We start from the raw sequence: 568,996 nt of genomic DNA, 5'->3' as shown, positions 1-568,996 counted from the left end.
TGCATCTATTGAGATGATCATTCAGTTTTTATTCTTCACTTTGTTAAGGCGGTATATCACACTGATTGATTTGCAGATATTGAAAAGGGACCCTACAACTTAAAATATATTTATCAACTATCAATTCTTCCTATCCCATCTTCTCCCACATTTTGATATTTTTTTAGGTATGAAGAAAAAATTAAATCTAGCAAGATATGATTCCACTCTTTCACCTAAGCAAGAACACATAAGCTTCATGTTAACTAATCTGTACAATATCCTTTTTGCAATGAAAGATTGCTTTTCTCTCTTTATTACTAGAGAAGAAATTGCTTACTTAATCAGAAGGTAAGTTAGAGACCCAAAAGGAATCTTTAAAATTAAATTTCAGAAACATTTTTTGAGGTCTGTTGAATCTAATTCCATCTCATTTTTGATTATTTTGATATCAAAAATATTAAATAAGAATGTACCATATAAAAACCTTGTAAGGTAAGAGTCTCATTTTAAAGATGGGAAAAATGACACCCTCTTACTTACAGAATTACAGTGGGTAAATGACAGAACTGGTGTTTAAACCCAGATCACACAGCTTTTCCCAGGATACCACCCTTCATACCTTCCTCCCACTCCCCTGTGTTAAATAACAGTGGTGAGAGTGGACATCCTTGTAACAGATGACTTCTGAGATGTAACACATTGCCAGGGGTCACCTCTGTGACTCCCCAGTAGCCCAAAGAGCGTGGAGATGACATCAGCCATGCACCTCCGTGGTTCTGGGAACTAGAGTAGGGGACTATAGTTTACCTTTTCTGTTGCTCACAAAATTATCACCGGCTGGAGGCTAACCTGCTTCCAATCCTGGTCTGCTTGCTGGTGTGCTGGGAGCTTAGCAGGGCAAGTTCTGACCGCAGGGGAGGCCAGCTGTGAGTGGAGGAATTTCTATCCAGGAGACAGACAGCATTCCACTTGCCGCAAAACGAGGCCACGTCTCCTCTCCTTTAGTCTGGGTCCCGCGTCTCTTTCTCAGCGGAATTCAAATCCTGAGTGGAAGAGAGCACTGCGGTATTTCTAGCCCCTAAATCCCCACCCCCACCCTAAAGCCCCACCATGTACAGAATCTCCCTGGCGCCACAAAAATGGAGCTACTGGCCCACACCTGACAGCTTTTTGCTGCAGAATTTCCATTCCCTCTGTCCCAAAGGACCGTCTGGGCTGAGTGAGAATTCAGGCTTCTTTTACACTAAAAGGGGAGGGACTAAAGTCAAGCACTTCCTGGTTCCGGCACCTCAGGCAGGGATGTGTTCACTTCTTCCTCCCTGCCCTCATTCCCCTCATTCACAGTGGGCCTGGTCAGGACATTGTGAGTTAAACAAAGGTATTTAGCTTAATGCTCATTATCGGGGAGGCAGGGTTCCCAGAGATGGGCCATGATGTATAATTAAACTTACAGGCAACATCCCTTTGATAATTAACTTGTAACAGAAGACGAAGTTTCTTCCCTACTATAGAAAGTGCTCAATAAACACATTCCAGTGAATGAATATAAGAGTTAGATTATATTCCCCTGGGTAAAAGCATAATTTTCTATTTGCATATAAGTTTTGTTTTTTTGTTTTGTCTTTTCTAGCACCACATCCGCGGTATATGGAGGTTTCCAGGCTAGGGGTTGAATCAGAGCTATAGCCGCCGGCCTACACCACAGCCACAGCAACACCAGATCCAAGCTGCATCTGCGACCTAAACCACAGCTCACAGCAACGCCAGGTCCTTAACCCACTGAGCGAGGCCAGAGATCGAACCTGAAACCTCATGGTTCCTAGTTGGATTCGTTAACCACCGGGCCACGATGGGAACTCCTTTTTTTTTTGTCTTTTCTAGGGCTGTGCCCGAGGCATATTTTTTTTCTTTTTTTAAGGCCACACCTGCATCATATGGAACTTCCTGGGCTAGGGGTCAAATTGGAGCTGCAGCTGCTGGCCTAACCCACAGCTGCAGCAATGGCAGATCCAAGCCACATCTGCAACCTATGCTGCAGCCTGCGACAATGCCAGGTCCTTAACCCATTTAGAGAGGCCAGGGATCAAACCTGCATGCTCACAGAGACTATATCGGGTTCCTAACCCCCTGAGCCAGGATGAAACTCCGGGGTCTAAGTTTTAAAGGTGGCTCACCAGTCAGTAGTGAATCAGAAGATGTTTTTTCTGCTTCTCCCTCGGAGCACAAACAAGCCAAAGATGTGTTTTCTGACTGCAAGATCTATAGCTCTATTCAAATACGTAAGAAAGATTTTAACGACTGATGATTTGTGAGTGTACACGACAAATGCCACATCAGTTGTGCTTATACGAAGTGCCATAGATCATCAAGAGAAGGTGGTCTCAGATTTCCCAGGTGGCCTAGTCCTTAAGGACCTGGCGGTGTTACAGCTCTGGCTCAGGTCACTTCTATGGCTCGTGTTCAGTCTTTGGCGTGGCCGGGGTGAGGGGCGGGGAGGGGGTGAGAAGGGCTGTCTCTGGCGTGAAAGGGAGCTTTGAAATAAGCGGGCTTTGAAAGACGGCTGGGATTTAAAGGGAGAGAGATACGAAGATGATATTTAAGTGAGCAGAGCTGTTGCCAGGGAATGAATGGGATGCGTTTAAGAACACAAAGCATGCCAGGCTGTTTGGGAAATTTTTTTTTCCCCAAACAATTTCGATCAAGAAACAATAAGAAATAAAGGTGAAAAGGTAAGAGAAGTCTCGATTATACAGAGCTTTGAGTGCAGTTCGTAGAAATTTGGACTTCGTTTTATACAAAATAAGCATGTATAGGTATAACATTTAAAAACTGTGAGTCGCTTTATTGTACAATACAGTGTACCTGTAGGATACTGCACAGCAACTGTCCTTCAATTTAAATAAATAAATAAGAAATAAGCAGGTACATCAGTTATGATTCCTCTGCATGGAACATAATAAATTCAAGCTCGTTTAAAAGGCAAAAGGAATTTTTTGTAGAATTTGGGCTGTCTTGCACATGGTAATTACTTTGTGTGTAGCTGTTACATTGAATTGAAGTTTTACAATAAGCTCCCTTTGGAGTTCCCGTCATGGCACAGTGGTTAATGAATCCAACTAGGAACCATGAGGTTGCGGGTTCAATCCCTGCCCTTGCTCAGTGGGTTAACGATCCGGCGTTGCCGTGAGCTGTGGTGTAGGTTGCAGACGTGGCTCAGATCCCGCGCTGCTGTGGCTCTGGCGTAGGCCGGCGGCTACAGCTCCACTTGGACCCCTAGCCTGGGAACCTCCATATGCTGAGGGTACAGCCCTAAAAAGCAAAAAAAAAAAAAAAAAAAAAAATATATATATATATATATATATATATATGGGAAAAATAAAAAGAACAAGAGATAAGAGAATGATTGTAAGGACAGCTGTTTATTAGGTGATCTTGTTCTCAGTAAGAGAGAACTTGAGGTCATCCTAATTCAGTAATCTTTCACAGAGCTCCCAGGCAGCAGAGCAGGTTAAGGTCCCACACTGTCACTGCAGCAGCTTGGGTTTCTACTGTGGCATGGATTTGATGCCTGGCCCAGGAACTTCCACATGCCGTGGGCTCAGCCAAATAATAATCATCTTTTACTCCACACCTCATTCCTTGAGATACCCTGTCATTCCCAAAAGGCATGTTTATGATAAAGAACTGACACTTTCTGGCTGTTTTCTCTCTCTGCCTCTTCTGCAACCAGACACAGAAGGCTTCCCATCAAAGGAAGACATTCTCATAAAAGGAGCTTTTTCCTTTCCTCTCCATACTCTCATACTCTCATCGAGCACACAAAATACTTTAATCCTATCTGTGCAAAGCAGGACAAAGTCAGGTAATGCTATTTCTTTTTTAAAAACAGGGGAATGAACAATTCATTGTGTGATGACGGTCCTAATTTTTATAGTTCATTTTTCTTGGTCGTACAACTCAATCTTATTTTATTTTGAGAATTAATTCAGAGGGCAAACTTCACTCAGCCTGCTCATATTAGAATAAGCAGCTGTGAAAGCAAGATTTGTTTTAAAAGCTGAGTACAGGTCAGACAAAACCAACATTACTTCATTTGTTCAAAGAAGATAAAAAACAAATTAAAAGGAACATTAAGATCAGAGAGGGAAGCGGTCTGGGAAATGTAAACGAGCAAATATTCTCATATCTTTTTTTTCTAAGAAGTTCTTGCATGGCTTTATAGGAAGAAAAACTTAATGTAACATTAAACTACAATTACTATTGTTCCAATTTTATTTAAATTATTCCAATCTCATTTCGAATTCTTTTATGTGCAATTATAAACTTTACATTGTTATAAGTAAGATATACCTAATACGTTGTGTTCTGGGGTTTGTTTGTTTTTTATTTTATATAACCATGTCCATGTATGGACATTAATGAGCACACTTGTCATTGTAACCTCCTTACAGCATCCTATCGTGTTGCTCTAACGGCTTCGCACTCGGGGGCTAGAGGGGGGGTTAGAGGGCTTTAACAGCATCGCAAGGCTTTTCGCCAACTACAGACTGACTTCGCATGCGTAGAGCAGCCAAGAGGAGCAGTGCAAAGAGCGAGCAAGGCGGGTCCTTCTGTGAACATCTCCTTACGGTTGTTTTTCTTTACCAAAAACCCACTGAGGCAAGGAACTCATTCACTCCAGAGTGACAGAGCAGCAGGCGGAAGAGAGCTGTGTGCCAGTTACTGAGTCTTTGTTTGCAGGGGAGGGATTTGGCTGCGCCCGCATCATGTGGAAGTCCCCAGACCAGGGATGGGCCCCCCACACAGCCGCAACCTGTGCCACAGGGGTGGCAAGGCCAGACCCTTAACCTGCTGCTCCACATGGGACCTTCCCAAGTTACTGTCTATTAGCATGAAAGTCACGCTCTCCTGCTCTGCGATGCGGGAGCTGGGACTCTGAGAACCACATTTCCGCTTTGCCGGCAGCTCCACATCTGGCTCCGCCAACAGAGGCACTAGGGGAAGTCTTCAACCCTGGAAGGGAAGAAGGAATTTGTTTCTTCCTACTTGCTTTCTGGTGACTTCCTGTCTACTTCCTGGTGACTCCTGTCTACTGCGTGCGACTTCCTATCTGCCTGCTGTTGCTCGTCCTCGCCCTGGCAGCTGCAGTCCCCTCCCGAAGTGTCTGAATCCAGCTCAGAGCTGGGCTCCGAATGCCAGTGAAGGGCACAGGCTGCCTGTCCACGAAGTGCGTGTGAGGAGGCTGGTTCTGGGAGTGTCAGGGAGAAAGCTGGAGAGGGAGCACTCACTACCTCGGAGGTGCAAAGCTACTGCTGGGGAAAACCCACAGGAAGGCCCCACCCCGTCCTCTCCCTTTCCATCTCTCCGTCTGCCTCCTATTCATAAAATCTAACATGGAGCCATCTGGCCAAGGGAGATGTTTTTCCCAGAGTCTCAGCCCCATCTCCCTGAGCAGCACAAAGAAAAGTCAATTCAGAGCTGAGAGACAATGGCTTACTAACTGGTGCAAGCATCATATTAAATGGGAGAGCGATAGGCCATATCTTGGCTTTGTTCCTACCTTTAAAAAAAGAGTGATGCTATTTTTTCCATTAACTATTGTGCTAAATCCATTTTAAACATGTACTCTTTACCACATAAAGAAATGCATATTCCTTGCAACTATCCATTGTTTTTGGGTATTTATGTTTAGTCAGGAAGACGTTGCTTTTCTTTTTTTCCTGCACTCACAGTATCCATACGGAAGTTCCCTGGCCAGGGATTGAACCTGCGCCTGAGCAGTGACCCAAGGTACTGTAGAGATAGCACTGGGTCTTTAACCCACAGTACCACTGTGAGAATTCCAAGAAAACATTGTTCTTGACATCTGTCATATTTTGCTGGTTATATGTTGGAGTGTCTGTAATGGCTCAGTGGCTAACAACCCCTACTAGCATCCATGAGGACGTGGCTTTGATCCCTGGACTCGCTTAGTGGGTTAAGAATCCGGTGTTGCTGTGAGCTGTGGTGTAGGTCGCAGATGTGGCTCGGATGTGGCGTTGCTGTGGCTGTGGAGTAGGCTGGCAGCTGTAACTGATTCAACCCCTCACCTGGGAGCCTCCATATGCCGTGGGTGTGGCCCTAAAAAAAAAAAAAAAGTTGTGTGTTTTTATTATTTTTTGTGTTGATATTATAGGTTTACAGTTGACTTTACAAATGTCATTTTAGTCATGTGGAAGTAAGCCGTCATGGTCATCCTGCAGTAACGGGATGTGAAATTTGGTGTGGGTGTTGAGACTGAGGACACCACACATACACCAAGGAGTATTTAAAGATGGGTAACTCACATAATGAGACTTGGGGGGAAGAGCAGGCTCCCAAGACAGTACAAAAAATGGCTTGAGAGAAAGGAGAGGAAACCAGGGCGGCTTTTCTTGTGGTTTAAGGTGGGGCCTGTGGTGGGGGTATCTACACATGGGCTGGGACTTGCGTGGTTTGAACTTCCTTCTGGTGCCAAAGGAGGGAACACCCAGGCTTGCTTATCAGCTTGTCCAAATGGGGGGCAGAATGAGAAGAGAGAGGGGTGGGACTTGAAACCTGCCAACAGTCAAACATCAAACATGAAGCCATATCAACCAATGGAACAAATAGAGAGCCCAGAAACCAACCCACACACTGGCAACAAACTGATGTTTGAAAAGGGAGGGTCAGACTACACAGAGGGGAAAGTGGTCTCTTCACTGAGCGGTGCTGGGCAACCTGGACACCCATGTGCAAAAGGATGAAGTCAGGTCTCTGCCCTACACCACACACAAAATCAACTCAAAATGGACTAAAGACTTAAACACGAGGCCTGGAACTATAAAACTGCCAGAAGAAAACAGGGAAAAAACTTCTTGACCTGGACCTTGGCAGTGACTTCTTGGATCTGACACCAAAAGCACAGGCAACGAAAGCAAAAATAGACAAACAGGACTGTATCAAACTAAACAGCATCTTCACAGCAAAGGAAACAATGAGCAAAGTGACAAAAACACAGACTAGGAGAAAATAATTGCAATATATTTTATGTTTTATATATCTGATAAAGGGTTTTATATGTGTATATATATATATATAAGGAACTCCTACAATTCAATAGCAAAAGAAACCCACAAACAAAAAACCAAGCAAACAAGCTGAGTAAAAAATGGACAAAGGACCTGAACAGACATTCCCCCGAAAAAGACGTGCCAGTGGCCAAGTGTGTGTGAGCTGCTACTCGACAACACTGAACATCAGGGAGATGCAAACTAAAGTGCAGTGAAGTACACCTCACACTGCGTAAGATGGCCAGTAGCAAAAAACATAATATAGGGTTCCCTGGTGGCCTAGCAGCTTAAGGATCTAGCATTATCAGTGCTGTAGCTCAGGTTGCTACTCTGGGGCAGGTTCGATTCCTGGCCTGGGAAATTATGCATGCCACCAGCACAGCCAAAACAAAAAACCAACAAACCAACAAACAAAACCATACATATAACAAGTGTTGATGGGAATGTGGTAAAAAGGAAACTCCACATTGTTAGCGAAAAGTAAACTGGTACAGCCACCATGGAAAACAGTATGAAGTTTCCTCAAAAATTTTACAAACAAAGCAGTTCCCTTTGTAGGTCAGCGGTAACAAACCTGAATAGGACCCATGAGGACGTGGATTCAATCCCTAGCCTCTCCCAGTGGGTTAAGGATCCAGCATTGCCGTGAGCTGTGCTGTAGGCCGCACGGGAGGCTGGGCAGGAGGGTGGTGTGGCTCAAACAGTACACAGGTTCACACTTGCAAAAACTGAGTCAGGAGTTCCCATGGTGGCTCAGCAGTAATGAAACCAACTAGTATACATGGGGACTCAGGTTCGATCCCTGGCCTCGCTCAGTGGGTTAAGGACCTGGCGTTGCCATGAGCTGTGGTGTAGGTTGCAGACACGGCTCGGATCTGGCATTTCTGTGGCTGTGGTGTAGGCCGGCAGCTACAGCTCCGATTCGACCCCTAGCCTGGGAACTTCCATATGCTGCAGGTGGGGCCCTTAAAAGCAATTAATTAATCAAAAATAAAATGTAAAAATTGAGTCAGACTATGCCATAACTCTCACATGTTATGGGCTTGAATTGTGGCCCTTGAGTTTCATAGGCTAAAGTCCTGAACATAGAACCTCAGAATATGACCCTATTTGGAGACATGGTCTTTATTTAAAGAGGTAATTCGTTTGGGGGGCTTTTTTGTTCATTTTTCTGCTTGTTTGTTTGTTTGTGGTTGCCCCTAAAGCACTTGGAAGTTCTCAGGCCAAGGTCAAATCTATGCCACAGCAGTGACTTGAGCCAGTGCAGTGACGCCCCATTCTTAATCCACTGCGCCACCAGGGAATTGCAAGAGGTCCTGGGGTGGGCCCTGGTCCAAGATATAACTAGTGTCCCTGAAAGAAGAGGAGATTAGGATGCAGATGTGACAGAAGGAAGACCAAGGGAAGACACAGGGACAAGACAGCCATGTACAAACCAAGGAGAGGGGCCTCTTCGAAGAAAGCAATCCTGCCAGCACCCTGACCTTGGACTTGTGACCTCCGGAACAGGGAGGAACTGCGTTTCTATTGCTTAGGCCTCCCGGTCTGCGGTCCTGTTTTATGGCAGCCCTAGCAAACGAATACACTTGGTTGTAATAAAGGCACTTTGCTGCATCATTAAGTTTAAGATGCAATAAACTGGATGAACTTGAGCGTCCTAAAATTATACTCTGAATATGAGTATGTCCGACGTCTGAGTTCCCGTGGGGAATAAGACAACAGAATAAAGGCCCCGCCCAGGGAAGAGCGGTGACAGCTTAGAGGAAAGGTCCTCAGCAGCGCGGTACATGGCTTTGTTTGGGGCCAGAAAAGCCCTTAAGCCTCAGTTTGCTGAGCTTCTCTTCCTTGTGTGGAGAGAAGTGGAGTGGATTTCTTGATCAGGTTTTGACCACTGGGAATATTTGCTTTCTCTGGTTTGCTTAAGTGGTACATCTGAGAGCAGCAGTATAAAGAAAGAACGACCTTTAGCTGGGGAGTTCTCTTGTGACGTCACTGCAGCAGCCCTGGTCCATATGCTGCGGTGTGGGTTCAACCCCTGGCCTGGGAACTTCCACATGCCAGGCGTGCAAAAACAAACAAGAAACCCCCCCAAACCAATCTTTGGCTGGGAAGTGTTGCGCGCGCCTGAGTGCACCGAGCGCATGCCCTGTACCCCTGGCAGAACCCGGCCCCGTGTCTGTCCTTTGCAGCTGCATCTGGGAATCGCTGCAGAGGCTGAGATTCTCTGTTAAGACAAGCAGGGATCTCTTAGCACCAGCACTGGATGATCTTTTCCAGAGAGAACTTCTCTTGGGGACAGAATTCCTGGAAAACCAGAATAAGATACCAGTCACTTCCATCTCGGGGGACACTCTGCTCTAAGCGACGCCAGTGATTTAATCTCGCTGAACTCAGCTCCTCCGTGCCCACGAGGCGGTGGGCCAAACAGGGCAATGGGTAGGAGGGCAGGCTCTGAGGTCTGACTGACCTTTTTCGGAATCTTGGCTCTTCCTAATAAGGTCGTGCTCTTACACAAGTTTTAACTCAGAATCTGCTGCCAGGTCTATAAACGGTGACAATAAGAGGGCTCACATAGTCATCTGCGTAGGAGCACATAAAACACGTGGGCATGGAAAACAGTAAATGCTATTTATGATGGTGGGCTCCTCCGAAAGCGAAGTAACAGCATGAAGCCAAGCTCTCGTGGCTCCTCTTTCTTAGCAGTCGCGGTCCGAGATGGGTTAGCAGCACCCTCCTCCCGGTCGTTGGCCGAAGAAGAGGACAGGGACCGGCCGGCCATGCTCGCCAGGACCCATGCTTTGTATACAGCCTCATGCAGCGAGCGTCCAGCTCCAGCCGGGGGAAACCGCGGAGAGAGTGGGGGCCAAGCGCCCTCCTTGCCCGCAGGTGCAGGTACCTCCACACCGCCCGCCAGAACGCCCTGCCTTTAGTATCAGGGCACTGACTCTGGATGCAGGAAATCAGCTGACACAATTCTGCAAGGGAAATTAATTTCTCAGTCTAGCCCTCCACCCTCTCGGAACAATGGCTCTGCTTTCCTCTGTCCCTTGTAGAAAGACGCCTCTCAAAAGCCTCACATAAACGGGCTTTCACATCAGGAACACCTTCATTAATAATTTCTTAATTGCAGTGTCTTGTTTCTTCGATACCAATGTGATTGCTGTGTTGGGTCTTCTTTAATTATCTAGGGCGGTTCACTTTACTGCATCCTTATCATCTGTTCATATAATTTAGCTGTAAGTGGGGCCTCTCTGGTATATTGTCGGCCCAACTGTGTCTTTGCTGCAGTTGTTCTGCTCTTGACAACTGCCCCCCCCCCCATGGCTTCTGTTTCTCTTGAGAATGTTTATCATGCTGCACAGACTCTCAGAGATACAGAGCTTTCCTTTTCAACAGTCTTTTCTCTTTTATAAAAGCTGTTGGTATCAGTTCATTCAAGACTCCTTTAGGAGTTCCTGTTGTGGCTCAGTGCTTAACAAATCTGACTAGGAACCATGAGGTTGGGGGTTCGATGCCTGGCATTGCTCAGTGGTTAAGGATCCATCATTGCCGTGAGCTGTGGTGTAGGTCATGGATGCGGCTCGGATCTGGTATTGCTGTGGCTGTGGTGTAGGCCGGCAGTTACAGGTCCGATTAGATCCCTAGCCTGGGAACCTCCATGTGCCGTAGGTGCAACCCTAGGAAAGACAAAAAAAAAAAAAAAAAAAAAAAAAAAGACTCCTTTAAACAGTTCCATTGCCTCTGCAACTGTAGGTGTGTTGTCAGGGTTGATTTTCACTGTTTTGAATAGTTTCATTGAGGTTTTCTTTGATATATTTTCTTTGGTGTGGTTGCATTTTTTTTTTTTTAGGCCACTCTCACAGCACATGGAATTTCCCAGGCCAGGGATAGAACCAGCACCACAACAGGGACCCGAGCTGCTGCAGTGACAACGCCAGATCCTTAACCCACTGTGCCGCAACGGAACTCCTGGATGTGCTTCTATCTTTGCAGCAAATGTTCTGTCATTTACTGTGGTTAAAGGAGTCTGTTTCCACCACATGTCTAGCCCACTGCGCACTGCCAGAGCTGACCATGACCTTCTCCCGTTAGGTCTATTTAAACAAGACAGTTCTGGTTTTCTCACTCAGGCAGCAAAGCACTCAACTCATTATAAATATATTTTGTCTAATTTAATCTTTACCTTGGTAACATTTCCTAAATAGTTCACTTACTCAATTTTCTAATGATATTAGAGAAAGAATTGAAAGAAGAATGTCGTCTGGAGTTCCCTGGTGGTCCAGTGGTTATGAGTATGTGCTTTTACCGCTGTGGCCTGGGTTCAATCCCTGGTCTGGGAATTGAGATCCCACATCAAGCCTCTGCACACTGCAGACAAAAGTAAAATAAAATAAAGAAGAATGTTACACACTGACAACATTATTTGGAGACAGTCGTTCTTATTATCATTTGGAATTCTTTGCCAGAAGGAAATTGGAAGCTAAGAGTCGGTGACAAAAGGGATGGGACATTATTGAGAAGGGAATCCATGTTTGAGGCGGATGCCATGATGGATGGTCCTTCGCGTTCACCCAGCATGAGGAGTCGGCGTTCTCTAAGGTACGCAGAATCACCAACTCCATTGCAATGCGATTCTTTTTGGCAATACAGCTTCTCCATCACCATGATGGTGTTATTATTTTTTTTTTCTTTTTAGGGTCGCACCTAGGGGTCAAATCAGAGCTTTGCAGCTGCCAGCTGACACCAAAGCCACAGCAACTGCCAGATATGAGCCCTGTCTATGACCTACACTGCAGCTCACGGCAACACTGGATCCTCAACCCCTGAGTGAGGCCAGGTCAGGTTCGTTACTGCTGAGCCATAACGGAAACTCCCACAGTGGTGTTATTTCTACGCAAATACCTGCAAGGCAGAATAACCACATAGGGAAACACCAGGTTTTAAGTTACAGTATCTCAGGATCAAAGTAAACCTATTCTAATATTTTTACCACTTTAAAAACAAACAAAAAATTCTGTGTTCGTACCTCTCTTGGTCTACGTCAAATCCCCTGCTGCTCAACTGCTTTGCTCCGGCTTTGACCAGCTGCACACAGGTGAGCCTGAGAGAGCTCACCTGAGGCCCATACATCTGCCTCCCCTGCCCGTGAGCCTCTCTACACTTGGGCACCACAACCCAAAGCGTGGGGCTCAACACCCCACTGGACCAGGCAGTGTGGGAGCTGGTGGCAAAGGGTTCCTCCCTTGGAACCCAGCACAGAGCCCTGAGATGCGGGTCTGAAGGCTTCCATGACGCTCCCATGCCATGATGCCAGGCGACCAAGCTGGGCACCTCCAACAGTAGCTGTTGGGGAAGTATAATTAGAAACAAAATCCTCTCCGACCCCAAGTCCTTCTACCGCGGTGGTGGCGGAAGAAGAGAACATTTTTATGGTTGAACGGGCACGAGACCCGAGCCCGACACGCACCCAGGCCACCTGCGGACCGCGGAGAGAGAAGGCACCTCCGGGCCCCACGCAGCCAGGCAGACGCAGCCCATCCCATGCCTGTCCTCAAGGGCGAGGGCCTGACAGTGCCATCTGTCCCATGCAGTTCATCTCAACTTCACCAGGTAGTTGGGGTTATCCAATGGAAAAACAAACATCTTTGTGACACTGGGGTAAAGCATCCAGCAAATTCCTTCCCTTCCCACAGGAATTAGGCTGTGGGGGAACTATCTCTTTTTCTCCCCGCCTCAGATTCTTATTGCTTGTTTGATTTCCTTAATTTTGCAAGGAATTTTTATTTACCTCTTTTTTGTTTTTTGTTTTTTGTCTTTTTGCCATTTCTTGGGCTGCTCCCGCAGCATATGGAGGTTCCCAGGCTAGGGGTCGAATGGGAGCTGTAGCCACCAGCCTATACCACAGCCACAGCAACGCCGGATCCGAGCCACATCTGCAACCTACACCACAGCTCACTCCAACTCCGGATCCCCAACCCACTGAGCAAGGCCAGGGATCAAACCCAAACCTCATGGTTCCTAGTCGGATTTGTTAGCCACTGAGCCATGACAGGAACTCCTACTTATCTTTTTAAAAATTTTTATTTATTGAAGTACAGTTGACTTACAATAGGGAACCACTTCTTTTGATGCCTGTATTTCAAAAAGATGGTTTGCCTTTTAAGAGATGTCGCCCAGGTTCTTGAGAAAGAATTCCTGGGTCATAAAAGCTTAAAAAAAAAAAAAAAAAAAAAAAAAAAAAAGGCCAGCTGCCAAAAGACCTATACATTCAAAGGAATACAATTTCCAAGAGATGAGAAAGTGCTTACATGTTTTCTAAAGTCATTGCTCTGAGAAAGGAAAAGGAGAGGAAACTCTTTCCCCATTGCACCTGGGAGAATTAAGCCTTGTGCTTCTAGCCTGTCTTTGTCCTTACACAGCCAGAGCCATAGTGCAGCCTTCACTGGCTTTGCCCCTTCCCTGCACACTGCTCCCTGGGGTCCCCTCATGAGCCTGCTCAACGGGAGCCCCAGCTAGGGTACTCATAACAAAAGCACGCTACAGCAAAACTTCATAATTAATGTTAAATGGCAAAGAAATCAGGGGAAATATTTATTACAAATGAGGGACAAATGATATTCTAATAGGGAGTTCCCATTGTGGCTCAGCAGAAACAAATCCGACCAGTATTCATGAGGACACAGATTCCACCCCTGGCCTCCCTCAGTGGGTTAAGAACCCGGCTTTAAAGAGAAATAAAATAAAATAAAATTTCAGAATAGTTAAATAAATAAATAAATAAATAAATGAACCCGGCTTTGCTGTGGCTGTGGTGTAGGCCAACAGCTGTAGCTCCGATTTGACCCCTAGCCTGGGAACCTCCATGTGCCACAGGGGCAGCCCTAAAAAAGCAAAATAATGATAATAATATTCTAATATACAAAAAAATGGTAGTAAAAATACTAAACCCTCCAGCAAACTGCAAATTTAAATTAGAAACCTTGCCCTCCCCCGGCCAGTTATTAAACTTTTAAAAGATGATATGGTATTTAATCAAATCTAAGATGCACTGATTACATGATGTACAATTACATTACGAGACATTAAGAAACATGCTGCCTTTTCAACCATAACACATTTTTTTTCACTTTTTTTTATGTGCTCAATAGATGTTGGTTTTATTTTTGTCTTTATTTTTCATTTTTTTGAGGGACATTCAATCATTTTATTAATACTTAACATTTGAGGGCGGCCTTTGGCAGAGCTGAGCGCCAAGTGGTTCCCCATTCCATTCCATTCTTTTTTAAAAATTATCCAGATGTTTTAAATTTTTAATTAAAATATCATTGATTTGCCATGTTGTGCCAATTTCAGCTGCATAGCAAAGTGACTCAGACATACAGATATACACACTCTTCATTTTTTATATTATGTTCTATCATGTCTATCCCAGGAAATTGGATAGAATTCCCTATGCTATATAATAGGACCTTATTCACTTTTTTTTTTACTTTGATGTATAATTTTATTTAACATAAAATAAAATGAAGGCATCAAGCCTTGAACAGCCAGCTTCTGAAATGTGAATGTCTTCCTTTTTTCTTTTTTTTCCTTTTTAAGGCCCCGCTCGTGGCATATGCAAGTTCTCAGGCTATGGGTTGAATCAGAGCCGGAGCTGCTGGCCTCTACCACAGCCACAGCAATGCAGGATCCTTGACCCATTGAATGAGGCCAGAAATGGAGCCCGCGTCCTCATGGATACTAGTCAGGTTCATTTCCACTGTGCTACAACAGGAACTCCTGAAATGTGAATTTCTGATGTTTGGAGTCAGAGTTGTAATTCAAATAGAGAGTCTCTCCTCTAGAATTTTAATTACTGCGGATTTGTCATAGCTAGAATGACAATTTACATTATAATTATCACCTAAATGAGCACTGAATCAAGAAAATAGAAAATCAAATATAAATTAAACACTATCTATTACAACCCTTTAATGGACTGAGTCCCAGCAACATACAAGTTTTGTTTTTGTTACTTAATAAACTATTTACGGAAAATGTGTAAGGCAAGTAGAGAGAGTTCCCACAAGCCGGGACCCGGTTTTCCCCAGAAGTGACATCACGCATTAGGGACACAGATTCGTTACCATTAATGAGCCCATGTTAACATGCAATTATTCACTAAAGTCCCAAATTACATTCGTAATTTCTTATCTTTTACCTCATGTCCTGCTTCTGTTGCAGGATCTCACCCAGGACATCACTTTACTTTAGTCGTCCTGTCTCCTCAGCCTCCTTTTTCCTGTGAGTTCTCAGACTTGCCTTGTGTCCTAAGGCCTTGACAGTTTTAAGGGGTACCGTGGCATGCAGACGTTCCCAGCCTGGGGATCAAACCTGCACCACAGCAGTGACCCAAGCCGCTGCAGTGACAAAGCTGGGTCCTTAGTCTGCTGAACCACAGAGAACTCCCAGTCAGGTTTTTTTATTTGTTTTGTTTTTTGTTTTTTTGTTTTCTTGTCTTTTTGCATTTTCTAGGGCCACTCCCGCGGCATATGGAGGTTCCCACGCTAGGGGCTGAATTGGAGCTGTAACTGCCAGTCTACACCAAAGCCACAGCAACATGGGATCTGAGCCGCGTCTGCAACCTATACCACAGCTCACGGCAACGCCGGATCCTTAACCCACTGAGCAAGGCCAGGGACTGAGCCCACAACCTCATGGTTCCTAGTTGGATTCGTTACCCACTGCGCCACGACGGGAACTCCCCAGTCGCTTTTATACTGCCTCCTTGAGTGGGATTTGTCTGGCATTTTTCTCATTATAATATTGGGGTTTTAGGTTTCAGGGAGGAAGAACAGTGCATTTGCATCAATCAAGGGTACAGACCATAAATATGCCTGACCATGGCTGCCGCTTATCACCTGGTTGAAGCAGTCTGTCAGTTTTCTCCACTCTGTCTCTTTTCCCGCTTCCATTCTGTCTTCTTTGGAAGGCACTCACCACCCACAGCATACACTGACACAGTGGGTTAGGCTCCACCTCCTAAAGGACAGAATGTCTGTGTCAAATGTTTGGAATCCTATACGCATGGGGTCCTGCTGTATAGTGCAGGGAACCATGTCCAATCTCTTGGGATAAACCAGCATGGGGGATGATATAAGAAAAAGGTAGTGTTTGTGTGTGTGTATGTGTGTGTGAGAGAGACTGGGTTGCTTTGCTGTACAGCAAAAATTGGCAAAACTGTAAATCAACTATATTTAAATTTTTTTAATTTAAAAAAATTTGGAATTCTTATGCACAAAAGTTTTGCATCTCTCCCTTACTTGCTTATTTATTTATTTAATCATTTTTTATATCTGTATGGACCTGTGGATACTTATTGCACACTTTAGGTTATAATCCAATACTATTTATTTATTTTGTTGTTCAAATCGTTTGGACATTGGGTGTTCTTTCAGTTGGCTCCTTTGTCTCTCTAATATACCTCAATCAATGTGGGCTTTTTGGTTTTGGGGTTTTTTTTAGCACTTTCTTATTTTCTGCCACGACAAGATGCGCTAGATCATTTTGTATATTCCTTGTCCAGTCCTAGGCCCAGCCATTTCTCTAAGGATCCTTGGTTACTTTTATTGAAGAATGGTGTTAGAAACCAAGAGCTGGGCATTGGGTGTGCACATTACCACTGGGGTATCATGCTTCTTGCCCTTCTCAGCTGAGAGAGCAAGGAAATGCATGTGTGAACACTAAACAATGTACATACATGTATCCATAAATAAGTCTACATGTAGCCATCTGCACTAAACATGACATCTCCAGCTCTAACCCATGACCACAGGAATCATTCCCGCCTCCCTCCCCTTACTTCAATAGTGAGAAACCTGGCTCATGATAGAAAATTTTTTTCTACGTCTTTAATTTTGTTATCTGTATGAGATGCTGGATGTTCACTAAACTTACTGTGGTCATCATTTCAAGATTATTAAGTCAAATCATTGGGCTGCATACCCTAAACTTAGGGCTGTCAACTACCTCAATTTATGGAAAATAGAAAAATAATACAGGGAAAAAAGCATGGTGTGTTCTTTAAAAGCCTCTCAGCACAAAGAGCGCTCCCTCTACCAAGCAGATTTTCATCTTTTAGTCCAAAAGAAAGTACTATGGCTCACCAAAATATAATCTACTAAAAGGTCCTCAGAGGTCTAAAAATAAAATCAATCATAACTGATTTCTAAGGAAGAAGCAGTTTTAGCATATGCTCTCTCAGCATATATAACTGATTTAAATTTCTCCGCAACATAGTCTGCCTTAAGCTCTCACTTGCTGGATCTAAGACATGGGTATAAGCTCAGCTGCTGTAACAAAGATTCTGAAACACCCTGGCTTTAAACAGTTAAAAGTTAATTTCTTTTTCAAGAAACAGTCCAGAGGTGAGCCGTCCTGGATTAGAGAGGTGGCCCTGCCCTGGGAGGTCATTCAGCCATCTGTGTCCCCTTGCAGGCTCGGTTCTCATTGTGTTTGACTCACCTTCACCTGCGTCCACGTGTTGGCACAAGGGGAGGAGGAAAGAGAAGCTCAAGGTCACACTGCTTCAGCTCCAAGTGTTCAGATCACTCCTTTTCACACAGAGCTGCAAGGAGGCTGGGAACTCTAGCAGCTCCTTGGGTGGCTGTGTGTCCTGTAAACACTCTCAGGGGCTCGATCCTTAAACGAGAGGAGGGAGGAGGGGTGCCGGGAACAAGGAGCCATCCCAACTACGCTGCTGTTGTCCCAAAATCCATTACCCGTCTCTACAGTAGACTCCCAGTCCTGGCTTCTAGGGTTCAGTTCTTTCTGGCATACGTGCCACTATCCCTATCCACGCTGCCCTTGAACATGTCCTTGTTTCTCACCTCCTCCTCCCCATCTCAAAGAATCCGACTTAGTAGCAGAGACCAACCTTTCTCAAATCCCCAACCTCTGGGTCCTTTTTCTTGGACAATATAGCTAGTTCTCTTCAGGGCACAGATCTTCCAAATGTAAAAGTCTGGAATGGATGGTCTCCAGGGCATCCTGCTCAGACCTGGAATCTTGCATCCCTTAGAACATCAAAAACAAATAAGCAGGGGCTCTTCCTCTGAGGGAAAGGAGAGCTTCCAGAGGACGGGAGAGATATTTTACTTCAATTCCTTCCAGGTGGGTCCACAGCAACGAAAACAGATTGTATGGCAAATATACACAGCTCTCCTTTCTACATTAAATTACAAATAAATCTCTATTCTACACATGTGTTAGGGGCTGAATTATGTCCCCCTAATGTTCGTATGTTGCAGTCCTAACCCCCAGGACCTCATAACATGACCTTCCAGGACATAGGGGCTTTAATGAGATAATTAGGTTAAAATGAGGCCACTAGGATGTGCCCAAATCCAATATGCCTGGTGTCTTTGCAAAGAGATTAGGACACAGAAGGAAGACCGTGTAGAGACACAGGCAGAAGATAAAAATCCACAAGCCAAGGACAGAGCCCTCAGAAGGAACCAACCCTACACCTTGGTCTCAGACTTTCTGCCTCCAGAACTGAGAAAATACGTTTCTGTTATTTAAGCCTTTTAAGTCTGTGGTGTGTTATTATGGCAGCCATAGCAAACTAGCTAACTAACCTGATTTCTGAGCATAATGCAAGTCTTGTTTGTTGCAGGAGATTTATAAATATTTGTCGATTTATAATTAGAAGTTAATAACAGGAGGATTTAGCTTAAGGATTAGGGACTCGAGTCTGGGCTTCTGAATTTTAACTCTTTTACTTTTAATTCCTTCACTATCTACATGACCTGGTACCTGCCATGTAACCTCTTTAGACCTTGGATTCCCAATCTATACAATGAAAGGGCTTGACTAGATCCCCTTTAAGCAATCAATTTCTGAGTCCACACTTGATAAAACTGCTAGAAACCCCCAACTGAGTTCCAGCTTTTACAAAGTGTGCTTTGTGCAACACTGGAACTTCAACGGGCCCCTCCACAAAAAGAGGTCAAATAAATTTGGGGGAACTCTGTATTTTATATCCCACTTTTGAAAAGACCTAAGGCCCCTCAGCATCTTAAGGGATGTAAAAAAAATAGTAATAAGTCCTACACGAAAGAAAATTTGGTGTAACAAAGCATTTCCTAAGCTTATGGGAGCCCAGGATAATTTTTCAAAGCCTGTAACCTTTATATAAACATCCTGAGGTGCTAATATTCCACAGATCTTGCTCAGACAACACTGAGCTGTCCTTTTCCGATGTTAAAATTATCCTTACTCAGCCATAAAAAAGAATGAAATACTGCCACTTACAGCACCATAGATGCAACTAGAGGTTATCATTATTAAGCGAAGGAAGCCAGAAAGACAAATACCCTATGATATCACCAATATGTGGAATCTAAACTATGGTACCCATGAACCTATCTACAAAACACAAACAGACTCACAGACAGAGAGAACAGACTTGGGGTTGCCAAGGGGGAGCAGGAGGAAGTGGGATGGACCGGGAGCTTAGGGTTAGCAGATGCCAACTATTACTTTCAGAATGGATAAGCTGGAGTTCCCGCTGTGGCGTGACTGAAACGAATCTGACTAGGAACCATGAGGTTGCAGGTTCCATCCCTGGCCTTGCTCAGTGGATTAAGGATCTGGAGTTGCCGTGAGCTGTAGTGTAGGTCACAGATGTGGCTCGGATTCTGTGGTGCTGCGGCTGTGGTACAGGCCAGCAAACGTAGCTCTGATTCAACTCCTAGCCTGAGAACCTCCATATGCCGCAGGTTCGGCCCTAAAAAGCAAAAGAAGAAAAAAAAAAAAGAATGGATAAGCAATGAGGTCCTATTGTATAGCACCGGGAACTTTAGCCAACCTCCTGGGATAGACCACAATGGAAGAGAATATAAGAAAAAGAATGCCTACGTATGTATGACTGGGTCACTTTGCTGTACGGCAGGAATTCGCACAACATTGTAAATCGACTATACTTTAAAAAAGGAAAGAAAGAAAATGACCCTGACGCTTGTTAAATGGTAGTGAGGTTTTATTCAACAGAATTTCAATAGGGGTTTAATTTATGACAACAGGGCAACTCCGAATACAGCAAGGGTAGATTTTATTACAGCCAAGGAGCAGAAAGAGAGGGCCAGTGGATGCGCAGGTACTAACGGGGACTCCATGGGCTGCGAGTCTCGTTAAACCAACCTAACAGGACTCTTGCTCAAGGCAAGCCGGGGTGATCAGATATTTAAGAGTGGGGGTGAGGAATTTGGTTGGATACAAAGGGTGATCAGGTATCAAGGATGAGAGAAAAGTTGTAAAATAACTTACCAGAACTCTCGCTAACAGCAGGGTCTAAGGATGAGCCTCATACAAAAGGGGGCTCCAGGAAGGCCGACCCAGGTTTGGTCACTACTGGCTCCGTCTGTGCTAATTAATCAAAACAAAGTGCTGCAGTGAAATCTTTACCCCTCAATCTCCTATTTTCTTCGTAAATAATTTAGGATACTCTCATTTTCCAAGAGAGTAAAAAGGATAGGAGCCCAATAGGAGGACTGGAGCTGCATTGGTTTCAGTCTAATTACCGTACCTAACCTACTGCCAACACAGAACATGCCCAAAGTCAGCTGGCGCAGAGGCTCACCTTGGCAGTACTGATCCCAGCAGCCCCGGTTTGGGACCCGACATTGCCAGGCACCTGTCCGCATTCAGAAGTCCGTCAGGCGGTTTCCAACGGCCTGGAGGAGTTAAACGACGTGGGAGCTCCAGGGCCAATGGTGGCCAAGAAAAGTCCAAAGGCTATTTCAATCACAGGGTTACCACTCCCTTCTCTGTCTGTCACCTCATTTTAGTCACAGCAGCTGTAGGACATTTCTATGTAAGGTGCCAGCATCCTGTTTCACTGGAACATGGATTTGTGTGAAGTGCGAAGGCTGAGTTCACGAGAAATGTGGCAAAAACTGCTGTTTCCCCCACCCCTCCAACTTCAGTGTTTATCAGAAAGCTATTTATGACAAAGGCTTAAAACCCAATCCGAATGGGATGGGGTTCCATAAAACACTTCCTTTGCACCTACACACATCCCTGGGACTAACACAAAACCCTAAGAAAATTAAACAGTGTTGAGCATGGAATGAAGAAGGTAAGACCGGCCAGGTTCAGTGATTCTAAATCCTAGCGGATTAGAATCACCCGGGAGCTTGCCTGGGTCACGCCTCCGAGATTCCAAGTTAATTGATCTAAGCAGGGACAGGAAGGGCTACTCTCGAATTTTAAAAGAAAACGTATGTTAATAATCTCCCCAGGTGACTTTTTGTTGTTGTTCTTTTTAGGACCACACTGGTGGCATATGGAAGTTCCCAGGCTAGGGGTCGAATTGGAGCTGCAGCTGCCGGCCTACACCACAGCCACAGCCATGCAGGATCTGAGCAGCACCCTCAAACCACGCCACAGCTTGCAGCAACTCCAGATCCTTAACCCACTGAGGGAGAGCAGGGGTTGAACCCGCATCCTCAAGGATACTAGTCGGGGTCTTAACCCACGAGTCACAACGGGAACTGCTCCCCAGGTGACTCGCATGGCCAACCAGGGTTGAGACCATGATCTATTTCAGCCTCCTTACTTTAGGGCTGAGAAAACGGAGACCCAGAGAAGGGGAGTAACTTGTGAAAGGTCTCACAGCTAACTAGCGACAAAGCCAAAAAACCTCCCCCCCAAACACGCGCACACACACACACACACACACACACACACACAGGCATTGCAGGCAGCACTGCAGGTTTCAAGCAGTTTTCTTAACTTCGCCCAGTAATCCCAGTTGGCACAAATTTCACTTACAATCTTAGAAAACGAGGAAGAAAATCTACAAACTTCTGACTAGTGTTCATCTGGATTCACTCAAGATCTGGGTGTGCTGATTACAAGAATGTGAAGCTGACCAGGAGTAACCAGGAAGAAAACTGTATTTTAACCCTTGCGCTTATTTTTGAATTATTTGTCATTTCATGTGTCATGTATTATATGCATCAGATCAAATATATATTTCCTGAATATACATCATTGCAATATCATCATCGGAAGATAATTACTAAGGAATAAAACAGGGACTTCCTTTTTAGAGAAAATAGTGAAAAAGGTTGACTGAGACTTTATCCTGAAAAAGGAAAGTACACCTTTCATTCATAACTGCCATGACAAACGGCATATCTCTTGGAACGAACAGAGAAGGAATTAAATGTTGGCTTTTATGGGCATGATTTCCCCCTAATAACCAACCACATCCTTCATTTTCCATTTGCCTTTCAAAAAAGGATCCTAAAGAGAAGCATGTTGGCAAAAATATTTCAGAGCTTCGTGAATTTTCGCAAGGGTTTCTCTAACCCTTTGTTATTCAAATCCTTCTCCCTCGTGCAGCCTTCTTGCGTCTTATTTGTTCCCTGGGCTTCACTGGCTACCAACCCTTCTCCAGCCTCACTGCACCAACATCATCCACATCTGACAGCTTCTGAAACTTTACATCACTTCACGAGCAATCTGCAGGTGTGTGCATTGTATTTCCCTATGTGGTTACAACCTGGGAGAGGTGGAGGAAGATGCAGCCAGAGCGACGGGGCTAGTTATGCTCACATCAGCTGGGAAACATCTGAAGGGGGACAGACTTCCCAGTGGTCAGTCCTTTAACCATTACCTCCTGATAGAACAAGTCTTCTCCAAGCGGGCATCGAAAACTGGGGAGGCCTGGATAACGACTGCTCAGCGGAGGCGCACACCCTGAATTCGGGGGCAATCCCAGTGGGTCAACATGGCATCTGGGGAGGTGGAACCTGCCATCTCCGCAGGCAGGCAAAGCAGGCTCTGCAACACATCCAGGCGGTAGCTGTTCTCCACCTAGAACTCCTCTCTTACCTTTTCGTGCTAGTGGACCCCACCCCCAATTACACTGGATGGACATGTGACCACACTGGTCAGTTGTACTCTGTGCTCTGAGGTTGGTAAGAGGATCTCCCTTCATCCGTAAGTGAAATTTCCATCCTAGACCAAAAGTTTCTCCGCCAGCCTCATGTCCAGCCGTGTGGTCCACACAGACCAGGTAGGGCCCTCTGGAACCTGAGCTGGCGAGCAGAGCTCTGAAGACAGAAAGGTGATGGCAGTGGCATCACCTCTGCCGCCAGGATTTGACAGCTGCAGGTGGCGTCCTGTTCAGATGTACTGACACACGTCGCAGCTGCAGCTGTCTGACGCCTCAATGACTCCCCTGGTTCTGTGCTGTTATGACAGAAGGACAAGCAGCAGCTCCCCAAGGAGAAGGAGGTGGGAAAGCATCTTGAGAACAGAAAGGAGAGGCCAAATACTCAAGCTTCCCGGCTGTAGGTGAAAAGGGCAAAGACACAATGGCCCCCATCCCCGTTCAGAATGGACTGAGGCTGCAGCTGCTCCGCTGCCCAAAAGGGGTTTTACAGGAAAATAATTTCTACTGAGGTGCAGAAATGGACCTGAGGCAGGCCTGACTCCCGGCTCTGCTTAGCAGCTTGATGGGTTGGAAGCTGACTGGCCTCCTCCAGAGTCAGTAACATTCTGTGAGCGAGGGGGCGGGGGGCAGGTAGGCACAGTCTCCAGAGCGAGGCCCACTGGTGCAGGGGATGAGAGGTTAAGCCACCCCTCCCCAGGAGAGTGGCGGAGACAAGCTGCTTTCCCCTGGTGGCACCTCACACTGGGCAGGGATACTGTCAGCTGATTGGCTTCGGGGTTCTGGAAAACACGCATTTATGTTGGAATGGTCTCCTACCTTCTAACGCAAACGCCATACAATTTTTCAATCCTTCACCATTAAATTAACTTCACACCCTCTTCTAAGGATCTGTCTTTCCGTCTGTCACACTGCCATCCCGTTGACCCCCAGGTGGTGAGGTTGAAGCGACTCAGCTGGATCTGAGCTCCTTGCAGGAAAACCCCTTCATTCCGGCTATCGTCCACAGCACCTGAGTGCCTGCATGCAGGCAGCCCCTAGAGAGTCAAGGTTATGACAGGCACACCAGGAATGGACCCTTCCTTTCCTTTCAGAAAGGCAGATACTTACTGAACAAGCCAGCAGGTACCACCAACCCCAACTCTATCAACCTCAGGGGCATCAATGAAATTCACAACGTAAGCTAGTTCAATGCGACCAGCAAGTTCAGGAGAGAGAGCGCGAAGGGTCTGAAATTCAAGGTCGTACTACAGTTGCCTCACGCCCGCACTGCTCTCAAGGCTCTTCTCTCAGCTTGGAGACTTTCCAAAGACTGTGAGCCCCATTTCCCACTTTGACATGTTCAAAATCACCATGTGCACATTGCCCCAGATAGTCAGTCTTGGGTCTTATGCCAACGCAATTTCCTGTGAATTGAACAAAATTGCTCTTCTGGCATTAAAAGGCCTATATTTTATCAGTGGAGGGAAAAAAAGAGCTAGAAATTACTCCTTCCACCCAGGTTGTATGCATGTTGTATTATCAGCAATGTGACCCGTTATCTTTTTTTTTTTACATTTGAAAGCATTTTTTTATTTACTTTTTTTATTACTCAAATGAATTGATCACATCTGTAGTTGCATAATGATCATAACAATCTGATTTCATAGGATTTTCATCCCACAGCCCAAGCACATTCCCCTACCCCCCAAACTGTCTCCTCTGGAGACCATAAGTTTTTCAATGTCTGTGAGTCAGCATCTATTCTGCAAACAAGTCCAGTCTGTCCTTTTTTCAGATTCCACATGTCAGTGAAAGCATTTGATGTTGGTGTCTCATTGTATGGCTGACTTCACTTAGTATGATAATTTCTAGGTCCATCCATGTTGCTAAAAATACTGGTATTTCATTCTGTTAAATGGCTGAGTAATATTCCACTGTGTATATGGACCACATCTTCTTGAGCCACTCCTCTGTCCATGGACATTTAGGTTGTTTCCATGTCTTGGCTATTGTAAATAGTGCTGCAATGAACACTGGAGTACATGTGTCTTTGCGAGTCCTGGTTTTGTCTGGATAGATGCCCAGGAGTGGGACTGCTGGATCAAATGGGAGTTCTATGTTTAGTTTTCTGAGGAATCTCCATACTGCTTTCCACAGTGGTTGCACCGATTTACAATCCCACCAACTGTGTACTAGGGTTCCTTTTTCTCCACACCCTCTCCAGCACTTATTGTTTGTAGTCGTTTTGATGATGGCCATTCTGGCTGGTGTGCAGTGGTACCTCAGAGTGGTTTTGATTTGCATTTCTCTAATAATGAGTGACGCTGAACATCTTTTCATGTGTTTCTCGGCCATCTGTACGTCTTCTTTGGTTAATTGTCTGTTTAGATCTTCTGCCCATTTTTTGATGGGGTTGTTTGTTCTTTTGGTATGGAGCTGCAGGAGGTGTTTATAAATTTTGGAGATGAATCCCTTGTCAGTTGATTCATTTGCAAAGATTTTCTCCCATTCTGTGGGTTGTCTTTTCATTTTGCTTAGGGTTTCCTTTGCTGTGCAAAAACTTTGAAGTTTGATTAGGTCCCATTTGTTTGTTTTTATTGTCAATACTCTAAGAGGTGGATCTGAGAAGATGGTGCTGTCGTTTATGTCAGAGAGCGTTTGGCCGATGTTTTCCTCTGAGAGTTTTACAGTGTCTGGTCTCATATCTAGGTCTTTAATCCAGTGACCCGTTATCTTGATCCATAAAAACAGCATCCAATTTGTTTCTACCACCATATTTCAGAAAACAATTCCATGGAAGAGTTTTCCGTGGCTGGAGCCTTCAAAGCCCTGAGAGAAATTCAAAAGCTATTCCTTTTTCTTGAAGCCACATCAGCATACAGCCCGTGGGATGGGCTCTAAAGACTCTGATGCTAATGGTATATCTATAACTAAGAAGTGTTAATAGCATAAATGTCCACCTCGGGAGGGTATGTGCCCTACTAGGCTGGCAGTAGTGTATAAATGTCCCAGATAGTTCGGTCATTATTAATTAGAACAGCTTTCTAAAGAGTCACACCCTGAGAGATTTCCTTGAGTGCTCTGACCACTGGGGCTTGAGAAGCGCATGGGGTGAGTACTCATGTCTGAGGTGCCGGGAAAATGTTGCTGGGGCTTCACCTGCTTCTCCCACCTGCTCAGGAAACAAAAGATTTGGAGTTCCCACTATGGCACAGTGGGTTAAGGATTCAATCTCTGCCTGGGGAACTTCATATGCCGCAGGTACAGCCATAAAAAGAAAAAAAATTGTAAAAGATGAGGGATAAGCTGAGTGTCATATTAATTTAGTAGGATACTATCTAGCAATAAAAAGGAGTGAACTGATACTGCAGAACTATGGATAATTTTCAAAATCATTATGCTGTAGAAAGACAGATAAAAGGAAAATGTGTTTTCATTAATTCATTCATATTAAAATCTGGAAAAGAAAAAAAACTGGTCTATAATTATAGAAAAAAAAATCAATGGTTGCCTAGGGTCAGGTTGAAAGAGAAGGAATACAAAGTGGCATAAAGCAACTTTTGGAAGTGACTGGCACGGTGGTGATATGTATACATTTGTAAAAGGTATACTTAAAATGATGCATTTTTGTTGCATGTCAGTTATACCTCAATAGTTTTATTTACTGTTAAAAATGTTTTAAAGATACATACATTTCCTTGTTCACTGCAACATTACTTCCAAGATGTGGAAGCAACCTCAGGTGTCCATCAAAAGAAGACTGGATAAAGAAGATGAGGTGTATGTATACATATAGATATCTCTATGTGTGTATATATACGATGGAATATTAGCCATAAAAAGGAGTGAAATCTTGCCACTTGCCAATTTGTGACAACACGGGTAGCCCTAGAGAGTATTAAGCTAAGTGAAATATGTCAGATAAAGACAAATACTGTATGACTTCACTGATATGTCAAATCTAAAAACAAAACAAATGAACAAACACAACAAAACAGTAATAGAGTCATACATACAGAAAACAAGTAGTTGCTAGAGGCGTGGGGACGTGAAGAGGAGAGAATGAGGTGAGGGAGGTTACAAGGTGCAAACTTTCAGTTAGAAAATAAATGAGTCACAGGGATGAGCAGTACAAAGCGGGGAATACAGTCAGTATAAATTACGGAACATCTTTGTAGAGTGACAGGTAGTAAACTAGGCTCATCATGATGATCATTTAAAAATATATAGAAATACGGAATCACGAAGCCATGTACCAGGAACTGACACATTGATGGAGGTCAATTACACTGCAAAAGCAAACACACAGAAAAAGAGATTTGTGGTTATCAGGGGAAGGGGGTGTGTTGGGAGGGGGAGCTAGGTGAAGAGAGTTAAGAGTTACAGACCTCCAGTTATAAATAAATACTAGGGAGGTAATGCACAAATTGATAAAGCCAACTAACACTGCTGTGCATTATAAATAAAAGTGGTAGAGAGTAAATCCGAACAGTTCTTAGCGCAAGGAAAGCAGCTTTTTTTCTTTTACTGTCATGGTGTGTCTATGAGACGACGGATGCTCACCAACTGTGGTCACCATTTCATGATGCGTGTAAGTCACACTATTATGCTGAACACCTTAAACTTACACATGCTGTATATCAATCACACCCTAATAAAGCTGCTGGGGGTGGGGGTGGGGGTGGGGATTCAATAGCAAACTGAGAAAGAGTGTTCCCGTGGCCTGGATCATGGGCTGGTTTATAAGGTGGAAGCCAGGCTTCTCTAAACACTAAGCAAAAACTGAGTTGAAAATCATGACGGAAAAGATAAGATGCTTCGAGGAGCAGTTTACGAGACTTAACAGGGAAAACTATGAACCCTGGAATGCGAAAAACGTAAGAGATGAAGAAGAATAAGAAAATAATAGAAAAAACTGTCATCGATGAAGATAAATCTACAGGTTAAGAACCTTCCAGGTCAAGCCAGACAAGCAAGAGGAGACACACCTTTGAGCAGCTGCTCACACAGTTTCTTTATTCCAAAGAGCATAAATTCTTCCAAGGGATGGTTTAAACTAAAAATGCCCGGAGGAGTTCCCGTCGTGGCGCAATGCTTAACGAATCCGACTAGGAACCATGAGGTTGCGGGTTCGATCCCTGCCCTTGCTCAGTGGATTAACGATCCGGCGTTGCCGTGAGCTGTGGTGTAGGTCGCAGACGCGGCTCGGATCCTGTGTTGCTGTGGCTCTGGTGTAGGCCGGTGGCTACAGCTCCGATTGGACCCCTAGCCTGGGAACCTCCATAGGCTGCAGGAGTGGCCCAAGAAATGGCAAAAAGACTAAATAAATAAATAAATAAATAAATAAAATAAAATAAAAATAAAAATGCCCGGAGACTTGGCTTTTTACTCAAACAGTCCCCCCAAACACTCCGGAAGGTACTGCCGTCACGTGTACTGTCCCTTGCCCTTGGGTTTCCACAAGGACCCAGAGGGGCTGGAAAGGAGTTTTGAAAGCCTGAGAAAGGCCAACGTGGGCGAGGGGACTGACTTCAGCAATGGGCACGTCTGTGAAAATTCAGGGTGTCTGAGAAGCTGGTCGTCCACCTGTGATCCCACGGCTCCTGCACAGCCACGCGCTCCTCCTCCTGGAGACATCTCTGCAGGAAAGTTTTCACAACCTTTGCAACTAAAGAAACCTCATGTCCCTTCGTGACGTCCATGGGAATCTTCCCAGGTCGACCATCATCCTAGCACGACATCCTCATTTAAAGATAAAGGTTTCCAAGCTTCCAACTGCACAGGACCAGTTTCAGAGGAAACAGAGTCAGACTGGCATCAGGTTCTTCTCTGTAACTCAGGAAGCGAGACAACTGAGAATCTACAAACCACCCAGAAAAAAATAACATATGACTCCAAGAATCCCACACATAGCCAAGATGAACCAAGATACTGTGGGTATGTGAGAATTAGAATGAGCACTGTGTTGGTCAGGATCTCAGCGGCAGAAAGCAGAATCCGCTCCAGCTAGTTTAAGCAGAAAGGGATCTAAATCGTTGAGAGAAATCACTGGCAGAGCTGAAGAAACAGATGATAGGATTAGCTCCTGAGAATAATTCTCAGATCCACACGGCCAAATAGGCCTGCCGAGGATGCGGACATTGGGTGGGGGCGGGGGAGGGGGCAATCATTCAGCCTAACACAGTAAGCATGGTTATTTTATAGCCCATGTCCAGAAACGTCAAGATCTAACAGTATTTGAAAGTCCGTCTCTGCAGTGCATTTTTTCAGACGTTTCTCACATGCTGTTTGCTTCATCATACACTTGGATGTTTGACTCTGTGCTGTGCCTTAGACTTGAAATGTATTGTTAAGAAAAATTTGATGACGGTCATGAAGGTGCTTCATCTAGAGGGTCTGTGTTTGCTTTTCCAGACATCTGCAGGCATGACCAATATGGGACCATTTCATTTTATTTTTTTATTTATTTTGTCTTTTTGTCATTTTAGGGCTGTACCCGCGGCATATGGAGGTTCCCAGGCTAGGGGTCTAATCGGAGCTACAGCTGCCAGCCTACACCACAGTCACAGCAAAGCCAGATCCGAGCTGCGTTTGCGACCTACACCACAGCTCACAGCAACGCTGGATCCTTAACCCATTGAGCAAGGCCAAGGATCGAACCTGCAACCTCATGGTTCCCAGGTGGATTCATTCCCACTGCGCCACGACGGGAACTCCAACATGGGACCATTTCAAACCACGGCTATGGCCTGGGAATTTCCTTGATGAACCAGGCAACGGCAGCCTGGCTGCCTAACCTGGCTGACTTCCGGTTCAGTCTTACCCTGAAGGGGACCTCAGCGGGGTGGGCCGCTCATGCTGGGAAGATCTCTTAGAATCCCACCCTGTGCAGAGCTGGGCTTTGATTTCTCTCTTCTTACACCATGAGGCCAAGAAGAAAAAAAAAGTTCAAGTTAGCCAATCTGTTTCTAGATTTCCATTCTTGACTATCTTTTCAGGTCTCTGGTGACTGATAGGGTTTTCGATAATAACTTTTCTATATTTTTAGTTGGTTTTCGTTTGGGGGCCTGAAAAACAGCCCATATTACCAAGAATTGGAAGTCAAGTCCCCCCACCACAGTAATAAGTGATACATTAACGCCTGCTCACGGACACGCCAGTCCTGTAACTGTGTTCCATGCACCGTCTACTTGCTGAAACAATGGAAGGGCTGGACCCTGAAGTACCCAAGTTCTCAATCCCAGGACGATCCAGGTAGAGATCACGAGAGCTGAAGATACGTCATGTTTACGGCAAAGGACATTTCAAACAGATGTTTTAAAATGACAACAAGGCAATGAAAACGTCCCCATGACTGCTTCTAAAAGAGTGTCATGACCTTCATACATTTTTTTTCTGTCTTTTTTTTTTTTTTCGTCATACATTTTTTAATCGCTTATTCAGTTAAGATATTTTTGAACACAAGTTATCAGTTACTCTGCAGGGGACTAAAAATACAAAGATGAATGGAAAAAACCCCTGACTTTAAGGAAATCCCAAGTTGTTGGGAAAACTGACTCTGAAACACAGTATCTTTAGACCACGTGGGGAGTGGGGTGATAAAGATAAGCTTGCAGGAGGGGCTGCCTTCCCTGTGCAAAGGGATGAGGAAAGGCTTTTTTTTTTTTTTTTTTTTTGCTTTTGCTTTTTTAGGGCCGCCCAAACTTAGCTGAGTTCTAGCACGTGCACAGCTCTGGAGCCACAGAAGCAGCACGTGGCTACCTAGCTGGCCAGAGCTCCAGCCCCCCAACCCTTCTGTTAATTAGTCTGTGATCCTAAAGCACAGAATCCTCTAAGGGGCGTCCAGCCAAGACCCTTATCCCATCACCCTAGAAACCTCTCATTCCTGCTCGGGCGCATCCAGAGGGAGTGTGTGCTCAAAGAGGGACCCTTTGGGGAGAATTTACACGCACTCTTGTTGAGCTCTGAACCTTCAACTTTACCGTGAAGGTGAATGGAAAGTGCTAGCAGCAGGATGTGGGGAGGGGGCGGGGGAGCTGGAGTCTTGGTGGGTGCCAACGCCTGTGGTGAGTGGCACCTTCATGACACCCAGCAGAGACAGTGGTGCGAGGTCTTTATCCAGCATGTGGAAGTTTCCAGGCTAGGGGTTGAATAAGAGCTACAGCTCCTGCTCTACACCACAACTACAGCAACGCCAGATCCGAGCTACATCTACAACTTACACCACAGCTCAGGGTAACACCGGAGCCTTAACCCCCTGAGCAAGACCGGGGATTGAACCTGCTTCCTCATGGATACTAGTTGGGTTCATTACTGCTGTGCCACTACTGCAATTCCAGCAAAGCCTTCTTAAAGAAAGTGCTTTCTGAATGAAAGCTTAAATCATGGCGAGAGTTGTCCAGGTAAAGCTGAGGTGAAGGGAAAGGGCTGTCAGGCAGGGGCACCCCATAAGCCGAGGATGAACAGCAGCTGAGGAACAGGAGACCATGTTGAACTGAGAGTTGAATCACAGCATAACAGGTGCACGTGTAGGCCAGGAGCCCAGGTAGGTGGCAGCTGCCGCCCGTCCTGCCTTCAGATCTGCTCAAGCAGGGCCCCTAACTCAGTCCCTTAGCCTCGGGGGCCTCTGTTCCAGAGGGCCTTCCTCCAAGTTTTCTAGGTTCCCCTCCAGTACCCGGGACTGACTGGGATCTGCAGAGCCATCTGAGAGGGGTACCCTCAGCCTGGACCAGGAACTGTGTGGGCCCAGCCCTCCTTTCTTTCCTCTGAGATCCTCTCCAACCCGCCAGCGTGCACGTGAGGTTGACCAGATGCCCTGTGGCATCTGTGCCCGACTACGTCAATGGCGTCATCTCCCAGGGCCCAGGTACTAGGACAGGGGCCTGGCAAACAAATGGCTCCAGCTGGCCAGCCTGGCCCTTCTTTCGTGGGACTGGGCCCCTGGCACGGTGCTGATGTGCTGATTTGGGTTGATCCTCACTCCCAGTGCACACAGGACACGTTCCGGGCTCTGGGCTACCGCGAGTCCATGGTTGATACCAGCTCCTGCCTTTCTAGGTTCCAGCTGCCATGCTGCCTCTGGTCTACAGGCTCCAGGATGCAGGGATGGGGCGGCCTCCTGCACCAACACACCCCACTGCTGGCCACACAGGGGTGTCCCGCCTTCCACAGGACTTGCGCCACACGAGGGGCAGTCGTCTTGGTTGGCGCCACCTCTCCTCTCCAAGGGCTTTCAGACCTTCACTCCACCACGTCCGTAGCCACAGGTCCACGTCCTCTTTGGACACCAGTTTCAATGATGTCCTCTCTTGCCTCCATCCACGTGGTGACGTTTTGCAGTCACAGGCCAGTCTTGAGCCATGCCAGGTGAGGGATGGGTATTCTTCAGATGAAAAGAATCACTCATTCCGCCACTGTCCTCTCTCCCCGCCCCCACTGCTGGCGACTGCAGAAGGCGGGAGTGAAGTCAGCGATGAAAGATGTCACCTCCTAGGGATGCAGCGACTGCTAACCAAGGAGATCAAGACTCGAGCGTCCAGCAGACACACTGCTCTGCACTGACGCGCTAACGTTTCAACTGCTGAATTTCAGATGACCAGAAAGCATTTTCTGCTCGCTGTCTAAGACTTTCATCCATAGACATCATAAACAATGTGCAGTGACAGCTTTGGAGGGAGTCGCTGGAAGCCAATATTCACCGGGGCCGTAAGGGAAGATGCAGCATCACGAGTAATGATGCCCCAGCACTAAACAAATAATCAGGGCACGTGGGGGCAGGTTTAGTTTTAATACCAATAGGACTGGAAAGCCATGGCACTGCAAGCAAGAGCAGGGTTGCTACTTTTTCTGCCGGGAAGTGTGAAATAGCAGCAAAGGTGCCCCTGACAGAGAGCATGAAGACACGGCTTCCGGGGCCTGGGCAGGAGGAGGCGGTACCTGGACTCTACAGACTCCCCTCGGGCACCAACCAGAGCATTAACCAAAACACAAACACCCCTTTTCTACCGGTATTCTAAATCTTCGTTAGTAAACCACTCAAATCTGTACAGTCCCTGAATTCTCTAATACAGCTTTCGTCAAATTGTGCATATAAACAGGGCCCTGCAAAAACGTATTTGCCCAGGTCCCCGTATGCCATAAAGCAGGCCTGGCCACAGCAGTGCGGGCAGAGGAGGGAGGAAGCTGACCTGAGGAACAGGCAGCAGTGGCCGTGGAGAGGAGGGGTCTGAGCTGGACTATGCAGGATGTCAAACCAGACGGACTTGGGAGTTATGCTGTGTCTCAGAAGGAGGTGATGCTGGAGGGGAGAGGGGAAGGTGGGTGGATGGTGGCAGGTACCAAGTGACACGTGAACACAGAAAAAGAGCAAGTTTGAGATCAAGATGGAACCAGGGTCAGAGAGATGAAGCTTAAGTTGTCCACGGGACTTTCAGGAGAGGTCCAGCCAAAAACTGGCTGTGCTACGTGAGGCGAAGCCTGAGCACAGAGAGAGGTGGGCCTTCAGCGTACAGGGCATGGTGGAAACCTGGAGGGAACGGGGATTCTTCCAGCAAAGAGGACAGAGTAAGGACAGCAGCTGGACAAAACACACTGACATCTACTGACCATAGCTGTGGCCGGGTTCTACCCTCCTCCGGACTAGCAGGAGACCCCAGGCTAACAGTGAGGAATGATTATGAAACGGTAGCCATTGCATTATGTAATCTAAGTTTGCTAAGAGACTGAAAGTACTTCTCATAAATAAGAGCTAATCATGGTAACATGACTTTACCTATTCATTAAATATGCTGAGGGTAAAAGCTCAGAACTAAATCAAATTCAGCTATGAGAAGACAAACAAAATTAATCTCGGTATTATGTCGTCATGGTCAAGTGTTTTGCCCCCTAGGATGGCAGGTCGTGTTAAAAAGTCTTTCCTCTGCATAACGATGTTTTTGGAAGGAGGTGTGTGCAGCCTCCCTGCTTCTTATTTTCCTTAACACCTGGGTGGTCTGGCAAGGGAATCTAATTTTGCTCTATTTTTAGCCAGGTTACAGCACATCCACATTCAAAGCCTCAGGTACTTTAGGTAAAAATAACAATCCAAGGTTAAAAACCGACTTCACAACTGTCAACAGAGTCAGGAGCACGCTTACAGTTAGCTGTTACTAAGACAGTTAACTACCCATATTAGTAAGTTCCACAGCCTTTAACTCCGGGTAGGATGGAGGCGGAGTGCAAAGAAGTGTAACTTAAAATGTGAACAATTTATCCAGAAGGTTTTCTTTTCAACTCACTGGGCTTAGATTTTGGCCATAAAGTCTGCTTAAATGTTACCCACATTATCTAACCAGCTCATCATACCAGGTGAAAGTAATTTCTTCAGTGACCTTTACTATTATAGGACAGTAAGATACACGTCAAAGAAAGACGAGCAGGAGATCAAAGTTCTCAAGACTGTTCTCTTTCAAAAACAATGTAAGTCAATCTGTGAGGTAATACTTGTAACTTCACCATCCTAATATAAAAATGATTTGCCTTTCACATATGGTTTCCACTCTTTGGCCATATATGAATTTTCCACAAAGCAGAAAGCAGAAATGCTGGGGACCAGGGATTGAACCTGTGCCACAGCAGTGGCAATGCCGGATCCTTAACCCAGAGCCACCAGGGAACTCCCTGCTTTAAAATTTTTTATATTGTTAAATGTTGTTATGTTTATACATACTTTTTAAAATGATCATTTTTCAAAGTCTTCATGTTGATGACATGTAATTGTTCAGACAGCCTCTTGTAGCTGGATATTTTAGTTACATATAGCTTTTGTTTTACTAGAGAACATGGCAGTGAACAAACATCAATATTTTTCTAATGAGGTTACACAATATTCTGGCTGAAAGTTCCGGTTTTGTCACCATACTTTTACCTGCATAGAGCATTATTACTTTTTATTACTTTTTAGATGATTTGATAATTTACTGTAAAAGTTCCCTGGAGCTTACTTTAATTGCATTCCTTTGGTTATTAGGAAGAAAATATTTTTGTATGGATTTATTTACCATTATGAGAGTGCTGAAAATAAAGCAAAAAGGAATGAAATAAATAATCGAACGATTCTAGTAAACTAACAGAGCCTCCCTACTGATGGAAGGAGCTTGAACTTTGTCCCCAGACGTCAACTTCATTACTGCTTGGACAGTTAGAATCTCTATGTCATGGTGTGTCCCCCACCACTCTTACTCGGCTGAAAGAAGCCCTACCATGTGTCACTGCGCTCAGTGTGCCCTATAAGATAGAATACAAACGGCCTCCGTGAAGTCCAGCCTCTTTGTGCTTTTTGTAGTACTAGTCCACAGAAAAGGAACTGTGTGGGGCCGAGAAGGCAAATGACTTCCTCGAGACGATACACGCCGTGGTGGCTAAGCCAGGGTTTGCATCCGGATGTATTCCTCCAAAGTTCGTGCTTTCTCCAACTTTCTCAGCTGCCTACCACAGCTGATGACAAAATTAACCTACCGCGGGTGATTCAAAGGAACAGTTCATCAATCAATCTTCTTTCCCAACAGAAAGTTGCATACAGACTCTTGGTAGCATCAGTGGATTTCCTGATAATGAGCTCAGTAGGACGCAAGGCCTTTCCCGTGTCCATCTCAGATGGTGTGATTCCATAAAAAAATGAGATGATGTAAGAGGGCCCTGTCATCACTGCCGCTCATTATCTCTTGCTGGCTGATTTAATTAAGATTCAAGAACCGCTGATTCACATCCAAAAACGCATGCACCGGGATAAAAGCTACTGGACAGAAGTCCACTGATGTGCTCATTAGTAAGACATACGACTCTCCTTTTAATTGCTTCATCTTTGAGTACTTTTCCAAACATTCTGTTTAGGAGCTGGTGTGTTTTTAATTTTTTTTCTTTATGCCACTGAATGAGATCACGGTTGCTGCGGGACTCAAAGGAGTCCTGCTAAACAATGTAGTTTTATTTAACTCCGGTCCAGTCACTTGATAGCTACTGGGTGGCTGTGTAATCCCGGCCCAAGGTACTCATTCAGCAGGAGGTCCTCCTATCTGGGATGTTAGACGGCGCCCTGGACCATTTCTAACATGCTGAGTGGAATACTTGGGGCTTACTTTCATTTTTCGTGAGGGGTCGATACACTAAGATACATGAGATTCCAAAGAGCACACGCAGGAATTGCGAAGCGGTATGAAGATGCTTGATCTCTTGCAAAAAAATGAAGCTGAGAGTGCAGATCATCTACGATCACGCTCAGCAAAGGCCACGTAAATCCAACGAGCCTTTCAAGTCAGCTAATAAGCAGCCCAGTGATATAGGATGTATGATCAGAAAAGTATTCTATCCGGACTACTCCCAGTTCCACTACTAAGTGTCCTTGGTACCTAATAATTTTGAATATTTAAGAGCCATCTAGCACAGGCCAGTCACAAAACGCTTATTTATGAAACATGTCTTATTTAATTCTCACACCCTGTAAGATAGAAATCAGTATTATCCCCATTCTATGAACATATAAACAAAAAGAAGTCCTAGAGAGATTATAAAAGTTACCCAAGATTATAAAGTTATAAAGTGGCATAGCCAAAATATTGAAACTTTAGATTGAAAGGCAACACGTATACAAAAATGTGCACATATTATAAGGACAAGTTTGATGAATTACTACAAAGTGAATACACTCACGTAACCCCCAATTAGGACAAGAACTGGAACCTTAAAAGCACCCCAGAAGCTATTCTTCTGGCCCTTCCCAATGACCAACCTGATCTTCCTTCCAAACCATGTATTAGTTTTGCCTACTTTTCTGGCCCATAAAAGCCTGAAGAAATCTTTCCTCTTTTTCTGCTTTCTGGAAGAGATACATACATAAAATTGATATTTCTTCCTTAAATGTTTGCTAGCATTCACTTGAGAAGCCATCTGGACATGGAGTGTATTTTGTGCAAAGTTCTTAAATTAAGTGTTCAAGTATTTAGATTTTCTCTTTATTCTTGCATCAGTTTTGGTAAACTGTGGGTTTCTAGGAATTTATGCGTTTCATTGAAACTTCCAAATTTATTGGTATAAGGTTATAATAATGTTCTCTTTTTTTTAGTCTATTTGTGCCATGCTCATATAGCTAAATTAATTTATATTTTGTTTGAATTATTTTTTCCAAATTTACTTTTCAGCATTAATAGCCTTACATTTAAGATTTATCTCTTGTAAGCAACATATAGTTGGGTTTTTTAAAAACCCATTTTATCAATTTTTGAAACTTAATTGTGCATAGTTTATTTATATTTAATGTAATTTTTGCTGTATTTAGTGCTACCATCTCATCATCACCTTTTCCTATTTGTCCCACATCTTTTACATTCTCTTTCTTCTTTCTTGCTTTCTTTTATATTAATTAAATATGTATTGTTGGGGGGTGGGGGGATGTGCTTGGGCTGTGGGATGGAAATCCTATGAAATCAGATTGTTATGATCATTATACAACTACAGATGTGATAAATTCATTTGAGTATTTAAAAAATAAATAAATAATAAATAAAATGCATGTGGTTATGTAAAAAAAAAAATATGTATTGTTACATTTTCTGCAATCCTTTAGCGTACTGGTCAGATATAGGTAGATTTTGGGAGGGGCCTAAAACTTGAACAATTTCAGATGCCTTTATTAAGAAAAATAATAAAACACTATACAGGAGTCACCCTTGTGGCTGAGCAAGTTAGGAATCTGACATAATGCCCATGAGGATGCAGATTCACTCCCAGGCCTCGCTAAGTGGGTTAAGGATTCTAGCATTGCTGCAAGCATCAGTGTAGATCAAAGGCGTGACTCAGATCCAGGTTGCTGTGGCTGTAGCCTAGGCCTGCAGCTTCAACTCTAATTCGACCCCCAGCCCAAGAACCTCCATATGCTGCAGGTACAGCCATAAAAAGAAAAAAAAAATTATAAATATAGAATTGGGAATAAGTTAAGGCTATAGACATACAGATATATAAAAGAAATCACAACAAATTTCAAATTTCAAAAAGCAATCAATGTTACAAACATCACCAAACCCAGAAAAAAATACCATAATATTTTTATTTGAATGCCTAACTTACTTCTATAATATTTCCCCTACTTTTTTGTGTTTTCCTATATGGCAATCTTATAAAATCATTTACGGCAGAGGAACAGAAGAACAATTCAACCGTTCTTCTAATACGGCTGACTGAAAAAATTTTAATTGTGGTTCTTTATTCCTGATTATCCAGAATACATGAAACACATGACTTCACACACAAATATATTCAAGGGAACTCTGATACAGTCATCCAAAAGGAAAAAAAAAAAAAAGATTCTGATGTGTTCGTAATTGAATATGCTGCATGATCAAACATGTTCCTTTAATAAGAGGAGAGAATTTTATTTTCATTAGGCATCATAGAAATGAACACACATCTGATAATTGGAAACCCATCCCGAAGACAAGCTGGCTTTGTGTACCCAAACCTCATTGCATCAGTGGCGACACACATCCTCCCAGTGCTGTGCGCAGAGGACACGTTCTTATTACAAACCTGCACCTTGGGTCATGATGCTGTGTAAGTGGATAATACGATTATTCCTGGATGTCATACTTATACTGAAACAGCTAGAACTATCTTAAATATGCACAAATGTGACTGCAAATCCCCAAACACATTTCATTAAATATGATGCCAGTTTGAATGCCCCTTAACCAGGTCCCATGTGCACACAGCCCATGTTTTGTTATTTTTAGCATACAGATTCTGCACATATGTTATTAGATTTATACCTGTATGTTTTACTTCTTAAGGGTGCCGTTTTATTTTTATTAATTTATTTGACCACACCTGTGGCATGCAGAGGTCCCCAAGCCAGGAACTGAACCTGATCCACAGCAGTGACAATACTGAGTCCTTAACCACTAGGCTACCAGAGAACTCCTTTTAATTAATTGTATTTTTTTAGGGCCCCCCACCCCCGCCACAACACATGGAAGTTCCCAGGCTAAGGGTCATATCAGAGCTGCAGCTGCCAGCCTACGCCACAGCCACAGCAACGTGGGATCCAAGCCGTATCTGCGACCTATGCTGCAGCGTGCAGCAACACCGGATCCTTCACCCACTGAGTGAGGCCAAGGATCAAATCTGCGTCCTCGTGTATACCTGTCAGGTTCCTAACCCACTGAGCCACAATGGGAACTCTAAAGGTACTTTTTTTTTCAATTCCAAATTGTTCATTACTAAAACACAGAAATATGATTGGTTAGCTTTTATATATTGATATTGTATTCTGCGGCCTTGAAAAAACTTACTCTAGTGACTTCTGGATAGATTCTTTGAGAATTTCTATAATTTTTTTTTTTCTTTAAGGCCGCACCCACAGCATATGGAGGTTCCCAGGCTAGAGGTCGAACTGGAGCTGTAGCCACGGGCCTACACCTGAGCCACAGCAAGGCAGGATCCAAGCTGCATCTGCGCCCTACGTCACAGCTCATGGCAACACCAGATCCTTAAGAGAATTTCTACAATCTTCTCATCTGCAAATAGGATTGTCTCTTCCATTCTATATGCTATTTGTTTCTTCTGTGCCTTCCTGCTCTGGCTAGGACCTCCAGGGTGATACTGGATACCAGTGGTGATAGCAGTCAGCCTTCTTTTTTCTTCACCGTAGGGGAAAAGCCTTGAGCCTTTTACCGTTAAGAGTGCTGTTAGAAGTTCTCTTTCTAGCTCAGCAGTAACAAACCCGAGTATTGTCCATGAGGATGCGAGTTCAATCCCTGGCCTCGCTCAGTGGGTTAAGGATCCAGCATTGCCGTGAGCTGTGGTGTAGGTCGCAGATTCAGCTCTGATCCATCCTTGTTGTGGCTGTGGCTGGCAGCTGTAGCTCAAATTCGACCCCTAGCCTGGGAACTTCCATATGCTGCAGGTACTGCCCTAAAAAGCAAAAAAAAAAAAGAATGCTGTCAGCATGGGGATCGTTATCAGGTTGAGAAAATTCCCTCTGATTTCTAGTTTGCTGAGATTTGTTTTGGTCATAAATTGATGCTGAATTTTGCCACCTGCTTTTCCTGAATTCATTGTGATGATCATGGGGTTTCTTTTTTGCTTCTCTTCTTTTGTGGATGTGGTGGATTACGCGCTGATCAATTTTTAAGGCACGAAACATATTCATTGGTTCATTTGACAAGCATCCGTGAGGAGTTATTTTGCCCAGGCACTTGGTGATGGAGATACAATTCTGACACTCCCCTCTGGGAGCTCAAGTGCCCACGTGCCCCTAGTGCTCACCAGCTCTGGAGATGCGCCCCGTATTACCTCTGCTGAGGACCTGCCTCCAGCATCCCCCTCAAACCAGAATTGCAAGTGTTGGGCCGCACCCCCAGGCCTAGGCCTGGGCTTACCCAGCTTTAAGACCAAAGAAAAGAGCCGCCCACCTTGGGTGGCAGCCTTCGATCCCAGGGGAAGGGGAAATTGCCAATCACGGGGTGAATTACACCAGGCTGCTCATCAGTTACCAGGGAAACCAGCAGAGGGGCCTCTCCGATAAGCCATCACTAGCTGGGGGCTGGGCGAGGACACAGCAAGGTCCGTCGGGGGGGCAGCGGACACACAGGGAGCAGGACGACAACCATCTTGAGTGGCCTGGCCACACGGCGGGGTTCTCCTCAGCTGCTGGGGGGACGTGGTTAGGCACAGCTAGCCGGGGAATCTGGGGGAATCAGATCCTGGGGGAGCGGGGGGGGGCGCGGAGAGCAGGCCCCGCAGCTCCCTTCGAGAGGAGATGATTCTGTACGCGGGTCCCGGCGCCCCCCGAGGGCCACCGGCCTGGCCGTCCTGGTTCTCTCTCCACCGGAGAGTGGGGCCAACCATCACCCCGGGGGGACTGGGACATTTCGCAATGACAGCCCCACCGAAGGAGAGCGTCTGACCACCTTAGAGAAAGAGCCGCGTCTGATTACCCAGCAGCAAAGGCACACCCCTGCGTGGCGCCCCCCAAGCACCTCGCCCGCGCCGGAGCGGCCACCCGCGACCCCCGGCGGGGGCCCCGCTTCTTCCAGAAGACAGAAGCTCGGGCGCCCGGGCCCCAGCGCTCTCACCCGCATGCTGCTCTCGCTGGTGCCGCAGCGCCCGAGCTGGGCTCCCCGCCTCCGTCTTCCTTCCCTCGGGTCCGCTCTCTCCACGCTGAGCCGGAGGAATCTTCCAGAACTACAAAGCTGGGCGGGAGAACCAGGCAGGAGGGCAAGGGGCCGGGCACAGCTTTGAACGCGGCAGAGGAGGCGACGAAAACTGGCTGGAACCAGCTGGGTCCAAGATGGCGAAGCCTCGACTCCCAGAGGCCCTTGGGCCTCGTTATGCGCTCATTGTAATACATTAGCATCCCAAGGACACGCCCACAGGCGCCATGACAGTTCCCAGGCAACTGTAAAAGGCTGAAAAGTGGGCGGTGGCCTGATTCTGAGAAGTCCCCGCCCCTTCCCTGAAATGATTGGAATAATCCTGCCACTTATTAGCCTATGAAATGACCCAGCCTATAAAAACTCACCACCTGGCGTATTTCAGTGCATTCTTGCCTCTTGAGACCTACCGCCCTTCTGAGTATAGAAAGTCTATATCTCTCTAAATAAATCCACTTCTTACCTCTCCCTTTGTCTCTCATGGAATTCTTTCTGTGCTGAGACACAAGGAACCTGAGCTTCGGTAAGTCCCGACACCAGGTGTGCAATTTAAGCTGGAAGACCATGGGTTCGAGTCCCAGTCCGAATTCCGGCTGGGTTCAAATCCCACTGGAGGTGTGACTGGGTTTGAGCTCAACTCTAAGATGTGTGGTTTCAAAACTTCTCCCCTCGGTCTTCAAGATGAACCTTCAAGATCAGAACCTTCAAGATGAGACTCAAGCTCCAAGCATGGCCAACAGGAGGTCCTTGCCGCTCTGGTCCTGCCTGCTGTCCCACCTCCTCACCACCACCCCCAGACCCTCTGCCCCCAGCCACCCCCAGCCACCTGAGCCGGTGTGCCTGTGCCTATGTCCTCACACATGTGATGTGGCCGCCGTCTGCACCACAACCGGGAGGGTATTACTAAGAAAAGGGGCCCTTCCAGCTGCCTGGCAGGATCACTGGATGACTGGATTCAGATTCAGGTTTTCCAAACATTAACCAAGCCTCAAGACCCACGCCATGGTCATATTATGCCACAAGGCCTGCACTTGGCCAGCTTCAAGACTGAAGAAAGAGGAGTTCCTGTCATGGCTCACCAGTTAACGAACCCGACTAGTATCCATGAAGATGCGGGTTCGATCCCTGGCCTTGCTCAGTGGGTTAAGGGTCTGGCGTTGCCGTGAACTGCAATGCAGGCCACAGACATGGCTCAGTGCCGGCATTGCTGTGGCTGTGGCATAGGCCAGCAGCTACAACTCCAACTAGACCCCTGGCCGGGGAACGTCCATATGCCACGGGTGCGGCCCTAAAACAACAACAAAACAAAAAAAAAGACTGAAGAAAGAGCCCAAAGTCGGCTAAAGAGACATCAGTGGTTTAATGGTACGTCAGTAGCATCCTGGAGTGACACTGCCCCCTCCCCGCCTCCATCACCATGTGTGTCTGACAGGGGCTAGGACAGGGCCAAAGTCTTTGCCCCCAGGGGCAGGGGGAGGTTACCAGTTACAGGCAGAATTGATGTCATTTGTTACCAAGAAAACTAGCAGAGGGGCACACCCCTCACTGCCAGGCTGATAAACTATCTTGGTGGAGATGTTTTGGTCTAAAGCTAGAACAAGCACCAGTTGGGCCTGGGGCAAGTAGGTGGAAAGGTGAGTTCAGGTGAGTGGGTGTAGGTGAAGCAGGTGCTGCTCCAGCAGGGGATGGACAGAGAGCAGGAGAACAGCCATCTTGGTCGACCCGATCATACAAGTGGTCCCACCTTAAGCTGCATAATAACAGAGCAGTGTTCTCAGAAATAGAGCAGCTCAGCGTTGCTGCTGTGGTGCAGTGGGTTAATGATCCAGCTTGTCTCCGTGAACGCACTTGTTCAATTCCCAGCCTGGCACAGGGAATTAAGGATCTAGCGTTGCTGCAGCTGTGGCGTAGCTCACAGCTTTGGCTCAGATCCAATCCCTGTAGGCCACAGGGGTGGCAGAAAAAGAAAAGAAAAAAAAAAAAAAAGAACAGCTCGAGCCGCCCAAACTTAGCTGAGTTCTAGCACATGCACAGCTCTGGAGCCACAGAAGCAGCACGTGGCTACCTAGCTGGCCAGAGCTCCAGCCCCCCAACCCTTCTGTTAATTAGTCTGTGATCCTAAAGCACAGAATCCTCTAAGGGGCGTCCAGCCAAGACCCTTATCCCATCACCCTAGAAACCTCTCATTCCTGCTCGGGCGCATCCAGAGGGAGTGTGTGCTCAAAGAGGGACCCTTTGGGGAGAATTTACACGCACTCTTGTTGAGCTCTGAACCTTCAACTTTACCGTGAAGGTGAATGGAAAGTGCTAGCAGCAGGATGTGGGGAGGGGGCGGGGGAGCTGGAGTCTTGGTGGGTGCCAACGCCTGTGGTGAGTGGCACCTTCATGACACCCAGCAGAGACAGTGGAGCGAGGTCTTTAGTCAGTTTCTCAAACTGGGGTCCTTGTGAGGCTGGGCCAGAGTGGAGGGGTGCATCTTTCTGATGTGTCAAGTTCAGGCAAAGATCTGGGGTGAAATCAGTAAATTAAGTGGTCAGTCGGTGACGGAAAATATTTTTAGGTAAAAGCAAACGTTGACCTATTAAGGAGCAGGATTAAACTAAGAGAGGAAACTTCATGGAAATGTGATCCCTTCGGGAGCTGAGATGCTTTTCTGTAATCAACGCTTGCTCGCTCGTCTCTGAGGTTAAGGAGCCTCGGGAGAAAAGCTTCCAGAGGCATTGCTCATGGCCACATCCTCTGCCCACAGGAGCACCCTTCCTGGGAGAGGGAAGTGTACAGAGGTGTGACCACCCACTTCCCCTAAAATTCCCCCTGAAATTCTATCATTATTATTCTGTCCTTCATGCCATTTTGAGCTCTAGAGGCTGAAACCATGCAAGCGGACGAAACCCAAATCCACTCCTGGGGTCCTAGCGTGACCCTGAGATGGTCTGGATTTGGGGGGAGCCGATGCACCCAGCACCCAGCAGAGGTGGCAGCCGAGGGGACAAGAAGCATTGACTGTGGCCGCGCAAGCCTACTTGATATGCCAGAGATGAAGGCAGCAGTGGTCTGAATCCTCAGCTGAACCTGCCTGGCTGCTGCGGAGGCTGGAGGGTGCTTGGCAGGAAGGCCAGGAAGTGAAATAACAAGTCTCCAAAAGCCCACATGCCAGGGAGCCTGGCAAACGCAGGGGCCCTTTGCTGCTCCGACCCCGCCGAGTCCCTGGGCTGCACTCCGCCTGCAGGTGGGCCCACGTGGAGGGTGCTGAGATGCCCAGAGGGGCGGGGAAGGAAGGGGGCGCAGAGGGGGTGTGCGGACACACCGCGGACTTCACAGGTGTCCGTCCCGGGAGTCTAAGCTAGAGGAACAACCTAAACATATGGAAAGCAAAAAGCAAGATGGGATCTGAGAGAGACAGATCCATCGTCTTCTGCCACCAATGAATAAACTGGCATCCAGTGAGGAGGAAGGGCTTCCCTGACAGCCAAGGAGAGCACACCCATGGCCCCCGTGGCCTCCTCCACCAAGGTGGACCCTCCTGGCTTACTCCTCACCGTCCTGCCCAGCAGCCTGCCCAGGAGGGGCTGGCACCCCCACATCAGAGAGGCGGGCCAGCCCTGCAGAACCGTCCAGGCGCCGGCCCCGCTCAGTCTGTTTGGTCCCCTGGAGCACCGGCAGAGGTTGTCAGAGGGCCCAGAGAAGCACACGGGCCCTGCGGCTGTGGGGTGCAAACGGCCTCAAGTCTCGGGAGCCGAGGTGGCTGCAGCCTGCCCAGAAAGTGCCAGAATGGGTAAAAGGCAGAGGCAGGAGCAGAGAACAGGGAGGGGCCCTCCCTTCTGGGTGGGGGGGGGGAGGGTGCGGCAGAACCAAGGGGCTGGGCATCCTTCGAGGAGCTGCAGGTGTGGGGAACCGGTCGGGTGTGGGAGGCTCAGCGGAGTCTGGATGCGTGTCTGAATGCCGCCTGCATGCTTCATTTAGGGAGGAGGGCCTGTGAAAGGAACATGAAACACACCCAGTTCTCCGCGATCCCCAACAAGAGGAGGTCCTTTCTGAAATTCTAGCTACGCAGCTCTTTAAGGCGCTGATGTGGACAATGGCCCTGCAGTGGTTGGGCTGTGCAGAAGGGAGCTGCCAGCCAGAGTGTGAGTCCTGGGGTCATGGGGGAACCCTGAAACCCCCAGGGAGGCTCTGGAGCTGTAGGGACCCCTTTCCAGTCCTCCAGCTCTTCCTGCCGCAAGACTTCAGCTGGCTGGCGCCCCAGAGGCTGTTCCAGGGAGGGCTGTGGTCACCATGGCTGGTGGACACCGAAATGTCAGGAATGTCAAAGTCAATGCTTCCTGCTCTGCAGGCCTCTCCCCAGGGCCGGGTGGGGGTGGGGGTCTGTAAAGGAAGCGTCATGACCGTTGCTGTTTATGGTACATTGTTCTGCCCTCAGGCCCAGGACTCTTTCTGTCCCCCTCTAGTTACTGTGTGTGTGTGTGTGTGTCCACCCCCAAGACTTTTGAATAAGGGTTAGAGTGACTGGTGCCAGGATCTGGCTTCCATCCAACTCTCCCCACACAGGCCATGTGGCCTCCGGCAAGCAGATCCATTAACACTATCTGGGCCTTTCTTAAGTTTGAAAAGCAGTCTAGCCCTCCAGAAGTGTTCAAGAACCAAGGAAAATGACAAAGGCAAAAGGAAGCTGCCGGAAATGACTTTTTAGGGAGTTCCTGCTGTGGCGAGCCTGTTAGGGATCCAGCGTTGTCTCTGAGGTGGTGCATGTTGCATCCCCTGTCAGGTGCAGTGGGTTAAGGATCTGGTGTTGCCACAGCTGGGCCACAGTTTGCAGCTGCGGCTTGGATTCCTTCTCTGGCCCAGGAATTTCCATATGTAACAGGTGCTGCCTAAAAATAATGACAATAAAAATGAAGTTACTTTTTAGAATGAAGCAGTGTGCATACATTCATCTGTTTTCATTCATTCATTCACTCATTCAACAAATATGCCTTGTGCCAGGAGCTGAGACGTCAGCAGGAGAAAGAACTTGCATGGCCCTTGTTCTCAGGAAGTTGACCATTTCACTGGGAAGACAAACATGCGTAACGAACACAAATGCACAGATCGGGTCGAGTGTCATACAGGGCAAGCACAGCGAGCTGTGAGCAGGAAAAAAGCAGACCCTGGAGTGGGGGGTGGGCCAGAACCCCGAGCCTAGGATGGCCCCAGAGGTGGGTCCAGTCGGCTCTGAAGCCTAGGACTCCGTCCACGGAGAACAAGGCACAAGGCTTATTAGCCAGGACAAGATCAAGAGCCTGGGCATTTGCCCAAACAGGGACGGGCAGATGGCAACAGACATGCAGACCAGCCTCAGGACCCGAGGCTGAGGCAGGAGGTAAAGCCCTTAGGAGGAGCAGGACCATCAGAACCCAGGTTCTGGCCCAGTGGGCGCCAAGGTCACAGAAGGATGCCCCTGGGGGCCGGGGCCCCAAGCCTCAGCCTCTGAGCCAGCCTGGAGTTGGACAAGGGATCTGGGTCAGGGGACCTTGTGGCCTTGATCCCCGTCCCCCTCCTCTCCTCGCACGACCAGCTCTACATCCTTTGGCTTTGTCCCTTGACTCTGGCCCCACCCGCAACCCGCTGACTCCAAGACTGGTTCTGGCTTCTCTACTTTCCTCCTCCTTGCTGTTCAGGGTCAGAATTCATGTCTACAGTGGCCTCGTAACCACCCGGGCAGTGCTGGCCTCCTGGACCAGCGCACCAAACACACCTTCTCTTGACACACTTCTTGTCAGGAATGGGGTGGGTGTCAGAGTCCGAAACAGGGACCACCTTCTCGATGGAGGCTCAGTGGCTCCAGACCAGTTGACGGATGTGTGCTGAATGAACAAATGAAAGAATGAAAACAAACCTGGAGGGCTGAAGATGTTAGGATTTTTTTTTTTTTTTTTTTTTTTTTGGCTTTTTAAGGGCCATATGTGGAAGTTCCCAGGCTAGGGATCAAATCAGAGCTGCAGCTGCCAGCCACAGCCATGTGGGATCCTTAACCCACTGAGAAAGGCCAGGGATCGAACCTGCATCCTCATGGATACTAGTCAGGTTCGTAACCTGATGAGCCACAACAGGAGTTCTCCCAAGATACTCTTTTGTATGTAGATGCAAGAGTTGAAGAAGGTCAGAATTTCCAGTGCTGGTGGAAATGGCTACCCTGCAAAATATCTTTTTCTAGAGGGATTTCTAAAAGGTTAATGCACACACGCATCCCTAAATAGGTTTTACTTTTAAGCCCTACAGTCACAGAAAGCAAAAATGGTCTAGCTGTCATTATTCGTATCACATCCTTACATAGTTCTAGACAGAGTGCTTCCCTCCCTCAGATCCTTTCGATAATAACACCACAAGGCAGAACACAGACGACTCTGCTTGCAGCTGCTTCAAGCAGCAAGTTGTGCTCATGACCGTGGAGTCTGGCTTGCATAGTGCGGTGTTGGTTAATTTCGTTGATGTAACGAAGGCCATTAAACAATCTGGCTCCTTTTTGTGTGTGTGTTTGTTTTCAAACCTTACAAGATTCACCAAAGGCTGATCCAGACCTCTGGCTGCCCCCACATTATTCTCCTACCACGTGGCCAGTCCCCCTGACAATGACATAGACGATCTATCACGTGCTAAAGGGGTGGGGGCGGGGGGGAGCGTTCTGCAGCTGGAAACCTTCCCAGGCCTTGTGGTGGGTGATCTGCAAACCTTCTCTGTCACCAGACCTCCATCCGTCAGAGAGCCAAGCTCAGCACCACTTCCTGGGAGAGGCTTGGTTTAGGAGAGGATGCTTCTGAAAAGGAAACCTATGTTCCAAGCGGCCTCATTAGTCCTGAAAAGCGAGGAAGATAATCCACACTCTCCCAGTGCCCAAGTATTGCAAATAAATACACAGATAACGTCATGGCCAAGATACTTAGATGACAAGCCTACTTAGTGCAAACACCTCTCTCTTAACTCTGAATATCCTTCTGCAGCAGTTCAAAGGTCTGCGTATGTCTGCTGTAAATGAATGAAGCCTTGGATCACTGCGAGAGCACTCTGGGGACTCTCCAGAGACCCTCTTTGTTTGGGGTTTTTTGGCACGCAGAAGTTCCAGGGCCGGGAATCAAACCTGTTCCACAGCAGTGACAACACCGGATCCTTAACCCACTGAGCCACTGGGGAACTCCCGAGTCCATCTTTGTATATCACATGACTTGAAACCATGGCCAAGAAAATCTGGTGAAGTGGTATGACTCTCAGAAATCAAATAGGCGAAAACTAGAAATGTTTCCCTTTTCACTAGCCCTCTCTCCAGGGTCGGAACAACTAACCTCAGTCACGGCGGAGTCCCCTACCCTCTCTTCTCTAGGGTTCCCAAAACTTTCAGGGCTGGAGTGATGGTGGTGGAAATTCCAGAGGCTTTGGGAAAGGGGGCGTCTCATCCTCAGGGGCATCATCTCACGCTGGCATCCACCGAAACCGCCCACCTGCCCCTTGGTCAGATGTCCACACCACACGCCCGCAGGCATCTCCGGGTCTCCTGACCTTCGCTTCTTCCCAGGGTCACTCACAGACTGATGGGCACCATTCAGCTGCTCCTGTGCCGTGCCAGGGATCAACACAGGTTGCAGATGGGTGCAGAGCTCAGTGGATGCAGGTGGAAGCCATGCTTCACTTTTCAGGGAGGGCAGACCAAAGGCGAATGCTCCCGAAGGAAAGTGACCCCACCTTGAGAAGTAGGCCCAAGTTCAACAGAAAAGAAAGCCAGGCAGGTCTGGGCGTGTTCATTCTGGTCCTGCGTTCCAGGCAGGGAGACATGTGGCCAGAAATACTGGCCTGGGCAGGGTGTTCACCCAGGGGTGCTGTGAGCGGCCTCCAGGCCAGAGACAGGGACTGTGACACAGGAGGGCTTGAAGGTCAAAGCCAGGGCTGTGCTGGGCGTGGGCCCGGGGAGCTGCCCTTGGGAACAGGGCAGAGGGCGCTCTGGGGAGCGTCAGGGTGAGTCAGGCAGAGACGGATCTCAGGAGGGCTCAGGGCACAGGGCCCACGTTGGCACAGGAATGGGGTTCTGGAAGGAAAGGGGCCTCCCCAGTAGTTTTGGGGGGTGTGAGGAGGACTGGTTTGAGGTTTTTAGGAATTATTTCATGTCTGGCCTCTTTCTCCCTAAGAAATTGGAACCTGAAAGAGCTTCTCAGCTTTTTGTTGAAAATCACCCAGACTAGAAAGAGTAGAAGCCGAGACTGAGATTTCAGCAAATTTAAACCTGCTGGAGCTAGGCGGAAGGAATTCCTGTAGGCAGACGAGCTCCTTTAGAAAAAAAAACAGGGGACATGGTGACAAGCCTTGCTGGAGAGACACAGGGCCTGTGGTCACACCCACCCGGGCACCCCTGACCTCTTTGTGCCCCAAAAAGTCGGGACAGCGAGGCCTGAGCCCCTCAGAACATTGAGCAAACACTTGCTAAAGGAATGAGCCGGCGGCCCGTCATGAAAGCTTAAATACGAGAATGTCACCATGAACCCCCCACCCCGGGGGACAGAGGCCTTTAGCAGGGCACAGAGGGCGACTTTCTGAAGTGTTCTCAACTTCGCACTGTAGCTTCATCTTGATTCCTCTTTCTTTCGCTTTAGTTGACTGGTTTACGGTGGCTTAAGGCATCACGCCCTTCCATGGATAGGCAGCACAAGGAGTTGAGAAGCAATTCTGCCAAGAAAAGCCACACTAAGAACTAAGATCCATGCGACTCTTGACAAAGTCCTTTTTCTCTTTTCACTAGCCCTGTCTCTGGGGTCGGAACCACTAACCTCAGTCGTGGTGGAGCCCCCTACCCTCTTCTCTCTGGGGTTCCCCAAAGTTTCAGGGCTGGAGTGATGGTGGTGGGACTCCAGAGGCTTCAGGAAAGGGGGCGTCTCATCCTCAGGGGCATCATCTCATGCTGGCATCCACCGGGACCGCCCACCTGCCTCTTGGTCAGATGTCAAGGCGTTGGTTGCCATTCCAGGGTCTTCTGCTTTGGAGGAGTCGGAGCCCGGGGACGTGATGTGGAGAAGAGGGTCACTGTCTCGGAGTCACAGAAACGACCCTGAGAAATGTGCTTAGACGTGAGCCCCCAGTGCTCCATGCCAGTGTGTCTTTGACAAAGCCTTGCCCTGAGGTTTCCCAGGTTAGTGGATGACTTCAATTCTCCACCACCGGCTGCAGAAGGAAAAACTAAAAGGGAAAGAGTAGAAAGACATGCGACCCGCCACGCTTGTCCCCAGAGCTGAGCTGGGACCGCGGTCTCTCCTGAGCACCAAGGCTCAGACCAGCAGGCAGATGCATGATGCTCTGAGCTTGACCATCTGGTCCCCTCTCGCAGGTGACTCTACGGAGGGGGCGCTGGTAATCACTGGAGCACCTGGGCCTTCAGCTGATGCATTTGGAAAATATTCTTATCTCTTCACAGGGTGGGGAGGACTCGTTCGTGTTCGCAAAAACCTTCCTGATCCTTGTTGGGAGGCGCTCGGCCAGCTTTAATTACAGGGCGTCAGCTGACACCCACTTCCCTCCCCTGCCCCCCTCCTTCTCCCTCTCTCTTTCATCCCCCCCCCCTTTCATTCTCTCTCTCTCTCTCTCTCTCTCTCTCTCTCTCTCTCTATCTCTCTCTCTCTCAGCACAACTCTGCCTAGAAGCTGTCAAAGGAGAAGGATGCTACGTATCACCATCCGCTCTTTTGCCCCCAGCTGGTGTGGTTGTTTATCTGAGTCTCCAATTGACTCCCCGGATTCCAAACCTCAGCAGGAAGATGGTATCTCTTGTCTGGGAGATTGTGACACTAGACTGTACCCCACCCGGCCACTCCCGCCCCAGGAGGAGGCAGCAGCTTGTGGGGTATAATTTGACCAGTTCCTAAAAGGCCTCACGCAGCCGAAAGCAAACACCGTGACTTGTCACAGGGGCTGGAAATCCCTCCGTTAAAAACTGACTTCTTTGGGTCTCAGATGCTTTTGCTGAGTCACGGATATTACAGTAGAAAGAGGACACAGCCAGGAGTCAGAACACCTGGCCCCAGGGTCCCCCTCCCTTCGTTTGGTGCTGGCTCTGCTCTCAGGCCTGGTGACCTGGGATAAACCCACTCTCTTCCTTTTCTCTTTCTTTCTTTCTGTTTTTTTTTTTTTTTTTTTTTTTTCATCTAAAATGGTAGCGCTAATGCCTGTCTCACAGGGCTGCTGGGAGGATCAGGCGAGATGATGGATGTGAGAGTCGAGCGTTGCAGAAACATAAGAAGGACAGTTATTCCTAAACCGCTGGTCGACCAGGCTGCCTAATCCCTCGCAGGGATTAGTGAGCAGCTCCCCGGTCCCAGGCAGAACAGAAGAGCCAGGGACCACAAAGGGGAGGAAGATTCTGGAAGAGGAAAAGGGAGGGACTGTCTCCTGCTGGCATGACAAGGAAATTTTGGGGTGAAGGGGCTCAGATCTTTCCCTGCTTCCCCAGGCGACAAGGAGCACTGTGGGGTGCCTGCACTGCCTGCCCAGCTCAGCATCCACAACCGGCTCTTCTGTTGGCCACGGTCATAACGACTGAGGGAGACCCACTCAGGTAAGGAACCATTAGGGGGGAGTTCCCTGGTGGCCAAGTGCTTAAGGATCCCACATTGTCACGGCCGTGGCTCTGGTTCAATCCCAGGCCTGGGACCTTCCCCATGCTGTGGCGTATGGAAGTTCCCAGGGTTGGGGTCAAATTGGGGCTGCCGCTGCTGGCCTACATCACAGCTCACGGCAATGCCAGATCTTTAATGCACTGAACGAGGCCAGGGATCAAACCCAAGTTCTCATGGGTGCTAGTTAGGTTCCTAACCGCCAAGCCACCATGGGAACTCCCATCTTATCTTTCTACTGCAGCAGAGCTCAGCTCCCGCAATTAACTTTCTCCTTGACTTGTCAAAGAGAGAAAGACCCAGTGCAGTTGTCCTAACAAGTCCCAGCTGTTCTCAGTCCAGGCCCATCCACCTCACAGCCATAAGTAACGTGGGCTCCACCAGGTTAGGGATTTTTTCTGCTTTGTTCGCTGGCCCAGTAGCGTACCTGGTTCATGTACTGGTTAAAGAAATATTTCCTGGTGCTTCCTAGGTGCCGCGAGTTCCCCAGACTTCTCTTTCCTGCTGCTGCATTTTCCCATCACCTGCCTGCCAGCAGCCTGTTCATCCTTCAAAATTCAGCCACGAGAAAAAAAAAAAAAAAAAAAAGAGTTCCCACTGTCGATGAGCGGTCATGAACCTCATTAGGATCTATGGGGATGCTGGTTCAATCCCTGTCCTCACTCAGTGGGTTAAGGATCTGGTGTTGCCATGAGCTATGGTGTAGGTCGAAGATGCAGCTCAGATCTGGCATCGGTATGGCTGTGGTGTAGGCTGGGAACTGTAGCTCCGTTTTGACCCCTAGCCTGGAACCTTCCATGTGCTGTGGGCGAGACCCTAAAAAGAGAAAAAAATCATAATTTTTAAAAAATGAGCAGAAGAGCTAAATAGACATTTCTTCCAAGGACATAGAGATGCCCAATAAGCACATGGTAAGAGGTGCAGCATCACTGATTATTAGGGAAACGCAAGTCAAAATCACGGAGATATATCAGCTCATGCCTGTTAGAAAGGCTGTGATCAAAAAGACAAGAACCCACAAGAGTTGGTGAGGATGTGGGGAAAAGGGAACCCTGGTGCCTTGTTGATGAAAATCAGTGCGCCCACTATGGAAAACAGTATGGAGATGCCTCAAAAAATAAGAGTGGAACTACCATAGGATCCAGCTATCCCACTTCTGGGTTTTATTCGAGGAAAATGAAGACACTCCTTCCAAAAGATATATGCACCTCGATGTTTATTGCAGCATTAATTGCAGTGGCCAAGATATGGAAACAACTTGTGCCCTTTGAGAGATGAATGGGTGAAGATGTGATAGATGCACACACAAAATGGAATATTTGCCATAAAAAGACAAAATCTTGGAGTTCCTGCTGTGGCACGGTGAGGTAAGAATCGGGCTGCAGAAGCGCCAGTTTGATCCCCAGCCCAGAGCAACAGCACGGATGGGCCTTGAGGGTGTTACGCTAAATAAAATAAAAGAAAGACAACTATGGTATGATGTCACCGCTATGTGGAATATGAGACAAAGAAACACACATACAAAATAAAGGAACAAACTCAACAGAAACAAACATGTTGATCCAGAGAACAGAGTAGTGGTCCCAGAGGGGAAGTGGGTGGAGGGACGGGCTGTAGGGTGACGGGTGGAAACTGAGCACCTACAGAAGTGGAGCTAGAATGTTGCATGCGTGACACTCCTATGATGCTATCAACTCCTATAATGCTATCAACTTGTCTAATGCTATAAATTTATATAATGCTCTCAACTTATCCAATGCTATCAATGAAAAGTACATTGGGGACGGAGGGTAAACGGAACAAGATGGAGAAAGGCTAATGATGGCAGGTCTATCACCCTGTTCTACCCTGTTACCCTGCCTGTATGGTTGACATTCCCATCATGAAAACTAAAAGCAGACGAGGCGACGAGGCGGGTCGGTGCCCTCCCTGCTCGGTTCCTCTGACGCTGCCCTGCCCTCAGCCCAGGTCCCGCTGTAAGACAGCTCACCTTTCCGGTTCTGATGGAAAAAGCCATCGGGGTTAGGAAAGTGCGGGGGATGAAGACCGAGCCCCCGAAGCCCTGCCTCCAGTATGTGTCCCATTTCCCAGGCTGAGTTCCCGCTCACACACCCGCCCGAGAAATGAGGGCAGAGGGGCTCCTGTGCAGGAGAGGATTCTTCTCGAGAGTCGGGGCTGGGAAGGGGACTGAAACCTTTCCTTCAGCTCCCTTGGGAAAGGAACCCAGGCGTCAAAGGGTGAGCGACGTTGCCAAGTTCACACAGTGAAACAGCAGCAGCAGCAGCAGAACTAAAACGCGCACCTGGGCCAGCGTCCCACCCTCCCCACGCGCAAGCCTCTGATCTAGTTGTGAAGAGCATCCATCCTTCAAATCCTCCCCTTATCCGTGCGCATCAGAGAGGTGGGCCTAGAAGATGGGCTGGTAGCTACAGGGTTGGTGGAGAAATATTTGTAAAATCCCGAATGTGGCTCGGCCATGCAATAAAACGTGCTGAAATTCATGAAGGTAAAATTCAGAGGCCCTTGGGAATCCGAGAGTTCGTGCTGTGGGAGAAGGGTCATGTGTGGGAAAATGCATCCAGCCCTGCACCCCGCCTCCGCCCAGGCGAGGCTGACCCGGGTCAGGCGAGGCTGACCCGGCAGCAGGTGAGGCTGACCCGGCAGCAGGTGAGTTGCAACAGCCCTGTCCTGCCACAGTCACCGGGTTCTGACTCGCGCTCTCTGCAGGCACTTGGTGCTCGTCAGCTGACGCGCTCCACAATCCTACAGAGTGCCACCCTCCTCCCTCTACGGATACAGAGACTGAGGCTCAGAGAAGGTGCGTGCCCGACCCGAGGCAGGAATCAAGTCTGTCCAATCGCGGCGTGTCCTCTTTCCCATCTGCCGGGCTGTGTTTGAAGAATCTGAGTGAGTGGCCAGATTAGGATCATGGTGTTTCTTTGGTGGCACCCGTGGCACGCGGGAGTTCCCAGGTCAGGGATCGAGCCCATGCCATAGCAGCGACCGGAGCCACAGCAGTGACAATGCTGGGTCCTTAACCTGCTGAGCCACCAGGGAGCCGCCTAGGATCACTCCTAAAGGCGCCAGCGACATCCATCCTCCTGAAACAAGAGGTGGGCAGTGAAAGACGAAATGGTACCTCTTGTCAGCTCCTGGCAAGGGCTCTGATAGGAGCGCCACGCTGTATAGACAGACTCAGGGGCCCTTCCGGGGTCCTGCGGGAAGGGCCGAGAGCAATCGAAAGGCAATCATCGATGGCCTGATTCCACACTCACTCTCCAGCCCGGATGGTGCCAATCTGAGGCTGGACTCCAAGTGCCTTCAACTCATCTCACCCACTGGCATCTTTTTCCAGCTCAGCGGAGAGGAACCCGGGAGAGGAGAGGGGAAGGGGCCCGTGAGCGATGACTCTCCCCTCCAAGAATGTCTTTCTGTTCTGAGAGCCTCTCCAGCCCCTCTTCTAGCTGTTCCCTGTTTAGAACCCCCTCCCCAGCTTCACCCCAGCAAACCCCGCCCCCCACAGAAAGGCACACACGCACCCACACACCCACACAATGCGGCTCTTCCCAGACCTGTTTGCGGCTTGGTCTTATGTGGCCACACCCGAGGCCTGTGGACGTTCCCAGGCCAGGATGGAACCTGCACCACAGCAGCAATCGGGGCGGCTGCAGGGGCGATGCAAGATCCCTAACCTGCTGAGTCACCAGGGAACTCCCCCCAGGTCTGTCTTACAGACAAGAGAGCCTTGGGGTTTCCTCAGCATCATCCATGAGGAGACTTCGGAAACCCCATTTGGCTCCTAGAAAAGAATCACGCAAAAACACAGGGTAAATGAGAGCACACGTCCACATGGAAGTCTGTGCACGGATGCTCAGAAAGCATTACCTGTCATAGCCCAACAGTGGAAACACTGCAAGCGGCCTCAGTTGATGAATGGACACACAGGATGGGGTCTCCATGCAATGGAATAGTTTTCAGCCACACTGCAGACACGGATAAACCCTGAAAATAGGATGCTCAGTGAAGGAAGCCAGACGCAAAGCCCACATGTTGTGGATTCCGTTCATATGAAATGTCCAGAACAGGCAAATCCACAGACACAGGAAGTAGATTAGAGGTTGCCCACTGAGGGTGATGGGGTGTAACTACAAAAGCGTGTGGGGCTCCGAGTTCCCGCTGTGGCACAGTGGGTTAAGAATCCGACGGCAGGAGATCCCACTGTGGCACAGCAGGAGCGAATCCAACTAGTATCCATGAGGATGCAGGTTCGATCCCTGGCCTTGCTCAGTGGGTCAGGGATCCATCGTTGCCGTGAGCTGTGGTGTAGGTCGCAGACGTGGCTCAGATCTAATGTTGCTGTGGCTGTGGTGTAGGCCAGCAGCTGTAACCCCTAGCCTGGGAACCTCCATATGCCGCAGGTGAGACCCTAAAAGAAAAAAAAAAAAAAAGCAGCTGAGATCCCTGCAGAAGCCTGGGTTCAGTCCTTGGCCTGCAGTGGGTTAAAAGATCCAGCATTGCCATAGCAGCAGTGTAGGTCACAGCTGTGGTTCAGATTCAATCCCTGGCTTGGGAATTTCCATATGCCCCAGATACAGCCTTAAAAAAAAAAAAAAAAAAAAAAAAGGAGTGTGGGGTTTCTTTGGGGGGATGATGAAAATATTATAAAATTAACTGTAGTGATGGTTGTGCCATTATTTCAATATAGGAAAAACTATCGAACTGTCCATTTCTAGTGGGCTGATTATACAGTATGTGAATTATATCACAATTAAGCTGTTAGCCAAATTGAAAATAAATTCTAAAGTTTCCTAGACTTCTAAGGAGACTGCATAGCTACCTGTACTTCATGTTCAGAAACCTCGAGAAAGAAGGGAGGCTAAAATACATGAAACTGGCTCTCTCTAGACAATCTTTAAATAAATAAATAACAGAGGGCCTGATGCAGGGGACACTCTGGACACAGATGTGCAGCACATGTGACAGGACCTGAGCAGGACCCAGAGAAACCTGTGCCCCAAGCTGACTCTCCCCTCCCAGTCTTGAAACATGGGCAGGTCCCTGAAGTCAGTGCCATCTGTGAAACGGAGAGAGAAGGAGTTGGGGTGGGTGTGAATTAGTACTGGGTACATGGTATGTGCTCAAAAGGTGACTGTTGGAGTTCCTGGTGGTGCAGCAGCGTAAGGATCTGACGTTTTCACTGCAACAGCTCAGGTTGCTGCTGTGGTGTGGGTTCAGTTCCTGGCCCAGGAACTTCTGCATGCCATGGGCAAGACCAAAAAAAAAAAAAGAAGAAGACCAAAAAAAAAAAGAAGAAGAAGAATACGGCCAAAGTGCCAGTGTGTGACCTCCAAGCCAAGGTCATAAAAGCTTGGTGGCTCCTGCCTCTGTAGAGCTTCATTTGCTCTGGGGAAGCAACTGGCAGCCATGCAGAGGGGACCGTGTGAAAAGAAACTGCAGCCTCCTGCCAACTGACGACACCAGCTTGCCCCCCTGGAAAAAGATCCACCAGGCCCCGTGAAGCCTCCCAATGAAAGCATCTCTGAACAACACCTGAATAAGCCAGTTCAGCTACCAAGAGACAAAACAAATGACGGTCTTGGTTTTAAGCCAGTCCGTTTCAAGGTTATTTGTTACACAGCATTAGATAGCTGATACACTCACCGATAAATGCATGAGGACAATGAAAGGAAAGTACAAGGGGAGCATCAAGGAGTCAAGAGTCACTGTGAATATCAGTGTGGCTTTCCCTACATTTACCTCGAGATTTTGTCCCGACTGTGGTCATGTCTATGACTACATGCTTTTGCCAGTTTGGGAGAATTCTCAGTTATTAACGCTTCCAACATTGCTTCTACCGCATTTTTCCTCCTCTCCTTCTGTGATTCCAATTATATGTATGTTAGAGCTTTGTCCTGTGTTCCATGATTCTCTTAAGCTCTTTTCTGTGTTTCCCATCCTTTGATTTCTCTGTGCCTTCATCTGAATTATTTTCCTCTTACATGCCTTCCAGGTATATAAATTTTTCAGAATGGTAGAGTATGAGATTCCAGATTTTTTTTAAAAATTGAGTACATCGCCCAGTGAACAAAAGGAAGAGTTTAGGAGTTTTGTTGGGGAGGAATGAAGGTTAGATACATAGAAAACTGAGTAAACAGATAAACAAAACAGAAGGCAATTATTTCAGGAAAAACTTAAAGTTATACAAGAAAAGAAACTGGATGGTTCAGCTACAGTGAACACTAACCCAATTATAATAACGCAAACACTGATTTATCCAAAATTTCATTATGTTGGGAAGAAGGGGAGTGAAAGAAGGTGCCTACAGAAACTAAATTCTAATCTTTATTAGTAGGAAAGCAATAATTTCCAAAATGGAAAAAAAGGCAATAGAAATACCAAAACCCTGTTATCTGGATATATGGAGGAATATTCCCGTGCGGTTAGAAGAATTGAAAGGACTTGCTGTGAGGTGTGGTACCAGGCAGGAAGGGTGAGGCAAAGGATGGCTCTTTTTGTAAGTGTTATAACTATTCAACTTTTAAAACTGTATACACCTACGACTCCAATGAAACAAAGAGGGAAAAAGGTTAATTTTACAACTGTGAAATTAGCAAACACTGACCAATAATTACCAGGACACTGCAGCAGAACCAGAACACCTAAAAAATCCTGCTCACAGCAGAAATTGTGTTTTTATTTACAGAACATTTCAAAAACCATTAAAATGTTCACACCTTTTGGATCCAATTTTCTCACTACAGAGCAAGGATTGGCATGACCAAAACGGTGGGCCAAATCCAGCCTTTCGCCTGTTTTTATATGCTCTGAAGGGAAGAATGGTTTTTACATTTTACAATTGTTGAAAAAAATCAAAAGAAGAATATTTTGGGATGCAAGAGAAATCAATTCATAATATGAGAAAAAGAATGTCTGTCTGTAGGACTGGGTCCCTAAGCTGTAGAGACTAAATTGATGCAACATTGTAAATCCATTGTAAATAAAAAAAAATTTTTTTAAAAAAAGGAAAGTTAGGAGTTCCCATCATGGCTCAATGGTAACAAACCCAACCAGCATCCAGGAGGACGTGGGTTCGATCCCTAGCCTCACTAGTGGGTTAAGGATCTGATGTTGCCCTGAGCTGTGGTGTAGGTCACAGACATGGCTCGGATCTGGCTGTGGCCGTGGTGTAGGCGGGCAGTTGCAGCTCCGATGAGACCCCTAGCTGGGGGACTTCCACATGCTGTGAGTGTGGCGCTAAAAAGACAAAAAGAAAAAGGGGGAAAGAACATTATCAATTCAGCTTCCATCAAAGTTTTGTCCTGACACAACTTGCCCCTGTGTTTGCATTTTGTCAGTGGCCACTTCACCCTCCAACAGCAGAGCTGGGAAGATGCAAGAGATGGGTTTGTCTCCCCACAAACGGGTGCGTTCTTTAAAGTGGTGATTAAACTAAAATGAAATCACATGGGCGGGCTTTCATCCAATCCGCCTGGGGTCCTTATAAGAGACGGTCAGAACACAGATGCACACAGAGGGGTGATCACGTGAGAACACAGGGAGAAGGCGGCTGCGTACCAGCCCAGGAGCGAGGCCTTGGGGGAGCCAAGCCTGCCGACGCCTAGATCTCGGGCTTCTAGCTTCCAGAACTGTGAGAAAATACACTTCTGCCATTTAAGCCCCCGCGTCTGCGGTGTTTTGTTTTGGCAGCCCTAGCCAAGCAATGCAGAGGCTGGGTGGGCTGCAAAGCTGAAAATACCTGCTGTCTGGTGCTTTACGGTAAAAGCTGGCACGCTTTGCACACGGGGTAATACAAACCACGGGGCTTATGAGGGAGTTAGGGGCTTCACCAGTGACACATTCTAAAAAAAGAAGACAGGGACGCAATAAAAATGGTAGCACAGTTTTACCGATGTTAAGCGGTTCAGAACTATCCCATTTTGCTACCAGAAACATGGCACTTTGCCTGAGCAAGGTTTGCTTGAGGATGTGGGAGTAGATGGTGACGGCGTGTGAGCACCGAAGGGGAGGAAGGAGGGGGCTGGGGGTGGGAGAAGAGGTGACACCAGAGGTGGTGGGCGTGGCTCCTAACACACAGGGTGAATTGAAAGGCTGGGAGACAGTGAGGTGACTCGTGTGTGTGTGTGTGTGTGTGTGTGTGTGTGTGTGTGTGTATTCCGAGCCTCAGATCAGTAGAGTGCAGTGGTCTGCAATAACCTAGTGTTCCTCAAGACAAAATCATGCAGAAACAGATGTGAACTGTGGTATTTGTGTCATGCTCAGCTTCTTCCCTGATGCATCAATCACTGGCGACACATTCGCCCCTCAAAACAAGCGGTGCTGCACAACTGGACTTTGTACATCCCTGGAGGGCGGCCAGACCTATTGGACGAAGGGGAACTTTCTAGGGGGTGGCGTCAGCAGGCAGGACTTGGAGTTCTCGCCCACGCCCTGACGTGGGCATTATCCATGGCCATGTGGCAACCTCACCTGGAAACCGGGTGGGGCCGCAGCCAGCGAGGGCAGCAGCTCCAGGCGGCCACCACCCACCCCAGCTGTGGTTCAGCTCTCCGAGCATCAGGTGATTCCACCAGGTGCTTGGGAGGCCGTTTGCATGCCCTTCCACACACTTTGCACCTCCCGGCAGCCTGACGGGAGCACAGGGCGGGCATTCCCCATCTCCGTGGGACAGAGAGAGAAAACAAGGCCCAGAGAAACTAATGACTGGCTCAAAGACACAGAGCCCAGGAACAGAGGGGACCTTTCCTCACCAGCAAGCCCGGGGGAGATGCCCAGATGCGGGCACACGCCAAGTGTTGGGGGCAAAGCCTGCAGTGGCCTCGGTGAGGCTGCAAGAGCTATGGTACAGGATGCCCAGGAGATGGGACAGACACCTGCCTCAGGTGAGCCCACCCCCAGTTCTGGCACCGGTTCCTTGCTTCTCCAGGAAGGACAAGCCTCCATCCACACCGCTTCTTTAAATGTCAGACCCACCAAGGTGAAGCGTTGTTCTAGCCCAGCCAGCACATTTGTTTCTTTTTAGGAGGATTTCAGCATTCACTTTCTTTTCTTTCTTTCTTTTCTTTTCTTTTTTTTTTTTTCTTTTTATAGCCGCACCTGTGGCATATGGAAGTTTCTGGGCTAGGGGTCAAATCAGAGCTGCAGCTGCCGGCCTACACCACAGCCATGGCAACACCGGATCTCTAACCCACTGAGCCAGGCCAGGGATTGAATCCACATCCTCGTGGATACCAGTCGGGTTCTTAACCTGCTGAGTCACCACAGGAACTCCTTCAGCATTTACTTTCGCTCATGAGTCAGAAGACCCGTGAGGAAGAGAGCAAGCAGTTGGCGAGATGTTTGAGGAACTTGGCATGGGCCCTGTGACTGGCCATCGGTTGCTTATGCTGTTAAAATTGCCACCTCCCCATACCCTGCCCTCAACTCTCAGGCCATAAACTGGTCCCCAGGCCGGGGGTGGCAGGGCCTCCGTCTGAACAGGAAGGGAGCAGCACACACGGTGTAGTCACCATGACGGGGAACTGACAGGCTGGCTGCCCATCCCTGCCTGATCGCCACCCCGCCCGACAGGCAAGGGCAGCCTGAAGAAAGCCAGCCTGGAATGCCACCCTCCACAGCTGTTCCTCCTTCGGTGCCTAAAGGCTGCACAGGGCCAGTCCATCCCCATGGCCTTCGGGGAGCAAGCCTGCTCTTCTAGAACATGCTTCAGAGACCTGAGGTTTGGGAGTTCCGTCGTGGCACGGTGGTTAACAAATCCGACTAGAAACCATGAGGTTGAGGGTTCAGTCCCTGCCCTTGCTCAGTGGGTTAAGGATCCGGCGTTGCCGTGAGCTGGGATGTAGGTCCCAGACGCAGCTCGGATTCCGTGTTGCTGTGGCTCTGGCGTAGGCTGGTGGCTACAGCTCCGATTCGACCCCTAGTCTGGGAACCTCCATATGCCGCGGGAGCGGCCAAAGAAATAGCAAAAAGACCCAAAAAAAAAAAAAAAAAAAAAAAAAAAGAGAGACCTGAGGTTTGAACACTCGCCTGGGCCAGTGCATATTAGCCCTTTGCAGCTTATACCTGCCCCCAACTCTCTCACACTCTCTCTCTCTCTCTCTCTCTCTCTCTCTCTCACACACACACACACACACACACACACACTCTGGCAAGGAGCCTGGAAGCAAAGCCGGCTCTGACCGAGAAAAGCCTGGATGCATTTACAACCAGACTCAACCTTCACCTGCTTGGGGTATGAAATTCAGCCCCGTGACTCTTGCTTTTCAGGTTAGCTCATCTCCCTCAAAGATGTCTGGGGTCCTCCTCCCACCCTGCCCCCACGGATGCTTTCTCAGATGTCATCCTGTTATTATGGCCACTGTCACGGGGTGTCGCTGTTGAGAAGAGGGGGGCCCGGACCACCTGGCCTGTCTTCTGTGCAGAACAGCCCCCCAAAATCCCAGCAGGGCTGGGACCGAGTCTCCCCCTCTCCCCCCTCTCCCAATCTCCTGCACAGGGATAAATGATGTTTCTTCCAAGGAAAATCCTCTGCGAGTCTATATTAAGTTCTGAGGACACAAAAATGACAGCTGTGTGGCTGAGGGCATCTTTTATGGTCAATCTTTGTAACCGCCGGGAGGATCTTGCGCCCTGCAGCTGGGCTTTGTCTGATACCTCTTGGGGGGGTGCTAAGATCTGGTCCCCGTGGAATCAAAAGACAGCTGAGAGGAGAACGGGGCTCTGGGCTCGGCTTTCACGATCCGTGGAGAAGCCGCTGCCTTCCAGAGCCTCGGAGATCAGGAGTCACAGTCGCAAATTAGCCTACTTGCTCATATGTACATATGTGTGCACACACACGTGAATACCAGTGCATGTGCATCTGTGCACACGTACGCAGATGTGCACACACATACATGCTAGTGTACATTTACACAGTTGCCTGCATATGTACCAGTACACACAAATATACACGAGCCCCTGCATGTGTGTGCAGGTATACAGGTGTCTATATAGTATTATACATATTTTAGATATATATACACACACACCGGTTTTTTTAAGTTGTTTTGAAGTCGAGGTGACTCACAAGCTTGTGATCGTTCCTGCTCGACGGCAAAGTGATGCCGTTACACGCGTGCACACATCCATTCTCTTTCAGAGTCTTTGGCCACGTAGATCATCGCAGAATGCTGGGCAGAGTTCCCCGCGCTCTGCAGCAGGTCCCTGTTGGCCAATCGGCCCATGCATCTCAGTGCGCGTGGGCCACCCCAAAGCCCGTCCATCCCTCCCCGCACCTGTCCCCGTTGGTGACTGTAAGTATGGACTGGTTCTTAATCTGTGTGTGTTTATACATATGTGTGTGTGTATACCTATATGTACACGACATATATAGACACACATTCACTAGTACACTGGTATGCGTGTGTGCACACATTAATAGTGATGTGCATTTATATGTTTATCTACCAGTATGGATGATGTGTGTGTATGTATTTGCTGGTATATGTTTATGTAAGAGTTTACTGTTACACACACACACACACACACACACACACACACACACACACACACAAAAGGAAGGCTCTTAGGTGGGCCCCACATCCTCTAGTTCCCAGTTCCCCCGCCTTTGCCCTTTCTCTGAACTTTGCACATGAAGGTGCAGGGCTCTGACCCAGCAGCGCCACCTCCTGGTCACCTTGGTATTTCCGGCAGGACCTGTCCGGCCACAGGCACAGGGGTTCTCAGGTGGCCCCAGAAGCCCATTTGAAACTGTAGAGATGGGTTCAAAAGGGCCAAAACTTTCAAGAAGTCAGTGATTCTGGGCAAGCGAGGAGGCCAAACCCCAAAGGAGCATGAAGCCTGGGTGAGCCTGGGAAGGCCGGAGAGTGTCCACTGAAGCAGTAGGATGAGGGCTTGCCGGGCGCCGGCCTTGCACGGCTGCCCAATCTCTCACGCAGCCCACACCGACCCCTGGGGCCTCTGGGGTGATGGCCCAGGTGGGGGAGAGCTGCGCTGGCAGGCCGTAGGGGCTGGGGGTGGGATTCAGGGAGAGGGTGCTCAGGGTTCAGGGGAGTGATCTGGCCCCTGGGGAACCTGGACTTCCGGAGGTTCCAGAGGACTCAGGCCAGGGAAACAGCTCATCAGGTTGTGGAAGAGGTGTCCCAAGCCGGCTCCTGGGGCAGGTGGGCCAGTCATGGGGGCAGATCAGGGGAGGAGCCCACTCACCCCAATTCCACCAGCCTCTCAGCTAGAGCCCTTGGACAGCCCCCACTGGCATTCTCCCTGCGGCCTCATTCCCCTGGCGGCCAGTTCAATGCCCTTCCTCACCTCCAGCCGGGGTCTGCTTCCTCATGTCCTTCGTTCTGCCTTTGGGGTGGTCCCAGGGGAGCCCACTCTCCCTAGAAGACAAGCCCCACTTCATCCATCACAGCCTGCAGCTCCCTGAAGGAGGCGAGGTCAGCCTGGCGGCCTCCGCCTCTTCCCAGCCCGGCCACCCGGGGCCTCAGTCACACAGCTGCCTGGGTGTAAAACAAAGAGATTCAGGTGAATCATCTCAAAAAGCTTTAGCATTTCATTGCTCCCCAAAAGCACAAAGGCCATCTAGCTGAGACTAGTAACACAAAAGGAGGTTGATAAGAAAACATGTGATCCAAATACATAAATACATAGATAGGTATAGAATACAGATGTAAATGTGTACACACACACGCACACACACACAGCTATTCCATTAAGAGGGCCTGGGAGCCGTGACACCCCGCCCCCAAGGAGCAATGAACACACCTGGCACCCAGATACTGACTTTTTTTGGTATTTTTATGAAAGAATGGTTGATTGACGATGTTGTGCCCATTTCTGCTGCACAGCAAAGCAACCCAGTCATGCATATACATATATTCTTTTTCTCTTATAATCTTCCATCGCATTCTATGCCAAGTAATCGGGTCGAGTTCCCTGTGCTGTGCAGTAAGACCTCATTGCTTAACCCTTCTAAATATAACAGTTTGCCTCTACCAACCCCAAACTCCCCGTCCATCCCCCCACCCTCCCCACCCCACCCCCGGCCAGGCAACCTCAGATCTGTTCTCCGTGTCTGTGAGTCTGTTTCTGTTTTGCAAATAGGGTCATTTGTGCTATGTTTTAGATTCCACATATAAGTGGTATCACATGGTACTTATCTTTTTCTTACTTCACTTAGTATCACTTAGTAGGAGACTCTCTGGTTGCATCCAGATACTGACTTTAAATTCTCTTCTCCACTAAGGGGACTGGGGCGCCTGGGAGAACGGGCTGGTTCCAGGGCTGGGGCAGAGAGGGTACAGAAGGAGCTCAGGACATCTTACTGCATCAGAAAACCTGGAGCACTAGGAGAACAAGGGGACACGACGAAGGACACAGAAGCTGGCTTCGGGGGCTCCCCCTTTAGCCAAATCCGAGACAATGTGTGTACCAGAGAAATACTGAGAGTAACGGGGTCTAACCCACTGAGCAAGCAGGGTATAGAGATGAACACAGGAGACGACGGACGGGACATTCACAGAGTTTCAACATATCACCGCCCCCCCAATATCTGTTCACTGCAAAGGTCACGTTACAGGGGGAAGCCCGGCCGTCACCACTGTAACCCCATGATACCGTGAGTGTCATCATGAATGGCACTAATTGAAATCAGGTGCCACCTAAGTAGCACTCCGGGTTATTGCTGCCCAAGACTTTTAACCTGAATCCAATCCCAAGGGAACAGCAGCCACATCCACACGGAGGGACAGTCTGTGGACAAACTGGCCCTTAATCATCCAAGTGCCAAGGCTGAGGGATGGCTCCAGGTTGTCAGAGACCAAGGAGGCCCACCACCAAATGCCAACGTGAACCTGAACCAGATCCTTTTACGACAAAGCCATCCCCGGGATGGCTGACGGGACGTGAATGCCAGCGACCAAAGCATCGCATCCAGCGTCTGTTGGGAGCGGCGGCTGCATTATGGCCGGATAGGAGGAAGTCCTTATTTGCAGGAAATATGCTGAGATATTTGCGGGTGATGGAGCATCATGGCAACTTACACTCAAACGAAAATGTGTCATTTGAGCTGAAGCCTTTCTGTAAGTTTAAGATTGTTTTGCATTTTTTAAAAAACTTTCCCTGTGCACTCACAAAACGATCTCTGGCAAATTCCAGAGAAGAAAAAGCAGGGCTCTATTCCTTCCAGTAGGAATTTAACCAGGAAAATCTAACTGCATGCACCCAGCATAAGAATCTGGTCTGCAGAATGGGGCTCCCTGGAGCAGAAGCTGACTGCTCTCAAATCCTGACAGCACAGACCTCAGAAAGACAGGACCCCAGCCCCTGTGTCAGCCCAGCCCTGAAGAGTGTGCACTCTGCTTTTCCTGAGCACTCTGGGCATATATGGGATTTGGAGTCAAAATGAGCAGGGATTGAATCTCAGCTCACGTTCACTGTGTGATCTTGGGCAAGTCGCTTAACCCCTCTGAGCCTCAGCCTTCTGCTGCGTATAATGTCCACTTTGTCAGGTTGTGGTGCAGATGAGAGAGAATTATGTAGACTGCTTGGTACAGTGCCGGCTTTCAGATATTGGACCTTTGGCAGGCTGCCTCAGAATCCCCAGGGAATCATTTCATGAAAAGAGATTTTCACAACCCACTCCAGAGGTTCTGATGGGGCTGACCTGCCCACTTTCGCTTCCACCTGCTCTCCCCCTTGGGCTGAGCTCAAACCAAAGTATGTGCCGTTTCCCAAATGCACCACGGCACTTCCTCTTACTGCGCCTCTGTACACACCCTTCACCCACATAGAAAGCCTTCCCCCTGTGTCTGATCGGAAAACTCCCACGCATCTTTCAAAGCACAGCTGAAACGTGTCTTCACGTCGTGACCCCCACTTCCCAGTACTCCCTTCTTTGAGCAGCTATTTCATCCATAAGAAGTATAATTATCTCCCTTTTCATGAACCTCTGTTATGTACCTTACATGTCACCTTAAGTGTGTCTTTAAAACAACCACACCAGGAACTAATCATTAGCCTCGTTTTCCTGTTTACATACAAAAAAGCTGAGTCTCAAAGAGCTTAAGTGGCTTAAGGCCCCACAGCTGGCAGGGGCAGAGCCAGAACTGTGCCTCCCGGCATCTCCAGCACTTGTCATCATTGTCTTGGCTCTGGACGTGCCCGCCTGTAAGCTCTCTGTTGACAGGGACTGGGTCCATTCTCCCCGGTCCCAGCTAGACTATCTCCCGATACACCAACAGTAGGGACCATAAACGTTGGCCCATATCTCCCAGGTCCACACCGCCTTCCCTCACACTGGACTTGCCCAGAGCTGGGAGCCTCTGAGGTTGGCTGAACTGTGTACCGGTGGAAGGTGATGGATCAGCATTTATCTTCCTCAGGGTGCAGAACTCAAACGAACCAGGAGATGGCGCCACTGCACCACTCAGGCCCCGCCGCGCAGCGCCATCGGGAGCGTTCCGTTGGGCGTGTGTCTGAGGCTGTGATGAGCTGAATCTGCAAAATTCAGACTTCATGGCTGGAAAAATTAACGTGCAAATGACAGAATAAAAATATAGGGAGACCATGAAATTGATACTGGCACCTCCCTCCTCCCTGGGGAAAAAATATCCTCCTTCCTTAAGTAGGAGTTGGCTTGCTAAAGCTTTCAGGAGACTCAGCCGGGGCTGGGCTTCTTACTGGAAAAAGCGCCAAGCCGGTGGCATCTAACCCCAAACAGCTGAGTGCGAGGGTGAATGTGACCCCGGTGTCTAGCCTCCCCACAGTGACATCCAGGTCCCCTCAGCCTTGGTTACAGTATTGGCTGCTGTTGACATAGTATCAAACAGGCTGACATTTTTCCAAAAGCCCAAATATGGTACACCCGGTTCCACAGAACATTCCAGAGGCAAATTGCTTCTGGAGAGCATCGCAGGGGGACCACCACGTGGGCTGATGATTTGGGGATGAAGAAGCAGGTCTGGAAAGCTGGGGAGCCGAGGGCTAAGACAAGAGCAGGTGGCTGCCGGCCACGTGGTGCCCTCGAGGGGAGCCGGGGCCTCTTCCTCTCCCAGGAATTTCTCTTTCAGGAGGCCTCTCCCAGGAGCCAGAGCCAAGCCTCTTCCTCCAGCTGGTATTCGGCTCCTACCTCCTCCCTCCCCGCGCGGCAGCGTCTCCTCCAAGCCCATGGCCTTCGGTGTCTGTCAGTGCGGACGTGGGTGAGATTCCTGAGGTGTGTCTGTCAAAGATGCCCCTGAGAGCCACTGCGAACACAGACATGAAATCAATGAGAACACACACATGCTCGGGGGTGCTGGGTACACAACTCTGCACGCATCATAGAATTGCACAGAACTGTCCACACACGGTATTAAACCGGGGAGGGCTGAGCAGGCTCAGGGGGGCAGCTCCTGGATTTGATACGAGATAGGACCACTGAGTGGAACTGGACGAAGGCCTAATTGTACATATTTTTTTTTTACAACTTCCTGTGAATCTAATTATTTGAAAAGTTAAATGTTAAAAAAACCAAACAAAAAACACAAACCAAAAAACACAGGGTCCAGTCCACACGTCTGTGCTCCAGGCCTGTGTGTCCTTCCCCAGCGCACAGCGCTCCCCTTCCTCAGACTAGCACTGCCCAGGGACCCCACTCCCCCCCCCACCTTCCCACGCCTGCTCCACTGGTTCCTACCCCCCCCCAGCCCACCCCAGGAACTTGAGGCGGAGGTCCTGACGCCCTCCCAGGCCTGTCTCCAGCCTGCAGCCCCAGTGAGCCTTTTTAAACACCAAAGCCAGAGTTCCCATCGTGGCTCAGTGATAACGAACCCGACTCGTATCCGTGAGGATGTGGGTTTGGTCTCTGGCCCCACTCAGTGGGTTAAGGTTCGGGCATTGCCGTGAACTGTGGTGTAGGTCAAAGATGCAGCTCAGATCCCGCGTTGCTGTGGCTGTGGTGTAGGCCAGTGGCTGTAGCTCCGATTGGACCCCCAGCCTGGGAACTTCATGTGCTGTGGGTACGGCCCTAAAAAGCAAAAAGAAATAAGTAGGTGACGTAAAAGCCATCTGACATGGTCTGCGGTCGGGTAGTGCTTTCGGAGTCTGATAAAGATGGTGGACAGGATTCGTTTGGGGGGGACCAGCCTCTCCCTGACCTCGCCCTCACCCGCCCGGGCTCCCCTAACCCTCTAGCCTCCACCTTGGTTGTCCTTGTCCGGCCTGCCCCAATGTAGCAAGAATCCTGTTAAGTCAGTTTAGAAAGAACCCCCACCCTCTAATCACCCTCAGTATCTGATCAAATTCCACCCCCACCCCCACCCCCAGGGGGAGTCTAGCCCCCTGGCCTGCCTCCCGCAAGAATCCTGCCAGGTCGGTTTAACCAGAATCCCCCCCCTACCCCCACGCTTCCTTTAGCAGCTTTCTGCCCACTGACCCCACCTCGCTCCTTGGCTCTAGATGCCCACGTGTCCGCGCTGCGTTTGGAACAGAGCCCAGTTCTGTCCTGAGGTCTCTTTTCCCCGTTGCAGGAGGTCCTGGGTAACGTCTGCTTTTACTGCTTGAGCTGCTGTGGGGCTCTGGTTCTCTTTGACCGTAGCTGAAGCCAAAGCTGCCTCTTTCACTGAAACTTCACATCGACAAGGCTTCGGCAAATGATTGTATCTACACAACAGAAGCAGACCCACGGACAGGAGAACAGACGTGTGGTGGCCAAGGGGGAGGGGAAGGGAGGGGGGTGGACGGGGAGCTTGGGGTTAGTAGATGCAAACGATTCCATTTAGCCTGAATAAGCCATGCAGTCCTGCTGCATAGCGCAGGGGACTAGATCCCGTCTCCCGGGCTCGGCCGTGATGGAAAAGGAATATAAAAAAGAAGGTGTGTGTGTGTAACTAAGTCATTACAGAAATTAGCGCAACATTGTAAATCAACTCCAATTTAAAGCAAAAAAAAACAAACCAACAAGGCTTCGGGAGCAAAGGGCAGGCGTGAAGGGCTACTGAGAGTCCAGATGTTAGATTTAAGGCTGACAGACATGCTGTGCTGGGTTTAGTCAACCCAAGTGACAAAACCTGAACCACCAGTTTCCAGAACCAGATGGAGCTTCCGAAAGAACTTCGGCCCCCTGGCTGCTGGATGTGAGGCCTTAGACAAGTCACTTCATCCCTCCAAGCTGGTTTTCTCCTCCTCCAAATAGGGACAATAGCGCCTGGAAGTCACGCTTGGTACATTAAGTGAGATGCCACCCACTTAGGCTCACACTCCGTGTGTGTTCCGTCCGTGGCCGGTCTGGGTCCTGGACCACCGTCGCTCCTGCTGGGTGCTTCCTGCCTCCTCTTTGGCTGGCTGTCCCAGCAACAGTCCCTCCCCCCCCAACCTATCTCTGGTTTCTGCCATCTGGAACTTTTCCTAACTTGTCCCTTAAGTTTCTCAGAAGTCAGAGGAGGGGACAGGGGTGCTGTTCTTTGGAAACAGGTGGTTTGAACCCAGCTATACCATCCCGGGAATCCATGTGGCCTCTGAGAAGTTACTTGAGCTCCCCGAGCCTCCATGTCTTCCCATATGTAAAATGGGTCCAGCCATATCTGCCCTAGGAATTCTGGGTCAGGGAGTGAGAGGCTCCTGGATGGATGGGGTTTAGAGCATGTACTCCAAGATTCTTGGGCATGAATCCCAGTTCTGCCACCATGTGACCTTAGACAGCCTCTTGGACATCAGTCTTCTCTTCTATAAAATGGGTGCAATTACAGCACTTACTCCCGTTACATAACAACTGCGAATTGGGTTCATCTCTGCAAGGTGCCTCCCAGGGCCTAGCAGGAAGTGTAAACATTTTGATAATAACACAAGCAATCATCACGATCATTTCAGGGAGGCTCAGCCCACGCCATGACCACGCCTGCCGCGGACGTGCGACGACCACTCAAATCAGCTTGAACAGCAAGGAAGCTCTGCCGCTCAGCGGGGCAGAGCGGACCCGAGCGTGCGCTTGACCCAGGGGCTCTGGCTCCCTTCTCTAGGGTCCCTCCTTCATGGGTCGTCTTCATCTGCGGGCTGGGAGCAAGGTGGCACCAAGGTGGCAATTTCCTGTCAACAGCTCTAGAAATGACCGGCTCCTCCTCCTGGATTTCCTGTCTCGGTTGGTGATTCCCCCAAACGCGGAATCATCCCCCCATCACCCAGACCTGATCAGTTCCATCCCCTCAGCAGCCACGTCTGGCCCCATCTCTCCTCGTCCCGTTGCCACTGGCCCGACCCAAATCACAACACTCTGTACGTGGACCCACGAACCACGGCCTGTGACCACACAGCTACTACCTGGCCTTTGACAGAGGAAGATTGCCAGTCCTGCCCCACATCATGGCAACGGTGAGACCAGTGCTAACCGGTCTGCCCCATCCTTCCCTCCGTCCGCATCTCTGCAGCCCCTTCATCTCAGCACATTGCTCAGCTACCCCAGATAGTTCAGTGGCCTCTCAAGACTCACATTCCTAAGATGCACCCACATCCTTCGAGACCGGAGCCCTGCAGGCATCCCCCCCACCCCTCCCCCACACACAGCCGGAGCTCTGGTGCTCCTCTCCACGAGGGGGTCCCCTGAGCACACCCTGTTTTTTTTTTTAATTTCCTCTTTACACTTCAGATACAAGAGGCTGAGTGAATCGTGTTCTCCAGTGTCATCATTCTTCCATGCCAGACCCTTCTTGTTAATTACCTGTTTCTGCTCTGTTATTCCCAGAGACCCCCACATCCCCCTCCTCCCCAAAGGCAGTCATATGTGCCATGTGTATCTTTCGTATGTATGGGTCTTGCAAAATATATATTGCTGCTTTGGGTGCGTGTTTGAATGTCTCTAAATGGTCTTTCTTGCTCTATCTATTTCCTTTTTCTTTGTTTCATGTACATCTCATCTAATTTAATTGCTGCCCAGCCCCCACCCTCCCATGGTCTAGACAAACACCAAATTCCTATGCATTCTCCCCGGTTGCTTTCAAATTGCCACCAACCATTGAGGAGGAGGCGGAGGGGGAGGAAGATTCAACTCGGGTTGACTTAGTGATTTGAGGGTCGTACACTTGCCCTCTGTCTAGTTTCCATCAAAGGAGGCGAAAGTCTGAAAGGCCAGGGATCATTCGACTCTTGGGCTCCAATATACAGACTGTGGGATTTAGGGCATCTTCATGAAACCCCTTGGGCCTCGTTCTTCTCACCTGCGCAATGGGAACAATAGCACTCCTTCCCAGCAGTTGCTGTGGGAATAAATGGATAACGTGCATGAAGAGCCGGGAACAGCGGCCGGCAGGTGGCAGGTACGCAGAGAATGTGACTGCGATTATTCTAACACCAGTTCAGCTGGGAAAGGGGCCAAGCAAATCACAGGAAGGGAGTTAACGTTTGTCTCTTCAGCAGATACCTACCGAGCGCCCAGAGGTCAGGCCACGTTCAAGATTGTGTTGCAAAAAAAAAAAAAAAAAAAAAAGATTGTGTTGCAAATGGCCTGGCTCGGGCTTCGTGGGGGTGGCTTGGGCTGGCCTCGGCCACTTCCCAGACACCACCCCAGGCACATCCACGTCCACCGTTCCCCAGAATCATCTTAGCAGTCCTCTGAGGTGGGTCTCTTTGAAACCGGTTTTACAACGGAAGAAACGGGGACTCAGGTCAAGCAGCCTGCCCAGGATCACACCGCCAGCTGCGGACAGAGTTGGGAGGTTTGTCTCCAGGACCGTGGCCTGACCGCTTCTCCCAGGACTGATCTTGAGAACGAGGGCCCTGGAAGGCCACCATCGGCCGCTCCTCCCAGAGCAGGCTGACTCCAGGGGCTGCCGAGGCAAGCCCTTCTCTGTCCCCAGCAGCTGCCCCTGGGCGTGGCCTGGCAGCCCTGGGAGGGGCTGGAGGAGAGTGGCCCCTGAGGCCCTTTCACAACAGGGAGGGTTCCAATGTCTAAGAGCTCAGCTGCTTTGACTCACTTTAGTGGACAACAGTATCTTCCAGCCAAGATTAGTGATGAAGATATAGGGTGTCTATTCCCGGCAAAACCTGAACCACAAGCAAGTCAGCTGATTCTGGTTCCTAGGGAGGGACATCAGTGACAGGTTCCTCTTGCACATGGCCTGGCCCCTGCTTTTCCCTTTTCTACTCGAGCCCCAAGATGCAGGGACCAAAAGCAGAGCTTTAATGAATCCCACAGCAGCCTTTACATACATTATGAATTGAATCCTGTAAGGGGACATCGTATGTCTGCTTCTGGAAGTGGAGTGTCAGGGGAGTTTCCGCTGTGGCACTGTAGGTTAAGAATTTGACGACGGCAGCTCAGGTTGCTACGGAGGTGCAGGTTTGATCCCCGGCCCCGTGCAGTGGATTAAAGGATCCAGCATTGCCATACCTGCAAATGTAGGTTGCAGCTGTGGCACAGATTCATTCCCTGGCCTGGGAACTTCCACATGCCGTGTGTGTGGCCATAAAAAGAAAAAGCGAAGGCGTCTCAGCGTCTCAGGGATGCGGGGACGCACTTACCTAGGCGCACCTGGGAGTCAGAGCGAGGTCTGTCTGCCCCAGAAACCCAGGCTCTTTCCCCGGCATGAGGTCTTCAGCACAGCTGCCCGGTTCAGCCGGGTGCTGAGAGCCACCCGCTGTCTCCAGGGACACTGGCGCCATCCCCTCCTGCTGAGGCTCTTGCAGTTTTATGACTCCATCAGCGATAAAGTGCGTTTTAATGAATGGGCTTTCAAGGGCAATTCATCAATTAGTTAAAAATTGCATCTGATCGATTCTCCCATGAGGTTTGGCTCCAACACAGCAGCTAGCGTGCCAGCTGTGTTCCCCACACGCATCAGTCTCCATCTCGCTGGCTTTTGTCATGTCTACGGCCAGAGTGAAATAAGGCTATTTAAGGCAAGGGAGAAGAGTTACCTTTTACTTCCTTAAATTATGCTCCTTATGTAGGTCTTTTATTTTTTTTTTAATCAACACAACAAATGCTTTAAAATTTTAAAATAAAACAAGTTCGCTTCAATAGCCTCCAGCTGGGCAACGCCTCATTATAAAAAGCTAGGGATGCAGATTCATGGAGTTTGACACATGACGGATCAGATGTGGGGCAAGAAGGACAGCAGAGAAATAACTCAGTGGGCAGAGTGTCAGCTGGAACCCAGGGACTGGTGAAGAGCCAGGAGCTTCTCCCAGATGCTTGCCCAAGTAAAGTGATCCCGGGGCACACGGGCACCTGCTGGGAAACGAGCCAAGCTCTGGTCAGTGACTCCTTTCCTCCCCCTGGGCTACACTGGTCGTCGTCTTCTCTTCTGGGCTAGACAGGGCTTGAGAAAGGCCAACCCAAGGGCCCTTCTTCCTTTCTTCCTGATTAATTAAACTCACATTCATTTCAAGGAAACAATGCGTCTTGCTAAAAAGCTAAAATTCCCAGTCACTGTGCAATGACGTGTGATCCTGTGACACAATTCTGTCAAAGGAAATTCAGTGGAAGATGTTGGATGAGACTTCTAGGCCCCTCCTGCCTTTCAACCTTCCCCTTTGTCTTCCTGGAACAGAGACATGATGGCTGGAGCTCCAGCAGCCAGCCTGGGACCACAGGGTAACAAACCTTTGCCAAGAATTGATCTAAGGAGAGATAGAAGGCACCTGGATCTCTGAAGAGCTGTCATATCAGCTTAGGACTGCCTTCCCCTGGACTTCTTTTGTATCAGAGAAACATACATCCCTCCCTTCTGTAATCTACTGCTATTTGTACTACCTATTAACCACAGCCAAATTCAATCTCAAGAAGCTAAGAAAGGAGTAGCCATAGCACATTAAGGAGGCATCAAGATAATCATAGCATGTCACTAAGATAATTATAGTGGCATCAAGATAATCGTAGTTGTCACTAAGACTAAGAAAAAACCCACATGGTATCCGGTGTGGAATAAAATCTACATACTCATTAGCTCCTTGAGGCTTACTGAGGCTGGGCTCCTATTCTACCTTCTCGCTGTGAGGATGGAGCGGGGAGGGGTGACAGCTCTTCCTTCTTGGGGAGAATTCCATAGCAGGAATGAAGCTCTGTCTTGGAGTTTGTGGAACTGTCACCAAGGGGCCCATCGATGCCGTGCCCGCATCCTGGACCATTCTCCGTGTTGGGCTGCTCTGCTGACGCCTTTGTCAGACCACCAGCGGCTGTAGGTAGTTTCCAGATGCCGTGTCTCCTTCCCCCTCACTTCACTGGTAGGACTGGGAGCCTAAAAAGGAAACTCTGTGTGAACAGGAGCGCAGTGGCTAGGCAGGAGGCAATTCGTAGCTCAAGCTATCAAAGAGAGACAAGCTTAATTAAGTTTTCCCGGAAAGACAGAAAGAAGGGACATTGACAGTTTCCCGAGCTGGGCCTGTGAGGCCAGGGGCTACCAGGGAACCCAGGAGCAGTGGCGTGGAGAGTGGCCAGGTCACCACAGGGCAGGATGTTACGGAACGACTGTCCAGCGCATCCAGAGAAGGAAGCAGACCTTCCAGAGGCCTGAACGCAGGGGCAAGAGGAGAAACTGGAGCAGGTGCCTGGAAGTCCGGAGCCATGCAAGGCAGGCCGGAAAAAGGCGGAAGATGGACAGGGATGCTCAGGGCCCCTCTGACGGTCCTCGGGGACAGTTCCTGAACACGCCTGTCCAGGCTGGGACCAGGCAGGAAGTTATTCCCAAGGGCTTCCTGTTCAATTTCCCCCTGGTTCCTCCCAACGACATAGTGATCCAGGTGTCCTGTTCCTGAACAAACTAGGCGAGTTCTATCCACTCATTTCTTCCCACCTGCCTTCTTCTGGAAGCTTCCCAGGAAGCTAAGGATGTGAGGGTGGAGGGAACAGATGCCGCTTTCTCTGCAGGACTCTCCTGGAGTGGCTGGAAAGGGGCGGGAGGCAGTGCTTACAGCTCAGTTCCCATGTTAAGATCTGTCAGCCTAGGAGTTCCCGTTGTGGCCCAGCAGAAGCGAATCTGACTAGCATCCATGAGGATGCAGGTTGGATCCCTGGCCTCACGCAGTGGGTTAAGGATCTGGCGTTACTGTGAGCTGTGGTGTAGGTCACAGATGTGGCTCAGATCTGGTGTGGCTGGCTGTGGTACGGGCCAGTGACTACAGCTCCAATTCAACCTCTAGCCTGGGAACCTCCATATGCCATGAACGCGGCCCTAAAAAAATAAAAAATAAGATTTGTCAGCTCGGAGTTCCCATCGTGGCACAGTGGTTAATGAATCCGACGAGGAACCATAAGGTTGCGGGTTCGGTCCCTGCCCTTGCTCAGTGGGTTAACGATCCGACGTTACCATGAGCTGTGGTGTAGGTCGCAGACGCGGCTTGGATCCCGCATTGCTGTGGCTCTGGCGTAGGCCGGTGGCTACAGCTCCAATTGGACCCCTAGCCTGGGAACCTCCATATGCCACGGGAGCGGCCGAAGAAATAGCAAAAAGGCAAAAAAAAAAAAAGATTTGTTAGCCTGGCCTCTGACCCTTCCTGCTGGCCAGCCCTCCGTAACATCTTGCAGCCCCAGCACAGGCCAGCCATCTGTCCCAGCTGGCCGCCACCCTCTGCTCGCGTGCCGGGCCTCCAGCACCTGCTCTCTGACCCCAGGCCCCCTTCCTGATTCCCCACCCCCTCTGGCTGGCCCGCCCCGTTCATCCTTGGCCACACTCGCCTGAGCCTGGTATCAGGGGACCCTCCCGGCCCGGCCAACCTCCAAAACAGGCGGACAGCGGCTCCTACATAGAACTATGCCGGGGCCCTACCGTCCCCTGCCCAGTTGCCACCTGGGACCATGGCCCAAGTGGAAAACAGAACTTTCACTCCAGGGGACAGATCTTCAGGAATATTATGATGGCCCTGCTCTGGGGATCCCTGTGCTTGTCGATGCCAGCACCCCCACGTCTCAGCAGGTACGGGATTTTGCACGTGGCAGGTTCGCATGTGATCAGCCTCGACCTGGAGTTAATTTGAAGTGTCTGCTCCCGGGGCCAGTCATGAACACCAGCTCAACATGCTCACGTTCACCATCCACAAGGGCCTCGGAAGGGTATCAAAACTTTAAATTCTTAGAAATTGTAGGTATTGCTCAAAAATAACCAGGAAATCAGCTTTGAGGAAGGTATGCCTGCTAATAGCATTTTTAGGGCACTGTTTGTTAGCAAATCAGTTTTCATCAGGCAGTTACTACAGACTTCCTCTTTTTTTTTTTTTTCTTTTTTGTAATGCCTGCACTTGTGGCATGTGGAAGTTCCCGGGCCAGGGGTCAAACTGGGGCTGCAGCTGCCGCCACAGCCACAGCCACAGCCACACTGGATCTGAGCCACATCTATGACCTACACTGCAGCTTTTGGCAATGCCAGATCCTTAACCCACCATGTGAGGCCAGGGGTCAGCCTGCATCCTCCCGGAGACAACATCAAATCTTTAACCCATTGAGCCACAATGGGAACTCCTAATACAATCCTAAGATAAAAATGATGTCTTTAGGGTTCGGCTATAGAGATTATCTTTAAAATCTGGTATGTTCTTGACTGTTTTTTACGTGCTCAAGTACCTGTAACCCCACATCATATTCTATTGCTATGGCCCATTCTTCTAGGAAATAATTAGCCAGCAAGACGGCACAGTCTGTGATGGAAGGTCGAGTGACTGGCCTTGTTCCCAACATGATGGGGCTGCTGGGGACAGAAACAGTGCCTTTCTGGAACCCCAGACGAGCAACTTCCACCTGCCCTACCCTGTAAGGGACTGGCCCGAGTTATCACATGAATCCGCAATTACCCCACGCGGGAGTGTTTCACCACGGAAGAAACTGAGGCTTGGGGAGGTTGAGTAACTTGCCCAGGTGATATACCTGTTTTTTCCTTTTTTTTTTTTGAATCTTTTGTCTTTTTAGGGCCACACCTGCGGCATATGAAGGTTCCCAGGCTGGGGGTGGCATCAGAGCTACAGCTGCCAGCCTACACCTCAGCCCCAGCAACGCCAGATCCAAGCCGCATCTTCGATCTGCACCACAGCTCATGGTAAACGCCAGATCCTTAACCCACTGAGGGAGGCCAGGGATGGAACCTGCATCCTCACAGATACCAGCTGGGTTTGTTAACCACTGAGCCACGACAGGAACTCCCCCCCCCTTTTTTTTCACTTTTTTACATTTTTATTTAAGAAGAAGCGAGAGTTAGTTTGTTTAAACGCAGGTTTGTATGTGACTGCAGAACCCGAATAGTTAACTGGTATATCCCGCCACACTTGGGAAGATTGACAGATAAAGCCTGTCATGTAACAGATGGAAAGTTAAATCGCCCTGGACAAAGTAAAATTCTCCCACATGGTGGGGCTTGAGAGGAAGACCGTATCTGCTCAGATCAGATAAAATAAAAGCTCTGCTTGGAGTTCTCTGGTGGCCCAATGGGTGAAGGATCCGCGTTGTCACTGCTGTGGAGCAGGTTCCATCCTGACCGGAAACTTCTGCAGGATGAAGGCGTGGCCAAAAAAAACAAGCTCTGTTTCCTCTGAGCATCCAGTGTAGCGTCAGCGGCTGTCCATGCTCCAGCTGCACCTTGGACCTTGGCCTTGCCCCAGGGCAGGCAGCAGAGAGCTGAGCTCTTGGCCGAGTGGCCCAGGCTTGACCCTTGAGCAGGAGGGAACCACGTGGCAGGTGTGGCGCGTCCCACCCTTCCTAGAGGAGCTGATTTTGAAAGATGGTAAGAGTGCCTTGAGAGCAAGGCTCTCTGCGGGAAACCAGATGCCCTGCCTGCACCGTGCTGTGGGCGGCGAGGGGCAGAGCTCGAGCGGAACAGGGCAGAGTGAAGGCATTAGGGACCAGGGCGGGGAGGGGGCGGAGAGCCAGCAGGAGGCATGTGGACCGGAGGGAAAAGCCAGACCTTGGACTCCGCCAAGGAAAAAATCAAATAATCTGAAGACTTTCAAGGAACATGAGAGTAGAAGAATGAAGAGAAGCAACTACTTCTCGCTAGCAAAATAGAAGCAACTTCTGGGCCGTGGTGCTGGCTGTGTCACTTGAAAGCCACCTGGCACTGACGCAGGTGGAGGTATGGGCAGCTGGTCCCCTGAGCCCTCATTTGCTTTTGAAATCTTGCCATTTTTTTTTTCCAGGGCCACACCCGCGGCATATGGAGGTTCCCAGTCTAGGAGTGGAATTGGAGCTACAACTGCTGACCTTAGCCACAGCCACAGCCACACTGGATCCTTAACCCGCTGAGCGAGGCCAGGGATCGAACCTGCAACCTCATGGTTCCTAGTCGGATTCGTTAACCACTGAGCCACGACGGGAACTCCCTGCCTTGTCATTTTTTAAATACACTGAGCAACAATAAATTTAGTAATCTTGCTGCAAGTAGAAAATGGTTTACCTACTTTTAAGTAAAGCCCTTCTTTTGCTTTGTTTTGTTTTGCTTTTTAGGGCCACATCTGCAGCATATAGAAGTTCCCAGGCTAGGGGTCCAATCCAAACTGCAACTGCTGGCCTACGTACATCCACAGTGGGATCCAAACCTCATCTTCAACCTACACCGCAGCTCATGGAAATGCTGACTCCCTAACCCACTGAGCGAGGCCAGGGATTGAACCCGCAAACTCATGCATACCAGTCAGGTTCATAACCTGCTGAGCCACAATGGGAACTCCCAAAACCTTGTTTTTAATTGCAAAAACAAGGCACCCTTGTAAAAATTAAAATGTATTGAAAAGTAAGAACTCCCCTTCAATGCTCTACTGCAGAAGAAACCACTAACTCTTTGATTTTTACCCTTTCAAATGTTTAGCCATACAGATATAAACCTATCAGCACATGCCACAGTTAATAGCGTTTCTAATTAAAACTTTTATTGCAATGCATGTAGATTTACGTGCATTTGAAAGAAATAATGCAGCGAGACCTCTCATACCCTTTACCCAGTTTCACTTAGTGGTAACATTTTGCAAAACTGTAGTAGACTCTCACAAAGCCATTGCCAGTGATACAATCCACGGATCAGATGTTTCCCCGTCTTACGTCTTACGTGTGCTTGTGTGTGTGTTAAATTCTATACAACCTCAACACCTGTGTGGGTGTCTAGAGCTCGTCCCTCTCGGTCAGACCCTAGACAGTTTCCAAACCACAGGGGTCCCGCCTGCGGTCCTTTTATGACCTTGCGGGCTCTCTCTCCAGCCCCTCCCCCATCGTTTCCTTAGGGATTCAACCACATGGTTGCGTGTCTCCTTGGTCTGTTCCTTTTTATTGCTGAGTGGTGTTCCTTTGCCTGCCTGTATCCCAAGTTTTTTAAACCACTTCCCTGCTGAAGGACATCTGGGCTGACTCCTGTGCGGGGCTATTAGGTACACAGTGGTAACATATTCATGCATAGGTTTTTGGATGAACGTCAGTTTTCCTTTGTCTGAAATATCCAGGAGTATGTTTTCTGGGTCACAGACCACATGATGTGTCTCAGTGCATAAAGGACCAGAGCCCGAAGGCCGCGTCCCATCTAAAGTAGTATTTTCTTTCTTAGTTCCCTCGTTCCTCTTCTGCCTTCCCCAACTTCTATCTAAGTTGATTCCCCAAGAGCAGGAACCTATCTGTCTCTCCTGCACCTACAACACTGCCTGGCACATGATAAGCACTCAGTAAATTGCTGCGGAATGAATGAATGAATGGACCAAGTTCCCACTTGCAAGTGGGTCTGTCCTTATTTACTCCTCCATTGTTGGGCTAAGGCCACATCGTGTTAGTTACTGTTGTGTTTTTTGTTTGTTTGTTTGTTTTTTTGTCTTTTTGCTATTTCTTGGGCCACTCCCGCGGCATATGGAGGTTCCCAGGCTAGGGGTCTAATCGGAGCTGTAGCCACCAGCCTACGCCAGAGCCACAGCAAAGCAGGATCCGAGCTGCGTCTGCAACCTACACCACAGCTCACGGCAACGCCGGATCGTTAACCCACTGAGCAAGGGCAGGGACCGAACCCGCAACCTCATGGTTCCTAATCGGATTCGTTAACCACTGCGCCACGACGGGAACTCCACTGTTGTGTTTTTTTACATCTGTGAGCTGTGGTGTAGGTTGCAGACGCGGCTCGGATCCTGCTTTGCTGTGGCTCTGGCGTAGGTTGGCGGCTACAGCTCTGATTCGACCCCTAGCCTGGGAACCTCCATGTGCCGAGGATGCAGCCCAAGAAATGGCAAAAAAAAAAAAAAAAAAAAAAAAAAGGCAAAAAGAAATCTGGAAGAGCGAGCTTCCCTTCAGGAAACACATTTTAAAACATTTTTTAAATGTTTAAAAAACATTTCTTGGTCCTTCTCTTGTATTTGCTTCCCTGTGTATTAAACTTAGAATCAACTTATAGAGTTTTCTGCACAACCTCCCAGAGAGTATATGGATATACAGTGGTATGCATTTTTCAGCCAGAGGAAAAAAAGAACAAAATTTTGCCCTTTGCCACAACATGGACGGGCTGGTAGGGCATTATGCTCAGTCAGTCAGACAGAGAAAGATAAATACTGTAAGAGGACACTTATATGCGGAATCTGAAAATAACAACAAACTAGTGAATGTAACAAAAAAGAAACAGAGCCCCGGATACAGAGAATAGACTAGTGGTTACCAGTGAGGAGAGGTGGGGAGGGCAAAACAGGGAGGCGTGGGGGGGTACAAACTCTTAGGTGTAAGATCGGCTTCAAGGATATATTGTAAACATGAGCAATGCAGCCAAAGTTTCATAATAACTGTGCATGGAGTGTAACTTTTAAAAATTGCGTAAAATTTTTAATAAGTTTTTTGCAAAATCTCATTGAGATTTTGATCGCAATTACAATGAATGGGAAGCTTAATTTGGAGAGAATCAACAGCTTTAGGACATTGAGTCTTTCCAGGGAGGAACATATATGTCTCTCCATTTATTCAGCTCTGTTGTTAAGTGCATATAGGTTGATAGTTGTTATGACTTCTTGATGGACTGACTCTTATTATTGTAAAATGTCTTTCTTTGTCTCTGGTAATCATTTTTACCTCAAAGCCTATTTCGTCCGGAGTTCCCGTCGTGGCTCAGTGGTTAACGAATCCGACTAGGAACCCTGAGGTTGTGGGTTCAATCCCTGGCCTTGCTCAGTGGGTTAAGGATCTGGCGTTGCCGTGAGCTGTGGTGTAGGATGCAGACGTGGCTCAGATCCCACATAGCTGTAGCTGTGGTATAGGCCTGCAGCAATAGCTCCGATTCGACCCCTAGCATGGGAACCTCCATATGCCGCAGGAGTGGCCCTAGAAAAGGCAAAAAGACAAAAAAAAAAAAAAAAAAAAGCCTGTTTCATCTGATATTAATATATCTTTCCAGCTTTCTTTTGATTATTCTTTGCATAGTGCCGTTGACCCGTGAACAACACAGAGGTTAGAGGTGTGGTCAAAAATCTGAATATAGGAGTTCCCTCGTGGTGCAGTGGTTAAAGATCTGGCATCGTCTCTTCAGCGGGCTTGGGTCACTGCTGTGATAGGGGTCAATCCCTGGCCTGGCAACTTCCACACGCTGTTAAGTGTGGCCCCCCAAAAATCTGAACATAACTTTACAGTTGGTCCTTCATATCTGCAGATTCAACCAGCCATGGATCAGGTAGTGCTGTAGTTCATATTTATAGGAAAAAAATCCACATCGACCCACACAGTTCAAATCCAAGTTGTTCAAGGTCAACTGTATATTATTTTCCATCCTTTTACATTCATCAATTTGTGGTTTGGGGAGTCCCCATTATGGCTCAGTGGAAACGAATCTGACTAGCATCCCTGAGGACGCGGGTTTGATCCCTGGCCTTGCTCAGTGGGTTAAGAATCCAGCATTGTCGTGAGCTGTGTTGTAGGTCGCAGGCATGGCTTGGATCTGGTATTTCCGTGACTGTGGTGTAAGCTGGCAGCTACAGCTCTGATTTGACCCCTATCCTGGGAATTTCCATATGCCACGGGTGTGGCCCTAAAAAGACAAAAAAAAATTTTTTTTGCTGTTTTGAACTTATAGTGTATCTCTTGTAGATAACATATTGTCAAAGCATATTTTATGTCCAGTCTGTCGATTTCTGCCTTTTGAATGCAGTGTTTATTTACATTTTAAGTAAATGTACTTTCTTATAAGTTAGAATTTATATCTGCCTTTTTGCTATTTGTTTTCTATAGGTCTTACACAGTTTGTGTTTCTCTCTCTGTTACTGCTTCTCTTGTTTATCTAGCTATTTTCTAGTGTATCATTTTAATTTGCTTGTTGTTTCTTTACTTATATTTTTGTTATTTTATAAGTTGTTTGGGAGATTAAAATTAACATCTTAAAACATTTTAGCTCAGAGGAATACCATTTTAATTTCAATAGTAGACAAAAAATTTTCTCCAATAGAGCTTCATTCCTCCCTCTTTTGTGCTGTTATTGTCATATAAGTTATATAAAACACAGTTTTATAAACATCACTCTATGCAATGGTCTTTCAAAAGAGTTTACAGGGAAAAGATTACAAATAAAAATATCTTTTATACTTACCTATGTAGTTTATTTCTTCATGTGGAACTAGGTTCCTCTCTAGTGTCCTTTCCTTTAGGTCTCCCTCTTATATCATTTGTAGAGGAGGTTTTCTGGGACAAATACCCTCAGGTTTTGTTTATTTGGGAAAACCTTAATTTCTCCTTCATTTTTGAAGGATAGTTTTGCTGGATATAGAATTCTCGGTTGACAGTCTTTTTTTCCCCCCATGCATAGTCAGAGTCACAGAAGTAAAGGAAAGAGAAAGGGAACAGAAAGAACACTTAAAGAAATAAGGGTTAGAAACTTCCCCAATTTGATGAAAAACATCAATCTGTGCATCCAAGAAGCTCAATGAACTCCCAGTAGCAGGAACTAGAGAAATAGATTTCTAGATACATCATAGTTGAACTGTTGAAAGACAAAGACAGAGAAAGAATCTTAAAAGTAGCAAGAAAAGAAGACACGCATCAAGACAATGGGAAGCTGACTTTCCTTCTTAGAAACCGAGGCCAGAAGGCAGTGGCAGGACATGATCGAAGTGCTGGAAAGAATTTCAGGCTATCTAGTAGAAGCCTATAGAAAACAGCACACCTATCTCCTGATAAAAATGGAACCATACAGTCTATCTGTATGTGGTGACCAAAGAATTTTCCTGTACTTCTGTAGCTTCATAGGAGATGTTGAGAATGCAAATTCTTAAGCTGTAGATTCAGGTATGGGAAAATGTATCTTTTTTAGTTTATCAGGACTAGACTTTATTTTTATCATTAGTCCTCTTTCTTCTTAGTAGCAAAAAATAATATCTTACCAATTCAAAAGTTTCTCAGTTGGCTCATGAGAAAATTACACAATCAATATTTCTCTACTCTGCACTTTCTCCTGAGAGTGGCAGCTAAGCTCCCTGGGGAATTTTTAGCACTAGGGAATGAGAGTGGGCACCTGGTTCTTGGTCAGCAAATACCTCTGAGCTGGCACCCACACAGATGTCCACATGCCCATTTGTGCATTTATGTAAGAACGCCCTATCATACGAGCTGATCATCCGCTGGACACAGTTCTTAGTGCTTCACAAATACCAACAAACGTAATTCTCCTGACAACCCTATCAGGTGGGTTGCAGTCCCATTTTACTGAAGGAGATCAAAGGACAGATCAGTTATGTGATGTGTCCAAGGCAACAGACCTAAAAGTGTGGATCTGGGATTCAAGCTCATGAATTCTGGCTGTGCTCCAGTCTGTGCTTTTGTTGTTGTTGCTGTTGCTTTTTCCAGTCTGTGCTCTTAATTGCCACATTCTGCTGTCCTTCCACGTGGCCATCCATCCCGAGGTCCATATCACAGTCCTTCCTCCAGGCAAAAGGCTCCTCCATGTCTGCTGATTTTAGCATCCAGACTGAGCCTGTCTCAGTCACAGGAGGGAAGATTTTTGGCTGCTCTCCACTCTGCAGTGACACATTCAGGACCATAAGTCTGCCCTCAGTGCACCTTTCCAGAAGCTCCAAACAGCCTTGTCTGTGGCTCCAGTCAGTCGCCTCTGCCCTTGGAACACAAACATATCTGGACCTTACCCCCAGCTCTTACCCCAACCTGGGGCTCCACCTGGGGAGGGCAGTACAGACCCACCCCAGCGGCCCCTCCTGTGCCCTCCTCCCTGACTCTCACCTCTGCCAGCTTGGACCCCCTCTCCAGTCTGCTGAGAAGTGGGAAGAACCACATATTATTCAAAACCCTCTGCCTCTCCCACACCTTGATCATAGCTTTTCAAACTTCAAAGCAGTGATTCTCAGCTCTGAAGCATATTAGAATCACTTGGGGAGATTCCAAAAAATACCAGTGCCCAGGGAGTTCCCACTGTGGCTCAGGGGAAACAAATCCAACTAGCATCCATGAGGGTGCAGGTTTGATCCCTGGCCCCACTCAGTGGGTTAAGGATCCAGTGTTGCTGCAAGCTGCAGAGTAGCTCATAGACACGGCTCAGATCCCATGTTGCTGTGGCTGTGGTGTAGGCCAGCAACTATAGCTCCATTTCAACCCTTAGTCTAGGAACTTCCATATGCTGCACCAGCAGCCCTTAAAAAGCAGCAACAACAACAATAAACTGGTGCCCAGGCTCCACCTCTAGAGAATAAGTCCATTGGTTTGCAGTGGGCCAGGTGTGAGTATTTTAAAATATCCCAGGTGACTCTATCGTGGGCCCAGGGCTGAAAATCACGGCTTTAAAATCAAGAATGAAACACCAGGAAAACAACCTGATAGGGATGGAGGAGGCACAGGGGCTCGTGGAAGCCCCAAAAGGGGATCACAGAGAAAGAGGGAAAGCTGGGGGTTGTTGGGAGACGACCGTAAGTTCAGGAACGCCCTCAGAACAAGGCAGGCCGGCTTGACGAGTGGGGCGCGAGACGCCGCAGGTCTTTGGGTGGGGGATGGGAGGAGGCCTGTGTTCAGATTCAGACCCAGGGCAGGCGTTTGAGGACCACCCTTGGCTGACTTGAATACACCCCTTACCCAGCACTAAGGAGGAGCTGCTCCTCCAGGAAAGGAAGAGGCGGGCCTTTCCCACCCCCACGCCCCCTGGATGATAAAACCCGAGGCCCTCGGGATCCTCTCGGGATCCTCGGGGCGGAGCTTCTTTGTCTGCCCGCTTGCCTCTCTTACAAGCGTCCTATCCTGATACCTCTGGCCCTTGCCTGTCGCTTTGTCTCTCACTGAATCCCTTCTGCACGGAGACATAAAGAACCTGACCCTTGATGAGTCCAGACACGGGGTGAGTAACTCGAATTTAAAACCGTGGGTTCGGAGTTCCCGTCGTTGCTCAGGGGTTGGCGAACCCGACTAGCATCCATGAGGACGAGGGTTCAATCCCTGGCCTCACTCAGTGGGTTAAGGATCCGGCGTTGCCGTGAACTGTGGTGTAGGTCGCAGACGAGGCTCGGATCCCGAGTTGCTGTGGCTCTGGCATAGGCGGTGGCTACAGCTCTGATTTGACCCCTAGCCTGGGAACTTTCATGTGCCGCTGGTATAGCCCTAAAAGACAAAAAACCAACCCGTGGGTTCAAGTCCCAATCTGGGTTCTGGCTGAGTTCAGGCCATTAGTACTGTCAGTTTCAAACCCACTGTGATGATTGAAAACAGAATGTGACACGCAGAACTGGTTCCGTAGATGCTGGAGGGGCTGAGCTAGAAAGAGAGCATCCGGAGATTGCCGAGGCAGGAAGCCCCCCTCTCCCTAGGTTCCAGGGGAAGAGAGGAGGTGGTGGTAGCAGAAGCCAGGGCCGAGGCAGGCTGGCACTGCTGGCGGGGGCGTGGGGACGCAGCCCACGCAGAAGGAGCGGCACCCTGGCTTCCACCTCCTTACCCCTGCCTGTCTCCCGCCACTGCGTCCCATTGGCCAAATTCGGAAGTTCAGCGGATGCCGGAGCCTGGGACCCTGTGTGATGGGGGCAGAGTGGGGAAGAGCTGGGAAGGGGTCTGAGGGAGGGACCAGGACATCTAGAGACTTGGTTCTGCTCAGGTTTCAAGGCAGGACCGAAGCCCAGTTGGGCCGAGGGTCTTGCTCTCATTAGGAAGTAGCAGAAATGGACCAGAACCCAGCTCTCCTGAGTCCCCGTCTTATACACCTGGCATGAGTCCTGGTGGAGTAGAAAGCTCCTCTCTGCTTTTGGTTTGAGTTCAAGCAGCTCTTTCTCCCGTGGCCTCAGGGGTCAGCTGCACCTGTGGCGTTTGAAGGTTTTGGGGGGGGTGCTGGGGCTGGGGGTAGAGCCCCCTAGACTGGTGGCCCTCGCTGCTGTAGACATTACTCTCACCGGAGGGAACCCACACCTGCCCCCCATCGCATTGTGTGGAATGGAAGAACGAGAGGGCCTTAAATGCCTTCTGCCTCCACACCCCGCTGCCCATAACGTGTGAAGTTCGAAGCTAGGACCCGGCTTGTCCGCTCTTCCTCGGTTTGCTTGCGGAGGACGCCCTGCTCAGCTCATGTTAGGCAAGCAGATTTCTAGAAAGCGAGGGCTGGAAGCCAGTGTCTGCATTTACAGATAAGGGACCTGGGACCAGAAAGGTGACGTGGCTGGCCTGAAGACACAGGAGGAGTTGATGGCCGTTCCATTCATCTTGTCTCCCTCCGGGTGACTCACTTTCCAGGGGCCAGGGACCAGAGACGTGGGAGAGTGAGCCAGAAAAAACGCCGCGTGCTTCCTCAGGGCTCGTTGCACAGAGGCCTGATGGGGAAAGAGGAGCTGACCTGCCGAAGGAGCCCAGCCCTGGACCGTGAGTCAGGCCTCGGGACCCTGTGACTTTTAAGGTCCCTTTCCAAAACTAATGAAACCTGTCCGCTGCTTGCGGCTCCGCCTGTGTCATTTTATCAACAACAACTGTTTGCCTAACAAGATCCTTTCATCTCAGGACTGGGCATTCGGCTCTGGCCACTTGACCCTTCTGTCAACAGCACGGCCCCAAGGCAGAGCCTTCCAGTCTGAGTCCCCAAGCGCACCATTAGCTGGGAAGACGATGGACACACTGCCTTCTCCAGGTCATAACGTCAATGTTGAGTTCAAACCCACCAGGACATGTGACACTTAAGAAGAGTGCCCTGGGGGTTGACCAACATTTGAAAAATCTAGAGATTGCTCGGTGGACTCAGACAACACTGGGTGATAATATTTTTTTCATACTGAGTCTGAGGCCGTTTACTTGCCCATGAGATAGGCAGGTAAATAGAAATCTGAGCGTTCTCTTTACAACGAGGCTTTTTTCTTGGCGTTCCCGTCATGGCTTAAGGGTTATCAAACCCGACTGGCATCCATGAGGACGTGGGTTTGTTCCCTGGCCTCACTCAGTGGGTTAGGGATCCGGTGTTGCCGTGAACTGTGGCGTAGGTCGCAGATGTGGCTCGGATCCAGCGTTGCTGTGGCTCTGGCGTAGGCCGGTAGCTGCAGCTCCAGTTAGATCCCTAGCCTGGGAACCTCCATATGCCACTAGTGCAGCCCTAAAATGACAACAACAACAAAAAAAGGCTTTTTCCTTAAGCTGACTTTTGCATAAGAATGCAAGAACTTTACGTCCCAAGAGCATGAGCTCCGTTTTCTCACAGAGATGAGGGCTTTGGTATTAATTCTACCCCAAAGTTTACCCTTCAGGTCCATATCCCCATTGTAAAGCGGAGATTTGGTGCAACAGATCCTGAAAAATAAGTGATCAGTCACTGCACACAAAGCGTTTTGAGAAAAGCATAACTTCATGTGTGTTGTTATTAGCATCTTCGTTAATAGCAGCAAAATGTTAGTCCTTCAAGCAGCCAAGCTCAGCCGCCCACTGAAGCCTCTCTCTAGTCCAGGGCCCACATCCTCACCCAGCAAACAAGTTAATTGCATCTAGGCCCTAAGGCAGTTGTTGAAACATTCTTTAAAAGCTGCTTCTAACCAATGGTGTAACCCACGGGTGGTGGACATCAAATGATCAAAAGCAAAAGTGTGAAGAACACATTTCCTGATCTCTGACAGGGTTTGGCCCCGCCTCTTTAGAGCAGAAGAAGCAGGACTTGCCAGGGAAATGGGTTTGTATTGTTTCCTGGGGGAAATTCTCTTCCTGCTGCTTTGAGAAGACAGTTCCTTTCCCACAGCTCAACAGAGTTTCCTAAGGGCCAGATAAATAGATGGGACCGCGGAGTGAGTGGCCCAGAAAACCTGCAGAGACAACCTTGGTGACGCAGCCCAGATGCCCGAGGCAGCAGCAGGGGAGGAGGCCAGCGAGGAACCAGAGGAGGAGGAGAGCAGGTGCAGCACTGATGTGGAGACGCCACTCGAGTGAGCCACAGGCAGCAGACTCAAGGCAAAGGAGCTGGGCATGCGTACCTGGGACAGGTCTTGGACAACCTTTCTAGACAAGAAATATGGGTGCACACGCTCCGGGTGGCCCTTCTCAACAGGGGTTCCAATGACTTAAAACCTAATGCCTTAAGGCACCCTTTGTATGTAAGCATCATATGACGTAAACACTGCATGTAACACACACACACAGCACGTGTTTTAAGTAACACATTCAGGGAGTTCCCTTTGTGGCTCAGTGGTAACGAAGCTGACTAGTATCCGGGAGCGTGCAGATTCGATCCCTGGCCTCACTTAGTGGGTTAAGGATCTGGCATTGCCGTGAGCTGTGGTGTAGGTTGCAGAAGCAGCTCTCATCCTGGCTTGCTGTGCCTGTGCTGTAGGCTGGCAGCTGCAGCTCCAACTCGACCCCGAGCCTGGGAACTTGCATATGCTGCAGATGCGGCCCTAAAAAGCAAAATAAAAAAATAAAACGGTAACACATTCAGAGGTGCACAGAGAGATTTTCATGGAGCAGGTTTATAGCAGAATCCCCTGGAGACGAACACCTTCTATGGAGTGAAGGGAGCAGGGTTCGGCAGAGGCAAGACTGCAAGTGCGAGGTCGGCTGCAGCCACAGCAAAGATCTCAGCCACTCCCATGACCCCACAGGGAGCCCTAGAGGCTGGGATGACCCTCCAGAGCTTTCTGGCCTTGAGGAAAGAAGATCAAGAGTATGTAAGCATCATATGACATAAACACTGCATGTAACACACACACACAGCACGTGTTTTAAGTAACACATTCAGGGAGTTCCCTTTGTGGCTCAGTGGTAACGAAACTGACTAGTATCCAGGAGCGTGCAGGTTCGATCCCTGGCCTCACTTAGTGGGTTAAGGACCCCCATTCCCTAACCAGTCCCTGGCTATGAGCTGCCCCGGGGGAGGGCAAAGCGTGGTGACAGGGTTTTCTTTGCCCTCTGGCTAAGGGTACTATCTGAAGGATTCAGCTGAGAGTGGTCAGCCACCAATGCTCCCAGCGGCGGGGGGTGGGTGGGGGTGGAATGACTGCTTCAGCCCCCTGAAGGGGCGGCTGGGCAACCAGAGCTTCTTGAGATCCGGGAGCTTGTTCACCGCCTGCGGATGTGCAAAGCCTCCCCAAGACTTTGGCGATGTCCAAAGGGGCAGATGTTTTTTTCACCTCCATTGCCTTCTGGGATTCTGCTATTTTGAACCAGAAATAAAACTCAACTTTTTTTTTTTTAAGGCCACACCTGCAGCATATGAAGGTTCCCAGGCTAAGGGTCAACTTGGAGCTGCAGCTGCTGGCCTACACCACAGCCACAGCAACGCCAGATCTGAGCAGCTTCTGTGACCTACACCACAGCTTACAGCAACACCGGGTCCTTAACCCACTGAGCGGGGCCAGGGATTGAACCTGAGTCCTCATGGATTCTAGTTGGGTTCATTACTGCTGAGCCATGACAGGAACTCCCCCAGTCTTCCTTTTAACATGATACAAAACTCCCACCCTTACACTCAATCGGGGTCCAGGAGACTTTATTGAAGGTCCCAGGGGGAGCTTGCAGGGCGTTTGCATCTCACCCAGCACAGCCTCTCTCGGTTCCGGATTCCTCGTGTTTGAATTCCCTGGATGCTCTTCCTTCTCAGCTCTCTCCCACCTTGCCGAAGCCAAGCAATACTTGTAGAGACTTCTAGTCCTAATCACGATGGAATCAGATTTACCCTTCAACCTGACACAGCTTTAAAACAAGACAGAATCATACAGACATGAACCTCAAGACTTGGACCTCGGGCAGCGAAGGACGGCGATCCCTGAGAGACTGCAAACACCTGAGCCGGACTCTAGAGTTGTTCCAGCCCGCTCAGTAGAGAAAGTCCCCTGGCTGTGGCCACAGGAGGGGAACCCAGGCAGAGCCCCGCCATCTCTGTGACTCGAGCGCCGGAAGGGTACCAGAGAGGGTGAAGCCGGAGGGTGACAGACGGGGAACTCTGTAGATCTGTAGAGCTGCCCAAGTGCTCAGCAAGTACTGACCAGCACATGTGTACAAGAAGAATACCTGGGCTTAAGCAAAGGATCAATCAAAGGACAAGAGAGCAAGGAGCTGCTGAACAGCACAGAGAACTCTACTCGATATTCTGTAATAACCTACATGGGACAAGAATCTGAAAAAAGAATGTATGTATATGTATCACGGAGTCACTTTGCTGTACACCTGAAACTAACACAACATTGTAAAGCAACTATACGCAAAAAAAGGAGTTCCCGTTGTGGTTCAGTGGGTTAAGAACCTGACTAGGATCCTTGAGGATGTGGGTTCGATCCGCAGCCCCACTCCGTGGGTTAAGGATATGGCATTGCCTCGAGCTGTGGTGTGGGTCGCAGACGCAGCTCAAATTTTGCTTTGCTGTGGCTGTGGTGCAGGCCGGCAGCGGTAGCTCAGTTTTGACCCCTAGCCTGGGAACCTCTATACGTTTCAGGCATGGCCCTAAAAAAGATAAATAAATAAATAAGTCTCCTTTAAAAAAAAAAAAAGGATAAGAGGGAACAATGAATGCTGGATTTTACACAGAGCCAGGACTCAGGCATCCCAGCAGGATGAGTGTTATGAGTGGGAAACCTCGTAATTCAGGAGTCTTCAGAGGCGTGCCTCAGTCTGGGAAAATTAACCCTAGATTCAGTGCAGCTCTGGTCTTACCCGACAGATCTCAAAAGCAAAACCTGGAAGGATTAAACTATTTCTAAATTTCATGTTCCAGAGTAAAGCTCAAGAATATTTGTAAGAATACAAAAATATCTAGTGTCAAACAGGTATGATTATAATATTCAGCTCTCTATCAAAAATTACCAGCCAAGCAAAGACACATAAAAATATAACCCATAATGAGAAAAATCATTCAAGAGAAACTAGTCCAGAAATGACACAGGACAGAATTACAATAGACAAGAACACTTAAAAAGTTATTAGGACTATATTCTATATGTTCAAGAAGCTATAGGAATATTAAATAGAAACATGGAAAATACCTCTTTTTTTTTTTTTTTTTTTGTCTTTTTGCCTTTTCTAGGGCCGCTCCTGCGGCATGTGGAGGTTCCCAGGCTAGGGGTCCAATCGGAGCTGTAGTCACTGGCCTACACCAGAGCCACAGCAACGTGGGATCCGAGCCGCGTCTGCAACCTACACCACAGTTCACGGCAATGCCGTGTCTTTAACCCACGGAGCAAGGCCAGGGACGGAATCCGCAACCTCATGGTTCCTAGTCAGATTTGTTAACCACTGAGCCACGATGGGAACTCCAGAAAATACTTTTTAAAAACATTTAAATTGGAATTCTACAGATGAAGGTCGCACATCAGTGACTTCAGGTTTCACCTTAAGAAAACAGAAAAAGAGCAAATTAAACCAAAGGAGTTAGAAAGGAAATCATTATGAACAGAGTAGAAATCAAATCAATGAGAGAGAGAGAAGATCAATGAAATCAAAAGCTAGTTCTTTCAGAACATCAATAAAATTGATAAACTTCTAGCCAGACTGATGTCGACTTAAGAAAAGTGCACGATGTACAAGCTGTGCGTCGAGTTTATTCCGTGGCTTCCTGAGGACTGTAGCCAAGGCACAGCCTCTGGGACGGTTCTGAGAAACTACTCGAGCAGGTGGACAGGGAGGTCAGCACACATGAGATGCTGGTGAAGGGGTACGTGCATCGAGCACACGTCTCGGTAGAAGACTGGCGTTAGTCATGGGGAGCAGGTGTCTCCTTAACGATGTGAGTGCCTTTCTAGGTATGAGACGATGCAAGAAATTGGGTTCATAAGAGCATCTTCTGAAAATCCCAACTATCTGAAGGCCTGTTCTGCCAGTTTCTCCCAGGACACAGAGCGCCTCATCCTTGATGTCCACTCTGAACTGCTTTCAGGATGTGCTGGAGGTCAGTGGCCTGTCGTGGCTAGTGACCTAACTCATCCCTGCAGAGCTGGATGGCAAGATGCATCCTTTAATTGACCCTGATCAGGAAAAAACAAAGACGCAAATGACCAATATCAGGAATGAGAGAGTTGACATCACCACAGATCCTACAGATATTAAAAGGATAATGTGGGGAGTTCCTGTCGTGGCACAGTGGTTAACGAACCTGACTAGGAACCATGAGGTTGCAGGTTCGATCCCTGGCCTTGCTCAGTGGGTTAACGATCCAGCATTGCCGTGAGCTGTGGTGTAGGTTGCAGACGCCGCTCGGATCCAGCATTGCTGTGTCTCTGGCGTAGGCTGGTGGCTATAGCTCTGATTCGACCCCTAGCCTGGGAACCTCCATATGCCGTGAGAATGGCCCAAGAAAATGGCAAAAAGACAAAAAAATAAAATAAATAAATAAAAGGATAATGTGTAAATTTGATAAATAACTTTACACCAATAAATTTGACCATTTAGATAAAACAGCAACTTTGTTGAAAGACATAAACTACCAAAGTTATAGAGAATTCAAGAATAGCCCTATATTTATTTTAAAAATTAAATTTGTAGTTAAAATCCCACCCACAAAGAGATCTCCAGATCTATATACCTCACTGGGTATATTCCAACATTCCAACATTTAAGTTAGAAATAATAACCACTCAAACTAACACATTATAAATTAACCATATTTCAATTTTTTATTTTTGCTTTTTTTTTTTCTGTCTTTTTAGGGCCACACCTGTGGCATATGGAGGTTCCCAGGCTAGAGGTCTAATCGAAGCTGTAGCTGCTGGCCTGCACCATAGTCACAGCAATACCAGATCCAAGCCACGTCTGCGACCTATACCATAGCTCATGGCAATGCTGGATCCTTAAACCACTGAGCAGGAGGCCAGGGATCGAACCCACAACCTCATGGTTCCTAGTCAGATTCTTTTCCACTGTGCCATGACGGGGACTCCTATTTTTGCTTTTTAAGGCCATACCCACAGCATATGGAAGTTCCCAGCTAAGGATCAAATCCCACCTGCAGCTGCCAGCCTACACCACAGCTACAGCCACAGCAATGCCGGATCTGAGCTGTGTCTGGGACCTACACCACAGCTCATGGCAACGCCAGATCCTTAACCCACTGAGCAAGACCAGGGATCGAACCCTCGTCCTCATGGATCCTAGTCGGGTTCATTACCGCTGAGCCACAACAGGAACTCCCTTATAAAATTTTAACAAATCAAATCCAACAACATATAAAAAATATAAAACATCATGACCAACCGAAGTTTATTCCAGCAATGCAAGATGGATTTAACATTTTAAAATCTATTAATTCACCATCTCAACAAACTGAAAAATCTAATCACCTCAATAGATGCAAAAACATTTGAAAAATCCGTTTGGAGAGAGAGCAGCTATCACCGATCAAAAAGCAGAAAGGAATTTCTTCAACAGGATGAAGGGAAACTACAAAAACAAACAAGACAAAAAAACTCCCAAACCGACAGATAGCATATTTAATATGGAACGACTGCTTTCCCTTTAAAACCAAGAATAAGGAGTTCCCGTTGTGGCGCAGTGGTTAACGAATCCGACTAGGAACCATGAGCTTGCGGGTTTGGTCCCTGCCCTTGCTCAGTGGGTTAATGATCCAGCGTTGCCGTGAGCTGTGGTGTAGGTTGCAGACACGGCTCGGATCCCACGTTGCTGTGGCTGTGGCGTGGGCTGGCAGCTACAGGTCCGATTCGACCCCTAGCCTGGGAACCTCCATATGCCAAGGGAGCAGCCCAAGAAATGGCAAAAAGACCAAAAAAAAAAAAAAAAAAAAAGGCAAGAACGCTTGCTTAGCCACTGTGTTCTGCCTTGTGCTGGGGGTACAATAAGATCACTTTCTGAGGTACTGGGGCCAGGACTCCAGCATAACACTTGGAGGGACACAGTTCAACCGTAAGACATGGGAAATGCAGCTACAGGCCTTAGCGGAGAGTGGTGACATGAGCATTGGCCTGGAAGTCACAAAATTTAGATTCCAGTTTTCATCTGACACCGTTTCAGCCAGTGAACTAGAGGAAAGACGGCAAACAGCTTTCACATCTCACGCCCTCTCTATTCACGAGGACTGGTCTCTGGATTGCTGTGTTGAGAGGGATTCAGAGGCTGCATTTTGGCCCCACAATATGCTCTAATTGAGTTGAAGCTTTTCTAGGGGTTTGGGTTAGAGCAGGAGGTGGCTTGGCCCAAGATGCCACAGACTTGCCATCTCGGAATTGAATGAGCTCTACCTTCCTGTTAAGTGGATTGAAGCCACTGAGTCATTCTTGGTGATTTGCTTTTAAAAGATAATCCATTCAAGCATTACTATCCACAGTGACTGTCACCCGAGTATCTACTAAGTCGACTTTCACAGGACCATTTTTTTCCTGTAGCCCAAGGCAGAGACATTAAGGAGAGGACACTGAGCCTAGGATTGTCACTGGGACATCTACACAAGGCAGCAGGTGCCATAGTGTAATCCGTTCAAATGGTCTAGACTGGGGTTTCTTTACCTCGGCAAACGACATTATTTGTCGTGGGGCCTGTCCTGTGCATTGTAACATTCTTGGCTTCTCCCCCACTAGATGCCAGGAGCACCCCTCCCCATGTGACCCCAACATGTCTCCAGACATGGCCAGAGTGCCCCAGCTGTGAGCCACTGATTTGGTCCCCGCAGGGCCCTGCCGTTCACTGGTGGTGTTCTAACGCGGGCTTCAATTCTGTCCTCCTGCCACGAGACACTGCCTTGAAGAATTATGTCACAGTAATGACCAAAGCAGCGACGGCTATTGCCCAAAAACGGAAAAGCACCAGGACACCTGCCAACCTGCCAACCTGCCAACCTGCCACGGACAGATACCACCAGCTGTCATCTCTGGGCCCTGAGAGGAGAGCTGACGTGGACAGACTTCATTCAGAGTCTTGAACTTACAGACAATCCTAAGAGACAGGTGACTCAGAACGAAGGTTAAGTGCTGCCACGGCTACACTTTTTAACCTGTCACGCAGTCCAGCTGATCCGTGTTTAAATCTCAGCTCTGCCACCAACTAACTGTGCGATCTTTCTTTTCTGAGCCTGCTTCCTCAGTGTACAATGGGGGTACAAATATGTGACAGACACAGCAAATTGCTTACCTCTCTTCACCTTTCTCCTTATTAACAGAACCCTGAATTTCGGTGGCCCCGTGGTTACCAGGAAGAAAAGCCTGGGTCATTCCCAGTCTTCACAAAGCTGGAGGAAAGGCCTTCCCGCTTATCACCCCTTTCCTTTCTTCTTCCTGTAGCTCGAAACAAGAATGTGATAACTGGAGCCGAGGATATGATACCTGGGATTTTGGCACGTGGATGTTCCCTCGCCAGGAACTGAACCCGAACCACAGCGGTGGCCCAAGCCACAGCAGGGACAATGCCAGATCCTTAGCCCACTGAGTCACCAGCGAACTCCTAGTCCCTCCTATTTTGAGCAGTTGTACCCGATTAGGATGCCATGTGTTATAATGCACCCTTCTTACCTCTTTTTTCCAAAATAAAGCTGTTGTTTCTAGTAGACTCTGTTTACACCCTGTGTTTTATCGGTTGCACAACACATAATTAAAGAATGTGATTACAATAGCAGGCACTACCATGAGAAAAAGAAGAAACTAATATCATTTGATGCCTATTAACATCCCAAGCTCTGTACGGTTCTCTTCTCACCTAAAATTCACAGCTGAGGGTCAAGCGTCTTACGTACTTTGACTCAGTGGCAGGGATTTCAGTGCTCCTCGGTCTGATTCCCAAATCCCAGCTCTCGCCCTGGAAGGAAAGAAAGAAGGCTTTCCTCTCACAGAGTTGACCTAGTGTCTGGGCAATGACAAAAGATTCTCGGGGCTTTGTCGAATAACTACTGGCAGCCAAGGTTAGCGGAGGGTGTGCCAGGATACAGGACACCCCATACCTAGGGCACACCGTCTTCCCCAAACAGCCCCCTCAGAGGCTCTCACAACTGGTCACAAGGCTTGGCTCCTTGTTGAAAATAGCCTCGTCACCAGGCGTGGTCTTGCTGGCTGATCAGATTGGCCACTGCCTGGGCGTCCTCAGTGGTTAACTATTTGGAATAGCCACACTGGCCACCCCTAACGCCAAGCCCCAACGAGCTGCATTCCCCAAGGGAACTCCAGAGAGAGGAATACAATCAAAGAAGCCGAGACCAAGGCTGAACGCAGTTGCCCCGGAGAGGTTTTTTCCCCCCACTTTTTTAAGGCCACACCTGCGGCACATGGAGGTTCCCAGGCTAGGAGTCAAATCGGGGCTGCAGCTGCCGGCCTTCACCACAGCCACAGCAACACCAGATCTGAACCGCGTCTGCGACCTGCACCACAGCTCACGGCAATGCTGGATCCTTAACCCACTGAGCGAGGCCAGGGATGGAGCCCCCATCCTCATGGATACTAGTTGGGTTCTCAACCCACTGAGCCACAATGGGAACTCCCTGGAGAGTGTTTCTGGAAGTCCCACATCAAGCAGGCAAGATCCACCAGGCCATACGTTCCTCCAGGCGGCAGCACACCCCAGCACAGGAGAAGCTCTGGATGGCGCTCTGGAGCTGTCTGGTGAGGCGGGGGTGCTGCCAGGGCTTCCCTCGTTCTGGGGAGATGGATGTTGAACACACAGAGCAGGAAGCGATGGGGCAGAGGTGAGCCCAAGGGCTGAGGGAGCATCAGATAAGGACATGGCCCACCATCTGGGTGAAGGGACAGGGTGCCCGGCTGAGCCTGGAAGGACCAGACGAGGCCTGCTGGGAGAACAGGGAGCAGGGAGAAGGGGGCTGCACGCAGAGAGCACAGTGGGGCGGCGGCAGAGGCCCTGGGTGTGAGCTGGTGCCTTGGAAACAGACAGAGGGTGGAGGGGCCAAGGGAGGGCAGGAGGAGGGGGCCGGGTCTGCAGAGGCCTCCCCCCCGCCTCAGTCTCAGGGCAGAACTGGGATGATTTTTCACTACCCAGCCGCCCAGGGCTAGCACGGGGCCTGGAACGTACTGGGCTTAGGGGTGAGTGCGGGGAGTGGGTCAGGGAAGATGCAGCTCACCGCGGGGGGCCCGAGCCCAAGGGCGCTGACGTGCGTGTCCTCAAGCAGTGGGAAACCACAGAAGGGTCTTGAGATGGAGAATGAGAGGCTCGGAAGTGAACTTGGGGAGCTGGCTCTCCCAGCCGCTTCGAGGAGGGATGGGAACGGGATGAGAACTGGGAACGAGGTTACATGATAACCCGGGAGTGGGGAGCTCGTGGGCTGATCGAGCCACGTGCCCCTCCAGGCTGGCGCGACATCATCTAACCCCCCCCACCACCTGGGCAGGTGGGGTCATTATCATTGTCCCCTGTGAAAGTGACGGGTGAAACGGGCACAGAGGTGGTAAATAGGCTGCCAGCCACTCGATAAGGAGAGGCACGTGCCCGAGTCAGAAATAGCCCTGCTCTACCTGCCCATGTATGCCTGGGTGTGGACAGGTGGGCTCAGGTGCGGCAGGGAGCGGAGGGGGCATCAGCGCCCAGACAGGCAGGGGCTGGGTGCCGGGGGGTTGGGAGGGCTTGGGGGACATCATTCTGGCCCCTCTCCTCTCATCCCATTTGCTTCCGGTGTCTTCACCTCATGGTGAGGACTTGGGATGGAGCCCAGATGTTGGAGACATGCCTCTAAGAGCAGCGGTGCTGGCCTGACTCTGGAGCTCCTTCTGAAACACGACAGTGAAATCTAGGCGCGCACTCCAGCCTCCACCCTGCAGAACCAGCAGAGAGCCTCTTAGCAGTACCACCCAGCACGCCTGTCACCCAGTTGTCCACCTCTGCATGCAGGTGATTCCGACGTGTTCCGACAAATGGTTACATGCAGCATCCAGCTGTGAAGAGAAAACAGCTGCGCTCAGGTGCTTTAGGGCACCTCTAAGATGGGTTTTCAGATTTCAAAAAAAGCCATGCAGGCCAGACTGTTTAAACTGCTTCCCTGTAGAAGTTCCAGACTGAAGCGTCTTTGTTCCTGCCGAATGACTCATGAATGCCCTTTAAAAGAGGACGAAACAGACGTGTTTTGGTGGGGAAATACATAAAGAATGCAGTGCATTTTTCCAAAAAGCCGTCAGACCATCTAATTTAGGCCAATAAGGGCAAACCCGCTGAAGCTCTCAGGCTGACCTTCCCCAGAAGGGCCTTGTCCTGGGCCTGGGGACACAGATGGGGGGTGTCCTGGCCAGGGCAGGAAAGGGAAGGCCACATTCCCGGGTTTATTAGTGTTCCCGGGGTTCCACTTGAGAAGAGGCTCCCTGTTCTTCTAGAATGTTGTTTTTCCGGGTGCAAATCATTTTCAGTAATAATCCTAGGAAGGTAGAAGCGAATTTATTCAGCCCTTCTGGAGCGCTAAACACAGTCCTTCCTGCTAATGCGCAGGAACTCCCTTAACTATTGTAGCCTAGATGAAGAACTGAGGCTCAGAGAGGCTAAGTCACTTGCCCAAGGTCACACAGTAAGTGACATAGCTGGGTTCCAGGCAAGTAGTCTGACGCCAACATCTCTGCTTCTTTGGCCTCAGGGCTCACCTTCCAGAGGTTGCCTCAGGCACCCTGGGGTGTGACAGCCCCCCCCACTCCCACCCCATCGGCTCCGTCAATTTCATTCTTGGTATTTAGGCTTTCCAGTTGTACACGCCTATACATTCTCTTTTTTACGCTTAAATTCTTTAGAATTGGGTTTTTAATCTCTTGAACATAAGCGAGAACGCAGGAATCTTCTATTAAGTGTGTAGAATGCCACGCTCCGCAGGTTGGACACTGACTCTGGGGTGGAGCCTCGGAAGAATTTCGAGTCGACAAGGGGCATCTGGTGGTTTACACTCACTCAAGAAACGTTGGAAGAGGGACAGGCTGTTGATTTCATCTAGTAAATAATGTTTGCCTGGGGATTCTGCGTCAAACACTGTGCTAAGCACTTGCTGACCTGAGACACTTGGTTCACGACGGTGGCAGAATGGTGCTCTTGGAAAGACGAATGATTTGTACCAGTGGGCAGGTGTCTGGGTGGCCTGGACTTGATGGAGATGCCCTGGGGGCTGCTTTGAGTGCCCTGCTGTGAGCTGGCAGGTCCTGAGCTGGGACTAGAGGACTGGAAAGCAGAGAAAACCTTGAAACCATTGAACGGGAAGGCGGGATCGGAACCAAGAAAAAGGAGAAAACGGGTTGGAGGAGAACTGAACAAGACACAGGGATCAGCAGGGTGTCGGGAGACGTTGGTTTGAGGGGGTGATGAGGAAGATATGAGCTCAAACATTTGTGCAAAGACAGTGAGAAAGGCCACGGCGTGTCGTAGGCTGAGGGGTGGCCGTGTCCAGGGCAGCAGCTCCGAACCAGAAGACCTGGAATTGGGTTCTGGCTCTGCTCTCTCTGCTTTGCGGCCCTGAGCCCATCACGGAACCTTTCTGGATTTCAGAAGGGATAACGGTACGCTGCTGACTTTTCCTGCTGCAGGGGGAGGTCCAGTGAAATGACGTCAGCTCTCTCACTCCATGTACAGATCGGTTCTTTGTGCTATGATACAAACTGATGGACTGAGAAAGAGCAGGACAAGTTGTGTGCGAGTATAATTAGTGATTACCTCTTTGGATTAGAACCTCGGCATCATCAAATATTCCTTGGACAACTCTAAAGAGAGAGACAGCGGGTAAAATAATAAAAAAAATAAAAAAGAAAGAGAGAGAGAGTGGGGACTCGAGGCCTAAATGGTGGAAATAATGCCTTGGGGGGGTCTCAGTTTGACCCCCTCTGTGTGATGCAGGCTTGAATGCATCTTCCCTCACCCGCTGAACTGCCCTCCGAGGCAGAGCCTGTCGCTAATGAGAGAGACAGGCACTGACTCGGGCGTTTCAAAACTTCATCTGTCGCCGCCAACAGAGGTCAATTCTCCAGCTCCAGAAATTGCTTCCCAGGATGACAGATGGGGGCTATTAGCAGGTCGTTGCCCAGCTCCGATGCTGCCTCAGGCCATGTCATCCCACAGCAGCGGTGGCCTGAGCCTCCCCAGGGTCCAGGTCTGGAACCAGCCTGCCCTTCGGCATGCAGCTTCCTTCCCAAGGTCACGTGGGCCCAGAATGGCTCTGCCACAAGGCCACGAGCCACCTCTGACCCCCATACCAGGCTATGTTCTCTGGTTTGTGACTTGCTCAGTAACATTGGCCCAGCACAGAACAGTTAAAACCAGAAACTACACAGCAGGGGAAGCAAAAAGGGGCCCAATATCTGGGCCTGACACCAGCTAAGGGCAACGTCTCTGCTGGTACCTTCTCTGCCCAGACCCACCACCCCCGGCCTCACCCCTCCCCCCCCGGGGAAGATGTGGCACCTGAGGGCCAGAACAGGCTTGCCAGGCCCACTGCAGTTCAGAAAAACAGCCATTTGGGAGTTCCTGCTGTGGGACAGCGGGATGGGTGGCGTCTCTGGAGTGTTGGATGCAGGTTCGATCCCTGGCCTGGTACAGTGGAGGGGAGCTTGGTTGTGGAAGGGCTCAGAAGGTTCCACATTAAGGACTCTGTGAATTTATCTAGAGGTAGTGGACAGCCCTGGAACCCTAGTAAGCAGATCTTAGTATTATTATTTGGCTGTGCCCACAGCATGTGGAAGTTCAGGAGCCAGGGACTCAACCCACGCCACATCAGTGACAACTGCAGATCCTTAACCGCTAAACTCCCAGCAGACTTTATGGTTAAAAATATCTCTGGCTGAGTTTGGGGAACAGGCCGAACCATTGATGGCTTCCCAAAGTGCTGTGGGTTTCTGCCCAGCTTGGCCTTGGCACGAGGCTTTGCGTTCCTCTGGGATGTTCGGCTCTTGTCTACTCAGTGAGCTGCTTCCATCTTTCAAAACTCAGCTCAGGAGTTCCCATCGTGGCTCAGCGGTTAACGAATCTGATTGGCATCCATGAGGACACAGGTTCAATCCCTGGCCTTGCTCCATGGGTTAAGGATCTGACGTTGCCGTGAGCTGTGGTGTAGGTCGCAGATGCAGCTCGGATCCTGTGTTGCTGTGGCTGTGGTGTAGGCCGGCAGTGCAGCTCCGATTGGAGCCCTAGCCTGGCAACCTCCATATGCCGCGGGTGCGGCCCTAAAAAGACAGAAAGACAAAAAACAAAACCCAAAAATCCCCTCAGCTCAGAAGCCTTAAAATTCATAGACGGCCCTACCCCTCTGCCCGGGGTGAGGTTGAGCCTGTCTCTTTGTCCTCGTGGCGCGTCGTTCTTTGATCTCTACAGCATTTGTCAGTCCCCATTGCTGTGCGTTTATAAAGGGAACACGGCCTGCTTCTTTCAGCTTTACATCCTAAAGCCTAGCTCATAGGAGCTGCTTTAAACATGTTCTCTGAACGGACAAATTTACATCCAGGGCAAAAACAACACAGGAAAGTTGAGATTCAAGTTCCCCCATGACTCCCCCTTCATCTCACAGCCTTCTCTACCGCCCGTGGGTCCCAATTGTCCTGGACCCAGAAACCACAAGGATTTGCCTGTTCCCGGATGTCTTTCTCTTTCCCATGTGGTGCATTTCAGCAAACAGGCTCCTGAAGGAAAGGAGGGCCCTACAGCCCCTTCCCAACCTTCTGCCCCATGGAAATCCTTGACTTTGTCCCTCAGTTGGGCCAAAGGCCTGGACAGGAAGTCAAATTTAAAACTGGCTTCGTTGAAGGGGCCCAGGGCAGGGGTACAGGGCATAAGTCAGGGCCCCCCCCAGTCCTGCCAGTCTCCACCAGCTGCATATTTACTAGGCTTTTTGGGGGGAGGAGGCAGGTGGCACTGGCAGCTTCAGAAGGGGTACCTTTTCCAGCCACACAATGGCTCCAAGTGGGGCTTGATAAACTAGAAAGAGTGGGTCTTTCGTGAAAATGCTGGAAACTTGGTTGGGTTGATTATCTGTTTATTATTTGTCAGTCGCTTTTAGCAGTTTTCAGTTAGAATGGATGGATTTAAGGAAGAAGCTGGCTTTTCTGGAAAGAGTCTTAACATGGGCAGAGGTGTTTGATTTGCATCATCTGCCCTCTGATGGGGCCAGGGGCTCCGGAGTCCTGCAAACAGTAAACGCCTTTGCTGAGGTTACGCTGAAACCTCACTGGTGAAAACTGCGGTATAGCCATTCATTTTAGCGTGTATTCATTCACACGAATTAACGATGGAGCATTTTCGTGGGGCCTGGCAATTTGCCCTTTACTTTACCCGGGCTATGTCCTCACGAGCCCTCGTTATACAGGTTGTCAATCCCCGTGTCCAGCTTATAGACTCAGTGGGAAAGGTTCCATGGTGTGCTTAGAGCCACACATTTGGGACACAGGGGAACTGGAATTCCAGCCTGGGCCCTGTCCCGTCAGGAACATAAACAAGGAGATAAAACATGCAGAGAGATACCCAAGATCTGCCAGAAAAATATACCACGTGGTCCCCAAAGGGCGCCTACAATGTTTGGGGGTGGTAAGAGACAAAAGGAACCATTTCCGGCTGCCAAGATATGAGCTGCCTTCCTGGAGGAGGTGGCATTGGAAATAGATTTTAACGGATTTGGAGGAGTTCCCGTCGTGGCTCAGTGGTTAACGAATCTGACTAGAACCATGAGATTGTGGGTTCGATCCCTGGCCTCGTTCAGCGGGTTAAGGATCCGGCATTGCCGTGAGCTGTGGTGCAAGTCGCAGATGCAGCTCAGATCCTGCATTGCTGTGGTTGCGGTGTAGGCCGGTGGCTACAGCTCCAATTCGACCCCTAGCCTGGGAACCTCCATATGCCGCAGGTGCGGCCATAGAAAAGACAAAAGACAAAAAAACAAACCAACAAATAAATAAAGGATTTGGATATGCAGAAAGGGGATGAGACCTCCCACCCCCTACAGTCCTGACATGACGGTCCTAAAAGACTGGGGCTCTTAAGTCTGAGAAGGATGCAAACGTCAGGAGGTGGGGAAGGAGGAAGGGACGCGCACCAAGATTTCATGACATGCGGCTCTCTCTGGACACAGGCCCACGAGGACACACACACACAAAGTCATGGCCCCTGCGCCGGTGGCCAGCAATTTCCGAGGGAGAAAGATGGCCACACACCACACGAGCAGGCTCGGGGTAAGGAGCAGCGGATTAACCCAGCAACAAGCCCGAGCCTGAGCCATGCTGGCTTTTATCTTCAGAGGCAACACACTGTGACGCACATTCTTTGGCAGCAGTGGGAGAGGCAGGTTGCTGGCTCTTCGTGGTGCTTCCGAGTGTTACAGCATGTCCGTTATCACAGCAGTGCGTGTAGCAGAGGGACCTCTGCTGGGGCGGGCAGAGCTGGGGTCTGAGCATTGGCACTGGTGACGTGGCGCTTGGCGGCCAGCTGGTCTACCCTTTCAAGCTGCATCCAGTGAACAAGCCCTCCTGGCATATATTCCAGGGCTTGTGTGGGACACCTTTGCTGTCTTTAGGTCTCTGGCGTACATGAAACCAATTATGTGATGTTTCTAAGGCAGAGGCGATGGAGTTACGATTGCTATTTAGTGTCCAGTGTATTTATGTCCGTGAGGTTATTTCCTTGCAATTCATGTGTAGCATACCTTCAAAAATACCTCACACACAGCATCCAAGTATTTTTTAAGTTTCCTTTCACAGCCGTCGATCAAGCTGGGCTGAACATGTGAACCATATAATAACACGTCTTGACAGTTATCCCTTCCTCGTAAATTACCTCTTACAATTGCTAGTTCTTCTGAAAAGTAATAACCCCACACCCGTTAGGATGGTGGATGTGTGTTCTTTTTTATTTAATGTTTCTACAATTCCCGAGGCAGTTTCTGATCCTGTGTTAGACACGAAGGAGCTGGTACCGTGAAGAATCCTCTAATGTCCCCTCAACCATCGCGGGGCCCAGCGGAAACAGTGAGCTCGGGTTTGGTCTGTTCCAATGCCCACGCTCTCTCAGGGCACTGGGTGCCTTTCCCTGAACAGTCTTCTCTAAGTCACACTCCAGCCACCTGGGGCCACACCCAGCCACCCACTTTCCATCCCGACAGGTGCGAAAGACATTGTCCCTTTAACTTTCTAGGAACAGGTGGCATATCATTAACATTAAACCGACTCCAAATCCAGGCTGCTCAGATCTGGTGTTGCTGCGGCTGTGGTGTAGGCCGGCAGCTGCATCTCTGATTAGACCCCCAGGCTGGAAATTTCCATATGCCACAGGTGCAGCCCCAAAATGATAAAAGAAGAAGAAGAAGAAGAGAGAAAGCGGCCAGCTCACCCATGTGTCCACAGAGGGAATGTGCTGGGATGTGCCCCAGGTACGTAGCCCAGGGAGGAAAGCGTGTCTGAGACCTCCCCACCCCCACCCCCACGTTGTCCTCTGCAGCTCCTGCCAGGACGGGCATCGGCCCCTGGTTCTGTGCCTCCTCCTAGGAAAGGAGCTGGGGAATGCAGCCTTCCTCCCTCTCCTCAGCACTTTGGGGAGCTATCAACAGTTTGACCTATTCTCCAAACTTAGCCAGAGATATTTTGACCATAAAGTCTGTTGGGAGTTCCCTGGTGGCCTAGCGGTTAAGGATCTGGAATTGTCACTGATGTGACATGGGTTGAGTCCCTTGCTCCTGAACTTCCACATGCCATGGGCACAGCCAAAATAATAATAATAAGGTCTGTTTAAAAGGGCTCCGGGGCTGTCCACTACCTCTAGATAAAGCCACAGTGTCCTTAACAGGGGACCTTCTGAGCTGTTCCATGTCCAAGCTCCTCCTGGCCCCTCCAGCTCCTCTCTCGTCACTCACAGACCACACTTTCCTTCAGTTGCTTTATAACACTCAGCTCTCTCACCTTTGACCCTCGGCACACACTGGCTCTCACCACCAACTTTCAACTCACATTCTTCATTTCTCACTCATTCCTTTGGATCAGGGGGCCTGGCCTGCACCCTAAGCCAGGTGACGTCTGTCTGCTGTGCTCTAACATGGCCCCCACTGAACTTGGTTGTGCCTTCTTGCTCAAAGTCTGTCCTTCACCTTGGGTCGCCAGCTCTCGGGGATCAGGGACCTTGGGTACCTTGCCCCCTATTGGACGATCAGAGCCCAGATTAGGCCGACGAGGATGAAGTCTAGACGGTGAAGGACCTTACCTGGCACACAAAGAAATGTGGGGTTTATTCACAGACTGTGAGATACCATTACTGGATCTGCATCTTTCAAAGGTCGTTTTTGGAAAGATAATCTTGGCACTCACGGAAACAGGATGGATTGGAGAAGTGTTTGGGCTGGAAATAGGAGGACTTGTTTCTTGTTTGATGGGTGTTTGTTTATAATTTTTATTTTTCATTGAAGTACAGTTGATTTACAATGTCGCGTTAGTTTCAGGTGTAGAGCAAAGTGGTTCAGTTGTACACACAGCCATCCCTTCTCAGACTCTTTTCCCATAGAGGTTATTACAGGATATTGAGCAGAGTTCCCTGTGCTGTACAGTAGGTCCGTGTTGATGACTCGGCGAACTAGACATAAAGCCCCACCTCCGTGCACGAAAGAGCTGAGGACCTGATGGATGAGGGAGGCCGGGGGAATTGAGGGAGGGGGACAACTCAGCGGGTCTTGACCAGGTGACCCCTCAGGATCTGGTGGCTGATCTGTGGGCCGAGGAAGAAGAAGGACTTAGGACGGTGCCATGGTTTCTGTCTGGACAACTAGACGAAGAAGAGCCCATTAAATTACTCGACCCACGAAGCACATGATCCTTTTGACTCGGGTTGTCATCCCTGGAGCCTCAGTCAAAGAAAACCGTCTTTCCTCCTGCTTCTGGTGAGCCTTTCTGAGCAAGAGAGTGAGAGCATCATCTTTTCTTTTCTAATTTTTAATTTTTTTTTTGGTCTTTTTGTATTTTCTTGGGCCGCACCCCCAGCACATGGAGGTTCCCAGGCTAGGGGTCTCATCGGAGCTGTAGCCACTGGCCTACACCACAGCCACAGCACTGCAGGATCCGAGATGTGTCTGCAGCCTACAACATTGGATCCTTAACCCACTGAGCAAGGCCAGGGATCGAACCCACAACCTCATGGTTCTTAGTTGGATTCGTTAACCACTGCGCCATGACAGGAACTCCGTCTCTTCTTTTCTTCTTCGAGAAGTGCATGGACCACTTGTTCGACCTGTAAGCCGAGTGGGCTCAGAGGTCCTACTCAACCCATGTGAGTCAATCCTATTGTGACGGCATCCCCACTTTCCTCTCTGACTCAAGGTCTAGAAGATGTGCTCTTTGCTTCTAAGGAGTCAGGGCTGCATGGCTGTGTCTTTGCACAGAGCAGGGCACAAAGGAGGCATTGAATAGCTGCTTCTCCTCTCAAGTCCCTCGGTTATTCCTCGGCTATGTCCTGTCTCCAGTGCAGGGACTCCGGCTGCCCAGTGTGCCCAACCCTGTTTCTGCAGGCCTGGCCCAGCATGGGGAGGGGGCTTCTTGTCACATGCTGGGGTGCTGCCCAGTGGAGGTTCCGGACAGGGCTCTGCTGGAGCCCGGAAGCCCAGGCCCAGAGCTGCTGTGCTCAGAGCCCGATGGAAAATCTGAACAGGGCCTGAGCAAACAGCACAGCCCACTTCTTGGCATCTGCTAGAGGGACTCACCAAAATGTAATGCAGAGTTGGTGAGTGAGGTCAGCTTTGGCAGTGAACCTCAGACTGAGGGCGAGTCCGGGGCTCGGAGGAAGGGGCGTGGGAGCTCGCAGAGCCAGGGTGTAGCCCTGGTTTGAAAACAACAATAGAAAACACAAACAAATAAAAAGGCGAAAAAGAAAAACAACAGCAGAAAGAGGAATCCTTGCGGGAAAGTTCCCCAGCTCGGATCCAGAGGCACTGGCCGCCGAGCATCCAGGGCGCGCCCTGAGCAAGCAGTTCAGTCAAGAGAAAAGGAAGGGAAAAAGCCTTAGAAAATAACTCACAGCCCCTCTCGGAGGAGAGTCACACACACGGCAGACCTTGGAATTCCACAGAACTGAGAAAATAAGGCCTCTGTGTAAAGCCCCGGCCTGGGGTCTCTTACGTAACTCGGGGTTGCTATTTCTGCTTCGAGGTGGGAACTCCCCACAGCTCCAGATCCTAGAGGCAAACCCACCCCTTCCTGAGGGCAGCTGAGCCAGCACTTTCAGAATGAGTCCCTTGGGAAGTTTTTGCCCTCAGACCATAATTTTGTCAGGGGTTCTCCAGAGAGCTGAGGCTTGCTCACCTATAAGATTCGCCCCAAGACAGGCACACACTTGTAGAGAAGCCCAAAGCTCTTGGTTTGGGATTTCTCCTGGAAAATGCTAGATAAAGCTGCCCAAACTTGCTTGACGAAAACCTCCTGGAGCGCATGTTAAAAGTCCAGATTTCCAGTTCCCTTCCCTGAAGACTGATTCAGGAGGTCTAGCATAGGGCCTTCTGGAATCTGGATTTTTTTTTTTTTTTTTTTTAACCAAGGTCCCTGGCAATTCTTCTGATTGGGCAGGTGGGAGCAATGCTTTTGAGCCCCTGGGCACCAGGGGAGGGACTGGGCCGGCCATGGCCATTCCACGACACCCCCCATACAGGGGAAGGAGACCCTGCTGGCCTGGGTGACCACAGGGACCTGGTGACATGGGGACACCAGGCAGGAATGCTCCGGGGGAAGGAAGACGTGCTCGGGACAGGGTGGAGAGATGGGGGAATTTGCCAACCATTCTGCATTTCCTCAAAATTCACAAGAAGATCATTTCTGGAGAAGATGTTCTAAATACGGCTGCGTCTGCGGGGACCATGAATCATAACCAGAGGATTGTTTGGACAGGACCTGTTGGGACATAGTGACAGGAGGGAATAAATAGACTGTCTAGAGAGGGGGAGAAAATGTAATTATTGGGGAAGTTTCATTGGCACTTGAGGCCCAGATCCCATGGCACCATGTCGTGGGTGCTCTGGTGTGACCTTGAGCTCCTGTTCCACGGACTGAAGGACCCCTCTACGAAGGGCGCTTGTGAGCTTCTGTACACAAAACCACGTGCCTCTGCAGACACCATTTCACCGTCATCTTTGTCTCCCCAAAATTCAGTGCAAGGCCACACACATACACTATCTGTGAGGGCCGCTGCATGGCTTTGCATCACATCATTTATTTATTCATTCATTTATTTTGCTTTTTGCTTTTAGGGCTGCATGTGTGACAGGTGGAAGTTCCCAGTCTAGGGGTCAAATTGGAGCTGCAGCTGCTGGCCTACACCCCAGCCACAGCAACACGGGATCTGAGCCCCATTGGCGACTTACACTGCAACTTGTGGTAATGCTGGATCCTTAACTCACGGAGGGAGGCCAGGGATCGAATCTGCATCTTCATGGATGCTAGTCAGGTTTACTACCACTGAGCCACAACAGACACTCCTTTTTTTTTTTTTTTTTTTTTTTGGTCTTTTTTTTTTCCAGGGCTGCACCTGTGACATATGTAAGTCCCAGGCTAAGGGTCGAATCGGACTGCAGCTGCAGGCCTATACCACAGCCATAGCAACTCAGGATCCAAGTCTTGTCTGTGACCTACACCACAGCTCACAGCAATGCCATGATTCTTAATCCAGTGACCTGCGTCCTGGTGAATACTAATCCGGTTCGTAACTGGCTGAGCTACAGTGGACACTCCTACATCTTTTATATTTTTTGACCTTAGAGCCTTGACACTGTGATGGAGATGCCTGACTCAGGGCCAGAGCAATATTTAATTCTGATTTTCTCTATAAAGCATCAGAAGGGGAGTTCCCTGGCGGTCTGCAGTTAGGCCTTGGCCCTTTCACTGCTGTGGCCAGGGTTCGATCCCTGGTCTGGGAACTGAGATCCCACTTCAAGTGGTGGCACACGGAAGGCAAAAAGAAAGAAGCACCAGGAAATGCCTAGACCTGTGGCCTTTCAGAGACTCCTTTTTAGGTCTTTCTGTATTCACTCCACTCTTCAGACACACTGCCTCAGGCCTGTCCCTTCGAATGGATGTGCTGGACACAGATTTGCTGTGGTGCAACAGGACCAGCAGCATCTTTGGAGGCTGGGATGCAGGTTGGATCCCCTGGGGGGCTCAGCAGGTTGAGGATCCGGTCTTGCCACAGTTGTGGCGTAGGTCGCAGCCGCAGCAACAGCCAGACCTCAAGTATGTGGGCTCCCTCCCCGAGGAAGCTTCTTTCCCTTTCTCAGCATCATGCTTTTTAGTCCCAGCTGGAATCTGTCCCTGCCGCACGCAGCAGTGCGAGCCTTCTCTGACAGCTTCAATTATCAGCTCAAGGAATAAAAACAGAAGTCGGGAAGAGGTGTCAGAGGCAGAAAAATGCACAGAATCGGGTCCTCCCGTGGCATAAATAATGTAAAGGAATATGTTCTTCTTCTGGTTTTTCATTCCATTTGGGGAGTTTGCTTCCTGCAAAGCATTAAAAAGGCCTTAATTGACCATTTAGAAAAACACAGTCCAGAGAGCGATGTATCTGTAATCACATTATGTTTTTAAGGATGGGCTGCAAAATGCATGACTAGTAATAGCTTTTCTTGAGCAACTACTGTGTGCCAGACATTTTACCTAGATAATCTCTAAATCTTAACCCTGCTAGATGGGTAGCTTTCCCGTATGCCCTGTCTTTCCAATGGAGAAGTTAAGGCCCCCAGAGCAGTTTGCTCAAGGTAACAGAAGGTTCGAGAGCCCGGATTCGAATTTTGGACCCAAACCGTAGAAGTCACACTTTCTTTTAATCTTTAACACGTTTTATAACACTAACTTGTGTTCTGTTTTGGTAACAGATTTACTGGTATATAAGTCACATACCCTGCAATTCAACCACTTAAAGGGCACAAGTCCCTGATTTTCAGCCCATCGACAGTCCTACAACCGTCTCCACAGTCAATTTTAGGACATTTGCATCAGCCCCAAACCATGTCCCCTTTAACTATCACCCTCCTACTTCCCCACTCCTCCCCAGCCCTAATCTACTTTCTGTCTACAGATTTGCATATTCCAGATATTTCATACGAAAGGAATCATCTAATACGTGGCCTTTGGGGTCTGGCTCCTTTCACTCAGCACGAGGTTTTCTGGGCTCATCCACGTGGTCGCCTGTGTCAGTACTTCGTCCCTTTTGGGGACTGAAGAACATTCCACTGTTTTAGGGATCTGAGTCCGCCCCAGACTCAAATCCTAACCCTTAATACCTCAACATGTGACTTTATTTGGAAATAGGATCATTGTCAATATAATTGGGTAACACAAGGTCCTGTGGGGTAGGAGGGCCCCTCCTCCAGTGGGGTCAATGTTTTTGTAGATTTAGCTTTTATAAACCTAAGAGAGTCTCCTCCTGGCCCTCAGAAAGTATCAACTCTACAGAAAAAAAGAAAAAAAAGAGAGAGAGAGAGAGAAAGAGAAAACATCTTTGATCTTGGACTTCCAGCCTCCGGAAGTGTGAGTTGCTAAGTTTTCTGTCTAAGCCACCCAGTTTGTGCTTCTTTGTTACAGCAGCCCTAGCAAACCGATACACAGTATGTGAATTTACCACATTTTATTCATTCATGCGTCCGTTGTTGGACATTTGATTGTTTCTGCAATCTGCTTGGTGTGAATGATGTTATGATGAACATTTGTGAATAAGTTTTTGTGTGGACCTGGGCCCTCCTTTCCTTTGGGTTCACACCTAGATGTGGAATTGCTGGCTCATGTGGTAACTCTGTGTTTAACCTTCAAGGAATTGCCAGACTATTTTCCTCAGTGGCTGCCCCACTTGAGGCTCTCGGCAGCGGTAATGGGGTTTCTAGTCTCTCTACATCTTCACTGACACTTGCTATTATCTGTCTTTTTTATTTTAGCCACTCCAGTGGGTTGGCAGTAGCATCGTGCTTTGATTTTGATGTGCATTTCTCCGATGACTAATAACGTCGAGCATCTTTTCATATGCTTCCTGGCTGTGCGTAGCTCTTCCCTGGAGAAATGTCTATTCAGATCCTCTGCTCCTTTTGCGTTGGGTTGTCTTTTCATTATTGAGGCATAAGTTCTATATTCTATGTTCTGGACAAGTCCCTTGTCAGAGATCTTACTCACAAATATTTCCCCACAACCTGTGTGTGTCCTTCACTGTCTTGATGTGCCTTTAAAGCCCCAAAGTTTTTCATTTTGATAAAGTCCAATTTATCTACTGCTAGTGTTTCAGCCACCTGTTTGGCCTCTACACTTGTCTACAATCATTTTCCCAAGAGCGGTCGGTGACCTTGTTCATTCTGAAGTGTAAAGCAAACCCTGCCTAGGCTCGGTGTGCAGGAAAGTCACGAAGATTACGAGGCCTTGTGTGACCTGGCCCCCGTCCGCCTTACGCATCATCTTACCGCATCTCTCTTGCTCTCAACATCGCGGCTGCTCTGACCTTTTTTTCTCTACGTGTCTACCCAGTTCCTGCTTTGGGGACTTGCATGCACTCTTCTTTATCATACGCTCACAGGCTCCTTCTTTTCATTCCAGACTCAGCTCAGATGTTACTTTCTCTGAGAAGTCTTTCCTGCTTGCCCTCGCTAACGTCACCATTCCTCACCCACTCTCGATATGCTCTCTTTTGGGCTATGCCCACGCCCTATGGGATTTCCAAGGCTAGGGATCGAACCTGCACCACAGCAGTGACCTGAGTCACAGCAGTGACAATGCCAGATCCTTAACCCACTGAGCCACCAGGGAACTCCCAGAACCCTCTGTGACATCACTCTGATATACTTAAGTCAATGGGACACACATGAAATGATGTTATGGATGTATTTCCTTGCTATTTGCCCTTACCCGCTGGAATCTAAATTTGCTAAGAGCAGCGACCTTTCTGGCTTGTGCACCGCTGCACCCTAGTATGGGGAACAGTGTATGGCATACAGTAGGCAGTTAGCAGATCTGGGTTGAAGTACTGAGGAATAGAGTCCAGAAGAACCTAGGCAGAATGTATTCCAGCACACGGCCCTTCAGAACTGAAAGGAACCTTCATACATCTCAGCATCAGAAAGAACCTGAACCCTCTAGGTTTCTCAAGTTACGCAAATCAATATAGTTCCCATATTTTGGAATATCGGGCTTCTGACAGGATGGGAAAGCCAGGTTTCTGCTTGTGGTGTGTCCTTACCTACCCTGGGAAAATGCTGCTGAAATTTTAACGTGCAAACCCATTACCTGAGGGTCTTGTGAATGTTCAGATTCTGACCCACTAGGTCTGGGACTTGGCACAGGTACCAAGCTCCCAGGTGATGCCGATGGTGCGGGCCTGGGGACCACGCTTTGAGTCGCAAGGGTAAAGAGGACACGATGCCTTAGTTGACATGGGATGATGACAATCCCCCGCTATGAGAAAATGGGCGGCACAGCCAGGCTTCCGGGGTTGAGATTGAGGGAGGAAGGCTGGGCATTTCCATCTCTGCAGACTGGTCAGCGAGCAACCCGACCCCCACCCCAAGGCTTGCTTCCCTCTTCAGACCTAGCTTTGCCAAAAGTGTCTCCCGAGCCAATAGAGAAGGAGCAGCCCAGTGTGCCTTTGCATCTCTCACACTGAAGCATTTTCCTTATTCATTTATTTTTTCTCTTTTGGCCGCCCCACGGCATGTGGAGTTCCCGGGCCAGGGATCAGACCTGAGCCAATGTTGTAACCTAGACCACAGCTGTGGCAACACTGGATCCTCAGCCCACTGTGCTGGGCTGGGGATTGAACCTGTGCCCCAGCGCTCCCAAGACGCCGCCGATTCCGTTGCACCACAGCAGGAACTCCTGAATTTTCCTTATATTGAATCACTCTGTCTTCTCTCATGTTGTGGGTTGGGGAAGCACTTCCCAGCAGTTCGATTCACATTTGTTGGGCACCTACTGTGTGCATGTGCCCTGTGTCTTGGAGCTGGAGGTGAAAGAAAGAAAAGCCATATCCCTCTCTCCCCCAGAAGCCAGGTCTGCGATGGCAGTGAGATGAGAAAACACATGCTCTGATCATGACAGAACCTGAAACTTTCTGTAAGGGGAGCATCTAGCGCTCTGGGAGTCCTGAGCCTTTTCTCTCCAGAGGGACGTTAAGGCTTATCGGCTCCGTGAAACGAGAGCTCCCATCTCGTCTGACTCATTGTTTGGCCAACACGGTGGCTCCGCCTGCCGAGGAGGAGAGGGTGCTGGTGCCCACAGGCCAGAAGGAGGGCGGGCGAGACCTTTGGCAGATGCTAAGATGTGGAAGCTGGCACTTCATCCCGCTGCCTAACGAGAGCACTGGATACATGTCTATAAAGCCCTGTGGAAGCAGAGAGGAGGAGACGGCTGCCTCTGCCTAGAATGTTCAAAGGAGACTCCACGGAGGGGAGGTTTGGGCCGGGCCCTGAAGGATGGCCAGAAGTTTGTCACATGGCCAAGAGGCTGGGCGCTCCAGGCCGGCCGAGGGCCTTGCAGGTGCGGAAAGACTTAATGCTAAGGGAGCAGGGAGCGTTAGGTGTGGCCCGAGCTGGGGAGTGTCTGGGGATGAGGCTGGAGCGGTGGGCACCGGGCTAGGACTTGTCCTCTAGGAAGTAGATGAAAGGCAGAGAACTGCATTCGTTCCCGGCACCAAAGGGCCCTGTGAGCTGGGACAAATGAGAAGCTTGGTGAGGTTAGAGCAGGGTTGGCAGGGCCAGCCTCCGAAGGGCCAGATGGCGCTTAAACATTTTAGGTATGTGGCCATAGGGTGTCTGTTGCAGCTCTTCCACCCTGCCACCGCCAGGGATCATTTGACTGTGGGTGGGTGCCAGAAAGACTCGACACCCAATTTTGATATCATTCCTTGGAGGTTATTATCATTTTCGTGTGTCACAAAATATTCTTCTTTTCTTGATTTTTTTCAACCATTAAAAATAAGTCACTCTTCACTCAGGAGCAGTGCAAAATCAGGCTGCAGGCCATTTTTGGCCCCTGGGACAGAGTCTGCGGACCTGGCTGGGAGTTAGGAGAAAGCCTGGGACACGGTGAGATCAAAGAGTTTAACGTTGTCGTGTGGCCGGTAGGGAACTCCTGGAGGCCTTCAGCGCTGGGGTGATGAGCAAGTGACGTGCTAGGCCACCTAGGAAGTCACCCTGCAAAATCTAAGAATGGGTCTAAATGGCGGGGAAGCGAGTGCTCTGACTCAAAAAGATTACTGCAAGCGCTCTCAACGCTTTAGCAAAATTTATTTACATACAGCGTGCTAATTAAACTCTTTATGCTTTTTCATTAAAACAGACCACACCCACTGTTGGCGCTCGTTTGTGCTGTAAGTGCTTGAAAACAACAAATGGTATTTTCTTAATTACTCCAAGACAGTTTTTATTAATTCAAGTCGCCCTTGCTTGTACGGTCCGGTGTATTGCGGTTTTATCCTATGTGGGTTTTTATCCCATAAGCATGACTCAGCTTGGGAAGGGCTAGTGCTCTCTCTGCCTCTTGGCAGGGAAGATGCAGTAATACGCAGTGGTGGGCTGGTAAATGTTTAACAACCTGCCCTGTGTGTACAGACATACGTAAGTTTATTTTCATTTCATCCTAGGAAGGGTGTATAGCCCCCAATTTATAAGTAATAGCACCTTATACAATACTCTGGATTATAACTTCCATATAGCTCATTGACTCTCACAGAACGCTTTTGTTGATTTTTACTGAACTCTTGTATTCCTAGCCAATGGATGTTTGCAATTCAACCATGATTTGACAAAATCAGACTGTGAATAAATGCTTGATTATTATCCAATTTGGCAGAGAAGTTCCTCACGTCACTGACAAATGGATGTAGCTCAGACATGAATGGGGGTTGCCACTTTTATGTTAATGAGAGAGACAAACGTGCCGCCTCAAAGATGCCTGCTGTAACCTCTCTCATCTGTCAAGGACATGAGCGCCCTCTGCCGCACCTGCGTCAGGTGGAGGTTCCCAGGCTAGGGGGCTGAACCGGAGCTGCAGCTGCCGCCTATACCACAGCCACAGCAATGCCAGATCAAGCTGCACCTGTGACCTACACCACAGCTCCTGGCAACGTCGGATTCTTAACCCACTGGGCAAGGCCAGGGATTGAACCAAATCCCCATGGATAATAGATTGGTTACCACTGAGCCACGACAGGAACTCCCCAGAGTGTTCTCTTTGCTGAATCATGTGACAGTTTGCAAATACTGGAAGAATATTATCTCAAATACATTCACTATTCACAATGTACAGGCTACAGACACGACACATTTTTAAATTTAATCTGCATTTTTTTTTTTTGCACTGGAATCCCACTGAAAAGGGTAAACAAAGGGACAATTGAGCCCATGTCTCCCTGTAGGAACAGCTGCCTATTTCTGAGCTTTGAAATCTGCATTTTTAATCTTTTCTTTTCTTTTCGTCTTTTTAGGGCCACACCCTCAGCATACGGAAGTTCCCAGGCTAGAGGTCGAATCAGAGCTGTGTCTGCCACCTATACGGCAGCTCACAGCAACACCCGATCCTTAACCCCCAAGCAAGGCCAGGGATTAAATCCTCATCCTCATGGATACTAGTTTGGGTTCATTACCACTGAGCCACGACAGGAACTCCAATACTTTCTTGAGTCTCTTTCTTTCCTTTTTCTTTCTTTCTTTTTTTTTTTTTTTTGGTCTTTTGTCTTTTTAGGACCACACCTGCGGCATATAGAGGTTCCCAGCCAGAGGTCTAATCAGAGCTACAGCTGCCGGCCTACACCAGAGCCACAGCAACTCGGGATCCGAGCCGCGTCTGCGACCTACACCACAGCTCACAGCAATGCCGGATCCTTAACCCGCTGAGCGAGGCCAGGGATGGAACCCACAACCTAATGGTTCCTAGTCAGACTCGTCTCTGATGAGCCACGACGGGAACTCCCTGAGTTTCTTTTTATTAAGCTGAGACAATCACCAAAACAATAAATAAAGTCTTGATTTTTTTTTTACATTTGCCAATTGCCCTGGTGTAAATACTCCCACCGTGGACAATTTCAAGCTGCCAGAATGTGGAGTTAGGAAGAGCTGTGTAGCAGCACACCATTGCGGTGGTATTTCTGCCATACAGATACAATCTACAGTTTGCCAAATTCCTGGAAATTTAACAGTCAGCTCTCTGAGGTCTGCCTGAGCTGGCTTGAACACCATACAGATTATACTTCATTTATCTAGAACTGACTTTTGCAGTTCAGCAATTGGAGTATCACCTACAGGAAGAGCTTTGTTAAAACAAAACAAAACAAAATGACCAGACCTCAAGGATCTTACTGTGAAGTTAGCTATGAATAAATCAGTTCATCATCTAAATCTACCAGCTTAACAAAATGACAACATCCTCAAAATTTAGCCCTAAATGTCATCTAAAACGTGCTTATTCTCTAGTATCTAGGACCAGCGATTAGATTTTTTCAGTAGTAATATGGCCCTTGTAGCAATTTCCCTCTTTCGTCCAAACTAACGAAAAGCATAGATCAGGGAGTCACGGGATGTCTGCCCAAGAAGGAGCCTTGGAAATTAGCTAGTCCAGCTTCTTTCATTTTATAAATGAGCTGAATCCAGGGAGGTTACTTTATTCAAAGTCACTGAGAAGCAAAGCCAACATCAAAACCTAAGTTTTCATTTGTAAAATTGTTTCTGCATGCTAATTTCCCTCCTCCTAAAGTACTAAGGTGAGATGGGTGCGGTTTAAGTGTCTTCCAGCTTCTCACAATTTGGGGATACATAGGCCCCTTCAGAACACTGTTGGGGGGGTAGGAATCATTAAACTTGGAAACGAAATTTTTTACATAACAAAATTTTGTTTATGTTTACATGTTCATTTCACTGGGGCCATTCCTTCTTATCATTTTGCTATTTATTTATTTATTGCCTGTGCCCACGGCATGTGGAAGGTCCCAGGCCAGGGACTGAAACTGGGCCACAGCAGTGCCCTAGCAGTGACCCAAGCCACTGCTGTGACAACACTGGATCCTTAACCCACTGCACCCCAAGGGAACTCCTGTTTTTCTATTTAATTACACTGTTCACCACAGTTCTTTTAAGGCACAGCTCTCACCATTCCAAGAGTAATCATTTACAAATGATTAGCAAGTGAACTGGCTAAGTCTTGGGTGAAACCAGCCAACCCTCAAGCAAGTTTCAGAGTTATTTTAAATCTTGATTTGAGAGTGAAAAATCTCAGGTTCTCGAGAACTACTGGGGGCAGAAAATTCCTTTGGAAAATGGGCTGTTGGCCAATCTCAATGGGCTGCTGAAATTTTCATTTTTGAGAGGAGAGTTTCTTTCTTCTTCCCTAGAAGTACCAAGTGTGCAACATGGTGCTTCGATTCTTTTTTTTTTTTTTTTAATACTACAATTTTTCAACCTTATCTCTGAAACCCCTGGGGTACGATGTGTATAAAATTCAGAATTTTTCAGATTTTACAAAGTCAATACAGCACATACACTAGACATTCTGAGTCACCCCAGTGGGGTCTGGGGCAATAAGCCAGCACATTAATAGTTTGTAGCAAAACATAAACTTTCATATGAAGTAGGATAAGCAAGACTGAGAATAGCCACATGTCAATTCATTTCAGGTTAATGTCACCACAGAAATAGTTTTTTTTTTCTTTTTTTTCTTTTTTTTTAACCTTTAGATTTTCAGGGCTTATTTAGATTTTAAAGTTCTTGAAAAGGCGGGGCTGGGGGGATAGGCCTGTAATGCCTTTCCCAGTATGTTCTTCTCTTTATGCATAATAAAAAAAAATGTGTGTCTCTAATGTTTTCTTTCCTTTGTTTTCTTTTGGGTTTTTTAGGGCCGCATTGGTGGCATACAGAAGTTCCCAGGCTAGGAGTCGACAGGAGCCACAGCCACAGCAACACCAGATCAGAGCTGCACCTGCGACCTACACACAGCTCATGGCAGCACTGGATCCTCAACCCACTGAGTGGTGCCATGGATGAAATCCATATCCTCATGGATACTAGCTGAGTTGGTAACCCCTGAGCCACAAGGGCAATCCCCCCCTTTTTGGGGGGCTGCATCAGCAGCCTGGGGAAATTCCTGGGCCAGCGATTGAACTGGTGCCACAGCAGTGGTAACACAGGATCTTTAACTTGCTGTGCCACAAGGGAATGCCATCTACAATGTTTTCTTGATCCATATTCAGCTTTCATCTTATTATTTATTGGAAACTACTCATTGTCACTATATTAACCTCTGAGATACATTAGCTACGTTTTGATCTGATCTTGCTTTCATCTAGGCTTTTGCGCCAGGCAAGGTTTTCCCAGATTCTCAGGGATGGCTGGAGGAATCAATTGCTTTGGTGTTCTATCCCAGAGGTTCTTTGCAGTGGACTTGGTAATGACTTGCTTTCTATCAGCTTTTCATCCACGTGTATAAAGCAATGCAGCTTTGCAATTTTATGTTTGTGGCTACTAAAGTAACACCTGAATAATACTATTAAACTACAATCAAGAACAGTAATTGCACCTAAAGACAGTATTGAGAAGAACACAGAATTTGACTTTGTCCCTGTAGAAAAAGTCTGGATCAGTCTGGTTTACGCTGTTCTAGAGGCCAAGGAAAATCTCCACTGTCTCGTCTTACATCTTTAAATCCATGGTCAGATAGACACTAGTCTTCTAAAACTCAGGACTTCAAAATTTACCGAGAATACTCTCTGATGTCAACAAAGAAGAACAACAAAACTGTAGCTGGAAAACTACCTAGGAGGGATCAGAATCCATCTGGTGTAGAGAGGGCACATTAATATAAACAGTATCTACTTGAATTGTAGGAAGTTGCAAATAGAGGAAATCACCACCTACACCAAAAGGGTGAAAAAACCTAAAGGGAAGATAGAAGCAGAGATGCTAGTTTTAAAAGTGGTAGCTTATTGCCTAGCACAGTTATAAAAGCTGTGCATTGATACAGTTATTTCAGAGCGCTAAATTTCATATGCAATGCTACTAAAATACCAAAGGCCATACATAATGTCTGACCCACACTGTCACCTCATATAGCAAATTCTTACATGGGAGCTTAAAAAAAAAATTGTTTGCACCACTGTCCTGTAGCGTCAGGCGACTGCTTTGTCTGACATATTGAATTTCCAGTGTCTCTCACACTTCCTCCTATTCAGATGCACAAAAGCTTTTTGTAAAGTTTCTCTTGGTTTTATTGCTGGCAGCCACAGACACCATGCCACATGCCTGGTGTAGAGTTATGGGGTGTGATTTTATTTGACCAGTGTCTTCAGAGCTTCTAGATTTTTAAAAAACAACCGGGAGAGTTTCCTTAAGAGCTGTGCAATGAAAATCTGTGCTGATGCAAACTCTTTACCGGATCAGTTATGGATGGATGAGCTTTGCCCCCTTCTGCTGCACGTTCTTGCTGCTTCTCTCACACACTGCCTGGGTACCCTCCACTTCCTTCAGGGTATCACTTCAGGGTTATTATCTTCCCACAGTGGGTCCTGGCCTGGTACCCCAAAGCTATTTCCAACTAACCAAGAAGGACGGAGGATTGTCAGGAAGAGATAAGGAGACACGACTGGGACATTAACCAGGGGTCCTGTAAGTACTTGGAAGCGCCCAGACTGCCACCCCAGGAGGACATGGATTTGAACCCCTACCGGGTCATTCAATCATGTACTCTCGGGAGCACCGCTTGTCTTCCGTGTAAAATCAATAGCCCTCTCTTTACCCGCCTGACAGGTTGTGACAATGGGGGGGTGGCGGGGGGGGCAATACGTAGCGCCCCAGAGCACTGTGGTCATTTCTCGTTCCTGTCCTGCCGAACCCCAAACTGGCGGGAGGCATCTGCCCGGCCGAGCCCAGCGTCCTGCAGGGGGCGAGCTGCTCACACGTTCGCCCGCGCCTGGACGGGTATCCCCGGCGGTTTCGGGGGGACACCCAGAAGGGCTCCAGGCCCGGGGTGGGGTAGGGACGAGAGGGGCGGACGCGGGCTCGGCCCGGGAGGGGGCGCGCGCCGCCGCCGCCGCCGGGCACGCGCTCGGGAGCCCGGGTGGGAGTCCAGGCCAGGGCGGGGCGGGTCCCCTCAGGGTCGGATGCGGGCCCGTCTGCTCCGCGGGCCCGGCGGGGCGCGACCCCGAACCCCGACGCGCGGCGGGCGCCCGAACGCCGAGACAATGCGGCGCGCGGCGGCGGGCGGGCGAGCGGCTCGGTGGGCCGGGGCGCGCGCCTCCTTCCTTCCTTCCTGCAGCCCCAGCTTCCCGGCGGCGGCGGCGGCGGCGGCGGCGAGCGCGCGGATTGGCGGCCCGGCCCTCAGCGCCGCCCCGCCCCGCGCCCGGCCGGCCGCCGCCCCCGGCCCGGACCCGCCCCTCTCCGCGGGAGTCGCTCGGGGCCCGCGACTGGGTGGCGGGCACTTCCCGCCGGCTGTGCGCGTCCGCCTCGGGGCTCGCTCGGGAGCGCAGGCGGCGGCGGCGGAGCCCTCGGCGCGGCGGGCGGACGGGCCGGACCCGAGCTGCGCGGGGCTGCGCGCGCGGCCCCTGCTCCCGCCGCCCGGCCCCGCGGGCGGCCGACCTGCGCCCTGCGGCAGCTCGTGCGTCTCCCGCGGCGGCGGCGGCGGCCCGCGCCCCGGCGCTTCCCTTTGTCCGCGGGCCGGGCGAGCTGCGGGCGCGGCGAGGGCGGCGGCGGCGGCGTCCGAGCGGCGGGTGGGAGCCCGCGCGGCGGCTGAGGCGGCGGCTCCCCCGCGGCCGGCCGCCCGCGCGCCGAGGCGATGCCGGACCAGATCTCCGTGTCGGAATTCGTGGCCGAGACCCATGAGGACTACAAGGCGCCCACGGCCTCGAGCTTCACCACGCGCACGGCGCAGTGCCGGAACACCGTGGCCGCCATCGAGGAGGTGAGCGGCGCCGCGCGGGCCTCGCCGGGCGGCTCCGGCCGCAGGTAGCGCCGCGCCCGCCCCGCCAGCCCGCCCCCGCCCCGGGCCCCCGCTCCCGCATCCCGGGAAAAGTTTCTGTTCCTCGGAATCCGGACGCGGCCGGGCGGACGCAGCCGAAACAGAAGCCCTTTGTTCCGTGGAGGTGGCTCGGAGGGGACGGCGGCGGGCGGGCTGGCTACCTCGGGCCTTTTGTGGACCCCTCCCTCCCTCGGTTCCCTCTCGGGCCCCGGCGGTCCCCCCGCCCCTCCGCGCCGCCAACTTTGGCCCGGGAGTCGGCGCGGGCGGTGAGCGGGGTCCGCTCGTCCGCCGCGGCCGGGGTCGTCGGCTGCCCGCGGTCCCCCGGCGCCCACCTCCCAACTTGTCCAAGTGCGCCTGCCCGGCGCCTCCTGGGCGCTGCCCTGGGCCCCGCTCCGGCCGACGCTCGGGTGGATCCGGGGGACCCTGGCTGCCCGAGAAAGGTGTGCTCACCTTCGCCGGGAAGGCCTGAGCCACCCCGCAGCGCGCCCGGCGCGAGCCCGGGGAGCCCGGCTTCCGATCCCCAGGCCTTTGCTAGCCTCCCTCCCCCCAGGGACGCGGGTCTCACCTGCTCGCGCCCCTGGACGCCCCCCTTCGCCATCAGCCTGGAAAAGGCCCGATTTTGGTCAAGGTGCAAAGTCATCGTCTAGGGTTAAACTAGTAAGCCCTCCACATCCTGCGGAGAGAGCACTTAGGAACCAGCAAGCTTGGGGACAGTCGAAGCAGCCTGTGACCGAGGGTCCGAGTTTGAGAGCCCAGCCCTCTGCCTTCATTTTCCTCACCTGTCGAATGGGACTAGCATCCTCTCGGGGGTGGTTGGAAGGGTCATTGCGGTCAAGCGCTTGGCTGATAATAGGTGACTGGTTTATGTCACGTGCCTGCATTGAATAGATGATTCAGTCTGGCCTGGCCAGCATGTCCAGTTACATTCTTAAAATGGGGCACACTAGGTATTTTAGAAGAAGATGACTGGGATGGCGTGAGGGAGGGAGGTCACCAGAGCGCCTTCAATTAAGCCAGGGCACTCATTTTTTTGCCCACTTGAACAAAGCAGCTGCTGTTAGGAATTGCTTGGGGAAAAAAAATCCAGAATGTTTTCCCTCAATGGAAATTTTTTTCTTTGTAGACATAAACAGTCAATAGGAGGCTAAATCAAAAGTAGCAGATTCAGCATTCTGAATGTTTTAAGTATGGCTAGGGCATCCTCTGCCTCCCCCCCCCTTTTTTTTTCTTTTTCTTTTTTGGGTGGAAGAGAGCTGCCTGTAAACCGTTTGTAGTGCGCGTCTGTGATCCCACATCGCTCAATTCTCTTGTATCAGCAAGGCTTAAAAAGGATGCCTTCCAATGAGGCAGATGGGCATGAGCGTTCAGAAGTTTTTTCGGGAGTGCTGCTTGAAAAGCAAGAGGAAAATGTTCGCGGTGTTTTGTGAATACCGCATTAACAATGTTGATGGAGTGACTGCAACCCAAAAGGTAGCTGCATCTCTGAAGGGAAGAAAGGTTTGTAAAAGAAAACTTAGCCGTGTTGAAAGTTTTGTTTCTGTTCCCTACTGCCGTTGGCTGGTTAAATATTATTAACCCTGGCAGATGTTGGAAGGCTAGGCAAATAGGAATTGCTGTTAAAATTGACATACCCTCTCCTGATTCATTTTAGTGTACAGTGTGTGTTCCAAAGCCCTTTTTTTGTGTGCTCTGCAGATTACCCTGGAGCTCAGTTACTGAGCAGATTAAAAAGAGACTAGATTTGGTCATTTTATTAAACTGCAGGCTTGCTCCATATTGCTGTCTAAGCACGAGCCTTGGTTAAAGACTCAAAAATGGAAAAAAAAAATTAAAATCATTACAGGTCTATCTCACTTTAAGCAAATCCAGTGCACACCTGAAGATGATGGTATCTGTGAGCTTGGATTTATGTGAGACCTACATTTGAAAGTTGTTTCCTTTCTGAGCGAAATCACTGTGGAGTCCTTTAAATAAAGCTCTCTTCCAAGGTGTTTGATGTTCACCCTCCATTACCAAAACTTGTCCTGCAGATGGTTTTATTAACAGGTGATGCCCTCATATTTTGATTTTAAGCAGGCTCTGGTGCTGAAATAAACCCGAGCGTGGATATTGTGACATGAAGTTCGTTTAACGGAAACATTTCAAATTTGCAGGTCCTTGGTCCTGTGTTTAAACGGACATCGTGGAATTAGAAAACGAATTCTAAACTGATTAGCCTTTGTGAGCCTCTCGTTTCCAAGATAGGTTTTGTCTGCTAAAAAGTATCCTACAACTGAAGTGTACATTTTTTTTTTTGATATGCACACTTGTAGTTGGACTGTTGTCGCCAACAGACCCCTACCCTGTCCTGTGAACCTCACATCTGTAGTGTTTAGGCCTCATCTCTGCTTTACACATGAGGAAATTGAGGCTCAGAGAGGTTAATGTGCTCAAGGTTTTAGAGCCGATGAAGTTGAAGAGCTGGCGTTTGAACTTGGCGCCATGCTGTTTGCCGAAATGATGCTGCTTTCTGTTACTTTTAATAATGCTGGATTCTCTAAAATTATTCCTTTGTCAGATCTGGGTTCAAGTTCAGACTCCACCACTTGCCAGTTGTATGAACTTGAGTGAGATACCTAACGTTTTCTCATTGTCCTTGGCTTTGAAGTCTGGATAACAGTGTCTGCTCGAGAGGGTTGTGGTGAGGACTTAAGGAGATAATACGGAGCCCAACGACTGGTAGACAACTGGTTGCATAAATGCCTCTACTTTAACAGGTTATATTAGGGTTAATCCACAGAACCTGGTGAGGGCGTTTGGCCCCTAGATGGGGTTTACGTGGGTAGGTTGGTTGGGGTGGGGGGGAGTAGAGGAAATGGGTGATGAATGGCCGAACCAGTAAGTGAGTGGAAAACTATTTATCTCTTAATCCTTGCTTATATTTGGATGAGTTTGTTGTCTTGGCAGCGGGTCAGCATAGAGCTGTGTTTTGAAATTTTCACTTGGTGATCACTTTCTCTTGGTGGAGTAATTGTTTTGCACAGTTTTAGCCGAGTCTGGTGCTTTAGCTGGAATCTGCCCCGTGTTTTGTGGCTGAATCCGAAAAGTGCCCCCCCCCCCCGCCCCGGCCCTGCCCCTTGCTGCCTTCAGGGGTGGGGGCGTCTGTTGCTGTCTCAGTGTCTCTGAGTCCCTGGGCTCTTGGAAATGTTCTCAGCCTCGGAAAGCATTGTGTACGAATGTGGAGTATTCGTGTTTATGGTTTGTAGATGCTCCTTGAGAGCATCTCCCACTCTGCCTTGCTTATTTGGCTTTGTCAGATACATGGTTTTAAAAATAAATTTGATGTTGACTTGAAAGTATTAAAATTTAATCTTCTTCCTTCCGGGCCATACCCCCCTGCTCTGTTGTCCTCGGTTGCCGTGGAACTCTGACTGCTGTCACAAGCACAGGATTCTGACTGCAGGGGTAGAATGAGCATCTGGGCTGTGCAGACTCCCAGGGGCCTTGTCGTCCTTGGGGCCAGATCCCCCTCCCAGCAGTTGCAGGGGGAACCCAGCCTGCGAACTTTTTGGGGCAAGAACGTGGTTGTGGATCTTAGCCTTGGTGACTTGTTTAAAAACCAGCTCTTCCAAATCCCAGACCAGCAGATTTTGGATTTATTGTCAGAGGCCATCACCTCCTCGCCCAGTCCATTCTTCTCTTTGGAAATAATTGTCCCTGAGTCAGAGAGGGTCACCTCTTTGTGCTGTGTTTAGAAATCCGGATATAGGCGTTTGGAAGTTTTTGAGTCATTTAAGGGGGCAGCGGCCTCTTCTAAGTGATCTCCATTCTCCCTCACCCCCGATTCAGTTTCTCTCCTGCTTGTGATTAACAGTGGAAGTACTGCTGTACTCCCGGGGAGTTCCAGGCTCTTTGTTCATTCAGCAGTTATTAAGGCCCGCTGTGTGCTAGGTTATGGGAACGGAATACCAAGAGTTCTGTCTTTGAAACAACCTACAGCTTGGTGGGAGAGACAGACATCCTGTAAACAAATCAGTGCAATGAAACATTGTGCGGCTGTGACCACATGCTTGTCCAGAACCGGGGATGCGCAGGGGTGGGAGTGGTCAGCTTCGCCTGGGCCCGGGGCTTGGGTTGAGTCATGAGGTCAGGGTGGTCATTGGTGGGTGGCCCTCTGCTTTAATTACCAAGGGGTCTCAGGGTGGCCTTTTGTATATGCCGCCCTGCCTTAGGTCAGTATCGATCCACTCCCGAGCTGGTGGCCACCCAGGCTTCTGGTTGGATTTTCGTAGCCAATGGAGAGAGGGCTGCTCAGGCCACGTATTTGGAGTAACCCTTGTCCACTGTTCCAGGCCCTGAGGCATTCCTTTATGGAGCACATGCCTTCTAGGCCTGCGCTGTCCAGGGCGGCGGCCCTGGATGAGAAATTCGGGTTCTCGGCTGCCCCTCGCCCCACTTGGGGTGCTCCGTGGCCACGTGTGTACTGGACAGTGTAGGTTTAGAACATGCCGTCCTTGCAGAAAGTTCTGTGGGACGGTGCTGTTTTAGACCCGTGCAGCTCAGAGAAGGGGCCACGGACCGACAGCATCGACCTCACCTGGGCGCTTGTTAGAACTGCAGGATGCCGCCCCCCTCGGGATGGCATCTTCATAACATCCCCAGGTGGTTTATCCGGACGATAGAGTTTGAGAAGGACTGTTCCGGACTGAACCCTGGCTGCATGTTAGAGCCACTCGGGGGGCCAGGGTAGTAGACTAGAGATGCCTGACCCCAGCCCTGAAATTCTCACTTAATTGCTTTGGGTGGGGCCTGGAGCCTTGGCCTTTTTTAACACCGCTCCCGCAAGGGGGGAGTCAAGGCAATGTGTCGGGCAGGGATGCTCTAAAGAAAAGGGACCAAGAGTGCAGCAGTAGAACCTGACTCTGCAGAGCAGGAAACTGACATCAGGAAGGGCCTCTCCAAAAAGGTGATGTCAGAGCAGGGTCCCGCACTCAGTGAGGACGCCAGCCGGGGAGAGCGGCCTGTGCAAAGGCCCTGAGGTGCGGATGGCTCGGGGCTTTTAAGGACAGGAAGGGGCCAGTGTTGGAGGAGGAGAGAAGTGAGTGTGGGAGAGGATGGGGCCAGGGGGCGCCAGATCAGTCTTGGGGGGGAATTGGATTTGGTTCTGTGGTGGGAGCTGTTGGAGGGTATGAGCAGGGAATCCTCTGATCTGACCGACATTTTAAATGTGTCATGGTGGTGGTTGCAAGGAGAACAGACAGGCAGGGCCTGAGAGGAAAGGCGAGACTGGTTGGCGCTGAGCATCTGACGCAGTTGCCCAGACAAGAGGGCCTCGGCTTAGGTGGCAGCAGTGGGGGCGACGAGAGGGCCGACGGAGGCCTCTGGCCTGACGGAGCATCATGTGTGCCGGGGTGAGGTGAGCAGAACGGAGGCCAAGTTCAGTTCACTCGGGTGCCCGGTCTCCCCACGGCGAGGCTGATACGCTCTGATGTTGGTGTCAAGGCCAGTCCTGTGCTGCTCAGCATGACTTAGAACTCGTCTCGGGACCAGTGCCGAGGATTCATCTTGTTTTGAGCAGACGCTGATGGGATCAGGGCGTCGAGCAGAGCTGGGTAGACGCAGCCAAGGGGTATGTTTGCTTCTCTCCTCTGCTCCCTGTGGGCGGAGGAGAGCAGGTGATGCTTTGTTGGCTTGGTCAGATAAGTGGAATACTGTCCCCATGCAGCACCCCAAACACCCCTCTTTCCCACTAAAAAGAGGTGTGACGTCACCTCATCCTCCTCCCACAAGAGGAACCCGCGTCCTTGCTCACACTTCTGTGTCACGTGACCTTAAAGGGTTGCCAGGGCTCTTCCAGTCCTTGGTACCATTACCACCTTATCCTGTGAATGATGTGGGGTAAATGGATGGTCAGCTGGAGCTGGAATGCTTGGCCTCTGTGTTTCTGTGTATGTGGTTGTGTTGGATTTATTGATGCATAAGTGTATATGGACACATACCAATGTATTGTCACTGCCAAGGGCCAGCGATGGAAAAGGACTAGCTCCTTCCCCGTAAGGCACTTGTTTTCTCATCTTGTGGGCAGCTAAGTGTTTATGCTCTTAGCTCTTCTTTGTGCCATGGACCCTTTGGTAGTCGGGTGAAGACGGTGGACCTCTTCAGAAAGATGTTTTAATGCATCAGTAAAATACATAGGATCTCCAAGGGAACCGAACATATCGAAATATGGTTAGAAAAATGCGTTATCCTAAGGTATATTTCTGTACTAAATCATTAAATATCAAGATTTGGGAGTGGTCTAATAAAGACTTCGATTTTGAGGTACTGATGAAGGTAAGCAGTGCTGGGAGCTCTTTCTGACAACTCTAACCTTGTGTTAATATAGCTTTTGTTGGAGTCACAGGTATTGCTGATACTACCATGGTGTGCTGCTTACATTCATAATTGAGAAAAATGTTAAATTTCAGTTAGGGGCTAATGAAATACAGATGTGATTCTTTTTCTTTCTTTTTTTTTTTTTGGCTTTTGAGGGCCGCATCTGCGGTATACGGAGGTTCCCAGGCTAGGGGTCTAATCAGAGCTACAGCTGCCGGCCTACACCACAGCGCGCCAGATCCCAGCCGCGTCTTGGACCTGCACCACAGCTCATGGCGATGCTGGATCCTTAACCCACTGAGGGAGGCCAGGGATTGAACCTGCAACCTCATGGTTCCTAGTTGGATTCGTTTCTGCTGCCCCATGACGGGAACTCCTGTAATTCTTTTTTCTAGTCCAAGTTTATGAACCCACCCACCCCACCCCGCCCTGAATTCAGGCCGAGAATTCCAGGCTTGATGGTAAGATTAATTTAGTTAATTGTATTTTGGAGGGAGAGAATGACTAACAGTGCTGTTTAAACAGACTTTATAATTATTATACTGTCATTGTCATGAATTGGTTCTTAGAATTTAGCTGAGAGGAGCGGCACCCCAAGCCAGCGTTAGAATTATCGAGTGAGCAGTGAAGGTATTTAGAGGCACGAGCGTGGAGGGTAAGGCTGTCGGTTGTGGTTTGACAGCCACGGTGCTGTCTGCATTTTTTCAAGGTCGGGGCTGAGTTTCTGCTGAGGTCCTGGGGGAGCTGATTCACCTCTGCCTGCCTTGGAGTCGAGCGAAACTGCGAATTGCACCTCCTGAGTCCTGTAGGTGGGACTCAAGCGGGGCTGCCAGTTCGCCTCTTTTCCCTTTCTTGTTTCTCTGGTTGGTCATAAGCCGGCCTGGAGTCTGCAGGGCGAGCTTCCCTGTGAAGCCGTGGACTAATGGGAAGCAACTGCCCAGAGTTTTGTGTTGTTTTCCGTGAGGTTACATGTTTGAAATGAGGCTGGTGTGGTGTGAGTGCATTTGGGGTATCAACAGAGTGAAAAGTGTCATTGTTGGTAAGTGTTGGGTTTTTTGTTTTTTGGTGTTCTCTCTGGCCTATTCTGTTAGCATTAATTGGGCACTTATTGTGCGCCGTGCAAGCTATAAGTTGTTCACGCATATGAGCTCTTAGCTTATGTAAGATTTGCAGAAACCCCTGGAAGGTCCAGAGAACCTAAGCCCCTTTCCAAGATCGCAGGGCTAGGAAGAGGTGGAGCCAGGATTCAAACTCAAGCATTTTGACACGTGCGTCAGCTCTGGTCGCTGCCAACTGCCTCTGTCAAAGGCCCGAAGAGGCCCTCCACGTGCCGCCTCGCTCTTGCCGTCCGTCTTGGCACGTTGCATCTATCGCACGTCCTGAGTGGACACTTCTGGGGAATCCTGCCGCAGGGCTTCCTCTTTGCTCCCTTTGTCCTTGTTGCTTCGGGAGTGGCTCCTCTCTACCCTTCACTGCTCTGCTGACGTGCCCAGCCCTGCAGAGCCGGGGGCCCGGGGCACCGCCCACAGCCTGGCAGGAGGCCTGTCCTACTAAGGTATCGTCAGTGACCTCATCCCTCCACGCAGCGCTGGAGGCGGCTCCGGCGATGGGGCTGTCTCCGCAGCTGTTGACGATCACGTCGAGGGGCTGAGGAGGTCAGTCGCCTGTAATGATGGATTCCCTCGGCTTTCAGGATTCTAGCCAGGGCGTCCGGGTTTGGCCCCCCCCCCTCTGGTTTCCCAGAAGAAAGCACAGTCTCACTCGAGTTTGTTTTGTTTTGTTTTTTAACATTAACGACACCAGTGGCCAACATTTCTTTGAGACTTAATTCTGGATTAAGGACTCTGCTGTGTTTGATTTATTTTTTGTCTCTTTAGGGCTGCAGCACCCACGGCACATGGAGGTTCCCAGGCTAGTGGTCCAATTGGAGCTATAGCTGCTGGCCTACACCACAGGCAGCACAGCAACACCAGATCCGAGCCAAATCTACAACCTACACCCTAGCTCACAGCAACGCCGAATCCACTGAGCGAGGCCAGGGATTGAACCCGCAACCTCGTGGTTCCTAGTTGGATTCATTTCCGCTGTGCCATGCTGGGAACTCCCACTCTGCTGCGTTTTAAATCGATTGTTTTGATTGTTGAATCCTTGCAGCTGTCCTGCGAGGTGTGGGTCGGGTTGTCGCTTCTATTTTGTAGTTGAGGAAGCTGAGGCCCAGACAGGTTACAGGCCCGCAGGCAGCCACCCGTCCCACGACTGGCGGGGTTAGAGCAGCCTGAGATGGGCGTGGCTCCTGCCTCGCCCTCCCCCTCGCTCAAGGCCTCCTGCGGGGGTCTCTGTGGTGCCCAAGATCCGCTGCAGGTGCTTCTCTGGGCGTCCTTAGTGCAGGTTGTCGATCTTCCACAGGCTGGTCCGCGTTGTCAGTGACGGAGGATGCGAGGTCACCCAGACGGGGCATCAGACTCACCCCTGGGGAGATGCTTATTAAGAGGCCTTAACTGCCTTGGAGTGAGTTAAAAGGACACAGCTACCCCGCACCCCCTGTCAGCGCCGGGGCCTGAGGACACTGTCACAGCTGCTCGTGACGGACTCCAGAGCCACGTAGGCAGTGATCAGGCCCGTGCAGTGCTCCCTGGCTGCCCGCAGGTCTGGGTTTGGAGAGGCGACCGTCGAAGGGTGAGTCCTGATGGGCAGAGGCGTCAGCGCCGTGCTGCCATCGAGGGGCTTTGGGGAGATCCCGAGACGAAGGAGAGCGTTCAGTCCTCGTACGGGCGTTATTCCTCTGACGGCCCTGGCCTGTCCCCAGCCAGGGGTTGCACCCCGGGCGGCTGATTTCCCTGGTCGCCCCTCGGTGGCCTCCATGGTCCAGTGGAGGGTGGCTGAGCGGTTTCTCCTCGGTCCGATCTGCAGCAGCGTTCGCCGCCTCTGACACGCGTTACTTCTCCCGACCGGCTCCTCCGCGTTCTGCTGGTTACTCGTGGGCATCCTTTTCTAGAGGGTAGAGGTGAAATAAACCTCTCCCTTCCCGCTTTAAAGGTCCCCTCCCTGCAGATGTCCCTGGAGCCCTTACGGGGGTTGGCCCCTGAGCTGGCGTTTCATTGGGTGCATCGCTGCTTTAGGTTCGGGGCACGTGGGGCTCCGTGGTTGGCTCCGTCTCACCTCGAGGCTGTCTTTCCAGTCTTTGCTCCCGCCTTGGTCTCTGCTGTGCTTTGCTTCTCTGGGGAAAAGAAGGTTGTGTTAATGACCACAGGGTCTTGTGATCGTTACGTTACGTCCCTTGGACTGTTGAACTTGAAGTGATAACTGATTTTCTGAAATCGGGGTTCCAGTAGCTGTCCCCCAGGCTTCGGGGGAGCCAGTATTTCATCACGGGGAGATGTGCGGTTACGAAGCCCTGCGGATTGGGTCGTGTTCATGTGCTGGGGTGAGAGCGCCAGCGAGGCGTGGAGGAGCGGGTTCTGGTTCTGATATGGTCTCCACCTTGCTGCGGCATCTTGCAAGCCACTGCCCTGGATGTCTGGTCTCTAAATGAGGTGTTGGCGCCAGCTGATCTCTGACTAACCTCTAGCCTGAAACATCTCATGGTTCTTTGTACCACCTATATTCTGTTTGAAAGGATTCTGGAATAAATGGTGGGAATAAAAATCAGCAAAGAATGGCTAGCTTGTAGTCCTGAAAAGTGCAGATTCGCAATTAGTCAAATGGCGTTATAAAACAACAACCTTTCTGTGGCGTCCCGAGGCCCTTACTTTTGTTGTTGATTTTCTTCTAAGTTGAGATACAATTCACATGCTAAAATCTCCCCTTTTGCTAATTCATGATTTTTTTAAGTATACTCACAAACATTGTTCAGCTGTCATCTGTATCCAATTCCAGAACTTTTTCATCGCTCTCAAAACCCCACACCCACTCGCAGCCGCTCCCCATTCCCCCTCTCCCTCAGTCCCTGACAACCGCTACTTTCTGCCTCTAAATCTGCTTGTTCCGGACATTTCATGTAATGAAATTATACAGGATGTGGGCTTGTGTGTCTGGCTTCTTTCACTTAGCCTGATGTTTTCAAGGCTCATCTAAGTTGTGGTATGAATCTGTACTTCATTCTTTTTCCTGGCTGAGTACTATTCCATTGTAGGTATATATATTTTGTTTCCCCATTCATCGGTTGATAGACATCTGGGTTGTTTCCACATTTTGACTATTATGAATTATGCTGCTGTGAATATTCTTTTTTTCTTTTTTCCTTTTCTGCCGTATGTACAGCATATGAAAGTTTCCAGGCTAGGGCTCAAATCTGGGCTGCAGCTACCACCTACGCCATGGCTGCAGCAACTCTGGATCCTTAACTCACTGTGCCACAGGGGGAATGCCAGAGTATTCTTTGTTTTTGTTTTTGTTTTTTTAGGGCTCTACCTGCAGCATGTGGAAGTTCCCAGGCTAGGGGGTTGAAGCGGAGCTGCCCCTGCTGGCCTACATCACAGCTCATAGCAATGCTGGATCCTTAACCCACTGAGCGAGGCCAGGAATTGAACCTGAGTCCTCATGGGTAGTAGTTGGGTTTGTTACCTCTGAGCCACAACGGGAACGCCCAGAACATTCTTGTACAAGCTTTTGCGAGGGCGTATGTTTTCAGTTTTCTTGGGTGTGTACCTAGGAGTGGGATTGCTGGGGCATATGGTAACGCTAACTTTTGAGGAGCTGTCCGACTGTCTAAAGAGGCTGCACCACTTCCCGTTCCTAACACTGAGGTTTGACACGTCTGCTTTGATTACATCCATCCTGGTGGATGGGGGACTCTCGGTCCTGGACTTGATTGCCTTTCCCTGATGGATGACTGGGGCATCGAGCATTGTTTCATGTGCCCGTGGCCTTGGTGTATCTTCTTTTACGTTCTTTGCCCATTTTTAAATTGGATTATTTGTCTTCTTGTTGTTAAGTTGTAAGAGTTGTTGTTTTTTTTTGTCTTTTTGCCATTTCTTGGGCTGCACCCGCGGCATATGGAGGTTCCCAGGCTAGGGGTCCAATTGGAGCTGGAGCCGCCGGGCTACGCCACAGCCACAGCAACGCGGGATCCGAGCCGCGTCTGCGACCTACACCACAGCTCACGGCAACGCCGGATCCTTAACCCACTGAGCAAGGGCAGGAACCGAACCCGCAACCTCATGGTTCCTGGTCGGATTCGTTAACTACTGCGCCACGACGGGAACTCCAGAGTTCTTTATATATTCTAGAAACTAGACCCTTAACAAATGCATGCTTTGCAGATATTTCCTCCCATTTTCACCCACCCAGTGGTGTCCTGCGAAGCACAGATGTTTTGAATTTGATGAAGTCTAAAGTATCTCTTTTTCCTTTTGTTGCTTGTGCTTTTGTGGTCAGACCTAAGAAACTGTTGCCTAATACAAAGTCGCAAAGATATACACCTGTGTATTCTTCTCAGCGTTTTATAGTTTCAGCCCTTACATTGAAGTCCTTGATCCATTTTGAGTTTGTTTTTGCGGTGGGTGGGGACAGATGTGAAGCAGGATTATGTAAATATCTCCTTGTCCCAGCCCCAAAGACTGTCCTCTCCGCCTTGGATACTCTTGGCACCCTTTGGAGAAATCAGTTGATGTTTGAGGTGTGGGTTCATTTCTGCGCTCGGCCGGTGCATTGCTCTTTACCCTTACGCTAGTTCCCAGCTGTCTCCACTGCTTTAGGCTTACGGTACTTTGGAAAATCAGGAAGCCTGAGTCCTCCAACTTTGTTTTCTTTTCCAAGATTGTTTTGGCCAGAGTCCCTTGCATTAGCATGTGAATTTTAGTATCAACTTGTCAATTGCTACCAAAAAAAAAAAAAAAAAAAAAGCCAGCTGGGATTTTGCGGGGATTGCCGGGAATCTATAGATTACCTTGGGGATTATAGACGTCTTAACAGGTCATCTTAACATCTTCATTCTGTGACCGGGGGATGTTTTTCCACTTACTCAAGCCTTTAATTTCTTGGAGTGATATGTTATAGTTTTCAGTGTACAGGTTTTGTGCTTCTTTTGTTGAATTTATTCTTTAGTATTTTATTCTTAATGCTTTTGTAAATGGAACTGTTTTCTTAATTTCATTTCTAGGTTGTTCATGGCTAGTGTACAGAAATAAAATGATCTTTGTACATTGAGCTTATATCCTGCAGTCTTGGCGAGCTTATTTATTAGCTCTAATAGGTTTGCGTGTGTGCGCGCGTGCATGTGTTCGAATTTTCCATGTATAAGGTCATATCATCTTCAGATAGAGATAGTTTGATTTCTTCCTTAGTAGTCCGGGTCCTTATTTATTTTCATTGCCTCGTTGCTGGATCAGTTCTTAATCGTCTTTAAATGCTGAATGGGTTGCGCAGAATAGGGGCTCAATAACTTCATGAATGACCGACCTTGGTATTAAGAAACAGCTTGTGGAGTTCCCTTGTGGTGGAGCAGGTTAAGGATTCTGCATGCTGGGGGTGTGGCCAAAAAAAGAAAACAGTTTGTATGTACAGCCAAGCTTCCTTATGTTCAGTCGGTTTTGTTTTTCTTATTTGGGCTCTGAATGTACTGAAAAATTGGAAGACGTGTCTGCTTGGTCTCCGACGTTGCAGTGTTGCCTGCATCGGTAACTGGTTTTTGGGTATTGGCCTCATTCAGCCAGGGTGTTGTGGGGTCGGGGAGGCGTCGTGTCCAGAGCTGGGTCTTGTCTGTCTCTGCAGCAGCAAACTCAGAAGAACTCGTGGTTTTTTCCTAGTTGCGTGGCTTTCTGGTGGCGTTTTTCCCTAAGGGTCACCTCGATTTGCTCACTGGGGGGACCCCTCACTTCTAGACAGAGGGTTGAGAGTCCTGGTTTGCTTCTCATCTTGTAAATTCTCTTGTTGGCTTTTCTTTTCTTGCACATAGGAGTGAGGTGTGTGCACTCCCCAGGCCGTTGGCCTGTCAGAACCTGTGGCTTTTGTTGGCCCTGGGGGTAGCATGCCAGGCCGCAGGCTTCTGCTTGCGAGGCGCTGCTGGTCTTTGCCTCTGGGACCTGGTCGCTTGTGCTGCGGTCTAGGCCGTGTCCAGAGCTTCACACTCCCCTCCCCCCTCTCCCCAGCCTTGCTCTCTTACCTTCACCCCCGGGCCTATTTCCAGACCCGGTCCTTTCTTCTTAAAAGAGGCTCTCCCAGCCAGAGGGGGCTCAGGAGGCAAGCTTTAATTTGGGATTTAGGCTGAGGCTTCCTTCCTGCTAAAGCTGCTGCTTTGGAGGTGACATGTAAAGCCTTTCCTACCTCCCTGCCGCCTCTCAGTTTTCCAGAACCAGGTTTATTGTTCTGTCTTTTAAAAATGATTTGTTATCTTCTGCCGCAGTGTGGAAGGAGCTTAATTTTTGAAGTGCACGGTTCTCTTCCTTATGGTCAGAGCAGAGTAAAGGAGGTTTGATTGATCTGAGGACAGAATTGCTTTCATCGTAGCTGATAGGAAGTCTCTCAAGGGCTTCTGTTTGCTCTTTCAATTTATGAGCCTCCCTTCCTCCCTCGGTGTCTGAACGCGGCCGGTGAGGCCTGATGTGTCACGTTCAGGGCTTTATTCCCGCCCCCGATCCCCAGGAGCCGGCTAGGGTTCTGACAGGGGGTTAGATCTGGGTTTGAATTGGGGAGTAGCAGTGTCTGCCAATGAGCGTTTCAGAAATTTCTCACTGGTTTTCCAAAGGCGAATGTCCTGTGAGGTTGAATACTCAAAGGCACGCCTTAGGACCTGGAGGTGAACAGAACCCCCGGGTAGGAGTGAGGGAGCTGCTGTTTCTCTCTAGATCAGGGTCGTCCTCAGGGTTCTAGAGAAGACCATGCAGAGAAATGGAAACAGCGGAGAGCCGTGCTCAACAGCCGAGGCCAGGGGAAGGGCGGAAAGGGACTCGGACTCTCAGGAGTGGGGGCCGCCCTGCCCCGGGGGCCCCGAGGGTCTCCGCACAGGACGGCGGAACCTGTCCAGGACGAGCTGCACCACGTGCTCTCTGCCGCCACGACGGGCCCGGAAGCACGTGGTCCATGGAGGAGAGCTGGCCTGGAAGGAGGTTTTGTGAGTCCCACTGGGTGGTTTGGATGCGTGTTCGTTCGCTGAGAAAGTGCGGTGACGTGGGACACTGCCTGCCTTGGGTGCTGGCCCGCACGGGGCGTCTGGTGCCGCTGTCAGGCGGGGCTGCCAGCTGGGCGGAGGGGTGTCGCTGGGACCTGCCGTCGCCGCGAGGACAGCCCTCGGCTCTGGCTCGGCTGCCGTGAAGGAGCGCGAGGTTGCGGTCTGGCCTCCGGGTGTCTGGGCATTTCCGTTTGGGGTGTGGGGGCGTCCCAGTCCCCAGGCACCCCGCCTGCAGTCAGGTTTCCTGTCGACCCTGGCACCGAGCCCAGCTGGTGCCTGGCTCACGGGTCTCACAAAATGCCTGCTGAATGGGGAGGCCCGGGTGATCTTTTCGTTTCTGTGATTTTATGTCTTTCCCTTCGGAAGTCTTGCTGTATGTTTAGACATCTTTGTTTTTGATTGTCATGTTACCTGTTGAAACAGGAAAATCCCTAAGAATTACCAAACTCGGAGTTCCTGTTGCAGCTTAGCAGATGTGAACCAGTATCCGTGAGGATGCAGGCTGGATCCCTGCAGTGGGTTAAGAATCTGGCGTGGCTGTGGCTGTGGTGTAGGCCGGCAGCTGCATCTCTGATTCAGCCCCTAGCCTGGGATTGTCCATATGCCATGGGTGCGACCCTGAAAAGAAAAAAAAAAAAAAAGAATTACCAAACTCTCTGCTCTGGAAAGCATCCTCACATCTGATTTCTTCATTGAAAAATATATTAGTTATGTCTTCTCTTCTGTAAAACCTTCCCTAACATCCTCAGATCATCAGAACTACTTTCACCTCTGAATTCCTAAAGCAATTGCTGCCTCACTTTTGGGTCCCTTTTTATTCATCTGTCTGTCCGTCTCTCCACTGATCTATTGATTGATCCATCAGTGGACTGATGTGTCCATCTGTCTGTCCACCCATCTACCCAGCCGTCCACCCATTCATCCATCTGTCATTGGCCCAGACCTGGGATGACTCAGCTCGAAGCATCGTGTCTCGTGCAGCGGTGGTGTGTGGGGGTCCCCAGCGTGTGGAGGTGCGCCCTGTGTGCTGGGTCAGCCCCTCCTGCCTCGCCGGGTGCTTAGATGCTTTGTGGGGGTGGGGGCCTCACCGGGGTGTGGGAGTTGGATCAGTGCAGGTTAGGTTCAAAGATTGGCAAACTACAGTCCACTTGGTTTTTATATATATATATAAAAAAAGCGTAAACTAAAATAAAGACGGTGTTTGCAGTTTAAAAAGAGTTATGGGAGCTCCCGTAGTGGTGCAGCAGAAACGAATCTGTCTAGGAACCATGAGGTTGCGGGGTTCAATTCCTGGCCTTGCTCAGTGGGTTGAGGATCCGATGTTGCTGGGAGCTGTGGTGTAGGTCGCATACGCAGCTTGGATCCTGCGTTGCTGTGACTGTGGTGCAGGCTGGCAGGTGTAGCTCCGATTCGACCCCTAGCCTGGGAACCTCCATATGCCTCGGGTGTGGCCCTAAAAATAAAAAAATAAATAAAAAGAGTTATGAAAAGGAACCCCCAAATCTGAAGAATGTGCAGCAGACTGTGTGTGGTCTGCAAAACCTAAGCCGTTTGCTGTCAGGCCCTTTACAGAAAGAGTTTTCCTACTGCCAGGTGAGAGGATTGGGTGTGAGTATAGAGTCTGTCCCAGCCTGGGCAGCTGTCTGCCTGTACGGAGCCTTGACGTTGCTTAGTCTAGGGGTCCACGTGGCACCCAGCCCCTGGCTTCCCCATCGCCGCTTGCCGAGATGACCAGGCACTTGCTGCCTGAGGAAGCAGCCTTTTCTACCCCAGGTTGTGGGGACAGGCTGAAGACCTTAGAGTGGGGGAGTGAACCGGGCAGAGCTGGGCAGGGGGGCGGTGGTGAGGGGGTCGGGGGAGAGGGACCCAAGGCAAGATGCCCAGGGAGGTGGTCCCTGGGGTCTGAATCCACAGGCGGGGGCGCACTGCAGGTAGGCAAGGGGCTCCTCGTTCGGCAGCCACTTGTCCCCTGGGGTGGGTTTGGTGGCTCTGCTTTCAGTCCTTCCTTCATTAAGTGCAGGGGGCACCTGCTCTGTCCCGTGCCCTGGGCCCCGGAGTTCCTGCCTCAAAGGTGCCCGTGAGCTGGAGGGGGGAGAGAGACAGTGACTCCGCCCGGGAGAGGGAGCGGGACGGCCTCAGAGGCCAGCACAAGACGGGCTCCTTGAAGGCAGGGTGGTTGTGCGCGAGTGTGTCTCGCCCCTGGTGCCTGGCACACACCAGCGCCTGGAGGCGAGTGTTTGATCTCTGGCCCTGGCCCCGTACACAGAGAGTGATGCTGTGTGTCCTGGACGTGAACGTGGTGCCGAAAGGGTTAAAAGGCCTCTCTCATCTTTAACGAACTTACCGTTTAAAAGTAAAAGATCAGCCATTAAGTTATTCAATCGGTGCTGTTTGTTTTACCTGAAGCTCCTGCCATCCGCCTTGTCACCAGCCAGCTCTGAGGAGGGCTGGGTCCCACTCCTGTCCCCCCCCCCCCTTTGAGCTTTTTCCTTGCAGCACCTCTTGCCTGCTGTCTTGGCCTGAGAAGGTCCCTCCGGGACGCGGGGCTCACCGGCTGCGGGGCTGCAGCGTGGGGGGAGGTGGGCGGTAGCCGCGCTTGGGGTCCTGTTCTGAGCCCTGGCCTCTGCCGAAGGGCTCCCTCGCTGCCCCAGGAGGGGACGTCCGGGATCAGTCTCCCCTTCTTTTCTCCCGCTTTGGACTGGGCTCTCGGCCCCAGGGACACGTCCGAGTGGGAGGGAGGACCTGGGGACCCGGTCCCAGGGAGCCTGGGACACGGCAGTGGGCGGTGCAGCCGCCTAGAACCCTGCTCTTCCCTGACCTGAGCCACCAGCCTGGGCTCTCACCCGGGTGAGGACTGCCGGGTGGTCTGGAGAGAGCGCGCAGTGGGCACCTCGGTCAGGGAGCCACCCTGCATCCCGCCCAGCCCGCCAGGAAGGCATCTTGTGGCCCCGGCTGGGTGGGACAGGGGACTGTCAGCGCTGGGGGGGGGGGCAGTGCGGGAGTTGGTGTGCAGACCCAGGCTGAGTGCTCGCTTCTGCTCCCTGGTGAGAGAGTCCTGCAATTGCGGGGGGGGTGCTCCAGGTGGCAGAGGACCCCCCCCACTCCCCGTGGATCTATAATCCCACCCGTTTACCTTCCAGGTTCTTCTTCAGCCCTCCTGTGCCGAGGAGTTTCCTTTTATCACTAGTTGTCCCCAGTAGCTGATCTCCTCCAGTTTTAGGGCACCTGGCCTCTGCTGCCCTGCTCAGCCCTTCCTTATGGGGGGGGGTACCTGAAGGGGGACTTGGCGTTCTGGCCTCTGTGTCCCATGGTGCCCGGCCCCAAGGCCCTCCCTCGAGCATCCCGCTGGCTCTAGCGGCAGGCGCACCATTCCCCCACTGGGGACCTGCTTCCTGCGTTTGTGTTCTGACTCCCTGAAACCAAACTGCAGACTCCCGAGAGCAGGCGCTCTTTTGGAAATAATATGCTCGTATTTTTATTTACACTTGACTATTTTCAAAACACTTTGGGCCGGACAAGTTTATGCCCATCTTACAGCCGAGGAAACAGCCTCCCAGGCGTTCATGGCTTCCTAAAAGAAAATACTAGTCAGTGCAGCCCTGAGACTTGAGCCAGGATCCTAGGGCTCTTGTCAGCGAAGGATCTTTCTGTTCCCAGAGCCATCTGAGCACCTGGGAGCTGCTGTCATCGTTTTATCAGGTTAAAAAAACATGTGGGTACAGGACTGGAGCACACGTGCATTTGCACAGATTCTGTGTGCTTAGAAACGCCTTTATTTTAAAAGAGATTCAAAGCGTTATGCACGCATTGTTGCTATGTGTTACTGTCTTTAGAAATGACTAGAGAGGACAGAATTCAGAAATACTTGCTCATTACATCAGAAGAGAGTTAGTAGTACCCGTTACTGTTAATATTAGTGGTATTAGCTGTTCCGGGAAAAGATGCTGTTTATTCATAATAACCAGATAATAGCAGCAAGATTGGAGAGGAGAGCCCGGATGACGTGGAGTGTAGGGGTAATTATAATTTAAATGCTGTGGAGGGGTCTTTAAGTTGTGAAGAGCTGAGATGCAGTGGAAGGCGTAACTCATGTCTATACCAGGAGGTGCTCCTGGGCTCTGTACCCTTTCGAAGTCATCAGTCTTGGATTATGTATCGTTGGAATGATTATCTTTTAAGAGAAGCTTCCCTTCCTTCAGTGTTAAAAATACGTTTCTATCATGTGTCACAGTGAGTTCTCTAGTTACACTGCATCTTCCTCTTTTTATATCCTGCCCACGTACTTGCTTATCCTTGAGGAGAAGAGAGAGGGATTTTTAAGTGGGAGCCAAGTGGTACCCAGGCTTTGGGTCCATGATCACGTCTCCCATTTTTACACTTTTCTTGTCCCTTTTGGTTGCTGTGTTTTGATGTTTGGTTTTAGAGCTCCCCTGTCTTTGGGGAAGGTCAGTTCGGTGGTTGCAGGAGAATCGAGCCCATTCGGGGGCTGGTGATGGTGTGGTTTTGTTATGCTTCGGAAAGTAGAGGATGCCCTTGCTCCCGAGTTGCTCTGTGATTGACGAATGAATAGTCTTTCCATCTGGCTGCCACACGGACGGGCGGAAACGATGGTGCCATTTGAACATCACATCTCTCAGTCTCCCAAGGGACAGCAGAATGTCTGGGAGCTGGCACACCCAAATGCAGATTATCTCCACTGCTACCCAATGTATGTAAATTTATGCTGCTGGGTTGACAAAGACGTGATAAGCGATGCGCTTCCTAAATAGTGTTATGTAACTGAAAATTTCGTTTCTCCATCACAGTGGTGAAATACAGTTCCTGCTGAATTTCGGTGTGACTTCCAGCAGCTCCAAAGCCCCTGATGGCGTGAGTGCTGGCCTGGCGGTCTGCTTGAATGCCGTCTCCCCGAGTGGGGTGCCCTGATCGTGGGCAGGGAGAAAGTGGATGGTCCGGCTAGCGAGATGGCTCAGCAGAGGAGTGTTAGTAGCGATTTGGGGAAGTTGGGACGAGGGAGCGCTTTGGGAGAGAAAGTCACCTTGCCCTTGTCCAAGTTAAGTCCCTCTTTCCTCCGGATGATTACCTCTCACATTCAGGGACAGAGTCCAAGCAGGTTGCAAGATAGACGGTTGCATCAGCAGGGTCGGGCGGAGGACGGGGCACGTGGTGGGGGAGACTCGGCCTCGGTGCTGGGCGTTTCCGTGCTCGCTTTGCTCCCGCTCCGGGGACGTTGGCAGAGGACCAGACCTCCCTCGGGGGCCCTGACGGGTGCACATTAGCCCCGCTCCTGTCGTCTTCACCTTCTGCCTCTCTTGGCCTTGACAGAGGCATCTCCCCATCGGACGAGGCACCAGCCTGAGGACTGTGTGTCCCGCCCTTTGCTGAGCCGGGCGCCGGGGGGCAGCTGCAAGTAGGTGGATGTCACTGCCCTCCTGGGCGTGCTGCTGGCCTGGTGGGAAAGGCCAGGGTGGCCGGTGTGGTTCCTGCAGGAGCCTGAAGCTTTGCTGGATCTGGAAGCAGACTCAGGCATTAGGTAGCGGGAACAAGGCCTGATGCACACAGGACCCCTCCAGGGTGTTTACTGAATGAGAGAGAGGAGAAATGGCACCGGGAGAGACAGGCGAGCATTCTAGGAAGAGGGCAGAGAGCCCGAGCCCAAGGAAGGAGACAGGCTGCATGGAGGAAGCTAAGAAAGCGTGGGCTCTGGAGGGCTCTGAGCCTGGGCGGGGCGTGCTGGGGCTCTGTCGGTGTGGACAGGGTAGAGGAGAGTGTGTGTGGCGTGAAGGGGCATCCTAGCCCTGCTCCGAGAGGACAGGACGGCCCTGGTTGAGAGGAGGGAGCTTTATGATTTCTGCAAGGGGGGGGTGACCGCGTTTGCTTATTCCACCTCCTTCATCGAAGGTCTGCCTGCCGTGTTCAGGTGCTGGGCGTTTCCTAACACGAATAAAGCCCATCCTGGATTTCTAGGAGTTCGCAGTTTTACAGTGGAAACAGAAGCGTAAACAAACAATTACAAGATGGTTTGATAAACATGGTAAAATACAGAGGCAGTTGCTGTGGCAACGCCAAGTCGGATAACTCCCCGAGCGAGCCAACAGGCTGAGATGGGGCCGCTGTGCGCCTGGGTCAGCTCCCACCCCAGCGAGTGGGTTTACCACGCAGACGTCTTAGGGCCGCCCTGGCAGAGCCCAGGGCCTGTGACGTCTCTGGAACCAGCAGGAAAACCCCGTGCTGGGACACGGGGTTCCCCAGGGGGCAGTTCTGCAAGCAGCTTGCAAGAAGCGTTCCCTGGGTAGACTGGGCCTCACGGAGGGGAGGAGGGGTGGCAGGGTGGAGGGGACCCGCTGCTGCCAAGAGCCGAGATGCGAAATACAGTGGCCGCATCTCCTGAGCGGCTTGGTGCGGAAGGGGGTTCTCGCGTTCATCCGGGCTGGGAGCGGGGGCAGGTACGGGAAGAGGAGCGTCGCTTCCTCCTGTTCCAGGGATGGTTGCCAGGAGAACATCTGCCTCCATCGTCACTGGAAGAGCCCTTGCAGTGAGATCAGCGGGCTCTCCGAGGGTTTGCATGAGAGCGGCTGAACAAAGCCGTCTCTGTGCGGAGCTTTTGTGGGGCCCGGGGCAGGGTGTGAGGGAGGCCCTTGGTGGCTCCAGGTGGCAGGGGACAGGTCCTCCTCTTGCCTCCCGACAGCATGAAAACCTGCCCGTTTCCGGAGGGGAGCTGGCCGCCCAGACTCCGGTGGGTCTGTGGTTGTGAGTCGCTTTCCCTGAGCCGCTTCCTTCCGTTTTCCTCTCGCCCCAGTTCCTGCGAGAGGACTTCCTCTTCCCCAGCAGGGCAGGTGCTGGCGTTCCTGTCCCTGGAAGGGCTTTCTCGGGTGATCCTGCCTCTCCCATCCCCCCACCCAGGCCTTGTCACCCCCGGGAACAGGGACAGTCTCCCCTTGACTCCTGACTGGACTCTCAGGCTCCCAGCCTTGTTCTGTGAGCTCCCCCCTCACTGACTCCTGCTCTGGGTCAAGTACGAAGTCACGGCTGATTCTGAGCCCCCGATTTCAGGGACGTCTGGTGTGGTGGTAGCAGCGCGGGCTCTCTGCAGCCTGGCTTCTAGTTGCAAAGCTGGCCTGCCACTTGCTGAGCAGGTGCCAGGGACTGATCGTTAGGTGGTGCAGTTAAAGTTGCCCGTGTGCTGCCTGCGTCTTCCTCGTTTTGCTTAGAGTGAAAGTCCTTCGATGAAGGTTCCTCCACTGTCTTCCAGGACCCAGCTCCGCTGCCCCGGCCACGCCGCCTCCTGGCTGCTCTGCAGACACAGGGGGCCTCCACGGCAGGACCCTTGAGCTGGCCCTTCCCTCTGTCCAGGGCCGTCTTCCCTCCTGAGCCACCCGGCTTACTCCCTTTCCTCCTTCCTCTGTCCCTTCTCGGGTGCGTGCCAGCCCCTGCCCTCTCTTGTCCCCGCAGCTCTCGGCACCTCCTAAGCTACTATGTCATTTCCTTCCTTGTTAGAGCTTTGTTTCCTAATTCCTCTTCCCTTATGACAGCCTGAGCCTCAGGGGGCAGGGGTTTTTGATTCTCTTATTTATGGATGCATCCCCAGCACCCAAAATTGTACCTGGCACATGAAAGTGAATAATGTTTGTTGACTGACTAAAACTAGCCAGCAAGTACAGTTTGGATCCCGGGGGTGGGGTGGGGGGGACATGATTCAGGAGTGCTGATGTTATTGATTCTCAGAAATCTTTTTTTTTTTTTTTGTCTTTTTAGGGCTGCACCCTCAGCATATGGAGTTTCGCACGCTAGGGATTGAATCGGAGCTACAGCTGCCGGCCTATACCACAGCCACAGCAACGCAGGATCTGAGCTGAATCTGTGACCTACAGCACAGCTCGCGGCAACGCCAGATCCTTAACCCACTGAGCGAGGCCAGGGATTGAACCCACGGCCTCATGGATACTAGTCGGGCTCATTAACCACTGAGCCACGACGGGAACTCCTGATTCTCAGAAATCTTATTTCTCTGGCTGTAGGGAGGAGACTTGATTCTTAGAAGGCAGTGTTTGAAAAGCTGCATTAGCGACTGTAGATCGCTGAAAAAGTAGGCACACGTTTGAGCGGCTCAGTTCCTAGGAACTTGTACGGCAGGGGTCGAGGTTGCCTCTCGCCTACGGAGGCGGGGGTTCCGCGGCTGGACGTGTGCCCAGCCCTGCTCTGTGTCTTCCTCCAGAGGGGCTCCTCGTATGTTTCTCGGTCGCTGCTTAGTAGGAGGGCAGATGGCTGCTCCCCATTTCTTTCACTCAGTGGGACCAAAGTAGTTTGGAGTTAGAGCGTTTATGAGACTTGGCTTTAAAGCGGTGAGTCAACTGATTATGGTCCAGGAGGACCGGGAGGTCACCCGGGGTTGTCTTGGTGATAGCAGTCCGATGTCCATGGGACGGTTTTGATGTAGGCTGCTGTCATGCTGGGACTTTGAAGAGTCCCTCGGGTGGCGCAGGAGTTGATGGTAAGTTGGAACTTTGTGTATTTTCTTCTTTTGTAGGCCCTGCTGTTCTTTAGTGTTTATGATATCTTTGCAGAGACTCCTTTAGTAACACTTTGAAGCACTTCTTTTTTTTTTTTTTTAATTTTTATTTTATTTATTTATTTTTTTGTCTTTTGTCTTTTTGTTGTTGTTGTTGTTGCTATTTCTTGGGCCGCTCCCGCGGCATATGGAGGTTCCCATGCTAGGGGTTGAATCGGAGCTGTAGCCACCGGCCTACGCCAGAGCCACAGCAACGCGGGATCCGAGCCGCGTCTGCAACCTACACCACAGCTCACGGCAACGCCGGATCGTTAACCCACTGAGCAAGGGCAGGGACCGAACCCGCAACCTCATGGTTCCTAGTCGGATTCGTTAACCACTGCGCCACGACGGGAACTCCACTTTGAAGCACTTCTGAAACTTGTGTGGCGGCCTGGGACCAGGATGCTTTGCAGGAACGCAGAGCTGGATGAGAAAGTCTGTTCCCATGCGTCTGTCTTCATGCTATTTCTGAGCCCACGCAATGATTAGAGCCTCTGCTTTGAAGCCAGTTGGACCTGGACCCAAACACCGATTTCACCAGTTAATGCCTGTATGACCACAGGCAAATATGCTCACCTCCGTAGGCTGATTCAACAAACACGTCGTGCTTACTGTGTGCCAGGCACTGGGCACTTAACGCAAGTTAAATGTACTTAGTCCTTAGGACAACTCTGTGGGGAGGTGCCGTTGTCATCCTCGCGTTTGAAGAAGAGGAAACTGGGACACACAGAGCTGAAGTCCCTCTCCCGGGATCCCTGAGAGAGGCGGTAGTAAAGCCAGAGCTTCAAGCCCAGACGCTCCGGCTCTTGAGTACACGCGTTTCATCTTGACGCTCTCCTCGGTTTCCAAGAGTGGGAGACCTGATCACAGTCCTGCCTCGGCACAGGTTGCTGTGAGAATTAAGTGAGAAGACCCATGGAGAACATTTGGCTCCGAGCCTGCCGCGTGGGGAGGGCTCCTGGCCGCTGGTGCTGCTCCCGCATCTGGGGGGCGAGAAGATGGAACACGAGTTACCCTAGATGCGCAGGAGCCTGTGCCGAGGGTCCTCGCAGAGCGCTGATAACGGAGCTCACTTCCTGTGGGCACCAGGGAGCCTTGGCAGGGGCGGGGGGGGCAGGCCTGACGCACCCAGTACGGATGCACCAGCTGTTAAACAGGTACAGCCCCATTTGATGGCCCCAGAGGCTGGGGCTCTAATCCGTTCCGAAGCCCAGGCTTGACCAGATGGGAGGTGTGACAAGGTGCAGGAAGGTGGCTTTGTCGGGGGTCCGTGGGTGGGACACTTGCGGGAGGAATGAGATGAAGGGCTGGCCACCACTCTGGGGCCAGGTCGCAGCTGGCCCAGCAGAGCCCACGTCCGGCCTTGGGACTACCTCATTAGCTTTGTATATTGTCTTTTTGTTCCCCGTCTTTAGAAATTTTCTCCCACACCTTCCTTCCAGTGGATTTCTAGAAATACCCTGTGTTTCATGACTCACTGACGGGACACATCCTGTTTGGGGAAGTGTGGGGAGGAATTTCGGGGGGGCGCGCGCTGTGCTCCCGGTGATGCGAGGTGCTCTTCCGCTGCCCCCAGAGACCCCCCGCCCCCCGGCCTCACCACCGCCTCTCCCGTGAGCGGCACTGCTCCAGAGGCCGTGGTGCCCTGCCTCCACCCCCTGTGTGCCCACTGGAATTTTCCCTCTTGCGCTGGAGGCAGGGACCCGTGTGCGGCTGCAGAGTGACCAAGGGTGGAATTAGTCGACTTCGAGGTGGGGCCTGGAGCTCTGAACCTGGCTGGGTTGGATGGCCTTTTGAACCGAACAGACGGCCTGACCTCAGGGGCACCAGGGTGGCTGGGAAGGACTGTGGGCCAGGCGCCCCGGGCTGAGCACGGTTTGGAGAGGTGGGGAAGTGGCCGAGGCCGCTCAGGGCACATGGCGCACGCGGCGTGGCCCGCTGGCCTTCCCTGGGACGGTCTGCTTTTACCACGGATTGCTGTTACTCCAGCTCGTGTGATTGGCCTTCCCGTCCTGACAGAGGCCGGATGTTTTAAATCCTCCTGCGCTGGCCCTCTTTTGTATGGCCCGAGGCCTTCTGGCAGGCTGATGGGAAAGCTTGATGCTTCAGGCAGTGAGATGATAGAAAAGCCGGAGCAGCCGAACTTGAGCTGCGGGGAGGGCGGGCCCAGGGAGGCTGGCCCGAGGTTTAGACGGGGCAGTGGGCCCTGGGGTAGGAGGTGCTGGCTGCTGTGGTGCAGGGTTGGGCCCCTTGGCAGAATGATGGGAACATTTAGAAAACAAGTCAGGCTGTTTAGGCAGAGACTCTTAACCCTGAGGTGGCCGTGGTGGTGGTACCCGGAGGACTTTGCTGGAGGATGAGGCCGTGGTGGTACCTGCAGGACTTTGCTGGAGGATGCGGCCTTGATGCTTTCCCTTGACCGTGAGGGTGGTTGGATTAGACCAGAACAAAAGGCGACCAGAGCTGCTCGCCTGGGCACTTTTGCCCCCGAGGGGCCTTTGGGCAAGTCCAGAGGTGTGCTGGGTTGCTGCAGCCCAGGGCCTCCCGTGGGTGGAGGCAGGGGTGCTGCTGACCATACTGCAGGGCACAGGGCAGCCCAGATGCCACCAGTGTGGCGCTGAGAGCCCTTGGGCTAGAAGGTCGCCAAGTGCCCGAGGCGAGGGGGGAAGGCACGTCCTGTACCCCAGCTGCACTTGGCTCAGCTTCCCTGGTGAAAGGAGGGAGGGTCCTTCCTGGAGGGCCGAGTTTCTCCTTCATGGGGACAGGATGACGATGACTGAGGAAGTCTCATAAGCCGGGTGCCGTCAGGTGAAGAGCGTGGTTTGCAGGCGCCTGGCTGTAGTAAGGCAACCACGACCCTCGGAGAGTTGCGTTCAAGTGCTGATCCTCTTAAACCTCGGACAAGTTCTCGTCTCTGCCTGTATTGTTTTTTCTGCCCTTTCACCTTGCGCTGTGCAGAATGCCCGATGACCTTCTCTAGGGTATATTTTGATAATCTTATGATATGAAAATTAATAAAATTAAAACTGCCTTACTACTGATATAAAGAGTTTGAATGTAATGTATTTATAATCATCTGCATTTTTAAAAATCTTAATTCGGTGTCTGTAAAAATAGGAAGACTTTCCACTTGAGAGGTAAAGGGAATTTTAAAGATACAAAAATATAAAGAATAAAAAGGTAGCCTATTACCCCATTATTGTGTGTGTGTATGAGAGATACATGATGCATCTTTTTTTCTTTTAATGTCCTGCCTTTAAAATTTGGAACTGTAGTTTATTTCCAACACCATTAAAATCCTTTTTTCTCTCGGCTTTTCTTTCTCCTTCTCCTTTCCGGTGTCTAATAAAAGGTGTTTATTTGCTTCTGAGAATGTGTTGACTTCTAGTTTATCTCTTCAAGTTGTGCCTTAAGCAGAAGAGCTTAGACTTCATCCTGCTTGGGGAGCTCTGGCAGGCTTTTGAGCAAAAGGACAGGGACGGGGCAAGATCTGAGCCGGAACGATCCCTCTGAGGCTGGGAGCAGGGAGAGGGGCAGACGAGCAGGGAGAGGGGCAGACGAGCAGGGAGAGGCTGGGAAGGGTTCAGAGGTGAAAGGCTGAGGTCAGAGCCTGGGCAGGAGCTGGGGGATGGAGAGGAAGGGCCGACTTGGAGAAACAGACAGGAGGGATGAGACTCGGAGCCCTTGGCTGTGGCGGCTGAGGAAGGGGTGGGAACCCAGGAAAACACCCAAGTTTCTGGCTTGCGTGAGTAGAAGCGTAAAAAGGAGAGGGAAATCCCTGTTTCTGTGTGTGCTGTGGTTGTTACTGTTGCTTTCTGGCTTTTGCTTTTCAAAAGTAAGTGAAAATGGAGAAGATCTGAGGATCTTGAAGCTGGATTGAGACCTTTCTCACTTACATTGTGCATTTTATTGTATTGTATTCTTTTTTGCTTTTTAGGGCCGCAACTGTGGCATGTGGACGTTCCTAGGGGTTGAATCAGAGCTGTAGCTGCTGGCCTACACCGAAGCCACAGCAACATGAGATCCGAGCTACGTCTGCAACTACGCCGCAGCTCACGACAATGCCCAGCTCCTTAACCACTGGGCAAGGCCAGGGATCAGACCTGCATCCTCATGGATCCTAGTTGGGTTTGTTTTCCGCTGCGCCGCCGCAATAGGAACTCGCACATTGCGGCTTTTAGATAAAAACTCGCATGTATCTTTGGAAAGATTGGGATGATTCTCCTTCCTTCTGCAGTTTAGGAAGAATCTGGCCTGGCAGCTATGGGATTGAAGGGCTGGGTTCTGAGCCACCAGGAACAGTGGGGTTGCATCTTGCTCTCCTGGTAAAAAGCACGGAGCACACAGTAGGCTCTTAGTATTCTGTCAGGTAGCGTTTGAAAATAGTCTTAAAAACCTATTCCAAAATAAAAGCAGCGGAAGAGGGCAAAGGAGTTGGTGGGGAGCGGGGCGGGGGGTGCTCTGTGTCTGCCGTGTGGACCACGGGTGCGGTTCTGTGGACACGTGTGTCTTGTGTGGGGGTGTCTTGTGTGTGTGTGGCCTGTGGTTTTCCCTCTTTCACGGCCAGAGGTGGTGACGGGGTGCCCTTGCCTCTGATTCGGGGTTTGCATCCGGATTCCAGCACTTGCTGGCGTTGCTGCTGGACAGGCTGTGCAGTGATCTTTCATTTGCTGTAATTTCTTCACTGCGCGTAAGCTACACATTCACGTCACACAGCACCGTTTTGTTTTTGCTCCGCTGTTATAAAACCCCATCTCCTTCGGGCTTTGGTAGAAACGTCTGTGTTCTCTTGGGCAGGTCACCCCTTCTTCTTGGAGCCTCACTTTTCTTGCCTGTCGTGTCAGAGAGCCAGATGGGGGTCCCCTGGAGAGGTGGCCCGTCGGGCTCTGACACGCCAGGTCTCTGTGGCACGTGTGCCCTGCACAGCCTCGCTGGCTGCAGCTGCTTCCTCCTTAGAAAGCTGTGTCTCTGCAGGCTGTGCGGAATCCTGATCCCTACAGCCTCGTGCAGAAGGTGTTTCATCCCCGCACCACTGCCATCCCTCCAGGGCCTCTTCTGATCTCCTAGTCAGAAATCCCCCCTCGAGACGGGCCGGGAAACCACAGCGCCGGAAGCCTTTCGGGGCCTCTGAGTGCAGGGTTGCGTTTGTGTGCGGAGGGAGTGGCCCCGGGTTTCCTGTTGGGGTCAGCTGTATTGTGGCGTGGTTTACAGAGAATAACATCCCCTGGGGTCAAGGGTGCCAGTCAGTGAACTCTGCCAAGTAGACAGTCATGTCATCAGCGCCCAGATAATGACGTGAAACACTCTGCCACCCCCAGCGTTTGCTCCTGCGTGAAACTAGCCCAGTGGTGGTTCTAGTAGCCTTTTCGTGGATTCCTTCGGATTTTCTGTATGAAAGATCATTCCATCTGTGAGCAACACGTTGTATCTCCTTCCTTGCTGTTTGCCGTGTATTGCTTGCTTCCCTGCGCTTAGGCGCTGCTGTACAGCGCCAAGCGGTCAGGGGCGCGGGCATCCTGGCCTGGTTCCTGATCTTTAGGGGACAGCATTCAGTCTTTCACCATCTAATGTGACATAGCTGTAGGTATCTTCCATAAGCCCTTTATCAGCTTCTCTTCTATTTCTAGTTTGCTGAGAATTTTCCTACATGAATGGGTGTTTAATTTTGTCAGATGCCTTTTCTGCATCAAGTGAAATGACCATATGGCTTTCCATTTTTAGCTTGTAATGTGGTGAATTGCATTACATTTTTAATGCTGTGACTACCCTGTGGAGTGGAAGCCTTATGTGTAGGGTGAGCACAGCTCTCATGTCATCATTTTGGGGTTTGAGGATCAGCTGCCCTTCCTTTTCCATTAGTGCCTGTTACGTGATATTGACTATAATTCCCTGTGCTATGCAGTAGGACTTTGCTGTTTATTTTATACATACAGTGGTTTGTATCTGCCAACCCCAAACTCCTAATGTATCTCTTCTTCTACCCCCTTTCCCCTTTGGTAGACATTAATTTGTTTCTTATGTCTGTGAGTCTGTTTCTGTCTTGAAAGTTCATTCGTATTATATTTAAGATTCCATGTATAAGTGATGTCATATGGTATTGGTTTTTCTCTGACTTAGTTCACTTAGTGTAATAGTCTCTAGATCCATCCATGTTGCTGCAAATCACATTACTCCATCCTTTTTAATGGCTGAGCAGTATTCCATTGTGTGTGTGTGTGTGTGTGTGTGTGTGTGTGTGTACGTGTGTACACACCTCATCTGCTTTATCCATCCGTCGGTGGACATTTAGGTTGCTTTCATGTCTTAGCTCTTGTAAACAGGGCTGCTATGAACATTGGGGTGTGTGTATCTTTTCAGATTAGCGTTTTCTCCACATGTATGCCCAGGAATGGGATCACTGGATCATATGGTATTTCTGTTTTTAGTTTTTTTCAAGGGACCTCCATACTGTTCGCCGTGGTGGCTGCACCATTTTACATTCCCACCAACAGTGCAGGAGGGTTCCCTTTTCTCCACACCCTCTCCTCACTGTACTTCATAATTGTATAGTACATTTAGAGTTATTGACAGCAGTTATTCTTCATAAATAGTAACTCCAGTGGGGTCTGATCTGCGTAAGTATAACTGTTAACCTTTCTACTATTTCATTGTATTTTGGGTAGCGTGAAGCCATGCGTGTATGGAAAAAAATAACAGCGAATTGTTCCATAAACTTTATTCTATGCCAGACACTAGTCTATATGACCTCTTAATTCTCATGACAACCCAAAAGCGTAGGTACTCTTTCCTTCATTTTACAAATGAGGAAATTGAGGTCTTGCTTCTTGGAAGGTAAGAGAAGTAAATTCCGTCTCCCTAGACATTTAACTGAGTAGCATTTATTTATATGCCAACCATTTCGAGCCATCTAAATGGTTTAAAAGTTTTAAATAGGCAGTATCCTCATTTTTTTAACTGATGGAGAGGTTTGAGATTTTTCCAAGGCCACGTGGCTGATGGGAAGGAGGGTTAGATTTGAATCTGGGTCTTTCGTTTCCAAGTTGAGTTCTTTTCCCTGTAGTTATACTCCTCTAGGGGTGGTTTGTGGAAAGGAATTAAGTCAAGATGCAAAACCCTAGACTGTTTCCTAGGGCACTGTAGATGAGATTTTCATAGTTCGTGTTCACAGACCTGTCTGAATATCAGGATGAGTACAAGAATATATTCCCAGGAGGTCCCATTGTGGTTTAGCGGAAGAGAACCCGACTAGTATCCATGAGGATGCAGGTTCAGTCCCTGGCCTCGGTCAGTAGGTTAAGGATTCAGTGTTGCTGTGAGCCGTGGTGTAGGTCACAGATGCTGCTTGGATCCCGTGTTGGTGTGGCTGTGGCTATGGCCAGCACCTGTAGCTCCAATTCGACCCTTTTGCCTGGGAACTTCCATATGCCACAGGTGCAGCCCTAAAAAGAAAAAAAGGGGCGGGGGGGGAGGAATGCATTCCCAAACTAAGTATTATCAGCTCACATTTATTTCATGAACAGCAGTCTTCCTTCTTAATTCAGCGTTTGTCCAGGAAGATATTTTATCCACATTGAGCAGTGAGGTCGGCGTTGTAGAACGGGGGTGGAATGATTCTGCACGTGAAACATTCACTCTGTATTTGCCTAAAGAGTTTTCAACGAAAGCTCTTCCGGTATGCCGTAGCCTCTTGCCGCTATGTGCGCTGAGCTGTGTGTGGTGTGACTATGAGCTCCTTGTCCGGAGGTGGACTTGGGTGTGTGTACGTATATATGGAAATGAAATTGACCGATGTAAGTAAATGCTCGTGCCTCAGCCAGAAAATATCCCGTAATTTTCCTATTGTGGACGTACATATTTTCAACTCGGCCACCATTTATTAAGCACCTACTTGATGCCAGATACTATGCTAAACCAAGGAAAGGGAGAAGAGAGAAAGAAATGAGCTAGGCTTCAGAGGATGAATTCAGACAACGAGAAGGCGAAGGACTGGCCGGCAGAGGATTCCCTGCTTGCTTGTTTTAGGGTCCAAATAAGTTTAGTGTTTATGGCAGCACCTTAGACCAAGGACTGTGTTATTGGACAGACACATGTGGATTTCAAACCTGATTCTACGGTTTGGTGGCGCTGCCCTTCTGAGCAAGGTGGTTGATCTTTTTTAGCTTTAGTTTCCTCATATGGAAAAAGGAGATGAAGGTACAGTGTCTATTTCACAGGTGCTCGGTGTGTGTGTGTTTCTTGTCTTGGAAGTGAGGGCAGAGGTCTGTGCTCTGTGCTGGAAAGAAACTTTACTTTTTTGTCCAGACAGTAGTGATGGGCGTTCTGTTTGGATTGTGATCTCCTGGGAGTGTGCTTTGGTGGTTCACAGATAAAATCTAACCTGGCCGGGGCCACCGGAAGTGCACGCTCCCTTGCTCACTGAGACTGGCCATTGCTGTTCCAGCACCATTTGGCATACGGTGCACGTCGAATCAACGCACTAAGGTTTTGTAGCAGCCTCTGGAGATCTGCTTTTATATTTTTATATTTTTACTTTTTGGCTTTTTAGGGCCACACCCACGGCACATGGCAATTCCCAGGCTAGGGGTCAAATCCGAGCTGCAGTTGCCAGCCTACACCACACACAGCCACAGCAACACAGATCCAAGCCGCATCTGCGAGCTACACCACAGCTCACAGCAACCCTGGATTCTTAACGCACTGAATGAGGCCAGGGATCGAACCCGCATCCTCATGGATACTGGTTGGTTGGGTTCTTCACCCACTGAGCCACAACGGGAGCTTCCGAGATCCGATCTGCTTTTGTAAGTCTTTTCTTCTGGGAGGATCAGCCCTTGGGAGATGAGATGCCACAAACCATGAGTAGTCCCAGTAGTGAAACAGCTGCGTCCAGCCTGCTCGTGCTTGGTGTGCTCTCAGCCTGGCCTGGAATGAACATCTTGTGTTGGAACCGAGTGTGGCATCCTTTTGCTGGGCCTTCTTTAGGAAGCCTTTGGGGAGAGTCACTGGTGGCCAGATCACTGTCAGAAGCGGGGGGGGGGCCTCCAAGGGCCTGGTCCTCCTTATGGTTCCAGGACGATTCAAGGAGAGAATCCACAGCTCCTGGCCATTTTATCACCTTTTTTTCTTTTCCCTTTGTGCTTTAAATTTTCTTTCTTTTCCTCCCTCCTTTATGGAGGAAAATCGCCCTCCCTGGGGCAGCATGACTTGGGGGAAGCAGCTTCTGATTGTGTGCGGATTGTCAGGTGAGGCTGTTAGGTTTCCTCCGGTCCTTGGTGAGCCTCAGCTGCGTGGATGTAACCGAGGCCCAGTAACATAAAAAACAAAGTTTTGCTTCTAGAAGGTGCACAAGCAGCCTTGTGTATGTTATTGCTGTCTACCCTGAATGACGACTTTATGCGTTAGGGAGAGAAGCCGTGTGGGACAAAGGTTTGTGCTTCAGTTTCCAACAACCTAAAATTTTCTTATAATGCACATTTTTTGTTCATAAGTATAATCACTGTTGATATAGGAACTCAGATGAACTGAGTCAAAGGAGGAACTATTAAAATGGTATTTTTTAAAAAAGCATCTGCTTACTGTGTCATGCAGATGAATTTTAATCGAAATAACTTTTAAGATCTAGTTAGGTGGAAAATCAAAGATATACGGTATTTTTCAGGGAGGTGGCATTTATTTCGAGAAGCCAACACTTGATTTGTTTATACCTGAACTAATTTGAGGCAGAACAAAGGAGCAGCTGGGTCACTGTGGTGTGTATTCTTTCATTCACTTATTTATTTACTCGTCAATCAGTTTGATTGTACACTCTGCTAGCTGCTGAGCGGTCTATAAATATGGACCTACCAAGGCTCACGGTGTGCTTGTAAGGGGCAGGTAGAAGTAATTAGGAAAGAGTGTGGTAAATACAGCCAGCAAAATGTGTTCCCCAAAATGAGAGGTGGTGCATGTGTGTTCATTTTCTTTTTGATTTTTTAAAGTATAGTTGGTTTGCAGTATTCTGTCAATTTTTGCTGTACAGCCAAGTGACTGAGTCATACATATATTTTTCTTTTTCTCATATTATCTTCCTCTGTTAGTTTTTATTGAAGGCTGTATACAAAGTTTCCTTTGGGAAATTAGTTGAAAAAAATTACCTTTATATAAACTCATCATTAAGGAATTTGAAGCTATTGAGGCTTTAACAAGCCGTTAAGATTAGGAGTAAGTTAAAATACTCGATTTTGGAATATTAAGTGCCTGTTAGTCTACATAGGCAGAGAGGGCTCTGGAAAATCTTGGAATACAGTTCTAAGGCTTTAAGATGGGACTAGGACAAAAAAAACCCCTAGGAGAACGTATTTCTAGCCCCCAGCCCGGGTTTTGTGGTGTGGTGAACTCTCATGAAACAAGTGGACTTCGGCCTAAATTGTGGCCGGTTTCCTGTTAAGCCCCTCTGTCCCAGTTGCTCTGATCTTGCTTGGAGGGCAGACCCACGAGCTGGGCTCTCGGGTGGTGCCACGGTGTAGCTCCTGCGTAATGGTCCGCCTTGAACCTTTACCAGGAGCCCATGAGTGCTTATGCGGGGGGGGGGGGGGGGGGCTGAATGTGTGTTTGTTCACAGTGTCACTGGAATATGTGACATGAAGGAAAGACCTTTTCCCTGGGCCCTTCGTCAAGCGTCATCAGCAGCCGAGCTTAGCCCTGATGATTTAGGCTTTCTGCGGACGTAAACTGCTTGGTGTGCCTGGCGACGCAGTGGTGCTCGTGTGTGTTTGCATTGTGCCAGCACCCGCTGAACACCTGCTGTGGTGTAGAAGGTCAGGCTCCAAAGTCAACTTTTCCCTCTTATCGGGAGGGTGGCCTGGAGCAGGTCGACTTTGCTTCCCACTCTGCAGGTTGTCGGGAGGATCAGAAGCAAGAAGGCAGATTGAATGCCTCCCCCAGGACGCCGCCCATGATCGAGGTGCAGGACTAGTTGGTGATAATAATCTTATTGCTATTAATAGCGATTCCAGGGGCTGGCTATGCTTGCTTCTCGTACAGAGAGCTGGTCCGAGAAAGTCTAGGCTGCCTGGTGGGAGGGCGTTTCTAGATGTTTCGGTGGCTGTGGTGTGGAGCCCCACCTTCCGTGAGGGTTGGACTTAAAACCAGTATGTAGAGGAGGTGGTTAGTGAAATTTAGTAAGAGGGCAGGAGGGTGGCCCTCCAGGGCAGGGAGGGAGCTCTGGATTGGCACCAGGAGGTCTGGTTTGGGGCAGGGGGAGCTTGGCCCTATCCCTGATAAACAGCTTGACTTTGGAGAACTTTTGACATCAGCGAGTAAAACATTGGATGGGAGTCTCTGTAAAGCTTCTTCAGATCTGTCCTCCCTACACGACTTCACCACCTTTGGACGTGCGGGTATCTTTTCAGTAACCCAGATACCACCCATCCGGTAAGCTGTGTGAAACTTAATCCTTCCATCCTATGTAAGGTTTCATCCCGGGTCCAGAATTTTTTGAAAACCCGAAACGCCTTCAGTTTGTTAACCTTTTGTACAATACCCCTTTTTTTGCTCTCCTGCCCGTCATGCTCTTGATCCCTGCCTTGACCCCCCATCGCTCGCCTCGGCGGTGTCCCACGTAGGACATGCTGGCTGACCTCTCTGCTCCTCGGTTAGGGTGAGGCTCTTCCCTTTGCCAGAGGGGCACCACCTTGGAACACTGCCCTGGCACCGCGTGCCCCTGGCGGGGCGTCTCAGGCGGTCCGCTGTCTGCATCAGCACCAGGGGATGGCTTAGCGGTTTGCCTGCCGGGCAGGATACTGGCCTTGTTAGTTCATGTGCTGCTTTCTGACCGTAGGTGAGCTTTTTGATTTGAGGGCTTCTGTGGGTTTGCCGACTGCCTCCGCGAGAGGGGCTTTTAGGGAGTGGAAACCAATGGAAGGGACATGGACACGTTGGCACCTCTGCCGCTTACTGGCTCACGCGTCGTTGGTCTTAGACGCTCAGTCTGGTCCTCGACTTCCTCATTCTGAAATTTGAGAATGATACTAAGTCACTACCTATTTATCATTTATTCTTTTCTGGCTGCAGTTGCAGCACCTGGAAGTTCCCAGGCCAGGGCCTGAATCCGAGCCGCAGCTGCAGCCTACCCCACAGCTGTGGCAACACCAGATCCTTCTTCCTTTTTCTTTTCTTTTTTTTAACGGGTGCACCTGCAGCATATGGACGTTCCCGGGGTGGGGCTGGAATCGGAGCTTCACCTGAGGCCTACAGCAGCACAGCTTGTGGCAACGCCAGATCCAATCAGATCCACTGATTGAGGCCAGGGGTTCTCACAGAGACAACTTCAGGTGTTTAACCCACTGAGCCACAATGGGAACGTGATGCCAGATCCCTTCACCCGCTGTGCTGGGCTGAGGATCGAATCCATGCCTCTGCAGTGACCTGAGCCACTGTACTTGGCGTCTTACCCACTGCACTGTGGCAGGAACTCCCTAAATGACTAGTTAGATGAAACTGTGTTCAGAGGGCACTTGGGCCAGCGCCAGGCACGGAGCAGGTGTTCCGGGGAGGGGCGCTGTTACCGTGTCTTCTTGTGCATGTGACAGCTCCCGCCCTGACACACTGGCTCTCCTCCTAACTCTCCACTTCATGTCTCTTAGGCGTTAAGTCCTGGTGCCAAACCCGGCGGATCCTGGAAGCTGTCACTCGCTGGCCCGTCCTCCACTCCTGTCCGCACACACACACCCTAATAACCTTTTTATGATGTGTCCCCAGCCCTTAGGCATCATTATGCCCCTCTCATCTAGCGGTCAGACACTTGGCGACCCCTGCCATCTAGAACATGTCCCAGAACTGGAAATCACCAGAAGAGGCCTCAGCTTGGCTGCCCTAGAGTCTGGGCCGGACCATGGGTGCTGAGGAAGGCGGCAGATGGCAGCAAGAGTGAAGCACAGCCGGCGGGCCGTGCGGCGTGGGCGGCCACGGCTCTGCCTCCACGCCAACCGTCCGGCGTGGTCCAGGCGAGGCAGTCTCTCGTGCTCCCCGGGACCCTGAGAATAGAGGCAGAATTGCACTGGCTTCTCTATTTCAGAAAACAGGACGGTGTACAACTGGTTTCTGTGGGATTTCCAACCAGGATGGTTTTTAAAAAACTAGCCATTGGTATTTTGGTGTCATTCCCCACCCCTCCCCAGATCATCGGTTTATGGAGAACTGGATCTTTCAAGCATGAGGAAAATGTTAGCCTGCGGGCTGTGGGGTCACGGTCCAGGCTGTGAGTGTGCTGCTTTCTGCCACTGTCTTGCCAGGTGACCCAGTGAGAGTTAACTCTGTGAGCCTCTGTTTCTCCTGTAAAACACCGATCACACCCCCGGCTCAGAGGGTCCCGGGGGGATCCGGGAGCCTGGCCGGAAGGCATCAGATACAGGCCCTTGGGGGTGTGGGAATGTGCTCTCTTTGGCTGCTCTTCACTCTGTTTCTAGCAGTAACATCCCCTCATGTCCGCTAGTCACTTGGGAAATGTTTTCGGACCATTTGACGTGTCGGTTGTATATTTCAGTTAGAGTGTAAGTTTTTTATGCTCAGCGGCCCTGTTTTGATCATGGATTTTAGTGTCTCCAGATTCCTACTGGGGTGGTCACTACTGCTCTTGTCCACTCTGCCAGGGGCTCAGTGTTGGCGTTGCATGATTCTGGCCCTTGGCATTCATCTGTCACTGCGAATTTTCCTGTCCCCAAAACCAGATGTTGAAATTTATGATAAATGATACCGTCTGTCGACTTTTGTCATTTCCCTCCCCCCCCCCCCCCAGAAGCTTAGACTCCTAGAATTTATGTCTAGAGGAAATTTCACTGTAGCATTCCTGTGGCCAGCTGCCCTTCTGTGATGCAGGGGCTGAGAGGCTGCCCCTTGGCCAAGGCCACACAGCCAGTTAGTGGTGGGGCCAGGCTGGCCTTGGGCATCTGTAGCCCAGGTTTCTCTCCTCTTTCTAGCCGATGGGGCCTAATGCCTTGCTCTTCTGATGTGAGGCTTTTGTCTCAGAATTTTGCCGCAAAGGACCTGAAATGTGGGGTGAACTTGATCTGTGTGCCAGGCTCTGTGGCTTGACCCTGCCCCTTAACCCTCGCTGGCTGCCCCCTCTGCCCTCACGTCTCCAAAGTCGGTGGCAGAGCTGTCCTCGGATAGCAGTTTTCATTTCTGTGATGATTGTGGTGTCTAAAGGGTTTGAAACTTACAGACTTGAACCAGTGTGAGAAAAAGAATGGGTATGCCTGGGTCACTTTGCTGTACAGCAGAAGTTGACAGAACAGGGTAAATCACCTATGATAGAAAAAATAAAAACCTAAAAATAAACTTGAACCACACATTTAGACTCAGATGGGGAGCGATTTGAGGGCTGTCATGAGTGTCTGTCACCCACACTCCCCAGGGCCTGTCAGGAGTGTCCTCCAGAGGGACCTTGCTGAGGTATGGAGAATTCCTGGGAAGGAGGTGGCAGGTGTCATGGGGACCGCACGTGGGCCTTCTCAGGGGAGCAGCAGGAGAGGCGCCCTGGGGGCTCCGAAAGCGGATGCCGCGGGAGGCGGGACCCTATTCCCGCGTTGGCTGAGTGGGGTTGGCTGTGCTGCGCCGGCAGAGGAGGCCAGGACCTCCCGGGCCCTGGTCAGAGAGGGATAGCCCTGGACGTGACTCTGCCAACCTTCTGGGTTTTGTCTGGGCTGGTCTGTGACAGGATCGCAGCCACGTCAGGCTGTGCGCTGTGCTGGAGGGAGGGCAGGAGTTAGGGTCACGTCCAAGTTTACAGTTTGTGTCTCTTCCCACCTGTGCTGTTTCTGTTTTTTTTTTTTTTTTTTTTTTTTCTTTTCTGTCTTTTTAGGGCTATACCTGCAGCATGTGGAGGTTCCCAGGCTAGGGGTCAAATCAGAGCTGCAGCTGCCGGCCTACACCATAGCCACAGCACCGCCAGATCCGAGCCACATCTTTGACCTACGCCACACAGCTCACAGTGACGCCAGATCCATAACCCACGGAGCGGGGTCAGGAATCAAACCCGCAGCCTCGTGGTTCCTAGGCAGATTCGATTTCTGTGGCACCCTGATGGGAACTCCATGTACTGTTTTTCTTACTTGGGAAGCCGACTTCATCTCTTGAGCCTCGGTTTCACCATCCGGAAAATGAGGAGATAATACATCCCCGAACTGCCTCCTGGGGTTGGTACGAGGCTGAAACGGTACGCATGATGGCCTCGGGACCGAAGCTCCACCTTCGTCATCATTCTTAGCGTTTAGCATCCCGCCTGACACAGAGAGGGCGTTGCCGCTTTGCCGACCAGCCCTCTGTTGCCTGTACGCTGCACTGCACGCATGGCAGTTATTACTGATAATGCAAGGGGTGATGTTTGGCCGCTGACTTCATGCTGGGCACAGGGCAATGGACAGGTGCCAAGCAGGCTCACTGCACTGTCCTTTCTAGATCCCCGGGGTTCTGGCAATGCCCAGGATCACGCACGGCTCTGGGAATATCAGACCCAGGGTCCCATGCGGCCGTCAGGCCCTTGGTCTTAGTCACGTAACAAGCTCTGGCATGTGTAGAGTGGTTTCCCGTGCCACAGCTGGTATCGGAGGATGTGGGGCGCATTGCCTGGCGCCCAAGGAGCGTATAGCGTGGTGGGGTTTGGTTTAAACTAGTCCACAAATAGCCATTGAGACACGGTTGCAGGCCGTTAACTGCCTAAGAGGAACAGGGAGTGGGCTGTGGCCTCAGGAATCTGTAAATCAGGGTCAGGGTGGAGGGGCTGCTCTCAGCCTCTGAGATGTTGCATCTCTTCCTGTTCCTCAGGCTCAAGTTAAACAATAGAATCAGACAATGACTGCTGGAGGGGAAAGGGCCGTGGGCATGAGATCAGATGGGGCCGTCGTGGCTGTCTGCGAGCAGGGCGTGGAGCCCAGTGTGGCGGGGGCAGAAGTGGATCAGACGCGGGCCTCCCCCTCAAGGAACGAGGCGTCTCGTGGGGAGGACAGTGGATCCCCAGTGAACAGCAGACAGGGCAGGCTGAGAGCAGGCTTTCTCAGAGAGGGAGGGCTGCTGAGACGCCTCCCCGTCCCCTCTGTCCTCCCCACGTCCCCGGCAGAGGAGGGGTGGGCCTGGAGAAGGTGCTGAGACGGGAACGGGGTGTGGGGCCGCGCCGGGACGGCCGAGATAGAGACGAAAGGCGGGCGGCCGGCAGGTCGTGGGGAGCTGGACCGTCGCGTTTTGGGGCTTTCGTCTGGGAACCGTGTGGGCCCTGTGGTTTGTCACTGCGGCGCTGGGCTGAGAAGGGAGCCGCGGCGAGGGCGGGCCCGAGCCCACCTTCCGTGCTCTGCCCCCGGCGCCCCGGGGGCCGGGCTCCGGGCTGTGTCCTCGCGGTGGCGCTGAAGGCTGGGGTGGCAGGGCGCTCGCCCCAGTGGCCGCCGAGCCGGTGCTGTCTGTTCAGTGACCGGAGGAGGCGGCTGCCTTTTGTGTGCCCTGGAAAGGCGCTGCTTGCCCTGATGAGTTCCTCTTCCTCCATCCCAGCTGGTGGGCCCCGGGCCCTGTGGGAGAAGGTGAAGGCCGCCCGGGGACAGGAGCCGTGAGGGCTTCGTGGGGGGACCTCTTGGCTGGGGCCTCCGTGCTGGGACCGGAGGAAACCGGGGTGGGCGATGGAGCGAGCGCCTGCGGAGCCGGCGGGAAGGGCCTGGAGCTGGAGCGCTGCTCGGCCGGCAGGAAGGGAGGCCGCCCGGGAGGAAGCAGGACCGCGGCCTGGGGGGAGTCGAGGGACTTTAGCGGCAGGAAGTGTGTGACAGCATCTCTCGTTTCTTTCTTCCTTCGGAAGAATTTTTCTCACAAGCTAACGTGCGCATCCTTGAGTTTCTCCCGTGCGTTTCTGTGAGGAGCCGGACCGTCGGCTGGGGGGGGCTGTAGGGACAGGGAGGCGCCAAGCGGGGCCTGCAGCGCGCTCCCCCCGCGGAGGCCGGCGGGAGAGCCAGCTCCTGTCAGGACAGCCGGTGATGCCCGCTGCGTAGACGCGGCAGGCCTCGCTGGGGGGGCAGGCCGTGGGCAGGTGGGCGCACAGACGCCTGGGGCCTTGACGTTGGCAACTGCCTTCGTGTTGAGGGGATTAGGAACCAGCGAACCTAGAGAAATCGGTCTTCAAGGCCTTTGGAAGGTCCTGGAAGATTTCGGGCCTCGTGCCGCCCTGCCCAGCGACGCTGACCTTCCGTGGCGGGCTCCAGCCCTCCAAGGGTCCTGTGCCGCCGCCGCCGTCCGTCCTCGGGTGTCCCGAGCGTTTCTTAGTGTCCTGAGCGTGAAGCAAGGGTCGCCAGGGGAGGCTGGACTTCTTCCCAGGTGAAGAGAAAGAAGGAAGCGGGATGGAAAGTCGGGAGGAGACGCACGTCCCGTGTTTCTGTTTCCTCTTGAAACGTCAGCCCAACTGAGGGACGACGGGCGTAGAGGAGGCGGTACCCGGGTGAAGGGCGCAGCCCAGGGAGTCTTGCCAGACGTGGCAGTGTCAGATGGGCGTTCCGTCATCAGTGCCCTCTGAGGTCCACGCGGTGTCACGCGTCTACTCTGTCACGCCGGCTCTGTCGTTGGTAGAATTTCACGTGCTCTTGAGAACAGACGTGGACTCCTGCGACCCGTAACCTGGGCCTGGCGCCCGTCGCGGTCTCTGTAACCCCGGATCACTGCTTTTTCTCGCACGGTGACGTCGTCAGGTGACGCAGCGCAGTGACTGTCAGCGCCTCGCCCACCGAGGGGCGTTGGAGCCCTTTCTGGTTTGGGGCTGTTCCGCCTAAAACTCTGATGAACATCTGAAGACACGTCGGTGTCGACGTATCTCCTCTTCATTTATGTTTGGGTACCTACCTGGGCATGGGGCTCCGGGGTCGTGCGTCTGCTGGGTGGATGTTTGACTCTGGAAGACGCCGGCGGGCTGGTTTCTAAAGGGTTGTGCCGATTTTCACTCTCACCGGCACAACCCTTACATCCATTTTGGCCACTTGAGCGGGTGCGTCGCGGAATCTCCCTGAGGTTTGAGTTTCTGTTTCTCTGATGAGGGTGTTCAGTATCTTTTCACGTCCCTGTTGGCCGTCGCATAACTTCTTTGATCTGTCTGGCCCGGCTTGCACCGTGGGAGCCCCTTCTCATATCCTGACCCAGATTGGGCGGGCAGGGATTCTGATAATGAGCGGGGAATGGTTCTCCCTGGAGGGGCTGCTCAAGAGCCCGTAAGTAACAGTCCTCTGAGACTAGATTCCAAAAGATCTACTCGGCCGAATGATACTGCAGGTATTCCTTGGAGCTGGGGAAAGTCATTATTACAGAAAAAATTTAAAGAATGGATAGCCTGGGAGTTCCCGTTGTGACCCAGCAGGTTACAAACCCTACTAGTATCCATGAGATTGCGGGTTCCATCCCTGGCCTCGCTCAGTGGGTTAAGGATCTGGTGTGGTCATGACCTGCGGTGTAGGTCACAGATGTGGCTTGGATCTGGCATTGCTGTGACTGCAGCATAGGCCAGCAGCTGTAGCTCCGACTTGACCCCTAGCCTGGGAACTTCCATATGCTGCGGGTGTGGCCCTAAAAAAGCAAATAGAAAAAGAAATTTATAGCCCGCAATTTACTTTAAAAAATTCTCCTATAGTTCTTTGTTTGGGGATTTTTTTTTTTTTTTTGCCACACCCATAGCATATAGAAGTCCCCCCCCCCCCGCCCCCGGCCGCAGCTACGACCTCCACCACAGCTGCAGCAATGCCAGCTCCTGAACCTGCCGTGCCACAGTGGGAGCGTCGCCTCTGGAGTTTTAAAGAGGTGGACTCGCATCATCCTGTTACAAGGACAGTTTTTGTTTGTTTGTTTTCGTCTTTTTGTCTTTTCCAGGGCCGCACCCACGGCATATGGAGGTTCCCCGCCTAGGGGTCGTAAATTGCGGGCTATAAATTCCTTTTTCTATTTGCTTTTTTAGGGCCACACCCGCAGCATATGGAAGTTCCCAGGCTAGGGGTCAAGTCGGAGCTACAGCTGCTGGCCTATGCTGCAGCCACAGCAATGCCAGATCCAAGCCACATCTGTAGGCCGCTGGCCTACTCCATAGCCATAGCAACACAGGATCCAAGCCACATCTTTGACCTATGTACCACAGCTCACGGCAACGCCAGATCCTTAACCCACTGAGCGAGGCCAGGGATGGAACCCGCACCCTCGTGGTTCCTAGTCGGATTCGTTAACCACTGAGCCTCGACGGGAACTCCACGAAGACAGTTTATTTGATGTCCGTGAGGACGGGGTAAAGCGGTAGTGCTCTGGTTTGTGTGTCCATGGTCGTGGATGGTTCTAGGAGGTGCCCTTAGAACTAACAGGGTTCATGCCCTCCCCGTGTTCAGAGATGGTGGGACTTGCCCCAGATTATGAAGGGAACTGGGGGCAGAACTGATGTGGGGACCCTGAAGTTCCCCCGAGGTTCTTTAGGGCTTGGCATGGTCTCGATTCTGGTTTTATCTTTAATATTTACAGCAATTGTTGGAAAAATTTCAAAAGCCAAGATTTGTACTCTGATGTTTGCATCTCCTAGCAGTGAGGTGCTGTGCCTGGAACTTTTTTTTTTTTTTTTTTTTGTCTTTTTGCTATTTCTTAGGCCGTTCCTGCGGCATATGGAGATTCCCAGGCTAGGGGTCTAATCAAAGCCGTAGCCACCGGCCTACGCCAGAGCCACAGCAACGCTGGATCCGAGCCGCATCTGCGACCTACACCACAGCTCACGGCAACGCCGGATCGTTAACCCACTGAGCAAGGGCAGGGACCGAACCCACAACCTCATGGTTCCTAGTCGGATTCGTTAACCACTGCGCCACGACGGGAACTCCCCTGGAACATTTTAAACTCTTGATAAGAATGAGCTGAGGGTGCACACTCACTGATTTGTCTGGGTGCCCCTTGGTAGGCAGCACGACAGGTGTTGAAGAAGATGCTCAGCCTGGCATTGCCCAGGGACGTGGCTCTGCAGCGAGAGCGTTTTAGTGCCATTTCGATGAAGAGACATGTGTGCCCCTGGATGCATGGAAGGACCTCAGCAGGTCCGCAGCCTTCCTCATCAGTGACTCATTTTACAGGCCAGACAGGTTCTCAGAGATGGGGCAGGAGGAGAGCTGTCCTAGACTCTGGTTGTCCTGGTGACACAATTCATTCATTTACTCAGTGTTATTGAGTGTCAGCTATGTGCTAAGCACAGCTCTGGGGTGATCACAGCAGAAAAAAATAGCAGGGCAGCATGGGCATCAAGATGCTGAAGGTTGGTGTTTCGCGTGTGCGTGTGTGTGTGTGCGCGCGTATGTGTACGCCTGGGCCACTTTCACTTAAATGTCAGGCGAAGCAGCAGCCAGTTGTACAAGAAGAAATGAGTGTCCCGTGCTTGATGCTGAGGTAGTATTGACACAGGCTTAGTGTAGCCGTAAGTCTTAGGTGCTTGTTTTCTGACGTATTTGAGGTAAGGACGGAAGCAGGCATTAGATGCTGCCAGTGGTAGAGAGTTGAAACAGTTTCTTACTATTGCCAAGCTTTTGAATCAGTTTAAGTAAAGAATATCTTGGGCTGCTTTTAAAAAATAACGTCTGTGACCACCTGTTTCTATTTGTATTTGGAACTCAGACTTTTCTCCATCTCGTTATAACTAAAAAATTACCAAAGGGCAACTACTAGCCACTGGCATCCACGTGGCCGGTTTCAGATGCGTGAACGCAGCCTCGTGGGTTTCACTGACCATCCTGTTTATAGGATGTGATGGTGTGCATTTGATCAGTCTGTATTCTAGTAAGATAACCTTTTAAACCCACTCTGTTTAAAAAGACTGGCCAAGGGAGTTCCCGTTGTGGTGCAGTCATAACACACCGGGCTAGTATCCATGAGGATGCAGGTTCGATCCCTGGCCTCACTCGGTGGGTCCAGGATCCGGCGTTGCTGTGAGCTGTGGTGTAGGTCACAGGCGTGGCTTGGTCCCACATTGCTGTGGCTGTGGTGTAGGCGGCAGCTGTAGCTCCAATGCAACCCCTAGCCTGGAAACTTCCATGTGCCGTGGGTGCGGCCCTGAAAAGACCGGCCGAGTGGGACACAGTGTGACTGTTCCTTGAGCGTGTCCTGTCCCGCCCTGCCCTGATCGCTTGACTTTGACCTCCCTGCCAGGGCTCGTCACCCTCTGACCACCTGCCACTTTCCCAGGCTGTGTTTACCTCCCACAGGAGACCTTTCCCTGACGGCCCGCCGAGTGTCGTCGGGCATAAATGAAAGGAGATGCCTGTGGTCCCATTCATCCCGCGTCCACGGAGCATTTCTAGGTGTCAGATGCTGTGCTGGGTGCGGAGAGTCTGAGACACACGCCAGGGGTCTGCTCTGAAGGAGCTGCTGGTCCTGCTTTGTTCCCTGGCCTGGGCTTTCTCAGAAACCTCAGGCCTTCAAAGCAAGGACCGGGTCACACACGGCGGTGTGAACCCCGGCTCGCGCGAGCGGAATGGCTGCCGCAGCAGCGGTGCAGAACGAGTGCAGGCTCTAGAAAAAATCTCCCCCCAAAGGAAAATAGCTTTCTCTTCTTGGTTTGCTGCTGCTTGTCTTTTTAACAGCTGTTTACCTCGAACAGACGGAGGGAAGAGCACCTGAGGTCAGAAAGAACAGCAGCTAAGATAACAGGGAAGTGTTTTTTGGAACTGAAAAGGAAATTACAAAGGTGGCATCTTGGTTTCATTCTTGGCTCTGTGGCCTTGGGGAAACCACTTCACGTAGCCTCGGCTCTGTTAGGATAACGTCCCTGCATTCGGAACCAGCAGCTGTCCGCTGTGTGTGGAAAGAGCCCTGTAGGTGTGAGCCATTGTTACTCCTGCTGCCAGTGTGCCCACGTTGCTGAGTTGTACTGACATGCACTTTATCTTTGTTCCGATTTTGAGAAATCCAAACCAGGGAAATGTGGCATTTTTAGTTAAAAATTACTTTTTGCTATGACTTTTTTTTGTCTTTTGGGGCCGCACCCGCAACATATGGAGGTTCCTAGGCTATGATTGAATTGAAGCTGTAGCCGCCAGCCTACACCACAGCTCACGGCAATGCCAGATCCTTAACCCAGGGAGTGAAGCCAGGGATTGAACCTGCAACCTCATGGTTCCTCGTCGGATTCGTTTCCGTTGCGCCATGATGGGAACTCCCTGCCATGACCAAATACTTGTGCTTATTACCTTTGGAATAGGCTTATTGGCAGTATTACTAGCTAGTTGTTCCCTGATTCTGCTGAGACTCTCAGGCAGGATTCTTACTTATTACTCTGGAAAACTGATGTTACATCACGGGTACTGGAACAGTCGTGATCCCTCTTTGGAAAGATAGCAGCAATGCACATTGTCTTAAAGTTCCTTAGAACTTTGCGTCTGGAACCTTGGAGGAGAAGTGACTTGTCCGGGGCCAGGTGACTTGTCTATGAGTAGGTGACAGAGCTAGGTGGTGGCTCCTCCTTGTTTGGCACAGTCCACCATCTGGCCACTTGTCGGCAGAATGTCTGTGGACTCAGGCAGCTTCCTCGGTTTTCTTGAGGAAGGGGTCAGTAATTTGTATCTTTGCCTTTTTGAGGGATGGTAAATATTTTGCATATTAGCTTCAAAGCAGACAGCATTCTGGTCTGAGGAACAACATACAATATCATTACTTTTTTTTTGGTTAGGACTTGGGGATTTTTTTTTTTTTAAATTAAAGTGTGGTTGATTTATTCTGTTTCTTCAGTTTCTGTTGTACAGTGAAGGGACCCAGTCACAGCCAGTTCCCGGTGCTGTGCGGTAGGCCCCAGGGCTCATCGGGAATATCCTCACTTTTATATCATTCCGTGTCTTTGCATCGCTCTTCTCCCCATCATCCTTCAGACTGAACAAACAGCACCATGAAACGCAGCATCTGTTTTTCGGACTCAGCATTTGGAGTTGCCCAGAGGATTGCCGCCGCAGTGACCGTGTGTGTGTGTGTGTGTGTGTGTGTGTGTGTGTGTGTGTGTGCGCGCGCGCGCGCCACAGGGGAGGGGAGGACTGGGGTCTGCTCTGTGGCCCCCCTTGTGGGCAGGAGGGGGGCCTTCCCCTGGGCTGTGGGAACCGGTTCCCGCTCTCCCTTTTGTTGTGCTAGCTGGGATTTAGAATTTTCTTTTCTTTGGATGGAGAACAAAGAAAGTGAAATGAATGGTCTGAAGCTCTTCCTTGGAGAGAAGCGCTCACGTTCCCAGATGCTGAAAATAAGGCCCCTTGGGAGCCGCCTCAGCCTGCCGAGAGCCAGTCCTGCCTTTGGCTGCCTGTCCGCCTCCCCAGCTGCCCCTCGGTGACAGGGACCTGTCCCCATGTCCAGCCACATCCTGCTGCCCAGGCTGGCCCTGTGGCCGCTCTTCCTGCTGAGCTGCTGTCACCCTCTCTTCTCCTGGACCCACCGGCCCACATTCTGTCCCTGCTCCGCCGCAGCACCTGCCGCTCGCATCCTGGGTGGAGGGTGCTGCCTGTGGCAGAGCTCTTTGGAGGGAGGAAGAAGCACCGAGGCCAGCAGTGTCCCTGCGCGGTGCCTCCTCTCTGGTCCCCAGAGGCCCACTGCTCCCAGTTGGATCCAGTTGGTGGATACCTCTCCCTCCAGCACAGTGGACACTGTCTTCTCTGTGTGTGTTTAAGCAGAGGCTTCTTTTCACACCCTCCGGCGTCACTCCTTTGCACGTGTGTCTGTCCAGCGCATGTCCAAGCTCTGTCCATCTCTCCCCACAGACAGCCACCTTTTGGTCCCAGGGGGAGCCCACTGGGGAAGAAGCCCCTAGAAGGTGGAGTGGGGGAGGGGCAGAGTGCATGGCCCGGGACAGGAAAAAGCCGGCTGGTTCCGCTGCCCCCTGGCCTCCCTCCCCAGTGCATCTTTCCCCTCCCCTGATGCTGCGCTGCTTGGGTTGCAGGAAACTAAGAGCTTAGTTCCTAGAGATGTGGCCTTGGGGATAGGGAGGGGCTGGGGACCGAGGTCGGGCTCATGACTCGTGGAAAGCAGGAGGGCACGGGGACCCAGCCAGCATGTTGGCCTTACCTGCAGGTTCACCGTCCTTTCCCAGAAAACTCACTCGGCCGCATTTAGAGGGCAGCTTTGCACGGCCGGCAGCTTCGGGGCCCCAGCCAGCCTGCGGGTGTCTCCCTTCCTCGTTCTGGGCGTCCCTCCCCTCTGCTTCCCACCCCGTCACAGGCAGGGCGCCAGGGCTTCGGGACGGGAAACAGGAGCTGGGGAGTGGAAGATGGACTCAGCGAGGTGGTGGTGGTCTCCCTAGTCGTCCCCTCGAAAGGCCAGGCCTGGGTTGTGTCACCCCACCAAACCCGTCAGCCAGCTCCCTCTGCTTCAGCCCCAGCCTGGGTACAGGTGTCCTGGGTGGCTCCCCCCGGGCACCTGCACCAGCCTCATGGAGAGGGACCCAGAGGACGCACAGGATGGGGTGTAGGGCAGCTGCACAAGCCCGCCGCCCTCCCCGGCGCTCCTCCAGCCTGGAAGCTGGACTGTTAGCGCATGGGGGTGGGCGGGGGACATGACACTTCTGGAAGCTTTTCTCGCAGCCTGAGGGGGCTCTCCTAGCCTTTCATTAAACTCGGAGCCAAATAAATGACTTTGGGCACGTCCCTTGAACTCTGAGTCAGCGTCTTCTGCTCTAGACTGGGGAGAACCCATGGTGATCTCACAAGAGGTAAGCGTTGCCCAGGCCGGTGCATGTTGAAGTGCTTTGTGGAATTTAAGTGGAGGTGTGATGCTTGGGACTGTAGATTTTAGACTCACACCTCCTGTCTTCGGAACGGAAAGGTGTGTCTCTCAGACGCTACCGCCCTCATCTGAGTGACGCTGTGGCTGTCGGGTCCCTGGAAACAGCGGTAGAGCTTTGGCCGTCATCCGGCCTTACTGTCACCCTCACAGGTGGCAGCAGTGGGGGCAGCGCTAGAGCTGTGGCCCTGCGGCTGGGAGGTGGCAGGCCTGCCTCGAGGCCTGGCCGACACCAGGTACCCTCTGCTCCCAGAGTGGAATTCCTCACTTGCTTCCCTCAATGCTAAAGCTGAGAGAGGGTGAGCCACCCCCACTGGGTCACCCCAGGGCACCCTGTGCGGCCGCCTGCCCCGTGAGCCTGTCTTTTCTGTGTTAGCCCCTTAGCCCCTTAGAGACGCAGAGACACTCCAGGGAAAGTTGTGAGGATTTAAGTCGATGGGAAAAAACTTACGGGAGTGGGAGTGAAACGCTGGCAGGAGCTACAAAGCTGCTTTTTCTTAGTTTCTCTCTCATTATCAGACTTGGAAACACTTAGCCTGCTGATTGGGACGGTCCTGGGGAGGTGGGGTTTCTGAAGAGCTGCTGGGTTTGGTGATAAGTGTGTGGTAGGTTTAGCCCCTGGGAGACCAGAGGACACTGGCAATGACAGGCCGTGCGTGCCACCGCTCTTGTTCTGGGAAGCAGGTGTTACCGCGCCCACCTCTTGATGAAGGGACGGGAGTGAGAAAGGCGCAGCGGTTTGATTTGAGACGGTGCTGCCGGGAGCCTGGCTTAGAACCTCGTCCGTCTGATCCTAAAGCCGTTGATTTTCGGCACGTTCGCCAAAAGGACACCCCGGAGGGACCAGAACTAGGTTGCATTCTTTCGGCTTCTTTTCGTTATGATGTCATCCTGGGGGTGACCCTGGGGGGTTAGTGCTGGGGTGTTGGGGGTGTTGAGAGACTTGAGGGGGGGCCTGGCTTTTCCTGTTTCCAGCACGTGCGTTGCTTCAAGCCTCCGGTCCTCGTTCCAGGCTGTGGGGGGAAAGCAAGCAGGCCGTCCCTGCCGGGGGGTGGGGTGGGGGGGGCGCTGCTGAGGGCCGGGTGTGATCCCTGGCCTGGGACCCCTGCAGGGAGGGAGGGAGGGAAGCGAACAGAAAGAGTAGAGAATGTACAGAACACAAATTCGGCAGCCAGTTGGCAGCCCGAAGGCCCAGCCGGGAGAGTGGAGCCCTTTGTGCCAAGAGGGATGGGGGTGGGCCCCGCCCGCAGACCCGCCGAGGCTGTCGGTGGCCCCGCCGGAGCGACGTCTGCCTTACTGCTCCGTGTCTGCGTGGGAGCTCAGAAGAGAACAGCCCTCTCGGGCCTGTTTATGTTCCCCGAGTGGAGTTCGTGTGGCTCGCCCGTGTTTCCTGGGGAAACCCGCCTGGCTTGTGATTACATTGTCTTCTGGGCCCGGGGCAGAGGAGGAAGGCTGACCTCGCTCCGCAGCGAAGGTCCCTTCCAGCCCCGCTCCAGCGCTGCGTCCGTCCACCCCCCGCCCCCCACTTCCTGCAGGGGTGCTGGCACCTTCTGCCGTGAGGTCCATTTTGTCCGTGAGGAATCTCTCCTGAGAAAGCCCGTTTCCTGCCTGCATCTGAGCTCTTTTGTGGGTCCCAGGGAGCGGAGTAAGGCACTGTGGGACGTGTCGGGGGACCCAGGCCCTCCCCCTGCACCCCTCCAGGAACAGGGCCCCAGGGCCGGGGAGACTGGCAGTGCCTTTCTTTGCTTCTGGTCGGTCGTAGCTGTCTTGCTGAAATTTGCCTTTCCCCTCTCAGCTCTCCCCACATCTCCCAGAAGCTTCTTCCCCGCAGTGAGAATCAGGATGTGAAGCCTTTTGGTAACGCTGGAGTTGACATCACCTGTTTCCGTTTCTCCGAGTTAGTGGTTTCAGAAGGCCTGCGCTGGGGCCGACGCCGCAGGGCGGGGTCCTGTTCTTCAGCCTGGCCTCCCTGAGCCCTCCCTGGGTCACACGGGCACTCGCGCACAGTCTGCACCCTGTCTTCCCCAGGCCGGACCCACCCGCCTCCGGCACAGCCGCAGCCGTCGAGGCTGGTCGTGTGGGCGCGCCGCGGTCCGTGTGGCTGCCGTCCTGGCTTTGGGCGCTCCGGGCTCTTTCCCCCGTCTCAGCCACAGCCCCTTCCTCAACAGAAACGTGAACGAAATCCCTACACATGATCTAACTTTGTCCCTTTTTTACGGTATTGGGCTGCACGTTGACTTTTGCAACGTGCTTCCTTGGTGTTTTTGTGAAGTTCGTGTTCTTTGTGGATAAAGCTCCTTCTTTTCCACTGCTTGGTGGCCCTCTGTCAGGTGAATACACAGCAGTTAACCTCTTACTGTTGACGGGCATTCGGGTTTGTCCAGTCGGATTTCGGCTGTTGTGCAGCGTGTCATGAGCATCCTTGAACGTATATATCTGTGGGTGCAGGTGTGTGCGTACTCTCAGTCACTTCCATTTTATTAGTGAGACCAACGTGTGTCCTTCTCGCGTGTCTTCAGGCACACACTTCGCACAGCTGTGATCTAGCTGGGGTCTGTATTTGATCTTCATTCTTCATGGCACCTGCTGTTCTCCCGGCCTCTGCTTTAGTCCCAGGAGGAGGTCGATCCATTATTGCTCTCGCTTTAAACCAAGTCTGCAGAGGCCACAGTGCATTTCTGTGCTGTCATTCATGTTCTCTGTCGCTTCAGACGTTAAGTCATGTGTGCAGTGAGGCAAAGCCGCCATCGAAATGTCTGGATGACTCTTTCTTGGCAAAGCTGTCCTCGGGGTCCAGGTCTGGGCATTGTGTTGCTGTGTTTTGTTAGTTGGTCTGCTGTCTTTCAGACTGTCATTTTTTTCCTCTAGTCAGCCTTTCATGAGAGGAACGAGGGGAGATGAGATGAGACAGGCATGCATCGTGACCTGAACGGAGAGGCCTGTGGTCCCCTTGTCCCCTCCAGGGTCATGTCTCTGAGTTCCAGGAATAAACCAGCCCCTTCACACCCTTGCTGTCTCAAATTGTGACCTTAGGGTGCGGGGGACCAAGCTGGCACTGTGTGGCACCTCTAGCCGACGCCTCTAGGGCTGGGCAGGCGCAGGGCAGGCGTCTCACCGTGCTGGATCCGCAGGTTTGGGCTCAGCAGACTTTGCGAAGGGCAGACAGTCAATATTTTAGGCTCTTCAGGCCTTGAGGCAAAATTGGGAACATTATGTGCATACTTATTAATAAGAAAATTTCCACAAGACTTTTTATTAATGAAAATGAAAATAATAAGAATGGAGTATAATTTTTGGTAATTCAGGTCCAGCTAATGGGAAGAGTGGAATTCTTTCTGGGAGGGTACCTCGTCTTTCTGTTCATCCTTTATTTATTGGGTTGATGTAGGGACCTTACTCTTAATTGGGGTGCAGAGTTAGCGTCCCCCCTCACCCCACCATCAGGGATTGGAAACCTTTTCTGCATCGATCCTTAGCTCGGGACCCCATAAAAACAGGCAGAAAGGCGGGTGTGGCTTGTGGACCCTGGGTGCTCCAGCCTCATTTCAGACAGACTTGGGTTTGGCCCCCACAGCCCAGCGTCAGGGCATCCGTGTCCCTGTGCCAGGAGGAGGTCCCTATAGGGCCTGGGAACAAAGACCAAGTCGGCCCTCCAGCGGGAGTCAAGTGGGTCATGGTGACGTTTGTGCCAGGCCCACGAGGGAAGAGGGCACGAACCCCTGGATGCTGCAGTGTTGCTGCCACAGCTGGGGGTGGGGGGCGGGGGGCACAGCGGCCCGCAGGTAGAGGAGAAGCTGGAGGCGGCGTGCTTTAGAAACAGCATGTGGCTCGTGGCCGAGCTCTTGAGAAGGGTAGCCAGACGGAGCTGACCTCTGCATTTATGACATTTTAATTCCACTCTGAATATTCCTCTGGCCGGTGGCTACCATCCTGGACAGCACGGGTCCGAGGAGGAATCGAGTGAGCGTTCCCCCGGGAGGCTGTCAGCTCCCACCTGCATGTGGTCCCCAAGCAGCGGGCCTGGAGCAGACTGCTCCTGGGAGGCAGTGGAACCCTGGCTCTCAGGGGACAGTGCAGGGACCGAAGGGACCACCTTTAAAGTGGTTGAAAACAGTGGTTTATTTTCCTCCGAAATATCTAAGACACATCCCTGCGGTCTTGTTTCCTCTGTGAAATTTGCTTTATAAACTACAGGTCAGCTGTGGTTGAGCGCCTCAGAATTAAGGCGTTTTGGCCAGACTTAAGCTGTTGCTCAGTTCCTGCTTGGGGCTGTAGTGTCTCTTAGCTTGTTGCTTGTTTATAGGTTTTACACACAAATTCTGGTTGGGATTGCAGCTTTTTTTCCCTTCTGCTAAGATTAGGTAGATTTGGTGAGGGCAAGGCGTGCGTGAGCGTGTGGTCAGTTAGAAATCTCAGCCTGATGGGTAGAAACATTTGGTGCCTCGAGACTCTCTCAAGTTTTGTTACTTTTGGTTCTGGTTCTAAGATTCCTCTCGTGCCGTGTTTATTTACTTATTTATTTGGCTGTGTCCATGGCATGTGGAAGTTCCCGGGCCAGGGAGTGAACCTGAACCATAGCCGCGATCCAGGCCACGGCAGTGATAACTCTGGACCCTTAACCCGTTGAGCCGCAAGGGAACTCCCCTTGCTTTTTTTGTTTAAAATCGACAGAAACCTTGTCCAGCACCCAGTATTAATCACTTTAACTTTCCTGAGCTCAGTCTTCGTCATCCGTAAGTGGGCACTGTCACGAGGGTGCTTTTTTTCAGTGGGGAGGTAACCGCTTTTCCATCTTGTTTTAATTAAGAATCACCTATCGCCCACTCACCTTTACTTCCAAGCTCTTCTTGATAGACTAGAAAAGCAGCAGAGTTTATCCACTCCTCCTGATTTCAGCAAGCAGTGTATCCCTGGAATGACGAGGGCGGAATTACCATACGGTGGCATATTTTTACAAGTAAAAACCATCAGGGAGCATCAGGCTGTGTCCCTCGATACAGCGTGGGAGGGAATTCGTGGTAAAGCCTGTTTTCCCTGAGATCAGCCTTCCACGTTGTAGGACCGACTGTCCTGGTTCCCACTTTTCTCCGCACGATTGAGCCAGACCCCTGTGGACCGCAGAGTGCCTGTCACCTGCGGGAGGGCTAGTGTGAGTGACAGAGTAGATCTCAGTGGCCGGTCCCCACTTCTCCAGCCTGTCTGCTGCCCGGTGTGGAGCCCAGCTGGGCCCCTCACCTCTGGGTAGCCTTTCCCTGAATTCACTTCCTGCTGCTCAGATCCGTTGTTCTCACCGAGGCCTGCATGACCCTCCCCTCCTGAAGAGTAAGAGCCTTTCAGGGACTGTCCCTTGTCTCTGGGCTCAGCGGGGACACCGCTGCCTGGATTTGTGTGCACACACACAGACACACAGCCGGTCTCTCTAGTCTCATGGTCATTCATTGAGCTGTGTTTCTAGTCCTGTTCTGCCAGGCTCTGTGCTGGGCGACAGGACTGCAGCAATGAGCAGGTGTCACCCATGGTGGGGAGCATTAGGAAAGTAAAAAGGAACGGGAAAGTTAACTTTATATTTTACGTAAGCTAACATGTCCAAATGTCATCATTTTAATGTGTGACACAAGCCCCATTTCAGTGCCCAGCAGACACATCAGGGTCAGGCCTGGACTCCCAGCTTGGGTCACAGTGAATCTGAGTTTATTTGGGGCGTCGTCTTGCTGGATCGTAAGCCCGTGCAGGTGGGCCACGGCCCTGTTCTGCTCATCATCGTGTCTAATACGCAGCTTGCCCTCGGGTCGTAGCAGGGGCTCCGTGACCCTGACCTTTGAGTTCAAAGCCCAGGGCGCGAGGAGGGGGGCCCCCCACCTGGGAAGGCTCGCAGCAGCAGGAGGCGGCGCCTAACCGGGCAGGCACTGGGGCGGAGGGGGCGCTGTTGTGTCGGGAGGAGGGTGGGCGCGGAACCCAAGAGAAGGCGGTGGGTGGGCGGGGAGCTTCTTGAGCCCCTGGGACGGGAGGAAGCCCAGGGCGCAGGTGAGACGGAGGAGGCTGGAGAAGTAGCGGGGGCCAGATCCTCCGAAGGCGAGTCAGGCTGTGCCAGAGACTTGAGACTGACTCTCGGACGTCCCGGGAGGGAGCGGCCCTCACCTCTTGTGGGGCGTTTCTCTCCTTTGTCCGCGATGTCTCCTCCCTTCCCACCTCCTGCCCCGTAGCAGGGGCTCGGAATGAATGCTGGCTGACCCGGGTCTCCGTGCAGCTGGGCCGGGCCGGGCCGCCACGGCCGTCCGCTGTCTGGGCAGAGGCTCTGGAAGGAGGAGCAGGTGGTGGTGAGTATTTGAATGCAGATCGGAGGCGGTTCCAAGCAGCTCCACAGACGGGGCAGCGCCCAGTCCTCTTGAGACCCTGGAAGAGATGTGGATTCGGTCGGGTCGTTCTTCAGGAGCGGCCCTGCACGGGGGCCTCGCGGCGCCTCGGCCGCGTGCGCCGAGCCTGTCTTGCCGTGAGAGCCGTCGGGAGGGGCGTTCGTGGCGCAGCTCCGGGCAAGCCCCGTCTTCCTGCTGGAGACACGGGAAGGTGGCGCGCGTGTGTAATTACTGGGTGGCAGGTGGGAGGGTCCGTTGACGAGACCTTGTGAGAAGGCGAATTCCAGAGTGATTTTCCTGAGTTGGTGGCTGTTTCCGCACATGCCTTTTCACGTCTCACGGGCGGGTCAGGCATGGATTAGAGGTGACCTTCCGGCAAAGGAAACGTGAGTTCTCTGCCGTTCATTTTGCCCGTCTTGGATTGGGCCTCAGGACCCTTCTCTACAACAGGTTGGGGAATAATCCTTTTTTTATTCTAACTTCTCCCTGTATTTTAATGACTCTGTCAAATGTCTGGTGCCTTGTGATCATTTTTCTGTTTATAATTGTCGGCAGCAATCACATCTGTTCTTAGCATCCGACAAATGGTCATTGTTGCGTTAGAAATAGGACTCAACGAAGCTCGTATTCACAATGGACTCCAGAGATGCTTCAGGAAGGCCAGGAGTCCAGAGTCGGTTTCTCTGAGCCGGTGTGCCCCGTGTAAGATGACAGGTCATCGCGCTTTTTTGTGCTCACACTTGAAATGCGCGGGGCAGGGGCATCGGTGGTATGCCAGGCACTGGGCGAGCTGCTCCTGCAGGTCTGCACTTCGTCCTGGGCTTGGGGTCACGGTCCCAGTTTCCAAACACTCCTGTCACAGCGACTAAAGGGACCCTCCTTGCGCTTCTCTGGAGTTTCACTGGGTATCCTTTTTGAAAACAGCTGTGAGTGCATCTCCAGGTTTGATTCATCATTGAACACACGTTGCTTGAGCACCTACTATGTGCTGGGTGTCGGCGGTGCCGTATACTCCTGCTGTGTGGTGGTTGGACTGTGAAATACACGGTGTCTGTTGGCTGATTCAGGCACAGGCCGGCCCATCGTCAGGCCTTGCTGGTTCACAGGGAGGACGGAGGGTTGTGGTCCAGGCTAACTGACTTCACAGCAGAAGGCGCTGGCGGAGGGAGCACGGGTGCTTCAGGTGGGTGAGGCAGGTGACAAGGCGGCGGCTTGTAGTGACCACCCACTCCGCTTCATTCCCACGGCACTGAGCGTCTGTCCCACAGGGACCCCGCGTGGCTCTCGCGTGGCCTCTCTCTGTGGCTGTGATCTCAGCCCAAACACGTTTTAATGAATGCATTCTCTGTATTTTAGGCTTTGGACGTGGACCGGATGGTTCTTTACAAGATGAAGAAATCCGTGAAAGCCATAAATATCTCTGGGCTGGGTGAGTATGCGTTCTTCCCTAGGGGTTTCTTTGTGGAAAACTTTGCATTTACAGTCCCGATACTGTAATATTGATTACCATTCATGAATAAGCACCCAGACTCCTTTTTCTGGGCATGCACATTAGGTGAGTGTGTTGAGTTGTTTAATTTTTCGAGGTACGTGTGCTTCCTGTTCTCTGAAGGGCAGCCCAGTTTCCCCAGAATGGCCCTGTAGGAACCGGTTTTGTCAGACTGGCTGAGAACGGTGGGTTCATTTCTGCCTCTGTCGTTTGGTTATGTCAGATTGCCCTTTCCCTGTCTGCCTTGCCGGGTTCTTGCCTACTTGTCTGGGAAGAAAATGAATAAATATCAAAGCAAAATCAACAACTCAAGTCACATTTAATCTAGGCTTATTTATAGATCACAATCTAAAAAGCACTGTACCTTTGACCTGAAGATGACAGGCTGCCTGTGTGTGGCAGGTCTGCTCCCTGCATAAAACCTTACAAGTGATAGAAAATATTTTTTGAAAGTCAGGAGGTGACTATAAAATTTCACTCAGAAACGAGAAAGTGGCAGCCTTCGGGGACTCGCGGCTGTGCGGAATCCCCGAGAGCAAAGGGCTGGCAGGAGGGCCCTGCACCCTGCTGAGGGCAGCGCCCTGGGAGGAGGAACAGTCAGGCTCTTGGCAGCTGGACATTGTCCCCTCCTCCCTCGCAGTGATGCCTTTCGGTGAAAGTGGCGATTGGAGGGCAGGGACGCCTCAGGTGGTCCCGACGTCGGGACGGATGGAGGTGCAGGCCCACCTGACACCCTGCCCCCGGCTGAAATGCAGGTGACCCTTGAACGAAGTTGGTTTGAACTGCGAGGCTCCACCTCTGTGTGGGTGTTTTCGGGTGTAATACCAACACGGCGCATAGCTGGTTGAACCAAGGATGTGGAGGAACCGCGGCCAAGGGAGGGCTGACTGTAAATTATACCCTGAGTAACCCCCGCCGCGTTCAGGAGTTGCCTGTGGTGTGGACACAGCTCCAGGGGCTGCTCTGCCTCTTCTCCGGGGAGGGCTGTGCACACCAAGCCCGCACGAGTCTGGCAGAAATGTCAGCTACAAAGGTGGGATATTACAATTGAAATTGCCAGGGACATTTAGGAACGGATTTAACACAAGCTCTGCAGGAACCCTGCACGGAGCTCTACCAGATGCTGCTGACGGAAGCTAAAACAGACCGAAAGAAACGGAGAGGTGCATGGTGCCTGTGGGTGGAAGACAGTGTTGTTAAGATGTCATTTCTCCCCAAGTTGATGTTGGGATGTGCCACAATCTGAATCGAAATGCCAGCAAGGGAATGGACAAGCTGGTTCTAAAATTTAACCAGTGCTGGAGTTCCCGTTGTGTTGGTTAACGAATCCGTCTAGGAACCCATGAGGTTGTGGGTTCCATCCTTGGCCTTGCTCAGTGGGTTAAGGATCCGGCGTTGCCGAGAGCTGTGGTGTAGATAACAGATGCGGCTCGGATCCCGCGTTGCTGTGGCTCTGGCGGAGGCCAGTGGCTACAGCTCCGATTGGACCCCTAGCCTGGGAACCTCCATATGCCGTGGGAGTGGTCCAAGAAATGGCAAAAAGATGAAAAAAAAAATTTTAACCAATGCTGCCAGAACAGCTGAATATCTTCGTGGGAGCAAATGAGCTGCAGCCTTGTCTCGTCAAAATTATAGAATTTATGATTTATAAAATTTATAAGAATTCTCTTCCACAAAAATTAAGTTGAAATGGACCACAGATTGAAATATAAAAGCTGAAACTATGAAACTTCTTGAAGAACATGAAGGCGAGTATCTTTGTAAAGGACACAGAAAGCAGTCAGCATAGAAGGAAAAAGTGGGTGGACCTTATCACAGTGAAAATCTCACTTATTCAGAGATATTATCCAGAATCGCCTAACACTTGACCTGCCCCCAAATCAGGAAACTGAAGGACTCCTGCTCGAGGGAACAGAGCTAATGAGGCAATCAGAGCAGGGCTTGGAAATAAGAACATGGGCCTTGGGTCCTTAAAGAGGCAAGGGAGCTTATTAAATGACCGAAGCGGGAAGGCATCAGTAAAAGAGAATGGACAGAAGGCTTGGAAATTTAACAAACTGTTGTTGAAATTAAAACGCACACTGACTCAGTGGCAGGCTACACACCCAGGAAGAAGGAATTAGTGAGGCCCTGTGTTGCCTGAACACAAGGAGTTATAACAGAGGGACAGTGTAAAATAAAAATTAGAGCCAGTGAAAATTGATCCGTGTTAGCATCCACCTGAAAGGAGTTCCAGAGGGGAAAGGAAGGCGGAACGGGGAAATGCTTTAACGGTAGCTGAAACATCCTTGGACCTAAAGGAAGATTTCAGATCTCAGCTTTAGAGAGGCCTCTGTCTTCCGAGGAGGACAGATTGTGTGTGTGTGTGTGCGCGCGCGTGCGCGCACGTGCATGTATGTTTATGTGTGGGTGGGTATGTGTAACATCTCAAGACATCCGATTGTCCTGACGTCAGGGATCAAGAGAAAAGTAAGAATTCGCCAGTCGGGGGAGACAAGCCACCCCCCTGTAGGAAAAGACATTGGGGGGAAATATGCTAAAAAAACCCGATTGTTTCAGAGTTTTGACTTTATAGATATTTCCCCTGTTTTGCATATTTTATATGTTGTAATTATATTGGTGTTGAGATGATTCGACAGGTAATAATTTGTTTATGATAAGCGCCAAATGATTGTGAAATCGTTAAGGAAAGCAAAAAAGAGACAGAACTGAAGTTGTTCTTGACCGAGCTGGTTGCTGACTAAGTTTGAAGCTTCTTGACTGTGGAGTTTGTGGTGCTGGCTCTGGTGCCCAGAGGCAGTCACGGAGCGTCTTTCAGCCCCGGTTTCTTTGTCTCTAAAGTAGTCCCCCTCGTTAGAATGAGGATCAGTCCTCAGCCAGGGTCTTTTGCTCCCCTCCCCCCCTTTGGTTTTTAACACTTAGGTGTGTGCGCGTGTGTATACATGCATGCACACTATTGGCACCTAATGGCTAGAGGCCAGGCCTGCTGCGGAAGGTCCTACCATGCACAGGACACGCCCCAACAAAGACTTATCTGGCCCCAAATGTTCGTCATGCCAAGGCTGAGAAACCCATCTAGGTGGTCTTCAAATCCCCTACCATTTTCTTTTGTTTATTGATGTACGATTGATTTATAATGTGTTAATTTCTGCTGTGCAGCAAAATATATAGGTAGACACACACTTTTATAAGTATATACATATTTACACTGTGTACACACATTATACATATGCATGTGTGTGTATATGTGTGTATGTATATTTTAAAGAGAGTATCGATGTGCTCTTTTTAAAGGTACCCTCTTGCGTTGTGGTTTGTTACAGGACAAGGACGTCTCTGTGCTGTACCGCAGGACCTCCTTTATCCCTCCGTCTGTGATAGCTCACATCTGCTAAGCCCGGCCTCCCGCCCCATCCCTCCTCTGTCCCCCTCCCCCTGGGCAGCCACAAGTCTGTTCTCCTTGTCCATGAGTCTGTTTCTGTTTGCAGGATAGGTTCACTTCTGTCCTGTTTTATTTAATTTAAATAATTTATTTATTTATTTTATTACTCAGATGAATTTATCACATCTGTAGTTGTATAATGATCATCACAATCCAATTTCGCAGGATTTCCATCCCACACCCCAAGCACATTCCCCCCAACCCTAAACTGTCTCCTCGGGAGATCAGAAGTTTTTCAATGTCTGTGAGTCAGCATCTGTTCTGCAAAGAAGTTCAGTCTGTCCTTTTTTTCGATTCCACATGTCAGTGAAAACATTTAATGTTGGTGTCTCATTGTCTGACTGACTTCACTTAGCATGATAATTTCCAGGTCCATCCATGTTGCTAAAAATGCTGGTATTTCGTTCCTTTTAATGGCTGAGTAATATTCCATTGTGTATATGTACCACATCTTCTTGATCCAGTCCTCTGTCAATGGACATTTAGGTTGTTTCCATGTCTTGGCTATTGAAAGTAGTGCTGCAGTGAACATTGGAGTACGTGTGTCTTTGTGGTTTTCTCTGGATAGATGCCCAGGAGTGGGATTGCTGGATCAAATGGTAGTTCTATTTTGAGTTTTCTGAGGAATCTCCCTACTGTTTTCCACAGTGGTTGTACCAATTTACAATCCCACCAACTGTGTACTAGGGTTCCTTTTTCTCCACACCCTCTCCAGCACTTTTTGTTTGTAGTTGTTTTGGCTGGTGTAAGGTGGTACCTCATAGTGGTTTTGATTTGCATTTCTCTAATAATGAGTAATGTTGAACATCTTTTCATGTGTTTTTTGGCCATCTGTATGTCTTTGGCGAATTGTCTGTTTAGATCTTCTGCCCTTTTTATGATGGGGTTGTTTGTTTTTTGGTATTGAGCAGTAGGAGATGTTTATAAATTTTGGAGATGAATCCCTTGTCAGCTGATTCATTTGCAGAGATTTTCTCCCATTCTGTGGGTTGTCTTTTCATTTTGCTTAGGGTTTCCTTTGCTGTGTAGAAACTTTTAAGTTTAATTAAGTCCCATTTGTTTATTTTTGTTTTTACTGTCATTACTCTAAGAGGTAGATCTGAGAAGATGTTGCTGTCGTTTATGTCACAGAGTGTTTGGCCTATGTTTTCCTCTAAGAGTTTAGTAGTGTCTGGTCTTATATCTAGGTCTTTAATCCGTTTGGAGTTTATTTTTATGTTGTTAGGGAGTGTTCTAATTTCATTCTTTTCCACGTGGCTGTCCAGTTTTCCCAGCACCACTTATTGAACAAGCTGTCCTTTCTCCATTGTATAATCTTTCCTTCTTTGTCATAGATGAGTTGGCTGTAGGTGCGTGGGTTTAATTCTGGGCTTTCTGTCCTGTTCCACTGATCTCTCTTTCTGTCTTTGTGTCAGTACCATACGGTTTTGAAGATTGTTGCTTTGTAGTATAGTCTGAAGTCCGGGAGCCTGATTCTTGCAGCTCCATTTTTCTTTTTCAGGATGTCTTTGGCTATTCTGGGTCTTTTGTGCTTCCAGACAAACTTTATTTTGTTTGAGTTCTGTGAAAAATGTCCTTGGTAATTTGATGGGGATTGCATTGAATCTGCGATTACCTTAGGTAGTATAGTCATTTTGTTAATATTGACTACTCTTCCAATCCACGAGCATGGTATATCTTTCCATCTATTTGTGTCATATTTGATTTCTTTCATCAGCGTCTTAAAGTTTTCAGAGTACAGGTCTTTTGTCTCTTTAGGTAGGTTTCCTCCTAGGTATTTTATTCTTTTGGATGTGATGGTAAACAGGATTGCTTCCCTAATTTCTCTTTCTTTCTTTTCTTTTTTTTTTTTTTTGTCTTTTTGCCATTTCTTGGGCCGCTCCTGTGGCATATGGAGGTTCCCAGGCTAGGGGTCCAATCGGAGCTGTAACCACCAGCCTACGCCAGAGCCACAGTAACGTGGGATCCGAGCCGCGTCTGCGACCTACACCACAGCTCAGGGCCACGCCGGATCGTTAACCCACTGAGCAAGGGCAGGGACCGAACCCGCAGCCTCATGGCTCCTAGTCGGATTCGTTAACCACTGCGCCACGACGGGAACTCCCCCTAATTTCTCTTTCTGATCTTTCATTGTTAGTGCATAGAGATCCCATCGATTTCTGTGTGTTAATTTTGTATCCTGCGGCTTTGCCAAATTCATGGATGAGCTCTAACAGTTTTCTGGTAGAGTCTTGAGGATTCTCTAGGTATAGTATCATGTCATCTGCAAATAGGGATGATAGTTTTACTTCTTCCTTTCCAGTTTGGATTCCTTTTATTTCTTTTACTTCTCTGACTGCCGTGGCTAGGACTTCCAGAACTATGTTGAAGAGTAGTGGCGAGAGCGGACGTCCTTGTCTCGTTCCTGATCTCAGGGGGAATTCTTTCAGCTTTTCACCCTTGAGAATGGTGTTCGCTGTGGGTTTGTCGTATACGGCCTTTATCATGTTGAAGTAGTTTCTCTCTGTGTCCACCTTCTGAAGGGTTCTTATCAGAAATGGGTGTTGGATTTTGTCACAGGCTTTTTCGGTGTCTATGGAGAGGATCAGATGGTTTTTATTCTTCAGTTTGTTCACGTGGTGTTCACACTGATGGGTTTGCAGACACTGAAGACCCCCTGCCTCCCTGGGATAAACCCCACTTGATCATAGTGAACAATCCTTTTAATGGATTGTTGGATGCGGTTTGCTAGTATTTTGTTGAGGATTTTTGCATTGATGTTCACCAGTGAAATTGGCCTGTAGTTTTCTTTTTTTGTGGAATCTTTGTCTGGTTTTGGTGTCAGGGTGATGGTGGCCTCATAGAATGAGTTTGGGAGTATCCCTTCCTCTGCAATCTTTTGGAATAGTTTCAGAAGGAGAGGTGTTAGCTCTTCTCTAAATGTTTGACTTCTGTCCTATTTTAGATGCCACATGGAAGTGGTATCGTATCAAGCAGCAAAGTGAAAACCACCGCCGTGCTTAGCTTGCCAGTGCATAGATGTGAACTGATTACCTGACAACCACTGATTTTATGGAAGGAGAAAGTAGGGTTAGTTTTCAGTGACTAACAATTCGCTGCAAGTAAATGTACAGGGAAGTTGATATCGATCTTTTTTCTATTTAAAAGTAAATATCAATGAAGAGAGTCTAAAACGCCCTCTGCTTAACACAGCACTGAGATTTGCTGAGTTCCCATGGTGGCTTAGTGAGTTAACAACCTGACATAGTATCCGTGAGGACGCAGGTTCGATTCCTGGCCTCGCTCAGTGCGTTAAGGATCTGGCGTTGCCACAAGCTGTGGTGTAGGTCACAGATCTGGTGTTGCTATGACCATGGTGTAGGCCGGCAGCTGCTGTGCTGATTCAGCTCCTAGCTTGGGAACGTCCATATGCCACAAGGGTGGCCCTAAAAAAGAAAAAAAAATTTTTTTTAATCCGAAACGGTGGCATCACCAGGTAAAGCTCTTTTCCTGGATAAAGGCAGGGGTGGGGGCGGTGGACAAGGAGAGGAATGATCTTTTCGTGTTTGTGAAACCTTCGTGTACCTCGGGCTCTGCATACGTTATGCTCGTCTTCACAGCGAGTCATTCTCACTTTGCAAAGAAGAACCCGAGGGCCCAGGGCCGAAGCTGTTCTCAGGGCGCTTCTGGGGCTCAGCCTCCTGCTGGGCAGGGGTGTGGTCGGTCAGTGGCTGCTCTGCTGCGAGGCCACGACAGTTGTCACTGAGGGATTGTTTTCAAGATGTCAAGAAGTGGATGTCAGTCTTGTTGGCAGATTTCAAAAAGCATCGTTAAGGAATTCCTGCTGTGGCGCAGGGTTAAGAATCTGACGACAGTGGCTCAGGTTGCCGTGGAGGCACGGGTTCAATCCCTGGGTTAAAGGATCCACGGTTGCTGCAGCTGTGGTGTGGGTCGTAGCTGCGGCTCAGATTCAGTCCCTGGCTCGAGAACTTCTATATGCCTCCCGTGTGGCCATTTAAAACAACAACAACAACAACAAACCCACCACCGCCAAAAACCCCAAAGATGTATTTTTTAAAAATCGTGCTCACTTGGGCCTTAAAAAAAAAAACGATTAGGGTGTAGTTAGTATACAGTGTTGTATATTAACTTACAGCAAGGTGAGTCACTTACACACATGCATACACATACCCGTTCTTTTTTCCGTGTGGGTTATTACAGGACACTGAGTAGACCTCCTGAGCTGTGCCGCGGGCCCGTGGGTCAGCTGCCCGCTGTGTAGTCGTGTGCAGTGCCCACCCCACCCCCCAGGTTCCCCTTTGATAACTCTTAAGTTTGGCATCGAAATCTTTGAGTCTGGTTTTGTCTTACAAACAAGTTCTTTTGTATCATTTTTTATTAGACTCCACATGGAAGTGATATCAGAGGATGATATTTGTCTTTCTCTCTGTGCGGCTTATTGGCTTTTTGAGTGTATAACTTAAGGCTTATATCAAAGGGCTGTTATATATTCTGAACAGATTCAAAAGTGATCTTGAAGTCCTACTTGGAGAAGTTGTTCTGATCAGAAGTAAAAATGAAGTCCTGTGCAAACATTGGCTACGTGACTGCTGCCAGCCTTGAGGAGGGACTTGAGTGGCCCCAGGCTGGCCCGGCGCCCAGCAGGGTAGCTTTTGAGCCAGCAAGCATTGGAAGGGAGAAGGTGTGAGCTCTCTGGGGTCAGGAAGCTGGCTTTGTGGGTGTGCCGCTCCTCTGCATTTCTGACCTGCTCTGCTCAGCGTGGGCCCTAAGCCTCCTTGCTTTACCTGCCCCAGCGTCATTTTCTAAAACACACCCCAGCGACGTTACCGTCTCCGCTCACAACTCCGCCGTGTTTCTTATGGTCCACATGGTGTGTGACGTCGGGAGAGAGGCGGGAGGCCCCTGGGCTCCAGGATTTTAGAGACATTGGACCAAAGCACAGATAACAGGTTGTGCTTCCTGCAGGACTAGCCCGAGGTCTTAAAACGCTCACGTGGATTGTGAGGGGACATTGGGCGTAACCTTTTTCAAATCTATTTGCCTGCGAAACTGCCACCGCCTCCCTACCACCCCTGCTGCCCCGGCCCAGGGTCAGGGTAGCAAACGCTGGGGACTCCGGAGGCCGCCCCACTCCCTGTACCGCCGGGAACCAGCTGCCCCGAGCACGGTCCCTCCCAGCTCTGTGACCTTCGCCCCACGTGCCCCGCCTTGTGCCCTCTTCCCTCTGTACGTGCTCTTCGGTCTGCTTGAAGTGGCATTTTGCCACCTGGTTGGAGGAAACCGAGGCTTCAGGAGGGCGAGCCGTTTGCTCTGTGGAGTGTCACGCAGCGTTTGGGGCTCCAGCCCAGCCCTCCCGAGGCACCGCCCGCAGCAGGCTGACCGGCAGCCCCACCTTGCGGGGGGGCCCTGTTTTTGTGGTTGGTCATCTTTTGCCCATCTTTGTATCGTGCCAAGCGTGAGTTATTATAAGGCCGTGAGCCTGAGGTTGATTTGAAGCCAGAAGGCTGATCCTGGAGTCTTGGTTTCAGAAGCGTTGTCTACGTCGCAGGTCACCCGAGGAGACCCTCTCCTTCCTCGGGGGGTGGCGGGCTGGTCCCCAGCTCTTTGGACCTCTTCTCTAGCACCGCTTTTAGAAGCACACTCGTTTGAATATATTTAGTAGGGGAAAGTAAGGATAGATTAAATTTTTTTTTAGAACTAGATGTCAGAAATGAGCCGGGCGTTTTCAGTAAGGGATTAAGCCGCTGGCGACCGCAGTTGGCTCGGCGTGTGGTAGCTGTGCCGTCCTCCTGGCTCTGAAGGCAGTTGGGTCCAAGAGATGTTCCCCGTAGTGGTTTCATCGTTAGAGCGTTTAACATCCTTGGACGACTGCTTGCGTGAGGAAGGAGCCTCATTTTATGTATTACTAACAGAACAGTGCAGGAGGTCCCTTCGTGGCGCAGTGGAAATGAATCCAACTAGGGACCATGAGGTTGCAGGTTTGATCCCCGGCCTCGCTTCAGGGGGTTAAGGATCCCGGCGTTGCTGTGAGCTGTGGTCCAGGTTGCAGATTCGGCTTGGATTTGGCTCCAATCTGGCGTTTCTGCAGCTGTGGTGTAGGCCAGCGGCTACAGCTCCGATTCGACCCCTAGCCCGGGAACCTCTATATGCCTCAGGTGCAGCCTTAAAAAGACAAAAAATAAAAAAATTAAAAAAATAAAAGAACAGTGCAAATAATTTGGTATTTATGCCTCACACTGCTGTATACTTCTTCCTGTCTCGTGTTCCTTAATTTACGTGCCAGCGTGACTTTTCTGCCTCGTTTCCTCATCGGTTGTGGGTTGGCCCCGTCTGACCTCTAGTTGATCCCCCAGTCTCCGCAGTCTGTCTCTGCCCCAGGCTGGCTGGTGGCTCCCTGCTTTGTGAGCATGGCAGGACTGTGTGTCTGCCCTGTCTGCTCTCCGGCCCTGCTCCTGGTCTGTCCCAGGAAAGAGCTGCCTGGCAGCTCCATCAGGCTGAGACTAGACACAGCCTTAGCCTCCTTTGACTGTCTTGTGTCAGTTTTCGGTGGCTGCTGTAACAGATGACCACAAACGGGATGCCTGAAAATGGCTCTGATTTACTTTGCAAGCTCTGGAGCTTGGAAGTCTGAACTGGTCTCATGGGGCTGAAATCAAGGTGTCGGGGCCTACTTCTTTCCTGGAGGCAAGAAGGTTGCCCCGCCTTTTCCAGCTCCTAGAGGGGCCTGCCTTCCTCGGCTCGTGGCCTCCTTCCATCTTCAAAGCCAGCAAGGGCTGGTGGAGTCTTTCTCAGTCTGCGCAGGTGCCGTAACAAAATACCAGACGCTTGTCTCTCACAGTTCTGGAGGCTGGAAGTCTGAGGTCAGGGCGCCGGCCTGCCCTTGTTCTGGCTGTGCCCTGACTTGGTGGAGAAAGAGCCAGAGTGTAAGCTCGAGCCAGTGGGCTGGCTGGGGTCTCTTCCTATTTGGGCTCTAATTCCAGCTTGAAAGCCCCCCCCCACCACCACCACATCCACACCTAATTTCTTCTCGAAGGGCCGCCCCAGGGCCGTCGTCCCGGGGTAAGGCTTGGGGAGGGGACAGTTTAGTCTATAGCAGACTCGGACTCTTCTGCCTCCCTCTCCACATTGAACGACCTGTAGTCCTTGGGCCCTCCTGACGATCCAGGATAAGCTTCCCGTCTCACGTCTCACGTTGAGCTGATGAACCACTCGAATTCCATCTGCAACCTCAGACAGGTGTGGACCGCGGCCAGGAATTAGGACGTGGACTGCCTTGGGGGGAGGGACCCGATGCTCCCGCCACGCTTCCCTTCCTCATCGGCAGCTTGGAGGTGGAATCCACTTTGACTTTGCTCTTTAGCCCACACCGAAAGCGTATCTAGAACGCAGCCACTGTTCGCTCTCTGTATCTCGCTCTTTATTGTTCTCTCGTACTGTTATGTCCCTTGATCTTGGCCCCCGATTAGATGACAGGCCCTGAGGTCAGTGACCCCTTCTGGGGACTGGGTGCTGTGGGGCCACGCAGAAAGTCTGCGACTCTGGGAAAGCTCTTCATCTCCCTGAGCCTCGGTTTCCTCGAATGTAAGATGGGGACTAATCACTCATAGGTGGGTCCGTGACGACTGACTGAGAGCAGGTGAAAAAGTGACAGGCGGGTTCTGGGCACCTGGCGAGCATGGCAGCTGCACGTGGGCCTCCCGTCTGTTCCTCACAGCGGCCGGCGGAGCGGCTGGCAGGTGCACACGAGGGGCCCTTAAGTACTCATTTGTGTGTTGGTTTTTTTTCCTGCTCTAAGTTCACACTCTCCTCTTAGCGTAGGACAGCTAAACTTATCGTTTTAGATGTAAACAATGTGTTTTCTGGCAGGCTCTGAGTTCTACTATGAAAGGATTGTATGGATTTATGCGTGTGACAGCGGGGGCGGGGGGGGGGGGGGTGGGGGGGTGAGACGCCTTGGAGCAGCCAGCTGTGTTTTTTACAGCCTGTGAGCTAAGAGTGGTTTTTAACATTTGAGCGCATATCTACCCAGTGACCTCAGCATTACCTCTTGGGCGGCAAAGGCTTTAATATTTACTCTCTGGTTTTTAGAAGTGTGCCAACCTTTGTTTTAGAGTAGTGATTGTGAAACTTGAGCGCGCCAGCATCCCTTAGAGGTCTTGTTAAAACACAGATTGCTGGTTGCTACCCCCGAGTTTCTGGTTCAGTAGATCCAGGATGGCTCCTGAGTATTTGTTAATTGAATAAGTTCCCAGGTGACACTTGAAGCCTCTGGTCCTGAGAGTATTACCTTCAATACACACACCCCACCCCAGCCCTGACTTTAAACCTTGGCCTGGGCCAAAAGTTTATCAGTGTGTCCCGTGTATGCAGAACTGTACTTTGCTTACCCAGTAGCAAGTGTATTATGTTTGCTCCCAGTTTTTTTTTTTTTTTTTTTTTTTTGTCTTTTTGTTGTTGTTGTTGCTATTTCTTGGGCCGCTCCCGCGGCATATGGAGGTTCCCAGGCTAGGGGTTGAATCGGAACTGTAGCCACCAGCATACGCCAGAGCCACAGCAACGCAGGATCCGAGCCGCGTCTGCAACCTACACCACAGCTCACGGCAACACCGGATCGTTAACCCACTGAGCAAGGGCAGGGACCGAACCCGCAACCTCATGGTTCCTAGTCGGATTCGTTAACCACTGCGCCACGATGGGAACTCCTGCTCCCAGTTTTTGATACTTTTTTTTTTTTGGTCTTTTGAGGGCTGAACCCGTGGCATATGGAGGTTCCCAGGGTAGGGGTCAAATGAGAGCTATAGCTGCTGGCCTACGCCACAGCCACAGCCCCCATGTCTGTGACCTATCTCACAGCTCACGCCAGCACCAGATCCTTTAGCGATGCCAGGGATCAAATCTGCATCCTCACGGATCCTAATCAGATTTGTTGCCACTGAGCCACTATGGGAACTCCAGCTCCTAGTTTTTTCTTTTTCTTTTCTTTTTCTTGCTTTTTATGGCCACACCCACAGCATATGGAAGTTCCCAGGCTAGGGGTTGAAGGGCTGCCTACACCACAGCCATAGCAACACGGGATCCAAGCCACATCTGTTACTTACACTGCAGCTCACAGCAATGTCAGTTCCCCGACCCACTAAGCGAGGCCAGGGATTGAACCCGCATTTTCATGAATGCTAGCCAGAGTTGTTTCCACTGAGCCACGATGGGAAGTCCCTCCCAGTTTTCAAAAGGATGACAACACTGCCAGCTGCTAGAACGTCTTGTGTACAGGTTTGCAAAAGGAGTTATTGTCATGATTTGTTGTGAAACTGTTTCTACCATTTTTCCCACTTATAGTAGACTGCTATCTGACCTCTTAAAAAAAAAAAATCCCAGTTCATATTTATTCTAAACACTTTTCTTAGTCTAGACTCTCCCAATCTCTGTCTCAGCCCATAGGTGCCCCCCCCACCCAAGCCGACTCTAACATTTTTCAGCTCTTGGACACATCAGTGGGTGGGAATTGTCATCTTTATCAAGAAGGAAGCAACCAAGGACTTTCATTTTCCCTTCTCCGGAATGGCCCTTCTTAAGGACGACGTGGAGCTGTTCTTACTAAGAGTGGCTTATCCCTTCTTTACCCGCAGTCTGGGCATCCTGGAGAAATGGGCACATCCTGGAAATGAAAATTACAAAGAAACAAAACGCTAATTTTCCCTCACACCCTTACCATCTCTCACTTACACAAGAAAATGAACATTCGGCGCCGTGTGTGCGTTTCTCCCTGTCATTTGCCCTGCTGATTAGACTACGGCTACTAAATCAGCACCGAGGATTGTTTCTGTTACTGTATCACAGTGAGAGTAGAGTAGTTCAAGAGAAATATGTGCAGTAGCTTAGGAACTGACACTTCATGGCGCCTTAAGAAGGAACTGTATCTGGCGTGATTTTCCCTAGTACAGGAGAAAACAAATTAGAATCCTCAGGGTTGGTCAAGAAAAAGGTGAAACTACTTTGCTGTGGCACTGAGAGGTGGTGCACGGGGTTTTAGAAAGCGGTATGGACGTGCACGTCCTGAAGAATACAGTCGTTATTGCGAAGATGCGCAGGGGTGCTCCTTGCGTTGTCGTGTTGCGTATTGAAGTGGAAGACTGAGGACACCCGCTCGTCGGTTGGGGTGTAGCTGTTGACGGAATGATGCTCACGTAGCAACACGAAGAAGGTGCTGTGATGAAATCTTCAGACAGTAAAGTTGATATAAAACGACGTGCATGCATGTCTGTGATTTAAAGGAAGATGGGTTTTAACAAATGAGGAAGCGGAGAAGGCACGTCTGTGCTGATGTTCATACATCTCGCCATGGAAGCCTCCCTGCAGTGGAAAAAAGCTCATACGCAAAGTGTTGATTACAGGCCAAGCGCTGTGCTGAATAAATACCTCAGTTTAATCCTCACACACACCCCCCCCCCCGCCCCGAGCTGGGGACTGTCGGGAACTCCCTTTTCAGTGAGGCCACTGAGGCGCGAAGCCGGCTGCAGAGAAGCCGAGCCTCGGGACCGGGTTTGCTTCCCAGGCTCTCCTTCCGGCCCCGGCGGCCCCGGCGGCCCCGGCCTCGTGCGCAGGGAGGCGCGGGGGCGGATTGCCAGGGAGAATCACCAGGCCGCGAGGTCGTGGGGGGCGCCCCAGATGTCCCCCGGCTGAGCCCAAGCCACCTGCTGAAGGACCCCAAGGTGGTGCTGGTTGGTCACAAGCTCCATGAGAGCCGGCACAGGACCGGCGTCGTGTGCTGACCGTCTGCCCTCCAAGGGCGCGCAGGTGACCTCAGGCACGTAGGTCCAGCTGCCGAGACCCTGAGTCGTAAGAGCAGCGTCTTGGGAGGAACGTCGTGTTAGAGCTGGAGGCCTCATGGTCAGAAGGACGCGGGGAGGCTTGGGGCGGCCGAGGGAAGGCGAGCTTTCCCCGGAATGAGGAAGCGAGGCATCTGGACTCTTCCTCTCCCCAGGGTGGTTTCACGAGAGCAGGTTTGGACTGAAGTCCGAGGGAGACGTTAGCTGGGGGGCAGCCCCGGAGGTGGTCTGGTCGCCGGGAGGGCTCTGCAGGGAGTTGGTGGGTGGACTCTGTTTCTCAAGAGGGAGGTGGAGGGGGAACCGTGGCCTCTGTCCCGCGTGGTAGGGCTCTGAGGTTCTGGATCTCTCCTCGCCGCTGGTTAACAGGCGCGCGTGGGACGCTCTGGCTCATTGGTGGCGTCCCGGCAGCAGCGGCCAACGTGTTCGTCACGGAAGGAAGGCTGGTCTGAAGGAGCGCGTCCCAGGTCGCAGCAGGAACCATACCTGGGTCACACCTGATCCGCATGGTCCACACGGCCCTCATATCTTTTGGTGGGCAATTTTGTCTCATCTGGCCTGGGCTTTTTACATGGCGTGTTGGGTCTGTGCATCCTAAATAGTGGACGGAAAATTAAGTCAGGATACCTATTCCTGAAGAGAGAATTCACACCATTCTTCTGATTTTTATTGGCGTCTGATACCCAGAATATTCAAGAACCACTGATCGAGCCAAGCCCCCTGGTTTACAGATGGGGATTCCATCCGAGTTGGCCGTTTGCCTTACTGTAAAACGAGGACTACATTACTCAGCAAATAAGTCTGATTCCTCATGTGTAAAATCCTGCCGAGCTGGGGAACCATCCAGGGCTCTGTATGCACAGTCGTCCTCCGTGAGTGGCGGCTGTTGTTACCTGAGGCCTTGAGACCGTTGGTGTTCTAGGGGCCACTTGTCCCTGAGGCCACAGGAGTCCCTTCTCTCCTGGTCCGCTGTGCTCTCCGTGGTTGCGGGCTGGGGACATCTGCCGTGGGTAACGGGAATGGCATCCCCCAGGTTCAGCGTGGTGAAAACAGAGGAAATGGCTGAATGCAGCCTGCAGGGGCCGCAGGCACGTCCTGTCCTGTAGCTCATCGGACGGCTTTGCCGTCAAGAGGGCACCTGCGTGATGGGACCTCGGTTTCTAGGAGCCGGAGGTCCACACCCAGCAAATGCCGACCCACCTCCCTGCTCTGCTTGCCCGGCCTGGAGCGAGGGGGTCCCCCGTTCCTTATCAGCGAGCCCCTCCCTGTCTCCTCTGAGTGGTCCTAGAGCCGCCCAAGGGGGCAGAGGAGCTCCTAGGGTAAGGAGAGGTTGGTGACACAAGCAGATGGCAGCTCTGTTTCAGGCTCTTCTCTCTCTGGCTCCAAAGGAACGTTCCCCGCCTCTGAGAAGCCTTTCCTGGCACCAGGCCTCTGAAACGCCGTCTTCCTCACACGGTGCTGTGTTGCCACCTCCCGTGATGTCCACCACGTGGCTTGCGGGTGCATGTTTACCTCCGTCTTGCTAAAGTGTGTGTTGGCAGGTGCCAGGCTTTGGTCATCTGTGTCCCCTCCCATTTCACTTTTCTTACAGACAAGTCTTGTCACTTTACAGCCCTTTGGGGGCCCTCCGTTACCTGGGATGAAGTCCTTCCTCGGCCCCCTCCCCCCAGCCTTGTCATCTGCAGTCCTGCCCGTGTCCTGGCTGTCCCAGGCACCCCGAATTCTCCAGTGCCATCCTCTTCACGGCCTCTGTCCTGTGCCACATTGACTGGTGTGCGAGTCTCTCATTGGAAGCTTGTTCCCTTGATGCAGGGCTCGGCCTCGGGAATCTTTATATTTTTCATGCTTGCGGTGTGGTGGGCTTTCGCCTCAGCCGGATGTTATCCCAGCATCCGGGGAAGTTCTCCCCATCACAACCAGCGGGCTGTGCAGGGAGTACAGGATGGATAAATCTAGGTGACTCTCAACAGGTTTTCTGTCCTCTGAGCCTAGAATCTAGTGGGACAGAAAAAATCCGCAGAAACGGTGCACGACCCCAGAGACTAGTCTCAGTCCCTGTCCCTCACTGTACCTGCAGGTGTACTGCTGCTGCAGGCAATAGGTGCTTACAGGGAGGAAACACAGACTTCATGCCAATTTGTTGTCAGTAACATAGGGCAGGGTCAAAGGCCATGAGGTGATCACAGACCAGGTGTAGCCACTGCACCTGGACCTTACTGACCCACTGCTGGCTGCCCACGCCAGACCCCCCAGCCCAGGTACCGCCGGTGATAACGTCCATGAGGTCTCCATGCGGTCAGAGGGGACGCCCCAGGACCGTCTGGATGGACGTGAGTTTTGCATCGGGTTTTGAAGGTGGGAGCACAGAGTGTTGGAGAGAGTAGAGAAGTGGCGGGGAGCCCCGGGAGGGAGGCCCTCTGTCTTCTGTGTACCTGCCGCGAGTGACCCCGGAGGGCTGGTGGCCTAGGCGGGCCTTCTCCACACCGCCTCTGCTGGTGGGGGCTCAGGTCAGGTAGCCCGTCTCCGTCAGGTCCCCTCGGGCCGGGAACCCGGTGGCAGAGGATCCTGGTCCTCCGTAGGTAACGGAGCCGTTGCAGCTCACGTTGCAGATTCCCCCGTTTTGTTTATTCCCCGTGTTGTTTGCTGATTATAAAGATAGTGTGAGCTTAGTTTAGAACATTTGAACAATTCAGAAAAGCAGTAGAACAAAGTCCTGGCCCGGCCAGTGAAATGGCAGGGGCCAACCTGCGCGCTTTGGTCTGAGGGCCCCCGTGCTGTGACAGCGGCCCGGCCAGACGGAGCTGCCGCCTGGCCTGGGTATTTGCACCCCCACAGTCTACCCCCTTCTCTGTGAAATGCCCCCTCAAAGAGGATCCGGTGATGCCCTGGCCTGCCCCCGGCCTGCCCCAGCCGAGGGGACGGAGCACCTGCTGTCTGACCATCACTGCAGCATTTGATGTCCTGTCCTTCCAGCCTTTTCTCTGCACTTTACTTTTTACAGAATTGAGACTAAATATATAGTTCCGTGTCCTGCTTTTTTTAACTTGGCATTCTCTCCTGACCATATTCCTACATCATGATTTTAAGAGCTTACATAATGTTCCATTTTGTAGAGACGCTTATTTAACCATTTCCATATTGTTTGAACTTAATACGTTTTCAGTTTATCAGTTCTGAATACACATCTCTGATTACTTGATTATTTCTTTAGGATTGATTTCTAGAAGTGGGATGATTGGATGCAAAAAATGTTTTTTAAAAACTTCTGATGCAGATTACCGGATTGTGAACTGAAAGGTTCTTATCTGGGATTACTCTAGAAATAAAATTCTAAAAATGGTTGTCTCCCATGGGATGTTCACAGGGTAGAGATCCTTTTAGGAAATGGGAATTATCTTTGACTCCAGGAAATTGCTTTCCCACGAGCTCGTATGCCGAGAGTTAGATCTGAAACCAGGCCGTGTGCAGCGCCAACAGCTCGAGGAGAGGTGGCCTGGCCTCCTCTACATTGAATCATGCAGATTATCCTGATGATAAAATTGTGGCCCTGGGGTTCCCGTCGTGGCTCAGTGGTTGACGAACCCGACTCATCCTATCCATGAGGTTGTGGGTTTGATCCCCGGCCTCGCTCAGTGGGTCAGGTATCCGGCGTTGCCGTGAGCTGTGGTGTAGGTCGCAGAGGCGGCTTGGACCCCATGTTGCTGTGGCTGTAGTGTAGGCCGGCAGCTACAGCTCTGATTTGACCCCTAGCCTGGGACCTTCCATGTGACTTGGGTGCGGCCCTAAAAAAGACAAAAGAAAAAAAAAAAAACAACAGAAGAAAAGAAAAAGTAAAAATTATGGCTCACATTTGAGTATCAGTCACCACGTCATCTCGGGAGTGTCTTTATAAAGCTGCTCCTGCAGAGAACGTGTCTCTGCTGAAACGCACTCCTGGTGGAGCTGTCTGCCTGCATGGTGGGTGTGGGGTGTCTCACAGCCTGACCCCCAAGTGACCACTGGGCTGGAGGGTCTGAGTCAGGGCGAGCACCGTCAGGCTGCCCTCCCGCATTTCTCACTGGTCAGGCCACTGGGAGTTGGGGTTCCCCGAGCATGTGCGTGGCTGGAGGATCCTAACACGTTTGCGATAGCCTAGAGCCGAGGATGGGGACGACGTCATGAGCCAGAGAAGACGGGCTTCCTCTTGGGGGGGGTGCTGGGAAAGCCGGCTTCCAGCTCTAGAGCTGCTGCCGAGTAGCCATGGGAACTTGGGCAGGTCAGCACCTCTCTGAGCTTGAGCACCCTTCAAAGGAGGAGACTCTGCACAGAGTTGCTTTTCAGGGTCCTCTGGACTGAAAAGACCCAGAAGTGGGCATGGGCGGCCCTGGGCCAGTGGACAGTGAGGCCCGTGCTGCCCTGAGGCGGCTCTGTGCCAGGAGCCGGGTGCGGGCCGGGGCTTGCAGACGGCGGAGGCGCTCCCGCCTCTGAGCCCGGGGACGCCTCGATGTTCCGCTGGGGTGGACGCCTTCCTGTCCTGCGCTTCTCCGTCTGGAGCTTCCTGCCTGGTCTTGGAGCCCCTCCTTGGCGTCCCTGAATCCTCCGCACCAGCACATGGCGCAGTCTTGCCCACGTGGGTGGGCGCCTCTGTCCCCAGACGCTTGTCCCTCGTCTCTGTGTCTGCCTGGCACCCCGTCACGGCCCCTGAGGGGACGGGGAGCGAGGAGTAAACGTTCAGACCCAAGTGAAAGCGGCTGAGGGCGAGTTGGCGGTGGGATCCTCTGAGTCCTTGGGCTGCACTGGGCCGGGGTGGCTGGCTGCTGAGCAGGAGTAAGGGGCTGTCTTCTTTCCTTTGGATCCAACCATTTTTGCTTGAACTACATGCCCTGGGCCTTCTTAATGCGCGGGTTTGAAATGGAAGACTCAAGCAGAAAAGGCCCACAGCAAAGCCCAACACTCACCTCGCTGCAGTGGCACATGCTTGCTGGCTCCAGGCTAGATTTTTCTGTGCGAGCCTCTTGTTTCATCCCCTTGAAGGGATCGGGGAACGTGTGACCTTTGTGTGGTCAGGTGTGGGAAAGCGGAGGGCTGCTGGCCTAGAAACAAGGTCTCGTGACTCAGTTTCTCATGTCCCTAAGTCCCGCCCCCATCAGAGATTCTCAGATCTGGATCATTATAACAAGAAACAGAGTTAAGGATACATTTGAGCAAGGGGGCGGTGGGAGAGGAAGCTCGTCTTGGAAGAGCGGCTTTCACAGCTCTGTAAATAAGAGCTGATAGACCCAGTTTGGGTTCTTTCCAGAAACTTTATTCCCAAGTCATTTATTTTAGGTTCCTATTTTAAATTCAGTTTTGGCAAAAGAAAAATAGAGACTCTCGGTGCGGCTCTCTGCTCTCGAGAAGGAGAATCTCCGGCTCGGGTGATGTGGAGCCGTCGGTCCGTTATAGGTCCTTACACCGGGCGCCGTGCAGGCTGTTACAGGAAGACACGGGGCTGTGGGCATTTTCAGGAGGCTTCCGCTTTGTCTGCAGGAAGAGAGATTTGTCTTCAAAACCTCAGCTAGACAGCGTGACAGGGTTCCCGCCGACTTAAGCAGGGACAGCTTGAGCATCAGAAAGTGACGGTCCCAGTGGATCAAAGCCCTTGGAACGTAACTACATGCGCGGGTGTGACCACGATGACCCACCCAACTCGGTGACCGCCTTTGGGGTTGCTGGGATCAATGCGGTATTTTGAAGATTTAAAAGGAAAAGAACTTTTTAAAGACATTGTTTTTTATGGCTGCACCTGTGGCATATGGACGTTCGGGTAGGGGTTGAATCAGAGCTGCAGCTGCTGGCCTGTGCCACAGCCACAGCCGTGCCAGATCCAGGCTGCAGCTGCCACCTTCATACACCATAGCTTGTGGCAACACAGGATCCTTAACCCACTGAGCAAGGCCAAGGATCGAACATGCCTCCTCACAGATATTAGTCAGGTCCTTAACCCACTGAGCTACAATGGGAACTCCTAGAAGGGAAAGCACTTTTTTTAAAAAAACGGGATGTCTCTCAGGTGGTGTCATTTGAGAAGCCGGGGAGGCGGGATGATTGGAAGCGCGTCCATCCTTTTGGTGCTGGAGCCTGGAGCGCTGCTGGCTGGCTGTCCTCTGTGCCGGGCCGTCAGCTGCCAGTGAAGGCAAGGCAGGCTCCCCTGTCCCTCACAGGCCCTGTCCTTCACAGGCCCTGTCCCTCACGTGGACGGAGGAGGAAGGTGACCCCTGCCCCCCTCCTCCCAACCGTGTGGTCGTGGGCAAATCATGCAACTCCTGGAACCCCGCTGTGCTGAGAAGGTGATAATGGCACCTCACGGCGTTAGCAGTGAAATTGAACACAAGGCTTATAGGTCACCTGAGAGGCGTTTCCTAGAAACTGACCCCTCTCTCTCCCCTCTGAGCCTCCGGGCACACTTGGAAGGGCACCACGTGGCTCCGAGGCAGCTTGGGCCTCGGCATTCCTGTTTCTCTCCCCCAGAGGGTGACCTCAGCTTCAGACGTCGGCCTGTGGCCACCACTCCCTTCCAAACCACACTGGAAGTGCCCACGTCTTGACCACTGATGTTGGAATAGTTATAAAATAGAGTGTGGTCTGAAAGGAACGGCCCTTGACTGTCAACCGCATGTTCCAGAATTAAAAGTAGAGCAGAATAGGTGTAACTGATCCGCCTCAGAAATGGAATTTTAAAAATCTAAAACTTGGGTACTTTTGGTTTGGGCAGGGTAAGCTATTTTTAGAATGAAACACACACCAGCGTGGCAGAGGGCAGGGAGGGTGGGCTTCGGGATCAGACGGGCGAGGGTTTGCACCCCAGCTCTATCGCTCTCCGGCCTTGTTTCCTGGGACGGGGTATTTGATCCCTTTGAGCCCCAGTTTCCTTTCTGCATTGTGAGAAGGACTGCATGTCACACAGATGTGGTTGCGAAGTCTAGAAAAAACACCCGTCCGTCATCGGTCCTGGATGCCGAGGACCGTGGACCCCGCCAGCGCCGCTGGGTGGGGCTGAGGGTGCGGCCCCACCCTGGTCTTCGAGTCACCTTAACCTTGTGAATATTGCACAGCCGGCCCTTGGCCTTCCCATCAAGAGGGCACGTGTGTGCGACCAGGTCAGGCGTGTTTGCCAGAAGGCACAGGCCGGAGCCGCGCCCTTCCTGCTCTGCCACCCCTTTGTCACGACCCTCGTGCTTCTGTCTGTTCACCCGTTTGCTGAGTGTAGTCTCAGAAGTACGTTTAGCGAATCCTGGGCGCTCTGGCTTTTCTCTGCAATGTTAAAAGGTAGGGATGATGGAAGGAGCGGGAAAAGGGCCTAAGCGGTGAAATTGACGTGCTCTGGTGTCTGTCACATGCACGTAGGAACTCCCGAAGGCGCCCCCGTGGACCCGCCGTGTGCGGCTCCCGGGGGTCGGGCTCGGCCCCGGCGCCGCACAGCCCCGCAAGTGGGTGTCCCCATGTGCCCTGGTCGTCAGGCCCAGCCTAGCAGTGGCATTGCTGCTGGTGGCTTTGGTTCCCTGAGGAGGAGTTTGGGGGACTGGAGGGGCGTTTCAGGGTGTTCCTCAGTGAAGAAGCTGCAGCACCAAGGTTTCCTGCGGCCGCTCGGCAGCTCTGTGCTCTCCCTGGAGCTGTGGGAGCAGGACTCCGCCGCCGTGGGCTGCCCGAGAGCGTGTTGGTGGCCCGGCCAGGCAGGGATCTCGTGCGAGCTTTCACTGCACGTTCTCCTGGCATCTTGTGCCTACAGGATGTCGTGTCACCTTTCCGATCGAAGTGATGAAGAAGGGAAATCAGGTGTTCAGGCCGCAGGTGCTGTCTTATTACAGACCGGCTGGATTCACTTAAAAGCGCTTGACCCAGACGTTAGGGGATTATGATGAACCATGTCGCCTTTCCAGAGTGATCTCTGGCCCCTGCCCCTGCCCTGTTTCTGACTCAGAGGCCTGAGACGGCCTCTGGCTTCCGCAGTTTGACAAAGAGCCGTGTGTGATTTTCACGTCCAGCAGGGCTGGGCAGCCACACAGCTTGAGACCCAGAAGCCAGGTTTTTCACGCTCGCAGGTGCTGCATTGAAGTCTAATGCTGGCAAAATGCCTTCAGACGGATGGCAGGGCTTGCGTTTTCTCTTCAAACAACAGTGTGTTGTCTTATGCTCCAGTACGAGGAGCAGTGCAACAGTCCCACCCTGGAAGCACTTCCGGCACTGGGGACATGCCTGCCAGACAGTTGGAGTGCAGCGTGCTGAGTGCCAGCCAGGAAGGCTTCCCAGAGGAGGCAGGGCCTGGGCAGAGGATGTGTCGCGAGCAGAGGCCTGGAGGCTGAGCTGACCTTGGCCACCCTGGCCTTGCTCCGGGGTGCGGTTCTCCCAGCTTGAAAGGGGAGCTGTGGGCACGCCTGCGAGCGCCAGCTAGGCGCTGGGCTCCAGCCATCGCGCAGGCCAGGAGGGGCCCTAGGAGCCCGGGAAGCAGGAGGTTCCCTTGGGGTCTCGTGCCACAAGCTGGAGGGCCCGGGACTCATGTGGGACTCGCTCCCTTCCGGTCACCGAGCTTGTTCTTTTGGGGCCTGTGGCCGGCATGGTGAGTGCTGGTCAGGACAGACAAGTTCCTTCTGCTCCCGGCGCCACTTGGCTTTTCTTGGATTCTAGTCCGTTGATGTGTCTGATTCTGTTCACAAGCGAGAAGAGGCTGGTGGGGACGGGGCTGGAGCGGCCGGCGCCTTAACAATGCTTCTCACGTTGCTGTCACAGCGCACGTGGAAAACGAAGAGCAGTACACCCAGGCCCTGGAGAAGTTCGGGGGCAACTGCGTGTGCAGAGATGACCCGGACCTGGGGAGCGCCTTCCTCAAGTTCTCCGTCTTCACCAAGGAGTTGACAGCGCTCTTCAAAAACCTGGTAAGTGCGGGATCGTGTGCGCGGCTGGGCCCCGCGGGAAAGGGGCTCCGCCGAGAGACCCACGGCGCGGCTGCACACAGGAGTGAGCATCCTGCCCGGGAAAGGCCCAGCGATCGAGCTTCCTCTACACTGGGTCCCTCAGGGATGCATTTTAGAAGTGTCATTTTGACTCTAACAAGAAAGACTTTAAATTCAACTTGGCATCTTAAAAGGGTACACAGCTGAGGCACAAAATGGACCAGTGCCTTCATCTTCTCAGGGGCCTCTGACTTCAGTTTTTTCTAAACAGTGTAGAACAGTCTGTTTCTGGTAATTCTAGTAGCTATTTAAACTTAAAATATTTAGCAAATATCTTTCAGACCCTCTTCCAGAGTAAGGTAACCTGTAATCAAAACACAGAAATTGCTGTGACTGTTTCAAGGCCTTTTAAGCTCCCAAGTGCAGAGCCTAAGAAAAGCGAGTGGGAGGTGGGGCGAGTCCTTCCCGCCTGCAGTGGGCGCTTGGGTTTTAAGGTGGGGCCAGTGGCGTTCTTCCTTGTGCTTGCTTGGCAGCCCAGTGCCATCCTGGCTGTGGGGGCAGGATTCTGCTCCTTCTCCAGCGGGCAGCCTGAGAGCGTGTTTGTGGCCCTGCCGAGGGCTTGCTTCCAAAGGGGAGTGTCCACTGGAGGTCCCAGCGTCTCTTTCCCGTTCTGCTCCCCCAGCGTCTCCCAGAGGTCACGGCCACCAGACCGGGTCAGCAGGTCCACAGTGCTCTCTGTGTAAGTCGCAGACAGCAGTGTTTTTTTCGTTTCTCCTGTCAACAGGCTCATAAGAAGTGAAAACTAGCTCATCGTGCTTGAAGAGCTGATGACAGCGGGTTCGTAGGCGCGGCCGAAACGGCGGAAGCAAGGGGGCATGTTGCGCGTGAGCCGCGGGGGCAAAGGAGCAGGTCCTCCAGGCTCTGGGTTGCTCTCCCTGTCCCGTCAAATAGTTCAGTGGGAAACGGGAACAGTAGAAAGCCATTGCTGTGCTTAAGATTTTTACTTGGGGTAGTTTGGGATCTCTTGGGGCGTTTGTCAAGTTGGTTGCCCGTTTGTCCTGTTGCAGACAGGCCGACAGCATGCAGAATAGCAGAGCTCTGGCCCTGCTCCCTGGACCCCGGCACACACGCGTGTCAGCATCTCACCACCGAGTGGGACTTTTTTTTTAACTGCATGGTCCCAGGGACGATTTCATAGATGCCGACACGTGGGGGTCTCGTAGTGAACAGTCTCATAGTGGCCTCCCAGCCCCTCGCAGATAAGCCCCGCCTCACTGAGTTGTCAGCCAGCTGCTGTGTGCCTCTCTCTTAAATATGAATGAACGCAGAAGGAAAGAGACCAAAATAAATGGAAAAAAATGAACTTGGAGGAAATGGAGACGGTGCAAAGAGCAGAAGAAACTTTAGAAAAATTCCTCAGAGAGCAGAAGGGAGGGCGGGATGCAGCTTGCTGTTAAAGGGGGGACAGTTAATGCAGGAAAATAGAAAACTGAAAATCCTGTGTGAAGGGCTGGAGCAAAGGAAATCTCTTAGAAAATAGATGAAAAGGACCAAGACCCAAAAGTGGAAAATGGATGCAAGACGAGACGAGGATTAATCCTCAAGATCCCGTATCCACTGACAGGCATCTCAGAAAGAGCAGCAGAGGGGGCCGCCCCGAGGCATCTCCCTGGGAAATCGCAAAAGCCCTTCAAGGCCGGGGCGCAGAGGGTGGAGCCGCGGTGGTGCAAGCGTGGCCCTGGAACCTAAAAGGCCTGGAGCATTGCCACGAAAATCCCGAGGAACACGATTCTAACCTGGAATCAGACCCGCCCCCGAGCCTGAGAGCAGAGCGAGAGGTTTCAGATGTGCAAGGCCCAAAACGCGTCGCTCCCAAGTGTCATTTCTCTGAAACTCCTAAAGGTTGTGATTCAGCAGCATGAAGAGGGAAGCCAGGACCGTGGAAGATGCGTGAGTCCGGAAACAGGATCTGTCCAGCCGGGAAGAGCCGAGGGAGCGATCCCAGCAGGATGGTGAAGGAGGGGCCGAGCAGGGGCCTGGGGACAGCGGGAGGGGCAGGAGCCAGGTCTGTGCCTGCTCCAGCTGCCGGCTCCACTGGCTGCTCCCCCCGCAGCTCCTCAGCTGTCAAACGGCAGTGATGACGCCACGCCTGGTTCTGCAGCTGGAGTAGCGCCCGAGCCTTTTATACAGCTTAGCTCATTTATCCTTGTACGAGTCCCACAAGGTGAGTCAGTGGTGTCCCTGCTTTGCGGATTAGATCACTGAGGCTCTGGGGTTTAGAGCCGCGCTCTCTCCTGATGGCTCTGAGTCCTCGTCAGCTTTTGCTTGGGGCCCACGAGCCTCACTCCGCCTGAGGGGTCCCCACACGGAGTCGCTTGGCCTCAGGTTTAACATGAGCAGCCGTGCGGTTTGACAAAAGCAGCCCCTTCGTGCCTGGATTTTCTGCAAAACCAAGAGTGGAGCAGGGTCTGGGCGTGGCGACGGGGACCTTGTCACGGTGGGCCACTCCCCGCGGCTCTGCCACTTTGGGGACCTCAGAAATGCCCCAGCCGCCGGTGCTCTCCCACTAACAGCCGTCAGCGGTGGGCACCTCTTCCTCCTGTCCGCTGCCCGGAGCCAGCACGGGACAGAGCTGGGAGTCACACCCCACTCTTCACACTCCACACCCATGCTGTTTCCACTGTGGTGTTCAAAGGAATTAGGGCCTCTCGTCAGCTTCTTGGGGGGAAAGAGAGAGATGGCACAGAGGGGAGGCCACGCGGGAGCAGCGTAGAGAGAGGAGCTGGCCAGCCACGCAGCTGCCGCCGCGAGGCAGCCGGACAACTTCCCCGTCTTCAAACTGGGTGAGAAACCATCGCCGCCTCAGCCGCTGGCCCAACGGGATGAACGGGGGCCGTGGGCGGGCACCTTCCGAGCCCAGCACACAGGTCACGTCCCAGTGTCATTAAGTCAAATCCCTCGTTCAAGTTCCAGCGCCAGTAGCTCTGAGTCCTTGTGCCTGGCTTAGTTCGGCTTTTACTCTGTGGAGTTAGGGCTTTCGGTTCTTTTTCCGGCAAAGATCAGAGAGAGGGAGGAAACATCTTCCTTGTGCCCAGAACGGCATTCGCCAGGCCCGGGTTCAGGCCCGCTCTGGTGCTGCAGGGCTGCGGCCGCATCTAAGACACTGTCACTGTGAGCAAGCTGTTTAGCTGAGAATTCTCCTTTTTTGGTATTTCTTATACCATTCTTACTCCTATTTTGGGTCACATCTTCCCTACCTCTTATTTTTAAAGCCTTGCTTTTGCTTTCTCTCAGGTGTTCAAAAAACCTTTCCGTGTAGTGTGGCCAAGATGCTCTGTTCTGCCTCTTGCCCAGGAAGAGTAATGACCCTCTACCTGCTCTTTGGCCTGAAAGAATGTTTATAAAGCCGTTGGAACGTCCCCAAAGAAAGGCCCACTTAATCTAAAGTGAGCTTTTGGTTCCCATGCACGAGTGTCTCGCGTTCGGAGGCTGCGGGAACGCAGGATAAAGGCAAAAACCCGGCAGCGCCAGCAACACGTGTCACACGTGTGACATTCAGCAGGTTATAGAGGCAGCCGTCTCCTGGGTTCTTTTCCTCTCGCCAGATGGATGTGCGAATCCTGGAAAGGCTGTTCCAGGGCCGTTTCTGCGCCAAGAAGTGGCCTTTGAACAAACGGCTGCCTTAGTGGGGATGGAGCCCCGAAAGGTCCTTTGCAGACAGTCTCTGTCTCTGGTTTCACAGAATTGCTCGTGAAGTGTGCACTCGGGGTCCGCGGAACCCGCTGCAGGTGAGAGCGGGGCCGGCAGATGCTGAGCCCCGGATGGAGCCCAGGGCGCGGTCTGGCCGCGGAGCCGGGCTGGAGGAATCTCACTTTGCTCCATGGAAGGAGGAACCTGAGAGTCCCACTGGCCAACGGACCCCTAAGTCTTGGATTTTTTTTTTTTCTTTCTTTACACAAATGATTGCAATGAGAAAGACATTTAGCTCTTCAGTGGAGAGCTCGTAAGATTGTTGGGGAGCATGGCCTTGCTTTGCCTGTGCGGGGGGGCCTCAGTGTGGAGGCAGCGGGGATCCGCTGCACCGCGGCAGGGCCCGGCGCGTCTTCCCAGCTCTCTGCCAGCGGCCAGTTCTCCGTGTGGGTGAAGCCCATCTCGTTGCTGAACTGAGAGCTGCCTCTGCCAGAGTCTCCCCCTTGGGGTTCCCACAGCTTTCTTCTCTTTTCACTCTTCTACTGAAAATGTCCTACATTTTAAAATGTCTTGGAGTTTCTGTTATGGCTCAGTGGTAACAAATGCAACTAGCGTCCATGAGGACGCAGGTTTGATCCCTGGCCTCACTCAGTGGGTTAAGGATCCAGCATTGCCATGAGCTGGGGTGTAGGTTGCAGACACGGCTCAGATTCCATGTTGCTGTGGCTGTGGTGTAGCCCAGCAGCTGCAGCTCTAATTTGACCCTTAGTCTGGGAACTTCCCCTCACTCCCACTGCGGATAAGTCAGCCCTTAAGCTCTAAATCGTGGCAAACCACAGCAGTACCTGTGTACTGCCGAGTTCAGTTTGCAGAGGACTTGGCCTTGGTTTGTTTCCTTTCATCCCCAGGATCCTAGTCACCTGGGGCTGCTTAGATGTGCAGACTTCTAGGCCCTCGTCCCCTGGGCCTGCTGAAGCAGGCCCTCTATTCGCCCAGGGCGAGAGTCAGCACAGTAGAGCCCGCGCAGCAGTGCCCTGGAGCAGAGGGGTTCTCCAGGTGAGGTCCTTGGACCAGTAGCACCAGCAGTGCCTGGAACTTGTTAACGCGCCCCCCCCCCCCCCGCCCCCCGTCCCCACACACACCTGCTGAATTGTGGTTCTTGAGCGCCAGCGCAGCAGCAGCACCTGCAGGGTTGCTAGAACACTCCCTGTTGGGTGTGGTTTCCCGGAGTTCTTGATCCGTTTGCATTTCTGCTCAGTTCCCCAGTGAGGCTGGTTGGGAACCGGCCGCCCCAGAGAGCAGCGGTGTGGGCTGCTCAGACGCCTCCCCCTGGGGAGATGGGGGTTGGGCACCCAGGTCTAGCTGAGGCCGGCAAGGAGGTTCTAACCTCGAATTCCAGAAGGTAATAAATATGAAAAGGTGGTTTGGGTTTAGGTTGATGTCTTGATGTCACAGGGGTTTTAGGAGCTGTGGATTGCGTGATGCTGGGCTCCTCTGTGCTGCTCCCTCTGCGCTCAGATTTGGCTGCACAGGGGTTCTCTGCTCACTTGTGGGCAGGCTGCCATGTGTCCTTTCATCGTCTCGTCTCTCGTGGAAGAGGGAAGACTCGCCATTTCCCTCCACTTAGAACCTGAAAGATCAAAGCAGTGGGGCTGCCAGAGACACGGCATTAAAGGCAGAAACCAGGTCAGCTCTTTGCTCTCTTTCTGGTGGTGTCAGAGTTGCTGGTGTTTTGGCAGCTGGCTGGTTTTGATCCTGCCGTTTGTGTTAACCACTCAAGATCGGCGTCGGTTCCCCTGTCTCCTTTTGAATTAAACCATCAGAGGGACTCTGCTGCCGGAAACAGGCCTGGAAGTGTGTGCTCGCAAGGGCCCCTTGTGTGTGTGTGCACACACGCCTAGACCTTGGGTGGTGCTGTCAGCAGCTCTGGGGAGAAGCAGCCAAAGATGCAAGAGACCTCGCTGGTTTTCCCTTGTGACGTTTCCTCATACGTCTCTGATGACCTGCTCTGTGGACTGGGAGTGGGGGGTTCTGTGAAGACGCACTGGGGGGCCTGCGTCCAGTCTCACAGCCTGTCCCCAGCCCACCATGGGTCAGGGGTGGGTGGGACTGGTCATGTTCTCATCTCTGCTGCTGCTGAGCTGTGGGATTTGGGGGCAGCGTGGGTGGCTTCACTCTCCCTCTGTCCCCATTTCTGTAAAATGGGGACAACCCCGACCTCTCAGAGCCGTTGGGAAGCTTACATGCCATTTGGTGGCCCTGTGCCATATGGTGATTGATTCAGGCCCCTTTACCTAGGACCTCCGGCTTCTCCAAGAGATTTTCTGTCTGGATGCTCACTCGTTCAGACAAGCAGCCTTTGGGGAGATCAGAGAGGGCCGCGCTGTGGACCTGCCAGCACAGCCTGCGAGGGCCCTGTGTGTGGGGAATCCCACCCGTCGGGAATCTTCCTCCACTGGCTTTCACGGGGCTCGCCGCCTCCCTTCCTTCCTCCTCTGGTCACCTTCTGCAGGGTTTTGAGACCCCTGCCCCGTGAGGAATCAGAGCATCTTTATGTGTAAGATTTGTAGCAGCCCCCAAACTGGAAAGAACTCAAAAGCCTTCAGCAGGTGTCTGGATAAGCCAGACAATGAAATTACTGTTCAGCCAGAAAAAGAAACGAGCCATTGATGGAACAACACGGGTGGAGCTCGAGGTAGGTAAGAAAGACGCCAACAAAAAGGGTCGCGTGCTGTTGGAGTCCTGCGTGCAAAGCCCTGGAAAACGCACGCACGCTGCTCTGTGGGTTCGGAGGCAGTTCGATCGGTGGTTGCCTGGGGAGTGAGGACCTGGGAGCTGAGGATCACGGGGGGCACAGGGAAACTCCTGGGCTGAGGGGTACGTTCCCCAGATTTTGGCAGTGGTTTTGTGGGCTTTCCTATATGTCACAACTTAGGGAATCGTGCACGTTAAACGTCTGTAGGTTTTTGTGTCTCCGTGACATCTCGGGAAAGCTGCTTAAAAAAACTGCTTTGTAAGCTGTTGGTCTAAAGCACTGCTCTCCACTAGGAATTTTTACACGGGTGGAAATGGCCTACATTTTCTGCATCTAGTACAAGAAGCCACGGACCACACGTGGCTATTGAGCACTTGCTGATGCTAGTGCAGCTGAGGAATTCCCTTTTCAACCTGATTTAATTTTAACCCATTGAAACTTGAATGGGCTGGCGTGGCCAGTGGCTGGCACATTGGACTGCGCAGGTGTAACGCTTTACCTGCTGCCGTAACAGCCCGGCAAGGCCACCCCCCCCCCCCCCCGCCCCACCCCAGGTCTTCGGCTTTAGCTCCTGGAGAGGACTCAGCATTTCCAGCAGGTGCTGCCTGTTTCCTAGGCGCATCTCCTGGCTCTTCCTGAAGCCCCTGCTAAGAATGCCCCAACTGAAGCAGTGAGGTAGTAGGTCTGAGGCCTTTGTGCAGCTCCTCACCCTCCGACATGGAGGTGCAGCCGGCCCGTGCCCCTGTCAACAGGTGTTTGCCCTTCTTTGACTCAGAGCAGCATTTGCTCAAGTTAAAAAGGTAAAAGCTCTGCAGACCCCAGCAGTGTCTTTTCTCTCTCACGTGTCTCGTAAACCAGGCACATCAGAGTAAGCTTTCGTGACACACGAGCGTTTCGGGTGAGGCTCTTTGGCCGTGTGTCATGTGTGGTCCTTTCAGGACAAGCTTATATCCCCAGAGAGCAGTCTGGGTTTTTGAGGAGAGCCTGGGAGGTCCTGAGTTTTTCTAGACTGGAGGTAGGGAGGCTGCCCAGCGACTTTTTTTTTTTCTTTTTTCTGTCTTTAGGGCCATACCTTTAGCACATGGACGTTCCCAGGCTAGGGGTAGAATCGGATCTGTGACTGCCAGCCTACACCACAACCATAGCAACGCGGGATCTGAGCCGCGTCTGCAACCTACACCACAGCTCACGGCAAGGCCGATTCCTTAACCCACTGAGCAAGGCCAGGGATCGAACCCGCTTCCTCATGGATACTAGTCGGATTCGTTTCCGCTGCACCAGATGGGAACTCTGACTTCCGGTTTTGAGTCTCTCTTCTCTCGGCCGTTTCTGAGGAATAGCACTGCGGTGCAAGAATCCTGTCTGGACGGGTCCCCGGGGCAGAGCGGTGTTCTCAGTGCCTGAGTGGAGGAGAAGGCGGCGCTGGTGTTCCCGGGGCCAGGCTGGGATCAGGAGCCGAGCTGTGGCTGGACCAGCAGCAGCTAGTAACCAGTGACGGAGCTAAAGGAGTTGGGGGCTGGCAAGTGTTTGGGGGGACGGTGGGAAAGATTTTAGAATATGGAAGTGGCATATTAAAACAAATAATAAGTAGGAAGAACCGCGGGAAAAGATGGCTCTTGTCTGGCTGTATTCGCCACCCACCCTCCCCATCTCCTTGTCTGGCTTTGTTTGCTAATCAGCTGTGAGGTTAGCAGTGAGGCCGCTCTTGATCTCTGATGGCCTGTCTGCCTGCCCCTGGCTGAAGCACTGCAGGTCTCCTCCTGAGATCGCAGACACCTGACTCCTCACTGAGTCATCTTGTCAGACATCCGGATCCAGGTGAACCCAGGAAGAGCGGGGACAGAGAAGGGAGGCTCGTGGCTCTAAAGATTGCCTGTGTGCTCTTGGAATCAGAGCCGTACTTACCAGCAGTGGTTAGGAGTAATAATTTTTGTTCAGATCGTGCTTGGTGTTCCTGAAAGCCATTTTACTTAATAAGCTTGTGGAAAGTCAGAGCGTAAGAGAAAGCCTGCTGCTTGCTTGGTGCTAAGGAGAATGTTCCAGTTGGGTTACCCGGGGCCATTTAATTCTTCCCATAGATCATGACAACTTCATTACTCGTAAATTGAGGCTGGAGCTGCTGAGCGCAAGACATGTGCAGTTACGTCTTTCGGCCGTGGTTTTCCTCGCCTTTGGCCAGCGTGGAGATGGTTCCTTTAGGAGGTGGTTCCTTTGGCCGTGAGCCTGAGGCTCCTGGGCGGCCCCAGGGCAGACAGACAGTCCAGGGAGACCCAGAGCCCATCCTTCTTGCTGCAGGGTGCTCTTGCTGAGACAGGGCCTCTGGGCTCGGGCTGGGTTCAGAGCCCAGGCCCGGGGGAGGGCCAGTCATTTCCTGGCTGCTCCCCCTGAGTCAGGGCGCCTGTGGGGCTCGGGCGGGCGGAGGCTGGGCCACGAGCTGGGAGCTTTGTTCGTAAACCCGTTGACGGGGATGCTGTGTGTCTGTGTTCAGGACAGTTTCCTTAAAAAAACGAACAGCTTTACGAGGTCTGTTTTGTCACAAAAGGTACCCATTTCAGTTATGCAAGTTGTGATTTTTCTGGCGGCTTTACCAAGTGATGTGCCTTAGATCAGTTTGGGGACACTTTGTTCTCCCCAGTAAGGCCCCTCCTGTCCTCTCACGGTTAATCCCCACTGCCCCCTCCCCCAGCCCCAGGCAACCGCTAATCTACTTTCTGTCTCTTGTCATAGTGGAGCTAATTATTTTCTGATGAGAGAAGTAATAGTTTCTTATTTTAGATCATTGGAGTAACCCCAGAAAGCGAGATGGGTGGAATGAAGGCCAGCAGCCCCTTGGCAGGATTCTCTTCCAGCTGCTCTTTTAAGCTCTCATCTCCCCCCTGCTCCCCCCACCCCAGCCTGGCTGAGGTGCCCCCCCCCACATTGCGCTCCTGTGCCCGGATGCCCCACCCCATCCTGCAAGACAAAACTCTCCCTCTCTTTGGAGGCCTGTATTCCATAACCCCAATCAGCAGAGGTTTCCCTGGGGTCCAGACGGGAGGTGATTTTCTCTTCCTAGAGATTCCGCGCTGTTTTATTGACGGCCCACAGCGTTTCCGCAGGGCACACTCCTCGCTTAGATAATGGCCTTATCTCTGCTGTTAGGCCCAGAGTTGGTGGGGACGGAGGTTCTGTCTGGTTCATCCCTGTCTCCTGGGCCCTCTGGGCCGGCCCAGCTTTATCTCGTGTCACTCCCTGAGGGGCCCTTGGTGGCACTCATCACGGTGGTGCTGCCTGTTTAATGTCCTGCCACCCTGTCCCCAGTGTCCGGGATGAAAGCAAGCTGGCCCAGTGTTTGGATGTCCTTAGATTGTCACGCTCCTTCACTTTGGTGTTTAACTCTGGGTGCCAGAGCTTGGTGTGCCTCTTCTCACCTAATCCCTGTCCTCAGTACCCGAGTTCTCATCTGAGTTAAAGAGTCTAATAAGAGATGCAGCAACCAGATTCTGGGCGGTGGTCTCCCTGCAACAGACAATCTCGGGGTTTTTCTCAGTCATGCAACGCTTGGAGTACGCTTTTCGTAAAAACATCCTAGGCTGCTTCCTACAAATGCAAGTTTTTGTCTGCCAGCGTTTTACTCTCTTTGCCCCCACCCCCCATATCTGAGTTGCTCTGGTGTCTTTGGCTCAGCCTCCCCCCCAGCGGCTCTGACCCTCCCCTTCAGGCAGGTCCTGCTGCCCCATTTCTTGCCCGAGCCTCGTCCAGGATGGCGCTGCCTCGGCTCCCCTCCAGGCAGCCTTCAGGACCGAGTGGGCCTGAGCCTCTGACTCCCCATGGCCCTGGATCAGTGGACGAATGGGCAGAGTCTCCGGGCTCAGCAGCTGGGACATCACCTTCTTCCCAAGCCCCGACTGCTCCAAGCCCTGGTCTTCGATTCTTTCTATCAGGAGCCCCTGGCGTCTGTACGAGTCAGACATGCTGCACGTGGTCTGTTTAGACTTCCTGTTTAAATCTCAGAGAAGGCAAACACCCGTCGTGTTTAGCCCTCTTAGTAGCTGGCTTACGGCTGTCTATGAGATAGGCAGTCAGTAAATACATGATTAATGAGTGAAGTCTCACATTCATTATTTGATGCTTAAAGCTATTAATGCATCTCTAGAGTCTGTCTCTTACAGGCTCAGAAAAATACTAAGATAAATTGATTCAGCCAGTGTTTTTCGAGTGTCTGCTCTGGGCCAAGCTCTGTGCTGAGTGAATATAAACGCTTGAAGCTGCCCTTTAGGATTTATGGTGTGAGATTGATACAGACGAATGCAGGGTAGAACCTGTCAGGTCCCTCAAGAAATTTTTTAAAAGGAAAACATGGGGCGGTGGGGGGAGGCTTACTTCCTGCTGAGCGGTCGAGGATATTAATGGAGAGGACGTGTTCTGAGAAAATCCTGCTGGACGGGAAGCCCCGGAACCTGGGGACACGGGGCAGACGTGCAGCTCAGGGTGGAGCAGATGGAGTGGGAGCCTAGACGCGGGGACCAGAGCAGGGCAGGCGGAGATGAAGGTGCGAAGGGGCAAACGAGGGTGGACCGTGAGCCGGGTAGGTTTGGGCTTTATTAGGGCACACACCAGATAAACCCCACAACTGCGGAGCAGGGGCCAGGGCAGCAGGGACTAGGGGACAGTGACCCGGAGCTGGGGAAACGCGGGGGCCGGCCCAGGAGCAGGGTGGCAGAGAGGCAAGGAGGGGACTCTGCAGGCAGCACCGGAGCCAACTGAAGGAGGAGGGGTGACACAGGAGGTGGAGGGGACGGCTGGGGGCACCCAGCTGGCCTGGGCACCGAGTTGCGCGCGTCCTTGCAGAGGAGGCGGTGGGGACGCGTCCACGCGGCTCCTCCAGGTTCAGCGGAAGCACAGGTCAGGTGTGTGCTCGGGTGATTCACGCGCACGGCCTGTGGCTTTCTCTGCCTTCCAGTCGGCCTCAGGACCTCGCCTTAGACTCAGCTTCTGACCCTCGAGGCTAATCTCAGCCAGTCCCGGCTGACAACCTTGTGCCTCAGAGGACTCCTGGTACGTGACAAATGTTGAGCTGTGTCTGCCTAGGGCAGGGGCTGCCCAAAAAGCCCTTTCCGGAATGGCAGTCACTCATTGCCCGTGTATTTGGCAGGCTGGGTGGTTGGTGCTGGCATTATTCCACATCGTACCAGTACTTTTCAAGTAAATTTCTCTCTCCATGTTGAACTTTCATATGCCGAATACTGCATGGAAACCAGGTCCCACATTGCCCTAATAATTGTTCCACTCAAGGTAATTCTATTAAAAATCAAATTTTCCTTTGCTCGATTGTAGGGGGGACCACAAAGTGTTCCAAAGTCCTTGCTCCTGTTCTTCTCCTCTTACGGCCCCGTCGTCTGGGTGCGTGTACCCCGAGTGACACTTGTGCAAGCCCCCCCTCCCCCCCGTCCCAGGCCGAGCAGCAGGTGTGCTGACTGGGGGCGGGGGCGGGGGGTGGCTCTCGGGTTCGGGACTCGGGGAGCCTGTGCCTTAGGCGCTCGCTGACTGAAGCCTGCTGGGCTCGGGGCTGGCCGGGTGGAGCTCTCTGAGCCCGTCGGAGGTTTGGTCTCCCCGATCTAATCCATGGTGACAACCTGCTAAACCACCCTCTCCTGCCTTCTTGCTTCAGGGAGAAGAACCTAGGACCTTGGACCTCTTGTCGCTCCTTATCTTGTATCTGCTTTGCTCAGCCACGCGCGTGCGGACACGCGCGCGCGCACACACACACACACACACACACACACACTCGATTCTTTTCTCCTCCTCTGAGCGTTCACTCGTCCACGTTCCCAGGAGACCCCTTCCTTTCCATTTCCCCTGCTGGGGGCTGCGCCCGGGGGTCTGGGGTCCGGGCTCCCGGAGGGACGGGGGCGCAGGGGCCGCGAGGGCGCGGGGCGTGCCGGGGCCGCTCGCTCTTCCTGCGTCTTCAAGGTGGTTCTGTCCTTCGGGTTTTCTGCGCGAGGGTGGCTGTCCTTCCAGGCTGTGTGGGGCTGGCTCACGGGGGTGTCACCGAGACACAGGCGGACGCCGGCGCCGGCCCGGTCGCCTGTGCCCCGCGGGGAGAGCCGCCGGGCAGGCGCGAGGGAGGCCCCTCTTCGGCCCGGGGGGCGGAAGGCGAGCGCGTGTCTGCTCTTGTCTTTCAGATCCAGAACATGAACAACATCATCTCCTTCCCCCTGGACAGCCTGCTGAAGGGGGACCTGCGAGGCGTGAAGGGGGTACGGCGTCCACAGTCCGGTCCGCCCGCCGGCACCGTGGGGTCCCGGCCTGCCAGTGGGGGCCAGGGCCTCTCCGGCCGTCCTGCTGGTGCTCCGAATGGGGGGCCAAGTTCTTCGGGAGCCTGTCCGTGACTTCGGGGCTCAGCCGCTTGGGCGGGAGCCTGTGTGGGGAAGCTGGCTTTCCAGCCGGCGTGGCCCCGGGGGGCCACTGGGAAGGGGTCCTGGCCGGGTGGGGTTTTCTGTGGGGTCTGTTCCCCAGCCTGAGCGCGCAGGATGCTCACGCCTTGAGCGGCATGTGGGCACCCGGTGCTGAGCGCCAGGCTGCTTTGGGTGTCATTGGCACAGGCAGACATGGGGTAGGAGACAGAGATGACCTCACCCCAGGTCATGGGAGACCCCGCTCTTGGATGGGTCCACACGTGCTCCCTGGTCTCATCTGGCTTCCAGAGGCCGATCTCGGGGGCCTTTATGAGACAGAAAGTCCAGGAGAGCAGGGAAGGCCAGGCCCGGGGAGCCGTGAGGACACCCAAGAAAGCTACCTGTCATCCCTGGGGGGCCCAGAGAGCGAGTCAGACAAGTTAGTCAGGAAAATGGGAGGGGGAGCAAGGCAGAGGGAAATCCCGCACGTGCAGAGGCTGATGCGGGGCCCGGCCCATTCCCGCGGGGCCTTAGATGCAGGCTGTGGCCTGGCCAGAAGGCCATGAAGAGTCCCAAAAAAAAAAAAAAAAAAAAAAAAAAAAAAAAAAAAAAAAAACCCACAGAAAAAGGATTTTTTTTCTTCCCAAAGGACGCTGTTAAAGGGAGCATACATCGGTGGGAACCACTCGATGGAATTTCTAGTGGCTCAGTGTGTTTTGAGCCAGGCTGTATCAGAGACTGTGAGGTCCTCCGTTCCAGACGGAATTGGGAGGGGGGAGACCTCAGGAGAAGAGGGCTGGCTTGTAGTCTTTGGTTTGGGGCCCAGCTCGGGTGCATGTATCGGGGAGATTCCTGTATCAACAGCAAACACCGTACTCCTTCCTTTGAGAGAGAGAGGTACTAAAATACTTGCGGCTTCAAGGCTGTATCTTTCTGGGTTTAATTTTAGAATACTCCCAGGGCAGAGGGCAGGGTGTCGGTGAAACTCGTTGGGCTGTGAGTAGTTGGTACTTGTTATAACTAGCTGACAGGCACCCTAGGCAGTTCTTTCCACTTGTCTCTGTGTTGATTTGGTATATTCTATAATAAAAAGTTCTTAAAAAGAGAAAAAAGAGGAAAGGCCATTTACTCATCTAATGAACAGCCCATGCTGTAAGCTCTTTATTTTTCATGGCATCACATACGTCACTTACTACAGAAATTAATGCTCCTTTCAGGTCTAGTCTAGGGCTAAGTAAGTTTATCTTGCCCAGAAGTTAATGATTATTCCTGTTTAATTTATGCCTCTCTGTTTACAGGATCTGAAAAAGCCTTTTGATAAAGCTTGGAAGGACTATGAAACAAAAATGTGAGTGTTTTCATTTTAAAGAATAAGCGTAGGTCATTTGAGATTTCAGTTTTAAATTGAGCTTTTCTTGCTTGAAGGTTTTGTGTAAATAAACCTTAATCCAGGAAAGAATTTATCCACAATGGTGTTGCTGTGATTTGTCATGAGGCCAAATGCTTTCACGTGTGTTGTCTCCGTTCATGACAACCTCTCTAAACAGGCTGTTCCTCACCCTCTTGTGTCCTGATGGCTGCAGGATGGTGTTTTCAGGAAAGTTAACTGACGGCTGCTGGCTGACCTCAGGCAGCTGTTGTACCGTTGCTGTTTCTCACTCCCAGAGTGGAGCAGATCGAGCTAGCTGGCATTGGGCTAGCAGTGGCGGGGACCATAGTTTCAATCATTTGAAATACCTGAGAAATAGAAAAATGTTTAAAAATGCCTCCTGCTTGCTGTGTAACTGCCATGCACTGGGTAGTAACGTAGCGTTTTCTCAGGGGAAGCAGAAACGACTGTAGGAGGCGTCTGGCAGAGTGAGAAGTGGGGAGAAGAAAGCCTGTCCCGATGTAACTCCAGGTGGTCAGTGGGGTGGGTGGGTCTCACCAGCCCTGGGGACCTCTTCAGAGGTGCGGATCTCACAGCTCCCAGCAGGCCTTTGGTGCTGGTCCCGTCCGTCCCATCCTGGAATCTTAGATTCCCGCGCTCCAGGTTCTGGAGATTCACTGACAGCAAACCCTTGTATGTAAGCACAGATGGAGCCTTAAGCCAGACGCCTTGGAGGTCTGGGCTCCCGGAGCCGCTGTAGACGTGGCGTCCTGGCCTGTGGGCGTCCCGCATCTGCGGGCCAGCTCCGCACAGTGACTCAGGAGAGGAGTCCCATCCCTCCTTTCCAGATGGGGGCCAAGCCTTGGGGTTTGCTGCTCGTCACCCCAGGAAGGCAGGGCCAGGAGGTGCATCTGCCCAGTACCACCGGGGCCTCGGGGGAATGCTTCTGTGCATTGCTGGACCACGGACATGCAGGGGTCTCTGAAGAGGGGCTGCCCGAGAGAGCCTGCTGGTTCGGAAGGGAAAAGCCTTGCAGGAGCGAGGGGATCGAATTCTGTAAAATCAGGACACACACCCAGATGCGGTGAGGACAGCCTTGCTGACAAAGTCCCAGAATCGGAGAAGGAACGTGCACGTACCCTTTAAAAGTCAGAGTCCTTCTGGGATCAATTTAAAAAGTAGCTCTACCCGTTTACATGTGAGATTGATTTCTCCTGAGAGGCCCTGTGATATGTAACAGTTTTAAGACGTCTTTAAAATTCCCGGCCAGTGGTTCCGTGCCTGGTCGTTACAGAGTGACTGATGCCTGGACTGGGTCTTGATCTCTGTGAGGTGGTGTCGGGGTGATCCTGGAGTCGTGTGACTGTCCCGGGCCCTCCGGGGCCCTCCAGTCCCTCTTCCTCCCTGGCGCACGAATCCACGTCTCAGCATCCCTGCCAGATGGTCACCGTTTATTTATGTTTTATCCATTCAGCTTGTCAAGTGTCCATGTGTGCTCAGGGCTGGGCTTCAAGATAAAAAAAACAAGGGTGAGAAACTCTGTTTCTTGGTGGTCCCGCTGTGGGGCAGTGGCATCGGCAGTGTCTTGGGAGCATTGACATATGCCCCCCTGGCATAGTGGGTTAAGGGTCCAGCGTTGCCACAGCTGCGGCTTCAGTTGCAATTGCGGCTCGGATCTGATCCCTGGCCCGGCAACTCCACATGCCACGGGGTGGCCAAAAAAAGAAAATGTATTTCTTACATCTTCTGAAATACCCGCTCCCCAAATGATGGGGATATTGGACCCAAAGGAGCCCAGTTCATGCTGGGCATCTTCCTAAGAAGTGCCGCCTCCACGGTGCCGTGCCTGCCTGGGCTGCGGAGGAAACGCCTGCTCCCTTCTCTTTGTGGCAGCCTTTATATTTTCGAGGGCTTCCTGTGGCTTTTGTTTAGTCTCCTTCCTCCAGAAGAAAAATCCAGTTCCTAGTTGAAGCCCTTCTAACCGATGTGCTTCAGGGCGGCGCCTCCCCCGGCGCCTGTCTTGGGACGTGCTCCGGCCTTTGCCTGTCCCGCACGCTTGACTCGGCCATAGGGTCCAGCGTGAGATACACACAGAAAGGGGAAGGCAGCCTGACAACGGGACGGCGGCTGGTTTTCTTCTGCAGTGACGAGCACCGTCCCGGGCAGGGGATGGGGAAGAGAACCAGGAGGCGGTCAGGGTCGATCTGGCCGCTCCAGGCACAGGGACTGGGAGATGTGTCACTGAAGGAAAGCCCACTGAGCGGACTTGGCTCCTCTGACCCTGGTGTGGCACAGAGCAGGTGCTTTGGAAGCAGTTGCAGAGTAGATGCGCAACCAAAAGGGCCAAGATGGACCCTTTTATGCCTGAATGCATCTTCCTTTCCAGTGCGTTAGAGGCCGTCCTGTTCCGGAAAGGCTCGGTGAGCACGTCTGCAGGCTGGGTGCTGGGCCCACATAGGGCTGTCCAGTCCGGAGGCGGTGTCCTGACTTCTCGCTTTTTTCGCACGTAGAACCAAGATCGAGAAGGAGAAGAAGGAGCACGCCAAGCTCCACGGGATGATCCGCACGGAGATAAGCGGGGCTGAGATCGCCGAGGAGATGGAGAAGGAGCGGCGGTTCTTCCAGCTGCAGATGTGCGAGGTGCGCGCTCCCGCCTCCGGCAGAGGCTTCGGCCCAAACGCTGATGCGCTGTTGGATGCCCTTGTCCAGGGTTGGCTCCTCAGGGAGCCGTAGGCTTCTAGAGAGTGGGATTGGAGTAACCTGACACCAGCCTTTTATTAAAGATGGGGAAAGACTGCAGAATGGTCTTTGGCCTCACGCAGCTGCTCATGCACGCTCGCCTCTATGGACGTTAGCGGCAGTGCTCCCTGTTTTTTTAAGCAGGTGCCTCAGGTCCCCTTGTAGCCTAGGAATCAGAGCCAAGGGAGACAGAGCCTCTGTCCCCGCAGGCCAGGCCCCCGCCTCTGGAAGCGCGTCCACCCAGGCCTCACCTGCTTGTGGTGGGGATGCGGCCCGGGGCCTTGGTGCCCTGGGGAGGGAAAGACATGCAGGAGGAGCTCCGAGCATTTCTCTGCTGGAGGCTCAGGGATGGGAGAGCAAGGACCAGGCCTGTGCTCCCAGCGTGTTTGTGCCTTGCTTCTGAGTCTGTTTGTGGAAACAGTTGCCCACTCTGCCCAAGGGTTCACTCCTGGTGGTGGGAGTGAAGCCCTTTGTGCATGGTGGCATTTGTGTCCTCTGCTGTAGCCAGGCAGACTCCCGTTTTAAATATCACAATGCAAGGGTGATATTCGTGACAGGTATTGAAGCAAGGTTCAGCCAGCTCTCAATTCCCTGTAAGCAGGTCACAGCAAAGCTAAGCAAAAGGCACTTTCTCATTTTGAAATGTTTGTTAATTTGTAAATTACAGCAAGAGCTTGACTTTATAAATGTGTACCTTAGGAGAATATTTGAATGAGTTTTTATTCCAGAGCAAACGCTTACAGGGTCAGCAGAGGGGGATCAGTGCCAGGGATCGGGGGTATATTTGGCTGGATTAGTGCAGCCACTCTGGCTCCCTTTTGGTTTCTGTTTACATGGGATTTCTTTTTCCAGCCTTTTACTTTCTTTCTTTTTTTATAAGGGCCTCAGGTGCCCCATATGGAAGTTCCTGGGCTAGGGATCAGATTGGAGCTGCAGCTGCCAGCCTACAGCACAGCCACATCGAGCCACATCTGCGACCTGCGCTGCAGCCTACAGCAACACTGGATCCTTATCCCACTGAGTGAGGCTGGGGATCGAACCTATATCCTCAGGGACACTGTGTCAAGTTCTTAACCTGCTGAGCAACAACAGGAACTCCCGGCAGTCTGTTACTTTCAACCTATGTGTATCTTTGGATCTAAAGTGTGTTTCCTGTAGACAGTCTGTATTTGGATCATGTTTTTTTAATCCATTCTGACAATCTCGGCCTTTTGATGGGATTGTCTAATCATTCGCATTTGATGTTACGATTGATGTGGTTGGATTTCTGTCTGCTCTTTTGCTTTTTTTGTGTTCTTTGTCATATGTCTTTCTTTTCTGTTCCTGCTTTGCTGCTTTGTCTTTCATTACATGGATATTTAGAAAGTTAACTAAGCCCCAGGTGTTACTGTAGGTCGGGGAATGGTGTTGTTACACACATGGTGTTTTATAAACAGACGTCACGCATAATCGCACCTGCCGGGCCCGCGTCACGTAGTGTTGGAGAAGTCAGCCTGTATGATCGGAGGTGGCCGAGGAAGCCCCTGTGTGTTGGACAAACACAGGGTGTTGCTTTTGTTGAGTCGGGGTGGCGTTACGTGGTGGTGGCTCACAGTGTGGACTTGGAACGGGTGTGTGAGTTCCGCGTGTGCTCTTTGGCTGGAAGAAGGGAGTCTGTCGACCTGACCTCGGCAGGACTGCTGGTTACGGTCCCTGCAGGGAGTGTGCCCCTCACCAGCGTGTTACTGGCACATCCATACCTGGAGGGGTGTGGCGTCCAGCCTCAGCTCGGTCACTGCTTTCTGGGCCCTGCACCCCACACTGGGTGCTGTTCCTTGTCTGGGCGAACCGGTGATGTGGGCCGCTAAGACGGGTGGTTTTATTGGAAAAACACGATCTGGCCGATGCTTCCAAGTCATACCCGGGAGCCATCTGTCAAGGGGTCCCCAATAGTTGTCAGGCCCGTCTTTGCTGAGCATTGCGGGGTCCCTGCCTCTGCAGGGCTGGGCGCAGGCGCAAAAGCAGGAGTTGGCTGAACTGGCAGTGAGGTTGGAGAGTCCAGAGGACGCGCCTGGTGAGGGCTGTCGACGTTGGCCAGGCAGACCCGGGCTGGAAAGTCTCAGAAAGAGCACCGGAAAAGCAGATCCTGAGAACTCAACCCCCAGAGCCAATAGATTGCTGCAGTTAAAGTCATTTTCAAATTGGTCAACTGGTTCTAAATGGAAGTTCTCGAGTTTTGTAAATGCTAGATGTTGTTTCGATGTTTAAAAGGTTCGTTGCCTGGGATCCAGGGAAGAAAAATGCGTTTCAGGTGGTTATTTTAAAGCTGTGGAACTTTTTCTTCAAAATGAATTTCACGAAGACGTCCAGTGCGTTCAGATAGGTTAGAGCTTCTGTGAATTGAGACTGTGTGAGCTAGCCACTCTCGCTTTTTTATGATTATAAAAATATGTGCTTTAAAAAAAAAATATGTGCTTTTAAAAATTGGTCTTGGAGTTCCCATCGTGGCACAGTGAAAACGAATCCGACTAGGAACCATGAGGTTGCGGCCATGAGGTTGCGGGTTCGATCCCTGGCCTTGGTTAAGGATCTGGCATTGCCGTGGGCTGTGGTGTAGGTCACAGACTCAGCTTGGATCCCACGTTGCTGTGGCTGTGGTGTAGGCCAGCAGCAACAGCTCTGATCCAACCCCTAGCCTGGGAACCTCCATATGCCGTGAATGTGGCCCTAAAAAGACAAAAGACGAAAAAAAAATTGGTCTTTATGTGTGTGTGTGTGTGTGTGTGTGTGTGTGTCTATATATATATGAAAGAAATTAAAAATCCCCGCAGGCGTTACTTACCAGAAGACAGCCCCTTTGGCATTTAGCTAAAGGCCTTTCAGGTGTTCTGTGACATGTCCGTAAAAACAACTGTGTAAACAGGCTCGTTCGCCACGGCTGCTTCGTAACCTGATTGTGTTCACTCATGAGTGTGCCACGGGCACCTTGCTAGGTCAGGAAGCCTCTGCTGTGTCGGCTTAATGGCTCCACAGCCCTTCTTCACGTGGACACACCGCGCTTCAATCTTCCGGTCATGACATTCGGATTGTGGATTGTCGGCGTGTTTCACTCTTACAAACAAGTCTGCAGGGAACCTTCTTTTCTGTTCATCTTTATAAACTTTTATGATTCTCTTCTTAATAAGTTCCTGCCAGTAGAATTTTTAGATCAAAGGTACATGCATTTTAATGTTCGACACATGGCCAAGCATCTTATTAACCATTTAACCGTGTCAGTGCACGGCCAACGGCGTGTTTAATTAACAGTGAATAAGTATCGAAGAGGAGGGAATGGGGACACGGAGGCAGCGGGGTTTGGCGGAGGGGCGTTTGTAGTTCCTGTTTCAGACCCACTTCCCAGGTCCACGGGGCTGCCCGGCCCATCTGCCAGGACGCTGGAACGTGAGTTTCCCAGGTTGCAGCTGAGGTGCCTGTGGTCCGCGGGGCTCAGCAGCTCGTTATGGGGCCTTCAGTCTTAGAGGTGACACCTTCTCGGGGTTGTTGATACCCTATCCCAGCAGTGGATGGGACCAGGAATTTATGGGGTCGTTGTTCTAGAAACTTCTAGCAAAGAAGAGATGTATTTCCTGATACTCGTTTTATAGCTCCCTGGGGCTTCCTGATATCTTAGTGGTGGTTCCAAGTTAAAATGGCTTTTAATTTATTTGAATTTAAAATTTAATTTTTTTAATCAACACTTCAAGTATTAGGGAAGTGTTTTTGTATGAGAGACAAGGAGACAAAGTCTCGACTACAGAAGATTGGCAAGTTAGCGTTTAGACCACGAACTGTCTGGAGAAAGGGACCCGGGACAGAGTGTTTGGGCAGGAATGTTTGAGATAGAATCCCTTTCATTCCAACCAGCCTCATTCTTCAATTTTCTACTGTACAGCAGGGTGGCCCAGTAGCACATACATGTATACATTCTTCCTTCTCATATTATCATGGCGAAAATTTCTCCCAGCTGGTTAAGACAGCTTGTTTTATTATAGGAGTTCTTGGCACTAAACTTATAGTTAAGCATTTAATTACCTGTATGTCAGAGAATTCACTCAAAGAAAGCTTTAGTTCCAGCATTCCGAAACTGTGACGCATCTCCCCTGAGCTCTGCCCATGGTCCAGAATGTCAGAGAGGCAGAGGTGAGGCTGTGTCCTCAGAAGCTAGTGTTGTGCTCCTATTCTGCTTCTATCCATGACATAATCCTGTTTTGTGTTTTCTTAACAGTATCTGCTGAAAGTCAATGAAATTAAGATAAAAAAGGGAGTGGATTTGCTTCAGAATCTGATCAAGTATTTTCATGCCCAGTGCAAGTAAGTTCCCTTTCTTCGTTGTGATGGTATTTCAGATGTGTCTCTCTCTTGATGGCAACTTCTGGGAGATGTGTAGTATCGCGTGGAGCAAAACAAGCACTTATTTAAAAATCTGTAGTACAAGGGATGAAACAGGGATGCAGGCCACCACACGGATGAACCCTGAAAACGCGTTAAGTGGAAAAAGCCAGAAAGAAAAGGCCGCACACGTATACTGTATGATTCCCCTAATTAGAAACGTCAGGAATAGGCAGATCCACAGAGACAGAAGGCAGGTTAGTGATGTTGCCAGGGCTGAGGGGAGGGCAAGTGGGGAGTTACTGCTGAGGGGCTGATGAAAATATTCCAGAATTAGGTCGTGCTGATGCTTACTCAACTTCGTGAATAAATTGCTAAAAACCACACAACTGTGCACTTTAAAGCGGTACATTTTATGGTTGGAGAATGATATCGCAAAAACTAAAAATAATGTCAATTTCTATATAGTTATTTCTGCTTTTTTTTTGTAAAAGGGCAAACTTGTTTGATCCTCAGGTGTCTTTTGTTTATTTGGTTTTGTTTGCTTTTAATGATTTTTTATAATGATTTGTATTTTCTCCATTATAGCTGGTTTACAGTGTTCTGTCAATTTTCCACTGTATAGCAAGGTGACCCAGTCACACATACATGTACGCATTCTATTGTCACACATTATCATGCTCCATCAGAAGCGACCAGACATAGTTCCCAGTGCTACACAGCAGGATCTCATTGCTTATCCATTCCAAAGGCAATAGTTTACATCTATGAACCCCAAATTCCCAGTCCATCCTGCTTCCTCCCCCTCCCCCTTGGCAACCACAACTCTGTTCTCCAAGTCCATGATTTTCTTTTCTGTGGAAAGGTTCATTTGTGCCATATATTAGGTTGCAGATCTAAGTGATATCATACGGTATTTGTCTTTCTCTTTCTGACTTGCTTAGTAGGAGAGTCTCTAGTTCCATCCATGTTGTTGCAAATGGCATTGTTTTTTTGTTTTTATGGCTGAGTGGTATTCCATTGTGTATATATACCACTTCTTCTTAATCCATTCATCTTTCAATGGACATTTAGGTTGTTTCCATGTCTCGGCTATTGTGAATAGTGCTGCGGTGAACATACAGGTGCACGGATCTTTTTAAAGGGAAGTTTTGTCCGGATAGATGCCCAAGAGTGGGATTGCTGGGTCATGTGGTTTTCTAAGGAACCTCCATACTGTTCCCCATAGTGTTTGTACCAGCTTACATTCCTACCAACAGTGCAGGAGGGTCCCTTTTCTCCACACCCCCTCCAGCATTTGTTATTTGTGGGCTTATGAATGATGGCCATTCTGACTGGTGTGAGGTGGTACCTCATGGAAGTTTTGACTTGCATTTCTCTAATAATCAGGGATAGTGAGCATTTTTTCATGTGCTTGTTGGCCATCTGTATATCTTCTTTGGAGAAATGTCTATTCAGGTCTTTTGCCCATTTTTCACTTGGGTCGTTGGCTTTTTTGCTGTTGAGTTGTATAAGTTGTTTGTATGTTTTGCTGTTAATGATTTTTATTTTTTCCGTCATAGCTGTTTTTTACAGTATTCTGTCAGTTTTCTGCTGTACAAAGTAACCCAATCACACGCACATATACATATATGCATTCTTTTTTCACGTCATCCTCCGTCATGCTCCGTCACGCGTGATTTTTGTCTAAAGAGGAATGAGGTGGTACTGATGCAGTGTCTTAAATTCAAAGCACGCTTTCTGTCGGCCCCTCATTCCCTGGGCCTCACCTCTTGGCCTCACTTGTCTTCTGCTCCCCCATCGCTGCTGTGAACAGGCTGGGGTTCAGCGCTATCCTTGCCGGGCGCGTGCCCTGTGCCAGGCCGCGCCCGGGGTGTGGAGGCAGAGTCACGCTCATCACGGGCCCAGTTCCTGGGGGAGTCGGACTTCGGCCAACATGCTTATGGTTGGACTGAATTTAACAAAGTTCTCTGAGGTACAGAAACCTAAGGAGGAATGTACCAGAAGGACCTCATGTAGACGATTCGGATTGAGGGCAGAATTTTTCTTTTCTTTTTCTGTTTTGTCCTGTGCTGTGTTTCCCAGCAGCCGGAACGTGGGGTAGCTGGCACACAGTAGGTGTTCACATCCTTCCTGAACGAGCCGCAGGCCTCTTTGAGGGGACCTGAAGGATGAGTGGGAGCTAGCAGGCAAGATGCAGGGACGAACCTTCCAGGCCAGGGCCAGGTCTCGAGGCAGGACGAAAGGCAGCGTGACTCATGCATAGCGAGCGAGGTGAAGCTGCGGAAAAGAGCCTGAGGGGGCGGCGTGGAAGTCTCGCTAGAGGCCTTAGGTTTTACCCCCGACATACGAAGACGCTCTCAAAGTTTCGAGCAGGGGGTTCGCTCAAGCTCAGGTGACTGAGCTCCCACTAGTGCCTGGTGACATGGTAAGAAGGAGCTGAGTTCCTGCAGGCCTGGACTTGAGGTGGAACTGGGGAGACGAAGCAGGTGCAGGAGGGTTTTGGGGAGGTGTGTGGCTGTGAGGCGACAGCAGCGAGACGGAAAGAGAGGGGCTTGACTGGGGGAACATCGGGGAGGCTCTGCTGGTCACAGGATTCCCTGACCTGGGGTGGGAGCGGGTGTGCGATGCCTCAGGTACACAGCCGTGTCCGTGGGCGGCCGTGGCCACACCCACCCACTCGCTTTTCCCTACATGGGCCATGCCCCACGCTGATGTTCCTTTGTCTCAAAATCCATCCTGTTCCTTCCAAGACCCAGTTCGTGTGTAACTGCGGCTTCAAAGGCGTCCGCTCTGCCCGCCGGAGCACGTGTCTCCTCGTTAGCGCTGTGCTCTCTCCGCATCCCCACGGTGGCATCTTCCACGTTGCGTCGTGTCTCCTGCTGAACTGTACCCTCTCTGAGGAAGCCCTCCGTGACGTCTGCTTTGATCTCTGGCACGTTTACCTGGCACACGTGTGCGGCGGTGAATTGCGCTGTTGGGTGGCACGGAGCTGCACTTTGGAACCTTAACCCGCCTCTGGCCTCACTGTGTCTCTAAAGCCGGGGGGTCCAGCAGAGGAGGGTGTGCGGGGTGATTCTTCTGGGCTCAGAGAAGCGCTCCAAGCTTGGAAGAGCAGGCTCAGGGAATAGAAAGACCCCGAATTTGTAAAACTTGGAGGTGAATTCTTCAACAGAGACGCAGCATCCTGTGATGAACCTACAACTCGCGTCTTCAGCCTTATCCTCGCAACCTTGTGTGAGGCCGTTTAGGAAGCGGGTGGCTTCCTTGCTGGTGTTTTATTTTTAAGAAGAAGTTATTCTGGGATTTCCTTTTTTTCTTTATTTTGCCCAAACCGATCAGTTGGGTAGCAACAGACCTCTTGTGGAAAAGTGAACTATTTGGCCTTTTATGGGCATGAGCTCAGTAACCTTTAAAAATGATGAATCTTACATGACTTCCTTTTTGGATGTGAGAGAGAGAGAGAGAGTGTGTGTGTGTGTGTGTGTGTGTGTGTGTGTGTGTGTGTACGTGCTCTTCAAATCATTTGAACAGCTTTGACTTTTCAGACGCAAGTTTCGGGGGATAAAATGTGGAACCCGAGTGACTCAGCCATTGGGCACAGGAGCCTGTGGCCACACGTACGTTTCTCCACGGTGGGGTTCGGGGGGTCCTTCATGCCCCGTGTAACATCCCCGGTCTCCGCCTCTCACCCCGGAGTCATGGCTGTGTCTGGCGGACAGAGACCACTGCTCAGCTGATGCTGGTCTCTGCAAGGACCAGGAGGCCACTGTGTGGAAACGAGACTTTGTGGAGGCACGTTTCAATCCGTGTCCACCCCTAAAACTGTGTGGAGAGCGATTATTTTGCTTTTCCTCCCTTTATGCTCTTCACCGGCAGAATGCATGGAGAGCGCCTGGTAGTCTGTGTCTTTGATTTCATCTAAGGCGAGAATGGGTGTCTCTACCTGCTGGAAGATCCAGGGAAATGTATCTTACTAGCCTTTCTGCTGACGATCGAGGATCCTGTCCTCCAGTAGAGCCTAGACGGGACCGTCTTTAAAACAGTGATAAACGGACGCAGTCTTGTTCCAGATCGTGGTGATGAGCCTGGGAGTGACTTGTCCTTTAAGCAGATGCCTGCTGAGCCCTGCTGTGACCTGCTGCTGCTCGGTGGACTTGGGTTGCAGGTGCCCTGAAGAAGCCCGCTCTCGTGGAGGGAAGGGCAGAGGCCACCAGCTGGGAGAGGCGTGCGGTTGGGGGGGCTGGAGTAAGGGGGAGGCCACTCAGCTTGAAGACTGAATCTCAGTAGGTGGATTTTAAATTTTTTTTTTTTTTTTTTTTTTTTTGGCTTTTTAGGGTCGCACCTGTGGATCTGAGCCACATCTGTGACCTACACCTCAGTTTGAGGCAACGCCCGATCCTTAACCCACTGAGCCAGGCCGGGATCAAACCCGCATCCTCATGGATACTAATCAGGTTCTTAATCCACTGAGGCACAACAGGAACTCCAGTTTTAAAGACTAGAGGATTTAACCAGGTAGGCTAGAAAACATTTGATAGAAAACGAAATTTGTCATTTGGTAGTATTACTGGTAGGAGTGCCCGTCATGGCTGTGAGGGGTCAAGAAGCCGACTAGTATCCATGAGGATGCCGGTTCGGTCCCTGGCCTCACTCAGTGGCTTGAGGATCTGGCGTTGCCATAACCTGTGGCGTAGGTCACAGATGCGGCTCGGATCCTGTGTTGCTGTGCCCGTGGCGTAGGCCTCGGCAGCAGCTCCAGTTTGACCCCTAACCTGAGAACTTCCATATGCCACAGGTGCTGCCCTAAAACAAAACAAAACAAAAATAATAAAAAATAAAAAAATATTGATGGTAGAAGCTTGGGACAGTGTTAACAGGCTCAACATAAGAAAAATCGTGCTGGGGGTTTGTCCCTAGAAAGGCTGCAGTGGCAGTCAGCCAAGCAGCAGGGGGGCCCTTCTCGCGAAGCTTCCCCTACGGCCAGAGACGGTGTCCAGATGCGCCTCGGTGAGGACGGGTCAGAAAGACGGGAGTTTTGAAAACTGCAGGGAGGAGGCGCTGCCGATGATCCAGGCTGGCTCGGCCTGTGCAGAGGCGCAGTCAGACCCGCGATGTTCGTCCAGACGCCGTCTCGTGTCAGGACAGGGGACGCCTCCGAGCCCGCGCCTCCCCGCGGGGCGCCGGCCCCGGCCGAGCGGGGCGCCCGCAGCCTTTCCCCAGGAGCACGGCCGTTTCTGGGCTCCCTCCTGCCCGTGTTTGCTCCCCTTCTCCCAGGGGCGTCCACTCGGGAGGAAGGGAGGGAGCGCCCGGGTTCTCAGTCCTGGGCGCGTTCTTCCCAGTTTCCTTCTCGTTGGAAACCGCTGCTCTGTGGTGGCCCTTGTGCTCTGAGCGGAAAGCACAGGACGCGCGAGCCTCGGCCTTTCTGCCCTGACCGTGGCAACAGACGTGGAAAATGATGACCGCGCTGACACGGTTGCCAGGCCGAAAGCAGATTCTGTGTGTAGGAAAGAAGTGAGTTAGGCAGAGCACAAGAATGACAGTGTGAAGTTAGCCAAGGATTCAGGTCATTGAGGACCTCTCACGGCCAGCCTCCGATCCCTAATGACCAGCTAGCGAGTGGTTGGCAACCCAGCTCCTGAGCGCGTGTTCCCCCGCCTTGCTCCCTCCCTCCTTGCAGGTGCTGGGCTCGGGTGGCCTCGTGCTCACAGTCCCTCCTGTTAACCGCATCCTTGACCTGGGAAGATCCCACAGGACCGTTGCTGAGCTTAAGAGAAACAAACCAAGACCCCCAAGGCGCTTTTTTGAGGGTCGTCTCCTTGGTGCCCAGTAACTGGCCCCCGGCGTTAGAGACGCTCCTTCCTTAATTTCTTCATTCAGCAAGGGCTGTGTGCTTGACATGGGCTGGGTTTTGTGACTACGGTGTCCTCACCACCACCCCTGAACTTCAGAGCTCATGGGCGAATTAGATTTGAAACAGTTACACCAAAGAATACGTGATGGCAGTTGTGGTTTGAAGCCAGAGGCAGAGTGCTCTGAGACGGGCCGGCCAAGGAGCCAGCTTCAGAAGGATGGGGGTCGTGGCACTCCTCGCCGGCGAGGCCCTATTTAACGTAAAACTCGAAGAGTCAGGCTCCCCTGTGGCTGAGTGGGTTAAGGATCTGGTGATGTCATTACTGCGGTGCAGGTTCAGTCCCTGGCCCAGGAACTTGTGCATGCTGCGGGCATGGCCCCCCAAAAATGCCTTGAGTGAGTGGGAATGAACCAGGCAAAACAAGGTAGGCTGCAGAGAGAACTTTTTAGAGGGCAGAGGCGCACATGCCAAGGGCCTGAGGCTGGGACTCAGCAGCTGTAGAGGAATAGAGGAAAGGCTGCTGTGTCTGGAACAAGCGGAGTGTGGTGTGGCCTGAAGACATAGGCAGAGGCCACATCACACAGGTGCTGTGGGCCTTGCACGGGTTTGAATCTCCCCTCTGCTCTGTGGGAAGCCTCTCAAGAGCGTCGGCCTGCTGTGGCCGCAGAAAAACTCCTCCAGCCTCTCCTGCACTTCCCCAGTCACTTGCTGCAAAGTACTTCACAAGCACTGGGTTCCGAGCGTTAAGAATAAAAAACTCCAGAGTTCCTGTCGTGGTGCAGCGGAAATGAAGCCAACTAGGAACCATGAGGCCGCAGGTTTGATCCCTGGCCTCGCTCAGTGGGTTAAGGATCCGGCGTTGCTGTGAGCTGTGGTGTAGGTCACAGATGTGGCTCAGATCTGGCGTGGCTGTGGCTGTGGTGTAGGCCGGCAGCTGCAGCTCCGATTGGACCCCTAGCCTGGGAACCTCCATATGCCGCAGGTGCGACCCTAAAAATACAAAAGGCAAAATAAAAAGTTCCTTTTCGTATTCGATCTCAGTTTCTCCAGCCGCATCTCCCAGCTCCGTGCGGGGCGTGGCCGTTGCTGGGGCGGCCTTGCTCGGGGTTCCGCGTTCCTTCTCCTTTGCACTTGGCCATTGCCCGTCAAGGAAAGTGGTGTCTTCGTGTGTGCACCGCGTGCTTTCCTGGCCTCAGACTCTTCCACGCCTGCCCAGAGCCTCTACTGCCGTTTGTCCAGCGTGTTTCCCGCCATAAACTAAAAATCTCAGGCTCATTCTGTGTGGGTCTAGAAAGATCACCAGGCTTGTTGCAGCTGCTTTTCAGTGTGCTTCTCATGGTTTCGAGAGACAGTTCATTCTCCGTGTGCCTCGTATTTTAAGAATTGGTTCCTAGCCCTTTCCCCAGGAACTACACAGGAATCTCAGTCATTTCCTTTGTAAGTTTTTTCCTCCATCTGAAAAAAATTGTCTCTCTCTTATGAAACACAATCTGTGTTTTCTCTTTTCCTTCTAGTTTTTTCCAGGATGGACTGAAAGCAGTTGAAAGCCTCAAACCTTCCATTGAAACGCTTTCCACAGATCTTCACACAGTAAGTGGTTTTCCTCCTATGTTGAACGTTGAAAGGATTTTAATGCAAAAAACACGTTGATTGAGTGTGGCTTCTGGGCAGTCTCATGTTCGCGTGCCGTGATACCCAGAAAGTGCCAGGCCCCTAGCACCACGAGCATGGGGCCCCGCTCCGCCCCCGGTCGCGGTTGGGGGAGGTGGATTTGATGGAGAAACACCCTGTGAACTCCACCATCTCCCTGGTACATGGGTCGTACTCTTCTCTGTTCTGTTTTCCAAAGATCAAACAGGCCCAGGATGAAGAGAGACGGCAGCTGATACAGCTTCGAGATATTCTGAAATCAGCATTGCAGGTTGAACAGAAAGAGGTGAGGGGATTGAATTTTGAAAGCTCGCTCTGTCCCAGGAGCTTTGGGACCGAGGGGGTGCGAGCTGGGTCTTCCCGGTGCTCAGGTCACTGCGGGGCTGCGTCGGGCATCACCGCAGCACCTGCTTTGTTCTCTCGCTTGGTTTCATACAACCGTCTTTTTGAATGTGCTTATTTCCTGGGGGAAGCCTTAACCTTGGCATGGCCTTCACGCAGCCTTCAGCCTTTCCCGGCTGGTCCCCTGCTGCGTGAGTAGCTCTCAGGGGCTCCGTCACAGAGACGCTCCTCGTTTATGCCGCTGGGTCCCTCCCTGGGGCTCTGTGGTTTCCCTGCCCTGAAATACACGGACGCTGCCCATGTGGCGATAGCGGGTGACGAGTGGCCCTCTGAATCTTCCAGCCCCGAGAGTGTATTTTATAAAACGGGAGCAGCTCGGTTTTCTGAGAGCAGCTCTCCGATGGGCAGAAAGCGTCCATCTCCCCCTCGTACGATCCCTCCTCTGCGTGCTGACACGTTCGCACGGATCACCCGCATTGTGGGGACTCGCTAGAAAAACCGTTGGAAAGTACGTGTTAAGGTAATTTTATATGCTGGCTGCAGTGTGGATGTTATAATGTGAGGTGAACACAAATCCACTTCCTTGTCAGTAAAGAAATGTATCTAAATGTATAGCTAGTAGATTTTAGGCCAATAACCATTAAATTAGAGCATAAAGTTCGCTGTCGGCAGTTTCTTACACTCTGTTTTGTGTTAGTTCTTGTACTGTAACTGAATATTGTTGTTTTTCTCCCAAATGCATTTACCTTTTGTGACCGAAGTCTAGGAGAGTAAGTAGTTCAGTATTTTAATAAATTGTAGAATTTTGCATGCTTTCGTCATGAACTTCAAAAAATAAGCTGTTTCTTTGGTGTACGTATTAAAGCTAGTAGCACATGAAGTTTTTACCCCTCCTTTCAGTAGCGCTGGGTTTTACTAAATGGATCTGAACACATAAATGCTAGTAAAATAGAAATTTTCCAAGTTGACGGCTTAGCCTCTGGGGCCACGCTTGTGTGACAATGCAGCCCCTTGCCCCCTCTCCTCCCCCTGCAGAGCTGAATCTGCAGGTCCCTTTAATGCACCTAAGCCCTGCCTCGGGAGAGCCGCCTCAGCTCCCCCGGCCCCAGGGCTCTGGGGAGCACGCTCGGAAAGACTCTCCCTTGCCGTGTATCTGCTTGGGGACTGTTGGCTGTGTCTTCAGTGCACAGATGCTCTTTCTCCAGCGGGACCGTGCGCGGGTCGAGGATGCTTTCCCGCCTCTCTGGCCATCGCGTCAGAGCCCTGTATTGCTCGTCTAGTAGACTCTTGGTGCACATGGCTCAGCCAAGGGAGAGATTGGCAGATGGAGGTTGCATGAGCTGGGCATTACCCTCAGCGTGGTCACTTCTCCCAGTCCAGAGTCTAGGTCCTGATGCTTTGATATTCCCAAACATGGAATAGAAGCAGGAAAAGAAAGACGAAGAGAACTCGGAGTCTGGAGAATACAGTGGCCCGCTTGCATCCAGAAGAGGTAGCTCTGATGTGGGAGCCAGGATGCCGCCAAGGCCGCCGGCTCTCAGCAGGAGAGCTGCTGGGGATGGTTGAAAGCAGCGCTTGTCGGAGGAGGAGGATCACACCTGTGAAGCGGGGCTCAGGTGTGCACTGCAGGAGAGCCGGCGCTGCAGTTCGGTAGCCCTCTGGGCCCAGGGCAAGGGCCCTGTTTGCTTTGGCTCTGCGGAGGGAGGCGGTCTGAGACTGGTTGGTGGCAGAAAGCTGGTTATTTATAGCTCTGCAGAAAAATCTAACAAATGTACCAGCACAGACCAGAAGTCTTGAATGGTTTGTGGGTTTCGCGGGGTTTGTTGCCCAGCCCCTCTGCCCCACATGCACAGAGGGGTCAGGTGAAGCTGCGTCATTGTGCTCTTCCGGCTTTATGCCGAGAAGAGCTCCGACCCCCGGTCTCCTGGCTGTGAGTGTGTTGTCTTTTCTGTATGTCACATTCTGGATCGTGTTTTGATGACTTTGGATCCATAAATTGGACAGGCCTTGAATGTGATTATTAAGTTAAATCTTACCGATTTTAAGATAATTTTTATGATTGGGGTCCCTCTAGTTACAAAAATTGAACATTGTTGTTTCAGCTCTCGTTCCCTTTTTTGGTTTCTCTTCTGTGACGTAGAAACCTGAAGGTGTTGATGGATTTTATTCGGTGTTATAAAAATTCTACCTCTAACCACGTAATTGCAGTTCATGAAAATTAGGTAACGTGCCCCAGAAAAAGCTGTGCTGGTGGTTGGTGGGAGCTGCTCTTATTCTCTTCATGTAAATCTTAAGAGGCTCAGTCGTTTGATCTAAGTGAGAAATGTGCCCATTGCCTGTGGAGGCTCTTCCCCGTCACCTGCGCGCTGGCAGGGATGCCGTGCCATGATGACCCCAGCGCCCGCACAGCTCCACACCACTGACATTCCTGCTTTGTTTTGGATGTCCTTGGCCAGGTGTCCACGTCCCTGCTCCACCCCCGGGCAGCCTGGGCCGGCCCTTGGATCTGCCTCGGCAGGAGACTGGTTTGCTGATCACACAGTCAGCTGCCATTCTTTGGGCAGCTCTTCTAAGCCAGGCGCCGCACAGACACAGAGTAAGACAGATCCGGTTCTTACCTCTCGAAGGGCTCACGGGCTGGGTGGGGACAGAGTTGGAGAGCAGTGTGACAAGAGCGCCAATGGACAGCAGCTCCAGGAAGGGCTGTCACCCGGGGTGGGGCGGGCAGGTGTGTATTAAGAAGTGGGGTTGGCAGGATGACTCGGAGTTCGCAGACTTCCAGCAGGAGGGATGGGGGGCCAGTTTCTCACTGGGCCCGAGAGCTGCCGGGTGCCTGACCAGCTGGCAGAGCAGAAGAGCACGGATCTAACTGTGTGAACCCTGGGTCTCCCTCTTCCCACCAGCGTGAGCAGGTCCCTTGCCTCCTACATGCTTCACCTCTTCACCTGTGAACCAGGGGTGGTGTCGCCTGCCCAGGGAGTTGTCACGAGACCTCAGGGATAAGTTCTGTAACGCGCTGACACAGTATCGTGATAGACGGAGCCTGGTTCCTTCATCAGCAGATGCTGGGCTCCTGGACGCCGATGGCACAGTGGTGAACAGGGAAGGCCCAGTTCCCCTGTCTCGCTGGTGAACAGGGAACAGGGGTGGCTGGTGGTATCTCTGATGGGTCTCCCTGCCTACCCGTCCCTTCTCTGTGGGCTGGTCCCCTGGCACCTGGTCTTCGAGGCCCTGCCCCCCTTTTGCCCTCTTCTCCCCCGACCCTCCCCCAGTCTGGGCTCATCCCCTCACTCCTGAGCCAGGACTCCCGCTGTGTCCCCTTCCCGGGCCTCCTCAGCATTCCATCTGTCCCCTCGCCTGCCCTCTATAGTCAGGGCGTTGCCACCCGCTTCCTGTCTCAGGCGTTCCCAGGCACTTGGTGTGACCCGCAGTCAGGGTCACGACAGCATGGCAGGGCGGGTTGTTTATGACTTGAGCCCTGAGAGGAGGACTGCACCTGCTGGAGGTCACGCACGCGTGTCAGGCCAGGATTTGAGCCCTGGTCTGGTCCACAGCAAGGCTCTTCTCTCCATGTGACTCCGCTCTCGCGAGCCGGACAGTCTTTCCAGAACAGTGGCCGAGCCGGTGGCAGGGAGCTTGGCGAGCACTCGGCGTGGCACTCGCGTAGCAGAGCCGCCCGCTCCTCGTGTGTCTACGCGCCTGCACGGGGACAGACCGCTGCCGTCTGGGAAGACGGGGGGGCGGTTGGGCATCACAGCGCCCCCTTGGCAGAGGGACTGTAAGCCTCCAGCGGTGACTCCTTGGCAACCCTTACGGCACAGGAATTGCCTGAACACAGATAAAATGTAAAAGCGCTCATGATGGGGCTTTTACATCATTACCCACCCCCCGGGGCTTAGGGAGCTCGGAGGTGCTCTGCTGTCACGAGTAAACCCGAGTGTGAATGTGTGTGTGTACACACCCGTGTATATATGTGTGTACACACCCGTGTATATATGTACAAAATCCATGAGTGTACACACATGCGCACGTACGTGTGTTATACACGCATCACAATCCCCCCCGTCCCTGAGGATTTCAGCTGGGGCCTCCCCCGCTTGTCTGGGCGGTTTCTGTGTTGCCAGGATCCAGTGGCTGACACTTGATAAGCCGCACAGGACTTAAGCTCGTGGACGGTGCCTGGGATCTGAGGGCTTGTCTCGATGTCACAGAGCAGAGGACACGTGGGCATCGATAGGGTTTTATGAGAGCTTTTCTAAAGGCCCATAAAACGCCCGCTTAACGTGCGTGCTTCAGACACGCGGTCTCCACGCGGCGCGGCTCCCTCGTCAGGCGCGAGGTGTCCTTGGGCTCCCAGGGGAGCACGGGAGACCCAGGGGGTCTCTGAGGGTCCCGGCAAGCTGGGCCCCCGGCCAGTTGCCTGTCCGCATCGTGCGATGAGGATTCTCCCCAGAAAGAGAGGATTTCTTTCCCTTGAACCGGCTCCATTAAATTGAAATCTTGTGGGAGGTGATGGGAGAAAAGGAATGTGTATTTATGCGGGTGACTGGGTCACTCGGCTCTGCAGCAGAAATGGGCACAACATGGTAAATCAATTATACTTGAATAAAAATAAATAATTACAAAACCAAAATACCCGAAACATTGAAACCTTGGTTCGATGACGGGGCTGACCTCCCTTCCCCTGATCGTGTGTCGTATAAAACACCTGGATCAACAGGCGGACAGAGGCTGGTTTGGGCCCGCCACGTAGACGTCACCTGGAAGAGGCGGAAATGATTCGTTTCTAAAGCAGCTTCAGTTTTATGTTAAGCAGATTGCATTCTTCTTAACAGATTTTAAATTTAACAGTTTCAGATTTGCTTGTATTTTTAAGTTAATTCAATAAGTGCTTTGTCTGAAGAATAAAACAGTCACTTCTGAGTTCACGTTGCGGCACAGCGGAAATGAATCTGACTAGGAACCGTGAGGTGGCAGGTTTGATCCCTGACCTCGCTCAGTGGGTTAAGGATCCAGCGTTGCCATGGGCTATGGTGTAGGTCACAGACGTGGCTCGGATCCCTGTTGCTGTGGCTGTGGTGTAGGCCGGCAGCTACAGCTCTGGTTCAACACCAACCTGGGAACTTCCATAAACCTGTGGATGTGCCCCTAAGAAGCAAAAAAATAAAAGTCATTTCTTCCCCAGCCTCTGACATAGGGTCTGACTTTGTTGAAAAGAAGAATGTCCTTTATCCTGTTCATTGGTTCTGTAAAGACTTCTGATGAATATGCTTGGCAGGAATGCTTTTAGCAGTGTTGTCACATGGTTTCATCACCTATTTTTGTGCAGTTTTTTTTTCTCCCGAAATCAGTAGACATACTCCTTAGTTGTGCAGTTTAGTCTTTTGACAGGTTTATTTTTAGTCTTTCAAAGAGATTCATACAGGTGAGCAATATTTCTCCATTTCCCTCTACTGCATTCATTTCCTGTGATGAGATTGCGCTAAATTTCTGGCGCCAGTAGGCACTGCCCTTTTGAGAGTAGGCAGAACCCAGGGCCATCCTCATTCAATGACGGAGCTGTTTGCCCTGGTTGCCCACAGGCAGGAGTGCCGCGTGGACTCCTTGTGGAAAAGAAGGACGTTTCTCCTATTTTGGGGTCTGCTTGTTCGGACCGTTGTCAGTTCAATAATGAAATGATTGAGCACATTCGTGATTTCTTTGTGTGTGTGTGTGTGTGTGTGTGTCTTTTTAGGACTGCACTCGTGGCATATGGAGATTCCTAGGCCAGGAGTCCATTCTGAGCTACAGCAGCCGGCCCACACCACAGCCACAGCAATGCAGGATCTGAGCCACGTCTGCAACCTGCATACACCACAGCTCACAGCAATGCCAGATTCTCAACCCACTGAGAAGGCCAGGGATCAAACCCGTGTTCTCGTGGATACCAGTCAGATTCGTTTCCACTGAGCCATGATGGGAATTCCCACATTATTGACTTCTTGAATGAAGTCCTTTTTTAAATTTTCTGCAGAGTTATTCCGTATATATTTTAGAGTTTAAAAAGTCAGTGCTAGACAGCCCTTGCTCGTGGATTGGAAGACTTATCGTTGTTAGGTTGGCAGCACTCTCCAGATTGATGTGCAGGTTCAGTGCAATTTCTGTCAAAATCCCGGCAGCCTTCTTGTGGGAATTGACAGGCTGGTTCTAAAATTCATATGGTAATGCAAGGGACCCAGAATAGCAAAAGCAGTCTTGAAAAAGAACAAAATTGGAGGTCTCACACTTTCTGATTTCAAAAGTTATTGCAAAGTTATAATAATCAACACAACGTGGCACTGGCCCAAGGATGGGCACAGAGATCAGTGAAATAGACTTGAACCCTTCCACTTATGGTCAGTTGATTTTCAGCAAAGGGCTTAAGACCATTCAGCAAGGAAAGAATTGTCTTTTCAACAGATGATACTGGGACTGTTGGATAACCAAAGTGAAAGAGTGAATTTGGAGCCTCACACCATCATAGTTAGTTAAGGAGTTCCCGCTGTGGCGCAGTGGGTTAATGAGCTGGCTTGTCTCCCTGGTGGTGCCACCTTGATCTCCGGCCCAGCACAGTGGGCTAAGCATCCGGCCTTGCTGCAGCCCTAGTGTAGGCTGCAGCTCTGGCTGATTTGATCCCTGGCCTGGGAACTAACATAAGCCGCAGGGGCAGCTGAAGAGGGGAAGAAAAGGCAGTTCACGATGGGCCAAAGGCTTAAATGTAGGCGCTAAAACCATAAACCTCTCGGAAGGAAACACAGATGTAAATCCTCCTGACCTTGGATGGGGCAGCGATTTCTTAGCTGGGACATCTCAAGCGCAAACGAAGAAAGAAATTTTAGGTAATCTGGACTTGACTGAAATGAAAAGTCTGTATCTCAAAAACCTTTTTTTAAGCTGTCAGCAGCCCAGGTGGCCGACTCTTGCTTTCAATGACGTCTGAACTCTGACCCCAGCCTGTCCATCCCTTTGACCCGATGGCCCGCTTCATCCCCACTGCAGTATTTGTCCTCGTGTTCCTGGAGGGTGGCCGCGGCCGCCGCTTTCCTCTCCACGCCTCTGTGTCTGCGTGGTCCCTCCCCTTGTCCTCGGCTGCTTCTCGCCTTCATCTTCAGCCTCGATTCTTCCAGGCTCTCTGCGGTTCTCTCCATCTGACTCCGCATGTCTGGAGCCCTTGTGTTCTCCGTTCGGATCACGTTGACTGCCCTGGTTCTGGCCTCAGGGCAAGCTGGCTCCCTTCCGCCTCGCGCTGGCGAGCCCTGCCCCGAGCCCGTCGCTTAGGTTCCTTGTGTCTTCTGTGCTGCGATGCGCTGGCCTGGGGCTCTCACGGCAGACGGGACAGCGCAGCCCTGCCTGAGGGCCTGTGAGCGCCTTGTTCGTGTCCTGCTCCCCTCGAGGCCTTTGTCAGAATTTCCAGGGCTGGCCCTTCGGGTGTCATCAGTTAAACACAAGCTGAGCGCCTGTTGGACCCCAGACACCGGACTCGGGCCCAGGAGGTTCCCTGATGGTCTTTGGAGTGGCCGCTTGTAGTGGGCTTGGCCAGCTTCTCCGCACCCAAGCGTCCGTTCTGCGCTGAGGCTGAGGCGGTCAGGTTCAGGGCCAGGGCCCCTCTGCTGGGACTGCTGGGGTCAGGAAGGGAACGTTGTCCGTGCCTGTTTCGTTCCAAGTGTTCACGCGTGGTCTCACCTGAGCCTTCCTGTATTCCGTGTCCTTACAAGAAGTTGTTTTCCTGTTTTTCCAGGAGCAAAGGGAGGCAGGACACTTGTGTAACTTGCCCAAAGTAAGAGGCAGAACATTGTTGTTTGTTGTGGTTTCCTACTTGAAAGCCCAAGCTTTTCCCAGCGTGGCATGTCACCTTCCTTCTCGAGGGCTGCTTCTGTCACACCAGGAGCTTCTCGCCACTGTCAGGAACGTAAGGCTCATAAATAAGCCAAATCTTGTAACTTCCAAGAGCCTCATTCTTTCAGCCAGTTTGGGGACACTGGGTTTTGTCATCGCCTTTCCAGCCTGGTAGGTGGCATTTATGAGTTCTAGGATATGAATTTTGTGTCCCTTTTTTAGGTGTGTTTAAGAGGGGAAATTCTCTTTAAAAAAATTTTTTTTAAGAGCCTCAGTGTCCTTTATGTACTGTTTTATAAAAATCGGAATCTCGATAGGATTAAAAATGACTTTTTTTTCCTTAGGGCTGCACCCATGGCATATGGAGGTTCCAGGCTAGGGGTTGAATCAGAGCTACAGCTGCCAGCCTGCACCACGGCCACAGCCATGCGGGATCGGAGCCGCGTCTGCAACCTACACCACCGCTCACAGCAGCGCCGGATCCTTAACCCATTGAGCGAGGCCAGGGATCGAACCTGCAACCTCATGGATCCTAGTGGGGATCGTTAACTGCTGAGCCACGAAGGGAACTCTTTTTTTAAATGTTTTTTTGTTGTAATTTTTATTATTATTCTCTTTTTAAAACCGACCGACTTCTTGACCGTTTGTAGGATTCCCAGCTTCGCCAGAGCACAGCCTACAGCTTACATCAGCCTCAGGGGAACAAGGAGCACGGCACCGAGCGCAGCGGCACCCTCTCCAAGAAGAGCGACGGGTGCGTAGGTGGCGCCGCGGGGGCTCCGGCGCCTGGTGGTCCCCCCCCTGCCCCCCCGAGCCCCACACATCTTGACGCTTCTTTTTTGCTTTTTCACTGTTTTGTTGTAGTTGATTTACAGTGTTGTGCCCGTTTCTGCTGTTCAGCAAATGACCCGGTCCCACCTGTGCCTACAGGTCCTTGTTCTCATCTCCCCCATGTTCTACTACTAGGGACTGGCTGTGCTCCCCGTGCCGTGCGCCAGGACCTCCTTGCCCTGCGTTCTAAATGGACCAGTTGGCATCTCCCAACCCCAAATCCCCGTCCCCCCCTCCCCGCCCCCTCGGCAACCGCAAGTCTCTTCTCCACGTCTGTCTCAACGCCTGTTTTTCCCCTTTGTCTCTAGGATCCGAAAAGTGTGGCAGAAACGGAAATGTTCGGTCAAAAACGGGTTTCTGACCATATCCCACGGCACTGTAAGTATGCTCTTCCCCGCACAGTCTCTGCTGTGGCAGGACCAGCGCGTGGGGAACGCCCCGCGAGGGACCCACATTGCCCTGAGCGCTGCGGCCCCGAGGGTGCATTTTAAAGACGTCCCCTGTTGGCACCACCTTGGTGGTGCAGCTGGTTAAGCGTCCTGCGTTGTCGGTGCTTTGGCTCAGGTTGCAGCTGTGGTGCGGGTTCAATCCCTGGCCCTTGACCTTGCACTTGCTGTGGGCGCGCCAAAAAATAAATAAAGACAGGGAGATTCCCTGCTGAGAAAAGGTTGCCTGGGTCCCTCCTGTACTCGGCCCACCCGGCCCTCGTTTTGCTTTCCTAGTCAGGGAGACCTTGCTGCCTTCCGCCACCTAACAGGCGGGACCTGCTGGCGAGCCAGGTGCTCTGTGCCTTCCAGAAACGACTCTGGAAACTGAATGGCGCACTTGGGAAGTTGTCTTCTTTTTCATGAAAGGAAAAGAGGTTAGGGAGTCAGGACCCTCAAATGAGAGATCAAGAGAGGAACGCTCTCAGTGCGTTTATTGTAGACACACTACACCCAGCCAGAACTTGCCTGCGCCCCTGGGTATAATTGCCTGTGCAGGAAACCGAGCTCAGCATGCGTTGAGCCAGCTGGAAAACCAGTCAGAATAAAATGACCTGCTCACCGGCCCTCAGACACCAGAGACTGTAACCACGGTTATGAACACAGGCCTTTCCGGCGGGACATTAGGCCTGTTAGCACCTTACCGAGTGTGACCAGGTCTTGCGAGAGCCACGGAGGCTCGTAGGCAGTTTTGAAACCGTTGGAAGGCTGAGTTGGTTGCAGTTTTGCTGCAAACGTGCACACTGCTGGCGCCTTCACTCCTGCGCCCGAGGCGGGAGGCCTGGCCGTGACCGCAGCCCAGGGTGGGGGTGGGGGAGCCCAAGTCTCCTCTTTGCTCCCCTGCTGCCGCCAGCTTCGCGTGCGAGGCAGAGCTGGGTGCGCGCACAGGCAGGTGTTTCCGGCCCTGGGCAGAGGTGGCCCTTCTGGGCATTTGGAGAAGGGAAGAGGAAAACACCCCTTGGGAAGGAAGGCCCTGCCGTGTGGATCGCGGTCTCCAGGGGGGGGTGTCCTGGGTCTTTGCCGACTCGGGTTGGGAAGAGAGAGGGACGTCCAGCAGCCGAGCCCCAGGGTCTGCGGGGCCCTGTGGCCCTGGGATTTTCGGGCTCCCGCCTGGATGAATAACGGCCTGGCTCTTCCCCGAAATCCAGCCTCTTTACAGTCACTGCGTCCCTCCTGGGGCCACGCCCCTCAGATCCCAACCTCCCGTCTTTCCTCCTGCACGTGTCTGTGTGTCGGGGCAGACGCGCTGTAGACAAGAGAGGCACGGTCACAGAGCCCCCTCTCTTACAGTCGAGGATGGCAGGGGGATCAAGGCCAGGTTCCCTTCCTGCTCTAGCGTCTGGGCTTCTGGGATTTGCTTTTAACGTGTAGTCTACTCAGCTGTTTGTTTTAACTCAGGTTTACTGTCTCAGTGCAGGAAATCTCACAAAATAAGACGGAGTTTCATGTCATGCTTGCTTGCAGCTCTAAAGCCATTAGGTATACTTGCCTCACTGAGGTGTCCCTTCCACTGGACCCAGGGCCTCGGCTTCGGCCCAAGAGGGCTTCTCCCCCTGCCGCCGAAATGGAAACAGGCGCGGCCACTCCCTGCCGTCGGCAGCAGCTTTGGTTCTCCTCACTTGCATTGCTTGAGTGTCCTCTCAGAGGCGTGGAGGCTCAGCTTTCCTGAGCGTTGATGGGCTGCCCTGTTTGGTGCTGGGGTGACTAGCTTTCTGGGCATGCCGACTGCTCTGCTGTCACAGCGCTTGCACGTTGAGTAAGTGCTTCGTGCTCGGGGGGGGGGGGGTCCCCACTCCTGGAAGCCCTCTGGGTGCCTCCTCCTGCCATTAGCTGCCCAGGCTGGCGTGGCTGCAGTGGCAGGTGGGCTCCGTCCCTCGGCCTCGCCTGGGACGTGAGTGGGTCCCTGCGCAGCCCTCTCTGTGCCGCCTTCTCTCCCTTCCTCTGGGTCCCACCGCCCCGTGATGTGGACGAACCTCCACCGGGAAGAGGGGCGGGAGGGGCGGCGCTTGTTTGCTTCGTGTTGATCTGGCCCCTTACCTGTTCGGCCGGCATCTCCCGCGTGTGCTGATTTATCGTCAGGGGAAGAAGGGGCGGGGTTTTCAGAGGCTCCACCGCGCAACTGGCATCTCAGAGCAGCGTCCGCCACTCCACTGAGATTTGGGTCTTGTGTTCTCGAAAGCACTCGCTGTATTTGCACTGTTGCAAGAATCGGTTTCTCCCCCGGAAGCTGGCAGCCTGGAGGACTGAGGTGGTCGCAGTGCGCGTTCCCGCGGAGGGACCGCGGTGCCGTCCCGGGCGAGCTCCGTGAAGGCCCGAGTCGGCATCCCCGTCCGCCGCGGCTGCTCGCGTGTCCTGGCACTGGGAGGACAGAGAAACTCACGAGACATCCGCTTGGCCACACCGCCCTGGGCTGGGGACTCTGCTCAGCTGGGAGCAACGTCTGTTGGTTCTTACTGAGTCTAAAAAATGGTTCGTCTGAACGTCAGTCGTGCAGAAGGAAGAGCGTCCGCTTCCGCTTCAGAGGCTGACGCACCGGGGACAGTGGCGTGGCCTGGCCGAGCGGGAGCCTCACGGATGACTCTTGACTTCCTGGGATGTCACAGTCCCACCCAGGACGGTGGGGCCCTTTTCTCCCACGAATAGTCCTTGCAGCTATGCTGTCAGCCCGTCAGTGCTCTGAATGGGTCGGGGCCGGCGGTTGCTGATGGAAAACGTGGGACAGGCCGCGACGGTCCGCTTCTGTGTTCTGTGGACTCTTCTCGGGGTTGTCGCTTTGGATGTAGCCTCACGTACTCCGCTGTCATGACTCCTCCTTCACATGCAGGCACTGAGCGTTTTTCCGAATTCTGCAGCGCATCCGCTGTGAAGTGGGGAGCTTGTGTCTCATAGGCCCGCACAGCTTCCCCAGCAGCACCTACCTTGGGGGGGGGGATGCCCCCCCCCCCCCGGCCCTATGTGTCTCTGCGGCCCGGGAGGACGTCCAGGCAGTGGCTCCGCTCTGCCTGCAGCCACTGAGGGCAGGAGAGCGAGGCTGTGAGGAGCTCGGGCCGGGTCCGGCCGGCTTGCTGCACGGCGGCTTCACTGCCCCAGGCTGTATAGGCGCCGGCAGAGGGTTGCGTCTGTGGCGCCAGGGTCTCCGTCTGTGATTGGAGTGGGTCCTGCCTCAGCGCGCAGTTCAGAGCCCAAGGTGGGTTCTTGGAGCTCCGCCTGCCTCGTGTAAGCCCGTTCTAGAACAATACCAGTAATAATAGCGGCAGCACCCGCGTAAAGGTAGCCCTTGTCATCCCAAGTCACCCTCTTGCTCTGAGCATGTTTCGGTGTCTGCCGCGCTGCACCGCCCGTCACCCTCTGCCATCTCTGGGACGCGGTGGTCACCAGCGTTTGGATGCAGTCCCGCAGCGTCACCTAGATGCATCCACACAGCTGTGTGATCTCGGGGGTAATGGATAGACACGTGCTTTTTAGGAACCAGACACCCCGGCAGAGGGCTTGGTTGCAGCTGGATGTGGGCACCTGCCTTGGAGAGAAATCACTTGGTGTATTGGTTTTGGATGAGCCGGTGAATTCTGTTGAGAAAGATCCAAAATTGGACTGATGGCTCTTCTACTCGGAATTGTCAAGCTTTGCAAGACCAGGCAGAGCATGTGGCCTTCGAATACTGATTGCTGATGATCCAGGGAGTCCGTTAGGCGTCTGCAGACTGTGGCGAGTGCAGTGGTTTTCGTGTGAGAGATGAGGTCCGCACAGCCCTGTTGATCCAGCTTCTCCTTGTCCCAGGTTCCCAAAGCCACGGTGTTCAGCCTGCAGGGTCCGTCCTCTTTTAGTGGAGGCTGTGCTCCCCCACCCCTGACCCTGGGAGCTCCGTGGGAAGGGTCCGCCCAGGTGTGGACGTGCGTGAGTCTGCGTCTCGATTCATCCCAAACCCAAGCTTTTACAACTTCAACGTGGCTGGTGGCCGTGGGAGGGGCCCACAAGAACTCGTGAACGTGGTCTTTCCTTGGGCAGCCTGGAGGGGGTGGGTACTTGGAGATCTCCAGGGCTTCTGAGAGGCCCTTGGCCATTCAGAATTTTTTTTTTCCCCCTAAAACTGTCTTCTTATCCTCTGCCCTTTGCTCTTTTGGGCTAGTTGTAATAATTTCTGAAATAGTAATAAAATAGCAAAACGCTGACAAAAACGCGTTCTTTTGTTACCATTGTGTGGAGAGGGGTCGGGGTACAGGTGGGAATGAGGTGGGTTTTGTTGAAACTTAGGTGACAGGTGCGTGGCATTAAGGATTATGACTCTCTCGTCTGTCATTTCTGAAAGCAGGGGAAATTTCTCTGTCATTTGTGATTTGTGTTCTGTGAGATGACTTTCCCTGAAAGCCAGTGTTTATACCCAGGAAAACACTTTTAAGATGACCTGAAATTGACCTGGGTGCCCGTGTTCCCAGCTGACGAGGGTGCAGTGTCTCAGCACGTTGGCATTTCCATCTCAGGGAGCCCACGGCCCTCGACCTCAGAGCCAGGCTGGCACCCCAGCCCCCATCCAGGTGGGCGAGTGAGCCCCCGAGTGGCCCTCGCGGGGAGGGGGAGATCCAGGCCCCCTGCGATGTGCCTCTGTCATGCCTCCTGCATAAAATCCGCCTTCCGGTAGCTGTTCCCACAAAGCAGCGGAAGCCTGTGCTTGCTGTATTTTCCCGAGAAACCGTCCTGTGATCTCGCCTTCCTTCCCACCCAGCTCCGTCTCTCTCCGCAGGCTAACCGGCCGCCGGCGAAGCTCAACCTGTTAACCTGCCAGGTGAAGACCAACCCCGAGGAGAAGAAGTGTTTTGACCTCATTTCACGTGAGTTATTTCTCAGACGCTCTGCCGCAGAGAGATTATTTTAAACTCTCGTCTAGGGCATCAACCCCCTTTTGAACAGTGCCCACTAAAGAATTGGTTTTCAAAGAAACGGCTCTGTTTCAGGCGCCTGCATGATTCCTCTTTCCACGAGTGCCTGTCCGCTTGCAGGTTCGGGACTTGACTCCAAGGACAGCCGGGCACATGCCCTCAGCTCCCCTGTTGGTGAACAGAGGACCCTAGATCAGCCCTCAAGCCTAACGTCCCTCCCTTCGCTGTAAAAAGCACGATCCTGTCATCGACGTGCCCGTAACTTGGGTGGTGTTAGAAATGCCACCCACCTGACGTGATCAGGTCTCAGCAGAGCCCTTCAAACGTTCAGGTGTGAAGTTGGCTGGAGGCCCCTGCAGCACAGGTGTTTCTGCTCCTGGTCGCTTTTCATTTTTGCAGCACACCCAGAAGAATGGCCCCAGAACGGTCCACTGTGGTGAGTGGCCTCTGGGCGTCCCCCGAGGAAGAAAGAAAAGGACGAGAGACGCGTTCAAGACTCACAGTGGCTTTTTAGTCTTGGCGCTTGTAGGTGGCAGGGATACAGTTGGGAGGAAGGCAGGCCGTCATTAGGGGTTTGGGCACAAGAGTTGTTGTTAAAGAGAGACACTCCAGACGGCGCGTTTGGGGACGATGAGCCCTGTCCTGCTTGCCCCGTATCCTGAGCCGGAGGTGGCTGGTTTTTTTGTTTGTTTTTGTTTTTGTTTTTTGCCACACCGGTGGCATGTGGAAGTTCCCAGGCCAGGGATCGAGCCCCTGTGCCACAGTTGTGACCTGCAGGGATGGCTGCTTTTTATGAGGGTGTTGCGTCGTTATCATTGAGGGTGGGAAGTGATTTACTGTGTAATGAAATGCTGGCAGCGAACTTGCGAGAGCGTGGTTGCATGTGTGCTTCGCTGGGGGAGGAGACGCGTCCCGGGGTGGCGTTGACACGAGAAGTGTGAAAAGGATGCGGTGCTGTGTGTTCCGTTTTTCAGATTCTAGACTGACGTGTAAAAGAAAAAGTGCCCCTCCTGCTCCCAGCCCCGTGTCCCTGCCGTCTCGTCAGGCCCCAGGTTGAGTCTCGCTCCTCCCCAAAGCCCACGCTCAGATCCTTCGCTCGTTGAGGACAGCACGAGCCTGGCGAGCCGGGTGCAGCCCCAATTGTGACCGGCCTGGGGCTATCTGGCCCCGATGGCCGTAAAAATGAGGGTCAAAGGGAGCGCTGCGGGTACAGTCTGACGTCAGCCCGTGGCCAGGGGACGCGTGGCGGGCTTGAGGCTTTTCCGTGTCCTGAAGCCCGTGCTTTACCTTTAGACGCTGACCAGCACTGGTTGCACTGGCTGCAGAGCCGGGCGGAGTTCTGCACCCGGGGCGACGGGGCCAGCACACCGTCCCCTGCCTGGTGGGGCCCCGTGGGGGCCACTTGTGCGACAGCATTGATTTCAGGCTCGTAAACAACCCCAAAGTGTTCCCCACCTGCCGGTTACACCGGCCGGCCGGGCGCCCGGCGGCAGGAGACCCGTGAGCGAGCCTACCCGCCAGCCGAGTGTGAGCAGCAGGAATCTGCTCTGGTGCCTGGGGCATAATGGACACCGTGGATCCAGGGCTCCTGGCCTCGGACGCCTGGAGGCTCACCGAGTCTGGCTTGAGGCGCGGCTGTGCGTCTGCCAGGGTCCCTCGTCATCTTTGGCAAAAGCTCTTGTCTCTCCCTCCCACCGTCCCCCAGCGGGTAGGATGAGCCCTGTCCTACGAGCTGATCACCCCGGCTAGTCATCCCCCAGGAGGAGCTCTGGGGGCAGGGCCGTGTCCGCCGCGCGGTTCTGGGTTGTAGAGAAACTGAAAGCGGGTCAGACCCCAAGGAACCATCAAGGGGGACATCACGAAGCGGGAAAACCCTCCCCCGACGGGTGTCCTGCGGAGGTGGGGCCTTAGGGTCTCACTCTGCCTGCTGGCGGCCGGCGGGGACACACACCACCAAGGCCTGTGCGCTCTTATGACACCTGGGTGGTTGGAGAGGTAAGATGGGCAGCAAGGGTGCGGCTTCCTGCGGGGTCTGCCAGGCCCCCAGGAGCCGCCCTCCAGGCCCTCACCCTGTGAAGCCATCTCAGAATCCCCTGGAAGAGGAGGGGACTTGGCTTCACTTACTTCCCTGCAGTGTCGTCCATCCCCCCCCCCCCCCCCCCCCCCCGCTCCAGGCAGGGGTTCCCTGCGCAGGTCCACCTGTCAGTGGGCCTGGCTTCTCGGACCTTTGTGTGGCAAGGCCAGCCCTCCCCGAGCTTGTGCAGACCTCTTGCCCTGCAGACCCAGTTCCTAAGCCATCTCCTCCAATCACGTGGTCACGCTGAGTGGGGTGGAAGGTGCGAGAACGGGGGGATGATCTAGGTCAGTCCCCTGGGTGGGCCCGACCACACGGAGGGCGCCTGGCCAAACGGAGCCCGCGCCCGGGGCGCAGCAGCAGCCCTTCCCCGGGCGCCGCCACGCTGAGGCTCTGATCGGCCCCACCCGCTCCTCTCGCTTTTCTTCTCCCTGAGTCGAAGCTGCTAGAAGGTGGTCTTGCTTTTTAGGCGCCTTGAGTGTCCTCAAGAGGGACTTGTTGTGTGAAAAAAAAAAGCTGTCACAGAGTCCCCCGCCTCGCCGGCATCCCCGTGTTAGGACGCAGAATCCACCGCAGGAAATGGGCTGCTCCCCCGTCTCCTTGGTTTTCCCATGTGGCCTCTGCCTGGTCTGTGCCTGAAGTGGCTCAGCAGAAACTCAGGGGTTTTAGGCCCGATGTCAGACACCGGCCTGTGGCACCAGCTGCCGTGGCCAGGGCTTCCTGAGCCCTCCGAGATCTGCCTCGTGTGAGATGTGGTCCTGTGCCTCCCCGGGCCCTCCTCTCTTCCCAGCCACTAGCATCTGGATCACAGAATCAAGCTGATTTTTCTGAACCCGACACAGTTCTCTTAACACCTGTTCCTTTCCTCCGTCACAGGGTGGGATGGGGCGGGGGGCGGGGGGGGCGCCCTGGGTGTCGGAATTAGAGGCGGGAGGCGTATCAGGCCTGGAGTCAGCAAACCTAACCCCCGCTACTGGGCGCCCCTGGTTCAGCCTCTTAACCTCTCTGGGCCTCAACAAGAATTGTTCTGAGAAGCAGAGTGCTTTCGGGCGGGTAAAAGCCGCGGTTGGAAGAGGATGTGTTTGCTCACATTGAGGGGCACAGGTGGTTATCATGAACCCAGCGGTCCCTTCTGCCCCCTGCCCTGCCATCTGCGGAAGCTGGATCTCCTCCCTTTTTCTTTTTGTCTTTTTAAATGTAATTTTGTTTTTTGGTTTGTGTTTGGACTGACCTTAAAGCATTTCCGGGCAGCCCTTGTCCAGCCCCCACACGGACAGCTTAGTGCAGTTGTCTCCTGCTGCCGAGCAGGTAACATCGGCGGCTCCGCACCCGCCGGCACCAGGGAATGGATGGCAGCGGCGGCAGCCTACTTCCGGCTACGCATCCTGCTCCCATTTTCTCCCTTTCTCTGCTCCAGGATAATCTCCAGGATCCCACAGTTGGTGGCCGTTCTGTATCTTTCCTGGTCTTTCCTCACCTTGCTGCTTTCCTTTGAAAATTATTGATTACTTTTTTGGTCCTTTATCCCTCAATTTGGGGTTCTCTGATGCTGCCCACAGCTGGACTTAGTTACATTGTGGCCTGAAAAGCTCAGAAAGCTTGTAAAGACACTCGCTTCTGAAAAGGCTTTTACTATTCAGGGGGCCTTAACCTTTAGGGGCCAACTCTGTAGCGAGTTAAAAAAAAAATAAAGCTTTTGAAAGGGTGGTGATGGTTTTCATTGAAGGCTTCCGTTTGGGGAAGTTGCATCTCTTTAGACCTGAATGGGGGAAGGGCAGGCGCCCTGATTTGCATCTCAAAGCCACTGTCCCCAGGCTGCGGCGCCGTGCGGGACAGAGGGGGGGCTGGATGGCACATCTCTCCTTGATTTCCTGGCCGAGTTAGTTAAGACTCTGCCTGAGGTGAATTCCAAACCAGTTTCTCGTGGGTTGTGTATGGATTTCTGGGCGGGCTCCCCAGTGACGAAACCCCTCTTGCCGCGCAGATGACAGGACGTACCACTTTCAAGCCGAGGACGAGCAGGAGTGTCAGATGTAAGTAGTTTGGAGACGGGGCCTCGGGCGGGCCCTGGGCGGCGGCCTGTAAGCCAGCGTCGTCGCTCTTCTTTCTCTAGATGGATGTCTGTGCTGCAAAACAGCAAGGAAGAAGCGTTGAACAACGCGTTTAAGGGCGACGACACCCCGGGGGAAAACAACATCGTCCAGGAGCTGACGAAGGAGATCATTTGCGAGGTCCAGAGGGTGCCGGGCAACGACGTGTGCTGTGACTGCGGGGCCCCAGGTGACGCAGACCCCGCTCCCTGGCGCCCCCTCTCATTTCAGACACAAAGTTCGGGCGGCCCGGCCCGAGCTCAGGCAGCTGAACGCTGTGCCGCTGCGTCGGGGGGGCGGGGGGACGGGGCGGGGGCGGCCGTGCTGCTCCGACTTAAAAGCTCCTGAGAAATGCAAGCAGGAGCGCAGAGCGAGGGCAGACGGGCCGTCTGGTCACTGCATCGGCTCCAGAGGCTGCGGCTTTTCCGGGACTTGATCCCTACCTTTGTGCCACGTCGGGGAACTTCGGCGGCAGCTTTAAGCCGCTGTCTGGCCCGTGACCCCGAAGAGCCACTTACTTTGTTAGATGTCGCTTTTCCTACACGGCAGTGAAGGGCCGGTGACATTCTTCTCGGTCCCCGTCTAGGCGTCCCATTCTGTGAAATGAGGTGTTGGTTTCTGTGTCTGGATAAAGCCGACTGGGGCTTCATTTGAATGGACACAGATTGTCATTATCGGTTTTTAAACAGCAGCGTTTTAAAAGTTGAAGGAGCTGGCTGACTCTTGTCATGCAGACGGAGTGACACCGGGCCGGGAGTGGTACCCGGAGTGGTACCGGGCCGGGAGTGGGGCGCCGCGTTTTCTGAATGTTTTCTGAATGAGGAGGGTGTGGCTTGGTTAGAGTCGTCCTTTACCTCTCCATTCCTCCAAGTCTATGACAGCTTTTATTAAAAAATAGACACAGCAAAACTGGGACGCACAGTCGAGCCGTGCCATGGGGTTCCTGTTACCCTGGAGGCTGTATTTGGGGTTAATTTGAGGGATTCCCTCGCTGGGTCTCGGCAGGAGATGAGGTGGGGAGTGAAGCAGCGAATCAGGCTTTTTCGTGTACGAGGACAGGGTGGTACCAGGGCTAAAACACTCCCATGAGGAAGTCAGAACCGTGGCGCGTTGGTTGTAAAATGCTCAGACAGCGTGGACGACGTGCAGTTGTCTGAATGCACACTCGCGCCGACGGAAGGCAAGACGCCAGTAAGACACTGGAACAGGTCTCATGAAGTAAAAACCCCGGTGCCCAGAAGTATTCCTTACTCACATGCAGTTTTTATAACTCGAGCATTTAAAAAATAACCTCATGAAGCTCTGTTGTGGCACAGTGGGTTAAGGATCTGGCATTGTCACTGCTCTGGCGTGGGTTCTAGAAACTTCCACATGCCGTGGGAGTGCGCCCCCCCCCAAAAAAGAAACCTTCACAGTTAACTGGTGGACATTGTTGTAACATTGACCCACTACAATTTTTTTTTTTTTTTTGTCTTTTGTCTTTTGTCTTTTTGTTGTTGTTGTTGCTATTTCTTGGGCCACTCCCGCGGCATATGGAGGTTCCCAGGCTAGGGGTTGAATCGGAGCTGTAGCCACCGGCCTATGCCAGAGCCACAGCAACGCGGGATCCGAGCCACGTCTGCAACCTACACCACAGCTCACGGCAACACTGGATCGCCAACCCACTGAGCAAGGGCAGGGACCAAACCCGCAATCTCATGGGTTCCTAGTCGGATTCGTTAACCACTGCGCCACGACGGGAACTCCTTCTTTTTTTTTTTTTTTTTTGTCTTTTGTCTTTTTGTTGTTGTTGTTCACCCACTACAAATTTTTGAGGGCAAAAGCCATGCATTCCAAAGAGAATTGTGGGAGCCTTTTTGGCTCATTGGGTCACGAACCCATCTAGTATCCATGAGGATGCAGGTTCAATCCCTGGCCTCACTCAGTGAATTAAGGATCTGGCATTGCCGTGAACTGTGGCGTAGGTTACAGATAGGGCTCCGATTTGGTGTGGCTGTGGTGTAGGCTGGCAACTGCAGCTCCCGTTCGACTCCTAGCCGGGGAACTTCCATATGCTGCAGGTGTGGCCCTAAAAAGCAGAAAGAAAGAAGGAAGAATTGTGCTGCTGGGGTAGGATCATGTGCTCAAGTATGTTTTATTATGAATTCATGTTTTCAGTAAATTCAACATTCCTCTGTCAAGCATTTCCATGGCACATAGTAGGATGCTTCAGTGAGTGAGTGAACATGCAGTGCCAGCGTGGGTTTGAGTCCAGCTAGAGGCAGGGCTGCAGTCTGGCTCTGCAGCCTGAAGCAAGACTCTTTGCCTTTCCGAGCAAGAGCTTCACAAGACACCTGCCATGTTCGCCTCCAGGCGCTCTTGTGTTCGGTGAGGTGTTATGGGAAACGCCTGTAATTTCCAAAGCTGTCAGTTTGAGCTGTCATTGCTTCTATTGTTGCTTCAACTCTGCCAAACTGAGCATTGCCTCAGCACGTAGTGTGTGTTCTCTGCCGGTCCTCTTAGCATGTGAAGACGTGTGTTGAGACTTCTCCAGGCGGTACTAGACTTAGGCAGGTGTCCTCTGCTGGAGCCACCAGGTTGGTCTCTATCCAGGGGCCTGTGGCCACTAGAGGGCGCTGTCACTGTCTGTCTGTCTTTTTTTCTTGTAAGTACAGCCTGTTTCTTGGGAGTGCTTGAGAAATGAATGGTAGGTGGAGCCTAGGAAGAGCGGGGAGAATAGATGCATGTCCATGTGTGACTGTACATTGGTGGTAATTAATGATGAATGAGGGTTCTGGCTGCATCTAGGATGGAAAATGCCAATGACGCATGGAAATTTCATATTCAGTAACTGCAAGAAAAAGATTCTGACCCCTGGCCCTCTACTTACAAGCACCATTTCCCCCATTCTCTTTGGCAGATCCTACGTGGCTCTCCACCAATCTGGGCATTCTGACCTGCATCGAGTGTTCTGGAATCCATCGAGAGCTGGGAGTTCACTACTCTAGGATGCAGTCCCTGACGCTAGACGTGTTAGGAACCTCTGAGCTGCTGGTGAGTTTCGAGTCCTTGATTTTGGAGCGAAAACACATGAGCTGAAGGCGGCTGAGTTGGCGGCGCTCAAATCCATTTTGGTTTCTTAAAATTCTGGGCTGGTAGCTCTTGGTATTTGCCAAGTGGATTTGGGCAGAAGCTCACTGGCAGTTGCTCCTTCTCGGCTGCTGGTTGAGGAGGTTGCAACGCTTTGTTCTTGAATGAAGTGAACTCAGAAAGGAGGGTTGCGACTGGCGTGAGGTTCTAGAATAAGACGCAGACAGAGTCCAGCTCACCCCGTTCATGAAGCAGGTGCGGAACCAAAGCCCAGAGGCAGGAGGGGACTCGTGCTTCCCCAGTTGCCGGCTCATCGCTGCCGGGTCTGGGGTCCCTGCCTGATCGCTGCCGGGTCTGGGGTCCCTGCCTGTCTCAAGACTGTAGAGGACTGTCCTCTGCTCCTTTTTGTTGCCTTTTGGGACGTGCTGCTCTTCGCTCTTACTGCCTTTATCTCTAAAAAACTCTTTCACCCTGGGCTCACTGCTAACACGCATGCCGTGCAGTGTACATCAGTATTGGAAGGTTGGAGCATTTTCTGAGGTGACTTTCAGAGCATGGAGACTGGCCCCCCCCAAGGAACAAGCGCATCACACCCAGGTGGTGCTTCGAGGCCTAAAACGTGAACTCTTTGGACTTTTCAGTCTGTAACTGCTGATTAGAAGACAGTACTTGAAATTCTTTCTCGAGGTAGCTGAGCACTGGACAGTACATATTAAGTGGATATTGAGTGCCATTGATTTTAATGTCAAGAGCAGTAATCTTGACAGAAAAAAATCAATTATCGTGGTCAGTAGACCTCTCAGGGGGCCGTAAATCTTATTGATGACTCCAGATCCAAGTGCCTGAACTTGTTAGGCATTTGGAACTATCTTGTCAAATCCTTCCCGTCTCTCTAAGGAATTCCTTTACTGCCTTGAAAGACAAAGCTGGGAGAACCTAGAGTGATTCTGGTAACATCGCGGATTGCTTCAAGTTTAAAACAAAGCAGGACGCGGCAAGACCCAAGCGGTGTGTTCTTGGTTGCACACTGCGGTTGTTGTTCCCGTGTTATGTACACAATCGGTCGTGGAGCTGTGTGTGCACGCGGTGTCCTGGGTCACTGGCGATGGTGCAGATCTGAAACTCTCACGGTGCACTTGCCAGAGACACACCTCACTTCCCAGGAGCGCTGGTTAACTGCGGCAGCTGCTCTCCTGCCCTCCTGATTTTTTTTTCAAACAATGGGAAGTGTTAAAAGTGGTTTCAGCTGCAGCAATACTGCTGCTTTTTTGGACGAGGCACTTTGCAGAGCTGTGTGTGTGTGTCAGCCCATCCGCTCTTCATCCCTGTGACCTTGGCGTGTTACCGTCATTTTACAAAAGAGGAACCGAGGCTTAGACTGTTTTAACAAGCACCAGGTTGTGTAGTCCTCTGCGCTGGGCCCTCTCTTATCGGATTCCAGAGCTCATCCTCTTACCCTGGCCGGGCCTGGGGTCTAATCCGACCTTTGGGGTGGGAGTGTCACCCCGTGGGAAGCATTTAAACATCACTACTGCCATCGCCCACCCCCCATCCCCACCCCCAGCAAATGCTTAGCGCCCGACTCAGCTCAGGGAGGGAGAGGCCCTGCTTTGTAGTCTGCCTGGTCACGTGATGAGAACACGCCCACGTGGCTGTCCCAGGCCACAGTGTGAATTAGTGAGTGTGCGCTGGGAAGGAGAGGTTCCGTAGCCCCCGTTATATAGTAGTTATGTAGTACGTTCACCACACAGATGCAGTGAGCTGTGGGAAGTTGGGAGTTTTGAGTATTTGGTACTTTGTTTTTAGTGGAGTTTGCTGATCATGTGCTACGTGACCTGACTTTTAGTAACGGCTGTTTAACAGCTGGCTCCTGAAAGCTGGCAGGAGCCGGATCTCAGCACGTCTGTTACACCTGCTTAAATACGGCTCCGCAGTTGAGCGGGTGATCTGAGTGAGACCGTTGCCTGCTGCAGAGGGCGGCACCAAAGGGGCTGCAGGGGCCGTTTCCCTCTCGGTGAAGGACAAGGTGACCCCGATCCCTGGTCCAGGCCTCCATTTCTGTCTCCCGGAGTCGGTCTGCTTGTCGCGGGGCGTTGGCAGTCGGAGCGATGCTCAGCCATTGAGGAGAAGCCAGGCAGACGGCTCGACGCTCTCTGCAGCTCTTGCCCGTGTCCAGGCTCGGCCGGAGCTGTAAACGCCCCCTGGTCTGAGCCTTTCTTCCTCAGGGGTTATCAGGAAAACAAAGGGCAGAGGCTGAGTCTCGTGAGATGTGTTTCTGCTCGCAGGAGGCAGCGTCTCCCCGCCTCTCACCCCCACGGCCGGCACGGTGGGCGTGACGTCACAGCCGGACGGAGCCCCTCAGCCTTCGGTTAAGTGACAGGCGGAGGGCGGAGCCCCTCAGCCTTCGGTTAAGTGACAGGCGGAGGGCGTGCATCAGGTGTTAGGATCACTTGTAACACGTGAGCATCCCAGCCCTTTCTAAAGCAGCACCCGGTTATTTGATTTTGCTTCGATAGTTGGATGCCTGAGCAAAAGATCTCCTGAAGGCTTGACGTGTGTGTGTGTGTGTGTGTGTGTGTGTGTGTGTGTGTTTAGAGTTGGGTCTGCGACACGGTGAGAACTGTGAAACACTAGCTGTCATCATCAGCATCTTCCCTCCAAGACGACGTGAATGGAGTCCTCCCGGAAAAGCCACCCGCGTGTCCTCGTTGTGGTCCCACCAGGGGACGCCACCCCGACGACGGCTCCGCTTGGAGCCTTTCAGGTTCACAGAGCAGTGGGCCCGTCTCCTCCTCCTGGTGGGTGTTCTTGTGCAGCAAATGTTCCTTAGAGCAGTTCCCATTGTGGCTCAGCGGGAACAAACCTGCCCAGGATCCACGAGGATGCGGATTCCATCCCTGGCCTCGCTCACTGGCTTATGGGTCTGGCGTTGCCGTGAGCTGCGGGCTGGGTTGCAGAGGTGGCTTGGATTCCACATGCCTCATCTGTGGCCCTAAAAAGCAAAGAACAGACCCAAAACAAAACCGCCAGCCAGAGTCCCCGCACCTATTACGGAAGTAAGAGGGTGAGGCGAGCGGGAAGATCACTTTCCAGCGTGTCTGAGGCGCAGTCTGGGCAGGGCTGTGACTTTCCAGCGTGTCCGAGGCGCAGCCTGGGCAGGGCTGTGACTTTCCAGCGTGTCCGAGGTGCAGCCTGGGCAGGGCTGTGACAGCCCCGCGCTGGGCTGTGCCGGGACAGGAGAGGGGACGGATGGTCTGACAGAGACAGCAGGCACACGAGTGGTTTTTCCATTGTCTGGCTGGCGTTGTGCCCTCCGTGGACGTTTGCTCCCTGCAGACAGTGCTGCCCCTGTCCGCCCACGTGCCCTCACATACTCCTCCTGATAAAAGGCTTTTGCTTAATTCTGTGCATTGTTTTCTGGCCTGGGGTTTGCTTGCAGGCAGTTTCCCCTGATGCTGTGTTGTGGCGGTTTCCCCAGTGCCCTTTTAATCTGCTTTTGTTGGAAGCACGCGTGATTTCCGTGCTCCTTGCGTGGAGTTCCGAGCGGCCGTGAAGGAGGCTGCTTAGTAACGGTCTTTCCCTTCACCTGCCTTTAGACTCACTTCTCACTCAGGGGAAGGAAACTGGGGTAATTGAAGTATTAATCTGATTAGTTCAGGGAAGCTGAGCCGTTTTAACTGCTGTAGCATGCACCAGCTTAATAGCCTTAGATTTTTAAAGCCAACCTCCTTTCAGAAAACCTCCTAATAAGCATAGATTTTTAAAAGGCCCATTTCCTCCTCAACACAGAAGGTGATGATTTCAGGTCACACACAGAATGGTGTCGTTGGGACTAGGCTCTTAGTGTCGTAGGCTTCATTTCACGTCGTAAGTGAAATGAGTACAGGAAATTTCACTATCATGGAATAGAATTTGAGTCAGTAGTTTTAAAATCTGCCATCAAAGGACAGGGTCAGAACCCTCCAGGAGCAGGTGTTACTGACCCCGGCCTGTGTTGTGACTGCCTCCTCCGCCTCCTCCGCGTCCCCCTCACGAGGTTGTTAACCCGCTGTTGGATGCAAAGCGGATCGTCGTCGTCCCAGCCGGGGGAGAGTGTGGCTTACCTGAGACCCCCACCCCCACCCCCCGGGGCTGAAATAAAGCCCCTCGGGCTACGAAGAACAGCAGGAAAAGGAGAACCAGCTACTGTTGATGGAGCGACTGTTCTGCTGCAGGCGCCGTTAAACCTCCCCGCAGCCTGACCTCTGATCACAAAGCACCGCCAGAGCCTGGGTGCTGTTCTTTCTCCTCAAATCACGACTCTGCACTTCTTTTAACCACACACTGTATCACAAAAAAATTGAGCACCAAAACGTATATGTATACCTAATGCATAGGTATACTTTGTAAAATGCGTCAAAAGTGGAGTTTTTAAAGGCTCAGGTAAAATGACATTTTTTTTCAAGCTCCGGAGAGGTTTTGGTGCCCCCTTCTTTGGAGGCGACAGACAGTTCAGAGCTCACTGCTGTCCCAGCTCTGCCCTCGGGGTCAAGTTCCCTCACGCCCCCAAGCCTTTCTCAGCATCTGTGGGTGTGCCAGGTGCTTTAAGCTGTCCACCCTCTGGGACCCGAGGGGCCCAGTCGATAACACCCCCCTCCCATACGTGAATTTGCAGCCCCCTGAGAAGTCCTGGGTCTGGAAAGCAGCCGAGCCGGCCGACCTGGCAGAGGATGCTCCAGGCCTGGGCAGAGGCCAGACCGCCTTGTGCTGCATCCTGTTCTTTTTGTTGGTTTGTTCTTGGCTGCATCGTGCAGCGGCTTGATGTGGGATCTCAGTCCCCAGACCAGGGATGGAACCTGGGCCACAGTGGTGAAAGCTCTAAATCCTGACCCCTAGACCACCAGGGAGCTCCTGTGTCCTCGTCTTCTGAGCCCCTCAGGTCAGGAGTCGTGTCTCTCCTCTGGGTGCATAAACCCAGAGGAAGCTGGAGAATATCACAGGGACCGGTGACCCTCGACCTGGAAACGTGAAGGCAGGAGGCTCCCCAGCCTCACCCCAAACTCTGGAAACCGTTTCCAGAGAAAACCTAAGGCCTCTTTCTGGCGCAGCTGGGCCTGCGAGGGGAGGTGTCGGGCTCCAGAAAGTGCAGCCCCGGGCCATCCTCAGGGGGATATGCACGCGGGTTTCGGCCAGTTCAGGGCGAGGGCATCTTGACCAGGTGCCTGCCCTGCGGGCACAGCCCTTCCTTCTTTCACCCTCAGTCGGTCTCTCTAGCCTGAGCCCCTCGAGCAGGCCTGTGTCCCAGTCCCAGAGCCCAGCCGCCCCAGGGCTCCGCGTGTTCCTGGACGGACCTGGGGCAGGGCTCGTGTCCTGGAGGAGCAGCAGCTAAGGGCCTGGAGCCCCAGGCCTGCCGTGGCCCTGTCTGCCTGGTGCAGCCCCAGGCCCTGGGGTCGGGCTCAGAGCCGCGGTTTAACCAGCCTTCCTGCACCCCCGGCTCCTGCCCACTGCACCCGCTGGGCCCCGCTTTTCCTGACGGACCCTGCAGCCTCCACCTGCGCATGCCTGGCTTTGTGGATGGTCCCGAAGGGGGCGCTACAGGCTGAAATCGAGAGACTGTGTCGCCCGGCTCTGGTGGCTCCCTGGGCCAGCTGTCCCCCAGTAAGCCCGCCAAGTCCACGCAGAAGGGAGGCAGCTTTCCCATTCCGGGGACTCCTCCTCCTCCTCGCGCCCCCTCCCCCTGCTTACAGACTCGGGGGCTCCCGGGGCTGGTGCTGTGGCTCGTCCCTCACTCACCTGAAAGGACGGTGTTTGGCTGTGGGACCGTGTTCACGTGGCGTCGCAAGAAGGGCGTCAGAGTGTGCCTGGCTCTAAGCCAGGAGCCCAGTACTCAGGCTCAGTCGGGATCTGACAGCGAGTGCCTGCGGAAGCCTTCTCGGGCCCTTGGCTCCTGGCCCAGTGTGTCACCTGCCCGTCAGCCTCGTCTCCGGGTCAGTGCAGGGAGGCAGCCTGGGCCTTTGCCCCCGACCTTGCCGCGAGGCCCCGGGGCCGGGACTGAGCCGAGGCAGGGCCGGTCAGAGCTTGCTGCCTTGGGCCTCAGAAGTTGTGCTCACTTTCAAGGACAAGGTAAATTGAGAAGGCGCCTTACCAGTCACGAGGCTGCCCGCAGGTCTCCCTCGTCCTTGAGCCTCCCTCGCGGTCCCCTGTCACGGTCCCCTGACCCAGCTCCCCAGGGCCGTCCCTCCAGCCGGCTCCCCCTGGAGAGAGAGGAGGCGTGCGGGCGGCAGCCTTGTCTCCCAGGACCTCCCACCCAGCCTTCGTCCGCCTCATTCATTGAGAGCAGAAGCTTCAGAAGCTCCTGCGTCGCAATGTGGAAATGAAAATACCTGCCCTTCCAACAGCCCTGGCTCGGTGCTCCCTTTCGGTTGCTTCGCGTCGTTAAAACGGAAGAGTCTGATCTCCGGCAGGTGCTGAGCTGGGTGCCCTGAAGGCAGCCGCAGGGGCTGCTTGGCTGAGACAGACCGTGTCTTGATCCCAGCAGCGGCCGCATCACACACGGTGCCCGGATCAGGGTGCCTTGATGCGAAGGTCCTCACTGGTGACCCGTCAGAAGGTTGATGCCGCGTTGAGGGCCTTCACCGGAACAGATGCGTTCTTAGTGCTCGAGTTGACCGAATTGCTTGTGTTCACCGGCGTGATCCCGTTTTCCTCATTGCAGCCTGACTAGCGAGGTGTCATCCCCGTGTTACTGCTAAAAAAAAAAAAATCAGGAGTTCCCGTCGTGGCGCAGTGCTTAACGAATCCGACTAGGAACCATGAGGTTTCGGGTTCGGTCCCTGCCCTTGCTCAGTGGGTTAAGGATCCGGCGTTGCCGTGAGCTGTGGTGTAGGTTGCAGACGCGGCTCGGATCCCGCGTTGCTGTGGCTTTGGTGTAGGCCGGTGGCTACAGCTCCCATTCAACCCCTAGCCTGGGAACCTCCATATGCCGCGGGAGCGGCCCAAAGAAATAGCAAAAAGACAAAAAAAAAAAAAAAAAAAAAAAAAATCAAAGCTCGGATGAACTGATAGGCCCGTGGTCACGGAGCCAGTAAATAGGACCATGATTTGAACCCAGATCTTGGTTTCCTGGCCCAGCGCCCTCCCCACCACCCACTTGCTGGTGCAAGAACAGGGCATTAGATCTCTCAGCTGGGGCACAGGCTCTCTGGATGGGGGGGGGGGAACCAGAAAGTCACGGTGGGCCCGGATGCTGCTCCCGCCCGTGTGGGGACTCTGCATGGACGCAGATGAGAACACGCCTCTGTCACAGGCTCGCTGCATCTTATCTCCAGCTTTGTGGGTACCTTTGGGGTTTGGGTTTTGTCCCGCTTCATTAAAGGCAAACCACTTTATTGCTGTATTTCTTAGTGGCCATTAAATAAATCATCAGTTGTGTGAGTGGTGTGGAGCAGCGGAATGTATTAATAATTGAATGCCCTGAAAAAGACTTTTGTGTTTGCAGCTTGCCAAGAACATTGGGAATGCGGGCTTTAATGAGATCATGGAGTGTTGCCTTCCAGCTGAGGACTCGGTCAAACCCAGCCCCGGCAGCGACATGTAAGTATGGGGCTGGCCGGTCTCGCTTTCCCCACGAGATTGGCCCTGAACCTGGAGCCCCAGAGGCAGGAGAACAGGTTTGGGTGCTTCCATTGTCGCTTCTTAGGGAAAGAATCAGCATGAGTTGTTTTTTCTTAAGTCCCTTTACCCTTTCTGGGCATCCAAATAGAAATTTGGTGTGGCGGTTTTTCCTAGAAGCCACAGGAAAGCTATTTGCAGACCTGCATGTGTGGCTGGGACGTGCGTGTCGCCCTCTGCTGGTGGTGCCTGGGCACACCCTCGCCTTGCCTCGGGAGGGTCTCTGCCGCCGCCCCGGTTGGTGGTCGTGGATACAAGACTAGTCTCAGTCTCTTTCCCTGTGTCTGCAAATGCCCAATGTGTTTCTTTCAAAAATTTTTTTTGTTTTTGTTTTAATGTTGACACAAAACGTAAGATGCTTTTGTGCCTCGTCATGTATCCAGCTGGCCTTTCACGGCAGAGCTGACAACAGGAATGTCCTGCCAGGCTAATCGAAGCAGAAATCCCCCAGAGCTCAGGTCCTTGAGAGAGAGGTGGCTGAGGGCAGGGCCGGGCCTGGCTGCCCCTGTAAACGCCAGCCCTGTGCGGTGCGGATGGCCTGTCTCGGGTTTACCCGCCTGGGAGTGCGGGAGGCTGCCCGAGGGGATGCTTCAGAGACTGCATCTGAGGGGCGAGTCTGGGTCGGAGCACCCTGGCGGGAGAGGGAAGGTGGGAAAGTGTGCCCAGGGCAGGAGGAAATTCATCCCTGCCACCCCTCTCCCTGGGGTAGCCTGCGAGAGACCTGCGGGCGGACTCCTGGGCGGCACCGAAGGGAGGGAGCTGTGGCTTGGAGACCATGTGACACGGGCGGCCCCGCCCTGCGCAGAAGCAGGGAAGGTCGATTTCTGGGACTGTTCTTGGGCAGCCAAGGCCCCAGGATCCGTGTTCCTCTGCGTTTGGGAGGTGACTTCAGACGGCCGGGGCGGGGGGCAGACAGCCTGCCGGAGGCCCAGGCGCCCCGTGCGCACAGGCGCGTGTCTGCCGAGGGCTGGTCGGTGCTGGACAGACAGGGTGTGGGTTCAGGATCCAGGCATGGGGCTCACGTCGCTTTATCCTCTCTTGATAAAGGCCCGGGGTTCCAATCCGTGCCTTTCCCAAACCTGGGGAGGCAGGCAGTACGGGCGGAGAAAGTCACGTCCTTAGATCACGGGGCCTGGGCAGGCGCCTCACCTTGTCCACACCTGTCCTCCAACAGAAACAGGTACAGCCGTCCTGACCCCAAGGAGCCCCTGGACACCAAGGGATGAGGAGGTCATGCTTCTCGTGCCTGGTGGGCCCTGGCAGCCCTGACTGCTCACCGTGAGCGAGGGCCGTGGCACTGACCCACGCACCCGGCAAGGTCGGGTCCTCTCGAGGCAGGTTTCGGTTGGCGAGTTACCCCAGGCGGAGCTGACTCCTCCTGGGCTGCGAGAGGTGTGTGTAGGACAGGCAGTGTCTGGTCCTCTGGAGCCTTTGCTTACTCATGAACACCTGCGCTCGCAGCGAGGGGACCAGCCACCTGGAATGCTATGGCCTTAGTCAACTTTGAATAAAGTGTGTGGTAACTAACTTCTTCCAAGTATCAGGGGCGCTTGATAAAAGCAGAGAATTCATTTATTCTGGAGTTAGGTGATTGTAAAGAATGAATGCTGTCTGCTTGGGCCTCTCAGATAGAAGAGTTCCAGCTGCCTCGATGCCCCTCCCCCAGCCTTGGCACAAATGAAAAGGATGTTTCCTCCTCCCTCTCTTTTTCCGCCTAAACTGAGGGCACATGACCCATGGGAGGGCCCAGTGCCCCCTGCTCCGCTGCCTCCTCTTCAAGGTTAATCACTGGGCTCCCGGGCTCCTGCAGCGCTGTGTGCTCTGTTTTAAGCCATTTCTTCCTACTCTATGTTATACCTAGATGTTTACAAATATTTTCCTAATAAACTACATCTTACTCATTTTTGTATTTCCCACCACAATATATGGCTTGTGGTGAAAAATACATATACAGTGAGTCAGCAAGTCAAAGGAGAAGTCCTCGCTCTGTGGCTACTGAAATAAGCTAATATTTTACTTACCGATTAAAAGGACAGAACTGTTTCTGGCTTTATCTCAGCGCAACACACCATCTGCAGATAAATCTGTTGAAAGGGAAGCCAAGGACCATCTAGTGGCCTGTGAATCCAGATGGATTTGGGGGTGTTGAGGGATATAAATAAGCAGGAAGGGAGAAGCAGCCGGATTTGCGTCTGTACAGAGGCCAGCACTGTTTCTCTGGGATTCCAGGCCCTCCCACGTGTCCTGTCCTTAGGAAGTATAAAAAGTGCTGCTTTCTGGGAGTTCCCCTCCTGGCTCAGTGGGAATGAATCCGATTAGTATCCGTGAGGATGTGGGTTCGATCTCTGACCTCTCTCAGTGAGTTAAGGATCCGGCATGGCCGTGAGCTCTGATGTAGGTCACAGACGCGGCTCAGATCCCACGTTGCTGTGGCTGTGGTGTAGGCCAGTGGCTACAGCTCCAGTTGGACCCTAGCCTGGGAACTTCCATATGCCGCAGATGCAGCCCTAAAAAGAGGGGGAAGAAATGTTCTTAGAAAGTTAAGGGTCCAGTTACTCTTCAGCCCCTTCCTGGGGGGTCCACTTTGAAGACTGTCCCATAGCGATTGTTGGAAGAGCCTAAAGCTGACACCTGCCCAGGCCTGGCTCCCATCACGAGGGACCCATGCAGTTTCATTAGATAGGCTGTCAGTCATCCAGCCCCAACAGTCACCAGGCAGCAGCCTGAGCGCCCTGCTGTGCCAGGAGGCCCTGCGAGGAGAATGCTGCCCAGCAAAGCTGCGCTGCCCTCGGAGCTGACCAGCTGCTGGAGGGACGGCACAGCTCAGCTGGCCTTGTGAGCCCGCAGGCACCGTCCACGGGCGGGCTGGGGTGATGTTTAACACCCATCCGCACTGGCACTGAGCTGCCTGCTCAGCAGCCGGGTCACATGGGGGCGCGGGCACTGACGGTGCCAGAGGCAGGGGTGGGGAGCACAGCCCTGGTGGCAGGGAGGAGGCGAGTAGTGCCCCAGCTGAGGAGCTGGCCGGGTTCCACCTGCCCAGGTACCGCCAGCCCCGCTTCATTCCGTGCAGCCATGGTAATTACATCCAAAACCCTCGCCACATGCCTTGATGTGCCCTCGTGATCCTGTGAAGCCCTGGGAGCAGGTGTGGTCACGGTGAGGTTGTGTAGCGGCCCAAGCCACCAGAGGGCAGGCCCGGAGCCGGGGCGAGGCCAGCCACGTGACCCGGCCAGGTCTGGGGACCGGGTGGCCTGAGAGTTGACCGCCAGCCCGTGGGCGAGCCAGGCCCGCCCTCAGTTCAGCCTTGTGAGATTTCAGGGCGCTTCACGTTTTCCAGAAAGAGGACAGGAGAACCGGGGGTTCAGTCGTCCGGCGTCGATCTCCCATGTCTCTGGTAGATCCGTGGGCTCGCGTTAAGTGCTGTTCCTGGAGGTTGGTTTTCCTTGACATTCTTTTTTTTTTAAACGGCTTTGTTGAAATGTGATTCACATACCATGCAGTTCACCCACTTTCAAGTACAGTTCACAGGCTTTCAGTATATTCACAGCCGTGCATCCCTCCGCAGGCCGTTTCAGATCCGTCATCCCCCCAGAAGGAAGCCCCGTAGCTGTGACCGTCACCCGGTCTGTCCCCTCCCGCCCAGCCCCGGGCACCTGCTCCTCTCCTTCCGGTCTCTGCACACTCGCCCGGTCCCGGCATTTCCCGTAAAAGGAACCACACAGCGCGTGGTCTCTGGTGCTTGGCTTCCTTCGTTCAGCGGGTGTTTTCAGGGCCCGCCCAGCTTGTAGGCGGGCAGCACGCCCTCCCTCTCGGGGGCTGAGTCCCGCTCCATAATATGACAGGCACCCCATCGTTCTTACCTCTTCACCAGCTGGTGGGCACTGGCTTGTTCCCTGGCACTGCCACTCGATTGTCACGAGTCATTAGCATTCGGGGTCCCCCAAAAATCCTGCCTACATTTTTTATCATTGCCGCTGCTGTTTAAGTCCTTGGAGTGCAGTGCCGAGTCCTCTTGACCAGGAGCTGCTGCTGTTTCGCTCTCCGTCTTTCGAGCTCATCAGTCTTTCTGAGGTCCTGCACTCACGGCAGGTCCTTAACCATGCGCCAGGTCGTGCACGCCAGGTCTCACAGTCTGATGGGGTGTGATGTGCACATGTGCACAGATGAGAAGACTGTGCAAAGAGGCCACATACTTGCCAGGGTCACATGTCGGGCTGCAGTGGAGCGGATTTGGAGCTGTCTGCTGGGCACCGTGCCCTCAAACGAGAGGATAGTCTCCGTTGAGGACTCCCAATCCCTCAACCTGGCCGCTTGGCCTCTAGAACCTGGGCCTTGAGGATCTGGGCAGCTGGAGGATTTCCGGCCTCTTGAAAGGGCATGGGGGGAGTTCCCTTGTGGGTCAGCAGGTCAAGGATCTGGCGTCACTGCTGTGGCTCTGGTTACAGCTGTGGAGCAGGTTCGATCCCTGGCCCAGGAACTTCCATGTGCTGCAGGTGTGGCCAAAAAAGAAAGATAAAAGGGCACGAGGCAGCGTGAACACGGTGCTGCAGAGACTCACCTGGAGCCTGCGTCCTGCTGCCGTTTTCCTGACGCTGCCGCTTGGTGCACGGAGGGCAGGCGGAAGGTTTCTGAAAGCAGTTGTGGGTGAATGGGTGTTGGCTGTTTGAATGGAGCCCCTCCGTCACTTACAGGGCAGTTGTGTTTGATTTCAGGAATGCACGGAAGGACTACATCACTGCCAAGTACATCGAGAGGAAATACGCAAGGAAAAAACACACGGACAACGCGGCAAAACTTCACAGCCTTTGTGAGGCCGTCAAAACGAGAGATATTTTTGGATTACTCCAGGCGTATGCTGATGGCGTGGATCTTACAGAAAAAATCCCGCTGGCCAATGGACATGTAAGAAAAGACGTGTTTAAAAAAGAAAACAGGAGCTCCTGTCATGGCTCCGCAGAAACAAACCCAACTAGCATTCATGAGGACGGGGCTCAGTCCCCCATCTCGCTCAGTGGGTTAGGAATCCAGCATTGCCGTGAGCTGTGGTGTAGCTCACAGATGCGGCTCAGATCTGGCGAGGCTGTGGCCGTGGTGTAGGCTGGCAGCTGCAGCTCCAAATCAGCCCCTAGCCTTGGAATCTCTGCAGCCCTAAAAAAAAAGAAAGAAAAGAGAGGGCGGGGGTCGTGGCAGTGTGGTGTGATTACAAAGGCCGACGAAGCAGAGCGATGCTTGGAAAGGGACAGAAGCTTCTGGGGTGAGAGAGTAGTAGTTGATCCCCCCCCCCTCTTTTTTTGGGATTTTTAGGGCCACACCCACAGCATATGAAAGCTCCCAGGCTAGGAGTTGAATTGAAGCCTCAGCTGCTGGCCTACACCACAGCCACAGCAACGCTGGATCCTTAACCCACTGAGTGAGGCCAGGGATCAAACCTGCATCCTCATGAATCCTCGTCAGGCTCATTACTGCTGAGCCACAACGGGCACTCCCAGATTAGCAGTTGACTCTTAAACTAAGGCTGTAATGCAGCCCTGGCAGGAGAGCCCAGCCCGGGCCAGGGAGCAGCTTCCAGAGGCCCAGCCCCAGGAGAGAAGCCTGTCTTTCCAGAGCAGCTCCCAGGCCGAGCCCGGAAGGAGAGCGGGACTGGCCTGCTGCCCTCGCCCCCTCCCCAAGGGAACGTTGCCGAGACGGGGCCCACTGTCAGGATCTGTCCGCAGAAGCGGCCAGCGTGTGGTTGCTCACCACCGCGTGGGTCCCGATTCTCTTCCACGGTGCTCCCGTGGTCACACAGCACAGCCCCCAGGCCCGCCTTACTCTCGGAATAAAGGCCCACAGGGCGGGGGTCACCCTTAGATCGAACCTGGCATCTGGAGCAACATCAAGTCATTGAGTGTTGGAGACTAAGAGGGGGCGGCCGAGCAGGCAGGGCAGGTGGAGGGATGAGCTCCGGCCCGTGTTCCCCACCCGCCCTGCTTGCTTCTCTTCTGTCGCACCTGCCAGAATGTACTTTGAGGAAAGGCAGCCTGTGCCCCAGCGTGAATTGAAGACCCCCAGGTGTTGGCAGCGATGGCTTCATCTCTGTGTATGGCATGAAAAACTTTAACCCTGTATTTAAAATACACCTTTTGGAGTTTCCTGATGGCCTAGCAGATTAAGAATCCGGCCTTGTCACTGCTGTGGCACAGGTCTGATCCCTGGCCCAGGGAACGTCCACATGCCACGGGCATGGCCAAAAAAGAAAATACCCACTTATATTTATCCAGGGAGCAGGGATAAAAGGCCTGGAAAACTTTCTGGAGTCTAAACTGAGGCCCCCTGCCAACAGTCAAGCCTGTTGCTGACGCCGGGATGGGGGCAGAAGGGCTGAATTGTCCACGTTTCCCACGGAGGGAGGAGGCGCAGGGCCAGATCCCCTGGGGTGGACTTCGCCTGGGGTGGAGATGGAAGGGGCCCTGGGTGTCCTGGAGATGCGCTTTTCAAAGGGAAGGACCACCTGCCTGCCCTGGTGTTGGACACAGAAGCGAGTGCCCCCTTGGAACCCTGCCTATGTCTGTTTGGTCTCCAGGAACCGGACGAGACTGCCCTGCATCTTGCCGTCAGATCCGTGGACCGGACGTCTCTCCACATTGTAGACTTTTTAGTTCAGAACAGGTGGGTGTCCTGCGATCAGGGAGGGCCTTGGATTGTGTTCCTCGGTGTTTCTGAGGAAGGAGCCAGGGGCCTCGTGACTGCAGTCATGTGTCCGGACTGCTAGGGCCTCCGCAGGTGCGCAGACGCATTCCCAGACAGGCGGCGGCTGCCAGGAGTCGGGGGTGCCAGGGTAGGCTCCCCCAGCAGACCTGGAGTGTGAGGGCAGGGACCCTCCGGGGCCTGGGACTCAGGGAGAGCATGCCCGTAGGTCTAATGGATCCAAGCCCCCGGGCTTGTCCTGTGCAGCGGGTCCCAGAGATCCAGGCAGTGCCCCCTGAGCAGTGAGAAGGAATCAAGTGTCTGAGCCCAGCCCCGGGCCGCGCCAACGTCAAGAACCGCAGCTCGGGGTGGATGCTTTGCCTGGTTGGAAAAGCTGTTACATTGGATTAGGAGTTGCCTTCAGAGAGGATGCACACAGGCAGTTGCACCATCCCCCGTGGTCCCGTCTGGGCCTTTCTGCCTCGCTCAGGTGCAGTGGCTGCCTGGCACAGTGGGGAAGGCCTGTCAAGGTGTGTCTTGACCCTGGTGCGGGGGCTGCTGGTTAAAAGCCATAGAAATTGCTCCAGATGGAATGGAAAATTCCCAAGTGCAAAGGCAAGGAGATGGCTTGTGTTTTGTCTTCTGCTTTTCCCCGCCACTCCTGGGGGCAGGGGAAAGAAATGGCCAGAGCTTGGGGGCGTTCCCTGGACGCCTGGTGGCAGCTGCTCGGCCTCCCTGTCCTGATGGGAGCCTGCGTGCCCGCCCAGCGCCGGCAGCGGGGCAGGGGCTCCGCGCACAGCCGAGTGAGCCGCCCCCTCGGTGCAAATTCTCAGGGCGGAAGGGAAGGCTGGTTTCTCTTCCAGAACAGAAGCAGGGCAGCGGGAGGAGAGCAGAGATCAGAACGAGGCTCCCTTTTTACGCTGAAAACATAGCTGCTTAAACAGAAAAGAAAGAAAAAGTAAACATAGCTGGTTTTCTCCTACTGGGAGCAGCTGGCATCACCTCCTGGTTGTCACTCTCCTGTCCCCACACGTTCAGGGCACAGGGCCCTGCCTCAGAACGTGACAGTGGGCGAAGTCCCAGGGCCGCCTCCACCAGTGGGCCGAGCAGCTTGTCCTGGGGTCACCGGGTCTCGTTTTGTGTTGGAAGAGCCTTTGTGCTCCCCTCCCAGTCCCTGGCGCCTGTTTTCAGGGCGAGCTGGCTCAGAACAGCCCGGGGACGGTGAACTTCACGCAAGTGGCTTTTCCCTGTCCTGGCAAGAGGTTCGTTAGTCAGATTCCAAAAGCTCACCCCAGCCTTCCGTAGGACAGACGGGGTGACTCAGGCAGGCTTCCCAGGGTTCAGGCGGCACTGCCAGCTTCACCTGCCACCCGCCCCCGGCCCGCCCACAGGTGCCCCTCTCCCTTTTGGGCCTTCTCTGCGTCTCTGTTAGTTTCCTGATGGCCTGAAGCAAGGTCTCCTCAGCCACACGAGCAGGGCTGGCGCTGCCCCCCGCCCCCAGCCCCGGAGGAGGAGGAGAGAGACCCGCTTGGTGACTCTGAGCTCCGGCTATGCCCCGTCCCCACCTGGCGGAGTCCCTGGTCCTCTGGCCCGTGACTCACCCTCCTTCCCTTTCTCTGTCCCTGTCCTCGCCAGTGGAAACCTGGACAAACAGACGGGCAAGGGCAGCACGGCCCTGCACTACTGCTGCCTGACGGACAGCGCCGAGTGCCTCAAGCTGCTGCTGCGGGGCAAGGCCACCATCAGCATCGGTGAGCCCCTCCTGCAACCCCCAGGCCTCTGGGACGCGGGCAGGCCCTGGGCATCTGTCCGAGTCCGAGGAAATCCTGCCCAGCGCAGCACAGGGACCTGCTCCGCACGGCTGCTGTGACCCCGTCTGTCTCAGCAATTTTCTTCCCGTTTTGTAGGCTTGCCTCCGAGAGGCAGAGGGTGGCCTGCGGCTGTCGCGGTGCCCAGGTGAACCTGAGCAAGGTTTGGGCGTCTTGCCTTCCTGTTTGTGACCCCACCTGGGACCAGACGTAGCCCCTCACAGGCTCTGGGGTGGTGTGGTTACTGGTGGGGCTCACGGTTCACTGCCTCTGTTTTCAGTGGCCTCAGGCCACCTCCACAAGGGACCCTTGTCTGCCTGGCCTGCCTCCCTCCCGCCGGCATGGCCACCCTGACGAACTGCCAGCCAGGCCCAGGCGGGCTCGCTGGTGTTGGGCTCAGATGGTTTCCCAAGGAAGGGCTTTTGAAGCACTATTAAACAGCAGGAGTCCTATTGTGGCTCAGCAGGTTAAGAACCCGACTAGTGTCCATGAGGATGTGGGTTCAATCCCTGACCTTGCTCAGTGGCTTAAGGATCCAGTGTTGTCACAAGCTGCAGTGTAGGTCACAGATGTGGCTTGGATCCCGAGTTGCTGTGGCCCTGGTGTAGGCCTCAGCTGTAGCTCTGATTCAGCCCCTAGCCCAGAAACCTCCACATGCTACAGGTGCAGCTGTTAAAAAAAATAAACAGAGCCAAGAGAGTGAAAGAAGGTACGCACCTGCTTAAAAGCCTGGTTGCTTTTTTTTTTTTTTTAATTCTCAAACTGCCTGTAGGGCTGCTTCCCTGTGCCTTTTTTAAATTGCCTCTCAAATCGGCCTTTTGCCTGTTTTTGCCGTAACGCGCTTGTCCGTCCCCCGCCTCCTAGCTAACGAGTCAGGAGAGACGCCACTAGACATCGCCAGACGCCTCAGGCACGAGCACTGCGAGGAGCTGGTGAGTCTGCCTCGTGGACGGGACGGGGCTGCCCCTTGGGGAGGGTGCCCCCTGCGCCCCGTAGTCGCAGTTGGGGCCGAGCAGATCCCCGGCCCTAGGGGGACAGCTCAGAAGGCGGACCGGGGGCCTTTAGAGAGGAGGTGACCACTGGCTGTGGTGACACTTGGAGGTCAGTTTGCTGGTTGGACGTGCACACGGCGGCCCCGGCCATGGTGGGGGTCAGACAGACCCAGGTTTGCCGGGGGCTCCACCATGTGACTCGGGAAAGTCGCGCCAACTCCCCGCTGCTGCCGTATTTGCAGAGTCACCTACACCCGTTTGCAGGCTGTCATGGGAACTAGCGCTGGACTCTGTAAAGCAGCGGGCACGTGGTGAATGCCCGGTGAGCAGAGCTGCTGAGCAAATGCTGAAGATGAGGCGCAGACACTGTGCTGAGCCCTTCGCGTCCATTAACGCATTTGCCTTGGTGACGAATTAGGAGGAACCTGCTGTCCTCCCGTTTTACAGATGAGGAAGCAGGTGCAGAAGGCTTCAGTAACTTGCCTGAGACCAAACAGCTACTGTCTGGCTTTGGAGAGAATGAAGACCCTAGCGTGTGCGCTAAGACCGCCCTTTATGTCACGAATTAACCGCTCTCCCGTGCATCCCAAAGGGAACCGCTGTCCGCCTTCCTGGAGAGAACTGAGAACCTAGTCATTGCCCTCGTTTCCTGCAGGGCTCAGTCCTCTCATGCTGGTCAAGAAAGCGGGGTTCCCAGGGCCAGGTTCCTTCTCCCAGATGCTCCCACGTGCAGTTGGGGTGCCCCAGGGCTGTCCGCACTGTGGATCTAGATGCCCTCTTCCTGTGTCTGCAACCGTCCCGCCTCAGAGCAGGAGAGGGGAGCGTCCAGGTGACCTTCGGATCACAGCCGGGCTTCACCAGCTGGTTAACTGCCAGCTGTGTTCTGGGTGCAGGTTCTCGCCCGTGGCCCCGGCCATCGGTACACGGCGCGGGTGGCCGCTCTACGCGGCGAGTGTCACCGACTGTGCTTTGTCGTTCCCAGCTGACCCAGGCCTTATCCGGAAGATTCAATTCTCACGTTCACGTCGAGTATGAGTGGCGCCTGCTCCACGAAGACCTGGACGAGAGCGACGATGACGTGGATGAGAAGTCACAGGTCTGCGCCCACTTGTAACCATGGAGCCTTCCGCTCAGTGTGGGTCCCAGGCTGGAATGAGGGCAGAGAGCTGTTGTGTAGAAAAGGGGTTTCGTTTTTGCTTCCCCTCCCACTGCGGCCTCCTGTCTCCCGGCTCCTGCAGACGGGAGTCTAAAGGACGTCAGGGGTGTGTCGTAGGCAGCGGCTCCCCTGATGCCCAGGGAAGGTCCCGGGGCCTCTGGGTGCCGTGGATTTTAGCAGAAGCTCCCCCACTGCTGTGATCAAGAGCCGGGGTTCCCCGTGTCTGGGACACGTTCCCCAAGTTGATCTTTAAAACCATCCCTGAAATCGGGGACCCTTAGAGCTCACTGGGCCCAACTCGCCCCTTGGCGGATGGGGTCCCTGAGGTCCCAGGGGTCCCTCGGCCACAGTGGAGCCGTATTTGCAGACTCCCCTGGGGCTCTTGCCTCCTTGTCCAGCCTCTTCTCACGATGCGCCCTCTGTCTCGTGCACTCGGGCACGTCTGGACGGTCGTCACCTTCCCACGAGTCTCCGAGTCGGACTCGGGAAGGCTGGTCGCACACCCACACTCCTGGCTGTCGTGAGCTCAGTGGCAATGCCGTCTAAGCCTTGATTTCACGTCCGCCTGCGAACCGAAGATGTCTGATTCTTTACACGTGGCATTTCTGAAACCTGCTGGGGATCCTGGTTTACGGAACCTTGAACAGCTGTACTTACCGTTTCTTAGAATAAATTCCTGGGTTAGCTGTAAAGTGGTGTCACAGAAGAGCTGGCTGATGTTATGCCTGGAGCTGCCTTTAAAGGAGGAGGTTTGAAATACCTGCCCTGGAGCATATGCTTCTTCAGCAGGCCCACGTTCCGTTCCTGGGGCCGGCAGGCAGTGACTGGGCGGGTGGCGTGGTCCCCAGTGACAGCCCGGTGGCCAGGGCTGACACCCCCACTCCCTCCAGCAGAGAGCTGTGGGTCTGCTCCATGCACATGGCGTGGGCTTTGCTGGAATTTAAACTGTGGGGAGTTCCCACAGTGACTCAGTAGAAATGAATCCAACTGGGATCCATGAGGATGCGGGTTTGATTCCTTGCCTTGCTCAGTGGGTTAAGGATGCCGCGATGCCTGAGCTGTGTGGTGGCCGGCGGCTGCAGCTCCGATTCGACCCCTTGCCTGGGAACCTCCATATGCCGTGGGTGCGGACCTAAAAAAGCAAACAAACTGTCTGAAGAGCTTCTTGCTGCTGAGTTCTGCGCATGGGATCCGGTTTGAGCCTGGGGTTGGCCAGAGCCTTGGCTGGACGGGTGGTCCTGGGAGGGGAAGAGGCTGTGATGGCCCCGACACGGAGACCTGCTAAGCTCCGGGCGCAGGAGCTTGACAGATGAGAAATGGGGTCAGCAGGTGAATTTGCTCACGATCAAAGCTGTTTTAATGAAGTGGACATTTGACATAGGCGTTCGCTCTAACGTACCCAAGTCCACCATTCCATGACCTTCAGGTGGAGCAAGGTCAGCAAGCTCTTAAAGGGCCAGCTAATAACTATTTTAGGTTTGTGGCTCTAAGAGATCAGTCTTTGTTGCAGCTGCTCAGCTCTGCCAGGGTGGCTTCAGAGCAGCCACAGACTGGATGTGCATGATGGGCCTGACTGCTTTCTACTAAAATTTTATTTTTGAAAACATCTGCTGGCCCCACAGCCCCTTGTTAACGGCTGAATTGGAGGGGTCTTAAGAGTCCCATTCCTGTGGGAAGAAGACACTGATCTCCCCGAATGAGCCACGTAGTTTGGGGGGTACCCGGCGCCACTGCCCGGTTCTGTCATCGGAGAAAGCGTGTTTTTCGAGGGTCAGGCAGTGAAGATACGGAGCCAGGTAGAGGGACTCTGGCTGGTGAGAGAAAACAGCTTCTGTTTTAAGATCTTCACAGAGTGAAGAGCTGTACCTTTTTTGCCGGAGTGTTTCCCTTAAGAGACACGGTGAGAGTGAGTTTTAAATCTTGTAGCTGTCACGTAACCTTAAAATGCACCATGCCCAGGTAGAGGTGGTGTCCTGAGGTTGTCACCAAGTAGATGGTGGCCACGAGGCCAACGTGTCTGCATTTCACACGCCTCTGCCCTCCGCCCCCACAGCCCAGCCCCAGTCGGCGGGAGGACCGGCCAGTCAGCTTCTACCAGCTGGGCTCCGGCCAACTGCAGCCCAACGCCGTGTCTCTGGCCCGAGACGCCGCCAGCCTGGCCAAGGACAAGCAGAGGAGCTTCGTGCCCAGCATCTTGCAGAACGAGACATACGGTGCCATCCTGAGCAGCAGCCCACCCCCAGCCCAGCCCGCGGCCCCTGGCACCGCCAGTGCCCCCCCACTGCCCCCACGGAACGTCGCCAAAGGTACTGAGCTGTTGGTGGCCCTGCCAGGGCACGGGCGGGGTGCTGGGGCTCTGGCTCTGGGGAGCATGTGCTGTCAGCGGGCCGACCTCTGGGCCAGCATGGCTGGTCCTTTCCACTTGGGGCCTTTTGTACTTAGCTCGTCTGCTCCCCGAGAGACTCTGTCCCTCTTAGGAAGGTGGTAGTGCCTTGACTCGGTTCTTGGTCTGGGCAGGGGTGCGGCACCTGTGATCTGGGGGACACCGGGACCCCCCCCCCCCCGCCCGCAGGCCTCGTCCCGTCCGTGTCTCTTCGCCGTTCGCCCCTCACCGCCCGCGCTCTGCCTCCGCTCTTCCCGGCGGGGTCTCTCCTGCCTGTGCTTGGCCAGCCTGTGGATCCTAGCTCGCTCGGGTGGTTGTTTCTTATCTCTGACCCCATGATGGAGGATGAAAAGGTTCGAACTGGGGGAACGGCAGCCTCCTTGTGAAAGTACCGCTCTCCCCCAGGGTCCTCCCCGGCCCGAGTCCCAAGCCTGCCGTGCGCATCTCCGCTGCTCTGTCCCAGCGTAGTCAGTTTGACTAAACAGGTGCTGTTTTTCATTTTTATAAAAATGGAAACTTGAGGCCCCCACGCGTTGAGTAATTCGCCAGCACTGAAGCCCCGCTGGCTGTTCCCAGGGGAGGGGGATGATGTCCAGGCCCCGAGGCGGCTGGCGGCCCCGAGGCAGTCCCCAGCTGCATGTGTGCAGGAGCTGTGCTCTAGGAGGGCTGTGGAAGAGGCCTCTGCTGAGGAGTGAGCCTGTCTGCCCTCACAAGGTCTGTGCTCACAGCCTGGGGCGGCCATGCCTGCGCCTGCACCTGCTGCCACACGGCTCTGTCCCTGGCACTCAGGGAGGCCAGAGAAGGCTGACGACCCTGCCACCTGGGTTGCTGTACCACACTCCTTAAGAACAAACCCAGGCCAGAGTTCCCACTGTGGTGCAGCGGGTTAAAGGATCTGGCGTTGCCGCAGCTGCAGCTTGAGCTCTATCCCTGGCCTGGGAACTTCCATATGCCTGAGGTGTGGCCAAGAAAAAAAGAACCAACCCATGATGCTCCAGGGCAGGCCTGGAGACCAGCTCACTCACCTCCCGCAGGGCCCCCCGCCTCCACCGAGTGGGGCAGGAGACCAGTCCCTGTGGCTGGGAGGCTCTGGGCGGTGGGGCAGCCGCGGAGTCGGCTGCGTGCGAGTCCTGGGAGCCCAAGCGGAGAGAGGGGGTCGTCCCGCCCCTTAGAGGCTGTTTCTCGCTCTGCCGTGTGAGGACGTCCTTGCTTTGTCCTGTCGGTTCATCGGGAAGGAACGGAAGCCCCTGCGCCCGTGTGTCTTGCTTCCTGAAGCCTCAGGATGAGAGGGTTTGGGCTTCTCCTTCTGGTTCTGTCTGCCACCCCCCTGGTCTGGTGAGCTCCGATCCTGCCTTTGCGGACACACAGGGCCCCTCCTGCCTGCCGCCCGCCCCCAGAGGCTCCCTCCGCCTGTCCTCGGCTGTTCCACCGAGGAGCGATGTGACCAGGGCTGGGCCGTCTCCGGGGTGTGTCACCTGAGCCGACTTCCAGCCGGGAGTTTCTTTGCAGGAGGGGCGGCCGGCCCTTCACCCGGTGTCTTCGATTCGCGCGGCCACCGTGTGCGCAGCCAGGGGCAGGAGCTGGCCCCACGGGTGCCCTCACATGCAGGTGGGCAGCTGCCTCGTCGCTGAGTGCGGTGCTCAGCAGGGCACCTCCGGTTGTCATTTCCCTCCTCGGTGTTTCTAGCTGAGAAATAAGACAGTAAAATTGAGAAAACCAGCTGGGCGTTTTCCCGGCAGCATCGTTGGCTCGGTGTGTATGGCCGCCGTCTGTCTTCCAGACACCAGAAGGCAGAGTTTTACGCCCGGTCTTCTGTCTGTGCTCTTAATGCTGCTCTAGAAGGGTCGTCGTGGCCGGTCTGTAGGGAGAGGATCAATAATGCAGTGTTCTGTTTCTGTTTTTGTTCTGTGCGTGTGCGTGCACGCCTGCGTGTGTGTGCGTGTGCGTGCGTGTGCAGTTCAGCCAGCCTCCTCGGCTAACGCCCCGTGGAAGACAGACTCTGTGAGTGTGGGCGGAGGAAGCCGGCAGCGATCTTCGTCAGATCCGCCAGCTGTCCATCCGCCGCTGCCCCCTCTCCGAGTGACGTCGACCAGTACGTTTCCTTCCTTTTCCTTTCTTGCCGTGGGCTTCGCGGATCTGGATGGCGGGGGGTCTCGGCAGCCGCCGAGGTGCCCGGCGCCCCTCCTCGCCAGCTGCGGGCTCCTGTCTGCCTCGCCCCACGGGCCTCTCACGCGCTTCCTCGGCCCCCGACCCTTCGGCCGCCCTTCCTTCTTTCCCGCGTGGGCTGGGGCTTCACGTCCTTTGGCCATTTGGTGGTTCTCAATATCTGGGCACGTTCCTGTGGCTTTTACTCTGGTCTGTGTGTCCCTTCAGTGTCGCAGGTGGGTGAGAGGCCCAGCATCAGGGGGAGGCTGTTTCCCAGCGCAGACAGGGCAGTCGACTGGACCAGGGAGGCGAGGCCTGGGCACTGAGCCTCCTCCCCGCTCCGCCCAGGCCGCGGGAGGAGCCCTAGGCCTTCCCGGGCTTCTCCTGGTTTCCTGAACCTAAGGCAAGGGGACAGGAGCCCGCCCGGCTGCGGTCAGCGCCGCACGTGTGCGCTGGAGGCAGAGTGGGGGGCCGGGCCTGAGAGGCGCATCCGGAGGTTGGGGGTGGGGTGGGGTTCGTCCCGCTCACACACACCCAAGTCCAGCAGCAGGGCGACACCGGCAGGTCTCAGAAGCCCACGAGTCTGACCTTCCGGAGCTGTGGATGTGCCTGCTGGAGTCCACCTGTTGACCTCTCTGAAGCAGAAAAAGGAAACAGGAATGAAAAGAGAAGGGAGTTCCCTGGCAGCCTGGTAGTTAGGGCTTGGCCCCTTCACCACTGCGGCCCCAGTTCAATCCCTGGTCTGCAAACCGAGATCCCACATCAAGCCGCTGCATGCTGCAGCAAAAAAAAAAAAAAAAAAAAAAGCAGAAGAAAGAAAGGAAAGAATGAGAAAAGAAAAGATTAAGCTGGATCCCTCCTCGGTCAGCAGCACCTGCTCTCCTGGTCTGTCAGCGTCCAGAGGCAGGTTGCCACCCCCACAGGGACCACGGGAGCAAATGCTGCACGTTGAGGGGCCCACTGATGTTTGTCAGCAGAAGGAGGCGAGGCCCGAGGCCAGCTCCGTGCCCTCGGCGGAAGCCTCAGGCCCCTTATCTGTAAAATGTAGAGGATGACAGACTTTTTGGGAGTTCCCATTGTGGCTCAGCAGGTTAAGAACCCAACTAGCAACCATGAGGATGCAGGTTCGATCCCCAGCCTCCCTCAGTGGGTTAAGGATCCGGCATTGCCTTGAGCTGTGGTGTAGCTCGCAGACACAGCTCGGATCTGGCGTGGCTGTGGCTGTGGTGTAGGCCAGCGGCTACAGCTCCGATTCAACCCCTAGCCTGGGAACCTCCATGTGATGCAGATGTGGCCCTAAAAAGCAAAAAAAAAAAAAAGAAACAAACCGGGACAGGGAGAGTCAGTTCTTTGCAGCCTTCTCTCAGATTGACCTGCTGGCAGCCGGGTTGAGGGGGTGGCGTCCAGGGCAGGACCAGTGTCAGGCCTCCCACTGCCGTTTCTCCAGGTCTGCGTGGAGGGCTGGAAACCCAGGTGGCTTCCCCACAGGGGATTGTAGCCGAGAAAATACTCCCAGGCTCCTAGAAGCGTTTTAATCGTAGCTCGAGGCTTGGAAGGAACCTGCCACTCCTGGTGTCTGGAAATCTTCCGTGAAAGTAGGCCTTCTGCTATGAAAGAGCAAAAGGAAGAGGGAGCCCTCATCCAAGAGCCTTGGGTTAGACGCCTGAGGACGTGACGCCCGGAGTCTGAGCCTCCGCGTTTCTCTCATTCCTCTCTTCGCAGACCCCCTGGCTCCCACGCCGCCCCCTCCAGTAGCAAAGACGCCCAGTGTGATGGAAGCCTTGAGCCAGCAGAGCAAGCCGGCCCAGGCCGGGCTCCCGCCCAGCAAAGCCCCGCCGCCGCCCCTGCCGCCGCAGCCGCCCAGCCGCCTCCCCCAGAAGAGGCCTGCTCCCGGGTAAGGCCTCCTCTGTGTCCCTCTGGGGGTTGGGGGGGTGGCAGGGGGCCCACCCTTGCCTCTTACGTCCAAGGAGCTTCCCAGCGGCCACAGCCCCGCACCTTCACATGCGAGATTTCGTTGAACATTTGAAATCCCCAGCATTTCTGCTGCTGTGACCCTTGAGGTCAAGTGTGACAGAATTAACGCATTAAGTTTCAGGAGTTCTCGTAACAAAGCACATGCAAACTTACCCACAGGAGACACTTTTTGTTTGTTTGTTTGTTTTTGTTTTTTTAGGGCCATACCCGCGGCATATGGAGGTTCCCAGGCTAGGGGTCGAATCGGAACTGTAGCCGCCGGCCTACACCACAGCCACAGCAACACGGGATCCGAGCCACGTCTGTGACCTACACCACAGCTCACGGCCACACCGGCTCCTTAACCCACTGAGTGAGGCCAGGGATCGAACCTGCAACCTCATGATCCCTCGTCGGGTTGGTTAACCACTGCGCCACGACGGGAACTCCTAAGACCCAATTTTATTATGCTCCTGGGTTGGCGGGAATTTGGATCACACAGGGGGACTCTGCTCCACAGTATCTGGGCCTTTAGCCGAACTGCCTGGGGATGGCTCAAGACAGGAAGTGCTTGATCGGCTGGAGGCGACTGTCATCCAGTGGTTGGTGCCGGCTGTCACCCGGGATACCAGCCAGGGCTTCTGGCTGCGATCTGTTATGTGGTGGCCTCACCACGTGGGGAGGGCTTCCTCTGCGTTGCTGCTTCGGTGCAGCCTCGGACACTGAGCGAGGGCTGCGCCCCAATGCGTGGAGCGGCCAGTGTGGGTGTCGCCGTGGAGCCATCTGCCTGGCTGTTTGTTGGGGAACCTTGATGTGGGGGCTTTTTCTTGGACATCGGAAGTTCTCAGAGGTCAGCTTTCTGGTCTCCCTGCAGGGAACAGGGTTTCTGGGAGCTGAGAATTGAAATAAAGATAAGCTTTTACTTAGTCCCTCGGTGGGTTTTTTTGTTTTGTTTTGTTTTTAAGATACTCCCAACAACCACACGTGGCACCCCCCAGTCCAGACACCCTTTCTGAGGATGGAAGCTTCTGGTCTTCAAAGGGCGTGTGGCGGGCGTTGCCAGGCTTTCTGAATTGGTGTGGGGATCCGGGAATTCAGCTCCTTCCGCAGACTCTGGCTGATCCTAGTGTTCGATGCCCTGTTAGCTCCACTCCCAGGGCTTGTGAGCCTGGGGCGCTCGGAAGCATGCACGGGGTCCTGCGGGCTTTGCTTACAGCGCGTGGGGTCTCCTTCCTCTGGTGAACAGGATGGTTGGGGGGGGCATCCTTCCAATCGCCGCTTCCTGGATGTGCTGTTTCTTTAGTTCTCTTTGGCTTAAATTATTTTAGTCCTTTTCCCTGGGAGAAGGTGAAAGTGAATGTGTCTGTCTGCTGTTTTTAACCAGAAGACCCTCAGAACAGAATTTTTTTTTGAGTTCTGGCTGTGTCTTGGAGTGTTCTTTTTTTGATCTTTTGTATTTTTAGGGCCACACCCATGGCATATGGAGGTTCCCCAGCTAGGAGTCAAATCAGAGTTACAGCTGCCAGCCTACACCACAGCCACAGCAACGCCAGATCCTTAACCCACTGAGCGAGGCCAGGGATCAAACCCGCGTCCTCCTGGATGCTAGTCAGGCTTGTTGACCACTGAGCCATGAGGGGAACTCCTGAATTCGGTTTTTAAAGGAATACACTGCAGTGTCCTCTTTGTAAATGGGGCACCCCACCCCCCAATTTTATCCCAAGTATAAATCTGAGCTTTGGCCTTTATCCTCTTAGAGCAGAAGTTGGCAGCCTATGCCCATAGGCCAGGCCAGGCCCAACCCAGCTCACGAGCTGAGAGTGTTTTTTTAATTTTTTTAAATGGTTGAGAAAACGAGAAGAATACATTGTGATACAGAAACGTTATGTGAAATTCAGATTTCAGAGCTTGTGAGTAAAAAAGCCACATGGCCATACTGTGTCCATGCATCATCTGTCTATAGCTGCTTCCCAGGTACAGTGGTAGCATGGAATAGTCGTGACAGGGACCTCCGAACCCACAAAGCCTAGAACGCATCCTCTCTGGCCCTGTACAGAAGAGGCTGGCTGGCCAGAGTCTCAGAGGTTCAGGCCCCCCTCTGGCATCTCGTAGTTGGGCAGGCTCGTGGCAAAGGGGATTTCCATCTCCGTGGTGACAGAAAGCAAATGGCGAGAGTTGCTGTTGTGGCTCAGCGGGTTAAGGACCTGACGTTGCCTCCATGAGGATGCGGGTTCGATCTCTGGCCTTGCTCAGTGGGTTAAGGAGCCTGTGTTGCCACAAGCTGCAGCAAAGCTTGCAGATGAGGCTTGGATCTGGCGTGGCTGTGGCTGTGGTGTAGGCCGGCAGCTGCAGCTCTGATTTGACCCCTAGCCTGTGGCTCTGATTTAAGCTTCTCTATGCCACAGGGGCAGCCGCTGAAAGGAAAGAAAAAAACAGCAAATGGCGAGACTGGTCAGACTTGTGGGACCTTCCCTTATTTTGCCTTTTTAGTTCCTTGAAAACTTGAGAAAATCAGTGAGCTCAGTGTTGTGTTTCACCTGCATCCTGAGGCTGCGGCTCCAAGGCCCAGACAGGCTGCTTCGGGGCAGCAGAGGAAGCTTCCGGCCGAAGTGGGCCTGCAGTGGAAGGCCTCTTGCCCCTGGCTTGTCCCCTGTCCTCTTCTGCCCTCCAGCATGCGCCCCCCCCACCCCCCACCCCTCAAGCCCCAGTTTTGTGCCTGGCTCTTGCAGGGAACTAGAGGTAGGGCTCCTTTCTCTGCTCATCACAGGTGTCCTGTCATTTGTCCTTATTTTGAGAGCCAACAGAACTGGTGTCCCCCTTTTGCAGATGAAAGTGCCCGCTCACAGAAACCCATTTATCCAGCCCATCGGGCAAGTCTGAGTTAATGGACCCCTGTCTGGCCGCCGTGGGAGCAGCTCCCCTGTCTGGGTGTTCCTGTCTGTGGCCCTGGGACCGGCCGGTCCCTGGGGGCTCATGGGTGGGGCTGGTACCCTGGACAGTCAGGTCGGTTACAGGCAGCAGGGGTCAGAGAGCTCAGAGGCGCTGGCCTTTGGTGCCTGGAGGATCCTGGCAGAGCCGCCAGGGCCCTGGGAGTGACACAGGAAGAGCCCATGGCCATGCCAGGAGGGGTCTGAGCCCATCAGGGATCGAGCTGGTTGGCGGAGCCCAGCTTCCGGCCCCTGAGCCGGGTCGTGGGCAGCAGGCTCACGTGGGGCAGGAGCGCTTCGGGAAGAACCTGGTTGTGGAAGCTTGGGTCTCACTCTGTCCCCCTGGGCGTCCCGGTCTTCCTTTTTCCAAGAAAAGTAGTTGAGTGGCAGCCGATAAAATCGACTCACCCGCCTTCTCCTGGAGCACAGTCCGTTTAGAGAGGGCGCCAGGGGAGGCCCTCCTGGCCTAGGTCCCAATCATTCTATTTTCCCTTCTTTGTAGGCCTGACAAGGCAGCGCTGCTGACCAGCAAAGGCCAGCCGAGAGGACCTGGTAATTATTTCATGTCCGCCTGGGTTAACGTCTGCTTGGTCCGCGGGGGTGGAGAGGGGGTGTCCCGCGACAGCAGCCGCCCGCCCCCCGCAGCGCCTCTGGTGCTGGTCCCTGCGTTTCCGCCCCTTCCCTGGTCCATGGGGTGGGCCAGGGACCCTGGCGGGGTCTGGGGTCACTGGAGGAGGTCGTGGCATCTGTCTCTCTCTGGGACACTGCCGAGGTTCCATGGAAGTCCCAAGGTCCTTGGGCCTTTGGGGAACCTTCATCGACTAGAAACTCTCAGGACGCCTGCTTACCGGCTCTCCCTGCGGCGTTTGTGTCCATTGTTTCTGTCTCGTGGTTAGGAGCCGTGGATCTCTCTGGAGCAGAAGCTCTGGGTCCCCTGCCCAACGCCGTGGTCGTGCAGCCCCCGGCGCCCATGCCCAGGAAGTCACAGACAGTAAGTGGACAAGCCCCTTCCTTCCGCCTCCTCCCCTGGCCGGGGCGGGAGAGGCTTCCTGCCGGTACCCGGGCCTGGGCCTGGGAAGGATGCAGCGGCTGCGCGGGGCTCTCCTCGGCCCCAGGACAGCCCCATGTGCACACCAGGTGCGGGGCCGCCCTGCTCCCACCCTCGGCCCACGGCTGCCTCCTCCTGGAAGCCCCCTGCCCCTGAGCCACCCCGTCTGGCCAGCTCTCCGCCCCAGGGGCCACCCCCCCCCCCACAGCTCCCCGCACTAAGCTCTGCTGCCGCCTCTTGCCACAGACCAAGCTGAAGCCCAAGCGGGTCAAAGCCCTCTACAACTGCGTGGCCGACAACCCGGACGAGCTGACGTTCTCCGAGGGGGACGTGATCGTCGTGGACGGGGAGGAGGACCACGAGTGGTGGGTGAGTGGGGCCGCTCTGCCCGAGGAGCCAGCCACACATCCGCACTTCCCGGGCGCCTGACCGGCCCCCCAGGTCACGGGGGCACTTTCCAGAGCGCCCTCCGGGGTCTGCCGCGAGGCCTCGCCCTTCTCAGCCGTGCCGTCCTCCCCGTGTGGCCGGCTGGGGGCTTGAGGCACGTAGGAGGAGCGACCTCCAGGGCAGCGTCGCTGCGTGTCACGCTGGCTCCAGAGATGAGCCGCGGCCTCCAGGTGGGAGCTGGGACGGGGTGAGCTGGCACTTCCCTGTGGCCCGGAGCGTCCGGACCTGGCCAGGGTCAGGCTGGGTGACCTCAGACAAGTTGCTCATGTGGCTAAGCTGTCGCCCCCTCATCTGAGAAGGAGGTCACGGCATTTTGCGACGATACGTAGACCCCTAGTGACAGGTGGCTGTCACAGCCTGGGGCGTACCATTAAACAGCACCTGACAGCATCTGCTGCCCCCTGGACACCAAGGACCCAGCTCTGTAGGCTGAGCTCACGTATCAAATGGTGTCATGAGGACGCAGGCAGGACTCGTAGAAACGGCTCCGCTGTCGAGAGTAGGGGGTCCTTGATGGGCCTCCCTCCTCGAGCCCCTCCTGTGTGATCCCGGGCCTTTGTGAGCCAGCTCGGGGCCTGGTGGCACTGCCTCTGGCACAGCCGGATCAGGGTCCCCTTGTGGCCTCTGTCCCCTTGAGGGCTCGAGTGCCCGTTGGCCCACAGCCCCCTCCTCCATCAGCCCAGCTCCACGCAGCACCATCAGTGCCACGGGCAGCAAAGGGGGCTGCAGCTCCCGGTTCCGGGACCCTGCCCACCACCCACCTCCGTCCTCACCCGTCTGGCCCTCACACTGTGTACGAGCCACCCTGCGATGGGGCTCCAGCCTGACAACAGGCTTGGCCACCTGGAAAGTACCTGTTCATTTCAAGAACTATGGAAAATACAGGAAGGTGTAGAGAAGAAAGTAAATGCTGCTGGTAATCTCAGGGCCTCCTGTGCCCCCCACCCCCCAAAAAAACCATTTAAATTTTGGTAATTTTCTTTTAGACTTTCTTTATATTAAATTAATATAAATTTAATATATGTCACTGAGTTCCTACTTGATGTATAACTTTTACCCAGAGCAAGGCGTTCCTGTTGTGGCTCACTGGTAACGAACCTGACTAGTATGCAGGAGGACACGGGTTCAATCCCTGACCCTGCTCAGTGGGCTAAGGATCCTGCATTGCTGTGGCTGTGGTGTAGACCTGCAGCTGCGGCTCTGATTGGACTCCTAGCCTGGGAACTGCCATAGGCCACAGGTATGGCCCTAAAAAAAATAATAACTTACCCAGAGCAAAAGTGAATGGATGTAGTGAGGTCATTTGTAAACGCTTGGCTGCATTTAAGTAGCGCCAAGTCACTTTCTGTGACTGCAGCTCAGAAACTGCTGATGCTCAGTTTCTTCATCCATTTTCTAAAAAGAAGCAGGTAGGCAATGGTCAGATCCTGTCCCGTCTGCCCCCCGAGACCGCAGGACTGTGGTGGGGGCCCCTGTGCAGACACGGACCCCGCTAAGTGGCGTTCCTTGGGGACAGCAGGCCTCCACGGCCGGAAAGGCGAGTGAGGGCGAAGAGGGAGGCGGTGTAGAGGTTTTACGGAGAATTCTTTCCCAGAAAGGCCTCTTCCAGACAAGTGGGTTTTTTCCCTCCAAATGCTGGAACGTTTCCAGCAGGCGGAATTCTTCTCACCGCAACTTTTCCTCATTTCAGATCGGCCACCTTGAGGGCGAGCCCAGCCGCCGAGGCGCGTTTCCCGTGTCGTTTGTGCACTTTATCGCTGACTAAACTGCTCCTGAACACACACACTTCTCTTCAAGGTCCTGTCCCGTCTTGTTGTTGGTACCAGAACCCCTGCCAGCTAACCCGGTTTATGACTTGTCTCGTGCCCTAGCCCACTCCCTCCACCGTCACTGTTCTCTTTCACAAACTCAAAGGCAGTCTGTCAATGCACTGTTTTTATAATTTGTGTTTTTCACGGGACATTGCTATACTTTTACTATGGAAAACCCAAAGTCTTCTTGAAAGGTGAACTGAAACGTTAACATCATCTTGGCATAATCAAGACCCCGAATCCGCAGAGGTAGCCGAACCTAAAAATGTCCTGAGCGTTGGAAAGAGATGCGTCCTGCTCTCCTTGCCCTCCTCTGGGGTCCGTGACCCTGACACAGTCCCTGGTTTTGGGGGTCCACGGCGGGCCGGGCCTTCCCAGGGAAAACGCTTCAGTTCACCGTGAAAGATCTTTTTTTAAAAGATTTTCCGGATTTCCTTTGAAATCCCCCCTCCCCGTGTTTATTTAAAGCAACGGGCGCTGGACAGGTACACACCACGTGCCGTCCAGCCCTGCCTAGGTTGCAGCCCCGTCTCTTGCATGTGCGCGTAACCGCTCGTGAACAGCCCTGCTTCCCCCTCACGGATGGTTCCTTGAAGTACACGTCACAGCAGCTCCCTCCGTTCCAGGTCCTAGAAAACCGCATTTCTCGAATTTGGTTAAATGCCAAGGACGCTGGATTGCAAACCAGTCCTTTACCCTAGTTTGTATGCTTTGGACGTTTTGGAATTTGCCTTCTCGAACGTCCTTCATCGCACAGCTAGACTCCCCGCCCCACACACTTGCTGTCTCCTCCCGTCAAGTTGCCACTGCTCCCCCCCTGCCCCCCGTCTAGCTCAAGAGAAAGTTTACTCACTTGAGCATCTCGTGTTTATATACTACACCATCAGGAACGGTAGTTACACTGTCTCGAGATTTAACCTGTTTGTAATCCAGAGCATATCAGAAATCCGTAGGTCCCAGGTGATAAAATAGCCCCGAGCCTCCCGGGTGTCCTCTCCGAGTCCATCGTGGGGAGCATTCTGGAGCTCGAGCAACCGGGGGTGGGGGGAGTAGGTTGTATATGATGAGATCAAAATTCATTCGTTGAATGAACTTGACTGTCATACCTCTATTTAGTAATGGTGAGCGTAAGACTCACAGTAGGCATATTGGAATTTTGGCGCTTTGAGAATAAGTGGGCATGTAATGCCCACTTAGGTTTTTACCAAAAGGAAAGGAGTCAATTTAAGAGTAGGCTTGGAAAGCAAGGCAACAATGCTTTTAATTGCATTTGTTATGATGGTACATTTGATTGAAGCAGCCTGTCTTTATTATGCAAGCCTTTTTTAAGCTTAGAGCTTTTTTTTTTTTTTTGTATATATTTTTTGTTATTATAAAGGAAGACAGAACAAACTGGAATGTTTTATGATATTGTATGGCAGTTGTGAGGTTTTTTTTTGTTTTGTTTTTTGCCTTTCAGAGTTCCGGGTAAAAAGACGGTAGATCTGTAATTAAAGTTTTTTTTAAAAAGCACTACATCTGTTTTCACTACCTGTTCATTTCTGGCTTGAACCCTTCCTTTAGTTAATTCTCACGGATTTTGCACGGTGCACTTCCCGTGTCTATTTTAACACAATCCTCCCATGATCAGCCTTTGGCTGCTTGGGGCCAGCTATAAACTGTGTTCAAGTGGATTCGCGTCAACACTTGAACACGAGTCCCACACTAATCTATCAGGTTCACTGGTACATAAAGATCTAGGAAATATTTTTCCAGGCTCCAATTGGGTGGCGCTGCTGTGCAGTAATTGATACTGCTTTTGCCAGAGGAGAAACTACATTAACTTCCCTGCCAGTATCCTTTCCTAGTTACTTGCTCTTTACAAACTAAAAAAAAAAAAAGGAAAAGAAAGCAACTGAGAGAAAGGAAAACATTGTAGATATCTATTTATAAAATATTTCAGGCTTATGTTTCATGAACTTAGCTGCAGGATCCTGGCCTTTGGCCTGCCATTCTCCAGCAGATCCGACTTTGAGGGGCGGCAACTCAGAAATGTGTCCACGGACTGAGCGTTACTCTGATCTGGGAAGGGGTGGGTAACCTGTGCAGCTTGGAATGTGCTGTCTGGGATGTATGAGATTCGGTTCACTCGCTCGATGACCTTGGTCTCGTTGCAGCGCAGCTGTACATATTGTATAACCTAAATCAGTTCTTATTTTCATCGTCCTGATGCAGTGACCTATAACTAGAGCATGTGTAATAAGTTTACTCTAATTGTTAACTAGTCATTTGACTGGAAAAAAAATAAAATACTTTTAAATGGACATGGTGGTTGTAGTGTTTTTAATCTTTAGCAAAGCGTTGTATATAAAAAAACAGGCCTTTGAAAACACATACCAGCCTACTATACAGGAGTCTTTAAATAGTATGCCTTTTAACATGAGCAATAATCTGTTAAAGTTTTCTTAATTCCTGAGATAATTATTGTGGTTTACTAGCATGTTATCCTGACAACATGCTTTTTTTGCCTTTTTTTTTTTTTTTTTTTAAAGGGCCACACCCACAGCATATGGAGGTTCCCAGGCTAGGGGTCGAATCAGAGCTGCAGCTGCCAGCCTACACCACAGCCACTGCCAGATCCCGACCCACTGAGTGCGGCCAGGGATTGAACCTGCATCCTCATGGATACCAGTCGGATTCGTTTCTGAGGCACCAGGATGGGAACTCCATGACAACATACTTTTTTTGGCTGCACCCGCAGCACATGGGAGTTCCTGGGCCAGGGATCAAATCAGAGCCAGAGCTACGACCTGTGTCCAGCTGCGGTAATGCTGATCCTTAACCCACTGTGCCAGGTCAGGGATCGAACCCACACCTCCGCAGCAACCCGAGCTGCAGCAGTAGGAGCCTTAACCCGCTGTGCACAGTACGGCAGGACCTCCACGACAACACGCTTTCAAAGGCTGGCTGTGTCTTGAGTTGGCGGTGTCACTGTTTCAGACCAGCATGACCGGGTCCCCCGGCCAGAGCGCACCACGGGCCAGCGCTGCAGCACAGACGGCCCCGTCCTCGCAGGTCCTCCACGCCTCACTCGCTGGGTGCACTTCTGTGCCGCACAAAGCTTATTAAGCTCATCTGTGTTTAAAAGCAACAGGCGACGTTTCTTTTTTCAGTCCCAGGAGACAGGGCACTTCGTCGAGCGTTAACTCACTGTTGTAAGACACGTTTTAATAGACAAACGGCTGAGATTTTACACATCGCATTTCCTTCAGTCTAGAGCAGGGGATCATGGGAATTTCTGTAAAAGGGCAGCGCTCAAGACGGCAAACAACTGCTGAGAAAAAGCGGAACTTGCGTGTGACGGTGACGTCCCTGGGTTGCAGAAGTCAGGGTTTCTCAGATGTCAGCACAGAGTCAAAAGCGGTGGCTAAAACTTTGCAGATGGCTTGTGCCTGTTCCTACATCACAGGGAAAGACAGGGCAAGAGCGTTCGTAACTCTCTTCCTGGACTAAATCGGACCCTCCTGACCCTCTCAACCCGCTCCGTGCAGGGCACAGCCTGCCTGAGTCACCTGTTCCTGTGCCCCTTCAAAAAAGCGCATGCGGTAACTCAGGCCTGTGGCTCTGCCTGTAGAGGACACCCTGCGTGCCCTCCCCTGCTCTTCGTTCACCCTGAACCACGGTCCTGCCCCTGGCCGGACAGCTCGCAGCCTGCAGCAGGGCTGCACAGCTGGCTGACCTGCGCCTGCCATACGTGCTCCCCATGTTAGACACACGGCGGGTGGCATCTCTTCAGCCCAGGGTCTGCCATGTTGATGCCTAAGACTAGCCACCCAGGTAACAATATCTCACCAGGCTGCTGCACTGGTAAACCCACAGGCTGTATTCTTCGTGGCTGGCATCTGTGGTCTTCAGAGCCAGTAAGCTTTTCCCCGCCCCCAGGCCGTCGTCATAGCACACCATCCGGATAATTAAATACAGCGCGTGCCTGTGCAAAACGTCCTGCGGAACCAGGGGCAAGAGAGATCGTACTATTTGACATGTGTCTCCATTCTTTTTTTTTTTTTTTTTTGCTTTTCAGAGCTGCACCCAAGGCATATGGAGATTCCCAGGCTAGGGCTGAATCGGAGCTACAGATGCCGGGCACAGCCACAGCAAGGCCAGATCCCAGCTGCGTCTTCAGCCTACACCACAGCTCACGGCAACAACAGATCCTTCACCCACGGAGCGAGGCCAGGGATCGAACCCGCAACCTCACGGATGCTAGTCAGATTTGTTTCCACTGCGCCACGATGGGAACTCCTGTTTCTCCATCCTGTAGCTCATTTTCCAGTGCAGGAGTTACTCGTGAGGCTTTAAACGGAGATCCGCATCTCCACGGATCTGGCAGGAAGTAGTGTTACCGGTTCTTCAGCCGAAGGAGCGTCCTGGCATGCTCGACTGAGGGACAGGGTGCCTTGAGCATCCTACCTTCCTACTCAAGTGCTAGAAAGATGGAGGGAGGTGATCCAAGTTCGAGATGCTGTTCTCTATGCCCAGCTTCCAAGCTGACGGCTGCTCGGAGTCACGGGGGCCCAAGTGGCAACGCATGCCAGGCCAGCAGGGCAGGGTGGGGTGGGGGGTGTTTGTCCTGAGCCCTACACCCAGAAGCAAAAGCCCTATTCACTTACCCCAGCAAATGGGTCACTTTTTTAAGACTAGCTGCCAGGAATGTTTCCAAACCACTCTGCAAACAGGATCAGACCTAACTAGAAGAGGGCCCTTCCTGGCCCGAACTCCCCAGTACCTAAAACACCTTTTTCCGTGTCATTAAATTACTTACATACTGATCCGATGTGGATACTTTTATCCCATACTTGGAAACTCCCATGATAAATTCTTCCTCCAGAGGAACGAAAGGCAACTTTCCATCTTGCTTTAAAGTAAAAATAAATTACAATGTATATATACTTTTTAAAATTGTTTCATTCTTAATTCTGATGCCTCAAATTTAGCATCTGGCCATCACAGACCCAAACCCTTCTTAAAGGATGTGGAGCATACGGCGGCCCAGCAGGAATTTCTCTCCAAACAGGCAGAGGAAATACTCTCTCACCTTTTTCTTTCTTTCTTTTTTTTTTGGCTGCACCCATGGCATGTGGAAGTTCCCAGGCCACGGATGGAACCCATGCTGCCGCAGTTGTGACCTGCACCACGGCTGTGGCGACACCAGACCTTAACTCACTTAGCGAGGCCAGGGATCAAACCCGCACCCTCATAGATGCGGGTCGGGTTCATTACTGCTGAGCCACAACGGGAACTTCCCACCGTGACAGTTTAGCAGTGCTCGAAGCACGGCCTCAGGAGAAGCAGCGAGGAAAAGCGCTGTCTTTCTCCAAAGCCAGAGTCTCTTCCAAAACCTTGGAAAACGAAACTTTTTTTTTTACCTGGGCAACATCTATATAATTTATCAGGTCGAGTGGCCCTTCGAGACTTTTTCCCTCCGAGAGTTTCAGCTTCTCGATGGCACCAACATATTTTATTCGAAATTCTGCACAGGTATCTGAATTATTGTTGCTTTGTCCTACAGGTGAAAGAAAAACTGTAAGACTCCAGAAGAAATAGCTGCTCAAAGGGTAGCCTCAACCCCTTCCCGAAATGGAACCAGACGGTGTCATCGAACTTAGCCTTTAATAAAAATAAAGTTTTTAAATGGAAACTTTATGTAATGGGAAAGAACTTAAAAATGTCACCAAATTTTTCCTCAGTGACTCACAACATACTATATGTATAAAAATCTCAAAAGGAGTTCCCGTCATGGCTCAGCAGTTAACAAACCTGACTGGCATCCATGGGGACGCAGGTTCGATCCCTGGCCTCGATCAGTGGCTCAAGGGTCTGGTGTTGCTGTGAGCTGCAGTGTAGGTCACAGACATGGCTCGGATCCCGCGTTGCTGTGGCTCTGGCGTAGGCTGGCGGCTACAGCTCCGATTGGACCCCTGGCCTGGGAACCTCCATGTGCCGCGGGTGCGACCCTAAAAAGAAAGACAAAAAGAAAATCCATAAATAAATAAATATATCAATAGGAATAACTTAAGTGTTAATATCCTTCACTTCCAAACAAAAAAGAAAATGTCAGCTAGACAATGACGGAGTTCCTGTATGAGGCATATATGACATTTAATTATTTTTTGGTTTCTTCTCCCTCTTTTTTTTTTTTTTTTTTTTTTTTTTTTGTCTTTCTGCCTTTTCTAGGGCTGCTCCCACGGCATATGGAGGTTCCCAGGCTAGGGATCGAATCGGAGCTGTAGGGTTAGGATCTGAACCACGTCTGCAACCTACACCACAGCTCACGGCAACACTGGATCCTCAACCCACTGAGCAAGGCCAGGGACCGAACCCGCAGCCCCAAGGTTCCCAGTCAGATTCGTTAACCACTGCGCCACGATGGGAACTCCTCTTCTCCCTCTTTACCATGCGGACTTTTCAACTTTCTTTCCAAGTTCAGGAAACCTGACTGACCCCTACCATTCAGTCAGAAAAGACCAGACTTTTTTCCAGCGTAGGTGGGCTCATACCAGACAGGGTACGTAGCAGGTGTAACCGGTGAAGCGGTGTCAGTCCGCCGGTACAAAACTGCCACGGAGGAGCTACGGTGTCTGCCGGCGTGAGGGCCTCCTGTGTGCCTGCTTCTCGCTTATGTTTATGCAATAAAAAGATGCCCCCATGTTTACGTTCTGAAGCATCTGGAAGTACAGACGCCACTATATTCTCCTTTACACCTTCCCTCCCGCGTCCGCCGCCTTTTAGGGACCGAGCAGTCCAGGACCCCAAAGGAAAAATGGGCAAGTTTTACACAAGAAAAGGAAGGTGTAGGTTTTCGATGAGACACCAGCTGACAGGTGCGTTCGGAGCCACTCTGGGGTTTTTGCAGGAGGCTGCGTGAACGTGTTCAGGGGCCTGACAGATGCTCCTGTCACGACCATGTGCGGGGGATGTTCATGAGCTGGCCTCTCTGAGTGCCCGCGCCTTGACCTCTGTCATGAATCACAGGTCGCTGTCCCGCCCCCACGAACACGGGGATTCCAATGCACGGCCACACCTGCCTGGCGCTTTTCCCACAAAGCCACGCCGACCCTTCTCAAGGGTCTCCACGGCCTTTCCCACACGTTTTCTGCTCTATGACTGTTCAGAGCGGTTGGCTCCAAGGCTTCAGCTTTCACCACCCATGTTCCCCCAGCTCTTGGGGCCAGCTCTAAACTCTTGACAAAGACGGCAGAGCAAAGAAACAAAGTCCCAGGTATGAAGAACTTGTGCCGCTAGACCTGTGAACACCTGTTAAAAGCCTTAGAGGATCAAGATCCTGATCCAACCCGTGTCCATACCTGAGCTCTTGGTAGAATCTGTATCGAGGCTTGCCACAGTGCTGGACCGGGAGAGCCCCCCAAGGCTGGAGTCCACCGACTGAGAAGGAACAAACACAAAACGTTACGGGTAATTCGAAGAGGGGTACAAGGACCTACCAAAGAGCACAAGGAAATTTACTCAGTACTGCGTCATAACCTATATGGGAAGAGAATCTGAAAAGGGATGGACACACGTACATGTACAACTGATTCATTTCACTGTGCACCTGAACTTAACCTTTGGAAATCACCTATATTCCCATATAATAAATAAATCAAATCAGATAGTTGCTTCTATGCCAGCCAGGGGAGGTACTTTTTCCAAGAGATGAAAATGGAAAAATAATATTTGACAGAGCGGATCTCTTACTAAAAAAAAAAGGAATTAGAAGCACTATCTTCTCTCAAAGTTCTCCACCAAAACACTCAAATGATTTACTGACTATAGTTGAATCAACACACATAAAATCAGGTTGGAGAAGTTCCCGTGGTGGCTCGGCGGTAATGAGCCAGACTAGGATCCTTGAGGGTGCGGTTGGATCCCTAGCCTTGCTCAGTAGGTTAAGGATCCGGCGCTGCCGCAAGCTGTGGTCCAGGTTGCAGACACAGCTCGGAGCCCGAGTGGCTCTGGCTGTGGTGCAGGCTGGCAGCTGCAGCTCTGATTTGTCCCCTAGCTTGGGAACTTCCATGTGCCACAGGTGCAGCCCTAAATAGCAAAATAAAATAAAATAAATTTAAAAATAAAATCAGGTTGGTTCTTTAGGCAGATCATCTGTGACAGATTTTTTTCTAAAGACAAATTCCATAGCGAACTTAAAAAATATAATAATAATCCCAACGGTTCTTCCCATAACAACACTGGATAAATACACGTGGGGTCAGCGCTCCCGAAACCCCGACCTCCATCTCCTTCTAAGATACCTGAACTTACACAGGAGGGGAAAAATCCACACCATGTGTTCACATTATTTGCCCAGAACCCAAGAGAAGCCTGTACAGAACGCGCCACGGAGCGGGAGCGTGGTCAGTAAGTGAACAAGGAGCCTCGGGCGGTGAAGGGATCGGCCCCAGGTCACAGCTGGCAAACACGCCCGACCTCTAATCTAGATCTGATGCCCACCCCGCGCTCCTGCAATGACTCCAACTGTGAGCTGGGCCACAGCAGTTATACACAGACGACCCGCAGACCACGGCACACCTGTCGACGTGAATTACAGAGAAAAGCCAACAAAACTCTTCAACGACATTGAAAGAATCATACATGTCAGCGTAGTTTGCTCTTCAACAGCATTATACGCTCGGTGTGCTTTTCCTTTTAAAAAAAAAAAAAAAACAGGCTGTGGCCACAGCACGTGGAAACGTCCAGGCCAGGGATCAAACCCAGGCCACAACAGTAACAACACTGGATCCTTAACCTGCGGAGCCATCAGGGAACTCGTCACTGTGTTTATAATTTTTTAGAAAAAAAAAAATGAAAACTTTTGATGAAAAAAAATTAGTCACTTTTTTACACTTCAAATCAAAATTAAATTTTAAAAGTACACTCCCGGAGTTCCCGTTGTGGCTGAGCAGGTTAAGAACCTGACTAGTATCCATGAGGATGCAGGTTCGATCCCTGGCCTCACTCAGTGGGTTAAGGATCCGGCATGGCCACCAGCTGTGGTGTAGGTCACAGAAGTGGCTTGGATCTGGTGTGGCTGTGGTGTAGGCTGGCAGCTGCGGCTCTGATTCGACCCCTAGCCCGAGAACTTCCATACGCCACGTGTACGGCCCTAAAAAGCAAAAAGAAAAGAAGTACACTCCCATCTTTAGATGTTTTAGAAGCGAATCAAGGTGGATATAAAAATTAATCATCTTAAATATATCTCTTCTCTTGTTAATAATTGTACTTGGAATCTGGTTTAAAATGAGAGCAGAGCTGTACGCAGAGACGGCCCTCGTGCGCGTGGCACTGAAGAGCTGGGAAAACCTAAATACTCGACGGGTGAGCTGCTGTGAAGATGCTGCCACAAAGTCAGGCTGGCTTCTGGGAAGCGGGTAACAGAGGGAGCCTTTGTGCTTCAAGCTGCCCTTCGGCAGAGAAAACACCAGAACCTAGTGACCCTCTGAACAGAAACAGGGAGAAAGTGGCCCGTTTTCCCACGTTCAGAATTACAACCGCAGAAGCGGACACCATCCCTGCAACACGCACCAAACAGGCACAGTTCTGCTCAGCAACCAGGGGAGGCTGACGATGGCCTTGGCGGCAAGAGCCTCGCTCCGGGCGCGTGGCCCCTCCTATGCACCCCCCCTGCCCCCCGCCGAGGCAGCGGATCCCCCAGAATCAGAGGTGGGGCTCTGGGCCCAGGCTGAGAGTGGCAAGTCGCTAGTCTCCCTTTATCCAGGTTCGGATCTGGCAAACGGCGCTGGGCCCGGCCGCTGGCTCCAGGCTGAGGGGCTCCCGCCGAAGTCAGGGAAGAGCGGGCGCATCTCCGCCAGCTGCACGAGTTGGGGACCTCAGGGGACGCTGTCATCTGCCATCCTGGGCTGCGCGGGCTCCTAAAGCGCCCAGGTCTGGGCCGATGGCCCAACGTGGCTACTCTTGACCGACGGGGACCCCTGCGGGGCAGTCGTGTGCGTGGCCTTCCCTGAGGGTGGCCGCTGTCACCCCGGGTGCTGTGCCCGGGTGCCCTGGAGGTGGCCTCCTCTCCTGCCTCACCCAGACCCGGCCCTGGGCACCCACGTCTTTGGAGACCGAGCGCTCACCCGGGGGGAGGGTGAAAAGGCTCTGGAGGAGTCAACACGTGGGCGCCCGGGGCTCCCAGGGCACCCGACGCTCTGCCTCTCGGGGCTTCTCGTCGGGGCATCCGGCTCACCGGCCAAGTGACTCGCTGTGACGGAAACAGAGGTAGAGTCACCCCCACGCCCCACAGAGCCTAGATCTGGACCCAGCTCCGGGACCGGCTGCAATGTCCATCACGTGGACAACTGAGAACCGGGGTCTCGGAGTTCCAGCCGTGGCTCAGCAGAACTGAGTCTTGATGGCATCCATGAGGGCGCAGGTTCGATCCCTGGCCTTGCTCAGTGGGTTAAGGATCCGGCGTTGCGTGGCTGTGGTGTAGGCTGGCCGCTACAGCTCTGTTTCGACCCCAGCCTGAGAACCTCCATATGCCATGGGTGCGGCTCTGAAAAGAAAAAAAAACAAAAAACAACAACAGTGTTTCAAGGAGACCATTCATAGCATTCATAGGTCCTGTCCCATCCAGGTTAAGAGAGGTTGAAGAACTTCAGAAAATCTACCAAACAAGGAGTTTCCTTGTGGTGTAGTGGGTTAAGGACCTGGCATTGTCACTGCAGTGGCTCAGGTCTCTGCTGTGGCACAGGTTCAACCCCTGGTCCAGAAACTTCCATGTGCCCTGAGTGCAGCCCCAAAAAAAGAAAAAAGGAAGGAAAGAAAAGAAAATCTATCACAACAAAATAAAATTAAACCAAGGAGTTCCGCAGTGGCTCAGCAGGTTAAGGATCTGGCACTGTTCCTGCTGTGGCTGGGGTCCCTACAGTGGGGGGGAGTTCGATCCCTGGCCCGGGAACTTGTGCATGCCACAGGCAGGGCTGAAAAAAAATTTTAAATCAAGCACAGAATGTGTCTCCAGGGCAAAAAAAATGAACGTTAAAAACATCTCGTTTGGAGACTATCAGCAGGTCTGCCACGGTTAGGAACTTTGTTGGGAAACGACATTCTCCCAGCTTCTGCTTCTGGTCCCCAGTCCCGCTCCCCTGACCTTGCTCTTGGTACTGATTTCACTGCTCTGGGAACTGCTGCTACTGTGGCGCTTTTTGCCTTTCCGAAACATCTTCCACCATAGCTTGACCCGGAGGCGCTCCCCTGTAAGAACAAACACCCGTTAGCACATCACGAAAAGCAGCTTAAATCACTTCGCGTGTAATGGGAACAAAACCAAATAAAAATCGGGGATCCCTTCCAGTCCACACTCTTCTGCTTCTACTGAAAACAAGCATTTTCCACTGACCACAAAATCTGCTTACTATCCTTTTTCATTCTTACTGTCTTGTTGAATCACAAAACTCCAACCCAATGAACCAAGAAAGGGAGGAATCTTCTTGGCAAATCTGGAGAAGCGAAAAGCGCTGCTCAGAGGAACAGACGCATGTCAGCTGGTTCTCAAAATATTCAAGCGCCTTCTTTCCCTTCAATCAATTGAAGACGTTAACAGAATATGTGCCAGATCAGTTTACCAGTCAAGATACCGAGATTTGGGCACCGCCTGCAGCTCTTGGTCTGTAAACGGCAGGGCTAAGGACAGAAGACATTTGCTCCTCTCGGAAATGCGCCTTTTTCTTGAAGTCTCGAACTATTTTTAGGTAAAGGCTGACATAAAAATATTGCTAGCTCTCACTTCCTGGTTCCAGCAAAGCCAGGGAAAAGAGGTGACCTTAAGCTTCCCAGAGTCAGTCTTAATAATATCTTCTTTTTTTTTTTTAATGTTTTGTTTTTGTTTTTTAGGGCCGCACCCAAATGGAGGTTCCCAGGCTAGGGGTCGAATCGGAGCTGTAGCCGCTGGCCTACGCCACAGCCACAGCAACCCGGGATCCGAGCCGCATCTGCAACCTACACCACAGCTCATGGCAACACCGGATCCTTAAGCCACTGAGCGAGGCCAGGGATCGAACCCACAACCTCCCAGTTCCTAGTTGGATTCGTTTCCGCTGTGCCATGACAGGAACGCCTCTCTCTCTCTTTTTTTTTTTTTTTTTTTTTTAATGAATGAGTTTCCTTTGCCCATTTCAGAGGGCACATATACTACACTTGGAAAATTATGGACCAGCCTGCATGGGGTTCATAGTTCAAGTACTTCCAAATGCACGTTCTCCCCACAGCAACTTGCGAGACTCATCTGCTCCAGATGTTTTCTGAGGGTCCGTCTGCAGCGCACACTCTGCTGGGACTCTAGGCCTTGTCCTCGGGGGGCTTACAGGAGACAGATTAGGATCTGCATTTTATTTATTTATTTATTTATTTTTTCCCCGGCCACACCTGTGGCACATGAAAGTTCCCAGGCTAGGGGTCGAATCAGAGCTGTGGCCTCCAGCCTCCACTGGATCCAAGCCGCATCTCTGACCTACACCACAGCCTGTGGCAATGCCAGATCCTAACCCACTGAGCAAGGCCAGGGATCGAACCCGCACCCTCTTGGACAGTATGTCAGGTTCTTAACCTGCTGAGCCCCCCTGCCCCGGGAACTCCAGGACCTGCATTTTATAGGCGAGGGAACTGCGACCCCTCTTTCAGGAGGGCTTGTGAGTAAGAAAACCCAACAAATGCTGCCTACAGACTGGAGTCTGCAGAGGGCAGGAGAGACACCGCTGGCTCTAGAGGGGAACTACTCTTTCATCGCCTCCAGGGGTTCCAGACACAGCAGCCTGCACAGGTGCTTTCATCCCAACACGGTCAAGTCTTACCAGAAAAACAAAGCACCTGAGGAAGGACCAGAGCGCGTCAATCAGGAGGCGGCCAGAGAATGGCCTTCTCCAAAGAAGAGTTTCTCCCTTGGTGTCTGGGGACCGCCCCCACGTCCACTCACTAGCCTCTGACCTCGGGCCGCTGCCCCAGGCTGACCCCCGGGCCTGAGCTCTCCAAACAGCCCCAGCAGCCGACGGATGTCTGTTTTTGCTTCACCCGCCGAGTCGCAAGAACACCCGATTCCTTCCTTCCTGAGCAGCCAGTGACACCCACCGGGTGCGGGGTTTACCTCCCTGAGGCAGACAGACAAAGCCCTGGCCTCGGGGAGCTCATTTTTAGAAGGAGCAGCCAGCCAGCAAGAAGACCAGGTGGAAGAGGTGTGTGTGTGACTCTGCCGTGCAGTAGAAAACGGACACAACACTGCAGACCAGCTATGACGAAAAAATTAAAATCATTAAAAAAAAGAAAGACAACCAGATACACATTATTTGGAAACAATAATTGCCTAACCTAAAGCCAGTTAAGGAGACAGAGAGCGAGCACAGGAAGGGATGACTATTTTAGACAGAAAAGATGTTCCCGGAGGTCCTGCCGTGGAGCAGCGGAAACGAATCCGACTAAGAACCATGAGGTTGCGGGTTCGATCCCTGGCCTCCTCAGTGGGTTAAGGATCCTGTGTTGCTGTGGCTGTGGTGTCAGCCGGCAGCTGTAGCTCCAATTCAACCCCTAGCGTGGGAACCTCCATATGCTGCAGGTGTGGCCCTGTGAGAGGCCCCAATACTGAGAACAAGAGGAGGAGGCAGAGCGAATGACGAGAAAGATCCACAGGCGGCCTCGCAGCCACATCAAAAGTGGAGTTTTGTTTGGGGTTTCACAGGAAGACTCTAGAGAGTCGTTGCTTTTTTTTTTTTTTTTTTAATGGCTGCACCCTCAGCATATGGACATTCCTGGGCCAGGGACTGAATTTAAGCCACAGCTGTGGCAACACTGGATCCATTAGCCCACTGCGTTGGGCAGACGATGGTACCTGCACCTCCACAGCGACCCGAGCCACTGCATCTGAATTCTCAACCCCTTGGGCCACAGCAGGAACTCCTCGGGGGCTGTTTAGGAAAGATGCCTGGCTGCTGGTGGGGCACTAGCTGCAGAGGATGAGAGCATAAAGAGGGAGGCTACTTAGAAGGCTTCTGTGGACAATTTGTTGCAAACGACAGCCTTGCCACCCCAGGATACCTTTCAGGTAGAAGGCAAGAGAGCCTATGCCAAGGTCTGCCCCAAACTGGGTTAACCCAGCAGCATAACATGCCATAATTTGATGGCTTAAAATGTTGGTGACTAGCATATTTAAGAATACCCTATTTTAAGTATATATAAGGAATATTTATACACAGCAATTTTAAATGATTTTTTCAAATTTGACACTACTTTTCTTCCCCCCTTTTCAGCTGCAGGGATCAAATCTGAGCCACTGCTGTGACCTACGCCACAGCTGCAGCAATGCTTGATCCCTACCTAAAGCTTGATCCTGAACCGACTGCGCCACCACGGGAACTCCTAAAAATCTGATGCCATTGTTTCAAAATCCTAAGGCCTTCCTTCAAATCCCTAGAAGACTAGAAATGTTTGAAAATCACTACATTATAATCATAAGGCCTTTGCAATTCCTGAAGACTCTTTTCTCATTCACCATCACTCCAGGAGCTCACGGGGGGGGGGGGGCAATTTATCAAAGCCTTTGCGATCTGCTCCTCTTTTGATGCATGTTCTTAATGAAGCAAATCATTCCGCCTCTAAATTATTCCTATGCGTAAAAATGAGCCCAAAGATACTGTCACTTGGATGATCCACAGACTCAGCAAACGCAAAACATGCCGAAGGCAGAATCCATCGTCTTCCCTCCACACCTGCTCCTCTCCCCTCCTCTGGCTTTCCGTCAATTATACTATTTCTGGTAGAAACCGGTTCCTCCCTGTCCTGCAGCCCCACATGCAGTCGAGCCCAGGATGCCCTGACTACGCCACCTGAGCTGAGGGGTTCTCCCACCCTCGTCTCCATCGGGGCCTGCCTCCTCCATCGGGGCCTGCCTCTGTCACACATGACTGTGGCATATGGACACTTTCTCATCATCTGATGAAGGCAGTGGACCCTTAACCCATACAAATGCACAAAGTTTGGAATGCAAATTAAGGAATTCACACGCCCCCAGGAGACATTTCACAAGGCGAGGGATCCTCTCCCAGCTGGACTTGCCAATTCAAATCTATCACCAAGCTCCAGCTAAAACAAATTTTTTTTTTTTTTTTTTTTAGTTTTAGGGCCTTACCCCCAGCACATGGAGGTTCCCAGGCTAGGGATCCAATCAGAGCTACAGCTGCCGGCCTACGCCACAGCCACAGCAACATGGGATCCAAGCTGTGTCTGCGACCTACACCACAGCTCATGGCAACACCGGATCCTTAACCCACTGAATGAGGCCAGGGATCAGAACTGCGTCCTCGGGAGTTCCCGTCGTGGCGCAGTGGTGAATGAATCCGACTAGGAACCATGAGGTTGCGGGTTCGGTCCCTGCCCTTGTCAGTGGGTTAAGGATCCGGCGTTGCCGTGAGCTGTGGTGCAGGTTGCAGACACGGCTCGGATCCTGCGTTGCTGTGGCTCTGGCGTAGGCCGGTGGTTACAGCTCCGATTCGACCCCTAGCCTGGGAACCTCCATGTGCCAAGGGAGCGGCCCAAAGAAATAGCAAAAAGACAAAAAAAAAAAAAAAAAAAGAACTGCGTCCTCATGGATGCTAGTCAGATTCGTTTCTGCTGAGGCACAACGGGAACTCCTAACACGATTTCTTTAAAACCTAAATCAGATGACACTAATCTGCTTAACCTCTTTCGCTGGCTCCCGAAGTTAAAGGCTGAAGGCAAAGCTCTTTGGCAGGAGATGCGAGGTCCTCCACATTCCACTCTCATGCGGCTCCCAGGTCTCACCTTCCACAACCCGCTTCACACTTAATCCGCAGGGAACACAACTGCTTGTGGCTCTCAGCATGCACTATGCTCCCAGTTTCCACACGGGCCTCCTGCCGGCCCCTCTGCCGGGAGCGCCCATCCACCTTCTACCCACTTGGATAACTTCAGTCACTTTCCAAGACTCAGTTCAGGGAGTTCCCACTGCACTGGGGTAAGGAGCCGGCATTGCGGTAGCTGTGCAATAGGTGGAGGCTTTGGCTTGGGTGTGATCCCTGGCCCAGGAATTTCCATATGCTGTGAGTGCAGCAAAAAAAAAAAAAAAAAAAAAAAAAAGACTCAATTCAGGCTTCTTCTCCTCTAGAAAGGCTCCCTGGGACCTCCAGGTTGGGCTAAGGGATGGGCGCTTAGATATCCCAATTTTTTTTTCTTTGGTCTTTTTGTCCTTTTAGGGCCAAACCTGCAGCATATGGAGGTTCCCAGGCTAGGAGTCTAATTGGAGCTGTAGCCATTGGCCTACGCCACAGCCACAGCAACACTAGATCCGAGCTGCATCTGCAACCTACGCCACAGCTCACAGCAACACCGGATCCTTAACCCACTGAGCGAGGCCAGGGATCAAACTGACAACCTCACAGTTCCCACTCGGATTCATTTCCGCTGCGCCACAACGGGAACTCCTTAGATATCTCAATCTTAGCATGAGTCGGTTATTGTCTACTTGTAACTATCTCACTCTGAACTGTGAGCTCCTCAAACGCTAGGTCCTTCATCTCTGAATACCCAATGCCTGGCACAGCCTGGCAGGGGACAAGCTTAATAAACCGGAGAGCATCTTGTCACTCAGATGACAACTCCCACACTAAGTGCCTATGGTGCCCTGTCCAGTGCTGGGTGCTATATCCTCTGAGCCTCTCCACGGACCAGCAAGGCTGCAGTATGACAGCCTCTTTCAAATGAGGCAGCTAAAGCTCAAAGTGCGCCCATGGCCACTAATAACGGGTAAGGCTAAGTTTGGAACCTTGGTAGAGGTGGCTTCAAAACTCTTTCTAGACCCCCTCCTGCTTCCCCACGTACTCCTTCCTCACTGTTGTGAGCGCTTGCCACGTGCTGATGCGCAGGACAACAGTAAACAAAACAGACCAACGCCGGCCCCGGGCGGTGGTTCGGAAAAAGGGCTGAAGCCCCAACGGGGGGAGACACCAACAGGAGCCCGCACAAAAAGTGAGCACTCTTCACCACGTCTGAAACCAGAGCCTGACACCGGGAGCAGCCCCGGGGATGCTCCCACCCCGTCCCCCTTTCCGACAGGACCCATCCACAGACCACATCCGTCGTCACCGGAGCGGCGGTCCCGCCCAAGACAGATATCAGGCACCAGGCACTGCCTTCTCCGCAGGCCCGGGCTCGCCCCTCAGCTCCTGCCGCGGCTCCCGCGCCGCCTCGGGGCCTAGAACACCGACCCCGGGGAAGGCGGGTCCCAGGAGAGACCGCGACCCCACCCATCTGCCTTCCCGCCGGCACCGCCCTCGGGGCCCGCGTTCCCGGCCAGGCTCGCCAGAGCGCGGCGAGGACCGGGATCTTACCTCACCGCCGCCTGCGGTCGGGGTCAGACACCCACTCCCGGGGGAGCCGGCGCCACAGCAGCCACCTCCGTTCCGATTCCAGCGCCGGCTCTTCCGGACCCCTGGCCCCGCCCTCCAGGCCCCGCCTCCGAAGGCTCGCGCAGGCGCAGTTCTGCCCGGCCCCAGGTTCCCGGGCCCGGGGTGGGGAGGAACCTCGCGAGTCCGGGTCTCCGACCGGAAGTCGAAGGGAGGAGCCTACGGTCGCGGCTCCCGGGGTCCCGGAAGTTGTGGCCTCGGTGAATGAGGTTCTTCCTTCTTTGGTTCCTTCTGGCTTCCAATTTAGATAGACTCCCGCGACCTGTTCCTCTTCCTGGCGTCGCCTCCACACTTCTGAGATGTCTGCGATTCCTGCAGAGGAGAGTGACCAGCTGCTGATCCGACCCCTGTAAGGGACCCGAGAGAGGGGCAATGCAGCCGCGGGGCTGTGGGGCGAGGAGGGCCGGATGGTTGGCCTCGCCAGTCGCCCCCCACGCCAGCCTGCCTCCGCAGGCTGCCCTTAGTCCGCAGTTGCCGGCCGAGCCTCTCCGGCTGAAGGGGTTTGGAGAACTGCCGATCGGAAGGGGCCTGCTGGGTTGAATGGGAGTTTGCTTTCTCGTGAGGCTCAGGGGAGCAGAGTATGTTAAATTTGGGGAGGGGGGGAAATGCCTCTGGGGCCGCTGGGCGCTTCCCTAGACGTCCAGGAGTGGCAAGCTCTAAGGGAACCCGTGATGCCGAGGACGGCCGGATGAGACGAGGACCTGGATACGGCTGTAGCAGTGCACGCTCCAGGACTTAATATTTGCCAAGATGTAAAAGAAGGAATAAACTAGGGCCTTGCTACGAGTTCCATTCTCGGAGAGTGGGGGAGGCAAAAAGTTGGAACGGAGAAAAAGCAGAGATGTTAAGGACGAAATCTCAGCCCCTGATTGTCCTTTCGTTGGAAATGGCCTGTTAGAGAAGCACATTATAGGTCTGGAATGCTGCTCAGAAAGGGAACTATAAATGTGGAGAACTTATCCTATAAGTCAGCAGTTTGAATCCACAAACAGACGTTTATTGTTAGATATGAGTTAGCACCACATGCACCTGTGTGCTCTTTTTCAGAAGCTAGAAAGTATTTCCTTTATACATTGATTTGATACAGACTCATTGAGCACCTACTGGGGACATAACACAAGTTAGCCACTGCTCAGTTCACCCCCGTCCTCTCTTCCTGTGTTCAGCAAACACTGAGTCCGTGCCAAGCACCACACTAGGCAGTAGGGATGTGGTAAGAGTGCTGAGTTCACTGAATTCACCCTTTTGGAGAGAATTGCCAAATGACAGGTCCTGGAGAGAGAGTTTGGAGTAAGAGCAGAGCATTGCTTTGGAGGCAGACCTGAAATCCCTTCTATACTCTTACCGATTCCTAGGACACAACATCACTGAACCCGTGTCCTCATGTGGAAATAATACAGCAACACTTAACTCTGCGGAGTAAAGGCCGTGGTACGTGCTCCGTCAATGGCGACTGCTATAGTGGCGTGGAAAGGCATTGCGCGGAGGCCGTGAGCGCATGGAAAAGGGGTTTCCAGCAGAGAAGAGAATGCCATTGCGTGCATCCTGAAAAATGCGATACGTGCGCTGAGTGGCAAAGAATGAGGAGGAATTAAAAATAGCTAAAGTGTGGGCGCAAGGATGTTCCAGGCAGAGCAGTTCTCAGTTTGTGGCCAGTCTCGTGGCTGCGGCTAAACAATTAGCAGATGAGCTGGTAGAGGCTTAGGAAGGACCTTGTATACATAGTAAGGAGTTGGCATCTTTATTGCCAGTTACTGGGAGCCAAGAAGGGATTTTAGGTGGGAATGAGATGTGGTGGGAATTTTGCTTTAGGAAGAGCAAAGATGCTCCTAGCTTTAGTGTAGGAGATGATTAAAAGGATGGATTTTGCTTTTTGCTTTTTGGGGCCGCACCCACAGCATATGGAGGGCCCCAGGCTAGGGTCAAATTAGAGCTGCAGCTACCTGCCTACACCATAGCCACAGCAATGCCAGATCTGAGCCGCTTCTGCAACCTAAGCTATAGCTCTCAGCAATGCCAGATCCTTAACCCATTGAGCGAGGTCAGGGATCCAACCCACATCCTCATGGGACACTAGTCAGGTTCTAATCCAAGTGATAAGCAGTGAGAACTTGGGATGAGTGACGTGAGGAGCGGTGGGTTGGAAAGAGGCTTGCGAGAGTAAAAAAGGGAATTCTTTAGGTCTTTGTACCTGAGCAGATGTGCTGGGAAGGGCAGCTTGGGGGAGGGAAGGCAGAGCAGAGGGCAGCGTTGCCACGACCGATCTGAGGTTGGACAACTGGCAAGGGGACATGTTATTCACTCAAGGAGTACAGGAGCCGGGGCGGGTCTAGAGTAAATTTGGGAGTTTTGTTTCATAGCAGACTGAGCGAGATGGCATTCACACCAACACTCATTTGAAGTGTATGAGTCAGTGGTTTTAACATAGAACAGAGTTTTGTAACTGTCACCTCTAATTCCAGAACATTTCACTCATTCTAGGGAGAAGCCCTGTATATCCATCCCCTCCAAATTCCCCAGCCTTAGGCAACGACTCCTCTACTCTCTGACTCTACAGATGGCCCTGTTGAGGACGTGTCATATAAGTGGGTTACACCATGTGATCTTCTGTAACTGGCTTCTTTCGTGTAGCATCATGTTTCCAGGGTCTATAATTTGGGAGTTTTTACTCATTCTTGAAGTATTTTTTGAGATTTATTGCAGGTCAGGCACTGTAGCTGTACCTGGTGAAATAGACAATTTCTCTGCTGTTGGGGAGCTTTCATTTTAATAGTGAGAAACAAGCCACAAGTTGGTGAATATGATAACTTTATGTAGTTGTAAGTGTTACGGTGGAATATGGTGTGAAGGGCAAATGAGGAGGTGACGTCGGAACTGAGACGCACATGATACAAAGAAGCCAGTGATGCCAGCATGGGAGGGAGAGAGTTCCAGAAAGAAAGAAGAGCAGGGGCAGAGGACTGGTCTGGTTTATTTGAATACCAGGTGCCTATGAAATGACCCAGGAGAGATACCAATGCCAAGTGACTCTTAGAGTCTGCAATGCAGGAGAACAATCTGGGCCACAGATACAGACTTGGGAGTTGTCAGCATGTCAGAAATATGCGAATGAAGGTCAGGAAGGCCGAGAAGAGGGCCGGGGAAACCTTAGGCATAGCAACGGTTGAAGGATGAGCAGAGGCAGCCGAGTGAAGCAAACTAAGGTGAAAAACCAGCAGGACAGGATGCGATGGTGAAGTCAGGAAAGAAGCTCAGAGAAGGACGAGTGGGTCGGATGGGAGAACAGAGAGAAAAGGACTGAAACGGAGCAGAGTGGGTGGTTCAAAAGCCTGATTGCAGTGACATGACTGAGTGGAGAAGGGATTTTAATTTGGGCATGAGCATGACATTAGTGGGTTTAAATGCCAGTGGCTGGAGTTCCCTGGTGACTCAGTGGGTTAAGGATCTGGCGTTGTCATTGCAGTGGCCCTGGTCGCTGCTGTGGTGCAGGTTTGCTTTCTGGCCCAGAACTTCCGTGTGCCACAGGTATGGCTAAAAAATAAAATTAAAAAATTAAAAATAAATACATGCCGATAGCAGAGAAAGGATGTGAGGGAAAAGCCAAGGATACAGCAGGTGTCAGTGGCTCGGAAGGAAGGTGTGTGCAGAGTGTAGAACCACCAGGAAAACCTTAGCCTCAGAAGGGGTCTGGTCTCTGTTACAGGAGAAGTGGAGGGAACCCTGTGGGTGGGTTGGTAAGTGGAGGAAATTGACAAATGAACTGTATCATTTTTTTGATGCCGACAAAGTCTGTGCCTCAGATAAAGAGTAGGATAGATGGTTGGGAAATTGCAGTAAGGGGAGATAAATTTGAAATAATCACTACCCTTAACTGTGAGACTGCGTGCACTTGGCACCCTTTGGAGGGAGCGTAGAAGGCCAGGAGTCCACAGTAGCACTGCGGTGCTTTGATTGGCTTTATCTACAGCCTGCTCTGAAGTAGGAGCTCGGTTTGAGGACAGACCCATCTCGCCTTGATCTCCTGGGAGGCTCTGGGCTCCTTGAGGTCAGGGCCATGGCATTGGGCCTTTCCACATGCTAGGCACCTAATGCACTGCTCAGCAAATAGAATCTGCTTGATGCTGAATGACTAGGTGACTCATGAGCTAGAATGGTCAGGAAAAGCATCAGAGACGATGAGGGATTGGAAAAACAGGAGGTTTAACCTAAAGTCTTGTGATGGTGGAGAAATGAGGCCGTTTTATTAATTTAAGAAGAAAGGAAAATTAAGTGTACTGACACAATGGCAAGTAGAAGGAAATGGGATTAGATTCACAAGCAGGAGTAAGTCTATTTAAATTGAAGCTGTTTGGTAAATGCATGTTATCGCCTTATGGAAAATGGAAGAATGTTGAAGTGCCTATGGGTTTATCCTTAAGTGCTAAATTCTAAAAGTATAGTGAGATAATCTAAATGACTGCTAGTTTACATCTTAAATAATCGTAATTTAACCATAGCGTTCAGAAGGTTGGATTTAACCCTTGGGCTTCTCAGGTTTGGGCCAGCTTCTCTCACAGTTTTAACAGGGGAAAGGTCCCTAAGCTCCCAAAGGTCACTTTTCATCTTTTCCCACATCGACGCCATTCTTCCCTGCCTCTGTAACTCTGTGGCCTCTCATCTGCCTCAAGTGCTTGCTGTCATCAACTGGGACATGGGTTTTTTCTTATTTATGTATCTATTTATTTTTGGCCACACCCAAGGCATGTGGACATTCCCGGGCCAGGGATTGAACCCACGCCACCGTAGTGACAACTGCTGGTTCCTTAAGCCACTGAGTCCCCATGGAACTGCCAAAGGGGAATAGTTTAAGTTGTAAAAAAAGTTTGAACTTATTGGCCTTCATTTTGATTCTTTTTTAATTGTTTTTTTATTTCTTCTCTCGAATGTTTACAGTGGCGCTGGGCAAGAAGTGGGAAGATCATGTATTATTCTGGAGTTCAAAGGAAGAAAGATAATGGTAACTATTACGTTGTGGCCAGGTTAGCGGTGTGGCTCTGTCCACGCTGGCTGTTAAGCCCTTCCTAGTTCAGTGGCTATCTGTTTAGCGCCCAGGCGCACGGCCTGGTTGGTGCATGTAGTCTCTGTACAGTGTTCACGTGGAAACCTCATAAACCCTTCCCCTTAGCAATTTGACAAAACGTCACGTAAATTGAGGAAGTACTTTCCAAAATCGTAAAATTGTCAACCGGCTCCCCGGAACTACTGTTTCTTCGGAGTCACTCTTGTATTCTGAGGGTCCGGCCAGCCCAGCTGCCCCATCCCCAGCGGGAGACCCCTAGGAAGCCGCCGCCCGCACGCAGTGCCACGCCAGGGCCTTGGTCGGGGGGGGCTGGCGTACCTAGGTTAGCACGAGGGCCCCCGGCCTTGGGCAGGTCCCTCTCTCCCCTGAGCCCATGGCCTCAACTGAGAGTCGGCGGGACTAGACAGGATGGCCTCTCGAGGAGGCAGGGCAGTGGCTCTCGGTGACCTCTGCTTCCATCCTCTGCTTCTTCCCTCCTTCAAGGAGCAGGCACAGGTCACACGTGGTCGTCTTTTTCAGTCCTTGGTTGTATTTCTGTGAAAGGACCACCCCCAAAATGAGGACACAGACACTTAAGAATTTGCTTTATAATACTTAAGTGGTTCCAATCAGAGATGTTTCCCATTTCGCATCATTGTCTTCTCAGAGTGGTCAGATCTGGTAGTAGCGAATCTATAAACTGTAGAAACGCTCGCCATCCTCTGATATTAAGGTGCTGGAAAAAGAGTTCATTTACGGTTAGAGCGCCCACCCAAAATACCTGGAAGGAGGATGTATTTTGCGTCCTAGGGCTCTAAATGCGAGGCTGTATTTTAAATGTGTTTGGGAAGTTACAGTTGTTTTTTGTTTGTTTTTGTTTGTTTGTTTGTTTAGGGCTGCACCTGTGGCATGTGGAGGGTCCCAGATAGGGGCGAATTGGAGCTCTAGCCGCCAGCCTACACCACAGCTACAGCAACGCCAGATCCGAGCTGGGTCTGCCACCTACTCTACAGCTCACGGCAATGCCGGATGCTTAACCCACTAAGCAAGGCCAGGGCTCGAACCTGCATCCTCATGGATGCTAGCCGGATTCGTTTCCACTGAGCCACGACGGGGAAGTTGCCATCGTTAAAGGCATATCCGCCCAGTAGTAAGACTTGCATTCCCAGTGTTAGTGTATCGAGTCCATCTGATCGTGTTTGGGTAACAGGCTGGTTATAGTGATTGCTGCCAGTTGCTTGAGTGCATTTTAAAATGTGGAGGTGACTGCGGTCTCTTTTCCTGTTTCTTTCAGCTGGACTGTGGGATCCACCCTGGCCTGGAAGGAATGGATGCTCTTCCTTATATCGATTTAATTGACCCAGCTGAGATCGATCTCCTGCTCATTAGTCAGTAGGTTTTTCTTTATTCAGGACCCGTTCTCAGTGACTTTCACCGTAAAGACCATTCTTTACCAGGTGTTCAGATTCTTGTGTTTTGAGAGTGTTTTCGACTCGACATTAGATGGCAGACCTCTAAGTCTAGGACAACACGCCACGCGGTCTTCACGGGTGGCAGACGTTTACTGTGAAACGCCTGTTGCCCGTGTCTAGAGTAAGGGAGCAGGAGGCTCACTGGAAACCTGGAGACCAAGAAAGCCCTGTCACAGAGTATCTCCTCGGGGCCACCGTGTTGTCGCATTGTTCAATGGCAGCTTCATGTATAAAGGGATGCGTTTCAACTTGGCACCCCTAAAGCGCTTGTTGTACTTTTGGCTCCTTTTGAGACTAAGTTTGGCTATATTTTGACGCATAGCAAATACTTTTAACCTCTTCTTCTGACGCTGGAGCTGGCCGCATTCCTCTTCCCTCTGCCATTCTGCAGATGGCCGCATGTAGTTGTTACACAGACCTTTTCTCTGCAGCAAGCGACAGTTGTATCCCATAAAGTGCGGTGGACAGTGTGTTGAGAACTGACACGGGCTCTCTGGTTCTTTTTAAGTTTCCACTTGGATCACTGTGGAGCTTTGCCCTGGTTTCTGCAGAAGACGAGTTTCAAAGGAAGAACTTTTATGACACATGCCACCAAGGCTATTTACAGATGGCTGCTTTCAGATTATGTCAAAGTGAGGTAAGTCCCCCGAATCGGATTTCTGCGTGTGCTCGGTTCAGCGGTTCAGCGCAGTGCGAGTACTGCATGATAGAGGCCATGTTGTGTTTGGAATGAGATGTCTTCTTTCTATCCACAAGGATGTCCTTAACCTCGTCGTTTAGTGACAACTCGTCAAATACCCATGTGTCTCAGCACTTCCTTAGCCTTAAAGTCTTTGTGTAGTTTTTACATCCTTTTTTTCCTTTCTTTTTAGGGCCGAGCCTGCAGCATATGGAAGTTCCCAGGCCAGGGACTGAATCTGAGCCACAGCTGTGGATCCTTAGCCCACCGCACTGGGCCAGGAATCCAACCCACACCTCCACAGCCACCTGAGCCACTGCAGCGGGATGCGTAACCCGCTGTGTCGCAGCAGAACTCCTGTGCTAACTCATTTCATCTTCTTATCAACCTCATAATGTCGGCTGTGTCATGATCCCGTTTCACGGAGGGATGAGACCGAGGCGCACAGAGGTGAGGCAGTTTGTCTGTGGTCGTCGTGGAAAGGGGCAGAGCTGGGATTTGGACCCAAAGTCTGTGTCCTTAACCCCTACTCTCCTTTGCTTTTTGGGAAGTACCTTAGCTTCATTGTCAAAAGAAAACAATCTTTCCACATCCCAATGTGAAAAACTCTGCCGTGGTTCAGTGTATGTGAGTTTATATCATAAGAGTTTGGGGCCAGGAGAAACGATTGAGAAGTATTATCCTAAAAAGTGCTTTGCCTTAATTCACTGTGTGTGTTTTGCTTAAATCGTCTTTATAGCGCTACACACTCAACCTTTGTATTGTAGCAGCGGAGTAAACAATATACAAAATGTCTAAGACGTTCAAAGTGGCATGATCCATACTTAGGAGATACCTTCGTGCTCTGTCATCCACAGGGCATTTCTTGTTCAAAGACTTGCAAAATCTCCCCCTGAATGTTTTTCTTGTTGGCGTCTTTCAAAAAATGCAGTAATATATCCGCTGACGACATGCTGTATACCGAGACAGACTTGGAAGAGAGCATGGACAAAATTGAAACCATCAACTTCCACGAAGTGAAGGAGGTGGCCGGAATCAAGTTTTGGTGCTACCACGCCGGCCACGTGCTGGGAGCTGCCATGTTCATGATTGAGATCGCAGGCGTCAAGGTACCTCCAGCCCTGGGACTGCCTGCCCGCAGGACGCCAGCGCAGGCCCCCAGGCCACCAAGCAGTGGCAAAGAATGGTCCCCAAGCCTTGCCAAGTGTCACAGAAACGGAAAATTGACACTCTTTCCTTGTGAATATCGTAGTTCATAACCCCCCGTGACAACGCGCTTTTTTAAATGCAAGTATAGTTGATTTACAGTGTTGTGCCAGTTTCTGCTATGGATAATGCTTTTTCCATCATGACGGAGAAAAGAGTACAAGCATGTCCAAAAAGTAGAGTCCCCTCCTAGGCGGGACCGTAGGAAAACTGAAAGCTCTGTAGGGAAGCGCCTTTCTTGTGGCTGCATCCATTTAACACTGAAACACAGTTTGGCATTCACGTTCTCTTGCTGTTCTGGCATTTGCATAGAAGCCCCTAGAGAGGGTGGGCTGCCTGAGTGAAAAGGGGTTCATCAGGAAGGATCTTTGGGGCCATCCTTGTAGAAAGACTACTGGATGTCTCGATAAACGTGACAACACGTGGTTGGGCTGCTGGGTTTCAGGACCGACTCATACACCGGTCTCAGCCCTGGTGGCACATTGAAATCACTTAAGGAGCTTTTTAAAATACCGTTGAGTCTGAGAGTATGACCTTGGCCTTTTATTTTTCTTTGTAAGTTTTCTAGGTGCTTCTTAGATGCAGCCAGAATGGGGAACCAATGCTTTGTGTAATAGAGTTCTAAATTTTTGTAGCTGCTCATTGTTTGAAATCCTTACACATTGACTTCTACTCTATATTGCCAGACCATTTACTCTTGCTGTTTGCTCAAAGGTACATAAAATGAGCAGAAAATAGCACAAATGCAGATCTCAATTCCCACTTCAAATTTCTTGACATTTGATGGAAGATAAGATTTTTTTGTTTGTTTGTTTGTTTGTTTGTTTTGTTTTTTTGCCTTTTCTAGGGCGGCTCCTGTGGCACATGGAGGTTCCCAGGCTAGGGGTCTAATTGGAGCTGTAGCCACCGGCCTACACCAGAGCCACAGCAACACCGAATCTGAGCCGCGTCTGCGACCTACAACCACAGCTCACGGCAACTCACAGCAACACCGGATTGTTAACCCACTGAGCAAGGCCAGGGATCGAACCCGCAACCTCATGGTTCCTAGTTGGATTCGTTAACCACTGTGCCACGACGGGAACTCCGGAAGATAAGATTTTATCTTCCGTCTGGATGAGTTTCCTGTAAGCCTCTGTGGATTTCTTTCCTCGTCATCATGGGCTTTTGCTCTAAGATGTTGAGAGTATGTCTCAAGTTTGTAGAGGTTACCTTTGAGGGCTGATCCTGGCACTATATTATTCCCGTTAGTTAGACTGAATAATATGACTGAACTAAGTGACACATTTTAAACTGGACACAAGCGCTGCATCTAAATTTCATCAGGTGTAGGGCATTTTTTCCGTTGAACCTCACTTTCAAGAATTTATGAGCTTAAAAAAAAAAAAAAGAAGAAATCAGAAGGAGTTCCCATTGTTGCTCAGTGGCAATGAACCTGACTACTATCCATGAGGATGCAGGTTTGATCCCTGGCCTCACTCAGTGAGTTAAGGATCTGGCATTGCCATGAGCTGTGGTGTAGGTCGCAGATGTGGCTCAGATCTGGCATTGATGTGGCTGTGGTGTAGGCTGGCTGCAGCTGCAGCTCCGATTCAACCCCTGGCCTGGGAACTTCCATATGCTACAGGTATAGCCCTAAAAAGCAAAAAAAAAAAAAAAAAAAAAAAAATGGGAGGGGGGGAATTTATGAACTAAATCTTTTCAGTAGTAAAAATGAGACCTTCCAAAATCCAACTTTCTACCTTTATCTTTTTCATAGCTTTTGTATACAGGTGATTTCTCAAGACAAGAAGATAGACACTTAATGGCAGCTGAAATTCCTAACATTAAACCCGATATTCTTATCATCGTAAGTATTAGTGCCTTGTAATGTGGTTAGTGTGACGTAAGCTGGATTTTTTCTGATGGGAACAAATGCTGTGATCTCATGTTCATAATAAGTGATTCAATATAAATGTGTTTGGTTTTTTAGTATAAAGATTAACTTTTTGACTTCTTTCTGTAGTGTTCCCCACTTTCTTGCTGTTAAATGTATTGACTCCAGTTTAATATCAGTCATTATAGGCCCTCTCCTAAACATTTGTGTCTTGGCCGATTACTCCAAATTAGTTGAACATCTTAAAAGTGGTACAGAAATGGCATGGCCCCATTGCCTTTGCATTGTGACTGTTTTTTGACATGTGGCACCTGCTAACTTTATGTGTATGTTCTATCTGCCTACTGGGTTGCAAATTCCAGGAGAATAAAAAATATGTATATATTAACTGTGCAGAAATTCCTTTGGGGGTGAGGGCTAGTGAGGAGGGAATTAATCAATGTGCCCTGGGCCTCCGGTGTCTATAAGAGTATCAAGGAGATTTGGTTCAAGGAGGAGGAGCTGCCTGTTTCTCCCTCCCCGCCTGCAGCATCCCCCAGCTGCCCAAGCAAGGTGCGCTCTGCTGTCTGTAAGCAAGGTGAAGTGGGTGAATTCAGTTTGCCTCAGCTCATGGTATATCCAGCATGCAAACTGGCCTTAATTTAGGAAAAAAATTTTTTCTTTTTTTTTTTTTTTGTCTTTTTGCTATTTCTTTGGGCCGCTCCCACGGCATATGGAGGTTCCCAGGCTAGGGGTCAAATAGGAGCTGTGGCCACCGGCCTACGCCAGAGCCACAGCAACGCGGGATTCGAGCCGCGTCTGCAACCTACACCACAGCTCACGGCAACGCCGGATCGTTAACCCACTGAGCAAGGGCAGGGACCGAACCCGCAACCTCATGGTTCCTAGTCGGACCCGTTAACCACTGCGCCACGACAGGAACTCCTGGAAAAAATTTTTTTAATTAGCACTCATGGTATCTGGTACTTTGGAGCAGTACTTCTCAAACTTTAATGTGCTAATGAATCATCTGGTGATGCTTTTAAAATATAGATTGTGGAGTTCCCGTCGTGGCACAGCGGAAACGAATCCAACTAGGAACCATGAGGTGTCAGGTTCCATCCCTGGCCTCGCTCAGTGGGTTAAGGATCCGGCATTGCCGTGAGCTGTGGTGTAGGTCGCAGACGAGGCTCAGATCCTGCATTGCTGTGGCTTCGGCATAGGCTGGCAGTTGTAGCTCCGATTCAACCCCTAGCCTGGGAACTTCCCTATGCCACGGGTGTGGCCCTGAAAAGAAAAAAATAAAATAAAATAAAATACAGAATGTGATTATGGCTGGACTGGGGCCTGAGAGTCAGCACTTCTAATAAGCTCCTGGGGACGCCAGCGCTGCCGGTCAGCAGACCACACGAAGTTAGGTTTAGGGGATAGTCTTCAACAGGACTGTAAAAAAACAATAGCTACTTCCGATTTATAAGCTTTGATTTATCAGAGGTGGAAGAAATACCCTTTTCCCCACCCCTTAAAGCATAATAGCATAAAAAACCAAAAAGCATAGCAAAAATGTCTTGATCGGGGCAGTTACATTTTGGGCTCTCACCTGATGCCATTTTCTTTCACTTACAGCCAGGTCTGAATTCTAACTTTTTTTCTTTTTTTGCTCTTCTTCCCAATTAGTTGTAACAATGTATGTTCAAGTAATTGGCATTTTAGCAGAGAGGGAAGGCACTTTGCTTCTTGCCTTTCACTGATGCTTAACTTTCGTATTCTTTGCGAATCGTCAGCCTTGGTCTCACACTTCTAACGTGTCGTTTAGGAATCTACTTACGGGACCCACATCCATGAGAAGCGAGAAGAGCGAGAAGCGAGATTCTGCAACACCGTTCATGATATTGTGAACAGAGGGGGCAGAGGCCTCATCCCTGTCTTTGCTCTTGGAAGGGCCCAGGAGCTTCTCCTGATTTTAGGTATGCCTTTTCCCTCTTATTTGGCAGGGTGCCGTCACAGCAGGAGGATCGTATGGCTTTTGGAGGGGTCTTGCTGCCCTTCTGGGCTTCAGTTTCTGCTTTTAAGAATAGTGATTTGGGAGTTCCCTGGTGGTCCAGTGGTTAGGATCTGGTGCTTCCCCAGTGCAACCTAAGTTCAGTCCCTGGTCTGGGGACTCTGATCCTACATCAAGCCGCTTCACGCTGTAGCCAGAAAAAAAAAAAAAAGAAGAAGAAGAAGAAGAGGGACTTGGTTCTAGTAAGAGCCCAGAAACAGTGACTCTCATGCAGTGCTACTAGGAAAATAAGTGGTGTACTTTCTGGTTGTCATCGGCATCAGAACTCTTAAAAATGTGCTGCCCTTTAACCTAGCAGTTCAGCTTCTAGAAATAAATACACAGAGTTCCCTTGTGGTGCAGAGGATTAAGAATCTGGCTCAGGTTGCTGCTACGGTGCAGGTTTGATCCTTAGCCCAGAAACACAGAAAATTTTGTCAGTAAAGATTTTCATAATTCTCGTATTTTTAAAGAAAATCATGCCAGTGGAGCCCCCCTGTGGCACTGTGGGTTAATGATCGGCCTGTCTTGGCGAAGGCACCAGTTTGATCCCCGGCCCAGAGCGGTGGGTTAAGGATCCAGCGTTGCTGCGGCTATGGCATAGGTCACAGCTGTGGCTCGGATTTGATCCCTGGCCCAGGAACTTCCATATGCTGTGGGGATGGATGAAAAAAGGAAAAAAAAAGAAACGTCATGTCAGTAAATATCATATTACAGGAAAAATACCACATTTTAGATGAGTTATTTCATATTTTTACATAACATGTTAAGTGGACCCAAAAAGTAGCATTTAAAAGAGTGTGGGGTGTTCCTGCCGTGGCTCAACAATAACGAATCCAACTAGTATCCATGACAATGCGAGTTCTTTCCCTGGCCTTGCTCGGTTATGGATCTGGCGCTGCCACGAGCTGCGGTGTAGGTCACAGACGTGGCTGGGATCTGGAGTTGCTGTGGCTGGGTTGTAGGCTGGCAGCTCCAGTTGGACCCCTAGCCTGGGAACATCCATAGGCCATGGGTACAGCCCTAAAAAAACCCAGACAGCAACAACAAAAGAAGAACCTGTGGACTTTGATCCTAGCTAGGTTAAAGAAAAAAAAAATGCAAATAACTGGAAAGATATTTAAAGATATCTGGCTATTAACCTGAATGGACAGTGAGAAAACGTGTGATTTCTTTCTCATTTTCTGCTTTTCTCCGTTTTCCAGACACGTCAATGAGCATGTGTAACTTTTTATAATAAGAGGAATAGTGGGTATCACTTGTTGCATGCATTTGTACTTAATAATCCCTTTTAACATTTTCTTTTTTTTTCTTTTTTTTTTTTTTGTCTTTTTTTTGCTATTTCTTTGGGCCGCTCCTGCGGCATATGGAGGTTCCCAGGCTAGGGGTCGAATCAGAGCCGCAGCCACTGGCCTACGCCAGAGCCACAGCAACGCAGGATCCGAGCCGCGTCTGCAACCTCCACCACAGCTCACGGCAACGCCAGATCGTTAACCCACTGAGCAAGGGCAGGGACCGAACCCGCAACCTCATGGTTCCTAGTCGGATTTGTTAACCACTGCGCCACGACGGGAACTCCCCCTTTTAACATTTTCTGATCCTTTTGGGGGGACACTCTTCCTTAAGAGTAACTGCTAAGTACTTTGTACATCTGGAGCTTCCACACGCAAAACTAGAAATAACCTTGGGTTCGTACTCTCATGCCTTGTGTCCGTGTACTGATAGAGATAAAAAGCAGCCCTGATACCCTGAAAAGAGAAACGGGGAGCAGCACGAAGGACCTCGGAGCAGAGGCCGTCTCTGAGAGCCAGGACTTTGCAGAAGCTAAATTCTCTACCCCCTAAACCCCTCTGTTTTCTCTGGGCTCCGACTTGGTTCTTCTTTCTCACTGCAAGTCAGATTTGTCCTTGTATGTTTTTTCTTTTTCTTTCTTTTCTTTTACTTTATTAAAGCGTAGTTGATTTGCAGTCTTGTGCCTCACAGACGTCCTGAAATGCAAAGTCTCCGTAACAAAGTACCCTGAGGAGCGGAAGACGTGAACAGGGGGAAACCGTGTTGTCACCATCACACTGGGTTGCCAGATTTAGCAAATAGAAATACAGGACACCAGTTAAATGTTAGTTACAGATAATTAATATTTTTTTAAGCAACGCCGAGGAGTTATGCTGTGAGCCACCCGGGAAGTCCTTTTTTTTTTTTTTTTTTAATAATAATAATAAAATTTTAGGAGTTCCCATTGTGGCGCAGCAGGTTAAGACCCTGACTAGTTTCCATGAGGATGTGGGTTCGATTCCTGGCCCTGCTCCGTGGGTTAAGGAGCCAGCGTTGCTGTGGCTGTGGTGTGGGTCGGCAGCTGCAGCGCCAATTTGACCCCTAGCCTGGGAACTTATGCCAAGGGTTTGCCCCTTAAAAAAAGAAGAAGAAGAAGAAAAATAACTGATCTTTAAACAAAATAGCTTTAAAAAAAGTGAAATAAAATAATATTTTAGCCTAAGTATGCTGAATATTTAATATACATTCTTATGCTAAAAATGTTTTATTTGTCTAAAATTCAGGTTTACCCAGGCGTTTGCTCTTTTCATCTGACAACCCTACTATCAGATATATTGTGATTGCTTTTATGACCCAGGACTACCTGAGGCGGTCGGTTGCTCCTTGTCCCGCCACTTCTCCCTCAGTAGGATGATAGAGCAGAGCCATTTGAGCCAGCGGCTTCAGGCCTCACCTATGAGCTAACCATACGACCCTGGGCAAGGCATTCACCTTTTTTTTTTTTTTTTTTTTTGGGGGGGGGGGGGCCTCACCTGCAGCTTGCAGAAGTTCGCAGGTCAGAGATCAAACACATGCCACAGCAGTGCCCCAAGCCACTGCAGTGACAATGCTAGATCCTTAACCCAGTGAGCCACCAGGGAACTCCCTCAACTTACTTTTTTTTAATTTAAAAGTTTTTCATAAAAACATTCAAAAATAGGAGACTATAATTTGATCTTGGGTGTAGTACACTTTGGCAAGGTACTTGAGACATCTTAAAGTGTCTATGAAAACTTTGACACTGTTAAAAATTCTAATGACATCAAAAAGACCATGAACAACTAAGCCAGAGGGCAAAGCAGGAGATGTATTTGTAACACGCGTAGCAGGAAGAGTCCCTGTCCTTATATAGTTTTCACGTATAGATCAAGCAGAGAAATAACATTCGCACACTTTTCAGTCTTTTTTTAGCCTCAGGTTCCTCCTCTCTAAGATGGAAATAAATCTTTGTCAGTTTGGTTTGAAATTAGGAATAGTGAATGTAAATTGCATTCTAGGCATTTGAATACATTTCCTAAATGCAGGTGCACCTAGTAGAGTGAAGGACATCATTTGGCCATACTCTCCTCGTTATTTGGGATTTAATGAGAATTTTCAGTAAAAATAGGCCTTCTTTTGAGAATGTGTTGCCCACTGTTATCATTAATTATCAGAAACTGGCTAGCAGTTTTCTGAAAATAATACCACAGAGTAATGAGACTGTTTTGTCTTCCATATCAATTTTAACTCCTTTGGCAGTCCTGTCTTGTAACTAGTAAAGTCTCATTTCAAGCGTCTATTTGCAATATTAATAAAACATTTTTAGTTAAAACCATCTCAGAAGTTAGTGTCTCTCTGGGATAATAAGTTATGGTCTGTTGCTCAGTGTAACCTTCTACCAAAACGGTTTTAAAAATCTCCACATTTGGGACCAGGAGCATAACATTCTTATTTTCTTTCATTGGCCACGCCTGAAGAATATGGGAGTCCTGGGCCAGGGATCGAATATGAGCTGCGGCTCCAACCTCCCCCACAGCTGCAGCAACGCTGGGTCTTTAACCCACTGTGCCGGACCAGAGGTCAAACCTGCGTCTCAGCAGCCCTGAGCCACTGCAGAGACCTCACCAGCTCCTTAACCCGCTGCACCACAGCAGGAGCTCGAGAGCACGATGTTTCGGTCATGCATTAACACTTGGAAACGAGTTTGGGTTTTACAAGGTCAAGTTAGGAAGAGGCTAGTTTTTCTTAGCCTCTTTAAAATGCAGTTATGTGCTTTAATTGCTTTCTTCTCTGAATCTTTAACAGTTAATTATATGTAGCACTTATTATTTGAACCATTGACCCCACACAACAAAATATTTGTTTCTTGTCACATCTCTCCAGATGAGTACTGGCAGAATCACCCAGAACTCCACGACATTCCAATATACTACGCCTCCTCTCTGGCCAAGAAGTGTATGGCGGTGTACCAGACGTATGTCAACGCCATGAACGACAAAATCCGCAAGCAGATCAACATCAACAACCCCTTTGTTTTCAAGCACATTAGTAACCTTAAGGTGAGCGCTTGTGAAGAAAGAGGGAGGGCGGGCAAAACACAGGAGTCCCAGGAGTGGGGGCGACGCTGTGTCTGAATCCCTGCTGGAGTCTGGCCTACCTGAAGCACGCTTCACTCTTCTGAAGGAAGTCAGCTATTCCGCCACTGGCATTCTTTTTATTTCCTTTTTAGGGCCACGCCCACGGCACGTGGACGTTCCCAGGCTAGGGGTCGAATCGGAACTGCAGCCGCCAGCCTACACCAGAGCCACAGCAACACCCGATCTGCACCCTGCGTCTGCAACCTACACCACAGCTCATGGCAACGCCGGATCCGTAATTCACTGAGCGAGGCCAGGCATCGAACTCTCATCCTCATGGGTACTAGTCAGGTTCATTACCGCTGAGCCACAGTGGGAATTCCTGGCATTCTCTTTTGCTTAAACCAGTGTTCCCACTTGTTCCATTTCTCTGTAAGTTCTCCAGTTTACTGTTGCTAAATAATAGAATTTTCTGCCATAGAAGTGAAAAGTCCCGATGAGAAAACTGTCTGGTATGCCATATTTTCCTCTTCTTACTCAAAGCTAATCATCTTTCCGGTTAGCACTACAAATTCTATACATGCAGATTTTCATGTTTACTTCTCTAGCGCATTCAGTAAAATCTGATTTTCTTTAATTAAAAAAAATGTCATTCAAAGTAATGCTCTAATCATAATAAAATGATACTCCACATAATTCAAGTTATACGTGGTTTTCTGGCTATACATAGGCTATTTGTAAAGTCTTGCTTTTTAAGTTAATTGCCTGGGAACTAGAGAGCCAGGTTTTCCCTGGAAGCAGTGATAAACTTTGAGGGTAGCTCAAAACATTGGGGAAGTAAGCGAAGCCGTGGGAATCTCGAGGAAGTCTTTCAGAGTCTGTCTTAGGAGGACAGAAGCCCATCTGACTGGTCCTTTAACCGCCGGCTTGCCCGCCTGCAGGCACTGAAAATGGGGCTCGTGGTCCCTTAGCTGTCGTGGAAGGTTTGGAAGGTCAGTGTGAACAGACTGCTTTGCATCATTTTGTCTTCCGTTCACTCCCAGCCTCAACCGTTCCGGGACTTGGAAACGGGACTTAAGGTGTTCGCTAGTCTTGTCAGGGCCCTTCCAGTCGAGAGGTTCATCTTTTGGCTCACTTTCTGCTCTTCTTTGTAAGGAAGAATGCTTTTGCCCGAGCCTGGCAGTTCGCATGCTTTACCATTCCCTCTCCTCTCTCAGAGCATGGATCATTTCGATGACATTGGCCCCAGCGTCGTAATGGCCTCCCCAGGCATGATGCAGAGCGGCTTATCCAGAGAGCTCTTCGAAAGCTGGTGCACCGATAAGAGGAATGGCGTCATTATAGCCGGATACTGTGTGGAGGGGACGCTCGCCAAGGTCAGTCAGAGCCCTGAAGCGTCCTGTCATTCCGCATCGAGGCCGCGGAGGTGGCAGCCTCCCCCCAGGTTTTCCAGGGAAGCAGTTCTTTGAATAATACAGGTCTGGGGAGTTCCCTGGCGGCACAGTGGGTTAAGGTTCCGGCATTGTCACTGCTGCGGCTCTGGTTGCAGCTGTGGTAAAGTGTGAGTCCCTGGCCCGGGAACTTCTGCCTGTGTTCTCTTGAAAAGCTGGGGAATGCGTTTTGAGTTGATCGCCCGTCTTCCTGTTGATACAAAATGATCGATATTGACCCCGAGGGATGTGGACATTGATGTGCAAAACTTCCACACTTGAGAGGCAATGTCTGAACCTTCACACGCATCACATTCTCCAGCAACAACTTCTGCTTTATCTATTTTTGCCTTTTGTCTTTTTAGGACCACACGTGCAGCATATGGAGGTTCCCAGGCTAGGGGTCTAATTGGAGCTGGAGCACAGCCACAGCAATGCCAGATCCCTAACCCACTGAGCAAGGCCAGGGATCGAACCCGCAACCTCATGATTCCTAGTCGGATTTGTTTGCACTGCGCCACGATGGGAACTCCTGTTTTATTTTTTAAATACATTGTGATTCTCTGCTTTGATCATTTTTATTACCTTAACCTTATTCTGTAAGTTGTTTAGGCAGTGTTGGCTATGAATTTAAAGTCCGTTTCCACAACAGAAATACACTTGTCCTTCGTGGGATCGTCATACTTGGAAAATGACGTTTTTTTTTAGGGCCACACCCACGACATATGGAAGTTCCCAGGGTAGGGGTCAAACCAGAGCTGCAGCTGCCAGCCCCCACACACCACAGCCGCAGCAATGCTGGATCCGAGCCACATCTTTGACCTATGCCACCACTTGAGGCAATGCCAGATCCTTAACCCACTGAATGAAGTCAGGGTCAAACCTGCATCCTCACGGATACTAGTCAAGCTCTTAACCCACTGAGCCACGCCACCTCCTGGAAAGTGACTTTTTAGAGCAGATCGTTGAGGATATAAGGGTATTTTTCTAGCCACGAGAGTTGAAATTTTCACTTCTAGGACTCCAAATACTTTGAATTTTTGTTCGTCTGCTTCCTTTCCTCAGGCAGTGTTTGCTTGATGGATATTTACTAGGTCAGTCGCGTCAGAGTGATTTTTGCGCTGCGGGTCCTAGGTTAGCCTAAGAGTTTAGTGTGTGAGAAAGTAGAAAATGTACCTTTTCTTCCTTAATTGGCTAGTTTGTCTTATTTTGTTTACTTTCTTTGTTTTTAACAGCATATCATGTCTGAACCGGAAGAAATCACTACCATGTCTGGACAGAAGCTGCCGCTGAAGATGTCTGTCGATTACATCTCTTTCTCTGCTCACACGGACTACCAGCAAACCAGTGAATTCATTCGTGCTTTGAAACCGCCTCACGTGGTTAGTCTGTGCGTTTGGTTTTCGGCGCTGGTTGGGGGGAAGGCCTCCAAGAGAGCAGACACGGCCTTCCCATGCGGCAGCCCTGTCGGCAGGGCCTCCACCTGCGCCGGAACCAGCCTTTCGCACTCCCCTTGGAGTAAGGCCAGCTATGCGCTTAATTCGCTCATTTGCCCGGATCTCTTACCCAGATTACCCCCCCCCCCCCGCCCAGCGTGCTTTCTGTTCCTCTCCCCTGCCACCCCGGTCGCGGGCTTTGCAGTGGGGCTCCACCCCTTACTTTCGCACAGGCCCTGAGCATGTTACCGAACCTCTCCTTACCTCGTCTGTAGACGGATACTAACCCCTTACAACTAAGGGGATTGCGAGGACCGGAGGAGAGAGCAGGTGGCTAAAGCACATGCCATACGGCGCCCCCCCGAATACTGCGTGGTGGGGAGGGAGGAGAAAGGCCGCCCTGTAATAGTGAGAGTTAGGAGAGTTAAAGATGGACACGCCTTACTTGCGTAGCTCCTTACTGCTGTGATTGGGTTAAGGTTTTAAGTTTCCTGTAATTATTAAGGAGAGTTGTATTGGGGTAGGACTGTAAAGAGTTACACTAAAAAATATACATACCTGCAATTAGAGGAACGCTAATGAGATGTGAGCCTGTAGAAAACAGATGAAGTAATGCAGTGTCCTTTCTGAATGCCGTTGTATCAGAACTTCATCCCTTTTTGTGGCTGAGTCGTATTCCATTGTGTGTAGGTCGCATTTTGTGTATTCATCTGTGAGGGGTTGTTTCCCCGTTTCGGCTCTTGTGAATAACGCTGCCGGGAACGTGGGCCTTAAGTGTTCGTTGGCGTCCCTGTTTTCAGTTTTCAGTGCTTTTGCATGTGTGCCTCGCTTGCGGTTGCTGGATCTAGGTTTCACTTTTTGAGGAATCGTCAAACTGTTTTCCGTCGCAGTTACACCAGTTTCCCTTCCTGCCCGCGACGCCCAAGGTCCCAGCTCTCCATGTCCTTGTCAACTTGTTCTCCTCCTTGTTAAAATGCCGCCGTGCCAGGGAGCGTGCGGTGGCGTCTCTCGGTAGTTGTGGTTGGCATTTCGCTGATGACTAACAATGGCGAGCATGTTGTGCACCATTTTGTTAGTTTTTTCAGTCCTCATATTGGCCCTTGTGAGCAGGTTCTTTGGTGGAGAAAATCCCCCACCTACTTAGCTTTGTAGCGTGTCTATGTGGTTGAGAGATATTTGCCCAGATTTTAAAGTCGCGGAGGAAAAGCAGTTCGGCTCATTCTCTCTGGAATCACCGGCTCACCCTCGGTCCCATTTGTCAGTCTCCAGACCCTATCTCTGCTGTCAGTTTCAATCCCTGGATTGAATTTGGTGCTTATTTTCCTCCAGCAACAAGTCAGCAAAAGTCTATCCACGTGATAAAACAGTGGAAGCGGGGGTGGTAACAGTAAATCATACTCGCATTTATCGAGTATTTCCTGTGTGCCAGGTGCCAGACTAGTGGTTTGTTTTTGTTTTTTTCTTTTCGTCTTTTTTTTTTTTTTTTGCCTTTTTCTTGAGCCACTTCAACGGCACATGGAGGTTCCTGGGCTTGGTGTCGAATCGAAGCTGCAGCCGCTGGCCCACACCAGAGCCACAGCAACTCGGGATCCCAGCCGCATCTTCGACCCACACCACAGCTCACGGCAATGCCAGATCCTCAACCCACTGAGCAAGGGCCAGGGATCAAACCCACAACCTCATGGTTCCTAGTCAAATTTGTTAACCACTGCGCCAAGACGGGAACTCCAGACTAGTGTTTTATATGTATCACAGCTTGCTTGCTTCTCACAACCAGTGACTGTTTTGTAGATGAGAAAACAGAGATATTAAATGGCTTGGCTGAAGTTACACAACTAGTAAGTGGCAATGCCAGGATATATTTTTTTTTAGCTTTTTTTTTTTTTAAGTATAGTTGTTTTGCAGTATTGTATAATGCCAGGATTTGTGTTACAGCAGCCAGGTCCCAAAGCTGAGGCTGCTCATCTCTAGGCCATATGCCTCTGTCTGGTGGTGGCGCTGGGCAAGCGTCTACTAGTCCAGGCAGGAAGTCACCTCCCTGTAGTCTCTAGGTTAAGAATGATCTGTCTGGAATTCCCGTCGTGGCGCGGTGGTTAACGAATCCGACTAGGAACCATGAGGTTTCGGGTTCAGTCCCTGGCCTTGCTCAGCAGGTTAAGGATCTAGCGTTGCTGTGAGCTGTGGTGTAGGTCGAAGACGTGGCTTGGATCCCACGTGGCTATGGCTCTAGCGTAGGCCGGTGGCTACAGCTCCCATTCAACCCCTAGCCTGGGAACCTCCATATGCTGCAGGTGCAGCCCTAAAAAGACAAAAGACAAAAAAAAAAAAAAAAAAAAAGAATGATCTGTCATGTAAAATCTAGGTCATGGAAGTGAATTAGAAAGACTGGTAGCTAATGCAGTAGTTGTAAATACCTCTCTAAAACATAATTTCATTTGGTTCTGAAATCTTTTACTTGGTATTACTGTAAGAAATCGAAGAAAGCATTAGAAGTAATTTTTTCTCACAAAAACCTCCTTATTTGAAAGTCTTATATTAAGTTCCCACTGTGGTGCAATGAAAACGAACCCAACTAGTATCCATGGGGATTCGGGTTCCATCCCTGGCCTCACTCAGTGTGTTAAGGATCTGGCGTTGCCATGAGCTGTGGTGTAGGCTGGCAGCTGTGGCTCCAATTCCCCTAGCCTGAGATTTTCTGTATGCCGTGGGTGCAGCCCTATAAAGCAAAAAAAAACTTAAAACTGTAGGTGTTTTCTGAGACAGTAGGAGTCCAGTAGTCTCGGACAAGAACCGCATGCCTTTAACACTGGTAGCGGCTGCAGAGGTCCCCTGACCCAGCCCTTTCCCAGTGCGAGCACAGAAGCCTAGAAAAAGTCTGGCTTCCACCAAGTTGTATATCTCAATAGTGGCAAAAACTGGAGTAGAAATTTCTTTACTCTCTTGAAATAGTTCCAACTAAGTACCTTTTAAAGCCAAACAGAATGAAAATGTCATTCAAGTTTGATTGACGAAGGCCCTTAAAAGCAGTAATGTTTAATAACTTCACCTGTATCTCCATTTCCTATAATTAGCTGATTCAGATAAGGGCCAGCGTTAATCTGAACCAAGGATGGTTCCCCACCTGCTCTCTTACAATGTATGTCCCCTTTGTAGATTTTAGTCCACGGAGAACAGAACGAAATGGCCAGGTTGAAAGCAGCCCTGATTCGAGAATATGAAGACAATGACGAGGTGCACATAGAGGTTCACAATCCCCGGAATACGGAAGCAGTGACCTTGAACTTCCGGGGCGAAAAACTAGCTAAGGTAAAAGGTTATGGTTCTTAATGCTGTTCATCCCTAACGATCCCTCATCCCTTTCGGGAAATGTTTCCTTGTAAGAAAATCTGCTCCTGGTTCATCAAGATAATGGGCTTAGCAGTGGTTTCTGTCTGTTCAGTCGGTGCTACAAGCACGTTACCCTTGGGTTTTTAGGCCTTTTCTAGATCCACTAACTTGCTTTTCACATGGAAATTTTTCAAATACATAAGATCTTGATACTGAGTTTTTTGGCTTGTAACCCACACATTCCCACTTACTTTTATTCCCATGTCAGAGCGTAAGCGAATGTCCTTTTACTGTGTTGGGGGGGCGTTTGTGTGGTTGGTTTTTTCCATTTTTGTTTTTTAGTGCATCCAGCACAGTGTTCTGTCCCCCTCTGGGCATTCTCCCCAAGAATCGAAAGAAAGACCCATGTCTCTGAACATATTATCTGTGGATATGACGGAATTTATAAAAGTTTATTTTTTTAAGAGTTAATCATTTTCGATGAGGAAATATAATATGCTCAGAGTTTAAAAAGGAACTAACTAAAAAAGAAATAGTTAAGGGCAAAAAACCTTACCTGGGATTTTAGAGGGCTGCTGTAAGAAGTCTGCATTTTTACCTCTTATTCATCAAAAATCTTTTTCGGATACCTCTAAAGGCAACTTTTTAATGATCTCCCTGAAGTTTTAAATATCAAATGTGTTAACACACAACTTTACAGAATTCTTTTAGTCCATAATGAGCCAGAAATGAGGAAGCTAATGGATAAATATTGCTCCTTGCAGCAAAGTTGAGGAGAAAACAAATTTGCAGAAATTAGGATGTGAGACTTTTCCGGCCAAAGAAGAGCAAATAGTTGTATTTACTCCTGAATCTCACTGTTCACAAAACTTTCCAGGGGCCAATTTAATGGGAGGAATCTCATACCTGTAGAAAAATATACTCTGTTGAGAATCTCGAAAATTCTGCTGGTTGCAGTGGGGGAAGAAAAAGAAAGTTTTGTAGGCAGACCGTTCAGGAGAAGCTGAGTGAAACGAAAGTAAGCTGAGCTTGTAGCAAGACTTTCCAGAGTTTTTATTAGGCCCTTGTGCATCATAAATCCTCAAGAAATATAGTATATAGCATTTAAAAATCTTCTTTTTTTTTTTTTTTTTTTTTTGTCTTTTTGCTATTTGGGCCGCTCCCGCGGCATATGGAGGTTCCCAGGCTAGGGGTCGAATTGGAGCCGCAGCCACTGGCCTACACCAGAGCCATAGCAACGCGGGATCCGAGCCGCGTCTGCAACCTACACCACAGCTCACGGCAACGCCGGATCGTTAACCCACTGAGCAAGGTCAGGGACCGAACCCGAAACCTCATGGTTCCTAGTCGGATTCGTTAACCACTGCGCCACGACGGGAACTCCTAAAAATCTTTTTTGACTATGGAACTGAGAATACTTTTATGTGTCTTTTTATATTCAACTTTATATATGCATAGGGAAACTATTGTCCCTATCTGTTTTCGCAAATATAGCTTTATGTTACAGTGTTATTCTGTAATTTCTCCGTGATGTTAGCTATTTAAAATCATGAGCTTTAATTATTTTTTTTTCCTATAACCTAGTACTTTGGGAGAAGTCAGGTTTATGGCAGCCATCCTCAGCCACATAAAACAGAAACTAAGAAGCTGGCAAAGAAATCAGATCCACAAAAAAGAATTATCCAAAAAAAAAAAAATCCATGTACTTTACTGTCTAGGATTGTCAGGCCAACCTGTTGTATGTTTGGGAATAAATCTGCATGTTGGAAACTGGCACATGCTTGAATAAAGAGAGAAGCTGGCAGCGGAGGGTGGACTTTTTCTCTGAGGTCCTTGGTTCTCCAGGCAGACAGGCCTGCCCACCTCATCAGCACCTAGGACCTCCCTGTCCTGACATCTGCCCCCTGGCAGCAGAACTCCTTCCCAGGAAGGCACCGGCATCTCAGGAAGAACTAACCCTGAGAAGTCACGTGAAGCAGAGCGAACCCCCAGTAGAGTTATAAGAAAATGTTACCCCTGCCACCTGCCCTTAACTGATGAGAGGTGAACGTATAAGGAATATGGGGTCTTTATCCCCTTGAAGTTCCTTTATTTATAGCTGAGAAAAGTTACATTTGGGGACGTTGGAGTTGATGTTTGTAAGGTGTTTCGGAGGTGGCGGTAGGTTTTGAACAGTCAGTATTCTCTGGAGCTCATCATACCTGCCTTTCCTGACATCTCTAGTCAGGGATGCTGCTGCTCTTCGTGTTGGCTCTGGCATGACCTCACACCTTTGTGCAGTGGGGCTCCGTCCGCGGGCGAGGTTGCCAGCCCGCCTGAGGGAGCCACGCGTGTCTGGCCTCGCCAGCCGTCTTCTCACCCTCGCTGTCGAGGCTTCTTAAGCCCCGGGCTCAGTGGGTTGACTTGGCTGCTGAACTGATTGGAACCGAGCTGAACCCGCCGTTCTGGCCAGACCTGTCCCCGTGACTCTAACCTTTGCTCCCTTGGTAGCCTGGGTACCGCCCTGCTCTTACGGGTGTATAGCATTGTATATTTTCAGGTTTGAACACGTGCTGTTTTCATGGTCGAAATGTCTGTCAGCCTTATAATTATTCGGTCCCTGAATAATGAATTGTATTTTACTAGAATCTGTTCTCTTCAAATTGTTGGTTGGTTTGTTTGTTTTGTAATAGGTCATGGGCTTTTTAGCAGACAAAAAACCAGAACAAGGCCAGCGGGTCTCAGGAATACTTGTTAAAAGAAATTTTAATTATCACATCCTTTCCCCTTGCGACCTCTCCAGTAAGTATACTGTTAAATGGCCAATTGCCTTTGGGTTTTAGCCTTTGAGAAAATCTACAAAAACTTCTCTTACCTAGTGGCACATTTTAAATAACGACCAGATGGTTGAAACTTAATAATCTAGTTAGCTTTATGGGAAAAAAACCTTCCTTGGACTATTAAACCATTTAAATTCTTTGTGAGGTAGCATTTTTCTCAGTTGGGAATGTAAGTTCCCCTGGGAGACAGACAGGCTCCTGCGGACACTTCCCAGGCCTGTCCGCTGCCATTCTCCGAGCTGCTTCATTGCCTGGAGTCATGGTAGACTCCTCACACAGGCGTTTTGATTTTTATGACCCATAATTTTAAGTCGCTTGCTGGGCCTTATATTTTCATGCCTGTGTAAATGCTATGCTGTCATTCCTCTTGCAGTAAATATGGTATTATCTTCGAGTAAGTAACTGTGCTCAGTTTTATTTATGCGGCACTGAGAAATTAAAAGTGCTTTGTCAAGGAATAAGAAGTAGGCGTTCCTGCCGTGGTGCGGTGGGATTGGTGGCACCGCTGCAGCCCCAGGCTGCAAGGTTCAATCCCCGGCCCAGCACAGTTGGTGAACGGAGCCAGCGCTGCCACAGCTATGGCAGAGGTCACAGCTGCAGCTTGGATCTGATCCCTGATCTGGGAATTCCATATGCCACGTGGCAACCAAACAAAAAAGGTGGGGGTAAGAACTGGCAGCAGCGTTTAGGTGTTCAGCTGTGAGACAGGCCAGCGGTCGGCTTTCAGGCAGCCACGCAGTGGAAGATAGCTTTTGCATTAGCAGCAGGCGAGTGCTTACTCTGTGCCTGGCGTTGTGCTGGGTGCAGGAGGACTAGTTAAAAAACACAGTCCAGCCCTTGAAAAGCCTTTTATTGAGAGAACACCATTGAGCCGCGATGGACAGAAGTGCGTGAGTGTGTGAGGAAAGAGTGGGCCTAGAAGACGTGGGGAAAGCTTTGCAGACCCAGTGGCTCTCATGGCTGGTGGCGAAGGACCGCCGGGGGTTGCCAAGTAGAAAAGGTGGCAGAAGACAGCTCCCTATGGGCTTGGAGATGCTCAGGGGCCTGTATGCTTGGGGATGCACCTGCCTTGGGGCGGAGCACGAGTTACTGTGAGCGGGGATGGGGGGGGATTGTAGGATGAAACCAATTGAGATGCATCTTGAGAGCCTGAGAAACATGTCCTTTCTTACTTTGCTTATACTTCTCTTTTCTTTATTCCTGCCTGGTGTGTATTTACAAGTTGTAACATTTTGAGGGACTGGTATTGTTTCTTAAAGTATATGTATTCTACTTTCCTCTTCAGATTATACTGACTTGGCCATGAGCACCGTGAAACAGACCCAAGCCATCCCATATACCGGTCCTTTTAATTTGCTCTCTTACCAGCTCCAGAAGTTGACAGGTATGTGTATTTATTGACATTCGCTAAGTTGTTTGGGGTTTTTTGTTTTTTGTTTTTTTGTCTTTTTGCCTTTTCTAGGTCCAATCCGGAGGCATATGGAGGTTCCCAGGCTAGGGGTCGAATCGGAGCTGTAGCCGCCGACACACTCCAAAGCCACAGCAATGCGGGATCCAAGCCACATCTGTGACCTACACCACAACTCACAGCAACACCAGATCCTTAACCCACTGAGCGAGGCCAGGGATCAAACCTGCAACCTCATGGTTCCTAGTTGGATTCGTTAACTCCTGAGCCATGACGGGAACTCCTAAGTTGCTTGTTTTTTGAGTAAGGTAATTCTGTGTCTACATCTAAGGATGTTCATTTTGGTAACTGTCTCAGAATTACACAGATTTTATTTATATGTCACTTGATCATATTATTATCACCTTTAGATGAAAAATTTGAAAATATACTGATAAACATCTCTAAAATCTCTTACCTCTTATTCTTGATCCACTTAAAATTCTAAAAATATTGGTGGTTTTGCTTCTTGTGTTTAAATTCTACTTTATTGGTTTATTATACCTAAATTTTTTTTTTTTTTTTTTTGTCTTCTGTCTTTTTAGTGCCGCACCCGAGGCATATGGAGATTCCCAGGCTAAGGGTCGAATCAGAGCTGGTGCTGCCTGCCTACGCCAGACCCACAGCAACGCCAGATCCAAGCCACGTCTCTGACCTACACCACAGCTCATGGTAATGCCGGATCCTTAACCCACTGAGCGAGGCCAGGGATGGAACCCACAACCTCATGGTTCCTAGTCGGATTCATTTCCACTGCGCCACAACTGGAATTCCCAACTATACCTGAATTTTATCTATTTAAGTGAAAATTTTTCTGGTTCCATCAGTACAAATCTATACTGGAGGTTTTTTGTTTCTGTTTGGGTTTTGTTTTGTTTTGGTGGGGCTCCTTTGTTCATTTGTTTTCCTATGGCATGTGAGAGTTCCCAGGCCAGGGATCGGACCAGCAGTGACAATGTCAGGTCCTTAACTGGTAGGGCCACCAGGGAACTACTATCCAACAGGTTTTGTCAGAGTACGTGGTCAAAGGCCAGTAAAGAGTAACCCACTGTTTTCATATTAGACCATTTTGAAGTAGAGATTTTTGTGTATTAACATCATGAGAGGCAATGACTAAGTTAAAAGGCATGGGCTCTCTGGAGTTCCCGTCTTGGCTCAGCGGTGATGAATCCGACTAGTATCCATGAGGATGCAGGTTCACTCCCTGGCCTTGCTCAGTGGGTTAAGGATCCGGCGTTGCTGTGAGCTGTGGTGTAGGTCGCAGACGCAGCTTGGATCTGGTGTTGCAGTGGTTATGGTGTAGGCCGGCAGCTGTAGCTCTGATTCGACCCCCTAGCCTGGGAACTGCCATGTGCTGTGAGGCAGCCATAAAAAAACCAAAAAAAAAAAAAAAAAAAAAAAAGGCACGGGCTCTCTGTATTAAGCAAAAACACTCCAGATCGCAAAATTTCACTTTCTATTAATATGCTCTTTATAATTCATATAGTAAAGTACTACCATAAAATGATCAATAGAAAGAATATCTTTTTTTAACCTCAGATCCTCATGTTAGAATTATAGGTTATAACATAGGAAGTTAATAAGAGGTGTTTGAATTAATCCTTAATTAACAGGTTACTGGGGAAACCAGGAAAGTCTCATCTTAGACAATGGAATGTCCCTGCAGAACCATTAAACCTATGAAACAGGAATTCCCGTTGTGACTCAGTGGGTTAAGAACCTGATTACTCATGAAGATGCAGGTTTGATCCCTGGCCTGGCTCAGCAGGTTAAGGATCGGGCAATGCCGTGAGCTGTGGCATAGGTCGCAGACACGGCTCAGATCCTGAGTTGCTGTGGCTGTGGCCCTACAAAAAAAAAAAAAAGAAGAAGAAAAAGCCTATGAAACAGAAGGTAGAAGTGACCCGTAGTCATGCATCTCCTGTTAAATTTTAAGATGCTGGTCAATTAAATCTCTTCTGCAAGCACAGGTGTTTGACAGTCAGCAAAGTTTGCAATTGATAAAATGCAATGGAAGTGAATCCAACTAGAAACCACAAGGTTGCGGGTTCAATCCCCGGCCTCACTCAGTGGGTTAAGAATCCAGAGTTGCCATGAGCTGTGGTGTAGGTCACAGATGTGGCTTGGATCTGGTGTTGCTGTGGCTTTGGCGTAGGCTGGCGGCAATGGCTCCCATTAGACCTCTAGCCTGGGAACCTCCATATGCCACCGGTGGTGCCCTAAAAAGACAAAACAAAAAACAAAAAAAAATTTAAAAATCCTATCTAGTTACATGAATTTTTATCATACATGTTGAGATCTTTCGGTTGCTGTTAGCAATTAATATAAAACTTAGCTGCTTAAAATCTGACTATACAAATGAGCTATTACATTTTTTCTTTGTGTATCATCTTTCCTTCAGCTGCTTCTATAAACACATGAATAACTGAGCTCTAGAGGATTACCAGAAAATTAAATACATCTCATAATTTCTTTTTTTCAGGTGATGTAGAAGAATTAGAAATTCAAGAAAAACCTGCTTTGAAAGTGTTCAAAAATATTACTGTAATACAGGAACCAGGAATGGTGGTATTAGAGGTAAGGGCATCCTGAGTTCACGTGTAATTGCAGAGAAAATTGGTGTCATCCCAGTCAGGAAGAAAATTGTCGGAAAATATATGTGTGTGTATTCTTCTTTTCAAGGTTGGCTTTAAACATAACGTAGCCAGGCGTTTTCTGTGTAGGTGCAGTAACATAGAAACTAATAATAAGGCGTAGTATTTAGTATGTGTAATGCTCTGAGAGGTGTCGCCTGTGAGTAAGTCCTAACTGATTTTGTGGTAGGTAACACCAGGATGTCTTTAGTTTGATTATCAAAACGTCTAAATCTCCTCAAGATAAAAATATAATTCTCGGAGTTCCCGTCATGGCGCAGTGGTTAACGTATCCGACTAGGAACCATGAGGTTGTGGGTTCGATCCCTGCCCTTGCTCAGTGGGTTAATGATCCAGCGTTGCCGTGAGCTGTGGTGTAGGTCGCAGACGAGGCTCGGATCCCGCGTTGCTGTAGCTCTGGCGTAGGCTGGTGGCTACAGCTCCGATTCGACCCCTAGCCTGGGAACCTCCATATGCCGCGAGAGCAGCCCAAGAAATAGCAAAAAGACAAAAAAATATATATATATATAATTCTCTTCCCTCGAAGCAAGCAAACTCGTCATGGGATACTTCTTAAGAGCACGGAATGTGATGATTCAAATAAGCAGCATTAAAATAACCCAAATCTGCTGTTCCCGTCATGGCTCAGTGGTTAACGAATCTGACTAGAACCCATGAGGTTGCGGGTTGGATCCCTGGCCTCGCTCAGTGGGTTAAGGATCCAGTGTTGCCGTGAGCTGTGGTGTAGGTCGCAGACACGGCTCGGATCTGGCGTTGCAGTGGCTGGTGTAGGCCAGAAGCTGCAGCTCTGATGGACCCCTAGCCTGGGAACCTCCCTATGCCGCAGGTATGGTCCTAAAAAGCTAAATAAATTAATTAATTAAAATAACCCAAACCTGCAAGGGCTGGAAATCATTAATTTAGGTAAATACGGTTCCCACTGTTGGAGTTTTAAATTCCCTAATTCTGCCTCTTGCTTTACAGTGGTTGGCAAACCCTTCCAATGATATGTATGCAGATACGGTAACAACCGTGATATTAGAAGTTCAGTCAAACCCGAAAATAAGGAAAGGTACAAAATTACTTTATTTTTTATCCATTAATTCTTTCATTTCTCCCATGGTCCTCTGAAGTAAGAAGCAGAAAACAGAGTCCTAAAGAACTCAAAACCTGATTTTTTCATTCCTTTAACTTCTAAAATATAATATATGCATAACAATGCACATTGCTCATATTTTATTTACTTTTTGTCCTGAGTCTTCATTCACGCTGTAAAAATACGGTTGCCGTGAACGCAAACACAAAATCTGTTGGTAACGGTGTCTTAAAAAGAGTTTAATCAGAAATTCCAAAATGCTGCTGAATCGAACCAGCACGGCCACCAGGAGAGCGGGCTGCTGCTGTCTCCGTGTTTGACGAAACGTTGAATAAACCACTTTGGTTTCTCAGCAGCTGTGTTCCGATTATTGATTTGGAAAGTATTCTAAATAGGGCTTTGGAGATTGAACGCCCTGTTGCTTTTTCTTTCCAGGTGCAGTCCAGAAGGTTTCCAAAAAGTTAGAGATGCACGTTTACAGCAAGAGGTTGGAGATCATGCTCCAGTAAGTGTGGCGTCCGCTCCCGCTCCGCAGGGCGGCCAAGCAGGGGCTGGGGAGGAGGCCCTTCTGGTGGCGTCGCCACCTGCTTGTGCGGCTCAGACAAGGTCCCTTAACGAGTCCGGGGGCCTCTGTTTCTGCCAGCCAAGGGGTTTGAACCACTTCCTTCCAGCTAAACCCTCTCACCAGTTCTGAGTCCCTGTGACCTGCTTGGCCGGCCACTTTGCTGTAAATACCTTTTACTTAATGTAGAGCCTCACGATGCTTCTCTGTGGCTCACGTAGCAGGATAAAACCTTGTCATCAAGGACAGGTACTCAAATTTTAACCTCGTGTCAGTACGCCTCTAAGAATTGTTATACACTTACTTCTCTCTGAATAGAGCTCCACAGGAGCAGTAATTTTCTGGACTCTTTCAGATAGTAAGTCTGTAAACCGTCAGTCACCTTTAGACTTTTCTCGGAATGCCAGCGATCAGGCCTTTCCTCCACTGTTTCAGAATAATTTTTTCCAAACAAAATAGTCATCTAAAACTGCCTCTTAGTGGATAACTGCAATTTAACCTTATGTATGATATCCCAAAAAGGAAGAAGAAAAAGATTTGAATTGTTTTATCATTTCAGCATCTAGCGTAGTGCCTTGAACACAGCAATCTCTCAAACACTTGCTGAGTAAACGACCGCTTCTGTTTTTAAGCTGAAGGTTACTTACTTAGATGGTTTGGTAAAATACGGCGCTCTGCAGGCTTGGAGGTTTTTATGTTACTGTATCTCTGTCCCTCCCTTTCCCCCAAATTCCACGCTGATAATCTTCTACAGCAGCCATTTACTGGCTTTTTAAAATGGGTGATAGGCTTTAAATGGTGGCTTACAAACGGTGTCACACAGCTTCAGAAGTGCTCTTGGTGGCGTCATTTTGATTTTAAAAAGCACACCTGCCATACAACCTAAAAACCAGCCGACGGTTTGCACTGCCGTGAAAAGGCTGTGGGTCCCGTGTCCGCCGGTTCCCAGCGCTGCTCCTCTGCAGTGTCTGAGAGCCTGGCCTGCCAGCCTGGGAGTCTGCGTGTTTTAATCATTTTAGACCCTGACTCCTCGAGCTGTGGAACTTCACCTGGAAGGGGAAGCGCACACACAGCCTTATCTTTGGTTTTTAAGGAGTTAGACGCCCCTTTCTCAAGCGCCTCTTGGGACCCCAGGGGGAAAAGCCCTTTTGTAGCAGACAGGTGACAGTGCTCTCCTGTGCCTGTCCAGGGGACGCATCGAGCGCAGTCGTGCTGTGAGCAGCTCTGTTTTCAGCGGCTTTACAGAAATAGAAAGCCCTGTGTTGCCCTGGCATGGCTGAGCTTCCCAGGTGCACCCATGGGTGCCGGACGGAGGCCTGGACCCTGCGCCTCCGCGGGGCCGCACGCAGGCATCCGCTCCAGGCTGCTGGCCCTTCGCCCTCGCCATCCCCTGGTCTCCTGCCCCGGACCCTGCCTGGGCCACCTGCCCTCCCACACACACCCTTCCACAAACGCGGGCACAGGAGGCCAGGGCCAGGGCCCACACGCGCCCCCTGAGTGTGAGGTGCCGGCTTGTTTCAACTCCCAGGTCGGTCCCAGTCTGAAAACTGCAGCTGTCACTCCAGCTCTTTAAATCCTTAGGATTATATGTGGATAAATTTCTTTAACAAACCGACAACTGGTTGCATAAAAATGAGGCTTGTTCTTTTGAATACATTTCTGTAGTTAAAGTATTTTCCCTTAGTACAAGGTTGCCCAGCCAGTTTATTCAAACGTATCATTCCCATGACTGCCCGGAAGAGCAGGCAGTTAATGTCCCTTCTCCCCCGACCCCTGCCCTGGAATATAGCTTTTTTCAGTGCTCGACTGTCAAGCTGACCCGTGTCTGGGGAGTTTTTCGAGTCACTGACTACCATTCCTCGCCTGCGTCCCGCCCGCTGCTTCGGCTGTGGGTTGCAGGTGTCTCTGTCATTGATGGGGACAAGTGTGGAAACGGATCGACCGACCGTCGCTCTTCGGTGACGGAGGCAGCGTCTCGGGATTTTCCACCTCCCCGGGGGCCCAGCGCACCCGGCACGGAGAAGATGCTCCGTGAGCCCAGGGTTAACCGGAAGGAGGCCTTCGGAGCGGGTTAAAGGGCTGGCGGCCCGTGGACCTAGAGGCCTGGACACGTCGCCCACACGGGTGCCCACGAGCCAGGGGCTCCAAGCAGGTGCCCTCACTGCCTCGTGCCTAAAGGACTCCCTGCCACAGTTATTATAGGTGACGAGAGCGGATATGAAGTGCCACGTGTGACGCTTGTTCTTAATAAATGATAGCTGTATGTATTTCCTGCCTTACAAAATTAATAAAATGTGCGAAAATAAGTAAGTGCATTTCAGGAGTAGATATAAGGACTCTACCTCAGAACGAGGGCCTATCGCAAATATTATTATTCCCCAAATCTTTACGTATTTATGGAACAGTTTCCACTAATGCCGCCCCTTTGCTTATCCTAAGGGACATATTTGGAGAGGACTGTGTTAGCGTAAAGGACGGATCTGTTCTTAGTGTCACTGTGGATGGAAAAACTGCCAACATAAACTTGGAGACGCGGGTATGTAGCTGTTCCTTCCTGCATTGCAAGGCACTGGGGGATAAAGTGAACGCAAAAAATAATCTGGTTTGCAGTTTACTTTTGCATTTGGGCATTTCCTAGATTTAAAGATAGACTGTGTTTCTGTCGTCAGGTTTTTTTTTTTTTTTTTTTTTTTTTTTGTCTTTTTGTCTTTTTGCTATTTCTTTGGGCCGCTCCCGCGGCATATGGAGGTTCCCAGGCTAGGGGTCCAATCAGAGCCGTAGCCACTGGCCTACGCCAGAGCCACAGCAACGCAGGATCTGAGCGGCGTCTTCGACCTACACCACAGTTCACGGCAACAGCGGATCCTTAACCCACTGAGCAAGGCCAGGGATTGAACCCGCAACCTCATGGTTCCTAGTTGGATTCGTTAACCACTGCGCCATCACGGGAACTCCTCTGCCGTCAGGTTTTACATCCATACTTTTACTTCTCGTTCTGCCCTAAGTGGTTTTCCCTGTCGCTGCAGAGGGTTCCTTTCCCACGTCTCGCTGACTCCCCCGGGCTCCATTTCTATAGTATTCCTCAATCCGCCTCGGCTTTCTCTACTTTGGCCTCCATGCGATGCAGGTTTTCCAGAGAAGCGGCTCTCCTGCTCACAGCAAGATCCAAGTGGCTTTTGCAAACAGTGGGATTCGTGTGTGCGGGGCCTGCAGGCCTTTAGGAATTATTTCATGAGCATAAGTGAATATGTGTCTCCTCCTCGGGGTGTGGGGGGGTGGCTTTTGAAGAGTAGAACAGTTCTGCTAAACCAGTAGCACATGTTTGGGATTTTGTTCATGTATTCTTTGACCGTATAGCTGTTTTGAGCAAACACTCGGTTTATTTTACCTCAATAGAAGAATAAGCCAAGAACACTAACAAGTAATTCGCTAGAGAAGAAATACAGCCAACAAGCACATGAAACAAATGTGTCAGATCAGATCCACTGAGAGTTAAAGGAAACACAGACTGAAAGTATAAAATATCACTCTTTCTGTGTTTCTGTCGGCACCGAGTAAAAAGAGTGCCGGGACCCGCTGGTGGTGAGCGAGGAGGGACACCGCTGCCCGCGGTTCCGTCGGGCCAGGGAGGAGGTTGTAGGGCGGGCAGGGCGTTCTGGCTGCAGCGCCGTTTGCTGATTGGCGTCCAAAGCCTTCAAAGTACATACCTGTATGCACGATGCCATTTGCTGGCTTTCACCAAAGAACATGATTAGGGAAGTGAGGAGATAGATAGATCGATATTTTAGCATCGATTATAGCAAAACTCCAAGAGACCTAAATATCCAAGAGTAGGAGATGGTAACTGAGTAAACACTGGGTCTGCTGTGCCCTTCGTCACGGAATACGCTCAACACAGCTACTGAGAACGGTGATGCAGGGTTTTTTGGGGGGGTTTCTTTGTCTTTTTAGGGCCACACCTGTGGCATATGGAGGTTCCCAGCTAGGGGTCAAATTGGCACTGTAGCCGCCTACGCCAGAGCCACAGCAACTCAGGATCCAAGCCGCATCTGTGACCTACACCACAGCCTGAGGCAATGCCGGATCCTTAACCCACTGAGCAAGGCCAAGGGTCGAACCCGCGTCCTCATGGATGCCAGTCGGGTTTGTTAACTGCTGAGCCACGATGGGAACTCCAATGATGTAGATTTATTAATGTGCAGAGTTGTCCATTACATTATTGAGTGAGGAAAAAAGTTACAAGATAGCAAATACGAATTATCCCATCTTTGTTTTAAAGAAATATATATATATATAGCCAGAAATCTAGAGGTTTATGCACTGAAATGTCAACAATAGTTATCATAGAATTAAGGGTGTTAGCTTTTCTTCCCTAAATTTTTATGTGAGGAATATTTATGGTGTGATAACCTTTTTTTAAAACAAAGTTTTTGTTGAGTTGATGACCATATCCAGTTCTTGCTAAATAATTTGTGTTGCATGACTTCCCTGGAGTGTCATTTACTAGATCAAAACATGGGCTTTGAAGTAAACATATTCTTTATTCCCTTTATTCTTTTTTTTTTCCCATAATTAATCCCTGGTCTGACTCAGTGGCGTCAGGAATCTCGGCATCCGGGTGCATGCCCACAGCTGTGCGGGGCAGCAGTTCTGGCTTCTGATCATCAAGAATCCTACCCCTTCAGCAAATGATTGTTCTTTTTGGGGGCGGGGGGCCCACATCTGCGGTATATGGAAGTTCCCTGGCCAGGGTCGAATCAGAGCTATATACCCTGGCCTACGCCACAGCCATAACAACATGGGATCCAAGCCACATCGGCAACCTACATCACAGCTTCTCGGCAACAGGGATCCTTAACCCACTGAGCGAGGCCAGGGGTCAAACCCGCAACCTCATGGATACCAGTCAGGTTTGTTACCGCTGAGCCATGATGGGAACTCCGGGAAATGATTGTTCTTAAAGAGCGTTAGTTTCTCTTTAACATAGTAATTCTAGACAGGAGTTCCCATCAGGGCTCAGCAGGTTAAGAAGCTGACGTAGTCTCTGTGAGGATGCAGGTTCAATTCTTGGCCTCGTTCAGTGGGATAAGGATCCTGCATAGGTTGCAGATGTGGCTCCGATCCCGATCCAGCGTTGCTGTGGCTGTGGTGTAGGCCGGCAGCTGCACCTCTGATTCGACCCCTAGCCTGGGAACCTCCCTCTGCCACAGGTGCAGTTGTAAAAAGAAAAAAAATCCACTCCAGACACTTGGGCTGCCAGGCATGTTTGTGCTCTCACTTTCAGACCGTGGAATGTGAAGAAGGGAGTGAAGACGACGAGTCCCTCCGAGAAATGGTGGAGCTGGCTGCCCAGAGGCTGTATGAGGCCCTCACGCCAGTGCCCTGACCCCTCACGCCTCTGTAGATGTTCAAACGTCGTGTCATGCTCGGCTCTACTGTTACTTCAAATAAAAGACAGTCATTTCCCTGGGGGCCTCTTTACTCTTGACGACAAAGGGCCTTTAGTCCAACCCTTAGATACCACTACGGGACCAGCTCATTTGTCCATCATTGAGGACTGCTCCGTCAACTGCCGGCTGCCGAGTCTGCTCCAGGGACGGATGCAGGACCCATGACACCGTGAAGACCCCCCCACACTGCGGGAGCAGAAGGGCTGGTCCTCTTTAGGGAAAGGACATGCATGATGGCCGGAGCTTTCATATCCATGATCTGAATTTGGATTAATAATTAGCGCTTTTCAACGTCTTAAGCCCCTTTTCTGTTTCTTCCCTCCCGATAGTCTTTCCAAATTCCTTAGTTTATATGTTTGTAAAATTAGAATTTTCAAGATTCAATAATGTTTTCTTTATGTAAGATCCACATTCAGTTCAGATATTCAAAAGATGCTTTTTATGATTCAGGTTCAAGGATGCTCATATGTTGTTGAGTTGTCTTATGTGTGTATTAATCATCAGTCCAGTTTTCTCAAGTACGAGTAGCTCAGACTTGCAAGGGCCTGGACACGGGTGTCTGGTCTTGTGCTGAGAGACCGGATCGACTCTGCCGGGGGTGGGGGCGGGAGGGGTCTTCGGCGTCTGCTTCAGTGAAAGGCTCCACCTGCTCCCTCAGCGGGAACGGAACAAGCAGGCCCTGGGGCAGGTTCGCCTTCACAGCCTGGCTGTGAAAAGTCAAAAAAAAAAAAAAAAAGATTCCTACTTAGTGTTTGGCCTAAACCAAAAGTCTGAGGGTCACCTTCTGTAAGTGCCATTTAAGATTTTGTTATGATAGATTTGATTTTATTTATTTTTGCTTCTTAGGGCCACACCTGCGGCATATGGAAGTTCCCAGGCTAGCGGTCTAATCAGAGCTACGGCCGTCGGCCTACACCACAGCCACAGCCACACCAGATACGAGCCTCGTCTGCGACCTACACCACAGCTCAGGGCAACGCCCCATCCTTAACCTGCTGAGCGAGGTCAGGGATCGAACACGCAACCTCATGGATACGAGTTGGATTTGTTTCCGCTGAGCCACGATGGGAACTCCTGTTATGATGGATTTTAAAACTTTTTTTTTTTTTTTTTTTTTTGTCTTTTTAGGGCCGTACCCTCGGCATATGGAGGTTCCCAGGCTAGGGGTCGAACCAGAGCTGTTGCTGCCGGCCTACACCACAGCCACAGCAACTCGGGATCCTTAACCCACTGAGCAAGGCCAGGGATCATGGTTCCTAGTTGGATTCATTGCCACTGCACCACAACGGTAACTCCTAAAACATTTTTAAGTTACAAAAAATACACACTTGTGATATCTTTACAACACAGGTTATACACAGCAGAAAGGACGAGTCCTTTCGGAGTCCCGCTCCCTGAGGCAACCAGTTTCACTTAAGGATTCTAAACTGCTGTTCAATCTGCCCATCTCACCTCCAGTGTGCCTCTGACACCAAATCATCTTGTCCCCTCTGGTTCCTGCCGCAGCCTCCCTTCTCTGCCTACATTTGATTCCTAAAGTAGCAGACCTGCCCTCAAGCCTCCCCTGCTGAAATTTCTTCAGGGCTCCTTTACCGTAATTAGGATGAAGTCCAAACACCTTAACTTGGCCTAATGGGCTCTCAACCCTGACTGCGTGTCGAATCTCCCGGGGAGCATTAAAAATGGATTGATGGCGTTCCCGTCGCGGCTCAGTGGAAACATCTGACTAGTATCCATGAGAAGGCAGGTTTGGTCCCTGGCCTTGCTCAGTGGGTTAAGGAGCCGGTGTTGCCGTGAGCTGTGGTGTAGGTTGAAGACGCGGTGCAGATCTGGCATTGCTGTGGCTGTGGGGCAGGCCAGCATCTGTAGATCCACTTCAACCCCTAGCCTGGGAACCTCCATATGCCATGGGTGCGGCCCTAAAAAAACAAAAAAAGAATTGATGCCTTCATCTTGTCAGAAGTGTAGTTAGTTGGTCTGTGAAGCCAGGGAACTCCCAGCCTGAAGAGGGAGTCAGGCTCTGCATCATCCTACCGGTGCCTCCAGCTCCAGCCACCCCCCCAGCACCCCAAGTCCAAGCCACGGGAAGCCGGCTTTTCTAACACGCACTGTTCCCTTGCTCTCCTGGTTTTCACCTTAGGCTTAGTTGTTTCAAGACATCCCTTTTTGGCTCATTTTTATCACAGCCGTTACACTTCATTGTGGGTTGAGATGACAGAGGCCCTCCTTTGAGCAAACTCGAGCCAGACTCCTCTGTCTTCTTTCTGAATAGGCCTCCACCTTGGGCTCCGTCTGTGGCCACTTTGTCCTGCCGAATCAGTTCAGCAAAAACCCCTCACTCTTGGTCTGATCACCCAGGACATCTGCTCAAATGCCTCCTCCTGGCAATTCCCTGGCCTGCCTTCAGCAACAACCCTGTCACCTGAGTTTAGCAAAGACTTATCCTACCTCTTAGGAGTGTTGCATTCCCCTGGCCCCTCAGCCTGCTCCCAGGCTGTAACCTCCACGTTTCTTTCTTGTTCTGGTTGTTTGGCCTAATCTCTCCCCCCACTGCCAAACCCCAGCATGCTGGTCCTCCCTGATGTCTACCTTACTGTCTTCAGCAAACGTCATGAGCTTTTCTTTAACTGGAGTCAGCGGTTGTGAAGGCTTTATTTTTTGCGTGACTAATGCATCCCTTGGAAAAACTTCCCCCCTTCTTTAGTCCCTGCCACTAGGGCCATTTGCTCAAACATTTGAACCCGCCTTCAGCGGCGGATGTTGGGTCTGGTGGTGGCGCCAATACGCCCTCCTTTCGGGGTTGGTTTCCACCCGGGTAACTGACAGGCGACGCTGGCCAGAGGACAAGGAGGGACAAGCAAGGCAGCCATGCGCCCCCAGCACCTCATGACTGGGGATAAATGAACAAAAAGCACGTGGCTCTGCTTGTGTAAACGGACAAAAATATGCTTTCCAAGAATCACCGGCTATCACACGCCTTAAAAATGACCAGTGCGTCGCCAAAAGAGCCCCTAAAGGGAGACTCGCGAAGAACAAGCACCTGGCGGAGACCAGCTATGCCCAGGCCTCGGCCTGCGCAGGCGCCTCCCCATCTCACCCAAGCCCAGGGGAGCCCCGCCTCCGGGCCTCTCGCCCCGCCCGGATATCAGGCCTGGCCCCGCCCCCCCGCCCCTCCCGGATATCCGGTATGGCCCCGCCCCTCCGCCGTTCGCCCCGGCCGGATATCCGGCTTGGCCCCGCCCCTCGGCCGCCGGGGCAATGGCGCTGTGCGAGGCGGTGGCGCGCGGGAGCTCCGGGTCCTGGCCTCGGGTGCTACTCTTCGGAGACTCCATCACCCAGGTACAGCCGCTCCGCCCTGTCCAGTCTGCGGATCCCGGTTGGGCCCCCATGTGGCCCAGTCTCTTGGGCGTCCTCGCCGCGCTCTCCGCGCCTGCGGCCGCCGCCAAGAGCCACGAGCCTGGCTTCTTCAGGGACTCCTGGCTCTCCTCTCCCCACCTGGCCGCCTTTCTCCCGCCTGTCACGAGGTCGTCGCGCCGCCTCCCTGCACCCCGCTTGCCCCAGCGGATGCTGCCCCGAGGCTGAGCGGGCCTGAGGCCGGCAGCGACTTCCCATGGCGCCGCCTCCAGCGCCCCTTGGTGACACCCGGGCGGTGGGTCCTTGCTAATTGTTTGTTGGTAGCTTCAGGGAGAGGGCGTGTTCAGGAGGGCGGCGTGGCATCTCAGCACTGGACACGTGTGTCATTTAGTCTTAGGGAGCCCTGCCTTACGGACGAGATGAAATGCAGGGAAGTTTAGGGACGGGTCCCAGGCCAGGTCCTGCGAGTGGCAAGGCTTGGGTTGGCTGCTCTTTGCTCTATGTCATTCCCCAGGGGGATTTCAGGAAGACCTGCTGCGAGCCAAGGCGCGTTGTTTTTATCCCAGTGTCTTCCTGATCCGTGGCCGTTGGCCTTTTCCCGTGAAACGTGTTTAGTCGCCCACAGCGCCAATGGTACTTTGTTCCCCAGGCGGACCTTTCCCAGGGGGTCACCTGCACAAACCAAGGTGGCAGGTGAAGCACTTCCTGCGCTTCTCCTACCGCCTGGTCCCTGCAGAAAACGTTTGCAACCAGTTGCCCCAGTGCTTGCTGGGGCGGAGCAGACTGATCTTGAATAAGATGCCTCCAAGATCACCCAAGATTGTCTCAACTGTTAAATCCAAATTAGATGTTCTTCCTTGAGGGAGTTCGTTTTAAAATTACCCTACCGTGGTGGTGTTTTGTTTTTTCTCCTTTTACTCACGGTCAGACATGACTTCCTAAGCCAGTTTTCTGTGTACCTGCCAATAATTGGTATCATTGTTTTTAGGCATCTAGGGCAGTGATGACTGTCCGCATTTTATGGGGGTGTATTTGAAAAGATGTTCACTCCCAGTTCTTTCATTAACTTCCGTAGTACTTCCTTCAACCACGGAAAGGTAGTGTGGATTCCCTTTCCTCACTGGTTTTATCTCTGCTCCCTAGATTTAAGTAGCTTTTCTAGGTAACAGTGACTCAATAAAGTCTCAGTAAAGTGCAGGTGACTGGCTCAAATCCACTTGACAGGGAAGACGACAACCCCTTACTCCCAGCGTTCTGCTGAGGTGTCGGTCTAGTAAGTCCCTGAAAGGATTTTCTTGGAGCACAGCAAGTGGTGAGGGGCCAGCACGCAGAGCCAAGGGGAAGCGGGGCTGCTGAGCACAAGGTCCTGAGTGCATCGCTGAGTCGTAACGGGCTTCTCTCTCTTCAGTTTTCTTTCCAGCAAGGTGGATGGGGAGCGTCCCTGGCTGACAGGCTGGTCAGGTGAGAAGGGTTTCTAGACGGATCCGGATCCCTGAGTGTTTGCTGATGGGGGAGAGAGAGTGAGTTTCAACCGTCAGTTCCCCCGTGGTTCCTCTTTACCAGCCTGTCCTACTCACTGTCTCCCTGGGGTTGGGGGAGGGAAGAGCCGCGCTCAGGTTCAGTTACAGCTTTTGCCACCGCCTGAAACCAGACCCCTAAAAGTTGTGGAAAATATATTAGGGGTTTGGTTCCCCCCAAAGGGCTATTCACTAAATATGACAGGTTCTTTTTCATTTATGGTGGATGATTTAAATAATTAGCAAGGAGCTCAATTGAAAGAATACAAAATATACTCTCAGACCTAAGGTGGCTTCCTTTTTTACATAGAGATCCCCCCCAATTTTCTTTATAAACTGTATCAGGAGTTCCTGCTGTGGCTCAGCGGGTGAATGATCCGGCCTGTCTCCGTGGCCTTGCCGGGTCAATCCCCTGCCCGGTGCAGTGGGTTAAGGATCTCGGTGTTGCTGCAGCTGTGGTGTAGGTCACAGATGTGCCTTGGATCCGATGCCTGGCCCAGGAACTTCCATTCATATGCTGCAGGTGTGACCATAAAAAGGAAAAAAAAGAAAATATATTTTAAGTTATTTCTAAATGTGAAATGTGTTTCAAAATGTCCTCACTTTCTCCTTGATCTTTATCCTCGAAACGAGAAAAAAACAAAAAGACCTTCCAGCTTTTTCTATTCTCAGATGTTGCTTTCTCTATTTAAACTGACTTGATCCAAAGCATGAGAGGATTTCTTTCCCCTGCTCTACAACAGGGTGTTATAACAGCTGACTTGAGTGACTACTTACCGGTGCCAGAGACGATTTAAAATACTTCGTGTTTATGGCCTCATTTAATCTTTACAACCGCCCTGTAATGCAGCGGTTTCTATTTCTCCTGCCCATGTTAGAGCTGAGAAAAATAAGGCGGAGAGAGGTGAATAACCAGCTCACACAACCAAGAAGTGTCAAGTGGCCTGGCCCCGGCCTGAGCGCCTGTGCCTCGGGACAGCACAGGCCCTGCCCTGTGTGGGAGGGTGAATAGGCTGGAGTGTGCTGCTCAATCCCCAGCCTGGTGCCTGGCACCTAAGAGGGGCTCATAAATACTAGTTTTTGCTTTGAGTAATCCAGTAACAGTCCCTTCACCTTTTCTGATCAAATAGCTTCTGAAAAGCTAAATAATTATTCAAATGGCCTAAAAAACTACAGACATTTCAGATGTTTCACCAATACATCAATATTTTATAAATATTTAATAGTTAATAGCTTAAAAATAGTTAATGATTTCAGGACTAAAATCTTGGCAGAATTGATAGTACAGGTATAATTTGCTAGAAGACTATTAGAAGCTATTTTTCAGAATTGAGAGTAATTATAAGATGAAGTTGCAGATAGCGTGTGGGCTGGTATGTTTTATTTAGTCACATTTTAAAGGCATCTTCTGGGCGGTTCTCTCGTGGCTCAGCAGGGTAAGAACCGACTAGTATTCATAGGATGCAGGTCCAGCCCCCTGCTCAGTGGGTTAAAGCATCTGGCGTTGCTGTGAGATCTCTTTTAGTTTAATCCTGTCTTTTTCTCATTTTCGCCTAAACTTAAATACCTGTTTTTAGCCAAGAATTCATGTAAAAGCCTTTCTCATTTTCCAGTTTTTTTAGCCTTTTGAATAACTTGGATTCCAGGGATTCTATTTTTCATCCAGAGAAATTCCCTCCCTTTCGGGAGGGAACCTTGGGCCTCACGAGCGGTTTTTTCCTGCCCTTTACTGAGCTCCTGCACTGTCTCTGGCCACTACGTGGTGGGTTGTTTTGGTTTTTGGCCACACACAGCACGCTAAGTTCACAGGCTGGGGACTGACCCAGTGACCCATGCCCAGCAGCACAGCAGTGACAAAGCCAGATCCTTGACCCACAAGGGAACTGCACTGTGTTCTTTTTTTTTCTTTGTCTTTTTAGGGCCACAGCTGAGGCATGTGGAGGTTCCCAGGCTAGAGGTCGAATCAGAGCTGCGGCTGCCGGCCGACGGCACAGCCACAGCAACTCGGGATCCTTAACCCACTGAGGGATCGAACCTCCTCCTCATGGACACTCATCGAGTTCGAAACCCACTGAGCCACAGTGGGAACTCCCTGCACTGCCTTCCGTTTCATCTTCCCCTAACCCAGCAGATGAGGCCTTGGAGTCCCCTCTCATCTGGGAGACCGAGGCTCAGGCCTCGTTGGCAGTTGACGCCGCTGAGATCCCGGCGCTGGCTGCTGACTGCAGACCTTGCCGAGTCCTGGCCGCACCACAGGGGCCTCGGGGAGGGGCCGTTCTCCTCCTGTCCTTAAGTGCTGTCGTGACGTCACCTTCGGAGGGCTGGAGGACAGAATTCTAGGGCGTTCCATTTCAAAGTATTCTACGCGAAGTCTTTAAAACGGCTAGTTGGCGTTTTGTAATCATTACACATAAAAACGCAAGAATCACACTTAAAGAAATGTGGCTGAAGTTTTTGTTGTTGTTCTAAGATGTATGCGTGCTGAGAGCTTTCAGAGTAGCCTCAAAGCGGAGCCCTCTCTGGCATCTGGCGCTTGGCCTGGTGTCCTGCAGGTTGTCACCGGTGCCCTGGCTTCTCTGCTTAGGTGCTTCCATGAAAGAATTTGAACCATATGCCAAAGGCAACCACATCACTTTACTAACCGTAAGCTGAACTCTGCGATTCATTAGGAAAAAAAAGGTTTTTTTTTCTTTTTAGGGTTGCACCTACAGCATATGGAAGTTCCCCAGCTAGGGGTTAAATTGGAGCTGCAGCTGCCGGCCTACACCACAGCCACAGCCATGCCAATGCCAGGTCCTTAACCCACTGAGCGAGGCCAGGGATCCAACCCGCATCCTCATGGACACTAGTCGGGTTCTTAACCCAGTGAGCCACAAGGGGAACTCCCCGGGGAAGAAAAATTTCAGTGGACGATGTGAAACCTCTACAAGCATACCCAAGGTCACAGCTCCTAATGTTGGAGCTGGCATAACAATCCAGGCAACCAGCTCATTCTCCCTGGTTGGTATTTTCCGTGTCTCACCCACCCAGCGCTGTGACCCAAATCATGTGTTTTTAAGGAATACAATGCCTGTTGATGAACGGTTTTAAACAAACACAAGTGATACGTATCTACTGAAACTACTGAGTCAGACCCATTGGGTGATGGTGATGTGTCACTGTGGTTTGTCACCTGCAGCAAAGGTACCCACTATGGGGGGGGGGGGGTGGCATGAGAAATCTTTACCTCTTCTCAACGTTGCTGTGAACTTAAAACTCTTATTAAACTGTAACGGCACAGTCTATCCATGGATGCCACTCTAGCTCGAGCTTATTAGCGACTTTCTACGTAAGCTCCTTGGCACTGTAAACTCCATTTCTACAGGAGATCAGCTGTAGGCTAAGTCATAGCCCCTGAGTCTTCGTCACTCATAACCTCTCCCATCGGGGAATGGGTGGAGGTACCCGTGTCCTAAAACGATGCAGGAAGACGTGCTTCAGCTGTGCCCCTGCTCTGCTCTTCCGAAGTGGAGGCTGGGCGGCGTCAGGGCCCCGAGCACACCCTCCCTCACTAAAGGTTGGCTGCTGGGGACCAGAAACAGTTCTTGGCCCACAACTCATCTTTAAACATGTTTTGTTTCAGAAAATGCGATGTTTTGAACCGTGGGTTTTCAGGTTACAATACCAGATGGGCCAACATTATCCTTCCAAGACTCCTCAGGAACGGGGACGGTTCGGACAGCCCCGTCGCAGTCACGGTCTTCTTTGGTGCCAATGACAGTGCGCTAAAAGGTAACGGCATCTTGTTTTCCTAGTTGTCTTTCCACCGCTTGTGTTACAGCGGACTTGAGGGGACGCTCGTTATTCCTTTGATTACTTATCTCCCGGGAGGTAAAGTTCTGCCAAATTGAAAATGAGTTCTCCCGGTTTACTCGGGGGCGATGCTTCTACCTTTAACGTGAGCGATTTTCGCTGCCGACTTTTTTCTGGCTGCCTGGGTTGTTGGCAGATGGACAGTTGCCAGCACTCCAGTGTTTGTCAGAGTCCATTCGCGCTGGGCTAAGGTTTTCACGTTCCTTGCCCGCTAGTAGATGCGCTTGGCAGCAGAGGGCTCAGATTCCGCACCCTGCAGTGAGTCCCGCTGATGGAGAAGGTCGCTCGGGGCAGCTGCGCTCTGGCCCAGGCACAGGCTTGACTCCTGGCCGCTGGGAAAGGGTTTGAACAGGAGATGTGTCTCCGTATCTTTTGAAAGAACTGCTGCTGTCACTAGAGGAAAAGCTGGCCGGGCACAGGCCTCTCGTCCCTTTCTGCCCGTGAAGGCGAGCCCTGTGCTGGGCTTCACTGAGGAGAAGCGAAGCGCAGGCAGCTTCCAGGTTTCTCCCGTGCTCCCTCCCCGCAGCAGCGCCAGGTCTGCGGTTAACAGGTTGACAGGCACACGGTTAACAGGTTAACAGGCCTCCCGGGTGGGGCTGGGGAGAAAGGAGCGGCGGCAGCTGCCAGCTGGGAGGCCGTAAAGGACAGGTGTTGCAGAGGCCGTCAGCTCTGTGGAAAAGTCAGTTCTTCTCATTTACACAAAACTAGGAAAGAAAATGTTTTTAAAAGGGTAGATTTTTATCAAATTTAGGACAAGGAAACCCACTTTCTAACTATCAAAACAATGGAAGGAATTGCAAAGGAGAATAGGCTTATGACATAAAATAGCCTATGTCAAAAAAAAACCATTAAAAAGAAAATAACACATTAAGGAAAATATCTGCAAAAATATGTAGAAATCAGTAAGAAAATCAACTCCAGTTTAAAAAATAGGTAAAGGTAGGAACAGATACTTCACAACAGGAGAAATTTAATAGCCACTAATTTATTAGAAAATGTGTAAAAACTTACAAAATGAAAATTGAAATAGAATTTTAGTTTTTTGACTCAAATCAGTGGTTTTCAGTAGAACCACCTTGCGCTGACAGTGCAGAGTGAAACGGGCGCTCTTAAATTACTGGGGGGAGAACTCGCCGTCTTTCCCGAAAGCTGCTTGACCACTTGCACCGAGAGATTTCCGTCATCTGGAAATCCAGCCTGAGGAGACACTCGGCCGCGCAGCCAGCCTGTGCCAGGTCGTCTCTGTGCCTTGACAAGAGCGGGACACGGGCACGCCGCGGGGTGAGGAGACAGCATGAATCGAGAACTGTTCGTGGTCACAGAAACGCTCACAGTGTTATTTGGAAAAAGCACGGTGCGGCAGTCCACCTGCAGTGTGACCTTTTTTGTGCAGTGCACGTATCTCCGTGGAAGACGGGACACAAGTACCACCCAGGGCCTGGGGTTTCTCTGGCTGGTAGGACCGTGCGGGGGGCTTTGTTCTTCTCCTAAACTGTACTCACGTGGGGTTTGCAGATGGCCTGCAAGCAGCCTTGGACACTCAGGCCTGAGCCCATCTAGAGCTGGTCCCTTGCAGTGACAAGAGTGTATCTCATTTAGTGCCAGTTTCCTGTGGCGGGCGCCTTCGCCCAGGCCCTCACGCACTTTGCTGATTGAATTTCCAAAGCAACCCGAGGAAGTCGACCCTATCGTCGTCCTCATGCTGCCGGGGAGGAAACAGGGGCATAAAGAGGCCAAGCGCTGTGCAAGGGCCTGTGGCTGGTCAGTGGCGATGCCAGCCTAGACCCTGGCCCGTCTCCCTCCGCCGCCCGGTCTTACTCCTGTAGGAATTTAGCCTAAACAGCGACCCCGCGACCCTGGCGGGGAACAGACTGGCGTGGGTGCAAGGCCCGGAGCCCGCGCCTTTGGCATCTGTGCGCTTGACTCCGCCCTTCTGGCCCCTGGTGCTAGACAGCGCGGTGAGTGGCACGCACCGTGAGTGTGCAGGGAGCTGGCATCACAGACCACCCCGCGGCCTTGGGCTGAAGTGTCCTCGTCCCTCCCCGCAGACGAGAATCCCAAGCAGCACGTCCCGCTGGCGGAGTTCGCGGCCAACCTGAAGAGCATGGTGCAGCAGCTGCGGGCCGCGGGCGTGCCAGCCGCCGGCCTGGTCCTCATCACGCCGCCCCCGCTCTGCGAGGCGGCCTGGGAGCAGGAGTGCCTCCGGCAAGGTCAGCACCCCCTGGCGGGCAGCGGGGGAGGGGGGCAGCCGGCCTCCAGCCCCGGGCTGGCGCCCTTAGGGCCTGGGATTCGTGCCAGGGGCCTCGGGTCAGCAGGAGTTGCGGTGCAGCCCCCGTGACGTCCTGCCTGAGAACTTGCCCTGGAGCAGGGATTCTCGCAGGGCGAGTCCCCGCTGGGGGAGCCAGCCGGGCCTGCTCGTTGCTGCCCTTGCACTTGCCCGCCCCGAGGTGCACACGCAGCCACTGACCTTCAGGCTGAGCAGCCAGACGAGCCACCGAGCGCGCGCACTTCGAAGGGACACCCACGGGTGGGGGAGCTTCCTGGCTTCCCCGCCCCCAGCAGGGCCACCTCCCACCCGCCGCAGCGCAGAGGACCCGCCACGTCCGGGAAGGGGGGGGCGGGGGCAGGAGCCCTGGGAGGCAGCCCCCTGCTCACAGCACCGCGCTTCTGCCGCGTTACCACGGGAGGCATTTATGTCCCGGCAAACTCTTCGTCTCTGCACCTTTCCGTGCTGTGCCAGGGCCTGGCGGGAGTCTCCGGGTACGGAAATGACAGCTGCCGGTTGGGCTGGTGAGGGAGCGAGGCCAGCTGTCTTCAGATGCTTGAACGGTGGCGCTGTCACAGAAAGGTCCGAATGCCCTGCTGTTAGCTCCAGAGGGCGAGGGGGGCCCCCCGACCCAGGGGGCATCAAAGGCGACTTGGGGCGTTTCACCCGGCATCAGGGATCCTCTGTGAGCTAGGAAGTCATGACAGGAAACGTCTGGGCAGAGGTGCCAGCCAGGGCTCAGTGCTGCTCACCGTGCAGCCCGCAGTCGATTCAGGGCATGAAACTGAGTTACACTGTTTTAATGGCCTGGAGTAGTCTAGAAGAATCTGTCACCTAGACTGCAGTAGGCGTGTGTCTTGTGAGACCGTCTGGCCCGTGGATGTGGTACTGAGTGTGGAGTGAAAGGTTTCTCACTCTAGCTGTAGCCCGGTGCCCACCCATCAGCCCCCGCTTGGCTCTCCTGTGGTCCAAGACGAGCAGACCCGCATTGCCTGCAACGCGGTCGAGATGCAGATTTGGGACTCATCCTAGACCTGCGGAAGCGGGGCTCCAGGGGTGGAGCTGGGTGCGCCCTGCAGGTGGTTCTGCCCACCCCAGGCCTTGGGGACCCGGAGCTCCTGGTAGGGGGGTGGGACTGTCCCACTGGCTACAGCAGATAGTTTTAATTGGCCCACAGCCAGGCTCATGGTTTACAGATGGTCTGTGGCTGCTTTTGTTGTGGTGGTGGCGGATTTGGCTTTTTAGAGCCACACCAGCAGCATATGGAGGTTCCTAGGCCAGTGGTTGAATCAGAGCTACAGCTGCCAGCCTACATCACAGCCCACAGCAATGCCAGATCCTTAACCCACTGCGTGAGGCCAGGGATCGAACCTGTATCTTCATGGATGCTGGTCAGATTCATTTCCAGTGCACCACGACAGGAACTCGTTGTCTGTGACTACTTTTGTGCTGTGACGGCAAGGTTGACCAGTTAGTTGTCTGCAAAACCTCAGTGCCTGTGGTCCAGCCCTTTGCAAAGAAAGGTTGCTGCCCCCCCCCCCCACCCCCAGGCCAGCCTGAATGACCTCTGTGGTCCTGTCCAGCTCTCACTTTCTCTGGTTGAATGTCTGCAAGTGACTTTTCCACATATGGCAGTGGCTTCTCATTATATATAAAAACTCAGAGCTGGGGTTCCCGCTGTGGTGCAGGGGGTCAAGGGTCCAGTGTTGAGTAAGAGTCATGGATTCGATCCCTGGCCTGGGAACTTCCTTATGCCTCAGGTGTAGCCAGACAACAACAACAAAACCCAGTAAGTCGGGGACTCGGCCCAGCATCCATCTCGAACGTAGCCCTTATAGCCACCAGCCCGACTTCACTGCACTCCCGCCGGGCCGGCAGCTCCCCAGCCTTTCCTGCCTCTGCGTGCCCTTGGTGGCTCCCTCATCCCCGCCATCCTTGGTCCTGTGCTAGGTGGAGCTGCACGCTGCTGACCTTTGAGGCCCGTCCCCGGGACTGGCCCACTGCGCTCTGTGAGCCGTGCCTGGTACCTGAACCGAGAAACCCTGCAGGCAGTAGCACTTGTCGGAAGACCACCTGGCTCTTCTCTCTTCTCAACAGGTTCCAAGTTAAACCGCCTGAACGCGGTAGTTGGTGAATATGCCAGAGCCTGTGTACAAGTAGCCCAAGACTGTGGGACTGATGCCCTTGACCTGTGGACCCTGATGCAGAAGGACAATCAGGTACGGTGGCTTGCTCGGTCCAGCTGAGATGAGCGGGGTCACAGAGGTGCCCCAGCTGTGCGCCTTGTGCCTGGAGCACCTCGGTGGTAAGAGTTGTCCCTTTCACCAGTTGAACAGAAAAATCAGGTGGAGGGGAGGAGCCAGGGGCTCCAGGACGGCCTGGTTCCTCACCCACATGCAGCAGCTGGCATCAGACTCGGAGCCCCTGACAGGAGCTGCAGGTAGTGACATGAATGGGAGAAAATGGCTCATAATTGAGAACATCCAGGCCGAGTTCATAAGGTGGACTGGGGGCAAGTTAAAAGTTGTCACAAGCCGAACGATGAATTTGAGGTAGGGTGAAGTTCTACCTTAGCTAAAATTCGAGTTTTGAGATACACAGTTGTGTTTTCAAGTCAGAAAGCCCATTTACACGCGTAAGAGGTAAAAAGCCGTCTCCACGCAGAACGGCACAGCCACCCAGGAAGCGAGCAGGACGGGAAGCCCAGGTACGTGAAACAGACTCCCGTGGGACCCAGCGGGCCTGCCAGAGAAATGCCCACGGTGTCCTGCCTTCCTCCGGAGGGGGGCCCAGGTCAGGAGCAGCCTCGGCCACTGCAGGGCTGAGGGCGACCGCAGCCAGGGCCCTGGCTGTGTCTGGGTTAAGCTTCCCCCCGAGACGGTTTGGGAAACGGTGCCGCCAGAGAAGAGGCGACCGTGAGCTGGAAGTCCTCCTGGACTGGACGTGGTGCGGGGCTCGAACCGGGAGGGTCTTAGAGACCCTCTCATCTCACCCGGCAGAGAGGAGCAAACCAATGCCCAGGAGACACGAATCCCCGCCTGTACGAGTTTCTGGCGGGACTGGGCGCAGCCCGGGGGAGGGAGAGGCCTTCCCCAGGGGAGAAGGGCCTGGGCGGTCAGGGGGCCTGAGGTCAGGGCGCGGGGCTCCTGGTCGGACGGTTCCACTTCTTGTCATCCAGTAATGTGGCCATCAATTCAAAACCTAGATGAAGTCAAACACAGTTTGACCCACGGGGCCCTGAGCTCTTTTCACTGCGCTGATTCCCTTCCTGGACCATATTCACTCATTAAGGCTCGTCTTCCCTCGAGGGCCTGGAAGGCTGCGTCAGCTCAGGCGCTTGCAGCAGCGTGAGGTTCCGTGTGGCTCCATCTGTCACACGCAGGTCACCCGCGCCTAGGCCGTGGGAGCAGCTGACCCGATGCTGCCGCACCGGAAGCCTGATGGTCGGGGCGGCCTGGCAGGGAGCCTGGCACCCACGCTTAACGGCATTCTCTTCCCCCACAGGACTTCTCTTCCTATTTGTCAGATGGACTGCATCTGTCACCAAAAGGAAACGAGTTTGTGTTCTCCCATCTTTGGCCTCTGATAGAGAAGAAAGTCTCTTCCCTGCCTCTGCGGTTCCCTTACTGGCGAGACGTAGCAGAAGCCACGCCCGAGCGAAGTCTCCTGGGGGGAGGAGACCAGTAGGCCCAGACCACCAGTTCCCACGGTGGCTCCACAGAACAGCCGTCACCGGTGCAGAGAGACCCTGGGATAAGCCGTCAGAGCGCACGGTCTTCCTCAGGTTTACACTTTGCTCCTGACTCGGGAGCAAACGTCATTAGCACCTGCCACCAAGACTAATAAAAGCATTCGCACTTTTCAGGAAAGCGTTGTAGCTGGGGCGCTGTGTTTTGATAATCGATGTGTATTGATGGATGCAGGTGTTATCAGTGCCACAGCTACAGCACACACCCTGAGCAGCTTGTTACTTCTATAAATGGAAAACCAGTAGACCATTTCTTTAAAAAGTCGCAATTTTATATTAAAAAAGTCGTTTTTCTTACATTCAGCTCAGAACCATTTCACTCATTCACCCACACACCCCACTCACCTTACGTCATATTCCAAAAGTATAACTAAGTATGAGAATATTAGGCCCAGTTAAAAGCCAGCAAATACCACAAGGTGTAAGTTCAAGTATTAGTGTAACAGGTATCTGCGTAACAATCGTCCTTAGGGGATAAAAAAAAAAGGTGATTTGTCACAGGTTTGGTGGATTGGTTGACTGCCCTCGAAGCTTACAAGTTACCTGTTAAGGGGTGCTGGCTGGTGAGCACACTGCAGTCCTTAGCAGGGGAAAAAGCTTTTGAAACCAGAACTCAGCCGGATGGTTTTTATCCCTCGCGCAGGGCGCGCAGACGGTGCTGAAGCACGCGAGCCAGAAGGTCTAGGGTCTAGGGACCAATGGTCTGAGGACAGAGCCCCGGCCAGCGCCTCGCACCCTGTTCGCCTGGCAAGCGCGCCCAACCGCACGCACCGTCTGGGCCACTAGTGTTTGCGAAGAGGCGACCGTCCTCCTGTTCTGAAGGGTTGAGGTTTTGTGGATGGCGGGTTTTTTAGGAGCGTGGCAGCCGTAGAGAGACAGGAAGATACTTACAAAACCCAGAAAAACTGCCCAGCTAGGTATGGCCCTAAACAGTTAATCAGCAGGATTCTGTCAATTCATGTGGCTATAATTTATAATCTTTACTATAAAGCTAGATTGTTTTAATTCTAGAAATTAGAAATTCTGAACATTTAGAAACAGGAAGAAACATTAACCCAGTTTATTCCTAAATTCAGATGTGTGGTCTCCCTTCTGCTCTAAGTTCTAGGCAATACCTCGAACCTGAACCCACCTTTGGCGGGAACGTAGAACCGGGTTCTGCATCAGAAAGCAGATTTGGTTACATTACGCCCTCGGACTTTATTTTACCTGAAGGCAAGAAATCCATCTATTCTGTGTTCCAGTTATCCTCGCAGGAAACTGATGAAATGCCTCTTTGTGTTCACTGGATCGTTACAGTGTCTTAAAAACATGATCACCTCCACAATCAGTGCTGTTCTCAATATAAAGGTAATTTACAAAAACGTAAATAGTCATAACATAATCCAGCTGTGGTTTCTGCTTCTGCACCACAGGTTGAAGGATATTTTAAAGATCAAAAGACTAAAACCTGAAGGCCTCAAAGTAAGCTAGATTCGCCTTACCTCTTCAAAGGAAAAGGGCTACCCACACAGTCTCACGGAGGTGGAGGAAGTCCAAACTCATGACCAGCATCTGCTGGGAAGTCACTTCCTTTTTTCTCCCAAATCTTCACAAGATCTCCGCAGTGATCTGAGGTCAAATCTATAAAAATATCCTGCACGCCAAGTCCGAGAGCTCCGGACGCAGCCCTGAACTAGCACTCCGTTTCCTTGCTGTCAACGCGACTCTGGCGCTGCAGCTTAAAGGACGAGGCCTTTTCACTTCTCGTGACCGGATGGTCCGTGAGATCCTCAAATGACTTGGCGGCGGCACTGCTGTTGGGGAAAGGGTCCTTCTCGAAGCCGTCCTCGTCCACGTGCGAGTCCGTGCTGGGGTCCTCCTGGATGGTGTCCATCCGCTGGTGGTCCAGTTTTGGAGCCACGGGCACCGAAGGCGCAGAGGGCAGCACGGGGCCGGGCTGTAGGGGCTGCAGGCGGCCTGGGGTCTGGGGCGCAGGAAAGGGCTTGATGATGCGAACGGATGCTGAATCCATGCTGCTTAGCATCTCCACGTTCTGGAAAGACAGGGCAGATTCTGATGAACCCTAGCTCCGACCTCGGCCCCCAGACAGACCCACACGGCGCCCTGGCCCCTGCGCTAGGGAGGCACCGGGCGAGGCGCCTCAACCCAGAAGTGACTCCAACAGCTTTCTGGGGTTTTTTTGCTTTTTAGGGCCACACCCACGGCAGCACATGGACGCTCCCAGGCTAGGGGTTGAATCCACAGCCACGGCACGCAGATTCAAGCTGCATCTGCAACCTACACCACAGCTCACGGCAATGCCAGATCCTTAACCCACTGAGCGAGGCCCAGGGAGCAAACCCGCATCCTCAGGGATACTACTTGGATTCGTTTCTGCGGCGCCACAATGGAAACTCCTCCAGCAGCTTTCAGGGCCTGACAACTCTCCGAGGAACCGGGAGAAACTCGTAAGAAACAAGCTATCAAGTTAAGACCCCAAGACAGGAAAAGCCCTGAAACGCTGAAGTCCGCGCTGAGCACGCTCGGCGCTGGGGGCGGGCAGAGCAGCTCCTCTGCTGCTCCGTCCAGCGACGGACACGAGTTCCTTGTCAGCGTCGTGAGAGTCATTTAAGCTCCAGCCTAGACCCTTCCTGCTGCAGCGCGGTGGGAAGGCTGGGAAGGGCGGCTGAGGGCAGGTCTCAGAAGGCAACTGAGAGGGACCGTTTCTGCGTGGGGTCTACTCACGCTGGGGTGCAGCAGAGACAGGGATTCGTACTGCTTATCCAGCTTCTTATCCTACAAGAGAAAGCGGGACAGTTAATGCTCCTCCTGGTGGGACGTGAAGAGCGGACCTAGAGCTCGAGTCGCAGAAAGCGGGAGCCGGTCCAGATGAGAACGCACTTCACCTCGAGCTTAAGGGTTCTGCCAGAAGCATCTCCTGTGCCCTTGAAGGAGCTCAGGTTTTAGGCCTAAAGTAAGAACAGGCCAGGCTGTAAGCGCTGCTTCTCTGAGAGAGGACCCGGGGCCAGGCACCGCCCGCCCTGCATGCCCATGAAGGCAGCCGTGGGGCCCTGCTGGGCTCCGGCCTCAAACCGCCAGGCGGGCCGCAGCCTCCTCTCCCCGACCTTTGCCGGAACTTCTACGGCCCAGTTTCTTGGCGGTCCCGACATCACACTCGTAGGGAGGGCTGAACACACAGTCTGTGCCTGGGGCTGACACCTAACAGGCGGCACCAAGCCTGGGGATGGGCCTGGCTTCCAGCCTGGCTGCTCTGAGCCAGGCCCCGGCCCTGCCTCCCGTCGGCAACTCTGCTCAGACATCAAGGGCCCGCCTCGCGGTCCTCGACCACAACCTGCACTAAAGACAAAGGCGGCCTGACTCTCAGGTAAGAGCAACCGTAATGGATGCCACGTCACCCGTCTACGCTTCAGCCGTGACCCCTTAGCGGAGAGGCTCCCCCTGCGCCACCAGGCCCACCGCCCCGAGGGAGAGCGGTCGGCCGAGGGCAGCAGCGAGGGGGCAGGTACAGAGGCTGGGCGAGCTCTCCCTCGGGGCGCGAAGCCCGGAGTTCCAGGAACAGGCCTGGAAGCCAGGGTCTCATGTCCTCGTCTCGACACAGCAGCGAAAGCCTCGCTTTCCCACAGAAACACGGGGAATGGATTTATAAGACAATTTCTGGAAAAAGGCCCCCAATGTTTAACTGTTGTTTGTCAAAGCTCATTCCTTGCTCATTGTCGTTTCTTGCTCATTCTGAACGAGAAAAAGGACGGCTGCTCGGCCCGTCGGTCACCCGGAAGGAGCGGAGCCCCGGCGAGGCCGTCTGCCCGGGACGAGGGCAGCCCGAGCGCGCGGGCGGGGAGGCTGCGCTCGCCGGGGTCCCCGACAAGCCCCGCGAGAGCGTCTGCGCAGCGGCGCAAACTGCCTCAGCAGTGACACAGGAGGACACGACGTCCACACCCCGCAAGCGCGACTCCTTTCAGGACGCCAGTTGGCCTTTCCACGAAATACGCCTTCCCGGAGAGAACGCGCACAAGGCCCATTGATACGGCAGGTCAGGTCTTCCTAAGAACCGATTTCATCTTTCCCGAAGGTTCTACGGCTGGCGCTGCTGCCAAGTTTAATGAAGTGTTGCATTAGGAGAAACCCTGGCGGGTCACAGACGGACAAGAGGGCAGCTTACCACGCAGTGGACGAGGATGCTGACGGGGATCCAGAGCATCAGGGAGAACACCAGGACGGAGCCCACGATGTTGTCTGCCAGGAACTTCCCTGAGAAGGACGCAGCCGTGAGCGCCTGACCCGGGGCTTCCAGGCGGCACGGCAGATGCTCCTCCACAGGACCCCGCCACGCGGCAGACCTGGCCGCCACCCCTGCGCGGCAGGGCGCTGTCCCCGGACAGGCCCCGTGTGCTGGGGCCAAGGACAGACCGCGGTGCAGGGGGCGGCGCTCAAGGAGACAGGGCCACTGCTATCTGGGCAGCACTGCTCTTGTGGCCAAACTCGAAATTGTGAACCCCAGAGGACACAGTACGTCCTGGCTTCTGCAAAATCGGAGGCCCAGTTTTATTTTTATTAACTTCTCACCACGCCCGAGGCATGGAGAAGTTCCCTAGCCAGGGACGGAACCTGAGCCACAGCTGTAACCAGAGCTGCAGCAGCCACAACACAGGATCCTTAACCCACTGTGCCATGAAGGGACTCCCGAGGCCCACTTTTAAATAAATGACTCTTACATCAGGCGGGATTCAGATTTACATTCTACAGCACTGAAGCACACTCAGGCTGTCATGTGTTCATTTTTTACTAAAAAAGCCAATATTTTTACCTCCCTTGTCTGAAAATTTGCGCATCCACGATACACAGGGGGCAGACCTATAATGAGTCCATTTTTTAAGCCAACAGAGTTATTTCAAAACAAAAGCAGTGGGAGTTCCCACTGTGGCTCAGCCGTTACAAAACCGACTAGTATCCATGAGGATGCAGGTTCGATCCTTAGCCTCGCTTAGTGGGGTAAGGATCCAGCGTTGCCATGAGCTTCAGTGTAGGTCGCAGATGTGGCTCAGATCCAGCAAATGCATTGCTGCGGCTGTGCTGTAGGCTGGCAGCTGCAGCTCCAATCCAACCCCTAGCCTGAGAACCTCCATAGGCCGCAGGTGCGGCCCTAAACCCCCCCCACCGCCCCCCCAAAAGCAGTGACGCTTGCCATGTTCTACTGCAGGGTTAGAGCCTGTCAGTCTGGAACCACGTGTCTAATGTCGTGCGTGAAATCGGCTCCTTCTAAGCAGGCGCCTACCGAAAGTATTGATGCTCAGCTTGTCAATGAACTCCCAGAACCGCTCGATGACGTCCTGCACTCGCTTCTCACACTTGCCCTGCGGACAGAAGGCGCCATCAGCCTCGCGGCAGCGCGTCGCGAACAACCCCACTTTACCCGAATCATGAACAGGAGAAGGGCTCGTCTCCGACACAGGGTCATGGGTACTTAACAGCGGTCACAATTAGTCCATTTTTACACATGAATTTCAAGTTATTAGAAGACAACACTCAAGAAAACCAGTTTGTAGGAGTTCCCTGGTCACCTAGTGGTCAAGGACTCAGCATTGTCACTGCTGTGGCGCAGGTTTGATCCCTGGCCTGGGCACGGCCAAAGAGAAAAAAAAGAACCGCCCGGAGCAGTCTCCCAAGCCCTTTAATCGCTCTCCCGTGACCACGCAGGAAAAAAATCACGTTTCTAGGGGAGCAGGAGGGTCTGATATAGGCGGGTGAAGCCGCCGGTAGGTCTTCCTACCCACCCAGCACCTGTTCCAAAACATGTGATTCTGCCACATCAGTGAATTTTATAATTGGCCTAGAACAGCACATAAGTATGACTCACTGCCTGAAACGAACCAACTTGACCACAAAGTGCCCCCCAGGTCCTGCGAAGGCCCCTGAGAGCACGGGGTCCTCCCCTGCGTGGTCACACCCACACACACTTAACTAGACTCACACGACAACAAGCAGCCGTCTGACACGGCAGCATCTGTGTTCTTATTTCCTTCCATTTGCAAAATCAAGTATTTATAACATAAAAACGCGCCATCTGGCTGCTGCGGAAGCAGCTGTACATAAACAGATACTCACATTCATGTCACAAAATCCTACTGTACAGGGCTTCCCCTTCCTCAAAAACAAGTTCTTCTGTTCGGCGTCCACGTAGGGCAGGCAACGGCCCGAGGGGGCCCGGCAGCACACCTTGCACGAGTGGTCGGTTTCTGAAACAGAGCGCGGAGCTCAGACACACGCGCCCCCGCCCGCTCCCACGGGGAAGGACTCGCATTCGGTGTTTATTCCCAGAGCTCAGGTGGCCCAGATGTTTCCCCAGCCCCGCCCCAGGAGTAACTTTTTTGCCATTTCTTGAGCCACTCCCAAGGCGTATGGAGGTTCCCAGGCTAGGGGTCGCATCGGAGCTGTAGCCGCCAGCCTATGCCACAGCCACAGCAACTCGGGATCTGAGCCACATCTGTGACCTACACACATCTGTGACCAACACCGGATCCTTAACCCACTGAGCAAGGCCCAGGATCGAACCCGCAACCTCATGGTTCCTAGTCAGATTCGTTAACCACCGAGCCACGACAGGAACTCCATAGTAACTTCTGAGCTCAGACTCCTTAGCGTCTGTGACCTACACCACAGCTCATGGCAACGCTCGATCCTTATCCCACTGAGCAACGTCAGGGATCAAACCCGCATCTTCACGGATGCCAGTCCGGTTCCCACCATTGAGGCACAGTGGGAACTCCAAAGTCCATACTTACTCTCTTAAGCAACATCGAAATCCACCGGAACACAAAAACAAGCAAAACTTCTTTATTTATTCGTTTACTTATTTTGACCAAGTCCACAGCACGTGGAAGTGCTCGGGTCAGGGATCAAACCCGCGCTGCAACAGCAACCCAAGCCACAGCAGTGACAATGCCGGATCTTTAACCCACTGAGCCATCAGGGAACAAACCACTTTGAAAGGAAAATATACACCTTTCTACCATTCGTTCATGTATCAAGCATTTCCCGGGCATTTACTATGCACCCTTCCAGGTACCCCAAGCTCCTGCCACTCACTCAACAAGTTATTTGACACTTACTGTGTGTTACTCAGAAGAGCCACTTACTCCACTGTATGGATTCTAAGTTCCCAACCCAAGGGTTTGGACTTCTGGGATTTTTGTTTGGAAAGCAAGGGAACTCCCTCTGAGGTAGGAGGGAGCTCAGAGCCCAGCCAGTCTCTCAGGCCCCTCCTCAGACCCAGGGGCTCCGAACAGAGTGCGGAAAGCTGAGGACAAGTGTCAGGGAAGCCAGCATGATGTCCCCAACCATCGCTAAGAGAGGGCCTTGCCCCGGGCATCCAGCAGGGAGCGGAGGACAGCAGGCCCAGTGAACATCTTTGGGTGAGATCCGAGGGGAGCACGATTCACGGCCAGTAGGATGCAGACAGCATGCAGGACACGAGGGGACGAGGGTGGGGGGACCTCCCCCCAATGCTCTTCTACCCCACCCCCACGCCGCCTCCTGGCCTGAAAACCCACCCGGGAGGGAGACCGAGAGGGCAGCGTTCATGACAACCGTGAGGGGCCAGGATGGGAACCCAGGGGTCCGCCTCCACCCCCCCCCCCACCGCCGTCCTCGGCCCTTGGCCCAGCCGGGCGGACACAGGCTGGAGCCGTGCTCACCGTTACACGCGCAGGACTCCAGCCGCTGCTCCCGCTCGCAGAAGGGCACGCACTTGCCGTCCTTGCACCTGCCCAGGTCCAGGCACACCGTGTCGTCCTCGGCGTTTCCCGGAGGGGGGCACTCACTGCTGTTACCTGCGGGCGCGGAGAGCACACGGGCACGCGTCACCCGCCACCAGCTTCAAGGGACGGTGGCACCGATGCTCACAACAGAGGGCACCTTGCCTGGAGAAGAGCAAGACTTGTCCCGCAGGGTGAAGGTGGCCGAAGCCTGGCCACCAGCCCTGGCTCCCGCCCGGGTGTCTGCTCGGGCCCCAGGCCTCGCCCCCGGCATCCTGCCCTCGCTTTTCACTGTGGAAGGCGGCATACAGGAAAAGGACTGTCCAGAATAAACCAGAGGCCTGTGCGCCATCACGCCACTAAAATGCAGGCTCCCTAGGGAGGCTCCACCGCAACACGTCTCCCAACCCAGGCGCCCACCCCCGCGGCCCCCTCCACCTCTTCCATCTCTTCCTCACCTCAGAACCTTCATGTTCTTGTTTCCACGCCTTTTTCTTTTTGTCTTTTTAGGGCCGCACCCACAGCATATGGAGGTTCTCAGGCTGGGGTCAAATCTGCACTACAGCTGCCGGCCTACACCACAGCCACAGCAATGTCAAATCCGAGCCGCATCTGTGACCTACCACAGCTCACGGCAACGCTGGGTCCTTAACCTACTGAGTGAGGCCAGGGATCGAACCTGCATCCTCATGGATACTAGTCAGATTCGTTTCTGCTGTGCCAGGACAGAAACCCATTATGGGTGCTGGGCATTCACAGTGTTCAAAGCAAGCTCTGGAAAAAGCACAGCGAGTTCAGTAAAGGTTTACAGGCTGTACTGTTATCCTCTTTCCTGCTGCCCTCAGCAGATACGAAAAAAAAAAAAAGAGTATGTATGAACATTTGTTCTTAAAAGACCAGCATCAGAGTATGAGACACACAGGAAAATAGTTAAAACACAGCATCACCTAAGGTGCTCAAAGCTGACCGTGCTCAGGAGCCCCCTCGGATGCTGCAACAGAGCGCTGGGCCCTGTCCCCAGACCTGCCGGAGCAGGAGCCCTGAGCAGGGGACCCAGTGTTTCCACCTCTAACAAGATCCTAGGTGATGCTGCTGCTACTTTGTATAAAGTATCAAGGGAATAAAAGGTTGTTTGATAAGGAGTATCTTTTTTCAGACTGTTTTACTAATTTTAAAAGAAAACATCTGTCTATTATTACAATAAAGACAAACACTGAGCACAGCTAGAAAATATTTTCTAAAGCTTGACTGAGATATTTAGGCTCCCTAATAGTTAGCAAATTAACATGATACTGACAGCTCTCAGAATGTAAGAATCATAAGTAACATAAAATGCCCATTTAAAAGCTGAAGGAAGGAGTTCCGTCATGGCACAGTGGAAACAACTCCAACTAGGAACCATGAGGTTGTGGGTTCGATCCCTGGTCTCACTCAGTGGGTTAAGGATTTGGTGTGGCCACGAGCTGTGGTATAAGTTGCAGACGAGGCTTGGATCTGGTGTTGCTGTGGCTGTGGTGCAGGCCGGCACCACACCACACCACACCAGCTATGGTGTAGCTCCAATTCGACCCCCAGCCTGGGAACTTCCATATGCCGTGGGTGCAGCCCTAAAAAGCCAAAAAATAATAAACAAATAAATGTTGAAGAAAGAATCAAAATGAAATAAAACCTCACATCCACTAGGATGGCTACAACCAAAAGGACAATAACAAGTGCTGATAAGGATGTGGAGAAACTAGACCCCTCACACACGATGGGAGGAATGTAAAATGGTACAGCCACTTTGGAAAGCCGCCTGGCCGTTCCTCAAGGGATTAAAGACTCACACTATGACCTGGCAGTCCTACAACTAGATACATACAAGGAAGCAAAAATATACGTCCACACAAAAACATGCACACAAATCTTCACAGTGGCATTATTCACAGCAGCCAAAAAGTGGCAACAATCCAAAATCCATCAATTAACGAATGAATACAAAATGCAGTATTTCCGTACAATGGAATGTATTCAGCAATCAAAATAAATGGACTGATTCATGCTACACCATGGATAAGCCCTGAAAACAGTATTCTGAGTGAAAGAAGCCCACACACTGATGATTCTATTTGTATGAAATGTCCCCATGAGGCAAATCCAGAGAGATGGAAAGTGGGTTAGTGGCTGCCTGGAACTAGGGGTTGAGGAGATTCAAAACGCTAGCTAGCTAAAGGGCGCAGGCTCTCTTTGAGGTGATGATAACTGGTAGGTGAATGCACAAGTGAGTTCTGAACCCCTGATCTGTACACTTTAAATGAGCAGATGGTATAATGTATTAATTACATCTCAATAAAGCTGTTTCAAAAAATCGAACCAAGACTAAAGGATACCGAAATGAGAAAAACATAAATGGGAGAGATACACCACACAAACAGGAACAATGACAACGACGGCAACAAAAAACTGGGGTAGCAAACTGAGTATTAAAGCAATTTAAAAGAAATCGCGAGGATCAAAAAGGAACATTATAAAAAAAAGGACCATTACAAACCGGTGAAGGAACAGCACATCAAGAAGAGGCAGAGCAAATGCCCATGTGTGTACCTAATAATATCACTTGGAAATGTTTTCCCCTTTTTTGGCCACCCCAAGGCATATGGAGTTCGCAGGCCAGGGGTCAGATCCCAGCCACAGCTGTGACCTACACTGCCGCTGTGGCACCGAGGGATCATTCAACCCGTGCTGGGCCAGGGAGCAACCCTGCTGCAGAGACGGTGCTGACCCCATTACGCCTCAGCAAGAACGCCTCGCTCAGACGTTTTTTAAAAGAACAACTGAAGGAACTACAGAGAATATCAATAATCAACACTGACAGAAAAGATTAGCTCCAGATAAAGTCCTAAATATAAAAGGTAAAATTATACGTTAATAGAAGCAGCTGTAGAAAATGTCTCTAACCACCTACAACTCAAAAAATAAACACACATACGCACAACAAAATGACAGATTTGATCCAAGTGGAAGGTTTCTGTCTCAAAAAGGACAACAGACAGGAGGAAGGAACACGCACTGTTTAAACCAAATGGATTATCACACAAGAACGTTTCTGAATCAATAAGAGCAAAAATGAAACCCAATTTTAAAAAACAGACCAAATAAATGAACTAGCTATTCACAAACAGCTATCATATATGAGGAGATGTTCCCCCAAAAATGTAAATGAGAGTAAGAAATCACTTTACATTCATCAGACTGGCAAAAAAATAAGAGCCAGATAACACAGTGCGTTGGCAAGGACATCCAAATACAGAGACCTTGACCCACGGAGGGTGGCGCTGACAAACTGTTGTAGAGACCCCTGGAGCGCCTCCCTCCGGGACTAAGCAGGTCCACTCCTCCGCACGCGCCTCCCAAAAGAGCTGCAGGAGCACGTCGGCTGTAGTCCTAGGGACGTGCGGGAGGAAGGCGAGCCAAGCGGCTACACGGTTAACCACACGGAGGGCCGTCATGAAAAAATCTACGCACGGAGTTCCCGGCGTGGCCCAGTGGTTAACCAATCCAACTAGGAACCATGAGGTTGCTGGTTCGATCTCTGGCCTTGCTCAGTGGGTTGAGGATCCGGCGTTGCCGTGAGCTGTGGTGTAGGTCACAGACACGGCTCGGATCCCGCGTTGCTGTGGCTCTGGCGGAGGCCGGCGGCTACAGCTCCGATTAGACCCCTAACCCGGGAACTTCCATATGCTGTGAGTGTGGCCCTGGAACAGACCAAAAAAACAAAAACAAAAAAAATCTACGAACAACAAATGCTGGAGAGGGTGTGGAGAAAAGTGAACCCTCCTACACTACTGGTGGGAATGTAAGCTGGTGCAGCCACTATGGAAAATCATTAGAAGTTCCTCAGAAAAACAGAATTGCTACGTGATCCAGCAATCCCACTCCTGGGCATATATCTGAACAAAACTTTCATTCAAAAAGATCCATGCACCCCTATGATCACTGCAACACTATTCACAACAGCCAAGATACAGAAACAACCTCAATGTCCATTGAGAGATGAACCTATCTATGAAAGAGACACAGACTCACATAGAGAACAGACTTGCAGTCGCTGGCGGGGGGCGGTGGGGGTGGGGTGGGAGTTTGGGGCGAGCAGACGCAAAGTAGTACTACATCCAGGATGGATAAACACCGAGGTCCTACTGTAGAGCACAGGGAACTATACTCAATATCTTGGGATAAACCATAATGGAAAAGAATATTTAAAAAATGTATGTATGTGTATAACTGAGTCACTCTGCGATACAGCAGAAATTAATGCAATATGTAAATCAACTACACTTTATTTTTTTTTAATGTGCAATAGGAAATACAGCTGTAAAAACATGGTACTAGAGTTCCCGCTGTGGCACAGTGGGTTAAGATTCCGACTGCAGCAGCTCTGGTCACACCGGAAGGGCAGGTTCCATCCCTGTCCTGGCGTGGTGGGTTAAAGGACCTGGTGTTACCGAAGCTTTAACAGTCACAGCTGAGGCTCAGATTCAATCCCCGGCCCAGGAATTTACATATGCCGTGGGTGCAGCCATAAATATTAAAAGACAAAACAAAAAAAGAAACATAGGGTATTGCGTTAAAACAGATCTAAGGTAGAATATCAATTTGGCACATTTAAAACACATGTATACACAAAATAACATTTTTCCAAGGAGACACACTTATCTAGGCAAATATTAATAAATACATTAAAACATACGCCTGTGAGCGCAAGGAGAACACAAGTGAATACAAAGAATAAATAACTGAGGGAAATAATCAGGGGCCTTGCACAGACAAGTGTGCCTCAAACTAAGCGTACAAATCGACTCCGCACAAGAGGTAAAAAGGCAGCATCCATCTGAACGAGACACCATCTAGCTTTCAAACAGGCATATACACATTTGAGCAAATTATCCCAAGAGAACCAACAGGAGGACATACCTGTGCAGTAAGACACGCCTTTACAAGTGGCATTAATAGCCTCCTGGCACTTCTTCTGGGCCGTCTCGAACTGACAGTTTTTACAGCAAGGACTGTTCCTATCACTGCGGAGAAAGAGCACAGAGGGACAGCCCGAGTCAAAGGACAGCCCACAGCACAGACCATGGTCACGTCGCAGAGCCCTGAGCGGGCAGGGAGGGTGTCCTGGCTGAGCCACCCTCTCCTGCACAGATTCCCGGGTGCTGGTGCCACGAGCACACAGTCCGCCTGCCCTTCCTGCTGGACGCAGGCAGCACAATGGTCCAAAGTGACTCGTCTTTAAAACATCTTCATGTCCTCGGTTTTCGTTCACTTAAAATAGTAATGAAGAGGAGTTCCCGTTGTGGCTGGGCAGTAATGAATCTGACTAGCATCCATAAGAATGCGGGTTCAGTCCCTGGCCTCGCTCAGTGGGTTAAGGATCCCGTGTTGCCATGAGCTGTGGGGTAGGTCGCAGATGCAGCTCGGGTCTGGCGTTGCGGAGGCTGTGCTGCAGGCCGGCAGCTGAGGCTCTGATTCGAACCCTAGCCTGGGAACTTCCATATGCTGCATGTTCGGCCCTAAACAAACAAACAAACAAACAACCCGTAATTACCACCACCAACAACTACACAGGCCCACAAGGCAATCGGTGGTCAGGAAGCTAGGTGGCCAGGGCCCTAGTCCCCATCAGGATCTACGACGGTGAAACGCACGGCCGACGGTGAAGCCGGCACTCCCCGTAAATCACTTTTCCCCTCCACCTCCAAGCCGGGCCCTCGGCATTAAACACGGAAACATGGGTGCCCTCTAACTGGCGACCTGCTTCCTCCACACTCAGTTTACGTGACTACACAGTCTTCTCCAGCACTACTCTATGGTGTCGATACCCAAAAATCAAAATCAATTTACAGCTCGGGACTGTCATTTTGACTGTTTCCCGTGTTTTGTTATTATCAAGGAACGCGGCCATGAAGACCCTTGTTCTTCTATCGTCGTGCATCCCTGCTTCCTTAGAAAAGGTCCTTCTGTACCATAGCATCGCTGCAGCAAACACGCAAGACTGAAGACTTTGTTTTGCGAAGTCAGACTGCTTTCCAGAAGACACTTTTCTTGCTCTAAGGGGCGAAAGGGGCCGACACCCACTTGCGCACCATGCCGTCTACTTAATCCCAAAGGCCTGCGCTGTCACCCCTGCTCCGCAGCCCCAGCCCCTCCCGGCCGCCTTCCTCACCTGCACTGGACGCCCGGCCTCAGGGTGCAGTCGCTGTTGCAGCAGGTGTCGTTGTTCAGGTACATGATGCCGGGGTCGCACTCCTCCCCCTCATCCACCCTGGAGTTGCCACACACTTTGTTGCTGCGCTCTTGAAAACACTCCTGGGCCTTACTTTCAATGGTCTTATAGATGGACTGTTTACTGCAGTTTGAAAACATCTTAGGAGGAAAAAAGGCCACACAGGACCCCGAATCACATAAAAATCCATTCTCAGGTAGTGTGTGTGCTGCTTCTCCAGGGACAAACTTGAACGTTAAAGCCACAACCAGAACCACCTTGAAGGTATGTCAGGTTCACTGTCCCCTCTAAGTGCCATGTGTAGGGAACTGACTTATCTGCTCTGTAGGATGCTAAAAGGTCATGTGAATTTGGTTAAGGGCCAAAAAGTTTTCACAGGAAATTCAGCCACACAAATGCTGAGACCAACACCCCGGCCAGTCCAGCACAAGGAGGAAGTTGTGGGCTCTGCCAGACCCTAGGCCACCCCTGGCTCAGGCATGGCCCTGCCGCGGGGACAGTGAGACTTGGGCCCAGACCGCCGTCTTCCTAGAATGATTCAGGCCTGCAGAACTGCGTCTGCTGCTCTGGCTCACCTCTCCCTGAAATTTGTACCAACGATCCATATTGAAAGCGTTTAAAAACTGAGCTTTGTAAGAGGCGCAGTAGACATAGTCTATTAAAAGATTAAATTCCAAACTGCTACCTAAATGTTCTCCTGGGCCTCCAAGACTTCAAGTCTCTTCGAGTTTTCTAGAGTTGACCAGCATCTCAAAGGAAGCCTGAACCCGGAGTTCCCGTCATGGCTCAGCAGAAACAAATCTGACTAGCATCCATGAGGACGCAGGTTCGATCCCTGGCCTTGCTCAGTGGGTTAAGGATCCAGCGTTGCTGGGAGCTGTGGTGTAGGTCGCAGACACGGCTGGGATCCCAAGTTGCTGTGGCTCTGGTGTAGGCCGGCAGCTACAGCTGACCCCTAACCTGGGAAACTCCACGTGCCGTAGGTGTGGCCCTAAAATAAAACAAAACACAAAAAAAGGAAACCTGAACCCTAGCTGGCCCACTTGGTGTACAGAACCATGGAAATGACCTTCCGATTTGGGCATTTTACCTGGAGCTCTAAAACAGAGTCTATTTCCCAAACCATCCAAAATTATCCAAAAAAAAAGCAGAACAAGACTTGGGGAAAACTCAGTGTGGTTATTTCTAGCAGTAGGTGCAAACAGCTAAAACATCTTCACTTCTGCCGGAGATGAGCAGCACGAAACCCCTGAGGAGTGCAGAGCACAGGACCCTTATAATATAAACTATACACTGCTCTCTGGCCCAGTTCCCAGCACAGAGCTCCCAACACCCCTGTCATCTCCCAGGGAACAGAAGCGCCTTTTATGCTAATGAGCCAACTCTGAGCGGACTCCAAGCTCAGGCTGGTCACCGGAAAGACTAAGCCAGGATTCCAATCCCACCGCCCAATCTCCTGTGAAGGGACAAGGGCTAAAAACGGAGTTAATGACCCATCATGCCCATGTGAGGAAGCCTCCATAAAGATCCCCAAAGTACAGAGTTCAGAGAGCTTGGGGGTTGGCGGATGCACGGGGGCGCTGGGAGAGGGGTGCACTCAGCTCCTTCCCACACACGTCACCGGAGGCACCTCTTCCACGTGATGGTCATCTGCATCCTGACCACATCCCTTTGTCATAAGCTGGCGAAACATTAAGTTTTCCTTGAGTTCCATAAGCCGCTCTAGCAAATTCATTGAACCCAAGGAGGGGGTCCGTGAAACCTCCAATCTACAGCCAGTTGTTCAGGTGAGGACCTGGGCTTGGGGCTGGTATCTGAGGGCCGGGCAGGGGTTGTGGGTAGGCGGGGGCGGCAGGGCAATCTGATGGGACCAAGGCTTTAACCTTGGCCATCTGGAGTTCCCTTCATTGCTCAGCGGTTAATGAACCGGACTAGGATCCATGAGGATGAGGTTCAATGCCTGGCCTTGCTCACTGGGTTAAGGATCTGGCATTGCAGTGAGCTGTCACAGACTTGGCTCAGATCCTGTGTGGCTGTGGCTGTGGTACAGGTTGGCAGCTGCAGCTCCGATGTGACCCCTAGCCTGGGAACCTCCATATGCCTTGGGTGTGGCCCTAAAAAAAAAAAAAGCAAAAGGAATAAAAATTTTTAAAAAACCTTGGCTATCTGATGCTACCTCTGGGACTACAGTGTCAGAAATGAGTTACACCCAATAAACTGCCTGGTGTAAAGAAAAACCTCCATCCCATTTGGTGATCAGAAGTGTCAGGAGTGAACTGTGCCACGTGGACAGTAAAGCAGACACACAGAAGAAACACAGCAGGGACGGAAGAACTGGGTTTGCCTTATGTAGGAAGAAAAAAAACGTACTGTCTTTCCTTTACAACTGTCTAAAGATGACTGACTATTCCATCAAATACCAAAGGGATTACTTTCTGAAAGAGATTGAAGGCCCCATCAAACTAAACAGAAACACTAAACTGGGTTTGTTAAAAGGCTCTTCCAATTTATTTTTATAGTAAAGATGTTTAAGGGACCTGGTTATTTCCATCCAGGCCTCAGGCATCAGTACTTTGCTGGGTTTATTCACCAGCACTGTAGATTCATGAACTCAATTTTTACCAGCTCTTTATGGAAGACCAGGTCCTTATGAATTCAATTTACACTCAACCAATTAGACGTTCTCTCCACTAGTTTATCAGAGTCACGCTGTCCAGCAGCTGGATCCCTGGGACAGAGCTGAGGGAAAAGTGACGACCCTTAACTCTCACTTCTGTTGCCTCCAGACTCCCTGAAGGCCTCGGAGCCTTCCCCTTGCATCCTTACCACACACCCCTCTCCTGCCACCCATAAACCCCCCTAAGAGGTTACAATCCCTGACGCCACCTGCTCACAGAAAAGCCTGTGGCTTGACGAGTTTCAGAGGCTTGTCTGGTGGAAGGTGCCAGGCTCTGTTCTTCTGGAGCAAGGAACCATCCTATTTTGGTTTGGTAGCCCCTTTTTAGCCAGTCAAAAACATTTTTTATCACAGAATCCATTTAAACTGTAGATTAGAAGATGCTCGATATCTTTTCACAAGGGGATTGCTACCTGATAAACCAGACTAGCAAAAAAATAGTGTTTGGGACAAAAGACACAAATGGATAAACTGCTCTTCACTGACCAGCAGCTCCAGTTTATCTCCGTTCTCATTAGCTGCTGGAAGAACCCCCCGCGGACGTCTCACTTCGCAAGAACACCCGAGAGGAAGAGTTAGCAGTGCGCATGCTCACTTGCGAGTTCGCAAAGTAAAGCCCCCCCCCACCCGCGCGGTCCTGGTGCCTGGTGCCATCCTCGGGACCACGCAGCAGGGACGAGACCAGAGCCGCACTGTCCACCACGGCAGCCACCAGCCATGTGTGGGTGGGTCTTCTGATGCCTTTTCCCTCGCCACGTAGTCACCCTTCTCTTTCCAGAGCTGTCCAGGCCTCTCCCAGGCGGAGAGAGGGGCCTCGCGACGGCGCGCACGGCCTCGCCAGCCGCAGCGAGGACCGCCTCCCACCTCCCGGCCTCGTGACTCGCCTGCAGCACCACTTCCCTCTGCTCCCGCCCTGGGCTGTCGTCGCTGCTTGGGTTTTTTGCGGTTTTATTCAGGCATGCTTCGCCTACCACAAAAGTCACCCGTTTCAACTGTACAACTCGGCGCCTTCCAGCCCCTTGACCATGATCGGAACACCCGTTTCAGAGCAGCTGGCCGCCTCAGGAAGGTCCCGCGCGTCTTTTTACAGTTAATGCCCGGGCCCTCCTCTAGTCGGGGGCAACCCCTGCTGAATGTACAGAAAACAGAATTAAAGTTCAATTCCTCACTCCCTCCAGCCACATGTCAAGTGCTCACTGGCCCGTGTGCCTGTACTGGCCTCGTGGCTACTGTACGGGGCAGAACAGATGCAGAATATTTGCATCATCACACAATCTCCCAGGGGATAGCGCTCAACTGTAATATACGTGATTCGAAATGCAGAGACAACCTCTGAAAAAAGGAGGAAAACTGAATAGGGTGTGTGCGGCAGGGCCGAAGAACAGGCAAAATGGGCAGGGAAGAGTTCCGCCGGCACCGGCTGGCAGCCGAGGGAAAAGAACACAAATCAGGGACAGCAGGAGAGGTGGGGCCTCCCTGGCAATAGCCAAGAAAGAGAACACGGGACAGCGGAATTTCAGAAGGCAGGGCTGGGGCCAGGGAAGCACAAAAGAAAGCCCTCCTCCGGCCCTGGTCAGCGTCCGAGGAGGAGTCGGAGGAACCCTCGGCCGTCTGTCCTGCCTGACTGGATGCAGATTGCAGCCCCCCCCCCCCCCCCCCCCCCCGCTGTCCGCACGCCGCCCCAGGCTGCACAACCTCAAGGAAAAGGAAGAAGGACCAGCGCGACATCAGTGCATACTTTGCGTTCAGACTCTGAGTGTGAGTCACAGCCACGCTCGGGAAGTCTCTGAAGCTGTTTACCATGTCCCAAGGCCACAAGTGTACTGTCCCCTACCAGACACGCTCAGGAGAAGATCGTTCCTCCAGTTACTCAACAAATAACCACTCTCTGCCAGGTGCCCAGAACAGGCACAGAAGAGGAAAACAGAGCCGTCGACCAGAAAGGCAAGCGCCCTACCCACAGAAGGCTCAGAATCTGGCAAATTAAATATTTTCCTACAAAAGTTGATTAAAACATGCAAATCATGAAGCAATGTAGAGTTAATATAAACGACAACTTACAGATGAGATGACAGCAAATTTCTAACTGAAAGCCTGAGCCCACTGGACCCTGCAAACTAGGACTGCAGAGTAAGCCATTGCCCTGATGCATTTTCCATAGAGCCCAAACCACAGCCGATTAACCCTGACAACTAACAGCCCAAATGAGCAGATCGGGATGGACCACAGTTCACTCTAAAACATACAACCAAGTTTCGAGGGACTTTGTAACGTGCAATTCCATCCCTAGGACTGAAGGCTCCTCTGAGCTCTCATTATAATTAAACGTGGCCTCTTCCTTTCCAGCCCATTAAAGCTCCAGAGGGTACATACCTTGTTGTTCTCATGATCACCACTCACGGCTATGGGATACATGACGTATTTTCCTCCCTGGTCCTCGTTTGGGGCACATTCTGCTAAACCATCTGGATCGTGTTCTGCTCCAAAATTGTGCCCCAATTCATGAGTTGTCACAAGGTCAGCTTCCTGAAGGGTCATGCAGAGAAAAGGTTACTTCCCAATACCTGGCCCTCTATTGCTTGCTTGTTGGGCCTTACTATCTGAAATAGGGTCCTGATCAACCAGACCAACAGAGAATTACAGCTGGACTAGATTTCTTCTATCAATATTAGAAATTAGAATACATAGGACTGCACTTAACACTGTTAAACAGAATTATAAGGATGACATTTAAATCAATGTAAGAAAATATAACTTAAAAGATATATTGGGGAGTTCCCGTTGTGGCGCAGTGGTTAACGAATCCGACTAGGAACCGTGAGGTTGCGGGTTCGGTCCCTGCCCTCGCTCAGTGGGTTAACGATCCGGCGTTGCCGTGAGCTGTGGTGTAGGTTGCAGACGTGGCTCGGATCCCGCGTTGCTGTGGCTCTGGCGTCGGCCAGGGGCTACAGCTCCGATTCGACCCCTCGTCTGGGAACCTCCATATGCCGTGGGAGCGGCCCAAAGAAATAGCAAAAAGACAAAAAAAAAAAAGATATATTGGACTGTACACCTGAAACTAATACAACACTGTAAGTCAACTGTACTCCAATAAAATTTATGATAATAAAATAATAAAACCAGAAAAAAAAAAAACATATACTAAGAAAAAAAGACAGACTGGAATGCCCTTAATGAGGCAAACACTGATTCCAAGCACTGTCGTGGCGCAGTGGTTAACAAATCCGACTAGGAACCATGAGGTTGCGGGTTCGGTCTCTGCCCTTGCTCAGTGGGTTAACGGTCCGGCGTTGCCCTGAGCTGTGGTGTAGGTTGCAGACGCGGCTCGGATTCCGAGTTGCTGTGGCTCTGGTGTAGGCCGGTGGCTACGGCTCCGATTTGACCCCTAGCCTGGGAACCTCCATACGCCACGGGAGTGGCCCAAGAAATAGCAAAAAAAGACCAAAAAAAAAAAGTCACCAAGCACTGTCTGGCATTGTTCAACCAAGCAGCTAAGTGCCGCCAATCACTCAGCTCCCACCCGCAGCCCAGTCATCCTCCCATTAAAACCTACGCACAGAGGGGGACGTAAAGATAAGGAGCACAGCAGCACCCTGTTCCCGTCTGACCTCAGCGACTGACTGCATGTCCTGTGAGCGCCTGACACGACCGAGAGGACTCGAGCTACCAGAATCCAGCTAGAGGGCTGTACGGGGCCTATGAGACCACCCGAGGATTTCTACCTAAACGTAACAGTGAATTTAGGGGGTGCCCATAGTGGCTCAGTGGTAACGAACCCAACTACCACCCATGAAGACACGGGTTCAATCCTGGCTGTGGTGTAGACTGGCAGCTGTAGCTCTGATTCAACCCCTAGCCTGGGCACTTCCATATGCCGAAGGTGCAGCAGTCCTAAAAAGAAAAAAAAAAAAAAAAAAATGAATTTAGTCAGTAAAGCTAAAAATTTCCCCATATTTTTCTGCATAAAATAACAAATTCAATTATTGATCTTTCTCGGGGGGGAGGGTCTACTCCACAGAACTCGAAAATATTTGTCATATTTTGCAAGACACCTGATTTTTTAAGACAGAGTCCCAATTCTGAAACCAATCTCCTGAAGGTTTCTAAGTGTTTAAAAAACAGCAAGAAAACAAAAGTCCAGGACCAGATGGCTTCACAGGCAAATTCTATCAAACATTTAGAGAAGAGCTAACACCTATCCTTCTGAAACTATTCCAAAAGATTGCAGAGGAAGGGATACTCCCAAACTCATTCTATGAGGCCACCATCACACCGGTACCAAAACCAGACAAAGATTCCACAAAAAAAGAAAACTACAGGCCAATTTCACTGGTGAACATTGATGCAAAAATCCTCAACAAAATACTAGCAAACCGCATCCAACAATCCATTAAAAGGATTGTTCACCGTGATCAAGTGGGGTTTATCCCAGGGAGGCAAGGGGTTCTTCAGTGTCTGCAAACCCATCAGTGTGAACACCACGTGAACAAACTGAAGAATAAAAACCATCTGATCCTCTCCATAGACACCGAAAAAGCCTGTGACAAAATCCAACACCCATTTCTGATAAAAACCCTTCAGAAGGTGGACACAGAGAGAAACTACTTCAACATGATAAAGGCCGTATACAACAAACCCACAGCGAACACCATTCTCAAGGGTGAAAAGCTGAAAGAATTCCCCCTGAGATCAGGAACAAGACAAGGACGTCCGCTCTCGCCACATAGTTCTGGAAGTCCTAGCCACGGCAGTCAGAGAAGTAAAAGAAATAAAAGGAATCCAAACCGGAAAGGAAGAAGTAAAACTATCATCCCTATTTGCAGATGACATGATACTATACCTAGAGAATCCTCAAGACTCTACCAGAAAACTGTTAGAGCTCATCCATGAATTTGGCAAAGCCGCAGGATACAAAATTAACACACAGAAATCGATGGGATCTCTATACACTAACAATGAAAGATCAGAAAGAGAAATTAGGGGGAGTTCCCGTCGTGGCGCAGTGGTTAACGAATCCGACTAGGAGCCATGAGGCTGCGGGTTCAGTCCCTGCCCTTGCTCAGTGGGTTGATGTTCCGGCGTGGCCCTGAGCTGTGGTGTAGGTCGCAGAGGCGTCTCGGATCCCACGTTGCTGTGGCTCTGGCGTAGGCTGGTGGTTACAGCTCCGACTGGAGCCCTAGCCTGGGAACCTCCATGTGCCGCAGGAGCGGCCCAAGAAATGGCAAAAATACAAAAAAAAAAAAAAAAAAAAAAAGAAAGAAAGAAAGAGAAATTAGGGAAGCAATCCTGTTTACCATCACATCCAAAAGAATAAAATACCTAGGAGGAAACCTACCTAAAGAGACAAAAGACCTGTACTCTGAAAACTATTTGACACTGATGAAAGAACTCAAAAGATGACACAAATAGATGGAAAGACATCCCATGCTCTTGGATTGGAAGAGTAGTCAATATTATCAAAATGACTATACTACCCAAGGCAATCTACAGATTCAGTGCAATCCCTATCAAATTACCAAGGACATTTTTCACAGAACTCGAACAACATAAAGTTTGTTTGGAAGCACAAAAGACCCAGAATAGCCAAAGACATCCTGAAAAAGAAAAATGGAGCTGGAGGAATCAGGCTCCCGGACTTCAGACTATACTACAAAGCAACAATCTTCAAAACCATATGGTACTGACACAAAGACAGAAAGAGAGATCAGTGGAACAGGACAGAAAGCCCAGAATTAAACCCACGCACCTACAGCCAACTCATCTATGACAAAGGAGGAAAGACTATACAATGGACAAAGGACAGCTCGTTCAATAAGTGGTGCTGGGAAAACTGGACAGCCACGTGGAAAAGAATGAAATTAAAACACTCCCTAACACCATGCACAAAAATCAACTCAAAATGGACTAAAGACCTAGATATAAGACCAGACACTATAAAACTCTTAGAGGAAAACATAGGCCAAACACTCTCTGACATAAACGACAGCAACATCTTCTCAGATCCACCTCTTAAGAGTAATGACAGTAAAAACAAAAATAAATAAATGGACTTAATTAAACTGAAAAGTTTCTGCACAGCAAAGGGAACCCTAAATAAAATGAAAAGACAACCCACAGAATGAGAGAAAATATATGCAAATGAATCAGCTGACAAGGGATTCATCTCCAAAATTTATAAACATCTCCTACCGCTCAATACCAAAAAACAAACAACCCCATCAAAAAATGGCAGAAGATCTAAACAGACAGTTCTCCAAAGAAGACATACGGATGGCCAAAAAACACATGAAAAGATGTTCAACATCACTCTTTATTAGAGAAATGCAAATCAAAACCACCATGAGGTACCACCTTACAGCAGCCAGAATGGCCATCATCAAAAAGTCCACAAAGTGCTGGAGAGGGTGTGGAACCCTGTAACCCTGTTACACCGTTGGTGGGATTGTAAATTGGTGCAACCACTGTGGAAAACAGTAGGGAGATGCCTCAGAAAACTAAAACTAGAACTACCATTTGATCCAGCAATCCCACTCCTGGACATCTATCCAGAGAAAACCAGGACTCGCAAAGACACGACTCCGATGTTCACTGTGGAACTATTTTCAATAGCCAAGATATGGAAACAACCTAAATGTCCATCGACAGAGGAGTGGCTCAAGAAGATGTGGTACATATACACAATGGAATATTACTCAGCCATTAAAAAGAATGAAATACTGGCATTTTTAGCAACATGGATGGACCTAGAAATTATCATGCTAATAAGTGAAGTCAGTCAATGAGACACCAACATCAAATGCTCTCACTGACAGGTGGAATCTGAAAAAAGGACACAATGAACTTCTTTGCAGAACAGACACTGACTCACTGACTTTGAAAAACTTATGGTTTCCAAAGGAGACAGTTTGGGGGCATGGGGGGATGCGCTGGGGGTGTGGGATAGAAATCCTGTAAAACTGTGATTGTGATGATCATTGTACAACTATAAATGTAATACATTGAGTAAGAAAAAAATAAATTTAAAAAAGTACTAAAAAGATAAAAAATGAAATAAAAATAAAAAAGGACCTCCCCCCCAAAAAATGGTAGGAAAGAAAACTTTGTAATTTTAACAAAAAGTACTCAAATCCCAAAGGTACAATATGGAGAAATAATTCCAAACTGTGCTTGGAAAAATTCATTAGTGGATGGATTCTCTAACAGATCTATGCTTTAAATACATCAAAGCAATTTATTTTTTGTTCTGTGTGTCTTAGAAAAATTCTGAAAGACTGAGGAAAACGTTATGTAATTAAACCACTGCTGATGCGGTGATACCAGAAAGGCAAAGGAGCACCATAAAAAACAATTTTGGAAATTAAAAGATTTCTAAAAACACATCAATATATTTTTCTTCTCTCATCCCATTTTACTTTTTTCTTTTAATCAACCAAAGTCCATTATTTATTTATGGGGGGGGGGGGAAGAGTGCTACACCCACAGCAATGGAAGATCCTGGGCCAGGGATCCAATCTGAGCCACATCTGTGACCTATGCCACAGCGGCAGCAATGCCAGGTCCTTAACCCACTGCTCAGGGACAGGGGTTGAAGGGGTGCCTCCAAAAGAGACAAGCCAGACCACTGTACCACAAGGGGAGCTCCCAAAGTCCGTTATTTATATGAAGGTTCACTCGTTGTGTTGGAATTTGTGTGGGTTTTGACAGATGTCTTATCTCCGTGATTCATGTACACAGAATGGTCTGCGCTCTGCCTGCTCACTCCTCCCTCCACTACTGGCAGCCACTCCACTTTCACTGCCTCTATGATTCTGCCTTTAGCAGAATGTCACACAGATGGAATCCAACAGAAAGTCACCTCTTCAGGGTGGCTTCCTTTACTCAATAATATACATTTATGGTTCCTCCATGTCTGTTTATGACTTGATAGCTATTTTTATTTTTTTAAGTTGCTGAGTACTATTCCATTGTCCAGATGTATCAGTCTGTCCACTCACTTACTGACAGACACCTTGGCTGCTTCTAAATCTTGGCAATCACCACCAAAACCACGTACACATCCGTCCGTGGGTTTGTGTGAGGACTCCTCTGGGTAAGTCCTAAGGAACACGGGTGCTGCACCCTATGAAGAGTAGGTTTAGTTTTCTAAGAAACTGCCAGACCGTCCTAAGTGCCTACATCATCTCACATTCCCAGCAACGCGTGAGAATTTGCGTTGCTCCACATCCTCATTAGGATTTGGCATCATCAGTATTTTGGATTTTAGCCATTCTAATAGTCAGATAATGGTATCTCAACACTGTTTTGACTTGCAATTGCCTAATAACATGGAAGGTTGAGCATCTTTTTGTATGTTTATTTGCCATCTGTGTATCTTCTTTGGGAACGTGGCTATTAAGATCTCTTGCCTTTTTAAATTTTATTTATTTATTTACTTTTTCATCTTTTTGCTATTTCTTTGGGCCGCTCCCGCGCCATATGGAGGTTCCCAGGCTAGGGGTTGAATCGGAGCTGTGGCCACCGGCCTACGCCAGAGCCACAGCAATATGGGATCCCAGCCGCTCTGCAACCTACACCACAGCTCACAGCAACGCCAGATCGTTAACCCACTGAGCAAGGGCAGGGACCGAACCCGCAACCTCATGGTTCCTAGTCGGATTCGTTAACCACTGCGCCACGACGGGAACTTTTTGCCTTTTTTTTAAATTGAGTTGTTCTTTTTTTTCTTGCTGAGGGTTTAGTATATTCCTTATATACTTTGGATAGCAGTCCCGTCAGGAGGTGCAGGATGAAAGGCTTCGGAAGGGATGTCCTCAGGAAAAGCAATGATCCTGACTGGTCTCAAAAGAAGTTTGGGAGTTCCCGTTGTGGTGCAGTGGTTAACGAATCCGACTAGGAACCCTGAGGCTGCGGGTTCGGTCCCTGCCCTTGCTCAGTGGGTTAACGATCCGGCGTTGCCGTGAGCTGTGGTGTAGGTTGCAGACGCGGCTCGGATCCTGTGTTGCTGTGGCTCTGGCGTAGGCCGGTGGCTACAGTTCCGATTCAACCCCTAGCCTGGGAACTTCCATATGCCGCAGGAGTGGCCCAAGAAATAGCAAAAAGACAAAAAAAAAAAAAAAAAAGAAGTTTGACAGCTAATTATTATTTTCTTCTTTATACTTTTTATTTTCTTCGTATTTCTCACTAAAAACATGTTTTTTAAGGCAGAAACAAAAAACAGTAGTTATTACTTTGTGTGTGTGGTCGCACATGCGGCATATGGAGGGTCCCGGACGAGGGACTAATTCCAAGCTGCAGCTTCGGCAACACCGGATCCTTCAAGCCACTGTACCCAGCCGGGCCAGGGATCGAACCCACACATCCACAGCCACCTGAGCCACTGTAGTTGGATTCCTAACCCAGTGGGCCACAGCAGAACTCCAAGAGGCATTACTTTTAAAAAAGATACCTACATAAATGTGTAATAGCGGTGATTCTACAATAAATTCAAAATCTACTCCTTCAAAAATGGAAAGAACAGGAGTCGCTGCTGTGGCACAACAGGATTGGCAGCATTGCTAGAACATCCCGATCCCCAGCCCAGCACAGTGGGTTAAGGATCAGGCATTCCTACAGCTGCAGGTTGCAACTGTGGTTTAGATCTGATCCCTGTCGTGGGAACGTCCATATGCCACAAGACAGCCAAAATAAATAATTATTTTTTTAAAAAGCAAAAGAGGAGTTCCCGTCATGGCACAGCGGAAACAAATCCAACCAGGAACCATGAGGTTGTGGGTTCGATCCTTAGCCTCGCTCAGTGGGTTACAGCTCCAGCGTTGCTATGAGCTGTGGTGTAGGTCACAGAGGCGGCTCAGATCTTGCATTACTGTGGCTGTGGTGTAGGCCAGTGGCTACAACCACAATTAGACTCCTAGCCTGGGAACCTCCATATGCTGCGGGTGTGGCCCTAAAAAGACAAAAAAAAAAAAAAAAAAAAGAAAAGCAAAAGAACGTACCTTTGTAAGGATGGTTTTACCATAATTTTTTGTGCTGGTCAAACCACTATTTAAATAGATGTTTTTCTTTCCAATTGGACTATAATAAGCTAAAAGAAAAAAGAAAACAGAGACAAATCCCTTGTTTAGTACAGAACTATAATATAATCCAATCAGCTTGCTATTCCCACAAATTCATACAACAAATGGAAAACTCACCCTTTGGACAAACACCTCCATGACTGTTTGCTCTGGGAGAACCAACATAAGCTAATCCAAGAGTTCCCATATCAAAATCTTGGTAGGTGAAAAGATGTGCCAGGCAGACTTTAGATGCTTCTTCAGCTATATCAAAGCTAAATTGCTTTATTTAAAAAAAAAAGTTCTTAATTAACAGTTATATCAGACTAAAAGATGTTCCAACTGAATATTCCAGAACAGTACCATACTATATGACAGCAATTTTTTTTTAATTTTTAAAAATTGAAGTTGATGGATATTATGTTACAGATCCACATATAAATCCACAATTTTTAAAAGGTTATACTCCATTTACGGCTATAAAATATTGGCTATATTCCCCATGTTGTACAATATATCCTGGTAGCTTATATTATACCTAATAGTTTGTACCTCTCAAGCTCCATCCCTATGCTGCCCCTTCCCTCTCCCCAGTGGTAACCCTAATTGGTCCTCTATATCTGTGAGTCTTTCTTTTTTGCCGCATTCACTAGTTTGTTGTATTTTTCATTGATTGATTGATTGATTGTCTTTTTGCCTTTTCTAGGGCCGCTCCTGTGGCATATGGAGGTTCCCAGGCTAGGGGTCGAATTGAAGCTGCAGCTGCCAGCCTACACCACAGCCCCAGCAACTCGGGATCCAAGCCGTGTCTGCAACCTACACCACAGCTCATGGCAATGCTGGATCCTTAACTCACTGAGCAAGGCCAGGGATCGAACCCACAACGTCATAGTTCCTAGTCGGATTCGTTAACCACTGCGCCACGATGGGAACTCCTGTTGTATTTCTTAGATTTTACATTTAAGTGATGTCATATATTATTTATCTTTCTCCAAGTCCATCCATGTTGTTGTAGATGGCAAATTTTCATCCTTTTTTATGGCTGAGCAGTACTCTGCTCTGTGTGTGTGTGTGTGTGTGTGTACACACATACATACAACACATCTTTTTGTCTGTTCTAATAGTTATTGCTTTATTAGTTGTTTTTCAATACAGAGGTGAGTTGCAAACAAAAATACATTCACGAAAACCTTTTGTTTAGTTATATAGTTACATTTACCAATGCTCTTTATTTTTCCCCTAGATTTGGGTTACTGTTACCATCCATTCATTTCAGCCTGAAGGACTTTTTTTTTTCCTTTAATTTAGGGCTACATCTGCAGCATATGGAAGTTCCTGGGCTAGGGGTCGAATCGGAGCTGCAGCTGCCAGTCTACACCACAGCCACAGCCTCATTAATACAGACATGACCTAAATTTTTAAAAATCACAAAATGGTGTCAACACTATCACATCCAGATTCCACAACCTACCTCTAGCAACATCTTCACATCCCAAGCATCCTTTTCTTCATTTGGGTAACTTTTTGCCATATTGTAGTGCCTTTCACCAGGTTTTACCTCTTGTGGAGACTTGAGAATGCGAATCTATACTTAAAGAGAGAAAATACTTAGAGAACGCTTCAGAAAAAGTCACAAGACTGAAACTGTCAGCTATTCAAAAAGAGACCATCTACCATTCAAAAAAATGTTTTTAAGCTAAAATTCTATAAAATTCTTCAGCTCTAGCTATCCCTTTTTTTTTGAGGGGGGGCTTCTTAGGGCCACACCAGCAGCGTATGGAGGTTCCCAAGCTAGGGGTCAAATCAGAGCTGTAGCTGCTGGCTTACGCCACAGCCAAAGCAATACCAGATCCAAGGGGCATCTGCAACCTACACCACAGCTCATGGTGACACCAGATCCTCAACCCACTGAGTGAAGCCAGGGATGGAGCCTGTGTCCTCATGGATACTAGGTGGGCTCTTTACTGCTGAGCCATGACAGGAACTCCCTTTAATTTTTTTTCTAATATCTAATGTTTAAAAACAAACTGAGAGGCAAATGGTATGGAAAACATTTACGTCAATGAATTATTTATAAACTTATAAATGTATTCTTAAAGTTTTATTTCCCTCTGTATTTAGTTGGAAAAAATGAAAACCTAGGTTCTATGAGCCTAAGATAATGTATTCCAACCACAGTCAATGATTCAGAGATGCAAAACAGTAAGATGTAAGGCACTACACACCAGAGGAATAAGAGTATAAAGAATGGGGCTTTTCCTTATACATATACCACAAATTCATATTAATCCTCCTTTTAAAAAAAGGGGACAAATGTTTCTCTCTAAAGGAAAGGAAACATAAAGGTTGGCAAATCTGAAAAAGGAACAAAGCCATGCTCGGCTCCTTGTTTCTGGCATCTCTTCCCATCTGCCTGCCTACAGAAGGGATACCGGGGCCTGCTCAGCTACCCTGTGGTGAGCTCCCTGGGGTGGCTCTGCAGCTTGGGTGGTGGGTTCTCAAGATCAAATCTGGGATGCACGCGGTGGGATCCCACTCTGCACATCTAAACCACATATCCTCCCAGCCACTACCATCATTAAAGACCCTGCCTGGTAGTTTAATCTCCTATCATACCCAGTTTTTTTCAAATGGTTGCAAATTCCTAAAGCAAAAAGGAGCTTATGTCTCCTAAAACTCAAACAAGGATGCAGCTATTTTAAACAAGTGAGGCAGCTTTATATGTGCCATAATGGAATAATCACCAGCATGTTCATGAAATGAAAAAGCAAAGTGCAAAAAAGTACACCATACCACGAATATGTCAAATACACACATATAACATACACATGCTCTACATGCATAAAATATCTCTGGACGATATGGAGGAAACTAGGGACGTGGGTGTCTCTGGGGAAGGAACTAGTTTGACAACGGGTAGAGGTGGAGAAGACTTACTTGTCACTGGCTTTTGTACCATGTGTATATATTACCTATTCAAATAATAACTTAAAAAAGAAAATGCAAAACAGTAAAAAGAGAATGGAAAAGGGGAAATACTTCTCTTAGTTTTATACAAGTACTATAAAACTTTAACATTTATAAGTATGATACATGATTTCAAAAGCTCTTTTCTTTTCATTCTATAAATTCTACACTGCAGAACCTATAAGAATGTAGTTTAGTACAAAAAGGCTGGAAAAAATAGAGACAATAATTCCCTTAATTTAGATGTCAAAATGTCTGTCCAAAGCAATACTCAATTTCAGAAAGTCTTGTTTATCAGTCTTAACAATTTGGAGAAATTTTTACTACGTGATATACTTAGGATGACATTTATACATCGTTGCTGGACATTTAACAGATAAGAACTCAGAAGATTTCTGGGAAAAGAGATATAATGGTTCTGCATGTATAAATGCCTTGCAAATGTACATGATATTTTTGAGTCAATTTCCTAAGGATTCAACAACACATGCTAAAATTCTAACTAGACACTAAGCATAATCAAAGAAAAATAAAGCATTGCAAGGGATAAGAAGGCTATGAATTCAGGGGGAAAAAAGATCATAGTAGCACAAAAATAAGAACAAACGTAAGAACAGAATATTTCATGATCTATAAATAATATCAAAAATGCTGTTACGTTTCAGATAAAGAATCACTGGCATTTCAGAATATTTATTCATGATTAAAGCAGAAGATAAGTTTTGGAGTTTTAAATACAAGTGACAAATATTTACATCACATAACTTAGCTGAGTACTACAAGCCACATCTGTTGATAAATACCTGCTCTATCTGTATTCCATAACCTTTAAAACCTGCATTGTCCCATGAAGTGTTCCGATAGATGTCATCAACTCTGTCAATTAGCTCTATCTGTGTGTATAAAAGGGAGAGGGAGAGAAAGGCGTTAGGTCTCTTTACCGCCCTGCGCAACGTCATAGAAGTTCTGCGGGGATTAAAAAAAATCCATTTAGATGACATACCATACCATACCAAGCTTTTGCCCATTACAAAAACGAGCATTAAGATGCTAGTCTTCACACGGACAGCCCTAATGAAGAAGCCATGCCCAGCCTCAAACCTAAAATGGTGTTAGCCAGAATCAAGCAGGCGTACATACAGTGCACCCCAAATTTCTGACGGCCAACTGCCTAGGGAGCCAAAATACCAAGTAATGGGTTTTTTAAAAACTGCCATTCTGGTCAACTACAAAAACGGACTACTAAAAGCTATGGTCGATTCTCCTAAAAGTTCCCTAAGAAGTACTCTGGTCACTCTCCCTAGACAAGTACGCTCACCTGCTTCGGGAGAGGTGCACAGCCAGCTAACGAAGACATGCCCGCCCTGGCCGAGGCCCGCCCTGGGCACGGCGCCAAACTGAGGACCAGGGAAAAAGGGACAGAGGACGAGGCCTCATCCTCCCTCTTTCTCCAGGCCTCTGGTTTGGAGCGAGGCTGCGGGCAGGAGAGAATCCTGAGGGGGGAGCGACAGCGCGACAGCCCAGAACGACGCCAACCACAGACGAGCAAAATCTTCATGACCTATCTTCTCCTCAGAGAAGATATGTAATGGTTCAAAAACTGGGTAAATGAGGCTTGTTCTGGGCACTGCGAAGCAAGTTACAGGTCTGAGAAACTGTTCTTTTCTTACAGAAACTGTAAGACTAGAGTTCCTGTCCGGGCTCAGTGGTTAACGAATCCGACTAGGAACCATGAGGTTGTAGGTTCGATCCCTGGCCTTGCTCAGTGGGTTAAGGATCCGGCGTTGCTGTGAGCGGTAGAGTAGGCCGCAAACGAGGCTTGGATCTGGCGGGGCTGTGGCTGTGGGGTAGGCCGGCAGCAACAGCTCCAATTCGACCTCTAGCCTGGGAACCTCCATATGCCGCAGGTGTGGCCCTAGAAAAGACTAAGAAAAAAAAATTAAAAAAGAAACTGTAAGACTGAGAAATACAATTTTTAAGACCAGACGTCTCAATATATCCAAACGCTTGTGTAATGAACAGAGAAGTACACTAGGAGCCCCTCATACAAAATCCACACTAAGAAAGCAGCTTTTCAAGAAAGAATCTCTCATTCGGGAACAAGAACTGCAGTGACGTCACACACTGCTCCTACACCCCTCGCCATCGACTGACTCCCTTGACAGGGAAGGGAAGGCAAAGCGGGTGAGGACGGCGCCGGACCACACAGACCGGGCACAGTAAAGGCGGGAGAGGCTCCGCTGCGCTGGGCTCTGCCCTCCGAGTGAAGGCTGCCTTCTTTACCGCCGCCAACAACGTCGTCACCTCAGTCAGCGCCCAGTTATCACGAGGAACGAGGTCATGCTGACAAAACACGCCCGAGAAATATGATTCCCCCTGACTTTCAAAATTACAGTCGTAAACGCTTAAAAATCCAGCAGCAGCATCTCTAACCTTGCCCTATAGTTAGGACCACGAAAGTCCCATCTTTTCACAGGTGTAGTTCAACAATTAGCTATTTTACACAGCGTAGGCCAAGCTGATCATCTGCTCCGAGGTATACACAGAAGCACGAGCAACACACACACGTTGACAGAAAGACTTTTCTCCCCCACTCAGGAGCACAGAGCCACACGTCACCAACAGGATCACAGCCGGAATGGCGTGATGTGTTCCAGAGCGCACTTCCATAAAGAAGGGAGGCCGACGTTATCAAACGTCCCCTCAACATAATATGCATACAAATTCTGATGTGGAGACCATCTCAGGGGAAAGGGAAGAGGGTTTTTAAAATTTTGAAGCTAGAATCTCTATACAGTAACGTAAGAGGAGTGCCCATCACGGCACAGGGGAAATGAATCCGACTAGGAACCATGCGGCTGCGGGTTTAACCCCTGGCCTCGCTCAGCAGGGAGCTGTGAGCGGTGAGGTGGGATCTGGCGGGGCGGTGGCTCTGGTGGAGGCTGGCAGCTACAGCTCCAATAAGACCCCTAGCCTGGGAACTTCCATGTGCTGCACGTGTGGCCCTAAAAAAAAACAACAAAAATACAATAATGTAAGAACTTCAGACAACCGTCCTCAAATATTCCATGAAATCACAGAGCATCTGAAACAGATCTCATTTCATTACATTTCAAATTAGAGCGGTTGTCTTTTTTCACGTTTGACCGCGCCCCCAGCATGTGGAAGGTCCTGGGGCCAGGGACTGAACCTGCGCCACGGCAGTGGTCCCAATGCTGCCACAGGGACCAGCGCCAGATCCCCAACCCACGGTGCCACAGGAGAAGGCCAGAGCCACCTTCCCTTAAATGGCCCCACCCCTCGAGGGACTCTGTCCCTTCTCTCAGGCAACATCTCATACTCACCAGGTAGTTTGTGGTCGTGCTCTCTTCCCCTCTGCCCATGTACTTATAAAAGCGATGATCTGCCACCACCAATAATTTACACGTGTTCCTCAGGGGATTGGGGTCGGCTCTTCTCTTCACCCGGTGAACAAGCTCTAATGTGAATTTGTACGCACTATTAAATCAAAATTCATCAAAACAAGGAGTTTTACAGTAACATTTTAAATCTAACACGTTTGAGACAAATATTATTTGAGCTCGGTATCCTCGACAATATCTTGAAAACAAATTTTTGAGGAAAACAAAAAAGTCAAAGTAATACAAGGTTTTCAAACTGTAAAACTGAAAACCAAGGAAAAGCGTAAAAGTACTTAACAGAATAAAACAATGACCTATTTACTGCTGGGCTATAAAGTGCTATTTTCTTCTAGAAGAAGTCTACAAATTAGCCAAGTAACAGTAAAAATATCCAGATAATCAAACATTAAGAAACTAGTTTGTGTTAAAAGATTATTTTTTTAACCAAACTGTTTAGGAATTTATATACCAAAATGCTAGTAATATTTTCTAAGATTTTCAAAAATGAGGAAAGAATACTTCTCCAAGATGGCTAGATGATTTTTAAATGCCTCTGAACTCAGCTACACCAAGACCAATAATCCTCTTTCTAAACAGGAGAGACCTCTCTGGCGACTTTCTTACAAACTTATCTAAAGATTGTCTTGTACACAGCATCATTCGGTCATTTCTAAATGCCTGCAAATGAAAATTTTCCTTCAGATTATTCAAGTTCCCCTTTCCTCTATCTTTTTTAAAGTCCAATCTTTATTATCACCATGATTTTCTAGTGTTTTCAATTCTTATAGACAAAAAAAATGAATTTCTGAACGATTTTCAAGCCAAATCTACAGTTACTGAATAATTATGTTCTCTTTTTTTAATCAACTAACAATCACCCCTACTGAAGACAGCTGTTATGCTTGTTTCTTATTTGAAATATATTTTTTAGTCTTACCATCAGGCGGCTCTCTGTCTACTAGCCCTTTAGGAAGCAACTCTTCATTATCCGCCTTTATATAACCACACACTTTTGGAGACTGCAAACGTGAAACATTCTTGATATCTTCAGACTTATAAACTAACACTCTTTTGTCTTTAGTATCATTAATTAGTCTCCAAAGTGGCTAAAATAGAAAACAAATATAACTGAGATGGAAAATATAAAAATTCCTAAATATTCAATTCTTACAACATCCTTTCCTTGTTTTCAGATAACATTTCCATGTTAAGTAAACACACGAATCATTTTATTAAAAATAAGTCATCTCAATTTTAATCAGAGTTTCTATGTTGGTAAGTAAATACATGGATTACTCACTCTTTGATTTTATCTGTACATGAAAAAAAAAAAGCAGTACATTGCACAAGTTTTGAAATCCTTTAGGAAATCCAGAAAAGAAAATGCATATCCTTTTCTGTTCATTCATTGAAAAATAGATATGTAGTGCCTACTGCATGCTGTCATTGATCTCGGTGAAGAATACACAGGACTAACAGTTAGACAATACAACATTCTTGGGGATTTTTGTTCTAATTTCGTCAATATCTTCTTGCCATCATAGGCTTTATGCACAGGAAGGAACACACATTTTCAGGAGAGAAACCTAAAAACTTGCAACAATATGCCTAAAACTTGCTGACATCAGAGTTGTTTCTTTAAAAAATTTACACTTACAATATTGTGAGGCCATGGTAAATCGGCACTAACACACCTGAACAATTACTCAACACAAAAGGATGTTTCTGTTTTTTAAAAAACAGTTCTTTTCTGTAAGGACACTAGACTCATCAGAACCAAGCACCTTGTACAAAAAAAAAAAAAAAAAAAAAAGTATGTGTATGTGTGTATATGTATCTCGGTATCATTGAGGAAATGAAAACCAAAACCTGAGGACACTCCTTCACATCCACTACAACGGCTATAAGCAAAAAGACACATAACAGGGAGCTTCTGTCCTGGCGCAGTGGAAAGGAATCCGACTAGGAACCACGAGGTCGAGGGTTTGATCCCTGGCCTTGCTCAGAGGGTTAACGATCTGACATTGCTGTGAGCTGGGGTGTAGGTCACAGATGCAGCTCCAATCCCATGTTGCTGTGGCTGTGGTGTAGGCCAGCAGCTATAGCTCTGATTCAACCCCTAGCCTGGGATCCTCCATATGCCATGGGTGCGGCCCTAAAAAGCAAAAAAAAAAAAAAAAAAAAGACATATACCAACAACTATTGGCAAGGATGTGGAGAAACTCTCACCTATTGCTAGTGAGAATATAATATGTGATGTAAAATGCAATAAATGTAAAATAGTTAGAATACAAAGTGCAGTCACTATGAAAGACAGCCTGGCAATTCCTCAAAAGTTAAAAACAGAATTACCATATGACCCAGAAACTCCATTCCCAGTACATGACATGCCCAAGAGCAATGGAAACAAAGGCTAATGCAAAGACTTGTTCACAAATGTTCACAGCAGCATTATCCATAACAGCCAAAAGTGGTGACAACACAAAATCCATCAATTGATGAATGAATAAAAAATGTGGTATACCCAAACAATGGAATATTATTTGGCAAAAAAAAAAAAAAAAAAAAAAAAAAAACTGGTGTACTTGACACATGCTATAATATGGGTGAACCTTGAGAACATTTCAAGTAGAAGCAGCCAGAAGCAAAAGACCACATGCTGTATGACTGCATTTATATGAAATCACCAAGCAAATATAAAGAAACAAAAAGACAAATATAAAGAGATAGAAAGCAGATTAGTGGTTTCATAGGGCTAGGAGGGTTGGAGGGGAAAACTGTAGTGGCCTTCTAAGTAATAAACCACTTTTTCAATTTTTTTTTTTTTTTTAAGAAAGCTTTTTTTCCTCAGGGCCGCACCTGCAACATACATAGGGGTTGAATCAGAGCTGCAGCTGCTGGCCTACGACGTCACAGCAACTTGGCATACAAGCCACATCTGCGACCTACACTACAGCTCAAGGCAATGCCAGATCTTAATCCACTGAGCAGGGCCAGGGATAAAATCCGAGTCCTCATGGATATTAGTTGGGTTTGTTACTGCTGGACTCTAACGGAAACTCACCCACTTTTTCAATTTTCAATTTTAATTTTAAATTTAAATTTTAAAAATTATTAATCTCATGCAAAAGTCTTTCAATAAATCTAATGAGTGTACAGCAAATATCTCACAGGGAAATATTAATGTTCATTTTTGTACTTAGTGAAACAGAGAGGTGGTATGGATGGAAACAGAATCTCTAATTTTCCCAAAGGGAAATATTTGGAAAAGTGAAGAATCTGAGCAAATTTAACTGGAATCCTAAATGCACACATTTTGGATTAAGAATTAAATTAAGGAGTTCCCGTCGTGGCGCAGTGGTTGACGAATCCGACTAGGAACCATGAGGTTGCGGGTTCGGTCCCTGCCCTTGCTTAGTGGGTTAACGATCCGGCGTTGCCGTGAGCTGTGGTGTAGGTTGCAGACGCGGCTCGGATCCCGCGTTGCTGTGGCTCTGGCGTAGGCAGGTGGCTACAGCTCTGATTCGACCCCTAGCCTGGGAACCTCCATATGCCGCGGGAGCGGCCCAAGAAATAGCAACAACAACAACAACAACAACAAAAAGACAAAAGACCAAAAAAAAAAAAAAACAAAAAACAAGAATTAAATTAACATGGAGCTCTTGTTATGGCTCCGCAGGTTAAGGACCCAACATTGTCTCCGTGAGGATGCAGGTTCAATCCCTGACCTCACTCAGGGGGTTAAAGATCCTTAAGTGCTGCCATAAGCCTCGGTTCAGATCTGGTGTTGCCGTGGCTGTGGTATAGGCCACAGCTGCAGCTCCAATTCAACCAGGGCCCAGGAACTTCCATATGCCACTGGTGTGGCTGTAAAAAGGAAAAATAAAAGAACAGACTATCCTAAGGAAATAAGCAAAGACATGCACTGTGACAAAAACAATGCTTGCATTCCCTACACGAATCTTTCCAAGCCCAGAGATTACCTTTCCCAGCCCCCCTTGCAGGCAGGTCAGACAAGAGTTCTAGAACATGAGTGGAAGTGACTGAGGCCACCTCCAAGCCTGGCCCTTCAAAATTCCCTGTGGGATTCTCCAGCCGGGTCCTTCTGTAGTAACCCCAGGGAACACGTGTCCCGACATCAAAGCTACAAGGTGGAGAACCAACCGACCCACACTGGCCTTGACAAGCAACCAATCAACCTGTGCTGGGGGCAGCTACTGAGCCAGGGGAGAGGTGATATAAGACCGAGGCACAGGAGTTCCCGTTGTGGCTCAGCAGAAACAAATGTAACTAGTATCCATGAGGATGCAGGTTCGTTCCCTGGCCTCACTCATTGGTTTGAGGATCCAGCATTGCTGTGAACTGTGGTGTAGGCCAGTGGCTCAGATCCGGTGTTGCTGTGGCTGTGGCATAGGCCAGCGGCTACAGCTCTGATTTAACCCCCAGACTGGGAACCTCCATATGCCACAGGTGTAGCCCTGAAGAGACAAAAAATAAAAAATAAAACCCCGGCACAACAGGCAGGATTTATTAAAAACCCTAATTTGGGAGTTCCCGTCGTGGCACAGTGGTTAACGAATCTGACTAGGAACCATGAGGTGGCGGGTTCAGTCCCTGGCCTTGCTCAGTGGGTTAATGATCCGGCGTTGCTGTGAGCTGTGGTGTAGGTTGGTCGAAGATGCGGCTGGGATCCCGCGTTGCTGTGGCTCTGGCGTAGGTCGGCAGCTATGGCTCCAATTTGACCCCTAGCCTGGGAACCTCCATATGCCGCAGGAGCGGCCCTAGAAAAGGCAAAAAAAAAACCAACCCTAATTTGGGGGAGCTCCCTGATCTAGCGCTTAGGACATGATGCTCTCGCCACTGTGAGGTTCAGTGCCTGGTGTGCTAAGTCGGATTCCACATCAAGCCACGGCACGCCATGGCAAAAGGAAAAAACCCACCTAATTTAGATCTTCATTTACTAACACGGAAAAGTGTTCATAATTACATAGTGATATGAAAAATGCTTGGGAGTTCCCGTTGTGGCGCAGTGGTTAACGAATCCGACTAGGAACCATGAGGTTGCGGGTTCGGTCCCTGCCCTTGCTCAGTGGGTTAACGATCCGGCGTTGCCGTGAGCTGTGGTGTAGGCTGCAGACGCGGCTCGGATCCCGCGTTGCTGTGGCTCTGGCGTAGGCCGGTGGCTACAGCTCCGATTCGACCCCTAGCCTGGGAACTTCCATATGCCGCGGGAGCGGCCCAAGAAATGGCAAAAAGACAAAAAAAAAAAAAAAAAAAAGAAAAATGCTTGAAGACAAACTGTACCTATCATATGGCCCTAATTTTATAGGAAAAAAGTTTGTATATAATGTATAGAAAAAAATCTGGAACGACATTCATCCAAACACTAATGGTAGTTTTATCTCCCAGTTAGTGGTAATCTAGTTTCTGAATTTTCCAGGGAGCATGTATTTTTAAAATAAATGTAGTTTTAAAAAATTGATTGAAGGAGTAATTTAAGACTTGGTTGATGTGCCTGTTCTAGAGCAAATGCTCATTTACTTGGTGCTCAATTTCTGCCTCTGGTCTGCTCGACTCCCCAAAACAGTGACATCAGAGCGTCTACCCAATAACAGACCAAGATACACTGCAAGGCCAGAGATGGACATCTCCTTCTTTTTTTTTTTTTTGGCTTTTTTTTAGGGCCACATCTGTGGCATGTGGAAGTTCCCAGGCTAGGGGTCGAATCGGAGCTACAGCTGCTGGCCTACACCACAGCTCACAGCAACGCCGGATCCCTAACCCATCAAGCGAGGCCAAGGACAGAACCCAAGTCCTCAAGGATACTAATCAGGTTTGCTACCGCTGCACCACAACAGGACCCCCCAAGATGGACATTTTTTCTTCACCATGATGGGTAGATAAATGACCAATGGCCACGCAGTGCAAACGTCATTACAAGTTACAGTACTCACAGCACTAGCACCCTGTCTTATCCCCAATCAGCACTCGAATATACTTGAAACTTTCATTTGGACCCACCCTAACTAGGGTTTTCCGGCAAGTGCTCTGTTTCAGTGATCTCATCACTACCCAGAGTGTTCTCATTTTCCTACTTCAACCCACAAATCCGTGCCAAATGCTCTGTCTTCTGGACTAGTAGCTGACACCTGGCAATGTGTCTCACACAAATGTGGCCAGTATGGTCTTGGTTTCTTTTGCTAGCATTTCTGTAGAATAGTGACCAGAGCCTCAGTTCCCTCTAGTTTCCTCTTTTAACTTCTCCAACTATGAACTATCCACTTTTCATTAATCTAGCACTTCCAGAAAACAGGCAAAGAAGAGTTCGCCTTCATCTTTGAAAATGTTTATACTTTTAGTAGGAATATTAGAGAAAGATAAAGAAAAAACGAGAGGAAGAAAGTTTTCTTTTCCTCTTATCTACCCCACATGTGACTTTCTCTCTAACAGTACTTAAAAATACAGAGTGCATACCAGGACAGCATCTTAAGATATGTAAAAAAAAAAAAACTTTTTTTTAACTCATCTATTTTCCTGGTTTAAAAAAAAAAAAAACCACTTTAAATACAAGGAGAAAAGAAGTAAACAAAATTAAAGACCTTCTTCTTCTTAATGAGAAAAGGCTTTCTAAAAATCAGAGAAATACACTCCTGTAAAAAAAAATTCACATGTAGATTTACCTCTATATTATATTCTGCCCCATCTGTGTTGATTCTTACTGTAATATCATCATCTCCTATGTGGGCGAGAACCCTAGAGTCAGGTTCACCTTAAGAGAAAAAAAAAGTCATCATTAAAAAACATTTAGGAGTTCCCGTCGTGGCGCAGTGGTTAACGAATCCAACTAGGAACCGTGAGGTTGCGGGTTCGATCCCTGCCCTTGCTCAGTGGGTTAACGATCCGGCGTTGCCGTGAGCTGTGGTGTAGGTTGCAGACGCGGCTCGGATCCCGCGTTGCTGTGGCTCTGGCGTAGGCCGGTGGCTACAGCTCCGACTCAACCCCTAGCCTGGGAACCTCCATATGCCGCGGGAGCGGCCCAAGAAATAGCAACAATAACAACAACAACAACAACAACAACAAAAAAGACAAAAAAAAAAGACCAAAAAAAAAAAAAAAAAAAAAAAAAAAAAAAAGAAAAAAAAAAAAACATTTAAATCAAAAAATAAACTGTATCCGACTGTTAACAAAAGTCAACCAGGCCCTTCAGGGAGCGGAGGGTCTCCAGGCTCCGCAGAGAGGTACCGCCACGAACCACAGGCCCAGAAACCAGGCGGGCTTGCTCACTCCTCAGGAGGAGCCTCAGCTCTAACCTGAACCAGCCTCTTTCCCTCAGACTTCTTGGGAGAATTGTCTAGAGTGTGCTAAAGAACAGAACAGTACAGCTCTCCTTCTGGGATAACTCGGCCTATTTGGGGGTAAGAACGAACGAAGGGGAGGTATGAGGTACGAGTTGGAATACACAGGTCTGGCTGTACTATTCGGGTAATTTAGTGCCCTTTCTTTTCTTTTTTTCTCTTTTTCCGCCGCAACCACGGCATAGGGAAGTTCCCAGGCCAGGGACTGAATCCCAGCCAGAGCTGCAACCTACACCACAGCTGCAGCAACTCCAGATCCTTAGCCCACTGTGCAGGGCTGGGGATCGAACCAGCACCTCCAAAGAAACAATCCGGATCATTAACCCACTGTGCCACAGCAGGAATTCCCATTTCTCTTTTTTCTTATGGCAGAAAAATTTCCAGAAGTAAACGGCAATTGCCTGATATAGTTTCTTAAATACATAATAGGATCACAGAGTCCATCATTTTGTCTCCTATCTTCCTTGTATACAATCTCATTAAGAGAAGCCTACCATCCTTCCCCAGAGACAAGAGGTTACTAAATTCATGATTTAAGAGGAAATCCATTTTAATATCAAAGTAGTCCATTAGTATGACATGCTGAATCATAGCCATTTCCTCCTGTTTGACTGTTTCTGCTTCCAGACCTAACAAAACTCAAATAAAAGGAGTTCCCGTCGTGGCGCAGTGGTTAACGAATCGGACTAGGAACCATGAGGTTGTGGGTTCGGTCCCTGCCCTTGCTCAGTGGGTTAATGATCCGGCGTTGCGGCGAGCTGTGGTGTAGGTCGCAGACGCGGCTCAGATCCCGCGTTGCTGTGGCTCTGGTGTAGGCCAGTGGCTACAGCTCCGATTCGACCCCTAGCCTGGGAACCTCCATATGCCGCGAAAGCGGCCCAAGAAAAATAGCAAAAAGACAAAAAAAAACAAAACAAAACAAAAAAAAAAAAAACCTCAAATAAAAGAGACAACCAACAGCACTTCTTCCGCACTCCTTTTCCCTCCCCTCAAAAAAGAACATGCAGTCGAGTTCAAGGTAGACAGACACCTAAGCCCCCAGACACAAGGGCAAACAAATAAGCTCCTACTCACCAACCACGTGTCCACTGAAGAAGTCCTGCCACTTGACGGGGTACTCACTTTCATCTTCCCCATCGACCACCACGACTTTGAAATTCTGGGAGAAGCGTTCAGTACTTGATGTCAGGTATAATTTAAAATGCCTAAAGGAAGAATGCAACATACTTCAAGCACATCAAATGGGGGGGGGCTAATTTTCATTTAGTAAAACCTCCTCAAAAAAGAACTTGACAGGAGAGTTGACATTAATGCAGACTATGCAGGTTATAACTACTATTTTACCAAAGTACTTAGAGGGTTATACCTCCAGTGAGGACAGACTAATTTCTTTAGCCGTAAGAACTTGGCAGACCAAAGAAACTAAAACTCAAAGAACTTAGACATTCACCTTTTCTGGAGACGCTGAAAAATTAGAAAACATAACTGGATAGTTTTAAAATTGAAGTCCTGCTTGTCTTAAAAACGAAAAAAAGGAGTTCCCGTGGTGGTGCAGTGGTTAACGAATCCGACTAGGAACCATGAGGTTGCGGGTTCGATCCCTGGCCTTGCTCAGTGGGTTTAGGATCCAGTGTTGCCCTGAGCTATAGTGTAGGTCGCAGACGAGGCTCGGATCCCAAGTTGCTGTGGCTCTGGCAGAGGCCGGCGGCTACAGCTCCGATTGGACCCCTGGCCTGGGAACCTCCATATGTCGTGGGTGTAGCCCTGGAAAAAGGCAAAAAAACCAAAAAAAAAAAAAAAAAAAAAAAAAAACATACACACACACACATGTAAGTAATATTCCATCCTGGTCTACCTCAGGAACTTGGATACAGCGCCCTGTGCTGCACAGCAGGACCTTGCTGTCTATCCATTCCAAATACAATGGTTTGTTATTTATTAACCCCAAACTCCCAGTCCATCCCACTCCCTTCCCACTCCTCCTTGGCAACCACTAAATCCATTCTCCAGGTGAAGACTGATACTACTGAATATAATTTACTGAACACCTAATCAGGGTTAGCTGCTCTTTATGCCGTCTCCACTTCACACAGTGAAGACTAAGGTTTGGAGGCCAATCAACATATACAAGGTGGGAGTTCCCGTGGTGGCCAGGTTCGACCCCCGGCCTCACTCAGTGGGCTAAGGCTCCGGTGTTGCCATGAGCTGTGATGTAGGTTGCAGACGTGGCTCGGATCTGACGGGGCTGTGGCTCTGGCCGGCATCTATAGCTCTGATTCGACCCCCAGCCTGGGAACTGCCACATGTTGCAGGTGAGGCCCTAAAAAGCAAAAAAAAAAAAAAAAAAACTACCTGGTACAAGTTCTCAAATATTACTAGATATATTTCCCATTAAATATTAAGATGAAAATTTAAATGACCGATTTCTCTGCTTCCTTACACAGAGAGAAGATAAGCAGATGCTGTTTAACATTTTCTATGCAACACAAGAGAAGCACGTCAGGCTATGGCAGTGTTTAACCCTAGAGTAAGGATTCTCAGCTACCTCAAACCTAACTTCAAAAGAAACCCAAAAACCAAACCCCGAGTTCTGATTTTAAAGGCTTCCCCTCTCTCTTCCTTTGCTCCTATTCATTTCCTGCTACTATATCTTCATTCCTTCACGAAGCTTACCAGCACAGCAGAAATAGCACTAGTTTTGGAGTCAGACTTCTGTTCAAATCCTTTATCTTCCACTTTCTTACTGAGTGACCCCGGGCACCTTACCTAACCTGAGCCTCAATTTGTTTTGCTTTGTTCTTTCGCCTTCAAAAAGGGAATAACAAAAACTTCTACGCAGAGTATGTGAGAAGTAGAGGTAACGTATGTAAAGTGCCTACTGAAGGAAATGATACAAAAGAAACACCTAGTAAATTAGAGCTACTACCACTATCACCACTCTGCTCGAATTTGCTATGTTTGGAAACTAGATATACCGCAACATTTTGACATAAAATCTAACAAAAAGAAATTATTCAAAAATAATCTAAGGATGATGGCAATGACCAGGAAAAATAAGAACAGCAACAGTAAAATTATCTGCATAAAATATCAGCTAACACATGTGATGATGGACTTAAGTTCCTTAAATATACTGAGCACTACAATTCAGTTACCAAAAGGATAAACCCAATAGAAAAATAGTAAATGGATACCAAAAGGCAGATAGACAAATAAAATAAGTGATTGATAAACACATGAAAAGATGGTCAATTCCGTACAAAATGAAAATCAAAACAACTATGAGGTACTATTCCCTTCCAAAAGAGTACGTTAAAGATCTTTAAAACCTTATAATGGCAGGGATAACAGGAAACAGGTAAGCTCATTCACTGCTGCAGAACAGACCGGTCTAATGTCTTCAGGAGGAAACGTGTCCATATCAATACACATGGAGAATGTGTACACCCTTAACCCAGTACAGAAATTCACCTTTTAGGACTGTATCCTAGAAAAACACCTAGACAAGATATATTTATAAAGCTATTCACTGGAGCACTGCTTGTCACAGTAAGAAAAAAAGCACTTTGATTAAACCATATCCATCTGTAGGGTACTAGTGAATAAATTTTTATAGTTTTAAGCAATAGAAATATTTATGAGGCTTTCAAAAATATTTATGAAGCTATGTGTGTGTATCTATGTTATCTTATATATATAGATCTATATGCAAAAAAACTGCATTAAAATCTTTTGAAAGTTGGGAGTTCCCGTTGTGGCTCAGCAGAAACGAACCTAATATCCATGAGGATGTGGGTGAGATTCCTGGCCCTGCTCAGTGGGTTAAGGATCCGGCATTGCCATGAGCTGTGGCCTAGGTCACAGATGAGGCTCGGATCTGGCGTTGCCGTGGCTGTGGTGTAGGCCAGCAATTACAGCTCCGATTCAACCCCTGGGAGCTACCATATGCCCCAGGTGTGGCCCCAAAAAGCAAAAAAAAAAAAAAAACTTGAAAGTTTATATAGGAAACTTGCTAGGTCTGGGAAGTGCAACAGAGTTAGAAGAAGTGAAAACTTTTCATAGCTCTATAATTTGCTTTTTTAAATTAGGTGCATATTCTATATACACACACACACTTTTTCTTTGGCTGCACCTGTGGCATATGGAAGCCCCCAGACCAGGGAGAAAACCCATGCAACAGCAGTGACCCAAACCACTGCGGTGACAATGCCTGAGGACCTTAACCCACTGCACCAAAAAAGAACTCCCAGTGTTTGTTTTTTGATATTAGTAAAGCTCCCTAAAAAGACTTTAGAAAGAGATCTGCAATTATCTAACAGATTTACATTTGCAAAACATAAAATACTCAGCAGAAACAAATCCGACTGGTATCCATGAGGACACAGGTTCAATCCCTGGCTTTGCTCAGTGGGTTAAGGATCCGGCCTTGCCCTGAGCTGTGGTGTAGGTCACAGACGTGGCTCAGATCCTGAGTAGCTGTGGCTACGGCACAGGCCAGTGGCTACAACTCTGATTTGACCCCTGGCCTGAGAACCTCCATATGCTTCTGGTGCAGCCCTAAAAAAGAAAAAAAAAAAAAAAAAAAAAACCCACAAAACATAAAATACTAAAATTACTGCCCATCTATCAATTTATGCTATGACAAATGAGCAACTTAATGGGAAAAGGGCACGGAATTCTAGACCCAGTTCACCACTAGGCTGTGCAAATCCTTTCTCTCTAAGCCTCACTGTCTTCATATATAAAATACAGTACCTCGTATAAGGTTGATAGCACTAAAGTAGGAAAATTTAAAGCATTATAATCATTCAATTAATCAAAATTGTTATAATTCCAAAACCACAAATATACCATCATTAATACCTTTGGAATACCTATTTACTTTTTAAAAATTGTCAGCAGTATGAACTTAAGAATAATCAATACACTATTTTAAGAATCATGTCAGATTCTAATTACATTCATTCAAATCTTTAAAATGTAATTTTCTAAGATTTCAGTAGATACTCCTATTTTTCCGTTTTTACCAAACCAAGTCCCCCACTGCGAACATTATTCTACGAATGATTCAAATTACCTGTTCAAGGCTGAAAAAGTTAGTAGTGTCTCTAGGTGTGTTGAGGCCTGCAGATCCCTTTTCCTTACGGAGTGCTGGCGAATGCTGGATAAAGAGAGGATGTCGTAGTCTGAGAGCAGAGAATCAAGCTTTTCTGAAATAAAGATAAAAAGGTTATTAATACCTAAATCAACTGTAATACCATTCACATGAGAATCAGATCACAGACTCTTCCTGATGTAATGCCCCTGGCATGACCTATGAAGGATTCTTACCACACAATCTAATCAAGCTCTAACTTCCAGTTTCCAAGACAAAAAGGGATTAGACGTTGCCAAATAACAACCTCAGGAAGTCATCAGCCACGCCCAGAATGTTCCATTCCTGCAAAACAAATGACCCAATTTCTCCAGGAAACAAATGGCAAGAGAAAAGAAGGAGGGGTGGAGACAGATGAGACTGAAGAGAACAGCAAGTGAGTTCCCGCCAGACACTACAGGCTCAGATCTGGCTGCTGTGCCTGTGGCACAGGCTGACAGCTCCGCTCCAACTGGAACTTCCATATGCCCTGGGTGTGGCCTTAAAAAGCAAAAAACAAAAACAAAACAAACAAAGAAAAGGTACAGCAAGCCAGCCAACGTGTAAGCCTTTTTGGATCCCAGGCCAAACAAATCAAGGTGGAAAAATATCTGTGACAATCAGGGGAATGTGAACGTGAGTCCATGGTCAAACTAGTTACTGATAAGAGTACCACAGTATGCAGTGAACTAGCTTCTAAATTCAAGGCATTTCTTTTCTTTTTTTTTCTTTCTTTTCTTTTTTTTTTTTGCTTTTTAGGGCCAAACCTGGGGCATATGGAGGTTCCCAGGCTAGGGGTCAAATCAGAACTACAGCTGCCGGCCTACGTCACAGCCACAGCTACATGGGATCTGAGCCTCATCTGAGACCTACACCACAGCTCATGGCAACACCGGATCCCTTAATCCACTGAGAGAGGCCAGGGATCGAACCCTCATCCTCATGGATCCTAGTCAGGTTCGCTGAGCCATGACAGGAACTCCTAAATTCAAGGCATTTCTGTTTAGAATTTTTCTTTTTTTTTATTTCGTTCTGTTTAGAATTTCTAAGATCAAAGTTGCCAATCTGATCTGCCCACTGCCTATCTGGACTGTACCAATTCTGTATCAGCTGATACATAATAACAAATAGCAATAAATGTATCTATAGCCTGGGCAAACCAAAACTGAGCAAGCAACCCTTTTAGAGAAATATCACATACTCCAAATGAGCAAAAAAGTAGTGCTGTCCCTACCACTGCTGCCCTCAGCAGACACCACAGAATATTTAATCCACTGGACACCAGGAAGTAGAAGTGGTAAGAACCAACTAATCCCTAGAAAAAAAATAAACATTTAACAGACTGACCTGGCATCCAAGAAAAGCAAAGATGCACTTCCCCAAAGACAGAACAAGCACAAATGAGTTTCTATTTTGCACAGAGTAAGAATAAACACTATAGAGTATATGCTACCCCATAAGTCACTTGTTATCAACAGCAACAGTGCTGTCTCTCCCACAATCAAGAGGATTTGGGGAAGACAATTTTGGTGACTTAAGTCTATACAAAAACTGCCTAAAAATACAATGAGCTGATGCTTTCCTTTTCTCTCAACAAATATCACTGCAGAAGCAATGGTATTCAAAATCATTCCACCGGACTTGGAATGTCCTCAAAATAGAACAGTAGGAGCTTAAAATATAAGTATCCTGCTACTGTGGTTAAACAGGCTCACAAAACCTTTTTTTTTTTTTTTTTTTGGTCTTTTTAGGGCCACACCCACAGCATACAGAGGTTCCCAGGCGAGGGGTCTAATGGGAGCTGTTGCTGCCGGCCTACACCACAGCCACAGCAACGACAGATCCAAGCTGCGTCTGTGAACTCCACCACAGCGCAAGGCAATGCGGGATCCTTAACCCACTGAGCGAGGCCAGGGATCAGACCTGCAACCTAGTGGGATTCGCTTCCGCTGTGCCACGACAGAAACTCCCACAAAACCATTTTTAAAAGAAAGAATCCACACAATACTTTTCTCCTTCAATTTTCCCTCAGTGATGCTCAGTAAGTTCTGTATCAATTCATTCATTCACTGCTCTGTGTTAGTCACTGGTCTAAGTACTGAGACAAAGCACTCCATAGGGCAAAGTCCTTGACCAAAGCAGCACGCATCTCATGTAGGAGAGACACACAATGCATAAGAAGATACACATCAGTCCTGCGGACATGAAAACAGGCCAGCAGAGGCAGGCAGTGCGAAGGGCCAATTTACACAGAGTGGTCAAAGAAGGAAAAATGCCTCCCTGTCACATCATATTCGAGCAAACCTGAAGAAATCATGGGGAAGGCACACTGCTATCTGCTTAAAGGAAATCTGTCTCTGCCCCGCCCCCACCCAGGGCAGCACCCTCGCATGTGGAGGTTCCCAGGCTAGGGGTTGAATCGGAGCTTCAGATGCCGGCCTACACCACAGCCACGCCGGATCCAAGCGCATCTGCGACCTACACCACAGCTCATGGCAACGCCAGATCCTTAACCCACTGATCGAGGGCAGGAATCGAACCTGCGTCCTCACAGATGCTAGCCAGATTTGTTTCCACTGAGCCAGACGGGAACTCTGCGATTAAAGGAAACTTAATCAAAGTTCATTCAAGGCTCTACTTCAAGATAAAAATGAAAATGGTAGCAAATTTCACACTTACTATCACCCATTTTCTGTTAAGGAAAATTTCCTTTAATTTTAATTCAAAGGAAAGCTGTTTCAGAAGGCAACAATCTCTTTTATCCCAATGGACGGTTGGTTACTAGTGACCTGGCCTTGCAAATTATAATGCTTAGAGGCACCAATGAAAAATCTTCAAGAAGCTTTCCATTTATTGAACATTTTGAGTGTTTTGTTTTCTCCAAGACACAAGACTGGGTGTTTTATGTCACCTCCACGAACATCCTTGGTCTTATCACCATTTTACAGATGAAGAAACAGACCCTGGGAGAGTAACATCACAAAGCCAATGTGGCACAGTACTAGGATTTGAACTTGGGCCGGTTTGGCTGAAAACCCCAAAACTGATGTTGACTTTTGAAACTGCTTAAAAATAGCCTAGCTCTTCCTGGACCCTCTACTTCGTGGCCTTCTACTTTTTGACATGTCAATCAAACATGACCTTGCCTCCCTCTGAATTCTGAAGCTGTTTACACCTTCTGGCATCTCTGAGTTATATTTGTCTTATCTCACAAAGAGGTTGTAAAATGGCCAAAAGTAAGCTTCGTTTTAAAAACCAGTCTTACCTCACAACACCCAGCACAGAACCCTGCACAAAACAGCACACAAATTCTCAATGTTGAGATGCTGATACAATCCTGGAGCTCTTCAACTTCCGAGATACAGGTTGGTACACGGACTCAGTTTCATTCAAGATCATAATCACTCCTACTGACTGAGAAACTTAACCTCAATACTGTAGTTTCATTGTCAATGACACACGTCAGCTGTCTTCAGAGGGTGACTGCCCACAACCAGCATCATCAGCATCCCCTGTGAACTTTCTCCTCTCAGTCCCTCCACGATCAGAAATTCCCTGGGTTTAACTTGGCTTCCAGGTGATGCTGATGGGAACTCAAGTCTGAAAACCACTGAACTGAGCTAAAATAAGGAACTGGCTCAACGTGAAGAAAAAGGCTGTGCACAAAGATGTTTGCTGCTCAGCCTTGCATTAATTTTAAGAACAAAAAGTGGAAACAAAGTAAATTAATACCTAGGAGACATAAGTTGTAGCACTTCCAAATGACAAAAAACAAAAACAAACCAAAAAACCCCTGCAATCATTTAAAACACTATTTAACAAAAGGTTTTCAGAACATGAGAAAATACTTTAATGTTATATTAAATACACAAAGGTAGATTTAAAAAACTATTCATACTACATGATCCTAACTATGTATTTAAAAATAGGCCTAGAAAAAAAAAAGAGCAAGGTTATCTTTAGGTATTTTTCTATAATAAATACTTAAAAGTGGCTTGCTAAAGCACTTTAAAATACTGAATGTTTCAATGGTAACTTACCCTCTTTTAATAACTAGCTTTCTCAAACTGGTCATCCTGGAGAGATTACACACAAAATGCCTTCTCCTTGTCCAACAATCTGAGCTCCTGCTCTTGCAAGTGACCTCTCAGATGCTCGGTATTTCACTGCCCTGTACTTCCAAAATTCCAACCATTGGTAATCCAATTTTCTATAGCTTTTTCAACAGAACTTTTTTCGTATATGGATATTTCCCCCATATCCATGTACGAAAAAAACTCAAAAAAACTTTAAGAATAAACCACTTAACTTCTTACGGTAGAGTTTATGACAGTTAATACTAGACAATGCTACAAAACCCATGTTTCTTATTAGCTCAGGGCAAGGTCATATTCTCTTTGTTTAGCAACTCCCAATGGCTGCCCAACACTCTAGAATGAGACCACTCTCCTTGCTTTCTACAAGCTGCTCCAGCCATCTCCCTAAACAAATGAACTTTTCCTCATCTCACCTGGCCAAAAACACAAATTAGAAAACGGACGTGGCGTTCCAGTCATGGTAGAGCGGAAAGGAATCTGACTAGCATCCAGGAGGATGCAGGTTCGATCCCTGGCCTCGCTCAGTGAATTGAGGATCTGGTGTTGCCATGAGCTGTGGTGCAGGTCGCAGCCGAGGTTTGGATCCTACGTTGCTGTGGTGTAGGCCGACAGCTGCAGCTCTGATTTGACCCGTAGCCTGGGAACTTCCATATGCCACAGGTGGGGACCAAAAAAAAAAATAATAATAATACAGAAGTCCCTGTGGTGTCCCAGTGGTAACAAATCCAACGAGTATCCATGACATTGCGGGTTTGATCCCTGGCCCAGACCAGTGGGATAAGGATCCAGCATTGCTGTGAGCTGTGCTGTAGGTCGACAGCTGCAGTTATGAGTCAACCCCTAGCCTGGAAACTTCCATATATGTTGCTGGTGTGGCCCTAAAAAAAGAAACAAAGAAATACATGGAGTTCCCCTTGTGGCTCAGCGGTAACGAACCCAACTGGTACCCATGAGGATGCGGGTTTGATCCCTGGCCTCGCTCAGTGAATTAATAAAGATCCTGTGTTGCCGTGTAGGTCACAGTCGCAGCTGGGATCTGGCGCTGCTTTGGCTGTGGTGTAGGCCAGCAGCTGGAGCTCCCATTCTACCCCTAGACTGGGAACCTCCATAGGCCACAGGTGCAGCGAAAGAAAAGAAGAAAGAAAAGAAAGTACAGAATATAATACACTCAAAAGAATGAAAGTAACTCAGGGAGGCAGGAGGGCACAAGAGCACAGAGACTGTGAAAAGGTGTGAGGCTGGAGAGGCAGGCAGAGGTCTGGTCATAAAGGGCCAGGGAACTAAATTCAGGATTCTGGACTTTGGACAGTAGCCACAGCTATAAATTAGGGATTTCATCACGACTGTGAAACTAAGCCCCACCTCAAGCTGAGTTCCCCTGCCAAATTTATGATGAACCACTCCATCCAAAACTTACTCTTTCTTGTCCTGCTCCTATTGCCTCAGGACAGAAGAGGATCAAAGAAAAGGGGGGACTGAAACAGAGGGCCCTGCGGCGCGCTCCTGGCATGAAAGCCTGTGTCCCCTGCTTCTCGCTTGGAGAAAAAAGCTTTCGTCTCCTAGGTCCTCCCTGAGTTCCAAGGAGCAGATTCAAGCAATTACTGATGCGAGCAGTGAGGAAAGGCAGAAACGAAGGAAAAGCAGTCAAGAGACAAGAGTTCAGGGATAAACAGTCCTAGCTCCTCCCCCAGGGATGCACAGAACAACGGGACACAATCTTCGAGCTGCCCCACAGGAACTAAGACCCCCACCCCCAGGTGGAGGAGAGTGACTACACGCTGACCACAAGCAGGCGGCCCCCGGACTGGCTGGACCCAGGAGGTTGATGTTGACTCCGACACCACCCTGTTTCCTTACCACCAATCAACGGGAGGAGAGTCACCCCAAATGCTGCTTTAAAAACCTTACACCCGGGAGTTCCCTTCGTGGCTCAGCAGCAGCCAACCCGACTAGGATCCATGAGGATGCAGGTTCATTCCCTGGCCTCCCACAGTGGGTTGGGGATCCGGTGTTGCTGTGAGCTGTTGTGTAGGTTGGAAACGTGGTTCAGATCCTGCATTGCTGTGGCTGTGGTGTAGGCCGTCAGTTGTAGCTCTGACTCAACCCCCAGTCCGGGAACTTCCTTATGCCGCAGGTGTGGCCCTAAAAAGCAAAAAAAAAAAAAGCAAAACACAAAAAGCCCAAAAAACAAAAAACATCTTACACCCTGGCCAGCCAGGAAGATGGATCCGAGACAGGCCTATATCGCCCATCTTCTCCACCTGCAGTCTCCCAATCAATAAACCTTTCTCTGTTCCCAACTCAGACATCAACGTGGGTTCGACAACAAAGGCAGAATGCAGAGCGGGCTAGAGGAGACAAAAGCAGCATCTGGGACATGAGCTAGTAGGCTGCAGAGCAATCCAGGCGGAGATCCCTAAAAGACACCCAAGTTTCTGGCCTGGATACCTGGGTAGACAGTGGTATCAAATCGCCTGAGATAAAAACAAACAACAACAACAAAAAATACCCCCAACTAGGAGCAGGTCTGGGAGCGGGATTTGTTAAAAGAGAAAAACCACAGGCTCACTTTTGCTGAAGCACCTGATACCAAACCTAGGTTTAATACCTAACCCAAGTGTAGTTTCCACCTTCATCAGAAAAGTAGTCTTGGAGTTCCCGTCATGGCGCAGTGGTTAACGAATCCGACTAGGAACCATGAGGTTGCGGGTTCGGTCCCTGCCCTTGCTCAGTGGGTGAAGGATCCGGCGTTGCTGTGAGCTGTGGTGTAGGTTGCAGATGCGGCTCGGATCCCGCGTTGCTGTGGCTCTGGCGTAGGCCGGTGGCTACGGCTCCGATTCGACCCCTAGCCTGGGAACCTCCATATGCCGCGGGAGCGGCCCAAGAAATAGCAGCAACAACAACAACAACAACAACAAAAGACAAAAAAGACAAAAAGACCAAAAAAAAAAAAGAAAAGTAGTCTTAACCCATCAGTTTGGAACTGTCTGGTCAGCACCAATGAGGTCATCAGCCACATGGGGCTCCCCCATCCCCTGGGGAAGAAGAGGTCTTCCATAGGACAAAACCCTTCCTTCCCGGTTCCCTTGGCCCCAGAAAGACGATGGCCTGGCCCAAAACAATCCTTCCCTCTCTTTGCTGATGGCTCCCTTGCCCCGCCCCTTCTTCCCATAAAAACGTTCCATTTGGTTCCCTCGGAGGGCCTTTCTAGCTGCTAGATGGGAAGCTGCCCAATTCATAAATTGCCCGATAATGCTGATTAGGTTTTCAAATTTACTTGGTTAAAAATTTTTTTTATAACAGGTTGCTATAAAGGGCCCGGTGGGTACTAGAAGATTCTGAAGTTCTATACTCTGTTCCTTACCTACAGTTTGCAATCCTTCATTTACATAGAACTTTTTTGCATTAAGTCATCATATCTTTGCAGTTACATCACTGATAAATCATACAGTGATTTTAGGCAGGAAAAAGGTAAATCTGTTATTCTAGGATTTTTAAAATCAACATCAGTGGTATCAAGCAACTGATACTTTATTCCTTCTTTATGTTCTCAAAGAATAAATAGAAAGTTGGACCTTCAGGCCTGCAGCAAACCAGCTTTTGGATATAGATATGGAGTTGCCTATAGACTCGATAAACCTTCCGCTTCACCCTTCTCTCGTACCTCAACTGTCCTGTCTCCAGGATAAGCTTTTATGGCCACTGCCTTGGGTACAACGACATAAAGGATACCCTTATTTCATTCATTAAGCCCAGAGTCAAGTTTTTAAGAGAAAACTGATTTTTTTTGGTCTTTTTAGGGCCACACCTGTGGCATACGCAAGTTCCCAGGCTAGGGGTTGAATCAGAGCCATAGCCATCAGCTACCACAGCAACGCCAAGATCCAAGCCGCACCTGTGACCTACACCGAAACTTGGGGCAACGGCGGATCCTTAACCCACTGAGCAGAGTCCAGGGATCTAACCTGCATCCTCGTGGATACTAGGCAGGTTCTTAACCCAGTGAGCCACAATGGGAACTCTAAGATAAAACTGATTTTTAAATAATGAAGTGTTGTATGAGAAGAGTCTGGGAACGTCTGGGAACTTTTCACTTAATTTCTCTTATTTTTGCAATAAATTGCATCTTCCTGGAATACCACTCGCAAGTGTCTCATGCCAAACCCCTGAATCCCTATGGCGCTCTGCTCACTCTCCACGCCTCTACTTGCAGAGTACAAAGAGTTCCCCCAAAACTGCTGTCAGAAGTGGAAAAGATAAAGCCACAGCTGCTATCAAGTGTTTATTCTGCTTGTGCAGAAGACACCTGAGACTTGTCTGCTCTTCAACACTCCCCAAAATACACAGGACAAGGGAGAGACCTGGCCAGGTCATTCTGCAACATGACCCTGAGGCGTGGGTGACTTCCTCTTTGGGACCAAGGAAGAGATGAGAAAAAGAGAACAGTGCTGTCAGCTAGGCAGCGGACCCCAGAGCCTGGGAACCAATGGCTTACTTTATGGGTTTATACCAGTTAGGGAGGCTGGAGGATGAGCCGCCTCAAATAATTCCTCATCGAGAGCACTTCACCTAGGCTGGGACTAATCCTGGGCCACGACTCTCAACCAAACCAGTCACATGGAAACAGGAGCCAAAATGAAAGCGAGCACAGCCCAAGGGACCCTCTGAAGACCCATAAGGCTCTGTAGCTGAAATGGATGTAAATTCAGGTTAAGCAATGAGATTACTTCCACAATTTCTAGCCCTGCTGCCTATTCCTAGGTTAAACCTTGTCTCCTACACACAGGCTTCCAATCAAACAGAGAAGTAATTCTGGCCGTGTTATGTCTGAAGTGCCTGTGAACACTGAGCTGGAAAGACAGAACACGTCTAGGTCAGAGATGCATATCCAGTGGTCATCAGAACAGTCAAATGGTAAGTGAAACCATGGAGGCAGATGCCTTGTCGGAGCCAACAACTCTTATTAAAGGGGAAACAAAGGAGGGGTGTGGGGAGGAAGAGCGCCGACTCCTGCGTTCCTTTTAGGATACATGGAAAAGCACTTCATTCACTCCCTGCCTCAGTGAGGCCTTTTCCCATCCCTCCCGCCCGCATGATCTTTCTCTCCCCTCATATTATACTTCCCACTGAAACCACTATCTCTCACAAACGCAAAATGGAGAAGGATCCAAAATTCAACCACACTTGGCCTTGAAGGACACCTACACTTAATGTTCTGGAAAACCCCGTGAAAGCCAAATGGAATTCTCCAGTTTCCCCACCAGGGCTGTCTGCGTAACTCTTATCTTCATTCTATTCTAGAAATACAGTTTATCTCTTTGACTAGCACAAAGCAGAGTTAGGGAGGTCCCGTCGTGGCGCAGCAGAAATGAATCCAACTAGGAACCATGAGGTGTCGGGTTCGATCCCTGGCCTCGCTCAGTGGGTCAAGGATCCAGCATTGCCGTGGGCTGTGGTCAAGGATCCAGCATTGCCGTGGGCTGTGGTGGAGGTGGGAGACGCAGCTCAGATCTGGCGTTGCTGTGGCTGTGATGTAGGCCAGCGGCTACAGCTCCGACTCAACCTTTAGCCTGGGAACCTCCATATGCCTCGGGTGCGGCCCTAAAAAGGACAAAAGACAAAAAAAAAAAAAAAAAGCAGAGTTACATTAAATTTCTCTTAAAGCAGTTAGGGTGTGTGTTTCAGTTTCAAGGGAATGCAGTCAGTAAGCAAAATTACCATCAAAAGAGGAAGTCAGATGTCAAAATCTTGAGAGAAATGATGCCGTCAATATGAGAAACAGGCCCTGCACTGGGGAGACGCCCCACCCCATATACTTTTGCATTTCAGAATATATGTTTCAGATCCCGACTTCCATCCCTCATCTGTGACCTATATTTTTTCCTTCCACCCACTACATCCTCTTATTAAGAGTAACACAAAGAGAAAACTCTTTTGAAATCAAAGGGAGACTTATATACCCCAGCTGCAACTTCAAGATATCATCATGAGTAAGCTCACATGACTCATAACTTTCCTAAATTATGCAATTCATAACAGCTCAGCTGAAATCATCTCGGTGACCTACGGTGTCCTCCAAAAGCCAGGACTCTGTTACACATTTTTGTCCTTCGGAAAATGTCGTATCCCTAATTGATATTTAGCACTGCGTTTATGGTAACACTCATGGATAAGTAGGCTAATAAACAACCATGCCCTATAAGTATGAAATTATTCATTAGCCTTGACCAATTCAATCTAAATGGTAGGGTTACCGTAAGAAACAAAAAAAGTCACTCTTCAAAAAAGAAAAAATACCCACAAGGCATACATTTGTCACTAACTGTATGAACTTGACAACTCACCATGCCTTTCTAAGACACATCTTTCCGCCTCCTTCATTTAATAAAAACGAGACACAGGAGTTCCTGTCATGGCGCAGTGGTTAACGAATCCGACTAGGAACCATAAGGTTGCGGGTTCGATCCCTGGCCCTGCTCAGTGGGTTAACGATCTGGCGTTGCCGTGAGCTGTGGTGTAGGTTGCAGACATGGCTCGGATCCCGAGTTGCTGTGGCTCTGGCGTAGGCCGGTGGCTACAGCTCCGATTCAACCCCTAGCCTGGGAACCTCCATATGCCACAGGAGCGGCCCAAGAAATAGCAAAAAAAAGACAAAAAAAAAAAAAAGAGAGACACAATCTCCACGGTTCATTTCAATTCTAACAGTTGCTAAGTGCCTCTATCGAGAGTGTCCTTATTTCGAGTCTGGGCTCATCACCTCCTTCCCCAGTTAGGTCAACCCCGCTTGATGATAACATGGTAACTCCCACAATGTGTTCTATCACTCACCTTCATATTGTTCTAGAATTGCCTGTTCATATATCTCTATCCCACCATGCCAAAAGGTTTTTTTTTGTGTGTGTGTGTGTGTGTGTGTGGCTGCACCCAAAGCATGTGGAAGTTCCCGGGCCAGAAATCAAACCCGCACTGCACTTGTCTGATCTTCATATTTCCAATAACACTTGCATACAGTACGTGTTCTTCAAACATCTACACCATGCATTTTTCTGGCACCAGTGGTCCGCACTTTGCAAATAAAAACACATGATAAAAATAGAAAAATCCCTTACGATCTGTGAATGCTGCTGAGAATTAATCTAAAAGTGAGGATTTCTTCTTTGCGATTCCTAGGATTCATGCTACTTATTTCTCCACTACTGAACATGAGAATAAAAGTGAAACAGCTGTGTTAGAGTGGTAAAAATATAACTTTAATACCTCGAAATACATGTTAGCTTACTTATTTATTTATTGCTTTTTAGGGCTGCACTAGTGGCATATTGTTCCCAGGCCAGGGATTGAACTGGAGCTGTAGCTGCCAGCCTACGCCACAGCCATGGCAATGTGGGATCCAAGCCTCAACTTCAACCTACACCACAGCTCACAGCAATGCCGGATCCTTAACCCACTGAGCGAGGCCAGGGATCAAACCTGCAACCTCATGGATCCTTGTCAAGATTTGCTTGTGGAGTTCCCGTCATGGCGCAGTGGTTAACGAATCCGACTAGGAACCATGAGGTTGCGGATTCAATCCCTGCCTTTGCTCAGTGGGTTAATGATCCGGCGTTGCCGTGAGCTGTGGTGTAGGTTGCAGATGTGGCTCGGATCCCGTGTTGCTGTGGCTCTGGCAGAGGCCGGTGGCTACAGCTCCGATTCGACCCCTAGCCTGGGAACTTCCATATGCTGCGGGAGAAGCCCAAGAAATAGCAAAAAGACCAAAAAAAAAAAAAAAAGATTTGCTTCTGCTGGGCCACGACAGTAACTCCATGTTTGTTCATTTTATTAACATTTATCCTTATCACATGGCTCTTACCCTATTCCTCCATCCTGACCATCCCTAACTCCCCATTTTTTTCAATTTGTACTAACGTATCACATCTCAGCACTTCCTACCAGGTTCTCCCCAGTCTGTCATTAGACTAATCACCTGTAATCCATTTCAATTTAAGGTGACTGACAAAGCAGTTGTTCAGGTGAGAGCGTAGCCATCATTAACACCCTCAGTCAATTATAAGGAAGTTCCGGGTAAAATAATGCAAGTTTTATTAGCCATAAAGAAAATCCACACGGTGTCTCCATCTGCCCGATACTATACATGCAATCACGGTAGGGTTTGGGGACCAAAACCACCATGAAAATTCACTGAGGCTCTAACTTCTCACACTGGGAAAATATACTGGTTCATACTTTATTACCAGTTAATTAAACTCTCTCACATGCCAAGTTTTTTTTAACTGATAAAGAACCCAATCACTACACCTTGACACAAATTAACTGCCAGCAATTTACACATCTCTTAATGTTAGTCCATCCTTAATCCAAGCTCTTTAGAAAATCTAAATCACCTACTTTCTAGGCTCAATCAAATTGGTGATTCCTGATAATCTGTTTAAAATGGCAAGGCAGGCATTCACAGCAGCAGCATTACCAGTTGGCCCGGTAAATTTAAGCGCCCCCACCCCAGCACCTCCAATAAGCTCCAATTTAAATAACTAAATACACGCTTATGGCGTTCGCAAAATGAAACTCTTGAGCTACCAGTCACTGCCTTCCAACCAGATTACTAAGTACCCCCTACAGCAGAAAATCGAGTTCGCTCCTTTTAGAGCCAGGAAGAGCTGCGGAGCTTCCTCTCCTCCTCCAGAATCCCGCCTTTGGTAGGAACACAATATAGGTTTGTTCCTCAGAAGGGCAGGGATCTGGACCGCATCCTCCTCTCCAAACGCGAGCCACCATCACTCCCCGCCTCACCTCTTCCCAAACACAGACTCAGGGGACAGACCCCTCCCAGGCCCCGAGTCCCCCTCGGAGGCCCCCTCCAGGATCCCTCCCCCGTTCAGGGAGACGAGCCCATCTCCCTTCTTTCCCTGAAGTCCGAGAGCCACACCCCCTTCCCACGCTGAAAACCTCGGGACGCACACAGCCGTCCACACCCCGCCCCCAAACACCTGACAAATCCCGCTTCCCTGCTCTTTCCCGAAAGCTGCGCTCCCCAAGCACCCGGTGCCGGCCCAAGCCAACTCCCAGGGTCTTTACCGAGTCGCTGAGGGGAGCCGAAGCCCGGCTCGTCCGGCGGTCGCGGCGCCAGCACGATAGGAACCAAGCTGGTCAGGAAGAGCGCACACTGCCTCATGTTCCCGGCCCGGCAACCGGCTCCACCTCTCCGAGCAGCCTTCGCCTGACTGGGGCTCAGGACGCTGCTCACATTGGGGGACAACGGGATCCGCCTGGCCTGTCCCCTCAAGCCTCTCACTCCTCCCGCGCCGCCTACCGGAAGACTCTGGAGCCTGACTCTAGGCCCCCCGGAAGCGCAGGCAGCGGAGCAGGGCCTGGCTCAGCCCGCTTCCGCCCGCCGCCAACGCCCGCCCCGCCCACCGCCGGAAGCCGGGCGCCGCGCGGCATGCCGGGAGGGCCTCGCTCGCCCCGCCCCGCGCAGGCGCGCTGCCATCTCACCGCCCCTCTGCCCGCCCCCTTCAGCCCCGCGAGGGCTCCATGAGCTGCCCGCGGCGTCCTGACTCGACCCCGTGGAGCCTCGCCTCTGTCCCCGGGTGACCGCCGCGAGGGAGGCGGGAGCTCGCGAGTAGGCCCTCAGAGGTGCGTCCAGCCGCCTCCGACGTCTCGGTCCCACCGACATCTGGTTAGGATCCCTGTTACCCTTTTTGCGAAACGAGCTGTTGAAACCGCCTGGAGCCCTGAGCGGACGAGGGGGAGCCTGGCGGGGCGTGCTCCTGGTTACGACCCAACGACGAAGTGTCCGCGACGAAAGACGGGCTCCTGGGAGCCCGAGGCCTCGCGTCCGCGCGCTGCTTCTGCCAGCCCAGCAGCCCAGATGCAAATGGGGTGCAACTTGGTTTGGGCGTCGGACCCCATGGGCGTATTAAGCCTCCCTCTGTCGTTGTAACGAAAAAGGCTTTGCAGAGGGAAATAAACAAGCGCTTCCTTAATGCACATTTTCCCGTGGCCCTGCTGTACGTAGAGTCTGCAAGTATTTCAGAAACTATATCTTAGGCCTAACGCCTCATCTACCCGTACAGGGTCTTGAATCGTCCAGCCAACTTCTTGAAATTCAGTACTGTGTTTGGGCACTTCAGCTTTGATTGGAAATTTGCCAAGGAAGTTTGGGCGGGAGGGTTGGTTGGTTTTTTTGCTTTTTAGGGCCGCACTAGCGGCATATGGAGGGTCCCAGGCTATAGGTCAAATCTGAACCACAGCCGCCTGACCACAGCCACAGCCACGCAGGATCCCAGACGCCTCTGTGGCCTGCACCACAGCTCGGCGCAACGCCGGATCCTTAACCCACTGAGCGAGGCCAGGGATCGAACCGCAACCTCATGGGTGCTAATCAGATTCCTTTACGCTTTCCAATCCTTTGCGTAATTTTAGCTCTGGTGTAGTGGAATGTACTGAGTAAAACATTCTAATAACGTTGAAAGGGAGTTGCTATTCTGGTTCAACTAAAGTTGATACAAGTAGAACATAACACATTTTCCACTTGGGAGTGAATGGGGACAGCCTTCCCCCGATTATGAAATGGTAAATTGTTAGGAGTAAATTATTGGTCCTGCCTGGTAAAGTTTCAAGACTACTCCTGATAAAATACTCAAACTGTGGTTTAAACTTAGGTTCACTGTGGTATGCCTTGGTAAAATCGCAACATCTTTCCCAGCCGTTATTATCCATAATTAACTGGTTTTGTGCATTTTCGGCTTACCTGAATCTGGTCTATTCATCTGAAGTATAAAATGCCTTCATTAAACATTCATTAATGGCATACCTAATCAAAAAGCAAAGATTCATCTCTGCAAATTTTTTTTTTAATGTACCACATAAAAATGTGATGGTTGTGGAGTTCTCATTGTGGCTCAGCAGTAATGAGCCCTACTAGTATCCTTGAGGAGACAGGTTCCCCTGGCCTCACTCAGTGGGTTAAGGATCCAGCATTGCTGTGGCTGCGGCGTAGGCCGGCAGCTGCAGCTCCATTTGACCCCTAGCCTGGGAACTTCCATATGCCACAGGTGCAGCCCAAAAAAATAAATAAATAAATCCGTAACATTAAAAGTGTTAGGTTTAAATTTACCCTATGGGATATAAGTACCTGACAGATTTGGTGGCCACTGTGATAGCCAGCCTCCCTGATGGCCCCAATGATCCCTGCTTCCTGATACTCACGGCCCCATGGTCCCCTGCCACGCTGGACCGACGTTGGTCTGTGGAGCCAAGAGCACACAGCAGAGGTAATGGTATTTCACGTCCAAGGTTAGGGTGTAGGAGACTGTCCTCCATCCCAGGCGTTCTCTTACTTGCTTGCTCTCTTGGGTCGCTCATTTGAAGCCAGTTATCATATCATGAGAACATTCAAAAAGGCTGGGAGGAGTTCCCATCGTCGCTCAGTGGAAACGAATCTGACCAGGATCCAGGAGGATGCAGGTTCAATTCCTGGTCTCTCAGTGGATTAAGGGTCCAGCATTGCTCTGGCTGTGGTGTAGGCCAGCGGCTACAGCTCTGATTCGACCCCTAAACTGGGACCCTCCATTTGCTGCAAGGGCATCCCTAAAAAGCAAAAAAAAAAAAAAAGAAAGAATCCAAGAAGCCTGCGGAGAGGTGCATAAGAATAGAGTTCACCAGCCCACAACTGAGACCTGCCAAAGACTGCATGTGTGGGCTTGGACGGGACTCCCAGCTCTAGGCAGCCCTGATGACTGCAGACCCCAAGCCAGCAGCTTGACCGCAGCCCCATGAGAGACCCTGAGCCAGAACCTCCCACACAGGCCATTCCCTGATTTTTGACCCTCAAAAACTGGGAAATAATAAATATTTGTTGTTTCAAGCTCCTAACTTGGAGGTAATTTGTTACACAGGCACCATGGCCCATTTGAAAAGTGCATGAACAAATTGACTGGATCCTGGTGTCCTCTCCTTAACACAGAAGTGGTTCTTTTATGTTTATATATATATATATATATATATATATATTTTTTTTTTTCCCCCTAGGGCCGCACCCACAGCACATGGAGGTTCCCAGGCTAGGGGTCCAATCGGAGCTGTAGCCACCGGTCTACACCAGAGCCACAGCAGCTAAAAGTAGGAGCCGGAGTTCCCTTTGTGGTGCAGCAGAATTGAATCCGACTAGGAACCATGAGGTTGTGGGTTCAATCCCTGGCCTCACTCAGTGGGCTAACAATCCGTGTGGCTGTGGCTGTGGCTGTGGTGTAGGCTGGCAGCTGTAGCTCCTATTTGACCCCTAGCCTGGGAACCTCCATATGCTGCGGATGAGCCCCTAAAAAGCAAAAAAAAAAAAGGAGTCAATCCACAAATCCCCATCAGACAACAGACCCCGTCACTGCAATGTGACTGTCTCCAAAGGACTCCAGTTCCCAGGATTTTAGTTCAGAAGTTTTAATGTATTTTAGACCCTTTTAGAAAGAAAAATGAAAAACAGGAGTTCCCGTCATGGCTTAGCAGAAACAAATCCAACTAGGAACCATGAGGTTGCCGGTTCAATCCCTGGCCCTGCTCAGTGGGCTTTGGATCTGGCGTTGCTGTGGCTGTGGTGTAGGCCGGCGGCTACAGCTCTGATTCCACCCCTAGCCTGGGAACCTCCGTGTGCTGCAGGTGCGGCCCTAAAAAAAAAACAGAAAAAAGAAATCCTGCCATTTATGACAACGTGGATGAACCTAAAGGACATTATACTCAGGGAGAAAAGTCAGACACAAAAAGTCAAACAGGGCGTGATCACGCCCTATGTAGAGTATTATACAGGTTAAATTCGGAAAAGCAGAGGGAGGATGGTGGTTGCCAGGATCTGGGGGAGGGAGGTGTGGAGATGAGGAGACATTGGTCAAAGGTACCAACTTTCAGTTATAAAATGAGTAAGTCCTGTGGATCCAACGTATACTGTGGTGACTATTTAAGAACATTGTTTGTAGGAGTTCCCGTCGTGGCGCAGTGGTTAACGCGTCGGACTAAGAACCATGAGGTTGTGGGTTCCATCCCTAGCCTCGCTCAGTGGGTCAAGGATCCGGCATTGCCGCAAACTGAGGCATAGGTGGCAGATGCAGCATTGCGGTGGCTCTGGCATAGGCCGGTAGCTACACCTCTGATTAGACCCCTGGCCTGGGAACGTCCCTATGCTGCGGGATCGGCCCTAGAAAAGGCAAAAAACAAACAAAAAAACCTGTTTGTGTACTTGCTAGGAGAGTAGATCTTAAGTGTTCTTAACCACACACCCACAAAAAAATGGTAACTGGAGTTCGTATCATGGCTCAGCAGAAACGAATCTGACTAGTATCCATGAGGACGCAGGTTCGATTCCTGGCCTCGCGCTCAGTGGGTTAAGAATCCGGCAGGGCCAGGAGCTATGGTGTAGGTTGCAAACTCGGCTCAGATCCCACATTGCTGTGTCTGTGGCATAGGCCAGTGGCTACAGTTCTGATTCGACCCCTAGCCTGGGAACCTCCATGTGCTTCAGATGCTGCCCTAAAAAGACAAAAAAAAAAAAAAAAAAGTGACTATGGGAGTTCTCTGGCGGCCTAGTAGTTAAGCATCCGTTGTTGTCACTGCTGTGGCACGGGATGGCCCAGCAACTTCTGCATGCTGTGGGCACGGCCAAAAAGAAAAGTGGTAACTAATGGATATGTTTGGGGTTTTTTTGAATCTATATATTTTTATTATTAAAAGAGTTATAATGTTGAATTAGATTTATCTTTCTCTTTAATGACTACCTGCTTTTTTTTTTTTTTTTTTTTTTTTGTCTTTTTAGGGCCGCACCCAAGGCATATGGAGGTTCCCAGGCTGGGGGTCTAGTCAGAGCAACACCAGATCCGAGCTGTGTCTTCAACCTACGCCACAGCTCAAGGCAATGCCGGACCCTTAACCCACTGAGCAAGGCCAGAAATCGAACCCGCAACCTCATGGTTCCTAGTTGGATTCGTTAACCACTGAGCCACAACGGGAACTCCGACTACATACATTTTTTTATTAAAGTATTGTTGATTTACAATGTCGTCAATTTGGATATAACTAGCTTTATTATGCTAATTGCCTCTCAGTGAATAGTTATATAAAATCATCATATTGTGTAGCTTAGATAGACACAATTTTTGTCAACACCTCAATAAAGCCAGAAAAGAAATAATATTAAAGACTCACGTCATACGTTTGCCCTCAAAGGACTTAGATGCTAAAAGACACAAGGGCACATAGAAACACAAAATCACATACAATGTGACAGTGGACTGAGAGAAAATCTATGTCATGTATTTTTTATGTTAATTTAAAAAAAATTTTAATTTTGGAATAATTTTAGATGTAAAGAAAAATTTTCAAGGTAGTGCAGAGGGTTCTCATATGCTCATAGCCCAGCTTCCCCTAATGTTAATCTCTTCCATAATCAAGGTGTATTTGTCAAAACTAAAAAATTAACATCAGATTTCACAATTTTTAAAAGTATGTGCCTTTTAATGGTCTTTTCATTTTATTTATTTATTTATTTATTTAGCTTTGTAGGGCCACACCTGCAGCATATGGAGGTTCCCAGGCTACGGGTCGAATCAGAGCTACAGCTGCCGGCCTACGCCACAGCCACAGCGACCCGGGATCTGAGCGGTGTCTTTGACCTACACCACAGCTCACGGCAACGCCAGATCTTTAACCCACTCAGCAAGGGCAGGGATCGAACCTGCATCTTCATGGATGGTAGTCAGATATTTGTTTCCACTGAGCCACAACATGAACTCCCTTAATGGTCTTTTGCAAATTGTGGTTTGTTTTTTGTTTTGTTTTGTTTTTTTAGGGCTGCACTTTTAGCATAGGAGTTTCCAGGCTAGGGGTAGAATCAGAGCTGCAGCTACCATCCTACAGCACAGCTGATGGCAACACCAGATCCTTAACCCACTGAACAAGGCCAGGGATCGAACCTGCGTCCTCATGGATCCTAGTCATGTTTGTAACCTGCCGAGCCCCAGCGGGAATTCCCTTATAACATAAAATGTATCCTTACGGACATTGGGCACACTCACAGTGTCAGACAACCATCACACCGTCTCGTTCCAGAGTGTCTCATCACCCCGAAAGGAAACCACAGACCCATTAAGCAGTCACTCCCCATTGCCCCCTTCCCCCAGCGCTTGCTTGATTACCGCTAATAGGACCGCACAGTTTCTGTCCTAGAAGCCAACCCAGGATACCGCCTTGCTTTGCGTCACACTGACTTTCTACTCTTCAGGTCACACACGGCTCTTTCTAAATATTTTATTCTACAGAGCAGCCCCTGTTAATATGTTTGGTTGAAGGAGTTCCCATTGTGGCTCAGTGGTTAATGAATCCGACTAGGAACCACGAGGTTGTGGGCTGGATCCCTGGCCTCGCTCAGTGGGTTGAGGATCCGGTGTTGCCATGAGCTGTGGTCACAGACACAGCTCGGATCCCGCGTGGCTGTGGCTGTGGTGTAGGCCGGCAGCTGTAGCTCCGATTGGACCCCTAGCCTGGGAACCTCCATATGCTGCGGGAGCGGCCCTAGAAATGGCCCAAAAAAAATCGTCCCACTCATCAATTGCTTATAAGGGTAGAATGGTGTCCTATAAAAAAGATTACGTTCAATCGCCTCTTGGCCTCTTGGCTAAGATCAGGGGTGAAAAAGGTATGTTCAAGTCCTAATCCGTGTATTTATGAACGTGACCGTATTAGGAAATAAAGTCTTTGCAGATGTAATCAAGCTACGATGAGGTCCTGCCAGATTAGGGTGGGCCCTAAATCCAATGACCAGTGTCCTCATGAGGAGAAGTCACACGGGTACACACACAGGGAGAACCTCATGTCATGACGTGGGCAGAAGCTGGAGGGACTCTGCCACAAGCCAAGGAAAACCGAGGGTTGCCTACAACCACCAAAAGCCAGCAAGAGGCAAGGAAGGATTCTTCCCTAGAGCCTTCAGCGGGAACTCTGCTCACACCTGGATTTTAGATTTGTAGCCTACAGAACTGAGAATAAATTTCCCTGTTTTAAGCTACCTAGTTTGTGATAACTTGTTATAGCAGCTGCAACAAACCAATACCTCCTCCCGGAATACACATCGAGCTTTCCTCCCCTTCTATCTTTTCTCCTGAAATTCCTCTTGCCTAGAACACATTTCCAGCTCTCAAAAACTGAGCCATCCTTCAGTGGCTGTCTTAAGATACTGTTGTGGGTTCTCAGGTCTCTTTCACCACTTTTTAGTGGTGAAAAGTGTCACCTTTTGTAGATCCCATGGTAATTGAAAAAGAGAAGTCAGAGACCTGTTGACCAACAGAACTTTAGGAAATTTTGTGTGTGTGTGTGTGTGTGTGTGTGTGTGTGTGTGTGTGTGTGTGTGTGACCACCCTCCAGAGTTCCCAGGCTAGGGACCAGATCTGAGCCACCATTGCAACCTACAATGCCTGACCCACTGTGCCAGGCCAGGGACTGAACCTGCATCCCAGGGCTCCAGAGACGCTACCAACTCCCATTGTGCCACAGTGGGAACTCCTAGGAGACCATGTTTTGTTTTGTTTTTTTCCATTGGACACAAAACATAAGACTCAGACACTCCCCTAACCCAAGCCCAACTCAGAGAAGCTTCTGTGCAGATTTGATAGATTTCAGTATCATACTAATATTTTCCCCAGGTTCTTCCAAATACTGTGTGATTTCCAACCATGGCAGCCCTCCTCACAGAGGCATCAGAAGGACTAATGTTATGTGGTCCAGGGCCCAGGCCTCATCCTTTTCATTCCACAATTTATATTTTCACCCCCCCCAGTTCTGCTTTGTTCTTAGAGGGTTTCATTATGGCTTAGAAGCTAAGGGCATGGACGTTGGAGCCAAACAGCCCAGAAGTGAACAATCCACCATCTCTTAACCTCTCCTAGTCTTCTGTTTAAAATAGGGAATTAAAAGTACCTAACTCAGGAGTTCCTGTTGTGGCTCAGTGGCTAATGAATCTAACTAGGAACCATGAGGTTGCGGGTTCGATTTCTGGCCTCACTCAGTGGGTTAAGGATCTGGTGTTGCTGTCAGCTGTGGTGTGGGTCACAGACGCAGCTCAGATCCTGCGTTGCTGTGGCTGTGGTGTAGGCTGGCGGCTGCAGCTTCGATTTGACCCCTAGCCTGGGAAACTTCACATGCCGCGGGTGCGGCCCTAGAAAAGACCAAAAAAAAAAAAAGTACCTAAGTCATAGGGTTGAACAAGAGAGGCTGGCCTTTATCTGGTAGAGATTTAGGGAAATAACTGCAGCTTTTTTTTTCTTTTTAGGGCCACACCTGCAGCATATGGAAGTTCCCAGGCTAGAGGGTTGAATCGGAGCTGCAGCTGCCGGTCTACACCACAGCCACAGGCACAGCCACATGAGATCGGAGCCAAGTTTCTGACCTACGTCACCGCTCACCGCAATGCTGGGTCCTTAACCCACCGAGCGAGGCCAGAGACTGAACATCCACTCTCATGGCTGCTAGTCGGGTTCTTCACGGCTGAGCCAGGACGGAAACTCAAACAGCAGCATTTTAGAACAACTTGTTGGGGCAGCGGAATGATGAAAGAAAAAGCAGAAAAGCCATACGTTACGCACATATTTGGTCTTCAAAAGCCATTCTGCCAGAGGGTCGCCAGCAGAAAAAAGGATAAACTTAAATTTATGTTTTCTCCTAATTCTAACTTTTCATGGTAAATTGCCCTGATTTAATCATGATTCTTCAGGCGTTCCCAGGTTCTCTGGAGGCCAAGGGTGGAGGGTATGGACCAAGCTCCTCTCCCCGCAGGTTCCTCGTTTCTGTTTTTAGTTGGGGGTAAACTCTCCTTGTCTGGGGCCTGTACTCCATTTGGAGAAAACCCGTTTTGGGGTATGGCCACTGACTCTGCTGAAGGAATCTCATTTCATGAATCTGTCCCCAGAAAATAGAATAATGAGTTAAGTCTTGAATGATGTGCTCTTTGGCAAATTCTTTTTTTTTTTTTTTTTTGCTTTTTTGGTGAGCACCTGCTGCATATGGAAGTTCCCTGGCTGGGGGTCAAATCGGAGCTGTAGCTGCCGACCTACACCACAGCCACAGCGACATGGGATCTGAGCAGCATCTGCATCCTAGAGCACAGCTCACAGCAATGCCAGATCCTTAACCCACTGATCGAGGCCAGGGATCAAACCCACATCCTCATAGATCCTAGTTGGGTTTGTTAACTGCTGAGCCACAAAAGGAACTCCACAAATTCAAATTGATTTTTGCTTGAGGATGAAAGATCAAATCCACAAGGAACTCCCACATTTTTGACCCAGCCTAGCAATGTAACCTCCTTGCCCACTTGTCAAAGCTACTGTCGACTACCTGTGTGTCCGGCCTCCTTGGCCGCCCCTTCCCCTGCCCTGCCTGCTGGCAGAGCGCCTTGCGTGAATTCTAAGATGGTCAAGACTTCAGATAGCAAAAGACTGAAAGAGAGGCAGCAAAACCATGGGCTGGCAGGCCCTGAAGGGCAAGTGTCAGGATCCTAGCAGAATGCATTTTTTTTTGTTACTAAAAAAGTAACAGCTACTTACTTTTTTAGAGAGATGTTGGCTTGGGGCCAGAGGTATGCTGCCCCGCCCACAGTTGGTTCTCAATAAAAGTTGATGAAACAGAGAAGCAAATTTAGGCTGAGAGAGTCCTGGCTGATTAGGAACGAGCACATCCTTCTTAAATAAAACCAGATCCTTTAGCACAGGAAACTCTACTCAATATTCCGTGATAACCTACATGGGAAAAGAATCTGAAAAAGAATGGATGTGTGTATATGTATGACGGATTCATTTTCTTGTACAGCAGGAATGAACACATTATAAATCAACTATATTTCAATAAAACTTTAAAAAAAATGAATGGGGAAAAAACCCCAGATTGTAGGAGTTCCCATCGGGGCTCAGTGGGTTAAGCACCTGGCTCAGGGTCCGGGAGGATATAGGTTTGATCCCTGGCCTTGCTCAGTGGGTTAAGGATCTGGCGTTGCTGTGGCTGTGGTGTAGGACGGCAGCTGCAGCTCTGGCTCAAGCCCTAGCCTGGGAACTTCCCTGTGCTGCAGGTGCAGCCCTAAAAAGACCAAAAACAACCCAGATCGTTTAAGCAATAGTGGGCTTAGGAAACGGAGGTGACGAGCAGGTGTGCGGTGCTTGGTGGCAGGCTCCTTGCTCTAAAGGATGGCACTCCCACTGCAGCGGGTGTGAATGGTGTCCTCCGAGCTGGACAGTCTCCGGGGTGACTGTGACCTCCCTGCAGGGAGCCCAGGGCTCAGGATCTAGGAGCCCAATCAATGAGATCGACATATAAAACCATCTTAGAAGCTAGACACCAGAAAGCATTCTTCTGAAAGGAGCACATCTATGCCGATTTCAGATTCTGCAGGAACACCAGGGAGGACCGCCTGTCCCGGGGTGCCTTAATTCCAACCCGCGTGGTCCGTGTGCCATCCTGTGCTTGGCTTCTGAGGGACTGGTCACGCCGAAGAGCCAAACATAACAGAGTTGCCCAGGGGGTACTTCCCGTTTGTTGACTGGCTAACTCTGAAGTGGTACAGGTCAGACAAGTAAGTCGATGCATATTTTTGGTATCATGACAGCCCTTGGTATTTCATCACTACAACTATCAGGTTATGTCATGGTTAAGTGATATTCTGCCTTGTTCTAGAAATTATTTCACAGCAGCCATCCATTAAAAACTCCAGTTAGTGACAAAGACGGGATTTTTTTTTTTCTTTTCTTCTTTTTATAGGGCCGCACCTGTAGCATAAGGAAGTTCCCAGGCTAGGGGTCGAATTGGAGCTGTAGCTGCCGGCCTACACCACAGCAGCCACAGCAACTTGGGATCTGAGCTGCGTCTGTGACCCACCCCACAGCTCATGGCAATGCTGGATCTTCAGCCCACAGAGTGAGGCCAGGGATTGAACCTGCGTCCTCATGAATCCTAGTCAGATTCGTTTCTGCTGACCCACGACGGGAACTCCAAAGATGTAAATTTTAAGTGAACAAGGGAATGTGACTGTCATCCAATGTAGTCATGTTTTCAAGCCTTTTGTTTGTTTGTTACTGTTTGTAGCTGTAGCACTGTGTCTCCAAAAGAAATATTTTGCAGAAACTGAAAGCAGAAAATAGAGCAGAGTATTTGGGTTGGAAGTACTCCTGGACCATCTGCATAGAACCCATAGGACTTCCTGAAATTTACACAAATTACACACACACACACACACACACACACACACACACACACACACACATCAGGGGCTTCCTGATTTTTCCCAAAGTCCCACAGCACGTTAATAGCAGGAATGATATCCAATACCAGGATACGTCTGCAGTCCACGGCTCTGTTGCCTAAACCACAGTAACTCCTTAGAAAATTCCTATAAAGGGGCCCTGGCTGAGAGGGGCTGGTTTTCGACTGCCACCTGACAGGTGAGTATGGAACGAGTGTAGTGACAGGGTCATCCACCCGGCACAGTATCCACACAAAGAACAGCTGGAAGGCCCATCATTGACCGGTTGTCACCTCCAGTGCTGCCACAACAGGGCACAGAGGTTGAGCCCTTAATGCAAAGTTCCCATGCGAGAGACATCTATTTGGGGAGCCTGGGAGGATACAGGGCTCTCCTTACAGTTAAGGGCTCTTAGCTCCTGGAGGAGAAGAGCACCCCTGAGGGTTTTCTTGAGAAAGACAAGGAGGGAGTTCCTGCTGTGGCTCAGTGGTTAATGAATCCTACTAGGAACCATGAGGTTGCGGGTTCCATCCCTGGCCTCGCTCAGTGGGTTAAGGATCCAGCATTGCCATGAGCTGTGGTGTAGGTTGCAGACGAGGCTCGGATCCTGCGTTGCTGTGGCTCTGGCGTAGGCCGGTGGCTACAGCTCCGATTCGACCCCTAGCCTGGGAACCTCCATATGCCGAGGGAGCAGCCCAAGAAATGGCAAACAGACAAAAACAAAAACGAAATGAGGACACATCCGACAGAACCTCCCTGGCTTTGCAACAAGGTAACGCCCCCACCCTACAAAAGAGGAGGATGCTTTACATTAAGAGATCTCAGGGACCCTGCAAAAATGGCAACATGGGGAACTTTTTGGAATCCAGATTCCGACAAATCACTACAAATGGTTTTTTTTTTGCCATTTCTCAGGCCGCTCCCACGGCATGTAGAGGTTCCCAGGCTAGGGGTCCAATCGGAGCTGTAGCCACTGGCCTATGCCAGAGCCACAGAAACGCGGGATCCGAGCCACGTCTGGGACCTACACCACAGCTCACGGCAACGCCGGATCCTTAACCCACTGAGCAAGGGCAGGGACCGAACCCGCAACCTCATGGTTCCTAGTCGGATTCGCTAACCACTGAGCCATGACGGGAGCTCCTAAAAATATTTTTTGAGACAACTGGGGAAATACAAATACGAGCTGAATAATAAATGATGCCAAAGACAGAATGTAATTTTGTTAGGTGTGATGATTATGGTGAAAAGAAATGCCATATACCTTGAGATGGTCACTGAGTTTTGTGTAGTGAAAGGACATATATCATTTGCTTTAAACTACTTAGCAGAGAAGTAAATGATTTCATAACGAAGAATGAAAGCAGGGGAGTTCCCGCCGTGGCTCAGCAGAAACCAATCTGACCAGCATCCATGAGGACGCAGGTTCCATCCCTGGCCGCCATCACTGGGTTAAGGATCCAGCATTGCCGTGAGCTGTGGTGTAGGTTGCAGATGTGGCTCAGATCTGGCGGTGCTGTGGCTGTGGGGTAGGCTGGCAGCTGCAGCTCTGATTTGACCCCTAGCCTGGGAACCTCCATATGCTGCAGGTGCTGCCCTAAAAAGGCAAAAAAAAAAAAAAAAAAAAAAAAAAAAAAAACAAACCAAAAACAAAAAAACAAAAAGCAAAACAAAAAAAAGGGATACAGCAGCATAAAACAAGGTACACCTGGGAGATGTCTACCCAGTTCCTATTGCTAGGATGGTGCCCTTGTCGATTTTGTTTACGTGGCATAATGCCTTGCATGTCACCATCAAATATTTATGGCATGCCGGACCAGGATGCATCAATTATCTCACCTGCGCCTCTAAAAATCCTCTGAAGCGTTATCCTTATTTATGTACTTATGTTGGGCCCACCCGAGGTTCTGGGCCAGGGACTAAACCTGAGCTGCTCAGTGACAAGGCCGGATCCTTAATCCGCTGATCCCCTAAGGAACTCCACCCCTGTTTTGTTGATTTTGACACATCATCCTCGAGGTAATCCAGCTACGACGTAAGTGCTGGAGGCGAGGTCGACATCCAGTCATTTGACTTGACTTTCCCTACAAGCACTTATAGGAAATTGGTGTAACCTCAGGAGCGCCCCCTATCGGCAGGTGGTATCAAAAAATCCTCGTGAACGTGGGCTGTTTGGATTGTCCTACTTTTCCCCTTTTGTCCTGGCTGCTGTGGATGCTTCACCTTTTCCTAAATGTGGACACACGGCACAAAATTCCTTCACTGCTGGACTTTATTGAGCTGCTGTACCTGAAAGGCAGTGTGTGGGTGCATGTTTGGTGCTTCACGTGTGCATTACCGACCTCTCCCCAGACCACAGACTTGAGAGATGGGCCAGCCCTTTTATGTCTTCAAGGCTTTTCTTGCCAAACACAGGATTGGAAATATGCTAGGTCAGCAACAAAGACGCAACTCACTTCTACCTTTTTCAGTATTTGGTCTAGTAGAAATTGAAGCAAAATTTGCAGACCTAACCTCAGGAGATCTGTCACGCTGAAAGAAACTCTTGTGGTTTGGCCTGAAATAGCTTGCTTTCTTCCTTCTTCTTTTGTCTTTTTAGGCATAAGGAAGTTCCCTTTCCGTCCCTCGGCATAAGGAAGTTCCCAGGCTAGGAGTGGCCTTGGAGCTGTAGCCACGGACCTCACCTCAGCTCACAGCAACGCCGGATCCTTAACCCACTGGTTGGGACCAGGGATCAAACCCAAGTCCTCATAGATACTAGTCGGTTTCTTAACCAGCTGAGCCACAATGGGAACTCCCTGAAATAGCTTTCTGAGCCAGAGCTATAGCCCTGCAGACTTAAAAGCAAATGGGGCATTCCCATTGTGGCTCAGCCAATTAAGAAGCCAAGTAGTATCTATGAGGGTGTGAGTTTGACCTCTGGCCTTGCTCAGTAGGGTTAGGGATCCTTCATTGCTGTAAGTGGCGTAGGTCGCAGATGTGGCTCAGACCCTGCATTGCTGCGGCAGAGGTGTAGGCTGACAGCTGCAGCTCCAATTCGACCCCTAGCCTGGGAATTTCCATATGCCACAGGTGTGGCCCTAAAAGAAAAGGAAAAAAAAAAAAAAAAGAAAATGTGTCAACACCACACCACATGTCTATGTATTAGTTTTCTCTATCTTACCTATGAGGAAACTCACTTATATTTCACTCATATTTAATTTTTGCCTTTAATCAACAATTTCGAAACCAGAGGGATTGATGAATAAGAATGAAAGGAACTTAAATGCTCTGTCTTGCAAGGGGAGTACTGGGCCTCTCGGTTGACTCCGGTGACCCATAGGGCCACTAGTCAGCTCCCAAGGTGTCCCGGCAAGCTCTGGGCCTCCCGGCCACTGCTGATACATCCTGGCTTGCTGCCTCAAGCGTTAGGCCCATCTCCCAACACCCGCCTCCCATGAACGCCCAACACAGACCTCTAAGCTCCTATCTATCAGCCAGATGGCTCCTTCTTACCCAAGACCTTAAGATCGGTGGTAACTCATCCACTCGGCCTCTTCTCCAGTCACGAGGTCTGCTGGCTCAGGATTAGAGGGTAACTGCAGGTTGTTCTCACCTTAACACAAATCCATTATCATAGGCAGAGACTGAGAGGCAGAGTCACCCAGGGCCCCCTGTGCTCTTCTGCAGGTTCAGCCCCATCGATTTCAGTTACGGAAGAGGAAGGGCCTCTTATTCATTCGCTTCAGGTGGGCACAGATGGCAACAGTGAGCTGCTAGATTCAGAATCCTTTTGTCTTTTTACAGCGGCCCCTGTGGCACATGGAAGTTCCCAGGCTAGGGCTTGAATCGGAGCTGCAGCTGCCAGCCTATGCCACAGCCACAGCATTGCCAGATCGGAGCCGTACACGTGACCACACCACAGCTTGTGGCCATGCAGGATCCCGAATGCACTGGGAAAGGCCAGGAATTGAACCCACATCCTCATGGAGACTATGCCAGATTCTTAACCTGCTGAGCCACAATGGGAATCTTTTTTGTTTGTTTGTTTTCCTCATTTGGCTGTGCTCATGGCACATGGAAGTTCCTGGGCCTGGGATTGATCTGGCTTCAGAGCTGTGACAAGGCAGGGTCCTTAAGCTGCTGAGCCACTAGGGAGCTCCAAGATACAGAATCCTTTGATTGATTTTTACTCTCCTGCTGTGAAAACCACTCATCTTTACTTTGGTCTTAGATGCTCACACTTCTTTAAAGCAGTGGTTTTCTAAGTACCAGGTCCTGCCCCTCAGCATCACCTGAGAACTCGTTAGGCATACCCTTTATACCTATGGGTCCTACCGCAGCCCTACTGCATCAAAAACTTATAAACCCTCCAGGAGAGCACGATGCAAGCTAGAGCTTGAGAATTACGGCCTTGTGGCACCCTCAATCGCTTAGCAGAGTTACCCCTTGGAAAGTCAAGCTGCCTGTCCTCTGGCCTTTTTCTTCTTATTTCAACAAAATGACCTTTCCCCACTCGGCGCCATCGGAGGATGCGAATTAGAAGCAAGACCACCGTGTAATCGTTTCTTTTTTTTCACGTCGCATTCCCAAGTCACACTGTCATTTTCTTCTTGTGTCCATGTCCTTGAAAATCTAGGGCAATAGGTCTCCTCCAAGTGGGGTCGGTTCTCTTTTCCATGAGACTGGCTTCCCTTTATTCGACCTTTCTGATTCCGAAATTAGGCTGCGGGCGCTGCATAATCACTTAGGCCTGGAAATACTCTCACACGGTGGCTCACAGGCAAGGCAGGTGTCTACCTTTCATAGGTAAGAAAAGGGAGGCTGAGAGATGAGGCCCACAATTCAAAAGGAGCCAAGCTGCAGGTTCTCGGAACCAGTACAGTCCTGGGCTCACATCAGGTGCTCAACATATTTAGCAAGTGAGTGAGTGACTGAGTGGGAGGGAGCTGGATCTCTTTCCACTAGGGCATGTCGCCCACGTTTCGCCCTTGTGCCACTAGACAAGCATCTCGCCCTGTTTGTGTTCTAGCGCCAAAGTAGGGGTGTTGCCACGAGTCTCAGAACATAACAGTTTTCAGAAACCTTTCCAGTGACCCCTCCGAGGTTCTAAGTTCCAGAACAGCTCAGAGTACATACCTGTGAAGGAGAGGGCTGCAACGCAGGGCCCCGCCTGAAGACCCCTGGGGCTAGGATGGAAAGAGTACTCATTCCAGGCCGGCAGAAAAAGCCTGGCAGCAGCAGCAGAAAGCGAGGAACAAGTAGCCTGTCTCCCAGGGACCCTAGTTATTCAAACCAGATGGTGCAGAGTGGGGTTCATAAGAGGAGTGGCAGGGATTTTCTCAATAAATGACAACTTCTATTACACACACACACACACACACACACACACACACACGTGCATGTACACACGCACGCACACCCTCAGTAATGAGGTTAACCTGAGCCTCCTCATTCAGTGGGTTCAGCCCCCCTACATTTCCGTAGTGAAAAGAAAACCAGGCTGCATTCTAAGTTAATTTTTTTTTTTTGTCTTTTTTGCCATTTTTTGGGCCGCTCCTGCAGCATATGGAGGTTCCCAGGTTAGGGGTCCAATTGGAGCTGAAGCCGCTGGCCTACACCACACAGCCACAGCAACTTGGGATCCAAGCGGCGTCTGCGACCTACACCACAGCTCATGGCAACGCCAGATCCTTAACCCACTGAGCGAGGCCAGGGATCGAACCTGCAACCTCATGGTTCCTAGTTAACCACTGATTCCTTAACCACTGAGCCACGACGGGAACTCCTCTAAGTTAAATTTTAATTGGCCTTAAACGAAATGCTTCTGTCTTCAATAATGTCATCTGCTGTCGCAGACAGAAAAAAATGATTTTTGTATACATAGGCAAACTTCTATTAATACCCCCTCCAGGGCATTTCTCCATAGCCTAGGGGACAGTGGGAGCCTAACCTCAGGAGCACAGCTCACGACTGAGGGCAAAGCCAAAGCCCGAGTGAGCGAGAATGCAGCAGCTGGCCACAGCCCAGTGTCTCAAATAAACGAGTTCATAATTCCATTTGTCTAAAGTAGCAAGGACACGCCTAAGTCTTTTGTTCAAATTGCAGTAATTAAACAACTCTTTGGATAAACACTTGGGTGAGAACCTCAAATACTCCTCAAAGCTGTATTCCAGGCCAAATCGGGTAATTTAGGAGCCGAGGCCTATTGTCCTGCCTTTTACCTGGGACTCAACCCAGCTTCAAACCCGCTTAGAAACCGATAGCCCACGAAAGCCTTCATAAGCCTCTTGGCCGGTTGAGGAAATCCTAATTCGGCCATGCTCCTGGGGTTTAAGTGCTTCGGCGATGGTTTTAGGCCAAGGCTGTGACTGCAGAAACTGTGTCTGAGGACAAAGAAAAGATAAAAGAATTAATCCTTACATAATCCTTCACGCCGTGTGGAATAAAAGCATCATTCTCAGAAGAGGGAATCTCCTTTTTTTTTTTTTTTTTTTTCCTGAAGGCCCTTCTGGGACCCCGTGCTCAGCACATTCTGCTGTAGAAAGTGCGGCCATTATCACACTGCCGCCGTGCTGCAAGTGGAGGCCCCAAGAGTGTCACCATTTCAAGAACTCTGGTGCCATTCGCAGCCGTAAAATCATGGACAACTTGCAGTCCTAGGACATAAGTTGCAAAGAAATCTTTAAGACATCACAACCGGAGTTCCCGTCGTGGCGCAGTGGTTAGCGAATCCGACTAGGAACCATGAGGTTGCGGGTTCAATCCCTGCCCTTGCTCGGTGGGTCAAGGTTCCGGCGTTGCCGTGAGCTGTGGTGTAGGTTGCAGACGCGGCTCGGATCCTGCGTTGCTGTGGCTCTGGCGTAGGCCGGTGGCTACAGCTCCGATTCGACCCCTAGCCCGGGAACCTCCATATGGCGCAGGAGCGGCCCAAGTGGCAAAAAGACAAAAAAAAAAAAAAAAAAAAAAAGACATCACAACCCACTGTTCACATACACTGAAAATAATTTCACCATCACCCTTATTAACATTCCATAGGAGTTCCACTGTGGCTCAGCGGGTTAAGAACCTGATACCCATGAGGATGCAGGTTTGATCCCTGGCCTCGCTCAGGTGGGTTGAAGGATCCGCCACTGCCGTGAGCTGTGGTGTCGATGGTGAATGTGGCTTGGATCCCGTGTTGCTGTGGCTCTGGCGTCGGCCAGCAGCTGCAGCTCCGATTCTACCCCTAGCCTGGGAACTTTCAGATGCTGCAGGTGTGGCCCTAAAAAAAGACAAGCCCTACCTTTCTACTTTTCTATTTAAAAAAGGGGAGGAGGGGGCTGGCTTCCATTATCCACTAATTGGTCCTGATCTAATGTTTAAAACAGCACTAATCTGTCGGTGCTTTAATCTCTTTCCCAAAAAAAGGGCAACACAGCACAGGAGCCAGAGTACCAACTTGAGGTCACACAGGAGGTATGATTGGAATCCTAACACCCCTATTCAGTTATGAGACCCAAGTCCCAGGACATGTCATTAGCTTCTGCGCCTGCTTCCTCCCTCATAGATCAGAAGAAAAACCTACCTCAGGAGCTTTTTGAGGAGTTCCTGTCGTGGCTCAGCAGTTAACAAACCCGACTAGCATCCGTGAGGATGCAGGTTCAATCCCTGGCCTTGCTCCATGGGTTAGGGATTTGGCGTTGCCGTGACCTGTGGTGTAGGTTACAGACACGGCTCGGATCTGGAGTGGCTGTGGCTGTGGTGTAGGCCAGCAGCTGCAGCTCCGATTCCACCCCTAGCCTGGGAACCTCCAGATGCCGAGGAAGCGGCCCTCAAAAGACAAAAAAACAAAACCAAAACCAAAAAACAAGAGCTTAATGAAACTGAGCTGTTCTTGTGGAGATGCTTATAAAATAGGACCCATTAAGCTGAGTAAGTTAGGCTCTTAACAGGCTGGCCCAAGGTCACTACATCCACGTGCAGCTACAGGTGGGATACTTGCGCCAGAACGCTGACTGATGGTCTTACCACTAAATTGAAGCATTTAACATACAATTAACATTGATTATACAAGAGCCTTCAGTGGGAAACACTTGAAGGCCATATGTGAAATGAAGACCCTAAATTTGACAAATGCTTGGTAATTAACACTATTTCTTTACTTTCTGAAAATCTGGGGAGGGCTCACACCTGTAACGAAAACAAAACTTGCAGAAGTATACATTAAAGACTTCATTTTCCAAATCTGAGTGTCAAGAAGAAATAACTTCAATTAAATTCTTTTCAATTTAGGCAGTGGAGAATTACTGAGAATCCGGAACTATTCTCATCTGGTTTTTCCGGTCTAGTTTCAGGTCAAACATTAGCTGGGACCTTAGGAAAGTCAGCTGATCTTTTTGGACTTGTTTCTATAACCATAGGTGTAGGTCCAGCATGTCCTGATATTCCTTCAGCTGCTTTTAAAGCAGCTGCCCGTGGTTTTCTTCAAGGGCAAAACGGACAGATTACGAGTAAGTAAAAGAGTTTTAAAGAAAAAGAAAACTGGGAGTTCCTTTGTGGCTCAGTGAGTTAAGGATCTGGCATTGTTACTGTAGTGGCTCAGGTCGCTGCCGTCGCACAGATTCAGTCCCTGGCCCAGGAACTTCCACATGTACTTGGCATGGCCAAAAAAGCCCCTAAACAAAACAGGAAGCAAATTTGAATAAACACTTCAGATATGATAGGGAAAAAAAAGATAATTCTATTTCTTTTTTGACTGTGTCTGTAGCATGTGCAAGTTCCCAGGCCAGGAATCGAACTGGCACCACAGCAGTGACAACACCGGGTCCTTAACTGCTGGGCTATCAGGGAACTCCCATTTATTTGTCATGATAAAACAAGCTGAAACAGCCACAGCTGGCAACTTGGTAGGGCATCTCATTTCGAACGACAGGTCTGTCACTTAAGACATGACCTTAGACAAATAACTTCCATTTTTTTCTCTGACCAGGTGTTCTATCAGTCAAGGGGAAGCTTACTCAGCAGGGCAGTTGGAAGGATTAACTATGAATGTGCGTGCCTAGCACACGACCAGGCACCAGGGCGAATTCAATCAATGCGGATTCCCTGTAACTAGAACAGAAGGGCCAGGCCATTTATAGACATGCTCAAGGTGTTTTAATGTTAAACAGAAGACAGTTAAGTCTCCAGCTTTCCTCCTGGGCGTTTATTGCTACTCCCTCCCTTTAAAGCATAAGGTCTGAGGCTTTCGTAAGTGAAACGTGGTCAAGCAGTAAATGGCAAGTCGGCTACAGATTGGATTTCATGACAGTCTGGACTCACGTCTTCCGAAAATATTTTTGCGGCAGGTGGCTTATATTGATACTTAATTGTGATGGCCTCAAAATTCACAGTAATATATATGATATAAATACACGGAAACTCTCCTCTTACAAAACTGATCAAATATACATTATATAAGGGAAGATGATGGATATACGGCAGAGTGAAACATACAACATAATTGCCTTAATCAAGATCCTGTGAAAGCCTTCCTAAGCCATAATGGTGAGGTTAAGGGTTAGTTTTAATATATATCAGATGGCACCCTTCTATAATCAGTCCAAATAAAATTAGGCTCATAATAAAAACTGTCACGTTTGTGCCTAAAAAAAGCTTGTATTTTTGAATGTTTGGTTCAACTCAAAAAAGTCTCTTTCAATATAAATGACTAGAATTTGATCTCAAATTAGAACTTTCACACACTTTAAACAAACTTCCCATGATTTCTGTAAAGCCTGCCGATACAGACCTGTGCGCAGGCAGCCTACCAATCGCACCCAAAAAGCGTGCTCTCCTTTCCCAGTCTCAGATCAAGTGATCGAGGCTGAAGGTAGTACGTGCTGAGGAGAATCCCTAAGGCTTCTACTGAGATAATCGTGTTAGAACGCAATCCCCCCTGCCAATTCAGTTACTAAAACCTAAATGACATTTTCTTTCTTTTTATGGCCACACCCGTGGCATATGGAAGTTCCTGGGCCGGGGACCAAATCTGAGCCTCAGCTGTGGCAGCAACACTGGTTCCTTAACCCACTGGCTGGGGGTTGAACCGGTGCTGCCACAGCAATCTGAGCAGCTGCAGTTGAGTTCTTAACCCAGGTGCCACAGTGGGAACTCCCTTAAATGCCATTTTAAAGGGAAAATTTCCACTTAAAATGTTCTAAATACAAGGTAGGTTTAAGTTTAAAATTTCTTAACTACCTCAGAACATGATTCTAAGTTAAAAAGCTCAAATCTGGCTTTAAACACTCACGCCACCTCAAAACTTTACTCACCGCCACCCCCCGCCAGGAAAGTTGTCCTTTGCTACCGAGTTCTTAACAGTTTTTTTGTAAATATCCTCTAGATCTAGTGTGAGGAGGCCCCCAAATCAGAGTCAAAAGGAGGTATGACAGGCTGGGCCCCTTTTTATTTGCTTTTTAGGGCTGCACCCATGACATATGACAGATTCCAGGCTAGGGGCTGAATCAGAGCTACAGCTGCAGGTCTATACCACAGCCACACCAGATCCTTAACCCACTGAGTGGGGCCAGGGATTGAACCTGTGTCCTCATAGACACTAGTCGGGTTCGTTACCGCTGAGCCGCAATGGCAACTCTGGGCCCCCTTTTAAAGATGCTGAGGCTCTCCTAAAGCAAGGAGCTAATTTGGGACCAATCTGCTCTTTAAGAAGGAAAGCTACTTTCATAACTCGCCCAAGTAGGGTAGTAATTACTTTATTCAGTCCTTAAAACTTTACTGTGAAGACTGATCATTTTTCTAATTCACATGTTCTTCCCATGTTTACTGGTGTAAACAGCAGTCTTGCTGATTTAGGTTTAAAGAAAGCAGTGTCTTGCTGATTTAGGTGTTGCAGGACCAAGGTCCTATTAGTCTCATTAAAATAGATAATTTCTGCAAGCTCCATGAATCCTGTCTTTTCATTTCCGCTTGGAAAACAACTGCAAATGAAACCTTATTTCACAGTCACCGTTTCGGAGGAAAAAGAATAATTCTACCCAGCTTAGTTTTTCAGATTTTTTGAATTTAAAAAACAAAATTATTTGGAACTCGCCAGTGGTACAGCCGGAAGTTGACAAAGAGAATTACTTGAAGACTAAACAAGGTACTCCTGAACTCGGACGTTCGGTGGGTCTAACACCTGCCAAAGCATTCGTAGTCGCGTAATTTTAACTGAGTTTCTAGTTTTAAAACGTCTGCTTTATTCCATGTAACAATTAACGACCATACTATGATTTACATCTGAAGAGATGGTCCATAAAATTGCTCTACGGTAAAACACTAACTCTTACAAAATGTAGTCAGTTTGACACCTGTCCAGACATCCCTAGCCAGGTGGATCACGATGCAGATAAATGGGTATCACTACTCCGCATCAAAGGAGGTATCAAGAGACTTCAGAAAGTAGTAAATTCGCCTGTTCCTTAAAATGAGGATGCAACTGTGACAAAGCCATAGTAAATGGTTTATAAAATGTAATTTTATTTTATGTTACTCTGCTGTTACATAGGGCATAACATTTTCACAAGGCTTTTTTTGGGACTACAGTCAATGATTAGCAACATACAATAGTGGTCCAACTCTCTAAATAACAATCACTAGACAAACTGGACACCCTCTCCCATGTGCACAAACCTGCATGGAAAAGTACTAAAGTTTTAGACTTGACGTGTGGACTTCACTTTCCCTCTCTAGTGTATTAAGAAATGACATGCACTTTAATTCGCCAAAAGCAATGCTTGTACTCTGGCAGCAACATGCTACTTCTATGACATAGTAAAGTGAATACCAGAACTACAAAGGCAGGAGGTGTAAGTGAATTTTTATTGGGAAGGAAGGTTGTCAACTTAAACAGCAGCAAATGAAGAGTGAATAAGGAAACTCCCTGTTGTCACAGATACACAAAACCTCCGTCATATACGATACAGGAGGCATCTTAATTTGCGACCCCCCAGCCCCCAAATGTCAAATGCTTTTCCATTCAATCTAATACTTCTGGATTCCTACCAAAAAGGAATACATGAAGAGCCTGGGAGAGGAAGAGTAAGGGCGGGAATGTAGAAATTAAGAAGTTATGTAGAACATCCTTTAAATTGTAATTAACTACATTTTCATATCTTCACAGTAATACAAAACACAGTCCCTTGCAGAGCTGGTTCAGATTACTTAAATACCAGATACATTTTAGTCCTCTACATAAGTGTTGGGCAGGTACTTATGTTTATACGAAATGAAGCTATTAATACTTTTCTACAGCAGTAACTGCACACCAGGAAGGCCAAGACAAATACAAATCAAGGGATGGCGTTTTCCCAAAGCCGCAGTGTGAAAAGACTATCCACAGTTGATTCCATACACAGGACTGGGGTTCTCTGCTAGAGGGAAGCCGGACGGCGGAGGAATGGAGGCGAGTACAAAGGCTTCTTGAGGGAAGGAGGACACCGCCCTGGATGCGCTTAGTTTTCTGCCCCTTCTGCTGCATCACATTCTTCTCCTGCACTGTCTGATGTCCACAACTAGAAAAAAAACCCGTATTCAGTTACTGTTGCTAGACTAGATGATTCTTCCCAGTCTGATGATTACATCAAAACGTAGTTCTGAGATCAGTAACTTATTCAAGCAAGAGAGATTATGCCCTGATACCATCAACTCCTCCCGCAGAGTCTCCTCAGACCGTGCACTGCGCACTGACAAGGAAGGAAGAAGCCTGTGAGGTTGAATCTGACTTCCTAGCAGTTATGAGATCATGGTTTTTCAAAAAAAAAAAAAAAAAAAAAAAAAAGGAGTGAAACAGAACAGAAATGAGACTTTTTTTTAATTTAATATATTCATTTCCTAAGAGCAAGTGCAGCTTTGATATAACTGCCCCAAAAGATACGGAGCCTGAATAAAACAGAAATAGTTTTGTTCCTGAAAAGGAAATAAAATTGGAAGAAGGAAAAACTCACTGTGAGGTTGTCTCTAAGCAACTGCATGATGAGGGTGCTGTCTTTGTATGAGTCTTCGTTCAGTGTGTCGAGCTCTGCAATGGCCTCATCAAATGCCTGACAAACAGTCACACCCACGGTAAGTAACTATTATCATGACCCAAACTGGTTACCATCACACCTCATTTTCATAAATTAGACGAACATTCACTTTATGTTCCATTATCCATTAAAAACAAAACTCAATGAAATCATTTCCTCAGATTCTCAGCTTAAGAACTTTTTTTTTTGGTCTTTTTTGCCATTTCTTGGGCTGCTCCCGCGGCATATGGAGGTTCCCAGGCTAGGGGTCCAATCAGAGCTGTAGCCGCCAGCCTACGCCAGAGCCACAGCAACGCGGGATCCGAGCCACATCTGCAACCTACACCACAGCTCAGGGCAACGCCGGATCGTTAACCCACTGAGCAAGGGCAGGGATTGAACCCACAACCTCATGGTTCCTAGTCGGATTCGTTAACCACTGCGCCATGACGGGAACTCCTCAGCCTAAGAACTTTTGAGTATGACTTGAAACTTATAAAAACCCGGCAGGCATTATCTTCCAGTCCTTTCCATTTCTTTCACACTCTTCCGAATACTCTAACCTACATGCCCTTTAGACAGATCTTATTACTCTAAACCAGAGCCGGGAGAGTAAGGGCCTGCGAAGCGCAGTGGCGGGCGGGGGGGGTGTGATGCTAAGAAAAGGAAGGGTTATCCAAATAAATGCAGTAGAAACAACTGGAAAGCAACAAGCTGCTCTCCAATCACCTAGAGGCCGTTTCCGCGTGCAGAGCTTACCGTTTTGGCCAGTGTGCAGGCAAGTTCTGGATTATTGAGGATCTCATAGTAAAATACAGAGAAGTTAAGAGCCAGTCCCAGGCGGATGGGGTGTGTGGGTTGCATCTCTTTCTTGCTTATATCAAAAGCCTCTTGGTAAGCTCCCTGGGAATTATCTATCGTTTCTGTGAAGGAAAAAACAAAATAAAAAACATGATACTGAAAATACCCACCTGGTATTCAGCAATACCTTTAACATAGGCTGCTAGCTCAGTAGAACCAGATTTTTCTCTGTAGCCTTCTTTTATTTATTTTTTGGTTTTTAGGGCTGCACCTGCAGCATATGGAAGTGCCCAGGTGAGGGGCTGAATTGGCCCACATCACTGCCACAGCAACGTGGGATCAGAGGCACCTCTGCGACCTACACAACTCACAGCAAGGCCAGATCCTTAACCCACTGAGCCAGGCCAGGGATTGAATCTGAAACCTCATGGTTACTAGTCAGATTCGTTTCTGCTGCACCACAATGGGAACTCCTCTGCAGTCTTCTTTTAAAACCATAGCGGCAAGCCAAAAACATTACTTTGTACCAGGTTTTTAAAAAACTAGTTTATAATGTTGCTTGCTTATAATCAGCTTAAAAAAAAAACCTCATGTAATAATACAACAGATTTTTCCATTTCTGGGACTAAAACAATTTTCTTCCACGTCTTTTGATTAAAAATAATTTGGTACACACACATCAATAATAACTCAATAAAGTTCGGAAAAAAGCTAGCTATAATGTTCCATCCTGAAATAATGGAAACATTTTACAAAGATCACCACCAAAATCTCTATTTTTGTGATTTACCTGTAGAAACACCACCTACCCTTGGTATCAAGGTGTATTATGTGAAAGGCAATATAAAAGCACCCAGAGATAGATCCAAATCTGCTCTGACCAGAGTTTAATTACTGGCCTAATGTTACCTTCCTGAAAAAAACGTCCAGGAAGCACTACCCACACTAATCTGATTAAACCATGTTTTGCAAAGGGCAGGTGTTCTGAATGAGGCCTTTGGTCCCACTACAGCTTGAAAAAAGACGGACCTAACAGAAATTAAGCTGTTCCTTCACAGCCAGCACGTGTGCATTTTCCTTGCTCTGAAATGGCGCATTTACTGAGGTAATCACAGCTGGCACAGCCCTCGCCTACTAAGGAGCTCTTGCTCCCTGGCACAGAAGGAAGCGCTACAATGAGTACGAATGGCGTCTCAGCTTGTAGGTAGTAAAAAATACCAGACTACCAGAGTAGTCTATGCACAGGACTAGAAGAGGCCGAGTCAGAAATGGTTAGATCGGATGAACGCGTGGCTATGGCTCAACCTCTCGATCCCTTCGGCTGGCTGACATTTAAGCGTTTAGTTCTGTGCAAACACTAATCATGTCCAGGTCTGCTTATCTTTATAGCAACAGAAATTACATATGAATAACAACAGTACACAGACTGTGTTACAGTGAGGCACAAGAGTTTTCCTTTATGTGCTCAAATACACTGCTTTTGGGGTGGTAGAACTGTCTCACTTTTAGTTAGCGTCTCTCTATGGAGCAGAGAGGAGAGGAGGCCGTAATGTGTGTGGGTACATGCCCTTTTGGGATGGGGCAAAATGAAGAAAATAATGAACTTCTGGGAAAAAAATGAGTTAAGCGGAACTTCTATAGCTTGATGAACACACACAGAATTTAACAGGATGGCATGCCCAGCTGTCATTACTCCAGGAGACTGAGTTCACTGCTAATAAGTTTACCTTGACCTTTTTATAATCACGTTAGGTAACTTGGTCATTCTTTGCCCCATATCTATGTTTTCTATGATAAATTATATACCAGTAATACTACTCTCATCTTACCTCTCTTTTTCAGAAATCTGGTTATCTATAATAAGCAGTCAATGTTATGATCCTTCAAGATGGGTAGTAGCTAATGAATTAATATGTCAAGCAGAAAAAGTACAACATCCTATTTCTCTAGCCTACATGTAATTTCCAGTTACCTTAAGTTTCCAGATATAAGATGCTAAAGACCATGTGACATCCAAAGCATATGCAAAGAACTCTGGGGCTAAAAATATGATGAACCAAATTTTAAAGGCTAAAGAGTAATAAGCCTGGGGTTTTCCCTACTGGGACACAGCAACAGCCATTTATTCACATGTTGTCTATACTCGCCTTTCCACGACGAAAGCAGAGCTGAGTGGCTGCTGACAGAGACTACATGGCCTATGAACCCTGAGATATGCACCATCTGGCTCTTGATAGAAAATGTCTGTCACCTTGGGAGCGAGCTCGAGAAACAGGACATTCTCAGTATCAAGAAGGCCCCCTGTCCCCGCCCCCAGTTTCGACACCCTTCCCAAGCCCTTTCCTGATTTCTAACGCCACAGACTAACTGGGCCTGAACGTGTGCCACGGCAGTGACAACGCCAGATCGCAGCCTGCCGACTGAGCCATCAGGGAACTCCTTATTCAACACCGGATTGCTGAGATCTGTCCACACGGCTACAGGCAGTGGAAACGCCTCTTCACTTCTGTACGGTACACCTAGAATGTGTTCCTGAAGCAAAATTATGACACAGGCAGATGTGCTTTGATCCCCACCTCATCCCTCCTTTAGTCCCATGGGGGCTTTTTTCACTTCCCCTCCCAGATACTCTCCATTTTGCTTCCCTCCACCCACCAACCCCTCATTCCTCTCCTACATCAGGAAATGTACCTCTAAGCACAGCTAAGGGTTAATGCACCAGAAGGTTGTAAAGCTTCGAAGCCTCTGTCAAGCCTGAGTACAAAAAAGGGGCAAATTTACTTGTGGATAGGCAGGCATCACTGTGCCAGGGGACGGATGCCGGGATCCTCAAAACAGGACCCGACCACTATCTGTCCGTCCATCCGATTGGTGATACCCATGTGAATTGTTTCGAGGTTTGTGTTCTTACAAATAACACTGCTATGAATATTTTTGTACATGTGTTTTGTTTAATATTTGTACATACTTCTTTTGGGAATTTATGAAGGAGTGGGGTCTCCTGATGATGCCTCTGGAGTTGCCATCATAATGTATGCATTTGTGGATCTGTGATAGACATTTGCTTTTTTTTTTTTTTCCTCCTTTTCAGGGCCACACTTGTGGCATATGCAAGTTCCCAGGCTAGGAGCTGAATTGGAGCTACAGCTGCCGGCCTACACCACAGTCACAGCAATGCCAGATTCTTAATCCACTGAGTGAGGCCAGGGATCAAACATGTATCCTCATGGATCCTAGTCGGGCTCGTTAACTGCTGAGCAACGAAGGGAATGCCCAATACTTGCATGTTTTTTTAAATAATATTTAATAAACTTTATCAGGTTATAATCAGTTTATGAGTTTAATTTTTCAAAAAGGGCGCATAATGTAAACTCATGACTGTTTTCATTTTTGAGAATGTAAGGCAACAGTATGAATTTATCCCGCTCTCCTTTTATTTCTTAGCTGTACCCATAAAACCAAGCGCACTTACGTTTCCGATCATCACCGCAAGCAACCTCAGCAAGGTACCGGAAGTAATCTCCCTTCATTTTCAGGTAGAAGACCTTACTCTCTGGATTAGTTGCATTGGCTATTAAATACTTATCCAACAATTCCTGAAAGAAATAAGTTAAAACATTAGGCACTAATAAAAGTAACTACCAGTCACTCCACACCGTGCCACCCTGGACTGAAAGCATGGGCTAGAGAGCAGGGGCCAGGTGGCTGCCATTAGTTGAATGGCTTGGCTCACAGTGAGTGATAATTTCTAACGGTAAAGCTAGATGACATCAACAATCATAATTAGAAAGAGCCTGTCAGTTCGTTCATCCATTCATTCAAAGAGGCACTTGCTAGGTGCCAGGCACTGCATGTGACCAGAGGGGAAATAAAGAGAAGGTTCCTGCCCTCAAAGAGCTCACAGTCTAGTACGGAAAAAGGTAAGTACACTATGACCAGTACACAGGGCATAAAAGACACATGAACAGGGGGCTATGGAAGCACAGGGGACGACTATCTGGCTCTGCTGGAGGGGCCACTGCTAGGACAAGCTTCCCCGGGGAAGGGATGTGTCGAGAAGTAACAGAAGGAACACAACAGTGAGAAAACAAGCATGTGCAATCACTTCAGGGAGGGAAACAAAATGTTTAAGCCATCAAGTTTGAACAGTATAAGCAGAGCAAGGAAGTCGTCACGGCCCAGGGCGGGGCTGCTCAGCATCCTCTGCCAACCAGTGCCCATCCAGAACCAGGGCGAGTAAGGGGATCCGAGTAAGTGATCTACAAACTTAGCGGGCAATCTGACAGTTACGGCTACTGAATGGAATTATTTTTAAAATCATTTTTGAAAACTGGGTTAGTATTTAAGTATATCTTTTATTTCCCATTTCATACAAAGAAAACTTCGGCTTGATCCAATGAGCCAGCACTTCCCAAACTGAGGTATTTGTACAAGGTGTGCCTGAGAGTGTTAAAAAGTCACAAAAGACAAATATGAGAGGTACTTTCTTGGACTATCAATTTTACTTGATGCTAAGTAATTTAAAAATCTTTCTGTAACAAAAAATATAGAGTAGAATGAAGTTCTCAAAGAAATTTTAAGGTATTAAAACCTATACCTCATAGGTTTGTTTTGGGAGTAAAATCAATAAATAGATACTGGAGAAGTAAAAGATGATTTAGAAGATGTACCTGAGGGAGTTCCCGTCGTGGTGCAGTGGTTAACGAATCCGACTAGGAACCAACCATGTTTCGGGTTGGATTCCTGGCCTCACTCAGTGGGTTAAGGATCTGGCGTTGCCATGAGCTGTGGTGTAGGTCGCAGACGCGGCTCGGATCCTGCATTGCTGTGGCTGTGGTGTAGGCCAGTGGCTACAGCTCCAATTAGACCCCTAGCCTGGGAACCTCCATATGCCGCGGGAGCGGCCCAAGAAATGGCAAAAAGACAAAGAAAAAAAAAGAAAAAAAGACGTAGTTTGAACTCAAGAACTTGTTGTTTTTCTGAATAAAGAGCCTAAACAATTTGGAATGATTATATGCATGTTATTTTAAAGGAAATAAACAGAAAAACATTTTAAATCTTTAAATTTATTGAAAAACATGTTTAGGTTAAAAAAAATTTTGTGAGGGTCTGAAATTCAGGGTAAGTTAAACTTAGTATTATAGGAAAACTACCTAATGAGTCTCTGGCATGTATACATTATAAAAGCGGCAAGTATCAAAAGTGTGGCTTAAATCTGGAAAGCTGCTGGGCCAAGAGTCAAGCAAGAGATGGGCCACACCTAAACACAACTAAAAAGAAATGCTGCTTCTGCACCACCACACTCTTAAATGGGGAGAGAAGCAAAGGATTGTGTAAGGATTTCTTCTGCTCAACACCACCAGCACAACTGTAACAGTTATTAAAATGAGCTTAAGAAAAACTCCTTCCCAGAATCTTACAAAATCCTATTACCGAGTAACTTTTTCCTCTAATACCATTTTTAAATACTGTGGATGACTTTCAATTTTAAAACTATTTTTATGGAACACATGAATTTGGGGTTTCTGGGCAGAAGGTAGGGTGGGGAGGCGGGCAATGGTGAGAAAGCCACAAAAAAGTTCACTAGCTTCAAAGTCTCAACCTGACTCAGTCATTTTTACTAAAAGAAAAAAAAAAAAAAAAAAAAAATCAGATTCTGAGAAGCGGTATCCAATACTGAAAGCACAGTATTTATGCTGTGGGAACCAACACCTCCGCTTGTATCCAAACTGAGGAACTGCCATGTAAAATGAAGGGCCTCTCGCTTTTCTTTTTCACTCAAGTGAGTCAGTCACTTCAGACGAGATCCCACAGAGGAGCTCCAAAACGGCGCCAGCCCTGCTCAAGACAGTATTTATAGTTAAAAAAAAAAAAAAAAAAAAAAAAAAGCTTACTTGCAAACTTCAAAACCTAATACTTTGCGACTAAATGTGGCAGAGATGTGGTAGCAGGGCTGAGAAGTCTAACGAGACCAAGGATCTGGGGCCAGAGAGAAATGGGATCTAGCTCTCGGCCCTGGGGCACTTGAGCCAGACGTGGGAATGCTCCCGAGGGCTGCTGGCTCCCTGGCCTCCCAAGGACTCCGAAAGCAGCGAGACAGCTTCTGCATCAGTGACTACACAGCCACTTCCAGGCTAACTGCAAAGCTTTCCCTTCTGAAATTATCAAGGTTGATTACTAGTTTGCATATAGCCATTACGTACGATTTACAGTGTTGGCTTTTATAAAGTGACTTGTGCATTACTTCCATCCTGGAGTTTCAGCCAGGTAGCATGGTTCTTTGTCAGATGCCACTAGCTCTCTGTGAAGGAAACAACAGGTACAGAATAATTCTGTTTTTCCATCAAGAAGTGATGTATATTTTAGCCCAATTAAAAGACAATGGATTCTGCTTCATGTCTTACCCAAATGGTCATAGACGTGTTAGTTAGCAACTACTAATAACACACAGAATGAAGTGTGTTTATATACTTAAGGTATATAGCCCAGGTGTACACTTTTTTTGTTAAAAATTAAATTACTAAAAAGACAATACAGATCAGAGAATAAAAACCAAAATGACAAGTGGCTCTCTTGATTAAGAACAATCTTTCTGGATAAGGTCATTCGTAAGAAGTCAGGAGAGAGGAAGGGAATCAATTTTAAACATTTATGCAGTTCAGAGTTCCTCCACAAAGCAGAAGACCCCCTTTGTAACTCTTCAGTTACCAAATTTTATGGTCCTGGGAGGCCTGAAGAGCTAAGACTGGGGGTCCCTCCAGTGCTGAGTGTTAACTGATTGAGAGGCAAGAAGTGCATTTCTTTTAGAAAATCTGAGATCTGCGGAGAGGTCGGTGTGCTTACTACCCCAAACCACAAATGGACTAGTAACAGAACATTCTAGACCAAAGAAACTTAAACACAAGCAGAGTCAGAGGAAAAAATATAAGTATAGGATGAAAATAACAATAAAAAGGATTATATCGTAAAAACTGTAAAGAACTATAAAAAAAAGGAAATCAAGTAAGTGATATAAACTTGGTATAGTAACTATTCCTCCCTCAACCTCACAATCCTAGAGAAAAGATTAGGAAAAATGAACAAAACTCCAATACTAATTCTAACTCTAGGAATGAATTATTTTTGCATACAATAATCCTACCACCAATTCAGTAGCTTCTCCAAAACAATTCATTTGGTTTCAGTGGTAATAGTCCAAGGTATTCAACAAACTAATACCTTAATCTGCTGAGCCGCCAGGGAACTCCTATAGGAAAAGTGACTGGTTTTACAAAAATAAGCTGCTCTTGTGTCTCATTATATAGCTTATTCTTTATATACCAAATTGATTTTTTTTTAAAAGAGGGCAGGTAACTGATGAAGAGCCTTAATATACAAACAAAATAATCAACAAGAAGTAATTTAGTTTCCTCTCTATCGGCTTGTTGAAATTCATTAAATAAAACACCATTAACATGTTCAACCTCCAACTTTAGGACACATGTTCTCTGTGTGTGTGTGTGTGTGTGTGTGTGTGTGTGTATTATATACATATTTTTGGCTGTACCTGCAGCATATAGAGGTTCCTGGGCCAGGGACTGAATCCGAGCCACAGCTGCGCAATGCTGGATCCTTAACCCACTGCCCCACAATGAGAACTCCACTCTATATTTTTATCAGTTTAATCATTTAGCAGATATTCCCATAAAAGGTTACACTATTCATTCACCAAATATTTTAAGTGTTTTATATGTGCCAAGCCTATTTTAAGATCTCTGTATTGGAGCTTCCATCCTGGCTCAGCAGTAATGAACTAGTATCTACGAGGATGCGGGTTCCATCCCTGGCACCGTTCAGTGGGTTAAGGAGCCGATGTTGCCGTGAACTGTGGTGTAGGTCACAGACGCGGCTTGGATGCTGAGTTGGCTGTGGTTTAGGCCAGCAGCTGTAGCTCCGATTTGACCCCTAGCCTGGGAACTTCCATATGACGCGGGTGTGGCTGTAAAAAGAAAAGGGAAAACAAACTCTGTCTTATTTACATAAAGAAAACCATTGTGCTAATTTTACAAATGAACAAAATCACACAGGAATCAAACTTATACAAAATCATTTAATTAATTAAATGGGGCCAAGAATCTGAAACCCAAGGTAGCCTTTCTAAGTAATACCATATAAATTAATGAAGCATATCTAAGAGAGATGAGTTTTGGCCTTAAGTTATTTTATTAGTAAAACAAACAACAAAACTATTCAACAAATGGAATCTAGTGTTAAGAGCAAATTTTTCTAAAATCCCAACTTCATGTATCATATACAGGTCAAAGAACCACTGACACAATACACGGGAAGAATAAAGTCTCTAGATAATAACAGTCTCTTAACTAAGTTGTAACTCCAAGAGACTGAAATCAAAGCAAAATTCAGTATTTAAGAATGAAGTAATATTTCATCCAAAAAATTATACACACCCAACCGCCCTGATGTGGGGCAGGCTGAGAGATTGAACACTTAGATTGAAGACCTTACAGAGGCTGCCTGTGATAGGTTGGAATTACAGGATGGGTTCAAGAGAGAGGAAGAGAAGGGACAAGGTAACTGGGTTACTTCAAAATGTATGACTTTAGAAAGCAGAATACCATTTGTGAAAGTGACTTTTGTTCTTAGCTCTATGATCCTGTGGCAAATCACAACTTCTCAAATCTCTTTCTGTAACTATACAAGGAAAGTGTCTACGATCTAAAAGCATTCTAGGAGTTCCCGTCATGGCGCAGTGGAAACGAATCCGACTAGAAAACATAAGGTTGCGGGTTTGATCCCTGGCCTCGCTCAGTGGGTTAAGGATCTGGCGTTGCCGTGAGCTGTGGGGTAGGTCACAGATGCAGCTCGGATCTGGTGTTGCTGTGGCTGTGGTGTAGGCTGGCAGTTGTAGCTCCAATTCAGCTCCTAGCCTGGGAACTTCCATATGCCGTGGATGCGGCCCTAAAAAGACAAAAGACAAAAAAACTAAAAACTATAAAAGCATTCTATTCTCAGAAATTATCATGCTATTCTATCGGTTAGGGTTAAATCCCCTAAAGGATTTGTACCTTAACCAAGGAGGCAATGAATCATGTGTGATATGATCCAAATTGATCAGATATCACATCATGAATTCACCTATGGAAGTATTTCCTACCCTTAATAAAGTGGATTCCTTGAACAGTTAAGTGTCCATTACTTAAAAATGTTAACTGATTTAGAACTGTTAAGCCTTAGAATCCGAGAATGTTGAATCCTGAACCCCTGCTCTGGTGCCCATTTAAAAAACGAACTCAGGGGAGTTCCTGCTGTGGCACAGCAGGCTAAGGATCAGGCGTTGTCTTGGCAGCAGCACAGGTTTGATCCCCAGCTTGGGGCAGTGGGTTAAGGATCTGGTGTTGTTGCAGCTACAGCACAGGTTGCAGCTGTGACTCAGATTCAATCCCTGGCCTGGGAACTTCCATATGCCACGGGTGTGGCCAAAATAAAAACAAAAAAGAACTAAGGAATAAAGTAAAATTTTTCAGAAAGATAGAGGTCAATGTTCAATGTGACCGATCCCAGAGGCTGTGTGATCTCACTGACATCACATGGCAGATGAAGTCAGAGCTCAAACCCAAGTCACAAAGCCTACTCAGATCCTTCCTTTCATCTCAAGGATAAACCTTTGCACGCAGGACAATATCAAACCCTCAACCTCTACCAACAAACAAATATTTTAAGAGTGACGTCTGCCCTGGTTTGCCCAGGAGAGCCCCCGTTTGAGCCTCTGTCCCAGGATAATTATTCATGCCATCTCTTTCATTCTTAGAAGTCGATCGCTTGAGGAGACACACACTCATCCTGCAGATAAGGCATCAATCCTAAATCAGTTTTATTTCCAAATAGGAAATTAAAAATAGGAATTAAACTTCTTCCTCTAACATTTAATGTTCATTCAAAAGGTGCAAAAAAATTTTCAGACAATTGTAAATATTAACCTCATTAATGCCAAAAAAGAAATCAAAGCACCTTTAGTGACCAACAACACTGAACTTTTAGAGCTTTTCCTTTGTAATACCTTTGCTGCCCCTTCTCGTAACTAGTATTTTATATCTCCTTAATTCTCCGAAAGTGAAATTATCTACACACAATTTAAAAAATACATTAATGTCCTAACCAAGATATGAAGGAGAAGTAAAACAAATCTGTAGTAAAACGGTATGTACTTCAGTACGTACACGTTCATGAATAAAGTTTAAAACATGATGTAGTGAGACATTTGCCTCTAAGAATCACCATGAATGCAAGAACCTTCAAACATAGACGTGCAGTCTGTTCAAGTATCATGAAAGGCCAAACCAGCCAAGTTACAAACAAAACAAAGTACAATCTTTTCTTGATTTTTACATGGCAGTTGCATTCCTGGCTAATGGTGTATGCTTTAAAATCGTGAGGAAATAATAAAACTTTGCGTTGAAACATAAATCAAAATTAGGTTTTGGCTCAGATAGTTAAGATACGGCTGACCTCCGTCCATTCACTGCCAGTGATGCCCTCCCCACACCTGTTCAGAAACAGCGGGCAGGTCAAAGGTATGTGTGAACGTCCTGTGGGAGAGCTAAAAAGGAAATAGCTGTTTTCTTAAAAAACCAAAGGGTTTTTTTCTTTTTGGTCACCCCACAGCATATGGAGTTCCTGGGGGCAGGGATCATATGTTAATTTTGTCTATAAAATAATCAACATATTCTCTAGTTTTAATAATCTGTGCTAATTCTAAGGTACTAAATCAAAGGAGCAACCTGTTAGGCAGATCAACTTCTAGAAAAAATGTTTAACGTTTTTCATTCACAAAATTCTGATATGGTTAAACATTGAGCAGAGTGCCTACACCACACAGTGAGACTCGTTACGTGTCAAATCAACACCAGCCACGACACGGCAACAGGCTGAAATAGACACAACAGCGACCCAGTGTCACCCGTGGTACTTACTGTCTCAAAAACGGCAGACGGCTTTTCTTCAATTATTTGTTTTTCTAATTATTTTTTATCAAAGTAATAATATACAATAGTTAACTAACTACCACTCCAAAATTTCTAGAAAATAAAGTCTCCCCACTCTATTCTGTTTCATTCCTTCAGCAATTTTTTAAAAATTATTATCTCATAGTGATAGAAGCTGAATTCACCCTCACAGGAGTCTTCTTCCCTTACTCCCATCTTCTGTTCATATGCAATGACTCTGCTTTCCATTAAAATAACAAGTAATACATGTCCATTGCTTAAAATTCGAAAGTGAAAAATGAAGTTTCCCTCCCTTCCTTGGATTGAGATAATCAATTCCTCCCTTCCCTAAGGCAGCCATCGTTGCCAGTTTCTTGTACAATCTTCCAGGTACTTTATAGATTTAAAACCCATGCATGTGCCCCCACCCCAAGTTAGCGTCCCACACGCACTATCCCACACTTTGCTTGTGTCACATAATCAGCCCTCTGAGACCACCCTGTGTTCATATGTTTAGAACTGCCTCACTCGATGGAACACTGCCCAGTATTATGTGTGCCCACTGAATGGGCATACAATAATTAGTCAGGCTCTTCTGATGAACATTAATCTGCTTCAGATCTTTTCATATTTTCAACAATGTACTAAATGTACACTTGATCCTTAAAGGACAGTTGTTTACATGTCCACCTTTGAGGCAATTTCAATTTATGTTTCCACTAGCAACCATGGGTATTCTAATTTCTCAACATCCTTTTGAACCCAGCATATCACCGAACATTTAAAATTTTTTTCCTCATCTAAAAAGGGAAAATATTTTACTATAGTTTTATTTGCAGTTTTCTTTTCTTTTGGCCATGCCTATAGCATGCAGAATTTCCCGGGAAGGATTAAACCTGCACCACAGCAGTGACAATGCTCGATCCTCAAATTTATGAGCCACAAGGGAACTCCAGGTAGTTTTCTTAAAACAGTATGTTTATCTTTTACCATTTTCCTAGTGAGTTTTTTCCCTTCCTTGTATGTAGGGATACATGTTAATGATACTAGTTCACTCTCCAGATGTATCTCATATAACTTTTTGCACTTAAAGATTCTGTCTGGCAATAAAACTGCCACTTATTAAAAACACTTTTTTAAAGAATGAGAGTTGCAACATTTATTTAAGGTTCTCTCGTTTTTTTTTTTTTTCCTTCCCGTTTTTGCCACAAAGGCAGTATGTGGGAATTCCTGGGCCAGGGAATGAACTTATGCTGCACTGTAGCAACCAGAGACAGAGTGGTGAGAACAAGGAGCCCCAAGCCGCTAGGCCAGAGGACTCCCTAAAAATATTTTTATTATATTAAATGAGATATAATATTACCAACCTTTCTCACCAATATGAGAAGTTAATGTCACCATTTGATTTTAGCACAAATAAAATATGTGGAGTTCCCTCTGTGGCTTGGTGGGTTAAGGACCTGACATTGTCTCTGTGAAGATGCAAGTTCCATCACTGGCCTCGATCAGTGGGTTAAGGATCCAGCACTGCTGTGAGCTGTGGTATAGGCTGCAGGTACTGTTTGGATCTGGTGTTGCAGTGGCTGTGGTGTGGGCTGGCAGCTGTAGCTCTGACTCAGTCCCTGGCCTGGAACTTCCATATGCTGTAGGTGTGGCCATAAAAAGAAGGAAAAAAAAAAAAAAGTAAAAAGAAAAGAAATACATGAAGAGAAGACTTTTAGTTGAAATACAAGCCTGAATGTTTACGTACTGCCTACCCGACCATATGAAATGGTAACGCATATTAAATGTTACCTGGCGAGTGGTACATCAGGTTAAAATACACAGACACACCCGATTCACCCTTAGTATGGAGCATTTAGAAATCTGTGACTCTTCACCTTAAAATAGATGGGTAGAAACATGGTATTCTGGTTGTGGCAACAGTGAAACTGAGTAGACTTTCCCTTCTAAAAATAATCAAAATGCTAAACAGAAATAATTAAAATAGAAGAAAAAACACAGCAGAGCTTTAAAGGAAGGGAGATATTCATGCGCCAGATAGGAAGATGCCTCAAAGAACACAAAGTAAAAATGTATCAAACAATGACAGTGGTGTGTAGGGGATAGGGACCCTAGAAAGGCTTTGTCCACCGCCACTGAGAAGTAGCAAAAAGCTATTTCCTGTGCTCTCTGGGGGCAGTGAGGGGGTATGTGTGGGTGGGTCGGGGGTGTAGTCTCCTAGGACAAACTGAAACAGAAACCTATGTTCTGCGCAGGCTCTAGTCCAAATCTTATTTCATACATGATGTGTGAATCCTCAAGCTGAAAATGTGTATAAAAGTGGGCCGAGGCTCAGTATATCCAGCAGAAACAAATCATCAAAACCACAGTGCAGGAGTTCCCGTTGTGGCCCAGCGGAAACGAGGAAACGAATCTGACTAGAAACCCTGAGGTTTCGGGTTCGATCCCTGGCCTGGCTCAGTGGGTTAAGGATCTAGTGTTGCTGTGAGCTGTGGTGTAGGCTGGCAGCTACAGCTCCAAGTCCACCTTTAGCCTGGGAACCTCCATATGCCGCGGGTGCGGCCCTGGAAAAGACAGAAAGACAAAAAAAACAACAAAACAAAAAACAAACTAATCAAAGGACAGATCCACCACAATGAGGGGTCAGCAACAAACAGATGGTTAGTACTCATAAACTTTAAAAATGAAAAAACGTGTCATAAAACATAAAAGAGAATCTTCTAAAGATATACATTTTAATATTTATGGATTAAATGCCCAGGACTGGCTTCAGAATAAGAGGTTGTATTGGGGGACGTAAACAAAACAGAATTCGTAATTGCTAGAGCAGGGTAATGCACATATGGGTGTTACAACAGCATACTCTTTATTTTTGTTTGAAGTTTTGAAAAAATTTCTTGCTAAAATAATAAACAGAAGCCCAGGGAAAGAACGGGATACAATCACTTTTTAAAAAGTAGCTTGGAGGTAGGGAGAGACAGAAGCGCTACTAGAATTAAAAAAAAAAAAAAAAAAATTAGTGACACAGAAGGAATACTTGAAGAAACTACTCAGAAAACAGAAGAACAAGATAAAAAAAATGTGCGGGTAAGCCAAAGAATGCAAACAGAAAGCGATGTCTAAGATACGGCATCTAATATAACATGCAATAGGAATTCCAGAGAGAAGAGAATGAGGAAGAGGTGTTACACAGAGATAACGGCTGAGACTCTCCCAGTTAATAGTATAAATAATCTTCAAAGTGGAAAAGCACACTAAATCCCACGCAAAATAAAATAAAAATAAATTCATACCTAGACCATCATGGTAAAATTGCAGAATGTCAAAGACAAATAAATTCTTAAAAGCAACCAGAGAAATGACACGTTACCTATAAAGGAAGAAACAACAGTATGACTGACAGTTGATTTTTCATCAGAAAACAATCCAGGAAGTATCTTAAAGTGCTGAGAAAGACAACTGTCAGCTAGAATTCCATAACCAATTAAAGACATTTCCAAAGACAGAAGTTCCAACTAAGACCTTTACTGGAAGAACCAACCTTTTTCGAGTGGGAAGGAAGAAGTAAGGGAATAAAAGAGAGGGCACCAAGTAGAGTAATTATGGCCACTAACATACTGAGTAACTGGAAAGTTCCTGGTCTTACTCTACGAAAACACTCTTCCAGAACTCTAACGACAGAGTCATCATAAGATGCCGAATAACAATACCTGTGTGACCCTCATGTTTGCAGAGGACAGTTTTCCAGATTATTTAGGGCAAAAGTTCTTTTATATTAAGTAGGGCAAAAAATTAAGTTGGCTATTAAATGACATTATTTTCCAACCCTCTTTTAGAGGATTATCTAAATTTCTGAAGACAGTGAATGCGTCCCCCCCTCTAATCCAGCAAAAAACGTCTGCCTTTAAGACTACACTTTCTGAAATATGACAACTCTGATAATGCCACCTTCTACTGTTTCTATCCAATCTACTATGTTTCATTAGAATCATCATGGATCTCAAATATCTGAACAGCTCACCATCCATGTTAAGGTCACTGCCAAGATGTGGGTTTATTTTAGATATTTACTGGCACGACTTTCATCAATACTTACATGCAGCTGACTCACAAATCTGCCCTCTACCTAGTTGGGAGTTTACTTTTGCAGCTTATACGTCAGTTTATTCTTCTGTAAAACAGAGCTAAAGGCCAGGCTAAAGGACAATACAGATTGCTTAAGAGCACTGCTCGGCACATGAATCTCAATCGCCATGCACCGCCACACAGATCCTTCTCTTTTTTTTTTGTCTTTTTGCTATTTCTTTGGGCCGCTCCCGCGGCATATGGAGGTTCCCAGGCTAGGGGTCTAATTGGAGCTGTAGCCACTGGCCTACGCCTGAGCCATAGCAACGCGGGATCTGAGCCGCGTCTGCAGCCTACACCACAGCTCTCGGCAACACCAGATCCTTAACTCACTGAGCAAGGGCAGGGACCGAACCCGCAACCTCATGGTTCCTAGTCGGATTCGTTAACCACTGCGCCACGACGGGAACTCCCAGATCCTTCTCTTAAGCACCAGGCCAAGTGCTCCTATTTCTATTTACTGACATCTGGATAGGCCATGGGGGCTTTAAACTTTATTCATCCAAAACATATCAATTTTGTGGGGGGTGGGGCATGCACCCACAACATATGGAAGTTCCCCGGGGCCAGGGACTGAATCCGAGCCGAAGTTGCGACCTGCAACACAGCTGCAGCAATGCTGGATCCTTAACCCAAGGCACCAGGCCAAGAACGGAACCTGTGCCACCAGAGAGACAACACCAGGTCCTTAAACCACTGTGCCACAGCAGGAACTCCTAAAAACATAGGAAATCTGCCTTCCTAACACAATCCGCTGTTGATTCTCCAATCAGAAAGAACAGTGAGGGGCATGAAAACAGAAAAGGGACACAGACACCGAAGGAAGAGGATCCAATACAGTCATAATCAAGACGTTGCTTATATGGAAGGCTGACGACATTCACTGTACTACACCACACATGAGGGACTTGAGCCTTTGCAGATTCTGGTATCCACGGGGTTCCTGGAATCAATCCCCCTTGGATCCTTAAGGCATGACTCTCTAGTTTAGGGGAGTGTGAATTAATCATTCAACCCGCCGATCAGTCCAGGTCCTACCCTGAGATGATGGCCATTAAATCCTCCCATTTCCCTTGTTACAATGCCACAGTTGCTAAGCAACTTCCTGACTGTGACTCGATTCCTATGTGAGTCTATCTGCCTCTCGAATGAGAACTTACTGGTCCTGCCAACCTAAGTATTTCAATCTTCATGCTAGTTATTTCTCACTGTAAATGGGTAATATTCTTGGTTATATATATATATCAATCACATGAATTTGATTATTGGGGTCTATCCCTGAACATGGCTCCACCCTGTAACTTGCATAAACTTAGGTAATGCAATCCCTCCCGCCACTCCATCCACAACCCCAGCCTCTCTGTAGTGTTACATGGCTGAGTATTCTGATTCATTTGGAAATACGAATACCTACTAGACCTCAATATGCCAACAGGAATAAATGTATTTCCAAACCTGTTTTTTCCACTAATTATCCCACCATCCTCCTACCTCCTAGCCACCCAGGATTATCAGCACAACCTTTGATTTTTTTCACTCTCCATTTCCCATCCTACCCCCAGTTAAGCACTATTGACTGTACCTCTGTACCAGTATTTTATCTATCCTCTCCGTCTCATTCCTATTTTTATAACCCAGAATTAACCATATCATTTCACTTCAACTAATCCAATAACCTAACTGATCTACGAGGTTTTAGACCTCTTTCCATAATCCATCTTATATGCTGCTACAAGATTAACCATAAATTCCATTGTAGACCTGTTAATCCCCTGCTCCAAAAATCCCAATGGCCTGTTAAAGAATGAACTTAAAGCCTAGCACTCACAGGTCCTTCAGGATTAGACTCTGAACCTAGAGTTTCCCACTAATATAAGTGATAGAGAGGTACTGACCCCTTAGCCATCACCACGCAGGGGGAAGCTGAGGATTACTATGCGGTGTTACTGGACATTCATGTCTCCAATTTCTATATACTAAAATCTAAACAGATCTGGAACATACACTCATGAATGTGAACTGTGCCTTCCTCGGCTAAAGGGTGTAGACTAAAAACCACCTTGTAAGGGGGGGTGGGGAGTGGGAGGGACTAGCAGTCTGGGGTTAGCAGAGGCAAACTACTGCATCTGGAATGGATAAGCAATGAGATTCTGCTGTATAGCCCAAGGCACTATATCTCATCACTTGTGATGGAAGATAACATGAAACGAAGAATGTGTATACACACACACACACATATATATACATACATACATACATACATAATACATAAATAAAACTGGGTCACTTTACTGTACAGCAGAAATTGACAGAACATTGTAAATCAACTTTAATAAAAAAATAGAAGAAGGGAGTTCCCGTCGTGGCGCAGTGGTTAACGAATCCGACTAGGAACCATGAGGTTGCGGGTTCGGTCCCTGCCCTTGCTCAGTGGGTTAATGATCCGGCGTTGCCGTGAGCTGTGGTGTAGGTTGCAGATGCGGCTCAGATTCCGCGTTGCTGTGGCTCTGGCTTAGGCCGGTGGCTACAGCTCCGATTCAACCCCTAGCCTGGGAACCTCCATATGCTGTCAAGTGCAGCCCTTAAAAGCAAAAAAAAAAAAAAAAAACCAAAACCAAAAAAATAAAACCCACCTTGTACAGAAAGTGTTCAAACTTTTGAGATATGGGTCTAAAAGTAACAAAAGACCTAAAACCCAACACTGGCCAAAATGTGTCAAAGTAGTAAGTCAAAATGATTACGAATTAATGGGTCAGGATGAGCTGCCATCATGATCCGAGAAAGTAACATGGCTTCCTCAGGCCCAGCATGCGCTACTGCAGTTATAATGTAGGTAAAAACAGGCCGGAGTAGTCCATGCAGTCAAGCAGCCAATTATTTTTACTGGCAAAAGGAAATAAGGAGCTAAAACTCAGAAGATAAACAGGCAAAGGCGAAGGGGAGGAAACAGATAAAAAGAACTCAAGGTTCTCCACAAAAAGAAAAACCTTTAACAGAAAGAGAAAAAGTTTACCTATGTCCCCATCCCCAAGCATTTCCAAACTCTTTTTCCTGGATCCTGTCTAGCCACCACCGTCCCATGACTTAGGCAAAATCATCACCAATGCCGTAGCACTGCTTTCAACATCTGCTGTTGCACAGTAGCGCTTTTTAGGGCCGCTTTTGTGAGCATAATACACCCGTCTCTCCTTCCCTAAACAATCAGCACTTAAAAAACAAAAACAATAAAAATGCTCTCTTGTATAACAACGTTCACCCCTATCTTCAACCCAGCCACGACGCTGTTTACGACTTCACTGGGGAAGACACATAACGAAGTTTCAGCCTCTGACAAATAATGGGGTGTGTATAAAACGGCAACGTGTCAACACTACAGAGAATCATGGTCTTTATCTCCTCCTTTCACCGAAGCAGCCAAGCCCACTCCAGATATCCTTAGAAACAAATATAATGTCCAGCCCTTTGTCACTGGCCTGCTATAGCTCCACTTTTTAGCAGCTGGATCCTGAGTGGCCATAACAGCAAGCTATCCCTCCTGCTCAAGGATTCCCAACTCTCTAGCCAAGATATAAAGGTTTGAAAGGACAGTTCGACACCTACACTGGTAACAGCCATATTGTTTTACAAATTTGCCAATCTGCATAAAAAACAATTACACACACAAAACTACAATTTACCAACATTTACAGATCAGTGCTACCAAAAGAAGCAAGGCAAGTATCAATGTGCCTCCTTCCCCTTGGAGAACTTGCAATTTACTAGTATACAGAAACTACATCAGCCGTTAGCTGCTGCCATTCGCAAAGCAGAACCAGACAAAACAAAATAACAGAACAAGGAGCCAAATCTGGAGTTTCCGTCGTGGTTCAGGGGTTAACAAATTCAATTAGGAACCATGAGGTTTTGGGTTCGATCCCTGGCCTCGCTCAGTGGGTTCAGGATCTGGCGTTGCCATGAGCTGTGGTGTAGGTTGGTCGCAGACGCGGCTTGGATCCTGAGTTGCTGCGGCTCTGGCAAAGGCCGGCAGCTACAGCTCCGATTAGACCCCTAGCCTGGGAATCTCCATGTGCCAAGGGAGTGGCCCTAGACAAAGGCAAAAAGACAAAAAAAAAAAAAAAAAAAAAAAAAAAAAAAGCCAAATCTTAGTTTGGTCATTAAGTAATCCACCTAGACAGACATCCTGATACTTAATGACCAAACTAAGATCTGACTGCCTTGCTAGCTTAGTATGTGGGTCAAGTTTTTGCTATATCCTAGGAAAACTACTAAATATAGATACCAGCAAAGGTACCACTGTACTTGTATCTGAGCTTTGTCTTTTTAAAGTCTATGACATATTGAATTAAGCCATTTCTACATTATGGAAATTACACACTTCTTTGCAGGTGAATTTTTTCCATCTATGGCTAACCAATGTCACATATATTTATCTTTGCAGCTGTACTATATACAACCCTACAGTCTAGCCTTTAGTCTACCTTTAGAGCTGTTACAGCACATTAAGGGGAGAAGAGAGTCAACAAATTTAAAAGGCCATAGTAAGAAAATAATTCTGCATCTGCAACTAAACTTATCTAGGTTACTGATTATATTCAACTAATCTACTAGGTATAGCACAAAAAAATAACCCTGAAAAATAAAGCAGTGCTTCCCAGTATGCAGATGAGAAAGATTCAGTCCTTGTTCATTGCACCCTTAAAGCTTTATCAATGCTGATCTGAACTAGATCCAGCCGCAAAGGAACTCAGGACACTGATAAATTCTAGATAATACAGAACTAGATGAAAATAGTGTATTACTATAATGACCCATCCTTACACAAGGGAGAGATTTTAGAGCAAAGGGAGAAGTACACAACACAGGACAGAGGCACAGGCAGTTCTGTGTGGCTGGAACATGGGAGAAACACTGAAAAAGGAAGCTAAAGGGAAAGGCTAGAAGGTCTCATAAAGGTGGTAATGGTCTCAAAATTCTTTTAAGTCTTAATCATTTTCTCTCTCCCTGATCCAAGTCTTTTTAAGCAGTTGTCAGTAAATAGTAAGAGATAAAAGGAAAACAGCTCCAGCTGCAGAGCATGGACTTACAAAGCCCCGATTCTCCTCCACATCCATGTAAGAAAGAATTCAGAGAAAGATGAGGTGATCTCAGAAGTATAGGGTCTATAAAGGAAGGCTTTACAATGAAAGGCAGTGGGAACAGGAAGAACACTATTCTAGAAGAGCTGAATTTGAGGTCACAGATAACTGGCTGCATAATTAAATCAACTTGCCTCAGTTTCCTTACAGGCAAAACACAGGTCTCTCCTACTCATAACTGCACTTGGGATGAAGAAAGGAAACAAGTCTGAAAGCATCAATGAGCTGTAATCTGTAACTGATTACGGGAACAAGTGCAGTGGGACCTAAATTACATCTTGTAGGACAGGTGTGATTTCAACGTCTACAAGTGGGAGATGGAAGGCTTTCCCAGCAGGAAGAGCAGTGAGTAGAGGGATTGGAAACAGACTATGGAGTGCCCTGGGCAAGCAGTTTGGCTAGAGCGTAAAGACGGAGTAATCACAAGTTTTCCTTAAGAGAACCACTTGTTTTTTTTTTTTGGTCTTTTTGCTATTTCTTGGGCTGCTCCCGCGGCATATGGAGGTTCCCAGGCTAGGGGTTGAATCGGAGCTGTAGCCACCGGCCTACGCCAGAGCCACAGCAACGCGGAATCCGAGCCGCGTCTGCAACCTACACCACAGCTCACGGCAACGCCGGATCGTTAACCCACTGAGCAAGGGCAGGGACCGAACCCGCAACCTCATGGTTCCTAGTCGGATTCGTTAACCACTGCGCCACGATGGGAACTCCCCACTTGTTATTTTTCCCCTAAGTTGAGAATTTCATGTCAAGGATGTATGAACATTTCAACAAACGGTGCTGGGACAACTGGACAGCCACATAAAACAAGTGAAGGTTAGGCGTTCCCTGTTCCCTTCGTGGCTTAGCCGTTAATGAACCAGGGCTAAGATCCATGAGGATTCGGGTTCAATCCCTGGCCTCGCTCCGTGGTTAAGGATCCGGCGTTGTTGTGAGCTCTGGTGTAGGTGGCAGACGAGGCTCAGATCCCGTGTTGCTGTGTCTGTGGCGTAGGCTGGTTGCTACAGCTTTGGTTAGACCCCCTAGCCAGGGAACTTCCACATGCTGCAGGTGTGGCCCTAAGAAGTAAAAAGAAAAAAAAGAAAAAAATGAAGTTTGGACCCCTTCTTCACATTATATACAAAAATTAACTCAAAATGGACCAAAAATCCAAATGTAAGAATTAAGATGATAAAATGCCTAGATGAGAACACAGGTGTAACTAACTCTTCATGCCCTTGGATTAGTAATGGTTTCTTAAATATTACAAGAGCACAAACCTAAGACAAAAAGAACATCGGGCCTCATCAAAACTAACCACTTTTGTGTTTCAAAGGGCACGATCAAGAAAATAAAAAATAACCTACAGTAGTTCACTTGTGGCACAGCAAGTTAAGGATTCAGTGTTGTCACTGCAGTGACTTGGGCCGGATTCCTGGCCTCAGGAACTTCCATGTTGCCAGTAGGGAGGGGAGTGGCGGGGGCAGGCGTAGGGGGAAGGGGAATGGAGGGAAGGGAAGGGAAGACAACCCAGAACAGGAGGAAATATTTGTAAATCAAAGAAAGCTCTGATAAAGGTCCAATATCCAGAATATATACAAAGAACTATTACAACTCAATAAAAGACAGTCTAATTAAAACATGAGCAAAGGATTTCAATCGACACTTCTCCAAAAACATACAAATGGCCAATAAGCACATAAAAACATGTTCAGCATACATTAATCATGTTGGAGATGCAAAAGCAGTGAGACACCACTTCACATCCCCTAGGACTGCTGGTGAGGATGTAGATACTGGAACTCTAATTCACTGCTGGTGGAAATTTAAAATGGTGCAAGTCGTTTAGAAGACTGTGGCAGTTTCTCAAATGGTTAGCAGTAACCTTCTTAATTTTTTATTTACTTTTTTGTCTGTCTTTTTTAGGGCTACACCCAGGGCATATGGAGGGTCCCAGGCTAGGGGATCAAAGCAGAGCTGTAGCCACTGGCCTACAGCACAGCCACGGCAACACCAGATTTGAGCTGGGTCTGTGACCTACACTACAGCTCATGGTAATACCAGATCCTTAACCCACTGAGCAAGGCCAAGGATCGAGCCTGCATCCTCATGGATGCTAGTAAGATTCATTTCCGCTGAGCCATGACAGGAACTCCTATTTATTTTTTCTTTTTACACCCATGGATTATCCTCCGCCAGGGACTAAATCTGAGCCACAGCTGCAACCTATACAGCAGCTGTGTTAACACTGTAACCCACTGTGCCGGGCTGGGGATAGAGCCTGCACCTACATGGTGATCCGAGCCACTGCAGCTGGATTCTTAACTGCTGTGCCACAGTGGGAACTCCTAAATAGTCACCATTTGACCCAGGTATATACGTTAAGTGAAATGAAAACATGTCCATATAAAAACAGGTACACAAAGGCTTATAGCAGCATTTATCGCAGACATTATTTGTGGAAGCAACACAAATGACCAACAGAAGGACAAGATGCAATCTGATACATGCTACAACATGAGTAAGCCCTTAAGCATGATGCTAAGTGAAATAAGCCAGATACAAAGGGACACTTATACGCAGACTTACTAGAATAGTCAAATTCAGAGACGGAGAGTAGGAGGGTGGTTTACAGGAGTTTGGGGAGGGGAAACTGGGAGTTATAATTAATGGGTACAGTGTTTCAGTTTACACGATGATTCTAGAGATGCACGGTAGTGATGGCTGCACAGTATGAACCACACAATCACAAATGGCTAAGGTGGTTTTATGGTCCATTTTACCACAACTTAAGAAACAATTTCATTTTAAAACAAGAAGAAATGAAGTACTGATACATGCTACAACATGCATGAACCTTCAAAACACTACATCAAGTGAAAGAAGTCAGATGCAAAAGGCCACATACTGTATGATTCAATTTAAATGAAATGCCCAGAACAGGGAAATCTATGGACAGAAATTAGGTTACTGTTCGTCTGGGACTGGGATAAGGGATATCCACTTTCCTACTGATGGATTGCTTTCAGTTTTCTCTTCTTAGAATAAAGCTGCTATCATCATTTTTTTTTGGCTATAATCATTCTTGTGCAGGCCTTTTCCTGTGTAAATACCTAAGCGTGGGATTTCGGGGGGGGGGGGGGATTTTTTTTCCTTTTCCTTTTTTGGCTGCCCCCACGGTATACAGAGTTCCTGGGCCAGGCATCAGATCCCAGTGGCAGTTGCAACCTACACTGTGCAATGCTGGAACCCTGACCCACTGTGCTAGGCCAGGGATCAAACCTGTGCCCCAGTGTTCCAGAGACGCCACCAATCCCTTTGTGCAACAGCGGGAACTCCAAGAAGAAAAAAATCTTTTTTTTTGTCTTTTTGCCATTTCTTGGGCCGCTCCCTCGGCACATGGAGGTTCCCGGGCTAGGGGTCGAATCGGAGCTGTAGCCACCGGCCTACACCAGCGCCACAGCAACGCGGGATCCCAGCTGAGTCTGTGACCTACACCACAGCTCATGGCAACGCCGGATCCTTAACCCACTGAGCGAGGCCAGGGATCGAACCCAAAACCTCATGGTTCCTAGTCGGATTTGTTAACCACTGCGCCACAACGGGAACTCCTAAAAAAAATTTTTATTTTTGTCTTTTTAGGGCTGCACCTGCGGCATGTGGAGGTTCCCAGGTCAGTAGTGGAATTGGAGCTGTAGCCTCCGGCCTACGCCAGAGGCACAGCAACACTAGATCCAAGCCACGTCTTCAACTTACACCACAGCTCTTGGCAATGCCGGATTCTTAACCCACTGCGCAAGGCCAGGGATTGAACCTGCAACCTCATGGTTCCCAGTTGGATTCGCTTCCACTGCTCCACAATGGGAACTCTAGTACTTTTCTTTTCTTCACATCTTTTAAACGATGCCTCTCCACCATCCCTCCTTGATACTTAGAAAGTCAATGGTAGAAAGATATTTTCTGTTATTACTATGAAAGAACTAGGGCTAAATACAAAAGTTGGTATTGATAAACATCATGAAAGAATAAACATCCACATAATCCAGCAGACTTCCCAACTGTCGAGCACCTTGAGTTAACTAACCCTGTGCTATGGTGTCATTTTATGACTGAAATTGCATGAGACTTAAAATTACATGCACTGCTGAGCAAGGAGGCAAAATTTCAACACTTTCAGTCACTATATTTTTGTTAACCTCAAACAACGGTCTGTGCTGGAGAGGGGAGGGAAATGGCCATTCTCACCCACCACCGGAGATGGCATAAACCCCCAGACTTCTCAGAACGCTCTTGGGCAGGGAGATGCTTATCTTCTGAACTGGAAATATCACCTCCAAAAACTTAACCTAAGGAACTACAACAGAAAGCATGCAACAAGGATATTCTTCCCCGTGTTATTAATAACAGAGAAGTATTGTTTCCAACCTAAATGTTCAATAGGGCATTAGGATAATTAAGCAACATCCAAATGACACACACGTTAAAAGTCTGGAACCACACATACCAAACTATTAACGGCAATCATGAAAGTGAGGGAATATTTGCTGTTCATCAATTTTAATTGCCTCTTCCTAAATAAACTTCACTATAATTTCAGCTGTATCCTTTTTCTCTGTGCCAGGGCCTTAGAACTAACCCTTGAGGTGGAAGTTTGACAAGGAAAAAAATATGAAGTCTAGACAAAGGGTTCTGACAAGATGCCAACACATTAAGAAGAACCCAAAGGACAGGTGTAATTCAGGACAACATAGCATGTTGATGTAGGACCTAAGCCAGGGTTCTCCACTTGCCATTACTGACACTTTGAGCCGGGTAATTCTCTGCTGTGGGGGATTCTCCTATGCATTATCCTGAGCAGCATTCAGGCTTCTGCCCCCCATAAGTTACCATTTAATAGCACTTCCCCACTCCCACTGCAGTCTTAAAAACCAAAAACTGCCTCCAGAATTGGCCAAATGTCCCCTGGCAAAAGTAAATTCACGGTGGCTGAGAACCACTCATCAAACCTTATACTTATATGCCTGTATGTACAATATTCCATTCCATTTCACTCTACAAAACAACTCTTGGCTTCAAGGAGCTTACACTCTAAAGGCAAAAAAAAAAAAAAAAATCAAAAAGTCAAATTTTACTTCATATAAGGAAGGCTTCAAAATTACAGATTAAGGAAGTTCTGTCCACCAAAGATGTATCTTCCTGCCCTCCTAACTTTCAAATATAATGGCTTATATTTATTAAACCAACTCCTCAAAACACTGCGATCTTCAGTTAGCTACTAGGTTATCTGAGGCCAAATGGGTTTCATTTAATTTCATCTAAAGCCGCACTACCTGGATTCAAACCCCTGCTCTACATTCACCAACTCTGTGATACTGACCAAGTTACTTACCTTTTCTCAACTTTAAAGCAGAAATAATGCTATCAACCTAACTGAAGGGAACGCAGAATATAGCAAGTGCTTGAAACAGTGACAGTATGTAGTAAATGCCCAATAAACCTCAGCTATTAGCTACTATTGTAATGACAAGCCCATAGAGGCAAGCTTCATCATCACCAACTGAAAGGAAACAGAGGCTCAGAGAAAACTGCTTGTAGTCACAAAATCATAAGGTTATGGAGCAATGATTCAAAAAGTCTCTCTTGATTCCAGAGCCCACAATTTTCCCATTATGTCAAGAAGATTGCATTAAGGTTCATTACTATCAAGAACAACCTATTAGAGTTCTTTGGTGGTCCAGCACTTAAAGGATCTGGTGTTGTCGCTGCTGTGGCGTGGGTTCCATCCCTGGCCGGGAATTTCCATGTGCCACAGAAACAGCCCCAAAATAAACAGAATGAATAAACTAAAAAGAGCAGGAGTTCCCACCGTGGCGCGGTGGTTAATGAATCCGACTAGGAATCATGAGGTTGTGGGTTCCGTCCCTGGCCTCGCTCAGTGGGTTAAGGATCCGGCATTGCCGTGAGCTGTGGTGTAGGCTGGTGGCTACAGCTCTGATTCAACCCCTAGCCTGGGAACCTCCATATGCCGCGGGAGCAGCCCTAGAAAAGGCAAAAAGACAAAAAAAAAAAAGTCTTACCTCAAAATAATCACCACTAGACCTTTTCATTCAAAGATTAACTTAGAACACAACTAAATGCAAGCACATTACTGAATTAAGGTTATAGGGCTTTTGCACACCAGAGACAACTTTCAGTTTCTACATACAAAAACCGTTTACACATCATACTACAGCAACCTACTGAAATCGGTCTAAGACGACCATCAACACACAAGAATCACATGGGGTGGTCTGAGACAGAGGTGACCTTCTCGTATGTTACATTCTCCAAGAAAGGTCACAGACTTCGTAAATGCTATTTGTTCCCAAGTCCCAGAAGGCCTGTGTGGACCCCTTTCATTTCTTCCATTTGCCCTTATCCCCACACCAAAGTTCTTAATGACTCTTAAATGCCTTATGCATGTTTTAACCACTGCCCAGATACCATACAATTTGCCAGTCTTTCGCACTTGACTCTGCTGCTTCGAGCACCTCTTGTTTGGATTGCCAAGAACGCCTGCATTACCACCTCCTAAAAACACTGCACTGAAGTCGTCAAGTTTTTCAACATTTTTCAAAACGACCGACGTGTTCTTTTACCTGGACTTTAAAAACTACTCATTTTGGAGTTGGCAGTCAGGGCACAGGGTAGAAGGACTGGGACCACATAACTTTATAGTCCCAAGACACTGGAACTAGGAGAGACTTAGAAACTCTAGCCCAACCCTCTGGTTTTACAATGAGGGGCAGAGATAACTTGGCTCTATCTTCTTTAACTTTCTCTCAGAGTCTTAACAAGTTTGGTCTTGTTAATTTCTTTTGCTCTAGTTTAATTACTTATTTGGATTTTAACTTTTGTTTACTGACTCCCCTATTTAGTACTCTCTCAATACAGTAATTATCAGAAAAAGGGTTAGGAGTTGTCCACCATGTTTGAGTAAATAGTCCAAATAATTCCATCCCCAACCTACTCTATGAAAAGGAAAGAGGCTGAAATCTCTGCTATTTTAGACCAAAATTTTGCCTATCCTCTATGATACTCTTTTATTAGCCTCCTACAAGTCAGTGTCATCGACTTCCTTCACACCAAATTCTCCTTCCTGTTTGCCAAAGGGGGGGAAAAGAGAAAACCCAATTTTAGTACGCATGTGCAGCAACTTTATTATTTATTTTTGGTCTTTTTGGGGTAGCACCCTCGCCATAGGGAAGTTCCCAGGCTAGGGGTCAAAATGGAGCTGTAAATAAATAAATAAAAATAATTTTTGTTTTGTTTTGTTTTTGCTTTTTTAGGGCTGCCCCTGTGGCACGTGGAAGTTTCCAGGCTTGCAGCTGAATCAAAGCTGCAGCTCCTGGCCTACACCACAGCCACGCCAGATCTGAGCCGCATGTGCGACCTACACCGCAGCTCACGGCAAGGCCGGATCCTTAACCTACTCAGTGAGGTCCTCATGGATTCTAGCCAGGTTTGGTACTGCAGAGCCACAACGGGAACTCCCGTGATCAGCAACTTTAGAGTTCATGCTTCCTTCCCCAATATTTTGATACACTTTTACTGAATCACTAATTTACCAAGTACCAGAATCTCGTTCACTAGTCTATCACGTCATCTATTTTTTTTTTTTTTTTTTGTCTTTTTTTGCCTTTTATAGGGCCGCTACTATGGCATATGGAGGTTCCCAGGCTAGGGGTCCAATTGGAGCTGTAGCCACCGGCCTACGCCACAGCCACAGCAACACAGGATCTGTGCTGCATCTGTGACCTACACCATAGCTCACGGCACCGCTGGATCCTTCACCCACTGAGCAAGGCCAGGGATCGAACCCACAACCTCATGGTTCCTAGTCAGATTCGTTAACCACTGCGCCATGACGGGAACTCCTATCGCGTCATCTATTACAGACTAACAATTAGTTCAGGTTACAAACTAATAACTGGCACTCAAACCAGACATTCTAGATGCTGTTACCTGCACACCATTCAAAACTCTTCCCTGTTTTCCCACTGTCCATCAACTGAGGAAAACTTCCCTCCGACACTGTCTTAAAAACTACAGTTTCTATCTTCGTCTACAGGCTTCTTTCCTGTAACAAGAGCTGAATCTACACATATTCTGCTCTTCACACCGAAACCTTCCTCCAAGAATCAGGCCCATCCTGAGGTCCTCCCGCCTGGAATACTGACACCACCCCTCCCGACCGCCTCCCTCGCGGCTCCTTTCCAAAGCTGCTCTGTGTGAAGCCTTCCTGAAGTTTCTGTCTCCTGCGACCGCCACAGCATTTCTGCATCACCAGCTTATGGGAATTACACATTATTTACACTTGGACATTCCTCACATGCGCTTCTTACTATAAATTATCGAAGGACAAAATCTATGGTTCTCAGCTTTGCTCCCCCCCGTGTTAGCACAGTGCCTGCCTTGTCCGTGCTAACCTCTCAAATGGAGGTGCCAACTTAAAGACAGGCTTTCTCAGGATATTTTTGGTAGGTTTGGCCATTAAGTCATAACTTAGTTTCTTCAGCCATTTTACCAATAAAAATATTTTACTTATATTTTGGTGTCTAATTAATCTAGTCTTTTATTTCACTTAGTGAGCGTGTGTGTGTACACATATGAATATTTCATATAAACCTGTCCTAATTGCAGCGGTTCTCTTCCGCTGAAATGATGTCCGAGAAAAGTCTCCTGAATATACTTGGTCTCTCAAGTCGCTTTTCGAGTAAGCAAACTCTCCTCCACTCATGCCATCAAAAAAACGAAAATTTGTAAGAGCCACAAAAATAAAACAAATATTCCCGGCTACCTTGCTAGAGAATAGCAAAAATTCTGTGGTACTCCTGGATTGCTGCAGGGTAAGTAACAAAGTGCAAAGTAAAGACAGAATAGAAAAAGATGGAAATATGCTGTGGGAGTGCCCCAAAGTAACACGGACCTAAAAAAGCTTGTCCTTGACACAGGCATCCTGATGCATCTTCCTTGACAACAGAGAAGATGCTCTCAAGAGCCATTACCATACGCACTGAAGCCCACCACCACTTTCAAGACAGCAAAATTTTTTTGAATATAAGCAATTCAGGGCAGAAAGTTTCTCTGAGTGCCTCCTTTACAGCAGGCAGGGAATGGCAGCTAAGACATAGATGACCCTAAAATCTCACCCACATAAAGCCAATAACCTCAACAGAAGTTTCCTCCACTCTGTACACTCTCTGCATTGCTTTCTTTGCCCCTTTACCAGCTTTCTCCACCAGCCACGATTTTGTTCAGATCATCTGCTATTGGTGTTGAAAAAATAGGTGAAAGGAAAAAAAAAAAAAACAAAAAACAAACCTCCTGCCCCACCAATTCGATGGGGCAAGGAAGAGAAGATTGGGACAAGAGGAATGTCCCCCTCTATTCCATCTTGAAATATCGCCAATCTAGCATGACTGTCTTTCAAAGGCCACCTAAAATACTACATGGAACGAATACATCAAAAATCGCCAAGGCCCCCTGTAAACGTGGCCCATAAGAAAAGAGGCAAATGCATCAGATGTTTCATTATTTTATTAGTAGAAATGACTCTTTGCAGTATCAAAACACTTAAAAACACTCCAGAAGATAATGCTGGCATTGAGATTTTAAAAACTTATCTTACCGATCGAAAGACCCATACAATGACAAAGCTAAAAACGTTCTCTCTCACTAATAAGAGTGAATCACAGCAGGCACCCTACTCCACCCAACAGCCACCCACGCTAAGACTGGACAGTTCAAAACCTGCAAAGTCCTCCTTGCCTCCTCCACACCAGATACGAATTCACTTCAACACATTCGTGTTTCAGCGTAGCTATGTCATAGCAAGGAAACGCTGTCAGGTACTGAAATTTGGCAGGACATTCGATTTAGCGGTGCTCTTTTCACTTTTACCAAATTCCCCCCTTTCCCCGTTTTTAACAAGGAAAAAGCTCAACAGATACTCTTGCTTGAAAAATGAAGCACCCATTCAGATTTTCGTAAAGTTCCACGACTAGGTTTGGAAAGAAAACCAAGCCTTGCTCACACACGTATCGAACAGGAGCCCGGCACCTTCTTTCAAAGGAAGCCTGACGCCTATGAATTGATTAACTACATTTAAAGGGTTCCCAGGTTTCCTCTGTAAGCTTGAACACGATGCTCAGTCTTGTACAAACCCACTCGCGTGTTTCAAAGTTACAATGGTGGGGAAGCAACCCAGCATCTAAGAAAAACCTACTTACCACTGGGGCGGGGAGAAGCAGCTTCTGGATCTCAAGAACTGAAATAACACAGCGAGCAGGCCAAGGCTATAACCTCCTCAAACCCTCGACGTCGGCAGACAATCGGGAAAGGCCCGGCCCGACTCGGTCCCCGTGAAATTCTCAAGGGAGGGCCTTACACAAAGGGGCCCCGGCGCCCCGGGACGCACGGCTCCCCGGCTCCCGCCGCCCGGCCTCCCGCCCCCGGAGGGTCGCACACTCACCAGGACCGTGGTGCAGATGGACCGCAGCTCGGACTCCACTTTCTCCCGATAGTCCTTAATCAGCTGCAACTTCTTGTCGGAGGTGTCGGTCTTCTGCTCGATGCTCGAGATGACCCTCCAGGCGGACCTGCGGCCCCCGACCACGTTCTTGTAGGCCACCGAGAGCAGGTTGCGCTCCTCGTTGGACAGCTCGGCGCCCTGCTCCGTCACGGCCTTCATGCAGGTGGCCATGTCGTCGTAGCGCTCGGCCTGCTCGGCCAGCTTCGCCTTCTGGATCAGCTCCGTCTTCTCCATGGGGCCGGGGACAGGGCAGCGAGGGCGAGCACCGACCCGGACAGCGAGCAGGCGTGCGGCGGGCCTGCGGGAGGGCGGGGGCAGGAGGGCGGGGGCGGCGCCGTCAGACAATGCGCCCGCCGCCCGGCCGCCCGCCCGCGGCGCCTTTTGTCTGTCCCCGCACGCGCGGCCCAGTTGAATTTCCCTCCCCCGCCCACGCTCCCCACGGGGCGCCCGGGAGGCCCGGGGGGCGCCCGCCCAGGCGGCCCCGGGCGGGAGAAGGAGGAGGAGGAGGAAGGGCCGCTCCCGCGCCCGCCCGGCCCAAGATGGAAGCGGCCGTTGGCCCGCACCTTCCCGCCGGAGCCGCCCCTGAGGAGAGCGGCGTCGAGGCCAGCGGCCGCTCCCCCCGGGGCTGGCCTCCCGCCCGGCTCTCAGGCCCGGCCAGGCCCGAGGAAGGCCGGGGGCGACCCTGGCGCTCACCTTCACGTCTCCGCGGCCGCGGCGCGAGTCCCACCACTTTGATCGGCTTTTGGCTTTAGCCGAGGACCCTCCCGTCTCAGCCTACCTCGGAGCCGAGAGGCGGGCCGCCGCGCGGCTGCCCTCGCTCCCGCCGCCCAATGGCGCGCCGAGAGGTCCCCTAGGGTCCCGCCTCCCGCCCCGCCTCTGGCCAATGAGCACTGAGCGCGCGGAAGGGGGCGAAGGGGGCGGGGCGGGAGGGGAAGCGGAGGCTAGGAGGGTGGGTCGGCTTGGGCAAGTTCGGTTGGCTCGCAGGCTGCGGCTTCGGCCACGGGGTTTCCTCCAATTAGATCCAGGGTAAAAGGACGTCACTGTTGCCATGGCGATGCTGTTACCAACTCCCCTCATCCTCCCCGCCACCCCCAGCCCTCGTGGGTGCGGCACGGGAGCGGGCGGTTCGCACGACCTCTCCTGCAGTGGCCGGGTCTCCTGCTGCAGCACCGCTGCAGATGGGGCATTGCATCTTGTGGGCTAATTAATGCAGCTGCGGCTCTCCTGAGCCCCGGTGAGGTCGGGCCTGGGAGGGTGATACCATCGGCTGTTTGTTGCACAAATGCCTTTCTTTCCTCCACCTTCCTATTCGTGACAAACGTTTGAAGCTCAGTACACAGAACCCAGCCTTTAATGACGTTGCGATGGGGACTGCGAATTAGATATAATCCCATCCCCATTAAAGAGGAATTCGTTTCTGGAGAAAGCGGCTTAAGCAAGGGTCTTACACGAGAAATTCATTTTCAGACGGGTACCTAAACCCTGAAGTTCCCTTGGAAAATACCAAAAAAAAAGTCCAGACAGGTCTCTCTGGCGATGCCAGATGTTGCGATTTTCTTTAAAATGGGAAATGACATGATTAAGGATAATCTGAAGAAACACACTCTTCCCCCAACTGTTTTTATATTTCTTTTCAGCATTCCCAGGTCATGTGTCTAAATTCATATTTTTCCCATCATTGTGGTCTTACATGTACATGCTTTTTATTTTCTGGTATTAATTTTGAAAGGACGCTTGCAAAGCTCAACTTCCCTCTCTAGATGTTGACTTCTGACTTTCTCCTTGTGAACACCCTTCTGGCATGAGAATGATCTGCCCAAATGCCTTTTATCCAGGGTCATGGCTATCCCTTTCCTTTCGCTTCAAACTGGGCACTCCCCTCCAGCCACTCCCTTCTCTCCTGGCACTCCCTGAATAAGGTGCTGTCCTGAGTGTCTGGGCTCAGGCTACCATGATTCCAGGTCCAGCCCAACACAGGGAAAATGGATCATTGAAAGTGAAGAAAGCCACTGCTGAGAAAGAATTTCAGATTCCAAGTAGAGCCTGGAACAGACTTGAAGACTCTAGAATGGAAGATCTGAGGGCCAACAGATGGCCGGAGAAGGTTTGGACTTTCCAGAAATCTAAACTCCCTCCCAGCTGCCCCTCCCAGTCCTGACTCGCAAAGGTTGCTTTGTGCTTTGACCGACAGGAGAGGCCTGGGCTGGAAAGAGCTTGTGTGTGTCTTAAAGCAGAAATACCTTACTATGTTTCAGCATTTTAGTGGAGAGCCCTGCTGTTATTTCTGGAATCCCCGGGGCTGGGTCCCCGGGGCTGGGCTGTAGACGGATGAGTGTTTATGGCCGTGTGGGCTGGGGTGGAGCCGAACACCAAGAAATCCCAGTGGAAAGAATTTGTATGTGGAAGGGCAGATAAAATGCTTTCTGTATGACCGGTGAATTTCAAGCTTACTGAAAGGAGAGACAGCCCAGGCAAGAGAAGGCAGTGGACGTGCACGGGGGTTGGAGACCCTTGAGCAGGACTGTCAGGGGACTAAGCTTCTGTGGCCGGAGGGACCGTAGGGGCAAGAACACTGATTCTTTGTCAGAAAGTCTGAGCTGTACTGCCATCTCCTCAGGTGACCTTGGGCAAGTTTTTGCTGCACTCGGTAACTCAGTCTCTAAAATTTCTGCTTTCATTCAATCATCAAATATTTATTGAGTACTAGCTCATACAGGTACAGTCATCTGCAATCACGGGCGAAAACTGCTAGGAAACCATGAAAAGGTTTCATACACTACGAAAAGGTAAAGTATTTTACGAGGGACCAGAGAGATATGTTAGATCTATTTCCTTCCCTCCTTTCTTTCTTTCTTTGTCTCTCTCTCTCTCCCTCCCTCCCTCTCTTTCTTTCTTTCTTCTTCTTCTTTTTTGTTTTAGGGCTGCACCGCAGCAGGTGGAATTTCCCAGGCGTACCAGATCCGAGCCATGTCTGCATCACAGCTCACGCCAACACCGGATCCTTAACCCACCGAACGGGGCCAAGGATTGAACCCGAGCCTAGTTGGGAGATAGTTGGATTTGTTATCTCTGAGCCTAATGGGAACTCCAGTAAGTTAAATCTGAAGTCCTCTGCCCCTGAAAGGAATCAGTCAAAGAACGTTAAAGCTCTGGGCACTTGACGCCCCTGGACACATAAAAAGCTAACACTTAGTGAGTGATTACCTGTGTCAAACACCGTTTTAGGTCTTTTGCAAGTATTAATTCATCTAATCCGCTTAATGCCACTATGAGGTAGGGACGAGGATGATTCATCCCCTTCTCCTTTTCACAGATAAGGACACTGAGGCACAGGGAGGCCAAGGACCGTGCAGTGAGTGGAACAGCTAGCGAGCGGCAGGGCCTGGATATGGACCTAGTCATACAGTCTGGGCCCCAAAGCCCATCCACGGGAGGTCTCTGCGGGACCTTTGCTCATCGCTGCAGAGACTCGAGGAAAAGTCACACCAGCCTCTGTTCCCTGGGAGTTTCATCCCAGTAACCATGAAATGTGCGGAATATCCACGTCCCGTGAGCTGGGAAGAACTCTGGGGAACAGACCACTGAGACAGACAGGACTGAGTTCTTTATTTATTTGATGTTCTTGTTATTTTTTTCTTAATTACATAGTGAGAAGAAGCTGCTGGAGCAGGAGGGAGCACGCGGAACTCGAAGCCAGACGCTCGGAAATCCCAGCTCTGCCATTGATTTGCAGTTTGACCTTGAAGACCATGGTCCTCCCGGAAGCTCCGTTTCCCAACCCTTGAAAAAAACCCCTATCCCAGAGGGGCTGTGGAGCTCTCCCCCAGGAAACGCTGGGCAGGTAGCAAGTGTTCAGGGAATAGTAGGGTTTCCCCCTGTCTTTCTCTCCGCCTGGGGGTAGGATGCAGGGAAAGGAGGGAGACGCCCATCCTGTTGCAAGGAGCCTGATGAAACGTGAGCGAAGGCTGATCTCCTGAATCACTGCTGTAATTAATAGAATTAAAGCTCTGCAGACCGGCTCCGTTCCACGCACAATTCAGAATGAATGAGTCCTCCTGGTTGAGTTTACTCTCATAAATTGTTTCAGAGGTTTATTTGCCCAGAGCAGTGGGTCATCCAGAGGAACTTCCTGAACTTCCTGTGGCAGATGTTTCACTGACACACAGACATTTGAGTGGGACTTTTGCGCTGCACATTTCCTTGTGATCCTTATAATTCTTCTGTTTAGGAGATCCCATGGCACTCAGCGGTAACAAACCCGACCAGTATCCATGAGATGCGGGTTCGATCCCTGGACTCGCTCTGTGGGTTAGAGGATCCCGCGTTGCTGTGGCTGTGGTATAGGCTGCCATCTGCAGCTCTGATTTTGACCCCTTGCCTGCGTGGGAACTTCCATGAGCTGCAGGTGTAGCCATAAAAAACAACAACAACTAGAAAACCAACTTCTGTTTACGGGCTAATTGAAGAGGTGCCGCCACGCTCCCCTCTGCCCAGAGGAGCTAAGTGGATTCACGTAAAGCCGGGACAGGTCGGGAAACTAAAGGAGTCTGGTCAGGGCGAGATTTTCCTACCCATTTCCTGGCTTTGGGTCACGTCACACCAGCAACGGGTGATGTTCATTCCTGCATCTGCGGCATCCCTCTGTGCCCCCACGTGTCCCATTTCTGGGACACCCCTTGGCTACCCGTTGTTTTCCAGTTCTCACTCTGTACTCCCAGGAAAAACAATCAAATCAAATCACTCCATCATTAAAAAACCAGTAAGTCTTCAAGCAATATTCCTTCTGCCATGATTTGCATTTTCAGAGGAAAGAACGCTCTTACACTTGAAGGATAAAATTTCTCTGGTAGAATTTCAGGCATTCTGAACCAGCTTTTGGTCCCACAAGCCTCTTAGAGAAGGGCTTTGGCATTCTGATATTTCTCCAGCATTTTCTATGTGCCAGACAATAGGGGAATTTTTTTTTTAAATTGAGGTATGGTTGATTTACAAAGTTGTGTTAATTTCTGCTCTGTAGCAAAGTGATTCAGTTATACATATACACACATTCTTTTTTATGTTATTTTTCACTACAGTTTATCACAGATTATTGACTATAGTTCACTGTGCTATGTAGTAGGATCTTATTGTTTATCTGTTCTATATGAGTTTGCATCCACTAATCCCATTGGGTATCTTTTTAAAAGCTTGATTGCTTTTGTAATGATAAACGTGATGATGATAATGTTGATAAAAATATAATAGCCCACGTTAAATAAAAAAGTGAGGTGCTCCTGTCATGGCTCAGCAGGTTACGAACCCGACGAGTATCCATGAGGCTGCAGGTTCGACCCCTGACCTCGATCAGTAGGTTAAGGATCTGGCATTGCTTCAAGCTGTGGTGTAGGTTGCAGATGCGGCTCAGATCTGGTGTTGCCATAGCTGTGGCATAGGCTGGTGGCTGCAGCTCCAATTAGACCCCTCTCCTGGGAACTTCCATATGCTGCAAGTGCAGCCCTAAAAAGCAAAAGCAAAAGGAAAGAAAGAAAGAAAGAAAGAAAAGAAAGAAAAAGAAAGAAAGAAAATATAAATGCACAAAGCAGAGTATAAAGAGCTCGAGAGACTGCTTCTGCAAGGGGGCCACTGCAGGCATTTAGGTGACCTCCTTCTAGGTGTAGCTTTTTTCATTTGAACACAGGCGTGTGTGAGTGAGATTACATTCTTCACTTTGTTCAGGGTAATGGTTAATTCTGTGTGTCAACTTGCCTGAGCCCCAGAGTGCCCAGTATTTGATCAAACATTATTCTGGGTGTTTCCGAAAGGTGTTTTGGGGAGAGATTAACATTTATGTTGGTGGACTTTGTGTAAGCAGATTGCCCTCTGGAACGTAGGTGGGCCGTACCCAATCCGTTGAAGGCCTGAATAGAACAAGAAGAATAGTATCCCTTGGAGCAAGAGGGAATTCTCCAGCAGGCAGCCTTGGACTTTACCTGCAACATCAGCTCTCCCTGGGTCTGCAACAGACAGTCTTCAGACCCAAACAGAGCAATTCTCCCAGATGTCCAGCCTATAGGCCTACCCTGCAAACTTTGGACTTGCTAATTCCTTGTAATAAATCTCCACGTTGATTTATCTTCTCTTCTAGTAAATATATACATCTCCCATTTCGTGTCCCTGGAGAAACTTGACTAACACTTTCATTCAACAAACAGCGTGATATGTTTCACTAGCTTTAAGTGTAGGTCCGTGCCGTGTCAGTTTCACCTCTCTCCTTTGCCAGACAGTGAGCTTTCCGAGGGTAAGTGTTTTCTTCTTTGCTCTTATATCCAAGGTGCCTTCTCAACAACAGTGAGGCAGCCCACTGTACAGGTGAATAAACTGGAACTCTCGAGGGTTAAATTACCAGTCTAAACCGGTAAGCTACAGAGTTCTGATTCCGATCTCCTTCTCAAAAAAACAAGATGGCACTGCCTCCAACGAGAGATGAAAACTCCAGTGTTGGCTGGCCTGGGAACAATGTTTAGTTATCTGAGCTTGTAGGTGGTTAAGTATATATTTGCTGATGAGTCAGCTGCTGGTTTTATTTTCATATGAAAGTCTCTGTTTTTACTCTCAACATATCTGCCAGGAGAGGGTACCTTCTTTCTTTCCTCTTGCCTGTTCGCTTGAGTTAATGACATGGCTGTCTCTCCGCTCTTCGGCCAGCTCCCTCGTTGGACTGTGACCTTCCTGTGGGTAGAGTTTCTTCTGCTTCCAGGTCGCTGATGACTCTGCCCCGTGACAGACATTCATCAGGGTCTGTTTGGAGAGAGAATCCAGGCCATCCAGGGGGGCATTCTAATACCAGCAATTGTTTGCATGGTGTGCTTACTTTGGGCCAAGCACATACAGAATTACTAAAGGAATGGTAAATTCACAGAGGAAAGCATACAAAGCAGAGCTCTACCTTCTGCAGGTATTCCATGGGTTGTATCTGCTGGGAAATCACCCTAACGTTCCCACACTGATGCTCACCCACGGAGTTGTGTGAGGAGCTCAAGGAGCTCCCAACCCCTGATTCAGGCTCAGTTCCCTAGTCGTTCATTCAGCAGAGTAAGGGAGGGTCTACCATGTGCCAGACTGCCTGGGGACCGGGATTCCAAAGCGGATTAAGACACAGCGCGCCTACGGGGAGCTTGACGGGGAGCGTGGAGGTGGAGCACTGACCCGCAGCTCCGGGGAGAGGCAGGAAGGTCTTCCCAGCCTTTCAGTCTCGGATGCTCAGCGACCTGACTTTCCAGCCACATCTCCCTGTCTAGAAAGGACTGTTCAGAAGGCAGGGAGAGAATTGCTCCCGGGGAGTTCCAGCCATGGCACAGTGGGTTAAGTGGGTGTTTTCCTGATGCCCAGGGACCTTCAAGGCCAATTTCAAGGTTCTTAGGATGCTTGTCATAGCAGATACAGTCCATGGTATCTGGGTCCCTGTGGAGGCTCGGGTTCAATCCCCAGCCTGGGGCAGTGGGTTAAAGGATCTGGCATTGCCACAGCCACAGGGTTACTGCCGTGGCTCGGATTCAGTCCCCGGCCCCAGGATCTTCCATATGCCATGGGTGTAGCCAAGGGGGGAAAAAAAAATGGGAGTTCCCATCATGGCGTACTGGAAATGAATCGACTAGGAACCATGAGGTTGTGAGTTCGGCCCCCGTCCTCACTTAGTGGGTTAAGGATCCGGCGTTGCTATGAGCTGTGGTATGGGTTGCAGACATGGCTCAGATCGTGCATTGCTGGGGGCCGCCAGCTGTAGCTCCGGTTAGACCCCTAGCCTGGGAACCTCCATATGCTGCGGTGTGGCCCTAAAAAAAAAAAAGAATTGCTCCCAGGAGCCCCTCTGGAATCCCCTCCACCTTCTTACCAGGTGCTTTGGAACCGAGAAAGAGCTGGGGTCTGTGGTCAGCCCAGGCCTGTCCCCATGGCCTACCCTGGGTACCAGTCCACCTCTGAGGTCTGTGGAAGGTCATCAGCTGGCAGGTGGAGACGACAAACCTAGAAAAAGCAATAATGAGAAAGCCCAGGTGGCTGGCGCCTTTTCGCGGAAGGGCAAAAACCCAGTGTCAGGCGGCGCCCGGTACAGAGCAAGGCGCCTTCATCATCACAAAAAACGATGCTTACGTTCTCATTTGTGTGGTGGTTGTTGTTAAAGTCCATGAGATACCACCCCCCCCAGCTCGTTTGGATTTTTAAAAAAGTTTTGGTCCGTAGAGCAAATGCATCCTCCACCACCCTCAAGTTCTGACTCATCCGCGGACAATTCAGCACCGTTGAATGGATGAAATGAACACAGAGGAGTCGGAGGACAATGCACACAGGAGTGATTGTGTGGCTCTCACAATAAGTGCTGTGGGAGTGGGGAGAAGGGGGACGCGAGTGTGGGCTGGGCTCTGGCAGGAGAAGGCAGGCGTCAGAAGGCCACGGAGAGAAAGGGGTTGGGAGGGGAGCCGGGGGAGGGCCCGGGACGGCTGTGGTCGGCACCCATCATTCCACTGCCTGGGTGGAAGCCTCCGGAAGGGTGGAAAGGCCATGACAGCTCCTCCTTGTGCGGGGGAGGAGGACAGAGCGCCGAGAAGTGGGCTCGGGACAGAAGGCTGGGGTGCACACCCCCGGGCATCCACCCTCTGCTGGACCCAGCGGCCACACGGGCTGCTCAACAAGCGCTGGGCGCGTGGGGGAAGCGGGTTAGAGTCACCTTCTGGGCCTTCAGAAGGGCCAAGCTTGTAGACCAAAGTGCAATCTCACCCTTTGCTTTACTTTCCTGCTTAAAATCCTCCTGCTTCCTTTAGCTGCAGCTCAACATGTTGGTTGGACGAAGCAGCCAGACGGCCTGGGTTTGAATCCCGACTCCACTACTCACTAGATAGGTGATCCTGGCAGGTTGAGAGCCTCACTTTGCCCACTCGTTAAATGGGGCTGATGATCATAGCAAGAGCGACCTCACAGGAAGGTAGGAAGAGTCAATGAGTTACCACGGGGCAGGTGCTTTGAACAGTGCTATCTACGTGTTTGTTAGATAAAAAGAATCAACACAAATTTGGGGTGACGCACAGGCTCCCCAGTGTTCTCACCCCAGCTCCTCTCCTGTCTGATCTCTTGGGGCCCCCACCTTCTGTGCTTCGGCGCCTCTGAGCTTTGCTCCCGCCATCCTCTCTTGCCTCACACTGTCACCTGGTTAAGGTCTCATCCCCTGAGGATGCAAAAATGCCAGCTTCTCAGGACTGTCCCTGGGCTCCTCTCCCTCCCAGGCGAGCTCCCTCATCCTGTGCTCTGCAAGCAGGAAGCTGGGGACATCAGGCCCCCACTGGGCTGAAGGCACCAGGACGGCGGGCTGTGTCGCTGTGCCTTGCCCAGGGAACTCCAGGGCCTGGCAGAGCGCTTGGTGGCTACACCGGGTACCATGAAATGGACAGCTGGATGGACAAATGAACAGGGATGCCAGCAGCAGTCACAGGCAAGTGCACCTTGGCCACAGGACAGGGTGCACTGGGGCTGCATGCGCTCAGGATGGCTTCAGGCTCTGGCCAGGGTCCAGCCCCCAGCTGGAGCCTCCCGTGACTCCAGCCGGGAGGGGCTGGAAGCTCCAGACGCCCCCATGCCCCCCCCCCCGCCCCGTCCCATCCAGCTTTGTAAACAAACTCCCACCAGCACCAGAAGGCCTGGTGATTAAGAAAAACCAGTGAAGGGAACTTGGCAGAAGAAAGGCCATTTTGAATACGAATAATCCATGACTTATTTGGATAGTTTCTCTTCCGGATTTCCTTAAAGCCAGGATGAGCCCAGGTAAGAAATTTGGGGGCATTATACATCTAAATGCAATACACGAAAGCTGATTCCCCCCAGAAAATAGGAACTTAAAAAAAAAAAAGAATAAGCTGGTTCCATCCGAAGCTTTCCTTGGAAGAAGGGAGCTGGATACTGCCCTACTCTGCTATTAATACTCCAGCTATTAATACCCGGGAGGCGCCTGGAGGCAGTACTCTAATCAATGTTAACGAGCAAAGGATCCCTCGCCACTCTCCCTGGTTCTGAAACTCAGAGACACAGCCAGCCAGACTGATGAGCCCAGGAGTCTGGAAGGATCCTACAGCAGCCAAATTGCCTAAATGTGTTTAAGCAGAATGCGGTAGCAGCAGCTGCTACAGCTGTTGGGTGAGCTTCCTGAAACAAAGGGGAAAAGACAGCAGCCTGTTGCTCTTGAGCCAATGGATGTAGACCCTGAGACCAAATAAGAGAGATGAAAAGACACACAGGAAGGCAGTGAAATGAGAATTCAGTTCATGGGCCAAGGTAGGCAGTCTGGGGTCTTTGGCAGAAAGATTTAGCGGCCACATAGTGTTCCTGTCGTGACTCAGTGGTTAACCAATCCGACTAGGAACCATGAGGTTGCGGGTTCAATCTCTGGCCTTGCTCAGTGGGTGAAGGATCCACCATTGCCGTGAGCTGTGGTATAGGTTGCAGACGCGGCTCGGATCCTGTGTTGCTGTGGCTGTAGTGTAGGCCAGCGGCTACAGCTCCAATTCAACCCCTAGCCCGGGAACCTCCATATAACGCGAGTGCGGTCCTAGAAAAGGCAAAAGGATGAAAAGAAAAGAAAGAAAGAAAAAAAAAAAGAAAAGAAAAGAAAGAAAGAAAAAAAAGAGAAAGTTTTAGCTGCCATAGAAGCAGCCTCTGAAAGTCTGGGGATTGGGGGCTGAGGCTGAAGCTCAACTCTGAACTTGTGATGAGAGGGCAGGGATTTGGCAGCCCCTGAACTCTCTGAGGTCTGGCCAGCCCAGACAGGATGGTCATGGAGGCCCCCAGGGTCCTCAGAGGCTCCGTGCGTAAAAGCACGTTTAGCCATGTAAGCCAACTTCCCTTCCCCTTCTGGAAGCCCAGGGACCCAGCTTGGTCGAGGTGAACTTCTACATCAGGGTCCTTCCTTGTAAGTAACAGAAACGGATGCAAATTGACAAATATAAGACCATCACCTCTCACCAGTTGTGACGAAGGCCGGCAGACCAGGCCTCTAGGATGGGCGGACAGCAGGAAGAGGGTGCAGCCTGAATTGTGGCCACCGTCCCACTGCAGAACTCCCACCAGAGACTCTTGTCGCTTCTGCCACTGGACCCCAGATGCCGGTTCCTGCAGGACTGACTCCATGGCCCCTGCACTGGCTCCATCCTTGTTTAAATCCAAGGCAGCTTTGCCACTGCCCCCAGAGAGAATTCCCCACCGTCCCTGCTTCTCTGGGTCATTCAGTCTAGATTCAAAATCCCAGTGGGAGCGTGTCCAGCCAAGCCTGAGTTAAGGGCCACGTGTTATTACAAGGCAAGCTGGGAGGTACCTGGCACATCTGCTTTCCAAAGAGGAAAGTGGGTGCTGCTCCCCCCATAAGGTTCATAAAGTGGGGGATTCCTCAAACAGAGGATGGGGATTCAGATGCTGGGGACCCCCCCATAGCCCACGTCCCTGGCAGTTATACTTGGGCTTCCAGTCACTTGGCGGAGGAAAGCAAAAGCCGTGGCTGGAGGGGAGCATATGAAATTCGGAGCCTGGTGAAAGCCTTGGCTTGGGCCTCCTCTTTCTTTCTCTGGAAAAAAAGGGGGGGGGGCTGCTTTGCTGTGATTGACCCCCTTGCTTGGGAGGCTGGTCCTCACTCAGACTCGACATCCTCCCAGATCCCCAGAGGTCTCTGTCCGTGATGCTCCCCCACCTCTAGGGTGCGTCACACTTTGAAGACGTGAGTGACTTCATTTACATGCGTCTTATAAGGCTCCCCCAGGATGGAGACAAACGTCTCATTCATTTAATAGTTAACAAACACGTATTGAGCGTCCGTGAGGCCTTGGGGCAACAGAGGGGACAAAGATGCGGCCTGTGCCTTAGAGAAGAAGGTCACATCTGGTGCCAGGTGTGGCGGTGTGAAGGCTTCTGACCTGGTTTAAGTGGGTCTTAGAGAGTAAGAAGGGAGGGGAGCAGTGCCCTCCAGAGCGAGGGGCGTGGTGCGTCTGGGGGAACCGAGGGGGTGGGTGGGGTGCGGGTGTGGCCCAGGCAAGGGGGGCAGTGAGGTTGCTGGTGAAGACCCAGGCCACATGCTGAGGAGCCTTCAGTACCTTTCTGGGGAAGGGGTTTTGGATCCTGAGATGTCAGGAATCATCAGACATGCATTGCTTTTACATACATATGTATTTTCCTTTTTAGGGCCGCGTTCTTGGCATATGGAGGTTCCCAGGCTAGGGGTTGAATCGGAGCTGTAGCCACCGGCCTATGCCATAACCATAGCAACGTGGGAGCCAAGCCAAGTCTTCAACCTGCACCACAGCTCATGGCAATGCTGGATCCTTAACCCACCGAGTGAGGCCAGAGATCAAACCCACAACCTCATGGTTCCTAGTTGAATTCACTTCCACTGCACCACATGGGAACTCCTATTTATTTTTTTTATTCTGGCAAAATATGCATAACATAAAGTTGGCCATTTTAACCATTTTGCAACCTACAGTTTGGTGGCATTAAGTGCATTCACATCATTGTGCCGCAGCCGCCGTCGTCCATCTCCAGAATTGTGTGTGTGTGTGTGTGTCTTTTTAGGGCTGCAGGTGCTGCATATGGAGGCTCCCAGGCTAGGGGTAGAATCAGAGCTGTAGCCGCCAGCCTACGCCAGAGCCACAGCAACATGGGATCTGAGCTGCATCTGTGACCTATACCCCAGCTCACGGCGACACTGGATCCTTAACCCACTGAGCGAGGCCAGGGATCGAACCCGTGTCCTCAAGGATACTAGCTGGGTTTGTTACTGCTGAGTCACCATGGGGACGCCCATCTCCAGACCTTTTCAATCTTCCCAAACGGACCCTCGATGCCTGTTAGACAACAGCTCTGAATCCCCCCTCCGCCGAAGCTCTGGTAACCACTATCTACTTTCTCTGGGGGAGGGAGGTGTTTAGCAGCTATTTATTTTCAGAACGCTCTATTTTTAAAAATTTTATTTTTATGGAAGTAAAAGTGATTTACAGTGTGGTGTCAATTTCTGCTGAACAGCGTGGTGACCCAGTCATGCACATGTATACTTTTTGTCTCTATCATCAGATAGGTTTTTTTTGGCCACGCCCATGGCACGAGGACGTTCCTGGGCCAGGGATCAAAACTGTGTCACAGCTGTAACCAGAGCCGAAGCAGTGACAACCTGCTGAGCCTATCATTGGACACGTCGAAGCAAGAGAATGACCTGATGGAATTTTCTAGAAGGATCCTTCTGCCTACAATATGAAGAATAGTTTAGAAGACTGGCTAGGAAGATGTTGCAGAAAACTGCAGACAAACCGAAGGGGCTGAAAGAAGGCAAAGGCCATGGTGGCAAATGTTCGGGGAAGGCGTGAGACAATTCGGAGGTATTGATTAGATGTAAGAGTCGGTTTCTCCAAAGCATCTCTTTCTATTTTATTTTCTCCGTACTGACCCCGCATCCCTTCCTGTGTGAGGGAGAGAGAGGATTTACCATCCTATAAAATTGATTTTTAAGTAATCCTCGGACACTACTGGCTCACAAATATTTCAAAATTATAGCCTAGGTAGATGACAAAGTCTAGCCCCACATGTTACCGTGGGGATTAGATGACCAGGAGACTTTGGGACAAATTTGATCACTGCACGCTTTGATCAATTTTATTAAGAAGGAATAATTTACAGGAGTAGGTGGGGCGTTCCCGTCATGGCTCAGTGGTTAACGAATCCGACTAGGAACCATGAGGTTGCGGGTTCGGTCCCTGGCCTTGCTCAGTGGGTTAAGGATCTGGCATTGCCGTGAGCTGTGGTGTAGGTTGCAGACGCAGCTCGGATCCTGAGTTGCTGTGGCTCTGGCGTAGGCCAGTGGCTACAGCTCCGACTCAACCCCTAGCCTGGGAACCTCCATATGCCGGGGGAGCGGCCCAAGAAAAGGCAAAAAGACAAAAAAAAAAAAAAAAAAAAAAAAAAGGCAGGAGCAGTTGATGATCATTAAGTGCGCAGTGGCCATTCAGAACAATTTCTGTGCTAGGAGCTTGCGTTCAAAAGAGAGCTGACTGTGAGAGGGTCTGGAGTAGACCTCAGAAAACCTGGATTCCATCCTAGTTCTGCCCTTCACCCCAGTATGGCTCTGGGCAAGTGGCTTAACTCCTTGCGTCTCCGTTCTTCTTTAGTAACGTGGTTGTTGATCAAATGAGCCGATGGATACAAAGCACAGCAGAGCATCTGACCTGCAGTGAGAGCTCATCCTCGCGGCCATTGTTGTGGTCCTGATGGTGACGCTAGTGGTCGAGCATCAGCACCTCGGGGCCTCTTTCAATGCTGAAGCCCTGAGCTTTGCAGCTGTTCTTGGAGGGAGATAGAATTATCCAACCCTTGTGGTTCCGAAAGGGAGGCGTGGCCCTCTCCCTGCAGGGTCTCTCTCCCACCCTGAATACTTGGCCTCTACTTCTCTGCAGAAAAAAAAAATTGCATATGATGCTTCTGCCAGCCTCCTTCCCTCTGCTTCTCATTTCTTCTCCAACTCTCCCTGGTTCCAATCACCCTGCCCAAGTCTTCCTCAGCAGCTGAGATGTCTCCTCTCCTGCCCCCATCGTGTCTGGATCGCCTGCTGGGTCTGGGAGCACAGGAGGTGAAGGACTGAGGCCCTCTCCTCAGTCCCCTCTCTTGGGCCACATCCGTCTCCCCCTGCAGCTCGGCTGCCCTGAGCCTGCACACTAGCCTCTCCCTGCCACCCTCACATTTTTTAGGGCCACACCTGTGGCACATGGAAATTCCCAGGCTGGGGGTTGAATGGGAGCTGCAGCCGTCGGCCTGCACCACAGCCACCGTGGCACCAGATCCGAGCCACGTCTGGGACCTACACCACAGCTCACGGCAATGCTGGATCCTTAACCCACTGAGCAAGGCCAGGGATTGAACCTGCATCCTCATGGATACCAGTTGGGTTCTTAGCCCACTGAGCCACAACAGGAATTCCTGCAGGTGCCCTTTGGAAAGGTGTGTTCTGGGCACAGAATCTCGTCTAGAGCCTTAGACAATGGGCCTTTCCCCTGGAGGGCCAGGCCACAGGGACCAGTGGGACCCCCCTGAGCTCTGAGCTGGCTGATGGGCTGTGAGGAGGTGCCTGGCAGCACCCAGGACAAAGCACGGGCCAAGCGCGAACCCTGCTGATGGAGAAGAGACTGCAGGTGAGACAGAGGTGAATTGGAGGCAGCTTTGGAACTCACACGACTAGGAAATGGCTTAAGCCTTGTCTGTTCCCATAGGGCTAGGCTTTCTCTCCCTGAGGGAGAAGCCATGCTTTCCTCTTCACGGTGTATAGTTTTTTTTTTTTTTTTTTTATTGAAGTAGAGTTGCTTTATAAGTAGTGATCCCTTCTGCTGTACAACAAAGCGATTCAGTTACACAGGCACACACCCCCATCCTCTTTCAGAGTCTTTTCCCACGTAGGTGACCACAGAATGGTGGGTGGCTTTAGATCATTTGCTTTGTTGGCAAGCTCCACAGCCTGGGCATATGTCTAATCAGCCGACTGATTAGAGATCAGATATTTGCTGATGGAAAAGCTTTAAGGCGCTTTAAAAAATTGCTCATTGAAGTGAAGCATCACAGATGCCCAAGGTACTTTGGCTGCGAGGCTTGAGGCTCTCTATCACCCCATGTAGTTTATTTTTCCTGTCCTTACATCTTTCAGAGTCTTTGAAAAGTGGTTTATTTTTCATTGCATGCTCTGGCGTTTCCCCACCTTGAGGGCAGGGACAGCGGTGGTCTCGCTCCCAGCATATAGTAGGTGTTCAATAAAATATTAATGTCAGGAATCTATTCCAGCAAAAATTACCCATTCTTGGCAAAGTCAGAAACTCCTTGGCTCAGGCATGGCCACATCTTGATTCCTCGATTCAAGCGAGTGAGACCCCAGTATGTGTTCACTGGTTCCCCCCTTGATTCCAGGGCAGGTGAGGGATAGTTGGGGGCGTGGTTTAGTGGACATTAAAGCTGGTTGGGGGCGTGGCTTATTGGACAGTAAAGGAATCGATGCTTCCCCAGAAGCCCTTTTCACACGTACCTTCACTTTGCAACCATGTCCCTGGTTTCTGATGACAGCTGGTATTTGTCTACTGTTCCTGGTACAAGATTCTTAGGCTCCTGACAGCTTTCATGGAAAAGTTTAGGCAGGAAAACCATTACACCCTCCAGAGTTCTTTTAAGGTGAATTTCATCACTGGCCAGAGTTTCGAGAACAAATTGCTATTCTGTTGGTTAGCAAGGAAGACTATTTCCGACAAACAAAATTTCCTTCCAGCTCAGCTTTGCTGAATCTAACTTGGACTCTGCTTCACTTAGACCAGCACCCCACCCCACCCCACCCCCGTCTGTGGCTGGAAAGAGCCTTAGGGAGCATCCCCTCCAGGGCCCCACCTTGTCACTGGGAGTTCACAGCAGGTCATGCGGGGCCAATGTCAGACGGAGAGTGACCCAGGACAGTGGCGTAGGTTATTGACATGTTGAAACATGTCTGCTCTCAGAGTAAAGAGCTGTGGCCTCCAGGCTTCCCAAAGGCTCGCCTGTTGCTCCAGCTCCTCCCCCGGGACCGTGTAGACTGCCCCCCAGCTCCCTTTCTGGCCCCCCCTGCCCAGCCCTGGGGGTGGGGGTGAGGGAGCCAGCTCTACAGCTGGTGGAACCCTGCTGTGCTGGCTGGTTAAATGTTTTGGATTTCGCTCCTGGGCAATGGGGTTTGGATCCAATGCACTAGAGAGCTGTATTGATGGGCTCACAGCAGTGGAAGCTGTGAGTGACCGTTGCTTTAGGACAGCGGGGTCATTGACTGCTGTGGGTTAATCCTCAGAGGCGGGAGGGCAGGAATTTGAGGTCCTATTCAATGGCGCTGGCGAAGGGTCCCTGAGAGGCGATGGCTCTACCTGCCGAGGACTGAGAGGTTGCGGCAGAAATGATTAGAGAGAGATGGAGAGAGAGAGGATGGCACTCCTCCGGCTAAACCTCTCTGCCAGCTCTCCATCACACGAGGATACGCCTCTAGGTGTGGCATCGAGCCCCTCGCCCGGTCCTTGCCTACCTCCGCCCTCACTCCTGGCATCCTCCCGCTCCCAGCCTCCCTCCTCTGCCACCCCCCTCTCTGCCTGCGTGTTCCTCCCTCGACGCAGCCTGTCCTGCTTGTTGCTGTCCAGGAGCTGCTCACTGCCAAGACCAAGGGTCTCCTCTTTCAAACTCGCCCCCGCCCTTTTCCAAACTACCCTGAGCTCAGGACCTCCCGTCACCCCCATGGTGCCTTTGCAGGTTTGGGAAGAGAGATCCCCCCAGGGGCCACTGCTGAGGCAGCCCCCATAGTGCAGGTTGTCTTTGAGCCTGCCCCTCCCCTAGCGGAGTGCCAAGAGTGTGGGGGGGGGCCCGCTGCCCTGGCAGAGCTCTGCGTCACCCTTCCCATCTTCTATTGCAGCGGTGGCTTCCTCCCTCTGAGCGCGCCAAAGCCTTTCTCTGTGTCCCAGGCACCCAGCTGAGGAAGTGGCCCGGGGGTAGTTTGTCCACAAACATTTACTTAAGGAGAAAGAGAGCTAGAGGGACAGAGAGAGGGTAGGTGGAAGGGAACCTCTTGCAATGCAGTCCCCCAGGGCCCTGGGTGCTGTGGCAGGGACAGTGGCAGCAGTGAAGGAAGAAAGGGGAGTGGTGGGCAAGCCAGGGGTTGGAGGGTGGTCTCGGGGCTTCCAGGCTGCCGGGAGGGCTTCTCTCCCAGCTCCTACCCTGTCCAGCCCCATAGCCTGGGTGGCGTTTAGAGATGGGGAGAAACTAACCAAGGGCAGAACCCCCATCCCGGGGGCGATGGGCTCTTCTGGACGCAGGAAAGTCCGGAGCCTTCAGGGGATCAGCGTCAGAGGTTAGGGAGAAGGAAGGGACCTCCCCAGACAGGTGCCTGGGAAGTCCTCGGGACTCCTCAGAGAAACAGATGCCGTAGGACCCGTCAGAACTGCGCCCACTTTCCTGAGCAGTGTCCTGGGCTGGGGCCACGGAGAGGAGCAAGGACCCTCCGCCCTTGGGGCACTGCCAAGGGCATGCAGTCTGGCTAAAACCTGTTCCAGGACAACATGGGACATAGCAGGTGCTGTAGTAGGTCTAAATGAACAGTCTCCGGGAGAGGAAACTCCAACATAATGTGGAGGAAGGGGAGGCGGGGAAGGGCTTCCCAGCCAAAACGACATCTAACCTGGGGTTTAGAGAAGGAAAAAGCGTCAGCCCCGCAGGTGCAGGGTGGAAGGGAATTCTAGGAAGGGGGAACCGCATATGTGAAGACACTGAGTCATAAGTGGAAAACTGTGCTCCAGGAGGCACGAGCGGGTGACCCTGCTGGGAACTTCAGTCAAGTACAGAGCAGGGAGGTGAGAGATGGGGCCGAAGAGGGAGGAAGGGGAGAGGACGCGAAAGGTCGTAAACAGATTTCGTATTTGCAGGGAGATCTGTAAGCTACATGTCGCAATAACTCAACTCATGATCTTTCATCAAGCCCTTCTCTACGCAAGACAGATGTCTTCCCATCTTCCTGGCAAACCTCATTAACTTCTGTTACTAACTAATGGGGCGTCTTAGATATCACACAGTCTAGACCCGTTTGGTAGATGAGGAAACTGAACTCACTTGTTAACGTGCTGAGAGCTCCCAATTTTTTTAGTGGCAGAAGCAAGACCAGAACCCAGATCTCCCAGTTTCCCAGCACTGGGTCCCAGTCCCATAGTGTGTGCAAAGCAAGCTCTTCAGAGCTGAATTGCTTCTTATTTATTTAGAGACAAAAATGGGCTGTGAAGTGATACTCAGGACAAAGAAATCCGGAATCTCACCCGCCGTTCAGAAAATCGGTGGAACCCATGACTTGTTGAACAGACTTCCACTGCATAAGCATAATTCTTAAGTTTGGGAAAAAAGTGCTTATAAGCACTGAGGCTTCTTCCCGGCTCCCTTTGCCGCCCGCTTCTGAGGCCGGCCTGGCAGCAGCTCCGTCGCGGGGCTGGTTTGCATGAGATCCACCTGAGGGTACTTTTTCCTCTCCTGATTCTCCCGCTGACCTCACTCTCACTGAGGGCGCTGTTTCGGGCCCGCTCCCGCTCTTGTTCAAGGTCACCCTCAGAGGCCATCCATCCCATCAGTATTCTTTGCAGGCTGCAGCCTTATTGGTTTGCAGAGACAGCAAACATTGGGAGATTAGAAGCTGTGTGATCCTGGCTTTTCTGGAAAATGCCAGGCCCTGCAACCAGGTGCAGTTTGCAGAGAGAGAAGACAGGGGCAGACAGCAGCTGATGGTTGGCCAGAACTGGTGAGAAGGTCTTGCCTGGCTGAGGGGTCTCGGGGGCCAGTTTCTTTCCTTAGACCCTCCTTGGCTGCTTTCCTATGCATCCTTGTTGCAGCCCAAGCTTGCGACTGCACCCTCCCACCCTTGGTTCACTCCTATCTACCCCCAGCCTGACCTGGGAGCCATCTTTTAAACCGGAAGTCAGTGGGCACCTCTGCCAAGCCTATGTGGGATGTTTGGCACTGGCCCCAGACACCTACTCTTAGGCACCCTTGTTGTGTGGGGCAGTGGTGATGCCCAGGTTTGGTGTCAGGCAGACAGAATGCAAACCTCAACTCTAGTTACTCCCTGCACGACTTTGAGAAATTTAGCTGCCTTTTCTGAGCCTTGATTTTTGAACCCAGTGTAGACTGGCGCCGTCCACATAGTAGCCGCTGAACACGTGAACACTGGCCACGTGGCTGGTTGGAACTGAGATACGATGTGAGCGTGAATACACACTGGGTTTCCTCCCCTGCTGCGTCCAGCAGTGACTGTAGATGCCCCAGTGGGCATCATCCATGGCCCCCGTGAGGTGTGGGCTGGAGAGGACGTTCCGGAGGAGCACCCTCCCCACGCGCCACGCTCATGGGGACACCAGACATCTGCGAGGCAAAGCATGTGCCGTGGACAGCAGCCTCTTGGTGCCACGTCTCACCCTGTACCTGGCAGGCCAGCACAGCATGGGAGAGAAAATTCCATCTTCCCACACTCAGCCTTGGCACCAGGGTGCCACCGTGGGAACGCTGGGGTATAGATTGTGCCACCAGGAGTTCCTAGCTCCGACTCTGCCCCCTACTACCCCCTAGCTCCCCTACCTTGGAGAGCTGCTCCTTCCAAACCTAGACCCGCTCGTCTCTGAAACAAATTGGTCTCCCAGGGCTGTGGCTGAGTAAGGCCACTGTTCCTTGGCTTGTAGATGCATCGTCCCAGTCTCTGCCTCTGCTGTCACATGGCATCTTCTCCCTGGGCACCTTTGTCCTCCCATGCATGGCATTCTCGTCCTGTATGGATGTCAGTCATAGTGAATTAAGGGCTCATCCTCCTCCGCTATGACCTCAGTGTAATTAATTGCTTCTGCAATGACCTTCTTTCCAAATAAGGTCTCCTTGTGAGGTGCTGGGGTTTAGGATGTCAACATCTCTCTTGGGGGGAAGAGAACTTAACCAGAACACATCAGGAGGAGCTGAGCTCAAGGTCTCTTGCCTGCTCCCTTGTTTGGCTACTTGCCTCAACGGGAAGCCATGTCTTCCTCTTCTCTCAGCTACTGCCTCCAGGTTCTGGAAATCATTTTTATCTCTTTGCCCTGGAACTGCATCCATCTCTTGTTGATTGCTCACCACATTGTAAAGAGTTCTTAATTAAACTGTCCTTTGATTTCCCAATTTGTGCATCTGTTTCCTGGCACAGTGCCTGGCTAGCCACCCACTTACTTATCCATTCATCCATCACCCATCCATTCACCCACCCATCTACCTACCCACCTATTCCCCCATCTCCTTACCCCCATCCATCCACCATCTGCCCATTCACCCACCCACCAGACCTCTCATCCACCCATCCACCCACCCATCCACCAGTCCACCCATTCACCCATCCACCTACCCACCCACCAGTCCACCCATCCATCCACCCACCATTCCACCCAGTCCATGCACCCACCATTCCACCCAGTCCACACACCCATCCACCCACCCACTCACCCATCCACCCATCCACCCACCCGTTCACCCGTCCACCCATCCACCCGTCTGCCTTTCGCCCACCCACCAATTTGCCATCCTCCTGTCTCTCCATTCGCTCTTCTGTTCTACCCAGTATACAGTTCCTTGCGGATGCTCAATACATTCAGCGAACACAGCCCTTGTGCCACGGCCAGTGCTAGCTTCTATGCCAGGAACGTAGTAAGTAAAACACAGCCCCTGTTCCCCAGAAGCTGGGGATACAGTCCAGGGAGAAGAATAACATACACGCACACCTTATTTCCTAATAGCTCTCTGCGTCTAGTGGGGGAAAAGAAAGTCTGAAGAATTACTCAGCAACTTTAGAGATGATTTAGGAGGTGCATTCTGGGCTCTGTTATTTTCGAATTTCGAAGCTGTTTGTGCCTGCAACGTTCTGTCTTCTGAAAAACCAAGAGAGACAGAGACGAGAGTTAATCATCAATATCTCCCTCTGAAAGAGGCTGCCTGGAGTTCTTTTGTACCTTGGTGGGTTCAGGATCTGGCGTTGTCACTGCTGTGGCTTTGGTTATAGGTGTGGCATGGGTTCGATCCTGGCCAGGAAACTTCCACATGCTTCAAGCATGGCCGAAAAAAGAGAGAGGATTCCTGATGGCCAGCTGCCCCTTGACTGTGTCCCGGGATGATAGCTCTCCCTCAGGCCCCTGAGCCAGCCCTCTTTTCATTCTCTGGTCCACCCAAGAGGGGAGGCAAGTTCTGAGGTCATACACAGGGGTGGGGAGAGGAGGCAGCCAGAGCAGTTGGGATTCATGGTGAGACTCCTGCAATGGCTTGCTTCTCTCAGCAGTTCCCTGTAACCTGTACAGGGCTGAGCAGGTGGCACCATGTTGCAGAAGGCTGCCAAGGATCTGAGTTTCCTCCAAGGATGGGGCAAGTTGAGTCAGTTCAGCAGGTGTCGGCTGAGTCCCTGGAACAGTGATTCATCACTCCAGGCTTGGTGATACAAGGACCAGACTCCAGTTTGTCCCAGTGACCTCATCCTCTAGCTGTCATGACAGTGATGCACAGTGGGGTCCAGGAGACTTGCCCAAGGTCATGTAGCCAGCCAGCGGGCATTAGCTGTGAGGTAAGGGTGAAGTTTGTTCGATAAATACATAATGAGTGCCAACCATGTGGATGTCTGTGTGCTAGGTGCAATGGACAAGATGCAGAGTGAGGGCCTTGAATTCTGGAGGTCTTTCCTTTTTTCTTTTCTTTTCTTTTCTTTTTTGTCTTTTTAGGGCCATAACCACGGCATATGGAAGTTCCCAGGCTAAGGGTTGAATTGGAGCCTCAGCCACTGGCCTACGCCACAGCCATAGCAACGTGACCTACACCACAGCTCCTGGCAATGCTGGATCCTTATCCCACTGAGCGAGGCCAGGGATTGAACCTGCATCCTCATGGAAACTAGTTGGGTTCTTAACCTGTTGAACCACAATGAGAACTCCCTTTTTTTTTTTTTTTATTGCAGTTTTTTTTTCCTTTCTTTCCTTTTTGGCTGTGCCTATAGTATGTGGAAGCTCCTGGGCTTGGGATGGAACCCGAGCCACGGCAGTGACAATGCCGGATCCTTAGCCTGCTAGCCCATCAGGGAGCTTTCTTTGGTTGGGGGGCGTGAGAGAAGGAAGCTGGGCAGGAGGGGTGTATGAAGATCACGCTCCAAACACTGCCAAGGATTAGGCTGCATGGGCGCTCTCACAGGGCAGAGACCTGTCTCTGTGCCTCTGGAGCCCAGCACTTAGTAGGCGCTCAGTGAACTTTGCAGAATTCAATCAACTCTGCCCTGAAGAGGAGGCCCTACAAAAATGGAGATGTGGAGAAATAGTCTGCATTCGAAATGTTACAGTAACCAGCCATCAGCAAAACTGCCCAGTGAAAAGGCGGCTCCCTCCCCTCTCTCTTCCTGTCTATCGCTATGGTGACCATTACCAGGACCGGTCAAGGTCAAACACGGTCAACCCAGCAGCAATACTGCCAGAGATTCCAGCAGCTGCATCTGGGGTTATACTCCTGCGAGGAGATCTGCTGTATTTCACGTGACGAATTTCTTCGCTCGATCGTAAATTCTTTTGTTATTGTCCAGATGATAAAAACATTAAACACCTTTTTAAGAAAGAAAAACAAACCACCCCTTGGCCACCAGACCGATTTAATTTTCACATTTTCCTCCCAGCCTTTGTCAATATGCAGCATATTTTATGCTCATTGGTAATCCCAGTGAACATACAATTTTGTATTCTGCTTACAGAGCCTTTTTTTTTTTTTCTTTTTTAAAGAATTTGTTCTTTCGTGTGGATTCTGTGCTCGGGGCCAATCTTTGTTGGCACATCGGTTTTCCTCTTAGGAGCACGTCACGGAAGAGACAATGGGAGATGTTTTCCTTGCTTGTGCTGGGCGTCTGTGAAATGCTTTGTTTTGCAGCGTTCTGCAGACCAAGGAGTTAACACGAGAACAGAACAGAACAGACTTTTCCTACAGATTATTTGTCTTGTTATCTAAATGGGGTGTTCTCTCTGTACTGGAGGATATTTCCCACAGAAATGGAGTAGACACAGCTTTGGCGGTAGACTGAAGCAGCCAGGTTTGGAATTCTGGACCTGTCACTCACTAGCTGTGTGGCCTTGGGCCACTTCCTAAGTCTCTGGTCCTCAGTGTCTCTGTACAGTAAGGACAGTAGCATCTATCTCGTTGGGTGGGGGGAGAGGCTTAGGTGAGATCCAGACCGGGATTGGCCCCTTAGCGCACAGTCCATGTCTGGGCGTGTCTAACTCTTCCTCGGTTCTCCCCATGTGATGCTGGGGGACCCTGAGCAAACCCCTCGTAGGAATTTGCACATAAGTGAAAGGGGAAAAGGCCCAACGAGACTGGACCGAATAATGAGAACCAAAGGGCTTTGTTATTGAAGGTGTCCTGTCCATCTATTTGGTCCTCATTTCACCATCTCTTTTGTGTCTGTCTTCCTTGCTCCTAGCATGAGGGGTGAAAGTTTGAGGGAGATTCTGAAGTGTGCCCCACAATGGGAACCAGAGCCAACCCCGACTTCCCTGGGCCAGAAGCTTCCAGGGACTCCCTCGCCGACCCAGCTCCGAGCCCCGGGGCTCTTGCATCGAAGCACAGGCTCTCTGTAGCCCGGTGCGCTGCGCCGCCTCCTGCACCCAGTTCCCTGGGAGCCTGCGTGGAGATGCCCAGGACTCCGTCAAGAGCCGGGCTTCCAAGCAGCAGCATGTGGGCACATAAGGGGGTCCCGGGGCTAGGGGATCCCCCCCCAGCCTCGAGCAGGGCGGCTGGGGGATGCGCTGCAGCAATAGCCTGGATAAGAACGCGAGGTCTGTGCAGGTGGACAGCCCGCCGCCTGCCTGCCTCCCCTTCCCTCTCTTCCCTCCTCTCCTTGGCTGCATTTGCCTCCTTTATTTCACAGGGCTTACTGCCACCCGGCCCCATTGTCACAGCCGGCAGCCTCCTCTGAGCTCTGCAACCCTGGGCTGGGGCATGTTCCCCTCCACCGTTCTAAATATTTTTTTTTTAGAAACTTAAAAAAAAAAAAAACCTTTTAAAGGAAAGCAGAATCAATTCTCAAGTTTTGAGTCACCTCTCTTGCAAAGAGAAACTGCTTCTGCTGGGAAAGGAAACTGGGGAGAAAACCACGGACAGATGATCTCAGACTCTGACGTGAGAACAGAAGGCGTTTTTTGTTGGGTTTTGGCCACGCCCACAACATGCAGAAGTTCCTGGGCCAGGGATCGAACCTGAGACACAGTAGCAACCATGCTGCATCCTTAACCTCTAGGCTGCCAGGGAACTCCCTAGAAGGAACATTTAATGCAGGCGGGTAAATGATAGGCTCCGAACGGGGGGCGAGGTAGGGAGCTCCATATACCTTTTCGCTCTTTTTCAGCGCAGGGTCAGTCCAGTGTTGCTCAAGCATTTCCTGTTAAGATCGCTAAAAGAGGAAACCCTTCATTTCTCCATGCACACTCACACCAACACTGCTGACACCAAATGTGTCACTGACAAATTCTCACATCTCTGGACACCAAGTAGGTGTCCTGCAGTTCAGTTCTGACAGTCACCCGCTGCAGTTAGCACAGACGCCGCCGCAGGGAGGTGGAGGGGCTCAGGGCACAAGACTGCGCCTCCTTCCGACGTCATTGGCGAGTTCCCCCCGCTTCTGTCTGACCTTGCTACAAGCGGGGGGGCCCACCATCGCCTCTTCAGGTTCAATAATCCGCTCCAGTGGCTCACAAAACTCAGGGAGCCACTCCCACGATATAGGACATAGTTAAGGATACAGGTGAACAGGCAGAAGGGGTCCAGAGGGCCAGGTCTGGAAGGGTCCCATGTGCAGAAGCTTCTGTCCCTGTGGAGCTGGGCTGTATCGCCCTTTCCACCTGTGAATGTTTTCCTCAACCTGGACACTCTCTGGATCAGAGACGTGAGAATTTGTCGGTGACACATTTGGCGTAAAGGCTTTAAAACAGATTTCAAATAGGAGAGGACTTGAAAAAAAAAAACTCTCAAATACATGCCATTTTTACACCTAACGAAATTGACAATAATCTCTTAATATTACCTTTTTTGGCCAAGGCCATGGCATGCAGGAATTGAACCCGTGCTATAGCAGCAACCAGAGCCATAGCAGCGACAACACCAGATCCTTAACCTGCTGAGCCATCAGGGAACTCCACCTTTTTATTGATTTGTTTTTAAAAGGCCAGTATTTGTAGAGGCCAGCTCATGGGTCCGGCGGATATTTCCCACCTTTTGGATGTGGCTGATTTCACCCACCTGGTGACATTTGGCCTGTCCCCCCGCCAGGATAGGGCATGTTTGAGATGCCCAGACCCGCCCGGTTTCAGTGAAGTTTAAATGATGAACATTGTGGCCCCACGTGAAACACTGTAGCTGATGCCCTGCTTATCTGCCTCATGGGTTTCTCCCAAATGTTGTCTGGGGGGAGGGGAGGAAAAGGGGTGGCAAATACTCCTGGGAACCCTTAACCAATGACAGATAAAGTCCCCAGCTTCCCCATCCACTGGTGGGATCTTTTTGAGGCATGTTTTAGAAGATTCTTCAGAGGGTCCCCAGTTATCCATTCTTCACTAGTTCTCTTGTGATTAACTTTTTTTTTTTTTTTTGTCTTTTTGCCTTTTCTAGGGCCGCTCCCACAGCATATGGATGTTCCCAGGCTAGGGGTTGAATTGGAGCTGTAGCTGCCGATCTACACCACAGCCACGGCAAATCGGGATCTGAGCCGCATCTGTGACCTACACCACAGCTCACGGCAACGCTGGATCCTTAACCCACTGAGCGAGGCCAGGGATCAAACCCGCAACCTCATGGCTCCTAGTCGGACTGGTTTCCACTGTGCCACGACGGGAACTCCCCTGATTAAATTGTTAATGGGGGGTAACTACCCTTTATGATTAACACACACAATCACTTCATTGTCTTTTCTCTCAGGTTTTATTTATTTTTTCCTTCACTTCTTCCTGAGATGGTCTCCCAAAGAAGCTACCTCCACCCAGATCCTTGTCTCAGGCCCTTTTTCTGGTGGATCACAAACTCCACTCCCTATCTCCCATAAATAGTGGTTATATTTGGAGGTTTGGCTAGATTGATTGTCTTTTTCTTCATGGTAGATGGGCTTCTTGGGAGGTGCTTATGCTGTATTGTACCACATCTGTCACTGGCATTGTGTAGGCGGGGGAACCTGCTAGTTTTTTTTTTTGCTTTTTAGGGTAGTACCCATGGCATATGGAAGTTACCATGTTAGGGGTTGAACTGGAGCTATAGCTGCCGGCCTACACCACAGCCACAGCAACTCGGGATCCGAGCCGGTTCTGTGACCTACACCACAGCGCACAGCAATGCTGGATCCTTAACCCACTGAGCGAGGCCAGGGATGGAACCTGCAACCTCATGGATACTGGTCAGGTTCGTTTCTATTGCACCACAACAGGAACTCCCGACCTGCTAGCATTTTATGCCTCAAAGTTTCAGGGACCGACCTGGAAGACTTAGGCTCCCTCCTCTAACATTTCCTTGTAATCCACCTGGGAGCTGCCCTCCCCGCATCCGTAGCACCTGTATCTACACCTTCCAGAGCTGACTGATCCTCTCCACCTGCAGGTAGCACACCAACTGGTTCAATGGAGCGGACGTGTCTGGCTCCCCCTCACACGGAGCTCCCAAAGCAGCAGAGCTTGGTCCCCTTCTGGTCGCCAGAGCCTCCACGTGAGTCATTTCAGCCGGGCTGTGTACCTTTTAAAGTCCTCATGGATGGAACACTTGCTGTCACACAAACAGAAGCGGCCCATCAAAGGTGTGCTTTGCTCTGCCGGGTGGCTGTGAACCGATTCCTGTGAGGCTTCGCACCTCGTCATGGGAAGCAGAGGGGAGACAGCTGGACGAGGGAGCAGGCGTGTGTGCGTGTATCTGTGTGCACAAGTGCGGGTTCACACAAGACCTCTCTCCCCTTAGATGACATGTCACTGCTGACTTGGAATCGGTTCTCCTGGGAAAGGCCCCCCCATCTGCATTTCTACTCCCTGTCACCAGTTGCTCCCTGCTGTCTGAATACCTGAACCGGAGGGTGTTAAGTTGGGAGGTGGCTTGATGAGTGAATGGACATGGAGTTTCCGGCTGGAAGCCCTGATGCTTCACTCTGAGACCTTGACCTGGTCCCTGAGCCACTCTTGGCCATTTTGTTCCTACCTTTACATTGGATGTGATAAAAACCTACGTTCGACTGCTTTGCCTTCACGCGTCAAATGAGAAAGTGCACAATGAAAGAAGAATCTGGTAAGTAGTAAAGCGTTGGATGAATGCGAGAGGGCCTTTCTATGCCTCCGTGGGGAAAGATTTTCAGTTCTTTCTTGGACAAGTTTAGATAGGAATAGAAAACGAAGGTTGCCCCAGACAGGGTGTTTGGTTGCAAACAACCCAGACAGGCTCGGGCCAAATGAAGTAGAAAAGAATCTTATTGATAGGATATTGAGCAGCATTTAGCTTTGCTGGGAGGCTGCAGAACCAGGTGTGGAAAGTAGGAGAGAAGAGCTCTGGGAAATGATCACGGTCATGGCCAAACCACGCCATGGAACTGGCTGACTGGTATGGTTGGTTTTATTTTATTTTATTTTATTTTATTTTATTTTATTTTATTTTATTTTATTTTATTTTATTTTATTTTTTAGGGCTGCACCCATGGCATATGGAAGTTCCCAGGCTAGGGGTCCAATTGGAGCTGTAGCCACCGGCCCACACCACAGCCACAGCAATGCCAGACCTGAGCCACGTCTGCGACCTATACCACAGCTCACAGCCACGCTGGATCCTTAACCCACTGAGCAAGGCCAGGGATCGAACCAGCGTCCTCATGGATACTAGTGGGGTTTATTACTGCTGAGCCACAACAGGAACTCCTGGTACGGTTGCTTTTAAACACAGGACAGCACGGCCCAGATTGGTCCAAGGTGCTGGGGCTGTTGGTACCTCCCGCTTCAGGTGGTTTTTGGTGGTTCCGGCTCCTGTGCCTGTTTTTGGCCAGCATGTCAGTGGGATTTGAGGCAGGCCCTGTCACCACCTGCCCCTGGACTCTGTGGGGCTGGGATGGAGGAAGCACAGAGAGGGTAGGAAAAAAGCTGGTCTGGGCCAAACCAGAGAAGATGACGCCAGACGCTGCCCCGTGGGGATTTTAGCTGTTAATTTACATGTGTGTTTATGTGGCACCTTATATCTGGAATGATGTTTTTGTTTTTATGTGTGTTTCTGAGTACACCTGCATCGTTCACTCACTAGTATGGGTACAATTTTCTGCAGCTGAACTCAGATCCCAATGCAAAGTCCCAAGTGCCAGAACCTCTGTAAATACTGTCCTGGCAAAGACGTTTCGTGGCTGCTATTTCACTTTCTGGAGGGAAGCCTGGGAAGGTGGAGTCTGTCGGGACGGGCCACGCCCTGCTGTGCTCAAGACTGACACGCATCTGCTCTCCTCGGGCTGGTGCCAGCTCACGTTGGCGCACCCACTTTGCTGACTGGCAGGTCCTCCTTGGAGGCTGTTTGCAGAACCTGAGGCCTAGGTGCAGGTGCCCTGTCCCCAGGTCATGATGACTTGAGCTGGGAGGCTGGACAGCTGCCTGGAGCTGGCCCTTGAAGTAGAACGTGTAGACGTGCTTCTACAATCAGCAAATCTGGGCTCTTAAGCCCGGTTGACTTCAACTTGCTAGGGTTTGTTTACTCAGGAATACAGAAGTAAGTATTTATTCTACTTAAAAAGCAAACAGTTTTATGCGGTCGAATAAATCCCCACAGAACACTTCAGACTCTTTGGATGGCCCTGAAGACTCTCAAGTTGCTCTCATGCTACAGAAGGAAACACGAGGGAGCTCCCCTTGTGGCTCAGCAGCTTAAGGAATCGACTAGTATCCATGAGGATATGGGTTCAATCCCTGGCCTCTCCCAGGGGGTTAAGGATTTGGTGTGGCCATGAGCTGTGGTGTAGGCCACAGATGAGGCTCAGATCCCGTGTTGCTGTCTGTCGCTATGGCTCTGGCATAGGTCAGCAGCTGCAGCTCTGATTTGACTCCTAGCCTGGAAACCTCCTTGTGCCGCAGGTGCCACCCTTAAAAAAAAAAAGGAAGGAAACTGGAGACTCAAGAATGAATGAACAAATGAGTGAAATCTACTTTGGGCCCCGACTTATGCTTCTGAGCCCCCCCCTTCCCCCCCCCCGCCTAAGCTGCCGGGACTTCGCTGCTTCTGTGGCACCCGCTTTGTGTAACACCCCCTCCCGCAGGCAGCCCCCAGCCTCGCCCTGGCACCCAGCTCGTCTTCTGCTTCCCCACTGCAGATTTCTGAGTCTTTCTGAGAGCATCTCTCAAAGCCTCCTTGGCAGCACGTGGAGACATACGTTTTCATTTTCTCATCATGACAGCTTTAAGGCCCTATGAGTCTTGAGTTAGAATCACTCCCTTGATACTCTTTAATCCTTCGTAATACCCTTTTGGGCAGCCGTGGCCGTGGGGACAAGGCTATTAGTTATTCTCTTTGGCCATGACACAAAGAAGCTGCTGGATTTCTCCCAGGCCCTGTCATTTTTGTTCTTAAGAGACTAAATGCCATCGCCACAGTCTAGCGAATAGTAAACGTCCCCACAAATTTTTACTTTGCAGAAGTTCAATCAATTTAAGAGCAACTTTCCCACAATGTGCTGGTTTTATAAAAGGAACATGGAACCCGTATGTTCGTGCTGGCCTGCTGAGCACAGGGGCCTTGGTGGAGGGTGGCCAAGCCGGGGCTGGGGCTGGGCTGGCCTGCAGGTGCCTTGATGCATAGCCAGGTCAGGATGGCTCTGCGAGGTCATGAAATGCATCCACCTACTTGCGACCTAGACATTTCCTCTGGCTGAGATTTTTTTTCTTTTCATATTTATGTGTCAGGCCATCTCAGTGTCACTGGTACAACGATCACTTAATACTTTATTTTAAAAGGAAACTTACTATCAAGCCTCCGCATGTTAACTATATTTATTTTGCTAAACATAAAAATGTTAGAATAAAAAAGGTTCATCTAGGAGTTCCTGTTGTGGCTCAATGGAAACAAATCTGACGAGTATCCATAAGGGCACAGGTTCGATCCCTGGCCTCGCTCAGCAGGATGAGGATCCGGTGTTGCCACAAGCTGTGAGGTAGCTTGCAGATGCGGCTCGGATCTGGCGTGGCTGTGGCTGTGGTGTAGCCTCCAGCTGTACCTCCAATTTGACTCCTAGCCTGGGAGCTTCCATATGCTGTGGGTGTGGCCCTAAAAGCAAACAAAGACCTTGAAGCACATGGGCTCTACCAGGTAAAAATGGGTCCTTTTTTTTTTTTCCTTTGGGCCCTTTAATATCACTCAAACCATTGAGGCACAAACAATAATAAAACTGCATTTTTTTATGTTACAACTGCATGATATACCAATTTTCTCAAAAAATCTCCTTTGCAGTGACATTCGCGCACACACACTCTGGTCCATGGTTTGATGCAACCAAGGTCAGAAAGGCTGGCATGGTGATAAACTATCAAACTTACCCAGGGCGTTAAAGGGCTCGAATGTGTCCCGACTGCCCACTACACACAGTGTACCGGATGTTACACACGTTACCTAAGTGAGAGGTGAAAAATCCTTCTGTCTTTGGCAGCAGTGGCGATCTTGGCTTAATGCTTGGTGGGTGTTGGAAGGCAGTCATCAGAGTCTTTGGATTGGCGCTGGTGATGATGGGTTATTTGAACTGGAAGTGCTCTGAAAGCGCATCAAATCCAATCCCCTCATTTCCCACTAAAGAAACCTAAGGCCCAGAGAGGTGCAATGACTTTCTTTCCTTCTCTCTCTCTTAAGAGCCGCACCCACTGCACATGGAGGTTCCCAGGTTAGGAGTCCAATCGGAGCTACAGTTGCTGGCCTCCGCCACAGCCACAGCAACGTGGGATCTGAGCTGCATCTGCAGCTCAGCTCACGGCAAGGCCAGATCCTTAACCCACTGAGCAAGGCCAGGGATGGAACCCGCAACCTTGTGGTTCCTAGTCAGATTCGTTTCCGCTGCGCCACGCCAGGAACTCTGAGGGGTGATGACTTTCTATTGTTGTTGCCACCGTTATCGCCATCATCACCTACCATTTATCGAACGTCTTCCAAGTGCATGTATCTGGGGCTGCAGAGAAGCATAAGAAGGGGGTCTTGCCCTCAAAGAGTTTGCAGTCTGTTGAGATCATTGGTCTCGCAGGGAGTTAGTAGCTGAGCTCCAGCTAGAACCCAAGCCTCTATCCGAATTCCAGGGCAATGCTTATCCCATTATATGGTGGTCTCTTTTGCTACCACGGTCACGTGGTGGGTGTTACGGTAGGGCCATTAGCAGTGTAGATCCTTACAGGTGAACTCATCATATCCCTCACAGCATGGTGATCTGGCTCAATGCCAAGTTCAGGTGTTGGGGTGGGATCGGAGCTGGGTGCCAGGTGTGATGAGTTATGAGAAAATGCCTAGGGAAGAATTTCATAGGCCCGGCTTGGCTCAGGTGTCCCCTTTTGGGCCAATCACCTATGGCCATAGAGTCAATAAGCGTATGGAAATTCCTGCTGGAATCAAGTGGTTGGGGTCAGAGGAGCCGTTCTCAAAAGGAGCGGCGTGTTTCCCAGAAGAAGGAGGAGGAGCCAGGCAAGCCAAGCAGTAAGCCATCCTCCTCCATTGTATACACAAGGGGAGTTCCCGCTGTGGTGCAGTTGGTTAAGGATCACAGCTATGGCTCAGATTCAGTCCCTGGTCCCGGAAGTCCCACATGCTTCAGGGGCAGCAAACAAACAAAGAAACAAAAGACACAGAGTTCCCGTTATGGTGCAGCAGAAACGAATCTGACTAGGAACCATGAGGTTGCTGGTTTGATCCCTGGCCTTGCTCAGTGGGTTAAGGATCTGGCGTTGCCGTGAGCTGTAGTGTAGGTCACAGACGTGGCTCGGATCTGGCGTTGCTGTGGTGTAGGCGTAGACGGGCAGCTGTAGCCCTGATTAGACCCCTAGCCTAGGAACCTCCATACGCCTTGGGTGCAGCTCTAAAAAAAGGCAAAAAAAAAAAAAAAAAAAAAAAAAGACACCAAAGAGATTTAGAGAGGAGAGCGGTCTGCCCCACTGGGGATGAGGGATGGCATTTAAGGTGGAACGTGAAGGAGACTATGTTTGCAAAGGCCCAGGGCTGAGAAAACAAAAGACAAAGCCACACATAGAAGGTAGTTACGTCTGGACTAAACTGGATAAAAGAAAGGGAACAGTGGGGGGGGGGGGGGAGGTTGCAAAGTCAGAAAAAGGTTAAATCCTGGAGAACTAGGAGCCAGAATTTGGGCTTTAATTTGCAGCCACTGGGGATATGGTTTAACAGATAAAACCCAAGCTGCCCGCTTACATTTGAATTTCAGATTCAGATAAACAGCAAATAATATCTGCATGGAATACTTACATTGCACAAATATTAATTGGGTATCTGAAAGTCAAATGTAAGTGGGCATGCTGCATTTTTATTCGTTAGATTGGGCCATCCCAATTGGGCAGCCAATGAAGGGTTTTAAGCCAAGACATGCATGAAGTTGACGACTCGGCCCAAACGCCAGCACCCCTTAAGTCCGGTGCCCAGAATCCTGGGCCATGAAAACCGATGCCATTCCACTCGGTGAGGCTTTGCCTGCTCTCCAGTTTCCTTGGGTTCTCACAGAGAGACTGGATCTCCATTGCGGAGCGGGGGTGTTCAGTGCCTCGTTTTGAGGTCTTCGTGCTCTCGGCTCTGGAACGTTCAACCTCTGTCACTATGGCAACTCAATCGGCGCCATAGAATTCAATTAACCGGAGGCCTCCTTCCCTTGAGAATGACTCAGGAGTCAAAATCCCTGGGTTTGCTGACGTTCCCCCACGATTTAATCCCTCAGGGAGCCTGGGTATAAACACAGGCAGAGCTGAACAAAAAGAATCACGCATTTGCACACGTGTTGCCTGCTCTTCTGCCCCCAGCCTTCCTCCTCCAGCTGAACAGTCGCAGGGCTGCTCCACCCGGCCCTGGGCTTCCTCGACGGCCGTGAGGAAGGCCACGTCCGCCTTCGCAGCCAGGCCCCTGGGGAGCTGGTACGAGCTCACCCGAGAGCAAACTCTCCCGCAGTTTTCATTTGTACAGTAGCACCGAGTCAGCTGGGCAAAGACGTCCTCTTTGGGGAGAAATTGGATGGCCTGATCCCAGCCGTGGGCCGCTCGGTTCAGATGTGTGAGCTTTCTCTCTATTCGCGAAGGGTCTGCCTTGGCGAGAGGTCCAGAAGAGGCATCCAGCGCCAATTTCAAAGTGGCTTAATTTTATTTATTTGTGCAAAAAAAATTTTTTTTTCCTTTTAGGTCTGCACCAGGGATAAGGCCAAGGGGCACCCCTAACTATGGCAGAAGTAAATCTCCTTTTGTCTACATTTGGGCCAACACACGGAGGGTTTCTTTATAAAACGGCCTTGTCCTAGGGGCCTCCGAGTCCACAGCGGGGATGCTGGGGCCGGAGCCTCACACGGGGGCTCTGGCCAGCCCTGCCTGCCCACCTCCAGGACGGGCTGCCCACAGAGCCCTCCTGCCCCCCGGGCTGGATTCTCTCCTGACGACCTCCCTTCTCTTCTGATTGGTTTCGGCCGCTCCCTTTCTGCAGGTGCTGCTATTGTGCGTCCCAAACGCAGACGTGTGCCCCCTGCCCCTGGCCCTGCCAGCATCGCCCTGCTCTGTCCTGCCTGCCAGCCCCCAAAGACCCCAGTGAGACTTTCCCCACGTTTTTCCTGGTTCGTGCATACTCTCCCCGGGATTTAATTACCATGAAGAGCTGCCTGCCATGTGCTACACTCGGCGTGGTGCTGCACGCAAAGCATTTCCTTTATACTCACTCACAGAGCTTTCTGAGTATTTCATCCTCATTTATGAAACAGGAAGCTGAGACTCAGGGGGGTCGAGTTTGTTGTCGGAGCACTCAGAATCTTGAAGGGGTTGGGTCAGGACCCCAACCCAGTCTCTCTCCGCACCTAGGGTCATGGAGGCCCCCTTCAGGCATCAAGCTCCACCTGTAGAGCAAATTTCCTTCCAGAGCCTGGCAGGAGCTCACACTCCGGGAGTCCACCCCCAGGGAGTTCCGTCCAGGCTCTCCTGGCCCAGCTCTGAGCCACCTGCGACCATCCCGAGGTCACAGAGTCACTTGGCCTCTGTCCTACAGGGTTTGCAAATGGTTTAAACAAGAGGGAAAAAGCATCCAGTTTTCTCCCCGTGGCTCCCTTCCTTCCCAAAGTGAGCAAAGCCAGGCTGTTTATAAACCTTGGAAGAGAACCCCTGGCCTCTTAGCAGCCCTCACGCTACTAGGAGACCAGCTCTGCACCTGCCACCCCACCCCCCCGGGCCGCCTTGTCCCTCCCTCCCTCCTGAGGGAACAAATGCAGTGAGATTTCCTGGAAAAGAGCTCCTGTAGCAGAGAATCTGCCAGACTCAAGGCCCAGAAAGGAGGCTTAAGCTGAGATCATGGGCTCTTTCATCTTAAAAAAATTGTCTAGTCATGGAATATTATGCATTAATATAATAGATTCAAATACAGACATATAAATAGAACCTTGAAGCTTCCCAGAAGATATTACTAGCAGCGTGGTATGTATCATATCTCTAAAACTAATTATTCTTTATAATTTACTAATTTCAAATTATAATTACAAAGAGTACAGGATGTGTTATATATATCTCATATATCTTTCTTAATTTTTTAATTAAAGTATAATTGATTTACACTCTTGTGCCAATTTCTGCTGCACAGCAAAGTGACCTGGTCATACATATATATATATATATTCCTTTTTTTTTTTGCTTTTTAGGGCCACACCCGCAGCATATGGAGGTTCCTAGGCTAGGGGTCTAATCGAAGCTACAACTACCAGCCTACACCACAGCCATAGCAACACAGGATGCGAGACGGGTCTGTGACCTACACCATAGCTCGCGGCAATGCTGGATCCTTAACCCACTGAGTGAGGCCAGGGATCCAACCTGCAACCTCGTGGTTCCTAGTCGGATTCATTTCCGCTGAGCCAAGGCAGGAACTTCTACATTCCTTTTCTTATATTATCTTCCATCATGGTCTATCCCAAGAGATTGGACAGAGTTCCCTGCGCCCTGTTGTTTATCCGTTCTAAATGTAATTGCGTCTACCAACCCCAAACTCTCCATCCATCGCACTCTGCCCCCACCCCTTCCCCATGGCAACCACAAGCTCATTTTCTATGTCTGTATGTCACATATATTTTTTAACATTAATGTGTAAAGTTACAATATATGAAATTCTATTTTTCCATGACTTTTCACATTCTAATTTTCACATGCTAAATTTGACTTGGAAAGAAATTCCCCATGAGCACACACAGTTCTCCTTTCAGTTTCTAATGTTGTTATGGCATCTTTTAGAGTAGGGTTAACCATGATTTAAAAAAAAAAAAAATCATGGTGCAGGGGAAATGAATCTGACTAGGAACCATGAGGTTGCGGGTTCGATCCCTGCCCTTGCTCAGTGGGTTAACGATCCGGCGTTGCCCTGAGCTGTGGAGTAGGTTGCAGACACGGCTTGGATCCTGCATTGCTGTGGCTGTGGTGTAGGCCGGCGGCTAGAGCTCTGATTGGACCCCTAGCCTAGGAACCTCCACAAGCTGCAGGTGCGGCCCTAAAAAGACGAAAAAAAAAAAAAAAAGAAAAAGAAAAAGGAAACCTTACATCAGCAGTTCTTGAACTGTGATCTTTGAACCTCTAGGGAAATCTGAAACCCTGCAGGGAGTCCTTGAAATCCAAAGAATTGTCATAGCAGTGCTAGGATGTTCTGCCTTCTTCTCTGTGCTGACAGCTGCTCTGAGGATGCAAACGCAAGGCTAGGTTATCTGCTGGTGCCTGAGCACAAATCCAGGCAGACAGACCCCAAACTCTTCTCGTAGCCGTTGTTCTCCACCCTGAACTCACAGTGGAAAAAGGAAGCCAGTTGGACTGAAGAATGTCCCTGATGTGGCAGTAGAAATGACTCAGTTTATTAAATCTCGATCTTTAGAGACATGGCCTTTTGGCATATTCTCTGCAAGGAACTGGAAAGTAACTACACAGCACTTTTATACAGACTGAAATATGACGGTTGTCTGAAGAAAGCACGTCTGCCATTGTGTTGCAAGCTGAATTAGCTACATTTTCTAAGGAACATCATTTTTGCTTGAAAAGAACAACTGACAGGCAAGAGATGATTATTCGGAGTTGATGTTTGGCAAACATTTCCACGAAAATGAACAAAGTGAGCCTGTCATTTCAAGGAAAGCAAATGACAGCATTTGTTGCCAAGAAGAGTAGCGTTTTCAAGTGAAATCAGAATTTGAAAAACTTATATCTGCCACCTTAAGCTTGATAGTGCCCCCAGTACTGAAGATGGATGAGATATTGTTGCAGATTAATGTGTGGGTCTTTTTTTTAATAGTGTGTGATGAAACGTGTCAACATTTGGGAGCTCTGTACGACTCAATGAAGCAATATTTTCTAAACAACACAGGCATTATGCTACAAAATCATGCGTGGATAAAAGATCCATTCAAAATACAAGACAGAACAATGGATTTTAATGTAACGAGTAGAAAAAGTGTGTTGCTAGGGAGTCAGATGCTCCATTGCAGCTATCTTTAAGACGCTACACTTGCTGAGGATTTAAGTAAGGTGAAGAGGAATAGCCACAATTATCTGGAAAAGGCTATTAAAATATTCCTCTCTTTTTAAACTATATTATCTCTGTGAAGCCAGCTTTTTTTTTTTTTTTCCTTTCTGTACCTGTGGTATGTGGAAATTCCCAGGCCAGGGGTCGAATATGAGCCTCAACAATGACAACGCCGAGTCCTTAACCACTAGGCGACCAGGGAACTCATACCCAGCTATTCTTTCAGCACTTCAACCAAAGCAATATATCAATGGATTGGAAAATGGTGCATGAATCCGGCTGTATATGTGAAATGATGTCACTCTCTTGTCACTAAAATTTTTTTGTTGGAAACATAACAATGGTTTTTCCCAAGAATATGTTATTTACCTTCACAATAGTGAGGGACTATTATTTAAAATTCATGAATAGATCTTTAAAAATTTTATCTGTTTTAATTTCAAGTAAAATAGTGATAGATATAATCCACATAATTTTAAGGTCTATGGGTCCTTTGATAATTTTTAAGAACATGAGATGGGAGCTCCCGTCATGGCACAGTGGAAACGAATCCGACTAGGAACCATGAGGTTGCAGGTTCAATCCCTGGCCTCACTCAGTGGGTTAAGGATCTGGCCATGAGCTGTGGCGTAGGCTGGCAGCCGTAGCTCCCATTTGACCTCTAGCCTGGGAACCTCCATATGCTGCAGGTGTGGCCCTAAAGAGAAAAGCAAAAATAAATAATCAGTTAAAAGAAAAAAAAGGACATAAAATGTCCTGAGACCAAAAAACTCGAAGACTCTTGCTATAGATCTCTTAGACCTGGAGGCAAGTTGATATACCTGACCCTGCTTTAGTCAAAACAGGCAGCTCAAGGTCATTCAGAGGCCAAAGGTCCCAATTATCTATGTCTCCCTGTCTGGGGACCCTCCACGATACTCAGCACACACATACTCCTGATTTTCTCTGTTCTGAGAAGCTAGACAAACAGGCTTGTTGAAATTAAGAATGCATTTGTGTCAATAGGCTCCAAATAAGAAGGAAAGAGAGTAAAGGCCCTGGATTTTATAACAACCATTCAGGAAAATCAGAAGCTCTGTTTTAGGAACTTCTAGATTCCCAGGGTTTTCTGGGAGAACATTTTCCAGAGCCTTGCTACTCAGAGCAGTGGTCACGGGCCATCAGCATCTTCTGTAGCTTAAGATGCCTGAGCAAGATCCCCACCCCCGCTATGAAGTCAAAATACACACTTGACAAAGATTCCCCAGGAAATCTGAATGCTCATTAAAGTTTGTGAAGCACTGCTCTCGGATAAACATTTAGAGTCTAGAGTCTAAAATCCAAAAGGACTTCTAATTTCCAGAATGGTTAGCAGCTTATTTGAATTCATTCTCTTACTGAAAGAGACCAAAAAAAAAAAAAAAAATGTGGATAGGATGCATCTTCATAAAAGCATTAAAGAGATTTCAAGACAGCAAGAAACCACAATACAAAATGAAAGGAATATTCATTTGGAGAGGTAAGCCTGAATTGAAGATGTTTTTGTGCTGAGGTCATTTGCTAAACCCAGGGTTGAGAGATTCTTGGGGTGAGAGATACAGAAGGAAAATCTGGAAGTGGAAAAGTCCCTGACTCATAAATTCTCACGCCTTGAACTTGGTAATGTTTCCAGGTGCAGGAAAAACAATTGGAACTCCTCTCTGGGGGAAGATATCTTTATACAGGATGGTAAATGATTCCTCCAAGGAATTTTGTTTTGGCCTCGCCTGTGGCATGCGAAAGTTCCAGGGTCGTGGATTGCGTCCACACCACAGCTGTAACCAGATCCACAGCAGTGACAATGCTGGATCCTTAACCCATTGAGCCACCAGGGAACTCCTCCCACAAGTAATTTTAAAACTGGTGACAAGGACAGGTTTTCAAGTAAACTAGGTTCTGTGCTGTAAGATAACTATGTGGACTCCGTTTAACAAAATAAAGGCAGGCCTGAAAATAGCTTCAGGGAATAGGAATCTATCAAAGGTCATGGAGCCGATTTGAAAAAGAACCAAATGGGAGTTCCCTGGTGGCTCAGGGAACTTCCTCGTGCCCTGTGCACAGCCAAAAAGAAAAAAGAAAAAGCGTAATAAAGCCTGTAGAAATGAATATATTCAATAAGTTAAATAAAAACTAAAAGAGTGGATTCCACAGCAGCGTGTACATGGCTAAAGAGAATATTCTTGAATTGTAGAATAGGTGAGAAGAAGTTCCTTCTTTTTTTTTCCTTTTTAGGGCCACACCTGTGGCTTATGGAAGTTCCCAGGCTAGGGGTGGAATCAGAGCTGGGGCTGCCAGCCTCCACCACAGCCACAGCCACTCAGGATCTGAGCTGCATCTGTGACCTACACCGCAGCTCATGGCAATGCTGGATCCTTAACCCACTGAGTCCATGCCGGGGATCGAACTCATGTCCTCATGGATACTAGTTGAGTTTCTCACCAATGAGCCACAATGGAAACTCCTAGAAGAAGTTTTTAAGGGCACGACATAGAAGAACAAAAAGATGGAAAATTCAGGTTGGAAAGGCAAGAGACAGCATGAATAAGTGTAATACCGATACACTTAGAATCCTAGAAATGTGGCAGAGGTGATGTTTGAAGAGCTAGTGGTTGAGAATTTTCCATAACTCGTAAAGGAAAGACATTAATCCACATATCTGAGAATCACAACGAATCCCATGTTGGAAAAATGAAATGAAATTTACACTGAGCTACAGTGTGAAACTTCAGAAAAACAACCCAAAGCGATCATCTGAAAAGCAGCTAGAGAGAAACGTCTCACGAGCAAGACTGGAACTGAGACCTGACGTTTCAAAGCAGCAGTCGCTGCCAGGAGACAAGAGAATTCAATAGGCTGAAAATAATCGCCCACTTCAAACCCCACGCTCAACAAAACGTCGTTCAAGAATAAAGACAATAAGGATGGTTTCATACAAGGATGGTTACGAGAGTCTGTTACACAAAGCCCTACCCTGTGGGAAATTCCGCTGCATGTACTTCGGGTGGAAGAAAGATAAGCCCAGTTGGAAAGACTGAAGTGCAAGCAGAAATGAGGAACAAAGAACCTGGTAAATGTGCGAATTAATTTAAATGAACACAGACTATGTTCAGCAATGATAATACTGGCCTGCAGGGTTTTAAACACATGACAACAATTGCACAGACATTGAGAGGAGAGGAAATAGACTTAAAAGGAGGGAAGAGAGCAAAAATACAGCTAAGCTAAGAAGGCTTGTCGTACTTTCAAAGGTTAATGCTAAATCAAGCCAAATAGAATGTGTAATTTCCAAATGAGTTGGTGGTGGGGGGGGGGAGTAGAATGCTAAAAAATAATCAATCTAAAGGAAGGCAAGACATGAGAGGGACAAAAAGCAAATAAGCAGAACAATTAGCAAGTTAAAAATAAGATAGCAGATTAAAAAAATATTTTTACTGCTGTACAGCTCAATGTCCTGTGATAAACCATAATCAAGAATATAAAAAAGAATGGATGTCATTCCCATCGTGGTTCAGTGGTTAGCGAATCCGACTAGGAACCATGAGGTTGCAGGTTCGATCCCTGGCCTCGCTCAGCAGGTTAAGGATCTGGTGTTGCCGTGAACTGCAGTATAGGCCGCAGACGCGGCTCGGATCCCGAGTTGCTGTGGCTGTGGTGTAGGCCGGTGGCTACAGCTCTGATTGGACCCCTAGCCTGGGAACCTCCATATGCCTCAGGAGTGGCCCAAGAAATGGCAAAAAGACAAAAATAAAAAATACAAATAAAAATAAATAAAAAAGAATGTATCTACATGTATAACTGGGTCACTTTGCTGTGCAGGAGAAATCAACACAGCACTGTAAATCAACTCTCCTTTCATTAAAAAATTACACAAATAAGCATATACTTATAACCTGTGGGGGAAATTTTAATATAGAAAATGTAAATAATGTACAAAAACAGACAGAATAGTGTAATGATCCGCATGGACCCATCATCCTAAACACTGGATAATCTCGTTTCATTTTTCTCCCTCATTTTTTTTCCTTAGGGTATTTTAAAACAAATCTGAGACATCACATCATTTCCTCATAAATATCTTAGAATGTTTCTTTATCAGACGAGGACTTTGAAATATAGCCCTGCAGCACCATTATGACAACAATGTTATATTTAAACAGAAATATATCAGAAACTGTGTTAAAGGGGATTGAATAATCTTGTTAAAACAAAGATCATCAGACTGGATAAAAACAAAGTCCTACTCTATGCTATTTTTAGTTACAATATAAGCGTTCAGAAATGTTGAAAGTAAATAGTGGAAGTGGATACATTATATAAATATGAATTAGAAGAAAACTTGGACAGATAACAAGTTAAAAAGGTATTTTAGGAGTTCCCATTGTGGCTCAGCGGGTTAGGAACCTGACCCAGTGTCCATGAGGATGCGGGTTCAACCCTTGGCCTCGCTCAGTGGGTTAAGGATCTGCCGCTGCTGCGAGCTGTAAGGCGAAGATGTGGTTCAGATCTGGCCTTGCTGCGGCCAGGGCTGGAGCCCCTCTTTGACCCCTAGCTGAGGGACCTCCATGTGCTGTGGGTGCGGCTGTAAAAAGGTAAAGTGAGGATAAGAGCAGTGAAGGCACCAGCTTCGGGGTTGCTCAGCAAAGGACACCTGTGAGAGAGACGGGGGGATGTCGTGTTTGCCCCCTGGTGTCTGTGTCCTTTGAGCCCTGCTGTAGGCTGGGGGGCAGGTGGGGAGGTGTCTTTCTGGCTGGGTTTGCAGGTGGGAGGAGCACAGGAGAGGCTGGGGCCAGGGAGAAGTTCACGTGGCCCTGGCACCCTAGGAACCCGAGGGCTCCAAGGCAGGGCGAGAGCCCTTCATTTCAGGGGGTCCCCGCACACGAGGCCTCAGGCTGACGTCCCGCTGCCCATTCCAGTGGCTGGACAGGAATTTTATGGGGGAAACACGGCCCACGGGAGATGGACCAGATATGTTCATCCGGACCTGTCCGGATCCATCTGGGAGGAAAGCAGTGGAGCTTCAAGGTGGATCCTGGCAGAGTCCTGCAGGAGCCAGGTGGGGCTGCCAGCATCCTCCTGCTGGCATCAGGGGGCTGCTGCTCCAGCTCCAGGGGCCAAAGCAGAAATTCCGCCGGCCGCCCACACAGACGGACAGACAGAAATGTGCACACAAATTTAGCACTCCCTCTCTCTCTCTCTCTTTCTCTCTCTCTCTCTCTCACACACACACACACACACACACACACGCACGCGCGCGCGCGCGCGCAAGACAGGCACATGAATGCACATCCATAGAGAGAGGGCAGAAAATGACATTAGATCTGGAAGGTCTCTTTTCTTTTTAGGGCTTTGCTGTGGGTGAATCGGAGCTGTCCCCACCAGGCTACAGCACAGCCACAGCAACAAGGAATCTGACCCGTGCCTGCAACCTACATCACAGCTCACAGAAACACCGGATCCTTAACCCACTGAGCGAGCAGTGTCAGGGATCAAACCTGCATCCTCTGGATACTAGGCAATTTCTTTTTTCTTTGTCTTTTTGTCTTTTTGTTGTTGTTGTTGTTGCTATTTCTTGGGCCGCTCCTGCGGCATATGGAGGTTCCCAGGCTAGGGGTCGAATCGGAGCTGTAGCCACCGGCCTACGCCAGAGCCACAGCAACGCGGGATCCGAGCCGCATCTGCAACCTACACCACAGCTCACGGCAACGCCGGATCGTTAACCCACTGAGCAAGGGTAGGGACCGAACCCGTAACCTCATGGTTCCTAGTCGGATTCGTTAACCACTGCGCCACGACGGGAACTCCTGGATACTAGGCAATTTCTTAACTGGCTGAGCCACACCTGGAGCTCCCCGGAAGGACTCCTTCACCTAATCTCGTCCAGGGAATATAAGTCTTTTGCAGTAGAAATAAGGCAGAAGCATAGGCGGGGCTGAACTGAATGAAGCAGGACTTACTATAAATCCAACCCCTTCCTGGCTTGGATGAGCAAACTAAGGCTCAGACCAGGGAACTTGCGGCAGAGCCAGAACTGAGCTTCTGAGCCCAGCCTGGAATTCGCGCCTGCCCACCAGGATTTGAGGAGTGGCGAGAGAACACCAGGAAGGTGCTGGAACCATGAGGTGGGGCGGGGGGATTGCACAGGATGGATCCAGAAGGCAGATCTCCCCAGCCTGCCGCCCACACCACCACACATTAGCAGCAATGCGGTGTCAACAGCTGGGGGCGCAAACCTCGCTCACCCTGTCTCTGGCATCGTCTTGACGCCTGACCTCATGATCCATGGACGCCCCTGGAACCCAACATGCAGGCCCTGGAGCAGGCGAGGGGCTGAAAGCCTGCATCAGGAAGTTTGAATAAAGGAGAGAAACTGCTGGATGAAGGAGGGTGCACCTCCTTTCAAGAGAGCCACGAGGAGATTTCTGTCCTGAGTCAGCCGTGGCCTTAAAATGAGCGCCCATTGCTATCGGACTCGTCGGAAGCAGCTGGGATGACCTGGGCTCCGACTATCAAAAGTCCCCGTGCTAAATGCATCCAGGACCTCGTGTGACAAGCACTCAGAGGACCCAGGTCCACGTCCTCTCTCCACTCAGCTGCCCTTTGCCCTCAGGTCGAGCTCCTCACGGTAAAGCCGTAAGAGACCAGTTGTCACATTTTCAGGACAATGTCCAGGGACTGCTTCTTCCTGTGTGCTTTTTCTTTACTTTTTTTTTTTTTTTTAATCATCTAGGAGCCTTTCCTGGAAGCCCATGCCAGACTCTCATCTTTCATTGGCCTCAACTGTGCTGCAAACCCACGCTGAAAAGTGACTGGTCAGTAGAATGAGGTCCTTCCCAGTGTTCTACTGCCCCAGGGATGAGGGCTGACCACTCGTGAGCCTGGGGAGCTGACACCAGCCGGTTCTGCTAGAGGGACTCCCTCGCCGCCTTGTACCCCTCCTCCCCTCCAGAAACACCCCCAAGTTGGTAGAGCAGGAGTTGAAATTACGTGTGATCTCCCTGGAATCTCACAAAAAGCCATACCATCCTGATCTGAGACATGGGCATCGAAACAAAAGGTGAAGCTGTGGATCCAGAGTCCCCGTGCCCAGGGCTTTCTAAGCCCCAGTGTGGTGGTTCCAGGCTCCACGCTCTGCCCGGGCTGGTCCTGAGACCGGCGTGGAAGCGGGGCGGGAAGCTGGAGAGAAGGCAGCGGGGTGGGGGTGGGGGTGGAGGTCACAGCCTGGGGTGGGGTGGGGGATTGGGGCGGGGGGCTGGATGGGTCCCGGCTCAGCCACCTGCTCAGATGCAACTTCCCTTCTCTCTGCCCCAGTGACCCCATTCAAACAGAGAGGGAGCAGACTCTGAAATCTTGAAGGTTCCTTCTGGTTCAAATATCCTTTGATGTAACCCTTTCTGAAAGAGCTCTGGGGCCTCCGAAAAAAGGACTCAGCGTGTCTGTGGCTTGTCAGCACCGAGGCCCCGAGACCCGCCTCCGAGGGCTTCGGCTCCCCTATTTTGGGCTCATGAGTTCATCCTAAGGCCCGTGCCAGCCCCTGCGGTTTCTCCTCCTTCCATCCTGGTCTGTATGACAAAATGACTAAAAATACCGGGCTCCCCAGGCCGCAAACGCCCTCCCCCGGGTCAGTCCCCTTGCGGTCTCAGATGTGCCTCGGATGCGAGCCCGGGACCGGCCCTGCGGTGGGGGGGGTTTGACTCCCTGCCGCTCTGGTTCGTCTGTGCAGGCAGGTGCGAAGGGCCCGGCTGTGCGGCCTCCCACTCTCCAGCCTGGTGAGTTTGGCTGCCAGGAGCCCTGGGCCTCAGTTTGCCATCTGGAAAATGGGGATACTGTTTCCAATGTCATGGGAATGAACTGAGAGCCTGGGTGGAGGAGAGCCCCAGGGCTCCACCCCATGTGTGCATCTGCTCCCTCGTCCCCTCCTCTGGGCTCGTCCATCTTGGAGGGTTCCGATCCCGTGAGCCTGTGGCTCTGCTTCCCAGTCCGAGGCAGTCTGTGTACAGGAAGCCCCTCTCTGAGCTGCATCCTGACACAGTCTCGGATGAATTGCGTGATGGGAGAAGGTGCTGCCCAGCAGGCCCGCGAATCGCTCCCCTCCGGTCCGCGCGCCCCAGCTCCCTGCCCTGTCACTGTGTCCAAGCCACTTGAGTCCCCGGGGTCTGGGCGTCTCGGCCTCCCTTCTCTCTGTTGTGGCTGTGGGAGGCCTCTGGAAGTAGAGACGAAAAGGAGAAATAAAAGGCAATCGTTGTGATAGAACGTGATGGAGGATAATGTGAGAAAAAGGATGTGTACACGTGTGTGTATAACTGGGTCACTTTGCTGTACAGCTGAAATTGACAGAACATTGTAAATCAACTATAATAAAACATTTTTTAAAAAAAGGCAATAGGATGCTTCACACACGGGTGACAGCCAGTGTGGGGGATTCTGAGAGCATCTCCTCCGGCTCCACAAGGGGCCCCATGGCCTCGGGCTCAAGCTTTAACCACCCAGACTCTCAGATTTGTCTTCTAGGCAAAGAGAAAATTTTGTTTGTTTATGTATTATGTATGTATATATGTATTTTTATTTTTATTTATTTATTTATTTTTTTTTTTTGTCTTTTTGCTATTTCTTGGGCCGCCCCTGCGGCATATGGAGGTTCCCAGGCTAGGGGTCGAATCGGAGCTATAGCCACCGGCCTACGCCAGAGCCACAGCAACGCGGGGTCCGAGCCGCGTCTGCAACCTACACCACAGCTCACGGCAACGCCGGATCGTTAACCCACTGAGCAAGGGCAGGGACCAAACCCGCGACCTCATGGTTCCTAGTCGGATTCGTTAACCACTGCGCCACGACGGGAACTCCCAATATATATGTATTTTTAAATGATTTTTATTTTTTCCATCGTAGCTGGTTTATAGTGTTCTGTCGATTTTCCACTGAACAGCCAGGTGACCCAGTCACACACACATATACACCTTCTTTTTCTCACATTATCCTCCATCCTGCTCCATCATAAGTGACTAGACATAGTTCCCAGGGCTACACAGCAGGATCTCATTGCTCATCCACTCCAAAGACGGTAGTTTGCATCTATGAACCCCAAGCTCCCTGTCCATCCCACTCCCTCCCCCTCCCCCTTGGCAACCACAAGTCTGGTCTTTATGTCTATGAGTTTCTTTTCTGTGGAAAGGTTCCTTTGTGCCATATATTGGATTCCAGATATAAGTGATATCCTGTGGTTATTTGTCTTTCTCTTTCTGACTTACTTCACTTAGTATGAGTCTCTGGTTCCATCCGTGTTGTTGCAAATGGTATTATTTTGTCCTTTTTTATGGCTGAGTAGTATTCCATTGGAGAAAAGTTTAAATGCCTCCCTTATCTATCCTTAGAGGGGAAGGTCTGGGGTGAGAGCATACTAGGTATACATCTGCAGTTATGTTATTTACAACCTGATGACAGCCCTAAAAAGAATTACACCCCCCCCAGGTTTGAGATCAAATCTAGCTCAATAATTTGTCGATGACACGAATTCATCAAATGTGCAGGGTGTCCAGGGGGCACCAGGCTAGGGTGGGCTGGGATGTGGAGCTGCTTCAGGTGTATGGTGACAGCCATCCACCATGGCAGGGGTGAGGGTGGGAGTGGTGGAGACCCCCAGGTAGGCTGGGGAGACCTGGGGGTGTCCCCTGGGGAGGTGCTGCTGGTGGTGAGGGGTCCATGCTAGAAAACCAAGTAGAACCAGCCCTGCCTTAGGCTGAGGCCCGCGGGACAGAGGGCAGCCTGGGAGTCGACCAGGTAGGGCGTTATCTCCCCAGGAAGACAGGTGACCCTCAGAGAGAGGAAAGGGCGTCTCAGAATCACAGTCAGGAAGTTGTCAGGCCTGGGGGCGCCTTTAAGAATCACCTTCTCCAACATCCCCATTTTAGGAAAGGGGATTCTGGGGCTTAGAGAGGGAGGGGGCTTGTCCCAGGCCACCCAGTCAGGCCAAGACAGTGCTCCTGCTGCGATGCCACTGAAGACAGTTGATGGAGAGTAACGGTCTATTCCCCCGGAAGCCTTGTCCTTGACCTGACCTCTGTCCTGATCTGCTTATCTTGAGCTTCCTTGAAGCTTTTTTTTTTTTCTTTGTCTTGTTAGGACCACACCTGCAGCATATGGAAGTTCCCAGACTAGGGGCAGAATCAGAGCTGCAGCTGCCTACCTACACCACAGCCACAGCCACACCAGATCCGAGAAGCATCTGCAAACTACATCCAAGCTCACAGTAACACTGGATCCCTAACCCACTGAGCGAGGCCAGGGATAGAACCTGCATCCTCATGGTTCCTAGTTGGATTAAAATCCACTGAGCCACCACAGGGACTCCCCTTGATGCATTTTGAAGAAAGTCACTCTTTTCTGCTGCCTGTCCTGCACCTACCACAGGGTGGTCACGTGACTGTGCAAGGGGCCATTGGAAGTGGGCGTTAGGGTTCAAGGAGGAGTTCACCAGCCAGAGGAGGCAGGACACTCCCAGCAGAGACTGTACCAAGATGTGCAGTTGTGTGCTCAGAGAGGTAAGGGATTTGCTGGATGAAAGGACAGACACACCACGCCCCGGACAGTGGCCACTGAGGACGGGGCCAGTGCCCTCCAAGCCTGGTGGCAGCCAGGCAGACCCAGATCTCAGACCTCAGTCCCTGTGGCCTCCCAGCTGCAGCACCCACCGGCTGGTATTTGTGGGACAGTTTCTACTGTGTTGCCAAGGGAACAAGGCATCCTGTCACCACCGCTCACCACCGCTGGGCGGCCAACACCCACCACACCCAGCTCGGAGGCTTTGGCCCCTTTCCTCCAGAGTCACATGTACCCTGGATTTTATATGGTGGGTGTGCTCACAGGGTGGGGGTGCTGCCTGGGTGAGGGCATTGCCGCTGGTTCCTGAGTGCCACCCACCCACCCACCCATGGCTCTTGGCCCTGAGTCCTGGGCAGCTGGTTCGAAGGAAGGTTTAAGTGGCTGACCATCCACCCTCATGCGTTAAGGTCCCTGAGTCCCCTTCACTGTCCCTTGTTTTGACTGACCCCCTCTCCCACCAAGGACCCAGACCACAGACGGCCTGACTAGAATGAGAAGACCGGGCGGAGGCGTTAACTTGCACTTGACCCCAGAGCGGGGAAGCCAAGCAGCCCCCAGTCTCCCCACCTCACTGGCTCAGCTCAGCAGCATCTCTGTGGTGACCTCAGCTGCCCAGCCATCAAGGCCAGGGCAGCAGGGGGGCCCAGAACCGGGAGCCGAGAGACTTGGGTCCAGCCCCCGCCTGCGGCTGAGAGCCTGCGTGGCTCTGGGCATATAGGGGGCTCCGGCACCTGCCACCTCTGGGCTCCAGGTGCAGGTGAGGCTCAGAGAGAGGGGCAGGGAAGCTCCTTCAGGTGTGCCCTGGGCTCCTGGAGTAGGACAGGGAGGGGGACTGCCGGGGAAGCTTGGTGACATTTCTAGGGAAAAGTCACAGACTTTTTTGGACAGAATCGGACTGGAAACATGGGCCGGCCCTGCTGCCAGGGAGGCTGGCGGCTGCAAAGTGGGGAGGGGAGACGCAAACCCAGGCTCTTGCCTGCTCGCTGTGGTCCAGGCCAGGGCCCGCTCTGCACCCAGCCTCCCTCTGCTCAACACAGGGGATGGGGTGTGAGCTGTGCTTGAGCACGACCGAGTCTATCTCTGACCACATCCCGCCCCCCTGCCTTGCCGAGGGAAGCGCTCTCAGTTATTCCGGGGCCCTCACCCCTGCAGGGGGCAAATTCACACTGGTTCCTGCTGAAATGCCTCCTGGCCCAGCTGCCCAGCCCTGCCCGATGCCCCTGCCTCTGAGCCTGCTGTCTGGGGCTCCGGGCCCTGAAGCACAGCCTCCCGGGGTGCCCTCTCCTGTAGGCGAGCATCCTCAAGCAGGGTTGGGACCCCACAGCCCTGTGACGCCAGCTGGCCCCCTACCCCTCCCTGGGCCCGGGAACCCCCCTCCTCTCCAGCCGACGTAGGCACACAGGCTCCCCAGGAAACAGAGGGCAGGGTGGAGAGGACTTTGGGGTCCACACCGAAGCCCCCCAAAGCTTGAGACCTAGGAACCTGGCTCTTCTGCTGGGGAGCGGGGAGGGGGCTACTGCAGGGAGAAAACCCTTATTTCCGTCTCCAGAAACCTGAAGCCTCTTCGGTGATGCCACCCCCAAAGGCCATGGGACTTAGAGACCAAACCTCGTCACAAGATGCTTTGCCCTGGCACCTGTAACTTATTCATTTATTGGTGCCCGTTGGATGCCAGGCCTGGAGAAAACGGAAAAATGAGGCCTGGTCGCTGGCTTCAAGGAGCTCCTGGTCTAGAGGGGAGACAGGCAAATCCCGGGGGCCGTGTGAGTCAGGAGCAGCGTGCACCCACCTGTGCGGAGGCTAGAAGGGCCCAGAGGCGGGGAGGGGGGAAGATTGCTGCAGAAGAAGATGCGGCCCCAGGGGAGGCTGCTCTGGGGGGAGGGGAGGGGGCCTAACACTGCATCCCAGGGGGTTGTGCTCGCCCAGGAAGGAAGCTGTTCATCTCCAGGTGACCCCCCACACTCCCACCCCCACCCCGGGCTGATGAGTCCCGGATCCTTGCCCCTCCCGCCCAGGCCCTGTCCCTGGAGCCTGTAAGTCATTTGAACATCCATTTCTGTTCCCTCTGGTGGGTTGGCCTCTGCTAACTCAGACCTCGAAGAGCCGGCCCTGGCAGGTGGCAGCTGGAGTGGAGAGGATTTGAACAACATCCTCAAATATCCGAGCAACATGTAACGTGGCGTTTCCGACGGGAAAGGGCCCCTTCTTACTCTCCGTCCAGCCCCTCCCCGCCGTGCGCGTGGTCCCGTCTCCACATTCCTCACTCAGTTATTCAACAGTCGTTCCCATGGAGTTCCTGTTGTGGTGCAGCAGAATCGAATCTGAGTATCCATGAGGATGTGGGTTCGATCCCTGACCTCGCTCAACGGGTTAAGAATCTGGTGTAGCCACGAGCGATGGTGTAGATCTCAGACGTGGCTTGGATCCTGCGTGGCTGTGGCTGTGGCTGTGGTATAGGCCAGCGATTTGACCCCTAGCCCGGGAACCTCCATATGCCACAGATGCAGCCCTAAAAAAAATAATAATAAAACCCAGTTGCTCCAAGATCCTGTCCTCTGTGACCATGGGGATGGGTGAGGCTGCACAGGGAGAGAGAAGAAGGAAATCACTGCCATTCAGTGGCGTGGGGCTGGGACAGAGGGACGTAGAGCCCCCCACTGGCTACAGGACAGAAAGGGTGGCAGAGCAGGGGGCACTTGAGCCGGGCCCTGAGTGATGAGTCGGAGTTCCCCAGGCAGATTCGAAGCAGAGGAGAAGGGAACAGAGCGAGCAAAGCCAGAAAAGCGTGAGCAGCAGCAAAGCCCTGAGCGCTGCGCCGAGGGCTGTCACCAAGCCCCAGGGAGTCGCTGAAGGGGTTTGGGCGGGAGGACCCTTGCTGTCTGTAACTTGGGTTTGGATGATGTGATCGTAGGCAGCCCAGGCCGGTCTCCCCGCCTCCCGTCCCCTGCCGGCTCCACCGCCTTCCACGCTTCTGGGAATCCTACACTCTTCACCAAGAACCACAATAAAAAGGATAACTGCCATCGATTGAGTTATTTATTCCATAAATACCCACTGAGCTCCTACTATGTGCTAGGGCTCTTTCTAGGAACTTGAGACACAGCAGAGAAGAGATTGTGGCTCTCAAGGAGCTGACGCTCCAGTGGGGGAGAGATGAAAAATAACGTGCTCAGGGAGTTCCCGCTGTGGACGGGATCAGCAGTGTCTTTGCCATGCCAGGATGCAGGTTCAATCCCCGTTGAGGCACAGTGGGTAAATGATCCGGCATTGCCACAGCTGTGATGTAGGGCGAGCCTGTGGCTCGGATCAGATCCCTGGCTGGGAACCCCATATGCTGCAGGACGGCCACGAAACAGAGAAAAATATTCAGGATGTTCGAAGGTGATAATGACATGGGAAAAAAGGAAAAATAGAACGAGAAAATGGGAGGAGTGTGTGGGACCTGGGTTTGAATTTAAATAGGGGTGTTGGAGAAGGCGTCATGAGAAAGGGATATCAGTGCAAAGACCGAAGGCGGGGAGGGATTGAGCATCATTGCCGGAGGGGCCCCGGGTCCCAGCTCGTGCCCGCCTGGCTCCGGCAGCGGGGCGGCAGGAAGCGGTGAGGGTGGGGTGGGACCGGCCGGCCACACGGGGCGTCTGAGCCATCCTCGGAGGGTCTGAGCTGGGGCGGGGTTGTAAGGGTTATGAGGTCACTCTGGCCCCTCCGTTGGGAGCAGTCAGGTCAGGAGGTCAAGGGCAGAAGTAGGGAGACCAGGTGGGATCCAAGAGGGCCCAGGGCGGCTGGAGGTGGCAGAAGTGACTGAATTCCTGATAAGGTTTTCTGTTTCTTTTTTGCTCTTTTTTTTAGGGACACGCCTGCAGCACATGGAGATTCCCAGGCTAGGGATCGAATTGGAGCTACAGCTGCCAGCCTACACCACAGCCACAGCAACACGGGATCCGAGCCGCATCTGCGACCTACACCACAGCTCACAGCAATGCTGGATCCTTAACCCACCAGGCAAGGCCAGGAATCGAACCCACAACCTCCTGGTTCCTCATTGGATTCGTTTCTGCTGCGCCACGACGGGAACTCCAGGTTTTCTGGTGTGTGCGGAGGAGGCTGGCCAGGGGCTGGGTGCTTTGCAGACATCCCTTTCCAATCCTGTCAGGTCCAGTTTTGTGGAGAAGACACAGACTCAGTTGCTTGTCACCCGCCCCCCGGCGGGGCGTGTGAACTGACCTCTGCCTGGTTCCAAAGCCAGGTGTGCACCGCCAGGCCCCTTGTCTCAGCCCCCAGCTTTGGCACTGTGTTGACATTAAGGCGTGTGTCTGCAAGACACACACCACACAGCACACCTGCCCAGATACGCCACACAGCACAGGCACAGCACACACTCACCACAGTAGTCACACACACACACCACACCCGCACACACCACACAGAATACCCACAGCACACACACAGCACAATAGTCACTCACACACACCACATCTGCCCAGACACGCCACACAGCACAGGCACAGCACACACTCACTACAATAGTCACACACACACACCACACCTGCCCAGACACACCACACAGCACACACAGCACACACTCACCACAATAGTCACACACACGCACCACACCCGCACACACACACCACACAGCACAAGCACAGCACACAAAGTCCACGACACACATGCATGTACCATATCACAACACACCCCAATACCACGCACACACACCAAATCACACCTCACACTTGCCACCACATTCCACACACACACACACACACACACACACACACACACACTGCTTGTCCACAGAGTGTGACTGTCTAGCAGGGGACTCGCCCAGGACGGCACAGACTAGCTCTCTAAGCAGCCCCCCAAGCAGCCCCCCGAAGCCAGGGCCGTGGACCCGGACAAGCCCAGCTGTACCTTGGCTCTGCCACTCTCTCCTGTGTGACTCTGGGTGAGCCATCGAGTCCTGCTGCGTCTCAGTTCCCTCCTGCGTAGAACGAGGTGGCACAGCCAGTTCGGGGTGGGTGCTGGTGACGGCTTGCCTCAGTCTCCCCACTCGGGGCCCTGACAAGCCACTGCAGGGGCCTCTCTGGAAAGTGTCCTGAGAACCGGAGCAGGTGGCCACAAGGCCACCAGTCTGTCCCTGATCTCCCAGGAGCCGGCTCTCACTAAGGGACAAAAGCTTGTTCTAGCCACAGAGGCCTTCCGGCCACTGCCCTGTCACTGCAGCGCTGACCCAAACCAGGGCCCCCGTCAGATCCTGAGCCTTGCTTTCCAGCTGTGACAGCCCTCAGTGGCCGAGAGGGGTGGGAGCGACTCCTTTCATTTGGACTTTGCTGTGACTTGTCCCCAGGAGATGACACATTCTGCTTGGAAAGGAGATTAGCTGGAAATCCATGTGTTTAGAGGGCAAATCCCTTGACTTAAACACATTCCCAGCTGAAAGCCAGTTGCAGACAACAGTTGAAGCATCCAGGCCACCCTCGGCTGAGCGGCCCCTGCTCCTGGCAAACCAAGCTGGTCTGGGACCTTTGATGTGCATGGGGTTTCACCCTTGATGACATCTCGGGCGGGGCTTCTGGGAATCCAGCAGGGCCGCTCCAGAGCCCCCACCTCCATCCACAGCCGGCTCGACGCGGTCTCAGAGGATGGTTGCTGAACACACGCTCACACACACACGCGGGACGTGGGAACACGCCTTTCTCTTTCTTTCTTTCTTTCTTTCTTTCTTTCTTTCTTTCTTTCTCTCTTTCTCTCTTTCTCTCTTTCTCTCTTTCTCTCTTTCTCTCTTTCTCTCTTTCTCTCTTTCTTTCTTTCTTTCTTTCTTTCTTTCTTTCTTTTTTTGCTGTACCTGCAGCATATGGATATTCCTGGGCCAGGGATTGAATCCGACCTGCAGCTGTGACCTACACCACAACTTCAGCAACACTGAATCCTTAGCCCACATTGCCCTGCCAGGAATCAAACCCGTGTTGCCACAGAGACAAGACCAGATCCTAAGCCCTCTGCCCCACAGCGGGAACTCCAGAACACGCTTTTCTGTTTTCTTTCTTTTTGGGGGCTGTGCTTGTGGCATGCAGAGATTGCGGGACCAGGGATCAAACTTGCACTGCAGTCCTGCCACAGGGGTGAAAGGGCTGGATCCTTAACCTGCTGAGCCACCAGGGAACTCCTGAACATGCTTTTCTTGAATGCCTTAATATACGCTATGTTACATGCAGGAGTGTGCTCTGTGGTAGAAAAACAGTGGACTTGATATAAAAATATCTGGCTTTGGAGTTCCCACTGTGGCTCAGTGGGTTAGAAACCCGACTACTACCCACGAGGATGTGGGTTCGAGGCCTAGCCTTGCTCAGTAGGTTAAGGACCTGGTGTTGCTGTGAGCGGCAGTGTAGGTCGCAGTCGTGGCTCAGATCCCTCGTTGCTGTGGCTGTGGTGCAGGCTGGCGGCTGTAGCTCTGATTCAACCCCTAACCTGGGAACCTCCATATGTTAGGTGCAGCCCTAAAAAGCAAAAAAAAAAAAAAAAAAATCTGGTTTTCAATTTTGTCTCCGCTGTGACGTTTCCGGTCTCTGACAAAAGAGTAAACTCTCTGAGCCTTTGCGCATTTGTCAGCGGGGGCTGGGAGGGTCATTCTAAGCATTAAGCTGGACGAGATAGTGGATGTGCGGACCCAGCCCAGCCCGGCAGGACTGTTCGTCCCTCCTCGAGAAATTAATCTGGTTTGGGAATTGATTTTGGAAAATGTTGGTCTAATGTGTGCCTGACGAATTCACTCGTGTCAATACTCGGGAAATCGTTATCCAGCACCTGCCCCGTGATCGGGCGTGACCTGGTTTCGGGGAATCAGGACCTGTGGGGGGCGGGGGCTCCAGGTCTGGGGGAGGGGAAGATGAGTGAGCACCTCCTGCCCAGCCCCTGGGTCCAGCCCACGTTGCCCCTTGGTGCGATCGTCCTGAAAGGCCAACTGGACCCTGCTTTACACCCAGGTGGCTTCCTGGTGCCTCACAGGAAGGTCCCTGCTGACCTCAGGCCTTTGGTGCTCGGGTCCTATTGGCCCCTGCAGACCCACGTCCTACCTCCTGCTTCCTCCTTGCCCTGCCGCCTCCTGCAGGGCCGCCCCTGGGCAGCACACCCTGCGTCACCCCCTCCTTCCATCCTCTTCCCTTTGCCAGCCGGCTCTCTGGGCGCCCAGCTTGGGCTCCTCCCCAGGGAGTGACACGTCCCTGTCACTTAGACCCATCACCACGAGACACTGATGTCTGGTTGTCTTGCCTGGGGGCCTTTCGAGGGCAGGGGCTAGATTTTGCTCACTCTAATTCCCCAGGGCAAGTCTGGGGACCGGTGCCGGGGCTCAACCCATTCAGCTGAATTGAAGATTTGTTTGTAAGAAACAGGCTTCTTATTTTAAATGCTCCTGATTAGTCAGCAGTTTCAAAACGAGAACTGGTCCCCCAGAAACGTGTGACCCTCCCACCCAGCCTGAGGCGGGAGGTGGCCCTGGGGAGGCCTGGATGCTGCTCAGGACCACGGAACCCCTGGGGCGCAGGGACGTGCTGGGCTGCCCGGTGCTGGAGCCTGCGGAACCGGCCTCGCCTCCCCCGCCTCCGTGCCTTCTATTCCCAGTTCTGTTTTCTGCATCTTGCTGCCTGGGCCCTTTTTGGCGCGTCATCGGCCATCTCCCTCAGAAGGCAGAGGGGCTTGTTTTCAGAAGTGCTCACTGATGTTCCCGGAGGCCCGTGGGGGCGCCTGCAGGAATGCTCAGTGTCCCCTGAACTTCCTCACTCACGGTCTGCTCCTGCCTCTCTGCTGCCTGGAAGCCCTTAATAAACAGCAACAGCAACAGTAATGAAAGCAGTCAGTCATCGAGAGCCTCCTATGTTGCTGAAATCGCTGTGAGTTTTTTTTTCTTTTCTTTTCTTTTTTTTTTTTTTTTTTTTTTTTTGGTCTTTTTAGGGCCGCACCCGTGGCACATGGAAGTTTCCAGGCTAGGGGTTGAATTGGAGCTGCAGCTGCCGACCTACACCACAGCTACAGCCACAGCCGCGTGGGATCCAAGCTACATCTGCAATCCATGCTGAAGCTTGCAGCAACGCTGGATTCTTAACCCACTGAGTGAGGCCAGGGATCGAACCCACAGCCTCATGGATACGAGGCACATTCTTCATCCACTGAGCCACAAGCAGGAACTCCAAAGCCACTGGGACTGTTACACTTACACAGCCATACCCAACACGCCAGCCAATTCCGATATGAATCCAGACGGACTTGACAAAGCTCTGGATTCTAAAGGGCCCCAAAGGCCACCGAGTCGTGGAAGGCAGCCCAGCCTGGAGGGAGGTCACGGGCCAGAGGCAGGAGCGTGGCGCTCCAGAGCCTCAGCGGATGGGCCTCCCGCGGTGCCCAGCGCGCAGGAAGCTGTCAGTCCACGCGGGCTGTCATCCTTGGTGTTATTGAAGCCGTTGAAGCAGGGGCGTAACGAGGTGGCCAGGAACTCGGAGCCCTGGCTGCTGTGGGTGAGAGAGGCGAGGGCCTGAGCTGGGGCTCGGAAGCACTTTTTATTAGTTAGGAGCACTAAGCTGTCAAGAGAGCAGGAAAAGACTCACACCGCCTCACACACCACACACACACGCACACGCACACACTCTCAACTTGGCTAGAACCTCCACAAACACGTTACGTCAATTCTTAGTTTTGGGTGCAGTTTCTTGGACAAGAAGTGTTATTATTTTTACTCACTACTAAAAAGAGAAATGGGAAACTCTTCGTCTCGCAGAGGGTGACTATGGAGTTTCATACTATAAAAGAACACTTAAAAAGAAGTCAGTCAGGAAAAAGATTCCAACAGAAAATGGACAGAAGGTCCGAGGTAAGAAATGCAGATGCCCCATGAGCACTCAAGTAAAACCTTCACCACCCTGGAGATGGACCGTGCGAGGGAAAGGAAATACCTTGTTCTGCCTGCTAAACCCGCCCGAGGAGGAAACATATGGCAACCTGCACGAAAGTCATAAAAGGACATCTCAGCCCAGATTTTTTTTTTTTTTTTTTTTTTTTTTTTTTGCCTTTTAGGGCCACACGTGCTGCATAGGAAGCTCCCAGGCTAGGGGTGGACTCGGAGCTATACCTGCCAGCCTACACCACAGCTCACAGCCATGCCAAATACCCAACCCACTGAGCGAGGCCAGGGATCAAACCCGCCTCCTCAGGGGTACTAGTTGGATTGGTTACGTCTGAGCTACAATGGGAACGCCTCACCACAGAAATTTTACTTCCAGGAGGCGATGCTAGGTAATTAAGAAGAGACGCAAAGATTTATTTACAAGAATGTTCATCCCTAACAGCAATTTGATGGTAGTGAATGGCTGGAAATAACTGACACAGCTAATGGGAAGGGATTGGGGTTTTTTTAATGGGTTACTTAAGTGCCAGCCAAAGTGACATTAGCGAGTACACACACACACACACACACACACACACACACACACACTTCCGGTGGGGTGTGTGGCTGTATACACAAGCATGTTGACATAGTTAATCTCTAGATGGTGAGATTATGGGCAACTTTTTTGCTGCTCTCTCTCTCTTTTTTTTTTGGTCTTTTTAGGGCCACACCTGTGGCATGTGGAGGTTCCCAGGCTAGGGGTCAAATCGGAGCTGCAGCTGCCAACCCACACCACAGCCACAGCAACACCAGATTCGACCTACACCACAGCTCATGGCAACGCTGGATCCTTAACCCACTGAGCGAGGCCAGGGATCAAACCCGTGTCCGCATGGACACCGTGTCAGGTTCTTAACCCGCTGAGCCACATTGGGAACTCCTTTTCTGTTATCTTGATTTTTGTACTTTATCTGCACTGAACAGGTAAAACATCTAGAATGAGGAAGTGTCTGTGTGCTCTCATCAGCTGCGTGGCCTTTCCCCACAGGAAGCCTGGAGGGGTCAGGCGGCCATGGCCACAGGGGGCCTGGGGCAGGACTCAGGTTTGTCTGTGTCCAGAGCCGGTGTTCTTTGACCCAGTGTGTGCCCTGAACCTGGAGCAGCGTGCATTTGGGAAAGGGCAGCCTCTCTGGCTCCCTGGCAAAGGGAACTTCCAGATGCTTCCGTGCCAGGGGTGGAGGGACTGTGGCACCCCTCCCCTCCAGCGCTCTATCTAAGCCAGCCTCACAAGAACCCATCAGACACCATCCTGCTGCCAGAGTCTCTGCAGCGTCCCAGAGCCCAGAGCAGCCCGCAATCAGAGCTACCCCGGGGTCCCCCGGGAGCCAGTCTGGTACCCATGAATTTGGGGGTTACTATTCATTTGGGGGTTACAAATTCATGGGAGGCCTGCGGTCCTCCTGGAGGCTGAGCTCTGGGTGGGGACCTTGGCTGGCCCTGCCTGTGCCCATCACGTGTTGGGCAAGTCCGTTTGTCTCGCTGGGTCGCAGTTTCTCCAGCTTCAGAATGGGGGTAGTGTTTTCCATTTCTTGGAGGCCTTGAATGCCTCCCTAAGGAACTCGGGTTTATTCCAATGGAGGAAAACTATTCCAGGGGGGCTCCCCTTCGCCCCCCACCAGGGCCTGCTGAGTCTAGCTGCAGCGGTCAAGGCCGAGCTTGAGGGATTTCCACCCTAGAGAGTGTGCTCTCCGCTCAGAGGGAGGTGCCAAGGGGAAACCTGATGCCTGACTCCTCTCTGGCCCTGGGTCAGCGCTGCGACAACCTTGTGGTCACTTCAGCCTCCCCCACGCCAGGGGTCCTGGACTGAGAAATCCACCGTGGTCACAGACAAATGCGGCCCGCACCTGCCTGGCTCACAGACGCTGTGCTGAGCCCTGCAGAGAGAATGTTTCCTGGGAAAATTTTTCCCAGATGTTTTTGGAAAATCAGAGCTATTTCTGAAAGGCGAGACTTCCTCTCTGCAGGCTCCCAGATGTTTTCTCTCTTAGACTGTCGTCCTTCAGCAAACTCGAGAAGTTTACTCTCCTTCTTAAGCAGCGAGGTACGGAAGATGGGTCTATTATCCCATTTTATGGGAATGACACACTGAGGCTTGGGGAGTTCAAAGGCCCTCCGCTAGTCGGAGCTTGTTCAGGAACCCAGGAGCTCTGGTTCTGCTTTCTGAGCTGGTGACTTTTTCACGGCCTGCCCACACCCAGGAAGATATTTTTAAAGCCTTAAAGCCCTCATGAAATAACAGGTTTTCCACTTACTGGTTGTATCAGTTGAGCATGTTGTTAGTAGGACAGCCAGCTAAAATATAAGACATCCAGTTAAATTTCTTTTTCTTCCTTTTTCTTTTTACGGCCACAGGTGCGGCATATGGAAGTTCCCGAGCTAGGGGTCAAATCGGAGCTGCAGCCGCTGGCCTATACCACAGCCACAGCAACGTGGGATCCGAGCCACATCTGCGACCTATGCCACAGCTTATGGCAATGCCGGATCCCTAACCGCATGATCGAGGCCAGGGATCAAACCTGTACCCCATGGATACTATGTTGGGTTCTAGACTGGCTGAGCCACAATGAGAACTCCTAAATTTCAATTTTATATGTCCTATGCCGGATCTGCTAACTCTGGTGCTAAAGATTATAGGTCTGTGTCTCTCCCAAAATTCCCGTGTTGAAATCCTAACCCTCAAGATGACGTGTTAGGAGGTGAGGCCTTTGGGGTGATGGCATCATGAGGGGTGAAGCCCCGTGAACAGGATTAGCGCCCTCATCGAAGGCCTCCTTTCCCTTCTGCCAAGCGAGGACGTGACAAAGAGGAGCCACCTCTGGACCAAGAAGCACGTCCTCATCGGATGTCCCATCTGCTGGCACCTTGATCTTGGACTTTCAAATTCCAGAACCAGGAGGAAGAGGTTTCCGTTGTTTAGAAGCTACCCATTCCTAAGTATTTTATCACAACAGGCAGACCAAACTGAAACACCTGGCAACCCTAGTTATTCCTCGGATTTTAGGAGGCGAAAGGGAGCTGTTGTGAAGAGCGCCCGTGATCACGCATCAACGAATCCGCCACCACGCAGCACGCAGTGAATGCTGGGAAGGAAAACGCCAGGCCCCGTAGAAGGGCATAGAAATGACCTCTCCTCCTCCTCTCCTCCATCTGCAAATCTTCATACCCAGGGCTGGACAACTTTTCCTAGAAGAGGCCAGATAGTAAATATTTTAGGCTCTGTGGGCCGTATGGTCCCTGTGGCCAACACCCAGTCCTGCCGTGTAGCCTCAACCCAGCCAGAGAGAGTGACCTTTCCTTGTCGTCTGGGGTGGGTTCCGGCTGCTTGAGCCACTGGTCCTGCACCAACAGCCTTCAAAGCCTTATTGGAGTGTTTGGATCCCCACGAAGCCCTGCGAGACCCAAGTTTACCAGGAACCTTGGATAGGAATGGGGTTGATGGGCTCCATCATTTACAAACTCAGGAGTGCTGATCAAAGAAGGAAAGCCTTCAAAGCGTCTGGTCCGGCGCCTGCTCACGGCCATCGTTCACCAGCTCTGCTTCGACGGCACGTCGGTCTGGCTGTGCTGTGGGAACGTGGGACAACGCACACTTGTAGCACTGCCGCTGCCCTGCGGGAAGAGACATCCCTGGATCCACACCGCCTGCACCGGTGGCCTTCCCATTGCCCCGAACCCACCCTGAGTAGGTCTGGGCGCAGCAGCTGCATCCAGCGTCCTTAGGAAACCTGAGGGCTGAGGAGTAAACGCCTTGATTAGCTGCAGGAGTTGGGGTCAGATCCAGGTACTCACTCTGATGGTCAATTACTGCTTGTTAAACAGGAAAAAGAATAGTCAGAGACAATACGTAATAAATGGTCATGCCTGAGTTCCAATAACACTTTATTTACAAAAACAAACAGGGATGTGAAAAGATACATGCACCCCAATATCCATAGCGGCATTATTTACAATTTCCAGGGTGTGGAAGCAAACTGAGCCCATCACAGATGAATGGGTAAAGATGTGGCGTACATAGACATGATGGAATACTATTCAGCCATAAAAAAGAAGGAAAGGTTGTCATTTGCAGCACTGCGGATGGACTTGGAGAGCATTATGCTACGTGAGATAAGTCAGACAGAGAAAGACAAGCACTGTAAGATACCACTTATATGTGGAACATAAAAAACACAACAAACTAACAAGTAAAACAAAAGAGAAACAGACTCACAGATATAGAGAGCAAAGTAATGGTGACCAGTAGGGGTGCGGGCAATATAGGGGTGGTAGGTAGGCTAGACAGTGGGCTGGTAGATAAATCAGCCTGGATAGATAGATAGATAGATATACAGACGCACCTGCAGCATATGGAAGGAAGTTTCTGGGCCAGGGATTGAATCTGAGCTGCAGCTGCAGCAACACTGGATCCTTTAACCCACTGTGTCAGGCCAGGAATTGAACCCAAGCTTTGCAGTGACCTGAACTGCTGTGGTCAGATCCCCTTTTTTTTTTTGGTCTGTTTTTTTTTTTTTTAGAGCCATACCTGCGACATATGGAAGCTCCCAGGCTAGGGGTTGAATCAGAGTTACAGCTGCCAGCCACAGCAATGCAGGATCCAAGCCTCATCTGTGACTTACACCACAGCTCATGGCCACATAGGATCCTTAACCCACTGAGTGAGGCCGGGGATCGAACCCACGTCCTTATGGGGACAATGGTTAATTAATTATTAATTAATCCCTGCATTAATCCAGGAACATGCCCCTGCCCCTGTCTTTTGCCACCTCGTTCCTGGGCAGGCTCAAACCATCAGCCACTTCGTCCTGGGCCACCGTGTCCCCCATCTCACCACCAGCAGCCCCCGGGTCAGCCTGCTGGCTCTTCCTTGCCCAGAAGCCACTGCCTGGGAGGGGCTCCACGGGCCCCCAAGCCCTGTCAGGGTCTAGGACTGAATCTGACACTTGGGGCTGGTCAAGAACCAGCTTTGGCTCCAAAAATCCGCCTCCTTATCTCTGCCAGGGTCTGGTATGGCCGGAAGGCTCTGAGAAGCCCGGCTTTGGGAAGAAAAATGTTCAAATGAGAGCTGAAGTTCAGTGAACCTCATGTTGGGGCCAAGCCTGTCATCCGAAGCCTGGGCTTTTCCTTTTCCTTTTTTCATTTTTAAAGGAGGGTGTTTATGCAAATTTGTCCCGAGGGATTAAAAATCTTGACTTGCCCTGGAGCCAAAGTCTGCTTTCCTAATTGGAGAGGGAGGAATTGTTGAAGCTCGTGATCAATGTTCTTTGCAAAATTGCATGTTTTACAAGGGCTGCTCTTGAAAACATATAATTCGGATGTTGTGAAACCAGTGCATCAAGGCAGAGTTTTGGGAAAAAATGGAAACGTTCGCTCCGGGAAGCGAGGGGGTTGTCATTCGAGGTGGTGACCCTCTGGGGCTGTGATGGCGAAGGGGACAGGCATTCAAGGGGTGATTTCTCAACAATGCAAGCAGGGCGGCGACAGGGGGATGGGACGTAAAGAAGAAAGGCCCTCTGACTCGAGACCTGGTCATGCTCTGCCCCAGGCTGCTGGCCGCCTAGGGACCATTTTGAAGCTGGCTGGGCCTCGGTTTCCTTGGCTGGGAAACGAGCAGGGGGGCTCGATGTCCCCGGGCTGACAGGTGACTCGGGATGCTAAGGAGGTCGTCTCGGGGCCTCCCCTTTCCCACATGGCAGCAAAGGCATTGAACTCAGGGGCTCAGGGGACAGCCTGGACTGAAATTCCATAACCTCTGACATTTTCTGATGGTCGTGGGGTGAGTCCCAGTCCACAGGAGGCCATGCTGGGTGGCCACCTTCGTCATGCCGTTGTCTTCCTGGAGAGATTAGCAGAGTATTTTCTCAACTGACTGCATTCAGCGTAGTCTTTCTTTCTTCCTGTCTTTCTTTTGTCTTTTTTAGGGCCGTGCCCAAGGCATATGGAGGTTCCCAGGCTAGGGGTCAAATCATAGCTGTAGCCACCGGCCTACACCACAGCCACAGCAACGCCAGATCCGAGCCGCGTCTGCGACCTACACCACAGCTCATGGCAACGCTGGATCCTTAACCCACTGAGCGAGGCCAGGGATCGAACCTGCAACCTCATGGTTCCTAGTCGGATTCGTTTCCGCTGTGCCACGACAGGAACTCCAGGTGTAGGCTTTCCAATGCCAAAAATGAAGAAGGATTTAAGGAAAATTTTTTTCCTCTTTTTTGGGCCTCCCTGCAGGCCACAGAGTTCCAAGGAGACGTAGGGCAAGGGCCAGATCCTTCATGCCAAATCCTTAACCCACTGTGCCTGGCTGGGGATCGAACCTGCATCCTGGTGCTGCAGAGACGATGCCGATCCCATTGCACCATAGCGGGAACTCCCAGAAACATCATTTTTTCCGTGTAGAATCAGTCACTGTTTACCACATCCATACATTACAAAGTGATTGCTCTGTCTCAACGGGGCAGAGAACATCGGATGCAGAGTGAAGGGGTCACCTTTTTCCTCCTTTGCCTTAAAAAGACACGAACCTTGGGGATTCTCTGGATGACCACGAGTCTGCCGGAAACCTCCCCGCAACTTTGGAGTCCAGGGCTGGCCTGATCCCTCGACGGGCTGGCGAGGGGCCCAGGCTGACTCTGCAGGACTTTCATGTCGCTCTGTCTCCTGTGGCCCTAGGACGTCTCCTCCAAGTCCAGGACCAAACAGCGACCCTACGGCAGGTTTTGTGGCTGTTGGGGCCCTACTGCCGTGGCTTCTGTCACGGGGAGAGTTTCTCATTATTCAGTTCCCTCTGATTCGAGTTGGGGGGGTGGTCCCCGTAACCAGAAGCTTCCCCTTTGCTCCCAGCCACGCTTCTATTTCCCCTGCATCCTTGTACTTCAATGTTGGAGTACTTCTCTCAGCGCCCCAAGGGCCCCTGGAAACTAAACCTTTTCTTTTTTTTTGGTCTCAACCCCTGATTTTAGCTCCCGCTCAGCACTGTCTATCCCCACCCCCAGGCCAGTTCCTCAGCGCCCGGAATCGGATCTGCTTATGGGAGCGGCTCGTGTGACCGTCTCGGCTCCTGTCCGAACTTGTGTGCCCCTCCTCGCACAGGGAGCCCGTCTGGGCCAGGAGCACCTGCTCCTGATGCACACACAGGACTGTCCTCGGCGACACCTGACCTGTCACTCCTGAGCTGCCCCTTCCTCGACCCCCTGCCTCTTCGGTGTCAGGCTTAGTGCCCTGGTTCCCAGATCTGCTTCTGTTCTGCCTGGATGGGCCCCTGGTCCCGAAGCCCCCTCTTTGAATGGACGCAACCCTCTTCTGTGTCCTTGGCTCTGTGTGTTTCCTTACGTGAAGGACCCTAAAGCTCTGGGCCAGGGTTCCCAGGGCCTCCAGGGGGGCCAGGCCTGGCCGGGCAGGGTGCACCGTTCCCCCCCAGCAGAGGCTCTCATGTCATATTTTCCTGCCCAAGAGTCTTAGGATTAATATCTTTCACCTTGGATTTTCCAACCTGATATAGAAAGCAGTGATTTCCTTTTTCTTTTTCTTTTTGTCTTTTTAGGGCCATACCCATGGCACATGGAGGTTCCCAGGCTAGGAGTCGAATCAGAGCTACAGACTGACTACCAGGGTTTGAACGTGGACCTGCCCCTTGACCCGTGTCAAAGCCCGCAGCCAGTAAGCGAGTTACTTGTCTAAAAACGCTGGGCGGAAGAGGGGAGCTTTTTTGCTGAGGGTGGGTTGCTGCTGTGTGTTCAGCGGGGAGTGATGTGACCAAAATCTCGCTGGAAAGACGTGCTCTGGGTGCTGTTGGGAGCTGAGTGCGAGGTGGCCGATGGGCCTGGGGGAGGGGGCCTGTCACCGGAGGGGCAGGGGTGAGAGAAGACACTGAGCCTGGAAAGGGTGGGTGGAAGGGGCGGGGAGAGAGAAGGGGCAGGAAGGACAGACGTTTCTGAGCAGATCTAACCCGAGGGGGCCTGGGAGGGCCTGGCCTCCGCCCGACCCTGCCCTGCAGCTGTGCACCCCGCGGGCAACCTTCCAGGCTGGAGGCACCCACCCTGCTGGGCCGTGGCCTTGCTGTCCTTGTGTGTGGCTCACCACTTCCGCTCCTAAGCCTGCCCCCAGTTCACCTGCTGGGCTTCCCGGACACACGTGTACATATGAGTGTGTGCGCACGAGCATGCGCGCTGTGCAGGTTGCATGCACGAGAGTGTGCAAGCACTGTGCACCTCGTGCCTGTGGTTTGAAAGAGGAGGAAGGAGGGAAAGGCAATAGGGCTGAGCTCGTCGGGAAAAGACTGGAAGGAGAGACGCAGGTGAACCCGTCTCGTCCGTTAGGGACGTTAACTAACTTATTCTCTAAAAATTTTCCAAGTGCCTACTATGTGCTTCATTCAGTGGACAAAGCACTGATCTTGCCCTCCCAGATCCCGTAGTAGAGTAAGGAAGAGACCCTACACACACACACACACACACACACACACACACACACACACACACGGTCCAACTATAGGATATGCATAGGAAGCCCCCTTACTACGCCTGAGCAATGTGGGGCTGCCCAGCCCCTGTTAAAACTCTTCCTGGAGTTGCCCTTGTGGCTCAATGGGTTAAGAGCCCAACTAGCATCCATGAGGATTTGGTTTCAACTCCTGCCCTCCCTCAGTGGGTTAAGGATCCAGTGTGGCTCTGGCTGTGGCTGTGGCGTAGGCCAGCAGCTGCCGCTCTGACTTGACCCCTAGCCTGGGAACTTCCTCGTGCCACAGGTGCAGCCCCAAAAAAGACAAGAAAAAAAAATATGAAAAAGAAAAAACCCTCTTCCTGTCAGCTGCTCGCTGCTTCCCAGGAAGCCGGGACCACCAGCGGTTGGCTATTAGAAAGGATTTGCCAAAATAGGCAGCAATGTATGTTGCACCTGCACGTCCTGGCTCTGAGCTTGGTCCCTCCACACCCTATATGACAAACACCGCATCCTTCTGCCCAGATCCTCTCCGCTTTGGCCATGATGTCCCCGACTCTTTTAGCCCTTGGGTGGGGACAGGATCTCCACGTCCCTCGCCGGCCGGGGACTTTCTCAGGCACCCTCAAGGTCACACAAGACCGAGACACCCTAGAATCAGTCTTTCCCCTTTATTTGGGGCTTGATTCTTCTGCAGCCTGTTCCCCTTTTGAACCAACAGTTGAGATTTGCTACTGACCTCACGAGAACCTTCTCCGCTGTGACTGGCACAGATGCCAGCTCACGCCAGGACCTTCTTATCACACTGTGATCCTGAACAAGGGGCAGAGAAGCAACCGGGCTTCAGGAACAAATAAACCAGGATTCTGGCGGCCTCTTCCCCCTTGCGTCCCTCTGATTTTCCTCCTCTCTGTCTCTGCAACCAGCTTCTTCCGCTTCTCACGGTCATAAAACAAAACCTGGCCACCGTTCCTCCCAAGCTGATGTGAAATAGTCCAGCCACCTGGAGATCTTTGGACTCTGTAAGTCCCCGTCCTAACATCATCGAGAGGCTTCTCTGGCCCAGCTCTGGTCTCTGGCCCCTCTGGCCCCCATCAGCCACCTGCCAGGGTAGGGGTGGGACGGGGGTGTAGGACGTGGCTGGGCTTGTGTAAACACGAAGGGCTGGAAGGAGAAGCAGGTTCTAGGAAAGGATTTGCTAGGAAAACTCCTGGAATCATGATTCCTTCTTCCAAACAACTCATCTCCCTCTCCAGTCCCCGTGTCTTTTGCCAATTTGATGAGCAGTCTGCACGCTCCATCTTCACCTTGACTCTCAGCAAAAATGTTGAGCCGAACGGAGCTAGAAAGAGAGCCCTCTGCCCCTGACTCAACATTTCCCTTGTGGTTGGCATTTCTCTGCCAAGTAAGCAATGTGATGATTCTTAATCAGACTGTGTGGGGCTGCTCAGGTTGGGGGGGGTTGCTAACACACAGCTGTGCTTACAGATGACAGGCGGGGCTCGTCTGTGGCACGATGGGAAATGCTTAGCATAAGTCGAGAAATGAAAGTGATGTTCGGGGAGTTCCCGTCGTGGCTCAGCAGTTAGCAAACCCGACTAGCATCCATGAGGACGCGGGTTCGATCCCTGGCCTCTCTCAGTGGGTTAAGGATCCAGCGTTGCTTTGAGCCGTGGTCTAGTTCACAGATGTGGCTCAGATCTCATGTTGCTGTGGCTGTGGTGTAGGCCAGCGGCTACAACTCCGATTCGATCCCTAGCCTGGGACCCTCCATGTGCCGCGAGTGCAGTCCTAAAAAGACAAAAAAAAGTGATGTTCAGAATGAAATCATTGTGTAAACACACATGCAGAGAAAAAAGAGGTATCGCCGAGGGTAGCAGTGACTGTACTTGGATAGCACAGTGGGCCGAATTCTGAAAGGCCTGCCTGCTGCTTTCCGCCAGTCTGGACTCCGTAACCTTGACTCCAGGTACTGACGGGCCACCTATGCAGAGATCTGTGGCAACACCTTTAAGGGATTCGAAGGAAAGGACTGAACCAAACTCCAGAAGGAAAAATGAGTTCATGCACTTGGGTATGCCCACAATGCATCAGGAATATAATGGGTGGGAGTTCCCGTTGTGGCTCAGAGGGTTAAGGACCGCACACTATCTCTGTGAGGATGCAGGTTCCATCCCTGGCCTCGCTCAGCGGGTTAAGGATCCAGTGTTGCCGTGGCTATGGTGTCGGCTGGCAGCTGCGGCTCTGATCAGCCCCTAGCCCGAGAACTTCCATATGCCACAGGTGTAACTATACAAAGAAGACAAAAAATATATACAACCAGGTGAATTTGGTTAGCAATTTTGTTAGCAATTGCTTTTTCCTTTTGAAAGAACTGAAGACAATGACAGCCAGTGTGGTGAAGCAGGTGTTTTCTGTTCTACATGCAGCCCTGTCGTGATGTCTCATTTTTAGCTGGTTCTGTCCTGGGGGTGTTGCCTTTTCCATAATTTGTGGGCCCCAGCCAGCCCTTAGGGTCCTTTTGTGTGAATTAGGGAAGTAGGCCCCTTCTGGACAGATGCAGCCCCGTGAGCACATAGCGTGGTGAGGGGAAGGCAGATTGGATTCTAGTCCCCGCTCATCCCTCAGGTGGGCACCCTTGTGCAGTGGACAACCTGCACAACTGTAGGTGCCACCCACGCTCATGTACCACATGAGCTGGTCAAGAAAATGTTGAAAATTCTCTAACTGTCCAAAGTGCCTTCTCTGGACATAAAGCTCAGCCCTTTAGCCCAGGTTCTTCCTTTGAGTGGTTTCTTCTGGGCCTACATCTCGCATTGACATTTTCTGAACCCTGCATCCGCTGACGTTAGACTTTTCCTTGGAGAAAGGCTGTCTGTTGTTGCAGCATTCTGGGCTTTGGGATGAGGGCTCCATGTCCGCTCTTTCTTGGTTGACTATTATCTCTCCAAGACAGGTATTTTAAATTGCTTTGGGCTAGAATTCCTTTGTGGCGCAGTGGGTTAAGGATCTAGCGTTGCCACTGCTGTGGCTCTGGTTATAGCTGTGGTGCGGGTTTGGTTCCTGGCCTGGGAACGTCCGTGTGCTGCAGGCATCCCCCCCCTCCCCCCGCCACCAAAATAACAAAAAACAAAATAGCTTTAGGCTGGACCAATAATTCTTACGGAGGCCCCACACTGCAATGGCCTTGCTCTGTTGTACAAGGCCACGACTACCTATTGCAGCGCCAGTAAACACCCCCACGGCTCAGAGGGTTCCCCTGCAACCCCCTTATGCCTGCATCATGTCAGCCCTGAAGGGGAGCTGGGACCGAGGGGGAACCTGTATTCTTTTCTCCAAACTTTCTCTACTGCCATATTGCTTTTACAACATGAATTATTTTGACTCAACCAAACAAAACATGAAGAAACGCCCTCGTGGGATAGAGGTGTTCAACCAGAGGAAACCTACCTAACTGTACAGGCGTCTGGAGCCAGACTGCCTGGGACCAAATCCTCCTTGGCCACTTATGAGTGGTCACCTTGGGGAACTCCTTTAACCTCTTGGGGCCTCAGTTTCCTCATCCATAAAATGGGGGTAAGAATAGCACCTGCTTCAAAGACTCCTTGTGAGGACGAAGTGAACCCATGGAAAGCTCTGGAAATGGCTCCAGGAATACGGTCAGGGCTACGGGTGTGTCAGCCCTTGCTATCGCGGACCAGACCAAGAGCAGAAACGTGGTCAAATGTCCTGTCGAAATCCAGATTCCTCCTCTTTCCAGCCTTCCCCAGTTTCTGCATGCAGAATTAATTTCCAATTTCTGCTGGGCTTATTTTATGTCTTTTCCAGTGTCTCTATCGTGGGCCCTAGGACAGCATCCATCACTCTGTGGCTTTGATGGTGGCTCGTGTCTATCGGCCCAGATGAAAACGCTCCTGGAAGGCAAGGACCTCCTCTTTCATCTTTGCATCCCTGACGCAGCCTAAAACCTGGTGCGTAGCAGGCGCTCTATCAGGGACTGTCCACAAGTCGGTAGCTGCATGGCCAAGCGAATCCTTTCCTGTCCTCACCACCCCCGCCTCCCTCCTGGCACTGGCAGGTCCTTAACGATTTTTTTTGAGTCCAACTGAATTTATTCCGGAACTTTGAGGCTGGACATCCTCAGCTGCATGGGTGTCTTGGAGACCCCCGAAGGCTACGGGATTTTCCCCCAAAGTCTGCAGTAAAATCTGAAGGTGACGCAGGACTCTGCTTGCCTTCCCAGATGGACTGACTGCCCGGCAGAGCTGTGTCCAGGAGTCTCCCACCCACCGCAAGATGTTCCCAAGTAAGTGGCAGAGATATTCCTGCCGAGATACCCACTGCCCACCTTTCTGGAAGCATCCAGTGTTTCTCTCTGGTGCACCGTTCTCCTAAGTGATAATTCTAGAAACCCATTCCTTTGTCTTTGGCAATAACAACCAGGACTCCCAATGGAAAATAACAGCCTTAATTTCCAGACTCCTGGAGGGGGGGGGCAGTGGAGGGAATCCAGACAGAATCTTCCCAGCTGTTGGGGTTCTGTCTGCACCAGGCCAAATGCATCAAGCCCACATGACTACTTGAAGCGTTATTAAAATTATTAGTGATGAGGTTGCCCCGTCATCACAGTTCTCCGAGCTGGGAGGCTGGGAAAAACAAGGCAGTTTGTGGGCCGTGTGCAAAAGCTGGACCAGGGAGCCTCTGAGATTAATTACAGCTGCAACTCCGATGTCTGGGAGCCCCCGGGAAGTGCTGTCTGGGGAAGCTTAAACCAGGCTCCCCAAAAGGAAACAGAGCTATGCTCCTTTCCACGGTGCAAACAAAATTAATGCTGCTTATCAAAGCCCTTCCTCGTCAATATAAAGTAGGATTTCTATTAGTCACCAAGGGCCATTTTCCTAGATGCAAACGGCATTACTGAGCTGGATGATTTTGGTGCAGTGCCTGACAGAGGTTCTGGGGAGCAGACAGCCCACGCCGGTATGTTTAACAAGCACTGGGGCTTTCTCCTTTGGCTCTGAGGCTAAGCTCATTATCCAAAGAACAAATGGACGAGGAAGCCTGCAGCAAGGCTGCCAGAGACCATTAAGAAATTCACTGTGAAACAAAGTCGGTGCATCTTTTGGCTATGCAGACAAGAATCTTGGAAGCAAAGACAAGGCAGGGGTGGGTTTCCATCCGCAGCACCTGTTCCACGGCTCGCTCTGTGATTTTCCAGAAGCTCACACTCACGTCTTTCACCTTCTCCCACCACCAGGTGCTCAGCCTGAACGCAAGCTTACCTGGCAGCCAATGTCCAAAGAGCCTTCTCCACTGCTCATTGCACACAACCATTCCTACCCAGAAGCATCTCCTAACCAAGAAGGCCGTCCTGGCTTTTTCTTACCTTCACTCTTTAAACAAACAACAGCCAGGTGGCTGTGGTGTACGCCAGCAACTACAGGTCCGATTAGACCCCTAGCCTGGGAACCTCCCTATGCCGTGGGTGCAGCCCTAAAAAGACAAATAAATAAATAAATATAAAGAAATAAGTAAAGCTAACAGTTTCTGGTTAGCAAGAACACTGAGAACACTCCAAGGAAAGGGGAAATTTCTATTTATTCATTCACTCATCCATTCATTCATTGTTTATCTCTCTGTCTTGAGTCTTTACTGAAGTTCTAGTGATTGGAAGAGTGAGTCTCCTGGCCTCTGCCTCTAACAGCTATGCGAGCGGATCTCCCAGGTGGCGCAGCAGGTTAAGGACCTGGCGTTGTCACTGCAGTGGCACAAGATGGATCCTTGGCTCCAGAACCTCCGCGTGCTGTGGGCACAGCCAAAGAAAAGCACCAAGAATGCTAGAGTTAAACCCCCACAGGCTCTTAACCAGGGCGTGGAGAAGTTAACACGACAGACAGGAGCAGAGTTAACAATCTAGTAACATCTGTGTCTTGGATCCCCTGTTACTACACGCTGTATTCGTGGTAAGGAAATACAGTTATTAAAAATCGAAGCCCGAGTTCCCGCGGTGGAGCAGTAGGTTAAGAACTCAACTGCAGTGGCTCAGGTCTCTGCGGAGGTTCAGATTTGATCCCTAGCCCAGCGCAGGGGGTGAAAGGATCCAGTGTTGCAGCAGCTGCAGCTCCGATTCAATCCCTGGCCCAGAAACTTCCATGTGCTTTGGGTGTAGCTATTAAAAAAAAAAAATCAAATCTGATCCAAATACTTTGGAAGACTTGCTCCCTGCTTTCAAAGCCCCACTGATGAAAGAAACCCCAGGAATAGGGGTCAGAGGGTCCTTCATACTCATGGCCCCTGACATGAGGTTACCACGGATGGGAGAGACCTTTGTAAACTGCACGTGCTAAACAAACACGGAGTGTCATTCTTGAAAGCCAATCCTAAAGCAAACAAGTGAGCACACAGCTTGTGCATCCTGCCCACGGTTAACCATAGGAGCTGCTTGCAGCCAGGGACACCTCTGCCCTAAGTGGCTGGCTGAGAAGTCCCTTAACCCCCGCTTTCGCCACTTGCAGCAACGCCCAGCAAGCTGGTGGCAACAGGAGCCTTTCCTAAGGACGGCGGGTGGAGGGCTGCCCTGTAAGAGCCAAGGCAGCCGGGGGCTCAGATCGGTGGATAACCATCTCCGTGAAACCAGAGCGGGTGAAGTGAAGAGGCCGCCTTCCTTTTTTCCAGAACCTTCACTGACCCGAGACGTAGCCGCCAGCCCACCCTCAGCTCCAGGCCCGGAATGCCCGCCAAAGCCGGACCGTCTGCCTCAGGCAGCTCCACCCAGCTGATGGGCGCCGGTTCTTCTCTTTTCTCTCTTTTTTCCTTTTTAGGGCCTTACCCGAGACACAGGGAAGTTCCCAGGCTAGGGGTCAAATCAGAGCGGCACGTGCCGGCCTACACCACAGCCAGGACAACACCGGATCTGAGCTGCATTTGTGACCTGCGCCACAGCTCACAGCAACACCGCATCCTTAACCCACCGAGCGAGGCCAGGAATCGAACCCACATCTTCGCCGACACTATGTCAGGTTCGTAACCTCCTGGATCATAGCAGGAACGCCGGTTTCGAAGCACAGTTTCTTGATGTTGATACAGTGGATAAAGCGCTGTATTGGAAGTCTGGGTTGTTGTCATGTTGCCTCAGCTCCGCTCCCGCTTCTGCAGTGCACCCTGCTGCACTCTGCTGTGCCCTGCTGCGCCCTGCTGTGCACCCTCATTCACCCTGCTGCGCCCTTGTTCACCCTGCCAGAGGCAGAGGGAGAAGCCAGCCAGAGGACTTGGGCCTGGGTTCCGGCAAGCCCGAGCCCCTTTCCCTGCAGCTGGGGGACTGACAAGGACCCTTGACCGCAAAGAATGACCTTCTGATCCGGTAGCAACGACACAGTGTCAATGGGGAGTTCAATGGAGGATTATTTACCCAAACGAGGTCATAGAGGTTAAAAGGGAGTTGAGCCAAGTGGCCCAGCTGAGGTCGCAGAAGCTGCCAGACAGACTCGGGGCGTCCAAGTGGGGCTGCTGAGTGACAATGTGCTTTAGCTCTGTCTGTGTCACATCCAATGTGGTCCTGATGGACAAGGCACAGTCGTGGGGACCAGGCCAACCTCAGCGTGAGCCCCGGCCTGTCCCTCCACCGAGAACCAGCTCTGTGGCCACGAGCAAGCGGCTGGGCCTGTTTCTCACCCGGATGTGGAGAGGGTGATTTGGCGTCTACGTCCTGGGGCTCCTTCGGGGTGAGGGAGGGAACGGGAGCGGAGGCCTCTCTGTGGGGGACGCCAGGAAGGCCCGGGCTTTCTGTCTGCCCCCCGCCCCGAGATGCGGGCAGTGGTCGGTCTTGCCAGGGCGGCCCTGGGCTGGGGTGGGCAGCTGAATGACAGCTCTGCTTCCCGCGGCCGTCGAAACGGAATCCCTGCTTTCAGCTGCCCTCCCAGCAGGATGCTCCAAATCTCTCTCTCTTTTGACTAATTTAGGAGACCGTGAGCCTGGGCCACTCTGCTTTCTTTGTTTTCTCTGGATGGAGGATCAAGGAACCCGACTTTGGAAGAGCTCTTTCAACTGTACCCAGGGCAGAAAAAGAACGAGGAGCAGCCAATGCTTGGAGCCAGGAGGGGTTGGCTGGCCTCGGATGCAGGTCCTGTCATCACGAGGCTGGAAGAGGAATTCCCGTTGTGGTGCAGTGGAAACGAATCCGACTAGGATCCACGAGGTTGCAGGTTCGATCCCTGGCCTTGCTCCGTGGGTTAAGGATCTGGTATTGCAGTGAGCTGTGGTGTAGGTCAAAGATGAGGCTCAGATCCCGTGTTGCTGTGACTGTGGTGTAGGCTGGTAGCTACAGTTCCGATTTGACTCCTAGCCTGGGAACTTCCATATGCCGCGGGTGCGGCCCTACAACAATCAACAAAAACAACAAAAATTCATTCAGTCCTGGACACTGACTTAGTGCTATTATACCCAGAAAATAAATACATCAGACAGGACAGGAAGCATGGGCTGGGGCAACATTAAATAGAAGCCGCGTTGGGACGTGGCGGCCCGAGCGGGGGCCTGAGGGAGCCAGGAGAGAAGCGTGCTTCACCGCCCTGCCCTGCGAGGCCCATCCCTGGAAGGGCCTTAGGGGAGGGCTTACCGCTTATTATCTCATTAAACCTGAGACCCTATTAAAGTCTCCATCTCGCAGGGGACCGCGATGGAGAACTAAAGCCCAGACAGAGGAAGAGCTCCCTTCCTCAAGGTCCCTGAGCAGTAAAGAGAACCGCTGGAGTCATCCGCTCACATCCGCTCTACGACCCAAAACACGCCCCCGATGTGCCCAGGCGCCGATGCCACGTGTGGCCGAGACAGGAGTCAAAACCTCTTCTGGTTGAGGTTATCAAGGAAAAGAAGCACGTGGATACACAAAAAGCGAAGCATCCATACGTGGTTGTTCAGTACATGCTGCTGAGTTGACCCCATCCTGGATTCTCACCAAGCCTGTTCTTGCATTTGCCGTGGTTCTTACAGGGCCAACCTCAGACAGAGCCAGGGCGACGTGGAAGCTGCTCCATCCAGCCCAGCTCACCCTCCAGACCCTGTGAGATGGCCTCTCTCCTCTCCCACCATCTGCCTGCTCATCGGCCTTGCCTGGGTCTGTGTATCAAGAACCTATTTGCAGAACGGGAACAGACTCAGAGACGTGGACACACTTTTGGTTACTGGGGGGGTCGGGGGTGGGGGTGGACCGGGGGTCTGGGATTGGTGTGAGTGCACGAGGTCTGTGGACTGACTGGCCAGCGGGGACCTGCTGTAGAGCACGGGGAATCTCTCCACACCCTTCAGGACCCTTCGAGAAGAGCAGCTCAATCCCAGGTCTACGTCCTACCGACGCCTGTTATTAAACCCCAATGGCTGGACCCGCTTGGACTCGTCTCCCTAAAAAATGAGAGAGGCCCACGGAAAAAAGAAACTGTGCTACATGGCATATGTGAACTGTGTCATGAACTGTGTCCCCCAAAAGATATCTGGAAGCCTGTTATCAGCTGAATTGTGCTCCCAAATTCATAGGTTGAAGCTCTGACCCTCGTACCTCAATATGTGACTCTATGTGGGGGCTGGGTCTTTAAAGATGTAACTCAGTTAAAATGAGGCAGTTACAGTGAGTCCTTATTCAATGGCATCTTTGCTTTTTTTTTTTTTTTTTAGGGCTGCACTGTGGCATATGGAGGTTCCCAGTCTAGGGGTGGAATCGGAGCCGTAGCCACCAGCCTACACTGCAGCCACAGCAATGTCAGGTTCGAGCCACATCTGCAATCTACACCCCAGCTCACGGCAACGCCGGATCGTTAACCCACTGAGCGAGGCCAGGGATCGAACCCGCAACCTCATGGTTCCTAGTCAGATTCATTCTCACTGCGCCACGACAGGAACTCCCCATGGCGTCTTTATAAAAAGAGATCAGGACGCACAGGCACCGGGGATGTGCATGTACAGGGGACAGGCCACATGAGGGGACAAAGAGAAGGGGGGTGTCACAAGCCAGGGAGAGAGGCCTCGGGAGAAACCAGCCCTGTGACTTTGATCTCGGACGTCAAGCCCCCGGAACTGTGGGAACATGCGTGTCTGTCGTTTTGGCTGTGGCATTTTATTAGGGCAGCTCTGGCAAACTCCTACAAACTCCTAAGCCCCAGCCCCTCGGGATGGAGACAGGGTCATTACAGATGTCGTTAGTTAAGACGAGGCCAGCATGACTGTGTCCGTCTAAGAAGGAGAAGCTTGGACACAGAGACAGGCACACGGCGAGAAGCCACGGGAACGTGAAGGGTGATGGACTTTTGGCCTCCAGACTGAAAGGCAATACATTTCTGTCGTTTTTAAGCCACCCAGTTTGTGGTACTTTGTTAGGGTGGTCCTAGAAAATGAACACAGTATGAGAGTTTTTAAAAAATTTACTTTATTTCAAGTCCACCAAAGCAAGCAGTTTTCTGCCCACGGCAGCACAAAGCCATGGTGTCAACGCCAAGTGACGGGAGATGAGCTGCCAGGGCCCTCCTGGCTCCCGTCCCTGTTCTTAGCAGCTCCTGCCTCCTCTTGTACAGACAACAAAGTGACACCCGTGCTGCCCCTGAGCCCACCCCAGGACCACACTGCCAGGTGACCCATCCAGAACCATGCCCTGCTCCCCAAAATTTGGGGAGACCCGGGCCACCCCCAGCCCTCGGCAGGTCCTGCATCGTCCCTGGATGCCACGTTTTTGAACCTTCCTGGTATTTGCAGCTGGCTTTCATCTTGTACATTTGCTGCCACCTGTGCAACGACTCACCTTTCCACACCCCAGCTCCCCAAAAGGACAGAACTGAGGGATGGCAGGGGTTTGGAACAGAGCCTCCGGGAGGCTGTGGGAGAAGACGCGGGAGGCGGTGAAGATGAGCCTCGTGCCCGGCGTTTGGGAAGGCTCTTTCCTCCATGCCAGCCTCCCACAAGCAGGGCCAGGAGCAGGAGCATACCCCTGGGGACCCAGACCATCTTTGGCTCCAAGGTCCTCCTCCTAGTGCCTGCTGCTCCTTCCTGAGTCCAGGTCACGGTCAAGGTTGCCCCCGCCCCACCCGCCCTGCCTGCTCCGTGCGCCCTTGCGCAGTGGGCTTTATAGGCCACAGAGCCAGTGACCTGTGTGCATCACCAACACCTGCACTGACAGACGCTCTCACTCTGGGGGAGGTTTCAGCGGGGAGACCCCAGCCCCGGGGGAGCTCGGCTCCTCAGCGAAGCTGCTGCCTCCATAGGGTCCCGGTAACTTCCGAGATATGCTCCAGCAGCTGTGACCTGGGAGAGGGGTTGGCTCAAACCCTTTGCCAGGACACAGGCAAGGCGGGAGGAAGGAAGGCTGGGAGACAAGAGGGGCGGTGGGGAGAAGATCAGGCAGCAGGCGCCGGTGTCCTTGCCCGGGCCTCGGCAGGATGCAGAACTGATTCCTTCGAGGGCTCGAGAGCTTCCAGCACCCTGCACGGCTGGCTGAGCCCCTGGGGAGGGGGGTGGGGCGCCACCTGCAGGCAGGTGCATTCCTGGAGGGTTCCCATGGTGACCTGGGACCCCAGGCCTCTGCTCAGAGCCCCTGAAGCCAGCCCACCTGGCCCAGAATGTTCTGAGGAACCGGCCCTTGTTAAGGGTTCAGCTCAGGCTCTGTCGGCGAGTCCGGGCACAGGACGCCCCTGGGGATGCTGGCAGCACTGAAGGGCAGAGGGGAGACGGGGGAGCTGCCACTGTTCACAATCTCGCCCACTCCCTGCCCAGCCCCGTCCCCCGCTTCCCTCCTGGGATTCCTGTTAAATGGGCTTATTCGCTGCCTCCCACACGCCTTTCTCGGCTGCATGCACCTGTCCCCTTCTCCCTATAATCGCAGCTATCTCTGGCCACTGAAATTCTGCACAGCCTGCAAGGCTTGTCCCAGGTCCCCCCAGGGAGTCATCATCACCAAAATGTCCCCGTCCTTCTCCTTCACCCACCCCCTCCATCCCCAGGCACCATGGATCTTTCTGTCCCTAGAGACGGGTTCACATTTTCTAGAATGTTAAATGGAATCAGGCAGCGTGTATGCTTCTCTGGTGACGTTTCACTTTTTAAGAGACGGCCAAACTGGGTCCCAAGCGGTAACACTGTTTTCCACTCCCACCAGCAGCCCTGAGTGAGATTTCCAGTTGCTCCCCTTCTTCGTTGGACCACAGCCACCCCGAGGGGCGTGTGGCCTCTCTCGGGATGCAGAATCCGCATTTCCCCCGTGACTCACTTTTACTGTCTGATTTGATCCCAAATTGCAGATGTGGCTCGGTTCCCGCATTTCTGTGGCTGTGGTGTAGGCTGGCAGCTGCAGCTCTGATTCAACCCCTAGTCTGGGAACCTCCATATGCCACAGGTGCAGCATCCCTGTGGCGGCGGGGGGGGGGGGGGGCAGGGGGAACCCCATTGCACAGGGAGGAAACTCTGGGTCAGAACATGTGACACCTTGCCCGGGGCCACCAGCTGCTGAAGGGCAGAACCCTGGTCCCGATGGCTCAGTTCTTGTTTCTTGAGCTGTCGAGTCATCCGTGACCCCATGACCCCTGAGCTGCCGCTGGACCTCCAGTCGGGGCCAGAGCACAGGAGCTTCCGCCAGGGATCCGTCAAAATCGGAGGCGAAGAGGCCAGCCGAGGCTTTGCGCAGTGCCGTCCAGGCTCCCGTCTGCAGAAGCAACCACGTGTTCACCCTCGGCGGCCTCCTCCCTCAGGTCAAGGCCTCTCACCCGCCTCCGCTGGGCCTCCCTCAGCTCCTCAGAGGAAGCGCCCTCCCCTCGGCGTTTCCTCAGGCTCCCTCCTGACGCCGGAGGCAGCTTTCCTGGAGCCCAGGCCACGGGCTGCCTGACAGTCTCCGGGACAGACCCGCAGGCTGGTCCGGACCCAGGTCTCCAGGGTGTGCAAAGGGCTCCTCGGCTGGCTGGTGGCCCTCAGACACCCCTTGGATTCGGCTGGTGGCAGAAGCTCTTCCGAGTCGGGGAGCAGCCCCCTGGGAGCAAAAGGAAAAAGCAGCTTCCGGGGGCCCCTAGGACCCCCCAGCACACACACAACTGGTTTTCTCCCCAGGGAAAAAAGCCACATCCCTCCACAAAGGAACCAGGCCCCAAAGGAGCAGAGGGGACCTCTCTGAGAGAAGTGGTCTCCCCCAAATCGTGGGGCTCAAAAATGTCACCTCAGCGGTTTCTCCGTCCATAGCCTTCCCCCCAGAACGGTCCCAACAACGGCCTTTCAAGGCCCTGCCCCTCTGCCTCCCCTCGGATCCTTCAGCTGCCTCCCACCCCCGGGGGCCACCGTGTCTGCGAACCAGGCCCCTGCCCGGACGGCTGGTGAGCCCTGCTGCGGGCGCCCTCAGGGCCTAGAGCGCAGCCGGGCTTAGCTCGAGTTTGCTCAGGAAGCTCCGGAGTCCGGGAGTTTTGCATCATATTTAGAGCACTTGTGCTTTCAGTTCAATGCTTCATCTAGGCAGCACATCCAGTTCTGGGCCTGTTTTGGCTGCAGGAGTTTGGAGGACCGACCGTCAGCGCTCAGCAAGCCGCCCTCCATGGCCCGAATAACCTCTTTCCCATCTTCTGCTGTCTTGGGCTTAGTTCTTACCTCATGCCTCAGCTGATGGGGGTGGGAGTGGTTAGGGGGTGGTTGGGGGTGGTTGGGGGTGGTTGGGGGTGGCTAGGAGTGGGGGTGTTTAGAGGTGGAAGGGGGAGCTTCCAGGACCTTTGAAGTCCTCTAACCATGCATTCCAGTGTGAACCCTGTTCCCCTGTGTAATCCTGCCAGTTACCTAAATGTCTGCAACTCAGTTTACTTGTCTGGATAATGGGCACAAAAAAGGCCGCCTGAAAGTCTGGCATGATGAATAAGTTAAAAGAGAAATAGCAGGAGTTCCTGTTGTGGCTCTGTGGTAATAAACCCAACTAGTATCCATGAAGATTCGGGTTCAATCCCTGGCCCTGCTCAGTGGGTTAAGGGTCTGATGTTGCCGCGAGCTGTGGTGTAGGTTGCAGATGTGGCTCGGTTCCTGTGTTGCTGTGGCTGTGGTGTAGGTTGGCAGTTGTAGCTCTGATTCAACCCTAGCCTGGGAACCTCCATATGTCAAAGGTGCAGCCCTAAGAGGCCAAAAAAAAAAAAAAAGAGAGAGAGAGAGAGAAACAGCAGCAGAATTCCCTTGTAGCTCAGTGGGCTATGGATTCAGATTGTCACTGCAGCAGCTCAGGTTGATGCTGTGACGTGAGTGAGTTCAATCCCTGGCCCGGGAACTCCTGTATGCTGGGGGAGTAGCCAAAATAAATGAATACAAGAGAAAAAGCATGTAAAGAGCCTGTATTTATGTAAGTTGTTTCCCGCCTATGTCCCTTCCTGGGGTCCCGCCCTTGGTCCTGGGGCCAAAGGGGGGAAGGGATGGAACGTGGGACCATCATTCCAGCAGAGGGACTGCCGGAGGTAACAGGGGCTGAGGGGGCTTCGTGAGGGCTGGGCCTGGGGCGAGCCCCAGACAGCAGCCCACCTCGAAGGCCGTGCAGCGGTGTGGCATCTGCAGGCGGCCAGTTAGTCAGTGGGCGGGGAAGCCTTCTCAGGGTTCCGGGTCCCATCCCTCCGCCTTTGCTCCAGTTCCGGGGGGGCGGGGGGGGCGTGGAAGTCAGCTGCAGCTTGACACTCATAAATCAGAGAAGGATCCAGGCAAGTGTCCAGATGTTGAAAACAGCTGACTTGCTGTGGAAGATTTGGAGCCTCTTTGACTAAAAGCACTGTCACATCCCTGGTCCCCAGCTGGCCCCGGAGCAGAGACGTGAACACAGGCCGAAGCACAAAATCACAGGAGCAAACTGCCCTCAGCCTCACGGGCCTCTGGTGGACCCACTCAGCACCCCCAGCATTTTTTCTTTTTTTGCTTCTTAGGCTTGCACATGGCCCAGGGGTCAAATCAGAGCTACAGATGCCAGCCTACCCTACAGCCACAGCAGCGCTGGATCTGAACCACATCTGTGACCTACACTACAGCTCACCGCGATGTCAGATCCTTAACCCACCTGGCAGGGTCAGGGATCAAATCCAGGTCCCCATGGATCTTAGCCGGATTCGTTACCGCTGAGCCACAATGGGAACTGCCCCGCTCAGCCCTTTGCGGTGGGGGAGACGTGGGGCAGAAAGCCAAGTGATAAGGAGGCAGCCGTCGAAGGTCTGGGGTGCACACTTAGCAGAGAGCAAAGGCCTGCACGTGGGAGGACGAGACACGGCTGAGGAGGGAGAGAAAGAGAGGGGGTGGGTGGGTGAGGGGCGGCAAAGACCAGCAGGGGCCTGGGTGGCCAGGGAACGAGTCTGAGCATCATTCTTTTTTTTTGCTTTAATATCTTTATTTAACTCTTTCTTTTCTTTTTAGGGCTGCACCTGCAGCATCTGGAGGTTCCCAGCCTAGGAGTTGAATCAGAGCTGCAGCCGCCGGCCTACATCACAGCCACAGCCACGCCAGATCTGCGCCGCGTCTGCCACCTACACCACAGCTCACGGCAACGCCGGATCCTCAACCCACTGAGCGAGGCCAGGGATCGAACCTGCATCCTCATGGATACGAGTCAGCTTCGCTTCCACTGCGCCACAACGGGACCGCCCCTTTCACAAGTGTTTTTTAATTTGCTTCTTCCAGTAGCTCTCCTCTCAGCCTCCCTTTAATGGACTATATTACGAAGGGCCTGGAACACAGCCAGGCCCTTCCTCATCTACATTTTGCCATTTCACATGCAAAAGAAAAAACATCACCTCTGATTTTCCTCCTTGGGAAGCGTCCCTCGAAAACACTCATCCTGTCAACACCTGTTTATTAAGCACCAGCTCTGTACCAGGCACTAGGAGCCTTTCATGGTTTAACCCACTTAACCTCAACAACTCTTTGAAGTGGGTACCAGTATTATTCCCATTTTACAGAGGAGGAAACTGAGGGACAGAGAGATTAAGTAAATTGCCTGAGCTCTCCGGGTGAGGGGCTGACAGAGCCAGGATTGTGGCCCAAGTAGTTGGGCTCCTGAGTCTGGAAACTGCACCATTTTCCTCTCTCGTCCTTTCTTTTATAGCAAATGGAATGTGCTTGGCCACCCGGAAAGGAGGAGGAAAAGCACCAGCTTGTTCAGCTGGTCGCACGCAAACTTGGTGCAGTGCCCCCCAGTCTGGGGCAGGTGGTTCTGTGCAACCACTATTAGCTTCAGGATCCAGCTCGTGGCCAAAGCAACTGCTCCCACCACGAATGGGACTAAATTGTCAGAAGAGGAAGAAACCACAGCAGCCTCAGGGCAGGGCAGGGTGTTCTCTCCTGGGCACCAGGAGCCAGGGGCTCTAGGGAAGCCTCTGTAACAGGCCGCCTTGGCCTCTCCTGAGGCGTGAATGAACTGAGATGCCCCACGGCCACCCTAACGTCCACGTGGCTGGTCATCTCAGCCTCCCGTGACCTCGCCCTGGTCCACAAGTGCCACTGCCCCATGCCGTCAGATGTCTGCCTCCTGCCCCGCACCCTGCAGGCTGAGCTCCCCACCCCGACCCCATCACGATATTTAAGGCCCTTGGCATCTCTCACCTGAACAGCTGCAGTACCTTCCTGACTCTTCTCCTGTCTCCAGGCCTGGCATCCCAGACCTTATCTCCCTGCTCCCCTCTCACTTCTTTCTGTGTCTTTTTCAGGGCCGCAGGTGCAGCATATGGAGGTTCCCAGGCTAGGGGTCAAATCAGAGCTACAGCTGCTGGCCTACATCACAGCCCCAGCAACGCAGGACCCAAGCCGCACCTGTGACCTACACCACAGCTCACAGGGATGCTGGATCCCCAACCCTCTGAGAGAGGCCAGGATTGAACCCGCGTCCTCGTGGATACTAGTCAGATTCATTTCCGCTGCGCCACGACGGAAACAGCCCCCATTCTCTTCTTAAAGCGAGACTCTTATCGTATCACTTCCACTCCTCAAGAGCCTTTGCTGCTCCCTAGTAACCTAGTGAAATAGCATAAACTGCTCAAGTTAGCAGTCAAGCCAGGACCCATCCATCCCAGGCCACCAGCCTTCACCAGCACTGGCCTGGCACACAAGTGGTGAGGACGGCATGCTGCCAGCTCAGGGGTCACGTCCGAGCTCTATCCCCTGCAGTCAGGTTAGCTGGAGTAAGTCTTGGAAAGTTCTGGAGCCTCACTTGCCTCATCTGCTCAATGGGGACAGGAAACCACCTCCCAGACCCACAAGGAGGAGCAAACGAGAAGATGCATGAGACGGTTCAATGGAGGTCCCTCGCTCCTCTGTGGACAGGTACCGCTGGCTACGAAGCGGGACAAGGACAGGGCAGCGGACTTGGCGGGGGCAGATGAGCTCCCTTCTGTGCTCTCAGGTTTGTGGAAAGAACTTCGCAGGTTTTTCTCCCAGTAAAATTAGATCCTGACACATTGGCAGGGAACTCCCAGCAACCGTTTCTCCAAGATAGAGAGAGAATGAGGGGACCCACCTCCAGCCCATCAAGGCCCCAGACACTGAGTCACCAGCCTGGCCCAGACACCATCAAAGAAAAGCAAACAACAAATCCAAGAGGAAGCCATTGATGGAATTAGTGGGGGCGGGACCTCAAGCCCACTCCTTTTCCACGCTCGTGGAAGAGGTGGCAGGTCGGATCTGGCCCATGAAGATGCAGATCGTGGAGGAGAAACTGAAGATGCCCTGGCCCAGCAGGCTGGGTCTTTTTGTGCCATGAACACTTTTAGTGGTCCGGGGACTGCCAATATTATCATTATCGTTATTATTATTTTAAGGCTGCACCCAGGGCATATGGTAGTTCCCGGGCCAGGGACTGAATCTGAGCCACAGCTGTGACTTACACCACAGCTGCAGCAACACCAGATCCTTTAACTCGCTCGGCTGGGGATCCAACCTGCACCTCCACAGCAACCCAAGCCACTACAGTTGGATCCTTAATCCACTGTGCCACATGGGAACTCCCTGCCAATATTACTTTTAAATGAATCAAATATATAGGTTTTAAAAGGAAACCAGTTCTATTGAAAGGCTGTTGGCAGCGCATGGAGAATGGTCAGGTAGCGTCAGAATGCGGTTGGGAACAAGTAGACAAGACAGCAGCAGATGCGACATTGGCCTTGGTTCAATGGTACGATGATACATGTCCCCTAGATTTGGGGACCTAACAATTGTCATGTGATATGAACACATCTGTGACTGCACTGGTGATAAAGTTACTAGTAACGCATTATTAAGGGCTTTGGCTGTGGCGTGAAGTGGTTTGATGTGGGATCTCAGTTCCCAGACCAGGGATTGAACCTGAGCCACAGCGGTAAAAGGGCTGAATCCTAACCACTAGACCACCAGAGAACTCCCTTAAGTACTTTGTTTTGTTGACTATTTTTATAATAAGAAGAAATGCCAAATTTCCTTTTGAGATCAGGGAGAATGCAGACGCATTTGTTCTGAGTTAGGTTATAGAAAACACTGTGGCTTCTGTTCTGCTCTCACTCCATCTCCCGCCTGCGTGGGTCCACAAAGATTTCACTCCAGGGGAGCCAGTTGCCCTGGAGAGACCCTCCGTGGAGTCTGGAGGTGCCCAGAAGGTACCCTGGAGGCCCCCCAGCCAATAGTCAGTAAGAACTGAGGGCCCCAGCCAATAGCGGTGTGAGAGCCCTCTTGGAGGTGGAGCCTCGAGCCCTTTCGAGGCTTTCCATGACAGGTCTGCCAACAGCTTGACGGCAGCCTCACGAAAGAACCAGAGCCAGAACCACCCAGCGAAGCCACTGCCCCTTCCTCACCCTCAGAAACCATGGGAGAGAATAGACAGTCCATCAGTAGATAATACACGAGCCCCCGATTTCTCACTGCCTCACCCTCAGCAGCCCTGAGCCTCTAGGAGAGCGCAGACGCGTCCCCCCGGGGCACCCAGCATGTCCAGGCACAGGCAGGCAGCTCTAAGGACCTGTGGACGAAACTGCGGCTGTTCGGGGCCCAGGTGGAGCAGCCCGGGGACAGAGTCCACTGCAGAAAGTGGCCAGGATCACAGGCTTCTGCTCCAGGGGCTCCCTGGCCGGGGGCGGGGGGGGGGGGGGGCGCGCGTAGCAAACTCTCACTGGCAAAGCGCCCCTGTCTGGAAATCTCCCAAAGGTAAACACTATGAACTTTGAATGGGATCCAGGTTTATCTAAGATTTACGGAGCGCTCATTAAGTACTAGGCACCTAATCCTTCCCAAAGTCCTGCGAGGGGACCTATCGTGTCACTTTTCAAGAAGAAACTGAGGGTCAGGGGTAAAGGAATCGGCCCAGTTTCAAAGCTAGTGGGGGAATGGGAGAGGGATTCAAACCCAAAGGCTGCGGATTCTAAGTTCGAGGTGGCCTTTCCGGCCTTTCTGCGGTACCACGCTGCTTCCCGCGGGGCAGAAGCGGGGAGGAAGAGGGTGGGAGGTGGCACACGGATGCAGGAGGGGGAGGTGTTTCTGGATTCAAAGGGGTGTCTACTGGCTCCCTCCTTTTTTTTTTTTCCGTCTTTTTAGGGCTACACCTGCAGCATATGGAGGTTCCCAGGCTAGGGGTCGAATCCCAGCTTCAGCCGCCGGCCTACACCACAGCCACTGCAACACCAGATCCGAACTGGGTCTGTGACCTACAGCACAGCTCACAGCAACGCCAGATCCTTAACCCACTGAGCAAGGCCAGGGATCAAATGCACATCCTCACAAACACTATGTCAGGTTCTTAACCTGCTGGGCCACAACGGGAACTCCAGAGTCCAACCCCCTATTTAGGGCCTCGCCTGAGGTATAAGGAACTTCCCAGCCTTGGGCTGAATTGGAGCTGTAGCTGCCAGCCAGGGTGGAATCCGAGCCACCTGCCCCGCAGCTCACCACAACGCCGGATCTTCAACCCACTCGGCGAGGCCAGGGATCGAACCGGCCTCATGGATACTAATCGGGTTCGTTACTGCTGAGCCACAACAGGAACTCCCCGGAGTTTTAAACGAAAAGTTGTGGCGCACGTTCCCTTGTGGCACATCCAGTTAAGGATCCGACCTTGTCCCTGCAGCAGCTCAGGTCACTGCCGTGGCCCAGGTTTGATCTCTGGCCCAAGAACTTCCATAAGCCTTGAGCATGACCCAAATAAATGAATAAATACATAAAACTTAATAAAAAGCAATGTTGCCCTTTCGAATGTGGTATATATCGAATTTAAACTGCTGAAGGAGTTCCCGTCATGGCTCAGTGGTTAACGAACCTGACTTATATCCATGAGGACACGGGTTCAATACCTGGTCTTGCTCAGTGGGTTAAGGATCCGGCGTTGCCATGAGCTGTGGTGTAGGTCGCAGTCATGGCTGGGATCCTATGTTGCTGTGGCTGTGGTGTAGGCCAGCAGCTGTAACTCCAACCTGACCCCTAGCCTGGGAACCTCCAAATGCCGCAGGTGTGGCCTTAAAAAGACAAAAATAAATAAACAAACTGCTAAAAATGCACAACCTATTAATTGCACTGTCATGACTGTCTTTTTTTTTTTTTTTTTTTTGTCTTTTTGCTATTGCTTTGGGCCGCTCCCGCAGCATATGGAGGTTCCCAGGCTAGGGGTCGAATCGGAGCCGTAGCCACCAGCCTACGCCAGAGCCACAGCAACATGGGATCCGAGCCGCGTCTGCGACCTACACCCCAGCTCACAGCAAGACCTGATCCTTAACCCACTGAGCGAGGGCAGGGACCGAACCCGCAACCTCATGGTTCCTAGTCGGATTCGTTAACCACTGCATCACGATGGGAACTCCCTGTCATTTATTTTTAAGGAAATAGAATGCACAGCACATCATGCAATTAAGTATTGCTTTGTGAGAAAAAAAAGGGAGGGGTGTTCACAGGGGGGGGGGGAAGGGCGGAATCCCAGACGGGGGTGGGGGCTCTCTGTGGGGGAAGCAGTCAGACCCAAGGCAACTTCAAGCCTTCCGAGAGCCAGAGCTGACAGCACAGGGGCCGCCCTGGACGAGGGGCTCCAGACAGCAGGGCCTCTAGCTAGGGGGTGGGGTGGGGGCATCACTGTCCTGGGGGACAGGCTCCCCACGTTTTGAGACTGGAGAGCCTTTCAGGACATTCTGGGACACTGTCTCACAACAAAACCCCGTGATGATCAGGCTTTTAGACTCCAGCCCCTGAGAAAATGTGCAAGGCTGAAAAGCCGTTATAAATTTAGGAATGCCTTGAAAAGGCTCTCTTTTATTAAACACGACAGCTTCTACAGATGTGTTTAAAATAATCATAAGTCCAGAGCCAGGCCTGGAACTCTGCCAATCCCTCAGGCAGGGCCGAGCATCAGGGGAGAGAACTTGGCGCCAAACACATCACCCACCACCGGGTACCACTGGACCAGGAGCCCAGCATCTCGGCACTGCCGAGGCCCTGCTCCATCCCTGGCAGGTCCAGACCCACCCCAGTTAATCTCCGGTGCTGGAGGCTCCCTCCATGATGCAATTTGCCCCAGGAAAGCAGCTATTCCTGCAGCGTCTTTAAGGTTCCCAAGCAGCCCCCAACTAACTCAGGCCCCCGTGGATGCCCTGCTGGGCCTGCCCAGCTGGAGAGGAGGCCCCCAGCCGGCTGGACTGGCCGCACTGCCATTGCCCAGAGGCTGGGATCATGAACTTCTCTTGAGGTTTGGAAACAGGTATTCGGGGGGGTGGCATCTGACTGACCCTGGAGAAATTTTTAAAATACGGGAAAGGCAGAGTCCCTTCTTTAAAAGAAGGCTCTGGAGTTCCTGCTGTGGTGCAGTGGGACCAGCAGCGCCTCCGGAGCACTCACATGCAGGTTCGATCCCCAGCCTATCACAGTGGGTTACGGATCCTGCATTGCCACAGCTACAGCCTAGGGCCCAGCTGTGGCTCAATCCCTGGCCTGGGAACTCCAAGCGGCGCAGGCCAGCAAAAAAGAAAACGAGGGGGAGGAGGAGAAGAGGAAAAAGGACTTGGTTTCACTGTGGCTCGATGCTAGAGAGACCATCGCTAAATTATCCATGTTTGTACATGCATTTTGCAGAGACCCTAGTCCAAACACAAAGGCCCACGGAGAGCTATAACCTTACATATGCATTGGATAGGGAGCGTATTCCTCTAATTTGTGAGGTTCCTGGCGGGACAGAAACCACGTGTGTGTTGTCATTTTACTCCCGTGCCTGCCGCACAGCAAGGGCTCCAGGCCTGTTTGATGAATGGATGGAAGAACGGATGGATAAGGACTGAAAAAATACACAGAGCGGAGAAAGGAAAATCAAGATCCGTGTCCTGACTCGTTTCCAGGAAAGAAGCATGCCGCTCCTGATTTGCCACCGCGTTTGTGCCTGGGCACTGGGTCCCAGGACTGTCTCTCTGGGTTTGGCCATCCGTGCCCCAAACAGCTGCCTGGCTCCACCGGGTCTGCCTGGAGTTCAGGCTGCCTCAACTTCCCGCACACCCACCTTGCCTAGGGAGTGGTTCCAGAGCGGTCCACAAGTAGCAGAGCCCCCGGCTCGGAGCACAGGACAGCGGGGGTGGAGGGGGGAAGTGCTCCAGGGCAAAAGCTGCCCCCCCCACCTCATTTCGGGAGGGAGGGCCACATGGGTCAGGGAGAGGGCTGATCCCTTCCTGGGGCTCGGAAATCAAAGGTGCCTGCATTCCTGAGAATCAGAAAGCAGGAGGAGCCGGTCTATAAAAGCAGGCCCCGGGGCTCCCCCTCCGCAGGCCTTTCTGGAAGGGGACCCAGGCTTATCTCTGATCAGCAGAACCAGGAGAGCGGATAAGAGAAAAGGCTGCCCTTCCTGGCACCGAGAGGGAAGTGGGGGAGGCTCCTTGGGGGTGGGGGTGGGGGGTTGGTCCACGTGCCTATGCGGCGAGCAAACACCACATGAGGCTTCCTCTGGTCTAAACCGTAGTGAGAGACGCCGGGTCACTGGAGAGGGACAGCGAGAGCCATCTGACCGGACTGGGGAGTCTCTCAGTGCAGCTGGTCAAGGATGGGAGAGGAGGCTTTAACCTCCAGACTTGCCAGGAAACCTGAGGATGCGCGAGATGCAGACCCATCAGCCCCGAGTGGTTGGCCTTGGCCAACCAACTCGTTCCCTCGGAGTCTTAGTTTCCTTCCTTATAAAATGTTAATTACCCGTATCTCGTAAGGTGAGGAATGCGAAATAAGGTGGGTATGGCAGGCCCACCCTCTTCTGGCTCCCCTTCCCCGGCAGCAAACCAGAAGGCAGCTTCATTCAGGTTCTCAGGCATCCCTGTGTCTCAGGAGAAGCGAAGACCCTTCCCAGCGCAACAGGAATGGGTCTTGCTTGGTCTAAGCCAGTTATGGAAGCCCAGGAGTTAACAAATGAATGCACACGTCATTTTCTTCTGGCCAAGGGGCCATGAAGGGAAGCCTCTGGGGGAATTTGAGGCACATTTCCCTCATCTACAAAGAATCATAAGACAGGGACTTTCTCTTTTGCTGGCCTTTGGGTGTTGTTGGGTGAGGATGTGATACTTGGAGCTGCTGCAGCCATATTGTGACATAAAGGGATAAACGGAACAAACAAGCCAAGGGGCAGCGCGGAAAGAACCCCAGTCCTTGGTGACAAAGCTGAGCTATTGAGTTAACTGTCCTTGGAATGTTCCTACCTTGGGACATCGTGTAAAGTGAGAAAATCCTATCCTACAGTTCAATGCACTGTATCGTGGTTAAGAGCAGAGGCTCTGAGCTAGACCGCCAAACCCAGGCTCTGCTACTTAGGACTTTTGGCATGCTTCTCTCTCTCTCTCTCCTTGGTCTCCTGTCTATAAAATGGGCGTGGATGTAATGACTCTATCTATTTTATCGGATCACTGCTGGGATTAAAAGCGTTCATGTGTTGTCATTATTATTACAAGCCATTTTGAGCTTTTTCTGTGGTTTAGAGCTGAAAGCATCCCGAGACACTAAGTGCTGAGCGTTTAGTAGGCGTCTAGTAGTAGCTTCATCCCAAACTCAAGACGTGGGTGCCTGTGTGTTTGTGTGTGCACAAAAATGGCAAAAACCACCAAATGAGCTTCTCCAGTGGGAAGTTACTGGACGCCTGCCCACCACCCCCAGACCTGTGCCGTGGCTGTGGTTTCACACAGAGGCAGAGTTCTCTGCAGCACGATGCTCCTTCAAACGAGTCCTTCCCCTGACTTCCTGAACCACTAAGGCTTTTGTAGACAGCAGAGCCCAACGAGGCCTTTGAGGCTCCCCCTGCCCCACCCCGCCCCGCCCGCTCAGCCCAGCGTAACTCGCCCCTTCAATCTCAAGGTCAAGTCTTCCATCCCCACAAAACCTCCTTGCTGACTCCCACAGTCATATTCTGAGGTCCAAGCATCCCTCCTCTATCTGTACGCAAGAAACTTCAGACCTGGCATGAAGGGTGGTATCCTCGCTGCCTCTGCCTGGAGACCCACGGTGGCGACTTTTTCTCCCTCCCTGCAGTCCCTGGATAACATCACGCTGGCTGATCACACAGAGGAGGGCTCGGGGTATCCTTGCTGAAAACAGACTCTGCCACTTCTCAGCTGGATGAACTTGCACCAGTCATTGCTAAGACTGCCCTTCCCTGTCCAACTGCGAAGGGGAGTTTCTGGGCAAATAAGAACTGGGTTGGAGTCCCCGCTGTGGCACAATGGGTTAAGAATCCCACTGCAGCACCTTGGGTTGCTGCAGAGGCACAATTTCAATCCCCAGCCCGAGAATTTCCATATACCATAGGCGTGGCCATAAAAAGAAGGGAAAGGAGTTTCCGTTGTGGCTCAGCGGGTTAAGAATCTGACTAGTATCCATGAGGCAGTGGCTTGATCCCTGGCCTCACTCAGTGAGGTAAGGATTCAGTGTTGCCACAAGCTGTGGTGTAGGCTGCAGATGCAGCTTGGACCTGGCTGCATCTGCAGGTCCGATTCAACCCCTAGCCTGGGAACTTCCATATGCCGCAGAGGCAGCTGGAAAAAGGAAAAAAAAAAAGGACTGGGTTAATGTCAGACTCCTACAGGGCAGGTGCCTGGCACTTAGTGGGGGCTTTTTATGGCCTGAGCTGTGTCCCCAACAAGATGGGTGAAGCCCCCCTCCCAGCACCTCGGAACGTGGCCTTATCTTGGTGTAGGGTCCTTCCTTGCAAAGGAAATCGAGTTAAATGAGGTCTCCCGGGGCCGCCCTGGCCCAAGCTCCCCAGGGTCCTTGTTCAACGGGAAATCCCGGGGAGAAGGCCGGGTGCAGAGGAAGGCAGAGACTGGGTGCCGCTCCTACCGCCCCAGGAACCCCAGAACCCCCAGCCAGAGGGTGGGGAGGGTGTGAACAGATTCTCGCTCAAGGCCTCAGACGGAGGCAAACCTGCTGACACCTTGATCTTGGACTTCCAGCCCCTTCGCTAACCCCACAGGGAGCTCTGGATCTGGGCCCACCTCCTCGGCCCCAAAAGAGGGCGTGGCTCGGGCAGGGTGGGTGGGGCGAGGGAACAACCAGGATAACTGCACCACTTGAGCCTGCTGGGGAAATAGGACACAAAGAGGCAAACCCAGCCTCAGCAACCACTTTTCTCTCCGGATTTGTGTTTTCTTGGCTTTTCAGGCTCCAAGAACTTTTCTGTCTTTCTGCTAGTTTGGCTTTGCAGAGGGTTTTTTTTTGGTTTCCTTCGTAAGGCCACACCTACAGCACATGAAGTTCTTGGGCTGGGGGGCGTCGAATCAAAGCCACAGCTGAGGCCTACACTGCAGCCACGGCAACACAGGACCCTTAACCCACTGAAACAAGGCCAGGGATGGAACCCACATCCTCACAGACTCTGCCGGGTTCTTAAACCGCTGAGCCACAGTGGGGACTCCTGGCTCTGCATTTTTAGCCCGTCACTTCATCCGACATGTGCATGCATCCTATCATATAGTTGCTTCTTTTTCCCTTTTAAGAAAAAGAGGCTTTTGGGAGTCCCCGTTGTGGTGCAGCAGGAACAAACCGTCTAGGATCCATGGGGACGTGGGCTCGATTCCTGGCTTCACTCAGTGGGTTAAGGATCCAACATTGCTATGAGCTGTGGTGTAGGCTGCCGATGCGGTCCAGATCTCGTGTTGCTATGGCTGTGGTGTAGGCCGGCAGTTGCAGCTCTGATTTGACCCCTAGCCTGGGTTCTTCCATATGCCTCAGGTGGAGCCATAAAAAGAAAAAAATAAGAAGATAAAAAAATAAACAAGTGTCTGGTGACCAGTCTGCATGGGGAAGTCTGAGAAGCAACGCTCTACAGCCCTGCACAGAGCCCGGAGGCCAGACTCCCCGGCCGGACGGACGCAGCACCTGTCGGCCCCAGCGGCCCCACCCGCCCACCTCCTGGCTCCAGCTCGAGGCTCATTCCCGCCTGTCCCCAGGGAGCACCTGGATCTGGTACCTTGATGCACTCCTACTCGCCAGCGCCAGGGAGCCTGGCGGCTGGGTCCTTTCTCTTTGCCTTCCCACACTTCCCTCTTGGCAGTGAGGGTGAGGAGGGCCTCGCAGAGCTGGCTGGTGCCCTTTGAAGTATTTAGACAATTGCCATTGCATGGAATTCTGGGGGGTCTGAATACAAAGTCCGGGAGAAGTCATTGACAGACACAGAAACCCACAGGGCCCGTGTCCTGTGCAAGGTCACAGGACCCGCTGTTAATAGAACCAAGATGCCAGCCCCTCCCCTTGGTGTCCCCGCCAGGGCCCTTCCTGGGTTCCGTTCTTGGCACGGGAGAAAGGAATCCAGCCGGGCCTCAGGAGAAATGACGTGGATTTCAAGGACGGAGGGCCAGCTTGACTGTTGGCCCCAGGGCTCGGCACAGCAAAGCTGGCTAGTGGGTCGCCCCCGTCAGCCTCTGCCACGTCCTGAACGTCCTAGAACAGGTCGGAGAGGGGGTCCTTCTGTTGCTGGAGAAATGCGACGAAAGGAGGTGTCATCCAGAATCTCCCCTCCCTGGCCTCAGCTGAGACACAAACACAGACAGACAGACACACAAACGGAGGAGGCGGACACACAAACGGAGGAGGCAGGCTCCCTAACAGAGACCGCCCCTGCCCAGAGGACCCACGACACACAATTAGTCCTTGCTGGGGGCGCCTGGGCCCACGGGCCAGAGTCAGATGAGCTGTGAGTGCTTTCTGCACCCGCGCCGCCTGTGCACGCGCACACGGAAGCCTGTGCCCGCCCCGCCCGGGCAGACTGCACACCCACACACGCTGTCACTCTGACCCGTGGGTGTGGGGCAGGAACAGGAGTGAGCCCTGAGTCTTGGCCTGAGCAGGTGTGTGGGTGTCTCCTGACCCAAATGGGTGGCCAGTTGCGGGGGACAGGCCTCGGGTTAGCTGAGCACAGTGGCCCTGTGCGGGGGTGATGACTGTTGCCATGGAGATGAGAGCTGGCGATGCCATGCGCGGAGGCAGGCTCCATGTGGGCGGTAGAACTCTACAGACCACGGGGAGTGAGGGAGGGTGGGCATCCGAGGTTCTGGGCTGGGCAGTGGGCTCCTGGAGTGGGGTAGGGGGCTGGGGTGATCGGGGGGTGATAGGATCAGCCACCATGCCTTGCAGGCCTGGGCACAAGTTGATGAGGTTTTTAGCTGGTCTCCAGCTGGCTGCACAAAGCCAGACTGTGGGGGCTCTGTGCCCCCCCAGAACTCCCCACCCCGGCCCTCTTCCTCACCAGCAGTTATGCTGAGTGCACAGCTGAGGCCAAGCGCACAGCGAGGGCTGAGCAGGGACTTAGACGTGAAAGGTGGAAACCGGCTTTGGGAAAAGAGCAATGCAGGAGAGGTGTGGACAGAGACGCGGTCAGAGTCCACCAGGTCCCATATCCGTTCCCGGCCACCACTCGTGAGCTCGGGAGAAGTCACGTCACGTCACTTCTCAGATGGTCTGAGGGTCGCCAGGACCAAGAAAGCTGGCAGCCCGCAGGCTGGACCCTCAATCACCCCACTGGTACCCCACGCCACACCTGGCACTCCGTCTGCACTTCCGGAAGGGGTTGTCTACCTCCTGTTTCTTTTGTTTTTTCTTTCTTTTTACAGCCGCACCCATGGCATATGGAAGTTCCCAGGCTAGGGGTCGAATCAGAGCTACAGCTGCCAGCCTACACCACAGCCACAGCAACACCAGATCCAAGCTGCGTCTGTGACCTCCACCACAGCTCACGGCAAAGTTGGATCCTTAACCCACTGAGGGAGGCCGGGGATCAACCCCGCAACCTCACAGAGACATCACTGGTCCTCAGCCCCGGAGCCACAGCAGGAAAGCCTACCTCCTGCTTCTGTATGGGATGCAGCCTGGCAGGATAGTTGGGTAGAGGCTGGCCTTGTCACCAGAGAGACCAGGGCTCAGATCCTGCCTCTGCCACTCAGCTGTGTGTCCTTATAAAGCCACCAACTTCTCTGAGCTTCTACCAGCAAATGCCCTGGCCGCATTGTTCCCCCAACCCCAGAGGCTTGGGTGAGACCCCAGGGCAGGGGTCTGGTGCTTGGCGGGGTCCGAGGCCTGAGGCCTTGTAATTCTCAGGCCTCTCAACTTCTGCCAGGTGAGGTGAGGAACTGTCAGGCTCTGAGCCTGGGAGAGGGGATAGGGAGGGGGCAGTATGGGCGCCCATGTCGGAGGTGAGGTGGGGCTGGCAGGTGGCAGCACAAAGCCAGCCTGGGCAGGGGCTGGGAGTCCTGCCACCTCCCCCTTCTGGGTCAAGGTTTCCTGTCTGAGGAGTTCCCAGTAGTGGCTCAGCGGAAAGAACCCAACTAATATCCATGAGGTTGTGGGTTCGATCCCAGGCCTTGCTCAGTGGGTTAAGGATCTGGCATTGCCGTGAGCTGTGGTGTAGGTCACAGATGCGCCTCAGATCCCACGTGGCTGTGGCTATGGTGTAGGCCGGTGGCTGCAGCTCCGATTCAACCTCTAGCCTGGGAACTTCCATAGGCTGCACCTGCGGCCCTAAAAAGCAAAAACAAAAACAAAAACAAAAACAAAAACAAAAAACCAAAACCAAGGCTTTCCTGTCTGAAGATGGGGGGGCTGGACTGGCCTCCTCACTGCTGATAGCCTGGGGCCAGGGCCCCCCCTTCTTCACCTGGGGAGGGTGTGGGGCGAGGCTGGCACAGCCTGAAGCAGCTTCAGGCAGGGAGGCTGGGAGAAAAGCAGCGGAAGCCCCGGGAGGAGAAGGGGCTGGCTCAGGGCTGGGAGGGCTGGGGAGGCGGGGGAGGCAGCGCCCAACACACCGACTGGCATCTATTGGGATTTCTGTGGAAATGTTTGCTCGGGCAGAAAAATATCTGTTGCCATGGAAACCCCATGTCTCCTCTGCCAAGCTGGGTCCCTTGGTGGGAGAACAGTCTCAAGGATGCCAGGGAGGCAGTCAGGGCTCTTCCTGGGCCAGGCCCTGGGGCGACCTGCAACCTTCTTCCATGGGGCAAGGGGGCCACATCCCTTCAAAAGCTCACTCATTCATTCACTCATTCATTCATTCAACAAACACCTGCTAGTCTACATCGGGCACTGTGCGGGACACTGGGGAGGGGGATGCAGAGAATTGTCTAACGGGTCCCTGAACTCAAGAAGGACACAGTCTGGAGGGGTGACAGGTGTAAATGATGGGGCTAAGGGCTTTCACAGGGAAGCAGGAGGCTGCTGGGTAAGCACAGAGGGAGGAGGGGAAGGCTTCCTGGAGGAGGTGACAGTCATGTGGGCCTGGGCAGGGAGGGCATTCCAGGCAGAGGGAACAGCACGTGCAAAGGCAGAGAGGACAGGCGCAGCCCAACCAAGAAGAGTCGGGAGGCAGACGGGTCTCTACGAGCCTCACTCAACACCCAAGGCAAGGCTCTTACAGTGCCGTTCGGGCACCAGACTGCCTGCACTTGAACTCCAGCTGTGACACTTCCAAGCTGGGTGACCTTGGGCACCGCACTTCAATCGTCAGCCCCCAATTTCCTCATCTGTAAAACGGAGATTGTCATATTATCTACCTTAGAGGGGTTTTTGGGGTGACTAAGCTGGGCAGTGTAAACCACTGCGCAGGGCTGGCATGTAGCAATGTTATTATTCATGATTGCTCGTCCCCGTCCCACCCACCTGAGCTTCTCAGGGGAGGTCTGATCCCGAAGGCCAAGGCTTGGGGACGGAGAGAGAGATGAGGTTAAGAGAACAAACAGGGAGTTCCTGTTGTGGCTCAACATATGACAGACCCAACTCGTATCCCTGAGGATGTGGGTTCAATCCCTGGCCCCACTCAGTGGGTTAAGGATCTGGCATTGCCTCAGGCTGCGCTGGAGGTCACAGATGCAGCCCAGAACCCAAGCTGCTGTGGCTGTGGTGTAGGCCAGCAGCTGCAGCTCTGATTTGACCCCAGCCTGGGAACGGCCATAAGCCTTGGCTGTGCCCACCCTCCCCCCAAAAAAGGGAGAGAGAGAACAGACATGCCTGCTGCAGCCAGTCCCTCCAGGAAGGTGCCTCCAGCACCCAGAAGCCCCCAGAGACCATCTGGCCCGGCCCCCGGTCTGGCCCCCACCCATCCTACGGACAAGAACACCGAGGTCCTGGGAGGATAAAGGACTTGCCAGGACACGCAGCAAATTCGGGACCGCGCGCTGGTGGGGCGGATGCTCCCGCAATGGAAGACTGTTATATATCTGACCCGGATAAATAATTCATTTCTGGGTTTTAATAATTGAGAAGGCTTCATTTCATCGGTGCCTCATCAAAAATAGAAACTTTCTTCTTTCTCATTCTAGATTTCTTTTTAAAGTAGCGCATGGGAGCAGGGGCCAGGGCAAGGGCCTTCGAAGGGTTTTGTGGCAGCGGCCCCCGGGACAGGCTGAAAGGCTGAGAGTCTGGCCGGACAAGAGGCAAGTGGCCTTCACTTTAAGCCTCCTCCCGCCCTTAGCTTCAGCCCATCCCTCCCTGTCCTCGGATCTGCTGCGGGAGGGGACGGAAGCTGCCAAGGGGAACAGGGCCAGCAACCAGGGCCCTGGTCCAGTGAAGGGTGGGCGACAGTCAGCAGGCTGTCCTTCCCTGACTTCCAGCCTCCCCTTCCTCGTGGGCATAGGGGGTCATGACCCCTCCCGTCGGAGCTGTTGGGAGAACTCGGCAAGTCTGTGTCCCGGTGGTCCCTTGTCTGTGCCCAGACTGGACACCCGGTAGGCCCACAACCTGTAGAACTGTCTGACCCTTGGGGACAGGCCTTAGCGAAGAGGCAGAGAACCGGGTGGCCGAGGGGGCAGAGCACTGGGTGAAGGAAGGCCGGCCCTCCCCCCGGACCAGGGGGTTCAGGTCTTGTGCTTTTGGAGCCTGAACAGGCTCCCTAAACCTCCAGCAGTCAAGGGCCCCTCTTGTTCCTTTGTTACCTCACAAAAGCCACAGCACACATGGGACCAGCGTCTTTCAGGGGAGTCAGCCAAGGTGACACCCAGAACACAGCCCCGGGCACAAGCCCAGCTGGGCAGAGGCTGTCAGTCATTGTCGCCGCATGTTTCCCTGCTCCCCCCACGACTGTTGACATCTGGTCCCCTCCCTGGAGTGTCCCCACAAGGGTACCTATAGCTGAAGGAGTTCCCATCATGGCTCGGTGGTTAACGAATCTGACTAGGAACCATGAGGTTGTGCCTTGCTCAGTGGGTTAAGGATCCAGCGTTGCCGTGAGCTGTGGTGTAGGTTGCAGATGCGGCTCGGATCCCGCGTTGCTGTGGCTCTGGCGTAGGCTGGCAGCTAGAGCTCTGATTCGACCCCTAGCCTGGGAAACTCCATATGCCATGGGAGCAGCCCAAGAAATGGCAAAAAGACAAAAAAAAAAAAAAAAAAAAAAAAAAAAAGGGTACCTATAGCTGAAGATCCCGTCTCAAACCAGGACACGCCCCAGCCCTCCCTGGCTCCCCTCCCTTTCCCACCCCCCACCCAGACCCCGTGGTTGGCATCTGCGCCTCTGAAGGTCCTCACGCCCTGAACCTTTGGCCCTGAACCATCACACTTGTTTGCTCTGATGGGGTCTGTTGTCACAATAACCCTTAACACAGCAAACCCCAGGGGAGCTCGGCAGTCTTCCGAGCACTCACTACGAATGCCCAACCCCAAACACTCTAGTGGGTGAATAGGATCTATTAGTAAGTAACTGGCATGAGGCCACTGAGCTAAGTGGCAGAACCAGGGCAGAACTCAAGGTCTGCTTCCCCGCCTGGAGGCCGCAGCCTCCCCGCCTCCCCACCTCCATCCCGGTGGGTCTGGACTGGCTCAGGTTTACATCCCACTTTACGGGCAGGGAAGCCTTGCAAAGTGAAGCAATGAGCCCGAGGTTCTGGAACAAAGACTCCGGCCTCCACGAGGGCTTGTGGTCAATCGCCAGGGAGCATGTTGTGGTCCCGCAGCCTCTGCCTGAAGAAGCCGCTGCTAAGGCTGTAGGCCTGGCCCCAAGAAGCTGCTTTCCCCAACCAAGAACGCCTCACCTCGGAGCTCCCGTGTGGCTCAGCGGGTTAAGAACTCAACTAGTATCCATGAGAATGTGGGTTTGATCCCCGGCCCTGCTCGGTGGGTTAAGGATCTGGCGTTGCCCATGAGCTGTGGTGTAGGTCGCAGACGCGGTTTAAATCTGGCATTGCTGTGGCTCTGGCGCAGGTGGGCAGCAGCTCGGATTTGATCCCTAGCCTGGGAACTTCCATATGCTGTGGATGTAGCCCTAAAAAGACAGAAAAAGAAAAAAAAAAAAAAAGTCCCATGCCAACCACCAGCACTCAGATTCTCTGGGATAAAGAAGTCACGTGTGAAAATGAGGTTGGGTCGTCAGCCCAAGTTGGGAAAGTGCAGGATGGCCCCTAGGATGAGGCAGTTTTATACAGAAACTCTCGGGGTGTTGGCCCAAACATAGAGAAGAGGAGACTTTGGGCGTATTTAGGGGTACCCCCTGGCCTTTTCCCTGGGGGGCAGAAGGTGGCATGACAGGAGAGCTCAGAGACCCCCCAGCCAGGGACCCCGGCGCAGATTCAGAACAGGACAGCGTCCTGCCTGCGGTCTCAGCCACAGAGATGAGCTGGGGTTCAGAGCCAGGGTGGCTGCAGGAGGGGGTTAAATTCACATGTGGAAGAAATGCTTTTGAGCACCTGTGAAGTGCCAGGCCTGATTTTAGACATTTGGGATGCCGCGGTCAATAAGACAAAGACCTCATGGAATTAACATTTTAGTGGGGGAGAAAGACGCTGAGCAGCTGAACAAAGGCGTAAATAATAACGGAGAGGGGGAGGGGCATAGAAGGTCATCCATGGGGTGGGGTGCACGCTTTTAGACATAGTAGGTGCTTAATAAATGCTGGGTGCCTGGCTGGATGAATGGATGGAAGGAAGGAAGGAAGGAAGGATGGAAGAAAGGAAGGATGGATTAACGGATGGATGCGTGCATGCTGGGTCACATCTTTCCCACTTTTCTTTGCCACCAGCAACCATGGTTGTGGCCCCTTTCATTCTCAGAGCAGCTCCCCAAACCCCAAGGCTGGCCAAGGAGGGGCCGAGAGGGGCATGTGGGGTAGAGGCGGGCTTGGCTGCCCCCTTCTCTTGTTACTGTCTCAGAGCAGCCTCCACTTGCCGGGAGACCCCTGTGCACAGAGAGGGCCACACACGGCCCTGAAAAGAGCAATTGGTAGCTGAGGGTGAGAGTCCCAGACACTGTGCCAGTGACATCCCTGTTTCCCCGCCTGGGCTTCGCAGCAACCCAGCACAGCGGTCTCGTCCCCAGGGTTTAATGCCGAGAGGCTGGCTGAGGGGGAGAAGACTAATGACCAGCTCGTGGGACTGTGGGCCGTGAGAGCAAGCGGGGCCTTTTGAGACCCTCTGATCCAGCCTCCTCATTTCTAGATGGGGAAATGGAAGCCAGAAAAGGGTGAAGGCTGGCCTGAGGTTGCACAAGGACTCAGGGATGGAGACGGATCAAGCCAGCTCTGCCGAGTCCAGCCCAATTTACCTGCGGGAGGTTCTGGCTTCTGTCCAACACGTCTTCAGTTTCGCCCCACCTGTGGCTCTGGTGCTGGCACCTCCCGTCCATCCCCCACACCCCCCGTCACCTACATCCACAGGCCACCCTGCTTGTCTCCGTGTCCTCAGGCCTATTGTCAACGCCGGTGATAACGGCCACCAACGGGTGGCTCCTGCTTGTGGCTTAAGAAAAAGTGCCACCCGTCCGCAGACGCGTGTCCCTGAGTGTCCTTCAGGGAGACCACAGCCCTGGGGGCGCTGCCCCAGCAGGTGGGCATGAGCGGAGGGGGTGATAGGTCTCGGGTCAGGTGGAGTCTCTCAGTTCCCCCGAAGCTGGGCCCTGCTCCCCCCTCAGCACGCGGGCACTCAGAGCTCACCCCCTCTGTGTCATACCAGCCTATTCAGGAACCTTCCCGACGGGCACCAGCCGCCCACCGACACCCGTCTGGCTGAATAGAAAAACCAGCACGCACTGCCCTCACTTCCCAGGAGAGGCCGTGGGCTGGGGGTGGGCAGGAACCGACTGGCTGATTCTGCAGAGCGTGAATCAGAGAATTTTCGAGTTGCCAGGTAAGAGGTTCTGTGAGTCACCGGGTCACAGAAGTGGAGAAACACGAGCATTTCATGTCCTGGGATCGAGGAATCATGAATTCTCGGAATCCCTGAATCAGAGACTCCAGGAATCAGCTGGACAAAGGGTTTCGGGACAGGAGACCGGCTGAGCCCAGCACAGCGGGGGGAGCGTTGCCTCCGTCCCATCTCCTCCTTGGAGATGTTTCCCCGTCTCCTCGTCTCCCGTCTCCCCATCACACCATCTCCCCGTCTCCTGTCTCCCATCTCCCCGTCTCCCTGTCTCCCTGTCTCCCCGTCTCTCTGCCTCCCACGGCCCCCTCTGGCTTCCCAGCGGTCACTCTCACCTTCCCTCTGGCCCTGCTGCTGCCATCCCGGTGACCTCACTCGGCCACAGGGTCACCCTTCCTGCCCAGAAGCCTTGACAGGTTCACTCCTGCCAGGAGTTCCCGCTGTGCCTCAGCGGTAAGGAATCCGACTAGTGTCCGTGAGGACCTCGTTTCGAGCCCTGGCCTCGCTCAGTGGGTTAAGGATCTGGTGTTGCTGTGAACTGAGGTGTAGGTCACAGATGTGGCTCGGATCCGGAGTGGCTCTGGCTGTGGTGGAGGCCGGCAGCTGTAGCTTCAATTTGACCCCTAGCCTGGGAACCTCCATATGCCATGGGTACGGCCCTAAAAAAAAAAAAAAAAAAAAAAAAAAGATAAATCCTCAAGCCTGAGCCTGGCAGCCAAGGCCTTTTACGACACCTGACAACGCTGCCCTGTCTCCCCAGGTCTCCCAGAGGGGCCAACACACTCTATGCGCCAGAAACAAACGCGGAGCCTGCAGCCCTGGTCCCCAAGTAATGTTTGTTTGGACCACACCTGCAGCTGGCCCAGGACAGCTGGTCTTCTCATGGGGTGGCCAGGGTTGCCAGCGACGGTGCATCAGGAGGGGCTGGAATCTCCAGGCCTGGCCCGGGCACCTGGCCGGCTTCCCTCCTGCCCCATTCCATGGGCCGAGCCGTCCCATTGTAAGCCTAGATCCAGGGAAAGGGACAGACCTTGATGGAAGGGACATCAACGAGCGTGTGGCCATTGCTAAAGCATCATGGATGCGGGTTGCCCGGGGGTGGGGGGTAGGGGGGTGGTACTTGACCTTGACCTCCGGCCAGCTGGCGCTGGCAGCACTTCACTGCCCGCGGTTGTGCTGGAAACTCCTCCGGTAATTCTGGTCAATTTCCATTTGCTCTGTCAGAGCCCAGGGATGTCCCTCTGGATCTTAGGTCCCCGAAGACTGATGGGAGAGCTCTGGTCGAGGTCCCTGTTCCCAGGAAGGGCTCAAGGCATCAGCTGTTATCAGTGAAGCACTGCTGGGTATCGTCACCTTCCAGAAGCACCCAGGGTCCTGGGGTTCTGGGCAGGATTCTCCATCCATCAGGGTTCTTGGCTGCAAAACTGAAACCGATTCTGGCTGCCTTCAGCAAACAGGCGATTTCATTCTGTTTTTTTTTTTTTTTTTTTGCTGCACCCACAGCAAATGGAAGTTCCCAGGCCAGGGATTGAATCAGACCCGCAGCTGTGACCTATGCCGCAGCTGCAGCAATGCTAGGTCCTTAACCCACTGTACCGGGCTGGGGATCGAACCCATGCCACTGCAGAGACAACACTGGGTCCTTAACCTGCTGTGCCACAGTGGGAACTCTGACTGAGTTCTGTTTTTGGTTTTTGTTTTGTTGTTATGTTTTAAGGATGCAGCAGGCTCACAGACTAGATAGGAAGCTGGGAGACTGAGATCAAATGAGCCCCGGGGATGTCAGCCAGAGGCAGTGGCGACCACCTAGCCTGACCCTGCCGTTGCCACATCCTGGTCTCTGTCTCCGGCCCCCAGCATGGTCACCTCCACCACTGGCAGCAGAGTCAGGGTCCAGGCCACATCAAAAGCCCTGGAGTCGGGGGTTGGGGCAGGGGGCCTTCTGCCTTCCTGCTTCCGTAGTGGGAGGGAGGTAGGCGCTGGGCACCACCCTGCATGGAAATGACATTCATGATGGAAAGCCAAAAAAGCTCGTCTGCCCAGGACTGGCGCCTCACTCAATTTCGGGGGACTTTTTTTTTGAGAAATGGCTCCTCAGCTACTGGTTCCAGAGGAAAGAATGGAACTTTCCCAGGACAAGCAGTGGGAAAGCAGTGAGAGCGGGCCCCTCCAAATCGTCCAAACAAGGGGATCGGGTGAGACTTTGGACGAACCTCAGCCCGACTCCAAGGCCCTCTGCTCCCTGGCAGCCTGTCTCTGAGCAAGTCCACCGCAGGGGACATGCAGCCTGAGCAGCAGCCCAAAGTCACCAAAGGGTCAACCACGCAGATGAGGTCACTGTAGGTCGAGAGAGGCAGTACGGTGCACGGGTGAGCCCAGAGGGGCGCTTGGGTGACCAGGAGCCAGCACCCATCCTTGGCCCACAGCGGGGTTACAGCTCAGTGCGGGGGTGCCGACAATGATGGGGTGCAGAACATCGACCTTCCTGCCTATGTCAATCTGTATCCCCAGGCAGGGACCTCTCCCCACCCCAGAAGGCAGTCCTGCTGCCTGCAGATCAAAGTGGGGAGGCCGGGGCCGGGGGCAGGGGCGGGGGCATCACACCTCCCTCTTCCCAGAGGAAGAAGCTCCCTTATTTTCAGAGATGGGAAAGTCAAGCCAGGGAGGATTCCGTGCAAACAGACTTCATTAAATTCCCTCTCCTTTTTAACCTCCCCAGATGTTTGTTCCTTTGCTGTGATTTCTTCTCTTTGCCCAACCTAGTATATGTACAATAAAGTTCTGCCACTTTTTTTAAAAAAAAAATTTATTATAGTTGAATTACAGTGTTCTGTCAATTTTTGCTGTATAGCAAAGTAGCACACATACACGCGATATGTATTCTTTTTGCCACTTCTTTGGGTCTTTATTTTCCTGTGGGCTTCCCCATGCCCATGTAAAAATCTGCTTTTTTCCCATGAATCTGCCTTAGGTCAATTTAATCCTCAGGCCCAGCTGGAGTCCTAAGAGGCAGAGGTCAAGCCTTGTCCGTCCCACTTGGGGCCCTGCCAGATGGGAGGGGTGCACAGCGCCTGTGAAGGTCCAGGAGAGGCCTCAGGAGCAGGATGAGGCTCGGACCCGGCCTGAGCAGAGACAGCACAGACACAGTCCTCCAGCCCTGGACGTCACACAGGCCAAGGGGGACGGATGAGCCAGCTCACCGGCCCTGCCCAGCGCCCCACACTCAGTGGGTCCCCTGCCCGCATCCTGCAGCCTCCAGGTCTCCAGCCCGCAGTGGGCGGCTAGGAGGCCAGTGCTGGGAGTGCTGGGAGCACAACGGGCTTCCTGGATGATGACTCAGGCAGCCCCAGGATGTACCTCCGTCTCTAATAAAGGTCATGAACGAGCCCGTGCCCATCTGCTGGGATGATGGTTCCTACAGGGCGCTGCTGTCAGCAGGCCGGACCTGCGGTATCGCCAACCCCCTAAAAGGCAACCAGGACGCCAACCA

At 50.6% G+C, this 568,996-nt stretch overlaps 7 protein-coding genes and 4 long non-coding RNA genes across 37 annotated transcripts in view; 6 read left to right on the top strand and 5 right to left on the bottom strand.

Moving 5' to 3' along the window:
• Positions 1 to 41,273, bottom strand: part of MBOAT2 (membrane bound O-acyltransferase domain containing 2) — a 194,816-nt gene extending 153,543 nt beyond the window's left edge. For 3 of the 4 annotated variants that reach the window (XM_085020012.1, XM_085020010.1, XM_085020009.1), the window contains exons 1-2: positions 41,082 to 41,273; positions 790 to 1,025 (exon numbers count right to left, since the gene is read on the bottom strand). The gene's annotated coding sequence lies outside the window, so the exon portion shown is untranslated. The remainder of the gene's footprint in view (positions 1 to 789; positions 1,026 to 41,081) is intronic. The other variant, XM_085020011.1, reaches the window with a different exon arrangement.
• Positions 41,274 to 64,578: 23,305 nt separating this feature from the next.
• Positions 64,579 to 73,464, bottom strand: LOC146404975 (uncharacterized). The gene is made up of 4 exons (XR_014842612.1): positions 73,288 to 73,464; positions 69,217 to 69,438; positions 67,928 to 68,042; positions 64,579 to 67,318 (listed from the first exon to the last, which is right to left on the bottom strand). It is a non-coding gene; the product is annotated as an uncharacterized LOC146404975 (long non-coding RNA).
• Positions 73,465 to 120,098: 46,634 nt separating this feature from the next.
• ASAP2 (ArfGAP with SH3 domain, ankyrin repeat and PH domain 2) lies at positions 120,099 to 284,399 on the top strand. Of its 15 annotated transcripts, XM_085019997.1 has the most exons (29): positions 129,274 to 129,316; positions 130,684 to 130,953; positions 177,401 to 177,473; positions 200,544 to 200,689; positions 213,317 to 213,391; positions 214,828 to 214,877; positions 217,409 to 217,538; positions 221,881 to 221,966; positions 229,353 to 229,428; positions 229,688 to 229,774; positions 238,335 to 238,438; positions 238,824 to 238,893; positions 243,739 to 243,826; positions 247,933 to 247,981; positions 248,062 to 248,228; positions 250,938 to 251,071; positions 258,585 to 258,679; positions 263,473 to 263,662; positions 265,323 to 265,408; positions 267,062 to 267,177; positions 268,099 to 268,166; positions 269,209 to 269,322; positions 271,436 to 271,688; positions 273,723 to 273,857; positions 275,633 to 275,804; positions 279,293 to 279,342; positions 279,687 to 279,781; positions 280,085 to 280,207; positions 281,976 to 284,399. In XM_085019997.1, exons 3-29 carry the CDS (start codon positions 177,419 to 177,421, stop codon positions 282,048 to 282,050), a joined length of 2,889 nt encoding a protein of 962 aa, XP_084876123.1. In that variant the 5' UTR covers positions 129,274 to 129,316; positions 130,684 to 130,953; positions 177,401 to 177,418; the 3' UTR covers positions 282,051 to 284,399. The 15 variants fall into 15 exon arrangements, with proteins under 15 accessions (XP_084876126.1, XP_084876121.1, XP_020943525.1 ...); XM_085019995.1 differs by lacking the exons at positions 129,274 to 129,316; positions 130,684 to 130,953 and adding an exon at positions 120,207 to 120,575; XM_021087866.2 differs by lacking the exons at positions 129,274 to 129,316; positions 130,684 to 130,953 and adding an exon at positions 121,604 to 121,866.
• On the top strand, positions 188,917 to 195,647 carry LOC146404974 (uncharacterized). Its single transcript, XR_014842569.1, has 2 exons — positions 188,917 to 189,392; positions 189,688 to 195,647. It is a non-coding gene; the product is annotated as an uncharacterized LOC146404974 (long non-coding RNA).
• Positions 284,400 to 284,401: 2 nt separating the features above from the next.
• ITGB1BP1 (integrin subunit beta 1 binding protein 1) lies at positions 284,402 to 299,578 on the bottom strand. Of its 3 annotated transcripts, none has more exons than XM_005662751.4 (7): positions 299,463 to 299,578; positions 293,222 to 293,325; positions 289,440 to 289,518; positions 287,502 to 287,638; positions 286,898 to 286,990; positions 285,928 to 286,077; positions 284,402 to 285,533 (listed from the first exon to the last, which is right to left on the bottom strand). In XM_005662751.4, exons 2-7 carry the CDS (start codon positions 293,291 to 293,293, stop codon positions 285,462 to 285,464), a joined length of 603 nt encoding a protein of 200 aa, XP_005662808.2. In that variant the 5' UTR covers positions 293,294 to 293,325; positions 299,463 to 299,578; the 3' UTR covers positions 284,402 to 285,461. The 3 variants fall into 3 exon arrangements, with proteins under 3 accessions (XP_005662808.2, XP_003354976.2, XP_005662809.1); XM_003354928.5 differs by lacking the exon at positions 299,463 to 299,578 and adding an exon at positions 299,203 to 299,368; XM_005662752.4 differs by lacking the exon at positions 285,928 to 286,077.
• Positions 299,579 to 299,718: 140 nt separating this feature from the next.
• Positions 299,719 to 336,851, top strand: CPSF3 (cleavage and polyadenylation specific factor 3). Of its 2 annotated transcripts, XM_013996349.3 has the most exons (19): positions 299,719 to 299,886; positions 300,893 to 300,968; positions 304,470 to 304,533; positions 305,870 to 305,967; positions 306,556 to 306,684; positions 307,658 to 307,835; positions 309,692 to 309,781; positions 311,604 to 311,754; positions 316,002 to 316,177; positions 317,413 to 317,571; positions 318,861 to 319,007; positions 322,215 to 322,367; positions 325,061 to 325,169; positions 326,493 to 326,591; positions 329,137 to 329,231; positions 330,272 to 330,359; positions 330,819 to 330,888; positions 333,385 to 333,481; positions 336,230 to 336,851. In XM_013996349.3, the coding sequence occupies exons 3-19, from the start codon at positions 304,531 to 304,533 to the stop codon at positions 336,329 to 336,331; spliced, it is 1,944 nt and encodes a 647-aa protein (XP_013851803.1). In that variant the 5' UTR covers positions 299,719 to 299,886; positions 300,893 to 300,968; positions 304,470 to 304,530; the 3' UTR covers positions 336,332 to 336,851. The 2 variants fall into 2 exon arrangements, with proteins under 2 accessions (XP_013851803.1, XP_003354974.1); XM_003354926.5 differs by lacking the exon at positions 300,893 to 300,968.
• Positions 336,852 to 339,640: 2,789 nt separating this feature from the next.
• On the top strand, positions 339,641 to 355,938 carry IAH1 (isoamyl acetate hydrolyzing esterase 1 (putative)). 4 transcript variants are annotated; one of them, XR_014842567.1, is made up of 7 exons: positions 339,641 to 339,734; positions 341,158 to 341,210; positions 344,889 to 345,037; positions 347,167 to 347,328; positions 349,482 to 349,603; positions 350,889 to 354,499; positions 355,205 to 355,938. XR_014842567.1 is itself a non-coding variant. In XM_003481289.5 (6 exons), exons 1-6 carry the CDS (start codon positions 339,654 to 339,656, stop codon positions 351,069 to 351,071), a joined length of 750 nt encoding a protein of 249 aa, XP_003481337.1. In that variant the 5' UTR covers positions 339,641 to 339,653; the 3' UTR covers positions 351,072 to 355,938. The 4 variants fall into 4 exon arrangements, 2 of the variants coding, with proteins under 2 accessions (XP_003481337.1, XP_005662805.1); XR_014842568.1 differs by having other exon boundaries at positions 341,158 to 341,269; XM_003481289.5 differs by having other exon boundaries at positions 350,889 to 355,938.
• On the bottom strand, positions 351,383 to 410,038 carry ADAM17 (ADAM metallopeptidase domain 17). Of its 4 annotated transcripts, XM_021085853.2 has the most exons (20): positions 409,625 to 409,651; positions 396,935 to 397,043; positions 396,681 to 396,813; positions 392,678 to 392,808; positions 390,929 to 391,017; positions 385,186 to 385,354; positions 384,192 to 384,325; positions 381,651 to 381,740; positions 379,352 to 379,465; positions 378,019 to 378,163; positions 377,821 to 377,909; positions 370,202 to 370,354; positions 365,092 to 365,291; positions 363,840 to 363,943; positions 358,827 to 358,961; positions 357,238 to 357,368; positions 356,408 to 356,486; positions 355,295 to 355,383; positions 353,860 to 353,910; positions 351,383 to 353,167 (listed from the first exon to the last, which is right to left on the bottom strand). In XM_021085853.2, the coding sequence occupies exons 7-20, from the start codon at positions 384,228 to 384,230 to the stop codon at positions 352,808 to 352,810; spliced, it is 1,779 nt and encodes a 592-aa protein (XP_020941512.1). In that variant the 5' UTR covers positions 384,231 to 384,325; positions 385,186 to 385,354; positions 390,929 to 391,017; positions 392,678 to 392,808; positions 396,681 to 396,813; positions 396,935 to 397,043; positions 409,625 to 409,651; the 3' UTR covers positions 351,383 to 352,807.
• A 22,520-nt stretch (positions 410,039 to 432,558) lies between these two features.
• Positions 432,559 to 466,426, bottom strand: YWHAQ (tyrosine 3-monooxygenase/tryptophan 5-monooxygenase activation protein theta). Its single transcript, XM_021087862.2, has 6 exons — positions 466,396 to 466,426; positions 465,643 to 466,000; positions 438,378 to 438,501; positions 434,864 to 435,027; positions 434,045 to 434,140; positions 432,559 to 433,612 (listed from the first exon to the last, which is right to left on the bottom strand). Exons 2-6 carry the CDS (start codon positions 465,934 to 465,936, stop codon positions 433,553 to 433,555), a joined length of 738 nt encoding a protein of 245 aa, XP_020943521.1. The 5' UTR covers positions 465,937 to 466,000; positions 466,396 to 466,426; the 3' UTR covers positions 432,559 to 433,552.
• Positions 454,447 to 458,416, top strand: LOC146404973 (uncharacterized). Its single transcript, XR_014842566.1, has 2 exons — positions 454,447 to 455,654; positions 456,201 to 458,416. It is a non-coding gene; the product is annotated as an uncharacterized LOC146404973 (long non-coding RNA).
• Positions 466,427 to 466,645: 219 nt separating the features above from the next.
• Positions 466,646 to 511,394, top strand: LOC146404972 (uncharacterized). The gene is made up of 5 exons (XR_014842565.1): positions 466,646 to 468,488; positions 469,351 to 470,461; positions 492,883 to 493,554; positions 509,747 to 509,828; positions 510,328 to 511,394. It is a non-coding gene; the product is annotated as an uncharacterized LOC146404972 (long non-coding RNA).
• Positions 511,395 to 568,996: the final 57,602 nt, after the last annotated feature.

The sequence above is a fragment of the Sus scrofa genome, chromosome 3 (assembly GCF_054392235.1).
Source record: "Sus scrofa isolate SSC_HxYL_T2T_F1_AM1 chromosome 3, Sscrofa_HxYL_maternal_Yorkshire_Landrace_v2.0, whole genome shotgun sequence".
Taxonomy (NCBI): domain Eukaryota; kingdom Metazoa; phylum Chordata; class Mammalia; order Artiodactyla; family Suidae; genus Sus; species Sus scrofa.
The sequence above is the reverse complement of the archived record's forward strand: the minus strand, read 5'-3'. Positions and strand labels throughout refer to the sequence as shown.

Bases quoted from the DNA above. Each gene is read 5' to 3' on its own strand.
- ASAP2 (XM_021087866.2), top strand. From the start codon at position 121,741: ATGCCGGACCAGATCTCCGTGTCGGAATTCGTGGCCGAGACCCATGAG. The intron at 214,878-217,408 runs GTGAGTGTTTTC...TTTCGCACGTAG, and splicing joins AAGGACTATGAAACAAAAAT to AACCAAGATCGAGAAGGAGA. The intron at 229,429-229,687 runs GTAAGTGGTTTT...TGTTTTCCAAAG, and splicing joins TTTCCACAGATCTTCACACA to ATCAAACAGGCCCAGGATGA.
- ITGB1BP1 (XM_005662751.4), bottom strand. From the start codon at position 293,293: ATGTTTCGGAAAGGCAAAAAGCGCCACAGTAGCAGCAGTTCCCAGAGC. The intron at 286,991-287,501 runs GTAAAAAAAAAA...TTTACTTTAAAG, and splicing joins ATTATATAGATGTTGCCCAG to CAAGATGGAAAGTTGCCTTT. The intron at 286,078-286,897 runs GTAAGTAATTTA...CTGGTTCCGCAG, and splicing joins TATCCACATCGGATCAGTAT to GACGTTTTGCACAGGCACGC.
- CPSF3 (XM_003354926.5), top strand. From the start codon at position 299,837: ATGTCTGCGATTCCTGCAGAGGAGAGTGACCAGCTGCTGATCCGACCC. The intron at 305,968-306,555 runs GTAGGTTTTTCT...GTTCTTTTTAAG, and splicing joins GATCTCCTGCTCATTAGTCA to TTTCCACTTGGATCACTGTG. The intron at 333,482-336,229 runs GTATGTAGCTGT...TCTCACTTTCAG, and splicing joins ACATAAACTTGGAGACGCGG to ACCGTGGAATGTGAAGAAGG.
- IAH1 (XM_003481289.5), top strand. From the start codon at position 339,654: ATGGCGCTGTGCGAGGCGGTGGCGCGCGGGAGCTCCGGGTCCTGGCCT. The intron at 341,211-344,888 runs GTGAGAAGGGTT...GTTTTGTTTCAG, and splicing joins CTGGCTGACAGGCTGGTCAG to AAAATGCGATGTTTTGAACC. The intron at 347,329-349,481 runs GTCAGCACCCCC...TCTTCTCAACAG, and splicing joins GCAGGAGTGCCTCCGGCAAG to GTTCCAAGTTAAACCGCCTG.
- ADAM17 (XM_021085853.2), bottom strand. From the start codon at position 384,230: ATGGGCAGAGGGGAAGAGAGCACGACCACAAACTACCTG. The intron at 378,164-379,351 runs GTAGGTTGTGGA...TTTTAAATAAAG, and splicing joins ATGTGAAGATGTTGCTAGAG to CAATTTAGCTTTGATATAGC. The intron at 370,355-377,820 runs GTACGTTCTTTT...ATGACCCTTCAG, and splicing joins GTAAAACCATCCTTACAAAG to GAAGCTGACCTTGTGACAAC.
- YWHAQ (XM_021087862.2), bottom strand. From the start codon at position 465,936: ATGGAGAAGACGGAGCTGATCCAGAAGGCGAAGCTGGCCGAGCAGGCC. The intron at 435,028-438,377 runs GTAAGTGCGCTT...TTTCCTTCACAG, and splicing joins TTGCGGTGATGATCGGAAAC to AAACGATAGATAATTCCCAG. The intron at 434,141-434,863 runs GTAAGCTCTGCA...ACTGTTTGTCAG, and splicing joins CCTGCACACTGGCCAAAACG to GCATTTGATGAGGCCATTGC.